Below are 495,729 nucleotides of genomic sequence, written 5' to 3'. Positions count from 1 at the left end.
ATAAAGAATAGTGACCACAGTATTGAACTGCAGAGCCTCCAGTACAGATGTAAAGTATCCAGTAGGTACAGTTATTTTGTACTGAGCAGTGTGAGCAAATAAATGTAATTTCTAAAAAGATAACGTGATCACTGTGCATTAACATCTTTTGTAGTATTTATAAATACTTTCCCAAACATGGTTACAGATTTTTTTCATCTCTGCTTTTATCCTGTCATGTTTTTTATTGGTTTTACACTTCCAGTAAGCTGCTCCACCAGTTGTTTTGGCAACTGCTGTAATCTCTCAACTGAGTCATGTTGGAATCCAAATTAATAAGTATTTCCTGTTGGCTCAGAAGAGATGCAAGGAATTTTGTTTCCTTTTTAAAAGTATTTGAGAAGCAGTTAGCTACAGTAGCAGTATAAATATCTGTATTTGAAAAACCTGAAACACCCAGACATTAAACCTGCCATTGGTTAAATATCTTTTTTCCCTTGAGCACATTTACCTGCCCCTATTCTAATTAGAGCAAAACTGCACAACAGAGATTCTAGTCATGAAAAACCTGTTAAACCCAGATAAAGTCCAAACTTCATGCCCAGAGGGATGCAGTGAATTTATTCACGTACAGCTTTACAGTGTGCTACTGCTGCCAATCTGAATTGCTGCCTGTTTGAAATGAGTAGTTGGATGCCTACCACACCGAGCCTGATCAAAACCAACACGTGTGTGTGCACAGCTTTGCTATTCAGAGCCAAGGTGCAAGGACCCTCAGAAAAACTGGTTACAAAAATAAAAAAAGCTAGTGAAAAGCAGTGCTCAAAGAAATCACAAACAATATTACAGTAAAGACCATCTGATTCCAAGCTGACCCCACGCTGCTGCCTGTATTACTGGGGCATTTTGCCTATTGTCTGTTTTTTTCTCGACTCGTAAGCGTTTTGAGCACATTTGTTAAGAATCTCACATACCTTCTTCAAGGCCTTGAAACGTGTTTGGCTTCTGGGTGTTTTGCTGCAGGAGCTTTTCAACCTGACACAATTTGCTCCTCATACAGTGGCAGGTGTGGGGGTGATGTTTTCAATAACTGTTTCCCGAGTTCAATGCCGTTCGTTTGTTCAACAAGGCAACTGTTGATAGAGCTAATAAACATGCTCTTCTTCCAGAGACAGGCTTGCTGCTGCTGCCTTTACGATATTCTGGACAAGTGTCTCAGCTTTAAGACTTGGAACTCGGGCATGGCAGAGGGTTTGCAGCTGTTTCACACTGGACAGAATCTCTGCTCTCATGACAAAGGAATAAAGACAGACACGATGCTGTGCTGTGGTGAGTGACATTAAGAAAGAAAGGATTAACGATCTGTAAGCGCTCACTGCAGTTACTGTTAATATATGAAAGGTTAAAGAGCTCATACTTTAAGAACAGTGAAAACCCAGGGAAAAAAAAGTCTTACGGTAGTGGAATCCCAAAGTAACAGCAGCTGTTACCACCCTACTCATCTACTAGTTCATCATTCTCCTTTTTACTTCACAACTGGACTGAGTTCCCCACCTCTTGTACCACAGATGGTGGCACGAGGCTGTCAGCTGGCACGGCAGCTCCCGTTTGTTACGCTTAAGCCTCTCCCAGACAGTGAAATTGGCCGTGAACCTCCTAACTCCCCAGGAAAAACTCTTCATCTGGAACTCGCACCCTGCTGCTCTGCTGCCATAGGGTATGTCAGGAGACACATCACCACCACCGCAACGGGTGAGACCTGTTAGGGGTAAACGAAGCCTCTGAGATAGTTGAGGACATTGCAGCAGCCTTCCCTCCTCTGCCAGCGTGGTCTCAAGGAGCTTTGGCAGTGCCACCTCGCAGGACACACACAAAGGGGCTGATGCAGCCAGCTGCTGGTGTCAAGACAGACCTTGTGGGAGAGCCTTCCTGCCATGGGGGTGGGAGCCAACCTGGGAAGAAGCAGCAAAGGACGTGATCTGAACAGTGTCCTCTTCCTGTCAGGAAAATTGTTTGGAAACCCTTAGGAACTGGTATTTGCAGCCTTTGCTACCAAAACTGGAAACAGCAGCAACAGCTTCTGCCCTCTCGTGGCAGTTTCCAGCCCTTAGGAGGGTGTTGGTGACTGCTAATAACAATTAGCTAACAGGATTGTGTGAAGGACACCCAAATCCCTCCTGTTCCTCCATGGAGAATTGCTCAGCACAACGGTGCCAGCTGTCCTGCTGCTGCTCCTCACCCCGGGGCAAACACCTGCCAGTGCGAGGAACCACCTGAGCTGCCTTGCAGGGAGCGGGACTGAGCCAGAAATCTGGGCATCTGCGAGCATTCAAGAAGCTGCCTTTGTCCTCAGGCTGCTGAGGTTACTTTGCAACGGGAGTATTGCAGCAGCTAGAAATTATCTCCATCTGAGAATTAGAGTCTTTGCAGACAAATTCAAGCTGACAACTGCTCCCCGGCAGTTAAGGAGCAGGAGTCTCCTGTGAACCGCTCCAAAAAGGGAAGGAAAAAGAATGAAGAAAACCACAGAGGCACAAACCAGCCAGATCTGAAGAAAGTCAGAGCTTCAGCTCCGACTCTACTTGGTCTCATCACCAGCAGCTTCTCTGCCCATCACAAAGGATCCCAGCCCCTGTGGGAGCACCGTGAAGCCCTCCTGAGCACCCCCCAAGTCCAGACCCCACTGCAGCCCCTGCCACAGGCTCCCACCACTGGGCTGAGCGTGTCCTGGGAGCACAAATCCTGTTAGGAAGCATCCTTTGGCCACTGAAACCAGGCCTGAGACCCCAGGATGGGGGCTGTGGTGCAAGGGTACGGTGAGAGCAGGCGGCTTTCCTGGCTGGGTGCAAACAATTCGGTCTCCTGTCCTTCAGCAGGAAGATTAGCAGAAGCATCTAACTGTTCTAGGCTTCTATTTTTATACCTTTATTCAGGCCAAGATATTTAAGTACCCAAACTCACCTCCGAGAATATCACTACGGTTAGTGCCAGGCTTGCTGAACACATTTAAAAAAAAAAAAAAAGGTAAGAAAATCTACCTCCACCACCGCCCAGCACAACACCAACCTGACCAGACCGAGGGCTCCCAGGTCGAATGCTGTTACACCAACAAGAGCCCCCCTTGGTCTGATTTTCCCAGGTTCCAGGTTCCCACCCCGCTGTGACCCAAGGAACGTGTTGGATGATTACCTGCGGAGGAAAACACTTCAGGTGGTCAAGGCACAGCACGAGGGAATCCCCAGGTGTCTTGCTGGTACCATGGCTGGGGAACAATCCTGCACCAAGCCAGCATCCTGCGATCAACCCCCAGCTCCGTGCTGCTCCGGGGCACAAAGCCCTGCCTGATCCAGCCCTGGAGCACGCTGTGGTTTCCAACGGGTCACGAAGCTGCATCAGTGACTGTTAAATGCAACAGCCCAAGGAAACCTCTGCTGGGCTGGATGGAGCTCCGATGGCACCTGCAGTAGTTCCAGTGCTGCAGCATGCTGTGTCCTAACAGGGCTCCCCCAGCCACCCGAGCTATTGCTGCGCTCCCAACATTTACAATTTCCTATTTCAGCCCTTGCGAACCCCTCGGTTGCGTTACGCTGGGAGGCTGCCAATCCCCTATCGATCGCCACGCTGCTACCAATTAACCACCCTAATGGGGAATTGGCAGGGATGTTTAAGGCACCGAAGGGAACGGGGAGGGGGCATTTCCAATCATTGAAACCCAAAGTCTTCAACAATTAGAGGGTATAATCGATTGACAGCAAGACACTGAGAGGCAGGATCGCTACCGCACTGTACAACGCTGGCTCTTAGCTATTTATAATCCTGAGCTCCCAAACAAACTGCCGTCTTTCCAAAATCAATGTTCATTTTGTGTCCACTTCACAGTACGGAGGGGAGCTGATTACCTGCAAGGCAGATGACAGCTTTAAAAAAGAAAAAAAGAGGAAGTTTTTAGTATGGGGGTCTGTGTAAATCCAACTTGCTTCTCCGGAAAGCGGGCTGCAGGCAGTTGCAGAAATCTTGCCAAAGCCAGAGCACAAACTGGCTCAAAGCATTTCCCCCCAGCTCGATGAAAACGAGCGGAAGACCACAGCTTGCACCGCTCACAACCCAGGACAAACAAGAGGTAGCAGCAATGTTCGTACTCAGCAAAAATACTTGGCAACACTGGATGAGGGCAAGCCTCTAGATAATACTTTATCCAGATAGCTCTCTTCCTCCCCCAAAGCAGGCAAATACCATCTCGCTTCGCAGAAAGGAAGAGGAAACCCGGGGCAGGGAGAAAGGCGCTTGCCCAAGGTCAGAGGAAGGCGCAGGCACAGCAAGAATCTCTCCCAACAGCTTCAGGAGCCCCTCTGGCTTGCAATATTAAGTTCCTTTTTAAGGGTATTATACACTCATCACAAAAATTTCCACTTCAAGCTTTTCCTAAACCTTTCCTGTAACGAGCACCTTTATTCCAAAAAACCATGCAATTTCGAGAGGCCAGAGGAAAACAGAGTACAAGAGCAAAGCAGCACTGACCACGAGAAGAGAGAAGGGCCACAGGAGCAATAAAAACCACACCGGCAGAGAAGAGCCGTCCTGCAGAGGAGCAGAACGTGAGTCACAGAACATCCTTCTGTAAAAAGGAGAGGTACAAAAAACAAAAAGGTGTCAGGGCAGTCATGGGTGGCAACAGAGGTTTTTCTTTTTTCCTTTCATGCCCCGACACAGAAGCAAAATGAATTAAAGACCTGACCGGAGGCAAACTTGCTCCCCAGGGAACCTGGAGCGTTGCTGAAGCGGTGGGTTTGTGGAACGCCCACAGCAAGCTCTGTGCCACAAATCTGAAATCAAACCATTAAAGACAGAACTGATGCTTTTTTTTTTCCATGCCCGCCTTTCTGATCATCAGGTCTCTAACCCCACTGCAGTCGCAGCACTAGAAATGAAGTGTTTGATTACTGATCGGTCTGATTGGCAGCAAACCGCAGCTCCAGGAAACCTGGAGGGGCTCTGGAGAGGCAGCTCTTGACATAGCCTGATAATGAAGTACCTTCCATTTAAACCAGCCTGAATGAGAAGCCGAAATCACCTCCCAGCTGGAGGCAGGCTCGCTGCTACCCAACCTGCAGGGCCACTCGAGGGATGGGGCAGAGCCAAGGCTGCAGGAGCGGTACGGCAACGACTGCAACAACAGGAAGCACGGAGTCCAAAAGTCAGTTTTGTCAGTTCCCCCAACCTTTATTCCACGACTGCCTGGCTTTAAAAGTCAAATGCTCCCCAGATTCCGTCTTGACAGAGATACTGAAGCCTCTGCAGAGAAAGGTAGTTGATCATCCCTCCAAAAACGCTGTTTGAACGATAACGTGGTTTAAAGAAGCAATTCAGCCACCTGCAACACAAGTCTTCATTTTTATTGAGTTAGTAAGGTCTCAACTGATTCTGATTTAAGTGATCTATAAGAAACCCTTCTTTCTCATAGTAAGAGCAGGCCTGCCCCAGGAAAGTGATGAATTCATCGTAGAAATCACATTGACAACGTACAAGAAGCATTACTCTCAATAACCGTTAGATTTCTCCTAGAGCCTAGGACTTTTAGCACACACCTTAATAATCTCAACCAATCCATCAGCTTTCTTGAGAACTAAATCAAGCATGAGAGCAACAGTTTTGAACAGGATATAAACACTACGCAGAGTCTCGAAAAAGCAACACGTCTGGAATATAAGCAATACAATTTTAATTCTGACCAGTCACCTACAAACCCCTTGTCTTTCCACTGTTCTGATGGCATTATTAAATATCACATTTGTGACATCGCTCGGGAAAAATGACACAAAGATACAGACATTATGATACAATAGTACAAATGATAAATTATTTATACAGTAAATAATGTCAATAGTCAGCACAAATTCATAAAAAGCAGCCGGCTCCCAGTATTATGAAAACAGTTTGGTAAATATTTAAATTGTAACACTTGTAAAGGAAGCGAGTCTTGTGAGATTCTGCTGTGAAAAATAAACCATATATTTCTCCACAATTTGTGCAATATTAATACATACAGTACACATTAGAAACTGTAACAGCAAAAGGGAAGATGGATAACAATAGTTGTCTTAGCTACGGGACTTCAAAAAGACTGTAAACACCACAACCCACCACGGTTTTCCTTCCCTGTCCCCTCAATGTAGTTTAGTTTCTATATAGTATAAAACTGAATAAATAACTGAGCTTATTTTGGGTTTAAAATTATGCCAAGATATTTTTGTTTATTTTTATTTTTTACAAAATAATTAACACTTTCTCTTTGGTCAATTTGACCAGTAAGGCTATTTTGGGATACTAACATTTTTAAAAATCAAAAGCACTTTTTTAATATCCGCAAGTGAGAAAAAGAAGGGGAAGAGGGAAATGCATTTGGAGAGAGAGAGACGCCAGAGCAGACGCGATCGGATACGCGTACGTCCCCCATGCAAGAAGAGGTGGGAGGGCGGGGAGGGGGGGAGAATTATTCCGGATAGCAGTTAAATCGCCGTGAAATAGAGTTACCATTCTGGGCACAGCTGAAGCTTCACCTGGCTAGGGCAGAAGCCGCCTTGCAGCATCCCCGGCGGCGCACCCCGCGCCTGCCCGGCACCCGCGCGGTCCGGGCACGGCTCCAGCCCAGCGGATTTAGCACCGCAGCCGCTCATCCCCCTGCCCTATAACGCCCGGGTCGGGCTGGGAAGGTGGGCACAGCTGGAGTCCTCAGCCTAAGGCTTCGCAGCGCTGATGGCCGTTCAGTGTCCTGCCATGGTTTATTGCGCGATACGCACCTGTCTACGTAACGTAGATGGCTCCTACAGAAGTGGCTTGGTAAAAGCACCAATTTGCCAGTCAGCAGTTTCATGAAGCCAGGGCTCCCTACCAGACCATCACATTTTTCCCAATTCACGGTGACAGATCGTTACTCTGAGCTCGAGATGACTTGATAATTTTAAATGCTTACTATCAACCCCGTCGTGCCTTGGAAAACAGCAAGCGAGTGTTTGACGAGAGGATGTGATTAGAACTGCTTGGCTGAATAGATAATGCCCCATCTAACTGTTGCAAATGCATTCAAGTGACTAAGGGAAAAAACATTGAGTGACCTCAATTCCACCGTTGATAAAATTAAATTGGAAAAATAATACAGGATAAATCTTGCCACAGATCAATTGGAAAGCACTTTCCCCCCCCCATCTGCAAGAATCACACCCTTCCTGGTCTACACTTTTCAATAACTTCAACAACAACAAAAAAGTAAAGTATTTTTTCCTTATTCTGAAAGGCAACATGAATGGTTTTTTGTTTTCTTTTCTTTTTTTAAAAGACATACTGGGTGTGGACAGTAATTCTTTTTTCCTCCTATATAAAAACAAAAGCAGATGAATATTCTGAATCCTACTTGCAATTCAATAGTATCAAGAGGATAGAACAATCTGCATAGAAACATCCACACATTTAGCATTCCATATACTAATAGAGCTACACTGACCTACACAGCTAAAATCTGTGATTGTACCCTAGATTTGATAGTCGTTCAGCCTCCCCTACCCACCAGAAGATACAACCCAGTCCCTTTCGTGTTAGCCAGCCCTTCCCTCCTGCGGCACGCGGCCCTAGACTGGCACGGTCCCACACAGCATCATTACACCAAGACACAGAACTCTGGCAATTTCTTTCAGCTTTTTTTTTTTTTTTTTTTTTTCTTTTTTCTTTTTTTTTCTCCTTCGTATTAGGGAAAGGCCACCAAGATGCATCAGTTCATTCAGAGATGCCCTCGAGGCAGTAGCAAGCGCTGGGACATCCCTTTCCACGTACTCCGCGCACATTTGTGAAAGCAGAGCTCAGAAACGCTGCCGGCTCTGAGAAGGCCAGGTTTGCAGCAGTAGCACTGGCTGAAACCTGAGCGTGGTTTAGTGCCGATGAGTCCAGACATGCAAGTTAAAAACGGATAGTTCAGCTTACAATTAATAACTGCAAATGGAACCGGTTATTAAGATGGAGTGCACCTTTCATTAAGAAATATTAGTCGATAAAATTAATGAGTCACGTTTGTACGTTAGGATTTTTAACATCTCAAGAAGTATTACAAGAAAAAAATAGCCTCTCTTCCGATCTTCAAAAAGGCTAAACGTCTGTCCGTTCTGGTAATCGGAAAACGGGAACAAATCAAGGGAAAGGCGACTTTAGTGTTTTTTCTTTTTAATGTAGTCTTAAATCACGTTATGTTCAAATTCAATTCATCTAAAAATAATTAGTCACGAGAATTTGTTTTGATTCGCATTATGAATACTTCATTTAAAAGTAAAATATTTTAGTGTTAATCTTCCCTTTTAAACTCTCTTTACAGAAACAAAGAGCTAAAACCATAAATAAGAGGGCATTAAAACCATAAAAATGACATTTGCCAATATCTTAATTTTTCAGCCAGACTTGATAAATCTATCAAAACCAGACAGTTAAATAAGAACCACATTATAAAAATTAGCAAAAAAAGGACTATCAGGTAACTCTGCAAACTCAAATATGAAACTGTACTAAACAAAATATGTGCAAAAGTATACAAGAGTAACTGCATATAGCAAGGTTAAGCCTGAATTAGTTTTAAAGCTTGCCCCGGTGAAATTGAATTCAAAGTTGTCCCACTGTATTTCTTTTTTTTTTCTTTCAACTCACATTGTAAGTCAAATAAAAACAAAATACACATGATAACTTCCAAACGAAGCTGGTACTGGACAAGCACAGAGCAGGACACTCACTCAGCACGAGTGCAGCATGCCACTCACAGAGAGTTCCTCAGGAGTCCTTAGAGTAGTGTACAAATTCAACACTGCATACAACAGCACACGTTATACTTGACAACTTGAGAATGTTCTTGGGTGTTTTTTTTTTGTCTGCTTTTTCCTTTCGAGACAAGCTTGCTTTCTCGGTCAAACCTCTGATACGAAAGCAGTGCGATTTTGCGTTGCAATGTTTAATGCATAAAAACCAGCCACCTGGGCCCTCCGAATCGTTCTCCTCTAAGAGTAAGGACTATGGGTGAACCAACAGTCTAGAACTGTGTATAGTTATGTGCAAAACATTCACTAGCACTCTGAATTTCAGGTCTATCGTATGGGCATAGGAAGTGACAGATGCAGGTAAATAGTAATTTCAGGATCCAGCACATCATCTGACATCTACAAAATAGCCAACGGAGTTTAAAATGGCAGGTTCTCCCTAGAAAGTGTATTGAAATGATTAACAAAGTAACAAAATGGGCAGAATCTAACTTTGGTGAAAAGTCTGAACATTTCACATAATGCTCAACAAGCCAAAGTAAGGTACCATCTGTAGCAAAGACTAGATTTAGATTAACTGGTAAGTAGAGACAACTCTTCAAAGATCATAACTGTAAACTGCAAATCTACTTCCAAGTCTCTTACACACCGTTCAGTCCACACAGGCCACGTTCATTTCGCTGTAAAGACTTCAGCCTGGAAACACTATGAAAAGAAAGTTCCTTTAATTGGGTCTTTATAGGAGAAAAGGGTTAGTTGTATTTGTAGACTGGGACGCTGACGGCGGGATTCCTGTACTGTGAAGAGGTTGGGTCATTGATCCTGCAATGCTCACGTTCAGCCCCTGGCCCATCCTTGTTAGAGAAGCCACAGTGCCCATAGCTGGTATCGGTGCCATTCCCACAGGCACTGGGGCCATGGAAGACAGAGGTATTGGCTCCATGCTTATTGGTGGCACAGCACTGAAAGAAGGGCTGGTTCCCATCACAGGACTCGCTCTCATCTGATTTAGAGTGAGTGGCTGAGGCTGATTCACTTGGAAGGGGTTGATTGGAGTTGGTGCTGTAGCTGCGCCTAGTTTTGAGAGAAGGGGGAAGAGGGAAGGAGATCGCACCTCTATAAACGTTGAGGTTTTGGAAATCATCCTTTCCAGCAAAGAAAGCACCATCTGTACACCCCTGCATGCTCCCAACCCCAAATCACCCTGTGGGGAAACCAGTGTGGGTGCCATTCAGCAGACTGGGGCTGCACTGGTGCACAACTACACTCCTTTTTTTTTTTTGGAAGTATCCATTCACTGACCAACATCTTCCACTTTTGTTGACAGCTTTGGGAATAACGACTTCTAAATTTGATAACCTGGAACATGCCTACCTACAACATCTGATTTTTATTTTTATTCAACACTACTAAGAACTTCCCGTAAAAAGGCTATTCGTACTCCCTTACTGCAATCTAGCTACTGCAGATGCGTGCATTTTCTTCAGGATCTCTTCCAGTCAACTCCATTTAGAAGCTGTACATGTTTCTGGCACCGAGTTTTGACAAGAATTCATAAAGTAAACAAGTTGTTTCCGAATTACAGCGGTGCTAGAAAAAGCAGAGAATAACTTTCCCAGCGTTTGAGGTTTTTTGGGCTGCTGCCAACACTACAAATTCCTTTTGCCGTATATGCATAGTGCTATTTGGATGGCCCAGTGACCCCTTATAAACTTTTTGTAGTAACCGGTAATGGCAGATACACAGATTTCCTCTGGTTAAGCACTGCCAAGGCTCTTCACAATCACTGCTTTTTTCCTACCCAAGGAGTTTAAACTCTTTTTCTTTTTTCCTCATTGGAAAAGCGAAGAAAATAAATACTGAAATATCACTGAAGTATTTCACTGGACTGGTGTCACGCAGTAATTTCAGTGCATATGAATAGCTTTTCAAGATGCATACATCTTCCAAGTGTTTACCGCCACCTCCTAAGTCTGCTCTAAGTACAGGCTCATTTATAACAAGAGCCAATTTACAGGAGATCTGCGACAGTCTATTTTTTCCCCAAATACACTGAGAGTGTGTGTTTCAATCAAAACTGGGTTATCATGCTAGCCTAAAGATAGCCTGACCAGCAAGCCATTAAAATATACTGCAGAGTTTGCTACTTGGAACCTCAGGTTGGAGCCAGAGATGCTAATTTGCCTGCAGTAGCACAAGGGAAAGGGCTATTCCCTACATGCTTGCCACAAGAACCTATTACACCCTCCCAAGGGATTCTCTGGTGGCACATGTTCACCCCTTACCTGTTCTGACAATAAATCAGTTTTAGTTCAATCATCCTTAATAACCAAAAGCCGCCTTCTAACCCAGATCCTTCTGAGCGAGCAAGTGCAAAAGTGGAAGGAAAACTGCTTGACCAAAGCTAACCCAGCTGCAGACACCAGAGTAGAAACTCCAGGCTTTCAAGGTCCGGCAGCATGCCTAGAAACCATGCTGTCTCACCCTCCTGCTCTCAGTCATGATCTGCTGGCTGAAGTAATCCAGAAAAAAAAGCCAAAACCGGCTAATGTTAAATCAAATGGGATTGAGTTAATGCAGAGTTTTCCTATAGGAAGGGAAAGGTAAAATAAAAAAAATGAAGGAATGTGAAAGAACAGACCTGGTGCTAAGAATGGATTCAGTGAAGTTACGGGTTGCGGTGGCTTAGACACCAGTGAATCCAGGTTCACCAGAGCAGCATTGGGGCCCAGAAAAGACTCGGGAGTTTTCCGAGCTGCACTTTGTTTGCCTGATGTCATGCTCGAGTGCTGGGAATCAAAGAGATCAGGGCTTGTGGTACCGCTATGCTGGGATGGCAAAGTGGAACCTGATTCAGCTGTAACAACACAAAGAGAAAAACAAAACTTAACTCATTGGTCTATACAATCAAACAATGAAAGTCCCTCCATCTCTGGCAAAGGAAATATTTTAAAATCTGATGTTTGTATAAGTCACATTCCAATGTCCCAGTACACATGACACCCTCCACATGCAAGCGTACACCTCGAATATTGCTTAGAAGAGAGTATCAAGAAGCTACAGCAAGAGTTGCAGAGCTCTTCAGAAGGCACCACCTGATTTGCGTTGGTTAATATTCTTGCAACTGACTAAAAGTTTCCAAGAGAAAGAAATTCAAAAGCCTTGGCTTCTGCCCTTGCACTGCACCATTGTTGTGCCCTTCCTAACTAGATTCCACCCAGATTTTCTATTTTGTATTCAAGAAGCCTTGAATTAGTCACCAACCTTCCGGGCAGAATTGTCCTGAAAGTAGATGGTACCAAAGCACTCCTACGTTATGGTCTGTCAGTTTTTGTTTTGTGAGTAATGACCACATAAAAAATAAGTTAAAGCATTCACAGGGGCCTATTTTCACATTTTCCTACTATTGTTACCCACTAAAACTGACATACCTGAGAAATTCAGCCAACATCTTTCGGTTTGACTCTCCAAGCATGAGCTATACTTCAAACACATGCTGGATGTCATGAACAGAGGTCAAATAAATTTCTGGGTCAACAAAGCAAAAGGTTGCAGAGTAACATTCTGTGGCTCACAACGCCAGAAGCCAGTTCCCCATGAGTTCATGCACAGGCCAAAATGTTAACAAATTTTTATTGCTGCATTATCATCATCTTTAACTTTTTCCTTTGTGAAGGCGTTTGGTGGTGGTGGTTTTGATTTCTTTTTAAAGAAACGTGCTAAAAATTGGATTCATACCTGGCTTTTTGGAAGTTCGAAGTGTGTCAAATTCAGAAAAATCATCTTTAACTGTACCATTCAAATTACTGAAGAGGTCAAAAGATGTACTTCCTGTTCAAAACAACAAGAGAGCCCTGTCATTAGCAGATCTTTGGTTGCATCACACACCTGATCCTACTGAAAGCAATTTCTAACCCCTGCATGTTACCAGGAAGCCACTGTCAGGTCCCAGGAGGGCAGTGCGGATCAGCTTGAGAGCTCCTACTCCTGCACAGGAGCGAGAAGGATAATGCCACAGAACTGTCCTTACAGCATTAGCTGAGTGATTCAGAGCGACGTGCTTGTAAATCACAATGTAAGGTACACCTCAGCATGCTGGGATTTTATTGAGTGCCTGCACTAGAGAGGCCCAGGCAGGCATACATTGCCACGGAAAAAGAGAGCAGCAACAATTTTACAGCCTTAACCATGGACTTCTCCATATTCTTCTGAATATGCTCTTAAAGTAGCACCACTGTAACTTAACTAAAGATTTGACTTATGCTTCCTAAGTTAAAAGGCATAGGAATGCAGTAGAAAATGTTATCTACCCCATGTAGAGATGGGAAGGCTCTGCTGGCTGAAAACCCAAAACTTGGCCATAGCTTGCAACGAATGAAAACAAAACATTTTGAAAACGTGGACACACCCTTGCCTCAAAATGGAGGAAGAAAAACCACACCTACATGAACAGCAATTACAATATTGAAAAGCTTTGAAGGTTTTTTTGTATGCACAGAAATGCTTTTTTTTTTCTAATTTAGTTTTAGCCTTCAACACATTCCAAGCAAGCAAAGGTACAGACATAGCTCCACAAAAGGCAGAGAATGAGTGAAGATTCTGTATAATAATAATACGTATCAAGAACAAAGACCACCATAGCTTAACAACCATTCTCAGAACAATCCAGTTATTGCCTTTTGCTCGGAGAAAAGTAGATTAGACCACAGCTTGCAGTACCCACTTTGTGACTCCTTTGTTTATTACACGCTGTGATGAATGACCAGCAGAAAATGCATTTAGGATGCATTTAGCCGTGGTGCCAGTATGAAAATGCCAGGTACTAAGGCTGCATTAGTTACAGAGGATGAATAGACAATCACATCAGCATCTTCTGCATCTTGCTACAACTAAGTTTAGGGATAGATTCGGCACCCTCAATTTCAAATAACAAACCTTTATTTCTTCAGAATGTGAAGCTGCATAACCTATCAATCTATGTCTGCAGAGGCATCCGTCTGCACAGCTATTTATCATGATGAAAGGTAAAATTATAGCAACATTCATTTCCAGAAATTAAGTCCTCATCTAATTAAAAATAAAACTCAGTTAAAAATGCAAGAGCAGCAGCAGCCATAAGAGCTCGGCATGCATCCACACATACTAATAGAAGAATGCAGAAGAAAGAGCACAAAGAAAGGAGCAGCACAAATTCAGAACTCTGAGTAATCACATATTAAGTTCTTCTTGCTGCTAGCTATTGCATCTCCCATTTATCTTAACTGACCAATTCTGTTAATTGTCCAGCACGTTTCTTTTAACCAAGCAATGAAAAAAAAATAATCAAATTTCACCTTAAATTACTCAAATAAAATGGATATGGAATGAGATGATTTCTCACCAGATGTAGAGAGAGGTTTGTTTGCAGGTGCTGGTCCCCAAGGATCCACAGAAGACTTCGCTGCAGTAGAAGATGGCTGAGCAGGAGCCCAAGGGTCAACATTTTTGGACAGAGACTGAGTTGCAGATCCTGCTGGTGCTGCCCAAGGGTCAACGGAAGCAGCTGGTTTGGCACCTGCAAGAAGAGCCAGCAGGAACACAAGTCAGTACAGTTTCACTTTGGAAAGCTCTCACAGGAGGTGAAGCTCTGTTAATAGGCAGTAATGGCTCATAACACTAAACATAAAAAGGTGAAGAAGTTCAGTATTAGGAACGCTGATTTACGTTATACATGCAGAAAAACAAGAACAACTAAATTCTGTGGAAGATGGATGAATAATACTAAGTTCCCATTTGAAACTGAATTTAAAAAAATCAGCAGTTCTAACATGAAAATAAATATGGTTTCACTACAGACCCTGCCAATGACTTCATGGTATCTGACTCAAGGTGATCTAAAACACAGGGTATGGTATACTTCTGAATGCACAGAAGGGAGTGGAAAAAAAACTTGCCTCACTACATGTAATTTCCTGCCTATTTCCTTTTATTCTTCCTTTTAAGCCTAATAATTTATTGCTCCTCAGTTTAGGTGACCTCATCTTTCACTACATGACACTATTTGGGCTTATCAAACCCCAAAACCACCAAAGCAAATCACATTTCATATCTGTAGCAGGCCAGGAAGCGGCTGGAAGGCATCACTGGGGCTTTGTTCCCAATGTTGTCCATCCCCATTGCCCCTCCCCAGCCACTGAAACATGGGAAGGCAAAGCTAGTACTTCAGAGGCACTTCTTGTGCCACTCTCAGGTGATCAAATCAGACAGTGTAAGTGATGGTAGAACAGAATTACCTAGGCAGTGCACAGCTAAAACCTTTAACCACTTTGTGGGCTTCAAATTACAACTGAACAGTGTTCTATTTTTTAAAGGTACACACAAAACCTCTTGGCAGCCCGATACTCTTGAAAAACAATTCAGCACCACACACCCTGGCACTGATTCCCATTTGCAGTGTTGGCCTTTGTTTCATCAACAGGTGGCACGGTCTTGCAGCAGCTTCAGACCAGGAAATGCTGAAATGGTCCAAATAAATCCAACCGTTCCCACTCCAGCACTTAGATTCCCTTTATCTGTCCTTAGTGCTGAGTTACAAGCAACGCTACACAAGAAATGCTAATGACAGAGCTTCCCAGAAACGGAAGCTTTCAAAAAAAGTCTTTTCTTTCATAAAGAGAGCTCACAAAATTAGAGCACTCAGGAAGATACCTTCCCTTAGCTTCCATTATCTCTCCTGAAATGCCAAAGCACGAGCAGGATTTGAGAATTACAGTTTAATGAGTCACTCTTTTAGCAGCAGTCAAATTCATAAATCTCACATCTTCGAGCCTACCCTTGGGAGCCAAGTAACCAGCAAGCTGGAACAAGGGGTTGTTATATGGCATTAATAAAGTTTGGAGCCACTGGGAGGAAACGCTACAGCTGCAGCTGATGCATGGAAAAGGTTGTCAGTGGATGATATATCAAGCAGGAGATTTGAAGGAGGTGGGTTTTGTTTGTTTTTTAACCAGGGAAAAAAGTACATCGAATCTCCACTGCATTGGGGCCTAAAACTTTGAATTGTTCTAATTTTGTGCTTGAAGTTTACCACTCAAAAAAGCCACAGGTTACAGTTAAACAATGAACTGCAGCTGTCCCAGCAGCTAAGTGGGTGCTTTTAATGCCACCACAAGGAAAAAATAAATAAAAATAATAATGCACTTTAGTATTAAACTTCGAAATTGTCATCAGGTTTCCAGAGGGTAGCACGCTGACTCCTAATGAGACAACTCCGCAGCACATTACAGCAGAGGTCAGCCTCGAAACACCAGCCGGCAGCAAAACTGACAGAGCTAAGCTGCTGGTCTTCAGGAAGAAAGGGCCCCCTGCACAGAACATGCTGAATCCTCAAAAATAAAACAAACAAACCAAATGTAAAGCCAACAAAAAATAGATCTAATGCTGATTCCACAGGCACAGAGAGTTTAACATCTACTGTGAGGAGCTATCAGCTTTCTGAAGGAAAGGAGTAAAGCCTTGGGCAGATTTTGGCTAGCCTACAAAACAGCACGCTGCACGGGTGGTAAAATGAGCACATATAAAAATAATCATGCAAAAAATTTCAACTATTACCCCTGAACATGTGAAGCACCAGATCTTTGACTTCAGAAAGAAATTCCATGAATTTAGCACCAAAAGCTTATGAAATGCTGAGACTATTTAAAATAGTAACTTCAATTTTTGTTTAGTATTAAAAAAATCTCCATCGAAGCAATTTCATCCTTCTCATTCTGATGGCATACACAGCCCATCTCGCTAGGAGCGAGACAGCAATTCAGAGCTACAGCCTTCCTACCCACAGCATCCTGCTCGAGTACTACATTAATTAAATATTGGCAAGAGTCTAAGCCCATGCCACTGGACACAGCTAGCAGTCAAAGCAGGAGCATCCCCCCAGGATGAGACAAGTTGTTTTTGCTGCCTAAGGAGAAGACAGAAGCTTCACTCTACTCCTCTTTTTTAAGATTCAAAACGCACACACAAAAATCTCAGCTGCTTAAAAAGCAGGAAAGGATCACAACTTCCATTTGTTTCTGCTTGAAAATGTTAAGGGAATGTTAATTCTGGAGCACAGGAAACAACCAAAAGGGACTAATACGCTGTTGTTATCAAGCGTGACATTGTGCACTGCTATTGAGAAACCTGGAAAAGCTCAACGTTAAAAAGCGAGTCCTTTTAAGATAAGCATTCCCTTCTGGCAGAGTTTAATCTTACCAAATGATTGCCATGGGTCAGAGGCAGTAGCTGCAGCTGTGGATCCTCCCCAGGGATCTGTTTGGTTTGCAACAGCAGGAGGTCCCCAAGGCTCTGTTTTCTGTGGGGCCGGTGCCGATGAGGGCAGGGCATCCATTAGGTCCAAGAGAGTTGTATGCTGAGGGCAGGAACAATCTGAGCTTTAATCAAGAGCATTACCAGTCTGAAGTACAAACCCATGAGAGTGAAGAAGCATTTTTTTTTTTCCTTTTACACACCTGCATCGACTAGTACTTTGAAATTTAACCCACATGGAAGAAGCTTTAAGCTATACAACAAAGCAATCCCAAAAGCATAAAAGAGCTCAGAATTAAGCTATTTCGTGTTACTGTATTTCAGCTTTTGGCAGCGTAACCGGGAATTTCTTAGTTGAAGGCACTACCTCCTTCTTTTTGGGAATTTTAATTGTGTCTCTGCGACTCTCCTCCAGAGCCATCTGTAATCTCAGATCATCTCCGCGTCTGAGGCGCTCCTCCTGCAAAGGAAATCAACACTGTTGATATAGACCACGAGCCTAGACTGTGCTGCCTGCTCCCTCGGGTGTCCAGCCCCGCAGGACGCTGCCAGGGGAAGCCCAAGCAGCACCGAGCAGCACCGCCAGCCCCCCAGGAGCGGTGTGCGCCGCAGGCAGGCGCGGTGGGATGGCCGGGATTATTTGCTGTGACTTGTACTTAACGCACCAGGGAGAACAAATTCCTCCTGGGATTCTCACCTCGCTCAGGCAGAGGTCAGGAACAAGCCGACCCCGTAACACCAGCCAACAGAGCAAGCCTTACAACATCCATTTTGCCGACTGAAATTTCCCCTCCTGTTGTTTTACTCCTGATGGGAAAGCTACACACGAAACTTCATTTCCAACAATTCACTTACATTGCTAGAAACCCCGCTGAATTTAAAGACAAAGTAAATATTCCATCTTTAAATTATCGTGGGTTTTGGTTAGTCAAATCAGCACTGAAGGACTTAGTGATTTCAACTCTACTTTTCCTGGCTTTTGTCAGCTTCCTTCCACATCTGGGGCAACTGTTGCATCTATGAAGAAATCTAAATGAATTAACCTAGCCAACTCCATGAGTATTTTGTAGGTTTTAGCATCTGTCAACTACCATGTTTGTGGCAGATTTGACTATTGAAAATATTTTGCTTGCACCAGGTCTTTCAGAAGTTGACTGATTCCCCAACTGGCATCTCCCTTGCAATTTTCAAGCTATTTCAACTGATATATTCTGATACTTATTTTCTTTAACTTGATTGCTTAATAACGACAGGGTTTACTGGGTGACAGTTGCCCTTTCAAAGCACAGAGATTCTAATGCGTAACATACGGCAGGATGCTACACTTGTCCCAGGAAGCCTTTAAAAATATTATGGACACTCTGCATGGCTGACTTGAGTTTTCACTCCTAGCTGAGATTCAACACCTTTGTTACATATTATGTTGACATGCAGCAGGCTTTATCCACAATTACAGCATTTACTCCCAAATCAGAATGAACCTCTTAAGAATTAACATAGTAACATACCCAAAGTGGTGGTTTAAGAGCTATGTTATTTCAAAAAAGGTTACTTAGCTATTGAAGCACTTTGTGTTACATCGCCCTTGTGTTCCAGACAAGCTCGCCAAATGGGCCAATCACTCAAAATTTCATTATAACCGGAATTCAGTGACATTTCATATGCTGGCCCCATTAATGAAAGCTTTCAGGACTAGTCATGTTTCCAGTTCTTCCTTACAGAAAGCACCTTCAGCAGTGCGATGATTAACATCCTCCCACACAACCAAGTCTTCTCGCAAAGCGACTGTCATCTCCCACTAGTCTCAACAGCACGAAGCCCATAGCTACTTTAAAAAGAGATTAAAAAAAAAAAAGAAAGAGCAACATCTCCCAGAATGGCCTCTCCCCCCCATCTCCACCTGGAGCAAAGCCAAGCTAACATCACAGAGAGCAGACAGAGCCCCGGCTAGGAAATTGGACAGGTTGGAAAACCTACACGGGCACTGACCTGCTCCGCCACCTCCCTGCTCATCGCCAGCGCCAGCTGCAGCTGGAGCTCTTCTTCTCCGCTCGTCTGAGGCCGGGCCTGCTCCAGCTCAGAGGAAACTCGAGGGGATGTAGCTGTTGGAAACAAAGCAGCAGATTATAAATGATATATACCAAAAAGGCAGAAGAGGTCTGATGCCTTCCCGTGCCAGGCCTGAGGTCCTGAAGGCAGCATTGGGTGCCTCGAGGGGCGCAGGGCCGGTGGCCATGCCCTGACCGTCGGGGTAAAGCTCCTTCTGAGAGCTGAACCTCCAGCTCTCGGCCCAGGGCAGTGAGCCAGAGAAATTTAGAAGGGAGAAATTTGCAAGGCTCTCTGCTTGCTTTAAAGGAGAAATGTTTCCGGGGAACAAAGGCTTTTTGTAGTATCACGACATGTCAACAAGCCGGCCCCGACAAAGGCTGCAGACCCTGCTCAGCAGAGCTTCGGGGAGACAGGTCGCTGCCTTGAAGCTCGGAATTAATCACTTAAACGTTTGTCAATATTTCTTACATCTAACGTCAGTAAGAATTTGCTGGGAGCTGGCCAATGCCAGGGTAAAACTGGACACCACCCACTTTTCTGTAAAATAATACAGTCTTAAACGGGACAGATAAAGAACTATTCTTAACTGCTAAGCAGGCTCAGAGGCAAACAAACCAGCTATTCAGAATGAAAATTCACAAAAATACTTTATCATTCTCTGCTAAAAAAAAAAGGTTCGGTATATATGTTGGGGGCATTGTTTATTTTTTGTTGCTGGCTGCTCTTTCTTCGGATGAGGTCTCTGTTAGCTAATAACTGCTGGCAACGTCCCCCCGCCCCTCAGAAAAACAATCAAGCTGGGCAGCTAAAATATACAATTTCTCAAAGCATAAATCATCTGTTAGTGATGTTTTCTCTGCAGTAGCATACAGAAACTCCCATCCCAATGGGACAACTCTAGTTATCGCTACAGAGTCATAAAGCAACTTTTGGGGTAATTCTCTAGCACCCAGATTATTTAAACTGAAATTTTATCTTGGTGGACGAGGAAGTTTGGATGCAATGGCTGGAATGGTAATTCCAGTTGTGCAAAATACGTGTTAATATTTAACAAACAGGAACCACGTTTCTGAACTAGAATGTCAAGCTCAAGAAATCAGTCCTTTACGAGGTTGGGTAGGTAGAAATTTGATTGCTGAACGGTAATTTTAGAAGCACTTTTTCAGTTCCTGCTTTAATACTCCAAACATTTCCCAGTCTTGTCTCCCCTTACCTTTTAGGCCAAAATGGCACTATGAAATAAAAACTGCCCGTTCCTCTTTCATCCAGAAAGCTGGCTCCAGCCGATGGGGCATGCCTGCGCCTTCCCACCCTACACTCGCTGTGCCACCCCATCCTGTTCTGTTCCTACAGGGACAACTTTATCACCCAAAACCATCCACGTTGTGCTGGTCCCAAAGCTTTCAGGCCAAGCAGACTCGCTCCTTGCTGCACGTTTAGGAAGGTGTTACTCATCCATCAATCCGATCACTTTTCCAAACTCTCTCTCACATGAAGTATCTATATTTAGCCTGCTTCACGAGTACTTCTTGCTCCAGCAGTCACAGACAGGCTCTCCAATCCATTATTTGGATGATTACAGGAATAAAAAGGACATCAGAGAACAGGATGTCTGGCAGTAGGGCATAGCACGACCTTAAAGTGTTTGTAAAAAGCTTGGATGTTCTTCAATACAAAAATAAACCAAATTCAAGAGGGAAGAGGATAGAACTCAACAGGAGGTTACCAACAGTAGCACACGACAGAAAAAACAAGATCTTTTTCTAACTTTTTCTACCAAAAGGAAAAGCAGAGCTTTTTGTGATGCTCAATGGGATGGTGCTGTGAAACAGAGTTCAGTGTGAGAACCAAAACAGGCGAAGAAGCCCATCGCCAAGGAAGCTTACCAGTAGCTTCTCAACAATTAGCCTGAAGACCAACCTTAAGAACCTTTTGTTTGTTAACAAACAAAATGCAGCTTACAGGAAAATGCCAAGACAATGCTATGAAACACTGTCACACTAGAAGGAGGAGCCAGAACATATAAAGCTGCTGGCTGAGAAGGGAACAAGAGAAATGGGAAGACATGGGGAAAGAAAAAGGATTTGATGACAACCTTCTGCAAACTGGGGGCATCGACTGGAAGCGACAGAGGTTTAAAGAACTTTGTTTGGTACCGACCCAGGCAGGATCTGCCAGCCACTAGCTTCCTACAGCTGTCACTGACAGCAGCCCCGTGCATCAAAGCAGTACTCAGAATTAATCTGACACACCAAATGCAGTTCCAGTCATACAAACCCTCAACAAATGATTTCGAGAACAGAGTGGATGTGAAGACGCTTCCCTTCTGAGCACAGGGAATATACGTTTATCTTCATAAAAAGAAGATCGAGCAGATTACAGATGCTAAATACATCAGGTTTGCAAATACTATGGAACGAAAAAAGCTATTTAAGGTAGAGGGACAAAAACTAACGATAAAAAATAACTGAATAAAACTGAGAGACAATTACAAACGGATCACCTCCAAGCAGCAGCTTTCCAGCAGGAATTACAGAAGGCCAGATTCATAATGGTTTCAAAACAAGGCTGGACACACTGAAGGGACACCACCAGGGTCACCTGAGAGCAGACGGCATCTGGAGCATGATGAGGAAGGTGCCTCCTGCTTCTTGAACCGCAGCTGGGGGCGAGATGGTGATTTCCTGGACCTTCTGCACAGGGGTTTTTCATCTCTGTTGACACTAATTAAACTCCATAACAACTAAGCAGCTGATGGTAGGATGACTTTAAAAGCATGCGAGATGGATTCCTTCACTTCAGCCCTTTGTTTTCCCACCCAAGCCCACATGAAGGGCTGTAAGCACTCAGCAGCTCCAGCCTGCAGCAGCACACACCATTTCGTGCCAGGTAGCTGCAAGAACGGGTGGCTGCAGCCCACTGGAAGCACTGCACTCGTCCTCCCTGGTGTGTCCTCAGCTGCCTGGCCTGGCAGGGCACTGTGCGACCTCTGGGCTCCCAGCAGAGACCAGCATCCAGGGGCTGAACACAGGTAATAAGGGGGCTCACAGGCATCGCTTGTTTCTTTTCACTTTCAGGCTTTTCAGCAATTCTGCTTGGTTTTATTGACTCTACTGTGGCACTCTGGAGTTCTTCGTGCAAAAAAAAAAACGAGGGCAAAAATTGTTGGTTGAAATTCATCCTTGGGCCTTACATTAATAAAAAGAACATCGATAAAAGCGTTGCCATTTTACACTAAAACTTCCACAGAGGTTGTAAAGCCGTCTGCATTAGCTAGCAGACAGCATGTTTTTTTTGAAAATAGGATTAAAGGACATTCAGCGTGCTGTTCTTGGCAGCGATCTGGCACGTTTTATCCAGCAAGGCCACCTCTCGAGTCCCTCGGTGCTGTCACTGCCCCTCCGTAGTGGCCACGTCCCAGCCTTACCGTTTCGGGGGGGGGCGAGGATCTGGCATAAAGGTTATTGCCGTAGTAACAGCATCGCTGCCACACAAAGAACCCCTTATCCCCCAGCACATGACAGTTAACTCAGATGTTTATGTAAGATGGGACTCAATAGATCAATTCTGACCTGCTAAGCCCCGCTTTGTTGCTGCTTGGGGATTTTGGAGGTCCAGGCTCCCCCCAAGGCTGCCCAGAGGCGTCTGCTTCTGCCGGGGGCTGCCACCGGGCTGCTTCCCTGCCTGGATTGAGCGGCAGCACAGGGAAGTCATTTCCAACCCCAGATAATCACCGAGGCAGGATTCTGCTCCACCATCTGTCTCCAGCATGGGCTATGACGTCTTTCGTACGTATTTATTGGTAATTTGCTGTATTTTGGCTTTATTAAAAGCCCTCTGGAGACGCCCGAAGGTTCGGTTAATTAAAGGATGTATACAGTATGCAGCTAAAAAGCAGAGTCATTGTCTGTATTAGCGATAAAGTCAGTCCCAGCATGAAGATGAGAGCAGGTATTTCTGTTCAGAAGCCTGTGCTTGTTGGTTGTGGGTTTTTTGTTGCCACTCCACACCAAGTGATGCCACAGAAAGCAAGCCCTGGCTTCACCACCTGCAGGAGGTGTTCTTAGTCACATTTATTCGGCTTCATCACACCACTGGTCCTTCTAAAAAGGTAGAAAAAAACAAAGTGTGACTTAAAAAATGAGAAAATACCAAGGTAAGCTCTTAGAAACCAAGAGGAACCCACTCTGGATCCAAACGGAGATCCCACGTGTTGGTCTTCAAATGAAAGCCTGTTCAAATACTGATGGGCTGTTTTCCAAAAGGCAGTCTTAGCTCGCAAATTATGAACTGGCACCTGCAAACTGCCTGATCTAGAAGGAGTTGTGCGATCCAGGTTCCCACTGGAAATTAAAGAGATCTTTCCAATACAGGCTGGGAATTAACAGCACCCATCAACGTGTCACGGTGGAGCTGACCAGCCTTGCTGCACCATTTCCAGTTGCACTGAGGCAGGCGGAGCACTTTCACGTTTCATTTAATACTGAACAGATCCTTGAGGCTTCTTTTAGTCGAGGACTATTTCTTCTCTCATATGATCGCTACACTTATCTTAATAGACTCATCTAAATAAATCCAGGTAATTTATTCCAACTACCGGAGCCTGGTTACGCCAAGGCCACCTCCCACCTTTATTCAGAGCACCAAGAAAAGTGCAGTACGAGAGGATTAAATCAAGTTGTCAGGTGACACCTGGCAGCAAACACAGGAGTGTTGCAGCCTCCTGCAACACCTCAAACTGCAGGAATCAGCCAAGCAGCTCACCCAGGTTGGTTGCTCCATGTTATGCCAGATGTTGCCCGACTCGGATGGAAGGCCAGAGGCAGATCCCAACCTGCAGAGCTGCAGAACAGACTGCAAGGGAATGAAGAGCCCAGCGCTCTGAGCTTTCTGTAATGTCACACCTGAATTACCAACTCCTCTCAATTATTTTCTACTCTGAACAAAAAGGGAGACAAAGCTGAAATAGTTGAGTGAACAGGAACTCGCTGATGCTTCACAGAGCTGCTTTTAAATAACGAGTCAACTTCATGCGAGCCATCACTGGAAATATTAAAACTCATCATTTCAGTTAAAAGACTGCTCCCAAAATCTTTACACGCAAGGTTAACAGACTTGGCACTTCACAAGGTCTGTAAAAGCCCCTTTCAGTGCGTCTTTAAGCAACCTTTTATCAAATCAGCTGTCTGTACAATGAACCCGATTTCTCGGGCAAGCAGCCTACCTCCGGGCAAAGTGCTCCCATAAAATTGGGTCACACCGAGCTGTGCCTGGCTCCGGCTGCCACGTCTGTGTGCAGGAGACCAGGACAGGAGAACGCATACACGTCTTGCCCTGATACCCATTTCTAGATGCAGCCCAAACCCAGAGCAGCAGATGGCCTTGAGGAAAGGATGTGCACAGCCTGAAGTAACACAGCTGGGCCTGGAGGGACAGAACCTCTTGAAAGAGCAGCAGGGCTTTTAAAACGTGGTTTTAAAGCACAAAAAACGGTGTAAGGAGAGGACCAGCGGTTTCCAGGGATCCTTCGAAGTTTAAACACATCCACACAAACTCATTCTGGGGGTAGGGGTGCTGAGGAACTGGCTGTGTCAGGCTCTTCCCCCCTGGTAGAGGACTTTGCTGACATTTTGCTGCCTCCCCTAAGCAGCCCCCAGCCACGAGGAGCTGCTGCAGCCTCCTACAGGCAGCTCAACCCAACTGCTCCAAGGATGCTTGAAAAAGACGGGGTGATCCACGTCCAGGTGCTCTTATCTAGGGGCTTCTGCAGGTGTTGAAGCTCAGTACCCAAACCAATCCCCCTCAGATGTGACTGCAGGCGATGCTCCTGCCACGCTGCTGACTCCAGCGCTTTGGCAGTGAGCTTCTGCTGAAAGAGCACCAAAAAGCAGGAGTTACTGCCTGGAGGACTGGATCACGAGCAGCAGATCTCACAGAGGTGCTCCCAGGTCTGCCACAGCCTCATGGCGCAGACGTAGAGCTCTATATTAAGAAGCTGAATCCTATTTAAGTGATCTCAGCAGCCACGGGTGGAAGAGGGCTGGAAGCAAGAGGCTGCAGATTTCCAACCTGAGTGACTAACGCTGAGCATAAAGACAATATTTAGACACAAAGCCAGATCAGAGGTGGGGCACTACTGCTCCCAAACATTTCAAATATTGACCTTCTGTTCCTTCCCCTCCCCAGTGAAGTTAGTTTCAGCACCACGCAAATGTATTCCTTTCACCTGAAAGGAAACTCCATACAGTTTGCACTTTTTCCAAAATAATATACATGAGTTTAACAAATTGTGTCATGGGGTATTTAATAAATCTTAACCCGAGCATTAATTGCCCCTAGCTATGGACCAGAAAACAGCCAACAGTCTCCAGCACGTCACAAAGTGCTGCCAAGATGAGGTTGGGAGGAGGAAGCTTTTTGCTTTTAGCTGTACAGTATCTCTCTTGGCTTCCATTTACAGATCGTAAAGCTACAGATTGTAGCTAAAACATACCAATATTTTTACAAATGACAACATCAATAGTCAGTAATGATCACATGCCATGATGTATTCCCAGAATCTCACAAGCTTTACAGCGCAGAGATCTGCAGGTCCAACAGAATCATTAAGATGAAGCTTTGGGGGGAAGGATTTTATTAAAAACTCCCGTGCTTCACCATTTCACTTTCCACAGGACTGTTAGAGGTGAGATGAAATTATTTGCAAGGAAAACATCCCTATTTGTCAGTGCAGTACAGGCTGATGGGAAATCACTCGAGACCTTTTTCCACCTTGAATTCTCTCACGCTGTTCAGGCTATCAGTGCTGCTTTTATTTTTCCAGAAAGGATCGTTTGGAATACAAAGACAAGCAACCCCACCAAGACAAAACCCTCTAGCTCAACATCAAATACAAAACCAATCATATACACACTGTAGATACAAGCCTACACGTATGCTGGGAGAAGCTGGAGAAGAAGAGCTGCTACAGCACTGCAATATTTACAGCCAATGCTGTATGCTGCAGCTATCTCAGTATTTTTGAAGAAAGCAAACAAAAAGTGGCCCATGGACTTATCTGACACTGCTCATTTAGTAACTGATGGGGGGAAGATGTCCCTTGCTCAAATCTGACACCTTATCCAGTAGAAGTTACTTGTTCCCCTCACGATCTGTCCTGGAGAAGCTATTAAGCACATTCAGACAGCTCAGATTTTTTTTTCCTTCTTCTGCAAGACAGTACTAAAAATTAGGAGGTTTTAGTAGCCACAAACAATCTCTTCAAACAAGGAGAATGCAATCAGCTACGAATCCTCAAAATCTGCACTCCCCATCCACTGTGCCCAACAAGAAACAAACGTAAAGTCTGCTCATACCAAAGCACAGAGATGAAACATTTCCTCTAGCTTTGTTGGTGGGAAGGTTGTTACGCTCGCCCCAACTTCATTTATGTTCAAATGCCAACAAAACACACTAAATACTTTTAGCAGGAGACTGGGTGTACATTTTCTTAGAGGCAAATCTCCTCCTATAGATTGCAAAAGACATAATTAAGTCTAGATGCCTCTGATCTCTTCTCCTACAGCACAATTCTACCAGAACACGCAGTACAGCGACTGCATCTGAAATTGCAATAAGGAGAGGACTTCCCAGGAACCAACCATAATGTAATTCCTTCTATACAGCCTGCTGAGTCCCTGTCTTCAGAACAAAACAAGGATATCATTGGAGAATAAAAGAAATCACGATGGATACAATCTCTAACTTCTGAAAAGCGACTTTTCCATTAAAAGGTGTAAGGAACCCCTGCATTTATGTAACAGTTTAAATGTCTGGTTTAGATGAAACTCCTCGTCCTACAACAAAGGACAAAGCTCTGCACACCTTTTGCAAGGTGCTGGTTTGCTTTGCTACACTCAAATAAACCATCTGTACTAGAAATGCATTCAAATTTCAGCAGATACAGGTCTGAACAATTAACAGCCATCTGTGTTTTCGCTAACAGATAATTAAACACTGGCGAGTCTGCAACAGAAGAACCACCTACAGGAAGAAAAGCCTGAGATTTCTAAAGCTTCTTAGGCACATGCTTAAGGGGGGAGAGGAAAAAAAGGTTAAGAAACCATTACCTCAGAGACAATCCTACAGAGATAGGCAGCAAAGCAGGACACAAGTGTGAATTCCGAGTAACCTAACCCTCCGCACTGACAGGATGACCAAACTCGCTTCTTGACATCTAGTCCCCCATCAAAATTCCTAAAATGTCCAAGGAATAACGACTCAGAAACACGCCCTGCATTGCTCAATCCTGGCTGTGAGAAAGAGTTGGAGGCCTCTGGCAGCGTTTAACCCGGCAAACAGCAGTTACACGCACCAAGTCAGGCAAGAGCTGGTGAAGAAATCGCGGTGCAACAAACCAAAGGTGTGCTCGGCATGCTTCGGTGGCTATTACTGCAGTCCATCGGCTGATGACAAAACAATATTTCAAGCTATCTCCTTAATTAGGGGATTTTTAAGATAAACAAATGAGCCCTACAGACCTCAGAAGAAAAATAATGTTATTGCAGTGATAAAAATCTACTTATCAATTAAAAATTCATATTGAATCAATCTAAATATGGTTATTAAACAACTAAAATGTTTGTTAATCCACTGTTAAAATAACAGACAAATTCTCATACCTGGAAACCTTCATGCACTTTTTTTTTTTTTAATTCCTGCATCCTAAAAGCATTTCATTTGGGGGAAAAAAAATCCTGCTTTTCTCTCTAGCTTTTATTTTCACCGAGATTTTCTTCATGCTAGCTTGATTCAGCCTGCTGGCTTCCTACTGCCTTCCACAAAAAACATCGGCGTATGACAGGGGTACTGACACCACTCACATATTTATAATCTGAGAGGCGCTTTGGGATACAGGACATGACAAACTTGAGATTCTTAAAACTGGTGCTCAATCAATTCACCACACTGGCTCTGTTACAGTCCTCCACACACTATAAGCATTCAGTTAAAGAAAAGATTTTCCTTCAGAATTAGACCACAACCACTGACATTTCAGCCAAAGCAGCTTTCATCAGATCATTACTTATATTAAGAAGGATTTAGTGCCAGCTCAGGCCTCCTCCTAACATGACAGGGAGTTCCCCCAAGCACTGCTATAAAGAATCCATTCTTCCCACACATTGTACTTTTTTTTTCTTAGAATGAAATGCAGGATTTGGTACTGATATTTGCACACCAAACGCTGATTGTGTAAATATTTAATCACTGACATAATCCAAGTGTTACTCGTCTAAGAACTGCTGAGTAAGCAATAAAGGAAGTTAATTACCGATACTCTTCCTAAAACACGAGAGCAACAACATAAAGTATCTAGCAAAATGATCCAGGAATTACTCTTTATTCCTAGTTTCTGCTTCAATTATATTTTAAGAAAAAAAAAAAAAATCTCAACACAAAGAAAATTTCAAGCAATCCTTTTAAAACTAGAAATAAAAAAGAAATTATTAACTGTCTCCCTCCTAGACCGAGGACGTATCACATCAAACGTTGGAACATGTTCACAAAAGCAGCTCCACAATGCTACCTCTGGGAGCTGACAGTAAACAAGTGCTTTTTAAATTGATTTACGTCACCGCTCACATCCTCTCCAAAGCAAACATGCAGCCAGTCATTTCAAGAGAGCAGACCTGCACAGATGCAGCCACTGCAAAAAGCCCCTTCTGGTCCTGGAGGGCACCATTTCCTCTCACTTCTAATGGCAAATCAGAACGTGAAATATCTCAGAAGAGTGGGAAAGAAAGACAAAAGGGCGGGGAAAAAAAATCTCGTGTGTGTTTTCTTGTACTTACAGCCATGGTAGGATGCCGGGGAGCCTCCAGACTTTCCGTATTCTTGCTCCGAGTAGCTGGTGGAGAGGTTTGGCTGACTGGAACCTCGACCGAAGGTGATCTGGTTGCTGCCCACCCCGGTGGCCACCTGAGCCATGCGTTCTTTGGTCTTCAGGGCCTGGGCCCTCTCTGTCTTAAGTCGCTCGTCGTCCTTCAGCAGAGACACCAGCTGCTTGGATTTCTCCCTGACGTTGATGCCCTGGTCTTTCCCATCGCGATCGATATACTGAAAATCTTTCAACGTCTGGATAGCAAAAATATTCTCTTTACACTGCTGCGCCACTCTCTCCGAGCCAGTTTTGATCAGGTAATCTAAGAGCGTAAGGGCCTTGTACACGTGTCGCCAGTTCTTGCCGTGGTCGTTGAGTCGCTTCCAGATCATGCTCATGATTTCAGAGAAGGCCACAACGTTGTAAGTCAGATCTGCTATCTCAGTCATCAGCGAGCTGGAGGGGCCCCACGGGTCGTTAGAGGTCGCTTCCCGAACTTTTATTTCGGCCTCTGAGTAATTGTTCACAATGTTCTTCATCTGCCGTCTAATAGACGAAGTCGTCATTTTTATTTCCCTTTTTAATCAGCGCGGTGCTAGGACACAAACAAAAAAAGGGCTATATCTGCTCTTCTATGAACGTTTCTGAGCTACGAAGACTCCGTATCTGTGGCTTACTTGCAAGAAGTTCCACTACAATCATTTCCTCTCTTCAAGAAAATGACACGAGAAAATGAAAATCATGACCTAAGTAAGAAAAAAAAAACAAACAAAACAAAGCACGTTAGTGGCGTCTTTCATTATCCCTACACGGAAAGCAATTACGTGTGCTTTTGAGAAATTCTGGTAGTGATGCGTTTGCTCTCTAGATTTCTTCAGAAGATTCGAGTTTGAAAAAAAAGACAAAAAAACCCTTACTCTTCTAACATCAAGAAGAATGGATAGACCAACTGCTGGGAAGTGCCAGCTGTAAACAGGTAACGTCAAATGTCAAAGCTTAGAAACACCTGAGCTGCCAAAAAAGACAGAAAGCAAGAAATTATCTGTGCTGATGCCAATGGAAAACCTGAAAAGCAAACCAGAAATGAAGTCCGAGAAACAAATTACGGATTTAATTTCCGACAAGGTAAAACCCATCTAGAAGTTTTAATTACAGAAAGCTCGGCGCTAGCTTGCAGAGTTTATAGGAAGCTGCATTAGAGCTGACAGCTGCAGTCTGCTACCGTTGCTGCAGGAGGCTGCGTACCGACACCAAGTGGATTTCCTCCACGTTGACCAAGGCGTTTCCGAGGCCCCAGATAAAGACAACGAGCACTCAGTTTCAGGGCAGAGATCTTGAACCCTGCTCTGCCTTAACCCAAGGCCCAGGGAGGAGAAAGGAGCACCAGAACGATGCACTCCAGCTCAAGGTGACCTTTAATGCTAAGCAGATTAGAGGGGAATTTTTTTTTTTTTTCCAAATGCATTTCCTTTGTGCATTTGACAGCGCTCACCAGATCCCCAATTTCTGCGCTGTATGTCTTTCAGGCAGCACGGAAGAATTTTTAATTATATGAAAATGGAATTGTAAAATTGAAATGACTGGCAAGAAAACCCAAGGACAAGCTCTGGAGCTGGAAACTTGCTTCGGTTATTTATGTAAGGTCACTGTTTTGAGTAAACAGAGGCCTATTAAGCTTTAGAATACATTACTCGAGCAAACCGGCAGATTTTGGTATTGCATTAACATCGTCAGACGTCTTTGACATTCACCACTTGTTTGAACTCTAACAGTGTTTGCCCCATTACTAGATGGCATGCGTAACGTGTCCTCTAACAACTTCCCCCAACGCCCCAAAGACACAACCCGATCACTGACAACAGACACGGGGAGAATTAAAGCACGGATTTCATTCCACCACTGTTATCATTCCTCAGATTATTAACATGCCATTTAAAATGAAAGCAGAAGTGTTGGACAACACGCAGCTCTACAAAGGCTCCTTCGGTCCAAAGGCACACATGCATCTTTCCTGGAAAGCGACCGAGTGAGCTGAGCTACGGGAGTTCATTCTTCTACTGAAGTTAGGGTACCTCCTGAACCAGGCAAATAAATAAAATAAAAGTCTTATCAGGCCCTCAGACACAAATCCTCATGTAAAGAGTATGAGAAAAAGAATATCAACGTTGCCTGGACTTGTAACTAACCTACAAGGCCCTGCCAACCCCTCTTGGAGTTGCTTTAAATCCCCCAGCACACTCAGCCAGCCCAAACCAGAGCTCCCATCACGTTGCTGTGAACCTGGATATTTGTTCCCCGTGTTGTAGGCAGGGGGCACGCTTTTTAAGAACAAGTCACCTTCCGTTTCTTTATGCCACTCGTGGTTTTATGGAAACTGGACATCTCCTGAGCTCTAAGTTTAATTTCTGGAAGCTGTTGCAGGTCTCCAACCAACCCTGCCACCTTCCCATGTCTCCCTTACACTTCCATTCGTGTATTTTATCACTCAAACAGATCTCAGTCTTTCTTCCTTCTTTTCAATGATTCAGGATTCTTCTGAAATTTAGCTGCTTGGCTTTGACTTGGTCACATCAGTATTTAGAAATTAACTGGAAAAGGGAGCACTTGCAAGGGCACTGAGCTCCGGCAGGACACGTCAGTGGAAATAGCCCTTTGCTGGGAGAACTGAGTGTTCATCTCTCCCCCTGCTTCCTGTCTTTTAACCAACTGTGAATTTATGAAAAACGCTCTTATCTTACAAGAATTATTTTTCTTTAAAGGCCAGGGATGAGAGGCCTCACAAAATACCTTTAAAAGTGTACTATGCTCTCAAGTGCCTCAGCTACGTGTGCACCCGTGACCAGAGAAAAAGCAAAGTGTGCTTCATTACTTGCTGTAACTTCATAAGCTTTTGAAAATATCACTTTAATACCAGAAACCATATAGGAAAGGTGAATTTTATAGTACATGGAAACACGTGCCAGTCCTAAACGACACCAACTTCAGCCAGCAGAATAAATATAACCAAAGAACCATCAGAATCACAACACAAACCCTCACACCATCAGGGTGCAGGTCCGCCAGCCCATATTATGGTTGAAGAGATCAAAAAGCCAACTACCCTCACTACATAAAAGCGAGAAACCATTCCGAATGCACGATCAAAACCATCCACAGAAAGTTGGGGCTTTTTCAGAGACCTCGGTGCATTACCATCTCACAACAAACCACAAGGAAGTACAATGCTCCTGCAGCTTCAGCAGAAAGCTGGGTTTGCAGTTTTAACGCTGGAGTTGCAAAGACAGCAGAAAGCAAGAGCCGCTGATTGTCACCACCATCCCCGGCCGACGGCAGGAAAAGCCCCATCAGCTCGGGGAGGTTTCTTTGAAAGATGAAGCAGAGAGGGGAAGGTGGAGATCTCTTGTGCTCAGCTTTGGCAAGCCTTCCAAGCCGTATCTTCCCGGTCCCTGGTCAGATGTTTTCTCTGTTTTATAACTTGTCATCTTTAAATGGATAGAAAAGGAAATGCACAACACTCTAGACCACACAGCGAAGCTTCCCCATGCTATCAAGGGTTATCTGGAAGGGAATACCTAATTTCCCTTTCCCTCCACGAATAATCCCGGTGAATTCTCGCGGTGCTCTTTTAGATTCGGTGCGCAGACAGGAGGAATTCTTGACTGAACTTCTTCTCAACAGCTCTCTCACAAGAGATTAAATTCACTGAACGCAATCTACATGAGGAAACCATATTTAATTTGCTGAGACTAACTCAGAAATGAGGCCAAGCCACAAAGTCCTTAATAAACTTAGTTCAAAGCTGCAGCCGTACAAATCCACCTATATACAGACTTCCAGCAGAACCCATTCTGATCTCAGGAATGCAAAACTCAACCCAGGGTTTGTCTGCACTGATAAAATGCCCTTCACTTCAAGCCTGAAGGTAAATATGCACACAGGCCAGCTAGGTATGGACCAGAAACACATGAAAAGCCTTTCACATCAAGTGGGGAAGAGACAGGGTGAAAATTGACACTAGATGTAAGAAGTTTGCCAGAAATTTGTTGAAATTTTTAATTATCTCAAGCCACCCATGCCAATGGGTCTGCAGGAGGCAAGCACCGCATGGGATATCCACATCCACCTACAATTTCAAGGGACTGCACGTGAAACAGGAATCCCACAAAGCCACCAAGAGCCTCTGCTGCCCAAGATGTGCTGAAACAGCTAAGGGAAGCTCCAACATATTTTGAAGCTCCAACGTATTTTGAAGCTTTACCTCTACGCTTTGTGCTCTTGATGCTTTATCTCCAAGATCCAGCACGCACCTGTGGTCTCAGGTTAGTCGGAGAAGCCAGGGTCTGGAGAGTGCTTCTTGCCAGCCTGCAAGGAACCAGGCTAAAGGAAAGTGCTGACTCAGGGAGAAGTTCCCCCAGACAGACAGAAACTCACACCACACCTGCAAAGAGCAAACAGCACGCACGCAAACACATCCCCAACCGTCACACTAAGTCAACTTCTACTTCTGGCAAGGAGAAAGGATTTGCACTGCCTGGCGCTCTGAATTCCTACCCTAGGTTTCTTACGGGAGCTCGTTATGCGTACAGATCCCAAATGCTTTTACAAAGCCATATTTTCCACAAAGAGGAACCAGGAAAATTGACAAACGAAGCGTAAGGCTTAATTTAAAATTCAGGAATACAACAACAGGAAAAATGTCTTCGCTGGCACTTTTTCTATGCCGGATCCTGCAGCGCTCGAGAAATTTTCAAATTCAGTTAATTCTTTCACACGCTTTTTTTTTTCCTTAGTCATAAATAATTCTTACAGAAGAACTGCAGACCACAGGGCTATCGTTACACTGCCTGCGGTATAATATCCTACTGTAGTGCAAACATTGTTCCCCGCACCAGACAGGAAGAGAGGCGACTGTACTTTGTGATGCCTTGGAGAAGAGCGCGAGGAGAAGCAAAGGAGCTTGGCACTACGCAGAAAAGCCAACAAGCAGCACACTTATTAGCTCCCTCTTGCTATTGTGCAGCAGAGAAAACAGCAATTCATGTGAATAAGACAGTAAAATGAAGACGCTGGAATTACCATCAATGCCCTTCCTTAACCTTCAAAATTATTTAGGAAATGAATTGCAAACACAGATTGGCAAAGGGTTTGGAGAACGGGGTTAACTCCAGAAGAAAGGTTTAATTTCCATTTTACACAGTTTAATGGTTTGTCCTCCTCGGTTAATTTCTGAGAAGAGGAAATGGCTCAAAATTAAAAGTTTTGGAAGCTTTCCACCCTCTTTTACAAATGAGAGAACAAGGTCAGCTTTCACAGACAGCAGGTGGCCCAATGATTCCTTTAGATGAAGAGTTAATGCTGAGAGATGCCCTCCTTCAAATCTGGGCACAGCCACGAACGCCAAGGTTCGATTCTGCGCTGGTTTTACAGCCGTGCCTCAATCCCATGGAGAAACTCAGTCCTGCCTGCACGGCCATACAGCAGATTTACAGACACAAATTTGCCTTTTCTCCCTAACACCTTTCTATTTAAACCAGGAGGGCAGTATTAGAGCTCGGCGGGGAGCTCAGCTCCTTACCCAGCCTACAGAAAGGGGGCACGGGGCAGAAATCCAGCGACTCACCGCCTAGCTGAGCACAGCAGCACCACCAGAAGCAGGATCTGCCCAGGTGGCTGCCAGTGCTGTGACTTTGGCAGCTCCAGGTGCCCTGGCAGCCCGTGGCACAGCTGGAACTACCACAGCTGGAATTGCTGGCAGTGTGGGAGATGCTCCAAAGTGCTGCGAGCAGGGAGAGCCTCGGCAAGAGTCGTGCAGATCCGGGCAAACGATCCAAATCCGACCTGCGCTGGAGGTCTAATTTTAGGATTACAAGCTTCGACAACAGCTCTTTAAAAATAACACATTCCTCCTTCTCCGGCTAGGTCAAGTGTCACCGACAGTGCTAGCTGCATTTTATGCAGCACATCGCAGTTTATTTTTCGGTAGTGATACAGCAAGCGCCGGGTGTGTAATCAGTACGAGAATATTGCGGAATTACAGAACAGCACAAGGTCAAGCCACTGCGCGCTGAACCAGAAATTCTAAATGCAAATTAATCCAACACAGCAGCGAAAATACCTCCCCGAACTCTCCAAAGGAATTTGTTCTCTGGGGATTACCTACTTGAATGAAAGCACTTCATCTTTTATTCTCGCTAATAGAGGAGGAAAAAAAAATCACCCAACGCCTGCCTTAAAATAAAAAGTAACGATTTGAAATAAATTCAGTGTACCACCAGGTACGTTGAGTCGTGTTTTCAACTGGATTAAAGACAGTGGGAGACGTTTCTCTCTTTTCACATTTTCCTTTTGGAACAGAGGAGCAAGAAATCTGATATTCTTGCCAGAGGCTGTGCCGTAGCCTATTACTGATTAGAGAAGTCCAGCCTCGACTCAGGCTGCTTAGTGGGTAACAGGGGACTATCAAAGGGAAGCCATCCTACCTTCTCCTCCAGCAGCTCAGGGCCCTGACAGATCAGCTCCAATCTGAACGCTCGCAGGTGTGTGAGAACTGAGCACGTAGCCAACATTTTGTAGCCGTGCAATTTTAGGATTCAGCTGACAAGAACAACTACAATCCTACGTATCCGTGCTCATCCATCAGCCCTGGTATTTTCAGAAGGTACTTGCAGCTTACAATTACACCAAGATTTCATTAACTCAATTCAGCTTGCACTTTATTACTACGAAGCAGACGTCACCATGAGCAGTTTCTCCTATCCACCCACACACCACAGCCATGCAACCACATTAATAAATTCAATAGGCCAAAGGCAAATGCTCATCATGACACAGAGCAGGGAAAAACATCGGTTTAACTCCCCATCTTACCACTGCTCGAAGCCGAGAGACTAATTAGTACTTTTACCTTGCAACATGAATTTCTAATGGAAAAAACTGTTCAAAGAAGAGCGAGAGATGGAAAGCCCTAACTGTTTGTATGGCCAAGACACTCTTATTCTTTTTCAGTTCAGATTGTTAAGTGCACGGGCTGCTAACACAAACTACAAGCCTGTAAAGAAACAGGTGGTGGATTTAATTTCTTAAATATCTTTCATATCTTAATGCAGGTGTATGCTCACCACTAACCAAGCTGGTAGAAAATTCAGAAGTGGGAAACTTGAATCCTAAAATCCTCCGTGCGTGCTGCTGTAGGACCTTCCTGGTCAAAACTGGAGGTTTGGGTTGGGCTCTGCTGTCAGCAGCCGTGCTCACGGAGAACTGAGGACGTGGTGCAGGCTGAGCACAGCTCCTGGAAGCTGCTGTCCTGCCCCAAGCCACCTCTGCCCCTCGCAGCACTTCTGGGGACGGTGTGAATGGGCTCAGGGAGCGCATCGGCCCAGCTGGGCTTTCTGGAAGATCAGGTCACCCAACCGATTAATGCCAAGGTCACTCTAATGCCTCTGAAGTACAAATAAGGGAAGTAACATTCATTTCGACAGTAATCTATGGTCACATTTCACGAGGCAAAATGTAAAGCTGCACCTTGAAGCCCAAATTGCTGGCAGCAGTGAGTTTAATCCTGGGACTTGCCTTCAACAGGTAACAACAGTAAGAACTGCAAGCAGTGGGTTTTCTGGGAAATCTCCTTTACCACCCAGCTGCTCCTAACAGCAAGATTCATTTTGTTTAGCACTGAAGACAGCCACAGAAAATTGTCCTCTAGTTTTTCAAAACTGGTTAAGATCTTAAAATATGGGTCCTACCCTTCTTACAGACTGATTTCAGCCATCTGTCCCATAACACTAGTCCATCTTTCCCTCTTATTCCCCTTATATTTTCATACTGTACTCACCACTCAAGTTGCCAAAATACGTTTCAAATAACCCTGCCTCCTCCCTGTCTTCCTCCCAGAGCTGACTAACGTTCCTAGCATCACCACCAGAGCAGGAAAAGCAATCCCACCCCAAGGAGCCCTGCCTGGCAGAGAGCACGTGCAGCCCGAGAGCGGCACAGCAAGCCCAGCAGCAGCAGCCTGGGTTTAGCTGGGCTGGGCTTTCCAGGAAACAGCACTCACAAGCACTGCTGGTCACTCTGCTCTACTTTTGTGCTACCTTGGTTTCTGACTTTGAGCTCTAAGTGCATCTTTGATGGAAGTGAATCACTTAAAGGCAAAAAATAAAATCAACTCACTTGAATTTTCCTTGGTATGCTACTTCCTACTTGCTTCGTTCATACATTATTAAGGATCATCCTATTCCCAAATGCAAATATTATCTTTATTATTATTTTTATATTATTACTGTGGAATTAGGAAAAAATAATCTGGCTTGAAGATGTGAATCCCACATTCTCCCATGCAGACATGTCCCAATTTCCAGCTGTTGTTGTAACGACTGCTCTAGGTTTCTGAATCCATCCTTCAGCATCAATATTCTACCTACTCTCCTCTCTGCTCTGGACATTTAGATGGAAAATTATTTGAGTGGGAATTAGCTTGCTCTTCTCAAAGAGGATGACAAAGACTTGTAACTGAAAAGCATCTGCACCTGTTTCATTATTAAAGGTCACTTTCTTGCCGTTAGCTCTTGCAGAGAACATGTTAAAGGCTCTTAGCTTTGATAGTCCGCATCCAGCAATTCTGTACGTGTCAGCAGGACTCCGCAGACCCTGCAAGGAGTCCAAAAGGCAGAGGACAACACCTATAGCGTGTAATCCAAAAGTCAAGCCTCTGATACTTCTGACACAGCTGATTATAGCCTGAGACTTTTTTTGTAAAGCAAATCTTCTGTGTAATACTACTGTCTGTATAGCCCACAGTGCCTGCATCACCCTGTGGATTATGCTTTTACCCACTGTTTTAATGCAAATTATTAAAAGCATTCTCTCCCTTTAGATTTATAAACAGAACAAGAAAGCGACTTAAAAACTCACCCACTCCATTTTCTCTTTTTTTTTTTTTTTCCAAGCGCATTCCATCTAGTCCAAATGCACAGAAATTCTAGCCCATTAACATCCATCAGCTAACAGAAGGGTAATGAATTCATCAATACTGCTAAAAGGCGTGGGTACAGCATCATGCTGAATCATTTAGCAACTACATCTGCAGCAAGAAGAGCTCAAACAACCCGCCTTACGCTGTCAGCAACCATCTTCCTGAAGGAGGCAAAATGAATGTATTAAGATCACCCTCGATTTCGTTACCCCTCTTGACGAGGTTGGTAGTGTCTCTGCACACCGGTATTTGCGTGCCAATCAAATCCTGTCTGCTGCTGCTGCTGGTGTTCCCCTCCAGACATCAGCTTCCTCGGCCAGGCCACCTGTACTCTTGGGAGAAGCTTTCAGTGCTCATTTTTCTGCAAACAACACGCGGACCTGGCTTTCCCCTGCTCGTTAACACTGAAGTCAGAAGTCTGAAACTGAGTTTTCAGTTTGTAAAGAAAAAAAATAATAATTAAAACCAAAACACGTATTGTTCCCTCGACACCAGGCTACTGCAATTGTTAGAGTGCCAGACTTGACTCAGGTTTTTTCTTTGTTATCTGTTTACAAAGCCATGGAGGGACCACCTTCTCCCTGCAGCAAGAACTCTTCCCAACAGTGGTAAGTTCTGAACATCAGACAGGTAACAGCTCCCAGGATCAGTTGATCTTTGGAGAAAATGCGTTACTGACAGACATGAAAGTACAACTACCACCAACAAAAAGCCCATTCCTGTGGCTGGGATTACAGGTAGGGTATCATGGGGGTAAGAGGAACCCTATTATTATTACTGAGCACAAGAGTATTATGTTATCATTCTCATTGAAAATAAAAGATATTTATTCTTTTTTTAAAAAGGAGAAAAAAAGAAAAAACAGGCTTAATAATATAAAGGAACAAAATGACATTCAAGCTGTGGATTAGAAACTACCTTGCTTGTTTTGCCTTGTTCAGGTATGCCAAGTCTGGTCGCCTCTGCCTCACAGCAGGTTTTAAAATGATAGTGAGTACATTGCACTGTTGTTTACACTTTCAGTTATAATGGTATCTACTCTAATTAAGCCCAAGAATAAGAAGTGTTTTGTTAAGGTAGCCTTTATAAACCAAGTACAGTTAATTCAACACTCAGTAACTCAGCTTCCTTAACATAGATACTGTCTTCGAATACATACACTCACACATGTGTCTACATATCCTTAACTCCCACGGCTTAATTCAATTAATACTATTAAATCTTTAATGCTTAGCTTCAAAGGCTTTTTTTTTTTTTTTTTTTAATTTTTAATAGCTCTCATAGGTTAGCATGAATGCTCTAAGTCTTTCTACTATATTTTAAATAAACTCTCTTCTTTCCACTTTGATGTTTGCCTTTCTGACAACCCTCTGCTCTCTGAAGCTCCTGGAACCTTGTTTTCTGCAAAATGATGACATTACAAACTCCAAAAGATATGTTAATCACGGCGCTGTAATCAGGGATTTTTTCCTCTCACCTGCCCTCTGGGCTGGGAGTTGGCAATGGGACTGCTTTCATCAAAACAATGTGGCAACCCGTAAGGAGGGAGGGCATAATGGCGAGGGAGGGGACTCTCGTTTGCATCTGTTTAGCATGCAAGCAGCAGGCGGTGCTTAATTCTCTTTTACTCTGGTTTCCCATGAAAGGGGAAAACGGGGAAAGTCACCGGATTTTATTAAAACAGCTAAAACAGCAGTTGTGACAAAACACAAGCCGGGTTTCAGGGAGCACGAGGCTCCAGGCATTTAAAGACAGGTCCATATAGCACATCTGATGGGCACTGGAGGTGTTCTTAATTGTAAGGCTTTGCTTGTGCAGCAGCATCACCATTACAAATTTGACCAGCGAGAGGTCTGGTCTATACATATGTCTGCAGACGCACGCATATATAGAAATAGATGGAATTTACCAGTTTGCTACATGGTGAAAGCTCCCCGTGAGCTAACCCAGAGGCAGGTGACAGCAGCGTGCTTCCCTCCTGCCCTTACCCGGAGCACAGCATCCCCAGGGTCACAGCTCCTGGTCCCACCTGCCTGCCACCAAAGGGACAACAAAGTCAGTCCTGGTGGTGGATTTAAGCCTCTCTATAAAGCACAAGCTAAGGGAAAGGACAATCAAGCACCGACCCTCCTCCGTTACAGTTAATTTTTCTTCTGAATTAGAAAAAAAAAGAAAACCCTTTGTAAAATAAAGCTAAAAATCAGCATTCCCAGAGACAGGAAAGGCACTGTATGATATACGCTATCTAAGCTGACCAAAAAAAAACAACAACAACCCAAGCCATGAAAAATCTGGCTCTGTCCCAAGGCACCCAGACACAATTTCATGCTGGCACGTACGTAGCAAAGAAACTTCTGAATTCAGGATGTGCAAGCCTGCTTCTTTCATTTACACCTGGAAAGCTCACCCTCTGAAAAACCAACGGGCCACAGTCAGCAAGTAGGCGACCAGCCCCACATCAAGAGCCCCCTCGTATGTTCCAAGCAAAGCACACGCTTACATCCTCTGCTTGCTCTGAGACATAAACTGCAGAACAGAAACCCCCTCGGGAAGCGTGCTAAAACCAGGCTGCTGAGGACAGCCCACAGAACTGTCCTGCCTTTCCTCACATCTTCAGCAGCTCAGCAGCCTGCAACGTAAGAGCAGAATTACCACCACGAGCACCTCTCAGCCTTACGCAGCTGCAGGCAGACATGGGCCACGTTGTGCCTCTTAAAGCACACGTACGTACCCTCTCGGAGGCATCACATATTCGTGTTATTGTGAAATTAAAAATAAGCAGACCTTATTAGTTGGAAGATAGACACAGAAATGTCAATTATACTATGCAGGGTGCTCAAACTAGCAGGCCAGGCAAAAGGAGATTACTCACTAGGTAGTCAAACGTACCAAAGCCAGACTGTTTCAGACTGTCTCCGTGTTTCACAAAGGGGTCAGCGATTTGTAAATCTTAAATGCAACACTCAAGCAGTTTTGCAGACTGAAAAAAAAATCCTCACATCCTTTGAGGATACACCTCAGCGCTTCTCTGCAAGAAAAGTTTGAAGTGATTTTGCTGTCACAAAAGCATCCATTCTTTGGTTTCCCTGAAATGTAAGGATTTTGAAAACAACAACAAAAAAAACTTTTATAAACATTTCTGTACTTTACTTCCTTATTAAATCTTCCCCAGAGAGCCAGTAAACATACAAACACAAATATTTTTTAGACAGGTCACCCAGGTAACAATCTTTAAAAAAAAATAAATCTCCAGAAAGCAGTCGTCTTGCTGAAAATGTACTAAAAAATGGGCTGCATCATTATAATCCAAGGCAATAACAATCTTCCTGTTCTTCTGAGTAGCACATAAAAATTTCAGCTTTAGGAATATACAGGGGAATATGGTAGAGATTCTCAAAAACGACAACTGCAATATTAAATATTGATTTCTGAACTCTATTTGCATATTTCTAACAAGAAAAGTACTTGGTGTTACCTACGCTGTTTATCTAAAAGCATTCCAGCCGAGGCATTATCTTTACTTTCTGAGAAACGCTCTCCCAAATCAGTAGACAAAGTTTAACTTGCACGAAGTCTGCTCAGCAACAGCAGCAACAGAATAGTAACACTGCTCATTGCTAACAATCATTTCAAGCCCTTTAAAATTAAAAATAAAAACACTGCAAGAAACAATCATTACAATAAAACCATGCAATATGCCAGCATTTGCTTTGAAAGCAAATATTTCATGAGATAACAGATGCAAGTCTTATGCTTTCAAATGGTTATTATACAAAGAGGTTTTTATCAAATGATAAAATAAATAATTGGGTACGAGCGTTTTAAAGATTGACCACATCTTCCCTGGATCTGCACGCTGCTGGAAATGCACAATTCAGGATTTCTCTCTAAACTGACATTACTGGTCACTCTCCAGCAATGTCCCAAAATGGCAAAGTGTTTCGCTGATTAACTAACTGAATAATTAAAAACATTGAAGTTCTGTTTTTCAAATAATAATTTGAGTGCCTTCCTTTGCATATAGCACATGACAGAGTACGTTCTGCGTGGCCATCAATCAGAGGATGGGCAGGCACGTTAGAACAGTTCTGCTTAGAAGTGAAGGATGAGGATTCATTAAAGATTTTAATTTTTTGCTGATTTTATAGGGTTAGGGATTAGGCTTGATCGAAAATCTATGTCTAAAAGCTATTGTCACAAGCCTTCTCCCTTGTCCAGAGCTGAATCTTAGCAGAAAGGCGGCAGCACCAGCAACTGGGTCAACAGAATTGGCTGAGAAAATCCTCACTGCTCAAAAAAAAAAAAAAAAAAAGGTAACAATCATCAGGAGAATGGCCAAACCATGGCTTGGGTCAGTTCTCCCAGTTAGCAGCACACAACCAGCCACTCGAGTACAGATTTCCCATCTGCAAGCAGGGACGTTTAAGGAATCTTTCGTACCTCTGTCTCAGGGGAGGAAGTTGCTTTTAAAAATACTTTGTTTTGCCTTTTCCTAAGGAATATCAGAACCATATACCAATTATTTTAGTGTTTTTGTTGTCCATGAGGTCCAACAAACAAAGGTCTTATTTGTGAACTGCACAACCCTTACACCAGTGAGCAATTACTCATGCGATTAGTCCCAATGAAGTCAGAAGAACTGTTTGAGAAAGAAATTGCTTGCCAACCTAAGGGTTGCACAATCAGAAAAAAAAAAAATAACAAAAACACAGAGGGGGATAAATTGCATCTGACAAAAAATACAATCAAGAAATAGCTGGTGACAGATTGTTATTTAAGTACAAGGAAGTGATTTAAACAGTCAGGAGCAGTTGTAATAAGCTTATATGATTCTCTATTAAGATTCTTAAAATGTCTTTGTTCTAGCAAAGCTATGAAAAGACGGTTGCCCTTGTAAAGGTTCAGAAACTACCAAATTGATGTTAAAGCTAGAAATGAATGTGATTTCAAAGCAAGTAAAGGAAAAAAAGAGCATCTCTAGCATCATTAGCACCTCTGTCGCCCATGCTCGTAGTTTTAACTAGCATGGGCACAACGTACGTTGGGGGATTTCACTGTGGCAGAACTCAACCAGACCAAAGAGACCAACACGCAGAGCACAGAGCTCGCTCTACTCGTGTCTCTGCTTCTTAAATAATGGAAGCCACCGGCCTGATTTTACGAGGTGTTACGTTACAGAAGTGACATCTTCAAAACCACAGGAACGTCTCCACAAGCGAGGTGAACTCAAAGTTTGTCTGTTGAATTTCTCCAAGGAAGCAGATGTGGCATTTTGTGCACGACCCTCAGCCTGCACTGCTTGTCCTTAAGTAGTCACTTCGGGAAAAAACAGGCCAAGAAAGCGGCCGTGAGTTTAGCTATAGCTACACAGAACAACCACCAAGCTGGTCTTCTGAGTTGTCTTGTGGAACAGACATGAAACATCTCCAGGTAAGGTTCCAGCACATTTTTAAGCAGCTTGAAGATTCAAAAAAAGGATTGGTATTGCTGAATTTAAAAAAAAATGTTAAATGATGCATTGTAAAACTAAAAAAAGCAAGTGATTCACAGATTAATGTTTTACCGTAAGGAATAAGAACAGAAATTTCCATTGGAAAAGAAACACACACGAAATCGCTGGGTCTAAAGGTGATCAATCTGAGCCATGGGAAATGTGTATATGACCCTACTGGAGACAGGAACTGGGACTGCTATTTAAACAGGCACTAAAATAGATGCATATGTGTGCAAAGTGCAAGGTAATTATGGTGGCAAGGAAGCATGTGGAGATAGAGAGGGGTCTGGAAGACAAAAGACAGGTTTGTACCATTCCTAGAGAAGCAGATTGCATTCAAGCATTCTCCTGTCTAGGCCACCCTCCGAAACCATTCTGCTTTTCATGCCTTGTAAATTTGGTATTTATTACCCAGTTACATGACTGAAGATTCAGCAACTGTAGACTACATTAATAAAACAGCACTTGGAGGAACGACAGGAGCAGCCAATGCCGTGGAAGAGAAGCGCATATATCAGAAGAGGGCTCAGGCAAGAATTTCCACTAATTACTTGAGGCAGTTCAGGGAGCTCTGTTCCTGGCCGTGGAAGGAAAATTATGAAATAAAATGAAAACAAACCGCACGCATCAGGACAACAAAACTCCTGAGTCTGAGGTTTTTGAGAACTTTACCCAGCCACCTCCACCATAAAGCCAAGATAAGGAGAGCCTGCGAGGCCGAGATGCCGCCAGCCCTGGGCTGGGACTGGTCTCCCCCTGGCAGGAGCCAGCTGTGCTCACGCTGCCAGCGGGGACCTGCTGGTGCTGGGCTCTGCTCCGTGCCCTGCTCATGTTTCCCCACCTGGACAGAGCCGGCTTTTTCAAGTCGCTGTGCAGCCAAAGCATAAGCAGCATGAACGGACCACGTCTGACCTTGAATGTGAGCTAGGCGAGGACTGAGATAGAGGCATTTATGTTAACAGCCCTGGGTGACACGAGAACAGATAGACACACTATTAACAATTAACACCGAGCAAGGCATTGGGCCTGAGATCCATTTTTAAGTTCGGTTTTAGCAGCTACACCAAAATATTTGGGCTCATAATTACCTGTGCTGAAGAAAAGCATTGCACTAAATATAGTCTTACCAAAATGAAAAGTTTTGAACATTTCTGTATAAAAATGCAATGGTATTGGGGTTGGAAAACACAAAAATACTTTAATATTAATTTTCTGATTAGTATAATCATTCACACAAACTCCAATTTGAGATATTTGCAGGCATTTAACTTCACGTGCTAACTCTGAACCTGTGCAGTGCAGTTTGAGGGAACTCAGCCTCAGTAATTTCATTTTCCCTCTCCTTAACAACTACCTACAACTTCCAAGCACTTGCAAACTATTTTCCCTCATCAACAGGGAATGTTTATGACCACCTTCATAAAATTAAACCCCACATTTGAAAACCCAAGACAAAATGTTCTTTGCAAGATGTCAAATAAGCCAGTACCAACTTTCTACAACTTTCTGCCTCCTGCACCACTCCCCAAGAGGCTGAACTGCTACAGCCATGTAGTTCTAGATTCATCCTGAAGCCTGCAGCCTCAGAGTTCACTTATTCTGTTATACAAGCATTCTAAATTTATTTTTCACCCCATAGAATAGGAAAGCAATCCTATCCCAGCCATCAAGAGTGATTAATGCTGTGATTTTCTGTAAGGTCTGCTATTCAGCACGTAGCAGTATGCAACCGAATTGGTGTATGGCAATGCTAGCGGACCTACAATTAGAACTAGGAGGTTTTATTCTAAAGGACAGCTCACATGTTGTTCTCCTCCACGGTGTCTCATGCTTGCTTAATGAGCAGCTAGGCTACTGAAATACACAGAAAACCGCCGCTCTTTGAAGCACTTAAGACAGCAGGATACTAGTACGTTTCGATACTTTCCCTGCGCAGATCAGAGCAAGGCAGAGGGGGAAAAGCACATTACAGGCATTCATACAAACCAGACACCTTTCATTTTCTATTAGCAAGAATCCCAAGAGACAATTTAGCACTCTGCAAATATGGCACTGGAAGACTAGGAAGTTGTTTCCTGAGCACCAGTCATTACACAAAGATTTCAGAGGAACTCACAGTCTTCAGGGCCAGGCAAAACCAACAGCCACTTCCCCCCTCCTACACATGAGACCCATGAAGAGCAACATCACGAATATCATAGCTATTCAGTAATAGATTTCTCCTAAGACAGATTAAAATTTAATGGTTCCTTAAAAAAAAGAAGCACCAATTTCTCTACCCAGCAAGACTATCAGCATTTTTATGAAGTAACAAATTAGGCCTTTGGCGTTTTGCAGCAGCGATCCAAGATTTGAGGTTTCTCAAAAGCTCCAAGTTTTAAAGCAATCAAATGTCTGACAGCTGGAATGAAATTAGCATGATTAACCAGTTATGTAAATAATGATGCGGTTGGTACAAGCACAATTCATTTATGCTCATTGCATTATACAGCTTGCACTGGACATCAGATGTTTGTCAACTATTCATTAAAAGTGACTGTAAGACTAATGGACGTGAAAAACACCACGAGCACTACCAGCCACGGCACCTGACAGCCAGGGCTCAGATCAGGGCTCTCCTACTAGCACGGAACAAGACAACTTCTAAATAACCCTTTTCTTCCCCAATCATCACCCAAATCTATCTACCTCCTACCTAAGGAACAGGTCTTTTTTTTTTTTTCTCTTTATTTTCTTCTTCTTCCTAAACAGAGAGGTCCAACCTGCAAGACTCTTCATTTCTTAACGGCGGGCGTTATTTTTCAGCTGTCAGCACAGGGAGAAGTCTGCTACCCTAGGCTGCCGCGTAGGAGAACCATCGTCACGGCAGGATGATGCCGCATAGTTGTTTTATGACATCAAGGAAGTTGCAATCAGCAGCAGCAAGTCAAACTTCCTGAAGTATAACTCGCCGTCAGCTCAGCCTTATCAGAATCCGTCTTCAGGAATGCATACTCATGGTTAATTTGTACTCGGTAATTTTCGATAACGCGGTTAAATATTTAATATACGGCAGATTATCTTTAAAACTCTGTCTAGCTGGTTTACCGTGACCCTGAGTTTGCAAGAGAAAATTTATCAGAAGTTTTGATTCTTCACAATGAAACACTATACGTGAGCCTGTTTGGAAATAATGTATCTGGGAATCTGCCAAGACAAACAGATTTAGAAGCACTTCCTAAACAGGCCCTATTTTGCTGAAGATATTGTCAAGATATATTTGTATTTTAATTAAAAATCATTCTAACATCTTATATTTCAAACCTCAGCAATCCAGTTTTCTCTGACCTTGTCTTGCATAAAACACAGCAATACCGAATTATGCAAGAGTTCCATATTACCATAAAATATGTATTACAGTGGAGAGAATAATAAAACTGAACCTTGTGGCCTGATTTGCATTTTGAACTCCCAAAGTCAGTCTCCACAGTCTGCAACACCCGCAACATGGCTTAGCAATCAGAACCAGTCTGTACCTCCTGGTGAAAACGCAGGATTCGGGGAATTTGCTTAGAAAAATTACCAAAAAGCAGCATGTCCAATTTGTGGGGATTTAAAACACAACTCAGCTTTCCAGATCGGCGATAAGGAAGGGGAAGGGGGGAAGGAAGCGTTACACGCCCCTTAGCCAAATAAAATCGAGACCAAATATCTGCTATCGATACGCCCCGCAGCTTGAAAATCGGCAAGGCTCATTGTTGGCAGCCCGTAATAATCCCCGTGCAAACACAATTCACAGCTGCGATACCGATTAATACGGCAACGCTAACTGCTCGAGACCGATCCGTAGCATCAGATCTAGCGCGGGCAGGGCGTTAAGAAGGGAAAAAAAAAAAATAAAAAATGAAGATTTCACATGGATTTAAAGAATAAATAGATGAGAGCAGCATTCCGCATGCGTTGGGGAACCCGGGCTCCGCGCCCCTCAGAGGGATGCGGGGCCGACGGTTGGGTCTGAAGGGTCTTGGGGTCGAAGGTTTTGGGGTCTGGGTGTTTTAGGGTCTGAGGGTTTTGGGGTGTGAGGATTTTAGGGCCGGTTTCCCCCCACCGTTCCCACAGCCCGGGGGCGGCCCCGGGGCGCAGTCACCTTTCCCGGCAGCTCCTGGCAGTGCCTCCTGCTCGCAGCCGGGGCTGCCATGATGGCCAGGAACTGTTGCTAGCGACCTAATGGAGACAACAAAAGGCCGCCCAGACCCCGCTGGGGGCTTCCACCGTCGCCACCACCCCCTCACAGGGGACCCCAGGACGGACAGACGGACGGACAGACAGACGGGCCCCTCCCCAAGCCGCCCACCCCCCTCCAGGGCCCGGCCCGGCCCTAACCCCACCACCGGGCCCCGCTCCCAGTCGCGGGGAGGCCTCGCAGCCCCTCACGGAGGGGCCCTGCCCGTACCCCGACCCCCTCAAGGGGGGGAGCAGGCCCCGGGGAAGGGGGGTGGGCACCGGAGAGGTTGGGGGGGAGGGGGGGAGAAAGGGAAGGAAAATAAAGCGGCTTCCTTCACCACCACCCCCCCGAGAACAACCCGCTCTTCCCGCACTCACCTGGCGCTGCGTGCTGAGGGGGGAGCGGGGAAGGGGCTGCGGGGGGGGGTGTCGCGATGTGGCGGTGTCGCGATGTCCCGGTGCCCAGCCGCCGCCGCCGCCTCTGGCTGGGTTTGACACCCACACGCACCATCCAACATGGCGGCGGCCGGGAGGGAGGGAGGGAAAGGGTTGGGGGGGGGGGGGGGAGGAGGAGGCGGAACCGGCGGCCGAGCGCGGCCCCGAGGCGCGGCCCCGGGTCGTCGGGCGCGGCGGGGAGAAGAGCTGAGGAAAGAGAAAAGGAGGAAAAATAAAAATAAAAAATGAAATAAAAATAAAAAAGGCGCTCTCCTTCCTCACGCCGCTCTCTTTCCTCGCCCTCCTCTTCCTCCTCGCCCCCTCAGCCGGCCATGGCGGGCTCGCCTCACGGCCCGGCCCGCCCTCAGGCCACGACCCCCCCTGCCCCGAGGGCGGACATTTCCTTCTCCTCAGGAGGTGGCCGAGACCCCAAAGGATCGTCCCTGCTGCCCACAAGCAGCCCCCGGGGCACCCCCTTCCCCTCGTCCCCCCTCAGGATGGGGTGCAATGTGATGGCATTTGGGCGTTTAGGGATGGTTCAGGGTCGTCCCCCCCTCACGATGAGGTGCAAAAGGATGGAGTTTTGGCATTTAGGGGCACTCCTGGGTCATCCCCACTCACAATGGGATGCAAAATGATGGCATTACGGCATTTAAGGGCACTTCTGTGTCGACCCCCCTCATGGGATGCAAAAGGATGGCACTTCAGCATTTAGGGACACTTTTGGGCTGTCCCCCCTCACGATGAGATGCAAAAAAAAATGGAATTTTGACATTTAGGGACACTTCTGGGCCATCCCCCCTCAGGTTGGGATGCAAAAGGATGGCAATTTAGCATTTAGGGACACTTCTAGGTCATCCCCCCCTCATGGGATGCAAAAGGATGACACTTTGGCATTTAGGGACACTTCTGGGTTGTCCTCCTCGCATGCAAAAAAAAAAATTGCAAAATAAAATTTGAATTTTGGCATTTAGGGATGATTCTGGGTGGCGGTGGGGAGGGTGTGTTAAGGGAGCTGCAGGCAGACCTCGGTGGTCACACCAAGGGGAGCTGCGCTGTGGCAGTAGGAGTGTAGCAGGAGGAGCTGGGCAGTCTGAAGCTCGCGTTCTTCCCCTTTCGGAGCAATGACCAAAGCAGTGCCCCAGATCATAGGTTGGGAGAGGTCTCCTCGCGGTTCTCTGAGTGTTTGTTCCCATCATAAAACCGTGAGACAATTCGAGGAAACGGGACGTGGCTGTTCTGGAGACAGCGAGGGTCGATGCGGGTCAGGAGGAAAGCTGGCTAGCAGGACTCAGCTCATATTAGCACGGCTGGCTCCAGGTAGCACTACTGGTCATTTAAAACCCAAATTTCTGAGGAATCTTGCCTTATTAAAACACAATAAAACAAAGGGAAACAGAGCAAAATCCAGCGTGTAAGGCTGTGCTTTTCAAATCAAAAAAGGCCAGGCCGCACACTCCAAACTTAGAGCCCAGCCCTTCTGTCCTCAGAGCTGGTAGCAAAATTCCCCCTGACCTCAATCTGAGAAGGATCGAGGTTTAAATACTGAAGAACATGGACTGCAGCAAAGCAGAGTAAGCTGCGTTAAAAAGAACTTGTTTTAGAAATGCTGCGAGTCCAAGTGCTTTGAATACCATCTGGTAGCTGGGAAGCCAAGTCTTCTGCAGCTAGCTGCAATAGTGGCTTAGCTGTTAACCTTGAGCTAGGAGAGCTAAGCAGAATGAGATTCTGGGTGAAAAAATAAAGCATCCTGCAAGCATCTGACACTATCAGCAGGAGCTGAAAGAATACTTCCCTCTTTTTGTCTTCAGAAGAAACGGCAATGGTGGAAAACTAGCGTTTCAGTGCATGTTCATTAATCCTAATGATTAGGTGCTGACAGCTCTAAAGAACAAGAAAAAAGCTCTTGTTTAAAATAACATGTGCAGAATAAAAGTATTCCTGCTGCCTTCTCTCCTGCCTACCTGCTCTCCTCTGGACAGACAACTCTCAAAAACAGGTGGGAGCTTCTTCCCCGCTTCCAGCTCCATCCCAGGCATGTCTTGTGTTCTGTCCACAGAGCAAGTGTACAAATAAACGAACCCAGCAAAGAACTCCTACAGCTGGCACACCTGTATCAACAAAACTATTTTCTATCAACCAGATCAAGTCACTCAGCATGGGCAAAACAAGCCACCCAAGTAAAACTAAGCTCTTTTTTATTACGCTTGTGTTAACACCTTAAATCGCGGTGTTTGTGCTAGGCTGGCCGTGTTGCCCAAATCAATACAGCTGCACCAGGAGAGATTTGCCCAGGCTGCAATGGGACCATCCCTTCTGGCGGTCTCCTGAGGACACCCACAGCGGGCACAGACTTGCTGCAGTGGATATGGGGCCCTTCTTGCATATCAGCCACAGCAGGTCACTGCCACTTGTCCTGTGAGTTTAAACCCAGGTGCTAGCGTAGCAAGCTTTCCTCCCCAGTTCTGTCCTCTGAACAGGCTGTACCACGCCTTGGATGTTGACCCATGACACTCTATCAGGTTGTTCACAGCACGTTTCAGTTGTGTTGGCAGAGCCAGAGTTCAAGGCCATTATTGCAACATGACTTCAGCATCAGAAGCCGATAACCATGGCTTCTCCCCAGGAACTGCTTCGGCAGCAGAGCAGCCCACGTGGAGAAGGCAGATGGAGGCAGCGAACCCAACAAGTGGGAGGAAAGGGGCCTCCACGCCACAAGGAGCACAAGGATAACGTGAGGGGCTGCAGCGTGATGCCCGGTATGCAGGAGACTCTTCCAGCAGAGACGAGGCAGGCACAGCCTCTCCCAGCTCTGCCCGGCCACAGCTGCCCTCCTAGCTAACCTAGCAAAGAGCGGCTGCCAGGAAGCCCCAGGAGGGCCTGTTCCACAGCCATAATGTGAATATCGCCCACACAGCAACTGCCGCCACGTGGGGCTGAGCACACTACTAATTAGCTAATGAGTTTGTTCCAAATGTCTGGCCACAGTGTGACTGACAACAGGAACAGCACTTGAGAAGCACTGAACAATGACAAGTACATTCGTCTCTTCTCGGTGACCCCAGCCCCGCATTAACAAATAGGTCACAAACAACAGTGCTTTACAGTGATCTAATCCTCCAGCCATATGTCGGCTGACCGAAAAAAAAATACAGAAAAAAAAGCTGCACGGAGAATGCCAAAAAGCTCTGCAAAAAAATTCTAAGGAAAACTCGATAAATATATCCCTGCAGTTTGAAATTTGATTTCCTCACTCTATTGTTTCTCATTTCCTGAGAGCTGGCTTGGAGGATCACATTTTCTGCTTCTGTCTCCAGTGCTTGTAACCAAACAAGACTGAATCTCATTATCCTGATGCATGGCTCTAGCTGCATGCAATTCAATCTCTAAATCACAGTCATTTTTGCTCCATTACCAATTTCCCTTCCCACTCCTAACCTATAGGTCTTCAAAGGAATCAATTCAAAAATAGACTAGCATCATCTAATGAAGGTGTTTAATGCTCAGCATTTAACTCGTTATTAAGCAGCCAAGCAAGATCCTGCTTGATGTATCAGGAGGTTGGGCACCCTCTGCTCACACTGATTCCAGTGGGAGCCTGCATTTCACAGCATCCACAGGAAGTCAAAGGCTCCTGCATGGGGTAAAATAAGGACTCGAATCCTTGAGGACCCAATTTTGGAAATCTAACTAAATGAGAATATGGGCAAATGCAGTCATTATTGGCCTCAGAGCCAAAGAAGCAAGACATTTCTCAGCAAGCACAGTCTCTCTTCTAAATTTTCTGAGCCATCTGCATATTGCTGACAGTGATATGGAATATATTCAGATTTATACGAAGTGATGTTCACCTCAGATTATTCCCTCCTGGAGTCATGAATCTTTAGCTGAAATATGCAAACTCTGAGTGATAGGGGTGTCTGCTTTAAATGGATGCAGTGATCCACAGGGTTGGCAGCCAGACCACATCTATAGGGTTTGTCTGAAGCTGAGGAGGACCAAAATAAGTTTATTTCATATCAGGTATAGTCTGGATTAGATTATTTTCTTTAAACATCATCTACATTTTAAAAATGTATAGTTACAAACAGCAAAATCAGGAAGATGAATAGGGAAGAGTGTGCCCCAATAAACCCATGCCTGAGTTCAGCTGGAAACAACCCAAGTTTAATCAAAATAGAGCACATTTACGGCCAGCATGATGGTTTTAGTTTCATTTGTGACGCAGACAAACTTGTAGAACTGTTTCCACTACTAAGCATTCATTCTGACGAGTTCAAAATTAATACACCTCTAATATGGGCTTTCAAAACAGATCTTTTCTGAATACGTTAGCAGATTCATGAAAAGAGGGGAGAGAATGCAAGCCCAGCACATTGTTTTTTCTCAAAATGAATACACAGTGACAGTGCAAGAGGCAGTGACATTTGAAATGTGCTTAGTTCTAGTAATTACCAAGTGGTGTGTTTCTTTAGAAGTTTAGGCCCTTCTCATCTGCGGGCACCTTCCCTCATTCCTTTCCCCTTACTGCTCCGTAGGTGCAATTTCTCCCCGTGCCACATCGAGAAGCCGAGGCCACTGCACTGCTTACACTAAAACCCACTGGAGCCTTAGGGTGAAATTCCACAAGTTTTAATTGACCCAAGTCAGGCTGCTGTGGTTTCTGCCCTTCCTCCACCACCCCCAGCACCCAGTCCATTCCCTCCCTACCACCAGGGCTGGTTAACACCAGCTGTGGTCAGAACTAATCACTTTTTTGGGGGGGAGGGTCACATTTCAGCCAGTTTAGCTCCCTGAACCAGCTCAGCAGAAGGTCAGATGAGTGCTCATGTCAGCAGAAAGCCAGGGCCAGGACCCTGTCCATAGAGGACGTGTTTTTCTTCAGTCGGATACAGCCAGCGTGGCTTTGCTGCCTGTTCCCAGACTGGGAGCACTGGTACATCTGGGGCTGCCTGCACAATTCTACATTTTTCCAGAGCATTTTTCCATGAAGACGGCCTCATTTTGCTACCGCCCGCTTCCACAGAGCGGGTCACCACGAGCCTTTAGCCCCGTGCTGGAGGACAAGGATTTGCTTGCGGTCAGTACAGCCCGTGCTGTCCCTCTTTTGGCTTCCTCCTCGCTGTGACGAGAGGACTTCCTGCCAGGAAGGGCCTGATCGGCAACGTCACCCGCCAGAGTTCCTCTTTATCATCGCAGCAGCCACCCAAAGAATGTCACCCGAAGAGTCGGGCCCTCCCTTTCGCTCCAGGCCCACCCTCAGACCCATCTGGGCCTCGTAATAGCAGGCCGACTGCAGGATGAGTGGTGCTGTTGTGCAAGGGCCTCACGTGGCGAGAGATTACCCTCCCTCCTCCCAGATCTTCCTCACCTTGAGGGAAAACACCCTGCCAGGAGCCGTGCTGCTGGCTCCCAGCGCTTCCCTGGCAGTGGTCTCTTCTCCTGGTGGGCTGGGACAGCGAGCTAGGCTGCTCCTACCTCGATGGATAGGAAAAAAGACTTTGTATGCTACAAGGGAAGTGGGGAGGAGAGCATTTTTTTGGACAAATAAAACACACAACCAAGCAGGCAGCCCGTAAGAGCGGTGTAAGCTCTCAGCAGCGGCCATAGCCATGGCAGAAAGACTGGAGTCCAAAAGTTTCATATTCAAGCACAAAAATTCAGGGCCTGTGAGCAAAGCACGGTCCTGCCCACCAGAGGACAAGCACAGTGATTCAGCTACCACTTACCTGGGGTGAATCAGGGGGAAAAAAGATTGAAATCGGTGTTATCACACCAAGGGGGTGCTCAGACATGGACCTGAGGCATCGGCTGGTCCAGGGAGCTTCCTGCATCTGTGCTCATTTGTAGTGCAGAAATTTCATGCCATTGCTCTCAGTAGCAAAGACAGGACCCCTGGAGCAGGCTGAATACTGGAAGCCACAGGCATTTTGAGCTCCCTCTTTTAAACCAGGAGATTGGTAATGCAGAGCTACTCAGCCCCTGGATTACAGCTGGATGCCCATCACCCATCATCACAGCTGAAAAGCTGGTGGCTTTTCCCTTGACAGATGAAACCTGAGGGCTGTCTATTGCATTTGTGTTTGCCCAGCACCCCGGCAGTTGCTTAATTACTTGGCCCCATTTCGAGGTTTCTGATTCCCACTTCTGCAACTGAACTTCCTCAGTTCCCATGCTCACAAATCCAGTTGCCACTTTCACATCTGCATTCACGGTCACAACTCCTGGCTTGTCACTGCCGGCCAGTCGCAGAGCTTCTCATCCCCAGCAGGTCTTCCCAGGTGATTTCCTAATGCAAAAACTAAACACCAGCGCAGAGCTGTAAATACATGGTCCCCGTGTAATCAACAAGCAGATTAAAAATCCACCAGCTGGGCTGGGAGAGATTCGTGACAAGCCATCAGGGCTTCATAGCACAAACACTGCAGGCAAGAAATGCTCCGAGCACACTCACTCCTAACACTATTTGGCTGAGCTGCTCCATGGATCAGTCATGCTGGACAACTGCTCTGCCAGCCCCTGAACCAGAAGGCTCCTTTGGTTGAGACGAGCCTGTAAGGACAACCTGCATCTTCTACGATAGTTTCAGTAGCCATTTGAGCATGACAGCTGGCCAAGCAGGTTATAATTGTCTGTAATTAACACTCCTACGAGCTTCCACATTCTTAAGGCCTGAGTGAGGTGGAGAAAATACAAGAGTGCTCCTTGACTTTGTGAACAGTAGGGGAAGTCAAAGGAACCCCGCTCCCTTCTGAAGTCAAACATTTCTGATCAGAGAAGGGATGAAGCAAGTACCAGCGCTGCTGGGAACTGGCTGTGCACGGCCCCGTTTCTTCTGGGGCACAAACCACAAGCTCAACCTCAAGCAAAAATAACTGCACAGCAAGCTGCTACAGACCATAGGCTTCCTCTGTCCTTCAAGAAGCCTCTTTCAGCGCTTGCATGTCACTTCATGAGCCTGGAGGGGGGTGCAAGCTGTTACAACCACAGCAGATTTTAGCAATACTGAAAATGGCCTTCGTAGAGATGCGTAAACTGAATAACCTGCTCGGTAAGAGTGAAAGCCAAATCAGCCTGAACTGCCTCACTACTGAAAATCCCCCGTGGGTCACCAGTGGGCTGGAAGAACAGCTCTGACACCTGCACAGCAAGACCTAAAAGCGACTTATACTTGGAAGGGTCTTAACCACTTGGAAAGGAAGGGCTGTGTTTTACAAATGATTTCCTCCACTGAAGCCACCAGTCCGGCTCCCAAGAGAAAAATGGGCAGATGCTTCCCTGTGAGCACTGCGTGTGCATTGCTCTCTATTGTTCCACTTGCAATTTTTCATTACAGACATTTGCAAGGAGTGGGTCTGCATCAGCTTTTCCTGCTTGCACTCCGTTATCACGAGACAGAAATATGAGACTCGCATCTTCCCTCTGGGCAGGGCACCACATCCCATTTTGCACCACAATCAGAGCCTGGGGGAGGTGAAAGACTGAGAGGCTGCCATTCTCGGGTGCCTCTTTCAAGATTCATCTTATACACAAAGTCACAGCTGGTTTAGACACATCCAAGCTCCACACCACTGGGTCTTAGGAGAACAGAAGGAAATATTTGTTCACCCATTTCCAATATTTTTCCTCCGTCATTCAACTATTGATCACTACCAGCGCTGGACATCATTAATTGTGAGCAGGAGAGATGTTCCTACCATCCCATATGTCCTGCTGGAAAGCAGGGATAAAGCACGGCTTTCACATGCTGTCTCTCAGCTCTCCTGAGCAGGGCTGTCCTGGGCTGCTCCCAAAAGCTCCGTCTCCATCTGCCTTTCCCCAGACTCTCCATTAACTGGCATGTTTTACATCCTCGAGGCCATCTAAGCCTTGTAGGCAGGTGGCATGCTTTTTCAGCCTTCAGCACCCGGGGTGTTCAGAGCCTGTCCTACACGGTAGATTTAAACACATGCTAAAATGATTTAGTGAAGCAGTAAATGTCACTGCCCTGGGGAGCCGGGAATAGTGCAGCTGCAAGCCACTGGAGGCTGCATTGCTGAGCCCGGCTGAGGGAGCAGCAAACAAACACCAGCTTGAGCTGCAGACCTTGGGTTAATCCCCAGAGGGGAAAAAAAAAAAAGCAGGCACCGGGGCTGGAGTCCTTGCCTGGGCTGGTTTTGAGGGTCTCCCAGGAGAGACACCAGCTCTGTGCCTGGTGCGCTTGGTCCTGACCTTCCCCAGTTCCTCCAAGGAAGTCTGGAGCAGCTGAAATCCCAGTCCTGCAGCTGGTGGGACCAACAGGGCTGCCTGGTGTGATGCACTCACCAGAAACCTCCCAAACCTTCCTCCAGCACAGCAGGAGAGTGGCCTGCAACACTAATGCACCGAGATAACGTGCAGACACGATGCCCCGCCACATCCCCTGCTGCCTCATGGCAAACTCCGAGCCAACAGGACACACAAAGCCCACGAGGACCAGGACTGTCAACGAGCCAGGGCTCCCCAGCAAAACCCCAAACCAGCAAAAAAGCAAAACCAGTTCCTCTTTCAGACCGAGAGGGGGAAAAGAAAGGAAGGAAGATAGCAAAGCTGCGTTTCAGAAGCTTGCTGCCTGGTGAGCTGGAAGGAACACCCAGCTGGAGGGAATGCTTTATATAAACACAGACTCAGATTATTTTGCATATACTTTGCTGGGTATTGCATGCGCATCTCAATGTATGCACATGCTGTACGTACACCTACATGGGAAAGGTTTTTACAGCTGTGCTGATGCTCGTGCCTTACAGCACTCGAGCTGAAGCCCTGGAGCTGCACCGCTCCTGGGCCATCACCTTCACTGCATCCTGGCTATCCCACCAACTCTTCCTTTGGAGCAAACGCTGTCATTTGCAGCACTGCAGGAGCATTTTTAGGGAGAGCAGTGCCCCAACTTCCCATTAAAAGTGAGGCATTGCCCTGTGTGAGCGCTGCACATGGCATTTGCTAAGCAGACAGCAAAAACATGCATCCGAGGGCTAACCACTGGGCAGTGTTCCTTTAAAACAGGCCAGATCCTGCCTCATTTACACAGGCAGCTATCTGGCGAGGCTTCAGTGAAATTACCCTGGATTTCCACAGCCGATGTGTCAGAAATCACCATCTGACACAGCCCCAGGGAAGGATCCATCAGTTTTATTGTGGCCTCCTCCAGTCTTTGCTCACTCTTTCCTCCCGCCTTGTACAGGCGAAAACACCGCTTGGGAAAACGGCACGAGGCAGCGATGGTGTCCTTATTTAGCTGGATTTTCTACAAAAATGAAGGTGGTTATGTGGCCCGGTGTGGCTGGGGACTGACGCTGCCATGTGCGTGGACTCCTCCTCACAGCCTCCAATGCTGTTGGCTCATCTCAGAGCAAGCTGCTGATGGGCTGGGCAGAGATTTCAGAACTCCTTCATCTCTCAACATTTCCTGAAGAGAGGCAGCTGGGGAGGGGGGGAGAGAGGTCACAAACCCTCCTGAGACAGCTCACCCCTTCATCAGACCTCAGAGAGCCCCCACAAACCTGCCACCTCGAGGCCCAGACTAGAGGAGGAGCTGCCCCAGACGCTGCAGCAGCAAAAATAAATCAGAGGAAAATGCGAGCCAGAGGGGGGGGGGATGACAACTCCTGCCTGCATCTCCTCTGTCCCCGCAGGAAAGGGCGGCGCGGAGCAGCCGGAGCATCCGGGGAATCCGCAGCTGCACCTGCATCCGCCCCGGCCAGACAGAAGGCCTCAGTGCTGCATCTCCCCTCCGCTTCCTCCCTCTTGTCTTCCTCATCCCTCTCCTGAATAGCCGGTTTCAGGAGGAGCACAGAGCCTGGATTCTCCGGTTTTTACAGCGCATCCGGCACCCGGTGAATTATCCCGGTGGGCACCCCTCCAGCAGCCTCCCCGCTGCCCAGGGACACGGCCACACACACATCCTCCTCCCTCCGGGCACCCCAAATGGCCCCAGCACCCCCATTTTCGCCCCTGGGGCTGGCCAAACCCCTCTCCAAGCAGCACTACCCTCTGCAGGATGTCCTCAGAAGGCACCCACCCAAAATAAGCCCCGAGCCACCCCAGCAGCAGAGGTCACCCCCACCCCTGTCTCCTGCACCCAGAGGACACCCCCTGAACGTGTTCCCCCTGCACAGCCCCACGGGAACCCCCCAAATCCAGCCCCCACACATGCAGTGGGTACGGTGCCGAAGGAGGAACCGCAGAGGCTCTTGCCGCGCTTCCAGAGGAAGGCGTGACGTGAGCTCGGGCTTAATTGGTTATTAATAACTTCTTTGTTAACAAGCCAGCCCTAAGGAGGAACCGAAATTGGGCTGCTTCTCCCAGCGAGGGCGCAGCCACCCCTCTGCCAGCCATCATTCACAAGAGCTGCCCAGACGTCCCCACTGAGTCACCGCAGCAGCAGCATCCCCTCACCTACGCACAAGGCTTCTCATTTTTTTATGCTTTTTTTTAAATCCTTTTAAATCCCAGAAAAATAACAGATGTCACCGTTGAGGGGGAGCTTCTCAGAAGCTGTTCCTGCAGCGGGTTGTGTCAGGATGCGAGCACGCACACGGCTTCCCTGGCACGAGCCCTTCACGTGCTGTGGAGCCCTCCTGCCCCCTCCAGGAGCCTTCCAAACACCCCCTACACCCAGCCCCACCCTAAAGGGATCCTTCTGATTTCTCTCCCATGGAATTGAGCAGCAGGAGCCCTCCATCATCGTGCTGGCCCAGTGAGCAGCATCCTGGGCTCTCAACCCCAAAAACCCAGGGGTGCTCCCAAGGAGAGCCACAAAAACACAGCAGAGAGACTCCAGCCCCTGCACACGCCATGGCACCAGTCTACCCAGTAAGCATGGTTATGTGAAGCTCACCTTCCCAGCACCAAGCAGGAGGGCTGGGTGCCGCGGTGGTTTCTCACCTCAGAAGCCACCATCAGATATTTGCAGAGCAGCACCCAGCAGGTTCAGCAGAAAGCTTTTTTTAAGCTTTTGGAGCTGGCACGACAAGACCCTGCTCAGGCAGCCAAAAGCAGAGCGGGGTTGATTGGGAGGAGAAAGAAGAAAGCAGCAGGTCCCAGAGTCACCCCCATGGTGCAGAGCATCCCCCATTGATGAGCCCAAACCCAGCTGGGGGGTCTCCACCTCCTTTTGTAGGGCCCAGGGGGTGCCCGGCCCCCAGCTGCTGCTGGTTAACTCATTAACATCTACCCTATCCACAAGTGATCATCACCGAGTGTCCATCACAGCCACGTTCCTAAAACAAAATGAGGCAGTGCCTGTCCCCAGAGCCAGGCACGGGTACTGCTTGCACCCATCAGCCCAAAACCAGTCCCAAAAATGAGACCCCACACCCAGGCGCCCACCCGTGGGGTTCCCATTTCCCATCCCACTTACACCGGGGGCGAAAGGGACGCGCTTTGTGGGAAAAGCCAACTCCCAAACCTCACTAGAGGGAGGGAAAAAAAATACAAAAAAAAAAACCTTGGTTTGAGGTTTTTTGGATGGCTCAGGCCCGTGGTAAGTCAGCTGCTGGCTCCAGGAGCTGAGTGCTGCAGGGTTCAGGGTGCTGTGGGGTCCAGGATCCCTCCAGGGGGGCTCTGGGATGGGGCAGGAGTGGGGTCGGAGAGGTTTGGGGGTGCCCACGGCAAGGCAGAAGGGTTTCCCCAGGGAAGAAGGCAGCTGGAGGCCAGGAGGCAGCAGGCACCTCCAATTCTGCTGTACCGGGATGCTCATGGCCCATGGGGTGACACCCCCAATGTGCCCACAGCCCCAGACCCACAAATGGGAAGGAAACAGAGGAATCGCACCCCCTGCACGGGGATTTGGGGGCTGGGAGGGCCCAGGGTCCCTGCTGGGCAGCAACAAGGAGGGATGGGGAGGGGGACGCGGTGCGGACGGTGGCAGGGCAGAGATGCCCAAGGGGCTGCCGACTTCCAGCAGGAGCAGGGTGGCGTGTGGCACTGTCCCCATTGTCCCCAGTGTCCCCAGTGTCCCCAGTGTCACCCTGGATATTGCTGCCATCTGCTGGCAGGACCCAATCCTGCTCCGGTCCTGAGCGCAGCTGCTGCGCCGAGGCCGTGGGTGCCCTCTGTCACCCCGCAGGGTGGCGCAGCCCCGTGCCCAACACCCCAAGCCACCCCAAGCCATGACCCCAAGGAAGCCGGGCCCCAAAATGTCCCCATCGGGGCCATCATCCTGCTCCGCTCTGCCCCCAAAGCTGCTGAGAACCCACCCAGCTCTCCAACACCTCCGCGCCCACCTCTCCCCGACCCCTCCACCCCGTGCCCTTTGCGAGCAGAGGCAGAAGGGGCAAGGTCCAAATCCTCCTGCACGTGGGCTCATCGCCCCTCTGGCTGGCTCTGTGGGGTGGTTTCTCCAGACACCACCCAGCCCTGAGGGCTGTAGGGACGGGACTCTCACCCCACAGCTGAGCCCCAGCCCCGTCCCCTGGGTCCGGCTGGGCTGCGGTGACCGCGGGGCCTCGCCACATCCCGTCCTCCTCGTGACAGCGAGCACACACACCCAGTTCCCACGGCCCCCCCGGCCTTCCCAGCCTCTCCTCTTCCCCTGGGACCATGCTGGGGATAATGGCCAAGGACCGGGGCACCACCAGCTGCGGGGACACCCAGGGCCACCCCGCTCATCCCTGTCCCCTTCCCATGGACACCGAGCACTGCGGCGCGTCCCTCCCCGTGCAGATGGCAGCAGCTTCCTGCTGGAAAATGCCCAAAACCGTCAGGAGGGACCGAGCCACATCTGTCCCCGGGTTAATTCCTCCCTGCACAGCAAAGCCAGAGCCCGGCGGATTTTCTGTGCGCTTCGTGCCACGGCCCACGCATGCGCCGGGAAGGTTTTGTGGTGGCGGCGACCTCGCCGGTGGTGCCCTGAGTGTGAGCCCTGCACACACAGTGCCTGCAGCCCACGAGAGCAGCAGGAAGTCATTTTGGTCTAAAAGGGATAGATTTTTTTTTTTTTTTTCCTGCAAAAGGGAAGCTGGAAAAAAACAGCCCCCAAAACAGCCCCAAAAAAACAGGAACAGCCACGCGGAAACCTCGCCGCTTGGAGGCTGGCACCTGGCACGTTGTTTTCGGTCTGATTTCCAGAGAAACCAGGTGTGTGCATCCACCCCCTTTGTCTCCTCCTCTGCCCATCCCTCTGCGATTGCATCCCCACGTCTGCTCAGAACCGTTCCCACCGAGCCACCTTCCTCAGGCTGCCCCGGGGTGCTCATCCCCTACGAGACATCAAAGCCTCCCCCAGCCGCTCTCACACGCTTCACCCACATCCTTGACCCACGCGCCCGGCCCGTCGCCATCCGATTTCCTTCCAAAATCCCGCAGGTGCCAATAAACAGCCCGAGCAGGACCCTCCACATCTGGGCAGCACCTCTGGGTGGCACATCTGGGCAGCCGTGCCCGCGGGCAGGCAGCATCCCTCGTGGTGCTCGCCGTTTCGCCCCGGTGGGGCGCTGACATCAGCGCGGTTTCCTGCCCGCCGGCAGCGCCGTGCGCCTGCCCCGTGCCCCACAGCCCCGTGCCGTGGGGCAGCGAGCCCCACGCAGCCCCGGGGGGGCCCCGTTTGCACCCCACGGCAGCCAGCGGGATGGAGTCGGTGGCCCTGTACAACTTCCAGGCGACGGAGAAGGATGAGCTGCCCTTCCGGAAAGGGGACACGCTGAAGGTACCGGGGGTTTGGTGGTTGGGGGGGGATGGAGAGGGTACGTAGGGTAACGCCGGTGCTTTGTCGCCTCTTTGGGGCTTTACATGGGGAGATGGAGCTGTTCTTTGGGGTTTTGGGGTGCAGAGCAGCATCCCCAGCAGCGGAGGGTACTGCTCGTCCGTGCCACCGGGGACATCTCCAGAGAGATCCTGGCTGGGACGCGGCACGCAGCCTCCCCGGCCATTGGGGCATCGGTGGCACACCATCCGAGCTCTGTTTTGGGGCTGAAACACATTTTTCCCCTTCTCCACAACAACATCAAGAGCCCCAAACACCCGGGTGCTTGTCTTTGGGGTGGGCTCAGCTGCCAAAAAACCTTCGGGGAGCCTCAAAACACCCCCAGACACCGCAGCCCCACTTATGGGAACAAGGATTCCTGCACCACACCACCGACCCCTCTCCATGGGGCTGCTCCTGGCCCCCAGCACCCTGCAGCACCCCCGGCCATGCAGCAGCACCAGCCCCCGGGGACAGCGAGGGCACAGCCATCACCCGGGGCCCCGAAGCTGCCGCACGCATCCCCCGGCCCTGCCTCCCCGGCGTGTTTTCCCCGCAGCCCTGTAGGGTTTCGGATCCTGTTTGCACAGCTGTGCAGCCGCCCCGGGCCCCTGCGTGGGAGGCTGGAAAATGGTGTCGCGCTCAAACGGGTGTCACAGCCCTCCTCCTCGCACCGGGACGCATCCTTCCACGCTGCCATCGCCCCCAGGGGACACGGGGCTGGCTGCTCTGGGGGTGGGTTTTACCCCTTTTCCCTGGCTGGGGGTTTGGGGTGATGCCAGGCAGCCCAGTGATGAGCCAAACCCCAAACCCCACACCGTGTCTTGGGCAAAATATCTGAGCCTTGGTCAGAGCCCCGGATTTTGGGGGTGTCACGGGACAGCTGACCCATGGTGGGGCCAGGATCCGCATCGGGGATTTTGGCCAGGCTGATGCCTCTCCGCTCCTCTCCCTCCCCAGATCCTCAACATGGAAGATGACCAGAACTGGTACAAGGCCGAGCTGTACGGCTGCGAGGGCTTCGTCCCCAAAAACTACATCAAGATCAAGCCCCACCCGTAAGTACCACCCCAGCACCGATCCCAGCCGTGGGTCCCGGTGCCCAAATTTTGGCCACAAGCCGGGGTAGCCCCGCACATGGGGAAACTGAGCCACGGAGTGATGGGTGGCAACGCTGGGCGATCCTTTTGCCCTCGCCACCAAAGGTGGTGGCACACCCACGTACCCCAGACACACAGAAATTCGTCCTCGCGCCGGGCTGCCCGCTAAATAAATGATAATCGGGGAACAACAAAGTATTATGGGATTACAACTGCATTAGACACAATCCTATTACCGTCTTATTAAAGCCCGGCATAATTTATCCCTGTTTTAACCTGTGTTTTATGTATCATTATCCCCTGGTAAATCACATTTAAATGCCGGAGCGAAATCTGCTCGGGGCTGCGGCTGGGGAGCAGGAGCGTGGGCTGGGGGCAGCCCGGGGCGGGCGCTGGGTGCTCGGGGAACGAGCCGGGCTGGGTGGGACCTGGCCTCCTGCAGGCTGGGGCTGGGTGATGCTCGGTGCTAAACCCCAAAGGCTGTCAGCTCCCCGGTGGTTTTAACACACAGCAGAGGCTCTGCTGCCCCCGAATATTCGGGGGCAGCCTCGGCGGTGATGGAGCCGGGGGACTCTCCCATCTCCCCTGCTCCTCCGGCTCGTTTTGGTGGCTTCACCCCGCAGCACGTAGGGGTTTCTGCTCTGCAGATCCCCCCTGAACACCCCGCAGGGCTGTTCCTACCTCGGGCTGTGAGTTGTGGAGAGGGAAAGGGGGGCCCCTTGGCACGGCGGGGGACGAGGCAGGGACAGGATGTGGTGGCTGCAGCGGTGTCCTTGCAGGGCCGATGCAGGACACGAGGGCACTCTGGTGCTTGCAGAACCCTGGGGTCTTCCCTGCCAAAGCAGCGTGGTCCCCGATCACGTCAGGGTGGTGAAAGGGAAGGGGAAAACCTCAGCGGGTGGGTGCAGCCCCGCGGGGAGCCCAGGAACGGGATGGGGAGCTCCCACTTGGGCTCCCCCGGGCACAAAGCTCTCGGTGCCCCCATCCTGCGGGGTGGGGATTTGGCCTTGGGGCATTTATGGGGTCGGTGGTGCTGAGCCGGGTGCTTTTTACAGGTGGTACGCGGGCAGGATCTCCCGGCACCTGGCGGAGGAGCTGCTCCTCAAGCGCAAATACCTGGGCGCCTTCCTCATCCGCGAGAGCGAGAGCGCCCCGGGGGAGTTCTCCGTCTCCGTCAAGTGAGTGCCCGTGGGGTGCAGGGGGGTGGGTGGGGAGCCCCCAGCCCCATTTTGGGGACCAGGAGCTGAAGGTGGGAGGCTGCCCTGGTGCAGAAGGGGATGCGTTAGGCAGCAGGGTGCTGAGCACAGGCCTTCCTCCCCTTCCTCCCCTTCCTCCCCTTCCTCCCACCCGCAGCGCCGCCGCTCCGCCTCCGTCCCCTGCGGTTTCCTGCGATGGGCCACGGAGCTGCTTCACCCCCGTCTGCAGGTTGGGGTGCCCCCAAAACAGCCAGGCAGGTAGCTACGGGGCTGGGTCCAAGCTGCGAGCACACAGCCTGCAGGAACAACTCGCCCAGAGCATCACCCAGGGGACACATCCAGTGCCCCAGCATCCCGGTGCCGCGGGGCCGAGGATTTTTGGCATCGGCAACCAGGGCTGCAAGGAGGTGTGCCAACAGGCAGAGCCTGCCCCGGGGGCTCTCGCCCTATTGCTGCCCCTTCCCTGCCCAGGGCCAGGGTGCAGGAGCCGGCCCCAGGCCAGCCAGGCACTTTCTCACGCTGCTAATCTCTAATTAAGCATTTAAGGAGGTTCTTGCCCGTAATGAAAGGGAGCCGCGCTCTGCCCTGCGTCACCAGCGTGGCCCAGTCCCTGCCCCTGCCCGGGGCGCTGGCAGCAGTGGGGACATGCAGCAGCCCCGTGCCAGCCCCACAGCACAGGGACCCCAAGCTGCCAACCCCGGGGACACCCCGAGGAGGTGCCAGCACATGGGGACAACGGGGGAAAACCCAGCCTGCTCCATCCTCTGGGGATTTGGGGTCTCTCGAGGCTCACCAGCACCCAAACCTATGGCCACCCCACTATCCTACCTGTCCCCTGTGGGTGTTCAGGCCCCAAATACCACCGCCACCCCCAGCCAGGACAGGATGGGGGTAGCAGACCCCCCCAAGCAGCTCCTGGGCTCTGCAGGCGATGCTGGAAGGGGTTTGGGTGCCTGGGGTCACATCCGTGCTCCATCTGCAGCTACGGGCAGCACGTCCAGCATTTCAAGGTGCTCCGGGAGCGCAACGGCAAGTATTTCCTCTGGGAGGAGAAGTTCAACTCCCTCAACGAGCTGGTGGACTTCTACAGGACCACCACCATCGCCAAGAAGCAGCAGATCTTCCTGCGGGACGACGACCAGAGCCCAGAGGTGCCACTGGGGGGGCTGTGGGGCCAAGAGGTGGCGTGGAGCAGGGCAGGGGCAGCGGACAGGGGGCTCAGGATGGAGGTGACACCCAGGAGAGCCCGGTACCCGCAAAGCTGTGCCCTGGGGTAGTGATTGTGGAGGTGAAACGGGGTGCTGGGAGCTGGGTTAGGGGGGAGATGGGTGCCTCCGAGGGGCAGGGTGCCCAGGGGGCTCTGCTGGCAGCGGGAACAGGGGCACTGCACCCCGGGGTCCTCTCCTGCACCCTGGGGTCCTCCTCTGCACCCCGGGTCTCCCTGCCTCTCCCCATGGCAGGATTTGCTCCATTCCCAGCCCTAATCTTCAAAGCAGGTGCCCAAGCCCCCTTGTAATCCAGTCCTCACTGCACGGTGCCACGGTGTCCCCCCCACTTTGGGGCCAGGGGAGCTGCCGGCAGCCAGGGGCCTCCCGTCCCCACCACTCACCTGCCTTGGACTTCCTTCCCTCCAGGTGAGGAGACCCAAATTCGTGCAAGCCCAGTTCGACTTCTCGGCCCACGACAGCTCCCAGCTGCCCTTCTACCGCGGGGACATCATCGAGGTGCTGGACTGCCCCGACCCCAACTGGTGGCAGGGGAAGATTTACGGGCGCGTCGGCCTCTTCCCCCGCAACTACGTCCACCCCCTGCGCAAGTGAGCTGCCCAAAAGCCCCGCTCTGCACCGTGCACGTGGCCCCCACGTCCCCACGTTGTCCCCACACTGTCCCCGTGCTGCGTGGACTGCAGATCCCGGCGAGGGTCCTCCCACGGAGGCCGTGCCAGGGTGGAGGCCAGGCTGGCCAAGCTTCCACCCCGAGGCTGCCCAGCTCCCGGTGCCGAAAAATAACCCGGCGGGAGGAAGCGTAGGGCCAAAAAAAATCATTTTGAAATGAAAAAGGCGTAAAAACTTCTCCGGAGCTGCCGAGGGGAGCAGCAGGAGCCCAGCTCGCAGCCTCCACCACCGCAGTCCCGTGCCTAGTAAATGGGAAACACCACGGCAGGCCCAGCCCGGGCTGGTTTCTTGCTGGGGCCGTGGTGTTTGGCAGCTCCTCGCCAGGACCTTTCGAAGCCCCTGCTCCCCGGAGAGCTGCAGGCAGCTGGAAAATGCCCGGGATGTAGCCAGGCTGGGTAACGCTGTGCAGGGTGCCAGGACTGGCTGCCCCGGAGGAATTCAGTCCTGCTGGTGCCGTTTGTAGCTGCAAAGTGTGGCTTTTTAATATTTTATTTAGAGCTAGTAAAGTGTGTTTGGATGAAACCCTCCTGTGCGACCTCCTTCTCGCAGCTGCTGCTTCGTGGATTTTGCGCTTCGCCTGCTCTTTTTTTCTTTTTTTCTGCCCATTTGCCCACCCCAAAGCCTCACCCCGGGGGCTCTCTGCCCCCGTGCATGGCAGCCCCCCACTCTCCTGCCCCCAAACCTCACACTCCCCTGGGACACACGGTGCTGAGAACACCCAGCTCGTTGCACCAGTGGATTTAAGCTTCCCACATCCCACGCCTGACAAAAAACATCACCCAAATCCCCTTTTCTCCCCCCATTCCCCTCCCTCCTGGGGGGCTGCTAGGCGAAATAGGCGTAGCAGAAAATATTGATGCACATCAGGACGACGGCGTTGACGTTGCAGACCCGGGCCCAGACGGGGGGCTCCGTGGTGTCCCTCAGGGCCGGGGTGGCTGAGCAGGGGCCTGGCACGGAGAGACGGGGAGCGTGGGGACAGGGGACCACGGGGAAACTGAGGCACGGTGCCGTGGGGGCACCGGGGATGCCACCCGTGTGGGATACCCCCGAGGGCACACTCACCATCCCGGCGTCCCTGGGGTGTGCCACCCACAGAGGGCTGGGGGGGCTTCCACGGCAGGCTCCACCAGGTGAGATCCCGCAGCTGGAACCGGGTGAAATTTGGTGAGAAAAACCCCCAGGACCCCCCCCAACCGAGCTCAGGGCACAGCCCCAGGTGCCGCCAGTGTCTCCAGCCAAAGGGGGTTTGGGGTGAAGGGTCCTGGGTGCCCGCGTGCGCTGCTCACCCTGTTTGGGGGCGGCGGGGGGGTCAGCAGGCTGCCCCCCACCACGACGGCTCCCGTGGCAGCACACAGCAGCACGGCGAAGTGCAGGTAGTGCAGGTCGGCCAGCAGCCAGGGCCGGGGGTCGGGGACCCCGCAGCGGGGTGTGGGGTACGCCAGCTCCAGCCCCATCCTGGCCAGCCCCAGCGCCAGCCCCGCCATCAAGCCCCAGAAAGCTCCCTGCAAAGCGAAGGTCACAGGGGGACAGCAGGAGGGGGACAATCACCCCAGCAGGGGACAAAAACCCTGGTGGGGATGACCCCATGGGACAGACGTTGAAAAGGGCGACCCCAAGCACACCAGCCAGCTGAACCCTGACCCAAAGCTGCGCCCACTCTGTAGGGGATGTCCCCTGCCATGGGTGGCCATGCATGGCAGCACCTTCCTCCTCCTCCTCCTCTTCTTCCTCCTCACCACAGCCCCCAGAAACGCCACTTCGGGGCTTTTGCATGTTCCTCTCCCCCCCCTCCAGCACCACCTCCCCAGTTCCCGGGCAGGGAGGCGTTTCCCCATGTCACCCCCCCCTGTCCCCGGGCTGTCCCCAACCTGCTCGTTAGCGCGGGGCCAGAAGACGGCCAGGACGAACACGGCGGTGACAGGAGGAGCCAGGGAGCTGGTGACAGCCTGGATGTAGACGTAGAGCTGGCCACCGCTGGAGCTCTGCAGGATGGGGAGCCAGACCACGCTGAGGACCACCAGCACCACCGTCACCACCCTGCGAGGGACAAGCGGTGACACCCGTGCCACCACCGGACACCCCAATGGGATATCTCCCCCGGGGTGCCCCGCAGCAGAGGGTGGTGCAGAAGAGCTGGCTGGGGGATGCAGGCAGGTTTTACCCCCCCGAGGGCAGCGGGAGGATGCGATGCCCAGGATGCTCCTGCCCCGTGTGGTTTCTCACCCGTCGCGGTGAGAACGCGGCTGCCAGACGCTGCGAGGCTTTGTCTGCGCTCAGGTCAGACGTGCCCGGGGCTGAGGCTGTTTCATGTCACTGCCGTGCTCCTGGAGCCCTCCCCAAATCCTTCCCTCCCTGCCCACCGGCTGCAGGAGGAGCTGGGTGCCGCAGCCTTCCCCGGAGGGGGGAGGACGAGGGCAGGGTGCCACCATTTGGGCACGGTCCCGCTGGGGACGACCCCAGCCACGGGGTCAGCTCGCCCCTTGGGGCTCCGGATGGAGCCTTGCACATCCCGCAGGCACTTCTGGAAATGTCACCTGGGACGCAAAGCCTTAATCCTGCAGTCCCCAAGCTCATGAAAGTTGCACGAGGCGCCGCAGTAATTGCCCCAGTGCCGGCTCCATCCCGCAGCACCGGGCAGGTGACTGGTCCCAACACCCCTCGCCCCAAGCCCGGGGGGTTGATAATTTGCACCCCCCGTGGGGAAACACCAAGCAAAGGGCATTTTTGCTCTGAAAAGCCCCCAGCCGTGGGTGCTTTGGCCAGATTTGGGCTCTGCAGGTGATGCTCTCATCACCTCCACACCCAGGCAAAGCTGAGGTGTCCCCAAGCGTCCCCATCCTCGCCCCGGTCCCAGCTGCACCCCGCTGCCTTGCTTTAATCAGAAACACGGAGGCATTGGCCAAACCCCAGATTTTTGGGCCCGGTCTGAGCAGGAAAAAGCCCCAAAACCAACCATGCACGGCTCAGGCAGCTCAGCAAAGGGCAGGGGGAGCCAGGAGCTGCGCCGAGCGCTCGGTACCCGGAGCAGGCTGGAGAGCAGCTCCGTGGCACAGCTCGGTGCCGCTGTATTTATAGCTCAGCCCCGCTTGTTTACGGTGCACAGCTTCACAGCATTACCTAAAGCTCCATCTGCTCGGCTCAAAAAGCAGAAGTATTCAAAAATAAAAATACAAAGAAAGAAAAAGAAAGCAACGAATGCATCTCTCTAGACACAGCCGCTCTCTGCTACCGCCCATCTGCCTCTCCGGAAAGAGGAAGCAACCTGAGTACAAAACACTCTCCCTGACCCACGGGGTGGAAGAAAAAACCCCATGTTTGGGGTTTCTCTAACCCACAGATGATGCTGGGAGGTCATGGGAAAGATGCAGGTGTGGGAGCTCGGGGGCTGGCTCACAGCAGGGTGCCCTTGCTGCAGGGAGGGTTTCTCCATCCCACCTCCCCCTGCCTCATCTCCATCCTCGCCACCGTGCCATCTCCCAGCCACAGAGCGAGCAGAAAACGTGAGTGGGGATTTCCAGCTGGGTGACACTGCTGTGTGTGAGCAAAAATCCCCAGATCCAGGGAGCAGGGAGCCCTCCCAGCCCCTCAGGCCACACCGCAGGGGAGGGATGGCTCAGTGCTCCCTGCCCCGCTGGGAACACCACGGGCACCCTGCTCCCAGCCATCGCTCCTGCACCAGAGCCTTCCCCAGCTGAAAAAAGCCCCTTCGAGCTCAAGATCAGCCCTGAACAGGGGCAGCTCTTCCCCGGGGAGGCGACAGGGCACCCATGGGTGCCGTGATTACGGCAAACCCGTTGTGAAAGAGCCGAACGCCCGCGATGAATCACGGCGCAGGCAGCGGCCCCGGCGTGGTGCTGGGCGGCCGCCCCTCGGCTCGCAGGACGCGGGGCATTGTTTCCCCGGCCTCGCCTCGCTGCTGAGCAAGCAGAGGATGAGCAAATCCCTTTTTCTTCTGCGTGGAGCTGGACAGGACATGCCCGGCATGAGGATGCTGAGGGGTTGGACCGGGGCTGCTCGGGAACCACCCCAAGCCTTGTGTCCCCGCGCTGGCCCTTGGAGCTCAAGCAGCATTTTTTCCTCCCCGGAAGATTTCTCGTTTGCTGTATCCACAGCCAGTGCTCAGCTGTTTCTTGAGCACCTGTGAAATTATTTCCGGGCTCCTGTGGAAGTACGGGCACTGTTTATAGACGTGCCTGTCCCGGTGCTGTTCCGAACTGCAGGGAAAAACTGGGAAAATGGCTGGAGAAATTTGGAGTAATCCTGGGAGAACCCTTGGCTCCTGTGAAGCCCATTGCAGACATCCATCAGCCACCCTCCCCAAAGCCCCCACCTTTATGGTTATTTTACCCACCTTTATGGGCACAACCACCAGTTCCTGCGCCCACCCGGGCAGCCGTGCCGCTGCAGGCGGCTTGACACCTCCCCACCCCCGGAGATGTTGGGGTGGGGGGGTGCCAAAAATCACCCTCCCACAGCCTCCTGTCTCACATCACCACACAATCAGGGCCGGCAAACCCTCCCGAAAGCCCCAGCCCAGCCGAAGCCCTGACCCAGATTTCCTCCTTGTCATTGCCTCCTGCTCAGCAAGCCCCGTGCTGGGCATGCCCCGGCGCTGAGTGTGCTGCCCCGAGCACGGCACCGCGGGCGGCTGCACGGCCCCGGGCACCCCCCGGCACCGGGCTGGGGGCCAGGACCCGACACCCCCCAGGGGCACCCCAGGCTTGTGCCACCCAGGGCCACCCGGTGACGTGGGGCAGTGGCTGAGCCTGGCCCCTCCGAGCTCGTTTTGAGGGCACAACTCAGCCCTTCCAAACGCTCCGTGAGCCCCATCTGCGTCTCCAGCGCTTCCATCCATAAAATAATGCGAGGGTTTTGTTTTCCTTCCGCCACCACAGGGTCTCGCAGCCGGGCTGAGCGCAGCCTCCCAGACACAAAGGCAGATCACAGAGGGCTGGACTGGCCCTGCCGGTCTCCCCGAAACGCTGGGTGTCCCCAAAACCCTTGGTGTCCCCGAAACCCTGGGTCCCTACCTGCCCACCAAGAGCAGCTCCTTCTCGCCGGCCCCCGGCCTCAGCCTCCTCCAGATGTCCATGGTGAAGAGGGTGCTGCTGCTGTTGAATATGGAGGTGAGGGAGGACATGAGCGCAGCCATCATCACCGCGATCATCAGACCCCGCAGCCCTGTGGAAGGAGGGAACATCAGCCTGTGTCTGGGGACAGCAGGATGGACGGCCCCAACCATCCCCTCTGCGCATCCACAGATGGGGTTTGGGGACGCCCAGCTCCACCCTGTGGCACTGGGACCACCCCCATCCCCTGGCTTTGCTGTTGGGGTCACTGGGGAAGGGGCTGCGTGGGCAAAAACCCTTGGGAACGAGGTCACGACCTACCGCTGGGCATCAGCTCCACCACCAGCTTGGGGTAGGCGATGTTGGAGCAGCCCACGGCGGCCCCGCACACACGGGTGCATTCCTCGGGGTCCACGCAGGCCACGGCATCTGGGGGACAGAAAAAGGTGAGGATGGAGGCGGGTGAAGCTCCCAGAGCAAGCCAGCCCCTCCAGCATCCCCCAACCTCCCTCTCCTCCTGCGCCCATCCCAGCCCCGAGCACAGTGCCCAGGCTGGATCTCACCACGCAGAGCTCTGCCCGCATCGAATCCCACAACAGGCACGCCAGGGTGGCCCCAAAACCCTGCCGGGATCCTCGGCCGTGCTGGAGGAGCACAGGGCAGGCGGGTTTGTGCACCGTTGGGGCAATTACCTCCGCCTGGGCAGCACCCACAGCTCCCCGCAACGCTCTCGGCAGCGCGCCAGGGCCGTCAACGCCCAATTACTTTATGTGCCTCAGTGGGTGTTGAGGCCTTTTTTTTATTGTTAGGCTCATAAAATATTGAAATGGATGGAAATGAACGTCGGGCATAAATATTAATGTCCCGGCTGGCTCTCGGGTCAGCCTCCTCTCCCCGAGGAGCACGGGGACGTGCATGAGCAACCCCTGCACGAGCCTGGCTGCGGGGTTCATAGGAAGGAGAGGATGTGTAGGAAGGATGTGATAGGAAGGAGAAGGGGATATGTGCACCCCGTTTCTCCCCACTCTTTTCCTTTGGGTGCCCCCTTCCTGCACTCACACCCTTGGAGACCCCATGGGCACCACACAGCGGTGCGTGCGCTGCAAACCTTACAAAGGGAGCAGGACCTGGGCTTTCCCCCCAAACTCTGCAACGCTGAGCAGGGCACGGACTCACCCCGGCACAGCAGGAGCAGGCTGCGAGCTGGTTTTCCACCTTTCCCGGGGCTTAGATCAGCGCCGGGCCCCTGTCATCCAGCAGCTGTGAGTAAAGCTGCCGTCACCGCTCCGTGCCTCGGTTTCCCCCCTCGCCAAAACACCACCTTTGCGCCCGGCTGCATGCAAATCCCGCCAGAGCTGCGGGTGGAAGCTGCTCCCGAAGGCAAAGCAGCGTCTGGGTGCTGCAGCCCCGAGCAGACACCCGTTGGGGTTGGGTGCTGCTGCCAAAACCCCTCGGTGAGCCCCGACAGCGCGGGCAGCGGAGCCCAGCCTGGCAGAGCCCAGCGTCGCACCCTGCTGCATCATGAGGCCCTCTGCTAGAGATGGGAAATTAATTAGGAGCTTGTAATTAATGCTTCCCTACAGCTGGGAGGAGCACGGTGCCAGCTGTGGGGCAGAGCCAGGCTGGGGGAGCTGGGGCACGGGGAAGGCTCTGCCTGGCCGGGGGAGCAGGGACACGGTGACGGTGGGGACCGACCTGTTCGGCCGCAGCGCCCTGTCCCTGCAGGGGGTTCCAAAGGAGCTGAGGGCTCCTTACCCACACCAGGGTAAATCAGGATCTGCAGGAAAACACCCAAATAACGAGCCCGGCTAGCGCTGAGCTCAGCGCGACGCAGTCATTAAGGGTGGCCTGCAGGGGATTTGAAGGGAAAGGGGAGGAAAAGCGCAGCCACGGCGTCACACCGCGGTGCCAGCCCCTTGGCCCTGCAGCTCAGCCAGGCCATGTGCTGTGGGATGCCCACCCATAAGAAGCTCTGCCACCAGCTCAGGCTGTGACCCACCCCCCTGTGAGCTCCCACTGTCCCCCTACATCGTGTCCCCAAGCAGGAGCTGGATCAGGTGAAGCTCCAGGCCGTGGGGCTCCGCGGTCCCAAACCCGTGGCCAGCACCGTATGAGCCATCACGGCGCGGCACCGATGCGACGCCGTTCCCCTTGTGCATTAATTCAGCCGTGCAATAAATCATAATCGCGCACACACCCCGCTAAAGAGACCACAAATCTCCTTGCACAATGGCTGCCATACAATGAGGCACGGGGCAGACGGGGTGGAGGAGCTGGGTCCGTCCCCAAAACGCTCCCAGCCCCGGTCTGAGCATCTCCAGCGCATGGCTCCGCCCGGGCACCCCAGCAACGAGCAGGGCCAGGGGTGAAAGTGCCCTCCCAGGACAGCAGGAGAGGAAACAAGAAATGGGCAGAATGGGAAGAAAGGCTCGGGTTTGTCCCCAGCACCCTGCATGCCTCGTTCCCCAGCCCACATCCCGCCACAGGGAATTCCCCGCGGCATCCAGAGGCTCTCCATAAACCCCCAGCTCCCTCTGAAACACCTCCTGAGCCAGAATTCAGAGGGACCCACATTTCCCTTCTCCCCGTGTCCTGTCCTGACACAGGGCCGTGGTGTCACCCCGGATCAATGCCCTGTGCCACCACTCCCCCTTCCCAAACAAGCCACAAGCCCAGCACGTGGCTTCTTACCACGGGCCCAGGGCTGATTTTGCCCAATTCCCACGTAAGGGGACAAAATTCCCCATTCCCCCCAGGTCCATTATTACAGCCTGAAGACGAACAGCTTGCCACGATCTATCTCTGAGGAAGCCACGCTGGAATTTCCCCCTTTTCTGTGTGTTTCCCTTTCACCTTTCCAGGCCCTCCCCGGGCTCCGTGCCAGGCACAGCGTCGGGGCAGCGGTGCCGTGGGGTCGGGGCAGCCGGGGTGACGTTGGGCTCCAGAGGGGAGCCCTGTGATGGGCGAGCAGGAGGCTTTGCCTTAGGATGCTGACTCAAGCGGGGCTCTCATTTACACGGCTGCGAATCCAGATCAACTGCACCGCAGCAGCGGAGCGAGACGCAGCCCGTGGCGTTTTCCTTTCTCGCATCGGCGCGAGGCTCTGACCCCGATTCCTGAAATTCATCTTTGCCCGGGTTTCCGAGTCAGAAGCTCCACGTTCCTGGTTTGTGCTCACCGGCTGACGAATGCAGGGTGTCTCATGGCTCTTATCGCTGGCGGCCGCAGCAAGGTCTGGTTTGTGACCGTGTCCCTGCTGCGCACCCTGCCCCAAACCGAGGAGGTTTCCCCACGGCTCCGAGCTGCTCCCTGCTCTGGGGGCTGCCGTGCCTGGGGCAGGAGGGGTTAAACACAGGGCAGGGACACTTTGCTGGAAAGCGGCACCTTGCCAACACACACACGGGGTTATCACAGGGCAGAGCTGCTGATTTTTGGGGACACCCCCCAGCAGACCCCCCACGAGCACTGGGGGACCCCAGCACGCGGCGGAGAGGCGCGCACGGCGCCGTCCGAAAGAGTTAATGCCCGAACAAGGCTGGGAATGTGTGAAGCAGCATGTGACTGCAGGTGGGGCAGGGCGGAGCGATGAATCACTCCTCTGCTTTTCCTCTTTTCACTTCTTGCTCTTACCTGTCCCGCCGTCCACCCGGCACCGCGCGCGCGGGCAGGAGCCGGAACAGCCCCGCTGCCGCCCGGGGAGATGCACGGGAGGCTGGCGGAGACGCCGGCTGCCACCAAGCCCACCACCGACCCACTTCTCCAGCACCGATAGCCAAAGAGAGCGGCCAGGCCAAGAAGCCCAGCCTTCTGGTGCCCCCCACGAGGCCGTTTTGTTTGTTTTTTCATTTTCCTTTTTTTTTTTTTTCTGGCTCTCTCGGAGGATGAGAGGCGCGCGGAGCCGGAGGTAGACGAGGCTGCGGAGCCGCGTGTGCGCAGGGCACAGATCCACCCAGGTGGGGACCGCGGTGCCCCCCGGCTTCACCCCACTCCCCCCAGACCCAGCAGCAAACCAGAACCCAAATCCCTGAGAAAGCAGAGCCTCAGCGGGGCAGGAGCCGGCCGAGAAGGGAGCAGCGTCCCCAGGGCTGCGAGCTGAAGCGGGGGGGTGCAAGTCGCTTATGCAAAGACTGGGGAGTGATTAATTCCTTATTTATTGCCGACACCCGGCACTCGCCCAACGGACCGAGCTCCCTCCGGAGAAGGAAGCGGCGTGTCGGGGCACCATGGCTTTCTCCCAGGTGCAGTGCCTGGACGACAGCCACGTCAACTGGAGGTCCAGCGAGTCCAAGCCTGAGTTTTTCTACAGCGAGGAGCAGCGCCTGGCCCTGGAGGCGCTGGCCTCCCGTGGCCCCGACGCTTTCTACGAGGTCCTGAAGAAGGAGAACATCAGGGACTTCCTCTCCGAGCTGGAGCTCAAGAAGATCCTGGACACCCTCGAGACCTACGACCCCGGCTCCGAGTACATCCCGCGCCACGGCAGCAGCACCGGGGAGAGCGAGGGCGATGGGGACAGCCAAGGGGACGAGCAGGGGGTGGCCCCGTCCCTGGAGTACTGGCCGCAGAGGTCCGACCGCTCCATCCCCCAGCTGGACCTCGGCTGGCCCGAGACCATCGCCTACCGCGGGGTGACCCGCGCCACCGTCTACATGCAGCCACCCATCGAGGGGCAGGCGCACATCAAGGAGGTGGTGCGCAAGATGATCTGCCAGGCTCAGAAGGTGAGGTGCGCCCCGGGGACTGGGTTGGGATCTGCCCCGGGCTGTCCTGCTCGAGCCCGGATCCCCAGGGTCCTGCTCAGCCAGGCGGTCCCATCCTATGCCCAAAGCCGAGGCATCGGGGTCAGTCGTTTGTTGTTTTTTTTTCCACGTTTGGTCAGAATAACTGATATTTAGGGATCAGGTTCCGCTGAAGACGATGCTGTTGGTCCAATCTGATGCACCCCAGGAGCAAAATAATTCTTTCCATAGCCACTGCGGCAGCTTTGCTCGTCCCAGGGTCCCCATGGGGAGAACCGCAGGGTGGTAAAAAGGGTCGAGGTGGTTCCCAGCTCCGAGCCCACGGTCCTGGCCACCCCACGATCCTTGTTCCCAGAGCACGGTGCCAACGCACGCAGGATCTGGAGGAGCTGAGCTCAGCCCCGGGGCAAAGCAGCGACAGGCAGCGGTCTCACAGCAGCACGTATGCGAGGGTTGAGGCGGGCTGACGAGTGCCACGTGGCTCCATGGTGGCCTCATCCTGGCTTTAGGAGAAAATGTGATGTGCAGGACAAGCCCCAGGAGATGCCGAAGGGAAGCAAAGCCCCTTTTTGGGGTGGGCTTTCGGTTGAGACCTGTCCTGCCCGTGGCAGCAAACCAAGGAGCAGAGATTTGGGGTGGATGAGCAATGGGGTCAGGCTGGTGGCACGGGCAGGAGGACAAGAGAAGAAGGTGGTGGCGTGCCTTGAAGGCCAGCAGTGCTGGGCAGAGGACCCTGGTGCCCCCCAATGACCCGGTCCCAGCTGGGTGACATTTTCCCCACTGGAGGGACTTTGCAGCGAGCTGCATCCCTTCTGTAGGGGAGGGCAGGGCTGAAGCCTCGTCAAGCTTCGTGCGTGTAGGATGGAGGAGGAAGAGACCTCCCCCATCACAAACAATGTCTCATCTCCGGGTCTTTCCAGCTGCCTCTGCCCCAGCTTTGCCAGCTCCTGCCCGGTTTTGCTTGCTCACTGCTTCCCCCACGCCAGCAGCACCTCCTGAGTCACGCCTGCCTCCCTCCTCCTGCACGGCTGAGTCAGGCTCTGCCCCCGGCACCGTCCCCACCTCCCCTGGGAGCATCTCCAGGCTGCAGGGACGTGGCCCTGGCTGCTCTTGGCACCGTCCCCGCGGCGCCAGGCTCTGTCTCCCGGTGGGATGGGAGCTGGGGACACCGGCGGTGGCACACAGGAGTTGGTGGCTGCTCCCTCAGCAGTGCTGGCTGCCCGGGTGTGCAGGGGGGAGATGTGGGATCACAGACGGGGGAGGAATCCTCCAGGATAGAAAATGTGGTATGGCAGATAAAAAGGAGCCTGGACAGCCAAGAAACACAAGTGATAGCCCTGCCACAAATAGGTTGAGCTTCAGAGGCTTTGGCAAGTCCTCACCTTGCCTACAGCCCCCAGGAGATGCAGAGATGAGCACAAGCTTCAAGCCTGCTGTCTGCAGGGTCCGAGCAGAGCAGGAGCTCTGGGGTTTGGCAGATGGGGCTCCTCTGAGCCTCCTAGCCATGGATGGGGTGGCTGAACCTGGGGGCTTGGTGCTGAGCCCAGGTGACCGCTGTCGTAGGCGCTCGTGGGCACCCCAAAACTTCAGCTGAGGCTGGCAGTCCGTGGAGGTGAGAGGGTTCGGCTGAGGAAGCCAGGAGCAGGCATGGAGAGGGTCCAGCTGCCACCCTGGCAGCTGGCACAGAGGTTGGCCACGCACCTCTTGGGTCGGGTATCACCTCCCTGAGAAGGTCCCTTGGTACCAGTCACCGGTGGAGACGTTTGGCCACCACGCAGGCTGCGCTCACACAGCAGAGAGGCAGAAGGTGCCAGGAGAGCCAAGGAAAGTCCAGAGCCCACGCAAGCATCGCTGGCACCGGGCAGCCTCCTGGCAGCTCAGAGCCCAGCTGAGGGAGCCGGGATGCGAGGCCGCTTTGATGGGGAGGACGAGCCCATTTGTGTGCAGGAACAAAGCCAAGCGCCGCCGAGTTCAGAGCCTTGGCTTTATTCTGCAAAGAGGCAAATCCAGGCGAGCTGGAGCAGGGGATGCAAATGATCTCCTCCTCGCTGTGGGAAGAAAAGGGTGAGCAGAGAGGCAGGATCCTGCTGCCACGGCCGCGCTCTCACAGCAAATCCCTGGGTCTGTGGCCAGGTACCCCGACGGAGAGCTCCCCTGGGTCTGCCCTGGCACGGCCAGCACCCTCAACGCAGGGCTCCAGTGGCTGCACAGCTCACGGGACTGCTGGGGAGGAAGGTCTGCCTCCTCTCCTCTTCTTCGCTAGATTTTGGCTCGCTCTGACCAGAAACCAGACCAGGCTGAAAACACCATCCTCGGCTAAACACCGCCAGAGACACCGGCGAGCCTGACCTCTCCGCTCCGGAGGTTCCCGGTTGGGATTGTGGTGATTTAATTACCCTCAGCAACTTCCAGTGAAGGTTGGGAGGCCCTATTAATTACTGTTTACAAAACCTTCTGCCATTCCTGGATGAAAGGGTCGACAGGGGAGAGCAATTATTAATGTTACTTGTCCCATCTCTCCCTCTTCCCAACGCGCTTCCTCTAATTGTGCGTTGGTGCCTGCCTAATTTATTAAATACCCACGTGGGGCACCCCAAAAGTTATTATCTGATGATTCAGAGTGACTTAATAAAGAGCTGCAATTTCCTCTATAAAACATGATCCTGCAGTTTGCGCGCTCATCAAAGCAGCTCAGAAGGACCCAGCATCACCTTCCTGCGTCCCAGGCGATGCGGTGCTCGGGGTACCGGCAGCAGATCTTGGCGGCTTTGGGAGCCCAGAGAGGAGAGCATCCAACGATGGATTCGAGGCCCGTCTCCTCTTCTTCATCTGGATGAATGGCAAAGAGATGGGAAATCTTCCTGGGATGATGCAGTAAGGGCTTTGGGAAGAGGTGCTGCTGTCCCGCTGCTGGGGCTTCCCGCAGCCGCCTTCCCCTGGTACCCAGCATTGGTTCCAGGCTCTGCACCAGGAGAGGGCACAGGATGAGGGCTGGCAGGCTGCGAGCACAGGAGGGCAGCTGGATGCAGGGATCGAAGGGAATGGCACGGGATGGTGCTGCTCCGGAGCACGCAGACCTCTGTTCCCTACAGGTTACATCCTGCGCCTGGGCTTGGCCCCAAACCAGCCGATTCCAAGCAAGGAACAAGCACGGGCAGCCCAGGAGCAGATTTCACCCTTGGGGTCCCTGGATGGTCACAGCATGGGGAGCGTGGCCAGGGCTGGCCATGTCCTGCTGGCCCATTTTGCGCCCGGGCAGTGCCTTGGCACGCTGGCCTGGCATCCCGGTGACAAAGCCAGGCCAAGCCTGTCCTGCAGGCAAGACACAGCTGAGGGCAGCAGAGGCACCGAGCGGTGATGGGAGGCACCAGCCCAGCAGGAGGAATTGTGCTGAACATGTGGGCACACACCAAGAGCCTGCCCAGGGCAGGTGTCCCTGCTCGCCGTCCCCAGCAGGAGCAGCGATGGGACGTGGGGACATCACCGCACCCTGCACGGCACCGTCCTGCCTGCAGGGCATCAACCACAGGAGGAAGACGGCACTTTCCTCCAAAATGAGGGCCAGACCCAAGTTCTCCTGGAGAAAACACCTGAGCACAGCAGAAGGAGCCGAGGTGGCCGGGGTGGCACCGCTGGTGGCCCAGACTGGGGAGGGGGCGCACGGCCTCGCTGCTCACCCCGCCGCAGAGGAAGGGAAGAGCCAGCAGTGTCACAACGCACAATTCTCCTCCTAATTAGAGCTCTCCGCCTCCTGTGGCACACAACTAATTAAAAGGCAGCTCGGCGCTTTGAGAAGCCCAGACTGGACGTGCCTGAGTGCGCAAGCACCCGCTCCCTTCCCTCCTGAGCAAGCAGCGTCTCGGGGTCCCCTCGTGTCACCCCACGGGGTGCCTGTTCCTGTGCCACCAGAACCCTCCAGGAGCAAACCCCGGCTGCCCCGATGCAGGGCACCTCCAGGGGGGCCCCATATGGTCACAGCCACCCCGGGCAGGAGGAGGCACACGCGGCTGCAGGGCCATCACCACCCTGTCCTGCACCACCCCGCATTGTCACAGCCGATGCCATCGTCAAGAAGAAAGGACCCGTGGGCGTGGAGCGGACTTTGGTGCCCGCAGAGGCATTCCCAGAAGAAGCGCAGCGCGTCCCACTGATGCATCTCCACATCACGTGTGGGACTCGCCCTGGCCACGGCAGCAGACGCCCAGGGTACAAAGGCAGCTCCGGCTTTCAGGGGACGGTGACAAACCAAGCTGCTGGCTTGGTCCGGGTGCTGTCATCCCAGCTCTGCTTTTGCACAGCCCAGGAGGCTTGGGGGGGCTGGTATGGCCGGAGCACCCCGGCACCCGATGGGCTCCTGACCACAGGAGCACCAGAGCTAGGAGTTATGGACAAGCAGCACCTGATCCCAAAGCCCTGCCCAGCATCACACCCAACCTCAAACCACAGCACGCTCCCAAAAATCAACAGCAAGGATCTGAAACAGCAGCTGGGAGCTGCGCACAGCCAGCAACTTTTGAGCAACCTCATCAGCGCACAAACAGGCCAGTCCTAAGGGTACCACGAGTCACTTCGGCTCCTGAACACACCTCAGGGGTGTCTGGATACTTCCTACCGGTCTCAGAGCCACTTTCAGCTATTTTTGAACCATTTCTCTCCATACAAGCACACATCAGATCCCCAGAGACAGCAGGCACCCTGGAGCGCACAGGACCTTGCCCCACGTACCATGCCCTCGGACAGACAGACAGACAGACAGACAGGCTCGCTGCATCAGGGGTTTCACCTCTGGGAACCTTCTCTATCAGAAAATAGGGCTGAAGCCTCTGGTACTTGTTAAAGCCTTGCCAATAGGAACGTTACCTTCACCCCTTACCCCTGATCAGCTTCCTACAAACACTTCACACTGCGTGCCGTTACCAGAGGGGTTTGGTGCCAGCAGAGGGATGGGATTTGGGACTTTTGCTCTTCAATCCTGGGCTGGCCGCTGCTCAGCTCCTTACAGCCCGTGGGGAAAACCCCACTGCCGTGGGAGCAGCTTTGGGGCAGAAACAGCTCCGGCTGCATGGGGATGTAGCACCTCCTGGCTTCGGTGCCAAAGACATTAGGACTTAATCCCAGCCTCCAGGGAGCGAGGGAGGTGCTTTGGCTCTCACGGAGGGGTTGGATGTGCAGCCCGGACTCATTTCTCTTCTCTCCTCTGCAGGTCATCGCAGTGGTCATGGACATGTTCACCGACGTAGACATCTTCAAGGACCTCCTGGACGCGGGTTTCAAGAGGAAGGTCGGCGTCTACATCATTTTGGATGAGACCAACGTCAAGCACTTCCTGCAGATGTGCGAGCGAGCGCAGATGCACGCGGGACACTTGAAGGTAAGGGGGGCCTTGGTCTCAGGAGCCTCTCTGCTTCTGGGCTCCGGGGTGATGTGCAGGGGACTGGGACAAACCCGCCTCCAGCTGCAGCTTGTGGGGCTGAAAACCAAGGGGTGAATTTGTGCGATTCCTGCTGAAAGCCTGGCAAGAGCTCCCAAAGAGCTCTTCTTGACCCGTGCTGCAGCCCCGAGGTAGTGCCAGACGAGCTAAGTCCATTTATCCCATAGCCAATGCCCAAATCCAACAGCAACAGCATGGGGGGGAATGGTGGAGAGGTGGGTACGTGGATTTCCATCCATGTCCCACCACCACGTCCCCAGGGTGCCCATGGTGCCCTGTGCACGCAGGGTAGGCACAGGGTGTTGTAAAGCACAGGGACGAGCCCGCGAGCTCAGCTCCTGCTGCCAAATCAGCCAGGAAGAGGCAAGATGCCGCGCCAGGGCTGGATCCGTGCCGTCGCCAGCCCCATCCTGCTCCTGCCCTGGGGACAGGACCAGCAGGAGCAACCACCAGCTGGTTCTCTCGCTTTCGGGCCTTCCCGCAAGTCGGAGGCTGGAATTAAAAAACGAGACTTTCCCCTTTCCCGGGGCCTCCGCCCCAGCGCGGGGCCGGGAGCTGAGCAGGGAGGCGCCCACGCCACCCGCGCCCCGGCGCCTGCCCGGGATGCTCTCAGCGGGCGGCACGACGCCGGCCCCAGCTGGCAGCGGCACCGCGCATGCCGCGGTCGCCCAGCCCCAGAGGCACCAGCGCCTGACTTTGCTCCTGTGCATGAGTCCTGTTGGGAAATTTGGAAGATGGAGCAGCACGGGGAACGTCTGGAAGCGCAGGGCTCAGTCCCCTGGCCCCAAGTGCCACAAATCCCTGCGCCAGCAGCAGGATGGGGCCACAACATGAAGCACAGCTGAGCCGATTGCTCAGGGACGAGGTTTAGCTTTGCACAGACCCCCCCCTGTACGCACCGTGCTGGGGCTCAATGAGCAGAGCAAGAAGACAGTGATGCTGTGCACAAGATGCGACAAGATGGGGATTATGTTTTAACCCCGATCACGGGTAGCACCCTGCAAGAGCTTGCAGGGAAACTCGCGGCATGGCACGCATGCTCTGTGCTGTAAAGAAAACAACCCAGCACCGTGCTCTGCCAAGGCAGAGGCAGAGGAAGGGGCAGAGAAGTGGTTCCTTCAGTGCTGAGGGGACGCCTGCCCCAGCTGTCCCCATCCCCGGGTGCCCAGGCACCGCAGCACCCCGCAGTTTCACTTTGGGGCTGGCAAACACCCGCGGGCACCGGGCGCCGTGCCCGCAGCTGGGCACAGAGGTTGTGCTTCCTCGCCTGACGTCAGCCGACCGCACGGTGCAGGGTGCCAAATGGCTCGCGGGGAGGCCCCTGCCCGGGCAAGCTCTCTCCAAATTTTCCCCACGGTGAAGGCAAACAGCGGGCTGAGCAGGAACATGCAGGAGCCACGTAATGCCAGCGTGAGCTAGGCTGGAGCGGGGCCGTGATGCTGCGTGAGCTTGGGGACCCGTGCCCAAGGGAGGGGACACGGCGGTGGCACTCACAGGCTGGCCCAGCCTCGCACCGTCCCCATCCAACAAGCCTGGTGGCTCCACTTAATTGCTGCTCGGGACAATTAACGCAGCCACAGCTGAGCTTCCCTGGGCTTTTACCCGCGTCCAGGCTCCCCGGAGAGGCCGGTCTCCTCCAGCCTGCCTCCGCTCCCAGACCAGAAAAGCCAGCGCTGACGCACGCCGGGCTGTTCATGCATTCGCAGCCTGCTGGCAGGACTGGAAAAGCAGGAGAACATCTGCAGAGCTCGGCAAATGTCTCGAAGTTGTGACTCGCCACACACCGCTCGTTGCAGCCAGCTTGCTGGAACGGCGCTCGGCAGGGCAAGGAGGCTGTGAGGAAACTAGGGCAGTGGCTGGGAGCTGCTGCGTAAGCCAGGAGATGCTAACGAGATGAACGTCGTTATCTCGGTGCCTTCTGCGCTTTGCAATTAGCGAGCCAGCTTGGGCAAGGCAACCGCTTCGTTGAGCAAGGGCAGGTGGTTGGGGCGTGATTCAGCCCCGCCGCGCAGCACCTCTCCGGCTCGGCAGCCGGGCGCACGCTTGTTCCCCCCCCTTTTTTGGGGGAAGAGATTAAATAAACAGATCTTACCCAACTGCGGCGAGGGGGAGGCAAAGGCAGCCGGCACCCTGCTGCCGGGGAGCTTTGTTCCCCTGGGTGTTACCCAAGAAAAACCCAGGCTGCTTCATGCCTTGGTGCGCAGATTTGGCGGAGAGCGAGAGAGGGAGAGGGAGAGGTCGGCGCCGTGGGGATGCTGGCGGTGGGCAGAGGTCCCAGCGAGCACTTGTTTGGGTGCTGCATCACTGCTGCAGTGCTATCAGCAGCCCCACGAGCAGGAATGGGCATTGCCCCGGCGTGTTCCCCCCATCCCCATCCCCACAAAAGCCACGGGAATCCCCTGGGCACAGCGATGCGAAGGGCACCAGCTGCCAGCCACCAGGTAAAAATGCCAAAGCTCAGCAACAACAACAAAAATAAAAATCAAATCACCAAAAATACCCAAACTTTGCCACTCAGCATGCACAATTTCCCCGAAACCTGGTCAGGAACTCCTTAGCTTTTGTACCACGCTGCAAACAGCTTCTAATCACTGTCCCTCCTGCTGGGAGGCAGGAGAGAGGAGAGCCCGGGGAAGCAGCTGAGGAAGGCTCCAGGTGGGGAGGAATTTTTTTTGGGGGGGAGGGAATATTTTCATTGCTTTTTTTTGTTTTTAGTCTTTAAAAAAAAAACAAAAACAGAAGATCTAAGGGCATGACCTAATGCTGACACAGTGCCTTTAGCAACAGCCTTAGCAACATCCCAGCAGAACGGGAGGAATGAGGGCGCTTTCCTTAAAAAATGTTCTCTCCACACCCAAGGGAGCCCCCTCTGCTGTTTGCTGTGAATGACGCTGTCTGCTCAGCTGCAAAAATGTTTCGTGTCCCTCGGTGTTGAAGGAAAATCACTGAGGCAGCAGAGGGATGGGAGAGCAGCACGGTGCTGGCAGAGCTGGGGACACCCAGCTCCCAGCTGCCTGCGTGGGGTCCCTGTGCGTGCACATCCCTACATTTCCTTTCCCAATGGCATAAAGATGCTGCCCCACTGTTTTTCCCCACTCACCCCTAAAAACCAGGGCGAGACGCTTGGATTTAGGCACGGAGCAGACCCAAGGGGAATCCCCAGGCAGAGGACAGCGATCCCACTGCCATCGGGTCCACGCGCGCCGTGCCAGGGCCGGCACCATCCCCTACAAACACCTGCAAGCCCCGGGGGGGGTAGGAGGGCAAGAATCACCTCTTCCACGGTGGCATTTGCATAGATGGCAGGGGATGGAAAGAGCTCGGCAGCATTATCACACGCTGCTCACCTGCAGTCGTGGGCAGAGCTGGGTTCAAGAGGTAGAAAACACGGTCGGGCGCACGGGGAAAGCAGGAAATTCTTGACGCCGGGTCTCTGGTTCAGCGCGTGGCCCTGGGCGAGTTATTTTATCTCTCCATCGCTGAGGTCTGCGAGCAGACCGTGAAGAGCCTTTCCCACTGCTCGGCGGGGTTGTGAAATGGAAGCGGGGGCCGAATGCTGCTCTGAAAGTCGGGTGGCTCGGTGTGGGGCCGGAGCGAGCATGGGGACACCCCTCCTGGTCTCACCCCACCAGCTCCCGGCCCCGCTCACGGCCCTGCCTTTTGCTTTGCAGAACCTCCGGGTCCGCAGCACGGGGGGCACGGAGTTCTTCACGCGCTCGGCCACCAAGTTCAAGGGGGCTCTGGCCCAGAAGTTCATGTTCGTGGATGGAGACCGGGCCATGTGCGGATCCTACAGGTAACCGGCGGCGTCTCCTCCTGCCCACCCTGCAGAGGCTTTGCCAAAGCACCAAGAGGGACCTGCGTGGTCCAAGCCCCAGTCCCTGTCCCAGGCTTGTTCCCCCCACCTAAACAAGGGCATTCAGTGCTGGAGCAGGACCTGAGGGTCCCCACCAGCCCGTGGCCAGGACTTGGGCACCCCGTGGGGTCGGTGGGTGCACCGGGTGCTGCTGCCAGCAGACACAGTGATGAGAACACGTGGCACCGAGCGTGGGGAGGGACAAATTCCAAGCCACGGCCAGCACCAGCACTCACACTGACCCCAGATTTTCCTGTTAAACATTTACAACCTGAAGCGTTTTACGGTTTGTACGAACAAAATCTTGTTTTGGTAGAAATAGGTCGGTTTTCAGCTCTATGGGACAAGTTTCATAAACGTGAAAATGAGGCATTTGCTGCTTTCTGGCCAGAACAAAACACAAACCTGTTCACAAATCCCTTTCCTTGACTAACCTAATTTGAAAAAGAAAAAGTGGCCAACCCTAAAGCAAGAAGGCAACTGACCCACACCAAATACCTTTAATTTTCATTTCAAGTCCCAGTGAGCTCAAGACTCCAGGCTTTCATTCCCATCTGGGATGGGAGCTTCTTTTCAACCTCATCAATATTATTTTTTATAGCAAGACCATGTCCTTCCTCACCCTGTTAAATCCCCCAGGGAAGAGCCGTGTTATTTACGCTCAGAGTTTCCAACACTTTTCCTTTCCAGCTTCACCTGGTCGGCAGCGCGGACGGACCGAAATGTCATCACGGTGCTGTCGGGCCAAGTGGTGGAGGCGTTCGACAAGCAGTTCCAGGAGCTGTACCTCATGTCCAAGGGCGTGAGCCTCAAATCCATCTCCATGGGCCAGGAGCCCGAACCCGAGCCCGTAACGCTGCCCTCCGTCGTGCCGGTGACCCCGGCCAATGCCGTGGTGAAGAAGCTGATAAACCCCAAATACGCCTTGGTGAAGGCCAAGAGCGCGGACCAGATCAGCAAGACTTCCTCCGAGAACCAGGACAAAAACCAGAAGACGGACAACAAGGGCAAAGCCCTACCCGAGGGCCAGCCAGGAGACCGGCACGGCGAGGCGGCTGACCTCTCCCTGCTCATCCACCCCGGCCTCCTCAACCTGGAGAAAGCCAACATGTTCGACTACCTGCCCACCTGGGTGGAGCCCGACCCCGAGCCCGGGAGCGAGGTCTTGGGTTACATCAACATCATCGACCCCAAGATAAAGAACGTGAAGCTCTCGCAGATGAACCGCATCAAAGTCTGCGACGTCTCCCAGGCCAGCGCGCAGCACCGGCAGATGCTGAAGCTCAGGGAGCTGGAGGCCAAGAAGAACTCAGACCAAGAGCCACCCCCGGTGTCCCCCTGTCCCAGACAGACCCCGCAGGTCCCCGCAGAAGCTCCTGTGGTGCCCAGCCCCATTGAAGGCAGCAGCTGGGTGATGAATCAAGGGGGGATGTCGGCCGCTCCGCCGCTCAGCCACCGCTTGAAGCCACCCGAGGAGACACCCGAAGAAGCCAAGCCCCCGGTTCCGAAGCCGAGGACCATCCCTGCTGGAAACCTGGTGACCAAAACCATCGTGCCCTGTGACAGCAGTGCTGTCCCCGATGGGGACACGCAGCCACCACCAGCCGACCCCGCGGCTGCAAGGCAGGAACCGAAGGAGAACCCCAACGGGGCCTCACCGGAGAGCTGCCGTCCCCCTCCGGCAGCGGGGCCCCAGGAGGACAGAGGGCCACCCTGCGCCCACAACGGGCTGGGGGAAGAGGAAGAGGAGGAGGAGGAGGAGTACATAACCCTGAGCGACCAGGAGAGCTACTCCAGCAGCTCCGCCGACCACAGCTACCGCCGCTCCAACGCCTCCTCCATCTCCGACGAGTACTTCGAGGTGAGGGACCGCTACGGGCCCCTCCGGCGAACCAACTCGGACGTCACCCACAACGGGGAGTTCCTGCCCGTGCAGAGGAAGCTCAGCGACCCCCACATCAGCCGGGGCACCTTCCTCAGCCCGCTGGGGAGCCTCCCGTCCCTGAAGCACGTGCGTGCGGAGGACGCGGCCAAGCGGAGGAGCAACGCGGTGGAGATCAGGTGTGTGCTGCCCCGCGCCATCCTGGACGGCAACAGCTCCTATCCGACCAGTGCTGCACAGGTAGGATGCTCGGCCGTGACCTTCTCGCTGCGTGTCCCCATCCCAGAGGCTGTTCGCCCCGGGGGAGGCTGGTTTTGGTGCCAGATCCCGCGTGTGGAGGTCACACTCCCCGTGCAGGGGAGCATCGTCCCCTTTTACCACCACCCAAAAGGTGCTGGTGGCTGGGGAGATGGTGGCCACACCACAGCCCCCCGGGTATCCAGGAGTGCAGAGGGGAGGATTTGGGGGATTAAAAAGAAATCCCGTGGCACAGGCTGTGCCCTGAGCCACACGGCCCCATCCTATCACCCACTAGCGGCGGCACCGTGCCCAGCCAGGGACGGGCTGTGCGTGCAGGCGTGTCCCTCTCCGGCTTGTTTTCTGGCTCCGCGCACAGTGATTAGCATCAAAGCACGGCGCTCGGACACGTAATTAGGCGGAGCAGTGCAGCAGGGGCCACCTGAGTGATCAGAGCACGGAGCGATGCCACCAGCTGCTCCCCGAGCTGCCGGGCACGCGGTGTCCGCTGGGCAGGCACGGGGAGCGCGGGGACAGCCCCCCCAGCACTTGTCACCCAAGGCACTGATGCCACCCGTGTGGCCCCAGCTGAGCCACCAGGTCCCAGCTAATCTGTGTTTATGGGGAATTAACCGAATTAGTCCAGAGTCCGCCCGCCACTCCCTGCCCCAGCCTGGGCTCAGAGCAGGGCTTTGCTTCAGCGCTTGACCTCCCCATGGAGCTGAGCCCTCGCTCCACGGCTCCTGCAGGAATTTGTCCTGGGCTCCTCATGGAAGGTAATTGAGGTCTTGTAATGGCTGGGAGAGCGAGTGCTCAGCTAATGGAAGCATGCAGAGGGTAGTTTATCCCGTGTGTAATGACAAAAACCCAAACAGTCCTGGGTTAACGCTGGAGAAACCTCTAATCTGAGGTGAGGTCAGAGCAGCACCAGCACAAGAAGGCGCACAGATGGGTCCCAGCAAGAGCTTTCCTAGGAAATTCTGCAGCTCTCCACCTGAAATCATCCTTCTCCAAATACACACCTGGATGCTGAGGAGGGTGGCGCAGGCTGGTGCACGGTGACCCCAAGCACAGCACCGGGCACACTCACATCCCCCCATGCCCCCCTCTCCAACCCCTGGGTCCGGCACACCAGAAAGCCCCAAAAAATCCCCAGCACCCCGCTCCCATCCCTCACGCACCCGTTTGCTCAGCTCCTGCAGCTCCGGGCCCTTACCTGGGTACAGGACCCTGCTGATCATCCCCGGCATGATGATGATGAACAGGGGCAGCATCTTCAGGTAGCTGGCCAGGATGGAGCCGGCCTTGGCGTGGCTCAGGCTCTTGGCAGAGAGCGACCGCTGGACGATGACCTGCGGGGAGGCAGGGGCACGGCTGAGCCCCCACCAAGCATCCCCCTCCCCGCCAAACCCCTCAAATGCCTCCCCAAAAAAGTGCCCGTCTGCTCTCCTCCCAGCTCAGCTCCATAGAAATGCTGATAATAAGAGGGCTCGGGCTCTCCCCAGGGATGAACTCAGCACCCAGCAGGATTTGGATGCTCCTGTGAGGTCAGGAGGGACCAGCACCAGGTTGGGGAGCTGGGGAAGGCATCATTTAATGCCTCCAAGAGCCAGAGCATGCCAGGAGCTGCAGGAGACACCTGCACCACGTTGGGAACATGGTGCTCGAGAAGGGAGAGGAGCTGGATCCCCCGTAACCTACCCACCCGAGAACATCTCAGCCCACATGAGGACCCCACTTTGTTCTAAGCACTGATTTTAACCAGTCTAACGTAACAAACCCCTTCCAACCCGGCACTAACTGCTTCACTGCAACCCTCCTGGCCAAAATGACCACAGCGCGGGTGCAGAGGTCGCTGGGGTGCCCACCCCAACCACCAGGGTGATGCCAGCAGCACCACGGGGGCACGAGGCATCCTGCACGGCCGGCTCTGCGGCTCCAGCCTGGCCATCGGCTCCTGCTGGATGGGATTTTGCCCTGGTACATCTGCACAGGGCGCTGATTCCACCCCCGGACTGCAGCACCAACATGCCCAGAGACAAGGATCTGGTGGCCACAGCCGTGTGCTGAGACCTTGCCCTGGCCAGCGTTGGGATGAACGGTGCTCGGAGCCCTTCTGAGCTTCTCTCCCAGCCCAGAGCCACCCAACACAATGCACCCTCACCTCCTCGCCCACCTCCCTCTCTCCCAGCCCCCCCAAACTCCCCTCTCACCTCGGTCTGGGTTTTGGGGGCTGCTGGGCACAAAGGCAGCACTTTGGTGATGAACATGGGTTCTGCTGGGAATGGAGACCCAGGTCTCGGGGGCATTGCTGTGGTTGGGGACAGCCCCAGGGTGTCCTTAAAATGCTGCCTCGCCACCAGGGCGCAGGAACCTCCTAGCCCTACCAAGTACTGGGCACTCAAAACCTTAAATCATGGGGGGAGACCTTCCCCAGGCAGTGAGACACCACGGGAGTAACGAGCTGTCACCAGCCTCAGGAGGGTTTGGGCATGGGTCTTGGGCACCCAGCAGCCCAGGGACTCATCCATGAGGACCAATTTCATGGCACCCAAGCATAAAGGGGTGTCCATCCAGGGGACCTGTGTCCTTACAGCAACCACAGGTCATTTTTTTTCTCTTTTTTCTGCCCTTTAACACACAGGGGACGCACATCTACCGCTACCTCCCCAGGAACCCTGCGGGCAGAGAGCAAGGCAAGGAGGTCTCCTGCTCCCCACCGTGCGAGAAACCCCTGGGGGCCGGCAAGTACAGAGGGGACGGAGCCGAGCCCAAAAAGACCATTGCGGGCAGCCAGCCCTACTGGCAGAGCAAAGCCTTCAGCCCCAGCAAGCCGGCACGGCCCAGCCACCTCTCGCCCAGCAAGCCCAGGGTGGCTGGCAAACCCCTGACCTCCTTGCCAGAAATCCAGAAGGCAGCCGAGGAGCTGAGGACGCCCCTCGGCATCCCGCTCTCCAAGCTCTCCCAGTCCAAGCACCTCAAGAACAAGGTGGTGGCAGCGCCGGGTGCTCCCAGTGACTCCAAAAAGAAGCCCCCCGAGCCCACCAGCCAGAAGGAGCAGTAGGGGAAGCCACGGGTGGACGCGCTGCGACTCGGGGCAGGGGAATAACGTTTCCATTTACCTGGTCGGTGCACCAGTACCACGCGGCCATGATAGACAGCCCGAACGTCATCCCAGTCCACGGCAGATCTCCAGAGACTGGGTCTCGGAAGAGGTGCATGGCATCTGCTCGGGGCAGGTGGCAGGTCGTGTTGGGCACAATTTTGGACGGCACGGCTCTTAAGTAAGCCTCCTCCAGGTTGGGGTAGCCTCCGATCTCATTAAAAGCTGGAAGGCATCATTGGGGGGAGGCTGGTTAGAGCCCGTCAAAACCCGCTCGCCTCCGAGCTGAGCTGACAAAACCCGCTCGAGGACTCGTTATTGAGAACTGCTGCCCCTCCTGGCCCCCTTCCCACCGAGGGAAGGCTCGCAATCGTATTTTATTCTAGTTATTTAAGAGACTCTTCTACCGTTTTGCACAGCAGGTCCCGCGGCGGGCTGCCCTCCCTCGCGAGGGTGGGTGACCCACATCCCGGGACAAAGGCTCCTCAAGGGACCCACCTCTTTTGACTTCGTACTGTAAAAGCAACCTGTTATTAAAGCACCCCGGTCCCGAAGCACAGGAAACTCACCTAGGACTATTAAAATTGAAAATTAGCCAGCCTTTGCTTTGACTCGCTGCGGCTCAAGGTGCCTTGGCACAAGCGTCTGGCCAAGCACTTTCTTCCCCTCCGAGCACTCCCCAGCTCCCCCCTCCACCCTTAAGCCTTCAAGCTTGAAGTCCAACAGAACAGAAAAGTCCCTTTTCACTGCGTTCTTCCTAGGAAACAGGATCTTTAGCCTGAGCACTGCTCAGGATTACGTGCCAGGAGCAAGCCCCAGCAAGCTCACCCCCGAGCCCTGCGCAGCTGCCTTGGCGCTCCTCCTGCCCTGGGCTCTCCGTGCTCCCCCCCACCACCATCTCCCCGCTCTGGGGGGCACAGGATGAGCCCTGCTTGCCCCCCCCTCTGCCAGCAGCAGGGTTTGGGAGCCAGCAGCATGGCTTTTTGGAGGAGGGAGGGTTGGGAGGCACCCACCTTCCTCCCCCTGCCACCCATGCAGCACCCTGGAGGGGGTGAGCGGGTGGGTGGGCGTGCTGGCACCCTGCACCCACGGTGGCTGCTCATGCTTGGGAGAGGAGGGGGGACCCCAGAACCACATGGGGATCATGGAGGGGGCATTGTACAGCTCCCTCTGGTGAGGAGCCAGGCTGGGGGGCAAGGAAGGGGCTTCACTAAGGGCTGGAGAAGGTCCCAGCACCAACTGGGGGCTGCTTGTGGAGAGCAAGGCTCTGCGCTCAGACTTGGTTTGGGTGCTGGGAGGAGGAATCCCTTTGCTTTACCACTCGGAGACACAGCTCAGGCTCCAAGCAAGATCCAGAGCATCCCTGGGTGGTTCCCCCCAGGTCCAGCATCCCCACACCCCTCCCAGCCACAGGCAGTGCCCAGCAATTCCCCATTTCCAATATTCCCTCCCCGCTCCCCTATCCAAGGGCAGCACCCCCTGCAGAACTCTTGCTTCCAGCACCGACCCGCAGCCCTGACCCCTTCCCCATGACCCAAGACTTTTGGGGTGCTTGGAAAGGGGCACCACACCCCCCAGCCCCCTTTGCAAGCCACCCCTCCCGGTATCTCACAAGGAGGGAGCATTTGCAAACCGCTTCTGCTCTTGTGCAAGCAGAGCTGGCGCCTCTCCAGCGCGTGGTTTATCCAGGCACCGGCTACTCCCAAGCTTTGCATGGGCGTTGGGCACCAACAAAGGGCCTCTCCAGAGGCAGAGGCTGAGTGCTGAAAGCAGAGATTCGCGCCCGGGGGTGCGGACCTGCTCCCTTTCCAAAAGGTGTCAGGAGGCAAGTTGCAACACCTACGCCTGCTCACACGGAAGGAGCAGGGCGAGGAAGCCGGGGCAGCGAGAAGGCAGCCTGCAGACGCAGGGATCCTGCCCGTGTGCCCCGCCAGGAGCAGGGGCCCTGTGGTCAGCGCCAAGTGGACACGGTGAGGGCTGTGGGACAGTGCTGGAGCTGAGCAGAGCCACCACCAGGACAGCCACATCTGTCCCCAGGCCCCCAGTGGTCGGTGACCCCCTGTGTCCGTGCCCACACATGAAAGCACACCCAGGAGCATCCACACACCCCGTGCTGTCCCCCCTGGGGAAATGTGAGCCCGGGCAGCAGCAACCCAGAGCCATCACAGGCTAAGAGGCGAGCAGCAGCAGCTCTGGCACCGTTGTCACGACCTAAAGATTCAAACAGGGCAAAATCACGGAGAGCATCCTTTATTGGCATCCCTGATGGACCGACCACCTTCGAGGCCCTGGGCTCTCCCACCACCAGGGAAGGAGCTGCGTGGCCAGCAGCCCGTCTGTTTGATCCCCCGGATCAGTGACTCTCCCAAACACCACCCCCCCTGCGCACACACCTCGCCGTGCCGAGCAGGTTGGCGCATCTCGAAACAGCTCAGCCGTGCGGTGGCCGCGGGGCATTTTCCAGGCCATGCCTGCCTGCCTGCCTGCCCTCCTCCTCCCGCTCTGCCGCCTCGCAGCCAGCCAAGAGCACAAGACAAAAGCCTCGGAGAAGCTCCCGGGCAATTAGAGAGCTTCAGACAACCATCAGCAACATCCAAGCACCTCATCTGACGCGGGCTGCGGCCGCGGTGCCGAGCTGTTTGGGCAGCTCCCCTGCCTGGCACGGGTCCCCGCTCCTGCTGGGGTGGTTGTTGTTATCGGTGCTTCTCTGGGAAGGAGAGAACCGTCCTCTTCAAACCCCGAGCTGGGACCTAACCCAGCCAGCTCTTACCTCTCACGGCCAGCACGATGGCTCCGAGGACCATGATGAGGGTCTGCAGCGTGTCGGTGTAGATGACGGCCGCCAGCCCCCCTGCAAGGAGCAAGGCACAGCTCTGTCAGCACCCCTCGGGCTCGGCTCAGCCGTGCAGCCCCAATAAAGCCACCCACACACGCCTGGATCCGCCTTGGCCCCTCCAGCACCGCAGCGATGGGGCTGTGGCCCCTGGGGAGCAGGGGAGGGCGGCCAGGGGACACGGCTCCACGTCCCCACACAGCTGGGAGGACGCAGGACAGCCCCAGCCCCCCTCAGCTCCTTCCCCCAATCCTTTAATTGAATTTTTCCAGCACGTGATGTTTTTGGGGGTCCTCTTCTCCACCCAGCCCATGGTATTTCTCCCTTCCCATCCCAAGCTCCCCACCAGTTCCCACTGCAAACCCGGGGCTCATTCACCCAGCCAGAAAGCAATGATCACGAGCCAAAAAAAAACGCACCAAGAAGTAGCGGGCCCGCGGAAAATGGGTCAGAATCTGAACCCGTTTCAACCCAAATCCCTGATTCATTCACATCCAGGCAGCTCCGGGCTCTGCCCTGCCCCAGCCGTGCCTGGGATCCTCGGGGATGTGCTCGGGATCGGGGTGAGGCGGGGAGCACACCCTCTGCCTGGGCGCACACCGGGGCGCCGTGCTGCACAACGAGCCTCGTGGGCAGGAAAAAGGCAACGTGGGATTTGCTTCAAACTGAGGTCTTGCAAAATGCAGCGTGTTTCGGATCTAATTATTCTGCCGTTTCCCATTCTGATGGCTGGGACGAGATAGCGAGGGAGAATTTATCGCCAGGCGTCTCCTCGGGAGCTCCCAGGGAAGGGAACGTCCCGGCTGCAATAAAGGATGAAATAATCTCCTGGCGAGGATAAACGGTCCCGCAGCCCAGGAGTGGGACTGCAAGCCAGGAAAATTCACGGTATCCTTCTCCATCTCCAAGCTGTCATCGCCCTAGATCACAGAGGAGAGGTACCAAATGATCCTGATCCCCACGGGGAGGCAGGAATTTCGGGCAGCAAGTTGCACTGCAGGCAGGGCGGGTGGGAAGGAAGTGAGTTAGGCAAAGGGCTCGCAGATCTGAGGTGCTGCAGGAATGGCCCTGTAATAGGAGAGGCCCTGATTACAAATCGGTGCACACACAAGAAAGCACTTAGCCATGAGACGGAGGAGGAGCGAGTTATTGCAAAAGAAAAGCTGTAATGACAAAGGAGAGCTCCCGCCTTGAGTCACTGCCCGCGCTGACGCTCAGGAGGGATGCACAAACACCAGCTGGGGAGGACTGGGGACGGGAACCCCATGGCCTGAGCTTAAAACCCTATAAATCCCAAAGAACTATGGAAAAAATAAAACCAAAGATGATGGACTGAGGGCAGCGGAGGCCGAGCAGCCTACCTGCGATGGTGTAGAGCCCCGTGACCAGCAGCATCAGGACGGTGCAGAGGTAGAGGTTCCAGCCCAGGCAGACGTGCACGAACAGGGCCCCCGAGTACAGGTCGGTCTGTGCGGGGACAGAGGCGGTAACAGGCAGCATCCTCACGGCCACGCATGGCCAGTTCCATCCTGGGGGCACCAGGAGGCAGCCCAGTCCGCAACTGGGCCCAGCTGGGTGAGGGCAGAGGGACACGAGGAGCAGCAACGTCTCCGGTGCTGTTGCATCCCTTGGGAGCGCACGTGGGCAGCTCCCGAATGGAGAGCAGGAACCCCAAAACTGAGAGCAGGAAGCCCAGCACTGCCTGAGCCTTGCCTCCTGGTTTTTCATCTCGGGAAACTGAGGCACAGGCAATGGCAGAAGCTGATTTTGGTCCCAAGTGACCAGGACCTGAGCCCAGGGGTCCTGCACCCCAGTATGGACCAGTGCCAAAGGATCCTCCAACACGTCAACGGGTGCTGCCATGACGGACGTGCTCCTGTGCTTGCCCTCCCCTTTGCAGCTCCCCTTGCAAAGCCCCCAGAAAAGGCTCTGGGTTTCTGCTTGGCCAAAAAGGACAAACTGTAGTGCCCAAAAAACCACCACAGCAGCTCCTGCGCCCACATCACGTCCCCCATCCCTGCTGTGGGACAGGAGGACCCCAAGCCACCACCACGCCTCAACCCATGGCCAAGACCCCAGCACTGGGCTGGGAAATTGTCAGAAAAACCTCGTTCGGAGGAGGAAATGGGGCAGGAAGAGGCAGGATGAGCTAAGTGCACACTGCAGCAGCTCCACGCCCTCGCCCGGAGCTGTGCCTGCTCCCCGCAGCCAACACACCAGCCCTGATCTGACATCTGTCTTCACGTTCGTCCCAAAAACCACCCCGAGCAGCGAGGCTTTCCTGCCCCATCACGCGGGATGAGTGCTGTGCAGGCCTGGTGCTGCATCCCGCACGGCAGCTCCTGCCCCAGCTCTGCCCTCTCCCAAACGCTCCCAAATCAGGGCACGGGGACACAAAGGTCAGTGGGTAGCACACGTCCAGCTTCAGCATGATACGAGAGCCTTTTCCCTGTCAGGCAAGCCCACATGGGCAGGATTAATGTTGAATAAATCCCAAATTGAGCCAGCCAGAAAAGCACTTGAGCCTGAGGATCCCAGTTCAGGGACTGGTCCTGACACCAGCACAGACATCCCAACAGAGATGCTATGTGCTCCAGCTGCCCTCGAGCTTGGCCACGTCTTCGGGGGAGCCCTCAGCAGTCCCAAAAGGCGATTCACCCCATAAAGGTCCTGCTGGAGAGGAACCAGCTCAGCAGCAACCACAGAGCAGCTCCCCGTCGATATCTGCCTTGCCACCACAACCACCCCCCAAGCAGCCCTACAAGGCAACAACCAAGCCAAGTCAGCACCACGCTGAAGCTACGAGGCCCAAAAACCCCAGGAGAATGCCCTCAGCCATCCCTCAAGAAGAGAGAATCCCCAAATTTTGGAGCCTCCCCAGCACCGTGCTAGGCCAGCACCCTCGGTGCCCCGTGGAGCTCGCCATCCCCTGCCTGCCCGCTCCTTCCCCAAAGCCTCAGCCCGGGAGAAGGCATTTCATAACCCCTTCTCCGGGCTTTCTCAACGCTTAAGCATTTTTGCAGTCGTCTGCAAATGAGTCTAATCCTTCGCTATGAGGAAGCAGGAGGTGTCTCCACCTCCCTTCCTCCTAATTCTGCTACGGTGGGAGAAAAATAAAAGCGCATGTGACCGAGCTGTTAATAAGACACCCCGAATACAAAAACAAGCTAATTAAATCCAGGCATGACCTATTCATAAAACAAGTCCTTTCAACTGTAAAAAGGGGAGCAGAAGCCTTTGAAGTCAGGCCTCGTAATCCAGCGAGATCCCTGCCTCCACCGCTGACCTCACTTGGGAACCCGTTCTTACCCAACGCCATCGGTGCCTTCCCAAGGAGCTTGGCTTTAACAGCTGGCAAAGCCAGAACCCGGGCAGAACGAGTTGCCCAGGCTCCAGAAAAGTCTCCAGGGGCTTTCTGCCAAATCCAGGACATTTGTGCAAATCTTCACGTGTTCCTAGCTAGGGGGGACGCGATCTCTCAGCAGGGTTTTGGGCTGCCCGGCCAAATCCTTGCATATTCCTAGCCATGGGGGATGTGATCTTTCAGCAAGGTTTTGGGCTGCCCTGCCACGAAACGTTGAGGGTTGGGGACCAAAACGTTGAGGGTTGGGGACCAGCAAATGTAAAATGCCCTCAGAGGAGAGATGGACGCGTCCCCTGCCCATGGAAGGGCCACCAGAGCAGCGGTGATGCCCAGAAGAAAGGGGAGAGGAGATCCATGAGTAAACCCAGCACCCGCAGGGAAAGGTGGCCCCAGAGGGGACCAGAGGAAGCCCAAGCCAGGTGGCCACGCTGACACATTGCCCTGAGCCTCGCACCTTCCTCCCAGGCTCCCTGGGGAGAGGATTCGGGGCTGGTTTGGCCACGCACGGTGCCAACGCCCCGCGCACTGCTGGAAGCGCCCCGTGTTTGGGCAGATTCACCCTGAGCCGAGCTGGAAGCCACGATAATCCCCGTGCAAGGCCGAATCCTCTTCTGTTGGATCCTGCGTGACTCAGAGGTGACAGAAAACCCAACAGCCCAAAGAAGGCGCAGAAAAGGCTGAGAAAGGGCATGGGCAGAGCCGCTCGGCAGCGGCTGTGGTCACCTGGAGAGACTCGAAGATGAGCAGCCCTCAAATTAGATTTCCTTCTTTAAATTCAGAGCAGCAAGAGCAAAAAAAAACCACCAGAAATCCCACCCCAGCCTCCAACCTCTCCCTGTAGGCACCAGCAGGGATTTGCTTGGCTCCCAGTGCCCGGCAAGCCTCACACAGCATCTCCCTCGAGCTCCTCCCTGTGCCCACAGGAGCAGGGACCGGACCTCTCCCGGGCAGCACAGGGGATGAATAAGTGACAGCATGTTCCTGGGCATCAGGACGACCAGGGAATAATCAATGTGCCATTGCCAAACCCGGCTGATGCTCCGGGAGCTGCCACCCATCACATGTGGGGAGCAGCAGCCAAACCTGGGCAGCTCCAGCTCCAGATTTTTTTTATTTTTTTTTTTTGGGAGGGGGAAATCCAGGTGGCAGCTGCACCGACAGAGTCACCAGCACCGCTTCTGCAGGCTGCGGCCACGCTCAAAGCCCTGCAGCAGCAGGAACAGAGCAGGCGAGGAGCACGCAAGTTGCAATAAATGAAGGGAAATGGCAGCACGGCGGGGCGCAGCCGCGGGCAGGGAGCGCCGCTGCGTGGGGAGCCCCGCTCCCTCCCGGCCCTCCTTCCCGCAGCCAGCCCCATGCAAAAGCAGCGCTGGTTTATTTTTCCTTTGCAACCACGCCTATGCAAAAAGCACATTTTTTTCTGCGACCCATGCAAAAAAGCGTTTTTTTTTCCTGCAACCATCCCCATGCAAAAATAACCTTTTTTTTTTCGACCATCCCCATGCAAAAAGCACGGTGACTTGGCGACTTTTTTTTTATTATTATTATTATTTGTTTTTGCAGCCACCCCATGCAAAAAGCACTTTTTACAGCTGCCCCCCTGCGGACACCCCAGGGTTGGATTCACCCACTCAGGGCGGTGCAGGGTTGCTCCCTCCAGGAGTTTTCTCCTCGGGATCGGGATCATTTCGGAGCTGTTTGCTCTCAGAGCACCTCCAGCCCCAGGGCTCTGTGCCCTGCTCTGTCCCGGTGCCACCAGCGCTTTGCCCTTTCCTTGGGAAAACTTCCCCTGCTTCCCAAGGGGATAGCAGAGGGAGGAGAGGAGCTGGGGCTGCACACCATGAATGAGGCCAAAATGGGGTGAAAATACTCCTGGGAGTATTTTCCTGAACATGCCATGTGAGTCAGGCACTTTCCACGCATGCTTGGGCCATCCAATAGGTGCACAACGGCTCCTTGCTGCCTGAAATCCCGCATTTTGGGGATCCTGAGAGCCAGCCACAGATCCTTCAGGGTCCCCCCTCCTGCAGCAGCTCCAAAACCCCAAACTTTTTGCTGGGTGGAAATTCATCGCGGGGGCGACTTACGGAGATTTTGGTGAAGATGGAGAGCAGGAGCGACAGGCCCGAGAGGTACACGCGGATCCTCTCGCCTCCAAACCTCCGCTGGAGGTACTCGGGCATCGTGACAATCTGCGGAGGGGAGGGAGCGCTGGGTGCCCTGTCCTGATGGGCGCAGGGCAGCGTCACCAGGGCGGATTTTGGGGAGGATGGCGGTGGCACCGCAGCCCCACGTACCCCAGCTGAGATGTAGATGGGAACGAAGACCCAGGCCAGCGCCAGCAGGGCGTACGTCGCCTGTCGGGAAGGAAGCAGCGGCACAGGCAGGAGGCACACACCTGAAACAGCCTCAGTGCCCCTCTGAGGCACCTTTCTGTCTCCAAATGGCCTCAAACAGCGGGTATATAAGGCCACAGCAGAGCCTGCAGCATCCCAAAAATGAGCACCCTGCTAGCTCCCCGAGCACTGGGCAACCCAAATGCCACGCTTTCGCTGCGGGACCCAAGGGCTTTGGAAGTGGCACATGGGACAGCAGGGAATTGGTGACCCATTTGGCCATTCCCCTCATCGGGGGGCAGGCAGGGGCAGGAGGGGGAGGCTCTGCCCTGAAACAGCCTTCCCCCTGTGCGCAAAAACTTGAGTTGACCCCAAATTCACTGTGCACGCACTGGGCATGATGTGGAGAAGCCAAATTAGCAGCGTTGTGCTCGTAGCCCCTGCGTGACTCCTTCCAGGCCACCAGTCTTGGCACGAAGCTGCTGTGACATCGGCCGTGCTGCTTTGTGGCTCGAGAAACTCACGTTTTTGGGTACCACAATGCGTTTCTTACGTTCCACTCGAAGCCGGTGACAGCGATCCCCCCGGCAGCACCGGTCCCGGCCAGCCCGATGAAGAGCCCCGAGCCCTCGCTGCTGGCGAACAGAGAGGCTCCGATCTGTGGGCGAGAGCAGGATTCCCCTGCAGCCACGGGGGACACGGGCACAGCAGGCAGGAAAATCCCTCAGCACGCCCACAAGGAGGTCCCCGCCACCAGCACTCCCTTGCGCCCAGCTCCCCTCGGCAGCCCCGGTTGGGTTTGGGGTGGAATCGCTGGGTTTTGGGAGGACGAGGAGCAGCCACGTGCACGGCGGTGGCACCGCGCCCTGCCCGGAGGTGGCCCTGTGCAAGCTGCCAGCCGGCGATGCAGGAAGACCTACAACCAGTTTGTCAAGGAGATGCTGAAATAAGGGCAGGAAACAAAGAAATGGGGGAGTTGAGGCAGCCACGGCTCCCTTGGAGCACGGAGCCCCGCAGGAGGAGGTGCACGGGCTGGGAACGTGGGGGCAGGCAGCGGAGCACAGGGTGGTGAAGGGGGAATTTGGTGGGAAGGGGAACGGTGCCGGACATCCCCGGTGCCCAGGACAAGACTCGGGGGGGGCTCTACTTACTGGCCACCACGCCATGTCCTGGCCAGCAAGGAAATAGCCACTGACGGTGTTCCTGTTCACCCTGCACGAAGACTGCGAGGAGAAGAGATGAGCACAGCCCTTCCCCTGCGCGCCCAGACACCGAGAACCCAAGAACCAAGTCTGCCAGACGAGAAGCCGAGAGACGGGAGACTGGATAATTAATGGGAGCTCGGCAGCTCAAGGCTAATTACAGCGAGTGGCAGCTGCACCCCAAACACCTGGAGCCACGAAGAGCAAAGGAGGCACCCCCCGAGAGGATGCGCCCGTCCTGCCTCCATCCCCAGACGGGGAGGTTTTGTGGGGCCAAGCCTTGGCCACGAGCAAACGCAGCACAATAGGGCAAAAGACACAACAAATGCAAACGACAACTGGAAAGTAACAAGAGGCTTGCAAAAAGATGCCAGGAAGAAAAGCCAGCCCTCAAAAATGGTTTGAAAAAGAACATTGGTGCTTCTAAACGGTTACAGGAGAAAGCGGAAAGCGAAGAATGCTCTTACCCATATCCCCACCGCGATGTTTAAGGAAAAATAAAGCACTACGACGACAAGGTCAGCAACGCTGAACTGCTGCGAGGGGGCGAAGGAGCCGGCGGTGGAATTGCCCTCCATCCCTCCTCTGCTGCCTCCCTCATCCCGGGCAAAGCCTCCCCCAGGGGATCACTGAATCAGTAACTCGTTAGCCGCTTGGGGGAATTTATCATTAATCCAGGCAGCACCGGGAGCTTCGCTTCCAACACTTCCAAAGATGTTTGAGGGCCATCGCTCGGTGTGGGAGCCTCAATTCTTTCCCTTTTTTTCCCCGTTTTTGCATAGATTTTAAGGAAACCGCAGGCTGCTCCTACAGTGGGCATTTATTGCACTTCTCTGGTGCGGTTTCTGAGGGCTTTCAGCAGCCCTTTTGCAGCAGTGCTTGGTGTCGAGACATTGCTGGACAAGAAATTATCACAGCTTCTTTCCCCTCTAGCCAATTATTGTCATGAAACCTGTAGGAATTTCAAGTCTTTGCAGCTGTTCCTCTTCTCATAGTTTAAGACTTGATCAAAAGTTCCAGCAGGCACACGGGGACTGCACAACCTGTGCCTCGTTAGTAAAGGAAGCTTTAGGATCAATTTTAGGACAAGTGTTATACATTTTAGATTATTTTTTTTTTGAGTTTAATAGAAATTGTTTGCAGCTTTACAAATTACCTTAGCGTAAACGTTTGTTAACATTGCCCTTTATAAGCTGTAAACCAAACCCCAATATTTTTCTTGCAGATGCTACCGATCTGGAAAGAATTTGCATTATCTCCCGACTAGTCAATTACTGTACAAAAAGCAGGTTTTTTTCACGTTCTCTTGAAGGATCCCAGTGAAACACCTCTAAGAATAGCTCACATTTCTGGTGATCCGGCATTTTTGCCTCTGAGAAAAGCACACAGAGATTGGGTAACCCTGCAGGACCACGCTGTACTGCAGGAGTCCATAAAAACACGAGTGAAGTCACACGTGCTTTGCTCCCTTCCAGCCACCCCGCTAGGAAAGCCAAAGGTCCAGCGATCCTGTCTTATGACCACGATAGTTTCAAAGTCTTTAATCCTAATCAATACAATTTTACTGCGCTGAATTAACCCAAGGTGGGGGGTTTATGTGCTAAATCGGTGATCGAGCACAGAGTTGTGGAGCCTCAGCAAGCCAGCCAAGGCTGACCAGCAGAAATGCTCGTGGGGATGAAGCCAGTCTCCAAAATTCAGCTTGAAACAATGAAATAATACTTTAAAGTTTCCCTGGGTTCAGTAATCGGACTGTTTTCTGCACTGGATGCTTGGCTCACTCGCCAACTCCCCAACTACATGTCACAAGGATTCATTCAGAAAGCACACACCAGGTAACATGCACGCCACTGAGATGGATCGAGGGATTTCTCCTCTCTGAAACCATCTCCAACGGCCCCACCTGTGGGTTTGCACCTTTGTGGGAAGGATTAAAGTCCTCCCTCACTGCTCTGCTGGAATTCAGCCTGCATTAACACTTTCAAAGTACATACAAGTGTTAATGTGTCAGCCTGGTGCATCTACTAACACCACGGAACTGTTCAGTAACCTACCGTAAGTAAAGTGTAACCAGGCACAGCCTTGCGTTTTGACATTTTGGAGAGATAGATCGTAAAAAATTAAACAATGCTGTGAGGAAAAATAACCTCACAGAATAAAGAATGAAAATAACGTTATCTGGACAGAGGCGAGCAGTTGCTTGAATAAAATTTTCATCTCACTTGCTGAATGTACCAAGAAAAGTCCATAGATCTTTGATTAACACACAGAGGATTTTCAGTCACAGCCCAGGTGCTGTGCCAGCAGACACCCACCCCCAAAAAACGCTCACTAACCCACCACAAGCCAGGATGTTCAGCCTCTGAGAAGCTCAGAGTAGGCCATTAAAACCAGCCTTCACATACCCCCTGCATGATACCCTCCCAATTCCATAATTGTCCCCCTCCAAAAAAAAAAAAACAACTCCCAAATTCTCCCAAGTCCCTGCTGTCCCCTGCCACCCAGCCACAGGTTTAGTTTCCTTGCACATAGCCTGAAGCGAAGCAGCACGCTGCAGGTGCACTGAACCTGACAAATTACAACAAATCTTATCGACACCTTCATGACAGTCCCCAGAAACCGGGTGGCTGCTGAAAGGTTGCGTGTATTTTGCATTTTACAAGAGTGCTCGGCAGAAAGACAGGTTGAAGTGCGATGATGAGCATTAGGGTATTAAGGAAAAGCAGCCTCTCCTTGTCTGCAGGTGTTACAGCACAGCAACAAGCAAAACAGATGTTATCTTCCTCGCTGCCGAGAAGCTCGAATCCTGTTTACACTCCTAAGTAGCACATTAGCATAAAAGAATCAATTCACCTCCTGATTTCTTTCAATACCACAGGATCTGCAAATCATTTGTAAGGGGGGACACTTTAGAAGACAAGTGACTACTGTATAAACATTTTTAGAAAGCTCACACAAAACAAATCTTTATTCTTTGTCGCAGAAAATAAATACAGGTGCATATTTCATATGCTTTTCTATAAAAGCACTCCTACAAAATCACTTAACTGCATACAACAGTACAACCTTTTTGGCTTTTAAAATGCAAATATTATACAGTCACTTCATTTTATTATCTTTTAAAGCACTTGTAAGCAAGCAGCTTTGGAAAAGGAATGCTTAATTTAGAAGCCAAATTCTTGCCTCAAGTGTTTTGTGTTTGTTGTTTTTTTTTTCTTCCCCCCACTATGTATATAGTGCAACTAACCTAAAAGCAACTAGAACAGTTTTTTGTAAAATGTTATCCCTTCCCTCCCCGTCCCTCCCCCAAAAAAAACTGCAAAGAAAAAATTGCTCTGAAAAACTGTTCTACCTTGATACTTAAACTGAGAGGAAACAAAAAAGTGGCTCAATAGAAATATTAAGATAAGCATGATGCTTCACAGCTCTTTATCTGTTCGCTTCCAGTTTGGCCCGGGTGTTTCTTTAGACTAAAAAGCATTAATCATCCAGTCCTATATTTCTGAAAAGGTACGACATGGACTCCCCGTTATGGATCCTGCGAATGGCTTCTGAGAGGATCATGCTGATATCCACAGTCTTGATTTTAGGGCACTGGAGTTTCTGTATTTCGTGGGGAATCGTGTTTGTAACAACCACCTACAGAAAGAAAAAAATTTAGAAAGTCTTAACAGCTTCACGCTTTCCACCTCCCATATCAGAACTGCGAAAGGGAATGTCTGTCCTCCAGACCCCAGGAAGCCACCCTTGCTGATAACAGAACAAGATTTTACATTACTGTCAGGATCCAAATCTTCAGAAGAGCTATGCATTGCTGTACTGCGTATGCATGGATACTAATGGCAATATCCTTCCCTCCTTTCATTCTGACACCTAAGGTCAGAGGAAGGTACAAAAATATCCCCCACACTGAAGGGAAAAGTCTGCTTATACCAGCAGTCTGTCATCTCTCTGCTCTCCCTGGTTTTCCACTGCTGTAGTTTAGGGATATTCTAGTGTACAATTCAACGCTAAGAAAGCCAAAACCCAGCAACATCCCACCTAAGTTCTTAATGCCAGTATATTTTAAGAATTATCAGGATAAAATTGCTCTTAAAAAAATAAACCAACCAACTAGACCATCTGATTAGCCACTCAGAATTCATGCTTACTTCATCGATTGCAGATTCCTCTATCAGCCTGGGAGCATCTGACGAGAGCAGGCCATGCGTGGCCATTACAAAGATCTTGTAAGCCCCCCTCTCCTTGAGGGTCTCTGCTGCAGCAAGAAAGCTGTCGACGTCATCTATAATGTCATCCTGTCAGAACAAGACACTCTTGAGTCAGTGAAGATTCAACACGCTCTCAGACCAAGGTGTAGTCTTAAGCTACCTACTGATAATGAATGCAGTGCACCCAGAATGACATTTAATCTTTTTCAAATGTTAACAGTTTACATCTAGTGCAAAATGGGCATTTTCGCTCATGTTGTTCTTCAGACACCTTAGCTCGATGGCAAGCATTAGCGTGGAAAAACAGTGTCCAAACCCACTATAACATCACTCCGCATTTCACACAATCAGCTTCAGTAAATGTGCAGGCTACTGCCTCATGGGATAAAAAGTGCAGTATCAAAAGCCCACCATCAAAATTCATTTGCTGATAAAGCAAAAATATACTTGATTTCTGTAACTTCAGCATATTCAGTATCATTTATCAGAAGCTATGGAATCTTACTTACCACGATGATAGCTATTCTTCCTCCTACATCTCCAACAACTGTGATGGGTGGTTTTTCCTTGGGAATCAGCACTGATCAATGGCAATTTTATTTTATTTATTTTTTTTTTTTACAGAGGCAGAAAAAAAAAGAAAAAAGAAGGTTTATACAATTTACTTCAAGCGTGGAAATGTCAACTTTGCATGGGTCACCACTGTTTTAGCAAGAAGTGAGGTGACAACTGCTCCAACTATTACAGTGTTGCTGGGAAAAGCACCAAGATTTTAATACTTTTTTTTTTTTTTAAGCTTAGCGAAGAAGTATTAACTACATGCAGAGAGCGGCATGCAGGCACAACCAGTTCAATCAGCCTACTGAAACCCAAGCTAGGTTTTCATGCGATGAAGTTTTGCTGGCACAGTTACAGGTCACACCCACGTTCAGCAAGGATTCCTTGTCAAGGCTTATGACATTGATCCGGCTCCACACAAAGCCAGCTCAGCTCAGCTTATTAGCTCTGCGTCCCAGAACAAAACTCAAACATTAAAGCCAACTGGCAAAAGTGTGGCCTCTCTGCCACAGGCTCTTCTGACTGACTGTGGTGGCACAGCTCCTCCCACGCAGGGCACAGATCTCACAATCATCCCAGCACTAAAACTACAGACAAAAAGTATCAAATAGTAACCTTTTCCATTCCTCATGTTTTTATAAAGAATTGCTCCTCTTTGATGGTGCCATCACTGTCCCCCTCTCCCAAAATAGTAGGTAAATACTCTCACACACAAACTTACTTACTGGGTATCTCTAAACTGGGATGAATAGCAGCTACGTTTTTGGCTGTAGGTGGTGAGTGTCGGCCGTCCACCATGTCAGACTCAGCATCTTGAGCTTCCCCGTGAATGACAGCAATTCCCAACCGTAAGCGCTCAGCAAATGACTGTGCCCTGTAGAGAAAGGGTTAAAAAAAAGATCCTAAAATCGTAAGAAAATACCTAGAAGAAGTCACCTATCCCACAGAATCTTGTTTTCACCAGCCCTGTGAGAGTTGAAATAACCTTGAAAGCATCCACACTGGCCTTGCAAGCATCAGGGCAAATGCCGCAAAGTCACACAAATCTGATTATTCCCTTTTGTTTTGCCCAGCAGTCAAAAAACACTTCCTGGCTTTCAGCATTCTTGAGATCCCATGCTTTAGCTGGTCTCACCTAACAGTCACCAAGAATAGCCTAGATGTCTGAGTTGCCTATATTTAATTAAATAGGAAAAAATATTCAAATGAAAACAGAAAACAAATATTCATCTATTTATTTTTAGCAAGACGTGGACTAAGTAAGACAATATCCCAGACCTTCTCACACGTAACCTTGGATATCCTACAGAAAAGGAAGTCAAAATCATTTTGCCTGACAAGCTACTCTTGAAATTTAAACAGCTCAGATTTCTATAAACTTACAAAAAGTTCCTTCGCCATGCAGCATTTATTTGACTGAAGTTAGGAATTTAGGTAATGAAGTTTAAGGTTAGCTGGATGAGTGTGGAAAGCAGAGTCAGGAAAATGGGAAATTCAGACAGAACTCGTAACCCGGACATGGCAAGCAGCAAGTAAAATGCAGCAGTGACATTCGTCCTACCTTGCCTTGCACACCCCGGAGCTCAGTATCTAGCCTGCACCAGCGACCTGCTCTCTTCGTGGTCAAAGTGAGACCAGCACGTCACTTTGTTCTAACCTTAGTATCTAGGACCTGTGGCCTGAATCACTTCCTTTAACCTTAAGCCTGGCTTCACTATCCAAACAACTCCACCGAGTTATTTGCTCATTGTGATGCTCAGTTAATTAAAATTGGAGAATCTTTTGCCCTGTGGTTGTCATACAGTTATTTTTTTCAAGAGGTTAAATACAGATAAATTATGATTCCATGCATATTTAAGAGTTATGACTTCGAAGGCGTAATCGTATCAGTGAAACTACAATAACGATTTAAATATGCAATATTACATTGAATAAAGTTCAAAACAACAGTAAAATGATTTATTCATTTTCCAATAAGCTCACAAGCTCCTTCAGGAGTAAGTTCTCCTTCACAAGCAGACATTCGTCTGTGAAGCTTGTCCTTAATTAGGCCGAAATGTTCCGCCACCCTTGTCCAAACACAATGCACCTCCCTCAGACTACTCTGAAATGCTCACATGCACACGTGAAGAAGCTGTACAAACACAGCTCTGGGATGCTCTCCTGCAAAAGTCTCCTTTCCTATACATGTGCAACTCAAGTGAGGTCATTTGCTGGCATTCACAGTTACTTGACAAGCATGAAAATGCTTCAGCAAATGCCTGCCTACACCCAAGAGACAATACCGACACCAAATAAAGGAAACAAAGACAAGCAAATGTAAAGTAATTGGCCAAAAGAGAAAAAAATCACTTAAGTACCACCATTGCGAAACAAAGATGGCAATTTGTTCCCCTCACTGTACTTCTACAAAGTAAAGCATTTTGGATTTACTATATAAAACAATGGTTGTTTGCTTTTACAAAGAATATCATGATTCCTTGGCATCAAAGACTAGGTAATGTCTCAGCAATTTATTAGTTTGTCACCACAGCAAATGAATTATCTCTTAAATCATCATCCAACTCTTTACCACCTTCTCAGAGCGGTATAATTCTAGAGATTAGGTATAGCAAACCAAAAAGCTACAGGAATTAAGAACAATTGTTCAGCCAACAAGAACTTCACAAGGAAAGCAGTCTCAACCATCAAATCCTGTTCCACCACGCTAGGCTGTAAGTCAGCCACACTTAGGATCTGATCAACCACATTCTGAGCTGTTTGCTAAGCAATTACTTTGGATTAGTGGTGTACCACTTCTAGTGATTTTTCTTCATTCACAGTAGGAAATTCATAACGTAAATGTAATACTCGTGTACATCATGTAATTAAATAGCTTCTTTATCAGAAGCACTGCACTGATTTACTACATCAGCTTGTTTTTTTTTAACCTCCGTTTAGATTTATTACGATTTCGTGACGATGTAAAAACTGCACATCTGAAAGTGTAGGTGGCAGGGGGTTGCAGGCTGCATCTTTTAACTGTTAAATATCTGTCCTTTACTCGACCCTAAGAACAAAATGAGGATAGAGATTTCCTGCTCTAACACAAGAGAGCAGATCGTACCCACCTCTTTGCAGACGCAGGTGATTTGGCCACAATTACAGCATTCCTGTAGTCTGGTATCTGTAGTAAATAACAGATAGCAATGTCTACTTCGTATCTTCAGACAGATTTCAACTCAGTAAGAATCAGAACTTCATTTTGCCAAAAGAATTTTAAGCATTTAATGTTTTACCTAACGTAAGACAGCAATCTCAAGAATCCATGGTACATATTGAGAGTTCACATCTCAGGAAATTCAGATATTAAGCAAATTCAGATTTTAGCTGAAAGTTGTACCTCTCCCAAACACCACGTTATATACAGATCACACAAAAGTAACCACCTTAGAAGAACGTATGGACTACGCAGGCAAATGTTAAAAAACAGGAAACCATCAAAACTAAAGCTTCCTGTTCGACTTAAGTTGTCTTGTGCATGCACACAACAGTCTTGAATCACTTGAAAACACAGCATTTAATCCATTTCCTCATTTCAGGGTTGTTTTTCAAAGTAAACCAAAAAAAAAGACTGGCCTCTCCACATCATATGACTCCTTACAGGGACCACTAAAAGGAATAAAAATTCTACATTCACTGCACCCATACAGGAACCACAGGCTGTCACTCCACTGCTGGTGCTTCCAGACCTTCCACCAGCAGCCTGGGCTCACTTTGGTATCTCACTGCAGCCCCTTCCTTGCGAACTCAGCACTTTCCCTCACTGTACTGCCCTGGGACAAGCTGTGCCAGAGCGCAGCACACACAGAACCTGTCTGGTCTTGCAGCAGTTGTCATAACAATAACGCACAGCCACTCGCAAGTCCTGCAGAGCACATCCAGTCCCAGGGAACCCCACTATTGCAGGCCTGAAGCCTCCTGGCTGTTAGATCTGTTAAAGCTGTCACCTGATAAATTTGGAGGGACAGGACCCTAACACAGAACTCACAATCTTACTGCCAGACATTAAATAGGAGCTCCAAAACACAGAAATACTCATTTTTAAAACTACAAGCAAGGTAAGTTATTCCACAGCCTCATCCTCAAACGCACACCACACTTGCTGAGTGTTTCCAAAAGCATTCTATCTGAAAGAATTTTTTCCCATGCTGATTTAACTTCTGAATTTTGGCAGGGGCCTAACCAATTGAAAATGAGAGCTTTTCAGAGGACGAGTCAGGCAGCATTAATAATCCGCAGTGCTACCAACTCCACCTACAATACTGGGAATTCAGCATGTTCTGTCCTTTACAAATGCTTAGTTAAACAACAGGCTATGAAGATTAGCATGATGGAAGGTATGGACAAGGCAGGGCCTGTCATTTGACATAATAAAGGCTTTGATCTTGTTCAGACATCATTGCCTCATTTTTCCCCTGCCAAATTATCAAATTTGTTCGAAATGAAGTCAGAAAGCCAGAAATGTCATCCGAGAGACAGCAAGACATCAACAGCTCCTAGTAACAAAGAGCTATGTCACTCCGAGATTAACGAGTCACTCTGAGCTTAACATGTACACATAAGGAAGATAGAAGACACTAATTATAAATATTTGCTAGGCATACAAAGGAAAACCACCAAATTATCCGTATACAAATGAGTTTCACTGATTGGACTGACTTCATCCCAGAACACCAAATAAGTCCCTTCACACCTACACATAATTTTCTGACAGGGAACAACTGTACGGCCTCATCCTCTCAACTTTCAGCTAAGTGCTTTGTAAGTGACCTCCGTTCTTATCAAGCTGGACTCTATTTCATGCTATTCAACATATCCCATCACAACTCCCCCTTGAAACATTTCTCATCCTTTGGTATTGACAGTGCAAGATTTGCAGCAAGCTGCTGTCACCGGGAGCTTGAGATGAATACTAAATTCTTCCGGAGCAGCACGGGAAGTATCCCAAGTGATGTGTAGTATCCCTTTCTTTCACAAAAGGGATACTACACATCACTTGGCTAGTGAAGTACTTGCCAGCACAGATCCTGTGTGATCAGGTAGGTTCGGTCAACTTCTGTTTTAGCAAGTCATCTCACAAACAAGCAGAGGAATCAAGAAATTAAAAGCTGGAAGGATCTTTTAAGTCCTCTCTCTACACATACTTCAGCAGAGCTCTGTGAACGTTCATTTCTTAGAAAGCACCAGGAGAGCCAGACTCAAAGCTGCAGCAAATCTTCCTAAAACGTTAAGACTTTGGGTATCAAGATATGCTTAAAGACTAAACTGGGAACGTGGCCTTGTTACCTACCATAGTCCACAGATTCAAGTAACAAACAAAGGCACAACATGTCTTCAGTCTACGTATCTGGCTTTCCACTTTTTTTTTTTTTTTAAAAAAAACTTATATATTGATTACAACATGCAATGCTTCTGTCTTGATGCACAAGATGAATGACTGTGGCAAAGCCAGAGCCAGGAATTTTGTTCTATCATCTTCCCTCTTTCTCAGACAGACAAATTACCAAACAAATTGTAACGACACATTCAAATGGTAACTGATTCCCCAACAAACTTTTAGAAGTATCATAATAAGGCCTTTTTTTTTTCCTTCTTTTTTCAAACTAAGGCACTTATCTCTCTTTACAACAAAAATGCTTGAGTTCAAAAAGTAAGAGCAAACTATACGTTTTCTTCTCACCAGGAGGAAAAGATTTGCTTTCTTCCAAATGATGATTAGGCAGACATAGTCCACGTCTTACACCTACAATTACCAACTGCACAATTTGTCCACATGAATCTGTCCGTAGCACTTCTCAAAGCGCTTTATAAAAGTAATATCCATTTCAAAGATGGAGAAATGGCTGCAGAGAACATCAGAAGTTAAGCTCCCTCAAGTCAAGACATGCTGAACAAACAGCAGGTGGAGATTTCCCCACAACAGAAGTCATCTGTTCTTATTTTCAGATTAGGATGGTTAGGCTCTCATCGTTTACAAGTTAGCCTGCAAAATATTTTCATAATGCTATATAAATTACACCTACACCAGCATTCCATCCTGTAAATAGCAAGGAAATTGGAAACAGAAAAGGAAGAGGATACTCAGAATAGAAAAATGCTCTTTTATATACATGTATTACTTAGCAGGATATGTATAAGATGACAGAACAGCATCCTTACATGGAAAATAAAATGCCATTTCTTCATGAAAAGGAAAATCAGGCCTCTCTGGGAAGGAAAAGAACCAACACACCACTTCCTGCCCCAACATGACCCTCCCCCCTTTAAAATTCTGTTTGAATTGTTAATCTTCTCACAGGAATTTCACAAGCCTTGAGACACTGCAAAAAATAATTAAAAAACAGTGTAAAGTAGGCCTTCCTCACCTCTTCCTGGATGTACTGTAGTAAAAATGGAGATGCTCTCAAGTTATCAACTGGAATATTGAAGAAGCCCTGTATCTCCTTCTGATGTAAATCCATGGTAATGAGATGAGTTAGTCCTTAAAAAAAGACGCATGAAGAAGCAGGTCAGGAAAACTGAGCAATAACAGATACACTTTATTTCTCTAGTAAGTTTAACAAGTTTGTTCAGAACAAACTCTCTAAGCTACATTAAAACAAGAACATTATGCTACATGCTTTCAGTAAGCCTAGGAACTATGTCCCTTTTAAATACACAAGGGTTATCCCTGCTTCCCAATTGCTACTGTGTCTTCAACAAGCACCTGAGAACAATCCACATAACTGAAGCAGTAGTGCCACACTGAGGCAGGTATGCTCCTTCTCCGTTTACACCTGACAACGTGGAACCATGAACAAGATAAATGGTCCTCTACCACATAGTGGGACACAGTAAACACTGGAGTTCTGAACTCCTCAGAAAGAGGCCCAAATTCTAATCACTGCCACATTTCTTCTCTCACAATAAGAACCCGATTGCAGTGTCCATTTTAACTGCCAATTCTTCCCAGGGAAAGAAAGCAAAAGGAAAGAAGCAGGAAATAAAGTGTCTTAATGGCTGAAAATGCGCAAACTCATTCTCCCACCTCAACTCAAATGTAAAGGACAAACAAAATATTCAACAGCTACGACAGACAGACTAGAAATGACAAAGTACAACTGCTCAAAAATGTAAGAAAGGCCAAGAACAGCATTATGAGGGAGGGATAGCACAGCCCAAAGCAGCAGACTCATCTTGCCAGTACAGTAGGATGCGATGTAAAATGGATGTTGCAAGATGTATTTATTTTTAAATGAACTCACCATCTTGAAATATCTCTAGTTATATTCTATGTGTACTTCAAACTTATTAAAAATAACTGCAAAGTCTTTCAACAAAGTCCCACCTTGTGCACAGACCTCTTTGGATCTGAGCGCTGCCCGTGGGACCCCCCATTTCCTTGATTATTTCACAACAACCTGCATTCTTACCAGCTTTGCACATCATTGAAGCCAGTAATTTAGAGACAATGGAGCCCCTTTTTCTCATCTTGCACTGCTTGCTGTATGGGAAGTAAGGAATCACTCCAATAATGCTTTTGGCACAGGATGTTTTACAAGCGTACACCATGATCAGGAGTTCCATGATCGTAGTATTCACATCCCTGGAATGAGAAGCGTCTAGTTCTGTATTCATGCATAAAAATCCTGCAGCTGAATTCAACACAACATCTACATCCATTACTTCACTGTATTAGAGTGTGAGAGATCTTCATTGCAAATCCAGCTGCACACCTAAGGATGTAAGCGTCCTGTACCCAGCATTTTAATTCTTTACTAGAATTACATTTCATTATTTTCACTTTTTTTTTTTGGTCAATTCAGCACTTTTCAGCATACTCCATTTTCAGGCTTTTGGTAATACAGCATGTTGCTGTGACAAACTACACCATACTTTTATCTCCAACATCTATTTCTATTGCTCAGAAAGCAAAATAGATGTATTTTTCAGTATCGATAACCTTTAAAAAAAAATCAGATTTCCAACATACTTTTCTTTTGTTCAAGCCAACAGCAGGCTAAACATTTACTAACTGTCATCTATTTTCTGATCTAAACAAGAAGACTGAGAGGGTATCTGTAGATGAGAACCAGTCATCAACTACAAGACCCACTATTTCTGGTGCCATTAGAAATCAAAAAAAAGTCTCTGTATTTTTAAAGTTCTTTTCACAAAACCAACAAAACTGTTTTCTGAGTCACACGACACATTGCCTAGGAAATGCTCCTCCTACATTTAGAGCTTTGTGATGGTGCTGGAACCATGGTAGCTGAAAAGGGAGGAATTTAAAGAGAATGTCATGAGCAAAAGAATGCACTTAGCGAAAGAACACAGAAACCATGGGGAAAGTTTCGTTGACATTTTCATTGAAAATGAAAATAGAAGTTGGCTTACACTGAAGTCTTCTTTGTGCATGTATCAAAACAAAAAAAAGCACACAAAGAGAAGCCTCTATAATTAATCTAAGCTTATTATACTGTGTCACATACATAATATGCAAAGAAAAGTTAGAACAGAAGCATTCCTATGGATGGTCCACATCAAAACGCTTGTACAGTGTCTCTCAACAACTACTCACTTTGAAACTGTCTGGATGATGAATACATCCTTCCCTCTCACAGACTCCTGGATCTGCACTCGTGTTTCTGTTAAGAGAAATATGTAAGATGTGAGGAGCAAGATGCAATGGAATCAAGAAATGGGCAGTGATAAAGGCAGATTGTAGGTAGGTAAGTTTCCAGTTCTGCCTGTGAAATGCTCACCTCTGTTTGGCTCTTGATAAACCTGAACCTTCCCCATCTCAACCCCTAATCGCCTGCAGAAGAAAAATTAAAACCAGAAGTCAGTAAGTGAAATTGAAGGGCTAAAAGAATGAAAAGCCCATTAAAGCGCAAAACCATTAAAGAAGTTGTGATAGTTACTGAAAATGCCATATTTGAGGAGAAAAACAGGAAAAAAAAAACCAAACACTAAAACCAGTTGCACTCTCTCTGTATCTATATAGACAGATGACAACGGACATTCAAAATGCTTAAGAGTTCACTTTTAAAGCATCCTTTTCCATAGACAAATGTCAGTCTGGAGTGAATAGGAAATCTGAGTGTCTGCTGTGTTTATTCCATTTCAATATTAGCACAGCCCATCACCACTAAAAAAAAAATAATAGAAAGGAATACAATAGGTACATATGCCCAAGTTCTTCAGAGGCATGACACCTTTCTATATCCAACTTTGGGTGCATAAGCCTCAGGAAGAGCCCCACAGCACCCAATACTTCTGCACTGTGCATCCTAATACTGTTACAAGAGCAAGGTAAAAAAAATCACTGAAGTCATACATGCTCTTCTGAAGCTATTCATGTATTTAAAGCTAATAAATGTCCCCATCTAAAATGTAGAGTATTTAACACTACCCAAACATTCATTTTCCTGCATTCACAACAACATACTACAGACAACCACAACCTGTCACTGAACAACTTAATCACAAGTTACTTTCTTCGTTATCGACCTGTTGAAATAGGCTGTGCAATACCGTACACCAGATGTTCATCCCAGCTGTGATAGCTTTCCCATGTAACTACCACAAAACAGAGAAATCAGTCTTCTCTAAAAGAAGTCCCCTTACAATGGCAGTAAGATCCCAAGCTGCCCTGCAGGCAGGTTTTACTTACTCCGCAATCCTCTTCGATAGTTCCATGCATGATGAATTGGAATTAGCTGAAAACAGCACCAGTCCTCCCTTCGTTATATTCATGTTGGCCCCAATTTCAGTTGATGGCACACAAAACATCAAACCTAAGTTGTCTTCCCACTCCTAGAAGACTGGAAGAGAGCAAAGGCCTGGTAAAGTCACAGCTTTAAAAATCAAAAACGGACAAATTTTCTCTGTTTAGACAGTGAAGGGTTTCTCATAATCCTGTATTCTCCATCATTCTTACTATTTACCAACATTTTAATAGCACCACACAGATATCCTTATAGAGGTTTGTGGCCCAGAAGCTACACTGTTTACAACCTAGCTCAGCACACCCAGCAGTGGGGCACAACGAACAGACTTGTGCCTCTCTTTCCTTCCTTCTCCTGTCCCCAGGCTTCACACACCCACCAGCAAAACGCTTCAGTAGAGGTCTCCAAAGGATCTCTCCTTGACAATATCTTAGCGGTTATTTATTTGTTTGCTTATTAAATGCTTTCCTCAGGCTATCATCTAGCAGCATAGATTCTCTTTTCCAGTACCCTTTCTAGAACTGAGCAATGCTAACTTTCAAAATCACAAAGCCAGTCAGAGGCAGAACTGAGCCAAGAGAGCCTTTAAGTCCTAGCTCTCTGCTAAACTGACTAGAGGCGTCCATTTCCATAGCTGTGCATCTTTCCACCTCTTTTCAACAAATTATAAACTTACAAATAAGGATGAAATGTAAGGAAGAGCTCAGTAAAGCTGGTAGCTGTAAATAATGCCCTCTTGCACAAGGCATCCACTTGATGAAGCAGCTGTTGTCATTCTTTGATACTAATATTTCTCCTGTGAAAACAGGAGAAAAACATCAAGAGGAAATCTATACATTTTCCCCCAAAATAAAAGCAAACACCACTACTTGATGGGATTCCATCTTCACACTTGTTACTCTTTTTTGAAACATCATATTTTCATGCCCTATTCTCACATAACGTTTTGTTCAAATAAAAGAAACAATCATGCTTACCAGCAGCCAAAAAAGTCCTAGACTGCAGCACCTCACTTATGCATAAATAGCTCATTTGTGTAGCATTTTAGCATTTAAGTAGGGGGCTGAAAATATCAAATAGGAGCTGTGTAATTCAAAATAAAGTGAATGGGAGCTCAGATAAATCAATAACTTCCCTGGCAAACATCTCCCTATGGAGAAACCTAAATTCTTCAAGTCACCTGTAGCTGTTCTAAAAAACTGAAGGCTTATTGACTACCAAGTGCTCCCAAACAGCATTTAATTTTCATGCTTAGGGGAACAGCTGGCTAGCTCTGTTATAAAACTACCCCAGCCCACCTTTGCAACCTGCCACACACTTGCTTGGCTTGGCCTAGTCCCAGCAGTGTACCCAATTCATCCTCTGTCGGGATCCAGGGTCAAGTCAGGAACTTCCTAACGCCAACCCCTTCACAAAGAGGCCGTGCTATGCTCAGCTGCTGTGAATGAAAACCTGCCCTTTGCCAAAACTTCCCAAACATGCAGAAAGAGCACGAACAGGGACAACCTCAGCAATGGAACTTGAATGCTCGGTCATTGACTCCATTAAACCCAGTGGGATCCCTATACCTGGCTTCCTGGTACACCCTTACCTTGTGTATGTATATATATATATATATACACACACACACACACCCCTTACCCTGGAATACCACAATCCCATATCCTATACCATTAAAAAAAATAAAATCCTTTCTGCTTGTACTTTCAGACATTTGGGAAAAGAAAAATAAATAAACCAACACCCAACTCCTAAAAGGCAGTGGTTACAGACATCCAACCTAAAGCTTACCTACATCCCTCCCGAACCAAGCTCCCCACAATTTAAGGGAAAATAAAAATCAAATTCCATTTCCTAGCTCATGTTTCTTCCTTCGTTCCGCTACATGCTTAACCTCCACAGCTCCCAGGTGGCCTGCCAAACATCCCTAATGGTGTTAAAGACATCTTAAATCCAATAAAGTGGGCACGTACTAGAAATGCTTTTAGGTTTTGGAACATCACCTGAAGTACCCTTCTTGTATGATCAGATGGGAGCAACGTAAAGACGGCTTTCAGAGAGTACTGGAAATATTTACATGGTGGTTTTTAATGACGATTTCTTTCCAGTTGTTACCTCTTTTCTGCATGGATTAAGAAAATGAGGGGAATTAAGAAATGTGCTGAAAGACAAGTTTTTCCCTGTTCACCACTCAGGATGTATTTTACTCCACAATACGATGCTGACGTTCACAAGCAACACCAAAGATGTTTTTTCTTATAACCACAGGCCAAGGACTTCACTTGCGGATGTACTTCAGCAGCAACAAGTGGGCTACACTGTGTGTGAGGCAGGGAGAAGTCCTGCTTGCAGAGTAATGCTGATGTATCAAACTTTAGAAGGGTACTGGGATGACAGCACGCTCACAAAAACTTTATTAGGGGTGTAAAGACATGAATCCACAAACAGACGTGGGACCACAAACCTCTCTAGCTTGAGGTGGGCAGGTCTTCCAAACCAACATGGACTGGAAGAGAATGCACGCATCCAATGCAGGCACTGCCCACGAACTCCTACCTTTTCTTTCGGGCTGCACACAGCTACACAAACACGTGAGGATGAGCACAGTTACAGGACTGGATGTCCACGAGCTTTATTCCCACCTGCTTCACCTCCACAGGCTTTTACACCTCCACAGCATGAGCACACCAACAGCCACTGAGGCAAAGATAAACTGCCTGGGACCACCACAGCACCGCTCCTGGGATCCCCAAGGGCTGGGGGGGGGGGGGAGACCAGACCCCCCCACACACCACTCCCCACATCCCAAAACCAGGGATGTGTCCCCCGGGACTACATGGCAAGAGGGTCGCCCCTTCAGCCCCACACCTCCCTGTGTCCCCCAGCTGCTCCTGGTGGGGGGCTGCACACCCCCAACCCCCCTGCACCTCAGGATCCCCTCCCCTCCTCCCTCAGGGGGCCTGGGGGTTGCTCCCCCTTTCACCTGTGGGAGCGAGGAGCCCCCGGCTGCCCTGGGGAGGAGAGAAGAGAGGAAAAAAGGGGGAAAAAAGGGTAAAAAAAGAGGCTCGCTCCCTCAGAGCCCCCTGAGGCGAGGCCCTCGCAGCCCCTTCCTCAGGCGGCGGACCCTGTGTGAGGAAAGAGAGGGGGGGGGGGGCGCTGTGAAAGGGGGCCTCACGCAGCCGCTTGAAGCGAGGCTGATGGAGCTCCAGAAGCCCCTTCGGTTAATGCCTTACCTGCCGGCTCCGGCCCCCCGGCCCCGGGTGAAGCGGCCCCGGCCGGAGGGGTCGGGGAGAGGCGGAGGCAGCGGCAGAGTTCGGCCCCTCCGGTTGCGCCGCTCGCAAGATGGCGGCGGCGCCTCACGGAGCGGGGGGGGGGGAGCGCGAGGGGCGGGCGCGAGGCGACGCCCTCACCCCCCCCCATCGCCTTTCCCGCCTAAGGCTGAGGGGAGCTCCCCGCCGCCGCCATCTTGGCCCCGCGATGGTGATGGGGGTGTGTGGGGGTTCCCGTTAATAAAGCTGCTTTTTTATCGTTTTTGCTCCTTTTAAATACCACCCGAGGTGGGCGGCGGCCCCCTCTGGGTTGTGAGAGTCCCCTTGGAAAGGTATAAGCAGGCAGATGTCTGTGGTTTTGCTCCCATGGGGTGGCTGGATGCGCTGCTGTGGGCTCCGCCAGCGCAACGGAGGGGCTTCGCCATCCCCTATCTTATCCAACAGTGCTTGTGGAGAATAAAGATGTTCTGTAAAGTCAAAAACAATAGCAAAAAGTGGTCCCTTAATTCCTTTATAAATGCTGTCCAAAGCACACACAATTTGTACCGAGTCCATGCCCCCCCCCCAATAACACTTGGGTTAAATTGGATGAACGTGCATTTTACCTCATTTGCAGCAAGAGGATGGGTTTAGTCACTCTTTAAAAGCTCAGGTTTATCACAGGACAGCATCCATGACAAAAGCTATGTGTGCTTTCACTCCTTGGACAAACTTTAGAGTCATCCTGCATAAATTCAGGATAAGGCTCTTGCCAGGGTTATCCATCTGTCCCTTCTTCCTCCCTCCCCTCCAAGTAAATACTCAAGCACCAAGCCTTTTTCCTTTTCTGACCCTTTTTCCCCTAGCTCCGTGGCTAGAAGCTGTTTTAAGTTGTGCTTTTCAGTGTGCCCAAGATCAACAGCACTTTATTACATAGGGATCAGAATTTTAGCATTTAGAGTAAAGGTACAGATCAGGTATTTCTCATCACAGCTTCTCTCATAACTGAATTATATTTATTTATTCCTGGACTGCAACATACAGGGTGCATTTGAGCAAGGCCTGGAACACCTGGACAGATACTTACATACCATGAAAGAGGAAGGAGAGGCACAGCTGCCAGGACTTCTCACCAGATGCACCTGAAAAACCAACAACTTTTGGTTTAATACTTCAAAACAGTTTCTGCCATTATGAGCTGTATTTTCCACATTAAGTATTCACACACCAGTGCTTCCCCATTGCTCACAGTATTTGCTTCTTGCATTCTAACACTTCATCAGTTGTCTCTTTTTCCACTTCCAGCAGTCAAAGCCGGGCAGGAGAGCAATTTAACCTGGAGCAGCTGCCAGGTGCAGAGCTCTCCGCTTGTAGCACTCTCAAAAAGCAAAGACATCTGTCTGAAATATGTGAGCAGGGAGACCGTAAGCTTGTTTGTGCCCTCGGAGACACAATGCTGCAGTCATTCTGTGTTTCTAGAGCATCTCTTTGACTCACACTGCTAAGCATAGGAAAATGGGCCTCACCATCCCCACCATTTCCAGTCTGCATTTTTCTGATTACATGCTGGTGTTCCCACTGTCAGTTTAGGTTCACCGATCTTTGTATTTCAAAGATCTTTGCTTTGTTTTATTTTGTTTGGGGGAAAAGGAGTGTTTGAGCTTTTTGTTAGCCTCTTCACAGCAGCAGAGATTTCTCTTAACATCAGTCTTCATTGCAGGATTTCACTACAGGCTGGCATGGCAGAGCAGTTTAAGGCAGAACAGCTAGAAACAACACATATTGAAGCAATGACCCATGATGCAATTAACAGCCTTCCCCAGAAGCATTTTTCAATACCCTGGGGACACCCAGAATTTGCTGACTACTTGATTCATGCTGCCCCAAATTCCTGGCATTGCCTAAGCAAACCACAGAACCAGGAACTGAAAAGATTGTCTTCTGATGCCTTTGTTTTCTTTGAGCAAATCAATTTTTTTCCTGTTTCTGTTTTTTTTTTTTTTTCCCCCCCTGATCAGAGGAATGTAAATTTAAATCTCAAGTCCCAACAGAGAGGGATTTGTTAATTTTACAATATGCTATCCAAGAGTTTACAAATAGTTCCTCCAAAATGAGCACCTGGATTTTATTTCGTTTACAATGATCCAATTAGCAATCATCTAAGGAATTCTGAAAAATTGCAGGGTGTGAATATAGTGGCTCAGAGAGATTTGCTGTTCTAAATCCAGATGCAACTCTGGCAGGAAGAAATGTTCAAAAATAAATAAATAAAAAATCCACGCCTAGTCCAGCCAAGGTGAAGGGCGCTGCTCATCCCGTGCTTGGCTGGGTGACAGCCTGCATGCATCACCCGAGAAAAGACAAATGCTACTATCATCCAGTCTCCTAAGCTCCATCCATCACTGCTCTGCCAGGTTGTGGTGGTGTTTTTTGTTTGTGTGAGTGGTGTTTGTTGGTTTTAAATAAAATTGGATATTATACTCCTCTGCCAATCTATGTGATGGTAAGAATTATTAAGCTTGGCACACTGGAAAAACATTTTGATTTGATCCTAACACGGCCCTGTGAACATGTTTTGTCTCTCCCAACAGTCCTACAAAGCATCCTGAAGACGTCCTCAGCCCTACACACCCGTTGTGAGCCTGCTGGGATGTTCTGCAGCGCATGGGCACCGAGCATAGCCTGGAGGCCACCACCTCCCATCCCTGCCTCGGGAATGACCGTGTCTGGTTTCCAGAAGATGCCAGCTTGGATATTGCCCAGCTAGTGAGGCAGAACTCTGAGCAACTATAAACACATTTCTGAATCAAGGGAAGGAAGAGTAATTTTATGATTTTTTTCCCACACTTGATAGTGATCTGGAAAATAGTATTCCCCGCTTCTGGGAACCGAAGTGCCTTAAAAAAAGGCCCCAGAGCAGAGTACACATCTTATCTATGTGAAGGGCTGTGTAGGTAGACAGCATTATTTTTGTTTTATCAAGCATTACTGCCTAACTGTGGCTTGTCTGTCTGCAGGAAATAGGCACCAGCTCTTTCTGTTACAGTCACATTCCTCCTGAGTCATGAAGCTTTGTCTGAAAAAAAGCCACTGAGTTTAGTTTGTTTTCCTGTTTCTAGCAGTGCTCTGAGTTCCGGGTCAGTCTGAAATGATTAACAGAGATCTGCTGCATCAGCCTTCGGCATGGGCACGGGGTTATCTCCTATCAGCCTTCAAACAAAGGAGCGAGAGGCTTGTTGGAATAGCCAGTGTTTAACAGGTCACTGCACAGCAAAACATCTCAGGCTGGATGAAAAGGCAAGAATTTGAGCAAACGCTGCCCTGAAACAGAACAGCAGCAGCATCCTTCGCTTCATTCTCATTTTCTCTTTGCTGTGCCTGTCCTGCAAAGCCCGCGTAACACCCTATCACCTCCTGCTTACAGATGTGGTTTGCCCTTCGATTCTCCATTAGACAAAAGCCGTTGAACTGAACAATGAAGCAATGTCATTTTAGGAAAATTGACTGGCTACACAGTGCCAAACATCCCATTGCTCTCTGTCCTGCTCACTGGGTCCTGGTGTGACTTGCCATTCACTGTATCACTGCGCTACGCTACAGCTCCTCTACAGGGAGGGAGCGAGCATGCATCATGTTAGTGAAGATAAAGGAAGGGTTCAAATTAGTCATGGGTCAGTGTATGGCAGGCTTGCTCATTAAAGCACAATTCGGAACAGAAGAAGAGATCCTGTGCCTCACATACACAGATGTAGAGTGAAGAAAGGTTTGGTGTCCAACTCTGCCCCGTGCAGCTAAGCAGAAACCAGGAGATGTGCAGGGAAGGACCAAAGTGCAACCAGCAGAGACACCCTGTTCCCTCCCCAGCTTGGTGCTGACCCTGGGCCAGCAATAACAGGTTAACTCCTGCACAGGGTGGGATCCTCACCCAGCTGCTACGCCAAGAAAAGATTGAGAGACCCTGCAAAGGCTCAGCTTGTGTGATTTACTAACGCTATTACCAACGCCTCTCCTTCACAGAAAAGCTTTTTAACAATATTGATCCTCTAACTTGTCGTATTGTTTCCTGCCTAACTTCAACAAGCTCTGGAAGAGGTTCTGCTCTCAGACCTCCCAGCACTGTCTTTTGCTTAGCCTTATCTAACAAGTCCATTCCCCAAACTCAACAATGGGACACTTAAAATTTTTACTCACCAGGAAGGGTTCACCAGAGGAAATGCAAGGGAACTAGCAGCTTTCACACAGGCTTTTACCATCTCATTAAGTCCTCCTTAATCTCATTAAGTCCTCCTTAATGAGACCTTCCTCACCTACTGCAATCACCCTCCCATTCGTTACACCCACCATCATGCTGCTGGTATTTTTGAGGCTGTCTCAGCTCCTACTCTTCCTTCCCTATTTCCATTTAGTTATTCTTCCATCTGCACTGGGTAGTGAGCTATCACCTTCCCCTGCTCCCTTCCTTGGAGGATAGCTCTGGGCCACAGCTCTGTCCAGAGCATCTTTTGCACTCAGAAGGCACGGGCTTTGTTTTTCTGCCCGTGGGCTCACCATGACAAAGCCTCTAGCCAAAAATCACCCGCCAAGCCCTTCCCAGCTCTTCACCAAGATGTTTTGGCTGTACCGGATCCACCACACTCAACTCCAAAGCATTAAAGACCTCACCAAACTGCTCACCCTGCTCTGCTAATTCACCCCAAACACCCTGACTGCCAAAACTTGCTTATTTTCTGCTCTCCCTGTGCACAGCCCCAGGTGGCTCTGTGCATCCCAACCCTTTTTATACACGCAGGGCTGTCTGCTCACCCACGGATCGGCCCCTCCGCAGGGCCAATCAGCCCCGTGCCAGCAGGGCAGCCAATTTGCACCTTTCCCAATAACTGCAAACACCACGGGGTTCAGGCTGTTCCCAGAGCCCAGCGCCACCCATCCCATCGCATCTGAAAGAGCCTTGAGAGCAAAGCTGCGTCAGAGGGCGGCACAGCTGCCCAAATATTCAACCTCTTGGGATTTTTTATACGCCTTTGGAAATTTTTCTTTCCCTCTTTTTTTTTTTTAAATTTCTTTTTTATTTAAGCTTTTCTAGATACACACAAGACAAACACGAATAGCAGAGAGAATGAGCAGCCTGCCTTCTAGTTAGGAATGAGGGACTACCATGATTATCAATGTGATAATGAGACTGAACACGGGGGAATTTGATACGGGGCAGATTTATCTTGGAGCCAGTCCTGAGCATCCTAACCCCGTGCTTGGCTTCTCACTGCACAGAGCCTCAGGATCAGACCCTGGGTGACAGAACCGTTCCTATCTCGAGTGCATCCTGCGACACAGCTGTGAGCTGAGGGTTACCACCAAGAAAACATTCCCTTCCCTATTTTTTTCCCAACAGTATTTTGACAGCGTGCTCAGGAACGGTGGTCTGAAAGCTCTGCATGTCCTTCCCCATCCTGCAGGGAGCTGTTCAGCTTTGTAAAGTCACACTGTTCTGCTTAGCCGTGATAACATGCCTCTTAGGGTGGAGGCAACGTCTGGGAGTTGTGGCTCTGAAGTTTGCTGACGAAACAGGGCTGGGATGCCCTGGAGAAGGTGGTGCTCTGTAGGGCAGTTACCTCCTGCCATTGCAGTGGCAATTCCACCCTGACACTGCCTCATTTCAATCATGTCCCATGGGAAGCCCGTACCCGCCTCGCATGCCCAAACGACCCAGAAAATTGCTTCTCTGCTCTCACAAACTGGGCCAGTGCTTCAAGCCCTGGCCTTTGGGGGTGCTGGGGTGCTGGGAGACACGGCAGGAGGCCAAGGTCTTTGTCACAGCCTCGGAGCCGTTTGCCACCAGGAATTACGTGGGCTCTGCCAACAGATGAAGAAAAGCCAAAAGAGCAAACTTCGAGCTGCGCAACCTTGACGCTGCAATCAATGCTGGAGTTCACCACCAGGAGCAAGCAAACAGCCCCGGCGTTGCACAGCGCCGAGCAAACATTGCGCTTTTATCTGCCTGACAGGCAGCAATTTGTGGCAAAGGGCAAAGCTCGCTGCTCGCTCAGGCTTGACATACGGATGGTCCCGTCACATTCCCCCGATCTCCGCGGGATGATGCATGAATTTCAGGTTAAGCACACGCCTGCCGGTGGGATCACGACCTTCATTTAATATTGCACGGCCCAGCAGACCCGTAATTAATCCCCAGCGTGTTCCAGTGACAGCTCTCGCTCAGCACAGCCATCCACGCCGAAGAGAGAAGTGCCTGGGAATTCACACGCCCAGGCTGGGAGCGTTTCATCATTTCATCTGGCTGCTCAGCTCAGCCAGATTACTGAGTTTTATCACACGGGCAACACAGCAGGCCGGGAAGGTTTTAAATTAGTTTAATGAGGTTTAATACTCGTTCACCAACGGTACAAAAAGTCAGATTTCTGCTACGTAAGGACCAGAAGAATGTCAAACACAAACACAGCCAAGTACTCAGAAAGAGGCTGCTCATCAAACCCAAGTAACTGGAGCGCAATCTCATGATTCATCCTGCCACACATCTGGAGAGAGAAAAGATGAATATTTTACTAGCTGGGCCAGATCCTACAAAAATACACGTTGCTATTTCATTTAACCCCGTTTCTTTAAAAGATGCATCTGTGAGAGTGCTTCTGGATGGATCCCACTGCCTGTCCAAGCGGCTTTTTTTTTTAATTTAATCATTTTTTACTTAAGCTTTAGCAGCCCGTGTGCCAGACTGGTATGATAAATGGGAAAGGATGCTTGTTTTCTTTACAGATTTGATTATAAGGGATTTATGGAATAGCTCTTCCCCCTTTCCATCCTCTTCTCTGGACAGCCTCAACGCCGACACAGCTGCACCCGATTTTGCCCCCTGGTGGAACCCCAGAATTTTTGCATCTTGGCAAAGAGCTGCCAGGAGAGAGGAACATAAAGGGAGCCCCGTCAGCAGTCACCACCCCAGTGAGCTTTGTAAAGGGTCGCCTGCAAAAATCCAGAAGCTGAGACAGATCGGCAGCACCACCCACCCAGTGGTCGCCCCCCCCAGCACAGCCCCCAGGGACACCGGGCACCACAGCAAGGCACAGCCCGAGGGGCTTTGGGCACAGCCAAAAAATGGGTACACGGAAACAGGCAGCCAAGGAAAGGGCACGGGGAGGAAAATGCTGTGACTCCAACTTTTCAGGAGCCCTGCTGCAGCTCCAGAGAGTTTTCTGGTTAAGTCGTGGTAGGACCCAAAAAAATTAGATCAGTTTGTGAGTGTGCACGGCCCTTCGCAGCCCTCAGTCCTGCAATTACAGCTCTGAAAGGAGGGGAAACTGCAGAGCAGGGAAGGGAACTGCCCCTCCGGCCATGGTAGTGATGCAGAGCACGCTCAGACCCTCGGGACCTCCGCTTCTGAAGCAGATCTGGACTTCCTCCTGCTGGTCAGGCTGGCCAGGACCGAGTCCTCGCTGAAAGCCCCTTCGAAGGTGGACAGGATGGACTGGCGAAACTTCTCCTTGAAATCCGGCCCCACGAACACGTAGAGGATGGGGTTGATGCAGCTGTTGAAGAAGGCAAGGCTGGAAACCAAGGGGATCCCTATGTAAAGGGCCATTTTCATCTCGTGGCTGGAAGAGTTTTGGGATATCTCTAGCAAGGAGAAGACGTGATAGGGGAAGTAACAGAGGAAAAACGAGGCCGTGACAGCAATGATGATTCTGTAGGGCTTGGCGGAGCTGGCTAACTGCCTGCTCTTCAGCTTGACGGCCACGATGCTGTAGCAGAGGAGGATCACCGTGAAGGGGACGAGGAAGCCGCAGAGGAAGCGGGTTATGATCATGGCTTTATGCCGCATCCTCCACAGCCTCCGCGTTGCCTCGGACGTGTAGTCATCGGACAGGGCGAAATTATTGTAGCAGCTGGTGACGTTCCTGGAGCTGACCACGGTGTCACGGAAGACGAGGTACGGGGAGCTGAGGAGCAGGGCCAGGACCCACGTCCCCAGAGCAATCCTGGCCGCCAGCTCCGGGCTCCTGCGGTTGTGGGACCAGACGGGAAAAGCCACCGACACGCAGCGGTCCATGCTGATGACCGTCAGGAGGAAGACGCTGGCAAACATGTTGAGGAAGGCGATGGTGCTGTTGAGCTTGCACAGGAGCTTCCCAAAGGGCCAGTGGAAGCCCAGCGCCGTGTAGGCGATGCTGAGGGGCAGGAAGAAGGTGAAGATGAAGTCGGCGATGGCCAGGTTGAGGAACCACACCGAGTTCACCGTCTTCTTCATCTTGAAGCCCGCAATCCAGATGACGAGGCCGTTGCCCGTCACCCCCAGCAGACAGGCGACGCTGTACACCACCATGGAGAGCACATGCATGCTCTTCTGGAGGCCGGAGTAGTGATCGTGGGCAGTGGCGTTCGCAGGAGGCACGGTGGGAGAAGTGCCCGGGAAGGGAGATGGGGAAGAAGAGACGCTCTCCATCGCCGCAGGCCAGTCCTGAAATCACAGCAGCACACACTGCTGTTAGCTGCAGCTCCCACAGCTCAGCAGAGCAAATCTTTGCTAGCAACTGTACCCAAAACGTATATAGAAAGCTGGAATATCTATTGAATACAACTTCATAACAACCGTCCCTCTCTGTAGCATCTGCAAAGCTTCAGAATGGCAGAAAAACTCTTGTGAGGCACAAGGAATTCAAGCAGGATTGAGCAGGATTCCAGTGAACCGAAACAGAGGGAGGAGGGTACTCTGCATGCCTTGGGTTGCTCTGACATGTCCCAGAAGGGACGGTACCGACAGGAAGGGGAGAGCAGGAACTCAGCCACCACGGGGACAACTCCCACTGCTGCAAGTAAAAACCCAGGGATCCATGAAGACAAAACCAATTACACATCCCCTGGGAAGCCCCTGCATCCCTGCAGAGCTTGTCACCCGCACTGACCGCCTGCCCACCAACACTGCGACACGTTTTAAGCCAGAAAATAAATAATAAAAAAGATTTTTGTTTTGCTTGCAGCTCCTTCCATGCCAGAAGGCCCACTGCAGCCTGGGCGCTGAGGGGCAGGGGGCTGGCATTGCCAATAGAGACACTAAAAAGCTTCTAGAGTGATGAAGCTAAAATCCTGCTCCTTCAACAAATACCTTCTGAGGCTGTGTCCTCTCCTAGGCAGAGCGATACCCGAGGTGTGTCCTGGTGCAACGGGCAGTCCTTTACCCACAAACCTGCCTCCACGAGCCTGCGCTTCCCCTTAACCAGCACCTTCCTCGCCAGGTCCCCAGGAGGACCCACCACAGCTCCGTGCTCCTCGCCGCTCTCCCTCTGGCTCTGCTCTCCCCCTGCCTGACTCCCCTTTGAGCCACCGCTCGTCTCCACCGTGACTCAGGGTGCCTCGCTCCATTTTTCCACGTCTCGTGCCCACGAGGCGTTTAGTAGGATCTCTCCCTCCCTACCCTCGTTCCCCATTTTACACTGCTTCGGTTTAACCCCTGAAGCTCTGCCCGGGGCACAGCCTCTCAGGCAAGGTTGGCCAACCCAACTTGGACCCGAAGCACGAAGACACCACCCCATGCCCACCATGTGCCCCCCCTGGGGGCCCCCCTTACCCCACAGAGCCCCACGGAGGGGTCAGGGTGTGCTGTGCTCCCCACACCTGTTAGGATCAGGTAACCCTAACCCTAATGACCCTACCCCATGCCCAGCGGGACCCCCTGGGCTCATGACCCCGCTCTGGCCATTGCCCCATTCCTGGGGGGGGTGGGCAGGGGGGCTGGGAGCACTGCAGCCGGTGTGGACAGGGGCTGCCGGGGGGCTCAGGGTGCCCTGGGGGGAGCTCTGGGTGCCTGGGGGGGGTTGGGTGCCCGGGGGGTGCCCCGGGGGTACCGGGGCCGTGCCCCCATGTGGCCGCCCAAGGTGACCCGTGCCCAGCGCGCCACGTGCTGCCAGCGCCTCCCGCCACGCCTCGGCGCCGACCAATAGGAAGAGGCGGGGGGAGCGGGGCTCGCCGCTGATTGGCGGAGAAGCTTCCGGAGCCGTGGGTCCGCTCCATTGAGAAAAAGGCGGAGCGAGGCGCTGATTGGTGGAGGCGCCGAGGGGGGCGTGGCCGAGCTGCCTAGGGTAGGCGCGCGGCTTCCCGCGCGGAACCAGGAGCACGATCGCGATCGGGAGCAGGATCCGGAGCAGGGACCGGGAGCAGGAGCGGGCCGGTAGGGGCCGTGTGGGACCGGCACCGGGATCAAACCCGGGGGTACCGCGATGGGAAGGGGCGGCTGCCGCCCCCCCGGAGCCTTGCGCAGCCCCGGAGGCCTGCCCGAAGCCAGCCCCTGCCCGTTCCTCGCTGCCACCCGGCTGCTCCGGCAGCGGCTTGGCACGGGTTGGGCACAGGCGAGCCAAGTGGGGAGCTTAATAACCAGCTCACGGCTCCATCCAACCGGCCGGGGGCACGGGCAAGGCGATCTGTGTGCAGCCCGGGGGGGAGCAGGGCTGTCACGGCTGCTCCAGGGCTCTTTGGCTCCGTTAAAACCCTGGGTAGGACGGGGGAAGCCCCATAAAGCTGGGGGGGCAGTGCCCAGGGGGACAGTGGTGGGTGGGTGTGCAGAATGGCCAAATCCCCAGCCAACAAACCCATCTGAAACCAGCAGGGAAACACCAGGAGCTGCCAGTGCCTTCCTCCCCCAGCAGGTCCTCGCTGCGGTTGCTCCCTCTGCATTTCTGGGGAAGATGCAGGGCAGGAGCAGCCCCCACGGGCACGGTGCAGAAGCCACCCGCTCCCCTCTCCGCTTGCAGGTGACGTTGGACGCAGCAGGAGATGGAGAAGTCAGCAGCCAACTCGAGCCTCCCTAGCACAGAGCTCTGGGCCTCCCACAACAAGATGGTGATGGAGCCGCTCGACACCAACGACCCCGAGGTGAGAGCCCCTGCCTGGCACAGCAGCTGCTGGGGACAGCGAGCGCCTCGGGATGGGGACAGGGTCCAAGGCTGAGCTGCTGGGACTCGTCCATGCTCTGTGCGAGAGGAGAGAGGGCGTCCTGCAGCCACGGGGCTGGAACTCCTCATCTGCTGCTCACAGCCCCCTGCCTGAGGCTCAGACGTCTCTGCCAGGCTCAGCTCTTGCTGTAGCCACCCAGCAGTTACCCTTGACACTAACCCAAGTGCCAGCTGAATGATCTGATGGCTGTGTGGCAGCTAGAAGCCCCAAAATGTACATGGCAGGACATGGGAACTGCTGGGATCGGCTGCACCAAGAAGGGATCTCCTCTCCCTCCTCCAGTCCCTTTCCAGGCTGCTCTCCGTTGCCCTGTCCCTTCTGAGGGCACGTCCCAAGCTGCTTCTCTCCCCTCCCCAAGGTGCACAGCATCATCAAGAAGGAGAAGCAGCGGCAGAGGCTGGGGCTGGAGTTGATCGCCTCGGAGAACTTTGCAAGCCGAGCGGTCCTGGAGGCGCTGGGGTCCTGCCTGAACAACAAATACTCCGAGGGCTACCCAGGACAGAGGTACGGGGCTGGGGAGAGCCTGACCCCCTCCAAACCCCGCAGGGAAGGGAGAGGAACCACCCACACCGCCACGGCCCCCTCGAGACCTTATCTTTGGGAAGGAAGCCACAGCCAAGCTTCCCCAGGGCAGGATTTGACCCTCTCAGCTCCTGGCCTCGGCCACATACTGGAGGATCTCAGCGGGGTCACAGCTGCGTGAACACAGCACCATCCTGTTGGGTTTGAATCCCCCGAGGTTGAATCCCCCGAGGTTTGAATCCTGCCCTATTTTCCGGCAGGTACTACGGCGGGACCGAGTTTGTGGACGAGCTGGAAAGGCTGTGCCAGAAGCGAGCCCTGCAGGCCTACCGCCTCGACCCCCAAAAGTGGGGCGTCAACGTCCAGCCCTACTCAGGTAACGGCACCCCCCGGGATCAACCGGGCTGGGCTCTGCCATCCCCACACCCCCCTCACCACCCCGCTGTGCTCCCCCCCGCAGGCTCCCCCGCCAACTTCGCCGTCTACACGGCCTTGGTGGAGCCTCACGGCAGGATCATGGGGCTGGACCTGCCCGATGGGGGGCACCTGACGCACGGCTTCATGACGGACAAAAAGAAGATCTCGGCCACCTCTGTCTTCTTCGAGTCCATGCCCTACAAGGTGGGGACGGAGAGCTGCTCCCGCTGGAATCAGGGCACAGCCGTCGGGATTTCAAGATTTTTTTGTTGCTTCAGGGCAACGGCAGCTGGTCTCCGGCCACGGCGAGGTGGCTGAATCCTCCTCCTCCTCTTCCCCCAGGTCAACCCCAAGACGGGTTACATCGATTACGACCGCCTGGAGGAGAACGCCCGCCTCTTCCACCCCAAGCTGATCATAGCAGGTAAGGGATCAGCCCTAAAAACAAACCGGGGTCGCTCCCTGATGCCCGCAGCACCAAGAGACCTCCGACACCCATTCTGCTGGGACCTCGTGTCCTCACCTGGGTTGTCCCAACCCCGGGTGCCCCCCCAGCACCCTCTCGTGTCCCCGCAATGTGCCCTTCTCCCCGCAGGTGTCAGCTGCTACTCGCGCAACCTGGACTATGCCCGCATGCGGAAGATCGCCGACGCCAACGGCGCCTACCTGATGGCCGACATGGCCCACATCAGCGGGCTGGTGGCCGCCGGCGTCGTGCCCTCACCCTTCGAGCACTGCGACGTCGTCTCCACCACCACGCACAAAACCCTGCGGGGCTGCAGGGCCGGAATGATCTTCTACCGCAAAGGTGCCCGAGCTGCGCACTGGGGGGAGCTACAAATCCAAGCTCCTGCCCGCTGCAGTGGGAAAGGAGGAAAGGCAGAGAGGGTTGGGGTCTCCTGCGAGCAGCTGGGGGAGTTTCAGAGGTCTGGAGCTGAAGAGGAACAACCTCAGCTCCTTCTCCGAGTGGCCAGGGGGTGGATGAAGGGGGCTGAGCAGCCTGCTGAGCCCCGCCGCCCTCCCCTCCCGCAGGCACCCGCAGCGTGGACCCCAAAACGGGCAAGGAAACGCTCTACAACCTGGAGAGCCTCATCAACCAGGCGGTCTTCCCCGGGCTGCAGGGGGGGCCGCACAACCACGCCATCGCAGGTACCCACCGCGGGGCCAGCCGCCTCGTCTCGTGTTGGCGGCACCGCGCGTCCCCACCAGCTCTCCCAAAAACCCTCCGAAAACTTTTGGGAGCCCCCCCCCGAGCTCCCCCCGCTGTTTTCTGTCCCCGCAGGGATCGCCGTGGCGCTGCGGCAGGCCATGACGCCCGAGTTCAAGGCGTACCAGCAGCAGGTGGTGGCCAACTGCAGGGCGCTGGCGGCAGCGCTGATGGAGCTGGGCTACGACATCGTCACGGGTAAGGGGCGCTCGGGGTCACCAGCACGGGGCTGGCTCCTCTGCACAGTCCCAGGCCAGCAGGGTCCCCATATGCGTGGAGGTGATGGGCCAGGCACTGCTGTAGCCATTCCTCAGGACCCTATAAAACCATTCCTAAACACTTCTGCTAAGCAGCCCCTTCCCCAGCGAGGCACCCCGCCGCCCTCCAGCTCGGGGGCAGGCCCCGGTGAATTTCCCACACCTTTTCTTGCTTTAATTTTGATCAGGAGCAAAATTCACCCCAACCCCAACCCAATTCACTCCAACCCCAACCTCTTTTCTTTGCAGGGGGCTCCGACAACCACCTCATCCTCCTGGATCTGCGCAGCAGAGGCACGGACGGTGGCCGGGCCGAGCGGGTGCTGGAGCTCTGCTCCATCGCCTGCAACAAGAACACGTGCCCCGGTAGGTGCCCTACAAACTCCACCAAATCCCATCCCTCGTGCTGGGCTTCCCCCGTGTCTCCTGCTCCCAGCTGGCCCCCGGGGCTCTCAGAGCTCCCCGCGAGGCTCCCGGTGCCCGTGGTGACTCCCTTGTTCTGCTGCAGGCGATGTCAGCGCCCTGCGCCCCAGCGGGCTGCGTTTTGGGACCCCAGCTCTCACCTCCCGCGGCTTCCAGCAGGATGATTTCCGCATGGTGGCTCAGTACATCCACAGAGGTGAGGCCGGGGACACCGGGGACACCAGGGACCGGGCTGGTGGGTGTGTGGGGCTGAGCACAGCTCCTCCGGGAGAGCCACCACGTTGACAAAGGGCAAGACGTGGGCTAAGCCGGGCAGCTTCTCCCTCTCCAGTTGCTGGGGGGAGCACACAAGCGAGAAATCCTTGTCCCAGCTACACATCTGGATGTGGGAGAGGGCATCTGGCCACAGCTGGGGCCAGCCAAACCTGCAGCCACTGAAGGTTTGGAGAGCCGCTGGATGCAGCGGGTGCTGCGGCCGGGAGGGCTGAGCCTGGCGTCCCTCACCCCGCAGGGATCGAGCTGACGCTGCGGGTGCAGAACGAGATGAGCCCCAAGGCCACGCTGAAGGAGTTCAAGGAGAAACTGGAGGAGGAGAAATACCAGAAGGAGCTCAAGGCACTGAAGATGGAGGTGGAAGCCTTCGCAGCGACCTTCCCGCTCCCAGGGCTGCCCGTCCTGTAAGGGGAAGCGCCCCGAGCCAAAAACCCAGGACCACAGCACCCACACAGACCCCCAGCCCCCGAGCCCAGCACCCCAAAACCTCCTCCCTGCTGCTGGCAGTGGCTCCGTGCAGCAGCAGATCCTCGTTTGCCTCTTCCTCACCCCGTTTCGGAGGCAGGAACCCCTCTGAGCACAGCCCCGCGCTACCGCTGGGTCCGAGCAGAAGGAAACCCCCAGCTTCAGGATTTGGGTTTCAGCCAGCTCTGCCCCGCTGTGGGAGCAGCAGAGGAGGTCACAGCCCTGCCTGGCGTGGTTATCTTCGCCAAAACCCCCTGCCCAGCGTGGCTGGGGGGGAAAAAAATGTGAATCTACCCCCAGGAGCCAGCACCTTAAAAAAAAAAAAAGCCGTCCTGGCTTCAGCATCCCAGACTTGCCTTTGGAGGTGCCAGCTCTGCCTTCGTCCTTGCCAGCCTCCACGTGCCTTGATGGGGCCAAAAAATCCCCCAGGACCAGCCCTCCTGGGGCTGCTCGGCCGCCTCCACTGCTAGCACCAGCCCTGGGCTCCAGGGGTTTCCCAGAGCTCCGCGCACAAACCTTCGCTGGACCCATTTTTTAATAAGCACAGGAAAATTTAGGGATTTAACCACCACGTACGCCAAGAATTAGAAGCTTTAAAAAAAAAAATAAAACCGATTTTTTGGTTCGTTTTTTTTTTGTATTTCAAAAATATCTGAACCCAAATAAATAATTTTTTTTTTTTTTTTAAAAGTACATTTCTCAGACTGGTCGTTTGGTGTTAACATCTGTTAAAGTCTTGTGCAGGAACACTTGACAGCACGACACCGAGACATGCTTCTGGGACTGCTCCCGGTCACACTCGCTCTAACTACTGACGCAAGCATTCGGCACACACAGGCACGCACACGGACCTCAACATGCAGGAATAGGATACAGTGCTTTAAAAGAAGAGGAGAAATTCATCCCAGCCTCCTGGCAGCCCTCGGAGGCAGCTCTGAGCCCAGCCCCATCCCCATCCAGGCTCGCCCCGCGTTGGGGCGAGCAGCGGGGCTGGGTACCCTGTTTCTGCCTTCCAGTTAAACATCTCGGGGAGCAGCAGGCGGGTTTGTGAGCCCTGCAGCTCCAGCAGCAAGTGCAAAGCTCCCTCAGGTAGCAGGGCAGGGGCTGTCCCTCGATCTGACGTTGTGCTTTCGGGGCACAGCGCGGAGCAGGCGCCCTCCTTCAGCCCGTGCAGCCCTGCCCGATCGCTGATCACGTTTTGAGGTCGCCTCTCCAAAAGGCTGCTGCGAGCCCCGTGTCCCGCAGTGGGGTCCTGCCCGGCTCCCCAAACCAGCAGCGGGGCCTCCAGTGCTGAACGAAACCCAAAAAAAATGTGCCTAGGGGTGGGGAGGAGGGGGGAGGGAGGGAGCCAGCAGCTCTGCCTCCTCCGGCGCCTCTCCCACCCCTTCCGAAATGGGGAATATTGCTCGAGTGTAGGCAGTGCTTCCCTAGCCAAGGCAAGGCAGCTCAGGAGCTGCTCGGAAGTGATTGCCAGCGGCCCAAGGTGAATCCGAGCGCTGTTCTCTGAGAAAAGAAACCTGCAGAGGGTTTGGCAGCGCCGGCTCCTATGGCTCACCATCCTGGCGGCGAGGCTGAAAGCGGCTCAGGGCATGAGCAAGCAGGGGGCTGCGGAGGCAGGGAAGGAGAGGAGCACAAAAGCAGCCCCGCAGCCAGCCCCGGGAGGCCTCGGTGGTGATGAATTCTCCGCTCAGGCTTGGAAATCCGTCCCGCTGGCAGCGAGGAGGGGCCACGGGCAGCATGCAGGAGGCTCGGGGCAGGCAGAGGATGGTGGCCATGCACAGCACCGCCGGGGCTGGAAGAAGGGGGGCTGCGAGGAGCCAGCCCTGCTCGTGCTGGGAGGACGGAGGTGTGAGCACACCGGGGTGCTCTGCGGGGGCTGTGAGCACCGAGAGCCTCACCTGCGGGAAGCCTGCGGAGGGTGGAAGCGAGGGAGATAACGGGGAAGGTGAGGAAAGCGTCTTAAAGTGCTGACGGAGGGATCTTCACCGCGCAGGCAGATCGGAGAGGTGGAAAAATGGGTGAGAAGACAGGAATCGGGCTCCAGAACCACCAGCACAACTCCCTGCCACGGGGCGGTGAGCTCAGGGGTTCCTGATCCACGTCCCAAGCCAGGTTTGGAAGGGCTCCCGGGCTCCTCACGGCTGCAGGTAACACAGCTCCCGTTCCACAACAGGTCCCCGTGAAGCCCCTGAGGTGTCCTCCCGAATTCAGAGCTGCTTTGGGGCAGGGAGATGAGCAGCCGCCAGTTTGGAAGTTGTTCAGATGGACACAGACGGACATGAGGACGCCTCCAGTCACTGCAGGACGTGTTCTCTGTGGACGTGGGAGTTTTTCCACCAGCACACCCAGCTCACAGGGGACAGGAGGGCACAGGATCGTGAAGGGGAAGGTTCTGAGCACGCTGTGAGGGTTCACAGCCCGCACACACAGCAGCTGACATCCCGGCACACTGCTCACCTTTGGCAAAGGCAAAGCCACGCCGCTTCCAAACCACGCACCAGAAATTCCCCAACAAACCCCTCCTGACCTCAGAAATCCCCCAGAGAGCACCACGAGCTCAAGAGTCCCGACTGCCTCACTGTAAATCCCCACAAATAATGCTAGGATTTAAACTAAACCCTCTGCCCCGTTAGTTTGTGCCTCCCTCAGCTCCTCGAGAGCCCTTTCCAGGTAGGGATGAGGCAGCCACGGGACTGAAGCGTGGATGCTGGCAGCAGGGCAGCACACCCCGGGCAACTCCCTGCCTTCGGGGCACGGCTTTCAGAGCAGTTATCAAAGCAATTTCCAGCGGGATCAAGCTCGTGCTGACAAACCCCAGACCACACAAACCTCCCCAGGCGCAGAAGGACGGCGTTCTGCAGCAGCACCGCCTCGCGTCATCATGATGGTGGTAAACAGAGGTTTTAAAAACAGGCAAATCAAAAAAAAAAAAACAAAAAACAATCCTCGGCTCATCTCGCAAGATCACAGCTGTTCTCAACGCATGATCAGAGTGCTAAAAAGAAATAAAAGCGAGGCTGCTTTTTGCATCCAGCACTCCCCAGGAACGAGAGGTAGGTGAGCCACGGCGAAGGCTTGGAGATAAAATCAATTGGCACAGCCAGAAGCAGCATGCTGCGACGCTGACCCTGCTTTACCACCAAGGGCAACTGCCCAACAGAAAGGGGAAAAAAAAAAACAAAAAACACGTACAGGTACAGCGTGGAGCCCAGCCCCTTCCTCCCAGACCTCTCAGCAGCCAGGCAGCCTGCTCCCCACACTCGCCATCACACAGCACAGCTTCAGCTGAACTGTGCCGCTCGTTTCCCCCTCCCAAAAAGCACCTAAAAATAAGCCTCCCACCTCCCTTCAGCTCCCACCTCTCCTTACGAGGACGCCCTCGGCCTGAAAAGCTGGGAGGATTCCTGGTTTCCCCCCCCAGAGCTCTCAGCAGCCGCCCAGCACGCAGGAGGTGACACACGAACAAGGCACGGTGCTACATTCACGGCGGCGGCGCTAGCGCCAGCCTGCTCCAGGAGCCCCTTTCCCTTTCCAGGTTTTTACAAAGCTGAGAGGCTGGCAAAAATGCAGAGGAGCAGCCCTGCCTTCACTGCTGCCCCTCAGGCCCAGGGCTGAGAGATTTTGGGAAGCGCCAGGGAGCTCAGGAGATGCAGAGGGACACCACCCGCTGCTGCTGCGGGCACAACGGTGCCACCCCACGCTCACGTCAGGCTCTGCGGGGTGAAAACCTTCCCTGCTGGGTTAAAACCTTCCCTGTTGGGTTAAAACCTTCCCTCTGTGCCACAATCCCCCCAGGAAGCCACCCCAACACCCCTCAGGAGTTACCAGCGTCCCTTCTAACCCTTCGAAACGGAGTGCCCAGCGTCCTACGTGATGGAACCCCTACATTTTCGGCAACAGGGAACTGGATTCAGTCCCCCAGATGCTGATTTTTGGGGAGCTGAGGTGCTGGCAGACCCGCTGGCTCCTTCACCCCTTCCTGATGGATGACAGCGACTGCAGACGGCATCGACGGCAAGCACGCGGGGTCGGGGCCAGGACCCGAGTGTGGCAGGCAGAGCGTGGCCCATGAGCCGCTAGATTTTGTACAAAAAGCTGGGGACGTAGTCAAATCTGAGCAGGGGATTCCCCCCCCGGCCGGGTTCCTGAATGTACTGCAGCTTCAGCAGCTCGGCTAAATACTGCACGATTTTGAGATCTTCGTTGGCGAGGCCCAGGTGGTGCTTGAGGAAATTGAGCCGGCGGCTCGCCACGGCTTCCTCCGGCTCCCTCTCGGCGATGGGGAGGTGCAAGTGGTGGCAGAAGGTGAAGAGGAAGGCTTTGGAGCAGAGCTGGGTGAGGACGCTTTGGACGTGCATGTAGTAGGTGCTGCCTCGCTTGATTTGGGTGCGGTGGTCCGCCAGCCGGGCCACCAGGGCGCCCTTGTAGAGGGGGCAGCGCAGGGTCTTGCTGTCGGCGTCCAGGATGCTCACGTAGCGGCTGTAGCGGCTGAGGGCGTGCAGCACGTTCACCCCCGCAGGGGACGCCGTCCTGAAACAGCAAGAGAGAGGTTACAGCTGGAGGAAAGCTGTGGGACACGCAGCAGGCTGTCTGTGCCCGCACCACGCGTGTTTTCCCTCTGTCTGAATCACCCCCGAGGTGTCCTGCGAGCTCACAAAGCCTGGCGTGGGTGAGGATGGCCAAACGGCCTCCCCAATCAGCCAAACCCCGAGGAAATCTCATCCTCCTGGCCCCCCCCACGCGCTGCTCCAGGCACGTGTTGCCCTTTGGGACAGTTCCTCCCTGGCAGACACAGAAACGAGGCCGGGGAGGAAGCGAAGAGACATCTCCGGCGACCAGAAGCGGATCTGGCAGCTCCTGGAGGAGGCAACGAGAAGCAGGAACCTCCCTGCCACCACTTCTGCTTTCCACCCGCGTGGCTGCGTGGGCAGGGAGCTGCCCCGGGGTGGGGCACAACCCCCCTGCCCTCCCTTTGCACGGGGAGCCCTCCATTCCCTGGGCATTTCTCACCCAGGTGCAACACCCCCTGGCACCCTCACCGTGTGTGCAATTACTCACCAAGCCTCAATTATTGTGATTTAAATGCAAACTGGGAGCCCACGCAACCTCTTCTGCTCCTCTGGCTCGGATCTCTCCAGGAGAAGCAGCCCAGGAGCACCCCGAGCTGGTGGGAGAGGTGCCCGGGCAGCTGCAGCACCCCTACAATCATTGATTTGCCCCCCAAATTCCTTCCCAAGCCCCCCCCCACGAAGGGTTTGCTGCCAGCACCTGCCTTAAACCCCACACTTGCCCTCCTCCCCGTGGAATGTTAATTAAATGCCTGACACAGGTTGCAGGCAGCTCCTCGAAATGCTTTTGTTCATAAAAATAGCATCTAACCGCAAGCCTTCGTCAGCCACCAAACACTCGGGGCTCTGGAAGACCTCGCCAGCAGAGCTGGGAAGCAGCTGCTGGCCGAGCTGTCAGCCTCCCCAGCACAGAAATCAGGGCAGGATCCCAGCTCGGGGCGGTTCAGGCAGCCACAACCACCAGGCTACGCAGCCCAGGACGCAAATTTCTGTGTTTTGACTCAGAAACGCTCCGTCGGGAGCTGTTCCAGCCGGTCCTCAGGTGTTTTTTCCGAGGAAACAGAAATACAGGTGCCACAGGCTCTGGCACAAGCTATTCCTCCGGTTTCTAACCAATTTCGAACCTACCGACCTCGTGGCTGTGTTACCACCTCCTGAGGAAAACAGCTGGAAAGGTTTTCTCTAGCCAGAAACGTTAAAAGAGTTTTGGAAGGGGAGGGAGCAGCACACACCGGCCCTCCAGGAGCGCTTCATTTTCAGACCAGCCCCAAAACCAAACCCCAAATCCTCCCTGAAACCCTTCGGGGACCAAAATTTTACCCCGCACAACCCCCTGGCTTTACCTCTGGAGCCCGATCAGCTTCCACTTCTGGAAATCCACCACGTGCAGCGGGGCCGTGCCCCAGTGCTTCACGGGCTTGGCGTGAGCCCCGCAGCTGGGCACGAAGATGGAGAGGGCGGTCACCAGCTTCCTCACCATCGCCTCGTCCTCCCCCAGCACCACCAGGGTCCTGCCGCTCAGCAGGGAGTAGATGGCGGGGTGGGCGAAGGGGTACTGCCGGATGAACCTCAGGGCGTTCTGCCCGGCTTTTTTTTTGTGCCTCTCGCTGGCCGGGCACGGGGGGCGAGCGGGAGAGGGCGTGCGGTCGGAGCAAGTGGAGGCGGCGCTGCTGATGTAGCTCGTGGAGTCCGAGCACTCGTCCAGGCTGCTCCTGCTCGGCTCCCCGCCGCCCAGCGGGGAGCGAGGGGCGAGCTCGTGGGGTAAAAGCCCTCCCGGGATGCCCTCGGGGCCCTGCTCGGCTTGCCGGGAGGGCTGCGGGGGGATCCTCACCACCCCGTCCTCGTCGCACAGCTTGTGGGCCAGGCCGGGCAGGGGCTCGAGGAAACCAGGGCTCTCCTTGCCGATGCAGCAGGCGGAATCGACCCCCGTGGGATTTGCGGGGTCGGGGTCGTCCTCCCGCTCCTCGGCTGGGCTGAACCTGGGGGCGAAGCGGAGGCCTCCCCCCTCCTCGTCGGCGTAAGGTTCCTCGTTAATGGCACTTGGGTAGCTCGCTTTGAAGTCCTCCGGGATGAGCGCCTCGGAAGGGCAGGTGCTGAGCACCTCGATGCTGTCCTCGCTGACGGTCCTCCTGCTGCCCACCTTGCTCCTGCCCACCTGGGGACTGGGGCTGATGGGCAAACTGGCCTGGCTCTCCGATTTGGGCAGCCCCGAGGCGGATTTCTCCGTGCCGAGAACCTCGATGCTCTCACCGCTGCTGATGCTGCCTTTAAGGTCGGCATCGAGATAGTCCAGGTTCTCCTGGGGCTCAAAAGTTACAGATTCGGTCATCGTGGATTCCGGGGGGTCATCGATGTCCTGCTCCATCTTGATGGGCACGCACTCCACGCTGGATTTGTAGGACCCCAGGCTGATGACCACTTTCGGGGCTGGGGACTCCTCCGGGCACTTTCCGTCGACGGCATCTTGCCCGAGCTCCTGGCAGCCTCGGTGCTGCTTTTCGGGGGCTTTTTCGTCCAGAAAAGACGCGTCCTCGAAGAGGAAGTTGGTGATGCTTTGCTGCTTCAAAAGCGCCCGGCTGATCTGGTTGGTCAGGAGGTAGCACACGTCGCCCCTGAATGTCCTCTCGATCTGCTGCAGCTGGTCCAGGGTCTGGGTGAAGAAATAAATATCGCAGAGCTCCTCCAGTGTCTTCAGCTTCTTGTCGAAGCACTTGGCCGACTTGGCTTTGATGAGCTTGGGGGTGTAGGAGGGCAGGTGGGAGCAGGGGATCTCCTCGCCCGCCTCAGCCAGGTCGGGGGCGGCCAATTCCTGATCGCTGCCCACGCTGCCGGCCTGCTCCGGGGCGCACTCGGGCTCGTAGGGGTGGAATTCGGAATCCTTCAGCTTCCTGTAGGGGTAGGAGCGGATCTGCTTCAGCAGGTCCTGGTGCTCGATGATGGATTTCTCCACGCTGGCCAGCTCGTTGGCTTTCTCGATGGCTTGTGTGGTGTAGTACCCCTTGTCGTTGGCTTTCTTCTGTATCTCGGTCTCGTTGTGCAGCACGCTGCGGGTGTACTCCAGGTCCCTCAGCTTCTTCTCCAGCTCGCCGGCGAACGCTTTCCTGTTGCCCGTCTTCAGGCACTCGGAGGCTTTGGAAAACTCGGCCGAGAGCTCCTGGAACTGCTGCATGATCTTGTGCTCGTCGGCCGAGATGTAGGCCATGCAGAAGGGCCGCACGAAGCCGCGGGCCTCCAGGTCGTAGAGCGTCAGGTGGTGCACGTAGGCGAAGGCGCCTTCCTTCGAGTCCCCCAGCACCACCTTGGAATCCTCGACGAAATTCAGCTTGGGGTAAGCGCAGCCAGGCGGGTGGCCCACGAAGGAGGCCTGGTAATCCACCGACATGATGCGAAGCGAGAAATAATTCAGGTCGAAGCTGCCCGGCACCTTGGCGTCGTCGGGGACGGTGAGCAGCGGCTGCGGCCCCACCTGCTCCGAGAACTCGGCCACCAGGATGAAATCCCGCAGGAATTTGCGGCCTCCAGCCCGGGCCCAGGGGTTGGCCCCGTGCCCGCCCAAAGGCGCCAGAGGCACCGAGTACTCCTCAGGCAGCGGCGGCTCCCTCCACGCCCCGTCCCCGCCATCCGCCGCCTCCTCCTCCTGCCTGGCCAACGCCACCACGTCGGGGGCTCCGATCATAGCGACCGGGCCTCGGCAGCCGCCTGCAGCCGCCGCCGCCGCCGCCGAGGCCGCCCGGGCAGCCCCGGCCCCGCTCCCCTCACGGCCGCCGCCTCGGCGCCGCCGCCATCTTGGGCTCACCTGACGGCCGGGCCGCCGCCGGTAGGCCTCGCCGGGGCTCCGCGGCGGGCCGGGGCGCGCGGGGCGACATGGGAGTTGTAGTTCTGACCACACGGCGCCATTATAATTGTAGTCCTTCTTGCCGCGAGGCATCATGGGAGGTGTAGTTCTGACCACACGGCGCCATTATAGTTGTAGTTCTATTGTAATCCTCCCCGCCGCGCAGCATCATGGGAATCGTAGTTCCGCACCATGGCGCCATTATAGTTGTAGTCCTCCCCGCCGCGCGGCATCACGGGAGTTGTAGTTCTGACCCCACGACGCCATTATAGTTGTAGTCCCCCCCCGCCTCGCAGTGCAATCGGAGGGGTAGTTCCCCCCCCCACCCCGCCGCGGTGCTTTGCGGCAGGTCGTAACGCTGAGGGGAATCGCGCCGCTTTTTGCGACAGGAGCTGAGCGGGAGCGCGGGCTGAGCTGAGGGGGCCCGGCCGGCGGTGAGGCCCTGAGGGGGCCCTGAGGGGGTCCAGGGCCCTCCCCCGGCACCGGGAGCGGCCGTGAGGGGGCTGAGGGCCGGGGAGGCGCTGGGGGAGCCCCCAGTGGGCTGTAGGGGGGCTGGGGAGGGGCTCGGTGTCAGGGGCAGGGGGCCAGGAGGGGGGCGATGGGTTTAAACCACAGCAAGGGAGACCCAGGGCAAGCACTGGGAAGAAATCCTGAGCTCTGAGGGCGGTGGGGCCCTGCCACAGGAGCTGTGGGATTCCCGTCCCTAGAGGTGCCCAAGGCCGGGCTGGATGGGGCTGGGGGCAGCCTGGAGGGGCCCAGCCCACAGCAGGGGCTTGGGACTGCGAGATCTGCCAGCTCCCTTCCAGCCTGAGCCCCTCTGTGCTATCCACGCAATGCTCCTGATCCTAAAGCTTTCTGTCTTCTTGCAGGGAGCAGTCCCCGAGCCAGGACGCTGCCGTGGTGCCATGGGACCCGTCCCCGCTGCCCGTGATGAGCCTCCCTGCATGGCTGGCTGCTAGCCGTGGGGTCAGGATGCTGCCCCAGCCCTGGCGCCTCTTCTCGCGGGCGGCAGACGATGCGGCGCTGCGGAGGATCCGCAAGGTGCTGTGCGTGGCCGAGAAGAACGATGCCGCCCGGGGAATCGCGGATCTGCTCTCCAACAGCAGGATGCGGCGGGTAGGAACACGCTGCATCTCCCTGCCTCTCGTTCACATGCCCATGGGTCTGGCAGAGCTGGCTAAGTCAGTATGTATCTTATGCAGAGCTTGGAAAGGGTCTCTGTCCCTTTCTGTCCACGTGAGGGTACAAAACCTCTTTATTTTGTGGATAACCACTGCTTGCCCAAATGGATCCGAAAGTCTTGGACCCATTTTCCTTCAGATCCTGAAGCCCTGCTGGGATTCAGCTCCCCAGCTGTGCTCTCCCTGCAGACAGCTTTCTCCAGGCATTGAGCTCAGCAGTGGGGGTTCCCGGTGTCGTTCCCAGCTTTGCAGCGTACGTAAAAGCCTTCAGGAGCTGAAACCATCTGTTCCCAGTCAGAAGGCACCGCTTCCGCAGCATCAGCAAGTATCAGGGGTGCAGTGAAGTTCAGAGAACGAAGCAAAGATGGTCTGTGGTTTGGAGAAGGGGAGTTCAAAGATCTCTTCTCTCAGCTGCTGCTTTGTTTTGTGACCTTTAACAGTTTGCATAATTACTTGGTATTTCCAAGCCAAGGGACTGGAAGCCGCTTCTAGACCAAACCCATGTCTGACTGCAAGATGTTCTTGAGAACCTGAGCACAGACAGCATCAGTCAAAGGAAGGCATTGTCATGATTCAAGATCAAAATACCCCATCTAGAAACTTCCACAAACATCGGTTAGATGGAAGGGACCCAGAGCTGGCACTGATTATCTTGTGGAGCAGGACAGTTGTTTGGCAGGAGTGGGGACAATAACTGGTCAACCCAAGTCTGCTCCATACCAGTGATAACCCTGGCACCACCCTGGGTGTGTTTTAAGATACTGGTACACTGGGAATGCCATTCTCACGGCTTTGTAAATGATGCAGGCAACTTCTATCCGACCTCCCTTGCCTTGGTGTTTTAGCTACAGTACCTGATTTTCACCTGCCCTGTATTTCTGTGCCCTGCCATAACATAAAGCGAGCTGGAATGGGTTTGTTTGGCTTCTGTTGGCAGCCAGAAACTTAGCGACTCTCCTTTTCCTTCCAGAGAGAGGGGTTTTCCAAGTTCAACAAGATCTACGAATACGACTACCAGATGTTTGGCCAGGTAGGGCTCTCTTTCATTCCACTGCTGGATTAGAGAAGTGCAAAATGCTAATTATTTGAAATGCTCATCCGGTTTTGGCAAAAACAAGAAGTCAGGATTTCTTTTCTTGGCTTTTTTCCAACTTTCCATCCTTCTGTTTTACCACCTGTCAAAAAATGTTATTTAGAACTGGGAGCTTCCTACTAAAAAAGACGACAAGGTGATAGCTTTAGATGCCTGTAGGGAAAGGAGCCTGTTAGAAAAAGCAGGAGGTGGGCATTGGGTTGTGAGAACTCTGTCAGATTGTAGGGCTCTGGGGAGCTTGCAGCCAACGATGGGCACTGATTACCTTGCCCCATCTCTTGCAGAACGTTACCGTGGTGATGACATCCGTCTCGGGACACTTGCTGGCTCATGATTTCAAGCTGCCCTTTCGCAAATGGTTTGTACTTATCCAGGGAAGTGAGTTGTTTTATCCAACTTCCCCCCCTTTTGTTCTCTGCACGTGAAATAGGAGAAGCTGCACGTTGAGGGCTGCCTTCCAGATTTCCTCTCTTCTCTGACTGCGTTTTGGTTCTGCTGCTTTTGAGTCAACGTAGCTTGGCATTTCACACAGATTCCTAAGTTAAGGCTCATAGTATTATACATTGATATCAGTACCTGAGCAGCATTTCCTCGAGTGACAGCACCAGTTAACGTCTCACAATATGCTTTAGTTTCTTACTCACTGTTTATCCTCTGTTTACCAGGCATAGCTGCAACCCTCTGGCTCTTTTTGAAGCTGAAATCGAGAAATATTGTCCTGAAAACTACGTGGATATTAAGGTATGTTGTTGGTAGCAGTTTCCTTGGAACTCAAAGTTCAGAGGTTGATTCTGCAAATATTGTCTCAGACAGAGGGAGGATTGTACCTTTGTCCTTAACTGCAGAGTTTCTAGAGTTTGGCAAATTCCTCCTGGATTTTCTAGGACTATTGTGTTGTTCTTCCATATCATGGCAATCTCCTGCTAGTGTAAAATTAGAGCAGAAAATGAACAGCTACTTTGTTAAGAGCAGAAATCTGTTCCCAACAAGGTGGAATTGGTAATTGCAACTCAATTTTACAAAAGATGTCATTTTTGGAAAACAGACGGTGGTACAATCCAATCCAAGCCAAGCCGTGTTTTTAACAAACAATTAGATATAAATAAATGAATCATTACTTTTGAAAGCTGCCTAATCTCATGAGAGAGACAATTACAAAATGTTATTGCAACAATCCATCTCTATGGATACACGTTGCATTTCGTGTTCACTTTGTGAGTCATTCTGAAATGAAATGACAAAGCCAGTGGCCTGGCGTGTCTCATTCTGTGTTGTTTTCTGGTCTCAGAGAACCCTTGAACGAGAAGTCCAGCAGTGCCAAGCTCTGGTGATCTGGACTGACTGTGACCGAGAAGGAGAGAACATCGGCTTTGAGATCATTCATGTTTGCAAAGCTGGTGTGTAGAGCATCTGTTGCACCAATCTGCTTTCCATTAAAATGCTGATTTAACAGGTATCACTGCTCAGATTTAGTACCAGAGATGTCATTCTTACTCACTTATCAGTCTTGCTGTGTGCAGGTCAAATCCACTGGCTGTAATTTTGATAAATATCTGGCTTTGATACACAAGAAATGCGCTCCTGCAGTGGAAAGACATAGAATAGGTTGAGAGCATGCTCTTTTTAAGCCAGCTGTTTATTAGTTTATCCTTTCCATTGGTGTTTGTATCACTTAAGTTGTTTTTTTTTTCCCCTCTTACAGTAAAGCCAAACCTCCAGGTTTTCCGAGCCCGTTTTTCAGAGATCACCCTTCATGCTGTCAGAACAGCCTGCGAGAACCTCACCCAACCGGATCAAAAAACCAGTGATGCTGTTGATGTCAGGCAGGAGCTGGATCTCAGGATAGGTACGTAACCATGCTTTGGGGATGAGAGCTGACTGCTAGCCCTGAGCTGTTGTGCAAAAGCAAGAGAGCAAAGCTCATGCAGCACTGAAAGCCTTCTGCAACTGTTAATATTTAAATTGGAGTAAAATTAATACTCAATTGACTATTAAAGAGAGCCCTCTGCAGTATCGCAATTATCCTCCGATGTTATATTCAATTCTAGTGCCCATTTTGTTTTCCCAGGTGCTGCTTTCACCAGATTCCAGACGCTGAGGCTCCGGAAGATCTTCCCTGATATTTTAGCAGATCAGCTGATCAGCTATGGTAGTTGCCAGTTCCCAACCCTGGGGTTTGTAGTGGAACGCTTTAAAGCCATCCAGGCCTTCGTTCCTGAAGCCTTCTATAAAATCAAAGGTATGCTGGAGGAAAATGAGCACAGAACTCTATCTTAAAGGGTTTAATGGCTTTGAGAAGGAAAAAAGTGTCAGGCAACCAACAAACGATTGCTGCAGAGGTGATTTCCTCTTCCTTTGCCACAATCATTATGCAGAACTATAAAGGTTTACCAGTAGCGTTGCCCTATTGCCTCTGTCTTTCACCTACATTCCTACCATATCACTCTGATCTGGTTTTCAAAACAGTGACACACGAACACGAAGATGGCAATGTGGTCTTCAACTGGAAGAGGAACCGGCTCTTTAATCACACAGCGTGCCTGGTCCTTTACCACATGTGCATGGAGGTAGGAAAGCTTGTAAACAGTCGTGTGATTTAGGACCAGCTAAACGTTTCCCACATCCTTCTTGCTCAAGATGTTTAAAGAGCAGCCTGTGTGAACTCTTCAAGGAGATTTTTTGCTTATTCTGCATTTAGGATCCTGTAGCAACTGTTGTTGAAGTTGGGAGCAAGCCAAAGAGCAAATGGAGGCCCCTGCCCCTGGACACCGTGGTATGTTTGAACTGTGCTGAAAAGACTGATGTGAAAGAAACTTTGAGCAGATGTTTTACTCACCACTCAGAGTTATGCACAAATACGTGTTGTGTTTTTTTTCTGGCTCCTCCCAACACAGGAACTTGAGAAACTGGCTTCCCGCAAACTGAAAATAAATGCAAAGGAAACCATGAAAATAGCAGAAAAACTTTATACTCAAGGGTAAGAAAGCAAAATTTGTCATGGTAAACTTAGTTATTTAAAAAAAAAAATGAAAAAAATAAAATGGGAAGCATCCTGGAGCACCTCTTCAGTGTTCTTCTGTCTTTCTTAAGGTTCATTAGCTATCCCCGAACAGAGACCAACATTTTCCCCAAGGAGCTGAACCTCTCCACCTTAGTGCAACAGCAAACGCAGGACCCGAACTGGGGGGCGTTTGCGCAGAGGATTTTGGATCAGGGTGGGCCAACTCCTCGGAGTGGAACCAAATCAGATCAGGCTCACCCGCCCATTCACCCCACCAAATACACTGCTAACCTGCAGGTGAGTCTGATAAAGGTGGATGTAACTGGCTGGTTGGTACTGCTTGGAGAAGAAAGCTAGAGCTCTTTATAGCATGGTCATTAGCACAATATCCTCACCTATTTCTTGACACCTTGCTACCACTGGAGGAGAGCCTGACCCTCTTTTTTTGTTTGACACTAGGGCAATGAGCAGAGACTGTATGAATTCATCGTGCGCCATTTCTTGGCTTGCTGCTCTCAAGACGCCAAGGGACAGGAAACAACCGTGGAGATCGACATTGCTAACGAGCGATTCATTGCTCAAGGACTAATGATCCTGGCCCGAAATTATCTGGAAGTCTATCCTTATGAGAAGTGGAGCGACAAGGTAACACCCTTGAAAATCATAGATGGGAGAGGCTAGAGCACCTGCGGTTTAAAACTGCACGTGGGCTGTACTGATGGGAAAACTTCCCAGCTGCTTTCAGGCCCCCCTACAAAACATTCTGGGACAATCCCTACCCCAGTGGCTGTTTCACTTGGAGCCATCTCTGCTGAAGAGCTGTGCCACGTTATTGTGCCAGCTTTGGCTAGATTCTCCCCCTTCTGACACAGCAGAGACCTTACAGGGCTGCTTCCACGTTGGGAAGATTACTCACCCAGAGGAGCTGCAGTTGCCATTCCGTGGTCTCTCTGGCAGCTCACTACTGGCAAATCCTGAGCACCCCAAGCCTTGATCTCCTCCAGAGCAGGGTGCTGTTGTGTTGCTGCACTGGCCTGCAGTTAGCACGACTTTTTGTCTTCAGTGAGTGGTCCAGCGAGGCAGTTTCAAAGAGATTCTCCTTCCCTTCAGGTTATCCCAGTGTATCAGAAAGGGTCCCGCTTCCAGCCCACTACAGTGGAGATGGTGGATGGGGAAACCAGCCCTCCATTGCTGCTCTCAGAAGCGGATCTCATTGCGCTCATGGAGAAACATGGCATTGGTCAGTATGGGCAGCGTGGCCTTTCCCTCTTGGGAGAGCTTTGTTCACAGCTTCTCAGCTTACCTGGTACCAGTTCTGTCCCACCCTCAGAGCAGGGAGTTCTCTACGAGTCACTTCAGATAAGAATTTACTTAAATATACAAAACAGGGGAATAGTTGAGACCTGTGGGCAAATTCCAGGGGTCCTAAGGGGACTGCAGAGTGTCTCCAGTACTGAGGGGATGTGCAGTTTAGGGTCAGGGGCATGTTTGCACCTTATTGGCCTCAGTGCCAACAGAACGTGAGGCCAGTGCTGCTTCTGGCTATAAGTTCTGCCCCCCTCTCCCTTTAGTAGGCACAGGGGAAGTCTTCTTGGCACCCAATTTCAACTAACAACCTGTCTGCTTTCAGGGACTGACGCCACTCACGCAGAGCACATTGAGACAATCAAGACCCGGATGTACGTGGGCCTCACAGCAGATCAGAGGTTCCTCCCGGGCCACCTGGGCATGGGGCTGGTTGAAGGTAGGGGCAGCGCTTGTCAGGAGGAGGGCAGGTTCCTTCCTTGTTTGTTCCTTTCACTTACCCTGCAATACGCTCCTCAGGCTATGATTCCATGGGCTACGAGATGTCCAAGCCTGACCTTCGAGCCGAGCTGGAGGCTGATCTGAAGCTGATCTGCGAGGGGAAGAAAGACAAATCTGTAGTGTTGCAGCAGCAGGTCCAGAAGTACAAACAAGTCTTCATTGAGGCTGTGGCCAGAGCCAACAAGTGAGTTCTATCTTTACCCTCTTCCGCTCGCTTTGCTAGTCTGAGAGGTGCTGGCCTGTCATCTGAGGCTCAGCCTGGAGTGGGATCCTGTCACATTGTCTTCTTGGAGCTCTGCCCAGTGCATGCAGGCATCTGCATGGGATGGGGCAACTCAGCGTGGCACGCTGTCACGGGCTGCTAGCTGCTCATCGTGGTTTCAGCTGCTTGCATTAAATTCTGAGCTGGCTGGAGGAGATGTCAGAGTGCACTGACCTCTTCCATGGCACACCCACATCTCGAGGCACAGTGCTGAGTCATCATGCTCACAGAGAAGCTCAGAGGGGCTGTGCAGAGGGCAGCAGGCAGTAATTCACTGCCTGATGGCATTTTGCAGAGGAGACAGGATGCTCTGCTTATTTCCTTACAGGCTGGACCAGGCCCTGGCTCAGTATTTTGGAGAAGCCACAGAAATTGCTGAGCAAGAGGAAGTCTACCCAGCAATGCCTGATCCCATTCGGAAATGCCCACAGTGCAACAACGACATGGTCCTGAAGACCAAGAGGAACGGCGGGTCAGTGACCTTTTTTATCATTTCAGACACAGGAGGCTGCTTTCTAAGTGTTCATTCACCTTTTCTCTGCAGCATGCTTGAAAACTTGGGCTTCAGCTGATGAACTCCACCAGCCACACAAGCTGTGTGGACTCAGCTGAACCTCCCTCTCGAGTTAAAAACAAATGTTGTTTGGACAGCTTCTGACAGCTGAGAAGAGAGGAGAAATATCACTGCCTGTCTCGATATTACCTCTTCTTCATGTGGTGCCTTTGTCCCACGGCAGGTTCTATCTCAGCTGCATGGGCTATCCGGCTTGTAAAACTGCAGTCTGGTTTCCTGATTTTGTGCTGGACGTGGCCAAGGACGAGAGCATCTGTGCCGAGTGTGGACCCCATCCTGTTCACAGGTAGGTCACACCAGCTATCCCTGAGGGAAATGTAACCCCTCAGATGTTGTGTTAGTCACCAGGGCCAGAGATTTCTGTGGGCTAGGCTGGGCAATCATTTTCTGTCCCAGTCTTGGACAGCTGGAGCAGCACTCCTGTGGGTTAGGGACGGAAAGAAGGTGGAGGGAAAGAGGTGAACAGCGTCAGTACAGCAGAATTAAAAAAAAATCAAGTCCATATCGAGGTCTTTGATGAGAAGCTGTACAAACTGGTAGGTTTGTGTTCTCCCTTTCCTTTTAGGCTGAAGTTTAAGTTCAAGAGAGGCAGCGTTCCACCCGTGATGCCCCTGGAGTTTGTTGGCTGCATCGGCGGCTGCGATGAGATGCTGAGAGAGCTCCTGGACCTGAAGTACTTAAACAGGTCGACGCAGCCTGCGCCGCCAGCCAGCCAGCAAGCCAACCACTCGCAGGCCAACAACTCCTTCAGCAGAGCAAGCAGCGACAGCAGGCAGGCGAGGGGGGCCACGAACCCAGCAGCAGGACATCTCCTCTCCTTGAGTACCCCGAGAGCACACAGGCCTGCTCCTGCAGCTGCTCCAGACAACGGGAACAACGCAGTGGTGTGCAACTGTGGGAACGAAGCCACGCTGTTAACGGTGCGCAAAGAGGGACCCAATCAAGGCAGGCAGTTTTATAAATGTAACACCAATGCCTGCAATTTTTTCCTCTGGGCTAACGAGCAGTCAGAGGACAGAAGCAACGCGGCTCCGCGGGGCTCTGCACCGCCCCAGCCCTTTGGGGGAAGGGGCCAAGCAGGCTTTCAGAGACCAGGAGGAGGAGGGAGAGGCCCAGAGCTCTTTGGAAACAGCAACTCCGGCTCAGGAGGTGGCACAGTCTGCAATTGTGAGCAGCCAGCTGTCACACGCACTGTCCAAAAAGACGGTCCTAACAAGGGGCGGCAGTTCCACACCTGCTCAAAACCCAGAGAGCAGCAGTGCGGCTTCTTCCAGTGGGCTGACGAAAATGCAGCACCAGGTAAGGCTGGGCTCGGGGTGAGAGGCAAGGCTTGGAGGCTGGTCTTAAAGCTAAGCCCAGCAGACATTGCTCATATGTCCATAATGCTGTCACTGCACAGCTTTTGTAGGAACTCTGACATTTGGCAGACTTCACATTTGTCTTAGGATGTCTGTCAGCAGCATTACAGCACTTCAAAAGTTGTGCTTCAACCGAGTCAGGCTTACCTTTCTGTGAATGCCAGCAGGATGCGTCCTCCTATCACAGATCCAAGCTCTAAGCAGCAGCAGGATGCTTTGCTTTGCCATGCAGTAAGCTTGCCCGTCTGTCTGTCCATGTGGCCCTGGATGAAGCCCAGCAGGCTTCCCAACTGTCTGTCTGGGACAGAATTTGTCTGTCCCACATCTTAGTGTTTGGTTTTGGGAGAGCTGTTCCTGACTTGATACAGAGTTGAAGCGGTGACACCACGTTTGGCAGTCTTAAACCCTCTTGTGTCACATCAGGGAAGCTGTGGTGCTCCCTCTGCCCCAGTTTGGGAACTCAGTGAAAGGCCAAGCCTGCCCGAAGCTTTGACACTGAGCGTGGCTGCAGTGGAAAGGTGCTGAAAGCAAAAAAAATCCACTAAAAAAATCACAAAGAAAAGAAAAAGACAGAAAAAGCATTGACACAGAAGCACTGTAAGCAAAGTACAGAGGTGGAGACGTGGTCTGAGAGAGTTCCTCAACACCAGCCTCCTCCTTCTTAGACATTTGGCCCTAAAGGGGTAGAATGAAAATTTTCAGAGCTCCTTTAAAACCAAGTCTTATTCTGGCATGACAGCACGCAACCAGAAAGATCGGTTTTCCCTGTTCTGCTCACACATTTCTCTGATGCTGCAGGACAAATGGATAACATGCAAATGCTCAGACAAATCTGAACCAAGCGTGGTTTCAGGACTAATTTGAGTGGCTGGGGTGGTGAAATCCTTGATCTCCTGCCACTGTGAACCTGTCTTCTCTTTTTCACCTGTATGTTTTCAAAGGTATTTAAATCCAAGTCGTTCCTTTGTAGGGGCTTCTGGAGACGCCTCGTGGAACCACTTTGGGAGCAGCGGGTACTCAAGGGAGATGGGGAGTAAGATGAAGAGACCAAGCAACCTCTCCTCAGGAGGCACTGCCAAGAAACCACGGACCTGTAGCGTTTGCCACCAGCCTGGCCACACGAAGAAAACCTGTCCTCACAACCACTGAGCCTGGGTGGCTTCTCCTGAGAGTCTGGGAGCTGCCACAGAACCGAGCCTGAGGGCTTTCTGGAGGGGCTGGGTGCAGCCTGCTCCTGCCGGGGCTACCTCCATCGCTCAGCAGGGCTGGGCAGCAAGGGTTCAAGCAGCTCTGAGAAGTGGCTCCACTGCTTGTGTTATCCTTCGGATTTCAGCTGCTCTTCTGCTGAGCTGATTGGAGTAATTGGAAGCATTTGGAAACTGTGAGTCTGCAGAGAAAACCGCAGTGGGTCTCGTCCGCTTGCAGCTCCCACTGTGGTCACATCCACACAGCATTTCTGCGTGGGGAGCTGGGTCGTAGCCACTGGGACAAGCCCCAGGGCTGCTTAACTCTCCTCACTTCCTGGCTTTCCACAGTGTGGAAATTTATTTTAAGCTCCCTGAGCACCATTCCCCGTGTTTTGTCACAGCCCCATGCCCCTCTTACCTTGGTTGTCCATCCGTGAAGGAGAGCCAGGTGCAGAGAGGATGGAGCTGGTCCTGCCCTGCAGGGGAAGCTCAGCTGCAGTGCCCAGGGAGAGCCTTTGTTTGAGGCTGCTCCTAAATTTGAAGCTGCATTCTTCCTCAAACCTCGAGGCGTGCCAGCGTGACGCTGCTAGCTAATGGAAGTTATTTTTGTTAGAGTAATAACTTTGTATTAAAAGATTATTTAATTTTTAAATTGGATACGGTGGCAACTTGCTGTTTCTTCCAGCTCACAATAGTTACACGATTCCTGTGAGAGCATCCACCCAAGTCTTGTTCTTTCCATTCACTCATCGGAACAATACAGCAGCTTTCTTGGCACAAACTCCCTGCAGCTTTTATTATTATTTTTTTTAGCAGGGAGCTGCAGGGGTGAAGGGAAAGCACTTTTATCTCCCTAGCTGCATTTGTTGTCGTGCTGCTGTCCAGGAAAAGAGAGATACTGAGCTGAACCTGGAGGGAGTGCCTTTTTTCCTGCACTTCGTTTAGTCTGAGCTCCCTGAGAAAGCCAGCCTGCCTCCTCCCTCTGTTTGGGCTTTCTTTACTTCAAAGCAAGGAGTTCCACACCCCTGCCTTGTTCTCTTCTGCCAGGGGGCAGCGCTCAGCTGTTCCCCCAGGGCCTCTGGGGCTGCTCCTGAGCACAGGGCAGCTCCCCTGGGTCAGTGCTAAGGGGACACAGCACAATTTTAGAGGGTAGCTCGAAGCAGGGGTGGTCACAGCAGCACAGGATTGCTTGGAGAAAAAAAAAAGAGCTTCTAACCCTGCCACAGCTCGTTGCTGTCAGCCTAGAGCTACAGAGGAAGGTCAGGAGAATTCACGTTGCGTTTCCCTGCACCCCTCGCTCCCCCTCTTAACAGCTGTAGCCTAAAAATACAGACCCGGTGGCGAAAATAACAGGATTACGAGGCTCTGTGATGCAGTCACTGAGCTGGCAGCAGCCTCCGAACAGCACCGGCAGCAGGAAACGTCTGCAGAGCACACAGGCAGCAGGTTCAGCGTTGCTGATGGCGCTGGCTGCTACCAGCTTTACTGGTTTAGCCCCAGTTGGTGCTCAGGGAGCGGAGCGGTGAGAGCCAGCAGGGAAACGGCACGAGCTGAGCACCACCAGGCAGCTCGCACCACAGCCCGGCACTCCAGGACAGCTTCAGCCCTTATCAGGGGAGAGGAGACAAAACAGAGCTGAGACGAGGACCAGGGTACACAGTGTAGGTTTATTCTCACGGCTAACACTTGGGAAATGGTTTGGAGGAACAGATTAATCTTCAGGCCGGGAGGAAACACAGCTGTTGTTTTCTTTCCCTCCCATAAACAAGATAACTCAAGGAAACCTAACCACAACAGGTGCTCACGTTGAAGTCCATAGGATTTTTCCATCCCCACCGGTGTGCAAAACCAGCATCGCTCTCCCCGTTAAACGAGGAGTGCATTCCTTCACACCTGGGCTGCGGCCAGAGCCAAAGCAGCCCCTCCGAGGAGAAAAAGAACAAAACACTCAAACAAAACATCATTATAAAAAGCAGCAGGAGCCACTGCAGTTCTTGCAAGCACTCCGCTCCAAGCATCGTTCCCGTCCCCTCCTGCCCCACACCACGAGGCTTCAGGAGAACAGGACACCAAGACAGCAGCAAAACATGCACGGAAAGGTCACTTGACAGGCTGGAGGGGACTTCTTAGAGCAGCCAGCACCTGCCCAGATGCTGGCAGTGCCACCCAGGAGCCCACAGCTCCTCTGCCACCACCCTTCCAACCCCACAGAGCTGGCGAGGGACGAGGCTCCCAGCCCAGCCCAGCAGCATGGCACTGTAAGAACACGTTGGGTGCTGGCAGAAGGACCCACACAGCACCCAGGACGCCCCAAACCGTGAGGTTTGCAGCAGCAGCACGGGACCAAACCTCTCCAGCTCCCTCGCAAGGGAAGGGGCTGCCCCAGGAGGCAGGGGAAGCTCGGCCCCGCTCAGGTCTGTTTCAGAGCATGAGGGGAGCCTCACAGCTGGGAACAGACAGCAGTTTTCTGGAAACCAGAGGCCAAACTTGCCCCGTGGTGGCTCCCAGCAGAGGGGACTGGCCTTTAGGTACTCCAGGCGCAGGTTGGGTTCCCCCTGGGTAAGGCAGAGCCTCGCAGCAAGAGGTTCCTTACGCCGCCGCCCACCCCCTTCTTCTCAGGCACGTTTTATTCAGAAAAAAAGAAACAGTTTGGTTCATAAAGTGCAAGAACTTGGCCTCTTACCGACTAGGCAACTAGAAGCATCACAACCCACGGCAGGGAGCAGCAGGCAGAGGGGGCACACCCGATGCCGGGGTGGGGGGCTCCCCACACAGCGCTCATTTCTCCCCCAGCAGCAATTCTGGCTCAGCCACCGCCCTGTAGAGCAGGAAGCCCATCTCCTCCACCTCCTCCTCCAGCAGCTCGCCGAAAAGGTTGACCTTGTGGTTGAAGTAGGAGGGCAGGACGCCCCGCTCCAGGTAGCCCACCAGCTCCTCCAGCACCTGCTGGAACCGGGCGGCGAGGCTGCCCTCTGCCCAGTCCCCCCCCGCGGCGCTGAGATGCAGCACGACGTGCACCAAGGGGCTGCCGCTCAGTCTGTGCAGGGCAGGGTGGCTCCTGCAGACGTTGTTCAAGACACGGAGGCAGCTCTGCCGGGCTCCAGCATCACCAGCATCCAGCTCCCTCACCTTCGAAGCCTCCGCCCTGCCGAAGCTCTCCAGCCAGAGGTTTTCCACCAAGCCCTGGGGAGGAGCGGCCAGCAGAACCCTGCCGTCCATCTCCACCACGGGGAAAAGGGCGATGCTCAGCTCCAGCTCCTCGTGTTTCACCTCCAGCCTCAGCTCCCTGGAGGCCACCACCGGGCGGATGAGGCTGCCCAGGAGGCTGCCGATGGCCGGCCAGTTGATGGAAGCCACCAGCAGCTTGTGCAGGGTCTCGTTGAGCGCGTTGGAGGAGAGGTAGCGACCCACCAGGAACTTATCCCAGGGGCTGCACCCCCGAGGGAAATACTCCAGGGCCCTCCTCTTGATCAGCCAGTACCGGGGGTTTCTCACCACCGTGTCCTCCCCCGGGATGAGGCTCCAGAGCGCGGCGTCGAGGACCACGGGCAGCATGAAGTGGACGTGGTCAGCGGCCAGAGCCCCGAGGCCGTCGAGCAGGGGACCGCTGAGGAAGAGGCTGCCAAAAGGCAGCTCCGGGCACTTGTTCCTCAAGAAGTTTTGCAGCTCGGTGCAGATGCTGCGGGCCAGCTGCCGGCCGAACGCTGCTTGTGCCTCGTGCACGGCCAGGAGGCTGCTGTGGTGCAAGAGGAGCTTCTCCTGCAGCGTGAGGCAGTGCTGGGGGATGGATTCTGCTTGAGGAGGCTCTGGAGGTGCCGGGCAAGCCCTGGGCTCTGCAAGAAGGGGATGGGGCTAAGGAAAAAGTCATGGCTCTGGGCAGATCAGCTGCACCAGCGACTGGTGAAAGTGTGAGCTCAAAGTGCAGCCCTGAGCCTTTAGAGGTGAGGCTGAGCTCGCCGAGAGGGGCACCAAGCAAAACTCTGACCTTAACAGCGCCTTACAGCCAACACGGGGCTCAAACCCCAAAACCCAGCAGCACCCAGGGGTGCTAGAGGAGGGCAGCCCAGGCTAAGCAGCAGCAGCCAGGCCAGGATGAAGTGTCAGGGCCCTCTGCAAGCCTCAGCCCCATCGCTTGCCCCTTCCACCCTTCGGCAGCCCCAGCCCTGCCCCAGTGTCTGCCAAATTGCTTCGGTGCTGCCAACGATCCTGATCGGGGCACAGCACCTCAGGACCTTCCCCCACACCAAGCCAGGCAAATCAGCCTTTGTCCACGAGCACACCTTGCTCCCTGCACAGAGCTGACCCCCCCAAAAAAACAGGCATTGTTCAACGGGAAACAAAAAAAGCCCAGGCAGAGCCTGCACCGCGCCGGGCTGGCTGAGCCACCCGGGCTGCAAACAGCGCAGGCACTGCCAAAAAAGGGGCCGCGGCTCGGGAGCCTCCCACAGAGGAAGGCACAATCGGGTCAGCTTTCCGACCACAGAGCTAAAAATAACGTGGTGCTCCCAGGCAGCCGGGAGCACAGACACAGCCGGCCCCAGAGCATCAAGGTGATCTTCATCCACCCGTGGAGCCCGGCGCCCCGACCGCGAGCATCACCTGGTGCTGGTGGTGGAGCCGGAGGGAGCAGGGGCTCGCTGAGGTCTTCCCTTCGCTGCCTCTTGGGAGGTTTTTGCGTGGCTTTGATCAAGGCCAAGTCCTGCCAGCTCTCCTCTAGGGTCTTCTGCTCGGCTTTGGGATCGCCGTCATCGCGAGGGCTCGTGGCTCGGTCTATCAGCTGGAGGGAGAGACAGGAGGAGGGGATGTGTGTGAGGTCCCAAAAAAATCCCACACCTCACCCAGAGGGAACGCAGTGGGGGCTCTCCCATCCCTGCTGCAGGAGCTGCAGGCCCCAGAGGCTCCTCGTTCTGGCCGTGGCACCCACACAAACCCAGGGAGGGAAAGCCCCCCGAGCAGCAGCCCCCTCTGCAGAAGGCTGGGTGAGCAAGGGGCCGTTCCGCAAGGAAAACCAGCGTGCCAAGCTGTCCTCTCACCATTTTTTGGCAGTTGCATCCCAAACTAGAGGGCAACTGCCCCTCTGATACATGTGGGTAAGTGTGCAGGGCTACTACTGGCCCAAAAAATTAAATTTATGAAGCCAGAAAGACGCACATTAGCCTCCTACAGATTTTTAAAGGGAAAACATTGAGGTATCCAAATAGGAATAAGACCTGAGACACCTTCCTGGAAGGGACACAACACCCCAGACCCCATAAATGAAGCAGCAAAGAGGGCAAAGTGTTTGAGGGCGCAGCCCCACAGCCTGTCTCCGGGTGATATAGCCGGGGAGTCCCGGTAGCCCCATCCCGAAGCCCCCCACCATCCTCACCCGTTTGACGGCCAGCGTGGCGATGGCGAGCACGGCGGCCCCGCTGACCCCCAGCACCAGCCTGGCGTTGGCCAGCAGCACGTCGAGGACGCTGCCCAGCCCGCTGTCATCCTGCCGCTTGCCCCGCTTGTGCGTGAACTCCATGGCCAACCTGCGGAGGGGACGAAGGACAACGGAGCACCGGCAACCGGCACCGGGGGGGGGGGCAACCACCGGGGGGCTAGCGGGGAGACCGAGCGGGCTACCGAAACGCTGGGCCCGACCAAGGGTCACCCCGGGTGCGGCTCCCGGGCCGTTGCGCAAGCAGGGGAGGGGACAGCGGGGCTGGGACCGGGACGGGGATTTCGGGGGGGAGGGGGGGGGGGGGCTACACCGGGACCCCCGGGAACCCCCGGGAAGGGCTGAGCCTTGGGGACCCCCACTCCGAGGGGGGGCTACCGGGGGGAGGGCAGCCGGGTGGGGGGCTCCCCGTGGGCACCGCACCCCAACCGAGCCGTGCCGGTGCCCTGTATGTCCCCCACCCCAGCTCCGCACTCACCGCGTAGCCCCCCCGGTACCCCCCGGTAGCCCCCCGGTAGCCCCGCAGAGCGGCGCGTGGCGGCGCGCCGGCGCGCCCGCAGCACCCCGGCGCGCCTCGGCGCAGCCAATCACAGCGAGGCTCCCGCGTTGACGTCACCGCCTGGGGGCGGGAAACCGAGGGCGAGCGCGGCCGCTTCCTCCCCCGGGTCCTAGCGCCCGCCCGCTCCGCCCCAAAGCCGCCATGGCGGCCACCGGGGTCCTGCCCTTCGTGCGCGGCGTCGACCTCAGCGGCAACGACTTCAAGGTGAGGGGGGCACCGGGGGGAGCACGGCCCCGGCCCCGTTCCCTGCCCCCGGGGCCGGCCCGCAGGGCACAGCCACGCCCCGGGGTGCTCGGCCCCCGGTACCGGGAGGGGTCCCCCCGGTGGTGGTGGTGGTGGGGTGGGGGGGGGGGTGATGGGGTCGGGGGGGGGGTGATGGGGGTTTGGGGAACGGAGGGGGGCGGTGGGGGTGGGATGCACCGGGTGGGGCCTGGAGGGGTGGAGGGTGGAGGGCCTGGAGGGCTGGGGGGGAGCGGGGATGGTGCCGACCCCATAAGGCTGGGTGACCCCATAGGGGTGGGACCGATCCTATAGGGATGGGTGACCCCATAGGGATGGGAGATCCCAGTCCCGGGGAACGATCCCATAGGGCTGGGTGACCCCATAGGGGTGGGACCGATCCTATAGGGATGGGTGACCCCATAGGGATGGGACCGATCCCAGTCCCGGGGAACGATCCCATAGGGCTGGGTGACCCCATAGGGGTGGGACCGATCCCAGTCCCGGGGAACGATCCCATAGGGCTGGGTGACCCCATAGGGATGGGAGATCCCAGGTTCCGGGTCCCGATCCTATAGGGCTGGGTGACCCCATAGGGGTGGGACCAATTCCATAGGGCTGGGTGACCCCATAGGCCTGGGAGATCCCAGTCCCGGGTCCTGATCCCATAGGGCTGGGTGACCCCATAGGGGTGGGACCAATCCCATCGGGCTGAGTGACCCCATAGGGGTGGGAGATCCCAGGTTCCGGGTCCCGATCCTATAGGGCTGGGTGACCCCATAGGGGTGGGACCAATTCCATAGGGCTGGGTGACCCCATAGGCCTGGGAGATCCCAGTCCCGGGTCCTGATCCCATAGGGCTGGGTGACCCCATAGGGGTGGGACCAATCCCATCGGGCTTAGTGACCCCATAGGGGTGGGAGATCCCAGGTCCCAGGGACCGATCCCATAGAGCTGGGAGATCCCAGTCCTGGGTCCTGATCCTATAGGGCTGGGAGATCCCAGTCCTGGGGACCGATCCCATAGGGCTGGGAGATCCTGGCCCCCAGGTCCCAATCCCATAGGGCTGGGTGATCCCATAGGGCTGGGTGATGCCTGCCCCTGGGTCCCGTAGGGCTGGGCGATCACAGTCCCTACGTCCCCATCCCATAGGGCTGGGTGATCCCAGACTGCAGATCCTGATCCCATTGAGCTGGGCAATCACATCCCCTGGGTCCCAATACCATAGGGCTGGGTGACCATAGCCCCTGGATCCTGATCCCAAAGGGCTGGGTGATCTCATCCCCCCGGGTCCTGATCCCAAAGGGCTGGGTGATCTCAGACCCCTGGGTCCTGATCCCATAGGGTTGGATGATCTCAGACACCCAGGTCCTAATCCCATAGGGCTGGACGATCGCAGCTCCCAGATCTCAGTCCCATAGGGCTGGGTGATCACAGCCCCCAGGTCCCAACGCCATATAGCTGGTCGATCGTGGTCCCTGGGTCCAGATCCCATAAGGATGATCCTACCCCCCGGTTCCCAATCCCGTAGGGCTGGACAATCACAGCCCCCAGATCCCAATCCCATAGGACTGGGCAATCACAGCCCCCAGATCCCCATCCCATAGGACTGGGTAATCCCATAGGGCTGGGTGATCCTGGCTCCCAAATCCCACAGGACTGGGCGATCCCAGCCTCCCCCCACCACCCTAGGGCCAAAGCGGGGTGTCCCCATAAACCCCATGGGGCAGGCAGCTCTCACCATCCCATTCCCTATAGGGTGGCTACTTCCCGGAGCACGTGAAGGCGATGAGCAGCCTGCGCTGGCTGAAGCTGAACCGCACGGGGCTCTGCTACCTGCCCGAGGAGCTCGCCGCCCTCCAGAAGCTGGTGAGAGCCCGGGGGGCCGGGGCTCATCGCCCCCATGGCACCTCTAATAATAGGGCTGAGCTGCGGTGCGTGGCTGAAATGGGATGCGGGAGATGTTGGGAGCGGGGCCGAGGCTGATCCGTGCGGGGTTGCGCCTTGGTTTCGTAGCAAACCAGAGCAGAAACCCCACTCAGCTCCTCTGCCCTTTAATAAAAGGGAAGGGGGGAGCCTTATGGGGTTTTTTGGCCCTTTTATCTTCTAGAAAAAAAAAAAAAAAAAAAAAAAAAAAAAAAAAAAAGGCAGCAGCTGCCGGGCTTTGTTTTTTGGGGGTGCCTGGGGCTCTGAGCGGTGTTTGTGATGCTCAGGGGGGAGCAAAACTTCCCCGGGGTCCTCCTCCTGCCTCGCTGCCACCCCTTTGTCTGCCCCTTTCTGCATCACCCCGTGCAAAGCGCGTCCAGGAATCAGGGTCTGGGTTTGGGGGGCTGCAGGTGAGCACCCCAAACCCCAGAGGGCTCAGCCCCTGCTCCCCCTCTCCCCGCAGGAGCATCTCTCCGTGAGCCACAACAACCTCACCACGCTCCACGGCGAGCTCTCCGGCCTGCCCTGCCTGCGGGTGAGTGTCCCCGGTGCCCCCCAGGCACCTCTCAGCCACCCCCCGGTGCTTTGGGGGCGCACAAAAACCCCATCCCCAGCCCTGCTGGAGGCTGCAGCAACCCCTCTCTCCCCTTTCCAAGGCCATCGTGGCTCGTGCCAACAGCCTGAAAAACTCGGGAGTCCCCGATGACATCTTCCAGCTGGATGACCTCTCGGTGCTGGTAGGCGCAGAGCCCCCCCACGCCGCCCTTCCCCAGCTCCTGGTCCTGTTCCCAACCCCTCAGCAGCCCCTCGTGCCCTTTTGGGGAGCGCAATGGGGCTGAGGAGCATCCTCAGGTCCCCGGGATGCTCCCTGTCCTCGGGGTTGGGTGGTGGTGGTGGTGGTGGGACGGGGGGCACCCACCCCACCCCACCCCGCTGCCTTTGCTCCCCCAGGACCTGAGCTACAACCAGCTGACGGAGTGCCCCCGGGAGCTGGAGAACGCCAAGAACATGCTGGTCCTAAACCTCGGCCACAACAGGTGGGGCTGCACCGGGCTCCCCAAAAAACCACCTTCCCCGCAGCCCCCTCCATCCCTCACCCTGCTCGCTCCGGGTCTCCCTCCTCGGGTTGGATCCGGGGCTGGTTCCAGGTCCTGGAGCCACCCCGAATGTCCCCGTGTCCCCGCAGCATCGAGGCCATCCCCAACCAGCTCTTCATCAACCTAACGGACCTGCTGTACCTCGACCTGAGCAACAACAAGCTGGAGAGCCTCCCCCCGCAGATGCGGCGCCTGGTGCACCTCCAGACCCTCATCCTCAACGACAACCCCCTGCTGCACGCGCAGCTCCGGTACGGCCCCGTATTTTTTTTTTTTTGGGGATGGATCCCACAATTTCGGGGCTGTGCTGAGCCCTGCCTTGGTGCCATCCCTGCCCCATGTCCCCTCTGTGTCCTTGCAGGCAGCTCCCGGCGCTGACGGCCCTACAGACCCTGCACCTGAGGAACACGCAGCGCACGCAGAGCAACCTGCCCACCAGCCTCGAGGGCCTGGCCAACCTGGCAGGTGGGGCTGCTTGCCCTCCTCGGGGCTCTGTTCCCACCCCCCAGGGGTCTCCATCCCTTTTTTATCCCCCCCTAGACGTGGATCTGTCCTGCAACGACCTGAGCCGCGTCCCCGAGTGCCTCTACACCCTGGGCAGCCTGCGGCGCCTCAACCTGAGCAGCAACCAGATCACGGAGCTGTCCCTCTGCATCGACCAGTGGGCCCAGCTGGAGACCCTCAACCTGTCCCGAAACCAGCTCACCTCCCTGCCCGTGCGTGCCCCTAAACCCTTTCTTCGTGCCCCTGCCCCTTTTTTTCGTGTCCCCGTCCCTCACCCCGCCGCCTCCTCCATCCCCAGTCTGCCATCTGCAAGCTGACCAAGCTGAAGAAGCTCTACCTGAATTCCAACAAGCTGGACTTCGACGGGATCCCCTCAGGCATCGGCAAGCTCGCCAGCCTGGAGGAATTCATGGCAGCCAACAACAACCTGGAGCTCATCCCCGAGAGCCTCTGCAGGTGGGGGCAGCCCCCGGGAGGGGGCACAGAGGGTCCCCGGGGGACTTGCGCCCTGGGCTCAGCGTCTCCGCGTCCCGCAGGTGCACGAAGCTGAGGAAGCTGGTGCTGAACAAGAACCGCCTGGTGACGCTGCCGGAGGCCATCCACTTCTTGACGGAGGTGGAGGTGAGACCCCAAGACCCACCGCAGCCCCGTGGGGGGACCTGGGTTATGGGGTGGGATGGGGTGACAACAGGGCACGGCGTTTTGGGGCCAACGGCGCAAAGCGGCTCAACCCGGGCACCTGGTGGATTTGGGACTCCTTTTACCCACCCCTGTGCTTCAGAGCACTGAACTCTGCCCCCCCATGTCCTCGGCAGGTCCTGGACGTGCGCGAGAACCCCAACCTGGTGATGCCCCCCAAACCAGCAGACCGGGCAGCGGAGTGGTACAACATCGACTTCTCCCTGCAGAACCAGCTCCGCCTGGCCGGGGCTTCCCCAGCCACCGTGGCGGCTGCTGCAGCAGGCAAGTGGGGTAGAGAAGGTGGCAACCCCTCGGGAAGCAGCCTCACCCCATAACCTGCCCCGTGCTGGGATTTTTGGGGGGGTCCCGGCTGCCTCTCACCCCATCCCCTGCCCCCAGGGAGCGGCACCAAGGACCCCCTGGCCCGCAAGATGCGGCTGCGGCGGCGCAAGGACTCTGCCCAGGACGACCAAGCCAAGCAGGTGCTGAAGGGGATGTCGGACGTGGCGCAGGAAAAAAACAAGAAGATAGAGGTAAGGGGGGGGAGGAGAAGGGTCCCAGCTCCTCACGGGGTGCCCGGCAGCGTGGTGACCCCCTCCCTGTCCCCGCAGGAGAGCGGGGAGGCGAAGGCGCCGGACCTGAAGGCTCGCCGCTGGGACCAGGGCTTGGAGAAGCCCCAGCTGGACTACTCCGAGTTCTTCAGCGAGGACGTGGGGCAGCTCCCCGGCCTCTGCGTCTGGCAGATCGAGAATTTCGTGCCCACGCTGGTGGACGAGGCTTTCCACGGCAAGTTCTACGAGGCCGACTGCTACATCGTGCTCAAGGTACCCGGGGAGGACCCAAGGGGGCTCCCCTCCCGCGTCCCCAAATGGGAACCGTGGCCGACCCGTCTCACCCCCCTCTCCGTCCCTCCGCAGACCTTCCTGGATGAGAACGGCTCCCTCAACTGGGAGATCTACTACTGGATCGGGCAGGAGGCCACGCTGGACAAGAAAGCCTGCTCCGCCATCCACGCCGTCAACCTGCGCAATTACCTGGGCGCCGAGTGCCGCAGCGTGCGGGAGGAGATGGGCGACGAGAGCGACGAATTCCTCCAGGTGGGGCCAACCCCAGGCTCGGAGCCCCCCCACCCCCAGCCTTTCACCCCCTTCCCACCCTCACCGCCTCCTTTCTTTTAGGTTTTTGACAACGACATCTCCTACATCGAGGGTGGCACGGCCAGCGGCTTCTTCACGGTGGAGGACACGCAGTACGTCACCAGGTAGCGCCGGGGACGGGCGGTTTTGGGGGGCTTGGGGGGGGCTGGCACGGCCCCGTCTCACCGCAGCCCCCTCTCCTCGAGGCTGTACCGTGTCTACGGGAAGAAGAACGTCAAGCTGGAGCCCGTGGCGCTGAAAGGGACGTCGCTGGACCCCCGGTGAGCAGGGAAAGGGCGAGGGGGCGCGGGGTCCCCATAGCGGGGGGGCGTTGGGAAGGCGGCAGGGTCCGGCTGAGACCTCGTGGCTGCAGCTTTGGGGTGGGAATTGGCTGTGCCAGCGCCTTTTTTGCAAGGATGTGGGTTCAAATCCCGCTTGGCAGCCCTGCCAGCCACAGACCCCAGCCCCACAAGGGTGGGGAGGGCGTTGGGACACCCCCCACTGCCTCCTCCTGACCTGGTTTCGTGCGCCCTCCAGCTTCGTGTTCCTCCTGGACCACGGCCTCGACCTCTTTGTGTGGCGGGGGAGCCGGGCCACGCTCAGCAGCACCACCAAGGCCAGGTAGGGCTGCTTTTTTTGGGGTCCCGGGGGTGTAGTGGGGGGGGGGTGAGCCCACCACCTCACCCGGTCCCTGCCGCAGGCTCTTCGCCGAGAAGATCAACAAGAACGAGCGCAAGGGCAAGGCGGAGATCACGCTGCTCAGCCAGGGCCAGGAGACCCCCGAATTTTGGGAGGTGCTGGGGGGGCAGCCCGAGGAGATCCAGCCCTGTGTCCCCGATGATTTCCAGCCCCACAAACCCAAGCTGTACAAGGTGAGGTGCCACCAACCCCGGGGTCTGTGGTGGTGCCACGGCCGCCCTCACCCCTGCCCCTTCCCCTGCGCAGGTGGGGCTGGGGCTGGGCTACCTGGAGCTGCCCCAAATCAACTACAAGCTGTCGGTGGAGCACAAGAAGAGGCTGAAGGCCGACCTGATGCCGGAGATGCGCCTGGTAGGAGCGGGACGGGGCGGGGAGGCTCTCCCAGTCTGACCAGTGAGACTGGTTTCACGCCCCTATTACGGCACAGAGGCAGATTGGGGCAGCGGGGACCCCGGTGCGAAATATGCGGGGTGCTGACCCCGTTTCCCCGTGCGTCCCCCAGCTGCAGAGCCTGCTGGACACCAAGAACGTCTACATCCTGGACTGCTGGTCCGACGTCTTCATCTGGATCGGGAGGAAATCCTCGAGGCTGGTGCGGGCGGCGGCGCTGAAGCTGAGCCAGGAGCTGTGCGGGATGCTGCACCGGCCCCGCCACGCCATGGTCACCCGCAACCTGGAGGGCACCGAGTGCCAGGTGAGAGGGACACGGAGCCTTTTTTTTGGGGGGGCAGGGAGGCACGGAGCCCTGCTCCCCTTTTCCTCATCCTCCACCCCCCGGTGAAGGTGTTCAAGTCCAAATTCAAGAACTGGGACGACGTCCTGCGCGTGGACTACACCCGCAACGCCGAGACGGTGCTGCAGGACGGGGGGCTCGCCGGCAAGGTCCGCAAGGACGCCGAGAAGAAGGACCAGATGAAGGCCGACCTCACCGCCCTCTTCCTGCCCCGCCAGCCCCCCATGCCCCTGAGCGAGGTAGGACCGAGGGGGCTGCCCCCCTGTGTCCGTCCTCGCCCCCAAAAAAACATCCTCCAGGAATAGGGTTGGGGGCTGAGCGAGTTTTTTGGGGCCGCAGGCGGAGCAGCTGATGGAGGAGTGGAACGAGGACCTGGATGGCATGGAGGGCTTCGTGCTGGAGGGCAAGAAATTCGCCCGGCTGCCCGAGGAGGAGTTCGGCCACTTCCACACCCACGACTGCTACGTCTTCCTCTGCAGGTGACGCCCGGCTTGGCCCCTCCGTGAAGCCCCCAAATCCTCCCCAAATCACCCCAAATCCTTCCCAAATCCCCTCTGCAACCCCCTGCCCTCAGGTACTGGGTGCCGGTGGAGTACGAGGAGGAGGAGGAGAAGAAGAAGAAGGGCGACGGCAAAGGGGAGGAGGAGGGCGAGGAGGAGGAGGAGGAGAAGCAGCCCGAGGAAGACTTCCAGTGCATCGTCTACTTCTGGCAGGGCCGCGAGGCCTCCAACATGGGCTGGCTCACCTTCACCTTCAGCCTGCAGAAAAAATTCGAGAGCCTCTTCCCCGGCAAGCTGGAGGTGAGCCCCGTGCCAAGGGGGGGACACACACCCACAGGGGGGGCCCGGCACCCCACGGCCGGGTCTTGGGGCTGTTTTTTGGGGTCACCCCACGCCCCTCGTGTCCCCCCCTCCCCGTGCAGGTGGTGCGCATGACGCAGCAGCAGGAGAACCCCAAGTTCCTCTCGCACTTCAAGCGGCGCTTCGTCATCCACCGGGGCAAGAGGAAGGAGAAGCAGAGCCCGCCGCAGCCCAGCCTCTACCACATCCGCACCAACGGCGGGGCCCTCTGCACCAGGTCAGCCTCCTGGTGCCATGGGGGGGCCGGGTGGCACCCATGGGTGCTGCCTGGGGACGTACGGGCAGGCTGAGCCCCCCCTGAGCCCCCTTTTGCGCTCCTCACCCAGGTGCATCCAAATCAACACCGACGCCGGGCTGCTCAACTCCGAGTTCTGCTTCATCCTCAAGGTACCTCCTGGTGGCATCGGGGGGGGTTCTGGGGGTCTCTTGCTGTCGTCCCCCCCCCGTGAGCAGCCCTGAGCCTGCCCCGCTGCCCCCAGGTCCCCTTTGAGAGCACGGACAACCAGGGCATCGTCTACACCTGGGTGGGCCGTGCAGCCGACCCCGATGAGGCCAAGCTGGCCGAGGACATCATGAACCAAATGTTTGACGATTCCTACAGCAAGCAGGTGAGGAGGGGATTTTGGGGGGCTCGGGGGGGGGCTCAGCACCAACCTACCGAGGGCTGGAGGGGCTCAGCCCTGCCCCTGCCCTCCCGCAGGTGATCAACGAGGGAGAGGAGCCCGAAAACTTCTTCTGGGTGGGCATCGGGAGCCAGAAGCCCTATGATGAGGATGCCGAGTACATGAAGCACTCCCGGCTCTTCAGGTGGGTCCTGGGGGGGGGGGGGGTTTGGGGCGAGCCCCTTCCCCAGCTGTGCCCATTTTGGGGCATCCCCTGGCCAAAATTGGGTCTCCAGGGGTGCCAACGGGCTCTCCGCAGGTGCTCCAACGAGAAGGGTTATTTCTCCGTGTCCGAGAAGTGCTCCGATTTCTGCCAGGACGACCTGGCCGACGACGACATCATGCTGCTGGACAACGGGCAGGAGGTGAGGGGGGGGTCCTGGGGACCCCCCCACAGCCGGGGGGACACCCTGGGGGGGCTGGATCCTGACCCGTGCGCCCCTCCTGCAGGTCTACATGTGGGTGGGCACCCAGACCAGCCAGGTGGAGATCAAGCTGAGCCTCAAAGCCTGCCAGGTAGGGCGCAGCGAGCTGCTCGGGGGCAAGATTTGGCACCCTAAAAGGGGGGGGCAGGGACCCCCAAATCCCCCCCCCGGACCCCAGGGACAGCCGTGCCGTGCTCTGCCCTAGGTCTACATCCAGCACATGCGCTCCAAGGACCCCGCGCGGCCCCGCAAGCTGCGGCTGGTGCGGAAAGGCAACGAGCCCTGGCCCTTCACCCGCTGCTTCCACGCCTGGAGCGCCTTCCGCAAGCCGCCTGCCTAAAGGCTGGGGACCCCCCCGGCCCCCCCCAAGCCTGCTTCAGCCGGGGGGGGGAGCACGGGGCTGTCCCCGTCCCCCTCCATCCCGCTACGGGGGCGCACGGAGGGTCCCCGAGCTCCCCGCGCGTGGGGGACCCCCTTTTAGCTTTGCTGAAGAGCACCGGGGGGGGGCAGCGAGGGGCTCCCCCCCCCCTTTTTGTTGTGCTGAGGAGATGGGGGGCCACCCCCCCGGCCTGGAGGGGGGGGCAGCCCCTTGGTGTGGTATCAATAAAGGCTGCACTTGGTCACCGCCCGCTGTGCCAGGCTCTCACTGCGTCCCCCTAAACCCCCCCAAACCCCCCCAAGACACCCACAGCCTGGCAGTTGATATTAAATGCTTTTATTTTCAATATTAAAAACCAGTATTTTTAATAACTAAACAATGCTAAATTCATCTTACCAAAAAAAAGGAGGAGGTGGGGGGGGGGTTGGGGTGAGGGCTATTGGGGGGGGGGGTTCTACCAGGGACACTACAGCCCCGACCCCCCGACAGGGCCCAGGGCATGGCTGCCTCCCCTGGCCCCCCCCCCGCCGAGGCCAGACACGTACCGTAAGAGAGAATTTGGGGAGGGGGGTGCACAGGAGACGGGGGGGGGGGCAAACCCCACGGATCCCCAAAATCAGGGCTGAGCCCCGGAGCCACCGCAGCCCCTGCGAGGAGGGGGCCGAGGAGCCCGGCAGGGATTTGGCACAGTGACACCCCCGGGGAGAGGGCGGGGGGGCTGACCTCACCCCCCCCAACCCCCCCAAAATGTGATCCCATCCCAAACCCCCCCCGTGGCAGGAATTAGTGTCAGGAAGGGGGGGCCCAGCCTGGAGAATAGCCCTTGGAGACGCCACCAAGAGAAAAAGGCCACCTGTGACCCCCCCCCATCTCCATCCCACCCCCCCCAGGCCACTCGGGGAGAGGCAGGGGAATAAATGGGGGGGTCCCCAGGGCCCCCCCCCTTCCCCCAGCACACAGAGGAGGGGGCTGTAAACTGCAGGGAGCCGGGCATGTAAACAGAGACGAGGGGTCCGGGGGGGCCTCCCCAAGGGACCAAACCCGGGAGGAGGTGGCTGTGGGTTGGGGGGGGTGGCAAAAAGCCACCAGGGGCCCCCCCACACACACACACCGTGAGGCAGCAGCATCCCCCCCCCAAAGGAAGAAGGGGCTCTGGAGCAGGGGCCAGCTCCAACCCGACCGTGTAGGAAAAAAAAAATAATTCATAAATCTTCCCCGGGAAGAGTTTGTGCAACGTGGGCCCCCCCCTGCTGCCCCCCCCCCAGCCAGAGGGGGGGCTCCAGGGCCAGCAGCCGGGCAGGGGGGCGCAGGGGGAGCGCCGGCGTGGATGTTAGAGAGGAGACGAGTCTACGTTACGCTGGGGGGGGCCGGGGGGGGTCCAGTCGAGCCGTGCGTCCCGGGAAGCCGAGCGCTGAGAGGGGCCGGGGAGGCCGCGGGCACCGGTGATGCCTGGGGGGGGAAGAGACAGGTTAAAAGACTGGGGGAGTCCCTGGGTGATGTGGGGGGGGATGGAGTAGGTGTGGGGGGGGCAAAATGGGGTGGTGGGGGGGCCAGAATGGGATGTGGGGGGGCTGGAGCTGCTGCTCCCCACCCATTTTGGGCAGGGAAAGCACCTTGGGCACGCATCGCCCCCGTGGCCACGTGCTCCCTGCTGTGGATGGGGGCACGGGGGGCCCAGCCCTAAATGCTGCACGGGGGGGGGCAGCCAGAGCTGCATTTCCTTCCCCCCCCTCCCTCCCTCTCAAAGGCACGGCCCCACCACCCACCTCATTTGATGAGGATGCCGGGGGGCCGCGCCTCGTCCTCGCTGGCGTTCCTCATGTTCCTCTCCGCCTCCTCCGAGGACCTGGGGGCAGAGCGGGGTGAGATGTGCCTCGTGCCCCCCCCCCAGCTGCCAGCAGCACCCACACGCTCCTCCCGTTCTCCCCCCCCCAGCTCTGAACTCACGCCAGGAAATCCTTCACTTCTTCCACCGTGATGTCCCCGGTGGTGTCCAGCGGGTTCTCCATGCTGCTGTTGGGCGAGTCGACGGGGCCGGGCGAGAAGGAGGCCTGGTGCTCCTCGGGGGACCCTGGGGAGCCACGGGGAGGGGATGGAGATGCCCAGCCCCAAAATATTAACCCCCCCACCCACCCACAAACACCCCCCCCCATCCCCTCGTCACTCACTGTCACTGTCGGAAGGGGAATGGTTGGCCTCGGGGCTGTGCGGGACGTGGGTGCCGTTGGCTTGCGGCAGCTTCGGCGTCGCCGTCGAGTTGCTGGAAGGAAACACGGGGAGAGGTTGGTGCTGGTGGCACCGGGGGGGGGACACAAAAAGCCCCCGGGGTCGCGGTGAGCCCCCGGCACAGCCCACCTGAGGCAGGAGGTGTCCTGCAGCCGGGAGACCTCCAGGCAGCACAGCGGCTCCGTCACGTTCCTGGCACTCAGCGAGAAGCGCTCGAACTCGGAGGGCGAGATCAAGTAGAAACCTGCAGGGTGTTTGGGGAAGGGAACCATCAGGGACCCCCCCCAGGAGGAAAAAAAAAGAGGTGGGGCGATAGGGGGCTGGCCCCTCACCTTGGCCGTGCTTGGTGAAGACGCAGGAGGCGATGCCGCTGATGTCCTCCTTGCGGATGCAGCCGTAGTGCACCTGGGGCCGCAGGCTGGGCACGGTGAAGATGTGGATGTCGCCCAGGTTGGTGAGGCAGGCCAGGCAGTTCTCCACCCGTTCCTCGGGGCCGGCGCTCGCCAGGCTCACCAGAGCCACCTTCCGAACCCGGCAGCCCTCGTGGGCCGTCAGCTTGAACTTGGTCTTCGCGCTCACTTTGGGCAGCGTGAAGACCTGGGGAGGGCGAGAGGAGGCGGGTGCCGCAGGGACGGGAACCCCCCGGGGGTGCAGGAGGTGGTGGAACGCCCCCCCGCTGCCCCAAAGCCTTCATCAAAGGGCAGTGAGACCCCAAAAAACACCCCAGCCCTTCGGTCACCCCCACCCTGGTTGCTTTTCCAAGCTCCAGCCTGGATGGGAACGCCCAGAGGGGACATGGGCCGTGGCGGGGTGGGCGCACAGCCCCAGGCTCACCTTGAACTGCTCCTCCGAGGAGATGAGCATGGAGTGGCTGCCCTGCATGTCGGGGGCCTTGGCCAGGTCCCGTGACACCTCGTAGGGCTCGGGCAGGGGGTTCCCCCGGCCGTCCAGCACGGCGATGGCCACCACGGGTGCCCGGTGCATCAGCTGAATCTCCTTGCCCAGCACCGCCTCCACCGCCCGCTCCGAAAACTTCTCCTGCGACGGCACCTCCAGGGCGTAGGCGAACACCGAGCCCGAGTTGGTCCCTGCCCACATCGTGGGGCCGTGGTGGGCGGCTGCGGGACGGGAGGAGAAGCAGCAGCAGCGTGAGGATCCCCCCCTCTCTCTCTCTCTCCCCACGCCGTGGCTGCAGGAGGGGACGTGCAGGGGGCTCTCACCATCCCGCAGGAAGGTGTCGGCGAAGTAGAGGCAGCGCACCACGCCGGAGAGCGAGTCGTCGGCCGAGCGGGGCTCGATCCGCCGCTGCACCGGGGTCATCTCCACCTCGGGGGGGCCCGCCTGCTCCGCCAGCTGCGCGTTGGCCTCCTGCACCTTGCGAGGTGGGGAGGGGGTGCAGGGGAACGGGGGTCAGGAGTCCCCCACCCCACACACACACACACACACACACACGGGGAGGTGTGGAGAGGGGGGGAAACGGGGAGGCGAGGAGCCGGCCCCGCTCTGCGCCCACCTTGCTGGAGGGGCTGCCGGGGTTGAGCCTCTTCTTGCCCGACACCCTGCTCTTGCGGATGCGGCGGAAGGACTGCCGCAGGGACTTCTTCAGGGACTTGACGCGGGACAGGGGCCCCTCCATGGCCAGCGAGTCGTTGGGGTGCAGCGTACACCTGCGGCACCGCTGCTCAGCGCCCGGACCCCTCTGTAGGGTCCCCAGCCCCGAGCATCCCCCCCCCATAACACCCCATATGGCTACCTGGCCAGCACCGGGTTGCGCCGGTAGTAATCGAAGAGCCCGAAGCCGTGGCTGGTGCCGAAAGCCACCAGGTTCCACTCGGAGTGCAGGGTGACGGCGGTGACGGCGGCGGGGGGCACGCACTGCACCAGGACGCTGGGCTGGAAGCCGGGGGCGAAGGCGAGGGGGCCGTTGCGGGGCGCCAGGCGGTCGTGGCCCTTCCAGGTGAAGCCCTCGCGGTCCTGCAGCAGGTCCACCGTGGCCACGCTGACGGCGTGCTCTGACTTCTCGTCGCTCAGCTCCATCACCAGCACCTGCGGGGAGGGGACAAGAAGCCGGTGGGGGACACGGAGGGCTGCCACGGGTAAGATCCTCGATCCTGCCCACGAGGATGGGTGTAGGGGGGGATGTGGGGCACCCCATGCTTGGATGCTTTGTCCCCTAATCCCTACCTGGCCGGCCGTGCCTGCCACCACCATCTTGGCCGTGTATTTGCACAGAGCGATCTTCTGGATGCCCAGGCGGGGGTCGTCGCTGTAGGGATCAAAGCAGCCCACCTGCGGGGAGGGGAGAGGGGCCGGGGGTGGCACGCAGCACCGGGCACCGTGCCCGGGGTCAGCTCTGTCCCCACGTGTCCCCGGTGCCCTGGTATCCCCCCCCCACAACGCCCCATGGGATGGGGAGTGCAGAACAAGCGTCCCTTGTGTCCCCGAGGCAGCAGCTGTGCCCCGAGCGAGGGGACACGTCCCCACGGCGCAGCTGGGATGGATCCTACGAGGGCAACTCCCCCTGAAGCAGGGGGGAGCCGGGGACCACAGCATCTCCCCCCCACGGTGTCCCCCCGAGACGTCACCTTGCGGAACGGCGGCCACTCCTCCTCGCCCGCCTGGTTGAGGCTGTCGTTGTGCTCGCAGTCGGTCTGGAAGATGCCGGCGGTGCCCAGCTTGTAGAGAGGCTTCAGAGACACCCCCGAGGCGTCCCAGAACCGCACCGTGCCGTCCTCGTGCCTGCCGGGGCCACCATGGGGGTGAAGGAGGAGGGGGGGGGGGGGGGTTAACAAGAGCCGCCTGTGCGCTGGTGGCCGCCGTGCCAGGAGGGGTGAGGGGACAACGCAGCGGGTGACGTGCTGCTGCCCGGCCACCGAGCTACACAGCGGGGATTGTCAGCACAGCCAGCACCAGCAGCTGCCCCCCCCCAGCTCCCCTGCACCCCCGTGGGCTTCAGCTCCTGGTGGATTTCCCCCCAGAATCACCCAGCCCCACTCCCACCATGGGAAGGGGCTGGGGACGTCCCCTCCTCCCTCCTGGCAATTTAGGAACCCCCCCCCGTGCCCCCTCCTCGTCATGCGTGGGGCTCCACAGCTGAGCCATGGCAGGCGCTCACCCGGTGAGGAGCAGACCTCGCTGCGTGGGCTCCTGGGCCAGGTTCTTCCCCCCGTTGATGGGCCAAGCCTGGGAGGGGGGGTGACAGCGAGCGTCACAGCTCCGTGCGCCCACCCGATGGCACTCGGGGTGGGTGTGTGGGGGGTGTGTGCGCATCCCCTCCGTCCCCAGCACTCACCGCGGAGGAGAGGCGGGGGCTCTGCTGCTCCCCGACGCTGACGATCCTCTCCCAGAGCTTGAGGGGCACGTTGGAGATGTGGTAGGAGCAGGTGATGGCGGAGGAGTGGAGCGGGGCCAGGTACGGGGCGGGGATGGTGGGCCAGCCGGGGGTCTGCAGGTCGATCACCACCAGCTCCTCCTCCACCAGCACCACCAGGGCGCGGGGGTTCTCAAAGCCTAAGAAAGGAAAAAAAAGAATAAAAAATAAAGAGGGGTGCTGCTAGGGGAGCCCCCACCCCCCCAGCCTTGGGGACACGGTGCCGGCGGGACCCACCTCCCTCGGGCACCTCGGGGTTCTGCACGGTGAAGAAATCGATGACTCGGGAGGTGAAGTCCAGCGTGGCCAGGGTCTGGCCCTGCAGCACGCTGACGCAGTGCCGGTCGCCGTAGCTAGCCCGGGGCATGCCGCCGTTGAAGATGATGAAGGGGTTGCTGCAGGGTGGGGGGGCGAGCAGAGGGGTCAGATCCTACACACCCTAAAGGACCACTAGCACCCACCCCGCGTCCTCGGCACCTACCCCGACTCGCAGGTCCGCCACAGGATCTTGTTGATGGCTTTGCAGGGGAAGGGACCTGCAAAAGGGAGATGGCACCGCTGTCACGACGCCAACCCGAGCCCCCCGGGTCCCCCCCCAAAGAGCCCACGCACCGTAGGGGATGGTGGAGAGGACGGGCTGCTGCGTCCTCTGCCCGCTGCCGCCGGCCGCCCACACCATGTAGCCGCCGTCGCTGTGCGAGCTGACGATGCTCTTCCCGCTGTGCTCCCAGGCCAGGCTCTCCAGCTGCTGCAGGGGGGGCACAACAAGGGGCTCAAAATGTAGGGGACAGTCCGCAGGACCCCCCCTCCCCAGGGCTGTCCCGGCTCAGGTACCTGGTTCCCCAGGAAGAGGTGCTGGACGGCGCGCGTGCTCTGGTCCCACAGAGCCACCAGCCCGCGGCTGTACCCGATGAGGAGCCTGCCAGCATCACGGGGGTGCTCCTGGATGGACTCCACCGGCCCCAAAGCCTTCCCGCAGCGATATTCATCGGGCACACTGCACCACGGGGGGAAAAAAAGGGAGAAAACGGGGTCAGGAAGGGCCGGGGTTGGGCAAATTATTCGGGGAGCGGAACCGGCGCTCACCTTTGTAGGATCTCGTCCTGGAAGAGGGTTTTGTCCTCCAGCAGCACGAGGCCGGGCAGGGTGAGGAAGTAAACGGCGCCGCCCTCGGTGCCCAGGCAGGCCACGGCGCCCAGGGCCATGGGCAGGATCACCGTCACCCTCGTGATGCTGGGGGAGCAGCTGCGGGGACACCAGGGGCTGCGTCAGCAGCGGGCACAGACCCTAAAATCTCTCCGTCCCGCTCTGGCATCACCCCAGCATCCCCAAACCCTGCCAGCCCACGAGGATGGGGATGATTCTTGGGGCCAGCAGCCGGGCTGTTTGGCCACCAGGTGACTTCTGAGCCAATTCTTTACTCCCCGTGCCCAGGGCTGCATTTCCCAGCACGGAGCCCGAGCTGGGACGCCCGCTCCCCCGCGCCGCTCCCAGCCCGGTGCCCTTCTCGCTCCCCTTATCACTCCCCAGGTGTCTGGAGGCCGGGAGCTGCTCCCACGCCGTGCTCCGTCCCCACCGAGCTGTGTTTTTTTTTTGTTGTTTTGGGTTTTTTTTCGTTGTTTTGGGGTTTTTTTCCTCCCTCCCCAGGCCAAACAAACAGCACAAAGCCTCGCAGCTGGCAGCGCCGCGGCCAAACCCCACCCCGGCACCACGCCGGAGCCGGGTGTAAACTCTGGCAGACCTCGCCTGCCGCCGCCCCAACGCAAAAAGCATCAACACCCACAGTGACAGCGGGGTCACCACCCCCTGGGGGGGTGAAAAAACGAGGCTGGGAGCCCCCCCATGACCCCAGCCAAGTGTGGAGGAGGAGAACTTAGCGGTGCCGAACCCGGGGCGCGCCGGGAGGCCGAAGCTGCGGGTCTCCTCCAGGTGGGAGCAGCCCTCCTTCTGGTAGATCTCCCAGAGGTGCAGCGTGTTGTCATCCAGCAGGGACAGCAGCCAGCCCTGCAGGGGGACAGCGGGGTGGGCGGGGGGGGCCACGGATCGGTGAGACCCCCCCCAGAACCCCCCAGGTGTCCCCCACCTACCTGCCCGGCCAAGAAGTGCAGCTGGGTGACGGTGGCCGTCTCCTTGTGCAAGCCCGTCAGCTCCACCCCGGGTGCACCGTATCTGGGGGGGGCGTTAAGGAAGCAAAAAGAGCGAAGCCCACCCCAAAAAATCCCCCAAAATCCCCCCCACCCAATTCCCAAATCCCACAGGGTGCGATTCAACCCGCAACCCCCCATCTAAGCCTGATTTAACCCTCCTCATCCCACCCAGACCCCCACAGACCCCCACCCCATAGCCCTGGCCGCCCCCCAGCCCGCTCCCCGCGTCCCCCCCCGCGTCCCCCAGTCCCTCTCTGAGGGTCACCAAGCAACGGCCCCGCGGCTCGCGTGTTGCTGGGAGCAACCCTGCTCCTGCGCCAGCCGCCGCGCGGTGCTTATTCAGCAGCTCCCCCCCGCGCCCCCCCCCTCCGCCTGCTTCCTGCCCCAAACCCACCCCAGCTCCACAAAAAAAATTCAAAAAAAAGGACCCGGAGCAGCCCCGGATGGCGGCGAGCCGGGGGATTTGCTGCTCGGCCGAGGGAAATGAGTTTGGAGGATGCTGCAGGGAAACCCCTGCGGCCCCACCGCTCGGATTTGGGGTCGGACGTGCCCTGCGCACCCCAATCCAAGGTTTGGGACCCTCCTGGCAGCGTGGGACCCCAGCGGGACAGCTCCGAGCCCCCTTCCAGCTCTCATTTTGCTGCCCAATTACGCTCCAAATGGCCGGCAGCGGGGCCGGGGCCGTTGCCAATTAGCCACGCTCGCTCGGGCGCGGACAATGTCCCCAAAGCCCTCGGCGGCCTCGTGCCCTCAACTTTCCCAGGGGCTCCCCTCAGCCCGGCTGCTCCACTTGGATCCGGCCCCGCGGGGACACCGGGGACGCCGCCAGCCCCGGCACGGCCACGGGCACCGAGCTCTTGCCGTGCCCCCCACCCGTACCCGGTGCTTCCGAGGTTTGGGGTGGGCGCACGAGGGCCGGGCGGGCTCCTGGCCTCCGCCACCCCCTTCTTTCTCACCCCGGGGCCGCCCGGCACACAGGGTGGGGTTTGGTATGTGCCGGCATGGCCGCACTCACCCAACTGGTCCCGGCTCCTCCGTCGGCGACGCCGCTCAGCAGGAACCGGGGTAGGACCGGCACCGATGCTCCAGCGCCTTGTGGCACCCCAACGGGGTCATGTAGCACCCTAACGGGGCCATACAGCACCCTAACGGGGCCATACAGCTGCGAGGAGCCCCCCGATCCCTGCTTCGCCCACCCACGAGCAGCCAACCTCCAAGCTGCTCCCCCCCAGGATGCCCGGCGCGTGGCCCCGTGCGCACCCCGCACCCCAAAACCGGGATGGCTGAGACCCCACAGCACAGTTCCCATATATCCCTGCCCTTTTTCTCCCCCCAAACAGCCACACCGCTGCCTCCCCATGCCCCGCACGGTGTCCTGGGCACGGGGAACAGGCGCAGCAGCTCTGCCCGGGCAGACAGGCAGGAGCTGTCTGGCAGCACCGGCGTGGCCGGGCTGGAGGCGCCGCGGCGCTGGGGACATCCCGGAGGAGCCAGACAGCCGGGCTGGGGACGCGGGGAACAAGGAAAAAGGGGAAAAACTGCAGCCCCGGGGCAGCATCCACCACGGCTTGGGGGGGTTGGGGGATGTCGCCCCGTCCCTGCTCACCCCGGGGGGCTCCAAACCGGAGCCGGCACCGCGCCGAACGCCGCATCCCCAAAATGTGATGCTGGCAGCTCCGGGGACAAGCAGGCAGCGAGAGCAGCTCGGGACGGGCAGGCGATTTGGGGAGCAAGTGATGGGATCCCCGTTTTCCCCTCTAGCTGTGGGGGGGGGACACGGGTCCCCAGAGGGTGACAGCCCCCGGTGCCGCGCTGCCTGCGCCCCGCTGCCCCCAGCCCAGCCAGGGAGCGCCCAGCGGTGCCCCCGCCGACCAGTAACACCAGTTTGGCCAGCTCCCGGCCGTGCAGCCGGTACTGGGGCCTCCTCCTCACCCGCTTCCCTGCGCCGCCCGGTCCCAAACCCCGCTCCAAGCATCCCCCCCCTTGGGACCAGCCCCCGACCCAGCACCGAGCCGAGCGGCGACGTCGCGGCCCCAGGCAGAAAAAAAAAAATAAAAAATCTTTATGCAGGGGGGAGGCAGGACAGCCAGGACCCCTTCCCGCCCCTAAAACAAACCCAAACCAACACAACCACCCCCAAAACGTCAGGCTCGGCCGCCCCCCACCCCCCCCAGAGCCCACCCCGCATTCCTGCGGCGCGGGGGCCCCCCGAGCGCGGGCCGCATCCAGCCCTGGCTGCCCGCCAGCGGCCCCGCTGGAGCCTCCCCAGCAGCAACAAAGCGCGGCCGGACCCCTGCAAAACACCCGGGACTTCCCCCCCCCCACCCCACACCTCCCTTTTTTCCCATTTTTTTCCCCTATTTCCTTCCCAAACAACTGCAGGGAGCACGGGGAGGAGCCCCCCAGGGCGAGGAAAACAGGGGGGGGGCGTTTTGGACAACGCAGCCGCTTTTCCTCCCCCCCCCTTTCCCCGGCGCAGCTGCAGCCCAGCTGGACGGACGGACGGACGGACGGACAGACCCCATTGGGACGTGGCTGGGGATGGGGAGGGGGGGGCAACGTGCGTGTTTGTGCCCCCCCCCCATGTCCCCCCCCCTCGGTGCTGAAGGATACAGCTTCACCGCTCCCGCCTTGGTGCCGATGGCCATCACGCGCAGCCGGGGGTCGTAGGCCAGGGCGCTGGGCTGGCTGGGGAAGCCGTGCTCCACGGTCTGCGGGGACAAACGGGTCAAAACGGAGCCCCCCCAGCTCACCCCAAAACCCCCCCAGGTTGCCCCAAACCCCCCCCAGCTCGCCCTGAGCCCCCCCGGTGCAAACAGCATCACCCCAACACCCACCGGTGCCCGAAGCGCCCCGGGCGACGTTTTAGCAGGGCGCACGCCCACCCCATTGAACCTCTCCAAAAATCTCCCCCAAATTTCCCCCCTCCCCGCCACGCCGAGGCACTCGGGGAGCCCAAATCCTACAAAACGCCCCCCCCCCACATCCCCACGGTGCCCCCCCACCAGTGGAACCAGGCGAGCGGGACCTGCGAGCGCCTGGGAGCGGAGCCGTCCCCGGCTGAGCCGCCCGCGGGCACCTTCCCAAGGAAGTCCGGGGACGGCGGCGTGCCCGGGCTCGCCGTTTCGGGAGGGGTTCCCGGGGATTTGGGGCAGCCCCCCCCCCACCCTACACACCCCACACACCCCTCCATCCCCATCAAACGAAGAGCTCCCGGAGCCAGCCCGGCCGGATCCCCGGACCCCGTTGCCTTTGTCTGGGGCCGCCGGCGGGTGACTTTGCGCACCCATCGCCGGGGGTCCCAATGAGGGATGGGGTCCACGGGATGGGATCACGGGGGTCCGGGCACCCCGCTGCCTTCTGGCACCCCCAAAAAATTTGGGTTTGGGTTCCGCTCCCCATCCCCGTGCACCATAAAGTGTGTAGGGTGAGCGCTGTGCGCCCTGCAGCCACCCCAAAGCCACCGCTGGGCACGGGGCTGCAGCGCCCCGGTGCCGAGCTGGGAACACCCAAAAAAACCCTACCAGGAATCCCAAAAATTAAAAAACCCTAAAAAAAAAAAACCCTCCGACCCCCTTCGCATCCCTTCCTCCCGCCAGGCAGCGGGGTTGCATCCGGCAGGAGGCTGCTCCGGCCGGCCCAGGGGCGCTCTGGGCCAAATTACTGCAAAATCCGAGGCAGATTGGGAGCACGGGGAAAGGGGGGAAAAAATAAAAATTATAAAAAATAAAAAAAAAAGGCAAAAATGACAAAAAATAAATAAATAAGGAGAGCTTAATGCGAGGCAGGTGGGCACGCAGCGGCCCCCCGGGGATGGATGGGGCCGGGGGGGGGGGGGAATGGGGCTGCTCCTGGCAGCGTTTCCGATGGGGAGACCCCCCCCCAAAAAAAAAAAAAAAATAAAAATTTGGGGGGATTTGGGGAAAGCAAAGGGGGGGACCCCAAAAATGGGGCTGCATCCCGGGGGGGGTCAGGGGTGATCCCGGGGGTGTCCCCGGCACCACGGGGCTGGGGTTTGAAGGATGGGGGTGTCCCCAAAATGCGCCCCCCCCCCCCCCTCCAGCATCAACGGGGACACCCCGGGGGGCTCCGTCCCCACCGGGTTTGGGGTCACAAAGCGCCCCCTCCCCCAAACCGGGGGCATTTTTGGGGTGCCCCCCCCCCGGTGAGCATCCCCAGCCCCCCCGCAGCCTCCTTGGGACCCCCACCGGGGATATGGGGGGGGGCAGCACCGGGGATGCTCCGGGGGCTGCACGGTGCTGGGGGGGGTCCCCAAAACCAGGGGGGTCCCCAAAACCAGGGGGCACCCCAAAAACCGGGGGGGACCCCAAAATCCAAGGGGGGACCCCAAAAAAAAACGGGGGGGGGAGGAGGGGGAGGAGGGACCCCGGTAACACCGGGGGATGGGTGGGGGGGGGGGTCCCGGTACCGGCACCCAGCACCCAGGGGGGACCCTGGGGGGGGCTCCGCGCTCCCGGTGCTGGATGGGGGGGCCCGGGGGGGTCCCGGGGGTTACGGGGGGGGGGTCCCGGGGGTTATGGGGGGGGTCCCGGTGGTCCCGGGGGTTATGGGGGGGGTCCCGGGGGTTACGGGGGGGGTCCCGGTTCCCGGTTCCCGCCCCCCCAGTGCCCCCCTCACCTTGCTGAAGGCGAACAGGTCGTGGCGGAGCCGTTCCCGGTGCGGGTCCGCTCCCTGCCGCCGGAACCGAAACTTCATCATGGTGCTGCCGGTACCGGGAGGGGCTCCCCGGTAACACCGGGACCGAATACGGGGCACTACCGAGCCCCCAATACCCCCGAGCCCGGACCCCCCCCGGACCCCAAATCCCGGCCCCCGAGCTCCCGGTGCCCCCTCCCCCGCCCCTCCCCCCCCCTCCCGGTCCCGAGCGCCTCGCGCCGAGCCCGGGCAGGCACCGCCGGGGCGGGGCGGGACGCGGGCCTTGACTGACAGCTGCCTCCGCCAATCAGCGGCCGCTCTGCACGCCAAGAGCCTCTTCGCCCCGCCCCGCCGCGCTGCGCGTGCGCTCCTCGCCTCCCTCCCCTCTCGCCGCGCGGGGGATGCTGGGGGTTGTAGTTTTTTGCCTCAGGGACTTTTATGTGTGGGGTTTTTTTTAACTCTTTTTTCGTTTTTTTTTTGGTCGTAGAGCTCCAGGGTTGGGGGGGGGGAGAGGGGATACCCTGAGGCTGCACATATTGCTCATGGGGTGTTGTGGGTACAGGGCTCCATCACATATAGGGTGATGGAGCTGTGAGGCAGCTGTGGGGTGACCCCATAACATGGGGATCCCCAAAACTTGGGGTCCCATATCGCAGGGATCCTCATAATGTGGGGTCCCATAATGTGGATATCCCCATAACTTTGGTTCCCTAATGCAGGGATCCTCATAACTTGGGGTCCCATGATTCAGGGATCCCCATAAAGTGGGGTCCCATAATGAGGGGATCCCCAAAACTTGGGGTCCCATAACATGGAGATCCCCAAAACTTGGGGTCCCATAATGCGGGGATCCCCATAATGTGGGGTCCCATATTGCAGGGATCCCTCCTCATAATGTGGGGTCCCATAACACAGGGATCCCCAAAACCTGGGGTCCCATAACGTGGGGATCCTCATAACTTGGGCTCCCATATTGTGGGGATCCCCGTAACCTGGGGTCCCATATTGCGGGGATCCCATTAACCTGGGGTCCCATAATTCAGGGATCCCCATAACGTGGGATCCCATATCACAGGGATCCTCATAATGTGGGGCCCCATAATGAAGGAATCCCCAAAACTTGGGGTCCCATATTGCGGGGATCCCATTAACCTGGGATCCCATAATGTGGGGATCCCATTAACCTGGGGTCCCAAAACACGTGGATCCCCATAACTTGTGGCAGCCTCATAATTTGGGGTCCCGTACCAGTTTCACACCCACATCCCATCTTCGTGGCCCCACAGCCCGGCTGTATCAACCGGGGGCCGCACCACACGCCTCCAGCAATGGGGTGGGGACTCACGGGGAGCACCCCACAGAGAAACCGGGGCCCCAGCACCCTGCCCCAAACGCCGCGGGTGACTCAGGCGAGCGCCCGTCCCCACGCAGGGCAGGGCGTCCCCTCCCTGCTGACTAACGCCGGGTGCACCACAGACACCGCCAGGCCCTCCTCCGGGGCATCCCGCCTCCATTTCCTTCCTCATCCCTTTCTTTGGGGTCACCCCTCACGGGGGGTTTGAAGATGAGGAGGAGGAGGAAGGCCGCCATGGCAGGCCCCACGCAGCCATCCCCGCACGCCCATCTCCCTCTTGCGGGAGGAAGGCGCAGGGCAGGGCGGGCGAGGCCGAAGCACAGGGGTGCAGCACCCCGGGGTGATAAAACACCAAACCACGGCCACCGAGGTGGCAACCCCAACCCTAAAACAGGGCCAGGAGGATGGGGACATCTTCACTGAGCCACAGCCACCAAGGCGGCAACCCCGACCCTAAAACAGGGCCAGGAGGACGGGGACACGGGGACATCTTCACCGCTTGCTCCGCAGCAAACCAGATTTTTTTGGGGATGCGAGCTCGTGCTGCAGCCCCGTGCTGGTTTCTAGGGCAGCACACAAATCCCCCCGGAGCCCGAATTTCCCTTTTTTTAGAATTTCTAAGCTTTTTCCCTCACCCCACAGCCAGGCAGCGAGCCCGGCTGGGCCCCCCTCCAGCCCCCCCAGCACACAGGCAGGCCGAGCGATGCTTTCTGCTTTTATTCAATTAATGCAGCAATCTATACAAGAAAAATAATAATAATAATAATAATAATAATGAAACCATGAAATTCCAAACCCTGACAGTGAAGAACCAAATTCTTCCGAAGAATCGACCGGAATTAAAAGTTTTTTCCCCCCCCGCGCCGGACTGTACATAAAATAATCTCTGCTCCATTTACAGCGTTTCACACAGTTACTTCTCGTCTCTCAAACTTCAGAACTGTACAACTTTGTTTACAAACCACGCTTTTTCCTAGGAAAAGCTGACGGAAAAAAATATTGCCACTTTGTTTTTTATTTTTTTTTATTTTATTTGTAACAAAAAAAAAAATTAGAATATTAAAAAAAAATAATAAAAGAAATTAAAGTCAGCCAGAACTTGAATTGTGGGCAGGGGTGTGGGAAGGAGCAGAGATGCGCTCCTCAGCTCGAGGTTTCTCCTCCCCAGGAAAGGGAAGGTGTTGGGAACACCAAAGAGGGGGTCTGGACATTGGGGCCGTGCTCAGAGCCCCCCTCCAGGACGTTCCCAGCTTTGGGTTGGGGCTCGGACACCCCCAAGGATGAAGGAGGGAGCTGGCAGCCCCGCACCCCAAAATCTCTCCTGGGATGATGGTGTCGGGGTTGGGCCAGCGTGGGGCTGGAGGTGGCAACCTGGGGCTTCCCTGATGGAGGCTGGTTGTGGGGTTTGTGGGGACCTGCTCCCCGATCCGCCACCCCGTCCCCAGGCCAGCTCCCCTCTCCCTGCCCCCAAATCTCTCCTTTTCTTCCAGGGGACAGGCTGAGCCCACGCAACCAACTCAAGAAGTCTTCTCCGAATGCAGGCAAGAGCAGCGAACCCAAATTCCTCCCTTGGCAGAAGGGACAGCGCCCACCTCCCTCTCCTCCGTTCTCGGGGTCTGGGCTGTGGGTTTGGGGTGTGTGGGGCCGTCGGGGCGCACGCAGCCGTACTGAGCAGGATACACAAGGACACGCTGCGGGTGATGGAGAGGAGCACGGAGCCAAACAAGGGGAATAAAGCCAAAGGGGGTCAGGCCAGGGAACGAGCCCATCCCACAGAAAGGATGGGGAGAAATTTCGCCTTTTTTTTTCGCCTGACCCGAAGCCCGCACGCAGCCACGACAAAGAGGAGTTGGGCACAGCAGCATTTTGGAGCCACAGTTTTACCAAACGGGGCACAGTAAAGGATTTGGACAGCTGGATCCGTGCGGAAAAAAAAACAAACGCATCTTCTGGTTTCAGATCAAGGTTTTACCCCGACGTTGTTCAGTGCAAAAAAAAGAGTTAAAAACCCACATTATCTACACATGTACAACCGCGTGTATAGAAAATGTCTGTACGAGGGGGAGAGACGGGCTGCCTGCGCGCTGGGAACTCCTCGCCCACGAGATGCTCGGGGTCAGACGGGGGTGGTGGTGGAGCCCCAAGCAGGCAGCTCGGAGACTCGAAGCGAAACGGAGCAGGGGAGGGACCCCGGGGAGGGATTGCAGCGCCGGCTCGGACCCACGGCACAGAAATGGGGTGGGGGGAACGGGAGGGCAGAGCTCCCGGAGATGGCATGCGGGAACACCAGAACCCGAGGGGGCAGGAGGGCTGCCCGTGCCCCTACAGACTGCATGGGGATGAGGTGATGAAGTGAGACCTCGGGATGCCTCGTTTGGGTTTCTGAGGACGTATACCTCATCCCACAGGAATCACGGAGCTCCCACAGCTTGGGGAAGGAGCCCCGGGGAGGGAAGTTGCCTTCATTGGGAGCTGAGACAGCGCAGAAAGGAATGGGTGATGCAGAGGTAGGCGTAAAATGGGGAGGGGGGGCAGCAGGCTGCACAGAACGGGGACCTTGGGCGATGCCAGCAACATGAGCAGCACAGCCGAACACCACAGAGGGCAGGGGGCACGTCCAGGGTGAGTTCAGGAAGAATTGGGAGCAGCCGTGCCCAGGCATCCCGCGGGCAGGTCTCTGGCTTGCTGAAGATGCCAGCCACCAAGAGGAGAAGAGATCGCTGCTCCCTGCAGGGAATGCCAAGCTCTCCAGAACGGGGTTTCGCAGCAAGCTAAGAAGGCAAGGAACGCTTTCAAATGCTCAAAACGTGAAATTTCAGCGGGTCAGAGTGATGCTGAAGGTGACAGCGACCTCCTGGGCACTGCCGTGGCTGCCGGACCCAGCAGTGTCCCCAAGGACAGGCAGGGAAGGGAACGGACACCGAGACCCCGATGGCAGCAAGCGTGCTGGATTGTTAAGGAACAGCGCCCGTTTTTTTGTGTTTTTTTGTTTGTTTTTTTTTGACTGGGAGCTCCGCAAGACAGCAGCAAACGGGTTTCAAAATATATTACATCTTTTTATTGCCAAGCGTGCGGACCATGAAGTGTGGGGGGAACGCGGCGCTCCGGAAAAACTACAGCTTGAGGGGCGGGCAAAGCGGTAAAAATTTTAAAAAGAAGACTGCTCCTTACGATCTGCCAACACTGGGGTTCGAAAGAATCAACCGGAGGAAGTTCCTTAAAAGCAGGGCTCTAAATACGGCGTTGGGCCCCAGATTTGGAAGGCGCCCAGGCTGGGAGAAGACGAGGAAGGAGGCAGAGCTCCTAGCGTTACCTCCCCAGGGCCACGCGCCTGCTGCTGCTCAGCATTTCCCCTGGCAGCCCCAAACCCCCCAGCCCCAGGACAGGCAGAGGGAGGAGCAGGGTGTGGGTGGGTTATTTCTGATGAGTTATTTCTGACGAGTTATTTCTGATGAGTTATTTCTGATGAACGCACTGCCCCAGAGCCAGCCTCGGAGGGCGGATGGAGCGCAGCCGAGGTGCCCGGCTCCCCGGCAGCCCCCTGCCAGCTCCTCTCCCCGCACCCAGCAGGGGCAGGGTGTTATAAAGCAGCTCGCCACGCTGCCAGGAGGCAGAGGAGAGCTTTTATTAGGGTGCCCCAAGCCCAGCATCCTCGCAAGCACACCCCTCGCCCGCTCCTCTTTGCTGTCCCCAGGACGCAGCGCGCACTCGGTGCCGATGCTGCAGCCCCCGGGCTCCACCACGGACCTCAGGGCGATGCTGGCCTGGCCTCAGTGAAATCAGCCAAATTTTCTCCCTCCTCAACCAAAAAACCTGGCGGGGAGAAGCCAGGGGTAAGCACATTCTTCTCGGAGAGGGCAGCCCCGGGGACACGAGGCCGTGAGCCCAAGCTGGCTCGGGAAGAGGGACCGGAAAGAAAAAACCTACGGCATTTAAAACTGGTACTAAAGTGCAACACAAATGTCCTAAACCCTTTGTAATCAACGCAGTAAGAGGGGTCTGCAAAGCTCCAAACTTCCAGTTACTGCAGGGCACACTCTTAAAACACAACCCAACGACAACTAGGTAACAGCAGACCGAGGAGCCCCTTTGGTGAAGCAAGGAATACGAGGCCACCACAGAGAAATTTCAGCTCCTGGGGTCTAACATCATATTTAGAACATTTGGAAAGGAAGTTAAAGCGAAAAAAAACAAAAAAATAAAACAAAAAAATAAAACAAAAATACAATTCTTGAATCTCGCGCAACGAAACAGTTAAACTTTTTTGGTGTTTTCAACAGAAATCCCAACAGACAGCCTGGCATCACTTTATCTGCTTCCTAAGGGAGAGATGCCCGTCTGACCCATGACTCAGGCCACCGCGTGCACTGGACACGTTCCATCCTCACATATGTCTCAGCATTCCTCCATTCATAAAAACAAATCGCTAGATCCTTCCTGTTTACTCTTCAGCCTGAAAGGAAAAACCAAAACTGAAGCTAGATGGAAGATAGCCAGAGGGAGGAGAAAGTTTTCACAGACTGGAGGCCAATCTCAGCAGCTCCGCGAGCCCGGAAAGTGCATTCCTCAGTGTCGCCTCATTTTAACTTTCCTGGCCGGGCTGCCGTCCTCCTCCTCCTCATCACAGTCCTCCGTGTACTCGTAAGACCTTCGCCAATAGTTCTCGGAGCTGAAGTTGCTCCGTCTCCTATGTTTTGGTAAGAGGACCGAGCGCCTGTTCTCCTCTTTATCCATTTCTAGAATCCGTGGCCTATGGAAAGAGAGAGGGAGGGAGGGAGAGAGGGAGTGAGAACACGTCCAGAACGGGATCGAAGCGCTCCTGGGGTGGACACCATCTGGATTTCTGCATGCTTTGAGCACCGTGAGTGATTTTTTCCACCCTGCTCTCCCGGTGCTCCGTTCCGGGCTCTCGGCAGAGCAGGAGCAGCTCGCCAAGCTGCACGTCCCACGGAAAGGCTGAGAATTTGGCTCTGAGTGGTGCGAGCCCTTCGCCTCCAAACAGCCTGGCTGCCCCTCTTTAGGTGCAGCCCCTAACCCCGTGGGGTCTGGGCCCTACAGAGGGGTCTCTCTTCCCTCCAGAGGGGCTGTGAGGATTAAACCACAGCTCCGAGCTCCCGTGTCCTCCTGCTGTGCTCTCCAGCATCAGCACAACGCAGTCAGTACTTGGAGGAAGCTGCCCCTGCGCTCAGCTCACAGCAGGGCCGTGCTGGCAGGATTTTATCCCAGTTTATTTTATCCTAGGTGGCAAATGAGTTCCGCTCTGACAGATGCTGCTGCCTGTGCTATTCACCTACATTATGCTGGAGTCTTTTAGGTTAAAAGGAGAGAAAAACACGTTTTTGGTACCCGTCTGCTGCAGGGGTCTGTGCTGAGCCTGCTCTCCAGTGAGGTGTCTTCTCCTTCAATCAGCCTTTCGCCTTTTTTTTAACCAGAGAAGGGATTGTGCAGGACAAATCTGATCACACACAGCCCGCTGCAGGCTCGTTTCGCTCGGTGATCAATGTGCCCAGTCATCCTGAGCCCTGCTGAATGAACGCTGCTCATAAACACGCCGTCCCCACCCTCCTCCTTCAGCAGGACAGGTTGAAACACGGGCTGGGACCGCACAGCAGCCGAGCCCCACCACTTTTGGGATCTGCACGAGGTGCAGAGAATGCCCTATCAATTCCTGGGAGGCTCGGGAGGCAGATAAGAGCAGGAAGGACAGCTGGCAGGGTGGCTATCACTCCTGGCTATCAGCACAGACGCGTGAGCAAGGTGGTGTTTGAGAGGAGCCTCGCTGCAGAGCTCGAGCTGTCTGCAGCCTCAGCAAGGAGCTCTTGTAGGTCAGGCTGAGGCACCCACGCAGTCTGGTTGCACGCACAAATACACACAGCTCCGGAACCAAAAGAGATCCAAGAAGCTTCCCAAAGAGTCCTTTCCCCTGCCCAGTTCTCTCCGACTGCTCTCGTGATGCACTTTAACACGGCTGCGCGCAGGTTGCTCGGCAATGGAGGTCAAAAATAATTAGCTGCAGGGAAACTATTGTTCTGAATGACTGCGTTATCAAGAGGCAGGCAAATCTATTGCTTCTTCATTATGCCACTCACCGGATAAACAATGTAAGCTGCTTACAGCCGGGGCTTAGCCTCTGCAAGCCTCGGAGGAACGAATAAAGCAACGAATAGAGCAGATCTGCGTGCCACGGGAAGCACCTGGCAAAGAGGTGCGAGCCAGGATGCTCTAAGTGTGCCTACAACCTTTCATCAGAGGCCAGGAGCCTCGGAGGTTCACTGGCCAGCTCCTTGCTCCCGGGAGAGCCCAACCTACCTGTGAGCAGCGTCGGGGTCTGCTTTGCGATGGGACCGCTTGGGTTTCAGGATCTGGTCCCTGTTGTTTCCCGACAGGCGGTCGGAGGCGTAACCTGGCGGCAACACAGAGCTACCCAGCGATTTTGTTTCCAATCGAGGGGCATCTAGCCTCGTTCTGAAAATTAAAAAAGAAAAAAAAAACGTAGTATTTGCAAGGAGTTTCTACAGAATTGGTACAGGAGACGTTTGTCCTAGATGCACTGCAGCAGAACCCTCAATCCCTGCCACACAGCTCCAGAAAAGAATCAGGATGGTTACGCTCAAAGGCTCAAGCTGCAGTTCTCTTGCACTTGATGCTTTAATTTTTAACCTTTACTACATTGGTCAGAAGACAGAGAAAGGTTTAGGGGTCAGCGAAGCCACGAGGTGAGGCTGGGAGGACAGGAGGGGCGCTGAGCTCCCTGCAATCCCAGTGACAGGGCATTGAGAGGAGGTGCTGGGATCACGGTGACTCCTCCACAACTCGCAGCTCCAGTTCAGCCACCTGGGAGATGCACGGAAAGATCCATCACCACCTCCACCAGTAACAACCCAGTAACAACCCAGTAACAGCCGCTGCTCTCTGGAAACTCCCTCCTCTCTCTGAGCTCTCGTGTGCCGGTGCTGTCACCACCTCCCGGTGCTGTGCAGTTACTGGCAGCCACTTAAAAGCGCTCCAGAAATCAATTTCAAAACAGAACGAAGCCTAGGAATTGGGAAAGAGTGCTAAAAGGTGGTGCCAGGGCTCCAGGGTGCCGATTTCGGGAGGATCCGTGCGTGTTTCTGGACAGAAAGGCACCCTGGCGCTGCTCCTGCAGCCTCCCTCCACAGGATTAGGGGTGAACACCAAAATTGGGCTTTGGGAAAGGAAGGGGAGCAGCACTGCGTGTCCCCTGCTGTGCAGCCTCAGCTTTTCAGGCAGGTTTTTGAGGCAGCTGCTGCCAGGCTGGAGCCTGCACTCATCTGCAAAGCCATCCTGAGCTGTTCGCAGCTCCGGGACTGGAGCCAGGCCAGCCAGAGCTCCAAAAGCATTGCGGATCCTGCCCCGGACACCTTGGGAGGTTTATTTCAAATTAAATATATTTCAGATATAACAACTGCAGGCCTTGCAATTCAAAACCCACCAAATGCACTGCGAGGGTCGGAGAGCACCAGCCACGCTGCGTCACCACAGAGGCGAGCTGCAGGAGCAGGCACCAAGAGGTAAAACCACCACAGCTGCACCAAAACGGGCAGCAAATTACCCAGCAAAGCTCCAGCTAAATAAAATAACTCCCAGCTCTCTACAAACGCCTGCAGGAGCCCTGTAAAAGGATTTCCAAGCCCTGCTCGAGGAGGTCTCGCTTCTCCCCCTACCTCCCAGCTGCCCTCTGGCAGCAGCTCAGGAAATCCAGAGCATGGCTCCACTCCTTCCTCTGCTCAGAGTGCTCCCAAAACTCGCCAGCCCCGCGCTCGGAGGTGCAGGAAACACCGTAAATACCATCCCCCTGCAGCTCTCCAGGGCTCCTGACCTACTTGGGAACCGCGCCGCTCTCAGGCGTGCCGAAAAAGCCGGCCACTTCCCCGGCACGCACGGCTTTGTCCTACCACTGCCAGCAAAAAACACTCCCGGAACCACGTGCCCAGAGCGAAGGCAAGAAGGGATCCAGATTCTGGAGCCCAGCACGCTCTGGCAGCCAAATATCCCAAAATTTCCCAGCTCCTGGATGCAGTTTTTACGCTGCGGTGCGCCCACAGGGTACGCGAGCCCTCTGGCAAGCTGCGGGCTGCTGCCTCTCCCCAGGAAGGAGGCAAAGATGAGTTGTACGAGGTCAGGGGCTGCTCCCAAACCTCGCGTGCCAGCAGCAGAGGCGGTTTTCCTGCTTGCATAACTCCCTGGTGCAGCCTGCACCCGCTGCAGCTCGGGGCGCAGCCTTTGGTGGATGCACCCCGCGTATCCACCGGGGCTGCTCAGCCCCACGGAGATCACCCAAAAATAATCACCGAGGGGTTTTATCTGGATGAACAGCACCCAAGCCACGAGCATTTCCACTTACAAACACTTCTTGACAGAGGAATTGCTGTTAATAACTTCTAAGGCAGGGTAAACGTGGCTCCACGTGGTGCACACACGTTTTTTAGCCCTCTAGTAAAAGGAACCGACACAAAAAAGTCATTTCTGGGTAGAGGAGAAGATGACACTGGGGGTTTTGGGGAGGTTCCCCCTCAATTATCTCCTGAAACAGCAGCGCCTGGCCTCCCAGCTCCCAGAACCGGTCACTAAATTCAACACCAGCGCCTCCACTCCCTCATCCCCAGGAGCTGAAAGCCCTGCTACCAAGAAATCCCTCTGCTTTACGGATGATTCTTCAGCATCAGCTTCAAAGCACTGCCCAGGGAACTTCTGCACATGGCTATGGGATGCTCAGACACCTGCACACGCAGCCCGGAGCACGGGAATTTGAGATCCCAGCTGCTTGGAGCTGGGCACCCAACAAAATCCAGCCAGGAACAGCGCCTGCAAACGGGCAGCGAGACCTACAAGATTTAAGATCGACCCAGCGCATCACCGAGCAGGGCTTTTTTTTTGTTAAAGTGTTGCTTTAAAAAAAAAAATCACAGCATTTTAAATCACCATTTGTGATTTAAAAAAATCACAGCAGCAGCCCGGGGCTCCAACACTTACTTGCGAAGGATGATGACAGCTCTCCTCTCCTTGATGTCCTGCGGTCGGATGCAGTGCGTGATTTCGTCGGCTGCGTATCCACTGACAACAGAAAGAAAAAGACACTGTGAGAAAGGCAGAGGGCAGGGGCAAAAAGTGGCTGCAACAACAAATTTTGGCCACTTGGTTCCCAAATTCCACCACGAATTCCTCCCCCAAACACACCGTTCCCCAGCAAACTGCCAGAAAGGAAGAAACTTCAAGGAAATTGCACCATTCAGGCCTTTTTTTTTTTTTTTTAAATTTAGACTCAATTTTTTTTAGCACGCACCAGAGAAAATGCCACCTGCCAGCACATCACGAAGTGAGTCGCGTTGAAAAGGAGTTTCCGGAGCGTAAATTCAGCTTGTTTGTTTACGGGAGCTTTACCAAGAGAGCAGATCACAGCAGAAGGCAAATCACAAAATCACCAAATCACCGCGTGGCTTTCTCATGCGCCCGGGCACCTCCATCCCCGGGGATGGTCATATCCTGCTCCTGGAGCCTCCCCAGGGCTCGCAGGTGGGTTCCAGCCCCGATTAATGTGTTAGGGGAGGAGGGGGGCACACTGAGAGCCAGGTGCCCCAGGAGCTGTGTGCTTCATCCCCACCTCATGGGCACGGGACTTGCAAGAGACCGGTGTTTTTTTTTTCCTCGTGGCTGTTTCTGTTGCTCGGCACCATGCCTGGAGCCCAGCGCAGCGTGCAAGATCGCAGCCTCGGGGTGGAGGTGAGGTGATGGCGAGCAGCCAGCACACCTGCGGGTGAGCACCCACCCTGCTGGGAGCACCACGAGCTCATTGCACCCCTCGCATGGGTGCTAACGAGCTGGGCTGGGCGCTGGGCATGCCCCCTACCTGCTGCTGCCACAGAATCTGTTCCCAAGAGCCTTCCAGAGTCCAGCACGGGGAAGGAGAAGCCAAACGCCTCCCAAAATAGCTGAGAAAGGCAGGGAGGTGTTGGGGTGAAGGCGTTGGGATCTGAGGGAGCCAGCACGCCCCTGCTCTAGGTTAATAACCCCGCAGAGAGCTCACGGAGCCTCCCCGGGAGCGGATCCACGCGGCTGTGGATCCGCAAAGCGGTGCCGGAGGCCACCACGGCGCTTCCCAGGGGCAGGGGTTTGGCTTCCAAGGCAGCCACAGCACGCCCTGCCTCGCACCATGGCTACAGAGTGTTTCATGTGGGATGCCAGAGCCCGAGCTCAGCATTTCCTCCAGCAGCTCCTTCCCTCGGAGGAGCCTCAGCTCCCCCTGCTCGCCCTCGGCACGGCCGGGGAGCCGCTGTGCGCACCCCCCTGCCACGAGGCTGCAGCAGCCGGTGAATTTGGGATGCTCGGGGGACAACCCAGAGAATCTGGTCTCCTCCATGGCCACGATAGGATCTCCTTTCTCTGGTTACTCACCCAGCCACTCGCCTGGAAACGCACACCTCTCGCCTGGAGACTGCTCGGAGGAGGGAGCTGGGGGGCTGAGACCTGAGCGGTGGGAGAGGGGCTGCTGGGGGGCCCCCCCTGCCCTTTAGGGTGCCGCAGAATCGTGCAGCATCATGCAAAGGGGCTTTAATAATGCTCCGTTACATCCCAAGGATCTCATTAATATCCCCCTCGTTAACATTTGGCTCAGCACATCCTCACCGGGCAACCCTGCTGCCCTGCTGGGGAGGGACAGCTCAGCCTGCACCTCGCCACGTCCCGAGATGCGCCCTGCACACCCCTCCAGCACGGGATGTGCACGGGAACTGCTCATAAACAGAACAAGAATATTTTTTAGTGGTTCTGCTTGGTGCCAGCATGAATTTCTCACCCATTCCCTGCCCCTATCACGTCCCGGTGATGGCCAAGGGACAGACACTGGAACAAGACACTCTGAAGAACATCCCTGGTGCACCCGCAGGTGGTTTTTATTTTCCCCCCTAACCGTTTGTCCAAACCCCACTCCTGGGCGGACAGGCCAATCCCCCATCTCCTCTGCAGCAATGACTGATGCTTATAAATTATCAAATTCCCTTCTTTTTTTAAAAAAACAGGGGGGAAAAAAATAAATCAGGGGGCTGGGCCTGGGTCCTCCAAGGGCAAATCAGCACCGGGGAGGCAACTGGAGAGAAAATCCCTTGCTGGAGGAGCGCAGGGCCCTGCGGACGGCCTCCAGGTGGCTCAGCTTTCGTCCTGCTGGCGAGGTGAGCCCCTGTTCCACCCCAAAAACTCTTTGCGAGGACATTTTTCCAACCCTAACCTCTCATTTGGGGTGTGAAGGTTTTACAGCTCGAGTTTGAGGCTGGTGCAGGATTTGCAAAGAGCCCGGCCTGCCTCGCACCGAACACCTGAGCCTGGCGCCGAGTTTAACTGGGAGCGTCCCCGGATCCCAAAAAAACCCGAGCGAAGCAGAACATCGAGGGCAGGACGTGGGGAAAACCCCTCTGGAGGGCACGGGGTGGCTGCAAGGCCGGGAAAGGGATGAGCAGAGCTGGGATGGGGAGCAGGACATGCAGGGCTTGGGGAGAGATGGAGAAAGAGGGGGGAAGGAGGAACCCGGGGGCTTCCCCGTGAGCCTCGCGGTTTCCACAGGGTACCCACGGCTTCCCCGGGAAGGAGGCCCCTGACCCGGCAGGGTTTGAATCCCAAATATCACAGGCACGCTGCTTCTGTCTCCGCCGTTTCCCTATCTCCAGGGCAACTGCTTGCTGCGAGGAGAGAGAGGAGCTGGCTCCACCAGGAACTGCACCCCGAGACCCTCCCCGAGACCCCCACGTCCTCCTTCTCCTGTACTGGATCCCATCACCCCGCATCCCTTGGCAGAATCTCCCTCCGGTGAGTGCCATCTGCCCAAATTTTGCCTAAATTGCAAAAATCCCGATTTTAGAGGCTGTTATTTGGTGGAAAGCAGAACAGCCCAGCACCTAACCCAGCACCCAACGCCATCCTGGGGTCAGGAGGAACCCAACCTTCCCCTGCAGGCACCAAAACCTCTTCGTTCGCTTTGTAGGATCGCTCCAGGGAACCCCACATGGCAGGGAACGGCTCTGGGAGCCCCGAGCCAGCTCCTTCCCGGCGGATTTTAGGGACAAAAACCCACGATTGGGTTGTGGGGGAGCAGAGCAAACCCCTCTCCCTCGACCCTCCTCTGCTTGAGCCCCGACCCTGCTCCGGATGGGAATTGGGGAATTTTCCTGCGGGTTTTGGCTACCCAGGCAGGGAAATTCAAGCAGAAAGTTCTGCCGCCCGCAGTAAGCGGACACGCCGCTCCGGGATCAAATCCCTCTGACCTCTGCCCTTCTCCTGCCCCGGCCACGCTCCCCGGGGGAACAAGAAAATGTTTTCTTAGCCTCGGGGGAGCCTTTCCTGCTGGCGCGGATCCTCCCGCAGCCTGGCTCCAAAGCTGCTGAGCTACAGGAGTTACCTGGGCTGGGGGGGACCTGTTAATGTTTGTGCAGTTTTCCCCCGATAAATGCTCTGAGAAATCCCGGTCATAATTACCAGGATGCCCCCAGACACCATGGGGAGGGGGAAAATTCCTCAATTCCTCCCCGTGCCCCACGGCGATCGCTTCCCGAGCGGAGACACGGGGTTGTGTTACGGGCAGGGAGCCCTAAAACCCACCCAGGACGTTCACCAGTCCCCCCAAAAAAAACAAAAAACACCAAAAACCACCCCGAGTTGGTAGCTCCGAGTGCTGCTGGCACAGCCCAAGCTGTCCCCGCTCCTGGCAGCGAGCACTCTGACCTTCAGGACGCGGCGACGAGGCTGGGGATATGGCCACGAGGGGCCGGCGGCACCGGCAACCCCGGCACCGACCCTTTAAGCACGGGAACGAGGAGCACGAGGGCTCCACGTGCCCACCGGGAGGTGATGGGGGGTGAAGGAGGAGACGTTTGGCAGCCCCAAAACGGCGCCCGGCTGCGTGACCTTGGGCAGGGTCATTTCACCTCCCCGGGGACAGCCCCAAATTGGGGGCTGCGCCGCATCCCCACCGTCCCCATCCCGCAGGAGCTCCCCGTTGGCAGCATGGGGAGCAAATAACTCCAGATCCCATCTCCTCCCCGATAGGATCACCCCAAAATATCATCCCACCCGCAGCACCGGGCACCCCCAGCCCCATCATCCCATTGCCCGGGGACCCCGCGTGCAAGCAGGGTGCCAAAAAAAAAGCTCGGCCACCAGCGGGGCGCACGTCCCCGTGGTTTTTGGGGTCGGCGAGGCGTTACCTGAGCACCGTGACGCTGCCCCTCTTGACGGGCAGGAAGAGGACGGGCTCCGACACCCTGATGGGTTTGAACTGGAACTTGCAGCCGAAGCAGAGCGCCGAGTCGCTGAAAAAGGAGACGGAGACGATGGGCCTCTCGAAAATATGGATGGGGTCGACGTGGGAGACGATGCAGCCCCCCGGCTGGTAATCGTTGATCACGGCGCTGTTGACGAAACCCTCGGGGATCACCCGGTGCTCCACCAGCTTCCTGATCACCAGGTCGTGCACCCACTCGGGGATGGCATCCACCTCTCCCCGCGGGTACAACCTCTCCTGCCCGGGCCCCCTCCTTTGCAGCTGCGAGCCGTAGGTGTAACCCTCCCCGAAAAAATATTTATTACGTAGAGGCGCCCGGTCCACCGTGTGCTCCTTGTAGAGCCCTTTCTCCGCCCGGGACACCACGTCCTCGATTCGTGCCTCGATTTTGGCGCATTCCTCGGCGCTGAAGAGGCGAAGCTGCCGGATGCCGCTCTTCACCTTGCGGGCTTCCTCCTCTTCCTCCTTCTGCTGCTGCTGCTGCTGCTCCTCGTAGTCGCTGGGCTCCGAGGCCGAGTCCTCGTGGTAGCGCCGCTTACGTTCGTAGGGTGGGGGCTCCGCGGGGGGGTCCCGTGGCCCTTTAGGGTTGTCCCGGTAAGGCAGCATGGACTTGAGCTTCTCCCGCAGGTCGGTGTAGCCGCTGCCGGCCATGGCCGTGGCCCCCCCGTCACCGCCCCGCTGCCGCCGGGGACGCGCAGCCGCTGCTCATGGCACCCGCCGGCCTGCAGGGAGGGAGGCAAAAAACAAAATGGGGGGGTTAAAAGGGGGAACCGGGAGGTTTTGGGACCCCCCCTGGTGTGCGTTGCGTGGAGGAGGGTTATAGGGGTTTGTGCTGGAGGGGTTGGGGGGGGTACTGGGGTTGGGATTTGGGGGTTTGGGGTGAGGGCACTGGGAGGGTAGTGGGGGTATGGGGGGGGTACTGGGGGGTTACTGGGGGGTACTGGGAGGGGTACTGGGGGTATGGGGGGGGGGACTGGGGGGAAAACCAGGGGTATGGGGGGGTACCAGGAGGGGTACCGGGGGTATGGAGGGTAACGGGGGGGGGTATTGGAGGCTATTGGGGGGGTTACTGGGGTCTATGGGGGGCTTATTGGGGGTTATAGGGGGTAGGGGGGTATTACTGGGAGTATGGGGAGTGTACTGGGGCACATGGGGGGGGGGTTACCGGGGGTATGGGGAGGTGTGGGGGGGTACCGGGAGGTATGGAGGGGGTGGGACCGGGGGTAGAGGGGGGGGATTAGAGGGTCTGGGGGTGGTACTGGGGGTCTAGGGGGGGGTTACCGGGGTGGGTATAGGGGGTCTGGGGGTTACCGGGGGGGGTATAAGGGGTCTAGGGGGGTTACCGGAGGGGTTATAGAGGATCTAAGGGAGTTACCGGGGGGGGCTATAGGGGGTCTGGGGGCTACCGGGGGTGCTACCGGGGGTCTAGGGGGTTACCGGGGGGGTATAGGGGGGTCTAAGGGAGTTACCGGGGGGGTATTAGGGGTTACCGGGAGGGATATAGGGGCTACCGGGGGGGATACAGGGGGTCTGGGGGGGTTACCGGGGGATATTGGGGGGTCTGGGGGTTCCCGGGGAGTTACCGGGGGGTTCCCGGGGGTCCCAGCCGCCCCCTCCCTCCCCCTCAACTCACGGCCGAGCCCGGCAGCGACGGTAACGGGCGGCGGTAACGGCGGCTCCGCGACGAAACGACGCCAACGACGAGAAACCGGTAACGGGCGGAGCGTTAACGGCGAGGCCCGAAGCTCCCCCGGGCCACAGCTCAAGCGGCGGCGGCGGCGGCGGCCCCGGTTCGGTGCCGTGCCCGGCCCGCTCCCATGGCGGAGGGGCCCGGGGGGGGGGCACCGGGACCGGGACCGTGAGGGGAGGGGAAGGGGGGGGGGGGCCCGGGGGTCGCGCGCAGCCGTTCCCGCGGCGCGAGCGGCGCCTACGTCACCAGCCCGACATCCCCGGGCCGCCGCGGGGCCCCGCCCCCTCGCTCTTTCCGGTCCCGCGCATGCGCGCGCGAGGCGGGTGAAGCCGCCGCCCTTCTCTCTCTCGCCCTTTTCGCTGCCCTTACCCGGCACGCCCTTCTTCCGCCCTCACGCCGAAAAGGGGAGGAGGGGATTGGTCGAGAGGGGGAAAGGGGAGGGATGGGGAAGGGGGAGGAGGGAGGTGATTGGGTGGTGAGCGCGGGGGCCTCGCGGGCGCTGAGGGTGGGAGGGGAGTGGGGGTGGGGGTGGCCGTGGAGGTGCCTGAAGGGAGAGCCCGCCCCCCTCCTCAAGGGGGGAGGGGAAATTGAGGGAGGGGTGGGGGGTTAGGGGGGGAAAGGGGAATTAGGGGGGTTGGGGGATAAAGGGGGGATCTGGGGGGTTGGGGGGGGAATGGGGGGCTGAGGAGGGGTGGGGGGATGGGAGGGATTAGGGGGGATTGGGGGGGATTTGGGGGGATTAGGGGGAATTGGGGAGGGGGGTGGGGAGGATCTGGGGGTGGTCGGGGGGGATAAAGGGGGGATCAGGGGGTCTGGGGGGGATTGGGGGGCTGAGGAGGGTTGGGGGGATTGAGGGGATTAGGGGGAAACTGGGGGGATTGGGGGGATTAGGGGGAATTGGGGGGGCTAAGAGGAGCTGGGGGGGGATCAGGGGGGCTGGTAAGGGCCGGGGGGCTGGGGGAAGGGGGGTCAGGAGGGGCTGAGAGGGGCTGAGGGGACTAGGGAGGGATTTGGGGGGGCTGGAGAGGGATTAGGGGGTCTTGGGGGGGGGCTGGGAGGGATTAGGGGGGTTTGGGGGGGCTGGGAGGGATTAGGGGGGCCGAGGGGTCCCCATTCGGCACCCCCACTGTCAGCGAGCGCAGCACAGACACAGACACAGGCCCAGGGGGGCAGCCTTGTATCAAATCCTCGGGGGCACAGCCCACGGAGGGGCACAAGGGGGGGATACAGCAGCCTGGGGGACCCCATTCCCAAACCCCAAAACCCTCCCAAAACCCCCCAAAATCCCCCCTCCAGGTCCATCCAGCGCTGGGGGGGTCTCAGAGCAGGGTGATCTCGCTGGGCGGCAGCGTCAGCCTCTTCTCCCGCGCGCCCAGCAGCCTCTCCACGTGCGCGGCCACCACGCGGCACAGCTCCAAGCCCTGCGGGACACCCCAAAATGTGTCCCGTCCCCCCCAAAAAATACACCCTGGGGTGTCCCTGGGGTGCCCCTACCTGCTCCAGCTGCAGCTGGGTGATGCCCTGCGCCAGCAGCTCCCCCAATGTGATCTCCACGTAGGGGGAGCTGGAGCCGGGGCTCGGCCGCCGCGTCCGCGTGGCCTGGATCTCCTTCAGCGAGAATTTGGCCACCGGCTCCTAATGGAAAGGATTTATTTTTATTTGGGGTGGGGACAACAAGTCCTGAGGTCCCCCACTGGCTCCCCAAGGAGTGGGTGCCCCAGCAAAGCGGGTGCAGGAGGAGCTAGGTGCCAAATTTTTAGGGGTCCCCATGGTGCCAAATTTTTAGGGGTCCCCACGGTGCTGGGAGAGGGACACCAGCCCGTTTTAGGGCCGCAGGGGATGGGACCGCGGGGATCCCCCCGTCTGCAGCCCCCCTCCACCTACGTGGGTGTCCTTGCTGAGGAAGTTGAGGCCGTTCTGGTTGACGGCCAGGATGCAGGGCGAGGCGATGGCGTTGTTGCTGCAGCTCTGGACGTAGAAGAAGGACGAGCCGAACAGGGGGTAGGCGCTCAGCAGCCCTGTGGGGCGGACAACGGGGGCTCAAGCCCCAAAATACCCACGGAGGAGCCTCGGGGTGGCAACATGTCCCTGTCCTGATCTTTATCCCCATCCCTGTCCCCATCCTGCTCACCCAGGAACTGCGCCCTGGCTTGGTGTGCGCTGAGCGCCTGGGCTTGCTGCGCGTGCTGGGTCACCGCGTGGAGCCAGGACTGCGCCGTCAGCAGCTGGAAGAGCTGCGGGGGGACGTAATCCTGCACCTCCCTCCTGCGGGGACACCGAGGATGAGGCCAGCTCTGGTTCGGGGGGCTCCCAGTCCCCACGGGATGGGGGCTCCCGGCCGTGTCCGTACGCGGTGGGGAGCCGGTGGGCGTCCTTGGCGCGGTGCTGCAGGGCGGCCAGCTTGGCCAGCTGCTGGAAATGCTGCTCGCCCAGCCTGGAGGGCGGCAGGACGGTGAACAGCCCCTTCAGGTAGTCAGGGAGCACCTGAAAAAGGTGGGGAGGGGGATACAAGACACAGCGTGACCCCCTTGGGGATGGGGGGACAGCCAGGGGAGCCCCGCGGTGCGGCCAGACCTGGTTGTAGTGCACGGTGACGTAGAGCTCGTTGTCGAATTTGAGGGGCTGGCCCCAAACCACGCGGCGGCACCAGAAGGTGTAGCTGGTGGCCATGCGCTCCGTCTCGGTGGCCACGTCCAGGATGTATTCCCGGCGGCTCAGCGGCCGCACGGTTTGCCCTGCACGGCCCCGGCAGCCTCAGCGTGCTGCCGAGCCCCCCTCCGGCACCCATTTGGGGTCGGGGGGGCACGTCCAGCAGCCCCTCACCTCTGTCGGTGACCACGAAGAGGATGTACTCCTCGAAAGCCTCCGGGCGCTGCAGCCCCATCTCGCAGCACAGCTCCTCGATCACGTCCTGAGCCACCTGGGGCAGGGAGAACCGACCTCCAGGGATCCTTTTTTTTTATTTTTTTCCCCCAAGCGGCAAGTCCCCCAGCCTGTTGCAACCTCAGGGTGCCCTCACCGAGCCCCTCGTGCCCCCCACCTCACCGAGCACGTCTTGATCTTGAGGTGCCGCTCGATGCCGCCGGGCAGGAGGAAGAGCTGGCGCTTGGCGCTGCGCCCGGCCTGTAGGGGGGCAGGGGGTGCTTTTATCACAGCGAGACCCCAAAAAGCACCCCAAAACACCAGGACATCCCATCCTGTGCCGGCTGCAGCAAGCCATGCTGCCCCCATAAAACTTGGGGCACCCTCAAAGTGCTCCCCCCCAAGGAACGTCCCCACGGTGCCATCAGCTCAGCCCCATGGGGGGCTCCTGAACCCATCAAGGTCATCCCAAATCTTGGTTGGGGGGGGGGATCTGAAGCCCTGCCCGTGGGCACCCGGCCTCACCACCATGGCTTTGAGCTCCATGCTGCTGGGGAACAGGCTGCGGCCGCCGAACTGCAGGGTTTTCCTGAAGTTTTGCTCGCAGGCTTTGGAGATCCCTGGGGGAGACGGGGACGGGCATGGAGGCAGCAGACCCAGGCGCACGGGGTCTGTGGCACCCCGCAGGCACCAGGACAAAGCTCAGCAGGATGGGGCCCCTCCTGGCTCCCCTAAAGGTTCCCGGGGTGGGCACAGCCCCTACCATGGAAAGGGAGCTCCGGGCGCCCGCTGGCACCCTGCAGGAAAGCCAGGAGGAAGGGCCTGAGCACCTCGGAGCACCTGTAGTAGGCGGTGAGGATGTAGAGCAGCCTCCAGCCCTTCTGGCAGCTGTCCCTGCAGGGAAAATTTGGAGCTGAGCCCCCGGGGGCAGAGCGAGGGGGCAGCTGAAACAGCACCCACAGCCCCGGGGACCGGCACGGCACGGCTGGGTGCGGGCGACCCCAAATCCCTGGGTGTCCCCGCAGTGTCAGGGTGGAGAACTGTCCCCAAAACCAGCCTGGCTGTGCTGTCCCAGCCCAGCAGGACTTACGGCTTGGAGCTGGTGTTGTCGGTGAGCTGCTTGACGATCTGGCAGTACACCTCATCCCGCAGCGCCTCGTGCTCCGCGCACAGCTAGGGGACAGGCACGGCTCACTCCACGGCCGGGGACGTCCCCGCTGCCACCATCCCCGTGGCACGGGGTTTACCTTGAGGAGGGTGCAGACGATGTCCAGCTCCGTTTGCCCCCTCGGAGGGTGGTCGCCCATGAACTTCATCACGGCTGGGGGGGAAAAAAGGCACACGGTGACACAGCTCGCCCTGTCCCCACCCTGGGGATGTGTGACACACACCCCAGCCTCCCAAATTGCTGCAGGGGGGGCGATGAGGCTGGAGGAGCCACCCTATTTGTTTGTCCAGACCCTTCTCCAAGGATGGGGGTCCCACGGGGCAGGGGGTTTGGGGTTTCCTACCTTGGAAAGCCTCGGTGGCCAGCTTGCTGATGCTGCCGTCCGGGAACTCGATGAGCGATTCCTGGATGGGGACCTGGCGGGGAGAGGAGCAGCTGGAGGGGTTGGGATGGGTTTTGGGGTGGCACTCGGGGAGCTTCTGAGCACGTCAGGACCTCGGGAGGACCCGCGGGTGATGGTGTGACACCCTGGGCACAGGGTGGCACCCTGCGCCCTGCCACCACCCCGCACCTTGGTGAACCTCAGCATCTCCATCCCGTCGGGTCCTTCCTTTTTCCCCTTCATCCCACAGGAATCCCTAGGAGAAAGAGGGGCGAGGGGAGCGTCTGGGCACAGGTGTCCCCCCCTGACAGGGTGTTACGGGGTGTCCCCATCCCTGCACTCACGTGGTCCCACACCGTGCCGCACGGAAATACCGCCTGGCAAAAGCCAGCATGGGGCAGGTCCCCACCACGTCCCCAAGCTCGTCACCTCCAGCACCCTCCGGACCCCCGGGGAAGGCAGGAGCCACCTGCAGAGAGGGGCTGTGGGCACGGGGCACGGCCCCACCGTACGAGGTGACCCCAAACCCAGGGCAGCACCCACCTCGCTTCTGCGGTCCAGCTCCCGAGCCACGGCGGTGGAAGCCACGGCCACGGCCACGGCCCCCGAGGCTGCCACCCTGCCCTGCTTGTCCCGGGGCTCCTCTTTCCTCTCCACCGGCAAGTGGACAAAATCGGGGGCGGCGACGGGCTGGACGTACTCGGCCGGGAACAGCCCCGACCTGCCGTGGATGGCCCCGAACTTCCACCCTGTGCCAGGGGCAGAGGGGTGGGGATGGCCCCGGGGGTCACCCCTGCGCAGCCCCTTCCCCATATGGCACCCGGGAGCCCTCCCCAAGGGGGGGCTGGAGGTGGATTTTGGCTGGAAACGGTCACGGGTTGGTGGTGATGGAGGGAAAGGGGGCAGGAGAGGGGACGCAGACCCCAGTGGGTGCAGGGATGTGGTTGGTGCCAAAATTATCCCAAATCAGCCAGATGAGGGGCAGCGGAAAGGGGATTTGGCTCCAGGAGGGGGCACAGCCCAGGGCAGCAGCGCACACGCTGGGGACACGCGTGGGGACACCCCGGCACCCCAAAGCCACCCACCAAAATCCTGGGTGCCCGTCTTCAGCTCCTCCAGGTACATCACCTTCTTGCGGACCACGCAGCCGTAGTAGTGGTCTGGGGGGGGGACAGGGACAAGGACAGGGGCGTTTGGGGACCTGGCACCCTCCTGTCCCCAAATGAGGCCGTTTTTGGCACCGGGGGTGACCTTGGGGACATCAAGAGGGGGTGGCTCTCCAAGGGACCCCCACAGCAGGGCACAGGGCTGCGGGTGCGGGGATTTGGGGTCTGCCCACCTGGCTCGGGGCGCTCCAGGGGCTGCAGGTGGATGATGTCCCCTTTGTGGAAGCCGAGCTGGGCGCCGTCCTCGGGGCTGTAGTTCCTGACGGCCACCACGTACTGGGAGTCCTGGGGGGGCAGGGGGGGGGCTGGCACAGCCCTGGGGTGCGTGCGCACCCGGAGAAACCCGTGCGCACCCGGGGAAATCCGTGCGCACCCATGGAAATCTGTGCGCAACCACGGAGATGCACGAGGACTTCAAGCACCCCCAGCCCCAGAGCCACCCTAGGGTGCCCCCCGTTGCCCCCCCCCACACCTTCCTGAGCTCCGTGATGAACTGATCCACCATGGCCTTGACCTGGGGGGCTTTTGGGGAGAAGAGGATGAGCTTCTCGCTGCTCAGGTTGAACTCCAGCATGTTCCTGGACGGGGTGGTCACGAAGAGCACGTCGGCGTAGCTGGGGCAGGGCGAGGGGAGGGTGAAGCACCCGCGGCCCCCACCCCACGCCGGGTGGAGGAGCCCTGGGGGGGGGCTGCACTGCCCGCTCTCCCCCTACCTGTACGCCCGCAGCACCCGCAGCTGCTCCCCGGGCATGTTGGTGCCCTTCACCAGCCGCAGCAGCTTGATGCCAGCGTGGGACACGGCCAGGATCTGCACCCCGGTGCCCACGCTGCCCTGTGGGGTGGGATGGGGTGGGATGGGGTTTGGCCATGTCAGATAGGGCACGGGGATGTCCCCCCCCCCCGTCCCCTGGCTGCGTCCTCACCGTGGCGGGGAAGAGGCGTGAGAAATACACCTCGCAGCCGTCCCGTGCCGCAGCCATGATCTCCTTCTTGACGCTCTCGGTGGCCACGGGGCTGAAGGAGTCCAGCTTGTTTTCCGCTGCGGGGGGGAAATACGGCACACGGTGAGCCCCCGGGGGGGTCTGGATGTGGGGTTTGTGGTGGGATCAGGGATGCTCGACCCCTTTCCCAGCCCAGCAGGATGGCGATGGGGAGCCGAGCATCATCAGGAGATGGGGACGGGCACCGGAGGGGCCGGGTGGGGTGGGAGCCCCCCTGTTATGACCCCCCTTGGGGGGCAGCAGGCTCGGGGGGGCGGCGTTACCAAAAAGGGCCTTCATGCGGAGCCGCTCCTCGGGGCTGATGCGGATGCAGGTGTCGGAGAGCGTGTCGGTGAAGATCTGGGCAAGGGGCGAGGAGCACAGGGAGCAAGGTGACCCCCCCAGACCCCCCCCCAGACCCTCCCCTGCCCTCGGACGGGGCACAGGAGGCTCGGTGGGGCTGGAGCTCAGCTCCTCACCTGCCGGAAGATGAGGTCGAGCAGCAGCGGGTTGTTGCAGCTGTCCTTGGGGTAGAAAACCTGCCAGGAGGGAACAGCAGCACAGAAACCCCCTCTATCCACGCGCCCACCCCACACCAGCCCTGTCCCGGCACGGAGGGGACACGGAGCCGGGACACGGATGCTGCTGTCCTCTCCACGTCCCCCCTGCCCCCCCCGGAGCAGGCTGTGCCCCCCCCCAAACCCCGCACCTCCTTGCGGATGTACATTTTCCACGGCACGTTGTGGTAGGTGTAGAAATCCTGGCTGAAGCAGCGGTGGAGCTGGGTCTGGACCTGCTGCGCCTCGGAGGGGAGCTCCCGGGACACGGAGACTGCAAAGGGGTGGGAAAAGCCCCCCCGTGTCCCCGGCAGCCCCCCTCCACCCGGGGAAACTGAGGCACGGGGGGGGCGCACAGAGGGTTTAGCCGGGCACAGCAGCTCTCCGGTGAGGATGCTGCAGAGCTGGCCCCATTCCCAGCTCCCCAGTGCTATGGGGGGGGACAAGATGCCCCCCTCTGCCCCGCTCTGCCCCGACCCCCCCCCCAGTGATACCTGGGGGCCGGGTGGCCGCGGGTCTCCCCGTCGGTGCTCGTGGCTGGTACCCGCCACCCGTGACGGGTTTCACCGTGGCCACCGCCTCCGAGGGTCCCTGTGGGGTGGCGAGGGGGCTGTGGTCAGGGTTGGGGGCAACCCCACAGCACGGGGGGGCCCGGGGGTGGTCCCGTCCCTACCACGGCTGTGGGTACCTGGGCTGCTGAGAGCTGCTCCTTCAGGATCTGCATGGCTTCCTCGTGGGGGTCCAGCTTCTTCCCGAAGAGCTTGCTGCGGAGACAACACCGCAGGGTGACCCGGACCCCAGAATCGCCCAAATCCCAATGTCACCCAAATCCCAGCATCACCCAAACCCCATTGTCACCCAGATCCCAGCATCACCCAAATCCCAAGATCACCCACACCCCATCATCACCCAGATCCCAAAGTCACTCAAATCCCAATGTCACCCAAATCTCAGCATCACCCAAACCCCAAGATCACCTACACCCCAACGTCACCCAAACTCCAGTGTCACCCAAATCTCAATGTCACCCAAACCCCAGAATCACCCAGATCCCAAAGTCACCCAGATTCCAGCATCACCCAAATCCCAGCGTCACCCACACCCCATCATCACCCAAACCCCAACGTTACCCAGACCCCCATCGTCACCCAAATCTCAAAGTCACCTGAATCCCAGCATCACCCAAACCCCAGAATCACCTAGATCCCAGCATCACCCAGATCTCAACGTCACCCAGATCCCAAAGTCACCCAGATTCCAGCATCACCCAAATCCCAACATCACCTAGATCCCAGGATCACCCAAACCCCAAGATCACCCACACCCCAGCGTCACCCAAACCACCCCGGAATCACCCAGATCCCAAAGTCACCCAGATCCCAGCATCACCCAAACCCCAACATCACCCACACCCCAACCTCAGGGCAATAGGACCAGGGGCCGTGTCTGGCAGCCCCGCTGCGGGGCCGGGGGGTACCTGGGGGGCTGCGCGCCCCGCGGGGCGGGCTGGCACTGCCGGATGATGTTGCGGATGTTGTGCGTGGGCCGTGGGAAGTGCTCCGAGTTGAGCCGGGAGTGCCGCACGGGCTCGCCGTCCCACTGCCGGCCTGTGGGTGCTGTGGGGACGAGCTGTGGCTCGGCCACCCCGTCCCCTCGGTGCCACGAGCCGAGGACCCCATCCCGCGCACCCCTTACCGGCTTTCTGCGGGTACGGCCGGGGTTGGGGGACGCGGGGGGGTGACCCCTCTGCTGCTCTGCCCTGCGGGGACAATCACGCCGTGAGGACCTGGCTCCTGTCCCCGTTGTCCCCCAGTGTCCCCAGTACTGGGGAGCAGCCTGGGCAGGACCCAGCCCCAGCCCCTCCTGACCCTGCCCCACTGACCGGGGGTCCCGGTGGGTTGGGGTCCGCCCTGCGCTGCGGGGTCGGGGCTGGCTCCGCAGCTGTGGAGGTAAAAGGGGGAGCTGGGCCAGGCTGGCTCTGAGGGCTGCAGGTCCCCAGGGTGTCCCCAAGCCACGGGGCTGGGGATCAGGTGGGGAAACTGAGGCACGGAGCCAGGGATGGACCCCAGAGCTCACCCCTCGTCTGCCGCGGCTCTGCGGGCGCAGCGGGTCGGCTCTGCTTGGCATCACCCCCGCCGTCCCCTCCTCCTGTGCCACCTCCTCCCTTCATCCTCTGCACGAGGGCAGCCGGCTTCTCCAGCTCCTGGGAATGGGGGAAATTGAGGCAGAGCCCCCCGGCAGAGGCTGCTCCATGCCCCACGCCCCCAACCCCGCTGCGCCTCGGGCAGGGGGACGCCGCGCTCACCCCGTTGCCGTAGGACAGCACGGGGTCGAAGAGGCTGTCCAGGTACCGGTCCAAACCCTTCTGGGTGCGCGGCTCCCCGAAATCAGAGTCTGGCAGGGCAGGGTGAGGGGTGAGGGGTGAGACCCCGACCCCACAGCTCGGGGCTGGGGGAGCAGCACGGTGCCGGGGGTGCCGTACCGTGGGGCGGGTACCCCTCAGCCTCCGCCAGCGAGGGCAGCGTGGGCGCTCTGACGGCTGGAGGAGGAGGCACTTCATCCAAATCCACATCACCATGCCCCTGCGCCCTGCGGGGAGGGGGTGTTTGATTACCCCAAAACCCCCAAGTCCCAACCCACGACCCTGTGGCACCAATCCAGCCCTGGATCAGGTGCCCCGTGCCGGGTACCTACGCCGGGCTGGCACGGCCGCGGCTCCCCGCGCCCTCCCAGGCGATGAGGAAGCAGGACTTCTGCTTGGGGAAACCGTGCAGCAGCTCCAGGTCGGAGATGAGGTCCAGGACGTAGTCGTGGCCGGCCAGCTCGGCCCACTGGGTGCCTGCCTTCATAGCCACGGACCAGCCCCTCCAGCCCTCCGCCAGCCCCCTGCCGACAGCAGGCTGCTGGTGGTGCCGCCCCGGCTCCGCGGGGACACCGTGCCCACACCCTACAGCTTGGGGTCGCCCAAAATGGCTCGGGGTCACCCAAAATAACTCGGGGTGATGCTGGGTGCTGAGCCAGCGGGTACCTGTGCTTCAGGACATCCCCGGCCAGGTCCTCGCCGGTGCTCCAGGAGTGCACGGGGCAGGAGAAGGTGTCACCTGGAGAGGGGACAGGCGGTGAGCGCGTCCCTCCCTGCCTGCTAGCGGAGACCCCGGTGGGCTTGGCCACGCCGGGACCCCTCTCCGAGCCCCGTCCCCGTACCGTTGAAGCAGAAGAGCTGCAGAGCCATGCTGGCCTGCCGCCGGTTCGCCGTCCACTCCAGCAGCGAGGGCGGGTAGGCGCGGGCGGCCGCGGCGCCCAGCTGGGACCGTGCCATGGCGTGCATCAGCTTGCGCTGGCACACCGGCTTGTAGCCGGCGAAGGCGTAGTCGGAGACAAACCTACAGGGAAGGGGGGACGCTGAGGGGCTGCCCGGGGGTGGCCACAGGCAGCTGGGACAGTTTGGCCCCCCAAGGGACCTTGGGGGAGCTCAGGGCATCCCCAGATGTGAGCAGCATCCTTGGGTGCACGCACCAGGAAGGTCCTGGGGGCACCGGTGGGATGTTGGAGGGACACCGCAGTGCCACCGGGCACACGTGGCAGGCTGTCCAAACGAAATCCTATGGATTTAGGGGCTGCCCCCTCCTGGTGATCCCCCAGCAAGGCTCAGACCCCCTCCCACCCCACCCCCGGGGTCCCAGCGTGCCCCCGTCCCCGGCTCACTTGAGCAGGTACTTGTCGAAGGCGGCCGAGGGGGGGAAGGCGCTGAGGCAGGCGGCCAGCAGCAGCCAGCCCCGCTCCTCGTTGTTGACGTTGGTGTTGCGCCAGACCTGGTTGGCGGCTTGTGCCAGCAGCTCGTCCCGCAGCCCCGGCGCCGCCAGCCCCTTCTGCACGATGTAGTTGCCAAAAAGGGTCTCCTGCGAGCCGCCCAGCCCCGGGTCGCCCATGAAGCGCAGGATCTGCGGCGGGGACGGCGAGGGTAGGTTGGGGTGGCCAACATCCAGCTCCTTTCTCCCATCCCATCCCATTTACCAGCTTGAAGAGGCCGAGGGCCTCGTGGCACAGCTCCTCGTCCAGCCGGGTGAGCGGAGCTGCCAGCGGGGCCGTCAGCATCCCGAAAGCCGGCTCCTGCAGCGACACCCGCACCCGTGGCTACCTGGTCCCCGGGGACCCCGTGCCACTGCCACCCGGGAACGCAGCGGGGGGGTGCTGAGCATTGTGGATGGAGGCAATGGGGCTGGGGGGCAGGAGGGGGCCGGCACCGCCGTGGGGCTGGGAGCAGGATCCGGCCCCGGCGCTGCTGTTGGGGATCCAGGGGACTTGGAAACACACAAGGGGGAGAGGAGGAAGAGGAGGAGGAGGAAGGAAGGGCGCAAAGCAGCCGGGGCCAGGGATGGGGGCCCGGGAGCGAAGCGACCTGATCTCCCGGCCCCACGGATTCCGGATCTGCCCCACGTCGGGCGTCCAGCAGGGCTCGGCGGGTCTCTCTGCGATAACCTCAGCGGGGTCCCCCCGGCCCCTGGAGACGACAGGAACCCACAGGGAGGGCGGGCGGGCAGGAGGCTGCCTCCAGCCCCACGCAGCACCGCAGCCACCCCACAGCCGGCCCCTCTCACACCCCGTGGCATCGCTCAACCTCATGCAGGGACCCCAAAAACCAAACTGCTCCACCGCGTCCAGGGCGCCGAGGAACCCCGCGAGCCCCGAGCGCACCGGGGTGGGCACCCACCGGTGGCTGCCGGTGCCACCCTTACCTGGAAGTGGCCCCGCACGTACTTGGCCATGGGGTAGTCGTTGATGTCGAGCGGGAGGGTGAGCTGGGAGTCAGGCTGCAGCGCCGGGGGCGGCACCAGGACCACGCAGCCGGCGTTCACCTCCCGGGCGGCTACGGCACAGCCGGCAGCTCCGGCACCCTGCACCCCACGGATGGGGACAGGGGTGGTTCAGAGGGGAGCCCTGCTGGCCCCACTCACCCGCCGCAGCCTCCAGCAGCCCCATCAGCTCTGCGGGGATCTCCAGGTGCGTCACATCCACCACCTCCCTCCTCGTCAGCTCCTGCCAGGGGCACAGGGATGGCACCCGCTCGCCGCGCCGCTCCTCGCCCCGGTGCCACGGCAATGGGAAAACTCGTGGCATGGATGAGGGCACGACAGCATTGCACACGCACTGCACACACACTCACACTCCTGGCAGCACTGCGCACACCCTCGCCCCGTTACCTGCTTCATCCTCTCCTTCTCCTCCTCCGCCCGCTGGCGGGCGTCCTCCTTCCTCTGCAAGCAAGGATACGGCGCTGAGCGGGACACCCAGCGGCACGGGACCCCCTGGGGTGCCATCACGCACCAGGATGAAGATCTGGGAGGGCTCAGGATGGGGTGGTGACCCCCCCGTGCCATGCCACCGCCCCTCTCACCTTGAGGTACCGCCGGCGGTTCACGTAGATGTGCACCAACGACCTGAACTTGATGAGCGTGTGCCTCATGCGCCGGTACCGCTGCCTGCAAGAGGGCACCGCCGTCACCCCGTGCCACCACCAGCTGGGACCACCCCCCCCCCAGGATGTCCCCCAGGTCCCCACCTGGCCAGGTAGCCTCGCGCCCGGCTCTGCAGCAGGACGATCTTGCGGCGCAGCGAGCGGAATCGCCGCTTGATGAAGAAGGTGCGGGCGTAGCGCTGCAGCGTGAGCGCGGCCAGGTGGTGCGCGCGGGCACGTTTGCTCTCCAGAGCCTGGTACAGCTGCTCCTTCAGGAAGAGCTTGGGGGGGGGGGCACGCTTTGAGACCCCCCAATTTGGCTGCTTTCCCGCAAGGCACCACTGGGACCTGTGTGCCCACCCTGGAGGCATTTTGGGGGTCAGTACCTTGGTGACGCCGACGTAGTACATGCTGGGGCTGACGGGGCAGAGGTTCCTCAGCATCTCCACGCAGTTGGCCCCGTTGGGAACCACGTTGGACCACATGTCCACCAGGCAGCGGTACCTGGGCGAGCCCAAAAAACTGTCACCACAAGGGACACCTCCCCGTGCCACAGCCCGGCTGGGGACACTGCCACAGACCCTTCCCATGGTGACAAGCTCTGAGCCACCACCCCGAGCACCCCCAGCACCTGTCGATGAAGACAAGGAAGGGGATGCGGATGGGGAAGCCCTCCTTGCGGATGCGGATGGTCTCCAGGATGCCTGAGTAGCGCAGCTGGCTGCTGACCACGTCGGCCTCAAACAGCCCCGGCTCCTGGGGACGAGGGGGTGAAACCACACGAGGAAACCCAAACCGGCGAGGGGAAGGGGGACGCGGGGACCTGTGTGCCACCAGGCGCCCTCCACGCTGCTCTCACCTTCTTGTTGTTGGGTTTGAGGCAGCGCACGAAGAAAGGGTTGCACCTGCGTTGGAGAGACACCATCAGCCTCGGGGGACGGGGGACAACTCCAGCCCTGCCACCAGGGCTCGTTCTGCCCTCCCCGACCTCTCCATCTTCTCCACCAGGTCCAGGAGCGACTGCTGGAAGCGGGCGGCCACGGTGGGAGCCTTGTAGCGCCGCGTCCTGGTGCTGCTCCTCCTCACCAGGCTCCTCTGCCGGGCCAGCACCTGGGCATGGCCGAAGAAGAGGTTGGCCACCACCTGGGAGGGACAGGAAGGGTTACGGGGGGGAGGAAGGTGGCCGTGGTGGCACGGCACCCTCCCAGGGTCCCCTTCTTGGGTTTTTGAGATGGGAATCCCAAGAGGGGAGTGCGTTGATGGAGGGGGCAAAGCCTGGGGAGCCCCATGGGAAAAGGGCACGGGGCTGAGCCAGTGCCACGGGTCCCCTGTTTTCCAGAGCCATGGGGACAAATATTTGGGGACATAAAAGCTGCATGGATTGATGTCCCCCTGTCCTGCACCTGGGCAGGGCCCTACCTTGGTCCTGCTGCTGAGGAACAGATCCAGCACGTCCTGGCGGACCTGGTCGTAGTTCTTATCCAAAAACTTGTGCACCTGGCACGGAGCAAAACCTCCCGGTGAGGAGCACGGCAGGGGGACGAGGAGCCCCAGGCCAAAACCCTGAAGGTGTGGGGCTGCTGCTGGCCCCCCAGGGCTGCCCCTCGCCCCCCCGTTGTAGGATCAGAGGCCCCGCACCTGGTAGGTCACCTTCCCCGCGTAGTGCTTGATGGTGAACTCGGGCAGCGGCATCTTCGGCTTGGTGTAGAGCGGGTTGGTGCCGTGGTGGTAGTGGCACTTCTGCAGGAACGTGTGGTCCGTGGCCTGCCGACGGCACGGGGTGAGGCTCCGCAGCACCCCTGGGAGGCACCCCCACCCAAAAAGGGGAGAAATCCCACCCCAATTGGGCTGTGAGCTGGGAGGAGCGCTTCCAGAGGGATTTAGGAACAGCCCCAGCTCTGCCACTGAAGTCCATGGGCACCTCCTGCTCCGTGCCTCAGTTTCCCCAGTGGCAGAGAGGGGTGCACTCACCTGGGGGAAGCAGCTCTGGTCGTCCAGGATGCGGAGGATGCCGTAGGGTTTTTGGGAGATGAGGTCGATGCAGGGCTGGTTGTCGCTGAAGGGGATTTCCTTCCACTCGATCTGCTCCCGCAGGTACTCCTCCTGCAATGCCGGCCGCCCCCTGAGCCCCGTGCCATGGGGTGGGTGCTCGGACACCCCAAAATCCCCAGCTCTGGGGTGACCGGGGATGGGCAGACCCCAAATCCTCTCCCCTGCCCACCTGCTCCTCCTGGAAGACGATCTTGTTGAAGAAGAACTGCAGGTACTCATTGGCGTAATTGATGCACAGCTGCTCGAAGCTGTTGAAGTTGAGATCCTACAAAAAAAAATAAAGGGTCGTGGCTCACGGGACCACGCAGAAACCGTGGTGAATTGGGGGAAAAGGAGGACACAGCGGGGCTGGCCCCCACCTCGAAGCCGTAGATGTCCAGGATGGCGATGGAGAGGGCGTCCTGCCGCGGGTACACCAGCTTGTTGATGCGGTCGGTGAGCCAGCCGAAGAGCAGCGCGTACAGGGTCTTGGCGATGGCATCCCTGCCAGGGTGGGCGAGCAGAGAGCTGCCACGGGGCACCCCGGCCACCCACTGCCCCCTTGCAGCACCCTGCCCAGCCCCAGCTGGGGCCACAGGTTGGGTGCCCAGCACCCAACCCTACACCAGGGATGCGATCGGACGCTTTTCCATCCCTGCGCCATCTCCATCCCCTTGCAGCCCAGACCCCTTCCCCTCACCTGGCATCCACGGCACTTTCCACAGTCAGCGGGGTGAAAATCTTCTCCCGCAGCGTTTCCTGGTCGGGGACACACGAACCCATCAGCGGGGCAGAGCTTTCAGCCCCCAGGGCTGTGGTTTTGAACCCCCGGGCTCCGGCACCACTCGGAGAGATTGGGGACCCACCCCTGCCCGCCGTGCACCCACCCCTGCTCCTCGTGCACTCACCGTCACCTTGAAGGTGATGGCTTTCTGCAGCCCCTCGGGGGACACCTGCAGCAGCTCCGCCACCGTCCGGATCTCCGTGGCGCTCACCACCGTGGCGATCTCCTGGCAGTCCGTCTGCGGGACGCGGGGGGGTGACGCCGAGGTCCCCTCCTCCGCGCCCCCAAATCGGGCCGAAGGAGGGCAGCTGGGGGCTGGCGGGGGTACCTCGTATTTCTCGAAGTAGACGTTGCCCAGGTGGAGGACGGAGGAGAGGATGCGGAAGATGCTGTTCTGCTCGTCCACGCTGAAGCCCAGCGCCTCCATGGTGCTGAGCAGCCGGCGGAAATCCTCCGCGTCCTCCTTGCCGGGGATCTCGCAGTTCCCACCCTGCCATGGCCCCCACGAGGCCATCAGCATCCCGACCCCAAACCTGGGGGGGCCGGGATGTAGAGGGACACCCCAAAACCCTCCAAAAAGGGCACACGACCTGGTTCAGGTAATAGTAGGTCTCTGCGCCCTGCAGGCAGTAGCGTTGCCGCTGCTGGGCGGGCAGCCCCGCCAGCATCTCGTAGAAGATGTGGTAGTTGCGCTCGCTTTTGGCCTGGGGGGGTAGAGAGCCGAGCTGTGGTGGGGGTGACACGGAGGGGGGGGGAAGAGGCAGAGCCCCCCCTGCCACCCACCTGGAAGACCACGCGGGATTTCTCCAGCAGGTACTGCGAGGTGATGGCACCGCAGATCAAACCGCTGCAGGGGCGAGAGCGGGCGCCCGGCTGGCAAACTGGGGGGCTATGGGGTGGCTCCGTGCCCCACCCTGCTCCCCAGGTGCCCCCCCAGGAGGGATGGGTGGGATCTGAGCCGGGATCCCAAGGGATGGAGCTGCTGCACCCCCAGGGGACACCGGGCACCCACCCCGAGGGGCTGTGGGGACCCACAAGCCATTAGGGTGCCCACCCTGGGCATGGCACCCCTCTACCCCCCCCCCAGTGCTGTGGGCAGGGGGCAGCAAATGCTGCGTGACTTCAGGCAGCACCTCCTGTCCCCCTGCCACCCTTCAGCCCCAAAAACACCCCCACCACGTGCGTCCCACCCCGCCGTGATGGGGAGCGGGCAGGGGCACCCCCGGAGCGGGGCTGGGATGGGGCCCCCCAGGAGAGGAGGACGCGGGGGGGGGGGGCTCGGCGTTACTTACTCCTCCAGAAAGATTTCCACAAATTTCCCAAACCTGCTGGAATTGTCGTTCCTCACGGTTTTGGCGTTGCCGAAGGATTCCAGCAAGGGGGTCGCCTCCAGGATCTGCCCGCGGCCAACGGGGAGAGTCCGGGGTGAGCCCACAGCCAGGACACCCCAAAGCACCACGGCCACGGGCTGTCCCCACAGCAGGGACCCCCCCTGTGCCGAGCCCTCCGGGGGTGCCACCGCGATGCTCAGCCCACGTCCCCCCGGTACCTCTATCTGCCGTGGTCCGGGTGGCAGCGTGGGGACAAGGAGAGAGCGGTGGAGATGGTGGAAGGGAGAGCAGAAAGGGGTCAGGGGACAGGGAAGGGGACAGGGGGACGGGGACAAGGGGACGGGGGCAGCACCCACCTGCTGAGCAGCGCTGCGCTTCTGGCTGACGGCTGCCAGGTAGCGCAGGATCAGCTTGGTGGCCTCGGTCTTCCCCGAGCCGCTCTCCCCGCTGAAACGCAGAGGGGAGGCACCCCCTGAGACCCCTTAAACCCCCACCCCGCGCACCGGGCTGGTGCCAGCACCCCAGGACACAATCAGCGATCACGGTGGTGCTAATTAGGGGCTGCGTGGGGCCGGCCCCTCTCACCTGATGACGATGCACTGGTTGTGTTTGGCATCCAGCACTTTGGAGTAGGCGACGTTCGCGATGGCAAAGAGGTGCCTGGAGAGGTGAGGATGGGGGAGCACATTTGGGGCACGTGGCACCGCATCATGGGGACCTCCAGCAGCCCCTGGGCTCTTGTAGGACCAGGTGCCCCATCTCCACAGCAGCACCCCGATACTCACGGGGGGTTCTCGCCCAGCGCCCTGCCCTCGTACTGCAGCACCTGCTCCGTCCCGTAGATGTTGTAGAGCCGGTAGGGGTTCACCGACACCAGGATGCTGCCGATGTACGTCTGCGGGACAACGAGGCGTGGGGCTGTGCCACCGGGAGGACAAAGACCCCTCGGAAACCCTAAAGCATCAGGGGGTGCTCTGCGCCCCTGCCCTTACGTAGATGAGCTGGCGCTCGAAGCGTGTCCGGATGTTGCTCAGCACCGCGGCCTCCTGCAGGTCCCTGGTGCAGGGAGAGGCTGCATTACGGGGTGCAGGGGGGGCACAGGACATGCCACCCGTCCCCAAAAATGTCCCCGTCACCCTGTGGGGGTGCTGGGGCACTCACTCGAGCTGGGTCAGGTCCTCCAGCCCGTCCTCCTCCCGCGGCTCCTGGTAGCGCACGATGGGCAGGCTGCACAGCGACTGCATCTGCACGGAGCAACCGTGTGGGGCCATCAGGGCACTGCTGCCCCCTCTGCCACCTCCCACCCGGGGGGTTTTGACCACCCCAAAACCCCCAGCTGCGATCTGAAATTGGGGAGCCCAACGGCAGTGAGCGCAGGGACCCCGTGATGCCAAATTGGGTCCCCGTGGCGAGAGCGTCACAGATCGATGGAGAAGGGGGCTGGGAATTGGGGACTGCCCCAGGAACTGTCCCCTGTGAGCAGCTGGGGACAGGAGGTGGCTGCGCTGCCCTCCCCGCAGCACCCACACCTCGCACCCAAAGCCCCCACGGGGGCTGCAGGGCGGCAGCAGAGGCGATGGAAACCCCGAGCAGGTCGGCACCTCCGGGGGGAACGATGGAGGGAGGTGGCTGAGCCATGGGGGCTGCTCCCCGTGGCCGTGCCCGGTGCCGTGGCCGTGCCGCAGGGAATCGGCAGAGCTGGTGGCGTGGAGGCAGCACGGCCCACCCCAAAGCTTGGCTGTCAGGAAAGCAGACACCCTCCGGGGTCACCTACTAACGAAACCTCTCCCTCCCCAGCCCGCGGATCGGGTCTCAGCATTTCCATACGAGGGCTGCAGCCAGCGGGAATCAAGTGTCCCCTGCGCAGGGGGGGCTGTGCAGCCACCGTCCCCCATCCAGCAGCACCCCCAACACCCTCACCAGCTCCCCCCAAAGCCCTGACGGCTCCGTGCTCCCCAAAACCCTCGCACCTCGCTTTCCCTTCCCGGCAGGCGAGCAGGTGGCTGGTGGCTGGGGTTGGACACGATGCCCATGTGCCCACCAGCTCCATCCCATGGGCATCTCCACTCCAGACCACCCCGTTCTCGCCCTGGCACCCCGCCGCCGGCGTTACCTTGGTGCGCCAGGGCTGCTTGGTGCCCAGGTACCCGTCTGCCCAGGGGTTCCTGTCCCTCCAGCCGCCCGCCGCCGAGCGCTGGCTCAGGTACCGGGCGATGTCGGCTCCCCGCTGGCTCCCCCGTTGCCGGCCACGCTCGGCGGGGTGCCGGGGGTAGCCCTGCTCGGCCGTCCAGGCGTCGGGCATCTCCCGCACCCTCACGACGTGCTGCTTGGACCAGTGCTGCTTGTACATGCGGGACGCCCTCCGGAAGGAGCCCAGCCTCTGGATCTGCGGCGTCACCACGGCGTAGCGCCCCGCGCCGTCCTCCCCGGCCACGGCCTCGCTCTCCGGAGCTCTCTCGGGGGCACGGGTGCTGCGGCGGAGGCTGGACGGAGAGCCCGGGGCACAGCCGCGGGGAGAGGGGCTGCGGCGGGTGCTGGGGGTGGAAGCGGGGAGCGGGCACCGTGCGGTGGGGCTCGGAGATCTGGGGGTGCCCCCGTCCCGCCGGGATGCACGCCTCGGTGGGGAGGGCGAGCGGGACAGGGGACGGCGAGGAGGAGGTGGGGATGAGGGGGCTGGGGTGGGGGCCATGCTCCCCACCAGCAGCGACGCCAGGGATTGCCCCATGTGCCGGATCCGTCCCGGGGACAGGCTGCGGCCCCCGGTTTGGGTAGGAGATGGTCTTGCTGGTGGTGACTGCGGGGCCATGCCGGCCAGGGGCTGCCCGATGCGCTGGAGGAAAGATTTGGGGGGCCCAGGAGCAGGGCTGGGCGGCGGGGGGGTGCCCTGCCAGGGGGGCAGCTCCATGCTGGGTCCCTCATCCCAGGAGGGGTTTGTGGGGCCGAGCCGGCGGCTGCCAGGGCGCGAGGATGGGGGGAGGAAGGGGGTCCTCATCAGCGGCTTCACGGCCTTGGTGGGGGGCTCAGGCTGCCGGGGCCAGGCTTGGGGGAGCCGCCCGGGGGCTGTCACCCCGGGGGGGCTGCTCCGCCGTGAGGGCCGCGGGGTCAGGGGCCTCCCCGACCCCACCACGGGCACCCCCAAACGCTGGGACCCCGGCATCGCGGTGTTTGGGGGTGCCCGTGGTGGGGTGGGGGGCTCGGGGCTGAGGCGTCGGAGGCTGGAGCCAAGCCCTGGGGAGCGCCGCGCGCCCTCGCCCCGCACGCTGCCGGGGGGCTGCCGGGCTGCTGGGGGGGAGCCCCCGGGGTTTGCAAAGGGGTTACGGAGCGAGGGCGGCCTCAAACCCCCCGGCTCCCGGGGAGGGGACTGTCCCCACGGCCCCCCTGGTGGGGAGGGGTCCCTGGAGGGGGCATCTCGTGGCGGGGGGTCCCGGCCGCCCCCTGCCCGCAGCGACCCCGCGCTCTCCATCCCCGCCAGCCTGCGGGTAAAGCACCTGTAGGCAGGTGGGGGGGCCCCACAGTGGTCTCGGGGGGGTCCCGCACCCCTCGGTGCACGGCCGGGGGGCTGCAGCAGGGGCTGGGGCTGCGAGAGGGAGCGCTGCAGGAATTGCCCCAGGGGGCTCCCGCACGCCCGTGCCGCCGAGACGCGGCCCCCCCGGCGTCCTGGGGGGCTAACGGGAGCCGGTGGCGGCTCGTACTCATCGTAGTCATCCTCGTCACGGTGCGGGGACGGCGGGAGGGAGATATCCAAGCGGTCCCTGCCGAAAATCTTCACCTGGGGCCGGGGGAAGAGCCTGAACTTCCTATTGAGGGAGAGCTTGGAGGACAGCGTGTCCCGCATGCCCTTGATGGAGGAGGTGCTGAGGATGGAGAACGGATAATCCCTCTCCTCCTCCTCCTCCTCATCCCACTCCTCCGGCTCCTCGGCCTCGGCGATCTCGTCCAGGGGCAGTGCGTAGGGGTTGCAGGAGGATTGGGCGTGCGGCGCCCACCCGCCCTCGCTGTACTGGATGCGGTGCTCGGGGTACTCAGCCCCCGGGTACCCCCCGCCGCCCGCCACGGGGCCGAGGGGGTCCCCAAAGTCCTCGTAGGGGTCCCCCCCGTAGCCGAACGGCCCCGTTGCCTCCTCGCCGTACTCCAGGTCGCTGCCATAAGGGTCGTGGAGGCGCAGCGGGGTCCTGTCCCCGTAGGGCTCGTAGTCCTCGTCCTCTGCGTAGCCGTAGGGGTGCTCCAATGGCTCGTCCTCCTCCCAGCCCCCCCCGTAGAAACCGTACTCCTCCTCCGCCTCGTAGCCAGGGTACTCAGCATAAGGGCTGGGCGCCACGTCCTCAAAGCCGTACCCTGCCGGGTAGCCTTCCTCCTCCTCCTCTTCCTCCTCATAACCGTGCTGGAGGCCGTAGGGCCCATCTTCATCCTCAGCATACCCACGCCGGCGCCCGTAGGCCCCATCCTCCTCCTCCTTGCCGTAGCTCAGCCGGCGCCCGTAGGCCGCATCCTGCACCCCCTTGGCGTACCCACGCCGGTGCCCGTAGACCCCCTCGTGCTCCTCCCGTGCCCACCCGTAGCGTGGCCCCGGCGTCTCCACGGGGGCACGCAGCGATGGGGGCCGCGCCGGGCGCCGCGCCATGCTGCCCGGCCTCTCCTGGCCGTGCCGGGAGGTACCGGAGGCCGCCGGGCCGCTGCCGGCCGGGAGCCGCCTCATGTTGGCTCGGTGCCTGAGGATCTCGTCTTCCGCGGGGAACGGCAGCTTCTTGGCACCGATGCGGGACAGCCAGGCCGTGTCGGCCGCCCGGCCGCCCCCCGCCAGCCGCCCGCGCCGGGAGAGGAGTTTCCTGGCCAGCCAGCCCGTGGCGGCGGCCGCCTTGCTCAGCACCTGCGCCCGGGGCTTGAATTTCCTTTCCGGCTGCCGGCGGAAGAGGGATGCGCCGTCCTCGGCCGCCTGCCCGGCCCGGCGAAGCAGGAGGAAGGATGGTTTGGCCGGTGGGGAGGTGCTGGTGGTGGTGGTGGTGGTGGCGGCAGCGGCGGCGGCATCGGCCTCCTTCCTCTTCTTGCCCACGTGCTTGAAGCGCACCATGAGGTTGGAGGTGGACTTGAGCACGGCCTTGTTCTTCTTCTTCTTCTTCCTCTTGGTGCTGTGCTTCTGCAGCCCCCAGAAGAAGCGGGAGGTGTTCTTGAACTGCCCCTTCTTGGGGCGACGCAGCCCCAGCTTCTTGAAGCCCAGGAAGAGCTTGGAGGTGCTGCGGAGGCTCCGCTTCGCCCGGGCCTTGGGTGCCGCCGCCACCGCCACCTCCTCCTCCTCTCCTGGGCCAGACGCTGCGGTGGATGCCTTCGTCTGGCCCTTGGCCTCCGCGCCCTTGGCCCCTTTCTTCTTCTTGGCGTTGTCGGCTGCAAGACCCAGCGCCAGCTTGGAGGCGCCCTTGACGTTCTTGGCCGGGGCGGCATCGCTCTCGCCTTCCTCCTCCTCCGCCTCCAGCTGCACCTTCTTCCCCCGTCCCGGCTTCTTGGCCACCACCGCCTTGAGCACCCCCTTCTTCTCCTTCCCTTTCGCCTTCTTGGGCTCCTCCGCGGCAGCCTCTTCCTCTTCCTTCTCCTCCTCCTCCTCCACCACCACCACCTCGGGCTCCTCGCTCTCCTCCGCCTTCAGCAGCTCCGCATCCGACGCCTCCTCCGCCTCCTCCGGCGCCTCCTTCTTGCCCTTCTTGCCATCCTTCCCTTTCCCTTTGCCCCCCTTGCCCTTGCCATCCGCCTCCTTTTTGGGCTCCCCCTTCTTGCCGACCATCCCGGCGGTGGCGCCCGCTCATGCTCCGGCTCTCGCGCCCACACCGGCCCCGGCGATGCCCCACGCCGCCGGCACGAGGTGGCCCCCGCCCCGGGGAGGGGAATTTACCTGCGCCCGGTCTCGGCAGGGCACGTGCCCGTGCGTGGCTCCCGTGGCCGCCCGGGGGGGCTCCCGGCTGGGCATGGCGCGGGGACGGGGGGCGCGGGGACGGCGGGAGCTGCCGCCTGCCTCCCTCTCGGCACCCCGCGAGTCCGGCTGCGAGGTGCTCGCCGCGGGGCCGCCGGCTGTAACCCAAGCTCCAGGGCTCGTGGCGCCATGAATAATGCAAGGGAGGCGCTGCTCCTGCCCCGAGACTTTTCCGAAGAAGCCAGAGGGAAGGTGAGAAATGCCCCCACGGGGAGAGCTGGGTCCCGTGTGCGGAGCATCCCCTCGGGACCCCCCAGACCATCCCCACAGCCCCCACAGCTCACAGTGGGGTGCTGCGGGGTCTGAGCTCCCCGCACAGCCAGCTCCGTGCCCTGGGAAGGATGCCCTAAAAGACCCCGCTGCTGACCCCAGCCCAGAGCCCCTCATCCTTCCCTGAGCCCCTGGGGCAGCACAAACACCCCCATCCATATCCCCATATCCACATCAGCACAAAGCAGCGTCGCCACCCCAAAACCAGACCCTGCCACCTCCCCGTGGGCCAACGGGGAGCCACGGGGCAGGACCCCAGCCCCAAAATGAGCCCTGGGAAGCAGGGGGTGGAAGGAGCCCACAGGGACACCCCACACACATGTGCCTGCACCCGCACGTGCCCGGCCGCGGGGTGCCCGCATCAAATGTTAATGCCAGCCCTGGATTCCTGCGGATTCATCAAAGTTTAAGCAGCAGCGGTGTGAATTTGATGGCTGGGGCCGTGCAGGAAGGGGTGGCACCGCTCCAGCCCCTCGCACGGGACGTTTGGGGACACCCAGGGGACGAGCACAGCACCCTCTGGTTTCGCCCTGCCCTGCCACGTTGCTCCTCTTGGCACAGAACAAAGCCTGAGGGGGCACAGCTAGAACCAGCCCCCCCGTGCCACCACCACAGCCCTCGCTCCATCCCTCTGAGCTCCTGGATTCACCCAGGGAGCTGCAAGCAAGGGGCACCGGGACTGCAGGGGGGTGGCTGCAGGTCCTGACTCCATCCTACAGCCCTCTGTGGTGCCCAGCACCCCGTGCAGCCCCAGCGCCCTGCATCGTCCCTAATTCCATCCCTGCCACCCTCCAGGAGCTGGGGTGCAGGCAGGGCAGGGCGGCGAGAGGCTGGTGGCGTTCCCCAGGCTAAATTTGCTGCTGCGTGCCCAAATCCAGCAGCTCACGGCCCCACGGCGTCACCTGGAGCACGGCCCCGAGCCCAGGGTGGCAGAACTCAGCAGGGACAACCAGAGGCGAGCTGGAGGAGCTGCAGCCAACATCACAGCACCAAAATCCCTCCCCAGCGCCTCGGCCAAGCCACGGCAACCTCTGGGGCACCCGTGGCCACTCACCTGGCTAGCCTAGCTGGCCCGCATGCTGCCAAGGCCGGCAGGGTGCTGTTGGTGTCACGCTCTTGGCCTCTCTCTCTCCCCTCCGGGAACCGTCACCCCGCCGGCACCCGCAGGACCATATTTGCTGCACGGCAGCTGCGGCTGCTGCCACCCCATGCATATTTGATGAGCGCTATTATTCTCCTCTCCGCTCACGGAGGGGAGCTGACCTTCCTCGTGCGGGGCTGGGGAGGAGCGGGGATGAGGGGGGGGCAGCCGGCTGCGGTCCCTGTCCCTGCGCCCGGTGGCTTGGGGCACCTGTGAAGGAGCCTGAGCTCAGCAGGCCAAAAAAAAAACTTGGAAAAGCTTCATTTTCCCCCTCCAGCACTGGATTCCTGCACCATATAAAATCGGGGACCACTTTGAGCACTGCTGCAGTCGAGCCCGAGGTTCTTCCAAACCCAGGGGCACCAAAAGCACCCCGAGCTGGGAACCCCTCTGCTCCCTTCTCCTCCAGCTCTCAGGTCTCCTCCCCGCCCTAATGCGGTGGGCATTTATTATGCCGATTCCTCAGCGAGCCAGGGCTTAACTGCAAATTACAATCAATAGCCCCAATCCCCGCGGGGCGGGTTCATCATTTAGCAGGCGCAAGCGGAGGAATTCCAAACTCTCTGCCCGCCGTAAATCCTCCTCTCCGCAGCCTCCCCAGCCGGCCCTGCACAATGCGCCGTGTCTGGCTGGGGGTGACCCCTGTCAGCGCGAGGAACAATTAAGCTGTCACCGCGGATCGTGGCTCGTACAGAGGGCCCCGAGCAGTGCTGCGAGGTGTCGGCGTGGCGGGGGGCGAGGGGAGGTTGGCGGAGGCAGGCCCGCCGCAGTAACTGTCCCTCATTGAATTAAATGAATGGATTTGGAGCCAGTCTCTTTTTATTACCTCGCAAACGATTCCCGACTAAATTAAATTATCAGAGGAGCGTTGAGCCAATCAAACCTGCTTGATTGCCTGGAACAGGCAGCTTGAACGGAGCACGCCTCGGGCCCTTGCCGCTTCCAGGAGTAGGTGGAGGGCGGCTGAGGGGCTGGGGCAGAGCTGGGGGGCTTCTGGCAGCCCCCCAGAGACGGGGCAGGAGGGGTGCAGCCCCCTGGGAGCAGGGCACGGTGCTGATGGCAGCAGGGCTGGCTGAAAGGGCAGAGAAAGGGCAGGGGCTGCACGGCAGAAGGGCAATCACCCTCCAGCCAGGCTCTGCTTCTTGCTGCCATCCAGCCGATGCTCTCGTGCTGCTCTTTTGGGCACTGCTGGACAGAAAAACAGAAAAGAGCACTTGCCTTTCTCCAAAAACACTCAGCCTGAGCCGCATTTCCCTTTGCTAGCTCTCTCGCCGAGCTACGGAGAGCTCTGAGCAATCCCCTAAGCCTCAGGAGGCTCGGGCACAACAGGAACGCTGCAGTAATTTCCCACCTGCCCCCAGTACCTTTGCTTTCTCAGGATTCAGAGGCATCTCCAGGCAAAACCTGCCGCCGCACCGAACTGCAATGCTTGCAGCTTTTAACGTTAGTGCAGAACAATTAGGGAAGCTGTCTGGAAGAATGAACGCTGCAATTAACCGCCTGTATTTTCAAATACAGCTATAAACCCGCCCGCAGAAAAGCTACCCTTACTTAAAAAAAAAAAAAAAAGGAGTTAGCTTCTTCTGACTTAACTATTTTTACTGCATCCGCATTCCAAATTCAGTCACCCGTCAGTTCATTTTGAGCAGGATAAAATGCCCAATTTCCTAAATAGGCATTTTAGCCTGGTAAGGCTAATTAGAGAGAGGTTTTAACGATGGCGTGCTGGACTAGACAATTTGAAACCTGAACACACCGAGAGGCAGGCACCGGCTAACCAAGGACGTGCTTTTGAGGATAACAGCGTGCATTTCAGATGGACAGGAGCATTAGCCATCTCCCCTTTCCACAGGCTACCTGGCCTCGGGACGAGGCACAGCCAGCAATTCCGGCCACCCACTCGTGTGCTGGGGCTCGGCAGGATCCCCGGTTTGGAGTTAAAAAGTCAGAAACTCGGGGACAAAATGAAACCAAAAGAACTGTGTTCGGGAACGGCTCTGCCTGTGCAACCTTCACAGGAAATGTAAAGGGCGAGTTAATGTGCTGGAACGGCATCCCACCCACCTCACACAGAGCACTGCCTGCTTTCTGCAGCCAGCTCAGGCATAATGCGGCTAATTTGGAGCTCATTCTCCGCTAGCTGCCACCGCGGTCGGGATTTGCTCTGCACTCCAGCTGTGAACAAAGCCAGAAACAGGGAAGGGAACTTACGGAGTTCAAAGTCACCTTCTTAGCTTGGGTATTGTGAATAATATTCTGTTCAGTTCCCATGGCACCTCACAGAGGTCCTCCCCAACCTCAGAGCCCTCTCACAGCTGCCTCGCAATCTATTCCACCTCACCACCTCCTGCAACGGCATCCGCGATTCTTCAGGTGGCCAAAGATAGAAAAAAGAGAATTAGAAAACACCCCGAGCTGTCTAAACACTGCAGGCAGACACCTACGGTTCACATGAAATAGCAATTTTTATTTTCTCAAATAAAATATTCCTTCCATTTCTGCTCGATCAGTTTGTGAGGGGTGGGGAGGAGCACAGAAGGGAGGGAAGGAGCCCTGCTCAGACAAGTTTTCTGTCAGACCTGTCCTCACAGTTCACAATCCACATCAGACCGAACCCTTTTTTTCCATGAAAGAAAATAAAAGCTATCGGCAACTCTTGATCCCAGAAGGAAAGAGCTGTTCTCTGTCAGGCACTCTGAATTATTTAGCATCAATATTTAATGGAAAAGCATGATTAGAAAAATCCCAGGTTTCTGATGAAAAATATCCAAAGAAGCAATGCTGTTTAACAGGGCTGGGGTAAAACCCACGGCAGGGGATGGTACTGAGCTCAACGAGCTGTTACTGGAATTTAGGGGCCCCAAAAAGAAGCAGACCCCCAGCAACACTCAGGGACTGATGGGCAGGATGAGAGAGAAGGAGGGAACTCCCGAGACAACTCCTTGCACCAGCGCTATGCCAGAAGTGAACCCTCACTGCAGCCGATGGCTCTTTGATCGTACCCTGCTGCAGTTCGGCTCACCTTTCATTAACAAGGTTTCATTTTTTCCTCATCTCAGTACCAGCTGGACCAGGGCGTCCTACAAACCCCACCGCAGGGCTAACGGGAGGCACGGAGTGCCACGTCTTAATGTGACTGAGGAGGGACCATCCAAAATTCACCAGGGCTTGTCTCAGACACAGAGACTGAAGTCTCCGACCATGAAAGCTGTAGAGACGTGTCCGGTGAGCAGGAGAGGCAGAACTCCATTTTCTGTTTGAGATCAATGCTTAAATTAAGTGAACGGGTAAGCAGCAAAGCATCAGCGATGTTCTCCCAGCTCTGGCTTCCTCGTCCCAAAGCACAGGGCCAGACTTGGGCACACAAATCCAGAAGCTCCCCACTGGTGGAGCGAGCCACTGGTAGGTTGACAGAGACTTGTGCAAACCCGACTAGGGGCAGGACATTGCCAGCTCCAGGAACTGCATCCTAGAAGACTTGGATCCTTTTGTTATTATTTTTCAGAAAATTTACTTCGCCTGAAACTCTGCAAGATGGAAACCCATCTTCCCCATCCCCACCTGCAAGTAGTAACCTCATTTTATGCCTTTCTCCAAGGGCAGGAGCTTCACGGAAGCTTTCTTGCCTTCTCAGCTGTGGAACGCATCAACCTTTCTCTTTTTTTTTTTCTTTTTATGTTTTGTTTTGCTTTGCTTTTATGTGGTCAGTTCCGATTCTAGTGATTAAAGACAAGGCCAGGCACCAGCACAAAGAGAGCTACTTCTTTACGATCTGAATGACATCTTCGTGTTCCATCATATGGGTTAAGCCCACTCTTTGAGGGCTGTATTTTGTGCTTGTCCCCTTTAAAGAAAAAGGGGGAGAAGGGTTAGGAGAAGACCAGAGACACACGAGGAGAAGGATTTTGTCTGCTGTTAAACACTTACCCACACCAAGGCGTATTTGAACTGGCTGGCTAATGATCTGTGAATTCGATGGCACTGCAAGACAGACAGACAGCACGCGAGGCAGTTCAGTGACACTCCTTGGAAAACAACTTGCTCAATATCCAGGAATCAAAAACAACTCGGGTCTATGTCCGAAATTGTAACAGGGGCTTTAGAAGCCAGTTAACAGCACTTGAACGAATACAGAACAAACACACGGGAATCAGCAGTCCACATAATGCCCCATTTCACTGCTCCCATGTGCTTTCCACCACCCTTCAGTGTCTTTTTCAACCTTTTATAGCATTGAGGAAAGCAACCCGAGGCAGATGGAATCCAAATCCGTGAAGGTAACAAAAGGAGAAGCCCAAGTAAACATTGACAAATTCCAATCCTTACAAAGCACAAGAAAATCACAGCAGGTTCTGAGATGAACCTGCCTTCTACAGACAAACAACTGAAAAAGATGCAGAGAAATTACCACGTGCTCCACAGAAGCCCCTTTCCGTAGAATAATGGCATCTGTGAAGTCTGGTCTCTCTGTGGAAAAACAAAAGAAAGGGGGGAAGAATAGTTAATTTTCTGACAAATGTGTTCTGACACGCTGATGCCATCTCACATGGCTTTGTGCTCACTACTCCCAAATTCCTTGCCTCGTTCCACTTGGCAACAGCCTCCCAAATAGGTATTTAGGCAGCTGGAAGCATCGAATCGCTTCTGCAGACACTCCAGCACCCAGATGTGTGGGTACCCATGTCACAGATCAGCCACTTCCTCTCAGTTCACCTACTCCAACCCCATTCCAAACATTTGGCTTTCAGCAAATAAAAGTTTTCCAAGTCAAAAAAAAACTGCCTAAGAAAAGATGAACCACTCTGCAGTTTTCTGTGAAATCCCCCAGGTTTCACAGCTCAACAAACTCAAAAAAATCCTTAATCCCCTCACATCCACCCAGTTCAGAGCTGCTCTCAGCTGAAGATAAAGGTCTTGGAAAAGGAACAAGTTACAGACATGCCTTCACTGCTGGGAAAAACTGAAAATGAGCTGTAAAGCAAAAGGAGGATCAAAGGCACACCTGAGCTTCAGGAGCCCAGCATGGGAATCACCAAGCCCCTCGCAGCAGGTACAGGAGACCTCTTTGGGGCAGTAATTGGGTCAGCGGTTCATCACAGAGCACAGGCAGTAACTTTCAAAGGAAGGAAGCAATGAATTTCAAACTTTATCTCCTTATGACATCACCACGCAAAGCCTTATGAAAATTCAGCTCTTCTAGTGCAGAAAGAGCAGGAGGGATGCACGCGAGGAAGGAATAGAAAACATTTCCCAAGGCCTGATGCTGAAAATTGGTTAGGAAGGGTGTAAGCGTGGCATTTCCAGGACACAAGAGATTGCTCAGAGCCCTGCTGGCAGCCTGTGTTTGTGCCTTTCCCACCTTCAGCTCAGCTAAGGGTCACTTACGTCCTCGTTTCTTGGTGTAGATGCAGGTAAGTGCCAGGTATTCCCAGAGCTTCTCCAGCAAGTAGTCCAGGTTCAATTTCATGCCACAGCTGCAACACAGCACAAAAGGTCTCAGTGATTACTGCTGTTGTGATTTAGGGATCCAGAAGAGCGAGGTGAAACATCCTATTAAAGTGTTAGGAAACGAGGGAAAAAGTCCATAACGAGGTCAGCAAAGGAGAAACAGGAGATTAAACAAACAGGGCTTTCAGAAAGGAAAGGAGCTTTGAAGCAGCAAAGCCCCAGCTGGATATATCAGCACTTCCGAGGGAATGAGCTCGAGTGACTTATTCTGCCCTGCAGGTCGTGTGGAGAAAGCAAGCAGCCTGCCTCTCCAGGGGATGGAAGCCTGCAAAAAGCCACGTGGTGGCTCTCCACTTCTGCCCCCAGCAGCTGCAGGCAGCCCTGGGAGAAGCTGGAGGAGGAGGTATGAAATAAACGACCAACCTGTTCAGAGCAACAAGCAGCGTGTGGGCTCCTACCTGATCACGACGCTGTGGGGTCTCCGAGCAAGACGATCCACTTCCTCCATGGATATCTGGTCAATCTTGTTATAAACCTAAGTCAAAGGAAAAACAAGATGTTCTTCAGTAAGGCAATTCAGCAACACTGCCAACCTTTAATAAAATAAACTGCTGAAATTCAGGGGCCTAAATGTAAGTTTGGACCTTCTACAGCTCTCAATTTGGGATGACTTGCAACTACCAGTGAATTTCACAGCCCCAGTCGCTATCAGAGCTGTTAAGTGACCCCTGGCATTACTGAAAACTCAAACGCAGAGCAGCAGAGGAGCAGAAGTCTCCTCATCCTGCAGCCTCGGTGCTCCCAGGGCGCGCAGCTCGTGCTGCTCCACGGCATGCAGCCACCAGAGGGCACAGGGAGCGAGCACACAGGACGGTCACACACATACAGCCAGGAAAAAGCTCTCTGCTGGGCTCTGCTCCCACCTCTGCCATTAACATCAGACTGTGAGGGCCCAGAGTTTCCTTCAGCAGAGAAGGGAGATGCTCAGTGCTGCAGGAGGCAGGCTGTGTCTGAGATACTCACGTAGAGGCACGGCATGTAGACCCTGTTGCCTACAATCACGTCAATGAACTCATCAGGGGAACAATCCTCTCTGAAAAGGACCTCAGCGTTGAAGATTTCTGAGGTGAACGTTGTCAAGGCCCAAATCTTAACATGCCAACGGGCTGAGCTTGCTCAGTGCAGCTTGGAGAAATGGAACCGAGACGGGAAAAATCAACCCAAGCCCGTCCTTAATCCAGAGAGCACCGAGGAGACAGCCTCAACTCACGGGCTGCTGACTCGAGGCTCAAGGGTCTCTGTTTTAGGAAAAGGATACTGTATTCGTGGAGGATGAGCTGCACCAGTTTCTCGGAGCACTGAGTTAACGTGACAGTGGAGTTGAAGGAGATGCCTCCACCCTTCTTCGGCTGCAAGGAGGCAACAAAACGACTTAAGAACAGTGCAAAATCCCCACACACCCCCTTCGGTCCGTCCAACACGAGGGGCAGCACGCAGCAACCTTGATTGTGACAGACACAAGCTGTGCCAGTGGCAGCCCACCAGGCCTCACCTTGAAGTAGATATTTGGTTTGCTTTTGTTCAGCCGGATTCCGACAGATTCCAGTTCCTTCTCCAGCAGGGCCCTGCGGGGACAAGGCACGTTAGGACCTGTGAGAGTGAGCCCGGCCAGGTGGCAGCCACCCCTTTCCTTTCTGTCACCTTGTCACAAGCTTTCACTGCAACCTAACACCCACAGCCAATGCAGGACAGAGTCGGGGGTGGAAATCCAGCTCAACGTCCCCATCTGATCAGTCATCCTGAAGGAAGAATCCTTCAGATGAGAAGCCCAAGCTGCAAAGTTCTGAAAATGCTGCTCCCACTTAGCCAGCACGCTTCTAGCAGAGCAGAACCTCTACCTTGCACTCAAGAGCTTAAACACTGGTTCCCCAACACACGCAGGATGCAGCATTTCGGGGAGCTGGCACGTTTTCTGGGCATGGATGTGGGAACCACAGAAGCTGGCTGATCATCCCAGTCCCACGTGCCCAGAAGCACGCACTCACCGCTGTACTTCACCCTTCGTGGCATCCAGCATCATAATAACCACGTCTGCTGTCCGGGCCACAGCTATCACCTGCCGGCCTCTGCCCTTCCCTGAGAAGAGAGGAGATTGCTGTGTATCAGGGAGAAAAAACAGCTGAGTTCTGTGACAGGTGGGGACTCCTGCTTGAAAGCAAGAAAAAAAAGATCCTACAACCCTGTGGGGGCTGCAGTCAGCCGTGGGGGGCGCCTGAGGGAGCCTGAAGCTGCCTCATGCCCAGAACAAGCCAGAAAAAATACTTTGTGCTGCTTCCCATCATGGGTTACACAGCTAGAAGATGTAAAGCTGTCTGCACGCAGCTGCAGGAGGTGAAACGACACTGCTGCCTGCAGGACAGCCCCAGCCTCGTGCCACGGCAGCAGCAGTGAGGGCAGAGGGGTTACACACACCTTCAGGTCAGGAGGGACCTCATTAACCAGGCCACGCTCCTCCAAGCGACCACCAGGAGGTTTTCCTAAGTTTCACAAGGCTTCTGCTGGCATGAGCAACCAGTAAGGAGGAGGATGAAGCAAGGGAGAAAGGCAACGCCTCTCCCCAGCATCAGGAGTCCTGGGAGGACTCGCAGCACGCAGGCAATCAGCCAAAACAAGGCCCTGCTCAGCTGTAACCTCCCCCTCCGCCTCTCTAAAGTCTTTCTTTAGATCTCCCCTGAACCAGAAGGCAGCTGAGCAAGACACCGCTCACGCAGGAAGGTGAGAAGTGACTGACTTGCTCTGGCTCCCACCTCCAGAAAAGCATCTCTCTGCTACATATAGAGCCTTCCGTGGGCCCGGGGATAGGAATCGTGCCTCACATAAGATCCAGAACGTTCGTTTGGAAAGCCAGTGCAGGAACTACCAGCCCAGGAACCCTGCTAATGTTTGAGCTGCCCGGGGATGACGTTAGGGTGTTGAGGGCAGACCCCTACAGTGCACGAACACAGAGATCAGCCAACCTTGTGCTGCTCCCTCGATGATCCCAGGCAGATCCAACAGCTGGATGTTGGCTCCTTTGTACTGAAAAGGAAACAGAGAGGGGAAGCTGAGCCTTGTGCAGGGCACCTGAGCTGCCTTCAAAGCCTGCAGACAGCGGAGCTGAAGGAATCCAGCAGTGGGACAACCCTGCACAAAGCTGAGGGCTCTGCTGAGGCCACCCCCGGAGTGTTTCCTACTGAGCTGCCTTCAGCAAACGCTGAACTTTGTGTCCTGGCCCCCTGAAGGGTCACAGGATTGCAGTTTGACAAAGCACCAAAAAACAGCACAGCACGACAGCAACGTCATCCCGTGTCAGTGAAATGGAAAATAAAGGAAAAAAAATGCTTTTTTGGTCTAACAAGTGAAGCACTGCAAGAAGCAAATCCACTGCCTCTTCCTGGAATGGATCAGAGGTATCGAGATGCACTGCAGGTCTTAAAATAACATGAAAAAACAGGAGACTGGTTCCCTGGGGCTGCAGGGCCGTTGGCTTTCAGGCTGTTGCTGCGGTGAAGTCCCCAGGAATGGTTTCAGCCATGGCAGGAGCTGCAGGTTGCGCTTGGATGCGTTACAAGATTTGTGCTCGTTTTAAATAATGAAAGCAAACGTATTGGAGTTAGCTCTGCTTCCCATTTGACCCACATTCCCTCCCTACTCTTGGATACTTTTCAGTTTGATGCCCTTTATCGTTTACTTTCCTGACGGATGCTTAGACCACCACTAGCAGAACTCCTCTCGAGGACAGCAGTAGCTGGATTTTCCCTCCAAACCGATCGCAGTACAGATTGCCTCTTTTAAAGCTTCATTAAAAACAAATCTGTCAAGGTTTCCAGCCATCTGGTCAATGGCACCGACAGCAGTTATAAAAAATTCAGCTGAGAACTCTCACGTTGCTCTGGTCAGCCCAAACACAGCACGTGAAACCCCCTCAGGCAGCCTGAGGAGTCACATAGCCCGGGGAAGTGCTCTGCCAGCACTGCAGGGTGCAGAAAACCTAGAAAACCTGGCAGCACGAGCACTCGAGGCCTCCTAAAGCTTGAAGCAGAGGCCAGCAGAGAGCTTTGGATGCTGCTGCTGCTCGGAGGTAGCACAAGTGCACACAGACACGGCCACACGAGCAGGTTTCTTACCGCCAGCTTCTGTCAGGGAGGAGAGCCCCACTTACTTCTATGACTCCCGGGATGCAGGTCAGGGTTGTGAACTCGTAGGACGCAGCTTCGCTGGCGGTTGAGGTCATTAAACTCAGGAAGGTGGACTGGAACACAAGGGGTCACCATCACAAAAGGTATTCCAAGGAAAGCACTGGCAAATGTTCAGCAAAACGCCCAACCCCAAAGCGTTTAAAAGCTTTTCAAAGCTGTGCTGTGGCTCTCCAGGGACTGAGGCAGCAGGGGACAGCTGGCACTTCTGAGTGAAGGCAAATCCCCTCCTTCTCCCCTATTTTCTCAGCACCCCAACTTTTGGGCACACCACACGAGGTGAAGGAGCAACTCCCCAGCCCTAACTCCCAGCTCCCAGCCTACAGCGACCTCCTGCCAACCGATGGCAAAAGGTGAGACACAAAGGGACGGCGCTGAGCCCCCCCCAACACACACGGAGTTACCTCGGGTACTCACTGACCTTACCCACGGAAGGAAACCCGATCAGCGCCACGCGGGCATCTCCAGATTTCATCACATCGAAGCCTTCTCCTTTAGCAGCAGAGGATTTGGAAGGTTCCAGTAACTGGGCTCTGTACTTCGCGAGCTTTGCCTTCAGGAGGCCCAGGTGGTACTCGGTAGCTGTGTGACAGGGACACAACGAGGGGTTAACAGGCAGCGGGTGGTGATTTGCTTCTGTAAGTGAGAACTTTCCCAAAAAAGAAAGGCTCAGATCTCAGTCAGGGGCCTGAAGAAGCGCTGCCACGTGTGCTGGCTGCTCTACACACGTCCTGCAAGTGGAACATCGGCTGCTGGAGGCAAACCTTTGAGGAACTGCACACCAAGTCGGGCAGGAGGGGAAGAAGTGAGAATTGCTGGGTAAAAGCAGCAACGCAGGGGAAGAGCAGGCGGAGGATAAATGGCACGAAGGGAGCCCAGGGGAGCCGGCACCCCTGGAGCCCCACCAGCCCTGGTGCCAGCAGCTTGCCCCTGTGCCACTGGGCTGGGGTGAATCTTCTCCAGCTCTCACCAATTTCTAAAAACACGCTTAACCTAGCGCTCACACAGGTGAACGTTCCTTATCGACTCATCCCTACCAAGACACTTAAATTTACACCTGACAGAGCGAAAAAACACCCCGAGAGGCAATCCCCGCAGCGGGAACTCGCTTCACACCACGGGGAGGGCACAAAACGGGAGGAAACAACGCAGGGAGAACCCCAGCAGCTCGGATATTCGCTGCTCCCCCCCCCCCACCCCCCCCCCAGCAGCCCCCGGCCTCCCCTCACCAAGGCGCCTCCAGGCCCGGCCCCCCCCCCCACCCCCCCTCAGCTCCCCCTACCCCGGGGCCGCCCCTCACGCCCCAGCCCCTCACCCCCCGGGTTCCCCCCGGCCCCCCACCCTTGTTTTTCTGGGTGCGGGCGATCTCCTTCTCGATCTCCGAGATCTTCTCCAGGATCCCCATGGCGCCGCCCTCCCGCCCGCCGCCGCCGCCGCCGCCGCCCCCCTCACGCCGCCCGCCGGAAGTGCCGCGGGCCCGGCCGTCCGCCCGCCTCAGCCGTCCGGGCTGAGCCGCGGTGCAGCCGCCGCAAAGGTTCCGGCCGCGCCCCTGCCCCCGCGCTTTGCGTTCCGCTCGCCTTATTAAAATCCAATAATTTTTCTAATAATTGTTAAAGAAAAGAGCTTCGGAGTCAGCTGGTCTCACCAATGTCACCCACCAAACCATGTCCCCAAGCACCACGTCCAACCGTTCCTTGAACACCCCCAGGGATGGTGACCCCACCACCCCCCTGGGCAACCCATCCCAACGCCTGGCTGCTCTTTCTGAGGAGAAATTTCTCTAATTTCCAACCAAAACTTCCCCCGGTGCAACTTGAGGACATTCCCTCTGGTCCTGTCACTAGTTACAGTGAGAAGAGGTTCCCTCAGCTGCTCCTCACAGCACTTGTGTCCCAGACCCTTCACAGGCCTCATAGCCCTTCTATGGCCTCGCCCCAGCACCTCGATGTCCTTTTTGTAGTGAGGGGCCCAAAAATGAACAGTGCTCGAGGTGCAGCCTCACCAGAGCACAGTACAGGGCTCCCCGTCCCCTCTCCTCACACCCCCCGGTCAGCACTGAGCCCCCTTATCCCTCCCCTAAAAGAGGTGCATGGGGACGCAGCCCTCCGGCCTCCCTGGGGACAGGCACCCAGGTGTCCCCCAGCACCGCTGTGAGCCCCCTGCTCAGCCCCAATTAATCCCACATCACCCACTTTAGGCAATCAGTAGGTTTTTGGATTCTCGGACATGTCATTAAGCAATTTGACAAAGCACCCTTGTCCCCGTTACCCAAGAATTGACAAACACACACAGACACAGGCCTCTTAAATACATTTCATTTTTAATTTGGACGTTGATAGCTCTGCAAAATACTTCTTCCAGTCCCTTTTCCATATTCCATCCATAAATATACTAATTCTTCAGCCAACATAGTTAAAAAGAAGAAATCGCAACCTTTTCAGAAGACTCAAATACCCCATTTCTTACTTCCTCTCCCAGAACCTCACCTGGTTAGTTGTCTTTCACCACAACGTGACATACTTAACACCTTTTTAGCTTATCAAACGATTCAAAGAAAAAAGAAAATCAAAATCAAGGCTTTAGAGAAGTTCTGAACACAGGCTGCCCCTTCAAACCTCCCCGCTGCCACCACCGGTAGCTTGGCTTCACAACCTGCTCCAAATCCACGACACGTCCTACAGAGGCATCGATCTGGCAATTTTGGATTTCAGCTGAAACGTGCTTTGAGACGGCTGGGATGAGACAGGCAGAGGGATGGAGAACAGACGCTCCTCCCTCCTCACCCTTCTTTCCACATACCAAGTCTCAGCGGCTCAGAGGAAAACTTCAGGGGAAATTCTGGGGTGGTTACACCCTCAACAACCCCAGGACCCTTCCTAACCCAACTTCTGGAACAGCCACGGAATCATTCCAATTAAACAGCGTTAGAAACCCGAGTGTAACACTGGCACGGACAGCACAGGGCAGCTGGCATCACCCTCGACACCACATGCAGCTCCGGAGACCCGTGAACAACCCGTGGGGAAGGGTCTCTGCACCCATGCAGCCACGTTCCCAAAGACTCTCCCTTCCACTTCTCTACAACCAAGCAGCACCATTGGTTTTAGTCTCCAAAACTATGAAATCTCCCTGTCCCATGCATTAAACCCCTCACCTCTGCAGGGGAGGAGTTTCTCCCAGAGGAGCACAATAAATTGGGAATTATTTAAGCTGCACTACTCGCATCAGCTCAGAAGGTTTCCCCTTCCCTCCAGCTCCTCCACAGCCACCCTGCTCGTGCCACCCTACAAATCTACCCGCAGTGACCGAGACAATGCCATGCGCTTCCCTCATCACCAGCATGGCGGGACGGCTCTCCTGCCTCCAGCTGCAAGCAGGGCAGCTTGCTCCGGGGGCAAGGATTCATCCGCAGCCAGCAGCCCGCAGAAGGGCGCCTCTGGGGCTGCGTCATCCCCCGAGACCAGCCCCGCCACCTCTCCAACGCGCGCGGTCCCAGCTTGGCGCACACCAAACGGGCTCGCTGAGACCCCAACGCGGCCCTGTTAAGGCTTAGGCCAGCAACTCGGCTGCTGTCAAACACCAGACGTGCTGCCAAAAGGAAGCTTAAAAAAAATAATAATAATAAGGAAAGGAAAAGTGAACGAGCAGCACTAGGTGTGCAGGGGGGTTTTGCTTTCCTCTCCCAGGCAGCAAACCCGCTCTCAACGCCTGCCCGCTCAGTGCACGACACAAGCCTGCTGCAGGGGGGTGGGTTTGAAACAGCCAGAAAAACGCAACCTAAATTCGCACAAAAGCCCTGCAGGTGTGACCGTCACATTAAATACACCACTGAGGCCAACTTTCAAAATGTCTTTAAAAAAAACAAAACCACACACGCATACACACACACACACACTTTGGCACACAAGCCTTAAGTTATATCACTTGAAACATTTCAAAGTCAGGAGAGCTACTGAGTTTTTTTTGTTGTTTTTGTCTTTTTTTTTTTTCTTTTGCCTCGCAAAAAGGTATCAAGCAGTGGTGTTGGTGTAGCAATGGAGGTCGAGTACAACTGCTGAACAGGTCGAGGCGTCCCTGCGACGCTGCTCAACACTTGCACTCCGGTTACTGTCCCAAAGCAGCTAGCTGATTACATACACGGATATAAAAACTGACAGAGACATTCCCAGTTTTCAATGTGAAAACAGTAAAATGTAATCGAGTAATTGTGCATTTGCCATAGGGTCCTTGGGAAAAGGAACCATAAAAATATTTTTTTTTTAATAAAAGTCTTTTTTTTTTATATATAACCCTTAACTTAAGTAAAGAGCAAATATACACCTATAAGCAGAGTTCAGATCCACTTTACTGAGAGCCTGGAAGTCCGTACAAATTAATTCCCAGTGGCGTATCCAGACACTGGGAGAGCTCCCAGCTCCAAAGGGCCAGCGTTCCTGAAAGATCTGCAGCTCCAGCTAGCCTTGGTAGCCAGCGCCAAGCGAGCACTCGTTCAAGCCTCATCCGTCTCAGCCAGCTCTCCCCCGACAGCCTGCGCAGCCGCCCGCCAAGCAGAGCCTCACGCCCGCGACTGCGTCTGGCTCTGGGAGCATCAGAGCTGGCAATCCGGGCAACAAACCTGAGTCCTGGCGATTTCAACCCATATCAGGCCGTAACAAGGAAAATAAAAGCACCGTGCTTGTATTTTCTTATTACTCAGAGGACAGACCACTGATTCCAGCTACTGAGAAAACAGCTTCCAGAGGAGAGCTGGGAGGAATTTCAGTGAGAGAGAAACTAGCTGTGCAATAAGAAAAGTGCATCAAAGGTATCTTAAAACCAGATTAAAGATCAAATCGCCACTCGACAGGAGGGAGAATCAAGCTCCAGCAGCCACGCTCCTTGGGCTGGGTGGGTTAACATTCAGGCTCTCTCTCACGAGTCCGAGGGGCAGGAGAGAAGCGTGCATTCCCGTGCTCCGACAGGGACACAGTTCTCCTGGCAGGCCATGCTCTCCTGCCCGCTTTGCTTCTGTGCGGTACCAGTTCTGGACAGTTGTCATCGGAATTCGTAGATAGGAGCACTGTGCTCAGGAACGTGAGTTAAATTCAATGACTGATACCTGGGGGAGAGGAAAAAGACAGAGAGGATTACACAGAGCAACAGAATCCTCCTAGAACCAACAGCTCCTGCTTGGCAGGCCGCAGGCAGGCATCCCGGTGGCTTTTCCCTTCCCTTTTGGGACGCTCTCAGAGGTGTTCAGGCCCCCACCTACCAGCGGTGCCAAAACCCTGGGAGGATCCAGCCCCGTTCCTCATTTCCATTCCCGTGCCTTTGAGCTAGCTGCAGCCAGACTGTTGGAGGTGGGCTGGCTGTGGGTTTTGGATGCCTTTTGAAGTTGGCCAACTTTCATGTTCAAACAGCGTTTGCTACAGCTGAAAATTACACCCGGGTCTTTCAAAGCTTAGCTCGAGGGGATTTGTCTGAAAGCCTCCCAGGTACCTTCCCTCCCTGTGAGGCTGATTCACCTGCTGCATGTGACAAATGCCATCGCTATTTATCCAAAGCTACCACAGGGAAAAGAGCTCTCCACAGCCACTTGTCAGATGGCTCTAGCAAGAAAACAACCGATTCACTTTGGCTGTTCCCCGTGTCTTGCAGCAACACCGCGAGGACCGTGGGCTACCAAGCGCTGGCCCAACAAGACTCCTGCCTGAAGGGAGCAGCAGCAGAGCTGTGACACGCCAGGAAGCACCAGGCTCCCTCTCCCAGCCCCCTCTGACACCCTCTGGAGGGCCGAGGCACGGAGAAGAGGCAGCATTTCAGTGCGCAGAGGGAAGGAAACCTCCTTACCATTCTGAACTCCTATGGTAGTAATAGCCCTCTATAGACGCTGCTGGCTTCTGGAAGCAGATGTAATAGAAACCAGCAAAGGAAGCACCGCTGATGTCTTTGATGGTGTGATCTGGGACTAGGAACTGCTCCTGCACGCAAAACACAGGCTGGGTTTAGAGATGCTGGTCAAACACCCCCCCCACACCCCAAACCTGCCCTCCCAGACCGAGCACTGGCACCGCTGACACAAAGGCATTCCTGGCTGAGCATTCCCCGTGCTGGTGGCAGCCCGGAGCAGAGCCCAGCGTGTTCTTTCCCCACCTGGCACTGCTTGAATTTACAGGGAAGCAGCGACCAAGAAGAGAAGCAGCTTTAAAGAGCACACGAGATCAGTTTCAGCCCGACACCTGCCCTCTCCCAAGCAGAGCCCAATCACAGAAGCAGGAACCAGAGCTGCCTGCTGCTTTCCTCCCCTCGCAGCTGCACAAGGCTCCTGTCAAGAGGGAGGAATCGATCCAGCTGAAGAGCCGGGAGGGGCAGAGCACACAGGCCCAGCACAGGGGCTGGAGACACTGATTCTTCCACCCTCTCCGTGGCACCACCAAGCAAGATTTTCCTGTTGTGATTTTAGGCATGACTGCAGCCCTGAAGGACGCAATTAGCTGACTAGACGGGAGTCACGCTGGAATTTGTAAGCATGGCAGGTTACGAGGTTGGTTGGTAGGCCCAGATCTTTAATTTGGCCAGCAGCAGAGGTTGAAAAAGCTTCCGGGCACCACCGGCCTCTGCCAGCCAGCTGGGAGCAGCTCAGCAGGAGGAGACGCGGGGGGTTTACCTTCCATCGCATGAAGACGTAGTCCCCGTTTTTCAGATCCTCATAATCAAAGTCATCAGAGTTAAATGTTTTTGCATACTGGTAGAAAGCCTGGAACTTCCCCTGGAACAAAAGGAAAAACAGTAAAGGCAAGAACCAGGATGCTTATTCCAGGAAAAGCGCCCCGTAGTGCCGGTTTCTGTTTCAGGGGGAAGAGCAGGATCCCCTCGAGGGGTCCACTTCTCCCTCAGAGCAGTGCTGGGCACACCCCTGGAGTAGCCCAGGGGAACGAGGAGGACAGCCAGCCACCCCCAGCCACCCCCAGCCCGTGGTGGAAGCTCCCGAGCTTCCAGAGGGGTGCACGTGGACAGAACCATCCTAAACATCAGCCTGGCAAAGAGCAGGTCAAGGGGGCTGAGGCCAGCAACAGCCGTGCCCTGCCCTGGGGAGAGGCTGAGGGTGCTGGTGGCCTGACCAAGACACCGTGTGTGTGCCACAGGGACACCTCTCCCCTTCCCCGCTCCGTTTGTGACAAGCTCTCAAGACAAGGAGTGCGTTCTGAGGGGGGAGCACGAGATGGGAATTGCTGCTGCTTCCAACCCTGGAAGGCAAAAACATCCCCTCCCTCCTGAGAGCAGCCAGCAGCCTGCTGAAGGGACCTCCAAAAACCTCGAGGGGGAAGCATGGGCACCCTCCAGGAGAGCTTTCCAGGCCCTCCTGACAGCCCCTGCATGCGCACCCCCTGCGCCTCACCTCTACACCAGCTGCTCAGCCGGGACTGCATCAGACCTACATCAGGGCCCCGAGTTATTTACCCAGTGTTTACGATCCACATCTTCGTCAGCATCCCACTTGCGTGTTAAGAAAGGGTGCTTTTTACTGATTATTTCCCCTTCAAAGAAAGTGGTGAGGGTTGGGTACTCCTAGGAGAGAAGAGAGGCGAGAGGATTTCGTCACCTGCTGACGGGGAAAAGCAGCGGCTCGCAGCAGGGGCTCCGGGCTGCCTGAGGCTGCTCCCATCTCTCCAGGCAGCACGCTGGTGCTAAAAATCCAACTTGTACACAACCACAGCCTCCCCCCTCTCATTCCAGCTTTCTTTTGCCACTCTGTCAACTTCACAAAACCCAGAGGAGCCCCGGTGGAGCCGGGCAATCACAAGGGACCGTGTACAGATGGCACAGCTCCTCCTGAGCTCTGCATCTGAGGGTTAGGGGACGCCAGACTGAGCTGGGGGCAGTGAACCTCTCCTGCACTCGCCTGTCCTTACAGACACACCGTGCTGCAGCCAGAAGGGCCCTGCCCTGGGGAAGCACAGTAAGAAATGTCCCTGTGAGACAGCTCACTGCACACGGGTATGGAAGGAAGCGTGGAAAGACCCCACTGGTTTGGGTCCTGTTTTATTTTCCACTGGAGGAGTGCCCAAAGCTGACTGTGGGGCCAGGTTCGGTTCTGCTCGGAGCCTGCGGGGTGCCAGACAAGCCTCCTTCCTTCAGGACTCCCCCACCAGGGCCCATCACGACAAGCTGAGCCATTAAACTACCAAGTGGTCACTTTTACTGCATGCCCCATCCCTCCACTGCCCGTTTTTGGTGGCAGCTTCTCCCAGCCCACCAGGAAAAAGCAAAGCCTTTACGCAGCACCTCCCCTTGCTGCTTGGCCCTCGGCACTCACCTCCGTAAGGCCTTTAATCTTCAAGTATCCACAGAGATAGGAGTTTTCCATATCCACGTGCTAGAAAAGAGCACAAAGCCCTGCCATCAGCACGGCGGGAGGGCACCCGGGTGACCCACGGCCGCTTCCAACCCCCTGATGCTCCAGGGCTCAGTTCTGCTGCAGCTGGTACTGATTGTCCAGCTTACAGCCCAGCATCCCTTCTGGAATCCCTTCCCCAGGGCTGGAGACACCTCGGGAAGCTCAGGAAAACCACCTGAAGGTGCCCAGAGCTCCTCTGACAGCCTCCAGCCCTGAAGGCTCTGTGGAGGGAAGCAGATCCAAAGCGAGAGCACCACCAGGGGAACCTCTCCCACCCCCTGCTCCACTTTTCCCCGTCAAACCCCAGCAGCAAATGGTGCTTGAGAGGAAAAAGCCAAGAGCACGCGTTCACTGGGGGTAATTTGGGCTGGAAAGCATCGCCCTGAGCCTTGACACCCGCTCATTTAGCAGGATCTGCCCGCTGATCTCTCACACGCTGCCTGTGCTCTGCCTTGTACCAGGCCTGAGCACGAAGCCTGCTCAGGAGGCTGGTGACACCTCGTTTTGGAAATGAGCCTTCTGCCCCGCTCTGAAGCTCTGTGTCACCCTTCCTCTGAGCTCCCAGGCTGGATCATGCCCCTCCTGCTGTGCAGAACCAAGGCAGGGGCTGCTCCTGCGCCGGGTGCCTTTAAACGAGGGGGTTTCCCAAGCTTTTTCCTGACATCTCCGGATCATTTTTCAAAGCAAGAAGTGAGTTATTCAGGGAAGCACAAACACAACTGCGAGGAGATGGCTCTCCCCCACCTGGGATGAAAGCAGAGCCACGTTTCCCTGCGCTCAGCACACGGAGGGCAGGCAGGTGCCTCTTCCCTGCCGACAGGCACGGAACAGCGGCGCTTTGGGCACCGAGCTCTGCGAGAGGGCAGCGTGCAGTGGAGCTGCTCGGCCATGGGATGTCTCCACCAGGGCCAGGTACACTCGTGCAGGGCTGCACGTGAAACCAGAGGGGTTCAAACGCTGCTGACACCGTGGGGCATCACCCCACGATGCTGGGCTGTGCCCCAGGCAGTGTCACGGCGCTTGTTGCCCCCCCCCAGCCCCTGTCTGTGCCCCCAAAGCAGGGGCAGAGCTGGGACTTGCTGCGAGAGGGCACACACCAGGCACCACTGTCCCAGTGCTGACTCCACACCCTGGCAGCTCTGCCCGAAGCGAGCGTGCCAACGCTCCCAACTAAAAATAAAATAAAAAGCGTGCTGGGTGACAACGGGTGCAGGGAGGGCTGGTACAGCCACACGAGGCTGTTCCCCAGCATGGCTTGGGATCCTCGGCTGCCTGGCTGCGTGCTGGTGGTGGGCAAAGCCCCAGCTCCCCGTGCAGCACAAGGGGATGGGGAATGCGGGGAGCCCAGCTCCAGGCAGGCAGAGCTCCCTGATGGTTTTGAGGCTGGCCTGAACGCCAGGCTGCTGGGGGGCTCCGTGACACCCCCCTCAGGCGAGGCAAACACTCACCCTGATGGGACACAGACAGAATAGGGAGGTGAGGGGGGAGACCCCAAGCTGCGAGCCCAAATTATGAGGGAGGGGAGCAGGGATAGGGGCAGGGAGAGGGCACAGAACCTCCCCCAACCATTGGGGGTGCAAGAAGAGAAAAAAATAGGGAAAAGGAGAGGGAGCAGGGGGAAAACGGGGGGAAAAGGAGGGAATAAGGGGGAAATGGGGGGAAGGGGAGGGAGCAGGGGGGAAACCGAGGGAAGGGGAAGGAGCAGGGGCACGGAGCGGGCCCTGGGGGGTTGCTGGGTGTGTGTGCGAGCCCCGGGCCCCCCCTCACCTGCATGACGACCTCCACCTCGTAGGCGTTGCCCTTGCTGCGCTGCTGCCCGCGGAACTTGGCGCCGCTGTAGAGCAGCGAGGTGGCCACGCCGGGCTGCGCCGTGTTGATGGGGGGCGGCGGCACCAGGCTGCTGGCGGCCGGCACGGCTGAGGCGGAGGAGGCCGAAGATGAAGATGAGGATGAGGAGGAGGAGGAGGAGGATGAGGAAGGCGCCGCCGCTGAGGAGAACGAGGAGGAGGAAGAGGAGGTGGACGAAGGCGCCGCGGCCCCACCCGCGCGGCCCCGCTCGCTGCGCACCGGCATCTCGGGGGGGTCCCCGGGCGCCAGCGTGGCCGGGGGGTGCCGGGGGTGCCGCGGCCCGGGGCCGCTCCCCGCTCCCCGCCGCCCGCTCCCCACCGAGGCCCGAGGCCGCCGCCGCCTCCTCCTCCTCCTCCTCCTCCCTGAGGCAGCCTCCCGGCAGCGCCTCCGCGCGCTCTCATTGGCTGAGCCCACCGCGGAGGGCGGGACTGCGGGGAGATGCGGAGCGCTGATTGGTTGTTTCGCGGTTTCTCCCGGCTCGCCGCGCCGCGGGGGGTGCTGGGAGATGTAGTTTCGCACCCCCCCCACCTCCCCGCATCCGGGGAACGGGGAGGCCGAGGGGCCAAACCGCGCGCGAGGCGGGGATTGGTCGAGGCCGCGGGCAAGATGGCGGCGCCCACGGGGCTGTGCTGAGGGGGGAGGGGGCGGCTCCCGGTGTCCCCTCAGGGTCCCCTCGGTGTCCCCACCGCCATGTGGAGGGGTCGCTGCTGTCGCTTGCTGCTGGGCTGCGCCCCCCGGCCGGGCCCCGGTGTCCTCAAGGGGACGGGGAGGGGGCGCGGGTACGCCCCGCCGGCAGGTGAGGGGGGATTGGGGGGGTTTGGGGGGTTTTTGGGGGGTTTAAGGGGGTTTTGGGGGGGTGTGGGGATGGGGAGGGTCCGACAGGGTTGGTCTTGAGGGGGTTTCCTGGTGGGATGCCCCTCGAGGTTGTACTGGGGGGGATGGGGGTAGGGTTTGGGTGCTTGGGGAGGGGGGAAAATGGGGGAAGGGGGGAAATGCGCCCCCAAAAAGGGTGAAATCCCCCCAAAAAAGGGTAAAATCCCCCTCAAAAAGGGTAAAGTCCTCCTTTAAAAAGGGTAAAATCCCCCCCCCCCCGAAGGCGAAATGGCCCTTAAAAAGTGGAAAATCGCCCTTAAAAAGGGTAAAATCCATCCCAAAAGGTAAAATCCTCTCCCCTCAAAAAAGGTAAAATGCCCCCCCCCCTCCAAAAAAAAAAAAAAGATAAAATTCCCCTCCTAAAAGGGTAAAATCCACCCCAAAGAAAGTAAACCCTCCCTTAAAAGGGGTAAAATCCCCCCCCCAAAAAAAAAGTAAAATCTCCCCTAAAAAGGGTAAAATCTACCCCCAAAGAAGGTAAAATCCCCCTTTAAAAAGTAAAATCCACCCCCAAAAAAGGTAAAAATCCCCCTAGAAAGATAATGGGTGCTCATTTTGGGCTCGGAGTCAGCCTTCCCTTGACACCCAGGCCCAGCCGCGTGGCCTCACTGTGCTTCTTCTCTAATATTTTTGTTTGTTTTTTTGTTTTTTTTTGGGGGGTGGGGGGTGACGGAGACCCCCCAGGGGTGACTCTGGCCTACAGGGGGCTGCCTGTCCCCTTGGCGGATCTCACTGGGAAGGGGTGGACATGGGGACAGCCACTTTGAGGGTGTCGGGGGCTCGTTGTGGGGCTGCCAGACCCCACAGGTGACCCGTGGGCGATCCTGGCAGCAGCCTCGGGGGCGTCCACCACTTTCAGGGCGCTTCCCCGGTTGAGCGGAGCTCCCTGAAGCAGAACGGGCCTGGATGTGGCTGAAGGAGCAGGATTTTGTGACGAGGCCAACCCCGGAACACCAGGGGTTTCCTCTGTTCTGATCCGCTTTCAACACCTGTTTTCCCCCCCCAGAGAGGAAGAGGTTTTACCAGAACGTGAGCATCTCACAAGGAGAAGGTGAGCTCGGCTTCTGGGGCACGCAGGGGCCTGGTTCCTCGGCCAGGGGTCATCACCATGAGGCAGCAGCACGCCTGCAACCCTGGTTTATGCAGAGCGGGGCGTTTGTCACCAGCCTGCTTCGTCCTTTCCTCGTCTCAAGCAAAACCACACGGAGGGAAAGTCTCCAAGGTCGTTAGGGGGAAAGCAGTGTCAGCACGCTGCTGGTGGGAAGCTGCTGATTCCTCGTTCCCCTCCGCGGGGTTGTCTGTTGTTCCCCAGTGCCTGCTCCTCTTTAATTCCCCAGGATTTCTGCTTTGATCCCCAGGAGGCTTTGAAATAAACCTGGACCACCGCAAGCTGAAAACGCCGCAGGCCAAGCTCTTCACCGTCCCCAGTGAGGCTTTGGCCATCGCAGTGGCGACGGAATGGGACTCCCAGAAAGACACCATCAAGTTCTACACTATGCACCTGGTGAGCACAAAATCACTGGGGCTTAAAAATGGTGTCCAGACACAGAACACGGAGAGAGCAGCTTGTCCTGATGCCAGTGGAAATGGGGATGAGAGAGCTGGGCACTAGGAGGGCCCCGCAGCTGTAAGAGCAGTTAGGTGCTGGCTGTGTCACTGGGGGAGGGTTTGAGGAGGGGCTGCAGGGTGTTATTGGGGACAGCAGGGGGAAGCAGGAAGGAGGATGAGCTCTGGGGAAATCCCTGAGCTCTGCCCTGTGGTGTTTGATGGGCTGGCTCCAAAGGCAGAACCTCCAAAGGAGATTCCTGTTGTGTGAGCCATGTTTGCTTCTACAATTCCATTTTAGCTGAGCTCCTCAGCTCTTTCTCTGCCCCAAATTCCTCTGCTTCTGCTCAGCCTTGTACAACGGCAGCTGCTGCTTCCCCAAGCCTTGAGTAACAGTGCCCTAAACTGCCTTTGTCCCGCAGACCACGCTGTGCAACACTGCCCTGGACAATCCCACGCAGCGAAGCAAAGCGCAGCTGATCCGTGCAGCCGTGAAGTTCCTGGAGACCGACACGGTCTGGTATGGGAGCAGGGCACCCTGTGCAGCAGGGGCGAGGTGTTTGGAAAGGTGGTTGGGGGAATTGAGGGGAAACGTCTGCCGTAAGCAAGTCACTGCAGGGTTCTGGTTTGGCCCCAGGGGTTTGGATTAGGTAGGGCAGTCCCGTGTTTGCCACCTCGAGCAACTCCACGCACTTACAGGGCAGAGGCATGAGGGAGGGCAGGGATCTGCTCCCCTGTTGAAGTGTTTTGGAGGTGTCCTCGCTGGGCAGGAGCAGCAAGAAATGAATGTTTCCTTGGGGAAAAGCTAACAGCAGAAAGGCTTGGGAGAATCTGTCAGCCTGATCCCCTGGCACTCCAGTTCTGGAAAGGTGCAGGAAGGTGCAGTGGGGCACGTCCCCTGCTCACTAAACCTTCCTGTGGCTGGCTTCGGGCTGCCTGCTGCACTTTTCTGTTGGATGTTTTGCTGTGCTACATAGCAAGGTAGAATCATCCTTAGGAGAACAAGGAAAAGCTCTGAACTCAGGGAAGGGTGAGGGGATCGTTCCTGCTCGCTGCAGCTGCTACCATGGGGTGGGCAAAAGGCCCCGGGGTCTGCGGAGGGCTCGGTTTCCTTCCTGATACCCAGCGGGGTTTTGCTGTGCCGTGTCCCAGCTATCGCGTGGAGGAGCCGTCTGCCTTGGCAGAGCTGCAGAAAAACGAGTGGGATCCCATCATCGCCTGGGCTGAGAAAAGGTAAGAGGTCGAAGATCTTTCTCTTGACTCGTGCCCTGCCCTCCTGAGGCCAGCAGCTTTAGCACTCGTGCCTCAAAACCCCCAGATCCACAATCCCAGTGCTTTCCTAAGGGGCTGTGCGTGATGGTTGCAGGTACAACGTGGCAATCGGTTCCTCCACCAGCATCATGGGGCCAAACATCCCAGCCAGCACCAGGGACACCTTCAGCAGCCACCTGGCCTCCTACAACATGTGGGCTCTGCAAGGTGAGAGGGGCTGGGCTGGGGGAGCGCTGCACGAGGGCAGGAGAGGCTGCTCCCCGTGGGAGAGAAGAGCTGCAATGCTTTTTTCCCCTCCTGCTGCTGTGCTGAGATGATCGTGGCCTCAAGGTCACTGGGGCTTTGTGCCTGCTGTTAAAAGCACGTTTGGCTCTTAGGAGTCCAAATGTGAGCAGGAGCTGTCGCTGGCCTGGTGACCTCCCTGAGGAGATACCACGTCTCAACTGCCCCTTCAGAGCCTGCGAAGATGCTGCTGTAATGCTGCAGAAAACAGCCCTGAATTTTGTTTGTTTTGGGTTTATTCCCTTCCAGGTATAGAATACGTAATCACCCAGCTGAAATCTCTCATTCTGTCCATGGGCCTGATTGACAGGCACATTACCGTGGAGAAAGCCGTGCTTCTGTCTCGGCTGGAGGAAGAATATCAGGTAAATTGGTGCAGAACAACCCTATAATTCACAGAGCAATCATCTCAGCAGGACAAACGCACCCCCCACCACAAATAACTGGCAAGGGAAGGGCCTGCTATTACGGGAGAGGTTCCACTCCGCCAGCCTCCCCCTCTGAGAGGGTTTGGAGCACGCTGCTGCAGAGCAGTGTGACGGGCACAGCCGCCCGGAGTGCTCCTGGGGCTGCCAGTTTCCTTGTGCAGAACGCAGATGGCTGATTTTCTCCCTGAAATCTGGAGTGCAAAGTCGTGGATGGCTTCTCTTGCTGTGGGTTTTCCAGCCTGGAGGCCTTGCTAGACACCAAACTAATAGCTCGCTTGCTGTGAGAGCACGGGCTGGAAACTGGCCTGGCGTGAAGCTCTCCCTGACCCCAAAGCGGCTGAAATTGATGGGAATCTTTTCATCTTCCCCTAAGGGGTTTTGCCTCAGAGCCCAGTAGAGATGAAGCATGTCCTTCCACCTTACTCCTCTGGAGTTCTCCCTACCCCAGCGGTCAGCAATCGGCACACCTCCTGGGCAGCTTGCCATGTTTCACAAACACGAAAGGGGAGGCTGAGCAGCTGGGTGCATAATCCCCTTCTGAACTGACTCCCGTTCCTCCTCTCCTTCAGATTCAGCGGTGGGGCAAGGTGGAGTGGGCCCACGACTACGATCTGTGCGAGCTGCGTGCTCGTGCGGCCGCTGGGACTCTCTTTGTTCACCTCTGCTCAGAGAGCTCCACCGTAAAACACAAGCTGTTGCAGGACTAAGGCTGCCGGGCCGGGCGGATGAGGAGAACCCACAGCTGTGAGTCGCTGCTGTGACCCAGGGACGGTCACCACCACGCTGCCACCACACCTCTGGGATCAGCCTGGAGCTGAGGAGCTCTGGGAGCAGCTCCCTGCTCAGACTGCCTGCTGCGGTGCAGCGCCAGCAGTTTTGAGCCCACGAGGAGGAAAGGTCAAGGTGAGCTCCCTCTGCGTGTTGGAGCCAGCAGCCCTGTCCGTTACCGCTGTCTGGAATTCATCTGATGAGCTCCCAGGGAAGAAGCAGCTTCCTGGGCAGGGCACGGCACAGACACACCCAGCATATGCCACATGTCTTCAGAGCTGCCAGCTCCTGACACGCACTTGTTATGGAAATCTGAAAACAGACTCGGCTGCATCTGTTCTTCATCCCTCAGTGTGCCTGCGTGTAACACCAGGGTCTCTCTGTTTGATTAAAGGCACGCCCCTGCTAGATACAGAAAGCCAATGCTGCCGAGTGTTTCTTTGTTTTAATCGCCAAACTGCGGTGTGGCTTCCGAGGTGCCAGGCTCTAGGCAGGTGCAGGAATGGCTGCAGGCAGACAAAAACAGGAGCAGAACCGAACAGGCAGTAGCTACCGAACAGATCTGCTCCCTCTGCGTCTCTCTGTGAGCCTCTCTGTGCTAGGTGCCCTGTCCTTGCAGCCAAGGAGTAGCAGGGAGCTGATTTATGCAGCCCTGGAATGAGACCGGGGGAAAAGCTGGGCTCCAGCCATCTTCAGAAGCGCAGGGCACTCGGAGCTAAATCTGTACATCAGGCAGCGCCAGCTACAGGGCTTTCGGGAGACCTGGCCTCTCCCCAGAGCTCGTGTGCAGCCACCCTTTCATTTAACCTTCCCACCTCTTTCCTTGCTGCTTGCCTCGAGCAGTACCGCCCTGGCCAGCATCATTTCTCAGAAGCTGCCCACATGTGAGCGGAGCAGCTGCTGTCACCGAGCAAGGAGGGGAATTAATGACTCCTCGCTTGGCTGTTGCGAGCAGCAGCGTGTGAGCTCCTGTGGAACCATTGATTTCCCTCCCTGCTAGCTGGGGGCTGCTCTGTTCACGCTGCAGAAAGCCGCTTTTGCAAGAGGTGGCGAGAAGACAAGGCTCCTAGGCACGCAGAGCCCCAGCCAGCCTTGTGCTTGCTGAGCTGGAAACCTGCTGTTATTCTGGGGGTGGGTTGATGGAGAGCGCTCCTCTCCCCGGCTGCCTGTGGCTCACAGGTTCCTGTCACTGCTCGCAGGTACTAAAGCTTTCAGGCGTGATGTGCTGCGCTGATTTGGTTCAATCGGCTCACAGCTGAGCCATAACCCCTTGCGACCAGGTCTGAGCACCGAATGGGCTCCGTGCCAGTGGGATGGAAGAGACAAAGCTTCATCTGCTTTTCTAGAGGCAATGAGTATCTTTTATTTGCAGCTTATGGTGGGAGGGAAGGAGCACGCCTTCAGCCTGAAATGTCCTAGACAGCTCAGGCACAGAGGGGCAGCCGTCCCTGCTGGGTGCTGTGCTGCGGGGGCTGCCCTGTGCGCACCCAGAGGCAGCTGTCCAGCCCCTGGCACACCTACTCTGGCGGCTCCACGAGCACTATGCTATCCAGCTGCTCCTGGAGACTGTTATCCAGCTGCTCCTGGAGATTGTCGATGTATTGGAAAATCTCTTTGACACGGTTGCGGTTCCTGTCGATCTCATCTTGGAAAGCCTGAAGAGATGGAAGCCAAAGCAGTGCACCCACAGGCTGCCCAGCGCCCCTGGCTGCAGCACCGAGGGCTCCGGCAGAGCTTAGGGAGCGTCTCCTGCAGCAGCATCCCCACCAGCAGCCATGCCCCAGCCCCACGTGAGCACGGAGGCCCCTTACCTTCCCCGTCACAGAAGCCTGCCAGCGATAGGCGTTGGTGAGGATGTCACACTCCCGCATATCGATCTTCAGCAGGTGGACGCTGTGGGATGCGTTGACCATGTTGACGAGGGTGGTTTTGTCCACCAGAAGCTAGGAGGCAACGTGAGCGGATCAGGGGGAGGGGGGTGGGCGCACAGCGAAAGCATCAGAGCTCAGAACGAGCAGCACAACTGCAGCGCTTGGGGGGAAGAAAACAGGACCCGTGTTTCAGAGCGACAAAGCTCCAAAATTCTGAAAAATTCATCAGGATAATGAATTTATTTTTTTTCTGAAAAATTCATCGGGATGAATTCAGTGCTTTACCCTCTGCAGGGACACGGAGCCTCGCTGTGCTGGGGCATTCTCCCTACTGCAGATGGGGAAACTGAGGCAGCACCTTTGGCCCTACCTGCTAGAGCAGGGAGCAGATGCCTGCTGTGGGCTCACTGCCTCGCGGCACACGGCTGCCCCTGCGGGCAGCTGCTGTCAGAGCAGGGCTGCGTGAGTTCCAGCTCGCCCACCCCAGCAGCTGGGGGAAGTGGAAAATCGCACTTGGAAGGGTCTCTTGCGCTGCTGCCGCCGGCTGTAAATCTTCATTTTGGAGAGTCCCAGCTTCTAATCAAAGCAGTGACTTCTCCCGTGGCTCTAAATAGAGGGTGGCTTTGCTAAAGCGTAATGGCTCTCCTCCTGCAGCCAAGTGCAGCTGTTGAACAAATGAAGATTGCTTCTCTGTGGAAATGGATGGCAGCGAGGCAAAATGGGTGCACAGCAACGGTGCGTAACTGCAGCCATCTGCACAGCCCATAAAGCAGGGAGCTCCCCCGGGGGACTGAGGGGTCTGTTTTGTGTCTGTCAGCTCTTGATTACCCAGAGTAATAGGGGGGCTGGGATAATCCGGACCCAGCGAAAACACAGTGAATGCAAAACTCAAGTCAATTAGCCACTAAGCGAAGGAATAACAGAGGCAAAAAGGTCAGCAGCATTGCTGACTGGAGCACTGCAACAATCTTTGTGCTTTCTGAAAAGCTCCTGGGACCCCTGAGATCAGAGCAAGACTGGGGCTGCGGTGGGAGGCTGCATTTGAAATGTCGTGTCCTGCCTCCAGAAGAGCTAAGGGGTGGGAGACCTCCGGGTGGGGGCTGCTCCTGAAATCACCGAGGCAAACAGAGCCCCCCTGCAATAAAGTGGCGTTTGGGGTCTCGTGGGAGAAGCAGGAAGAATCTGAACAAAACCAGCTTCAAGTGCAGCAGGGAAGCTGCCTAAGTGCCTGCTGGGTTGGGGCTGTCTGGAAATCAGCCAGAGAAAAGAGCTGTGCTGGAGGCAAGAGAGATTTGCTCAGCACCTCTCCTGGGCTGCTGCCACCAGCTCTTGCAGAGCCCAGGGAAACCTGCAGTGCAGTCATCCTCTGTCCTAGTCAGCAGAGATGCCCAGCAGCACTGCGGTTCAGCCAGGCAGCTGGGACTTCCTCTAAGGAAGCTACGTTCTGGTTTAGACCTAGCTCTAGCTGTATTGAGCCTCCTGGAAATCCCTCCCTGTCTGAGAAAAGGCTGTGGCCTTCTCTTCCTGCTGACTCCTTAGTGGAGGTGAATTATTTGGTGCCCTCACCTCACGAACATCATCTGGAAGATCCTCATCAAGCTCATTCTTGACTGATTTCTCCAGGGTGTTGATGGAGATCTCTAGCAGCTTTTCATGGTGACGGTTTTCCAGGTCCCGGCACTGGGCCATCGTATAGAAGACGGTTAAGGAAAAAGCTGAGCACACCATTCACTTTGAGAGATGAAACTGGACCTCCTGTAACGAGAAGCTGAGGCTTGGAAAAAGCAACGATGTGAAAGAGAGCTGCCAGGCCTAATGCAGGCATGCAGAAAAGCACTCTGGTGTCCTCTGTCCTCACAGCAGGCTTCCAAGGGAAACAGCCGAGCTGCTGCCAGAAGCTGCTGTGATGTCAGGATTTGCACTTTCTGCTCTTAATCACAGCTCACATCAGGTCTCATCCTCACTGCTGTATATTACACTGAGACTGTGCCTGGGTTTGCGGAGGAAACTGAGGGAGGCCTCTCAGGATAAAAGCCAAGCTCTGAATATGCCAATTATTTGCACCACGCCAACAGATTTATTTATATAGGGTAAACTGTCACTGAAGTACTTCGCTGTTCTTATCTCACCTTGTTCCAGAAGACATCCGTAACACAAAAATGATGGCCATTTAAAGAAGCTTCAGGAAGAACCGCAGGTACTTCTGTGGCAAGAAAGCACATAGACAGCCTAGCCAGGTCTTCTAGGAGTTGTGTCATGCATGGTTGAAGAAAAAAAAAAAGCAAGATTCTTACAGGGGAGAAAGCTGTGTAAGTCCTACAGAATTTCAGTACAGGAGAACTTAGCCAGAGCCCTTTGTGCTTTCCAAGTCTCCAAGACAGACTTTGGGCACTTTAAATGGCCATTCCTGCAAAGCTGGGAAAACGGCTTTTCTGTTGACTAAAAATAATCCGGTTCTATTCCAAGGGCTCAGTTCTGGATTTAGGAGTGAGGCATACGTACCTCCCTCAGACGTCCACACCAACACGCTGTCAAAAGGATATATCCCTTTAACGTTTTCAATGAATGTTGATGCTATGACAGCAATGTTTTTTTCAAAATCCTTTATTAGTTCCTTAGCAGAAGGAAAAAAGAGGAAACGTTACAATGAACACTTTCCTGAACACAAAAAGGAATCTAGGAAGCACCTAAAATTGATTATAAATTGGACTCACTGCTGTTATTAGCACAGTCAGAAAATGAACTGCCTGAAGCATGTAAATTGTTTGAAAGTTGCAAGAGTTTCTTTTCTCATTCAGGGACAGAAAATCAGAATCAGCTCGCTAGAGAGAAGTTGACTGAATGATACTTACCTGGTCTCTGGAGCGAGTCAGCCGATCACTTTGAACCCTCACGTAACGCACAGAGCGTGCTGTATTCCTGCACGCTGCCATGCTGCAGTCTCCTTGTATATCTGAAAAGCCTCTTGTCAGAGGCAATAAGCAGTGCCTAGGCTTACTGCAGCTTTTGTTTTAGTCCTCAGAAACTAAAATTGCTGCTGCCTAGTGCCTCTCTCAAAAATGGCTGCCGGAGAATCTGTTAAGTGTTGCACTTACTGTCTTGATAAAACAGTTACAGCCACCCAAATCCTGTAAATCCAGAAGGGCATGCACACAGGAATGCTTCTGATCTTTCCACCAGTGATTGCAGATATATTAGGAGCAATTCAGAAAGCATTAAAAGGCGCAATCCTGATGCAGTAAGGAATCCATTTTGAGCTCCTGCTTTCTGTCACGCACATTCACAGAAGTAAACTGCTGCATCTGCTTGCATAAAGGCTGCAGATCCTGCCTGTTAGCTTATAATAGATTAGGGCTTTTTGTTTGTTGTTGTTTTTAAATGAAGATGCACATTAGGAGCCCTGCCCTAGTTTTTGAGGAGAAGTCTGGGGAGAAAAAAGGCAGCTATTATGCAAGCAAATGCGGTAAGCTGAGCAGGAACGTGTGTAATCTTATTCATAGCGAGGATCAGCTTCAAAGAATTACACTTCTAGAATCCCAAATGCATATCCCATACCATGCAGAGACTTCTGTATTCAGTCCTATGAAATGACTGAACAACTTCAACTCCCTTTCTCTAAAGCTTTGGGAATCAGCTTGGATAGATGTGAGGGAAATACCGCGCTCTGCTCTGAGAAACAGAAACTTGTTGCAAGGTATCAATGTCCAGGGCCTGACACCACCCAGATCAATCCTGAGCAAAGAAAGCCCGACATTTAGACAGAACATCAGGCTGACTGGAAGAACTGTACGTCCCTATTCGTGCAACGGGCTACTATGCAGAGGGGTGCAGCAACAGAAAAACGACCCCCTTGCATCCTGGATGGGAGGCTTAACAGGTATGTGCTTGAACCTTACCTCCAGCTGGTCAGCTGTTTGTATTTCCAAGGTCATGAGCGTCTCTGACAGCTGAAGTATGTCCTCGTTGTACTCCGCTCGTTTCGACTCAGCAATATTGTAAGTAGTGGCATGATGAATCTCATCCAGCCTCTAAACACAGAGATACATAAATTACTTATAGTTTGTGTTCAGCACTCCATTGCAATTTAATTAACTTGTTACATATGTGAGAAAAGTTCCTGCTGCTGATTAGCTGAAATGAAATGTGATGATTCAGTAAGTCTCCGGATTTACATACTGGGAAGGCAACAGTGCTGAGGTATGCTCCTGGGTAAACGATCCCGTGCAAGGCAGTGACACTGGTGAAAACACTTCTTCATCCTCCAGTCACCAGATGACTTTGCCCTTTCTGTGCTTCCAACTTTGGCTCCCTTCCGACACATTTCAGGTAAAATATATATTATATATTACATTCTTGACATTGCTGGCCATGAAGAAGAGATTAACAATTACTCTGAAAAAGAAATGCAGGCCTAAATCCTGATCCCCTTCCTGTCAAGGAGAATCTTGATTGACTTCCACGGGGTCAGGATTTAGTATTCTGAGTATGGAATACCTATCATTGCCTGACTTCCTCTTACAGCATGGATTTATTGCCCCTTCAGAATTAAATATTGACGTCAGTTTTGTATCAGGCAAGATTTATTATTTCTTGGATCAAAAAAAAAAAATCCTCTTGTGCTGAGCAACATATTATTTTCAAATCTATTTTCAAATCAAATAGGAGGATTTTCCTCCAATAGGAGGAAAAAATAAACATCTCGGGATGTCTAATACAATCCTCCTGAGAGGAAACAGAATAGGCTAAAAGAGTGAATTCTTACCAAAAGCATTGCCAAGACTTGTTTCTGAAAACTGATTACCCAAATTTTGCAGCATTAAAAGTGGGGAAGAGCAAGATATTTTCTTTCCCAACATAAGGAAGATGGGAGGTCCCCAAAAGCTCCCAAGCCACCCAAATCACACTTCTAGAAGCAGGAACTTTAAAGGTCAAGGCCTTTAATGCTTCTTTGCTCCCTCACCAGCTTCAGAGAGCAGTGTTATTTTACAGGTTGTCCAAGCTCGCGTGAAAGGATTACAGCCAGCCAAACAGCCCCTAAGAACGGTTGACAAATTCCAGTCTGCTGGGACCTTTGCACTTTTTAAACTTCTCCATCAGCTTTAAATGACTGTTAAAAGACAGTGCTCAGCTTGGGTGCTGACTCTTCCAGTATTTATGTGAAAACTGTCACCCTGACCACCGTGTCCTGCCATGGCTGAGTCTGTTGGTTACCAAACAAAGATGAACTGTCAAAATCTGTCCTTAGCCACATATCTATATTATTTAGATATATTTATTACAGAGGATCTGTTGGGAATCAAGTGCTAGTTAACCGAGCCTGCATATCAATCTCCATCAGTTGCCTTCTGGCAAATCTGCCAGCTAACATCCCGACTGGAGTTGCCAGAGCCCGTTTGCCAGCATGAGTCAGCAGGGTTCAAGGACCTGGGGACGGTGACTCAGCAGGCTGCCAGCTCGTGACAAGGCACCTAAATAAACGTGACCCGGTTTTCAAAGAGCGAGCGCTCGTGACTCTGCCTGGTGTCAGTTGTCAGGGACTCGTTCTGCTCAGCTGACAGTTTTACCAGGCTTTAGCCCCCTTGATTTTTTATTTTTTTTTTCCCTGTGGAAACAAAGTAATGATCCATCTATTATACCTGGTTACATGGGGATCCAGCTAGAAGCTACGCCCTGAGCAGTCACAATGGATGGCTGCAGTTGAGCAGAATGAAAAAAGATTTTTCTGCTTTAAAACAGGACTAGAAATGCATTACAACAATTTACCTGATTTTTCTCAAAGTTCTTTGAACTGTTGTTGGCAAAATGAACTGAATGAGAAAATGACTTGAAAACAAGCTGAATAACCTGCAATTTCCTTTTCTTCCCTATTTTTCAATGAAGGAGGAGCAGCTGGAGGCCTCAGAGAGAAGACAAGTGCCATTAACACTGATAACCCTTTTTTTTTTAAATCAGTACAATCAAAAACATTGAATGGACAGGGTCAGCATTTTCATTTTCATAAAGACCAGCAATTCCTGTGTGGCAATGAGATGTTTAACCATCTTTTTTTTTCCCCAGTAAAGCCTTGATGAACATTTACCTGGACAACAGACAGGTATCTCATGGACAAGATAACACTATGGCATATTAACTTTGTCCTACACTAAATTTCCATTTCCAGCATAGATAAAAGCTGTCCGTGTTGGCTGTGGTTTGATGAAGGGGCTGAAACTTCAAACCCCAAATCCTTTTCCTTTATAGAGCCCTAAAACCTCATGTTAATGACATTATATTAGAATCATAGAATATCCCAAGTTGGACAGGACCCACAAGGATCATCGAGTCCAACTCCTGGGTCCCCAAAGGACCACCCAAAAAATCAGAACATGTGTCTGAGAGTATTAGCTAATATAACTTCTTGGTACAGATTGATACTTTTAATACACATGCTATATATATTTTTATCAGACCAGATGTCCTGCAGAGTTCCCTTCCAACCCCAGCCATTCTGTGACTCGGCAATTAGGGACCAGGCACTGACTCCTGGTCCTGCACTATAAATCCAGGTTCATAATCCTAATTTAATGGAGTTACCCTAGTTCTCGGTAAAGTTGAAAGCTAGTACATGATGTAACAAACTAATAAAAGTATAAAGAAAATTACCTCTTTGTTTTGATTTTCAAAATCTAGGATTATTTTACTCCCTTCTTGTTGGTTGGCTGTTAACACTTCATGAAGGCCTTCGTAGAACTCGGAGACTTCAGCTTCTCGTTTTTCATACTCTTTCAAACCATAGTTAAATAGGTTCTCACACACTGAAACAAAATCTTTCCTGTATGTGACACCAGAGTCAAGGTATTTTGTTTGTTCAGTGGAGCAACAAGCATTTCTAGCTCTGTAAATTTGGGCAACGACTTACAAGCTACTGTTATGTAAACCCTGTGGTTCTTGCTGGCACCAGACTTCCTCCTATTCTGTCTGTGGCAGGACTGGATCACATTCTCTGCATAGGATTTTGCTGCCTTAGGGGTATGGAGAAAGCTGTAGCAGCTTGAGGGGAAAAAGGCCTTGAGGACAAAAAGGAAATGCATACACATCTCTGACTCTTTTGTGACACAGCAGCAGAATGAAGCGTACAACCCTATCCGTCTTCACAAGTGTGAATACAGTGTCTGTGGAGTTAATAAATACAGCTTTGGAGCCTACAGCCAGAGCACGGAATAAACTACTGACTTGGTAGCATCACAAAAATAACGTCAATTTTTCTTCCGCTATTATCTTGGCAATGGAATTGTTTCTGGAGTATATTGTAGTTAAGCCATGATGCATTTTTCCCCAACAGTGTAATGCAATTTTAAGGAAGGTCAAGTTACTGGCCTTGACAATGCTCTATTAATCTGAATGAGAAATAAAAAAAAATAAAAGTGTCTGCTTTCTGATCCCCCGTGTAGGAGCAATGATCAGAAAAATGTGCTGGCCTGAAAACTTCATGTAGCCAGCTCTGGCAGGTCATGAGATATGCAACTCATATAATTCTGATTAGTCTGTTCCCATCTCCTACCACTTCAATTTCAACATGATTTTAGCAACTGTGCTCTTACAATCTAACTGACAGAGATTTATCTTACAGCTCATTTTAAACTTTAAGTGGATTCCAGACTTAGAGACAGCACAAAGCCTTGATTCTTGAAGGGTCAGAAAAGAAGACTACTGAAATTATGTTTGATTCAAGTGAAGGGAAAGGAATATGGTAATTACAATGGGGAGAGCTTGAAACGCTGGAATCTCATGACCTGTCGCTGACAGAAGCGAGCAGTTATACAAATAGCTTGTTTCAAGCTGGGCTGGCCAGCTTGCCAGTAATACAAACCATTTGTTTGTAGCCCTCATATTTCATGAGATATCAAGCCTTAAAGCTGTCAGTGGTCTCATGGTCTCGCAGTGTTTTTCTGGCACCGTTCCAAAATTGAGCACAGAAAGTCTCAGATCTTAGATCAATGTAGCTTTCAGTCCTGGACAAAAGCAACGGATGAAGAGTCCCTGCGGATGCACCTCCTTCTTAACTCAAGTCATTAGGTTTTAGCTCTAGGTTTTTTAAACCCAGGAAGGATATGCCTGCAGCAGGTCATCCACTCCAGGGAGGTAAGCCAGTTTGGCAGCTTCTGTATCCTCTGCATACAAACTGTCAAACAGGAATGATCCATTCAGGTACTCAACAAAGGCTCTCTTTGAAAAGAATCAGAGCAATGTAAGTAAAATAAAGAGTGCTAACCTTCTGCCACTCCTTAGGATGTGTCTCTCCTAGAAGCTCTTTACCAGCAGAGGAACACCGGTGGGCTGTGCGAGTAACGATCTATGCAGACACAGTCACACCACAACAACCGATTTACCACCAGGTCATGAAAGCACCCTGCCACTGGCCTGAGAGCCATCCTGGTTCACATGTGGCTTTACTGCTAGAACTCTAGCCTAAGGACAGAAAACACTATTTAATCTTACATAAAGCACCATGACACACTTCCATGTATTGCAAGACCGTTGAGCCTTGCAGGTAAGGAGTGGGCTTCGGGGAGGCTAGGAGGAAAGAGCTGCTAGTGTCCCTCTTGTCACTTAACCTCCTCCTGCTCTTCAGCCAGTCTGGTCTTCCAGCAGTCTGGAACACACAGCCAGACTGTAACTGAAAGTACCCCTCCTCCTGGCCTTATTTTCAGTCTGTTCATAGCATTATAACAATCTCAAAGCCCTGGAGACTTAAACCATAAAACAAAACTAAACAAAACCAACATTAACTTAGGAGCAAACTTGCTGCACCATGAGAACACTAACAGTTCCCTCAGATGTGTAATTTTCTTAATCTCCCATCAGGCTGATAAGATCCCGGGGTATGATTTACTATAGAGCTTCTCAGGGTCTATATCTGCAGTTTCATTGTTCAGCCAAAAGAATTATGCTCCCCCGCATCATATGTACTCACGGCAGTTTCTGTTTTCATTCAAAAGAGATTCGGAGATCAGAAATTAATCCTAGCCTTAGTTTTAGCACAGTTGGTGTTAACCTCTCATTAAAACTTAAAGCAGGTACAGGAGAAGTCAACATCTGTTGCACATCTTTCTCCTGAGACAATACACAACCAGCTGAAGAACACGCACCTTGTGGTACTCCAGCTCCTTCTGCTTTGCCAGCTTCTCCTCCAGCTGAGCCAGGGCCTGAGCCTCCTCGTGTTCCAGAGGGTCAATGAGATAGTGATACTTTGAAACAGCAAGTTCTCGCTGAGAAACACAAAGAAATAGGGTATTTGATCAGATTACCCAGCTTTGCCCAACAAATCTAAGCGTAAGCTTTACATCTTTCTATAAAGGGCATCTAAATTACATCTGCACCTCCGTTTCTTTGTGGTCTTTTTATTAAACTACTTACGAAGTTTCTAATCCATTCCTCACCCGTTTTGTTGACGTATTATTCTGCCTCTGCATTCAATGCATCTGAACTGATTCAGTCCTAAGCAATTTTGAATCTACCAGTTTCCTCATCTTTAGGGTTTTTGTTTGTTTTTTCCTTTGTTTGTTTTTAGCAGGATTCCCTGTTTTGACTTTGAATTTGAGATCTGACTGGATTTACTACTGAGTTTAATACATCTACCGGGGAGGAGATGGCTCATCCGAGGAGTGGATGGCAAGGTAGTAGCAGGGGCAAGAACCTAATTAGCTTGCCACTGAAGCTTGACAAACTTAACTGTGCAATTCTAGGGCATACAGGCTGTACAAGCAGGGACTAGACTCAGTGACCTGGAAAGCCCTTCCAGTCCTATGGTAAGAGTAGTGCATGTTCCAAGTACAGCTCCTGCTCTGTACCAAGCAAATTTAGAATTAATCACATTCTTCGGTTATTACAAATAACAACAACAACAAACTTCTGTGTTCCCTTCAGTCCTGGGATCAAAAAGCAGTCCCATGGGCTACCAGTGCTGGTGTATGGTCCTGTTTTCAGAAATCAGGAATGGGAAATGCATTCGGATGGCACTTCCTTGCCTGGATAATCTGTCAGTCCAATACTGAAACAAATTGCTCCGTGAGCAGCAGGACCACCAAGCCTGCTTTCCTCAGGACTTTTGTCTCAAGACTGCTCTCTGAGAAGTCTTGCACTCACACTGCAGCATCTCTGCGGCAATATTAACCAGGCCCCTCTCCCACAGACAGCTGCTGATTTTCACAAAACCTGTGAAGACACAATACCTTTGACACCTCTACCTCTCTGCCAGGTTTGATAGAATCTGGCCTGCAGGTTCACAGCTGTTAGGTGAAGAGGGAATAAACACTGCATGTTTCCGTAGGTCTAATTTCTGCGAGGAAGCTTCCCCACATGCTAGAATATTGCAGGCATACCAACAAAGCAAATGCTCTGCAATTTGGTGCCCAATTTCACGAGAGGGAGATGCAGACATACTTACTGTGGTGTCGCTCACGCGTTTGAAGTCCAAGTATACCAGATCTGGAATGTGAGCAACAACAAACAGCACATACTGCTCCTCTTCACAGAAAGGGTTCCCTGTGAGATTCAGTGTGCGCAACTTCTTAAACCTCCTGAGATAAACCACCTGTGCCGACGGGAAAGAGATGCCGTGCTTCCCAGCGCCATGGAAACACACGGTTCTGAAATTCATTGCTCTTATCACAGTTCTGTTGCAGTACGTATCCCGCTCAGCTGCCAAACACAGGCGAGATTAAATTACAAGTTTCTAATGCTCTGGGGAAAAGGAAAAACTTAAAAGAGGCATCGTGAATGTGTAAATGATGGGTGTATGAAGGAGGCCTTTAGTCTTAGGGTGGGGGACAAATCACAGATCTCATATTGGTAAACTGCCCTCAAAAAGAGCCCTTAACAAATCCTAGCCTTCGCTCCCTCCTTTCTTCAAATGTTGCTGCTTATTCCTATTCCAGCTCTCGTGGGAACCAATAGGACTTTCCCCACAGATGACAGCAGTAGCAAAGCCAGGCCCCCATGAGTGAATAATCTACATGAGAAAAAGCTGAAATAAGCACTTTAAACCTGGATGGTTTACCAAAACTGTAACTTAGACTCTAGAGAAAGTGAAATCCTAAGGAGAATTTTCCCTTGCTCAGATGGCAACCACCAGTTTTAGAATATTTGATCCTTTGGTAAGGAACAATTGCAAAGACAGGGAGCACTCACATCTTCCAGAGCAGTCAGGTTATTCTTTCCTATGGAGAAAATCTGTAGCTCTTGTAACGTGTCCATATGCTCGATTTTAGATATTCTGTTATTGTAGAGGCTTAGGTCCTGCAGTTTGACAAGGGTATCCAGGCCCTCAATTACTTCAATATTGTTGAAGGACAAGTCTGGGGAAGAGTATAGAAATCAAAAGTTTTACAAGCAAAAGTTAAATCATTTCTAACAGAATACCCTGATCCAATTCTTGCATTTAGCCTGGGTCATGATTTAGGAGTCTACACACAATGTTTTCCTCAGGGGTGTTCAGTGTCCCACAGGAAAGGGTGAGCATAAATTCGTCATTCTTTGAGTTAGGAAGCACCAGACACTTCTCCTTACAACTGCCCACACAACTCTTATATAAGAATGAAGACATTCCACACAGAGTCCACATAAACAACCTCATAGTGATTTCTACCTTATGGGGAAAACCAAAATACAAGAAAAGAGGCAGGGAAAGGCCCTTACAAGGGTGGTATTTCTGTGACAAGTTTGACATTCCCTGCCTTGTCTTTCAGACTCTTGCCTGCCATGCCAATTCCCCCAGACCAAGATATGTCAGCTCCACGCTCACAACCACCCTGCTGTCAATGGAGACATGCTCACTGCACCTATTTCACTCATTAATATTTCCTCATCTCATCCTGCCAGAACTTCCATCCTAACGCCTACACTCACCACAGATAAGGGCAGCCTTTGCTTTCGGGCCAGTCAGTACTGAGTGTTTCAGGAGTCCAAAGGCAGTGACGAGGTCTGCATCACCCTAGTCCCTGGATGGCTAAGGCATTCACACAGCAGCTGCTGAACCACCGCAACCTTTGGGCGAGCTGAAACCCATGAGAGTGCTTCAAAACACTCTGCTTACGCTGTGCTGATCAGCTGTTGATTCACAAGTGCATTAGTCATCTGCCCAGTAGAACGGTGCAGACAACAGGGCGGAAGAACTCATTAGACATTTCAAGATGTTCTTATGAGCCAAAGCCCCCATGCTATTTTCAGTGGCAAGTGAGGATATATTTACACTGCCACCCAATAACAAAGCTGCAGCTCCCAGCGAGTGCTGTTAGCTAGGAATCTGTAGCAGCAAGGTCACTGATCCGCCCAGCATCAGAGCCCGCATCGCTGAGTGATGCTGCTGTCCATATCCTGAGTTTTTAGTTGAAAGTAGTCAGGTAAGACTACAAGGACAGGTGCTTTTGGGGACAACAAAGGCAACAAGCCCTTAAGCTCGTAGGGATGAAGACAGCACCGTGTTTCAGGGGGTTCCAGGCTCCAAAATGCTTGCATTACCTTTGAAAACAGCATACAGATTTCTAAGTCACAGGGGAGTTTCCATAAATATTTACGAAAGTCACCTCGAAATATGAGTACAAAACCTGGAAACAGCCTTGAAATCGCAGCTTCCTGTTCCTGCCACACCAAATGTATTAAAACCAGGCTGTTAAACATTTGAAGGATTTTTGTGCAGTACTGATATTCATGCCTTTTGACATTTGACAGTCAAATGAGGAAACACACCGACAGCTAACAGCCTTCCCTGGGAAAGCTCATATCAGTTGTGTTTGAGGAGGAATGTGACGTCCTGGCTTTATCACAGATTGCTTTGCACCTGAGAAGGCATCCAGCCCCATACGCCTGCATCTTACCGAGCCAGACAAGGTGAACCAGACTCTCCAGAGCTTCTATCTTCTCAATGATGTTGTTGTCCAGCTGCAGTTTAGTCAGATTCTCAAACTGCCACAGATTATCAATCTGCAGGATATCTAAAGGCACAGGAAAAAAATAAAACTGCTTTTTAGGTGAGGCAGCTTTCAGTTTAACAGACGTACTACCTTTCCTAAGGAAAAACACCCAGTCTTACTTCAAAAATGATTTTCAGCAGCTTACAACAGTGTGATTACTGCCCTAGAGAGCTGAGAGGTCCACTGGCTGGATGTGATTTCAGTGAAGCAGCCCAGTTAACCTCAGTGTCCTGCACCAGCACACACTGCTCATCAGCGATGCCAATGAGCCACTGAGGGGATGCTGACTGCACTCTACAGTGGCTTTATGAATCCTCTACTAGGAGGCCTTGACCTTCATTTTCCTTTCCAGCTCTGAAAGCAAGGTTTGGGATGAAACTCTGCTTTTTTTGCTGTATTTTCAGGCTACTGCTGGCCAGCTACTGCTTTTGTAATTCACGCTCCTGCTCCTGGGATTTTCTTCACAGGAGAACAAGTTGGGATCTAATGTTTCTGTGAGGGTGGCAGTTTAGAACTGATCAATATCACCGCATTTAGCTTCCTCCAAAAACAGAACCACAAGGGCAGGCTGGTAGGCATTACAGCAAAACGTTAGGACCAAGGTGACAGAAAATACAGAAAACTCTTGCTCCCAATTCTTTTCCCCGCGATGGCTTCCCAGCAGGTTTCACTAGGTGCTGTTGTTTATTGAGCACTCAATTGCACATACAAAATGGTCACACAGTTCTCTCTTGTATTTGTAAAGAAATACATGCAGGATCAGGTAATTGAGAGCACGTCCTAAGGAATTCATCCAATATGTGCATTATTTTACTGGAGCATGCAATGAATAACCAACAATTTTGTCCATGAAATTATATATCCCCCAAACGCTCAAATATCGAACCAAATGTTCTTTCTTTTCATTTTCTGAATGCAAGTTTACGACTAGTTTGACAGTAAGAGATGAGTTTTGATAACATTACGGATGGCCAGAGGAAGCTACCAAATTGGAGTGTAATCACCACAATCTGCCACGTAGCTCTCACATAGCCACCAGAGCTGGCAGAGCCTGCCCAAAATTTCATTTGGCCACGTACAGAAGGGCCCAATAGGCCTGTGGCCTGTAGGTGTCACCACAATATAGATGTTAAATAAGAATAGCACTGACAAGAGCAGCATAAAGCCAAGCAGCTTCAAAGCTGCCCACAAGCAAAGCCACCCAGTCCTCTCAACTGAAACTACTTCATACACGCGTGACTAAAAATCTAAGTCCTGACATTATTTTTCACATAACAAACCCAAGCTGATCATTATTGTTTAATTGCTGGGTAGCCACCTAATATTATTGGAGGGTAAGTGAATTAAAAAACATATACATGTTCTGATACTCACTTCTAAAACTGAGCTGTAGTTCCGTCACATTTTTGAGGTCAACACCTTCACTTTTGGCGAGTCTCCCTATGTCCTCTGGCCATTGCTCTTCAACTGCTTTCTGAAGCATTTCATCGTCGATAACATTTGGCTTGATGCTGTTGTACGACTGACTCATTTTTAGAGGATATCAGCCTTAATGGACAGAAAAGAAAGAAAAATTAAATCCAGTGCCTGGCTGCTATTTCTAATGCTCATTGAGCTGGCACGATAACACCAAGGAATTAAGAGCACAGTCGAGTATTAAGACCTAACGCCTCATAGCTGATGTCAAAGATGCACTTGACTTTTATCACAAGGTCACCGGTGTGACTTTATGATAAATGGCACAGCCTTCTCACCACATTTGAGGGTTTTTTTGTGGAGAATGTTAGATTCTGGCCAGATAAATGGAGCAGGGGAGAAGCTCTGGGCACAGCCTGTGACAGCCACGGCCCAGCACCTGCTGCTGAAATCCCTCTTTGTGAAGAGGGCATATTTAAGGCCTTGGGCACCATTTACACTTAGCCTTAAAAGGTACGTTGAAACTTATAGGAAAGTTTGATTTACAGAGCAACTACACAGTATTTATAGCAGATAATTAACAGCAGCGATTCGCTGGGTTTTAAACACCAATTTCATAATAAAAGTCAAAAAAAAGTTGCCGAAAAAGGAGAATTATAAAGAGCACAGCAGTTTTGTGAAGACATTTAATGCAGATCCCCAGAAAAGGCTGTCAGATGGAGCCCATACACACACAGACTCCTTCCCTGCGGGACCAGGCACAGTTTATTCCCTGCCTCTGCCGTTCCCAGACCCCTCACGGAGCCCAGGCCCAGGCCCAAAACCAGGCCCCGCCACCCCCTGCCCTGGTTGCTAAGGAAGCCCGGGAAGCGGTTGCTAGGGGAAGTCACGTGACCACCCGGGAGAGGGGTGGGAAGGGCGAGCCGCTAATCAGTGCGCGAGAAAACCGTGTCAGCCAATCAGCGCCCCCCAGCGTGCCCCGGGGGCGGGAGGAGGAGCGTACGATTGACGTCGCGCTTGGCCAATGGTCTTGCAGAACGCCGTGCGCGTCGCCCAATGAGGAGTGCCGCTAGCGGCGCCCCTGCTGTCCATCAAGCAGAGGGCGTGGGAAGGGCGGGGACCACCGCGGGGGCGGGGCGTTCTCTTGACAGTGACGGGCGCGCGCCTCGACCTATAGGAACACGGGGCGTGCGGGAGAGGACCAATGGAATGCGAGGAGGCGGGACGTGCTCGGCAAAACGAGCGGGGGTTGGTGCGGGCGGCTGTCAGTCAGGGCGGCGGAGGGGGCAGGGAGGAGGGCGGGCCGCCGGGCCGCTGTTTGTTGTCATCCCAAGATGGAGTTCCTGCTGGGGAACCCCTTCAGCACCCCGGTGGGGCAGAGCCTGGGTAGGGCGGCCGGTGGAGGAAATGGGGGGAAAAGGGGGCGAAAATGGGGTGTAATGGTGGAAAATGGGGGGTCTTGGGGGGTAATGGGGGGCTTTAAGGGGATAATGGGGGACGCTAGGGGGGTAATGGGGGGTAATGGGGGGAAAATGGGGGGCTCTGGGGGAAAATGGGGGGTCTTAGGGGTGTAATGGGGGACATTAAGGGGGAAATGGGGGGCAGTAGGGGGCTCTGGGGGGCAATGAGGGGAAAATGGGGGGCTCTGGGGGGGCTCTGAGGGGAAATAGAGGGCTCCAGGGGGAAATAGGGGGGAAATTGGGGTGCCTAGGAGGGGTAGTGGGGGGTAATAGGGGGTTCTGAGGAGCAGTGAGGGGCTTTGAGGGGACAATATGGGGGAAATGGGGGACTGTGGGGGGCGTTAGGGGTCCCTGGGTGAAAATAGGGGGCTGTGGGGGAAATTAGGGGTCCCTGGAGGAAGATGGGGGTCTGTGGAGGGTGTCAGGGCACTTTGAGGGGGAAATAGGGGGCTGTGGGGAGCAGTAAGGGGCTTTGAGGGGGAAATGGGGGGCTATAGGGGGCTCTGGGGGTGGTGAGGCACCACGAATTGGGGAGCCTGGGGGGGTCAAGGGGGTGCCAGGGGTGCTCTGGGGGTGTTGGGGAGGTCTGAGAAGGGCCTGGAGGTGGGGAACTGGGGGTTCTGGAGGGCTCTGTGGGGGTCCTGGGGGGTTCAGGGGTCACTGGGGGGAGGCAGAGGGCTGTGGGGCTGCTCGGGGGGGTTGGTGGAGGGGGGAGCTGCGCCCATGTTTGCCCCGTCCTGGCCGTCTCCTTCCTCTTTGTCCCCAAGCGTTGAAACCTCCCGGGGACGTGTGGAGGTGCAGGGAGGGTGTTGGGGTGCGCTCGGTTTTCATCCCAATGCTCGAAACGTGGTGGTGGTGACAACGCTTTGGTGGCGTCGGGGGGCTTCGTGTCAGCGTGGTGTCCCTGTGTGGCTGGGGCAAGGCTGGTTTCGGGTGAGCAGGGCCACGGGAGGAAGCCCAGGCCCTGCCCCTGCAGGGCTCCACACCTCACCCGTGGTTGCCATCCCCTCCTGCGTGGAGGTGCTGAAGAAACACGGGGTGGTGGGGATGGACACGCTGCCCCCGCTTCCCGCAGCACGGGGACTGTCGAACGCGCTTCAAATTCACTTGCCCTCTTCAGCAAAGCCGTCCTCTTAATTTTCTTTCTTTATTTCATAAACAGCAATAATCCTATTGCCTCGCTCAGGGCGTTATGTGCAATATAATATACGGCCACGTGTAGCCCAGCCTCCAGCTATGCTCCATTATGAAGTGACAGGGGACTGGTTCCTCTGGGAATCGAAGCAGAAACGTTTTGCAGAGGGCCGTGGCCTCAAAACCCAGAAGTTCTGGTCCAAACACGGAGAGTTGGAGGCCGAGGAGGTGAAGGGTGGAAGTTTGATGTGATTTGGGTGGCATCTGCCAGGCCGCCTGGACGGGAGCTCTTTGAGGAGCATCGTCCAGCAAGGGCAGGGATTTCTGATCCGTTTCTTTAGGTTTTGGCAGATTTTTTAGCACCAGTAAGTGGTTTAAAGGAGTTCCCTTCATTCTCAGTTATCGTGGAGGGGTTTTGATGCTGCGATGTGCTTTGCTAGCCTTCTGCTTTCCTGCCTGCGTCCCCCTGCTCTTCCATAAGCTTAGGGCCGCCTGCGGAGCTCGTAGCACAAAATCCAGTTGCACTTTACGTTTTAGCATCCCTCGGGGTGGGAAGCGATTCCCTCCAGGTTTCATTTTGGAAGCTTTGTGCTTCTGGTGGCGCTGCCAGCGATGCCTCCCCGAGACAGCAGCAAAACAAAAGCACGCCTTGTTCCCAGCCGCCGCCGCTCACCCCGCGCTCCCCCGGTTTGTTGTGCTTGGTTTTTTCTTTCAATGAGCTCGCAGATTACAATTCTCACTCCTCTTCCTTCTGTAAAAGAAGCCGAGAGCTGTCGGATTGCTGTCCAAACACGCTGTGCTGGGTGCAGTTGTGTTTTCGAGCGAGGCCTCAGAAGCTCAGGAAATTTTGCAGGGCCCTCAGCGCGCCACGAGCCCGCACGTAGCGGGGCTTGGCGTGAAGATTTAATTAGGGTGAGACGACGTCGTCAGATAAACGCCAGGCCTGAAAGAATGGAGGTGTCAGAGAAGGCCTGGGGAGAGCCGAGCGAGGTAAAGCGAGGGGTTTTCTCTTTTCCTCCTCCTCTTTATCTGGATCGTGGCTGCAGCCAGGCGGGCTTTTTCTGCGAACTCTTTTTGCTTAATGTGGGAAAGCGACGCTGGGATGAGCTCAGAGGGTTTGTAATGGAGATGGATCGAGGCTCCTGCATCTCCAGTGCCAGCGCAGACGTGCGCCAGGCTCCTCTTCTCCCAAAGCTCCCCGATTTTTGCACTGCCTTTGCTGGCCTCAGCCCGCTTTCCAGCAGCCGCGTAACGGAGGCCGTACAAAACGCCGCCGTGGCTGCTAATTACAAACCTCCCTGCCTTTTTCTCTAATATCCTGATTGTCCTTTCGTCTCTGACAAGGCCTCTGCAGAGCCGAGGGCTGGTTTTAGGAGGGCTGGGGGCTGCTGGCAGTCACCTGAACCCGGGAGGTTCCTGGGCTTCTGCTTCGGAGCCGTTTTGCAATTTCCTTGTTGCCTCTCGCCAGCTGGTTGCAGGAAGGGGAGGCAATAGCGAGATTTTTACACAGGATTTAAGTCTCGCCCAGGGTTGTGCAGCAGGATCTGTTACTTCTCCAGGGCTCTGGGAGGCAGTGAAACTTTTTCACGTCCATCCAGACCTGGGAGAAGCGTCCTCAGCATCGCTTCTGTCAGCGCTTTCTGATGGTCCTCGGGAAGATCCCTGCTCAGCGAGGAGGAAGGATAGGAAAAGATGGGTTGTAAAATATGAAGATGCGATGCTTGGTACCTGGAGAGAGGCTGCCCTGTGGAAAAAGCGATTTGCAGTCGTGGGAATTTGCCTTGAGAGCCCACATCCCACCACAAAGTGCGTTTTGGCCTTTTTTTTTTTTTCAAGGCGCTCACGTATAAAGTGTCACCGCTCCATTCAAGGTGACCAGAGGGAATGTCCTCACTGGAGGTTAGCAAAAACATCCCGGGTGATTAAAACTGATTGAATTACGAGATCAGGGAGTGCTGGCAACTTTTTCTTTTTTTTTTTTTTTTTTTCTTTCTGCTTATTCGACACGGGCCATATGGCTCACACACGAGGAGAGCGCAAAACCGGCTCCCTTCGTAGGATTTTTTTTTGGCACCGGGGAACTTTGTGAACACTTCAGGGGGGTGTTCATGTGCTTGAAGCCAAGCTGAACCTCGCTCCTTTCCCCCCAGCACCCTCGTGGGTGTGGGGCTGAGCTCAGGCAGTGCTGCTCGTGGAAGGATGGATGGATGGATGGACGGGGACACCGTGCTCTGCTCTGGGGCAGTGGCACGTGGAGTCCGTCTGACTCCCAGCCAAAAGCCTCCCAGCAGGGCTCCAGACCCAGCTTACACAGGCACCTAGAAGTTAATTTTTAACAAAATAGGAGAAATTAGCATGTCATGGGTAATTGGGGTGAGGGCGTTGGTCGGGAGGTGCTGGTTTGCAGCCCCGGTTCCTCTTGGGGCTCAGGTTGGGGTGCTCGCCTTGGAGGCTGTTTTCGGAGGGTCCCGGTGCCACGATTTAATGAGCAGTATTGTTTAAGGAGGCCACAAAACCGAGGTTTCAGCGAGGGATGCAGAGTCACTTTATTGAGGCAGCAGCGAGGCAGACAGCTTTCCAATTGATTTTTATCAAAGCGTTTGCAGTTTCCATTCAGGGCTGTTAAATTGGTAATAAATGTGGAGCAGAGCTGCTGGTTTGTTTCCCCCTCTTTTTTTTATTTTTTTATTTTTTTTCTTTTTTAATGAGACAAGATGTATAGGCACCTTTTTATTCTCCTTTCTTCTCAGGAAACACTTAAGAAACCCGGCAAAAGGTCTGATGTCTCCAGGTTTTTATGGGTCTTGGAATAAAAGTGGCTCCTAAATGAAGGAGTTCACAACGCTGTGCAGGAGTCGAGAGATGTGTTACAGGGAGCAGCCCGCCGTAATCCTGTAGGAAGATTTAGCCCACGCTTTCTTGTCCCCATAAACAAATTACCTAAGTTACATTCAGAATAAACTTTCTGTTGTGTTTGAGGGATGCTGCCGGGCTCCAAATCATCTCCCTTTTCACTGCAATGAAGCAAAAAGCCCCAAGATTTTGACTTTTCCTCGTACCCACTGCAGTTCTGTGCCCTGTTCAGCGTGCAGGTTTGTCTCAGTGCCAGCCAGCAGTAACTTTCTTTGCTCTCAGGTGCCTGCAGCTTTTGCTGTGTCAGGTAGGTGAGCATCATCCTCACCCCCAGGGCACAGATCATGCTCTATTTTTACTCCTCCTGAGTGTTTTTGGGTGTGCTGCTGCAGCTGGCCAGCTGTTAGCATCCCAGCCCACGCTGAGGGTCCAGAATCATGCCCATCATGCAGGAGGCTGATAAAATTTTTTTTAGGTTTATAATGCTATTTGGATCTGCTTTTGCTTTGTGGGAGTGGATTATGTTGTAAGGAAAATCTCCATGAAATGCGAAAATGGATATCTCTGCTCTTAAAGGAGCGAAGAAGAACTGAGTCAGGAATCTGGGAACTTGGAGAAACTACAGGGATGTGCGAAGCGGGGTAATTAGTATAATGCCATTTAATACCGGGTTCCTAAGACTGGATTTATTTTACAGGCACAAAAGGAGATTGTAGTTGGTGGAGGTATTACAGCGTGTATTTTTGAGTAATGCAGTTTTATCTCCTGCAGCGCGGGGTGCTTCGATGTGCGTTCCATATGCTTCTAATACAAAGCTCTACGTGAGAGGTCGCAGCGTGAGGACAGCTCGTTCCCACTTCGATCCTGCTCCGCTCGTGTACGCGGCGGATTTTTAAACTGCACGTTGAGAGCAGGCTTAGTGAAAGAGGCAGAGTTAGAACAGCCCCACAGACCCTTCCAGCTGCTGGCGAATTGCATCCAAAACTATTTTCACCAAAAAAAAAAAAGACAAGTGTTACATGTTTCCCTTAGCTGAACTAAGAGCACTTTTAAATTATTAATTTAAATTCTAAATTATCCTGCTTTTCCTTTGATTTTGCAGCCTGCACTGGGTTTTTATTCAAGGCCAATTCCAGGAAGAGAAGCTTTTGCAGAAATTTCTCAGGTGACATTTGGTGGGGGAGAGCCCAGCCCGGTACCTGCAGACCTGGCGCTCTGTGGACTTGGCCTGGTGATCCCTGTGTTAGGAAATCACCTGGAAAAGAGGTGATAAAAAGCCTACACGCTTGGAGAGGAGCATTGTAAGAGCCCTGAAGGGTTATGGGGTGAACCCAGGGGCCAGCCTGAGTGGGTTTTTTCCCCCATATCGGTGTGATGGGACTGCACAGGTCAGCCACACCGGGGCTGGATTTTCTCATCTGCAGCCCCCTGGGGAAACACCACTGTGCTACACGGAGCAGACTTGTTGCTGGGCGTAAAAATCCTATCTCGAGGGCCTTGTCTTCTGTGTCTGCTTAGTCATCCTGCGGGCAGTTCTCCCTGCTTGTTTTGCTCGTGTGTTTCACTTACTGTCAGTTGGAAAGGGCTCTCCTGAAGCCGATGGCTCTTGAGGGCAAAAGCCTCTGCTCTAAAGGCTTTGCTCCACAGGGAAGAGACCAGGACAGAGCAGGAACCTCGCTGCAGGTGAGCGTGCCTTCATGTGGCTCAAGGAACCACATCTTGCAGTTTATGAGCACTCTTTCCTTTGCTCAGGACAGGGATGAGCAAATAAGTTCAGTCTGTTGGTGTCTTTAAATGTAAATATTCCCTCTGCGATTGCCCTGCACCTGCCAGCTTAATCCAGTGGGCCCCATAACCTAGTAACTCCTTTCAGAATCAAGGATCAGGCAAGAAAACAAAAATACATCGGCGTGTCCTCCCTGCCTGTGCTCGGGTAGCTCCTGGCATGGTTCATGTGGGCTATTTACCGGCGTGTCTGCGTCTCTCAGCTCAGGGGAACCCTCTGGCAGCCCGGCGTTTGCGGCACCGTCTCCGGGAGCATCAGGAGGCACGAGATGATGAGCCACGAGCAGCTACTCCGGGGATTCCTGCTGAGTCCTCGGGTTGGTTCGTAAGCCTGCGTGCTCTTTGAGCAGCAGCCAGCCTGCTCCCAGCTGGTCCTCGGCAGCATTCTGGGTTACAGCGCTTCGGGAAGAAATTCTTTGTTCAGGTTCAGATCAAGAAGCCGCGTGTTGGGGCTAGAAACTGTGCTGGAACCCCAAGAGCTGTGCCGAGCACTGGTGTCTTTTTGTAGGGCTGGAAGGACTTCATCACCTCCGGGGTGTGATCAGGAATATCGAGGATTTTGTTAACGCTGCATCTTCTGTGTTTTCGTAGTCCACCGCAAGAAGTGTGACAAGCTTTGTGTTTGACCCAAATAACAAAGAATTCATGCCTCTTGCACAGCTGAGGAAATGCAGAAAAAGTCTTTTTTTTTATCTTCTATTTCCTGACTGTTTTTTTTTTTTTTCCCCTGACTTTAGTTATATCTTAATTATAGCTTTCTGTGCTTGTTTCCCATTTGGAAGGAAAAGGACGCCCCTCCTTGCGTGCACACACACAGAGCTACCTTGAGCAGATGAAATGAATTGCAAGCTTCAGCAGCTTTGCCAGCAGATTTGGAAGGTCTTTATTCCGTGCTAGCCCTACCAGCCAGCAGCAGTTCGTGGCTCCCCGTCACTTCACCTTCTCAGACAGACAACTTCGTGTTTTCCCAGGCAGTTTGCCGAAGCTGTGTTGATCAAAAACTTACTGAGAGGGAGAGAATTATTTTTTTAAGATATCTGTAAGGCTCTTATTAGTGATGCTGTCTGAAAAGGCAAGCCTGGAGGAAGTTTTAGAGTGAGGAGAGACAAGATGCATGTTGTACCCCTTCCAAAAGGGGTTTCTTTTGTGAACTCCCAAGTTCCTGTTGAGCTGAAGTCAAGCAGGGAACATCTTAGACTGAGTATTTCTGTTTGGAAATACTTTGGAAACATCTAATGCTTACACAGCGCAGCAGAGCTGATTGGGGTTGGTACAGGGGCCATCTGCTGGGCCCAATCCAAGCGTTTTTCTCCCTTTTTTCATGAATCTGGCCAGAATCGTAACTCTTCAGTGCTCACCCTGAACTGTTCCTGTGAGTTACCGGAGTGATCAGGAACAAAACCAGTTAATGGGTCCGAGATTTAGGAACAGGAGAGGAAATCAATGTGCAAACCGTACTGGAGTATTTCATTCACAGCCACTCCTGAAATTGGTCTCTGCATCGTGGCTAATTACCGCCCGGATGCTGTCTGGGATTGTCCTGGTTGCTACGGGGTACAGGTAGGAATGATAATAAGAGGATTGGCACTGAAAGGTAGGGGTTAAGCAAGATCCAGCACATATTTGGGTTTGGGGCACCCTTATCTCATGTTCGAGCTGTTGTAATAAACAGCTTGCTGGTTTTTTTATCATCTCCGAGCTGCCCTTTCTTGACTGATTTTCGGTTCTTCTAATTAGAAGGGTATTTTTGTGAAAAGAGCGATCTCACACCTTTGTGAAATTTTCCGCCGAGTACAAATAATGGTAAAAAATCTGAAATCACTTATTAGGCAAGGAGTTGTTATGGCAACTGGGAGATGTTGGCTAAGCAGCGAGTGAGATCAGTTTTTATTTACAAGCGTAATGAGCAATTAAGTTTGAGCAGCTGTCAGGCTTGGAAAGTGATTAAAGTTCAGCAAACAACCCAGAGGGGTCAGCCTTCGGGTCTGGGGGGGGTTCAGTCCCAAGCAGAAGCGGTGACACTCGCGTGGTTCCCTGACCCTGGGGCCTTGCAGGAAGGCTGTGGGAGGTTTTGGATGTTTTATTCCATATCATGTGGCTTCCTCCAGTGCTGCTGAGGAGCAAGCTGCAAGCAGGGGATGCTCCCTGGCAGGGTCCTGCTGATCAGGGATGCTCACACGATAAATAAGCCGTGCTCAAAACCCGTGTTCTTGATCAAATTTTACCTGCCCAAGGACCAATGTGGTGATTTTCCCAAACTCTGCTGTAGTTCTCTGATACATTTATGTTGTTTTTATCTCACAGCACCGCACTGTCACGTCCTAGAGGTGATTACAATGCGACGTGGAAGGGATTGGGACGGTTTCTGACCTAAGGGATTTACAGGTGTGGGGCTAGGTCACAGAGGTGGGTGAAGGGGGGCTGATGGGGAAGTAAAAAGGCCACTTTTAGAAACGGGCACACTTAATGTAAGCTCCTGGTGTTTACATCCTCCGTTATCAGTCTTTTTCAGGCTTATCTGCAGCGGTGACACCGAAGTAATGGGGCTGTAGGAGCGGAGCAGAATTTTTATGGGGTTATTAGACACCGAGAAACCCACATTTCTCAGCCCATACAAGACAGGACGGGACACATGTATCTCGTTAGTGTCTGTCGTTGCCTGATTTGCACTCGGGTTTCCTGAGCAGGCCGCCTGGAAGCGTTTTCCCTCCGAGCTCATGCAGGAATACGGAGCTTGGCTCGTCGGAGGGGGCAGCTGGCAAGGGACGGCGGCGCTGGCAGCAGCTACCCCTGCTACCCCCTTTCTACCTAGCAGAAAGCAAGCCAGCTCTCCTCGCTTCCCGCAGAGGAAATGCTGAGTTTATTCCAGGCACCACTCTTCAAACCCCGGAGGTTCGGGAGGATTTGAATGGGGCAGGAGCTGGTGGAGCAGCGGGAAGGCAGGCAGGCTGCGAAATGGAAAAGCAAGCTGAAACGTTTCACACCAGCAAACGTGAGCTGTCAGCCCCCAAAAACTGGTGCCCCTCCACTCGGGGGGATCACCGGGGGCTTGCAGTGGATGCAGCTCTCACCTCCGGAGCTGTGGGTAGAGGGGCGCCGGGGGTGGAGGCGCGCACACGGAGCCGTCCCGCTGCGAGGTTTGTTTAGCTCCATTCGTAACACATTTTAATTATCTCCTCTGAATATTTACTTTAAAAAAGAAAAAAACCTGCCGTAGCGTGCCGCCGTTAAGGAGTAAAGTTGTTCCTGCTGTTGTTGTAGGATTGGAAGATTTCGCCTTTTTTTCCCCCCTCGCTAAATGTAATTAGCGTCTTCGGTTTATTTTAAGCACGTGTGAGAACGCAGGCGATTGACTTCAGGAGGAACCTGTAAAAAGAGAAGAAGAATGGTAACGTGGGCGCCTGACGGATTGGCTTTGCCTTGTAGTTTGTTTGCAGCAAACAACGTGTTACAAGTGAGTGGGTGGGAGGGGGAGTCTTAAATATATGGGGATGGATTTTTTAGAGTTTGCAGCTGACGTGGATTAAAAATTCTTGGAACATTTCATCCATGAAAGGCAATTAGTTTTGTTTTATGAATATGAAAAGCACGTAGCTTGTAAGTACTGTAGTGAAGTCCCAAGTGAGTTATTAGGACTTGCTTTACTCATGTAGTACAAAATTAGCCATCAAGAGCTGATAGATTTCAAATATAGCTCACTGACACGCTGATCATCCATAACTTGCCACAGACTTTATTTTCAGTCTCACCTGTAATTGCTGGGTGCTGCTGAAGTCCCGAATGGGGCAGCTGGTCACAGGTCGGGGCATCTCCTCGCTCCTACATCCCGCTGGGATATCCACCTGTAACAGGGCACTGCCTGCAGTAAAACTGTCCTGGCGTGTAGGATATCCCTCGTCCTCTCTTTTTCCTCCTGGAATTGTCTTGCTGTCACCAACCTTCATCTGCTTTGCATGCACGGTATCGCTTTTCTGCTTTTTTTTTTTTGTTTTTTTTCCCAGTAATGTTTTAAAAAGCAATTGGCAAACTTTGGGTAAGAAATCGTCGTAGCGGTGTTCGGTGTGATTGTTACAAACAGCACAGCCACGGCAATGCAGCCCTGAGGCATCCTTGCTAACAACAAGGCTGAGAAATAAACCCCCACTTCCAGCTGCCCCTTCTCCTGGAGCTGTGAGTTAAGGCTGATAAAATAGAGGTTTTTCCAGCAGTTATTGTTTGGCGTTAGGACACATCAAGGTATACGAATTAGGTGTGTGTTTAACAGCTTTTGTGGAATATTTGTCTTGTCTTTCTGTATTTTTTTTGGTGTGGGAGAGCCAAAGGCTCAGCAATCTACTGATTTTGTATTTCTGGTGTTGGTAAACGTGCATTACTCATTCAGCGTGGCGCAATTAAGGAACCATCAAAGTAGCTGCCCGCAATCATCCCAAATCCTTGGATAAATGAAACAATGGAAAAATCCTTTGGCAAATGGCAAGCTAAACTCCAAGTTCAGCCTATGGCAATGACCAGATGCCGGTGTGTTTTGGTGCACAGCACTGTCTGCCTGTCCCTGGCCAGAGGAGGAGGCAGATAAGCACCAAATTGTTCCGACAGCGGCGTGCTGGTGAGTTCCCCCACATGGAGCCACGTGGGTGAGTTCAGCCGTCCCAGCCTCATTCAGAAAAAGGCAAATCCGAGGGAGAACATTTTATCTTCCGCAGGCTTTTAAATTCAGCTCTTGTGCCTCTCGTCCAGAGAAGAAAGATGGGCACTGGGCACGATAATGCCAGAGGAGTGGAAGCGCAGCCAAAGCCGTCACCGCGCCGCTGCAGGGGGGACACGAGGAAGGACCATGGGTTTGTTGCTCCCCTGCAGTACATCACCCAGTGAGCATCTCCATTCAAATCCACTAAAGCCATTAGTACAGAACCCGCTTTGTAAGGCTGCTTTGCCATTTCTCCTTGAAGGCTTCAGCACATCGATTTCTGCCGGGAGCAGGTGCCCGTTTGTCAGCCGCCAAGAAGCACCGCGCTTTGCATCCCGTGCCTGTGCACTGAGATGGGGATCTGGCCAAGGTCACTGCTGGAAGAGGTGTTGTATTGCACGGTACAGGCTGAATTTTAGGGAGAAATGTCTGTGAATCGTGGAAATAGGTTGTTGAGCTGCTGCTGTGTGCCCTAGCTCTGCAGGACAGCTATTCACAGCGTGTGGGCTTTCAGGAGTGCACGGTGCACAGGAGGAAGTTTCTGTTGTTCTTCTCAAGCTGGGAATGAGGAAGTCCGAGGGATTTCGCTTTGTTTTAAGGAAGCTGTAGTCTCTTTTCCGCCATCTGTTTGGAAAGGGAGTGACTTCATGCACATGTCATTCAGCGAAGCGTGCTGTCAGCGGCGACAATTTCTGCTAATGGGGGAGCTTCACCAAGAGGGTTCGGGATAAAAGTCTTCATTGCATAGAAACACCGAGCTTCTTGGGATCCAGGCTCCAAATGCCTTTTGGGACTGTGACTAAACCCTCATTTGTGCCCGAGATGGGCACAAATCTGAGTACAGGAACTGCCTGGAGTAGGTTGCCCTGCGGGGCTGTTTCTGTCCGATATGATGGTTGTAGGGCCATAAGGTCACTCCGGTCTTACAGCCTGCAGAGGCATCAGGACCTATGAGATGGGATAAACTCAGCTGGTGAAGCTGAAATGCCCTCCTGCCTACTCTGGTAAAATCACAAGGTTTTCTGTTTTGGTTTTCTTCTTGTTCAGGTGAGGCTAAGACACGAGAACAAAGGAAAAATCTCTTTTGTTATACAGCACTTAATATTTCTTTAATATGTGTTGCTCCATTCACCTTGCTTTGCTTCTGAAACTGCTGCGCAGCTACGCTCAGTTAATCAGCTGCAGATTCCTGTTCCTAAGAGGCTGAATTTCTGGGGGATGTTGAGCGATGGCTTTTCTGTAGCATACCTAAAGCACAGGAATGTTGGAACAAAACTGACAATTCCACGTGCTCTTGAAAAGTCACAATAATTGCGTATTACATATTCATATTCGCAGGTAAGTGTGAGCTGGGTTGGAAAAGCTTGGCGTTCGGGCGGCAGCTTCAAAAAGAAGCAAATCTGGAAGTTAATTGGAGAAAATGACAGTTCCCAGTCTATCACCCTGCCTTCAAACGGCGTTTGAGCTAAATGCTCCTTATGGTTGTACATATCCGCGTCCGCAGATTCTCATTATTTTCTTTTATTGTAGAGTCTGCAGTCATTACAGGCTATGATTATTCATTTATTCAGCCCCAGAAACTTTGGCAAAGGAACGAGTGGAGGATAGATGACTTCATCCAGAAGAGTTTCGATGTAAGCATCGCTGAAATCAATTGAAAAATCACAGCGGTCAAAGTGGGTGACCAGTGCTGCAGCACTACAACCCAAATCACGTTTTTCTGTAATGCCTTGCAGTTCAGATTGAGCCCGTTTGTTCTAGCTGACTGGCTTTTTCTTTGGAAGTGTGAAGCTCAGCATTTTCAGAGCAGTGTGAAATAAGGAATGGAAAAAAAGGGCTTGGAGCAGTGAGGTGGCTAATTGAAAAATGCTATTGGAGCCGTGCTTCCGCACAAAGAAACTGGCAGGTTTTTATGAGCAAGTCGCTTCAGAGGCGAGTTTTGATCTAGAATTTTCAATGATTCACATTTAGGTTTTCATAGCAGCTTTTTAATAAAAGCGAAAAAAAAAAACAACACACCACCTCCTGTTGATTGCTATAATGCCTAAGTGTCTGTGACTGTCATCTTAAAAGCAAAGGTAGAGAAAGGAAGGGGCTGCGAGGCCCGGGAGTACCCAAGTGTGTTATCCTGGTGTATTGCTCTCTTCCAAGTGAGATGTCCTGAACTCAGAGCCACCTGAATGCCGAGGATCTTTGTTCTTCTCTTCATTTTGCTTGGACAGCTGAAATATGTCTCTGTGGTCTCTGTAAGCAGTCCTCCCCCAGGTTTTATTGCCGGTGCCGTGCGGGTCGTTGGTGAGTTGTTGAATCCGAGAGGCAAAAGCAGCCACAAAACCTCGTGATGCTTACAGCAGAACAGCTCGCTAAGCTGCAGCTGGGAGCAGAGATGTGATCAGCTCATTCAAGAGCTTCTCCTCCCTTGTTGAGCCAGCGTGTGTGTTTTGCATGGCTCTGCAAAACTTTTTTTTGTCTCAAAAGACCTTCGCACGTTCTCTGACAGCGTTTTGGTTTGACCTCAGCTGGTGGGAGAGAGCTCTGCTGAGCTAAAGGGAGGGCAGCCAGCAGGATGGGAGTAAGAGCTGCGAATACTGTGCCTTGTCCTGTTCCCTGTCACATATTATGCAGTGAAACGTAACACATCTGACCCTTTGATTTGCTAATTTCAGTCTTGAAGCACCCCTGGTAAGCAGCTGGGCTGTTAACAGACAAGGCAAAGATTTCAGATCCGCAATCTTCTGAAATTCCAAGAGCAAAGGAAAAGGAGGTTTTGTGCCACTTGAACACCAGAAGTCAGATCCTAGCTGTCGGAGGGGAGGGGAATAATTGGAAATCAGAACTTGAGTGCTTTTGGATCTCTGTAACAGCATGCATCGCTGTGCGTGTTTCTTGCATAAACAGGAGGTGTTATTTTTTTTTTGTGAGTAATTCTTTCCCAAGCGTATAAATCAAGAGTCTCTGAAGCAACATCTGGAAAAGTCTCAGGAGAGAAAGCTGTGATTTCTCCGAGCACAGAGCTCTGCTCATCGAGGAGGTTCCGATACGCAGACAGCAAACACAGCTCCCATGTTTTCGTTTGATGCAATCTGTAGCTCGCGCAACGTTTGAGTTTTGCCTTTTCCTTCAGGACCATTATGCAGCACCACTTCCTGATGCTTCCAGATAGACCTTTCGGAGAGATTTTCACCCCAGCCATGCCCGCTGTCATCATTCAGCGCCGAGTAGCTGCTCCCAGGGCTTCCAGCAGGGCTTTACAGCCGTGCGTGCTAACGCATGTGCACACGCGGTGTCCAAGGTCTGCAGCACGCTGGGCGTGGAGTGCCAGGTTGTCTTTCTCTCTACCACAACACTTGGGCTTTAATTTGGGGGAATGTGCTGGGAACTGAGAGCGTCCCGTTTCGGAGAGCATCCCCAGCTGTGGTGCTGGGGGCTCTGCACTGTGAGATGCCACCTCCAGCCCTGCAGCAGCGACAGCCCTGGCATGGGAGCCGTGCTCCCTTGGGAAGCCACACAGGGCACCCCCAGCAGCCAGGCTGGGAGCTGCCAGCCCTTGTCTTCTGCAATTAAACCACGCCAGAAACCCTTCGGTTGTGTTCGGGGAGCAGCAGGGAGGGCTCCCGCTGGGATTTTTCTTCCCTTGTCTGATTTGACATTTCGTGCACCACCCTGGGATTCCTTTGGTCGTATCTCAGAGCCCTGGTGGGAACAAGTGTCATTGAGATGCCTTTTAATGAGGCTGAACTGGTGAGGAACTGGTGATTGTGCACAATCACTATTTGCATGCCACTCCTTCGCAGTTCTGCGCTGGTACCCGAAATGTGATTAATTTTGTCAGTCGTATCTATTTGCTGGCTGAGGAAAAGCCTCAGAGGGATGCACGGCTTCTAAAATGTCCGATAGATCCTGGACAGGTTATTGAGTATTTTTAATTTACTGCGTTTTAGATCTGCTGGGAGGGTTTCTCTTAAGGAAGAGTGCAGGCGGAGCCGTTCAGTGTTTTCTGGGCTGCAGGAATTCATCTCCGCGCGACGCTGCGCGTATCAATCACTTTCATTAGCTGCGTTTTGTTCTGGTAATGTACATAAAGCTTTATTGCTGGAGAACGTGATCTGCCTTCACCTCCCTGCAGTCCTTGCTGCTTAGCAAAACATTGTAGTTAACATTAAAACCCCCTTAATATTCAGAGATAAAAAAAAAAGTTGCTGCATCTGCTCCGCTGGGGAAGGTGGTCACCAACGCCACGAAGGATTTATGGGCACAGGGTTGCAGAATGAGAGCTTACGCCTTAAACAGAGGGTATTCCTTAAGCTGGGCATTTGATTTATTTCCTTAATCTAAAACTATATTAACGAATTTGTGTGTTCTTGACAGCGTTTGACATCAGGCAGCGACTTAGCAATATTCATCGTCTCTGCTTCTGCTATAATCGCTTCTTAAAAACGAGCGTGGAAAACGCTGATCCTGCACAAAGTTGCGCTAGCAGCCAATTCATTCATTGCTCTTGTAAAGCCCATTTAGTTAAGGTTTATTTTGACAAAATGTGTCCGTGGCGCTGCTCCATGGCTAAAAATCGGGCTGTGATGGAGACAGCAAGGTGCCGAGATGCTGCTGCGGGTAGGACGGGACCTGTGGTCCCCAATGACCTCGATTCGCATTTCCCATCAGAGATCTGGGAGGGACAGCGAAATCCTCTGTTCCCAGAAAGTTTGCTTACCTTTTAATTCTTTTTTTTTTTTCTTTTCTTTGCATTTCTGTTCTTTAGTTAGCGTAACGTGTGGGGGAGACCGCGTGGGCTCAGGACGCACAGTTGTCTTTTTGGAAATCAGCTTTTTTCCCCGCGGGTGCTTTGTAATTCGGAACAAGAGTCGGGAGCTAATTTTAGTCTCTTCTCTGCCGACGGAGCCCACGAGCACTTGTCATGTGTAGCAGCTCGTCCTTTGCAGCGTGCCTGACCCAGATTTGCCGCTGCGCTGCTCTCAGCTGTCACAAAGGAGTTAACCGACGGCGGGGAGGGTTCGTGTGCCGTCTGCCCGAGCAGCTTTACGTAGCCAGGAAGAGCTCCTCCAGACCCAAAGCAGAGCAGGCTGTCAGCTCTGCTTTCGTGAAGAAAGGCAGTGTGCTGCACCGAGGGAGTTTCTCTTGCCCGAGTGAACCCTGCTGGGATGTGCTGGAGGAGCCAGGGAGCTTTGCAGCCTCCCTGCGGGGTGAGCCGCGTGCCGTGCGAGTGGTGAACCCGGAGAACATCCCTCGGAGGCCTTTCCTGTGGCCTCTCCTCCAATTTTGGGGATGAACGGCTTCTTTTCGGCACCCTCCGCTTGGATTTTGCGTGTGCTGTCACCGCTGTCCTCGGTGGAGCTGGGTGTGCTGGGGACAAGCCACCCAAACCCGAGTTACCCGGAGACGTTGTCTTCTTTGCAGATAACATCCCATAATTAGGGCCTGCGGGCGTCGATGTCCTCAGCCGCAGCGATAAAAATGTTAATGGAAAAAAGCATTGTTGGTAAACAGAAAAAGGGATGTGTGAAGTGCTCGGAGCCTGGCGCTCTGAAACAAAATCTGCCTGGTGCTGGGGACAGATTGGGATGGGATGGGAAGACAGAAGGGCGGTTGGAGAAGGTGGTACCTGGGGCTTTGTTTCTGACTTGAAGCATTTAGAAATCTTTTCTCGGTTTATTTTACATTAGAGAGGGGAAAAAAGCCAAAAAGCCTTTGTTTGCCTTAATTGGATGCCAGGCATCTGCAGAAAACCCAGACTAATTAGGAAGAGAAGGTCCTTTTCAGGTTAAAGCTCCCCTTTTGAGGTCTCCTGGGCCACAGGCTTCACACTGAACTCCGCAGCCTTTCTATTTGCAGGTTGGGTTTGAATGCTGCCAGCGAGAAGCACGAGGAATTCAGGGGATGTTCTGGGCACCGCTCGACAGAAACCTATTGATTTAGAAGGAAATCCCAAGGAGGAAATAGTTCTTGTCAACTGCCTGCTTGAAGTTACGGTTGCGCTGCTCTTGCAGTCGCCTATAAATTAAACTCCCAGCAGTTGGCATCTGCCACTGTCACAGTGCCACGGGTCAGCCTTCCCCCAGAATTAAATGTGATGCCCGAGCGAGTTACCTGCCGTGCGAGCAGGGAGGATGCAGCTGGGAGCAGTGCACGGCCCCGTTGTGGTTAGGGGATTGGGGGCACGGAGTGAGACAGAGGGATTCAGTGCTCAGCCCCCTGGCGAGCTGATATCGAGGGGCTGTGGCACAGGGGTGAAGGGTCCTGGGCAAAAAGGGGGTGCCCAGGGTTGGTATTGAGACCCAAACTGTCGTGTGCTGAATGTTCTCACGTGCTGGTGGGTCTTTCCTACTGAAATTCTGGGTTTTGCAGTCCTGTTTCCACGTTGCTCTCTCTTTCCCATTGATCCATGTGAAATATATATATATATATTTTTTTTTTTCTTTACAGAAAAGGCCACAGATGGCTCTCTGCAGAGTGAAGACTGGACACTTAACATGGAGATCTGTGACATTATCAACGAGACAGAAGAAGGGTATGCTCTGTTTCAGCCTGCTTTGAAAGGTTCATGGGCAGTCACCTCCCGTGTTGTTTTCAGCACGTGAGGAGGTGCAGTGAGTCTGGGGCAGGTGCTCATGGTTTGCATACAAGTTGTTTGATTCTCCTTTTCCTTACACATTTCAGAGAAGTGCTGTGAGCTAGGTCTCTGCTTGGGAGGGCTGGCATGAAAAACATTTTGTTGGACCGGGTACCAAGTTTGTGCTTCTGGGGTTCTTGTTTTCGGCAGGTGCATCTCTTCCCGGTGTGGCAGTGTTATTAATTTGAGCCACTTGAATAGAAAGCTTCTCTGATACATCTTCAGCATCAGAAAAGCTGTGCTTCTTGCAGTTTGCCAGAGAACTGGTGGCTGTGAAAAGTGTGTGAGAGCTTTCTAACAAGACGTGTTTCTCCTTCAGCCCTAAGGATGCCATTCGAGCACTGAAGAAGAGGCTGAACGGAAACAAAAATTACAGAGAGGTCATGCTGGCTCTGACGGTGAGTGGAGGCAGGCTGGAATGCCTCTGAAGAGCAGATCCCTTTTCTTTGGTCACTTTGTTTTTTTTCCTGGGACTCTCCTGAATGTGCCCACTCTTTGCTTTAACAGTCACTGCTCTGCCCTTTTCCCTCCAACTGCCTCCTTGCTCCCTTGACAGGAGTTACTGGAAGCTTCGCATAGCATTTTCCTGACTCAATTGATTTCTGCTTTTGTCTGGGCTCTTACCCACCCCAAGTACTGACTGAGGAAAGTTGAGCAGCCCAAATGGGTCCGTACCCTTTGGGGCTTTCTCTTCTGCTTCCATCCCCGTACGTCCAACTGTTTCTCCACCCCAAGACAACATCTGTGGGCATATCTCCAAGTGATGATGATGAACTCGCCGTATTTTCAGCCTCCTAAGTAGCTGACGCGCAGTTTCCCTTGTGAGCGGATCTCTGTAGGAGACTTATTAATTTATGCTGATCTAATTTCCCTCAATAAAGTGTAAATCATATTCTGTGCACTTGCACGGCACCGCTAAGGTGTGAGATAATTTGCCAGTGACCTTTCCTCCTGATGGCTGGAGCTGGGCTTTCCTGGGTAGTGCAGCTCTCCAGAAATCATGGTGTTGGGCAGGCTCTGCACCGCAGCGGGCTGAGGAATGAGCAGCAGGAACTAGATGGAGTTATGCTGCTGCGGGCAGGTGATCTGTATGGTTCTTTCACACAGCTCTTGTTGCATCTCCCTGATGAAGCGTGACTGTACTTTCTGTCTTCTTGCTATTTCCTATCCTGGATTGTCATTTTGACAGATTACCGAGGACCAAGCCATGAGATTAGCCATTGCACAGGAAAGAGCAAAATTCATCAGGAATGAGTCCGTGTCATCAGGGCTGATGAAAGTAGCTGAAGGAGCAGAGTAATTACAGACTCCTCAGATAGAGAGTTGCAGCGGTTATTAGGCATGGCTGTGAGGAGAAGTGACGCAGTGGATTTATCTCCATGCTAATCATGTTCTTCAGAGAAAAATCAACAGCTGTTCCTCCATGGCAGTTGAATGGCAAGTGGAACGTGCCTCCAGCTAGGTTGCAGGGGGAAAATGTGTCAAAGTATAACCTGCCAGAGCATTCGCAAGGGAGTGTTTTGAATGAGTGGAGATCATTCACCTGAATTCCCAGCCCGAAAACATGACTTGTAGCTCAGAGCAACTGGATCCAGCTGTGTCCCAGGTACATAGACAATGGTGGAGTGTCACAGCACGGTAATATCTCACGGTGACAGGATGTCCTCTGTCTTACCCGCTCTTGATGTGATGTGCTGTATTTAGCTGCTGAGCTGTGCAAGTTGGAAAGTTTTGCTTTGAAGAGGAAAAAACTTTATATTTCTTTACCTTGAAAACAAGCAAAAATGGATCACAAAAGTGCCTAATGTATTAACGATAGGTGAGCTATGTAAAAATGTGTGAGAAGGAAGCTTTTTGGCAATATTAGGGAAGAAAAGATGAAGAACTGAGAATATAAGACTAAATTTTCCTCCACCTTTTTCTCTCTCCCATCAAAAGATATAAAACAAAAACAAAATCAGAAGCCAACCACATAGCTGCTGTGTGCGTGATCAAGCTTTGCTCCAACAATAAATGTTTTTTTTTGTGTGTGTGTAGGTGTTGGAGACCTGTGTGAAGAACTGTGGCCATCGCTTTCATGTCTTAGTGGCAAACCGTGACTTCATAGATGGCGTTCTGGTGAAAATCATCTCGCCCAAGAATAATCCCCCCACTATTGTGCAGGATAAAGTACTAGCGCTGATTCAGGTACGCAGCTTGTCTCTGCTTCCATATGTCGCTGCCTGGAATAAGGACTGTCTGCTTCGGTGCTACGCATCGCTAAACATGCTGTCATCATTAAAACATGTAGCAAGATTTTTACATGTAAAAACAAACAATATCTCCAGATTGGCAGGGAAGAGCAGACAGGCACATGCACAGAAATTGTAGCCAGGGAGAAATGTCTGGATTCTAGTTAGAGCACTCTGCTTGAAAACAAGAGGACTTAATAAAAGATAAGTGGATGGCTTTGCAATTTAACAGGCAAATCTAGGAGCTGGAGACCTGCTCCTGTGATGGGCTTGTCATCTGAGGCCAGGAAATTTTAGAAGACAATTGTGCTCTTGCTGTTAGTTGAAAAACACTTGCCTTTCTGTGTCTGTTCCCCTGAATATAAAACAGAGCCATTCCTCTTTTTCACAAAATATTCTGAATTCCTTTTAAAGATGGCTACAGGAAAGTAAATGATCATATTGCAGATAAAATGTTTTTTTTGTGTCCGTTCTCTGGTTATCTTGCAGTGAAAGTGTGCTGTCAGATCATTGTCTGCAGCAGGGCCGTTCAGGCATAGGCCTGCCTACCACTTTTCCTTCTGTGCAGCATAACAATAAACAGCCATGTTAATTCCACAAGCCATTAGCAACACATGAGGAAACATTGGTGCCTGCCTGGAGGAAATTTCACAATTATAGGAAGCTTTATCACTAAGCTCCTACAGGCTATTGCATACAGCAGAGATTAAAAGACACTGCATATTTAAAATTATGTAAACCTGCTGCAATGTTTCTTGTGGGATGGTATTTACAAACACATAGCATAGTTTCCTAAATATATTTCAGATTTTTGTGGCAAAGCATGCAGTTGCATTTCTGCTGGTTTATTTGTTGTTTGGGTACACAGGCAGGACATTGTTGGAGCATGACAATGTAAATAAGTGATTTCCAAAGAGGAAACAGGCTGGGTGGGGACACAAGGTGTGCATTTCACTGGGGCACGTGGGGTCCCTCTATTTCTGGCCTCTGATCTCAATGTTGCACTATTATAAAGAAAGAAAAAACAAAAGCCTTAATGAAATCATTAAAAATAATTCTTGTGGATGTGACTGAGCCCTCAGGCTCCTGCCTGCTCGGGTGTGAGAGCTGATGCATGGGGTGATTGTCAATGCTGTCCCATAAGGAGAAATTTTGTTCATGTTTCCATGCTCGTTGCTCTTCTACACTGATTTAGAGGATATTGGTTACTCTGAGTCCTGGTATTAATGGAACTAAGATGGAGGTGTTTGTAGCATAACCAAAAAGCCCCAGTCCTTCCCTCAGTGTTTAAGATTAAGCAGAGCTTTATCTGAGCAGACGTAGTGCAGCACAGCTAAAAGCCTCGCTGCGTCCGGGTACTAAATGCCTTTTGGTACAAAAAGCCTGGGAATTAGGAAAGTTGCCTGTGGATGGGTCTCATCTGCCCTATGGACATGTGCACCCGGAGTGTCCAATATGTCATAACCACTTTGCTCAGCTCAGGCTTTGCTCGTTAGAGCTCCCTGCAGTTGGAGGTACTTCTGTTCCAGGGGGGCTGAGCTCTTCTCAGCTCTGCTCCTCTAACATTACATTTATCCCCTTCTGGAGGCTTTTTACAATTTGATATCAGGGAATTAATACGAAGAGAAAGGAGGGGATTAATAACACAGACTTGGAAGCACGGAAAAAGGCTGTACAACCAGCACAAGTCTTCAGCCATATAGCTCTTGTACTCCCGGGCCTTTCCCTAGCAGGAGGAGATAAAGCTCCATGCAATTTCTTATCTAGAGACTTGCCTGTTTTGAGACATTGGGCATCTTGTGTCTCACTTTCCCACCCCATTTCCCAGTGTACGTGAATTAGCATGTATTAGTGTTTATCCTTCCTCCTTCACCTTGATAAAAGGCCTCTGTTCCTTACTGCTGTGTCCCTGCTGAGAGCTGCCATATCACCTCAGAGTTCGCACCACCTTGGTGCCACCTTGCTGGGCATCAAAGATGAAGCTTGGGGAGATTTTTTAGTGGCATGGCATTCTTTTGAGTGTCTGGGAATTGAAAAAATGTCTCTCGATGGCACTGATTCGGAGGCTGGGTTTGCAATGTATTTAATTAACCTTTTTGGGCACACAGTGCCAAGTGAGGCCTAGACAGCAGCGTCCTGAAGCGCCTGTCTTCGATCGTCTGGCCCAAAGCCTCCGAAGGTCTCAGATCTCAGTTTCAATCTCACCTCTGTCATACGCTGCTTCGGACAATGGCAAGCCTAAGCTCTCCGTGTAGCTCCTTATCTGTAAAGCAGAGCTAATATTACCTCTGCCTCGTTGAATTGTAAGCTGTCTGGGACAGGGATTGTCGAACAACGCGTGTGGCAGCGCTTAGGACAACGGTGCCCAGTCCTGGACGTGACCTCCACGAGACGTGTAGGTACAGATAACCTCCCCAGCTCAGGCAAGTGAGAAGTACAAATTCAAGTGTCTCCTTTCTCCAGCAGAGTTGTAGGAGAGGGAATATGTTAGAAAGGTAGAGTGCAGATGAAGTTCTGTCCTTAATGCCCAGGGAAGCAGGGGATGCATTAGTACATCCTCCTGGGCCAGCAAGCCTCGTGAAAGGAAGGAGCAGGCTTTTGCCTCTACGTTTCTTCTGAGTGACGATTAAATAAAACATCCCTTGCTGAACATTTTTCACTCTTACTTGCAAATAGAGTTGAAGTGGGGAGCACCATTATGGAGAAGCAACGTTCAGATGACTCCTGACATAAATTGATAATGCAGAGTCGGTGCGAGAGCAGAGAGGTACCTGCGCAGTGAATGTCTCCGTGATAATTAGGGACGGTTTTGAAGGTCACTTCCAAGAAAACTGAATGGCTCATTGCAGTCCGAGCTGGTTTCCATGGCTCACATGGGGCTGTTTGGACTTGCGCTGCATCAGAACGTTAATTTACTCGAGCAAAGCTAAGAAGCAAACCCAGAATTGTTAGCTCGCAGGCGATAATAGGTTGTCTCCTGAGCACACAGGGTAGGAAATGCTCTTAGAATAGAATAAATTACAATGCACATTAAAAGTTAATATTATTTCTTATCTTGTTTTGCTACCTTTGATTTCTCTCCTCTTCAATACGAAGCAGGGTTTAAAAACAGCTTTTAAAATAAAAATAGTCAAAGAACTGGTGTAAAAGGGATGACTAAATGAATTAAGTTCGGAGCCCACACACATCTCTCAGTAGTTCTGGAGCCAGCCCACTTCTACTCTACCTCACAAACGGGGGAACGCTTCATTTTTAATTGAGTTAAAAATAATTGAGTTAATATTGCAGTTTTTCCTTCCCCTAAATTGTTAATACCTGGCAAATTTCCAGGAAAAAAAAAAAAAAAGGGGGTAGACTCTTTCAGGATGTTACGTTGTGAACAGCTTCATGAGTACGGGAGGCTGGCTGGCGAAGAGAAGCACTTAGTGCTCCTGGTGAAGGAAAAGCTCAAATATGAGTTGAAGTCTTTTTAGACACGAGAGGGCTCAAGCAGGAGAGATACTACGAGTGTTCTGGTTGTGGGAAATTCTCCCTTTAAGCTTGCTCTTTCTGACACTGCGGGGTGTCTTAGTGTTGGATATGCTCCATAAGAATAGGGGCTTCATTAGTTCTGCTGCTCGTGGCACTGCATGTTTTGCGATATAAGAACCTCAGAAACAGCCCTTTTTATTTAAGTTTGGTCCAAATAAAATACTGACAAAAACTTGACAGCTGTGTTTTTTTCTTCCTCGATAGATGAGGATGTTTCACAGAATAAATTAAGGTTATGTAGGATTGCTGTGTGACTTCATAAATTTTGCCTAGATCGATTTAATCTTTCATGCAGGCTTTTTTTTGGTGGGTCATTGGCCACAGGATATGAAGAAAAGATCAGCATGCAATCAGTGCTACGGAGAGGAGCTTGGAAGAGGCTTTCACATGCATTTATAGATCCTGATGAAGCGGGGCTGTACGAAGCTAATGTGCACTGGGTTGCTGTCTGTGTTACAGCCATATAAAGTGCCTACGTGACTGTCTTGATAACATTTTTAGGATCTTTCAGATCAGGTTTAATGATTACAGCTTCCCTTTGAGGCTGAAATATGCGAAAGCTTTTGTAGTTAGTACCCAAGGTCAGGATGTATCAGGAACTTCACTGGGAAGGTTTGTGGATAATCCCTCGTGTTTTCCAGGCTTGGGCTGATGCCTTTCGAAGTAGCCCTGATTTAACTGGAGTAGTGCATATTTATGAAGAACTCAAGAGGAAAGGCATAGAGTTTCCCATGGCAGATCTCGATGCTTTATCTCCAATCCACACACCACAGAGGGTAAGTTGCAGCATTGCAATGCCACGGGCATTTTCCAGAGACGTGGAGATAGTTGGGTAACTGTTCTTTTTTCTCCTCCTGTTTTTCTGAATTGGGCTTATTTTCTCACTTCTGAAAAGACCTTTTTATAGTGAAGGGGCATGTAATAGAAGCATAATACAGCTGCATTTTGACTGGTTGATAAAGTAATGGTTTCTTCTCCCTGGAGTCAAGCATCAATCTGAAAAGAGCTTTGAGGTTTGTACACTTGTCTCGTACCACAAACCCACCAGATAAATGCAGCTAATTTGCTCAAATAGAGAGCAGAAGGATATGTGATTCAGATTTGCTTCCTTTTCTCAGTGCTCTACTTGTTTTTGTTAGTGATAAGCCTGAACCAAAGCCTGTCTTTTAAAGGTGTACAGAGTCTGAATCTCCCACTGATCTCATGGTAACATGAGGTCTTTATACCTTTGAACAGTTAGGCCTGTAAAGTTGACAAAACTGCTGCTAGTGAGTAACTTTATGATCACAGGTGTGCTGATTATTCACCCTGAGAAGTTAATGAGTCTTTGAAGTGGTAAATGCAGATGATCAGGGCTGAAAGATTGCAATCCTTGTGTCAAGATCAATTAAATCCGGTATCTATTTATCACATCATCTTTTGTAAGCCTGCAGTTTAATTCCCAGTTTTTAAATTATTTACAATTATTTATCTTTAGCTCCTGTTTTTATGTTTCTTCTCACTTTTCTTGTAAAGATAAATCAACTTAAATGCACGTGGGTTGGGTCAAAACATACGGGCATGCATTTTTGTTGCAGCTGGCTGTTGATGGGCTGGCCTGCTAGTCTGTTTTCATGACTACACTGACCTTTTCCACAAGGTACAATTATGTTCTATATTTGAGCATATCTGGCCTGAGGTTGCTGACAAAGCAAGTGCCGTCACCATTCAGCTTTTGAACTCTTGTCTTTCTGATGTGGCAGAGTGTTCCCGAAGTTGATCCTGCAGCAAATATGCACAATTCACAGTCTCAGCAAAGGATGAGCACCAGTTCTTACTCTTCAACTTCTCCAACGGCGTATTCTGCTCCTCAGGCTCCAGCTCTGAACGTGACTGGTCCCATCACTGCTAACTCTGAACAGGTATTGGGATGATTATTCTTCTGAGTGCGACTAAGCAGATCAAATTAAAAGCTAGTTTGCAGAGGAACTCTGGTTTTAACTCTTCTGACTTTAATTGCCTAGGAAAGTCTGGTTCTACTTAGTAATCTTTCCTCCTATTGTGCTGTAAAATCTAGGGTTATTTGTACATGTGGCCTCCTAATGGCAGCAGTTATGAAACCTCAGTCTGATACACCAATCGACACAGCAGTTGTGCTGTAGGTAAACAGTTACTCCCACGAGCCCCACGCCTTCAGAGGCACAGAATGTCTTGCAGATGCACAAAGTCTTTCTGACAAGGACTTAAGCCTGCATGCCTAAGACCCTAGCAAATGCCCTAATATAAGCTCAGCTTTTCTCTGTGCAAAAATAGTAACTTCAGAGCCAAAGATCATGCTCAAAAGTTGTATAACTTTCCCCATATTTGAGTGAGACACACAAGGTATACTGCAACCAAAATCTGTTTTTAGCTGCTGTTTCCAATTACTTCCCTTCCATACGAGCGTAGCACATCTGGCTTTGTGATAGTGACCAGTCCTGCAAAGTTCTTTTCTTTTTCTGTTGCTTTTTCTAAAACTGTCTCCTGGGTAAAAGGTTTTTTGCCTTTAACTTTTTTTTCCCCTCCAGTAGAATACCCAGAGCTTCCGATATTAAGTCAGACAGAACCAGATGTATCACAAAGTCAGTTCTGGAAAATCATCTGCTTAAAGCCACAAGACTGTGTAGCATCTTGCTGTCTTTTTACCCCAAAATAGATTGCCCGGCTGCGCAGTGAACTGGATATTGTTCGTGGGAATACAAAAGTGATGTCTGAAATGCTGACAGAAATGGTACCTGGACAAGAGGATTCCTCAGACCTTGAGTTACTCCAGGTAATGCTTCCCTAGCAGATACGATTCTGATCCTTTCCGTGCTTGAGTGTTTTTTGAGGGGGTGGCTTTTGTTGTAGTTCACTTCAGTGCCTTGGCTTGCTTGGTTTACATAACGAATTTGGGCTGTGCTTGACCCCAGTTAGTCTCATCGCTTAATGTTCTTCATTTATTAAAGCTTCTAATGACAAGGATTTCCTAACTTCCCTTGAAACCTGCTCCAGTGCCTTCTTGCCCATGTAGCTCTTTTTTTCCTAATGTTGAACATAAAGTCATCTTTACCACAACACAGCCTAAAATTGCCATAGGCTCAGTAAGCACCGAGCGTTTCTGCTGCTTTCAAGTCCTCTGTCATCACTCATGCGATGGTAAAGCATTTCCAGTCACTGCAGGAAAGCACACTCCGTATTTCCAGCTGGACTAAATATTGCCAAGGGTCTGTGGATTCTCTGCATCTCGAAATATATGAACTCTCCCTCCAGATGTGCTGTAGCTTCTCCTGAAGCCAGTGGCTTAAGGCAGGAGCTCAGCTGAAGTTTCCTGCTGTCCAGAGGGTTTGATGGAGTACCCAGAAGAGTTTTATTTCCTGGAAAGTCTCAATCCAGAGCTGTATTTATTATCTCAGAAAACTGTATTAGTTGAGCTCTTGGGTCAAGCTTCATATCTGCTTCCCCAGGCTGGTGGTAGCGGGGTGCCCTTGGCTGAGGAACAAATGCAGCACAGATGAGGAATACTGTGATCTGGCATTCCAGCTGCTGCTCTTAACGTGGTATTTGCCTTTCCATAGCTTCAGAAATAGGCTGCTGTTTTGATCCTCCAGCAGGGAGGATGGGCTCCCACAATAGTACATTTGGAGGGAGGCAGGGAATTGCTCTCTGTGATACATCAGAGCTTGAAATCCATCCAAAAGCTGGTCTCTCCCATGCAGCGGTATTGTGTGTTTGTCTCAGAGCCACGATGGCATCTGATGAGAGGCTTTGCAATAAAGAGCCTTTCAGTTCCTGCCCATTTGGGTTGGACTGCTCAAAGCAAAAGAAGCTTCCAGGAAACCATGACAGACCAAAACCGTGTAGAACGGTTTGCTTACATTCAGAAATAACTGCTAACATCTTGACAGCGTAAGCTCACGGCACAGCTCTAAGGTTAAAGAACTTGATCGTAAAATGGAGCGACAGCAGCGATTCTTCCTTCCAACTGGTTCCCTTCGACTGATGCGTCCTAAATCTGAATCACAGAGCTGGTGAGAACCCGTTTTTTGATGACAAAGGGTGGTTAGTCTTTTGAAAGCTGTGAGCCGGGTGCCGTCTGCAAGGACTCCTTGCTTTGAGGTTTATATAGCCATCCGCCTTAAATAATTCCTGACATTTTCTCCAACAATCAAATGTAAACAGCTTGCTAGAGAGCCAGCTCTGAGCAGAATAGATAGGTACTGTCAGCCCTCTCGGAAAGGCAGCAAACAAACCTCTGAAATGTCACAATCTGCTTCTAAAGTGATGGGATCAAAACTGACATTGGAGAACACATTCTTCAAGCTGTTAAGGCAGCTGGATTGCACTAGGTGAAATTTATCCAGAGCTTAGGATGTCAGACCAAGCAAGGAAAACAAACACATTTTTGCTTTCATCCCGAAGGTTGTGTACCAACAAGTCATCCTTGTTTAGTGCTGAATTTTTGCTCTGAAGTGGAGCTGGGGGGGGCGGGAGATGACGAAGGGACATGCTTTAGTTGAAATGTCAGTGCTTATTGAAGTAAAACCGTGGGTCTAGTCGGTGGCGCCGTGCCATATGTCACGTTTCTTCTTGTAGTTCCTCCTCGACATACCAGTCAGCTCTGACCTTTGGTCTCGAGGCCTTTCAGACCAACGGTGGTAAAAAAAAAATCTGCTAAGTAATTGGTGATCAAAGAGATGTCCTGGAAGCAGGAGAACCCCTTCAGGCAAACTCACACCCAGGTTTCTTGGAATGAGAGACTTCTAAAATAAATCCCCTTACTCTATATTCTTTTAAAACGTTCTTCTGAAACTTCCCACTGCCTTTTTGCCGTCCGTGCCTGTGGGCTCACTCAGGTGATGGGAGTGTTTCTGTGTGCAGTGCAGTTCTGAGCGAGGTGCTCATCTTTTCATGCTCCTGCTCCTTGTAGTGTGTTCACCCTCATCTTCTCTGGCAAGTTCTGCGTCCCCAGCCCTTCTCTTCCAGCTGTGTAGCACACATTTAGCTACCTGTGGTAGCCCTGATGAACTTTTTTCCCCACTTGCTCCACCGCCTGCATCTTTTAGTTTTTGAGGGTGATGCCATCAAGAAGAGCAGATGGAGTTTTCGTTGGAAACTCTCTTCTGGAAAGCTGTTGTATTACCATGTTTTATTCTTAAAACAGATCACTAAAGTACAGTTATTTATTTTCTGAAGAGCTCAGAGTTAAAGAAGAATCAGGATGTTGAATTGTAAATAGGCTCTCAAGGTTTTATGCCATCGTCTCTTGAAGGGCATGTTTGATTAGATGTGCTTTTGGGTGACATTTAATCATGCAAAGATAGACTTGTCTTAGTGTTTCTCAGCTGGGGGATATGTTTGGCTGTGAACAGAGCTCAACTAAATCTACTTATTGCTAGCTGCTTATCAGAATGTGTGTGCACAATGCATTCCTTGTAGGAACTGAACCGAACCTGTAGAGCTATGCAGCAGAGAATTGTGGAGCTGATCTCACGAGTGTCCAATGAAGAAGTCACAGAGGAGCTGCTGCACGTGAATGATGATTTAAATAACGTCTTCCTCAGATACGAAAGGTGAGGCACCTTTTCTGTCAACTGTTTACATTTGTTCCGGGATTTCATTCAGCTGTTAAAGAGGTCAGTTGATGGAGATGGCCAACTGGGCCAATGGTCCAGCGTAACAAAAAAACACAGAAAGCATTCACAAAATCCTTCTGTTGTCTTTTATGGTAACATTGCTATTCCAGTTGTTGCTTTAAATCCTAAGATTTTATTTTTTTTTGTCCTCGCAGTTGAATTTTTGCAGGGAACGTCTGTAAAACGCAGGGCAACTTGGTGCAAAACTCTTTGAACTGGCGGAGACGTGAGCCCGTCCGTCCCTGCTGGGTGGTGCTGCACGAATGTAGGAGCTTGGGGCTGAAAATAGCACAACCCCGGCTGCTGGTTCCACTTTGCTAGCTTAGGCTCTGCACAAATGCTTGTGCTGCTTCCTGGCTCAGGGAGGCTCCTGTGAGCTCTCTCTCTGCCTTCTGATCTCTGAGCTTTCTCCTTTCAGCCCCGGTGCAGGGGGAGCTGCCTGATGCGGGCACGGCCTCCGTGCGTGTAAGGCTTTTGTTTTTAAAGAACGCTGAAAATCTTGAAAAAGCCCGGCTTGTGCAGAGCTGGGCTTTTTTGAAGAGCTGATCTGCAGGCATCATCCCCAGGGGCGGGACTTGGGTCAGAGGACTTTCAGCATGTCAGACAAAGGCGCTGTCAGCCACATCTGCTGCAGGAGGTGGCACGTGATGCGGCAGTCTTGGGAAAGTTTAATCTTCCCCGTAATGACAGGCCTGGGGAGTGAGGCACTAAAGAGTACCCTTTGTTCCTTGTTCTTAGCACAGGGCTTTGTTTCTCAAGCCTTTAAAAATAAATTAGACTCCAGATCTGTGAATCTGTGCTGTCACGGCAGAGGCTGGAAAGAAGGCTCTGTGGCCTCGATTCTGTCTTTGATTTAGCCCTTCAGAGGAGATCGGGGCAAACTTTGAAACAAATGCTGGCTTTTTGTGGGAGATGGCGTGCGTTTCATGCACGAGCGTAATTCTACAAGGGGCAGAGTGTAACTGTCACTGAGGCTTAGTTTGGTCACCCTTCATATTTTTTCCACCTCCCTCCATCTGCAGCTTTGCAGCCCGTAGCCGAAGTGTTTGTAATCGTTGCAGGCTGAGAGGTGAGCAGTGTTAGCAAGCTCTTCGTGGCACAGCAGCTGCACTGGTCTGAGCCTTTCAATAAATCCCAGCTCCTCCTCTGTTGTTCCAAAAGCTCCGCATCCATCACACTGATTTCTGGTGTGGGTACCAAGCTCTGGCAGTGACTGAGGCAGGAGCTCTGGCCATCGCTCTGGAGCTCTGGATGTAAAGGAACGTGTGCTTCATAAGCCTTCTGGTGAGAAATAGGAGGTGGGAGGTGTCGTAGGTTTCCAGTTCAGGGAGCTGGATTTCCAGTAAAGCTAGACACCCACGGTTTCCTAAAATTGAAATTTGGGCCTGGATTTGTTTTTGCTGCCTTTTAAGTCTGCATTTTCCTGTTACTTTAAAAAAAAAATATTTCAGTTTGCTTGAGATTCTCCACTGCATTTTGTTCATCTGGGAGAAAACCCAAAGGATTCAATGATTTTTTATTATTATTATTTTTTTACTAAATAGAGAGGTAATGTGTGAAATTACTTTTGAATGAGGGGAGAAAAAAAATCTAGCTTCAGAAAAATCATGATGCTTCTCCTGGTAAGGAAGGACAGAGTGGGCTCAGATGAGCCTTAGGAGGAGGTAGTTCCCTCTGCTTTTTTGAGCTCTTGAAGGCTGGGTTTATGTTTGGGGTCCCAGCTGTACGGCTGGAGGGGGAAGGAGCAGAGAAGAGACCAGATCTTGACTGGGCAGACTTCTTCCCCTAACAAGCGTGAGGTTTTTTATCCATCATCATTACTTCCTGGGAAGCACCAGCCCATTTGAACATAGACTCTGACGATCTTTGCGCTGACCCAGAATGGTTTAAGAAATTATTTACTAAGTACTGCTGCTCTTGACACGAGCTGCCTGGATAGGGCCGTGCTGGCATGCGTATGGCTTCTAATTTACATGTATTGCAGCAAGAGGGAGCTGTTAAGTGGGAGTAAGACTCACTGCGGTGCTCAACTTGTTTAGCTGGGAGCATCAATCTTACTGCAGTTGCTCCTGTCCCTTGGCTAACAGGATAGTCTATCAAGAAGCACTTAATGAAAAAAGAAAAAAACAAAGACAAATCCTACAGTGTTTTTCAGGCATGCGTGTGCTGCAAGGTCAGATTAGTCAACTTAATATCCTCACTAGCAAGGATGCAACTCCTGTAGCTGTCCTCTCTTTGTCCTAGCTTGGAGTTAAAGCTTTTAAAGTTCTCTTTTGAAGCAATGAAGGCTAAGTTCAGTCACAAGCATTTCACGACTTCGTTATAAACTTGCATTTTTCATTGTTTGTTGGTGACTTTAACAGTCCATGTTGATTTTCATTTATTTTTTTTAACAGATTTGAACGTTACCGATCAGGGCGTTCGACGCAAAATGCCAGCAATGGGGTAAGTACCTAGCTCCATTTATTGCAGCAGTGGTTACACCATACTAGCCATGCCAGATCAAAGTCCATCCAGCCCTGGGTCCTGCCTGTGGTGGTGGTTAATAGTGGGAACAAAGAGAAGAGCATAAGAATGTGGCAAACTTCAGGTGACACTTGTAGCTCAGGAAGACGCTGCTCTAAAACATCTCTGTGTTTACAATCCTTGATGGATTTTCTTTCATCTGTTGACTTTTTTGATTGCTTCTGAGTCTGGGCAGACTTCTGACATTCACAGTGGTCTGGTGCTAAAAGAGGTGGAGAACACAGACACATTAGATAAATCTGGAGAGATGTAGATTCCCTGCTGTCCTGAGCAGTCAAACAGTTCTTTACTGTCTGACCCTTTCTCTTCTGCACTCATCACCCTAGTACCCAAGAGAGGACTCCATTTGGAAGTACACAAGAAAGGTCTTTTTAGGAAGCAACCATTATTTTTGGGGGGTTAAATGTTGTACTGCAGGAATAAATCTCTGGCATGTGTAACTTACTGTGCTTTTGTGTCCCAACAGGTGCTGAACGAGGTGACAGAAGATAATTTAATAGATTTGGGGCCTGGCTCTCCAGCTGTAGTAAGCCCAATGGTCGGAAACTCAACACCCCAGTCTTCACTTTCTTCACAGCTTGCAGGGCTTGGTGAGTACCTGATCTAAGCAGTGTCTATGAACACGAGGCTGCAATGCATGGATCTTTTCAAGCCTGAGCAGTCTGTGGGTCTTGAACAGCATGCTTGGGGCTGCTAGCAAATCCAGGTGTGTGAGTGTGGGAGCAGGTCTGAGCCATTGCTGAGATCCCTAATGTGAACTCTTCTCACAGTGGGATTTACAAGGAGCCATTTTCCTCTTTTAGCTGTGGATCAGGCAGCCTCCAGCCTCTTCTGGACAGTTGTGCTCAGCGCTACAACTGTTAACCAGATGACGTTTGTAGCTGCATTGTTAGTAACTTCCTCTCACAGTCACGGCAGCGGTGCTTGCCCGTGGTTTGCTGCTTCATTGGTTCGTTTCTTTTGCAGACTTGGGTACAAACAGCGTCAGTGGCACGCTCGGCTCCCTACAACACAGTAACCCTCGTGATGACTTCGACATGTTTGCACAGACGAGAGGCAGTTCCTTGGCTGAGCAGCGAAAGAAGTATGTTGGAGTTTGTCTTTACTGTTTGAGTCATGGCCCTGCTGTTTTCTAAGGTCATAAATCTGAAACTTCTTTGCTTTGCTCCAGACTGCAAAAGTAGTTTTGATGTATGTTTTTGTGCTTTTAATCCAGGCCTTATCCTGCTGGTCTTTATGAGTACTAGAAAATGGGAAAGTTCTTGCTTCTGGGCAGAGCAGACCGGCTGAGTAATGTTACTTGACCATCTTAGTGAGCTCACTGGAAACTTGGAAATGAGCTTGCTTTTACTTCTGCAGATGCTTCCTCTCACAAAAGCTTGTCACCCCGTCCACCCAGCCAGTGCTTGAGGTAGAGGAGCTTAAGGGTCCTTCGCTGAAGGTCATGGTGACTGAATTGCAGTCATCAGGGGCAGAGTTAATATCCAGTTAAACTCTCCCTTTGGCCCAGCAGCGAGACTCTCTCAGGATGTCAAGGCAGCGTAGCTTGCCCGGCTGCTGTACTATCTTTAATTTGTTTATATGTGAAGGGCTTGCATCTGCAGAGCTGCAAATCTGGCAATTTCATGGGTATTTAACAGGTCCAATTATTTTAATGTAAAACAAATCTGTGCACCTATTAAGAAATCCTTTGATCCTTGTCAAGTGAGATTCATTAAAAGACACTCAGGTATTTTTCTTTCATATGTTATTTCTTGCCTCCTCCTGGTTTCAAATTCGTGAGGACGTAGTGGCTACCAGCAGTCAGAACATCATTAATGTCTTGTCTCGAACCACGAAATGTTGTTAAATAGTTTAGCTCAGACCTTAACAGCTCTGGAAAACTTCAGCTGGCAAGCTTACTGCGATCTCTCATTTGCAGTCATGAGTAGAGCTGTTTGTAGTGCCTCAGCTGCAGTGTCAGTGTTGAGGAGATGTGCTCTGCTGTAGAGACACGCGTTACCACTGGAGATTTCAGGCTGAGAGCCCTAATGTGTAGTCAGAAAGGAGATGCATTGCAGAGAGATTTAATGGAGTTCCCTCTGTCTCTTGCGCTAAATGAAGCGCGAAACTAGCCTTCCCACACTGCACCTCTATCTACTTCTCGGAGCTAATAGAACAAGGAGCACGCGATTTCACAGGGGAGGATTGCTGTATCTTCCTTGGACTGTGCTCCGTGAGCAACAGCGAGGCAGTAAAGATGCGAGTGTGACATGCCACGATGCGTAGGTGAGAGCCTCTGGGTGCTGTGCTCAGAGCCTGGGAGAAGCCAGCACGCTGCAGGGGAAAGTGCTCGTCCTGCTCAGACCCACGGCTCCTCCTGGGGCAGATTTACGGGCAGGTGCTGGGCTTCAACTCCTGGTTCACCCCCTGCGCTCAGAGAAACGATATGGTTGCCTCTGTTGGCTGGCTGGTGCGTTTCCTTTTGAGGCAGCAACTTAAGGAGCTTTTTAAAAATCCAACCTCTGCAAACAGACGATGATTACCCAGCTCAGTGCACTTCTTTGTGCGCTTTGCTTTAGTTCTTGTTAGGTTTCACCTGTCTTCGAGTTTCTCTCTGCCTCCTCCCCTCCATGCGTCAAGGTCAGGCTTCCAAATGGCATCCTGAAAGCTCTGCAAAACACAGTCTGTAATCAGGCCTCCTTTCAGAGTCCCCTGCTAGCTGTTGGATGTGCTTATGGTGCCTCATAACCTATTTGCCTACCTTTCATGATGCCAATCTTGCTCTTTTTAATTCAACGAGCTCGCTGGAACTGATAGCCACTCTTTATACAGAGCACATTCCTCTTTTGGAATGCACTTAGCACACTTCAGGTCCTGTTAAGAAAAAGAACACGCTCTCTGATTGCAGGGGAAGTAAATCAGAGCAGCGTGTACGTTCTGCACGGGTGACTGCTGGACTTCCTTCTAGTTCTGGGGTTTGTTCCTTTCTTGCAGCGTGACATACGAGGATCCACAGGCTGTCAAAGGACTGGCGTCCGCCCTGGATGTTCGGAAACAGAACACAGGAGTGGTAGGTGGCTGCTCTGCGGTTCGTTTTCGGAGGCTGTGTGTGGAATCCAGGCTGGAGACAGCTGCTTTGACTGAGACTTCTCATTCTGTATTCCGGTGACGTGCTGGTACCGGCTATTTTGAAATTGATATCTATGAGCAAGCACTTGCTCAGTAATGATTTCTAAAGAGCTGCTACTTAGTACGCCAGCCTAAAAGACTTCAAAATGAGAGCGGGTAAATTGTCCTGCGTTCATGCAGCTTGCCTGGGGGGTCCATTTCTTTAACCGGAGTTGTTGCTGAAAAGAATAAGTAGGGAACATCGTGTCAACACTGGCGTGCATCTGTTTGCTTTGCTTTTTCTGATGAAAGTTGGTGCAGTCTTAATCTCTAGCCTTTGCTTGAAGTGCTTGGATACAAAAGCAAGTTACAGGAGGAGAAATCGTGTAGACTTAATGCTTCACATGCTGTGCCAAAGCTGTCCTTGCATGCAGGCTGTTCTGTCCCAGGGCAGGCTCCCACTGCCTCGTGTGGGCAAAAGAGCCCCCCAGGCTGCCTCATCACGCTGGATGATACCAGAAACGTGTCCTGGAGAGTGAGCTTGGCCCCTGTGTGCATGCCCCTATGAAGGCAGACGTGAAAAGAGCTTTTGGATCATCCCTCAACCCCTTTCTACCACCCTGCTTTTTTTTAGAACAGTTCCACTCTTTCATACCCAGCTGTGTGCAAGTTTTTAGATGGCAGAGCAAGTGCAGAGCCTTTCCCTAGGACCATCCTGGTGTGTGCTGACCACTAGGGAGCACGGGAGAGCCAGCGTAGCAGGGGAGAGGCAGCCTGCACACGCACCCTCCGAGGAGAATTGCCTCCCCATGCCTTGGCCGATCCCACCCTGGTTCTTTCATAAGTTGAAATGGGAGTGCTCTGGGCAGCTGGCACGCCTGGCAGCTTGTGCTGTGAGCCAGGGAGAGTTTTGTGCTTGGAGCCAGCTGGGGTCAGATCACAGCTGCCTGCCTGCCTTGGCCATCGCTCAGAGGCAGCAGGGCTTCAGCAGTGATTTCTTACGGAGCGCCCCCACCCAACAAACCTGCCTGCTTCTTGCAAAAAGGGTAATTTAGAGCCCAGGTCAGCCCTGCGGCCAGTTTCAAGCATGGTCCTGCAAAAATTCATGCCAAAAATTCATTCCTGAAGGAAAAGGGGGAAGCAAGCCTCCAGAGTCACTGAGCTGTGCTGCTGGGAGGGCATGGGGAAGGATCTGAGACTCTGCTCCTTGTTCCCAGCTAGCCAAAAGCAAGGGGCCTGCACTTAGCTACTGGGGCTTGGGGTCACCCCCGTGTTTATTAACACCCAGCTCAGCTGGAGGCACCGCTGTGACGTGTCCTCTGCACCAGCACAGCTGCTCTGCCCCGAGTGCTGTCAGTTCAAAGGGCTGAATCGAAGCTAATCTGATGGGTCAAAGTTTTTTGGGGACAAGCACTTCGTGGGTTAGGGAACTTTGGGCTCTGAGATGTCGTAGGGACTTTCAGCCTCTTTTCAAAGGTCCTGATGACTGGATCAGGTAATCGGAATGGCTTGTTTTGAAACGCAATCCTTGGGTAGTTGGTAAACAAGACTAGCGTTGTGAGGCTTGTGGGTGGCTCTTCTGAAAGGAAATAAAAAAACTAAACTTCCCTAAAGTTACCAGCCCTGGCATGTGTAGGAAAAAACTGGCAGCGCTCCCTAAATGAAAGACACGCGTTAATTTGGGCAGAGAGCTAATTTAAGAACAGCTCCAGGGAGGAGCCAAAAGCTTTGCAACGCATTCTTCGCACACGTCTTCTTCCAGCACAGTTGTCCAGTGCTAAATTTCAGCACATCCGACATTTCTAATGTAGTCATTCTCAGAAAGGTCTGTGGAGAGACGGCTGGTCACGTGGCATTAGCTGTCTTTTAATATGATTTAGCAGCTGGAAACGAGACGAGCTAAAAATATGCTGTTTTCTTAATATTGCTTTTCCATGTTGGGAATTGCTTTTGTTGCCACAGAGTTGTTGCGCGATCGCAACTGGGAGGAGAGGTGTCCAAGAAACAATTCTCCAGTGTTACGCAGAGAGTGGATAAAGTTGGAGTGATTTTCCCCCCCCCTTTTTTTTTCTTCTCCTAGCACAAGTACTGAAATGAGAGATACGAAATCACAGCTGCTTATCTGTTGTAATGGGGACAGGAGAGGCATCCCACGCAGGACAGGTAGCTGGGTGCAGGGACACAAACTCACACGTGGCTCTGCTCAGCCAGCCCCGTTTGGGCAGGACCAGAAAGCTGGAACTGCCACACGGTGCTGGTCCCGAGCAAGCCCCTCCGGAGCATCAGAGGTGGCTCTGTGCCCGCACCCCAGCTCGGGGACAAAGTGCTGGAGGACAAGAAGCCACCCTGAGAGCCCCTGCAGCGCTGTGCCACGCAGCCTGCAGCCTGCACAGAGGGGCCAGGAGGCATCAGCAGTCCTTTAACCTCGGCTGCTCTTAGAGGTGGGCAGTCTGAACGACTGCCAGGATGCTTCTGCGGGCTGCAGAGGGGGATGCAGCTGCTGCCAGAAGCTACCACGGGGTGTATGTGTGTGTGGGGGTGTGTGCACGAAGCTTTCGACTTGCTGTTATGTTACTTTATCACGGGTGTTGCTGTGGTTTCTCTCTTTATGGACCTTTCTGTTCTCAACACAGAGGAGAGGTAAAGGTGGGAACTCAGACATGGAGCCCATAGACAAGTGGCTAATTACACAAGGAATGGTGAGGACTTCACCACGGAAGCGATTCCTCCTGCCCACCCCGCTCCCTTGACCTAGAATAACCACCCTTCATTCACCTCTCACCCTGCCCTACTCAACCACTTGAAATCAGACAGCACAAGGAGTTTGTTTCCCACCTACATCCTTACCTGGGGCAAAGGGAAAATTTGCACCGATTTCTGGTTTGTACAGGACAAAGGCCTGTGAGCAGCCTGATCATTTGTAGCATCACACACCACCTTCGGAAGAGGCCTGGGGACCAAATCGCTTCCTTGTACTGTCTTGATTTATTTATGCAGTATCCACTTTTCGAGGGATAAACACAAGTCTCGTGCAGCTTGTTCATAAAGGGGACACTTTGTAGGTGCCTTTAAAGCAGCCTCTTCTGGTAGTGCCTAACTTTGTGGTCTGGAAAAAACAGCTATAGGTTGTAGGATCGTGTTTAATTGAACTAAATAACGCAGGGGTACTTCTGTATGAAAAGAAGAGAATGGGAGAACTACGACCCAAATTGACATCTTCCACCCCAGGCAGGGAATTAAGGCATTAGGATTCAGACTCCAAAAGGTACAGCAGAGTTTCTGGCTTCAAGGGTTTAATTCCCGTGCCTGACGATGCCAGCGTTCTGATAAAATCACGCTTCTGGAGATCTGTCTCCAAATCTGTGCACATCTGACCTTGTTTGAAGTCGTCCTTTTTCAACATGCTTGGAGAGAGAAGTTGGGAAGCGTGCTTTAAGTGCAGAAATCAGAGAGGTAGGTTAAAAAATAGCCTCTGCCCTGCCTTAAAGCCAAGTTCCAAGACCAATTTTGTATTTTTGGACTACATAATCCATCATTTCAAGTGTTTGAGAACAGTACCAGTAATGTGACCGAGCTGAACAAAGTCCAGGAAGTCCTATTGAGACCGTCAGAAACGTGCGGTGCAGAAATCCCTGGGGGCTGGGACGTGCTTGCAGCCCAGTGCGTGGGGCCGGGTGTCCGGATGCCTCTGGAACAGGAGGGCCACGAATGCCCCAGACAAAGCCAGCGATGCTTGACAAGAGAAAAATCCCGGAGAATTTCAGGCTGGGAAAATTCAGAGCGCGTGGTGTCGGAGCGCACCGGCTCTGCGAAACACTTGGCGTTTTTCCTGCTAGATTTAGGGCGATTCCAGGTTATTTCCGAGGGTCATTTTGGGCATTTGGGAGCAGTCTGCATGCCTGGAGCATGCACAGTGCCTTGGCACACGTATATATTTTTTACAGCCCTATCTCCTGGCCTGTGCAAGCAGCCTGCTCCCACCTGTAGGTACACCCAGATGCAGGTACCCATCCTTGCAAGGCAGAATTTATTTCTGTGCCTTTCAGAGACCCACAGCTTGTAACAAGAGCATAGAAGAGCTGTGCAGTGAGCAGCTCGCCCTGCCCCGATGCTCTTGGCTGCCTCCCCCAGGCTCGTGCTGCTCAGAGGCTCCGTTGCAGCCGGCGATGCGCGGTGCCAGCGTTAGGTGTTCATCCATAATGAGCAATCTGCTGATTGAGTGAGTTCCTCCTCTTTGCCTTTCCACTGTTTACAAGAGCAGGGAAGCATGAAATCGGCACCCCTGCTGCTCACACCGCTCACGCCACGGCGTTATTAAAAAAAAAAAAACAACAAAAAACACAAAACAAACACAATATTCCTTCGTTGGCTTGTGGTTATTCAGCCTGGAAAAAGGATACTGCACCACTCACAGAGGCAGAGGGATTTGGGGAGGGGAGGGGGCCCGGCTGTCCAGCCAGACGCTGCTCTTACAAGCTTCTCGCCTCGTTTGTACGCTCCATGTGAGAGAGAAGCGCCTAAAATAAAACCCAACTAATAATTAACCCCGTTTCTCTCCTAACTGGCTGTAGCTCTTACCTAGATGTGTTAATACGACTGGAGCATTTGCAAAGCAGGTGGAGTAACCAGCGCCCCGGGTACAAACCTGGTGTGCAGACTTTTTGGTAACTTTTTGTGCTTTTGAGATGAGGGGGAAAGAGGGGTGAGCTGACGTTGCCCTAAACTGTGCCTATACAACATGGAGACCACAAAAAGGGTTTTCTCCCCTGTTCTCCTCTCAGAAGAAACCTACCAGAGCTGTTGTCACATCCCTCTGACATAACCTGATGTTTACAGACCCATTTAAGCTTAGGGTGGAGCTCTTCGCACTCCACCTCTGTGCGTCCCAGTTCACCTTCATGGGGCAGGCTCCTTCAGGGCTCCCCGGGCACCCTCCTGGGGAATTTGGCAGCGTTGGTTCTCTTTCAGCTTAACCTGCAGTCCAGTTCTGCTGGCAAGGTGATGGCAGGACCATGGAGACACAAACCCCTTTTATCCGTTAAAAGTTTTATCCTCAGAAAATGTTCCTTTTTTGAGCACATCTCTGGGATTTTAGCCAAGCTGCCCAGCCCAGCAGTGCTTTTGCAGGGCAGCCCGTGCTGGTGGTGTGCAGGGGGCTGCAGCAGCACCTCTTGGGCTCAGACTTCACCACGAGGCCACCACCACTTCTCAGTGCAGGTAATTCCCGTTCCCCTTCCCATTAACTCGGGCTGCTCTTGAGATTTGCATGAACAGATCCATTTGGTAGAATAACCCGCCACCCCACTCACCTGCCAGTGGGGTACCTGTTGCAAAAGCAAGGAGCAGGGATTAAACGAAATCTTTGCTGAGTTGATGTTAATTAGCAGCAAAGTAGGATGCTGCTAAATCTATTTTCAGTAGAAAGATAGGATTTGGGATATGGGACCCCTCTCCTTTCTGAAAGCAAGCAGGCAACGTTCCCTCATCCTGACGAGGACACGGGCATCCCTGCCTGCCAAGCTGTTGGATTTTAGGGCTCGCTGCAAGAAGTGTGATCCCCCCCACGTGGATGGGGGCATGCCTGTGGGATCCAGCTCTGCAGGTCGGGGTGCAGGCACAACAGGCTGCGCTGGGAACACCCGAGCCCTTGCCTTCCCCATCCACGGGGCGTAAACAGGTAATCAAGTGGCTAATTGCAGCCCTTACACGTAAAGCCGAGCGCCTTCTGCTCCCGAGGCCGGGCAGCTATTTCAAGATCACGGCAGCTCGAAATAGATCACGAGGCTGTGGTTTGGGGGGGAGCTGGAGGAGGTTGCTCCAGTTCTGTAGGATTAACAACCCTTTTCTTCCCTACTGCTCACCTAGGGGGGGGGAGCAGCCTCCAGCCCCGTACCGGTGTCAGCTTTGTTAAACATCTGGAAAGGAGTGGAATTAACGAAGCTCCTACAAGACAGTAGTCTAGCAACAATTAGCATGAGCCTTGTTAAACACTTTAAGAACATTAATGAGCTCACCTAGAGACCTGGATTGTCATTTCATACCTGCTGCTTTTTTTTTCTTTCTTTTTTTTTTTTCCGGTGGGATCATTTTTAATAGAAATAAAATGTGATAATAATAACCTTCAACTGTCTTTTTAAGGGTAGAATATTGGATTTTATGACTTCTGAGGAAATATATTGGCAATGCTTTGGCTTTTGGCTCCGGGTGAGAACACCAACACAACCTAACTTACGTGAGTGTGAGCCCAAAACCCAGGTTCCTGTGGGCTTTGGGGCGTTGATAGCTCCCTTTTGTTCTGCTGGCCCTCCTCTTCCATTTCCCTTTCAGTCCTCTTGAAACCATCCCATTTGTAGGATTTTCCAAAGACTAAACAAAAAAAAGGAATTTGAACAACGAGCCCATCATTTATTTAAATCTCGTTAAAGCACCCCAAAATATTTTGTGACTTAATTTCCATTTACAGTGAGCGTAGACTTTAAAAAAAAAAGAAGGAATCCTGATATTCTTATAAAAACAGCTCTTTTAGCCAGCACTGACTATCTTGGGAGCTGTCTTGCCAAGACTGGGAGCTCCACTGGACCCTGGATGTTTGCATAATCAAAGTATTACCAGGACACTGTCCCATGGCCATGTAGTCTGCGGCCGCCACCGCTGTTTGTTCCCCTAAATTGTTGTCTTTGGAATGTGTAAACCAGCTAATTTATTTTCACTTTGCTTCTGTCGTGTTTTCGGGGATTAGCTTGAACAAAAGTCCCCTCCGCATTCTTCCATTTAGGGCTTCTGGAAAGGGGAGGCCTGCCAAACGCACAACAGGCTGGCAAAAAAGTGAAGTTCTGTGTGTGGTCGGTGCCGTAAATGGCACAAGGTTTTGTAGTTAAAACCTTTTACAACTTTCGGTTGTTCTCGAGAGCCACCCCCCCTCCGGCCCCGTTTCATTCTCGAACAAATTAAACCCGATATATTCAACCCGTGATTTATGGGGAAAACGGGGCTCGGAGTCTGAGGAAAGGAAATTGGGAGTTTGAGCATGGAAGGTACCGATTTTTTTCCTTTTTTAAAAAAAAATCTTGCAAAACACAACAGCATAACCGCCTAAACTGCTGAGCTGTTCTGGGAGGATTCCTGCAGCCCCGAGCCCCCTGTGATTTTTGGGAACCCATTACTTGCTCGCTCACCTGGCGTGTTTTCAGGACAGCCGAGATCTGAATCCCTCTTCCTCCTGATACAGCGCCCACCGGGCTTTTTAGAGCAGCTGCACTGACTTTATTCAAGGAGAAGAAATTAAAATCCACACCTTTTTTAATATCCTTAAAGAAATCGAGGTGTCTTTCGGAGCTGCGAACCAGCCGGCAGCTCGGCAGGCTGCACCTCCCAAAGCACCGCTTTCGGGTTGCTGGAGGCTGAATAAATTCATTGCTCCATATCTCTGAAGCCAGGTTCCCAAAAGCTGTTAACCTAACGAGTCGGTTCGACAAGATGTGACTTGTCCTTGGGAAGGAACACGTTGGGAGATGTCTGGGGAGCTCTCCTCTCGTTGCTCGCCGTCCGCGCCAGCTCGCGGCGGCTTCAGCACGCGGTGCTAGCATCGGACGTGCCTGGCTCAGCTCCCCATTCCAAACTTTAGTTATCCTAAATCCACCCTGTCCCAAACCCAACTGCAGGAGCGGATTTTCTGCTTTGGATCTTCACGTGGTAGCCGAAAGCAAGGCAAAATGTCAAATCGCTGCCTGTAAGTCAGTGTCTCTCTGTCTGCCTCCCCTACAAGTCCCTGGGAAAGCTGCAGCTCCCTCTGGATCCACCTGCAAACCCTCTGCCAGCTCTTCTTTCCCCAAAAAGCCTCCAGGGAAAGCTGTGCCCAGCCCCTGCCCCCTTTTCATCCTGGGGAAGCCTCCCCAGCCCTGCCAGGCTCTCTCTCCTGCCAGCCCTACTGCTCGCCGGCCATGCCCTGCCCTGCAACCTGCACCCCTGCCTCTGCTTCTCGAGTGTTCCTCGGGTTGTCCTCACTATCCCGTCGTGGTGCTTTCCTGTTTACTCCTTCCACAGCCCTCTTTTGTCTTTCAGCAGTGTAATTCACCAGGGAACCCTCCGGCTAGCTTCAGTCATTTCCCCCCTGCGCTCCGTGCCCCGGCTGCGCCGCAGCGCCCAGCGCACCGTGCCCGGTCCCCTGGCGCACAGCACGTGGTGAGCGGTGTTAGCACAGCAGGACAAGCCACCTTCACACCTTTTTGTTGAGTTATTCGTGGTGGGAGCCTGGTGGCCGTGCTCCAGCCAGCACCGCACGGTGCCAAGGGACAGGAGCCGGGAGCAGCAGGAGCCGCAGCCCCGTCCTCCTCCTCCTCGCTGCGCCCTGGGGACTCCAGGCTGTGCTGGCACAGGCTGGGACCCGCTGCCTCCCCCAGGGCTGCGTTTGGAGAGGAGCAGGGCTGGGACAGGTTTCCAAAAGCTGCTGTGTTGGGGCTCGCCGAGCCCTGCGTGCTGCGGTGGGAGGAGGATCCGGAGGGAAACATCGCTGTTTGTCTGAGGCTTGGGCCGCCTCCACCTGCAGAAAAAAGTGGAATTTCTTTCCTCCGAGTGGTGCCAGAAGGCTTTGAGCCCCTCTTCCTGCTAACCCCTCATCGTGCCCGATACCCGTTTAAAAAAAGAATTAAAAAAAAGTGTAAATTGAACATTTAAAAACTTAACCGATATCCAGTATTCTACCCTGAAAAGCTTTTCACGATCAAGATTAGAATCATCAGTCCGTCCTGATGGTTTTAATATGTGGTCGAGAAGTTTACCCATCTTGCTGGCATCCAGTCACGTCACTCCTCATAATCTCTCTCTCGTTTTTTTTTAGCCTTGTTGTTCATAAGTTCCTTCCCGAGTGTTTCTTTATTTGAAATGCCATTTATATTTTGTTGCCTTTTTTTTTTTCCAGCACATGTTACATCTCTGTTTTTGTTTTGTTTTTTGTTTTTGTTTTTAATCTCCTTTCTGGCATTTTCCATCGCTCTGTGGCCGTGGTTGTGGATGTGTTTGGGGTTTTGCCTGCCTTGCTGTTCTCTCGCTGCACTCCCTAGATCCCTGTTGCACAGTCCTCTGTCATGGATGACATTGAGGAGTGGCTCAGTACCGACTTGGTGAGACGCTTTATTTTTTCATTTTTCACACGATAATTAGATGATTTCCCATGCAGTGCAGTTCCTGGTGTTTCTCGTAACAGGGAGCAGAGAAAATACAAATCTCATAGCTTAGCTCCTTTTGGGGGGTGTATGTAAGCAGGGGGCGATGGGGCTGTGCTCAGCAATCCAACACGTTTTTTTCTGCCCTGTTTTGTTCTCCCTTCTCCATGCTCCTTCTCCAGACATTGTGTGTTTGCTCCCTGCAGAGGGAAGCATTTAAACACGTCTTAGGGTTACCTGAGTCCCCCACCAAACTTCAGCCACGTGCTTAAAGCTACCCAAGGACGGGTTTGCTTCCAGGCAAGCTCTTGGAGATATTGCATCAGGGCCTAGGTGCCTTCCAAATCAAGATGCTTTTGTTAAATACGTGAGCAGGAAATCTTGATACGTTTCATCATCACAACACCAATAATAGTAATAATAATAATAATAATTTATAACAACGTCTCTCCAGTGTTTACAGCTTTCAGTTTCTCCCAAAAGATTAGCGTCTGGTAATTATCGAACAAACAAACCGAAGACATAAGGAGCTTTTCTTTCTGTCTGGGGTTTGTTTTGCTGTGCCAGGACACCCGTGGGTTAGGCGGTGGCACAGCCAGTACGCATTTATCCAGGGTTTGTTGGTTTATTTTTTTTTTTTGATGCAAGCACCTGACTCAAATTAACCGAGAGCACTTTGGGGCCGGGCGGTGGGTTGCAGTTCAGGCTGTTCTTTCAGACGTGCTGTAAGCGAACCAAAATGTTCCTTTGTGTGGTCACCGTGCCCATCAGGAACACCTCCTCCCGGTGCTCCTCGCTCTCCCTGCTCCCGCAGCTCTCCTCCAGCCAGAGCTGGGGGCTCTGAGCCAGGTAAATTAATTTAGCAGAAGTTATAAAGCTCTGGAGAGGTACCGAGGGAGCTCTGTGCATCTGTTCTGCCCTAAAAAGAGCAAACCAGAGGTTAGGTGATCTGTAGGTGTCCCCTCACCCCTTTTGGGGTACGCTGGGGAAAATTACACGTGCATGTGGCTGCTGCAGGTACCCTGGGGAACCTCAGGACCATGGAAAGCTTTCAGATGCTGGGTGACATTTTGGTGCTCACACTCTCCTGGTGGGAAAGCTCGTGCTTTTTTTAGTGTCCTAACAGACTGACAAGGATGCCACCTGCTTGGACTTAATTTCCTCCTTAAGGAACTGTTGGGAATTCCCACCTTGAAGTGCACACAGCTGCTAGAAACGTCCTGGCCCCACGGCATCCCGGCCTTTGTACCTCACAGCCTGGGCACCAGGAACCTCTGTTTTTTTGTAGGGCATCTAAAATGAACCCCCACGGAAAGAACACTGTCCCTAAACTATTTCGTGGCACGTGTCCTTTGCCAGTTAAAGCACATTTTATTTGAAAGCACCCCACATCCACAGACCTTTTTAAGGGGCGTGTGGGGGTGCTTTCTGCCTCGTGCAGCCCAGGTTTGGAGCAGGCTTTCAGTCTGAGGCAGAGCTGGGCTGCCTCTCAGCTCCAGCAGGGAACAATTTTGCAGCCAGCTGCCACCAGCAACCTTCAGAGGCATCTCTGGTGCTGCTCCTTCAGCTCTCAGCTCGGTGACGTGTCGCTCACCACCGGCCTGGTGCGGGGGCCCTGCCATTTCCCCGATTTCCCCCTATTTGCTCAGCAGTTAGCGTCTGGAAGTGAGTGGTGGGAGCCATCCCGTTGCATTTAATGGGGACGAGGGGTGACAGCGGGGGCGAGGCTCTGCCTGTGTACTCACACTCCTTTTTGTTCCGATTGCAGAAGGGAGATGAGCTGGAAGAAGGAGTGACCAGCGAAGGTAAGCGGAGATGCCGTGAGCCGTGCCCTGTTAGTGTCCAGACTGAACGATCTCTGATCCCTGCTGAGATGCCAGCTTCTCCCAGCCTGCTGTTCCCCAATAAATGCTTCTGTGTGCTTGGAAGAGAGCGTTTCATTGCAAAAAGTTGGTGTTTATTGAGGAGCCCTCCCCGCTGTAAGCGCTTTCCTGCCATCTCCCTTGGATGCGCACTGTGTTGGTGCCCGGAGGGTGCACGTCCGAGCTGCTCAGCCCTCTGGAAGGAGGTTTCCCCTCTCCTGCCGTGCTGATCGTGTAGGGTGGGCTTTGATCCCCCCTGCTGCCTGAGCTGGGGTGGCTCAGAGGACATCTGTGCCCTTTCCTGCAATCCCAGCCTTGTGGGACACCAGGGATTTCGGACCCCACCAACCTCTGGCTAAAGGCACAGCCCCACTTCTTACCCGCCTTCCTTTTTTTTTTTTTGCATTGCAGAATTTGACAAATTTTTAGAAGAGCGAGCCAAAGCGGCCGAGATGGTTCCCAACCTGCCGTCCCCTCCCCTGGAAGCCCCCACCCCGCCGACAAACCCTTCGAGCAGGAAAAAGCAGGAGCGCTCGGAGGACGCCCTCTTCGCACTCTGAGGATTTGCTCGGCCACCCCCTGGGCTCTGCAGGAGAAAAATCGCCGTCCGGCCACCTCGTCCTCTCTCAGCACTCGGCTAACAACGCCCCCCTCGCCCCCCCCGGCTCCACTGATCGCTTCTCCTCCTTCTCCTCCCTCCCTGTCTCCAGCAACCCCTCCCCACAAAGCCGACTTCTTTCTATTTCAGTCCGACGCTCTTCCTGCCAGACCACGATTTTCCAGCACTTGCTTAATCCCCTCCTTCCTATCCCGGCTGCACAAAACCAGCTCTTGATGCTGAAAACCTCTTTCGAATGCATGAGTACGTCACACTGTGTTGAAACAAAAGCCCAGAGGGGAGAGAGCAGCCTTGCCCTTCAATTTATGTCGGGATCATCCTCTTCTGGAGGCAGGTCCTGCCAAGTAGACTGCTCTGTCGATCAGCATGGAATTGACTGAGCTGGAATGTTCAGAGGGAGCGGGGCTTTATTTTTAGATAAAATGTTAATGTATTGGCTTTCGTGTCGGATTCGACAGCAAGGAGCAACTGTTCCCCTTTCAACATGTGCTTCACAAGTTAAAATCCTTTTACTCTCCCACTCACACATCTCCTGCTACCATATGGTGGCCGCTTCTCCCCGCGCGGCGCGGCGCTCCGGATTCCTAATCTCACGGGGTATTTTCTTCCTTGTGTTTTATCTGGGCTTGCTCTAATTTGAAAGCAGTCTGTTGGCTCTGTCCGGTCGCTCTGGCAGTTGACGAGAATGAAAAGCGCCGAGCTGAATGGATGCTGGAACGTTAGCACACCGAGCAGTTTGCTCTTTGGGAGAGCATTTCGCGCAGGAGGATTTTTTTTATTTTATTTTTTTTCTAGCATGTTTGCCTTTTTTAAAATAGCTGGGTTATTTTTTTCCTTACCTTAGATCCCCTCCTCAGTGGCTGCAGAGCCCTGCGTTTGTCTGGGCTGGCGTAAATAGCATCTGTGAGGAGAGGAGAACCCTACAGAGGCTCGTGAGGGAATGCTGATGGAGATGGTTATCCGTAGCCGTGCTGGAGGAGGAACAACTCCTTTCCTTTAGGGCCTGAGAGAGTCTTGGATGATTGTGGCCATGCTAGATGGAACCCTAAATGTTTTTGGAGCATCCTTTGCAGCCCCTGCCCCTTTATCACTCCCAGCTCCTGGGGGGCTGCTCTTCCTGGGGGGATTCCTCCCCGTGCGCCCACCTCGCCTTGGCACAGCCGGGCTGCCCGGGCTGCTGCTGCGTGCCGAGCTGGCTCCGGTGCTGCTTCTAGCGCACGAAGCCGTGCTGCAGACAGCTGATGTGAGAGAGAGAGGCTTTATCCGGGCACGGTTGGTTCAGCTCCTAACAAACTCTGAGGCACGCCGCGCTCGGTGGCTCGCGACGCAGAAAAACCTTGTCCCTGGTGGGCTGAGGGCTGTCAGCTCCAGCTCTGCAGGGAAGAATTGTTTGGTGCAGGTTTTCCAGGCCACCCCAGGTCAGCTGGCCCTTTCTGCTGTCCCTGCCATCCTCCCTTCTGTCCTGCCCTGCCTGCCTTGGCCACCCCCAGCTCTGCTTTGCCCCCCCTGCTGCCCCGTAGCCCCCTGTACGGCTTGCAAGAGGCCAAGAAAAATCAGTATAAGGATGGAGATGGCTTGGGGACCACGCTGCCTCTTCTCCCTGCTTGCTGGCTCACCCTCTGCGTCCCCGAAGCCTCGCTGTGTGAGTCTGCAGAGGGTTTCCCTCAATTTTTCTCCTCTCTGTGGCTGAAGGAAAGCGCCCTGCTGCTCTCCCGCGCCGCCCTCGCTCTTTGGCACAAGGTGAGCCCGACACTCAGGTGCTGGGGTGCCAGACACCCCGCAGCCAGCTCCTGCCAGGCTCTGCCTTCCTGCAGCTGTGGCCCCAAGCTCCAGAAACCCGAGGAAATTTCTGCTGCGGCGCTGATTTGGTTCCAGACAGCGTCTGGTGATCGCCCGAGCAGCCTCGCCGGCGCAGAAGGAGCTGTGGGTATTCCCGTCGGTGCAGAAAAAAGCTCCGTGGGTGTTTTTAGGAGTGTGCTTCTGCTTCTAAATCCTTGAAACACGTCGACCCCGTAAATGGCCGCATCAGGTGATTCTGAGCGTGTTAATCCAGCTTCCCTGCCAAGCCCAGGGCGATAATCGCATGGCTCAAGCGCGGAGCGATGCCGAATGATGCTGAGTGGCAAGAACAGCACCAGGGCTGTCACCAGAGCCCCTGGAGTCCCCCACTGCTATGGATTTGCTGCCCCTCCTTCCCCCAGCCCTACACAAAGACAGGGAGCTGGGAACCCCGCTTCTTCCTCCTAAGCCTGGGGGGGCTCTCGGTGGAGGTGCAGCCCCCCGGGGCTGGCCAGGCTGGCTCCCACAGCACCCAGCACGCAGGGGAGGGAAATGATGGCAGGGAAAGAGCGTGTGGAGGAGCCAAGGTTTGTCCTGAGCCTCCTTTAACAGACGGAGAGCTGCGCTGGAGCTCCCTAATGTCCTGTATCAGGATCCCCCACCTTCCCCGTCCTCGTGCGCCCTGCGGATAACCTGCAAGCTGGAAACAGCCTGGGAGGAAAGGGAAGGGGATTTTCGCTTTGGAAGACTGACCCGTGATTAATTTTTCCTTCGCTTTCACCCTAAATTCCTCCGTGCAAGTGGCCGTGGTGTGAGCGAGAAGGGGGATGGAGCTTTGCGCCTGGGGAACCATCCTGAGGCTCCCCGGGCAGGCCGGGGGGCACGGCTTGCTAACGACACTAAATTATTCCCGGGGTCCTTCGTCAGTTCTAATCCTACCCTGTCCTAGGTTGAGATATTTATTTTGTCAGTGTATTCCCTTTCCGGTGTGTTTTTAACCCCTTCTGTTAACCCCGAGGTGTAAGAAATGAATGCTTTCTATTTAAATGCCTCCTTCGGGTTTTTTTTTGTTGTTTTTTTTTTAATTGTTGCGTGTAGCTTTCAGCTGCTCCTTGGGCAGGTGTGGTAGCTCACAACGCGCCGTGCGGACATCCAGGGTGCTTCGGCGAGGCTCACAGAACTGCTCCTAAAAACGTGCCCCGGTGGTTTTGAAAGGGAACAGCCTCAGTGGGGAGACTGGTGCGTACTGGGGTGCTGAGGTCTCCTTTTGGCTGCTGGGATCCTGCGGGGCTCTGCCTGTGCTATCTCCATCCCTGCTGGGCCAGGCTCATCCAGCCCAGTCATTGTTTACCTCCTCCGTGCTGACCACAAGGCTCGCCGAGCCTACCCTGGAAAAAAAAAAAAACAACAAAACAGCTCAGGACGGATATTTTTATGGAAATACTGAAGCAGGCAATCGGCGAGTGGATTTGTAGGCGTCCTGGAGGTCACCCTTCAGCTGCTGGGGCACCCACGGCTCCTGCTGAGGAGGCAGGGATCCCCAGCCGTGCCCTCGGAGGCGATGCTGGTGTCCGCCAGCACAATTCACCCCAAAATGCAGCCTCTGGAGCAGGCTCCCAGCCCCGGCGTCCCCGCTGCTCCGTCCAGGAGAGAGGTGAGGATGCGTTTTGCTGAGGGCCAGCTGGATTTGGAGCCTCACCAAGCTCCGGTCCTGCTGAGCCCGCGGCAAACAGGCGCCCACCTCCCAGCTCTGGGTTTTTATGAGCTCCTCGTTCTGTACCCGGCATTACGAGCTGTCGTTAGCCCTACAAATGTAACCTGTGTAATAGCTTCTCTGTATATTACAGCTGTAGGCTTTCCAGATGAAAGTGGATAATATTTATTTACTGAAGATACTGGGTATTTTTTTTTGTTTGTTTGGGAACGGGGTAGGGAGAGGAGGGGGACGTAACTACTTACAGAGATCGACTGCGTAAAGAGGAACAAAACGCAAAAAAAAGAAAAAAAAAAAAAGTGAAGAAACCCAACACTAAAACGTTGCTGTATTCACCTAGCAAGTGTTCACTCACGGGAGATTCACCTGTATTAATCCGCCGTCGTTTAACTTGTTCCAGAAATCATCTCTACTTTGGTTCCTGCATGTGAGATTCTCCAATAAACGCACTACTCGTGTCACCGGGCCCTGCGCTCTCTGTCCCTCGGGTGTCTTGGCTGGGGACGGGCACGGGGGTGCTTGGGGGGATGGCTCTTGTGCCCGGGGTGCCCCGGTGGCCCTCGGGGGGTGGCTTGGGATCAGCTTTTGGTGAGCTAGAAAGCGGCTGGGGACGAGCTGCTGGGCGCTGCGGTGCCCCCAGGTTCCCAGCCCAAGCTTCTCCTGGCTCACGGGCCAGGAATTTGCTCCCCACATCCTCGTTTGTGAGGGGGGGGGGTGCTGAGCTCGTGCCTGTGTCGGAAGCATCCTGGTGGGCGCACAGCTCGGGGAGGTGCTCAGCTGCTGAGCAGGAATCCCCAGAAAAAGCTCCGGGTGCAAACCTGCAGCGCCGTGCCCTGCGGTGGGCACCAGACGTGTGCGCTGCCCCCCCTGTGCGTGGGGCAGAGATCCCCAGATCCCAAAATCTTCCTCTACCTCCAGCAGGGACCCAGGTGGCTCCGGAGGGGACGGCTGCCACCGCAGCCTCGGGTAACGAGGGAGAGGCTTTAAATCTGCTGGCAGCACGCGCTGGGGCACAACAACCCCGGGCACAGGGGGCACGGAGGGACAGCGGTGGCTGGGGGCAGCGGGTGCCAGCTGCACGAGGGGTGCTGGGGTTGGGGTGCTGGGGTCGGGGTGCTGGGGGCAGCCCCGGTGCTGCGAGCCCGAGGTGGCCACGGGCGCAAAGTGGCCCCAAGAGTCCAAAACGGCCACAGGAGCCTAAAGTGGCCACAGGAGCCTAAAGTAGCCACATGAGCCCGGTGTGGCCACAGGAGCCCGATGTGGCCACGTGCCCAAAGTGGCCACATGAGCCCAAAGTGGCCATACAAGCCCAATGCAGCCACACGAACCCGAAGTGGCCACACGAGCCCGAAGTGGCCACATGAGCCCAAAGTGGCCACTCAAGCCCAAGGTGGCCACTCGAGCCCATCCATCCGTGCGCCCAGCTCTCGCCGTGGCGGCTGCGGTTCGTTTCCCATCTCCTGCTCGCCCCGTGCCGGGGAAGTTGAGCGTCCCGGCAGCTTGGGCAGCACCACGTGTCCCCGGCGGCGGATCCCGGCGGCCCCGACATGATGTAATCGCGGGCCCCGCGCCGTGATGCAGGATCACTCCACTCCGGCCGCCGCGCTTATTGGCTGCGTGGCGCTGGTTCTACGGGCGGGGTTTTTTTTTCCTTACCCACCGCGCAACCCAACCGAGCTTACCCTCGGGGAGCCCCACCCCGCGTGGCAGCCCCTCCGCCACCACCCAACCCAACCCGGCCGGCCTGGGACCCCCAGACCCTCGCCCACCGCCCCGCGGGTGCCGTTTGGTGGCCCCATGGTGTGGGGGGGCCCTGGGGAGCGTGGCCTTTCTGTTTTTTTTGGGGGGTGTGGGACGGGAAGGGGCCCTGCGGAATCTAGGTTGGAGTGGGAATAAAGCTGTTTGGGTGGTTTTGGGTTTTTTTTTGGTTCCCTGCCCCCCTCGCGGTGGGTTATTAAAGGGGTGCGACCCTTGCGTTTGCGCTCGGCTGCTTTGTGGGACACGGCACGCTCGCCCCCACAGTGACCCTAATAAAATGGAAGGGGGGGGAGAGATAGCGTGCAGCCCCCCTGAGGCACCCCATGGCAAGTTAGGGGGGGCTTCTGGGGGGGGTTTCAACAGCCTCTGAAAACACCCAAGCAGCTCCAGCCGGAGCGGGGCTGGGCTGAGCCCCCCAGCTCTGCCACCACCATGGGGTGCCCCACGCAGGATTTTGCACAGGGGTGCACCGGGGGGGCGGGGGGGGGAGGATTTTAGGGTTCAGCCAGCTTTAATTAATTATTGGGCAGCCTCTGTCCTGCTTGGCAGAGCAGGCAAACTTCAGAGGGGCTGCTGGCGCAGTTGGTTTCATTTTCCCAAGTTATTCCCGGAGCTGAGACAAAACAAAAGGGGCTCCCCCAAAATCCCAGCACCCCCCCTCTGTGAGCACCCTCTGGCTGCGCTGGGCCCCTCTGAGCTCCCCTGGGTGCACGATGCTGGGGCAGCCCAGGTATTTGGAGCCCAGATAATTATTTGGTGCACAGTAATTTATTTGGTGCCCTGGTATTTGGTGCCCACGCATTTATTTGGTGCCCAGGTGTTGATTTGGTGCCTGGGTAGTTATTTGGCACCCAGGTACTTGGTGCCCAGGGATTTAACTTGGTGCCCAGGGATTTATTTTTTTGGCACCTGGATGTCTGGTGCCCAGGTATTGATTCAGTGCCCAGGTATTGATTTATTTGGAGCCCAGATATTTATTTGATTCCCAAGTACTGGGTGCCCAGGTACTTGGTGCCCAGGTATTCATTAATTTGGTGCCCAGGTATTGATTTGGTACACAAATATTGGGTGCACAGGAACTTTTTGCCTGGGTCTTGATTTATTTGGTGCCCATGTATTGATTTATTTAATGCCCAGATATTGATTTATTTAATGCCCAGGTATTGATTTGGTTCCCAGGTACTGGGTGCCCAGGTACTGGCTGCCCAGGGCTTTAATTTGGCTCCCAGGGATTTATTCGGTGCCTGGCTGTCTGGTGCCCAGGAACTGATTTATTTGAAGCCCAGATATTTATTTGGTACCCAAGTATTGTGTGCCCAGGAACTTGGTGCCCGGGTATTGATTAATTCGGTGCCCAGCTATCGATTAATTTGGTGCCCAGCTATTGATCCACTTGGTTCCCAGGTGCCCAATAACTCTCTACCCAGGACCCTGCTGCAGAGACGGACACCCCACAAGGGGGGGAGCAGCACCCCGAGGAGGGGGTGCCTTTGCCGGAGCCGTTCTCGGGGCCGTTCCCGGGGCCGCCCCTCGTCCCGCCCTCCCCCCCCCCCCCCCCGGTGGCTCCCGCCCCTCCCGGCCGCAGGTCCCCGGCGCTCATGGTGCGAGCGGCCGCGGCCGGGCGGCGCCGCCGGTGCTGAGCTGCGGGGATGAGCGCCCTCGCCTTCGACGACGGGAGCCTGGACGGGCTGGCCCCGGCCCTGGGGCTGCCCGGGGGCAGCGACATCGACACGGCGCTGCTCAGCGACATCGACGGTGCGGGGGACCCCGGGGAGCCCCGGGTTTTGGAGAGGGAGGAGAGGGGGGGGGGTACCGGGTTATGGTGGCGCTGGGATTAGGGGAGGTGGGAGAACAGGGATTGGGGGGGGTTACAGGGATTGAGGGGGGGTGGGGGAAGCGGGATGGGGGATATGGGGGCACCGGGATGGGGGATATGGGGTACCGGGATGGGGACGGCTGGGAGCGGCGCTGCGCGCTCGGTGCGCACCCGGGGCTCGGTGCGCGCCCAGGGCTCGGTGCGCACCCGGGGTTCGGTGCAAAAGGGGGGGCTCGGTGCAAAACCGGGGTTCGGGGCAATTACCGGGGGTCGGTGCAATAGGGGGGGGCTCGCTGCGATACCGGGAAGCCACGCGTGGCCGTGGGGGGTGCAGTGCCCGGTGCCCGGTGCCCGGTGCCCAGCCGGGAAGCCACGCGTGGCCGCGGGGGGTGCAACGCCCGGTGCAATACTGGAGAAGAGGGGGGGGGGCAGCGGGCTCGGTGCAACACCGGGGGCTCGGTGCAATACCGGAGAGCCGTAGCACAGCCCGGGGGGGCCGCTCCCGGTGCCGGGGGGGGGAAGGATTTGGGGTTTTTGGGGGCGCGGAGTCGCTGCTGGGTTGCGTCGTGCTCGATCCGGGGGGTTCGGGTACCGGGTGTCCCCCCCCCTCCCCAGTCCCGGGGGGCTCGGTGCCGGTGTCGGGACCCCCCCCGCACCCCCCCCAGCCTTGTGTCGCCGCCAGCCCCGCCCCGCGGTAGCGTCACCGCCGGGGTTACTCCCGGTCATTCCTCCTGGCTTCCCGGGGCGGGGGGGGGAAGGGAAGGGAAGGAAGGGGAGGGGGAGAAGCGGCCCCGGGGCTCTGCGGAGCATCCCCGGGCCCGGAGCCCTTGGTACCGGGTCTTTTAGGGAGGGGGGCTGCACGGTGGGGATGGGGCCAGTGGGATCCACTCCCCAGCACCGAGCTGTACCCGATCCCATAAGGGTTCCCATAACCGTACCTGTTCCCATAACAGTTCCCATACCCATACACGTTCCTATTCCCATTCCCATAACCGTTCCCATTCCCATAACCGTTCCCATTCCCATAACCGTTCCCATTCCCATAACCATTCCCATACCCATATATGTTCCCATTCCTATTCCCATAACCGTACCCATAACCGTTCCTGTTCCCATAACCATTCCCATACCCATAAAAGTCCCATTCCCGTTCCCATAACCGTACCCACAACCGTACCTATTCCCATAACCATTCCCATACCCATACCCATTTCTTTCCCATTCCTATAACCATTCCCATACCCATACCCGTTCCCATACCCATACAGGTTCCCATTCCCGTTCCCATAACCATTCCCATACCCATACACGTTCCCGTACCCTTACCCAACCCCTACCCATACCTGTCCACATCCCTGCACCCATTCCCATACCCCTACCCCTACCCGTTCCCATTCCCACCCCCGTCCCCATAGCCAGCCCTCCCCCAGCACCGAACAGGTTCCCCGGCTGGCAGCACGTGGCGCCCGTCCCGGCTGAGCTCGCCGAGCGTCGGGGCCCCGAGGCATCCCCGGCACAGACCGGCCCAGCCGGTGGAGCACGCGGCGGGGTGGGGAGAGGGTGTGGGGCCGCCCGAGCCCCCCGGCACCCTGCAGCACCCACGGGACGCTCGGGGAGGTCGGTGCCGGGAGCCCCCTCTCCGGGGCCGTTGCGGTGTCCCCGTGCTGGCACTGAACCCAAACCCAAAGCCAAGGGGGTGACCTTTAACCAGATGGCAGCAGCGGGGGAAGCGATGCATCCTGCCGCCCGGCTCCCCGCGAGGACTTTGGCTGCGGGGTGTCGTGCCCCACAGCCGCGCTGGTGTCCCCTCTGCCCTCCTTGGCCCCGAACCAGGGCTGAGACGGTGCGCCGGGTCACCAGCGGGCAGCCACCGCCGGGACACCCCGCTTTGTTTGGCCGTGAGCCCCAGGAAGCCGTGGGGTGCAGAGGGATGGGGGTGTGGGGTGAGGGTGTCCCTCTGGGGGTGTTTCTCTGGCCCCGTGGAGAGGGTCTGGGTGTGTCGGTGGTATTTATGGGAAGGGTTTTCTAGAGATTTTTGGTAAAGGGCTGTTAGAAATATATATGGTCCTGGGGGCTCTGCATGGCCCCATTGCCCTGCCCTTACACCCCACGTGGGGGGCTGTCCCCCTGCTGAGGGGCTCTGGGGGCCCTGTGGGGCTGCCCCCAGCTGCTTGTAGGGTGGGGAGGTGAGAAACCAAAGGGGTTTTGCAGTGCTCCCCTGCAGCGTGGCCATCTGCCCCACCTCCTGACCCCCCCCCCCGGGGGTTTGTTGTGGTCCCCACGTGGCCATGGGTCCCTGCACCCACCTTGGGGGTCCTCCGGTGGTCAGGGACCTGGGTGCTCTGCGTCCACTGGGACCCACGGGTGCGCAGCCCTGCCCCATGTGCTCCCCCAAAACAATGGGGTGGGGGCAGCCCTGGCACCTCCAGGTGGGGGCAGAGCCCCAGGGCTGGGGCAGCTGCTTGTAGGGTGCCACGGGACGCAAATCCCTGGTGGGTATTGGGGTGGGAGGGGAGAGCCCCCGTCTGCGCCATGGGGGAGCCTTGGGGGTCTCGTGAGCTTTGGGGTCTGAGGCTTAGAGCCCCCTGGAAAGCCCCCCGGTGCAAATAGGGGTGCTGACCCCTTATAGGGGGGGGCTGGAGCTGTGCAAAGCAGCCCCCTCTCCATGCGGGGCATCTCCTCCAGCACCCGCAGCACGCACAGGGGGCTGCTGGGGCGCAAAGGGGTGGTGAGGGGCACCCCGGCGTGCCCGGGATGGATTCGGGGGGCTCGTGGCGAAGGTGTTGGGGGCGGCTGACCCCGAGTAACCGCGGTGGGTGCCGTTGGGGTGCCCGCGAGTTACCCGGCCTGGCTCACCTTGGCGCGGCCGCGGGGCTGTCTGGGGGCGGCCGGCGGGCGCGCGGGCGGCGATTGGCGGAGTCGGCATCACCCCATCGCCGGCCCCGCTCCAGGCTTGGCGCGGGTGGCGAGCAGGGAGGGCCTCGCGGGGAGAGGAGGCGAGAAAAAAAGGGTTCCAAAATATCCCAGTGCCTCCTCGGCACGAGGCTGAGAGGAGGCCTCGGTCTCCGCTCGGAGACCCCCCCCCGGTTGCGCCCACCCCGCCGGCCGCGCGGGAAGGTACCCCCGGCCTCATCCTCCCCGCGTCTCAGGGGGGCTTCGCCGCGGTCCCTTCCCGCTGCATGGGGTGCCCCGGGGTGTGGGGCACCTCGCTGGGGGTGTCCCGGGGGCTGGGGGGCTGGGGGTGCCTCGGTGGGACCCCCCCTCCCCGTGGGTCATCGCGGTGGTGGCACTTTTGGGGTGTCTCCGTGCTGGGGGTGCACAAGTGGGGGCACCCCACTGCGGGCATCCCCTGGGGGAACGGAGGGGGGTGGTGATGGGGGGGGGCTGGGGCACGGCTGTGGGGGTGTCCCCGGGTCTGTGCCCCCCCCCCGTGAGGGGGGCAGACCCCCGAGATCCGTGCTGTTTAACCCTGCGCTTGCCATGGTGCTGGGGGGAGAGCGGGGCGCACGCGCTTGGCACTGGGGTGGGGGGGTCCGGGATGTGGCACCTCCCTGTCCCCACCCGAACCTGCTCCCTCCCCCCGATATGGGGGCTGCTTTGGGGGCTGTCGGGGTTCCTGGTGGATGGGAAATGAGTGAGGGGGTGTGTGCCCCCCCGGGCTGAATGCAGCCCCGCTGCCCCCAGGCTGGGCTGGAAACCTCTGAGCCAGGGGGGAGCGCCGTGGGGCTGGGGACCCCCAAGGGTTTTGGGGACCCCTTGGAAAGGTCCGGGACCACCGCTGACGGGCCGGGGGGGGGCTGTTTTGCAGACATGCTCCAGCTGATCAACACCTCGGACAATGACTTCTCGGGGCTCTTCGACTCTCCTCCCTTCGGTGCCCCCGACAGCACCGTGCCCCCGGGGCTCCCCCCGGCCCCGAGCACCCTCGGCACCTACCTGGGGCCCAGCAATCCGCCCCCCGCCGCCCCCCAGGGCAACGTGTACCCGGGACCCCCGGGGCTGGCACCCTTCACCCCACAGCCCCCTGCCCCTCTCCTGCCAGCCCCCGGCCCCCCGACAGCCCCGGGGGTGAAGGAGGAGCCGTCGGCCGTGCCCAGCAGCCAGCCCCAGCCCGGCGTGATGCTGCCCCCCCCCAGCTTCGTCCCCGCGTCCCCCGGCCAGTTTAGCCCCCAGCCCTTGGTGGGCTTCCAGAACCAGCACGGCTTCCCCGGTGAGGATTTTGGGGTGCACAGGGAGGGTGGTAGAGGGAGGAGGGGGGGGGGTCAGGGCTGCCTGATTTTGGGCAGGGGGCTCGGTGCGGGGGTCCCCTAACGCCGCCCTCTGCTCCGTGCCCAGCCGTGCAGCCCGGGGGGGCCGGGCAGAGCCCCCTGCCCACCCCACAGCCGGTCCAACCCGTGGCGACGCTGCCCGGCCCCGTGCAGAGCGTGGCACCCCAGCAGCTCCTGGCCCCCGGACCCCCCCCTGCCACCACCACCGCCACCCCCCAGCCCGTCTCGCCCCAGATCCAGCCGGTGCCGGTAAGCCCAAAACCGAGGATTACGCACATCAAAGGGGGGGGGGTCTGGTGGCACCCCAGCCCCTCTGACCCCCCCCTCCCACCCCCTCCCCGACCCCCCCAGGTGCTGCTGCAGCCCCATTTCATCAAGGCTGACTCCCTGCTGCTCACGGCCGTCAAGACGGACGCCGGCAGCGCCAAGACCTCTGGCATCGCCTCCTTGGCCACCAGCGCCGGCGGCACCGCGGCCCCGCTGCAGGTGCCGGTAGGTGCCCCCATGGAGGGGCTGCGGGGTGGGCTGGGGATGCTCGGGGACCCCCCCAAGGTGATGCCTCCCTGCGTCCCTCCAGGCGTTGGTGAGCGGGGGGACCATCCTGGCCACCGTGCCGCTGGTGGTGGACGCGGAGAAGCTGCCCATCAACCGGCTGGCGCCCAGCGGGAAACCGGCGCTGGTGCAGGGCAAGGGGGAGAAGCGGACGGCGCACAACGCCATCGAGAAGCGCTACCGCTCCTCCATCAACGACAAGATCGTGGAGCTCAAGGACCTGGTGGTGGGCACCGAGGCCAAGGTGGGTGCGCCGTGACGGGGCTTGGGGGAGCAAAGGGCGCAGGGGCTGGGGGTGAGGAGGGGGCTGCTGGCAGAGGGGCTGAGCCCCCTCCCATGGTCTCTGGCAGCTCAACAAGTCGGCGATCCTGCGGAAAGCCATCGAGTACATCCGCTACCTGCAGCAGAGCAACCAGAAGCTGAAGCAGGAGAACCTCAGCCTGAGGATGGCCGTGCAGAAGAGCAGTGAGTGCCATGGGGCGGGCAGGTGCTGTCCAGGATCCTTCTGTGTCCCCCCCCCCAGCCCGTCTCAGCCCTGCCTCGCTCCCCGCAGAGTCCCTCAAGGACCTGGTGGCCTCCTGCAGCAGCGGGGGGGCCAAGGCGGAGGCCCCCATGGAGGTGGTGAAGGCGGAGGTGATGGAGATGCTGACGCCGCCGCCCTCCGATGTGGGGTCCCCCTCCCGCGGCAGCCCCCTCTCGCTCAGCGGGGGCAGCAGCACCAGCAGCAGCGACTCGGAGCCCGACAGCCCCCTTTGCGACCATGGCAAGGTGCAGGGGGGTGCACGGTGATGGGGGGTCCCCAGGGGGCCAGGAGCCAAGCTGGGAGGGGGGATGCTGGAGTGGGAACCCGGCCTTTTGTCCCTTAGGGTGCTCCTCGCCCCGTGTGGGGCTGGAGGGAGGGGTGTGGGGGATGCAACACCCTTGCTAAGGACCTCGTGCACGTATCCTGCACCCCGTACCCCATATCCGTGCCCTGTGCCCTACACATGTGCCTCAACACCATGCTGCACGCCCATGCCCCCTATAATCCATGCCATACCCATGGCCATACCCATACCCCAAACCCTCTTCTCCATGCCCCATGCTCCATGCCCACTCTTCTGCCCCATGGCCGTGCCCCACGTCCATATATCTGTGCCCGTGTCCCTGTGCCCCATGCTCTGCCCCATGTGCCCCGTTCCTGAGGCTCACAGAGGGTCTACCCACGCAGGTGAAGCAGGAGCGCCCGCTGCCCTCTCCCGGCAGCCAGGGCATGTTGGATCGCTCCCGCATGGCCCTCTGCGCCTTCGTCTTCCTCTGCCTCTCCTTCAACCCCCTGGCCTCCCTCCTGCGAGGCTCCAGCGCCCCGACCCCCGTGGGGAGCCCGGGCACTGCGGGGCCTGGCAGGAGCATCATGGCCGAGCCCGGCACCGTGGGTAAGCGCTGGCACGGGGTGGAGGCTGTTGGGGTAGGGGTGGGTTGGAGGCTGAGTGGTGGAAAACGTTGGGATTGGGGTGGGTGGGAGGCTGTGGGTGGGGTAAAGGCTTTGGGTGGAGGATGTTTGGGGTGGGCTGGAGGCTGGTGGGGTGCAGGGTGTTGGGGTGCAGGGTGTTGGGGTGGGGGTGAAGGCCATGGGGATGGAGGCTGCTGGGTGGGCACCATTGGGATGGAGGTCACTGGGGTGGGCATCATTGGGGTGGAGGTCACTGGGTGGGCATCATTGGGATGGAGGCCACTGGGGTGGGCACTATTAGGATGGAGGTCACTGGGGTGGGTACCATTAGGATGGAGGTCACTGGGGTGGGCATATTGGGATGGAGGCCACTGGGGTGGGCATATTGGGATGGAGGTCACTGGGGTGGGTACCATTAGGATGGAGGTCACTGGTGTGGGCACCATTGGGGTGGAGGCCACTGGGGTGGGCACTATGGGAGTAGAGGTCACTGGGGTGGGCACCAGTGGGATGGGGGTCACTGGGATGGAGGCCACTGGGGTGGGCACATTGGGGTGGAGGTCACCAGGGTGGGCTCCACGGGGCCAGATGCCGCTGACCGCCCGCCGTCCCCACGCAGAGGAGCCGTGGGGGTGGTCGCAGTGGCTGTGGCCCACGCTGGTGTTCTGGGGGCTGAACGCGGCGCTGGTGCTGGGGGCAGTGGTGCGGCTCTTCGTCTGCGGGGAGCCCGTCACCCCCCCGCACTCCGAGCCCTCTGTCCTCTTCTGGCGCCACCGCCGCCAGGCTGACCTCGACCTCGAGCGGGTAAGCCCTGCCCACTTTCCCCAAGCCCCGCCCACTTTCCCCAAGCCCCGCCCACTTCCCCCAAGCCCCGCCCACTTTCCACAAGCCACGCCCACTTCCCAAAGCCACGCCCACCGTGGCCCCGCCCCCCGATGCCCCCCACCCCTCTCCCCTGGCCCTGTCCCCACCCCCTCCCCGTGATTGCCCCGCCCACTTTCCCCATGCCCCACCCACCTCATTTGCACTAACCCCGCCCACCCACCCTGACCACGCCCCCTCCACGTGGCTTAGCCCCGCCCACCCACCGTGGTCCCATTCACACCCCTTGGGATGGGGCCACGCCCCCACCTCCTGACCACACCCACACGTTCTCATTGGCCACGCCCCTCATTGGCCACGCCCCCACCTCATTGACCACGCCCCCCATTCATTGACCACGCCCCCCATTCATTTCCCACGCCCCCTTTGGCTCCCCCAACCCCCTCTCCTTGACCCTCCCCTCCCCACGCCCCCCCAAAAACTTGACCACGCCCCCAAACCTTAACCACGCCCCCAACCCTGACCACGCCCCCAACCCCTAGCCCCGCCCACCTCCTTGGCCCCGCCCCCCCCATGCCAATACCCCATTTGGGGGGGGGGGTCTCCGCAGGGCGACTTCGCGCAGGGGGCTCAGCACCTGCGCACGGCGCTGGGGGCCCTGGGCCGCCCCCTGCCCGCCTCCCACGGGGACCTGGCCTGCAGCCTGCTCTGGACCCTGCTGCGCCACCTCCTGCAGCGCCTTTGGGTGGGCCGCTGGCTGGCCGCCCGCGCCGGGGGGCTGCGCCCGGACCCCCCACCCCGCGCCCACGTCCGTCAGAGCGCACGCGACGCCGCCATGGCGTATCACCGCCTGCACCAGCTGCACCTCGCGGGTAGGTGCCGTGCCACCGGGATGGGGATTGGGGCACGGAGGGGTTATTTTGGGGAGGGGGTGTCGCTATGCTGTCTGCTGACGCCCCCCTGCCCGGTGGGGGTCCCCGCAGGGAAGCAAGCCGGGGGGCACCTGCTGGCCATCAACCTGGCGCTCAGCGCCGTCAACCTGGCCGAGTGCGCCGGCGACGCCGTGTCCGTGGCTGCCCTGGCTGAGATCTACGTGGCAGCCGCCCTGCGCGTCAAGGCCAGCCTGCACCGCTGCTTCCACTTCTTGGCCGTGAGTTTTGGGGGGTTCAAGGGGTGGGGAGCGGCCCCATTTGTCTGTGGGGGGCTTGGTGGGGTGCCCAACGGCGTGTCCGTCCCCAGCTGTGCCGTGGGACCTGGTTGCTCCATGTGGCCGCCTGTCCCCAAACTGCAGGGTTTGGTGTCGTGTCCCCCTCCATCGATGGGACCTGGGGACCCCCTCCGCCCCCCCACCAACCCCAATGTTGTGCTGTCCCCGCAGCGCCCCTTCCTGTGCAGTGCCCGGCGCGTGGCCCTGTCCCACGGCGGGGCCGTGCCCCCCGCCATGCAGTGGCTCTGCCACCCCTTGGGCCACCGCTTCTTCGTGGATGGCGACTGGGCCGTCAAGGGCGCACCGAGGGAGACCATCTACAGCTCCGCCGGCAACCCAGGTACCCCCTCAACCCCCCAGCACCCCCCCCTATCCATTTTGGGGCTGGGGGCTGACCCCTTTTGCCCCACAGTGGACCCGCTGGCGCAGGTGACCCAGCTCTTCCGCGAGCACCTCCTGGAGAAGGCGCTGTGCTGCGTGGCCATGCCCGAGCCCGGCCGCCCCGCGGCGCAGGGAGAGGGGTGAGTGTCGGGGTGGGCACCCCTTCCCTTTGCTCACCGGGGGTTCCAGCCCCGCTCACGTCCCCTCTGCTGCCCCACCAGGCGTTTTTCGGATGCCCTGGAGTACCTCCAGCTGCTCAACGGCTGCTCCGACGCCAGCGGTGCGCCCGGCCCCGCGCCCTCCATCAGCTGCGGCTTGGCGGCGGTGACCGGTGAGGCCGGCGTCCCCCGGGCGCTGCGTGGGGGCAGCGGGCTGGCCGTGGACACCCCATTTCCATGCCCATTTCTACCCCGCAGGCACCGACCCCGTGTCCAAGTGGTGGGCGTCCGTCATCGGCGCCGTTATCCACTGGCTGCAGGGAGACGAGGAGGGGGCCGAGCGCCTCTACCCGCTGGTGGAGACCATGCCCCGGGTGCTGCAGGGCTCTGAGTGAGTGCTGGGGGTGGCAGGGTGCAGGGTGCCAGCTCTTCCTCTGCACCCCCTTTTATTTGGGGTCAGCGCAGCCCCTGCGCCTGCTGGAGGGGGCTTCACCGTGCCCAGCGAGGGGTCTGTGGTCACCGTGCTCCCCGTCCCCGTGCAGGAAGCCCCTTCCCCGCGCCGCGCTGCACTCCTTCAAGGCTGTCCGGGCCATGCTGAGCAAGCAGGACGGGAGCCAGGCCAGCCTGAACCACTGCGAGAAAGCCAGCAGCTGCCTGCGGGAGAGCCTGGAGCTCAGCAGCCCCCCCAAGTGCACCATCGACAAGGTGAGGCTGGGGGAGCCGGAGGGGCCGGGAGCGGGTTTTTTTGTTCTTTTTTTGGGGGGGGGATTGCCAAAATGCAGGAGGCGTCCCCGGCCCTCGCGGGGGTGCATTGTAGTTGCATTGCATGTGTCAGACTGGGAGTGCAATGCCCCTGCCATGCAGCCCGGCGGGGGTCCCGCGCAGCGCCGCCCGCCCACGGGGAGAGGGTAGCGGGGTGCGCCCCGTCCGTCTGTCCCGCTCACTGCCCCCCCCCTCTCCCCTTTTTGTCTGTCCTCCCCAAATCCTTGCAGGCGGTGCAGCTCCTGCTGTGCGACCTGCTCCTGGTCACCCGCACCAACCTGTGGCAGCAGCAGATGAGCGCCAGCCAGCAGCTCCGCGGCGCCTACCAAGCGTCCGCCCTGGAGCTCCGCGGCTTCCAGCAGGACCTCAGCACCCTGCGGCGCCTGGCGCAGACCCTCCGGCCCGCCATGCGCAGGGTGAGCCCCCCTTCCAGCCTCCGAGAGCCCCGTGGGGACGCGTACTGTGCCCCCCAACCCTCCTCTTCTTCCTCCTCCTCATCCTCCTCCTCCTAGGTGTTCCTGCACGAAGCCACCGCCAGGCTGATGGCTCGCGCCAGCCCCACGCGCACCCACCAGCTGCTGGACCGCAGCCTGCGGAGGAGAGGGGTGCAGGGCAGCAAAACAGGTGGGTGAAGGGCTCGGGGAACCCCCCCCTGCACCGGGTACCCCATGGGGACACCCCGCTGCTTGCCACCACCATATTTAGGGGGTACGGCATGGACAGGGAGAGCTTCTCCCCCAATATTTTGGGGTGCCCAAATAGCCTCGCAGCACACCCGGAGAACCCAAAGGGCTGGTGAGGGACTGACGCCCGCTCTGTCCCCGCAGCTGGTGAACCCGAGAGCCACCCCACGCCGCGGGAGCACGCCGAGGCCCTGCTGCTCGCCTCCTGCTACCTGCCCCCCAGCTTCCTCTCGGCCCCCGGGCAGCGCGTGGGGATGCTGGCGGAGGCGGCGCGCACGCTGGAGAAGTTGGGCGACCGCCGCACGCTGCACGACTGCCAGCAGATGATCATCAAGCTGGGCAGCGGCACCACGGTCACCTCGGGGTAGCCGGGGTGGGGGGGGGACAACAGGGGATGGGGTCACCCCAAAGCCCTCTCGCCCTCGCTGCAGGACGGGTTCAAGGTTTTTGGAGGCGCCGGGCAGGAGGAGCGCCAGGGTGCCGCGTCCACCTTCGTCACCGTCCCCAGTGGGTGCTCCCCGCGTGTCCCCAGGACGTGGGGACATCTAGTGACACTGTCACAGTATTGCATGGCACTGGGGTGCTCGGCCACCCTCCTCCCCGCTGCCCGACACCCCCTTGCAGCACCCCAGCACAGGGCTGGGGCCCGTCCTCGCCCCCCTTTGCGCGCCCCTGCCCGTCCCCCTCTCCGCGGTCCCCAAGCCCCAGGGGGGGACACCCCAGCGTTGGGGAGGGCAGGAGGTTTTGCCCCGTGGTGGCAGCTATGGTGGCACCGTCTTGTCTCCCAGGTGGTGCCCGTGGTAGGAAAGAGGGGCCCCCCCCGTCCCTCCCCAGCACTGACCAGTCCCCCCCCAGTTTGGAGCTGCTGCAGCCGGTGCCGAGCGCCAGCTCCGAGCGCTTTTGGAGAAGGGGAGGCCCCCCCCTTGGGGGTGTGTGGGGGGGCTGGTGGGTGCCCCCATCCCCTCCCCTCGCTGCTCACACCTTGTACATAGCCCCCCCTCCCCGCCACGCCCCAGCATCCCCCCCCCATCCCTTTGCCTTGCCTTTTTAAACGGTATTTTCATAGTTGGAGAGTTTTGTACAGACAATTAAAGCTGATTATTTATACCGCTGCGTGCTGGACTGGGCTCTGACACTGGAGGGGGGGGGGCAAACCGAGATGGGTTGGGGCAAAAAGCCCCCCCCCAGGCGGGTGGGCAGCCTGTGGGGTCCCCCTTTCCTTGCACAAAATGGGGTTGGGGGGGGACAAAGGGGACAGGGATGGGGCCACCCCAAACCCACCTACCCCAACGCGCGTGGGGAGCACCGGAGCTGCCGCCCCCATACCCAAGCTTCCCCCCCAAAAAACCCCAACCCCACAGCGAGCCTTTTTGGGGCGGGGGGGCCACGTGGGGACAAAGGGACAGAGAGGAACACAGGCCACGAGCAGGGCGCCACGTACTTCCAAAACAATCGTTGTATCTTTATTGACGCTCTGAATGCAATGACCTGTTTTTTTTTAACTCTTAAGGAAAATAAACATCTTTTAGAAACAGCTTGTTACACACAATCTTCAGTGTGAAGCAATATACTAATAAGAACACTAGTCTTAACATTTACAGTCTTCATATATATTATATATATGTATATGTATACATATATATACACTATATAATGAGGCAATATATAATACACACGGTTTACCATTTTACAGTCATATGTACAAGATGTCACTAAAAATAGCCAGATTTCGGGCAGCGCTGCCAGGGACACGGACGATTTTTCTTATATTTTTTTGTAATTATTTTTATTAGTCTCTTTTCTCCCTTTTTTTTTTAATTTTTCGTGTGTTTTTCGCCCCCGTGTCCGAGGCAGGCTGCTGAAACGACAATTTCTTGGCCAGCAAACCTTGAGGGTGAGGGCTGGGTGTGGGATGGAGGGGGCACCACGGGGCTGCCCCCTTCCCGTGGGATGCTCGGCGCTGCTGGGGGGGGGCAGCTCACGGCTTTTTAGGATGGGGATTTGGGGTTAAATCGCCCTGGGCAGCCCTGCTGAAGCAGCCCGGAGAGGAGGAAGCCAAAGGAAGCTGGTGGCGAGGGGCAAGCCAGCGCCACACCAGGGTCTCCTCCGTCCCTCCCCGTGGTGTCCCACGTCCCTATGGGGTGGGCTGGGGCAGCCCAAATGCTGCCCACCCCAATGGGGACCGGTGCTGCCGAGTGGGAGCTGCTGCTGGGCTGTTTGTGCCCATCTGCACCAGGCTGGAAAGCTGGGTTTGCACCCGGAGCCTTGGGGTTTGCACCCAGAGCCATGGGGTGTGCACCCAGAGCTATGGGATTTACACCCAGAGCCATGGGGCATGCACCCAGAGCCTTGGGTTTGCACCCAGAGCTATGGGATTTTTACCAGGGCCATGGGGTTTGCACCAGGGCCATGGGGTTTGCACCCAGAGCTATGGGATTTGCACCCAGGGCCTTGGGGTGTGCACCCAGAGCTATGGGATTTACACCCAGAGCCTTGGGGTTTGCTCCCAGGACTATGGGATTTGCACCCAGAGCCATGGGGTTTGCACCCAAAGCCTTGGGGTGTGCACCCAGAGCAATGGGGCTTGCACCAGGGCCATGGGGTTTGCACCCAGGACTATGGGATTTCCACCCAGAGCCATGGGGCTTGCACCCAGAGCTTTGGGGTTTAAGCCCAAGCGCAGGGAGCAAAACCCATCCCCATCGAGCCAAGGTCTCGGCGAGGCAGAGCAGAAGGGGGGTGGCCTTTTGGGGACCCCAGCCCAGCAGCGCCAGCCCCCCAAAGGGCAGGAGGAAGGCGGGTGCAAGCGGAGGGAGGAATCGGGGCTTTGGGGCAGCCCCGGTGGGGACACGGCCGCTGGTGTCCCAGCGCTGTCCCCGTGCCCGGCAGGGTGGGGAGAGGGCAGGCAGGAGATGGAAGAACGAAACGGAAAAAGCCAAGTGGTGTTTCAGACAGCAGGCCGTTGTTGTTTTCTTTCTTTTTTTTTTTTTTTTGTCTTTTTTTGTCTTTTTTTCCTTTTTTTTTTCTCTTTTTTTTTTTTCTTTTTTTTTCCTTTTCTCCGTCGCGCACATATATACAGACAGACACCATGAGGTTTGCTGAAGGCAACATCTCAGATCAGATCAGTGTGAGATACGGAGACCCCGGGAACCCACGCAAGGGTCCGGCGGCCCCAAAGTAAGACAACAGCGCCGGGACCCCTTGGTACACGGCCCCCCCCCGCCCCCTCCCCACCCCCCCACCCCCCCACCCCACCCCATCCCACCACCCCTGTGCAGCTCACGTAGTCCTGGAGCAGTCTCTGTGTTCTCCATACGGATGTCACCGGGGCTGGTGACCCCGCCAACACCACCCTGGGGGGGCTCCGTGCCCCCCCGGCCCCGTTCTTCCACCCCGGGGGGCTCTCCCCACCGAAGGGGGGGCCCCGAGGAGAGACGTTGGGGGGCTGCCGGCAGCGCTGCGCCCACCTCGGGGGCCACGCTCCTCCGGTGGCCCCCGACGGCTCCGTGCTGGGGACGGTGGCGCTGCCACCCCCGCGGGTCCCTCGCTGGTGGGGGGGGGTCCTCGCGCCTCCCGCGCCGCTACACGGGCTGCCTCTGCGGGGACAAGGGGACAGGGGGTTAATGGGGTGGGGGGGGGGACACACGGCACATTGTCCCCAAGCTGGTGGGGGTGTCCCCATCGGGATGCAGCCCTGCGAAAAGCGCCGAGCCCGGAGGATGGGGTTTTAGACAATTTTTTAAATTGTCTAAATTTTGTAAATTGTCCCCCCCCCCCCAGGTCAGTGGACAAAATCCCATAAAAAAAACCCAAAGACTGTTTGTGGGGGCACAGCCCCTGTACTGGGGGTCTCATGGGGGGCCCCAGGGAAGCGATTGCCCTGTGCCAAGGAGGGGGACGTCCCCGAGGATTGGGGGGGGGGACACGGCGTGAAAGCAGCTCTGCCTTCCCCTGGGGGGGCACCGGGGGTCTCTGGGCTCACCTTATGTTTGGGACATCGCAGAGAGAAGCTCTCTTCGGTTAGTAAGCAACCTGCCAGGAGAAAAGGCCGTGTCAGGGGGGGTCCCCGAGCAGCAGCAGGGACGCAGCCCCCTCCTCGCCACCATTTCCACGAAGATTTGGGCTGAGAGCAGCCAAATTCGGGACACAAACCACAAATTGGGGACACCAAGCACCTCGCCATCCGCCACGGGGAGCCCCCAGCCCACCCCGTCCCCAATTTCAGCCGGCTCAGAGGGTGCTGGGGGGGGGTCCCCACGTGTCCCCCCCCCGTCCCCGCTGCTGGGGGCTCACCTGTGTCGATGGCACACGCGTAGTGGTAGGTGTGGGGACACCCCTTCTGGCAGCAGCCCACCGTGGCCCCCGCTTGCTGGCAGCTCGAGCACTTCTGAACACGCAGCGGGGAGGGAGAGAGAGACAGAGAGACCTCGTCAGAGCCCCAAATGGCCCCCGCTGTCCCCGAGTTGCCCCCCCCGGTAGCGCCCTCCCTCCAGCGCCCGTGCACCGCGCCACCGGCTGCAGCCACCCTTTTTTGGGTGGAAAATGCTGAAAGCAGAGAGTGGGCAGGAGGGGAAGGGACGTGGCCGTGCCATGGCTCGGGGGCAGACCCCATGTCCCCATGGCAGTGTCCCAGCAGTGTCCTCCCTAATTTGCCCCCCCCAGTGTCCCCATGCTCCTGGCGGACTGTGTCCGACCCTCCCTGAGCCACCGCATGGCGTGACAGCACAAAAACATTTTTAAGGCTAAAAAGGAGGATTTTAGGCCTTATCAGGGAGGCAGCAGCACGAATCTCCCGGGAAGCCAGCCGGGTTCATCGCATCCCAACACCAGCCCCGGTCTCCCAGGACAATTTGTAATGCCCGGCAGCTTGCTGACCAGCCCTATTAATTTCGCCCCCGCTGCAGCCGGGTGTCCTGGGGGATTCCCCTGCTCCCGGGCAGTAACACGCCGTTAGCCCTCGGTTTGCCCCGAAAACCCTACAAAATCCCGGCATATGGGCAGTGCCCAGCTCCGGGACCAACTTCTCTCTGCCACACGGGGCTGGGGTGGGCCAAAAATGGGGTCGGTGACTCCGTGCGCTCCGGCCGTGCCATAAATGCCACCCGTTTGGAGGAGCTGCCGCCTTCCATCCCCTCCGTCCCCCCCACGGCCTCTCCGCTCCGGGTGGGGTGGCCGAGCTCTTACCACGTCGGCAGCCGCCTTGACGGCCTCCTGCAGCCCGTAGAGCTTCCCCGCCACCAGGAAAACCCCAGCGGTCCATATGGCACAGGCCTCGTGCAGCCAGTGCTCCTGCGTGTCGCCCGCCCCCGGCTCCTGCGCCGCCGCCACCGCCGCCGGGGACTCGGCTTTGTTACATTCGTGCCTCCGGGGCTTTTCGGCCGCCTCCTCGCCCTCTGTCCTCTCGTCACAGCAGTAGCAGCTCTGCAGCCTGCGAAACATGCCCCGGGGGCTGGAGCGGAGCGAGCTCTGCTTGGCAGCCTCGGCGGCACCCTCCGGCCTCGGCGGCTTGCCACCGGCCGCCCAGCTGCTGCTCTCCGTCCCTTTCGGCCCCCTCTCCACCACGCCGGCCTCCTCGCCCTCCGCCCTCGCCTTCTCCTTCAGCCGCGCCTTCTTCTTGGGCAGGCAGTCCTCGGGGTAGTAGGGCCCGCACAGGTCCCCCAGGTCCTTGTAGTTGGCGGGGTTGCGGCACAGGCAGCACACCAGGCAGGCGGCGCTCAGCGCCTTCGACACCACGGGCCCCATGTGCATGGTGGACGAGGCCGGCAGAGCCGCCCGCGGCCTCGGCGCCGTGCCGGGGGGTCCCCGCTGCAGCCGGGCCTCGTCGCCGGGCGAGTTGACCACGGTGCAGGCGGTGGTGAAGTCTCCGCGCCGCTCCACGCGGACGTAGGGCGCGAAGGGGGGAGCCCGGCTGTCGGCCCGCAGCCGCTTGCAGGAGATGTACTTGAGGCGGATTTCGGGCTCGGCGGGGTGCAGCAGAGGCGCTTGCTGGGCTTGCCGCCGCCGCTTGCCCCGGCTCTTGCACCGCGACGGCACCGCCTTGGCCTTGCCGTGGGCCAAACGTTTCCTCTGCCGCTTGGAGTAGCCGTTGTAGTTGGCGTGGTTGGCCCGCGCCTTCGGCCCGCGCGCCGGCCCGCCCGCCGAACGCCCCTCGGGGCCCTCTCCGCCCCCCGCCTCCTTCTCCTCGCTCTTTGGTTTCTTGCCCTCCCGCGGCGCCTCGTCCCCGCCGCCCGGCCCGGCCGCCCGCTCACGGGGCGGTGGCAGCGGCAACGCGGGGCCCAAGGGCGCCTTGGCCATGCCCAACGCCGCCGCTTTGCCCTTGCGGTTCCTCTTCTTGGGCAGCAGCGCCGCGTTCTTGGCCACCACCGCCGAGCCGGGCTGCGCCGCCACCACGGCCGGCACCAACGTCTCGCCCTGGAAGCCGTCGGCGGAGAGTTTCTTCCCGCTGCCCGGCTTCCCCTTCAGCGCTCTGCCATGGGCGTTTCGGCAGAACTGCTCGGCCGAGGGCGCCGCGGGTGCTTTCTGCGCCGCCGCCGGTTTGGGCAGCCGCGCGTCGCCCACCGCCGGGGCCACGCCGCCGTGCTTCACCGCCCGCTCCCGTTCCGCCCCCGCCGGGCTCAGGGAGGTGCCGTAGGTGGCCGCCGCCGTCGCCGCCGCCGCCGCCGCCGCTGCCGTGGCTGCCGGCTTGCAGGCGAACTTCTTCAGGTTGGGCGAGGTGATTTTCTGCACGATGGCCTCCAGCTTGAGGCCGCGGCCCTTGCGGGGAGGCAGCACTTTGGTCTTGGTGGCCTCCTGGAAGGCCGCCCGGGAGGTGATCTTGATGCAGACGTCGGGGGCCTCCTTTGGCGGTGGGGGTTTCGGGACGGCTTCCCCGGGGCTCTTGGGGGGCAGCTTTGCTTTCACCTTCTTGGCCACGGGCATCTTCTTGAAGAGGCTGGGGGGACCCTCGGGCTTCTCCTCCTTCATGCCGCTGCTGTTGCTCCGCAGAACCAGGTTCCTCTTCTTGGCAGGGATAGGGGAGATGAAGGTGGATTTCCTCTTCAGCGAGTGCAGGGGCCGCTCGGACATCTTGCCGCCCACTCCCGGCCCCGTTTTGGGCAGCTTCATCCTGGCTCCCACCTTGCCCTCCTTGTGGGGGCTGCCCGGGGGGGCCAGCTTGAAGGCGGGCGGGAGGTGGTTGTTGGAGATGAGTTTTTTGGGTGCCTTGCAGTTCTTCAGCCGCACCTCTGCCGCCCGCTTGCCCCGCCGCCTCTTGGTGTAGAAAACCTCCTGCGTCTTCGTCCGGGAGCGCAGGATCATCGACCGCTGGTCCCTCTCCCCCGTGTCCGCCGCGTCCCCCTCCGGCGGCGTCGGCCCCGCTGCCTCCTCGGCGGGCACCAAGCTGGGCACCAGGAGGGTGGCATCGCCGCCGGCGTTTTGGACCACTTTAGGAGCCGGCCGGCCGCTGCGCTTCCTGGCCTTGAAAGCCACCCGCTGCTTCACCCCACAGGCCGGCTTCTTCCCCAGCTTCTCCTGGTGCACCGGCACTTTCAGCCCCTCCAGCGGGGCCGGGGTGCGGGGCTCGGCGAGGGCGGTGAAGGAGCGGGTGCACATGCGCGCCGGCAAGCCCTCCGCCGCAAACCTGGGCGTCTGGCTGTGGGCGTTCTTGCTCGGCATCTCCACCTGCCCGTCCGGCCTGACGCACGCCACCGGCAGCTCATCGAAGGGGCTCGGCACCGCGCCGCCGGCACCGTCCCCCTCCGGCAGCCGGCAGTGCACCCTCTTGTTGCGGAGGCTCTTGCCCCGCGAGACAGGCTCCGTCTTCCCCAGCACAGTTTCGGGCACCAGCTGCTTCTTCAAAGGTTCGGAATCCGCCCCCTCCGGGTGAGGTTTCTCCCCTCCGCCGCCCTCCTCGGGCTGGATGTGGGGCAGGGAGGACTTGAACCAGCTCTTCACCTTGGTCTCCGTGCCCACCGCGGGGCCCAGCAGGATGACGGACTGGCCGGAGAGGCGCGCTGAGGGCGCCGAGCCCTCCTTCTCCACCGTGCTGACGGTCTCCTCGGCGGACACGGGCACCTCGCTGGCAGACAGCACGGCGGGCATCTCCGGGGGCTTGGGCGGCGAGGCGTCGTAGGGCACCGGCTTCTGCTCCGCGCCCGCCAGCTCGCAGAGCGAGGAGTACTCCTCCGCCTCCAGGTCCGACTCCTTCAGCTCCGGCGACGAGATCATGGGGATCTCGCCAAAGTCCCCGGCCGAGCAGCAGTGCCGGGTGTCCTGCAGCCACCTCTCGCTGTCTGCCTTCGTGGCCTCGTCGTAGGTCAGCGTCTCCTCCTCTTCCTCCTCCATCGCCTGCTGGGCAAAGTCCCGGGCCGGCTCGCTCTTGGCCGGCTGCTCGCCGTCGCACAGATCCAAGCTGCAGGCATTTTTTTTCTCCTTGCAGGACCCCACCATTTTGCTGGGGAACAAGCCCTTGGGGAGGTCGGAGGCTTGCAGACCCGAGCCCAGCTCCTTCCACCTGAGGCACGCCTCGCCCAGGCTCTCCTCCGGCCACTCAAAGTGCTCCATGGCGTTTTCGGAGTCCACCGAGTTGGCCGTGGTGTTCGAGTAGCAGCTGAAGCTGGAGGCCCCCGCGCTGGAAGTGGCGGCTGGGATGCTGGGCTTGGAATTGAACGCCAGCGGGGCCGCATCCTTGAGCGAGTCCTTGGTCTCGGTGGCTGCGAACTCCACCTGGGGACCCTCATACACCTCCTCCCCAAAGTCCTTCCCCGTGCTGCCCCCCGAAGCCTTGTCCAGCTTGAGGGGCTCGGTGAGGGTGCTGGAGTCGCCCTGGCTGGGCCACGCGCCCTTCACCATGGAGTCCAGGCACGGCCGGTGGTTCTCCAGCTGGAAGGGGGACTTGGTGGCCTCCTTGCTCAACATGGGCGAGTTGGCCCAGGCTTTGTCCCCCTTCTCGCTGATGGCGTCCTGCAGGACGATGATCTCGGAGGCCAGCTCCTCCTGGGACAGCGCGCTGAGGAGCAGCCGGGGACAGTCCCGCTCGTTGGTCACGTACTTGGTGAAGGTCTCCAGGGGCAGGCTGGCGTGGATGCTCTGGAAGGAATCGTCCGATTTGGTGGACATATCATCCGGGGAGGTCACGGAGCAGGTGGAAACGGACTCGGGCTTCGCCTTGGAGTTGCTGTTGACGCGGGCAGGGCTGCGGTTCTGGTTGCAGTAGAGGAAGCTCCTCTCCAGCTGGTCCTCCGAGCCGCTGAGATAGTCGGCGTCCTGCGTCTCGGCGTGGACGGACTGCGGGGTGCTGAGCGGGTCGGACAGCGGCGTCCCCACCTGCTCCGCCGAGTACGTGCTGCTCTCGGGGCTGCAGTGCTGCCCCTTGAGCTGCTCGGGGGTCCTCGCCGGGGTCTTGATGCCTTTTTTCTGCGGCACGGCCGATTTGGAGAGCAGCAGCTGCTGGACGGTGTTGGAGATGTTCTCCACCTGGGAGGTGAGCGCCGTCAGGCTCTGCAGGCTCAGGTCCGACAGCAGGTTTTCGGGCAGCTTCTCCTTCGGCAGGTTCTTGCAGTTCCCGGATTGAGCATCCGGGCTGGTCCCGTCGGTGGGAGAAGGGTTCAGCAGCGGCATGAAATGGCTGTGGTCGGCGATGCCGGCCGGGAAGGCGCCGGCGTTCAGCGGCTGCTGGCTGTACTGGAAATTCTCCAGGTTGGGCATCAGCGGGGATGGCGTGGAGCTGTAGGACGGCGACCGGCCGACGGAGCGTGCCGGCGAGTGGCTGGCGCTGGGGCTGAAGGTTTGGTAATACTGCTCCGGCGTCCGGACGGGGGGCGCGTCCCCCTGGCAGTAGGTCTGCCCCGGCTGGTTGTAATGCTGGTACTTGGCCAGGTTTTGGTAGTGGAGGGTCTCCGGGGCGTGATGCCTCCCCTGCAAGGGCTGAGGTTGGGGTTGGGGAGGCTGCGGGGGCTGCGGCGGCGGCGGGGGCTGCGGGGGCTGCGGCGGGGGCTGCGGGGGCTGCTCGTAGCCGATGCGGTTGGGCTGGTAGCCGTGCAGGTTGGGCACGCGGGGGCCGGGGGCCAGGCTGGCGGCGCTGCCCAGGGGTCTCTCCAACGGCGGCTGCCCCGAAGGGGCCGTGCAGCTCTTGTAGGAGTGCGCCGGCTGGCTGCCCCCCGGCACCGAGGAGTAGGTGGAGGAGGCGGGGAAGGACTGCGAGTGCTGCCCAAAATGGGGGCTCTGCGGGAAGGGCATGGGCGAGGAGACGTCGTTGGGCAGCTTCTGCCGCTGCAGCTTGGGGTAGGGGAGCGCGGGCGGCTGCTGCTGCTGCTGCTGCTGGAAATGAGTCCGGAAGGGCAGCGGGGTGGCCGCCGCCGGCTCGTGGTAGGGTCGCCCGCCCGCCGGCGCCGCCGTTTTCTTCATCAGGCTGTCCTCATACTTGGCCACCCCGCCGGGCAGCGCCTGCGCCTGGCTGCCCCACGCCTGCAGGCCCTCGTCCCCCGAATAGCGGGCCGGGTAGGGGCTGTTCTCCTGCACGGCGTAATTGGAAAAGGCCGGCCTGCCTTGCAGCTGCTGCCCCGCTAATTGCTTGTTTCCCCGGTGGTATTTCTCCACGGCGCTGTTCTCGTAGCCCGCGTACGGCAGTTGCTGCTGACTGTAGTACTCCTTCGCCACCAGCCTCTGCCGCTCGCAGTTCGGCCCTGCCTGACTTTGATGCCTGTAATTCTCCAGGCGTGATGTATCTTGTGAAGTCGGCTGGTAGCTCTGCTGGTTGCCATGGAAACCACACCTTTCTCGAAAGGACTGCATGGCGCGGGCTTGTTATCTGCGAAGAGAGAGAGGCGAGAATTCAAATGAAGCATCGCCACCGCCGCCGCCGCCACCGCCGCGGGCCGGGGAGCACGGCCGTGCGCACAGGGGGCACCGCGGGCATCGCCGCGCCTGCCGGGGTGGCACCTCGCTGGCACTGCGTCACCTCGAGTGGCCCTGGATCGTGGCACCTGGCTCTGCATCGCCCTGCCTTGCCTTGCAGCCTTCTGCATCGCCCTGCATCGCCTCGCCTTGCACCGCTTTGCAGCACCGTGCGCCTCCTCGCCTCGCCTTGCGCCTCTTTGCATCGCGCCTCGTCCCCTCGCCTTGCATCACCCTGCATCGCCTCGCCCTGCCTTGCATTGTTGTGCATCGCCCTGCGTCACGTTGCATTGCCTTGCACCAATTTGCATCGCCCTGCATTGCCCTGCATCGCCCTGCATCACCTCGCCTCGCCCTGCATCGCCCTGCTCCGCATCTCCTCGCCCTGCATCGCCCTGCTCCGCAGCACCATGCCTGCAACCTGGGGGATGTCTGGGGCCCCGCTGCCTCCTCTTGCCCTGCTGATGCTGGTGGCACCTTCTCCCATCCCTGCCACCTGCCCCAGCATTGCAGGGTGATTCCTCCACTGCTCTGCCTACCCCACAGCATGCCATGCCCCCACCACGCTGTGCTGGGGTCCCCCCGTGCTCCATTTCATGCTCCTCACTCTGGAAATCACTTAACCAGTAACCCCTCCTTGCGTGCCCTCCCCGGGGACACCAGGATCCTGCGAGCCCCTCCAAACACCCCGCTTCTTGCCACTATTTTTAATTATCGCCATAATTACTGGAGGCAGCAGCGCGGAGGGACAGAAGCGCGGGTTCTGCTGCACAAAAAAAAAAAAAAGTCATTTCAACTTCCTGGGTCTGCCCGTCTGTGCCTGCTGCCTCCTCCCGCAGCCCCCCCCTCCCCGTCCCCAGCCAATAACCCCTGCATCGGTGCGATACCATCTGGAAGCTGTCTGCTCCCGCCAGCAGACGTCTATTAGCCGAGCGCCTCGGCGCAGTCGTCATTAAATGTCCCCATTTCCTCTCCCTGCTCGCGCTCGGTGCGGGGAAGCACCTGGGTCACCGGTTTGATCTCGGAGGCAGCTCGCGGGGAGGGACCCCGCGCGCTACCGAAGGGCTGGGTGGCGCTGGGGACGCATCCTGCCCGTCCACAGTGGGTTGGAGACATGGGGTCCCCCCCCTTCTGCACCCCCTGGGGACTTCCCTGATGCCTCTCCCTCGGCCGTGCCGCAGCGGTGACCCCCATGCAACCCACACCGTCCCCTCCAGCTTCATTAGGGTGATGAGTTTAATGAGGGGAGGCCGCCAGCTCCTTGGGGCCACCCTCTCAAGGATGCCCTGGCTCTCACCCCACTGACACTACAGCACCCCTGGAGCACGGCTCAGTGCTGCCTGCACCAGCCCAGCACCCCAAAACCACGGTCCTGTGCCCACGTTCCCCCCCCACAGCCCCTTTTTGGTCTTTTTCTGCGTTTCCCCTCCATCCTGCAGCTCCATCTCGCCGGCCACACGGGCAGCTGGATGCGGTTAAGGCGTATATCTCAGGGAAAAAGACAGGTCAATTAAAATCCGGCCAGCCCGCTGCTAACGCCCCTCGTGCCAAAGTGGTGTGGGGGCTGCCCCGTCCTGCTCGGGAGGCTGGGGGGAGGCGGGGGGGCGCGGGGGCTGCGAGAACAAAGGGAGCAAAATCAAAGCCAGGCCTCTGGGGCAGCCCGGAGCGGCGGCGAGAAAATTAAAGGGAGAAAAGGGCCCCTACAGCTCCACGTGGAAGCAGGTTTGAAAAATGGGATCGGCTCGAGAAAAATCCCCGGTCTGTTGCTTTAAGGGGTGCTTTCTCCCTCCTTGCTTTCTCTTTTATTATTAATTATTATTACTTTCCCACAAAACAGCTGGGGCAATGCCAAGCTGAGCAAAAAGCACCCGGCGCGAGGGGACGTGCCGCGCACCGGCGCGCACGGGGGGGGGACGCACGCAGGGGGCACGGTGGGCGTGCAAGGGCTGGAGGCGTGGGGAGATCCTACACGTGTGTGGGGTGTGCACACGTGCAGGGCGTGCGAATTGCAGGGTGTGCACGCGTGGAAGCCCCCAGGGCAGGATTGGGCCACGGCCGTGCCCGCACACCAACACCCAGCTGGGCACCACCAGCCTCAGCCACGTCCCAGCGCGCGGCACGGGCTGGGCTCCCCCTGCGCCCTCAGGGAGCTCCTTTTGGGGACCGAAATATCAGGGCAGCGAGGCAGGAGGTGCGGATGGGGGCTGCCAGTGGATTCTCCACCCGAAATGAGCTGAAAACCTGCTCCGAGCAAGGTGCTGAGCCCTAGGGGGGGGGTAAAACCCTCCCTGGCAGCAGCACCCAGCCCTGCCCGAGGAGCAGCTCTGCCCTGGGCTGTGCCGCAGCTCTGCTGGCGGAGGGACCTAACAGATGTTGCCTCCTGATGGAGGCTGTTTCCGAGCAAACGCTTTAATGGCATCAAATCAAGCTGTCGACAGCAGCAAGGTTAAGTCCCTTTCCAGGAGGGGGAGGAGGAAGCGGCCGCGGCCCTGGGGCTGCGTGCACGCGCCCCCCCCGCCACAGCCCTGGGATGGGAATCGACACGGGGGGCTCCGGGGGTGACCCCAAAAGGGGCTCCGTCTGTCGGACACGGTGACATGGGGACACCACGGTGCCCAGAGCCAGCACGACCCTGTCCTGCCACGCAAGGAGCCACGCTCGCATCATGCTACGGCCACCCTCAGCATCCCATCCCTCGGTCCCCTTGGAGAGGTGGCCCCCGTGGACACCCCGCACGGCCCCACAGCCCCCAGCACAGCCCTGCTGTCACCCTCTGGGGACACGCAGGACCCGGGGGACCTCCCGGGGCTGGTGCATGACCTGGGGCCACGCACTGGTGCCCGGGGCTGTCCCGGTGCCAGCAGCAGGGCACAGCGCCGTGCCCCCCCGGGGGCTGCAGGTGCCCACCCGCTTGGCTTTGCGATGCGTTGCCTGGGCTTGGCTGGATTTTCCTCCCCCTTCCCTCCTTCCTTCTCCTTCCTTCTCCTTTCCTCCCCGATGGCTGGCAGGGACGAGGCAGCGCTGCAGCACCGAGGGCCGGATCCGGAGCTCTCCAAACGCGTAAGCGCCCAGACCCCCGGCGCATCGCCCTGGGGACCCCCTCCCTTAACCCCCAGCCCCGTTTCCCAGCTGCTGCTCTCCCCGCGGGGCCTCATCCATGCGGGGCTGTGGCCGTGCTCCCGGGCAGGCCGTTTCTCAGGCTTTTCCTGATGCGCCACCGCCAAGGACTCGCCGCCTAAAAATAGCGGCGCGCTCTGCACCAGCGGCAGCACCGTCACCACGGACCCCCCCTGCTCCGTGTCCCTCCCCGCTCCCTCCTCCCAAATCCCTGCCACGAAACCCCCTTGCCATGCACCAGACCCCCCCTTCCCCCAAACCCTGGATTATTTTTTTTGGGGGGGGACTCAGCCCTGCTGGGGAGGGGGCAGCAGTCGCTGGTCCCAACCCTGGTCCCCCCCCCACCCGCCTCCGTAGCTCTCAGGGGGGAGCAAAGCGCCTATCGAGGAGTGTCAGCCCCGGATTTGCTTAATTGTGAGCTGGTGGAGTTTAAAGAAACACTTCCTGGCAGGCTGCCACACCGCAAACTGCTTCGTATAATTTTATTATTAAGGGAGGAGAGAAAAAGGGGAGAGAGGGAAAGGAAGGGGATGGGGAGGGGGGGGCAGTGGGATCGGGGACGTGTGCGGGTAGCAACCCTGAGAAACGGCCCCGAGGAGCCGGGGGGACAGACGGACACCCCCGGGAACACAACGCCCAGAGGGACCCGAGGGATCCCTGGGGCTTCCCCGGGGCCAGGATCAAAGCGTCCAGGCCTTTTGGGGGCTGCCCCCGTGCTTCATCCCCCTTTTGCCCCAAATGGTGCCCCCACAGCACAAGGGGACGTTGCCCATCTCACCGGGGGTCAGGCACCCCTTTTGGGTGCCCCCTCTCCAGGGCACCCCGTTAATTCTCTGCCCAATGCACCCCTTAACGCACCCTCACTCCCACGCACCCCATTAACTCTGCAACGCCCCCCATTAAGGCCCCCTCCCCACCGCACCCCTCCACGCACCCTTTTTGCACTGCACCCCTTTAGGCCCCCTCCCAAACGCAACCCTTCAACACACCTTGTGCCCAGCGCACCCCAATAACACCCCCTCTCTCTGATGCCCCCCATTAATGCCCCCCATTTCCAGTGCCCCCCATTAATGCACCTCCTCAGTGCCCCCCTTCCATGTATCCCATTTCCAGCACACCCCATTAATGCACCCCCTCTCAGTGCCCCCTTTCAATGCACCCCATTTCCAGTGTCCCCCATTAATGCCCCCCTCTCCAGTGCCCCCCTTCAATGCACCCCATTTCCAGCACACCCCATTAATGCACCCCCTCTCCACCCCCCCCCTTTTTAACCCTTCCCAACACCCCCTCTCCATCACACCCCTTCCCCAACACCCCTCTCCAAAGTGCCCCACAAACCGGGGTACCCGTGTTGGGGAGGATGCAGAGGGCAGACCCCAGCCCCTGGCTCTTTCCTCCCCCCATCCCCAAACAGCGCGGCCCCCCCGTTGCGCAGCCGAGCGGAGCAGCTGCTCCCTGCACACTCCACTTGCCCGCAGATGATGATAAATGGAGCTGGGGCTGCGCCGCCCCGTGCGCGGGGGTGGGCGGATGCGGGCAGCCAGGAGGAGGGATGGGGTGCGCAGCCCCCCCATACACACACACCCCGGACCAGCTGCTCCTCCCATCCGGCTGCTGGGGAATTCCCTGGGCAGGTCCCCCCCCCCCCCTCTTCCAACTCCTCCCTTTTTTTATTTTGATTTTTTGGAGGGGTCGGTTTGGAGAGCTGGGGGCCACCCAGGGGATTCCCAGCGCGCTGGGGCACAGCCTTCGCCACCGCGCGGTGCCCCGTTTTGGAGCACGAAGCCCTTGATCCTTTCCATTCCCCCCAGCCCCCCCTCCTGCCTTGCTCTGCTCCTCCCCAGCGAGGAATTTTGCTCGGGAAAACATCGCCTGCGCTCATGACTCAACGTTTCTGCTGGCCTCCGCTCCAACGCCGCCTGCCAGGGGAAGCCCGCGGCCTCCCCAGCCTCAGCCCCTCGCCTGGAAATCCGGCTCGGCCCCTGCCCCCAGCTTCCTCCATCTCCTCTTCCTGTCCCTTTTCCTTTATTTTTATTTATTTTATTTATTTTTTTAATTTTTTTTTTCTACGGGTTTATCCATGCAGCCGGAGGGAGGCTCGGCAACCCGGAGCGAGCCGCCGTCGCCTCTCCTTGCCTCTGCAAAACGCCAGCTGGCAAGGAAGGGTTTTTGGGGAAAAGAAGGGGATTAAAAAAAATAAATAAAAATAAATAAATAAAAATAAAAATACAAGCAGCCAGGAGCCGCGCTGCAAAGCAGATGCTCAACCTGAGCTTCCCTGGGCAAAGCCTCCCTCCTGCAGGCGAGCGCGCTCCGGAGCAGGAATCAGAGCCGCGCGTTCCTCGCTTCCCCCAACAACTGGATTGACATCAACCTTGAGGCGCTCACGGGAGAGAGGCAAAGCAGGCGATCAGCGCGCAGGAAATATGACCGAGGTTAAAGAGGGACTCGGCTCGCCCAGCCTCCCCACCTAAATCTCGCTGCAGACCTGCCCCGAGCTCCCGCTGCGGGCAGACAAAAGCAAGGACACGGCCAAAAGGAGCCGTGCCGGGGGCTGCACGCCCAGCGTGGCCCCCACAGCACAGCCCACGGGGGGGGATACACGGCAGGGGAGGTCGCCCACCGCCGCAGTGCCCTTCTGCAACCCTCCAGCCCCCAAATAAATGACCCGTGTGGGCTGGCGGCGGCGCGTCCCAGCATCCGGCACGCTTCTGCTTTTCCTCTTCACTCATTGGGATCTTCCTGCCTTTTTTCCTTCCTTTTTTCCTTCCTTTTTTCCTTCCTTTCTTCCTTCCTCCCTCCCTCCCTTCCTTCCTTCCAGCCCGCTATTGGGCTGTCTCACTATTAACCCCACTAATAATTAACCGGTCTCATAATTTATAGGGCCACCAGCACCAAAACGCGCGGCACATCCTTGCCCCCCAGGCTCAGCTTCTGCCTGGTCTCCCCTCTTTCACAGATGCTGTCCCCCTCCCGCCCCATTTATTTTGGTGACCCTATTAACTGGTGACCCTTTACCTGACCCTACTGCCCAGATTTTTGGGGGTAACCACAACCACATTCACCCCTGGAGCACCCTCCGGCCGTCAGTAGCCACAAGACCCCAAAACCCACCTGGAAGGTGCAACCTCGCCCCTCCTGGGGGACAGACCCCCCTGGGCGAGTCCCCTCCCTGCCCCGTGCCTCATTTTCCCTAGAAGACAGGAGCAAAACCAGCTCCGTGCCAGGGCAAAACCTTCTGCAGGAAAACCCTTCAGGAAAAAACCCTCTGCAAAGCCAGAAGGTGCTGGGCTGCAGCACGGTGCGCAAAGACCTGCCCCCAGCACCCACCCCCTTGCACCAGACGCGCACCCACGGGTGCCACCACCCCCCGGTGCCATCAGGGCTCACGTCCACCCTTCAAAAACGCGCTCTTAAATCTTCCCCACCCGGCTGCAGCAGGCGAGCAGGCCACCCCCGAGCGTATTTATTGCTCGCTGTTACACCATCGCCCTTTGGGCATAAATGGATTTACCTCTGAACGCTCTCCATTTCCCCTCTGTGTCCTTTCCGCCTTATTTCAATCAATTTTAGCCGCCGCCTGGCCCCGCTCAAACCCCCTTCCCTATTATTATCGCAAGGCCACGGGTTGAAATTCCCCGCTCCTGCTCGCTGCGTGCAGGATCTGGCCACCTCCTGCTGCAGCCCGGCCACGGTGGCTCTTGGTGGCCCCGTTCCCAGGTGATGGGGACCAGTGCTGGTTGTGTCCCCCCGTGCCCAGCCCCGCCACCTTTTGCCTTGTCCTGGAGGGGGGAGAAGGGGCTGAAGGAGCTGGAGACCCCATGGTCCTGCGCAGGGTCCCCCCAGGGTGCCAGGAGGGTGGCCCCGCTGGCTTCACCCCTTCTACAGGGTGCTGAGCAGGGAGCCAGGGGACAAAAAAAAAAAAGACGAAAAAAGGGAGAAAAAAAAAGAATAAATCGACGTTTGATGTCGCGTGATAAATTATTTCGGTATTACACATTCCCCGTCTCCAAATCCCGAAGACAAATACGCGGGCAGGTTAACCAGGAAAGCAGATTTCAAAGGGCCTTCTTCTATTTCCCTATTATTGACTCTGTCAATCATCTCGGGCGAGACCCTAACCTTTAGCACCCTGCAAAATCTGCCTGCTCCTTTTGTTCCTGCTGGAAAAAAAAAAAAAAAAAAAAAAAAGAGGGGGGGCGGGAGGGGGAGGGGAGAGGAATTTGGGGCAGGGAACTTCCAAAAGGGATGATTAAGGAGTTAATCTGCCTGAAATAGATAAGGAGCTTAGAGCTGCTGGTATTTTACTGTCCAAGTTTGGATTCAGTGTGTCTTAAACACTGGCTGGAATGTACTTAGATATGACCAAAGTACATGTCCCCCCGAGGAATTACTAGGTTGCCAATTAGATTTGCTTCCCAGATTCACTCAAACCTTCACAAGCTTCTTCAGAGCAGGAAAATTGCTGCCTGTCCCCGGGGAGGCAGGGGGGGGGAGGCGGCGGAGCCGCGCGCACCGCCAGCGCTGCCCTCCTTATGAATGAATAAATCACGGCGGCGCGGAGGCAGCCGGGGGGATTCGTGGCAACGCGGCGCAGCCGAGGAGGAGGAGGAGGAGGAGGAGGAGGCGAGCCGGGGAAACCCGCACCCGGGCACGGGGCATGGCCTCGCCGGGGCTTTCCCCGGGGGTGCCGGGGGGCTGAGACCCTCCCCGTGGCGATGCCGGCGAGGGGACCGAGGCGGAACAAAGAGCTGGGCGATGGGGCATGGGAAGGGGAAGGGTTGTGGTTCTCCCCTGGTCCTGGTGGGGTGGTGGGGTGGGGTGGCGTGCCGCGGTGTGCCGTGGTGTGCCGTGGCGTGCCGTGGTGCGCCGTGGTGTGCCGTGCCACCCTGTGCCACCCTGTGCCACCCTGTGCCACCCCGTGCCATGCTGTGCTGTTCCGTGCCGTGCCGTGCCATGTGGTGCTACACCACGTTGTGCCATGCCATGTCATGCCGTGCCATGCCATGTTGTGCCATGCCAAGCCATGCCATGCCGTGCCGTGCCGTGCCATAGCCACACGCCCCAGGAAAGCCCCGGGGATGGCCGCAGGGAGCCCCACGGCACAGCCTGGGCAGGGGAAGCGCCACCCAAAGGCGCAAAGCCACCGGCGGCAGCGGCGCGGCGATAAGAAGCAAAGGGCCTCCGGCACAAAACCAGCCCTTTGTCCACACGTTTGAACTCCTCCACTCCATCCCTCATTATTTACAGCCCTCTGCAGCGTGCTGGCGTGGAGCTGGTGAAAACAAGGCACTTTGGGGATTTCTGTGCCCATCACGGAGCGGGGACCCACCAAGGGACCCACCAAGGTCCCGTTCCCACCCCGTGCCGTGCCCAAATCCCCTCCAACAGCTCCCACACCCCGACACACACACACCAAGCTCCTCCACGAGTCTGCCAGACCCAGGATGAGTTTTTCCATGGGTTTCCCACCCCGGGGCCTGGCTGGCCCTGCCCTGGTGTCCCCCCCGTGCCACTGGAGCAGGCGGCGCGGTGGAAAGTTGCTGGAACATCAGCTCGGGCTGCAGAGTCCTGGTAACAGTTGCTATGCGAAACATTCAGAGGTGGAATTTACTGTCACAGTTAATAATAGATGAAGGTTTTAGAATTTTTGATGCTTTACATTTTAAGCCGTTTGATTTATAATGTTTCAGAAAAGGAGGGGAAAGAGCAGCAGGGGGGGAGGGTGGGGGGGGAAAAAAGGCAGGAGGCGAACGGCGCGTGGTAAACACGGCGAGATGGCTGGGGCTGCCTCCTCTGCCCACACGGGGCCATGGGCGAGACCCCAGCACGGCTTTCCATGGGGTCCCCCCCAAAATCACAGGCAGCATCCCCACGGGAAAGCAGGGCACAACTGGGACCGCCCCCCCTCAGCCTCTGGATTGCATTTCTTATCCTCTTTTTTCTTTTTTTTTTTTTTCCCTTTCCCTCAAAGCTCCGCATCTCTCCTCATTCCGCAGGCGCGCCCCCGCGGGTGTTTTCGTGCTGGAGGGCTGCTGGGTTATTGACTTGCTGGCGCTGCTCTTCCCTCTCGCAGGTGTATCTCAAGTGGGCGCCGTAAATAGCAGCGAGCCGCGCGCCCGCGGCGCCGTGCCGGTGGGTCGTGCTGATTAGGAACACGGTGCCAAAAAAAAAATAAAAACAACACCCAAGGGGCTGGTTTCCCCTCTCCATGCGCCGATGCCCCGGACCCCGCTAAGGTCCTGGGGTTTGGGAATGCTGGAGGGGCTCTGCTGGAGAAAAAGAGGCTGAAAGGTCCAAAGGGGGGTGTGCGGAGCTCTCCTTGCTGGAAAGGAGAGAAGGCACAGGTGCCAGCACTGCGCGTGGGAACGCCGTGTCCCTTGGTGTCCCTTGGTGTCCCTCCGTGTCCTTTGGTGACCTTCAGTGTCCCTTGGTGTCCCTCAGTGTCCCTTGGTGTCCCTCAGTGTCCCTTGGTGGTCCCTCGGTGTCCTGCGATGATCTCCAAGGCCACCCAGTGCTGAGATGCTGAGGCTCGCAGCTTTCCAGCCCCTTGCTCCAGCTTCTCCCAAATCCCGGAGCGTCCCAACCCAGGCTTGCAAAAAATGAGCGTGTCACCTGGCAGATTCAACCCCAGGGGCACAGCTTTGGGTAAAAGAGAACGAGCAGGAGCAGCTGAACACCCGGGACCTCCACCGGGCAGAGAAGGTGGCAAAGTCCCGATGAAATCAGGGAGGACAAGCGGGGTTTTCCCTTGGGCGAGACACGGAGCGGTGTGGAGGACTTGGAGGATCCAGAGGCGCCGTGATGGGGCTCCAGGTGGCCGAGTGTGTCGGTGGCACCGCTGCCATCCCCAAGCCGTGGCCCCATCCTGGCTCAACCACGGCCACGGGGAGCAGGAGGTGAGCTGGGGCCCCACAGCCAGCCCCGATCCGTCCCATTGCTGCTGGGCTGAAGCAGGATGAAAACCGCCTGGCCGCCGGGAGCCACGCTTGGGGACGCTGCCATGAGCGAGACAGCCAATTGTGCAGCTGTCTGGCGTGAGCTGGCGTTGATTGAAAGCTCGGGGACTCGCCGGCGCTCCCCGCACCCCATCCCTCCAGCCGGCACAGCGGGCAGAACCCCCGTCCCCTCACCCCGATGCCCTGGGCATTTCCCATGCCCTAAAAATCTCCGTGGCTCCCTCCCGCTCCCCGCACGGACACGGGGCTGCAGGACACGGGGGGTGGCAGGGACGCGTCCCCGGGTGCCCCCCAGGGCTCCCCGCTGCCCCCGCCGCGGCTTCCCCGCAAGGTTTGGGATTCCCACGGGTCCCGGGCTGAGCGGCCCCATGATGTCTCAATTAGGGATTGTGTATGGCGCCCCATTTACATATGCACAGCCTGCAAGGAGCGGAGGATAATTTCTTTATAAAGCGTCTTTGACACGTAGGGTAGCTCGCCTTAATGAGGGGGATATTCCACAAAGATCCGTTACTAATGGGCTCGAGCCGCCAGCAGACGCCTGCCACCACCACGGCCAGAACCCAGACGGGGTCCCGGTGACCCCCTGGTTGGGTTGGGAGGGCTCAGCCTGCCCCGTTGCCCCCGTCAAGGGTGGGTTTTGGGGGGTCCCGATGGTTTCTTGGCATCCTGCCTGCCCCTGCTTTGCCAGGGAAAAACCCTCACGGGTCCCAACGGGAGTGGGATCCCAAAAGCCAGCACACGGGAACTGCCCGACCCGTCCCAAAAGGCAGCGCCGCCAGCTCCAGGAGGGGAATTTCAGGCCGGTGCAGCTCCGGCATCCCCTGGTGCACCGAAAATCCCAACGCCCCCAGCCCTGCTTGGCAACCAGCCCCCGGGGAGCAGCCGGGGCCACTCACTGCCACGGCGATATTTTAAAAAAGCAGAAAAGGCCTTAAAAAAAAAAACCAAACTCCTGCCAGGGAGCTTCACAGGGCCGCTGTGAATCCCTCCCTGACAAATTTGGTGCACGGATCCAGCCCTGCAGCCCCCCCAAGCCCCCGGGACCCCCGTTAGGGGCCGGTGCCTCGTTAGCCCCCCGCGTGGCCGCGATTCGTTTGCGGCTGTGCCCCGGCCACCTCCTGGCTCGAGGGGAGGCGCGGGGCGTCCCAGGGCACTGTCACAAGGTATTAAGCCGCGGCGCTAAAAATAAGCACCGGCAAAAATAACCGAGGAAATCGCAGTCCCTGCCTACCCCCGGCGGCACAGCCCCCGCCGCCGCCGCCGCCGCTGCGCAGCTTCGGCTGGGTGGGATGGATGCAACGCGTTTTCCCCTCCCTCCGCCCCCATCTCGAGGAGTAAAACCCGCAGCCACAGCAGGGGAACGGCGACGAATCCTCCCAGGAGGTGTTTTTCTCCTCGAGGTGGTACCAGGGGATGAGGCCGCGGGGATGGAGGTGAAGAGACCCTTGGTCACCATGTGCCCGAGCACCGAAGGATGGATGGATTTGGGTGCTGGGCGGTGAGGTGTGCTGGGCAGCACGGGGCTGAGCCATGTCCCGCAGCCGTCCCCGTTCCCACAGCTCCCCAAAACCCATCGGGTTCCCCTCGCTCAGCCCCCTGCTTGCTGCTCAGCACCGGGGAGCAGCAGCCCCTCCTGGAGATGTCTCGGGCACTGCGGCCACCCTGGTGCCCATCCGACCCTCAGCGCGCCCCAATCGGGTCCCACGTGGAGATTGGGGATGGGGACACGGCCCTGGTGGCCCTGGGGGAGCGGGGGGCAGCTCCTCGAGTGGGATCAGCCCCGTGTCCGCAGCCAAACGCGTGCGTCCGCCCTGGTGCCTGGGCTCTGGCTGGAATGAATGCATGCACATACCTCTGCCTCAGCATGTGTGTTTGCTCTTCTCTTCCGCGGCTGTGATTGATTAAAGGATCAGGGACATCTGAGAATGGAGGCAGCAGCGGCAGCAGCAGAAGCAGCTCCCTTTGGACTTGGAGAGCTTCCTTGCCTGCTGCTTGCTGCTGCCGTTGCCTGTCAGGCAGCTTTTAATCAAGGTTTGCTTATATCTGCAAAGGCCTTTCCCAGAGGGATGAAGGGAGGAAAAGAGGGGGGGAGAGTATATTAACATGCCAGCCACCCTCCCTCTCCCTCTCCTTTGTTTATGGAGAGGGTCAGCGCTTGGAAACGTCTGATGGGGACAGGGGAAGGCGCTCTGGGGGTGCTGGGGGGGCTGGCGGCGTGTGGCAGCTCTCCAGGTGCCGTGCTGGGGCTGTGGGTAGGACGGGCACTGAACCCGGCCAGGATGTGCTCGGTGACAGCTCCGGCACGTGGAGGGAGCAGGAGCTGGTGGCCTGGGCTCGGTGGCTGTCTCCTGGTGGCCCTGGGCACGTGGCGTGGCTCCAGCAGGCGCTGCAGCGGCACGGCGGGGACACAGGGCCCACGCTGGGCATCCCCAAATTGGGGGGGTCTCAGCGCAGTGAGAGCAGCACCATTCGTTGGGTAAGATCAGGGGAACGCAGGCTCCACCACCCACCCTAACCCCACACAGGGACAGGGTCTCTCAGCACCCAGCAGCCACAGCCAGGAGCTCTGGGGTGGCCACATCGTGACACCCCGCGTCCCTTTGACTTCGGCGGCAATATCGGGGCTCCAAAAGGGCCAACACCACCCCGTAGCTGCCCCAAAGCATCCCCAGGGATGGTTTTGGCCACGATGCCGGGATTTTGGCACTGCACAGCCCTGGCAGCAGCCGTGGGTCACCCTCCCCAAGCAGCCTCCGAGCGCATCAGCACCGGTCACGCCTGGCAAGCGGCACGGGAGGACGGGTGACCCCAGCCCCTGTTCCCCCCCCCATCGAGAGCGTGTCCATCTCTGCCGCTGCTCAAGCGCATCACTTAGGGCTCTCCATGTTATCTTATTGCTCAGCTAATGACCTGCTAAAAGTATTATGTGAAAAACCGCACTCTTAGCCAGCCATTAAACTGGTTAGGACCAGCGGGTCATGCTTTATTGCTTTAATAACTGAGTTTATGAAAGGTCGTCTCATAACTGATAACATGCATAATTTTTGTAACTTAATTAATGCTGCTAATATACTGGAGTCTCCATCAGCTGCTGGTGCAACTGATGTGCAGTTTGCATCCCGAGTGGGGCCGGTGAGCGCAGCCTGGGCACGGTTCTGCCCGGCTTTGCCCCGCGTGAAGGCGCCGGGGATGCTCCAGACGTGGGTCCACACGGAGCAGGGTGCGAATCCTCGCCCAAACCCTGCCACTTCTCCACCTCGGAGAAATGCTCCGGATGGGAAGGGGATCGTTGCGAGCACGCAGAAGCAGGGAATGCGAGCAGAACCTGGCCAAAATCTGCGGTGAGGATACGGAGAAGTGACTTCTCCACCTCCCCTGCGCTCAGGAGCCACGGGTGCGTGCACGACTTGCAGCTGGGGAGAGGTTTCCCCAGGAAGGATCAAAGCCTCTGCACGATGGGAGTCGCTCCAGCAACCCCCCCACGTGCCCACCTGAGAGGGGAATTGGGCAGGAGTCAAAGCCAGCAAGTGAGCTTTGCCCTGAGGAGGAATTTGGGGCTGTGCCCACGGTGGTTTCTGTGCCGGGAGCAGCGGCACTCATCCTGCTGCTCCCCGCGCTGGCACTGGGCAGGCTCCTGGGCACTGCACATCCAACACAGCCCCACAGAGGTAAATGTCACGGAGCCGGCCGCCTTTCTTCCCAGCCCTGTATTTTTTAAGGACAACCTCTTCGACAAGAACACATTTTTCTCATTAGGAAAAAAAAAAAAAACACACAAAAAAACAACACAAGAAGGCAAACAGCTTCTCCCCACCGGCCGTGCGCGCGCGCGCACACCTGGAGGGCTGCGTGCGTGCGAGGGGAGCGGGGAAGCTGCCAAGCGGAGGCATTTTCCAGGGAGCAGAGCTGGGCCCTTCCCCTGCAAAAAATGTAAATAGGAGCCCAGGTGCATGCGGCGTGCGAGTCACTGATATGCTGCCACCAGCAAATATGGTGAGCTGCGAATCCCCGGCACCGCGCACCCGGAGCTGCGAGCGCGAGCTGCTCCAGCCGCCTGCTTAGTTTTGCAAATTCTTTCCTGCTGGCTGAGAAAAGCCAATATGTCTGCTGCTACCGTTACATCGCAGTAATTGTTCAGCACTGGTTATCATCCTGCCAGAAAGGCACGAGCTACCGCTGGGGCACTCTGCTTGCTGTAAATGCAGCGAGATGATTTCCTAGCAAATGCAAGTTTTCCAAGGAAGTGGGTGGAATCTGCTTGTCTCTGATTAGACAGCTCGGGTGTTGTGTTGTTTTTTTTTTTTTGTTTTGTTTTCCTGGTGCTTTGGAGAGAAAGGGAGAGAGAAAAAAAAAAAAGAGGCATGAAATATGTGGCTTTCCATCCCCTCTGCCCTGAAACACAGGCTCGCACGCATCCCGGCGATGGTCCCCCTGGGACGCGCAGCTTTGCCCACACTCTGAGCAATGATCCTGTGGAATGAGGCTATGATCTTTCATCAATCACCGCCGAGCGCTTCTCCCTCCCTCGCACACGCGCCGTGCCCGCTGCTGGAGCACGCTCCCGCAGCTCCGCGTTCCCTCCTGCCACCCCAAAATTAAAAGGGTGGGACAGGGGGGACGGAGCCCCTTGGCACGGGCAGGACCCCCGCAGCCTCATGGATGGGGATGGGAGGAACCCAACGGTGGATAACGCGAGGGAGGGGGGATCAGGATGAGGCCTGGGGCTGCAGGCAGGTAGGTCTGCCCCCCCTGCCCTTCCCGGGGAGGAAAAAGGAGGGGAAATGAAGATTTCCTGGTGTCTGGGGGCTCGGAGACCTTGACGCCCGTGTCCATCTGGCTCGTCCCCTCTGCCGGTGGCGTGCTCCCGCGGCCCCGTCTATCCGTGAATACCAATTATGGTTTGGGAGAATGTATATCTGAGATGTGCAAATACAAAAGGCAGGAAATAAAAGTCATCTCTTACTGAAGAGGAGAGGTAACCATGACTACCTGGGACCTCATTTAAAACTGTGCCGGCCGCAGGCTAAAAGGCAACGCTTCCTATTGTTACACACGTTTACGGAAAGCTTTGAAAACCCGAACCCCCCTCAAAACCAGCTGGGAAGTAAGAATGGAAATGAGAAACGGATGGAGTGGGGTGGGGGGGGGGGAGAGAGCGAAAGATATTTATTTCTGTTTGCGGGCTGCTTCTGCATCCCCCCCTGCGCGAGCCCAGCCTGCGAGCTGGAACTTCAAATGAGCATCGCGGAGGGAGCAGCAGCGCCGGCGGCAGCGCCATCGCGGCTCCAGCGCCACGTGGCAGCGCGCCGGGGGCTCGCACGGCACCGGCACGGCCACGGTCAGAGCACCGGGAGGGCATCGAGCAGCAACAGAGCCCGTGGAGAGCTCCCACTGCCACCAGCATGGCCGGGATGCGCCATGGGGTCGGGGTCCCTCGGTGCCGTCCCCGGCCCCGCTGCGGCGCGTCTGCTTCCCAACAGGGCCAGCTCGAGCGTTTTCTTCTTTTCCTTTCCGAGCAGGAGCTGAACAAATGGTGAGGAGTGAGTAATGAATCCCCCGGCTCGCCGCACAAACGCCCTTTGATGGTGGCTGTGAATGGGGCATTGATGGCGCGGGGCCGCCCCGGCGCAGCACGCTGCCCGCCGCCTCCTCCCCACCTGGGCATGCCGGGTCCTGCACCCTACAAGGGGGATAAAAGGAGGTGCAGGGCTGGTGCCCAGCCTGGGAAGGATGGGAACCACCAGGATCACCGAGCTGAGCCTCTGTGCAAGCTCGTTTGCTGGCCACGGAGCCATCTGCTTGCTCTGACTTCTGTGTAAGCGCGACCTGGGCCATCCATCCCAACGACCTTAAAAAGTCTCCTTCAGAAACCAGCAGTTTTCCCAGCCTGGGCATTGCGCCGCTCTCAAGCACTATTTTAGCACCAAATTCCCCATTTTGCTGCTCGGTTCAAGGCTGCAGCCTCCAAAAGAGGAGCTGGAGGAAGCAAGGCCACGCCGTGGAGCTCCTAGGCTGCCGCCGGATCTTCTGAGGTTTTGGGGACCTGTGGGGGGACGGGATGGGGACAGCCCCCCTGCATCATACAGTACCAGGGAGGGACATCCCCGCAGGACCAGGGCACAGGAGCTGGCAGCTCCTGCACACCTGGGCTGTGCCGGAGGCACCCTGGAGATCCCACTGGGTGCTGCTCCAGTGCCAGGGTGGGGAATGGTGCTGTAGGTTGGGGTGCCGGAGGGTTTGGGGCAGGGGGGTGATGTCCAGTGGTGCTGAGCACCCAATTCTGCTCCCGTCCAGCCGGCGTGAAGCCTGGCACGTGTACGAGCTCGGAGCACGCTGGGCACGTGGATGTGCCCCTCTGCCCCCAGCACCCCGGGGAGCTCACGCGGGGCCCACACCTCGGGCCACACACCCAGGCTGCAGGCAGGCACCCAAGACAGGAATTATGGTCTGTACAAAAGACAATGACAGTGAATCTTGTTACTGGCTTTTCAGCAAACGTAATTCCTTTTTATTAGAAAATTAAAGGGTATGAAAAGCTTTCCAAGGCTGAAGAGCTGAAATGTGCTTTCATAAAATATGCGGCGTCTGATAAAACGGATTTCCTTGTCTGCCTGCCCCTGCTCCCCGCTGTTATTCTGCCCGGAGAGGTGATGCCTTTTGCCAAAAAATTGACCCTGCCCTGGCTGCCTGCCCCCTGCTGCTGCAGGAGCACCCTGAGGACCAACGCTGCCCCCCGGCACCCCGGCTGTGAGACACTCACCTAGCTTGTGCCTGCTTGAGGGTCAGTTTTTAATTTTTCAAGCCAAATAAAACTCTGAAGGGCAATTTATCCCCTCCGGGGCTGCAGGTAAAGGCTGGTGAAGGCTCCCCCAAACCATCACCCCGAGCCCAGCCACGGCGATGCAGTAATTACGGGCAGGAGGGCAGGTAATGAGAGGCAATGTCGGACAGCGAGACACAGAAGCTGGGTCACTAAGGTAACCCGAGGAATCTCATTTTCTTCCCTTTCATGTTTCTCCCTCCTGGTCTTTCATCGTTCCCAGGGTCCAGGCCAACCTCGGAGGTTCCCAAGCACGGCGGTGCCCAGGGTGCGCCCGCGAGCGCGGCAGTGCCAGGGCGGTGGCACAGCTCCAGCCTCCATCTCACCAGGGCAAAGCGCGCCTTGACAGCCCGCTGCGGGCACGGCTGGCAGTGCCAGAGCCTGGCTCGATGCTCGGGCTTTGCGTCTCCACCCAGGGCTTTTCCCTGCGCAAGTCCCCAGGGATGAACACGAGGAGATGGCCACGGCCCTGGGATGGCGCACGGGGACCTCACTGACACCACCGTGCCGGCGGGGTGGGCGCAGGTTGGCACCCCCCTGACATTCACCACTTTGTCCTGGTGGAGACGTGGGGAAGTGAAACATCAGCTGGGAGCAGAGCTGGCAGTCCTGGCCGCTGTCCCCAAATGACTCTGCAGGGACACTGGGGTGACACAGGGATGGGGACAGGCGCTGGGTGGCCGAGCGGCACCGCTGCCCATGATGCTTGCGCCACGGCAGCGCGCGCGTCCCGGCGTGCCCCCTCCAAGTGGCACCCGTGCCCCTCGCGCCGCAGCCACTTCTCCTTTGCTCCCCCGTCCCCTCCCCGCGCCGCCGGCAGCGCCGTGCGTGTGACCGCGTGCCGGCGATTACCACAGGAAGAGCTGTAACGCTACAGCGAGCCTCCGCGCTCAGCCCTGCTACAAATCAGGGTCAGCCGGCAGCGCTGTTAGACAGAGCCTGCCTCTACGTGCTCCTGCTCCTAATGCCTTCCCCAGCGCGCCTAACGGGGACGCAGAGCAGAGCGGGGAGGCCAGACGGTGGCTCAGCCCCTCTGTCCCCCCCCCTTGGGGGTGGCTGCTTCCCACCCCGGATGGCCCTGGGTGAACGCCGCCAAGGCACGGCCAGGGCGTGTTTTCTCCCCGGCTCGCTCCGGTTTTACCTTTAACATCTGCAAATGCGGTTAAAAGTTTGCCGAGCCTATTTTTAGAGCCTCTCACCACATGCCATTTCTCCATCGTGAGACAGGAAATGCTGATGAGGTTGATCGCCACGGAGCTGCTTTCTCCTCCCCGGACGGCCCCCGAGCGCCTTCGATCCGCTCGGTGCGGCGGCACCGGCACCGGGTTCAACGCACTACGGGGCCACATCCTGCACCAGCAGCCCCCAAAACCCTCCTATTGTCCTCCAACCTCATCAACCCCGCAAAATCCCCTAACCTTTGGCTCTCCCCATAAAGCCAGGCCGACCTCAGAGCTCCCACACCTTGCTCCGTGCCTCGGTTTCCCCAAAGCGACCCCGGGAGCGGTGCCAACGATCCGGTGGGACGCGGAGACGTGGCGGCACCGGGCAGCGGATCTGTGGGCACCCAGCCCCTTTCTCCCACTGCCCTGCTTCGTAAAAAAAAAAGGATCCAGGACCGGGAAGGAGCCCGGGTGTCCTTCCAGGTTGCAGCCCTCGTGCTGCGTGCCGCAGCCCCGCGCCTGGCTCCGTCGCGCGGTCCCGACAGCCAGCGAGCGCGGCTGGCGCTCGGCGGCGCGGGTACCTGCTGTTTGAATGTCAACACCTCATTTATACATCTTGATTGGCTCTCATCAGCCATGCTGCGTTACACCTGATTGCTCCGAGCCGGCGCGGGGTGCCAGACTGCAGCGCGTAATTTCATTTAATTGGCCCTCCATCCCAAGCAAAATAGAGGAATAAAGAAACAATAAAGCAAACACACCCCCCCCCCCTTCCTCCCCCTCTGTAAAACATTAAAACCGCTGCATTTTTAGGGTTGTTTTCCTGTTGCAAAACGAGGGGCAGGAGGGGAATGTGGGGGGCTGTGGAAATCCCCTCCCCGTGGTGCTGGTCCCCAGGTGATGCTTTGCCAGCTTGGGGGCTCCCTGCGCCCGCTCTCCCCCTCGGCCCGTGGCGAGCCCGCCGCGTGTGTCACGCTCGCCTGTGCTCCTTCTCCCGCACGTTCTCGCAAACCACTGAGGCTGAAATTTCAATTAAGAAGGAGAAATAATTACCCGCCGCTCCACATTTCCTCTAAAATGGTAGCCAATGCCAGCAAGCCGAGTCATCGCCTCCCACCGCGTCCTGGCGCGGAGCGGCGGGCTGGCATCCCGGTGACATTTTCAGGATAATGCCGGCCCAGCGGCCGCTTGCCGGTGGCCACTGCCACAGGGTCCGAGCCCACGGGCCCGTGGGGGGCAGCTCAGGCTCCCCCCGGCCCCAGCTCTGCTTTGATTCACCCCGGTTATGGCCCAGCCACCCCGTTTCTTGCGTCGTTTTATTGTAGCGCAGACGGAAATAAAGGGAGTGAGGCTCAGTGGGATCAGACCCTAGTAGGGTTGCAAGGGGCATGAACCCCATTCGGAGGAGGCTGCAGCATCCCACAAGTGTTCCCCTCCATCAGCCAGCCCGTAACAGCTGGGGGAGCCCCAGATTTGAGGCACAACCCCACTGCACGTCCCCCTGGTCCAACCCCAAGCCAGCACAGCTCGAGATGCAAACGCAAACCCCAAACAGCTGCCAAACGATGCACAGAGGCTCCACCATCACCGATGATGATAGCAGGGACCTGAGGCTGTGTGCACCTCGAAGGGCAGCAGTTCCCATCCCACCTGCAGCACCCCTGGCCTCGAGCCCCCCCCTGCTCCAGCCCAAATGCCCCCCCCGGGCACAGAGCAGCAGGAATCACGGGCTGCCGGGTGCTGAGCCCAGCGCAGGGGGTGCTCAGCGGGCAGAGGTGCTGGGGAAACGGGTGCTCCCCGCACCCAGACAGATAAAAACGCCACTGCCCAGCAGCTCGGAGGTAATCTGCTTGTGCTATCATGTGCTCGGGGAGCCCTACCTTGAGTGAATAATAATTACGCTCCGGCAGCCCCGGCTGAGTGTGTGCTGCACGGATTAACTGCACAACGAGCTGGGGTGCTGGGCTCGGTGCCCCCCAAATGGGACCCATCCTTCGTGGATAAACCCCGTGGTTTATCCTCCGTGACCAACGGGGACGGGGGCACGGCCTCCGCGGGTCCCCACGCGCCTCTGAGCTCCCTGAGGCTGGAGGGGGGGACGAAGGAGAGGGCTGGGAGCCCCGTGACCCCCCAAGGCAGCGATCACAAGAGAGGAAAGCAGCAACCTCAGGCTGCAGATTAGCCTCGTGCTGCGGAGGCAGGAACCTCCCGGGGCTCAGCATCTCGCCGGAGACCACACAGGGAGCCCGTCACCACCACCACCACCACCACGTGGGGACAGCTCTGCGGTGCCCGGAGCCCCCCGGGGACATGGGGCACAACCTGGATAGAAAAGAGGGGACACGTTTTTCAGCCCCTTCACCCCACGTCCCCACGAGCTGAGGGGCTGCCACGCTGCGGGAAGCGGCGGCGAGGCTCCGAGCGAGTTTTCGGTGCGCTTCCCTTGACTCGATTCCCAGCTCGGCGTGGAGGAGACCCGAATTGGCCGGCAGCCACGGCGCTCAGCTCTTCGTGTCCCTCCAGCTAGACACATTCCTCAGCACTGCAGCTAAGTGCAGCGCCGCCTCCCAGGCCTTCACCCCTCCTTCAAGGATAATTTATGCCCCCCCGACCCAGCTCCCCCTTTTAAATCAGGCTGATCAATAGAGGAATCAGACAATCCTTTTAAGAAACTATCTCATCTGATCCTTCCAGCTAATGATCCCTGCTCTCCTCAGGGCTGCTTGCGGAGACGTAGCAGGCGCTGCTGCTGGGGGGAAGCAGCGGGGAGAGGGAGGGAGGAAAGCCACGGAGCCAAATTCGGTTTTTACCCAGCACTCCTGGTCTGCGGGGGTGTCGAAGCAGAAACGCCACCCCCTGGCTTTCCAAACAATGTCACGCCTTCAGCCCTTGTCCCTCGTGGGACTCCCAGTTCATCCCATTATAAAAGCTGCGGGGACTGGGACCTGCTGTGGCGGAGAGGCTGAGCAGGCTGGGGGGAAGCGGGAGCGATGCCCGGCACGGCACCTCTGCCTGGAAGTGCTTGGGTAGAGAAAGGCTCGGCGAATTTATCCAGCCGAGCCTCCAGAAGGGCTTTATTGACGACGGCTGCATTTCTATTTAACTGGCAAAGTAACAGGGTTAACCAGCGGAGAGGGAAGCATCAGAGAACACTTTAAGTCTTCAAAGTAAATCAGCTCCTGGAACAAACACTCTCGGTAGCCAAATGTCCCCTTCTCCTTTGTGTGCGCAGGGCTTTTGACATTTATTACGCCGCCGGAGAGCCACCCGCAGGAACCATGCCTTTTTCTCATCTCAGGGCCATTTCTCACCCCGGTGCGCTCCTACCGGGCTGCACCCCGTGCCACCCACCTGTGCCCCCGTCCCCTTTGGGACCTCACCCCGGAGGTGCAACCAGGACGGCACCGGGGGCTCAGCACCCTTGGAGCATCTCCGGCGTCCCCGTCACCGCTGCTGCCACCCGTGCCCTGCGTCCCTGCCCCGTTTTTGGGGCCAGGCAGGCAGCAGGCGAGGCAGGAGGCGAAGGCAGCGGGGCCGTGCCGCAGCGCAGCGCGGCGCAGGTCCTGCCACAGCAGTCACAGTGAATTACAGGGTATTAGAGCCCCGCGCCGCGCCGCTCGTGCAGCAGCAGTCACGGTGAAGGACATGCTATGATAGGACTACGCTCTCCTCCGGAGAATACAGGCGCCGGGGCTGCTGAAAGGCAGCGGGGTTAGCAGGAGCTGGAGATCCTATAGTCATGGTGAAGGACACGCTGGGACAGGACTAGGTGGTGACGGGGTTTAGGCACAAAGGATGCCGTGAATGGGGGCGGCCGTGCCCCGCAGCGAGCCGGGGGATGGACCACGGGGTGTCCGTGCGCTCACCAGCCATGAACATTTTTTATTATTCCTTCCTCCTGTCTGTAGCACCTTATTTTCGTTCACCCTCTCCACCTGGGAGCCTGGGTGCTGGGAGCTGAGGTGGCCCAGCTTGGATGGGACCTGCAGGTGCCACGGAGCATCCCCAGCACGTGGGATGCGTGCGGTGCCCAACCTGCCCTCCGCAAAACCCACATGTCAACGAAGAATGGGAACGGGAAAAGCCTCCCTGACACCAAACGTCCCTCCCCACCGCAGCACGAGCCCCAAGCACAGATTTTTGTCGCTGCCATAAATGCGGCAGGAGCGGTGTCCCCTGGTGAGGCATCGAGCGGTGACTAAGAGGAGATGACAATGAAGCGGAGGAAGCGAGGTCTGGCTGCAAGGCAACAAACCCAACCCCGGATCGGGCTCGAAGGGATTTATTGAGGATGTTTCCCCCCAAAAAAACAAGCTGGAGCTCAAGCCTCTTTGGCAAAGCACACACGGAGCCTTCTGCACGGCCCCTGCAGATAAATCTACCCCGCTGAAATGTGCTCAGTGGTAAATGTGGTAGAAGTCATGAACGACTTGACAGATCTACGCGTATTTATGGTGCTTTGGCACCAGGGATACAACCAGTGGTGATTTTTTTAACCCTGCTCCACCTCCGGGGCGTAATGCAGCCGCAACGAACCCATCCGAACGCCTCTTGGCTCAACCGAGGCGGGGAGCCAGCGAATTCCCCACAGAGCCAGGGCGAGACTTTGGGCCAAATTCATCTCCGATGGATCTCCATCAGCTTCACGGAGCTACGACCACAATTTGGCCCATTCCTGCGATGTAAATCTGATCATTCTGCTCCCAAACAGTCCAACGATGGCCACGTTTTTGGAGGGCTCTCTGTGGGTACCGTGCCAGCCGTTCCCGTTTTTATCTCCTCTGCTGCCCGGGATAAAACACGAACAAGGGGGGTGTCTGGTGGCTCTGGAAGGAAGCAGGAATTTCCTTCTGCCCTTCCCAGCCTTTTGATAGGCAGGTGGGGATGCGAGCAGGAATAACTCAATCAAGACAGCACAATTTTTAATTAATTGGTGGATCCCTTCACCGGCTGATCGCCTTGGAGACAAAAGGGAAGACTCCTTTCAGACTTGTGTGTGCCTGGTACTCTGAGCCTCCCCTTTTCACCAGCGGATCTTTGGTCTTGAGAGCTGCACAAAAGGAAGAATTCCTTGATCTTTTGCCTTGCCTTTTGCTCAGGCACATGAGGGGGAGCTGTCTTGGTGGTGGTGGTTTTTTTGTTGTTGTTGTTTTGGTTTTGTTTTTTAAGGATTTCTTTCTGATTTTTTGTGGAGGACACTAGACCTCCTCCCCCAAAACGCACACGGAGAGGGGTGGGAAAGGGGGAAAAAAAAAAAGGAAAAAAAAAATAAAAAAATAAAAAAAATCCCTCAAACCAAAGCCCGCAGAGCATTTCTCCCTGCTCTGTCGACACCTCCTGCCCAGCCCGCTCCATCCCCAAGGGGAGGGAGTTGAAAGGTTCAAGCTACATCAAGCGGTGAGTAATGCAGCGGGAGGCTCCCGCGCGCTGCTCGGGGCCAGGCTCTCGCCCCCTGCAATTGCTCCCCAGCCCGCGGCGGCTGCGTGGGGGCCGGGGCAGAGCCCCCCCCCCCATCCCCTCCCCTCCCTTCCCTTGCTCCCCCCTCCAAGTGCAAGTGCGATGCAGGAACTTCACAGGCGGTGACTGACACTACAATTATCGATTGTCGGCTGCGAAGGCTTGCTCTCGCCTCCCCCCTCTTCTCACTTGTTTTCTTGTGTGCAGCAGAGTGCCAGCCTTCAGAGACTGCTGCTGGAAAAGGCTCGGATTGACGGGGTGTCAAGATATCCACTGCCCGTGGCTGCTCACGCTGCCTTGCAGGGGGGAGCGGGTGCGCGCTGCTCCAAGCCGCCGGAGCTCGGCGATCTCCCAAATCCAAAAAGGAGCCCTCGAAATGAGCCCCCACCGGCAGCTTTTCCAGCCTCAGCCTGGGGCTGGGATGCTGGGCTGGAGGAGAAGCTCTGTGCCATGACAGCGGGGTCCTGCCTGCCCAAAAATGAAGGTGCCCGGGAGGGTGAGAGGTGTCTGGGCCAGGCGAGGTCACTCGGCGAGGCAAGGACGGGGACGGCAGCCACGGGCACCGAGCTCCCTGCCCGCACACGCTGGTAAACCTCCAAAATCATCACAAGCAATAGGAGCTCTGGCACCGGAGCAGGTTTTGGCCCTGGCACCGTGCGGGCTCGGAATTAATGGATGGGCAAAAGCTGCAGAAAGACCGGGCGCATCCGCGGCTCTTGGCACCGAGGGCACGGAGGGAGCAGAGCGGGGGCTTTCCTGGCAAAGCAGCAGCTCCAGCTGCCCTCCCGGCTCCTCCACTGAAGGCTGGATGACACCTCAGGACCCCCCATCCCCTTGTCCCTTGCTTGGCCAGCCACCCCATTACAAAACGGGGCCGGTGACCTGCCCACGGAGCGGGTTGCAAAGCCTGGTGGCATCTGGGGCTCACCACTAAGCGCGACGCAACGGAACCGGAGGCCTGAAATTAAAGCTGTCGGTGTCGACACCTGGCGATGGGAGGACTGGGAGTGACGATGGAGACCCCGCAGCTCCTGGTGCGTCGCTGCCGTGGGCAGCGCACGGCTCCTGGGGACATCAGCTGCCCAGGGGAACCGCTTGGCCTCTCCGCGTGTCCCCCCACCAGGGAGCATCCTCAGGGCTCGCTGCTCTCCTTTTCCTCCGTGGAAATCTCAACACAGCTGCTAAAGGTTTCCAGGCCTGGAGGGGGGGGGCATGGGGGCAGTAGGGACCTGTCCCCAGCAGCTTTCTGCTTGGGGACACCCCTCACCGCCCCACGGTCACAAAGATGCCATCACCCAACGGGACCCAGCACAGGGACTGAGGGGTGAAGAGACCCCGCTGTGGGGCAGCCCCATCTGCAGGACCCCCTGCCCGTCCCCATCCCAAATTTGCTGGGCAATGGAAAGGGCAGGAGGAGGGGGAACTCTCCCCTCTCCCACCTGGCACCCCGGGCGTGCAGAGGGGCTGCGTGGCTTTGGCACGACGCCTGTCCCCTCCGGGTGACACTGGGGCTGCAGACAGCACCCTTGGGTCCCCACGAGCCACCCCCCTGAGCCCTGACCCCCCCAGGGCTCCCCGTTATTGCCTGGAGCCCCAGCAGGATCCATCCCACAGCCCGGGGGTCCTGCACAGATGACAGCCACCCGCAGCCAGGCTGCACACCCTGGGGGGGTCTCACCGCTTCCTTGGGCACTGCGCATCCATCAGCAGCCCCCGAGCCCACCCTGGGGCACCCAGCATGGGGGGGCCGGGGGTCCTTACCCACCTGGACCCATGGGGGGGTGACAGGGGGACAGCATCGCACCCAACCCCGGTGCAGCCAGCCACACTATGCCCCCCCCAAAGCAAGAAAACAGCGCGCGGCATGAATAACAAAAGCAGCGATCAGGAAAGGCTCTCCCAAGGGGCCGTAAGTTCTTCAATTAGAGCTCTCATTATAGGAACGAGAAACTCCACTCTGTCTTCTGTGCGGCTAACACTTTTTTTTTCTTTTTTTTTTTTTTTTTTCTCCCCCTCTCTTTTAAAGAAAAAAGGGAGGGAGGGAGGGAGGGAGAGGAAGGCTGCATCTCTAATGCAACAGACAGGTCTGCCGAGATTCACTTTGGCTCTTATTTTGACTTTCATCTCAAAGAGCTGCCCTGGGAATCCATTAAGTCCAATTTAAATCGGCTCTCCGCCCTCACGGCTTCTCCCCGCCTTCGCCACCCCCCTCCCCAACCCCAGGCTCCCTTCTCCCCCCCTCGGATGCAAACAAACACAAAAGCCAGGCCACGCAGGGCGAGCGGCGAAGGGCAGGAAGGGCAGCCACCGAAGGGCACCCCCGGCACGGCTCCGGAGCCTCTCCCCGGGGACCGCAGCGCTCCCCGGGAGGTCGCTTCCATCTCCAGCTCCAGCTCCGTTTCCGAAGACATCAAAACCCTCCTGGAGAACCCCCGGCCACGCTCCGCTACCTCCCCGACCCCACCAGCACCGCTGACACCTTCGGGTGGCCGGGAGGTGCCACCGTCCCCATGCGCCCCTCTCCCCCTTCCCTCCCCAGGGGCGCATTTCCATCTCCTTTTATTCTTTCCCCATACAGCCAGCTGGCTCCATTAAACCAAACTTCCCCTGGCCATAACCACGCACTTCTCTCCGGGTTTTTCCCCCCCTTTCTGTGGGTTTCATGCTCGTGGGATCATTTCTTCGCCTCCTCAACACCCCCCCCCTCACCCCCCCAGCCCGCAGACGCGCGCACACACGCAGCCGGCGAGCGGGCGAGGGACAGACCCCTCGGCTTTCATCTACGACACAGTCATTCAAGCTCCGCTTCTGTCGGATAAGCAGTTTTCCAGCTTCCCCCCGCCCCCTGCAACGCACACGCTCTGCATTGCATCCTATTCATATGTTTTCAATCATTGCCATTTCGGTATTTAAAACAAAAGCGCACATGCCCCCCCCCCCCACCCTCCCCAAATTCCCCTCCTCACACCCCCTTTCCCCAACCCGCCGGTTGGGAGAAGCGAGCCCCCCTCTCTCTCCCCGGGCTCATCAGTCCTCGGCTGGTTTGTTTGTTTATTAATGTCAGCGGATGAATTTTGGGGGGGGGGGGATCAATTTTGCCGTGGGAGAAAAGGGAGCGGGGAGGGGGGAAGGTGGAAGTCCCGCTGCGGGGCTATCCAAAAACGCACGGCCAGATGTGCGAGCCCCGGGATCCAGCAGCCTCGCCGCTAAAATCCCATTTTTCTCCTGCCCCTCCAGCCCCGCTTTGCCCACCCGAGGAAAAGAAAGAAAATAGATCAAGTTCTCACGTGCAGACAACGGCGGGGGCAGCCAGGCGCCTGGCCGCGGTGGCACCGCAACTTTTGCAAGTCGAGCGGCGTGCACGCCGCCGGCTCCCGCAGGAGAAGCAGCCCTCCCTCCCCTCCAAGCCTCCCCCTGCCCCATTTTTTTAATTTTTTTTTTATTTTATTTTTTTTTAATTTGAACTTTAGGAAAAGTCGCAGGCAGGACGAGCAAAACGCATCCGTCTCCTCCCCACGCCGCTGAGGCACAAAACATCCCGAGCTTTCAGCCCCCCCTCCCCGAGCTTTGTTCCGACACCCATCCGTCGGCAAGTCCGTGGGGTTTCTGGACCGGTTGCAAATTTCTTTATGACTTCCAGCAAAGCCAAGCAGCCCCCTCCCCTGCGGGCAGGACACACACACACACACACACGCACACACACGGACCAGCACCGTGCATCCATTCGGTCGCCGCGGCACACGAGTTGCACAAGGGAAAAATAAAACCCCGGAGAAAGCCCCGGCCGCACAACCCCCCCCTTCGCCCCCTCCCGCCTCCAATCCTGCTGCAGCCTCGATAAAAAGACAGAAAAAGGCAAAAAGCACAAAGATGTAGCTTGCAACAATACCTGCGATGTTCCTTGCTCTCTCCTCTCTCTCCTGCTGTCTCTCTCTCCTCCTCTTCCAGAGCACAGTAGCCAGATTAGATCCTTAGAAAAAAAAATGTGAGAAATAGCACAATTCTCCTTTTTTTTTTTTTTCCTTTTTTTTTTTTTTTTTTTTTTTTTTCGCTTCCCTTCTCAGCAGCCCTTCCGAGCTCCTTCACTAACCATTATTCATAGACCACTAGGGGATATAAGGTAATTAGAAACGGCCCTATAGCATCCAGCCTGAAAATGTAATGCCAGCGGTAGGAGTGGTGGAGGGCTCTGGCTGCGGGCGGCTCCAGCAGACAGGAGAAAGTGCTCGGTGGAGCTAGGGACGAGGTGAGAAGTGGGGCGGAGGAGAGGGCGAGCGGCCACCGTGCCGCTGCCTCCTGGCCCCGCAGAGACGCGGCCGGCGGCGGGCAGGGAGAGGCCGAGGGGTTTGTTTGGGTTCGGGGGGGGGGGGATTTTGATTTTTTGATTTTTTTATTTTTTTAATTTTTTTATTATTTTTTTTTTTGGAGCGGGTCGCCGGCTCGCCGTGCCCGCGCGAGCTGCGCTGTGTGCGTGTGTGTGTGTGCGTGTGTGTGTGTTTGTGCCAGGAATAGCAATCAGCAGAGGCAGCACACAGAGCGCAAAAATGCCATCATGCAGGGTCAACAGAAAGCTGCAGACATTTTTTTTTTTCCCCTCTCTCTCTCTTTTTTTTTTTTTTTGTAGGCTTAATCCTCTGGAGCGGGGGAGAGCGCAAAGGAGGAGGCTGCTGCCTCCTTTATACTTTTGATTTTTTTCCCTCTCCCAGCCTCCCAGCCCCATTCCCCTACGTGTGTCCCCCCCCCACCAACACCTCCCCAACCCCGCAGCGGGGCGATGCTGGGCTAGGTGGGCTCGCACGGGAGAAAAAAGGGGGGAGGCAGCGCGGGGGGGGGTGGAGGCAAATGAACAAATCACACCTGCAGCTCTCGGCGCGGCACAGCCAGCTGCAGCCGACCGCCAGGAAAAATACAGGCTGCCGGCGCCGCGCATCTGCGGGGATTTAGGTGCCCGCTGCCCGGCTGATTTGGGGTCGGTGGCAGCTCGTCGTTGGGCACCATGGCTTTTTTTTGGGGTGCTTTGAGGATGGGGAGGAAAGGGAGAGCGTAACAAAGAGCCCTCCTTCCCCGCACGCCGCTTTGATTTATTTCCCCAGGGGAAATCAAACCCGGAGCAGAGGCGAGGAAAAGGGGGGACGGACCCCGGGTGCGGGGGAAGGACGGCGTGGGTGGCCCCCAGCACCCCGGGGTGCAGCCCCGCGTGCGCTCGCTCCGGCTGGAAGGGTGAAAAGGCTCAGCCCTGCTCTGGGCTGCGCTGCTCTAATTGAGGCACAGCCGTTCACCTTGATAGCGCAGCGCGGCACGCGGGGGGCTGGAGAGCTATTTGATCCGCTTCCAAGGTGCTGCCTTTCCGTTCAACCCCTTGCTCTTGAAGGATGGATAACCAGGCCCTCTCTTTTCCCTGTTAATTACTCGAGATACCGCGGATCAAGCTGCGAAATAGACCGAAAGCCTCCTAAGGGGACCCAGTGGCTGACAAAGCAGACCGCTCGCTCTCGTCTCCCCAGCCCCAGCCCCACAGCTCCAACCCCACAGCGCGCTCGAGGCCACCCCGGCCAGCCCACGTGTGCCTCTGTGGGATGGGAACACGAGCTGGGACCTCGTGGCTCTCCGGGGACTGGGTGCTTATCCCCCAAACCACCAGCCCCAAACCCATCACGGGGAATTGCGCCTCCACCATTCAGCGCTGTGGGCTGCAACCGCAACCCTGCCAGCCCAGTACAACCCAGTACAACCCAGTAAAACCCTGTAAAGCTGGGGTGGGATGTACCCAACAGGCAGCAGCCCCAGCTGCTCCTGTGGGATGGGGAGAAGACTGAAGGATTTGGAAGTTGTACACCACAGTCCCACCAATTCATGATCCGGTGCAGCCGGGTCACGTTTGAAATCCCCAGCTCCTGGGATCCCGCGGTTTTGGGGGAATCTCAGCCTCACGTTTCTGAGACCCTGGCTTGTGTCAAGGAGTGAGGTGGAAACCGTAAGCCCCCCACGAGCCCCCTGTGCAAATGAAATCGCCACCGAACGCTTTGCGCGTTACACGCTGGGATTTTTCCGGCAGCTCTGGAGCTCCGCGGCTGCGACGGATGGGTTCAGAAAGGCTGATTTGGGGATTTTTCAGCACTTCTGAGGTGACGGTGCCAACGTCATCCCCGTTCATGTGTGTGACGTGCTGCATCTCCCTCAGCCTGACCCCACCGTGCCCAACCATCGCCTAGCAGAGCAATTAACACCGCTCGTTAAACCCTCCGAGCTCTTGGAGGATGCCGCTGCGCGGTTATGCCAAAGGGAAAGTTTCTTTTTGACAAAACCCAGCCTAAATCCCGTTCCGTGAGTGTTGGCTACGGCCCTCGTGCCCCTCGCATCTGGCACCTGCCTCCGAGGAGCAAATCTCACCCCTGAGCTGCCGTGGAGCCGGCACGAGCGGCACGGAAAAGCCTCTCCCCTGCGCCCGCCCGCGCGCACGGAGGGCAGGGCTCACCTTGCCAAGAAAAGTCAGAGGCTTCCCTGGAAGCAACCCCCCCGCCGGGGGCTAAAAAAATAATGACTCATTGCCATGTCATTTCTGGAGCTGCTAAAACAAAGGCGCTCCGGCTCCGGAGGTGTCTCGCCACGGCGACCTACAAAGATAAAGCTTCCTCCCTGCTCCTCCTCCTCCTCCTGGTGGGAAAAATGAGTCCCAGCCCTGGTCCTGCCGGGCTCCGCTGGCCCCACAGCTCTGTGGGTCCCATGTGGGATGCGTTTGGTTGCTCTCCATCAGCTGAGCCCCTGCAGCCAGCTCTTGGTTGCCAGCACCCGGTGCTGGGGCTGCGCCCTGCGCCCCCTGCTCTTGGCTCCTGGTGCGCGGGGACCCCGCGTCCCCTCCTCCAGCTCCCATCCAGCGCCACACACCAGCTCCGAGCGGATCTGATGGATTTCCATCTCCTAACTTCGCCCTTCGGGCTATTTCTAATGAGCTTCCTGGTGTTTTAAAAAAAAAAAACCTTCATCTCGCAGCGCAGCAGCTCTCGGGACGGTTGTGCCTACAAGGATGCTCCGGCTCCATCGTATCATGGTCACCCAGGGGTGCAACGGCACCCTGCTCCTCACCAGCTCTGCCTGGTGCTTGGGACGAAGCCATGAGACCCTTTTCCCTCCCTCCCGAGCTGCAATCAGTTTTTTTGGGGCCTCAAAAAACACGTTATCCTGGTGCCTGCACTGTCACAACATTCACCAGTGTGCAGCAGCATCGCCCTAGGCGAGGAGCCACCAAATTCGCCAGTGTCCCCCCAGCCCCACCATCCCCTTGTCCCCATCCCAAACCTCCCAGCAGCTCCATTTGCCCCTCACGCTTGTCCCTGCTGTTGGGAGAGGAATCGGGAGCTTGGCTTTCTGCTCCTCTGGTGCTTTAATGAGTTTCTGGGTGCCCAGCACGTCGCTGCTGCACGCCACGACCCCTCCAGCACCGTTGTGCTCCCTCGGCGTGCCGAAACCCCTCATCTCGAAGGCTTTCCGTGGTGGGAGAGCGGCGATTATTTCCCTCAAAAGGTCTCTTATAATGGAAACCATCTCTCCATCCCTCCTCGGCCTCCTCCCGCCGTGACCCAGGCTCCGTGGAGAGGAGCTCTGCTCCGAGGCAGCGCCGTGTTTCCATGGAAAGAGTGAATAGCCGAGTCTTCCCAGCAGTTTATTAGAATTCCTTTTACTTCGATGGAGAGTTTTAGAGCAAAGTAAAAAGGCTTTAATGTGGGGCTAATGGAGCCCCTGGGAAGTGCAGGAAGGAAATCTCCCCTGGAGAAGAGGAGGCGTGAGGAGAGGGAGGGCAACATTCAAGACAAATTCCTGGACAGGTTGAAATTTTTTTGCAGAAGCCATCTCAGGCAGCGAGAAATGGAAATGAATGTTTGTTTTATTTTTAACAGATGTTACAAAAGACCTGCCAGTAATTCAGCGAACGATGCAAAACCTAGATCCCACTCACTTTTCCCGGCATGTCTTCCATTCCCTCCCTCTCCTGCTCTGTAAGAATGCTTATTTGCATTTCACATATCATATTTAAAAAAATATATTAAGCAATAAAATAACAATCTTAAGCCACTTCATTTCCTCTTTCCCTAAGGCTTTGGTTTCAGTTTAAATCCTTGGTTGTAGCAGCTATTAATTGTTTTTAATAAATTTCCCTGTCTCCTCCCGTTTCCCAAGCCCGTAGCCTCGCCACCGTGGCGGTTGCCCTCTTTGCCTTTCCCCTGGCCCGTTTTCTCCTTGCCCTTGCCCTGCTCCGAGGGACTCGAAGGCTTTTGACTCTGCAAAGTGTCGGGAGCACAACCACCACCGCTCCCTGCCCGCAGAGACCCAGCGGAAAATCCAGGTCTTGGCGGCTGCGGGGAGGAGCTGGGGAGGTGGCGAGGGGAGGAGGAGCCCCTGGCTGAGACAGGAGCCACGCTCTGCCCTGCTCTGACCACTTTCCGTGTCCTAAAAACCAGGGGCAGACTTCAGCTGCTGTGTGAGTTGACATGGACGTGCCACACGCCAGGGGGAGAGGCAGCGCTGAGCCCCCCAGCATCGCCCAGAGGCTGAGCCCAACCCTGCGGCACCCACCCACGCGTGCAGGTTCCCTGGGAGAAACAGGGCAGGATTTGGGTAGCCAGCAGCCAGCTTTGAAGGGGAGCTAAACCCAAATGTGATGCCAGGGTGGTATTTTGGAGGAAAGGGTGAAATACGGCACACAGAAATGGAGCTGGGAAGATGGCACCAGGGCGGAGGAGCTGAAAGCAGAGCGCGCAACGCCGTGCCCTGAACGTGTGCCCTGAATGTCTCAGTGTGCCAGGCCTCCTAAAAATTAGCCACTTTGCCAGCTCCGGGTTTAACCTTTGAGGACGGTTTGACCTTTGGCGATGAAACACAAGCCGCAACGTGCCCGCTTTTAATGCCTAACCACAGGAAACTGCTCCTCTCCTCCCCGTACGCCTGAAAGAGCAAGGTCCTGCAGAAAGCTGCGGGCAGGAGCCCTGGGCACCCTGCCTGCCCGGCGGATATTGCCCAAGCGAGGGGGAATCAGGCTGATTTTCTGTCCCATTTCCCTTTGGCTCCCCTGCACGCACAGCCCAAGCCACATTTGAGCCACGGCGATGCCTCGTCTGTAGGATCCCGAGCCAGGAAGGAGGAGAGGGGCTCTGGAAAGCATCTACAGGGCAGCACGGATACACAGGGGGTGCCTTTGCGCCCTTCACAAATCCTCAACTCCAATTTCCAGGCAGAAAATGGCATCCATGTGCAGCTCCAGGTGACGGGGGGAAAGCTGGCTGCTTTCGCCGAGCTTCCTCCTCTCCCCGTTACGATCCTGCACCTGGTTAGCAACCGTCGGAAAGAGGTTAATCACAGCCCTTAAATCAGGAACCTTGTTGCGGTATGCTTGGGATGCACATCTGTGCTCTCCACGTCTCCTCCCCGCCGGCATTTGGGAGAAGGCGCCATGCCAAAAAAAAAAAACAAAAACCCGCAAACGAGCCCAGTTCCCCCCTAAAGGAGCACCGAGCATCCCAGTGCGTGGCACCCCGCTAATCCCCGGCCCCACGGCTGCGGGTTGGAGGGGTCCTGGCTCCTGCGACGTTGGCAGAAAATGTTTTTTGAGGGTTGGGCTTTTTCTGGCCGTGATGGAGGGGCGGAGGTGTCAGCACCCGTGGGGAACGATCCGGACTCGGCGCTCTCAGCAGGGGAAGGGCTGCAGCTCCTGCAACCGGCAGCCACCTGGCTCTGCCGCTGGCATTCAAGCGTTGCAAAGCCCGGCCTGGCCTCGCTATTTCTAGATTCGTCCCAGGGGATCACCCTGCTCTCCCCGTTTTGGGAAAAACAAGCGTTTCTGAGCACCGCAGCTCTTCCGAGGAGAGCCCAGCTGGTGCTCGGCAGCGCTCACCGGCGGGGACGGAGGCTTTTGCGCGCGTGCACGCACACACACGCACGTGCACAGCCGGGAAAATGGAGAGGAATTGATCCTGGAGGCTAAATCTCTTTTGTTCTAGCCCCGTTCCTGTAACTGGATCTCCCCGGGTCTCAGTGCAGCGGATCGCATCGCTTTGCATGCCTTCTCCCGGTGCCAGCTTGTCACATTCCCCCGCCGGCGGCGACGGGGAGGGGACGCGCGAGGGGCAGCGCTGCTCACGGCGCTTGTTTACCTCGCAGCCGCGCACGAGGGGCGCACGGCGGTAATGAGCAGAAGCCAAGAGGGAGCAGATTGCAAATCCACGGCACGAGACCACCCCCGGCTCACGGGCTGCCCCCTTTTTAACGAGGTGCCCCCGTTCTCCTCCCCGCAGGGCCACCCCGTGCCCCGACAGGCTCCTCTCCTGCCTTTCCTCCCCGGTGCCTCATCTGGGCTGCAGAAATGCTGATTCACGGAGCCCAGCACGGGCAGCAACGGGGAGGCAGGCGAGGAGCCCCGGCTGAGGCTGCTGCCTCTGCACCGTGCCGCCCGTGTGCCACCCCGGGCGCTTTCACACCAGTGATTAGCGCCAACGCCACGACGCAAAGACGCTGCAGATTAATCTGCTCTGCGCTTTTTTCCTAGCACCTCTTACCCTGCGGCTCTCAGAAACGGTAATTCATGCCCCCGGAGAGCGAGCTCGCTGGTTTTATCCCCATTCTGCAGGGGGAAAGCCAGGTTAAAGGATCTTTGTGACATGCCAGGGACATGCAGCGAGCGGCTGGGACACCACGGTGGGGACGGGGACGTCTTGGGCTCGGTGGCCACGGGGAGGGAGCACGGGGAGGGAGGTGAGGTGGGTGGCTGTGCCCTGGGGGTTTCTTGGCTTTCCAAGAGGAGCCGGCCTCGTGCCAGAGCAATGGGGTGTGCACCCCGGTGGCATCCTGGTCCCCAAAGCCACGCCAGGGCACTGCAATGTGGTGGCCCTGGGCACAGCGCAAAGCCACCTGCTGCGCCTCACCTCCGCTCTCCTGCCAGCGCCGTGCATCTGGTGCTGTGCCTCTGCCTGATCACACAAGTCCAGCGGCCCCTGCCCGAAATTGGAGACAGCAAAATGATGCTTTTTTGGGGGCAGGCTGTGGCGATGGGGTTCCCAATAGCCCGGGGCAGGCAAAAGTCCTGCAAAAGGAGGAATCGGATGCCCGAGCCTCCTGCTTGGCACAAATCCGGCTCCCTTCTCTTTAGGGCAACCGTGACACCCTGCAGAAGAGCTCAGGTGAACACATCCAACCTATTTTAACCCATCCTGCCCCTTCAGCTGAATTCAGCATCCTTCCTCCTCCCTGGGGCCGCGTTTCACCCCAGAGCCACCCGCATCTCTGCGATGGATGCGGTGATGGGAACGCTTTGGGACATCACGGGCTGAGCAGCACAACATGACGCGGATTCTCCTCGCACTCCTCCCCATGCTGTGGCCATCGGGGCTGGATCAGCACCGCTCAGCCCAAGCAGGACCCAGAGGCAAGAGCTGGTGAGCCAGGCAGCGAGGCCAATGCCTCCCTGCACCCTCTCCGTGCCTCTGCGAGCTGCAGTGGCCAGGGGACAACAGGGCATGGGGAGAACAGCCCTCGCCACTGGTGCCTGCAGCACCGAGGCTCAGCCCTAAAACCACCTTTCCCTTTCTCACCCTCGTGCCCTGCAGGGCCGTGTTTAAGCCGTGCCGCTCCCCTGCTCCCCCGTGCACGGGTGACCGCCTGCCCGCAGCTGGCGCGGGTTCCTCTCGGCTCACGGGGGCTTCTGAATAGATTTCCACCATGCAAATGGAAAGGCCCCAGTGGGTTTGAATAGGAGCCCTTGAGGTATTATCTCAGCAGTGCCTCGAGGCAACCACCTGAATCCTTCCATGACTCGCCGGCCTGCTGCAAAAACCCGAAATGTCTCCAGCGGCGGGGGATTAAGGGCAGGAGAGGCTCCCGGGGACCCCACAGATGGGGGAGTTGCTGCCGGCCGTGCACACCCAGCCCTTGGAAAAGCAGGCATGGTAACGCCAAGACACCCAGGCAGGAAACCGAGCTGAAGTTTTCACATTAATCATATCAAGCTCTATTCTTTTTCATCTATTTCAAGGCGAGTCAAAAAGAGGTTCACACTCTCCCCTGGCAAACCACAGAGGATGACGTGAGCCTGTCTCTTGCATTGCAAGTAGAGTGTGTCAAGCAATTAGCAAGTAATCAGGAATTCAGATGTGGTGGGCAGGATACGATCCCTCAAAGAGCTGGCAGGAGCAGAACCCAGCCCGGAGATCCCCATCAGGCGGGGAAGGCAGCAGAGGGAGCAGGGGCTGTTGGTGAGCTGTCCTCGCGCAGACACCGTGCCAGCAGAGCCTGCTGCCACAAACCACCTCGCTTTTGGGGCTGAGAGCCCCCAGAGATTTCCCCTCACTCATTTCCACCCTCAGCAAGGCAGCCAGGCCGACACAAGGTGCTGCTCCCCCGGCATCCCACAGCCCTGCCTCCAGCGCCCCTTCCCGATGCGCTTCGAGGTTGCGTCAATTCTTTTTGCCATCCCCAACCCTGGCCGTGCTCAGCACCCTCCCGACACCTCGGAGGCGCCCTGCTGACGCCAGAATCCCACAAATTGTGCTGGGGTGAGAGCCGGAGCGAGCCCAGCCCAGCACCCACACCCCACGGCGCTGGGCACCGCGGGCACGGCACCCACCGTGCGCACCGGGGCGGCGCAGCACGGGGCCGGTGGCGAGGATCCAGAAGGAGCAGGCGGGTGGCAAGGGGGACGCCTCATCTGCCAGCCGCCCCTCTCCTGCCATTGCCAAGGTAGCACAGACAATGCTATCTGCCGGGGCCGTCAGCCGGCCCTCCTCCCGCCGCCCCTTCAGCCAGCAACCTCTCCATCTGTCTCCAGATGGGGTGTTTCTACCACTCCAGTCAAACCAATTCAGAGTGGAACAATGATGCTTTGTTAACAAAACAATTTTTGTGTGTCGAGCCCTCCTTCTTGCGGTTTTTCTCCCCCCCCCCCCCCCCCCTCCCCGAGTCCCCAGTGGGTCAGCTTTGTGTGGCGTCCTACATTTTGTTGTTTCTTTCACATTTTTAAAGGCTCCATATTTTCGTACAAAAGGTGCCTGCGGAGCAGCTTTTATCTGCGAGGCAAGATTTGACACATACGCAGATCACAATTGCGACAGGAGGTTCGTGATGTGGTGGTTAAGGGTGGTGTCAGGACCTTCAGAGTGATGAAGCATTATTTCCAGTGATTTTTGCCTCCGGGATAAAAATTAGAGCTGGTCCTACGGCTGCGTCTGAGGCTTCTGCGAGCTGCAATCACCCAGGGGCTGACGGAGGGGAAGTTGGAGGGAAGATGCACTCGTAAACCTCATCCAGCATCCCCTGGCGTGGCTGTGTGAGTACAGCCCATTTTCTCCCTTTTCTCCCCATTAAAACCTCCCCACGGGGAGGTCCCGGGCTGTGCTTGACTTCTCCCCAGCTGCACGGGTTGGGATTTGCCCCTTTGGCCAGCAGCAGGGAGGAAATTTCCCTTTTTTCTTCTAAAGACGTCTCCGCAGCGCAGGCCTCCACGAAAAGCAGCTTTCCTCTTCCTTTCCTTTCCTTTTTTTTTTTTTTTCCCATTTTTTTTTTTGTGCCCTGAAGCAACAAGCACACAAACCACCTCCTGCTCTCTGCACACAGCCAGCAGCTCACAGCAAACACCCGACCCACCGGCTCCAAAGCAAACAGCCCTGTGCTCCTGAGCGGGCTGGCAATTCCTACACAAGTGGGACTTTTTCTTCCAGCTCTCCCCCCGCCGCCGCAGTCCCCTCCTCCTTCCTGTCCTCAGGTAACTGCATCTTCATGGAAACACCACCGCTTCTCTGAGCCACCCCCTCCTGCTCCGTGCCAACGCCTCGCTGCTTTCGAGACCAGAGCTGCGGGGACCTCCTGTGCCGTGTCCTCTCCTCCAGCCCTTCCCAGCTCCGTTTGCAGCCGCTGTCTCCCCGCGCTGTGCCACCGCTCCCTGCCCACTGCCCTGCGCCCTGAGCCCACCAGGAATGAGGGATCCCTCCCAAAATGTGCTCTGAAGGAGCCTCCTCGGCCACCTCGGCCCTCTGGGCTCGGTCAGAGCTTGTGCTGTGCGTCTCCAAAGGAAGGAATGTGCTCGGAGAAGGGAGAACTGGGATAATCCCAATCCCCATCCCAATTCCCCGTTTGGAAACTCCTCCGCAGACCGGCGCACCAGACAGCATCTCTTTTCCAAGCCAGCAGCTCCGCGTGGACAAACCCTCGCTGCAAGCTCGCTTCTGCACGGCTACGAGCTGGGGAAGTCCGGGCACTTCAGAGAAAGATCTGAAGCATGTTGGGGGGCGATTAGCCTCAGGGATGCCAAAACCTGGCCGTTTGGGGGCTCGGATGGAGCATCTCTGGCCTGTGCTCGATGGAGATGACTTCGGTTTGCAGCAGGGCTGATGGGGCTGGCTTTGGGGAGCGTGCTCCCACTGCCGCAGCTCATTTTGGGCACGTCGCACGCACCCACCAGGGTGCTGAGGGCCGGTGCTGAGCAGCGGCACCGTGTCCCCTTCCCCACACCTCCTGCTGGAATCCAGCCCGGAGCCGTCTCTTCGCGAGGACTTTGAAGGAAGCGCAGAATTAAGCCTCCTCGGCGCTTTTTTTATATGTAAAATGCCGAATTTAGCTGCTAATGGCAATTCCCAGCAGAAAAGGATGGTTAGCAGTGGCTGGGATATTTATGAACACTTTCTAAGCAAGCGCTGTGAGGCAGGAAATCTATCGGTCCTCCCGGAAAGCTCCCCGGCTGCTGTTAGGCAGCTGAACGCCAAGTTTCAGCTCGGCTTTTGCCCGTGGCGCTCTGTCATGAAGACACCCTCCCCGTGTCTTCGTCAGCCCCTTTTTGGTGGCCATACACGGGTGTCACCAGCCCCTGCCTGGGACAAGGGTACAGCCAGGTCTCCATCCTTCCCCAGACGTTCAGGGGGGTCCCATCGATGGCAAACAGCTTGCGGGGTACCCCAGGGGTCTCCTCAGCTGCGGTGTGGGGCTGACACGTGCCGTGCCCGTGCCCTGCGTTTTTGGGAAGTTCTCACTGAGAACCCGTTGGGTTTCCCCAGCAAAGCCAGCAAAGAATTTACCCAGGGAATTTCTCTTTCCCGGGACAGAAAACCAGCTTGGAGCGGGCTGCTAGCAGCTAACCGCAAGCTCCTCAGCAGCAGCCGGGGTGAAAGAATTCCCACTCCAGATCTCCTTTTATGTCCACGGCACGGTACTCCGGTGGAGGGCTCTCTTGCTAAGAAAAGCCGTGCTAACTCCCAGCAAGGCAGTCCAGGTACGGGAGCCAGCTCCCCTGCGCGCCTCCCTCGGTCCCCCTGAGCAGCTGAGGTGTCCTTAATTCCTCCAGCCGTCCCCTCCAAGCCCTGGCTGGCTCAGCTCTCAGGCTGCAAGGCTGCTTCTCCTCCCCGAACGCTTCTCACGGGGTTTCGGGAGGAAGGCAGCCTGCTCGAGTCCCCCAGCCCGCTGCTGGGTGCTTCTGGGGCTTTCCGCACCGTGCCTCCTTTGTCCCGCACGCTGCAGGCAGACAGACAGAAGGTTCCCACCGAAACCCACCTCTCCCCTCTGCCTTCAGCTGAGCCCAAACAAAAAACAGATGGAGAACGAAACGCTGGCAGGGGGAAGCATATGGGTTGCACTTGCGGCAGCCCTCCTGGAGCTGCGGTGTAGCCCTCCTGCTGCGGGGTCCCAGAGGGTCCCGCTACCCCCTTGCCCTGCCAAGCAGCCTGGAGGTGGAAGGGACACAGGGAGGGAAGGGAAACCAAGAGGTTGGCACCTGAGGATGGCCCAGGAGGAACGATTTCATCCTTTAAGCAGGATCTGCGCGATGCACAGCACACAGGGTCGGGCACAGGACAGTGGGGGACAGCCAGCAGGGGACACTGAGCTGTGTTTAACTGAGCCCCATCCATCCCATGCGCTCCCTGGGGAAAGTGGCCACAAAATTAAGTCGGTGCCCTAACGAATGCACCCTGCTTCGCCCGCTGTAAGCCGCTCAGATGTCTTTAATACTGGGATTTTGCTCAGCGCCTGACTTTGTGACCCTAACCATGTATTTTTTAGTGTTCTCGTGCACGCGTGAGCGTATCTTCTTCCACCTCAGCCTCATCCTTTCACCGTATTTCTGGAGTAAACAACTCCCAGACTTTTCAGTGTCTGTCCTCAGGGCTGCATCTGTCCCTGAACGCTCCTCAGCTTTGAAACTGAGCCCCTGGAGCCGTGGCAAGCCATGAAGCATGGCAATGGGGTGGCCGCAGACCCAAGTGTGGCTCCTGGGCGAGGTTTCCTGCTGAGCACCACGCTACTGGTGCCTCAGTGGTGGGCACCCAATAACCCCACACGCTGCCGATGCTCTCCATGCAGTCCCGTGGCAGGAGGAGAGGGAGAGTGGAGAGCCCACGGTGGGCTTGTGGAGCACACTCAAAATGCCCTGATGGATCGCCCTGCTCACGCTGCATCCACGGAGAACCACGCCGGGGACGGGGATGGAGAAGCACCCAGAAGCTGCTGGGAGCAATCAAAGCGCAGCGTCCTCCTTCCCCTTGCTTTTGCTTTCAAACCCAGCCGCCCCCAACATCACTGTCACTGAGAGCAAAGGCAAGGAAGCTTTTGAATCACTGTAGTAAGCAGAGAGGGATGAGGAAAGGAAAGGAAGAGCCCTCTGATGGGAATGGGGCTCCTCCGTGGGAGGCTGGGCTCCCCCTCGCCCTTGGTACCCAAAGATGCTGGGCCGGTGGCTGCTGCGGCACAACGCGCTGCGAGAGGGAGAAGAAGAAACAGGAACCACCTTAAGGGAGGGGAGCCACCAGCAGAACAGTTTAAAATGACTAAATACTTTCCCAATATCACGGCTCCACGTAAGCACTGCTGTAATTGCCCTTGGGATGTTGCACAACCGGAGGGAGGGAGGGAGGGGCAGGTGCTGGAGGGGCAGGCAGGGAGGGAACCGGCCCCAGCCTGCAGCACCCAAAGGGCAGGGGAGCCCCCCTGCTGCCCCCCAGGAGAGCAGCTCCACACAGCACAGGGACGTCTCCAGCACCTGGATTTAGCCCTGGAGGGGCTGTTCCTCGTTCCTAGGAGCCAGAGCGCTCCCGGGGGGCTCCCTCCTGGCTGCCCCAGGGAGCAAGAGCAAAAGGCGAGGAACAGAGGAGGAGAGCGCACGGTGCGCCGCGCGGCACAGACAGCGAGAGGCAGAGATAAGGGCTTCATTCAAGCGCTCTCGCTCTCTGGAAGTCTCACGCAGAGCAGCTGGTCTTTAAGACAGTCGCACGCACGACATGCGAGCGCAGAGCGGTTCCATTTCTGGGTGCTTTTATTAGTGGCACTCAGGCAGGGGCATCCACTCGACCCCCCGCACAAAGGAAAACGGCTGACTCATTCTTCCAGCGATGCTCGAGAGCAGGACACGGCGCTCTGGAGCAGCAGCACGGGTCCTCCCCGCGCTTCGCAAGCCAGATCCCCGGATCCGGGCTCAGACACCGCGCGCGTACGCACGCAGCAGCTAAACCGCGGGATGCGCCGGCTCCCTGGATAGAGCACCCGCAGCTTTCGCTTCCAAAAGCAGCCCGCTGATGCTAGAGGCGGGAGGGAAACCTCTGAGAGCTGCAGTCCCGGGGTTTAAAACATCCGTGGGCCACCAGCCATTAAAAGAGGATGCTGGGCTGGTTGGCTGCTCTCGGGTCTTTACGCCAGGTTCATCGCTGTGCCGGCTGGGCAGCGTCCAGCAATGCATTAAGTGATGTGACTATTTCTGTTCTCATCACATGTTTGCTCTCATCCTCTCCAGGGTGTGTGTGTGGGGGGGGGGGGGAAAAACACATTCATTATGGAGCGTCTTATTTTGGTGAGGCTTTTCCTCTCCCTGCGTACGCGTGCCGTTGGGCTGGCGGAGGAGAAGGGGGGGGTTTGTTTTCCCAATATCCAGCATACCCAGGTATTTCTCTTCGAGGAGGCAAAGTCAAAGAAATGCTAATCAAATATCCAGGAGTGCACAGTGCTGACATCTGCACCTCGCTACTATATGGCCTTTCATTAGCATTACCTAAATGTACGACCGTACAAAGAGCAAGATTTCCTTAGCAACAGGGCTGCCTTCATATTTCCTCCCCACTACCCCCTGCCCTTAGAAGAAAAATGACTTCAGCTCTTTTGCAGAGCGGCGCTCGCAGCCGCTCGGCGCTGCAGCAGTGCTGCGCGGCGCTGCCAGCCTTGCTATATGCTGCATCTGGGACGCCTTCCTCTCCACGCCGGGACCCGCCAGCCATAAAGCAACCTCTTGACTTAGCTCTTCTGCACAGCCACCATAAAACTCCTCTCCTTTCCTAACCGAGTATATGCAAAAGAGCGCTGTAAAGGGAGAGCGGGGAGAGCCTCTCCTCCGGATGACTTACAGCTCCCCTTGCGCAGGGGGGGGATGTCCAGCACGCACGGTGATGCCGGCACCGGCAGCTGCCCCAAATTTGCTCCGTGTCGCCCGGTGCTGGCTGCCCTCCTGCCCAGACCACGCTTGCAGCCATCTCCTCCTCGGGCAGGGAGCTGCCAACCCCCTCCTGCCCGGATCTGGGCCAGGAAGACTGAACACTTCATCCTCCGCGCTCTCCCCCGGTGCCACCGCCTGGTGCGCTGGGCTATTTTAGGAGATCGTCTGGGAGCCTGGCACACGCACCGCGCTGCCGGGAACTCCCTGCTTCTGTTTCTGAAAGCTGGAGGCTGGGATCCTGCTGGGGCTCACCCCTGTGATTCCCGAGGTCTGACCCTCCTCTTGCTGGGACTGGCGCGAGGCTGCCGAGTCAAATGGCACGAGTCCCGGTTAGCAGGGTGAAAGGGGAGGAGGACCATGCCCTCCCCGGCATCTCAACCCCTCCAACTGGGGCTGTGACCACGAAACCTCCCCCCCCCGAGCCCCACCGGCACTTCTCAGCGTCCTGCCACCATTCCCCGCCTCTCCCACATGGATACTCTCTCCCTTTTCCATTACGACGGGGTCTTTGATTGCGCGATCGCATAACTATAATGAGACAAATATTTATTTTGCAGATATGGGTTAATCAGACCGAAGGTATAGAAATATTTCATGCGCTAATCAGAGTACCTTCAGCAATCAGTATAGTAAATAACTCAGGTAAATTAACATAGGAGAGTTCCCTTATCAGGTTTTAGCCTGAGATATATGTGCATTAAGGACTAATTTGCCCTCCCCCCTCAGATTTGGGCTGGAGCCCAAGACGGGGTTCAGACCCAGGGCCCTCCCACCCGCTTCCACGGGCGCTGGGGGGGCTTTTGCTCCTGGCGGGATCAGGCGCCGGGATGAATATTCAGCAGCGCAATCGCCGCGCCTTTGTTTTCCGAGCCCTGCACCTTTAAAATTCCAAGAGCTCTGCTGTTTGCAGCTCAGACAGCCTTTTTGCATTCAGTTCGTCACAGGCTGACACAGAAGACACGATGGAGCAGGTTGTGTCTCCTGCTCTGAGCCCTTCACGCCGCTCTGGCAGCGTGCAGGGGCCATATTAAGAGCCGCCAGTAATTAGCGGATCCTCCCGCCCCAGCGCGGCGCAGAGCAGCCGCAGGCTGCCGGGGCCACCGGCCACAACGGGGCCAAAACGGTGAGATCTTGGGGCTCCAGTGCAGAGGGGCTGAGGGCAGGATGAGCCAAGTGACAGCAGGCCTGCAACCGGGGCGATCTTCAGTGCCACCGCAAATTAGCAGTCCCTGGAGAGACCTTACGTGTAAGGGCAAGAGCTGCGCAGACCCTCCAGCCTCTACATCCCCTGCTCAGAAACCTGTGTCCCCAAACCACGCTGATGCTTTTCTGTCTCAGAGCGGCTCCTGCACCAGCTTTTTCCTGGGTTTCCTCCGAAAATGCTCCCGCAGAGGAAGCACGGAGGACCTGGCGATTCTGCCCTCGCCTCCGCCGTGTTTTGGGATCCCTGCGAACAAAAAAGCACTGGAGGAATGGCAGGCATTATAGTAACGATGGTGACAAATTTAATTAGAGCAGGAAGCTCTGGAGCGGATTTCAAATGGCAACACGGCATTTTGTGTGAAAGCATTGCACGGCTCCCCCCACCCCCCCATCCTTTCAGCCTCCCCGCCGCCGCCACCGGGCTCCTTCCAAAACCACCCCACCCCGCAGGATGCGTCCCTCTCTCCTTTTCCCACATGTCGTCCCCTGCGCCCCCCAAGGACTGACACATTCCCGCGGTCTGGAAAATGCAACTGTAGAGCAATTCAATAATACAGGGGCCAGATGTGCAACAGTATATCCAACGTGTCATTCAAAGGAGCCCTTCAGCAGAGCCGAGACATGCTATCCCGCAATCTTAACTAATACATCCTGGGGCCCTGGAGGAGTTGATGGATATATACAATTCCCTTTCCTACAGCTGTGGTCCCTTTTAGAGGGGGCATCCAGACTCAACAATAGCCCCGCTGTTGCTTTCAAGACAGAACCTCTTCAGACAGACCGGGCTCGATCCCGACCCCGCGGCCGCCCGCGCCGCTCCGTTGGGGTCGGCGGGGTTTCGGCACGAAGGGCTGGAGGCAGGATCCAGCCTCGTGCAGCCAGCATCTGCAGCTTCACCTTGTGCTACAGCCTCTGAGAAACCTTGGTAACTGGTTGGAATAGAACCACCTTGGGGAAAAGGCAAGCGGAGAGGAGCAGGTAATAAGATTTCTAACTGGTGCTGGTAGAAAGAAGGAAGTAATATAACAGTTTAATTAATCTATGCCTATTAGCGTTATTAAAGAAAACAGGGAGCTATTGGAGATTTACCTCGGAGAATATCATCAAACGGGGACCTTCTGCAGGGAATTTTATGTCTCTGTGCCCAATTTATAACCAGCACGGAGGTGTGGTGTTAGTGACAGCCAGCGCTGAAATGTCACAGTGCTTAGAAGTCATTAGCTGGGGACACAGGGAGAGAGAAAGAGAGGATGGAGGAGGGGACAAGGGAGAAATGGGGAAGGAAGGAAAAGGAATTAATTTAATTAAAAATATCTTTAGAGCCTGTCTCTTGATTTGTGTGGTTTTGGGGCTTGGCAGAGCTGCTGAGAACGGTGTGGAAGGAAAATCAAGGTTGCTGGGGCTTTTTGAAGCTGATAAAAAAAAATAAGCACACTTTTCATGTTCAGGAAGATAAATCCCCATTTTCTCAGTCTCAAGACAATCCAGTTATTTACTGACAGTTTTACTGTGAAATAAAAAGGGCTTTAAGCTTCTTTCTACTTGATGTCTCCATAGCCTGAATATTATTAGATCCCAGCCTGGTGCAGCTGGAGTTTTGGTTAATAAATTTAACGTCATTAGACAGAAAAGCCTTCTACTGAATGTTGCAATTCTCTTTTTTTTTTTTTTTTTTTTTTTTTGCCGTTGCAGTCAGACTGTATGTAGGTGGTAAGAATCAAAAGAAAGGAAGTGCGCCTGGCAAACAGGGGAGCGCTAAAAAAAGGTTTCGCTTGGGCTGGGGCTGGGCGCGAGGGTGTTTCACCCCCAGACGATGCTGGGCTGAGCCCCCCTGGCCCCGATGCTGTGGCAGCAGCGCTGTTTTTGTGGCATCTTGCTGCAAAACACCACGGTGCCTCGCCGGGCGCTCAGCCCAGGTGAGGGGATGGCACCGCAGCAGCCATGTCCGCCGCAGCTGCAAGGCTTCTCGGGCTGGTGTTAGGCTGGGGCAGAGAGCTTGTGAGAGGCGATGCCACAATGCTCGGGGCCACCTCGATGAGGCCACCACAGGGCTGTGCGTAGGGTGGCTTTTTGGAGAGGAAAAGTCTCGCTTTCTACCTGAAGTCTGCCATCAGCAAGCCCAAAGGTGATATAAAATGTGACTCAGTGGGACAAGCTGGGGACCAGAGCTGAGGGATGGGCGAGGAGAAGGCATGCAGCAGGGCCTCCATCTTCTCCTGTGGAGAGCCAGGTTGCTGCAGCCCTTCAGAGCAGGGCTCACCCCTCTGGAAGGAGAGCTCCCATCCCAAACCCAACATGGCCCCCTTCTCCCCTCAGGGCGGCCGCCATCTTGTGCCTCCCCCTGCCTGCCCCTCTCCTCAGCTGTGGTCCTCCCGCTGCTTCTCCTGTCATGGTGTCTTCTCCCGTCATGAAATGCACAGGCTGGGAGGAATACACTGAGGAAGACACCGATGAGGATGCTGAGGAAGATGTCACGCCACTCTCGTTCCCCCATCACATGCCTGACCCACTTCTTCCCCAGCTCCCACCTCACCATCCCACCACAAGCAGGCAGACGCCATCCCTGCCAGCAAGCCTGAAGAGTGGTGGCGTTAAGGGGATGCTTCATTTTGGGGAGAAACCAACACGGTTTGGGAAGACCGGGTTTGAGAGAGGCTACATTTGGGGAGAAATGCACCCAACATGGTGGGCTGGTTCTCTAACCCCTAAACCCTGCAGGCGTTGGGGACATCAGGATAGGGCTGCGGGAGCGGGGACGGGAAGGACCAGGATTCGCCTCCCACCCGGTGGCCCTGCAGCCACGGGTTCACCCTGTGCGGAAAAAGCCTCTGCATCTGAGATAAGCCCTTTGACAAAATAAACAGCGTCGGCTGGAAGGAGAGAAGCGGGAGAGGGGTCTGGGGGAGATAGCGAGGGGCCGGGCGAGCCGGGGCCGGCAGGGACGGTTGCGGAGCCAGGGGCTGCCGGGAGGGGAAGGAAGTGGTTGTTGTGGGAGTAACGTCAGGAAGAGCCTCCTGAGGGGCCCCGGCGGGCAGGGAGAGGGAGAGATCAGAGAGTTCACGGGACGGGGACGGGGACGGGAGGAAGCGATGGGGCAGAGGAGGCCAAGAGGAAGAGTCCTGCATGGGGACATTGAGGGGGACATGCCCCAGGGCCACGGTGGGCCAGGAGAGCCCGACCACCCCAAAGCACTACTGCCCTCGGTTTATTCCTCCACCCAAACCGATCCCTTAAAAAAAAAAAGGTGTTTATTTTTTATCTTTTTTTTTTTTAATATTCTTAAATCCTCCTCCGGTGAATAAAAGCAAAACAAATAATCGCAAGAAGCGAGGATGGGTAATTAGCAGCAGATGGCTGGCGATGACAGGTATCTCGGTACCTGTGCACCCCTACTTAACAGCCTTCGTGCTTGGAGGTGCTCCCAGACCCGCCGCCTGCGCCAGCCCAACAATCGCAGCCCGGCGAGAGGCATGGCTACGGGCGTGCAGACAGCAGCGCCCGTGAGCTGCTTTAGGGAAATCCAGTTCCGAGCCAAGGCAATGCATGCAGAGTCATTAATCTAGGTCTAGTGCCAATAGGGATGGCTTTGCATTAGCGCCGGGCCCCTTTGTAGTTCAGACAATCGGGCGTATTCAAACAGCGCGAGATAACGCTGCAGAAAGCTGAGACCATCGCAGCTCATTCCTCCTGTTAGGAGTGGGGGGAGAGGATTTCCAGGCAAAATAGCATTGCATTAATGGGACTGCTCAGTATTCTGCACAGACGCTGGCGGATAATGTCTTTGCAAACTAACTGCAATAAATTAATTAAATTAATCTACTATGCCGTGCTTGTCCCCACCCAACATCAAATTCAAGGATGATCAGGGCTTGCCTTATCCTCCATAGCCTACGAAAGAATCTGATCTCACTTGCTCTAGAGTTTCTGAGGCACTGAATTGCAAAGTACCACCTGCCTCACTAAACTAATCACCAGCCTGGTGGTTTAGATCACATCAGTTTTACATGTAATTAAGACTGTCCAGGAGGGCATGCAGCTGCTTACATGGTCGTTCCCTCTTATACAGCAACGTGCCTCCTGCTCAGATAGGTGCAATTAAACAAGCCTGTTCACAGTCATTAAGCATTAATGCACCTCATTAGCATAAGAACTGGAAGAAGCTTTGATGCAGGGAACCCCGCAGGAGAAGGAGATAGAGAGAGATGTACATCCAGACAGGAAGGCGAAGGGCTGGGCCACCACCTCCTCGTGGCCCCGACCATCCATTCCAGCTCCATTTCTCCAAAGCAATGAGCCATGCCGTGCCCTCCTCCCCAGAAATGGGGACTGGGTTATCTTTCTCTCCCCCTCCCCCCTTTCTAAATTATGCCGGTAGAAAAAAAAAAAAAAAAAAAGAGGAAAAAAAAAAACACACCACAAAACTGTTGGGATATTAACCTAGCGAATCCATTAATAAGCTGAACTCTCTGTTGGCTTTGACACAGCACACTAAAGCTTTAAAGAGACAGGGCCCCAGACGCTGGAGATAGGGGCAGAGACAACAGCGCTAACAAAGAGCCACTGTTGCCACGGCCGTGGCCATCTCGGGTAGGTCCAGCTGTCTTTGGTGTTCTGTTTTCCAGACACAAAGAGCAGACTGAACCGTTTTGGTCTGAATGGCTTTCATTTGATGGTAGAGAAAATGAGAGGGAAGAAAGAACCTAAGTAAAGTGTCCAGGAGAGAAAAAAAAAAAAAAAAAAAAAAGGAAAAAAAAAAAAAAAGAGCATGGTGCGCTGCAGGTCTTCGGTGAGAAAGGCTGCAGCTCCCTGGAGCACAAAATGGGGCTGTCTCAGCCAACGGGCACGGTGCAAGGGGAAGGCGACGTCGCGGTTTCGGAGCCGTGCGTGCCACCGTCAGCAAGGCTGCGTGGGGAAGCAGGGATGCACGCTCCCGGGAGCCAGGCTGCCCGTCTCCTCCACGCTTCCCCGGCGCTTTGCACAGCACCGCGCAGGTCTCCAGGCGCTATCAGACCTCGGATAATAAACAGCTTGTCTGACTTGGTTTTAATCTCCAAGGGAAAAACGTGTGTTTGTACAGCACCTGGCACCACCAGGCTCAGAGCCTGTTGGGAGACTCCAGGCTGGACCACGGCGCGTTGGTATGCGCAGCCTCGGCAGGCTTTGCTGCTGCCACGACAAGAAACGGGCTTGCACCGGGAGCATGAATCAGCTGGAAAAAGCGCATCTCCCAGTGAAATGGCTTCGGGGAACCGCCACGCTCACACGCTGCCGTGGGGCTGTTCCGCAATCCACACCCCAACCCAAACCGGACCCTCAGCGCCTTGCCTCCATCCCGAGCCGGGACGAGGATGTGCACGCTCCGAAAAACCTCCCTGCTGCAGCTGCAGAGTCAAGATGCCAAAGTCGTGCCCTTGTGCCTCTGCCAGAGGCCAAATCTGCATCCCGGGCTTGAAAAACAGGTCTACAATTTCCAGTCCAGATCCCTCTGTTATAAAGCACGGCTCTGAATGATGGAAACGGGAGCTGAGACCAGTTGGATGCGTAAGCCCACCCACCGGAGAGCCCCGCAGGCTCGTCCCTACAGCACGCGCCCTGTCTCCCTGTCTAGTCCAGTCCGTAAGTGATAAAAGCGTCCACGACTGCAGCTCTCAGCTGGGAAGAAGAACAAACAACCCAAGCAGATCTCACCACTGGGAAATGGTTTCTAAGGGTCTCCAGAGAGATCCTCTTTCCTACGCTCATTCCATTAGTGCTGTGCATGCTCCATTGTCCCAGTCTCTCCCTCCTTAGTGGTTACATCCTACAAATACAAACAGATTTCGAATCCCCTGTAGCCATTTGGCCCATGTTGATAATAATTTTCCCTCCTTGAGCACCTTTTATCTAGAGATCTGAAAGCATCTCCCTGGCATTAATAGTCATTAGCTCCTCCACCACCACGCAACGCAGGGTTAGAGCCGTCACGTTTTACAGCTGGGGGGAACTCGGGCATGGTGCAACGAGCAGCACATCTCATGCCCTGTTAAATGGCACACGGCCGGGGGCACTCGTCCCCTGGCTGAATCTGCGCTGAATTGGGCCCTAAACAATTTGCCAGCAGCGTCAGAGAGAGGAAGAGATCCCAGGTTTGCATCTGAGTCACCCAACCCTCTGTTTTCCCGTCTGTGCGCAGAGAAGTCAACGGAAAGTCTCCCGTGGACTGCAGTGGGAAGTTCACGCTTTTTGAGTCAGTTAAAACAGCTTTTTTTTTTTTTTTCTTTTTTTTTTTTTGGAGGTTGTGGGGTGGGGAGTAGCGGTTAAGAGGCTTTTACTGTGCAGTCGTTTTGATAAACTGAGGGAGCCAGGCTTTTACCCAGCAACAGGCTGGGAGAATGACTGATGGAGACCATGACCCCAGTGAACCACAGCCCTGCTCCCCTGGTCCCTTCCCATTTGCCTTTTGTGATTACAATTAGCCGTGGGGGCCGGCAGGTGGAAAAAAAACATCACGAAAAGGGCCCCCCCCACCCCCCCGCCCCGCTCCCACCCCCTCATTGTCTGCATGAGGCTGGCTGAGCGTCTGCACACTGCAGTCCTCTGCCCATTGTGCTGCTGAGAACATGCGAACAGACGCTCTCAGGCGATGGGTTTTATTGAACGCAACTTCAATGGCAAATGGAGAAAGGAGGAGGGAGGGGGGGGGAAAAGGAAAAAAAAAAAAAAAAAGAAGAAAAAAAAAAAAAGCCTTGAAAATCCATGCCAAAAAAAAGAGGTGGGGAGGGTGTTTTTTTAATGCAATCAATGGCTCCTTCCTATAACTCTGCCTGTTGTGAGGAAATTTCTTTCCAGTAGCAGCCAGCAGCAGTCCCAAGGCTGTGACATTGCTGTAACGCTTGGAGCTCAGCTCTCTATCTCTGGCAGCAGCCCCGTCTTTTTGTCATTATTGGCTGTGATTGCAGGGGGTGCACGCCAGCTCGCCGAGTGCTGAGATATTGCTGTCTTCCCCTCCCTCTGGACAACCTGCCCTCGGAGAGAGGAGCCGGGGAGGGCGGCGGGGAGGAGGAGACGGGGGTGAACCCGGGAGCTGAATTCTCCCTGCCTCCCCTGTGTAAGCTCCTATCCAAACCCACACGGATAGGTAGAGGTCCCCAAGGCCCTTTCGGAAAGCTCATTAGGAAAGTAGTGACAGATGCATTAGCTATTAAAAAAAAAAAGAGGGGGGAGAAGCTATCACAGAACTTTAAAAAAAACGCAGCAGCAGCCGCCCGACAGTTTTACTGCTGTCAGATCCTTTTCTTTTTTTTTTTGGTGGGCACGACGCGAAGCAGGAGAGGTTTGGGGAAATATCTGACGCCTCAACCCTTTCCCCAGGCTCTGGACTGTCAATAACCCAACCAGGATTATTTCTCAGACCCCCAGGGGGGAAAATACCAGCTCTGGGCTTTCGCCTGCCCATTGCCCTGCACCTGCTTGCCCTCCCTGTCCTCCTGGAGAGGGGTTTGGGAAAGGGCTGGAGGAACCTGCTGGGATGCTACGGGTGGCCAAAAAAAAATGCGTGTCAGCTGCTGCCATCACCGACTGCAAGCTGCAGCCCAGGGAGGACAGGTCTTGGCATGAGATGCTCCCTCCCCGGCTAAGCAGGGGCTGCTGAGCTGGTGACAGAGCCCTGCGTGCTGGGACCTGCTGTCCCTGCAAGCTCTGTCCCGGTGTAAGGACGGGTACAGGTGACACCGAGCAGCTGCACGGGGCTGTGAAACCCAGGAGAGTGGCAGCACCAGGTTGCAACTCCAACCCATCAGAGACCGGGGAACGGGCGTGCTAGTGGGATGCAGCAGCGGGAGCACAAAAAATTGCCTCCCTGCATTGGGACCAACACCTCTGGAAGATGTGGAGCCCTGCACAGGGGCAGGTAAAGGACAGGGAAATAGGGGGACTGGCTCAAAATTGGGTGTCCAGGGTGGGGGGCCGGGCTGGTGAGCTGGGAAGGGCAGGGTATGGATGGGGAGGCAGGAGAGGGATGATGGCACGGCCTGGATACCCCCATCCTACAAACCTAAAAGGTTTTCCTACACCTGCGTGGAGAGCAGAGCCCAGCTACAAGCAGCCCAGCAGATGTGGCACCTGCGTGACAGCTCCTGAGCAGCACGAGACGAGCTGGAATCGGCGTCTGAGCCTCTACGACAACGCAGACAGCAGCGGGGAGCAGGGCTGAAAGCACCTCTTGCACCAACCCGCTCCCAGCACCAGCTCCTGCCCCCGTTTGTGGCATTTCCCACCCACCATCCTCGCCCACGGGGTGCTCACCCTAAGGGCACGGCTATCTCCAAAGCACCAAGAGGGGCACCGGGGGTGGTCGTGAGCCCGTGCCACCCGACCTCCCCTCCTGCCACCTTCAATCTGCGGTCAGGACGCAGAAAGCTCGCCGGAGGAACACGGCACCAAGCAGCCACCGTCCCCCTCGGTTGAGTTTTAAATGGCTCTCGGATCCCTTCAGACAAATCTAAATGCACCGATCCTATTGTGTGCATAAATCTTTGCACCGGGCCTGCACGCCTCCACACTATTGATAAAGAGAAACGAGTCTTAAATATTTAATGAGCGAATAAACCCGTTAAGAGGATATGATTAACTGCACGCCACAGCTCTGCATTTAAGGTGTCCCTGCTGTACCTTTAGAGGGGTTTTATTTTTAAGGGAAATCGGCAGCAGCAGCTGGTGGAAGCGAGCAGCCGGGGCCGCCCGGGTGCTGCACCACCGGCAGCGCCAGCCCAGGCGTAAATACACTGCGGGGGCCCCCGCTGCCAAGGGGGGGATCGGTGGGGCTAATTTGGTGGATGGGGGGCAGAAAATAGAGCCCGGGAGGGTCTATGAGGGGTAGCAGGAGCCAGTTTGGGGGTTAGGGTAAATGCCCGGATCCCAAACCTTCCTGGACTGGTCTCCCAGCGGGACGGGGCTGCTCTCGGGGCAGCGGGAGTCCTTGGAGCTATTTCCAGCCGAAGCACGGAGCTGGAGGGTGACCTTGGGCAGGCCACTTACGGTCACTCTGCCTCGAGCCGAGCTCAGCGCGACGCTGCCGGAGACTCGTCCGCTGCGGGTGCGGAGCAAGGAAATATTGGGAGCCAGGAGCTCTGCGCTCTCCTCCCCTCGGGACCAGGAGAGAGCAGCCTCGGGTACCCAGCAGGGCACGGGTACCAAATCCCTTCCACGCCTGGGCCAGCCCACGGGATGCTTTCGGGCACACCGAGAGCCGTAGACGGGAGATTTTTATAAACGGAGCGCTATAAAAGTCCCCCAGCAATGTGACTTTTTACGATTCAAAATTATTTTGATCGTTATTTTTACCCGAGCTAGGAGGATAATACAAACGAAATCACCATGAATCATCACTCAACTTCTTAAGAACGTTAAATTTAGCTGTTTTTGTGCCACCTTTTTGTTTATGTTCTCCAAGCGTTTCTTGCCAACGAGTTACCGGCAAGGATTTTTGGCCAGAAAGAGCAAAAAAAAAAAAGGAAAAGACAGACTGTTAATTTTAAGCAGCGACGGAAGATATCGGAAGAAAGTGAATTTAAAATTCTTAATCGCAACAGTTCCCTCCCCAAAACCTCGAGTCGAAAAATTTCGCCCGCCCAATCAGGAAGCCAAAACCCACCATGTGATGCGAGATCCCAATTAAAACCGCTCCAGTTCTCGAGACCGAGTACTCACAAAAGAGCAAAGACCGCGAATTATTTGCGGAAATTATCCGGAGGACAATTTTGAATAATGAATACGACGGGGGGAAAATCGCAGTCACTTGGAATGCTTAATGCAACTACAAAAAAAAAAAAAAAAAAGAAAAAGAAAGAATCACGAACAATTTGCGAGCAGAAAAGAGGTGAAAAGCGCGGAATAAATCATTTCTCAGAGTCCTTCCCCCCACCAGCGATTATGACATACGAGCGGTGCCCCGGCACGGCTGTAAATGCTGCAGAAACCCGCTCTGCGCTGACAGATAGATGGAAGTCACGCCTGGAAATGCACCTAATGGGAGAGGCTGTGCTACCGCAGGCAGGTGAGGGACCCTGTGCCCAGCTCCGGCTGTAAATCGGGGTTGAGACAACCCGGGACGTGCCAAGCAGGAGGGAAAGATGCTCAGGGTGATGGAGCCGAGCAGGGAGCAGCCACCGGGTGCGTGACCCCGACGGGCCAGACCCCGAGAGACACTGCTAAGGGTGAGTTTCTGGACTTGTGGCTGTGTCTGGCACGAGGGGTGGGAGATGCTGGCTCCTCCTGGCTCTCCGGGTCCTGGCTCTGTGCTGGGAAACGTCGTCCTGCAGCACAGGGACCTCGAGCACCCAGGTACGTGCAGGGTCTGGATTTTGGCAGCTCCCACCCTGCCTCGGCCATCCCTTCTCGTACCAGGGCTGAGCCAACTGAGAGCAGCTCCCACGGCCACCTCGGGCACCTGGAGAGTGGAGAAGTGACGGCTGCTTAAACCTGAAAGCTCCCCATGCCCAGGCACCAAACTTCACATCTTTCTTAGATTGACAACAGGCAGCTTTGCAAAGCATTTCCACCACTGAGCCTGGAGACCAAAGCTGCACCAGGCTCACTTTTCAGCCGTGGAGAGAGCTGCTGATGGGAGAAATCACGCGGAGCTTGGAGAGGTGCTGGAGGACCCCGGGGACCACAGCAGGGCACGGCGGAGCTGGCACCGTGCTGGGACCGGCGGGTGCAAACCCCAGGGGATTGCTGCGAGGGGTGAGACCTCGCAGTCGCTGCCTGCAGAGCCTGCAGCTGCCCCCCTGAGCCGGGCAAAGTCTGCAAACACCGCTCACGTGGGAGGCACTGGGGCCTCTTCCTGCCCGAAAATCGTGCGCGGCACAGCGCAGCAACGGTCTGCTGGAGATGGAGCCGCGCACATCCCAGCCCGCTCAGCTGACGTCGGGCAGGGTAACAAGAGGTTACAGCCTGATCACAAGACACGCTGACGAGGCATCTTCCCCTTCTGGGGAGGAAAGTCAAGTGCAAAAGTTGTAGCAGGAGCCCGGCTGCCTCCTGTGCCGCCGCCTTCTCGCAGCTCGGCTGGCGGGGAGAGACGGTTCCTCTTGTTTCCCTTTGAAATGGAAGGGAAATGCAAAAAAAAAAAACAAAACCTCTGCGTTTTGGGGGCGAGAATTAGGAAAAAAAGTGAAGTTCTTGAATGCTTTGGGCCAAATATCCCCCAAAGGCTCTGCAAGCGGAGGCTGGATCTCTCGGATTCGCTCGGGTTCAGGATGTTTGTACCAACTCACACCAACTTTGCGCAGGGAAGCCTTGCTGCTCGCCGCCCGGACTGAGGCATCAGGAGATCTGCCCATAAACCGAGTCATTATCTGCTGTTAGCTCACCTGGAATCCCTGCTTCCTCACGTTATTGTCCTGCAGAGGGAAACAGCTCCTTAAAAATAAAAACGGGAAGGAGCGAGCTGTCCCCCAGCGCAGGGCCAGCTTTCCAGAGCGCTCCGATGGGTCCCCAGCATCCTGCACCACTGGCAATTAAGAGGTCGTGGGGGCTTCGGGGTTTTCATCTTGTGCCCCTTGATTTATCACGGATTCCCTGTTGAGCAACCAAACCATCCTGCTCCGCTCCTGCTTTTCCAAGCCCTGGTGCTGGATGTTGTGGGGCAATTTGCAGAGCGTGGGCGTTTGCTTCGTGTGGCCAGGGAGAGCAGAGTCCCCCTGGAAAGCCGTGCCAGCAGGACGGTGCTGCTGGGCAGGGAACCAGGCAGGGCCAACCAGCCTCTCCTAAAAAAGCCTCAGAGCGAGGCGTTTGGAGGATGGAGGAGTTTGAGGAGGATGGGGAACATCCGAGATCCCCCAGGCTCTGCTCCTGCTTGTCCGATGGTTCCCCCTCAGCACCGATTTGGGTGGTACGAAGGTTGCTTTAATTCCTTTTGGGATGATGACTGATGATGCCCAGGGCATTTTTGTGCCCCAATCTCTTGCAGCACCTGCCTGCTATCGTGGTGACTTCGCAGACGGGGAAACCGAGGCACAGAGCTGGCTCTGCAGATCCCCGAGGCTCCATGCTCCAAGACCACCCCAGCACATCGCCCACAACCCACTGAACGCCCCCAAATCCCCCCCGAGACACCTTTTGCACCCTCTCCATCCCCAGCTCGGCCTCCCCGAGCCCCCATCCTTCGGCCCTCCTCTCGAGCACCAGTTTCTGTCTCCATCCCCGCCGAGGCTGGGGGGAAGCAGCATCCCCCCCGCAGCCCCCAGGATCGCTCAGCCCCGCCGCGGTGGTGGCAGCGGGGCAGACAATGACATTTGCTGCGGGAGCCTGACATTGAACCCAGGCAGTCAGCACGGCGGGCATTTTTGCTGGCAAGGGGAGCAGCAGCTCCGCGCCGACACCGTCAGCGAGAGGGGACAGGAGAGGGAGGGGAAAGGAAAAAAAAAAAAAAAAGCAAAAAAAAAAAGCCGAAGCAGCAGCCAGACAGCTGCCTCTTCCTCCTCCTCCTTTTGTGCAGAAATGTGTTTTTGTTTGTCAGTCAAACAGATTGTTTTCTCCTTCTTTGCAGGCCAATTGTTTCTGCTCCTGCAAGATAAGGGATTGAAAAGGGCTATATTTTTATGGCACTGAATCCAGGCCCTCCGAATTGGAGGGGAGACATCAAGTGGGAGGAGATTCCTGTTCAAACCAGCACTCCTCTCCCCCTTTCCACTCTCCAATCCTATTTCCACCCCCATTTTCCTTTTTTTTTTTTTTTTTTCTCCTTCCTCCTCCCGCCTGGAGCTGCCTCTCGGCCCTCTCGCTATTTAATCTCCGTGTCTCTGGTGGACTCGGGAGGTTTGCACAGCTTCGTCCTCTTTGCACCATCTGCTGAAAAGAATCCGTCTGTCCTTCTGCCGCTCTGTCCGGCGGCTCCTCCTGCCATCCTCCCCCCAGAAAAAAGGGGAAAACGGGGCTGCTGCTGCTGCTTGTGAGCGTCCAGAGGAACAAAACCCAGGAGGGGGCTTCCTTTTTCTATGGCAGGCTTGAAAGAGCAGCCCCCTGTGTGGGGCAGGAGCGGGATGCAGAGACGAGGGAGGAACGTGGTTAACAAAAGCAAGCCCAGGCCAAGGGGAAGATTCCTCTCCTGACTCCAAAGCTGGCCGCAAGGAGCCCGCTGCCATCCTTCATCCCATCCCTTGCTGGACTCCCCAAAATCTGCGATCCAGGCGGGATGGCGTTGACTCACGGTGACCACGGAGAGCAGAAACGCCGGAGCAGCGACCCCAAAACGATCGCCAGCATCGGAGCCACGTCTTCAGAGCAGGTCCCCAAGCCAAGAGACCCGGGGAAACCCTTGGTCCATCCGGGCTGGAGGCGACCCCAGCCTTGCCAGCCGCGGTGACGGGGTGGGGATGCTCTGTCCCAAAGCACAAATCCCTTGCAGCCACGTGGCTGTTTGGTGCCGAGGACCGGAGGGGAGGTTTTGCCTCCCTTCCTCGCAGGAGGAGAGCCTCGAAGGGGGCAGCGTGGTTCATATCCAGCTCATAAGCCTCTCAGAGCTCAGGCTCGAGGACTGAGATTCACTCAATTAATTTTGCTTTGGCAAAAAGTCCATTTTTATTGCTATTTCATGCCTTCAGTATAGATTTTCCCTGCTCGTCTCAAAGGGATAATAAAACCCGACTCGTTCTTTTTATAAAAGTCTCACACTCCCTCTCTCACCAGGCTCTGTGTTCCCCAGCTAGAGATGTAAATTTAAAGGGGAAATGCTGTCACTTAAAACAAAACAAACCCAAAAAAAGCAACTCAGAAAGCCGGGCTTTGAGCATATTCCAGCTCTCAAAAACTAGGCCGTGCAACCGAAGCAAAACCCAGCAGCAGAGCGGGCTCCGGATGCGATCCCGGACCCCCAGCGCCTGCACCTGCCTCCCCCCCCTCTGCCCTGTTGGTGCCCAGGGAAAATCCCAAACCTGTGCGGTGCTGAGCAGGGAAAACGTGGGTTCTGAGCGTGTTTCCAGGTGTGCAAAAAGCCCTGACACCCGCCCCAGCTTGGGCGCATCCTGCCCGGTCTCCAGAAGGGTTTATCCACGGAGCATCCCCGTGTGAATAAGGGAAACCCTAATTCCTCTGCCCCGTGGGGACAGGACATGAGTGGAAACCAGGCAGTGTCGCTGCAATCGGTCACCAGTGAGTGGCAGCCACCCCTTGGGGACAGGGCAGCGTCCCCAGCACCGCTCTGTGGGAGCAGCTCAGACCCACATATCCACCAGGACGGGCTCAGGCTGTTCCCTCCTGCTCCGGCCGCGCGTCTGAGCCGGTGACGTGCACAAATCCGCCGTCTCCGGGACTTTCCTTGCCTGGCTGGAAACCAGGAGCGCATCCAAAACGGAGCAAGAGGAGATGTGCACGTGCCTGCGCGCTGCCAGCCGCCGTGCCACCGCCGCAGCAGCCGAGCCCTCGGCCGCACGTGCAAATGTTTCTTCTTCTCCCCTTCCTCCTCCCTGCACCCGCGCCCTCGGCACGCCCCGGCCGCGGTGAGCTCAGCGCCCTGCCTGCGTCTGCAGCGCCCACGGCGAGAGGAAACCCGCAGCTCGCCCTGTTCCTGCAGGTGTGCCTCCAACCGCCGAGGGGCTCGGGGCAACTCGTGCAAGGGACGGGGAGGAGAGGAAAAGAAGAGGGTGAGGAAACCCCCGGCGATGCCGCGCTCGCCGGCTAACCGATGGCCCCGTCGCCTCCGGGCGCAGCGCGCCGTGCCCCCGGCTCCATCGGTTAAACCGAAGCCGTGCCGCGCTTCCTCTGATGGCAGCACCAACCGTCCTTCCCCGCCGCAAGCTGCCGAGCCCCAAAATAATTCTGCAGCCCTGCCAGGGCCGCGCTCCGACAGCTCCCGTGTCGCAGGAGCAGGCAGCCGGAGGGGGCCTTACGCTCTCCTGCAGAGCCCTCGCCAGAGCTGGCCCTCCAGGCTGGAAAATCCTTCGCGAGCTGTGACAACCTCCGCAGCTCAGGAAGAGGCGAGAGATGATTAAGGCTGGCTGAAATCTCGCAGGACCCTGCCGGCTGAGAGGCCCCCCCTGTGCACGAGAGAGAAACACCCCGGGGCTGCTCCTCGCAACCTGCGCCTCCCCCTCACCTTCGCACGGGGCCGGGCACGGAGCAAGGCCAGGAACCAGGTCACCGCCGCCCGTTTCCAGGCAGCAAAGGTTTGGAAGAGCAGAGGATCATTTAGCAGAGCGCCAGCGAAGGTTCAGAGCAGAGCCTTCAAATTACACGCTACAGAGCACTTTCCCTGCCTAAAAGGTCTCTGAAATGACTGTGGCGGCTCGGAAACGCAGCGCTCTGCGTGCAATCGTTCCCTGGGGCTTGCAGAGGAGACGGAGCTGGGAAAGGGGAGAGGTGGGACCGCGGTGCCCGGCACGGGCAGCCCCTCCAGCAGCCGAGGACACGCTGCTGCTCCTGGGCACCCAGCACGGCCCCGCGCCGCTTCCCTAAAGCTCCCCGGCAGTTTCTACTGGTCGTGCTATTTTTTGTTATTGTTGTGCTTTTTTTTTTTTTTTTTTTTCCCTTTCTCATTTCTCACTTCCTGCCTTGAACTTCACACAGCTCCCCGGCCCCGGAGCTGCTGTTCAGGGCTTTTGGTGACCCCCAGCACCACGCACAGCCCCCCACGGAGCCCCCCCAGCACCACCAGTGCGCTCACCAGGCCTCCAGGTGATGCCACGGGGCTCAGACCTGATGTATGCCGGGGGGAGAGCAGGGAGCAGAGAGCGCTCAGGGGGAACCTGTCCTCTCCATTTCCCTTCCCATCCTTCTCCAGCCCGTCCCCCAGCAGCTCGAGCTCCATTTTCACCAGGCGGTGACAGCCACCAGCAGACCCGCTCTGAGCGCGCAGCCCCGGGGCACCACACGCAGCCAGCCCCCGCCTCGCCACCCGCGTGTCCCCTCATCCTCTCTCACGGGTGACAGCTCCCACATCCGCAGAGCCACCAGCACGGTGCTGCTCAGCCACCCGGGGTGAGCTGCCACCCCAGGAAAGGCGGCTGCAGCGTCCCACAGCCCTTTGGGATGCCCTGCAAAGTCCCAGCACCCGGTGAGGAAACTCCTGGAGCCTCCAGCAGGCTCCGGTGATGCCCAGAAGCTGGAGGCGAGCTGGGAGAGCCCTCCAAAGGTGCTGGCACCACCAGAGCCGCCCTCCCTTCGCCTCGCACATGCAAAACCCTCACTGTTGTTTTGGGGAGGGCAAAAAACCACCGCTTGGGGAGGTCACCAGAGGACAGGCAGCCTGGGGACCGCTCGCCGCCAAGGGGAGCGCAGGCAGGAACCGGTGGCCACAAGAAGCCTTCGCCAAGCCAAATCTGCTCACATCTAAGGGCCGGCACCATGCTCGGTGAAAGGCGGCGGGGAGCGAGCGCGCACCCCAGCAGCTCCCCGCTCTGACGTCAATGAAAACCTCCGGCAGGTCCGCGACGTCAGCCGCGACGCATCGCGACCGGCCCCAGAGCCCTCGAGGTGCCAACCCCCTAGAACTGGGGGGTCCACGGCTCCCTCTGGACCCCCAGCTGGGAGAGCACCCAGGGGGGTGAATGCTTGCAGGGGGTGGTGGCAAAAGGGTGGGCACGGGGGCAATTGCAGCTGAAAGGCAGCTCCAGCAGAAAGATCTCCGGGGGGGCGCAGGGGTCTCAGCCCACCTTGATGCAGGGGGGCTTCAAATGCACAAAGTTGCATCCTCCTGAGCTGGAGGATGCTGCTGGGGGGGGGGCACGGGGAGCCTAATTGCTCCTCCACAGCCTGGGGGGAGGCAGTGAGAGGTTCCCTGGCCCCTGTGCCATCACCGAGCTCCAGCCAAGCTTGTGCCTGGGGAGAGGGGGGGTCCAGAACGGGAGGCGGTTGCAAATGCAAAGCACGGCACGCGCAGCGCAATGGGAGCACAGCCTGAATGCAGCGCAGGGGCCGCGGGGATGGAAAGGGAAAGAGGAAGGGGAAAGGGAAAGAGAAAGGGAAGAGAAAGGAGAGGGAAGGGAAGGGAAGGGAAGGGAAGGGAAGGGAAGGGAAGGGAAGGGAAGGGAAGGGAAGGGAAGGGAAGGGAAGGGAAGGGAAGGGAAGGGAAGGGAAGGGAAGGGAAGGGAAGGGAAGGGAAGGGAAGGGAAGGGAAGGGAAGGGAAGGGAGGGGAAGGGAAGGGAGGGGAAGGGAAGGGAAGGGAAGGGAAGGGAAGGGAAGGGAAGGGAAGGGAAGGGAAGGGAAGGGAAGGGAAGGGAAGGGAAGGGAAGGGAAGGGAAGGGAAGGGAAGGGAAGGGAAGGGGCTGCAGCACACACCACCGGTGCCACCGCGGCTCCAGCAGCAGCAGCACGGCCGCAGCCGCCAGCGCGGTGCAATCGCAACGCGACGCCCCCCGGCTCGCCGCCCCGCGCCTGTCACCCCCCCTTCCCCTTCCTTCCCTTTTCCCTTCCCCTTCCCTTTTTCCCCTTCCCCTCCCCAAACCTCCCTCTCTATCCCGGGCCCTCCCCGGGCGGCGCTCCCGGTGCGCAACGGCCCTGCCGGCGGAGCGCATTAAAAAAAAAAACCCTTTTCCTCCCCGGTGACCCCCCCACGGTTCCTCCCCGGTCCCCCCCCCGGCTGCAGCAGCCTCTTACCGGGCGGGCCGTGCCCCGCTGCGTCTCAGCGGCGGCGCTGGGCGGGGGTGGCCCCGGCGGCCATCCCCGGGCGGCCGCGCCGCTGTCCGCCGCCGTGCGAGCCGCCTCGGCGGTGTCAGCGGGCGGGAGCCCCGCGCGGCGCCGGGAGGGAGGGGAGGAAAGTCGGGGGCATGACCGAGCGCCGTCGGAAGTGCATTCGTTGCCCGTCGCCCTCCCCGCGACGGCGGCGACATCTGCCGGCGGGGAGCGCGCACCGCGAGGCGCGCACCGGGCTGCGCGCAAAAAAAAAAAAAGGGGGTGAGGGGGGCGCGGCGCAGGGAATCGCGGGGTAGAAAGGGGGGAGGGAGGGGTGCTGGGCATCGTGGGGTGGGTGTGGGGTGATGGGGGGGTGGGGGGTGAGGGGGATCGGGAATCGCGGGGGGGGTGTGGGGTGATGGGGGTGAGGGGTACTGGGTATCACCAAGTGCGCGCGGTGCACGGGGGGTGATGGGCAGCGGGTACCGGGCATTGTCGGCTGGATATGATGTGGTGGGGGTGATGGGGACTGGGTACTGGGCATCGCCGGCTGGATATGGTGTGCTGGGGGTGATGGGCACTGGGTACTGGGCATTGCTGGGTGCCCTCGGGGTGCTGGGGGTGATGGGCACCATGTACCAGGCATCGCCGGCTGGATACGGTGTGCTGGGGGTGAGGGGTACCGGGTACCGGGCATCACCAGCTGCACCTGGAGCACTGGGGGTGATGGGCACGAGGTACTGGGCATCACCAGCCATGCACCACGCTCGGGGTACCCCCGGCCACACGTTGGGTGTGATGGGCACTGGGTATTGCCAAACACACACCGGGTATCGTACGCCAGGCACGCAGCACTGGCTGCCATGCACTGGGTACCCACAGCATGGTGGGTATGGGTACTGGGTGGCACTTACTGGGCTGCATGCAGCAGGAACTGGTGCCAGGCACAGCAGGGGGGAGCGCACTGAGCACCGGGGACCAAGCACCAGATCCTGCAGCAAGGTTTAGGTCTGGATTTGGAGCTGGGTCTGTGCCTGGGTTTGGATTCACGTTTGGTTGAGGGTTGGGCAACGCGTGGATCTGCACTTGGATCAGGGTCTGGGTTTGGATTGGGATTTTGGATCCATGTCTGGATCTGCACTCAGAGTGGGATTCAGCTCCTCATCCAGATCTGCTTCTGCATCTGAATCTGGAACATGCATCCTTCACAAAAACACAGAGGTGGCACTTCTGACACCCCCCCAAGCACCCTGCAGCAGCCCCACAGGTGCACTGAGCACCACCACGCCACGGGGCGCTCACCTGCTTCCTGGTGAGGGTTTGTGCACCGTGTCCCGAGCACCACGGGGACCTCCATGGAGGATCTGGGGGCTGCAGCAGCCATGGCAGGAGCCTTGGGGAGGGACAAGATGGCACCGGTCCCACTCGCCTTGGACGGTCACCAGCCATGCGTCTGGGGCTGAACGTGCTCCAAGGAGGGGCCGGGGTCAGGGAGGGGGATGAGTGCAGGAAACATATTAAGTGAGGAAAATTGGCTGCAGGCAGCACTGCTGCCTAGTGCTTACTTGGTATTTTCCTCTCCGTCAGGTGTCTGCTATAAGCCCTTTCTGGGTAGCGCTTGCAGCTGGTTAACTGTTTGTGCTGCAGAGGGGCCGCCAGCCTCCAGCACCCGCTCTGCACCAAGCAGGGGGGCACCCAGCACCCCCCCACCGTGCTTGTGGCCCCTGGAGCTCACGCCCGGGTTCGGCCCCAGCAGCTCGTGCAGGTATTTTAACAGGGAGCTCCTGGGCTCTTTCAGCCCAGCTGCTAATTTGTAATCCCGTTCTCCTGGTAAAATAAAAGCCTCTCTTATTCCTGCGCGCGAGAGCCAAAGCAAAACTATGAGGAAGTGCCCTGTTTGCAGAACATGCTGTGAAACGCACAAAGGAAACGAAGAGAAAACAGCGTTTTGCACGTTTTTTAGCCTCATTTCAGCTGGGACTTGGAACCGCAGAAGGGAAATCTTTTCCAGCAGGATGTGCATAGCAAGGGGGGGGGGAGGTGGTGCTGAGCTGCTTGGCTGCTGGCGTCCCTCTGGAGCAGGGCCACCTGCCTGCCGGGGCACGGCAACCTCTGCGATGTCCCCAGGGGGTGCCAGGTCCCTGGGGGTCCCGGGTTGCTGCGGGGGCTGGAGCCGTGTGTCCCCAAGGGGCCGGCGGGGCACGGATGGAGGCGGATGGCAGGAAATACCTGCAGCTCCACCGCGGCCCCGCCAAGCCCAACAACGGGGCGCGTGTTCGCAGGGCGGCCACGGCGGGAGGAGCCTCCGAGGGACACACGGGCCATTGTTCCTCGGGCACGGGGCGGAAATTCAGCTGGGCCCGTGGTGTGACGCTGCCGGGCTCTGGGCTCGGGCTGCGAGTGGGACCGAGGAGCTGCCAGCGTGGGTCAGGATGGGAATGGGTCAAACGCAGCGCCCGGTGGCTGAGCTGCATGTGCCGGCGGTGGGGCAGGCACCAAGGGGGCTCGCTCGCTCCTTGGCACGTGCCTGCAGCTTTTTGCCTCACCAAAGCTCTTGCAGATACTCATCTTGTCCCCTCTCAGAGCTCTGCTGTCTGTCTGTCTGTCTGTCTGCGCTCTTGCCGTAACCTGGAAGGACATCTCTCATGTGGTCTGGTGCTTGGCAGTTCCAACAAGCACTCCCTGGTGTTTTCCTTTCGCTTGCACAGCGCCTTTTACCACTAACTCCCCCCCAATTTCTTAGTAAAAAGCAAGAAAAAGCCTTGCAGAAAGCGCCCAGTGCTGCAAATCCCTAATTACCCTCAGCTCCTCCTAAAAAAAAAAAGGGATTCCCATCGAGGAGCACCGCTGCCAGGGGCAAAGGGCTGCAGGCACTGCAGGGCAGCCAAAAATGCTGCTGCTCCCTGCCACCACTGTGAGGATACTGAGAGGGTTTCATCCCGTTGCAGCTCTCCCAACCAAATCCCAAAACATCAGCACTCGCCTTCCCCCGGCTTCCAGAAACGAGGGCGTTTCTCGGAGGCAGGCTGCGAGCCGGGGGCGAGGAGAGGACGTGCAGCTCTCCTCTGCGGCCCCCGCGCTTTGCCCTTTCTCAGGAACTGGCCAGCTTGTTCCCATTAGGAGGAGCCGAGGATCCAAGCAGTCCTCAATGGCCAGGAGAGGATTTGCTGATCGTTCCCTGGGATGATGGCGAGCGAGGTGCCTGGCACGGAACGATCCTTTTATGGTAAAATTAAGGACGAGTGCTTGTGCCGATTTGCATCTGAAGTTGATTGATACGTGGCATTAATGCACACGCAGATAATTTTGTGTTTGGAGATCGCTGAGCAAGGAGGAATTTTTATTTGGGGTCAAAGATAAGGGCATGGTGCGGAGATGAAATATGCAGGTTTTTTGATCAGTGTCACAGGCGGCGCGCTCCTCGTTGCTGGGCAAGGTGGTGGCAGGCCCCCATCACCCACTCCTGTCCTCGCTTTTAAGTGCTTTGGGTCCGTGCCCGAGGCGAGGAGCAATCCCCTTGCTGTCAGTTCCAACTTCCTGAGCGCTGGAGTTCCCCATCACGAAAAAAAAATATATAGAAACCTCGCTTTTATTTCATGTATTTATTTTTTGGGGCAGGCAGGAGGATGCGCCATGGAGAAGCATTATCCGAACAGCGCGGTGCAGCTCGCTCGTTCCGGGAAAGGTGCGGGCAGAGCGCTGCCAAGCGAACAATGCCTTTCAAACCCACCTCTGGCAGCCTGCACCGAAGCCGTCAGCAAAACCCCGGCCCTCCCAGCTGCTCAGCGCCGCTGCCTGCCCTTGTGCCAGCCCTCGTGACACGTCCCCGGGTGCTGCGAGGTGGCCGCTGTCAGGCAGGGAGGTGCACGGGGTCCCCTCGCAGTGCTCGACCTCTCCGTTTTGCTGCGTGCCAAATGCAACCGGGATTTTTGGGGAGCCTGGGGGGGGTCCACCCTGGATATCTGGTCCCTTGGCAGCGAGGACACGGGCTCAGCAGGGGCTCGGCGGTGCTGGTTTGGTGCTTCCCAGGCTGTGAGGGATGAGGAGCTGGGGGCAAATTTCCTAAAAACATCCCCGTGCCGGGACTCGGAGCAGCCGGTGCCCGTCCATCTTCCAGCCGGAGCTCCCGGGGCTGCTGTGGCAGGGGCAGGAAGCAAGAGGCAGCTCCATCCGTGGGGCAAAGTCAGCCCTAACGGAGGGAACGGGGCAGGAATTAATTAGGCAGATCCTCAACGGCTGGGAACTCGGCACAAACACCAGAAGCCTGGGGTCCCCTTCACCTCTTGGATCGTGTCCCAGCACCACCGCATCCCCTCCGACGGCAGGGCAGGGTGGCAAACACCCTCTTCATCCTCCTCCACCCTCCTCCTCCTCCATCCAGGCGATGGGAGGAAGAAAGGGATGGGAAAGAGGAGGGAGCAGCGCTGAGGAGCAAAATAGGCAGTGCTACAAAGAGCCCCGAGAAACCACTGGTGCTCGAGGCCATCCCCGCTGCGAGGCCAAGCGGCTTTTTCCAGGCCAGGCAGGGGAAGCCCGGAGGAAAAGGGACAGGGGCGAGGGGAAGAGGGGGCAGCCCCAGGACGTGTGCCCGAGCCCCAGGAGGTTTGTGAGGCTGCCGAGCGTTTCGGGGATGAAAGCTGCCCCGGGGCCCCTCCCAGCGAGCAGCAGCGCTGCGGGCATCGCGTTTGTCTGGCTCGTGGCTTCCTCATTACGCCGAGAAGGAGGTATATATATTAAAAAAAAAAGGCATTGCAAAAACAAAACGAAAAAAAAAGGGAAAACCTACAACAACACAAAACGCAGCGCCGGCTCCAACCCCCCCTCCCCACACCATCTCCACCACCCAACAACAACCAAGAAAGGCAAGATCTTTCCTAAGCCCGGAAGATGTCACCATAGAAACAGAAATCAGAGCCACTCCAAGGATCCTGCCGCCTGGGAAGGCGATAAAATGTTTTCTATCGATTGCTGTCGGGAAAGTCACTGCTGATAAGCCATCCGAGGAGAAATGGAGCAGGGACGCGGGGATGGGGGGGAGCTCTTCAAAGGAGCCTCTTGACGGGCTCTTGGCTCGCCCCGTGGGGAGCTTGGGGTCTGAGAGGTGCCGGGGGTGGGTGCAGTGCCCCGGGCTGTGTGCGTGCAGATGGAGAGGTGTGAGCCCTCCGTGCCTTTGGTGTGCCCTGGGTGTGCTCTGGCAGCTCTTCATGGCACAAAAGCACCGCATCGGGGTGGTTGGTGGAGGTGGGGGCGCTTTGTTTTGCTCCTGGTGTGGCATGGCCAGCCTTTCACATCCCCCTTTTGCTCCGAAATGTCAGGGGAAAACCCCGTGGCGCTGCTTTGGCTGGGCAGCACCGTGCCCACCAGCCCCGTGCCCTTGCAGGACTCGGTCCCAGGTTTACCCCCACGCAGGGGGACCCCACGCAAACACCCCGGGGCCCTCGGCACACCCGGCATCACCTCTGCAGCTCGGAGCATCCCCAGCGTGGCAGCGGGATCTGCCCCGCAGCTCTTCCCGGGGCGCTGCTCAGCGCGGGGGCCGGCTCGCGCGCCCTTTGAAGAGACAGCAAATCCTATTATCTGCTCATTCCTCTCGCAGCGTGAAATCTCAGAGCATTCACCAGCAGCTGAGTGTGGTCTGCCGCCTGCAAGCCCCGCGTTGCCTCCGCTCCCGTGCGCACAGGGTAGGGGTGGGGGGGTCTCCAGGTCTCCACGGATGCGCCCCGAGATCCGGAGATCTGGGACCCTACAAAACGGGGACCCTACAAAACGGGGACCCTACAAGCCTCCAGCAGCAAGGTGTGAAGGATTTGGGGTTCAGGAAAGCAGGGTTTGGGGCTGATTTCCCCTCTTCTCACCCGCGGGGAGCCGAGCTGTGGCTGCAGCCTGCGCAGCCCCACGTCATTAGGGCCGGGAAGGTGGCAACCCGGCGCGCACTCCCCATCCCCGCGGCAGCTCTGCTGCCAGTAATTGGCAGCAAGAACAGAGGCAGCTAATCCCGGCCAGCGGGGGATGCAGGCACGCTGATGTCTGCCGTGAAAAGCACCCTGGCAATAGGAGGAGCTGGGGGAAGAATACACTCCTGGGCACAATCTGCGGCCCCGGAGAGCTGGTTGGGTGCCACCGGGAGCATTTGCCGGGGATTTTGTTAATGATGCAGGCGCAGCCTTCCCAGCTTGGCCCGTGTTAAAGCCCTGGCTCGCACGAGCTGAGGCTGTTTGGCTTGAACTTCGACCAGCTGCTTTCCACTGCCTGGTGGATTTTTTGCCTCCTGACTGGGTGGCTCCGCGCGATAGGGGAACAAAGGAGCGGCTGGGGGGGGAGATTTCACCCCCAGGGTGGATTTTTGGAGAGGGAAGGAAGGGTTAAGCAAGGTCTTGTTACTGGGTTATTTTAGGATGGCAGCGCTGAAGGGAGCGCAGGAGGGTTTCTGCGCACAGGGGAAGATGGAGTTTAATCAATATTGACAAGAGCCGTTCACCAAAACGCGCTCTGTCGCTAATGAAAGCCAGACCTGGTGACTCCCCGGGGAAGGACGGCTTTGGGAAAAAGGAGAAGGAGGCACTGGGAAAGTCACGGCTCCCTCTCATGCTGCTTTTATAAAACCAGGCTGCATTTGGGGTTGATTTTCCCAGCCTGCAAAGATTTGGCTCATAGGTGCGGGATACCCATGGCATGAAGCGAGGGCCCCGTCCCCACAAGGACCTGTCCCTCTGATGGCACAGCACATGGAGAAGAAGCCAGCTGGGGGCTGCAGCCACTGCAGCTGCCTCCTGGCATTTCCCCACTGCTGCCAGCTCCGTGCCGGGGCTGGGGCATCACCCGGGGCCACCACCACCAGCCCAGGCCGTTCCCAACCACTCGTGCCCTATTTCTTTCTGCTCTGCTTTTTCTTTTCTTCCACCCAGCCATTTATCTCTGCGTTTCCCCAGCCTCAAACTGAAGATCCAGGCATTTTCCTGCTCCGGCACAGCGTGGGTGCAGCCCAGAGACCCGACCCCAGCACGGGCAGGGGGCAGTGGGCTGAGGTGGGATCCTTCTCCTTCTGTAGGGCATCCCCCAGGCTCCTGGCACGGCCACGGGGCTGCTCCCGGAGCAGGGGGAGGTGAGCGAGACGCAGTTGGAAAGGAGGAAGGTTTTGATCCCCCGCCAAGCCCTCACAACCCTGTCCAAGTTCACACTGGCAGATAATGAGCTTTAATGAGCAGGTCACACTAATTGGTAAGTGATCCCAGACCCATCTGTGGCAGAGGCGGAGGAAGAGCAGAGGCAGCACCGGGCGAGGAGAAGGGATGGGGCTGCCTGGGCTGGTTTGGGAGCAGGGGCTCTGCGGGTGTGGGGACAACCCTGGGCAGGGTTTGCAATCAAAACCCCGAGCAGGGTTTGCAGGCACGACCCCAAACAGCACTTCCAAGCAGGACAAGCGGGGTTTGCCAGCAGAACCACGAGCAAAGGTTGCAGGAGTCCTTGGCCAGCTTTGCGAGCATCCCCAGTACAAGGTGGGTAGCCAAAAAAGAGGCAGGGGCGCAGCTTGCCTCCCAATCCCAATTTCTTTAGCAAGCACAAAGGGGGCACGGGGAGCTGGAGGTTTTCACACAGCAGCAGGCAGGAGGAGGCCAGCTTGCCCCCGCAGCCCCGAGCCGAACAGGGCAGAGTGGCAGACGTATGGCGCTGACAAGGCAATCCTAATCGGAGATCATTGTAAATTCCCCTCTCAAATGGAGTGGAAAAATGCTATTAAGCTAATATAGCATCGCGGGGGAAGGACGCCCCGCCACCGCGGTCTCCAGGGAATCGAGGCCGTAAGGAGGGGAAGGAGCAGGAATATTTGGGGCAGGGGGAGCTGCCCGGCCCTGCCCTGCTGCTCCCTGCCTCAGTTTCCCCAAGAGGCTGAGGGATGGGGAGCTCTGCCGCAACCCCAGCCTGCTGCTCGCTCTCTCTGACCCATCCTGCATCACCTGTGCTCCTTGCCAGCAATTTTTCCCCCTTTCTGGTGCCACAGCCCAGTGCATCCCAGTATAGCCCAGCACCGCGCTGTGCAGCCGGGGCAGGTACGGCTGGAGCCGGGGCCACCTAAATTGCATTTTTGGGGTGCTGGGACCCCCCCAGGTGAGGCCGGTCCCCAAACCACAGGCTCCTCGCCTGCAGCACAGGGTGCAGCAGCAGCCGTGCTCCCTTCCCGACACTAAGTGGCAGCCTCTGCCCGGCTTTGGGGCAGCACCCGGGCAGCAGAGCCTGGGGGCTGCAGGCAGGGGCAGGGAGATGCAGCCTGCTGTGGGGCTGCAGCATGGCCAGGGGGTTCAGGAAAACCCATAAATGTCAGGCTGCAGGCAGCGTGCTGGGTGTTATCCCCTCCGGCACGGCCACGGTGCCAAGCTGAGCCCTGCCCGGGTGCCACCAGGAGCACAGCGAGCGGCTGGCAGCTCTTGGCACCAGCTGCTGAGCTCCACTCCCCACGTCTGGGGATGAAAACACGCGGCTTATACCTGCCTGCCGCAGGTATTTCCAGGGGCTGGCATCCCGCCGTGGTGATTTGTGGTGCTGTAAAGCAGCACAGGGACAGAAACGAGCCCTGGGAGCCGCGTCCTGACCGTGCCCGCGAGCGCGCAGCGTGCCCACGCTGTGCAGGGTGCTGGGGGCAACACGGCTGTTCCTGCTGCAAAAGGGGGGGAAAGAAATTCAGCAGCCAGCCCGGGGGTTGTGGTGGAAGCCCAAGCTTCTCCACAGGTTGGGGCCAGCATCACCCGAGGACGTGGTGGCTCTGGCCCTGCTGCCCCTGGATTGCAGCTGCGAGCACCGAAAACGCTCCAAAAGCGCAGCCCCAGCTCGTGGCTAATTCCCCTATCCAAAAAATAAACACATCCTGGAGAAACCCAGCCTCCAGCCGAGCTGGGGAGGACCAGTGAGCTCTAAAACCCAGTCCTCCGCCACCCCTAACCCCACTGGCTTCCCACTTTTCCCTCATCTCCCAGCTGCCGTGCCCCAGCCGGGGCTGCTGAGTTATTTCCCTCTCTGTCGGACGATTTGTGGCCACCTGCCTCGGCTCGGGGGGATCAGGGCTGCTCGCAGGAACCATCCAGCATCTCCCCCCCTTCCCCCGGCATAAATCAGCGGGGCGGGCAGCTGATTTCAGCGGGGCTGATTTACGCCTCGGGAGGACGCTCCCAAGTACCTCCGTGATTTAGCAACCCCATTAGGGCCCTGCCACTTCTGCGGGATGGACGCAGCGGGTCGCTTTGTCTTCTCCTGGCGGCTGCAGCCCCCCGGCCCCGCTCCCCGAGCAGGGGAACCTGAAAAGCTCCTCGCTGATTTACAGCAGGCAGGAGAAGCCGGTCCCATCTGCTTCCCCAGGCACCTACTCGATTTTTTTTTTATATTTTTTATTTCAATAAAAGCCACCCATGAGAGCTAGCTGCAAGAGGCGACGGGGCTGCTGTGGAAGCGCCTTTCATGGAGACGCTTCTCGGGGAGGCAGAAGCTGCGAGGCAGCAGGAGCTGAATTTGCCTCCGCAGGAACCCTGGAGAAGCAGAGGAGCCGAGCATCACGCCGCAGATGGGAGGATGAGGCAGACAAGCCAAAAAAGTCACCCAAAAAAAAAAAAAAAAGGAAAAACTCCTGGCGGGGCTCTCTCAGCCTCCTTTCCCCAGCCCTGTGCGCACCGGGGGCACGGTGCTGCTCACGGCGCTCTGCGGCCCCTTCTCCAGGCACACAAATGGAGAAAACCACACAGGCAGCACCGCTCACCCCTCAGCCAGGCTGACAAATGACTAAACGACCACAGCAGCACTTTGCAGCATCATTTTTTTTTTTTTTCCTCTTTTTTTTTTTCCAGCAGATTTAGCAGCAGACCGGCTTTTACGGCGCGGCTCTCCTTGCCGTCGCCTTATCCATCCCCCGTAATGCACCCCCCCCTACGAGAAACGAGGGAAGCAGTTAAAAACGGGCCATTTCAGGGAAACGGCACTTCGTGGAGGCACCCCCCTTACAAAATGGCTCCTGGAGGAGCTGCTGCAGCCCTCCGTGCTCTGATTGCGAGGCCAGGCAATTAGCAGAGCAAGCTGGGCTCGCAGGTGGGGGCTGGCTGCTGTGGCAGGGTGCTGAGCCCGGCAGCAGGGGCTGAACAAGCAGGGCTGAGCTCGCCCAGGGTCAGGGGGAAGATTTGCAGGTCCTGAGGGTGGGAAGAGGGCTGAATCCATCCCTGGGTTGGAGGCTGGATGGTTGGAGGAGCACCTGGGGGGCGGCTGTGCGCAGGAGGCTTTGCCTGCCGCAGATAACGCCAGCCCAGCGAGCAGGATGGAATTAAAACTCCCCGTGGGGAAAACCTGTCTCGCGGCTGGCTTGGCAGCCTTTCCGCCTGTGCCTCGCTCGTCTCGGTGGCAGTCTCAACACCGTGGGCTGCTCCACGGCTTTTTTTTTTGGGGGGGAAGGTTGCTGCTGCATCGCCCCGGCACCCAGCTGGGGCCCCCGGGGCGCAGCTTCTCCCACTGCACCTGGGTACAACCAAAAGCCAGGGCTGCTTTGTTCCCTTGTGGCACTGTTGCCACCAGGAGCATTGTGTCCTGAGCATCTTCCCTTGTTCCCTGCCGGGGACATCGCCAGGATTTGCCACCCTCATCCCCAGAGGTGAGGCTGGCCCCATGGGGCTGGCCCTTCCCTGCAGCCGCTCCCCTCGCAGCCGAACAGGAGCAGCTTTCTGGTGGGGAAAAGGAGGCTTCAACCTAAGATTGACCACAGGGAAAAAGGTTTTCCTGCCTAAGTATTAATTGAGATTAATTACAGCCACGGGGAAATGATTTGCATTCACTAAATCAATCACCTAGTGCTCAGCACCCCGGGTGCATTTTGCTTGCAGCTCGCCGCTTGGCTTGGGCACGTGTCCAGCGTTGACTTTTCCTGGTGTTGCACCCCCAGCGCACGCTCCCACTTCCCTCCCCAAGGCCTTTCACGCATTTCCCCCACCCCAAAGACCCTCGAGACCTCCCCTGGGCAGCTGCCTCTGCCCCAGGAGGCGAGGAGCACCTGACAGGACCGCAAAGAGCATCTCTGCTAATGCACAGGGGGGCTCTGTTCCCCTCGCCTTCTGCCCCCTGCGTCTTGCAGCAGATGTCCTCAGGTTGTTGGTGGGTTTATTTTTGTTTTTATTTTTTAATCAGTGCTTAAACACGCTGCATCATGTGCTGGCATGCCTGAGCAGCAGCCCATGGTGGGGTTTCATGGCTCCATCCTCCCTTTCCCCTCGCCTCTGCGGTGCAGCCCCATGCTGAAGGCACGATCGGTGCTGCCATCAGCTTTGTTGTACAAGAAGGGCGCTGGGGGACCCATCCCATAACCTCCCCTGGCCGAATTTCCCCCATTCCTCACCTCTCCCTTCCTTCCCTTCCTCCTCCAGGAAAACCAAGCTGCCGGCAGCTCGGTGCAGTGCTGGGCTGCGACGCTGCAGCCTTGGAGAGCCGGGGACACACCGCGTCCTGTGTGCTTGGATAGGGCTGGATTTACTTCTGGCCATAATAACCACGCAGTGCCACAGCCCTGCTGTGCCACACTACTTGGCCAAAGCATTCGTGCTGTTGGAAATCCTGGTGAAAACCAAATCGTGCTGGCCAGGCGAGGATTGGGGCTGCACGCTTTGCCCGGCACGGCTGAGGGCGGCGAGCGCGTGATGTTGTTTCTCCCTCACGGTCTCTAGGATTAGCTTAATAGCACAGGGAAATAACAGGATGAAAAATTTGCTCCCCTCCAAGCACTAAAAGCCAAGTTTCAAGGTTAATTGTCTGCCCTGTAGGAATAGCTTTTGCACGCTGCAAGGGGCTTAATTAGTGTCATTTTAGCCAAGCAGGGAGAGCGCGCCCTAAACCCGTCCTGCGTGCCCCCGAGCCCATTTTCCTCTCAACGCGGCGGTCAGAGAGGTGATGGATTGCAGGCAGCCTCCCTGCACCAGCACCCTGCCGGGCTGGATTTAGGACCGATAAGGAAACCCCAAGATCTTCTTCTCCAGCTGCGCAGCTGCAGCCTCGTGCCCCATCCCTGCGCCTTCTGCACCCACGGATGCTGCGCCCACGGGGTCTGTGCCTGGCACTTTGTGAGCTCCTTGGGTTACCCCATCATGCTGCAGTGTTATGGAGAGGGGGAAAACAAACTGTTTGCAGCCCAGCACGACATGGTTGGGCACCAGCGAGGAGCCAAGGCGAGCCATTTCCCAGCGCCCAGCATCATTCCTCGCCGGCTCCGGCTTGCGGAGCCCGCAGGGACGGCCGTGACCTCCTGCGCAATCCCGGCCAGGAGGCTTCCCTGGCCGCCTGCCCGTCTGGGCTGGAGCAGACCTTGGAGAAGAGCAGCTCATCAGGACTCCAAACTTTCCCCACGCTGAAGAATTCGCTGCAGCCCCCGCTAAACCCATCCGCTGGAGAAGCCTCCTCGTCCCCGGCCCCCACCGGGGCTGGGTGAGGGATCCGTCACCTTTTCCAGGAGGGCTCCAGCCTCTCCTCCTCCCCCCCCTGCCCTTTGGACTCCAATTTCTCCCCCAGCTGCCGATGTCCAAACGGGGCCCCAAGGGTGAGCGTGGCTCCCCAGCAGCAGCAACAAACACAAAACATCCGCCCCGACAGACGGCACCGCTGCGCGTCAAGCCCTTCCAGCCAAGGCTGTTCTCCCCTTTACAGGGATCTGGGGGATAAAAAAATAATAAAATTTAAAAAAAAGGCAAATTATTGGTGCTGCAGCCCCACATCCTGGCAAAGGGGACTTTGGGGTTTTGGTGCTTCCAGGCAGTTTCTGGCTTCCGCGGGTGTGTGAAAAAAGGAGAGACGCAGCAGAGGGAACAGGGACAGCCTGAGGGGCCTCTTGTCTGTAGAGACAAGGGGATTAAACGCCTTAAACCTTAAACAAGGTGGTTAAATACCTCCCGGCCTGCTGCAGGGGCTTTGGTTCAGAGGGAAGGAAAAACCCAGACCTCTTTTTTCAGGCCCTGTTTTCGACCACACAGACCTTTTTGTGTTCATTTATCCTTCGCCTTGCCAAAAAGGTTATGGAACAGAACCAAAATGTCAGCTCCAGCAGCTTCTTCTCCCTGAAAGCTCCTGAGCTGGCACCCAGCAGTGTCCCCCCCTCCCGGGGTGCCCACGCAGGGGGTGGCAGGGCTCCCTGGGGACAGGATTTTGGCAGGGTGAGGAGGGGGTGACAGGGTGCTGGTGCTCGCAGCTCTCCCTGCCTCCGCTGCCGGGACTGCCAGCAGCGAGGGGCAATGCATTTTTAATTCATTTAAGGGAATTAAGCTCGTCTGGGCCTGTCTGCTCACGGTTTTTCCACTTCCATTAATTTCTGAACCGCTTGCCTGGTTTTCTCAGGGTCTGGCAGGGGGGTTGGCAGCGCAGAGCTGCCCGATTTCTTGCAAAGGCAATAAACGCAGGTGGCTGAAGAGCAGCAGGACACCCTATTAGCCCTGTCCCCTGTGGGTGAAGGATGCTTCTGGTCGCCTGCCACACGGATCCTCCAGGGACCGGCTGTCTGGTGACCAGGCACCAGTTTGGGGATGTCTGGGGGAGCTGGCACGGTTGCAGCGCTCCGTGCCGGTCCGTGGCCAAGCAGGACTGGTTTCTCCCGGCTGAGAACAGTTTCTGGCTGAAGGTTAGGGGAAAGTGGAGTAAAAAGCCCTTGGGATACACCAGGGAGAAGGTTTTAAGGGCTCTGCTGGGCTCCTTCACCTGCTGCTGCTGGCAGCAGAGCCCAGCCGGGGCCGGGCTGCAAAAACAGTGCGAAATTGCTGGGGATGGGACTCAAAACCACGCAGACCCCTGCAGGATGAGCCCCTGGGGAATTTACAATCCCTCTGGATCCCAACCAGCCGTGGGTGCATTGTGAGCATGGTTTCAGCTCTGAGTTTCTCAGCTCACCCCCATCCATCAGCCCCTGGCCCCAGGGGCCGCGGGGACCCCCACGGGGCAGAGATTTTGTCCTTCTCCTGCTGCTGGATGGAGCCACAAAAGGGCAGGGGAGGCGGCTGGCTATGGGGTTTCTGCTGTCCCGGGGTTCCCAAGCTTCTCCCCACTTCCCTTCTGAGACATTTTGGCTCGTAAACAGCTGTGAATCAGAGGGGAGAGGAGAGAAGATAAAAATAACAGCAGCGGGAGCGGGTTTGAAGTAAATAGCAGCACAACATCAAAGAGGAGGGGGAGCGATGCTCCGAGGAGGTATTTATAGCCAACTCTGTGCTTCCTGGGGATAAACCTGCCTGCCCCAGTGGGAGCCCTCATCCCTCGCCCCCACGAGCACATTTCTGTCCCAGATCTGCACGTCGCCCTTCCCGGGGGGCCTGGGGTGCTTTAAGCCCCAGGTGGCACAGCACCCACGCAGCTTTTAGGGACTATTTGGGGAAGGGCTGCTGGCCCCGACAGGCTCTGAGCCTGGCTCTCCGTGGCGCTGGGTGCTTGCTGTGGGGGCTGTAAGACACAGCATGAAGCATCCCCCCCCCCACTGGCTTTGTCCCCCTGCCGGGTCCTGGATGAGGGTTTTTGATCTCCGTGGCACTCCTGGGTGCCAGGTCTGAGAGCAGGGCTGCTTGGGGTCCCCCTGCTGCGGGGACCATTAGGTGGCTTGGCTGCTCTGCTCATGGGGTCCCCCTAATAACACGCTGTGTGCCTGGAGCAGCGCAGCACCCCCGGGATGAAGATGCCTGGAGGAGTTTTTCAGAGCCTGGTTCAGCTTCGGATTCATGCACCATATGGGAAAAGGTGCTGGGGGCGCACGGAGTCACTTGGAGGCACGGGGAAAGCTGTCCTGTGCCCACCAAGCAGCTGCATGGGGATGGACCCACAGGGAAATGGGATGCCTGGGGTGTGGGACGTGTTTGTGGCCAGGTGACGGGGTGGCAGTGACCTTTGCAGCTGCCTCCTGCTTCGGGAAGCCAGCTCGCCTTAAAGCATTAGTCCCCGCGGAAGGGGCTTTGGAGGGATTTAAACGGTTTGGGGGATTTAGGGCTTAGGGGGAGAGCAGAGTGGCAATAAACCCTGCAGCCGGCTGTGCAGGATCAGGGCATTTAGGAGAAGGGAAAGCTTGGGGAGGATTTCTGCCCCCAAAGCCCCGAAATCTCCTCGCTGCGGCGGCGCGGGGGCTGCTGCTCCCTCATCAGAGCCAGAGGTTTGCAATTAAGCGCCACGGAGCGCCTCGGGGACACAGCCTGCTCTGGGAGCTGAGCTCAGACGGGTTCGGGGAGGGAAGGGAGCTGATTTCCCACTTAGCAGACAGGTCACGAGCGGCGGATTCATTGATCCCAGAAAGCAAAGCCTCTGCTTCGTTAGAGGCACGCCGGTGATGAAGGCGGCCTCGGGGAGCGGGGGAGCTGCAGTGAAACCTTCCCCAAATGTTGGCTCTGCCCCTCTGACTGTCATTCGGAGGGCTCCATCCCATGTTGCTTGGCTCTGAGGGGCAGGGAACCCCTGGAAATAGGGTGTGCTTTGCGTGCCAGCTCTTCCCAGCTCCCTCATAAGGCTTAGTTGGGCTGGGCTGGGGGTCCCCATCACCTGGGGGGCTCTTTGCCCAGAAGCAAGGACATCGTGGCACACTGAAGCTTGACAAGACCCTTGTACAGGTCTCGCTTGCTGTGCTCCCGTGCCAGGACCTTGAGGGTGCAAAATATTTTCACGGTGAAGGCAAGGAAGCCGTCGCTGTTCCCCTTTGCCTGCAGGAAGGACAGCTCCTGCTCTGTCCTCCGCTGCCTCTCCGATTCGCCCTGCCCGGCTCAGCTCTCCCCGCGGGGCGGTTTCCTCGCTGGCTCCTGCCAAGAGCTGCTGGCAGGAACGTCCCGGTGCCCTTCAGCACAGCTGCTCCAGGCAGCAGATGGGGACGCGGGCTGTCGCTGTGCCAGGCCCCTCGCTCTGCAAACCTGGCTCGGGAGAAGCCGTGCTTCAGGCGAGCTGCTCCATTTACCCCCAAAGTTCCCAATTTCCCACGTAAATACCCACTGAGTACTCGGGTAGTGATCAGGAGCCCGGTGGGAATTGCTTCACCAGGAGGTGAGCGCTGCCCACCCCGCGCCGTCCCCTCCCCTGCATCACGACTCGCGCCCACCGGGCATCACAAGTGGCAGCACGACAAAAAAACACCCACGGGCGAAAAAGCAGGGGAAGGACTCGGAGGCCCGCGAGCCTTCGACGTGAAGATTTTTGGAGGTTTTCCCCGGTTCTCCGCGGCTTTTCAGATTTTTCTTCGCCGGGGAATTAATTGTGTTACGCTGCCAGCTCGGGGCAGGGATGCGTCACGCTGCTCCCGCGGGTGTCAGGACTTCTTGCTGGTGATTTTTTTTTTTTATAAACCTCCCCCGTGGGCAACCAGCACCGCGTGCCATTGCTGCGCCCCCTCCCCAGCACGACCGCCCGGCAGTGGCTCTGTGCCGGCTCCTGCCAGGCAGGAGGAGATGCCTGGCAACGTGCCCCGCTGCCAGCACGGGCATCTTCAAGCCTGCGGTGGCAACAAGCCCCCTGCCCCGCCATGCATCCCCTTTGCAGGAGCTCTCCACCCAGGGCCGATGTTCAACAACTGCTCCAGGGGCAGATTTTGAGCTCCCGAGCGCTTGGCTCTGGTTTCTGGCTCGCGCCGACGCACGGAGCTGGAAGTGCAGCGTGCCCACCCCCAGCCCAGCTTTCGGGGAGGATTTGGGTATGTGGAGCTGATCAGGGCCCCTCTGCATCCCTCAGCTTTCACATGGAGGCGAGGAGCAGTCAGAGCAGGCAGAGGCAAAGCAGCTGATGCTCCAGATTTACGGGGCTCAGGATCCGTGCGAGTCCCCAGCACTAACTGGGGTGTAACTGGGAGCAGCGCCTGACCCGCACGCCGTCTGTTCCCAGTCCGCCGCATTCAATCAAGCCTAATAAAATTAATAGGGGAGTATTGAAAAATCTTGTGATTAATTCTTTATGATCTGTAATAGGGGAGCTGTGTGCCAATTACTCGAGTAAATCATTCATCAGAATATAAATAGAGCTAACCTCCAGCACAAACACTAGAGGATTTCCACCAGGATTGCAGGTCTGGATTGCAGCATTGCACTGCCGGTGACAACACGTTATCTGATGGAGGACAGGAGCAGCTGCAGTCCCGGGGCTGCCTGGCCTGCCCAAGGTTTCAGCTCTGTGTTCCAGCACTATTTGTCTCTGCAGTGCAGCCCTGTTTGTTTACGGCGTGTTTTGATGCTCCGGCTTTGATCTGCATGACCTGCCGGTCCCAAACCCGCGCAGATTTTTGAGGGTTAAGCCCGCAGGGGTCAGCTTCACTTCGTGGAAGGTTTGAACCTGTGGGCTGTGACACAGCCACCGGGGAAGGGACAGAAAGAATTGGGGAAAGAGCTGCTCCCATGGGACCTCTGTCAACGAGGGACACGGCTGGGGTGGCACCAGGCGGGTGGTGGGATCGGGTAGGAAAAAAAACAGTTGCCAGCAGAAGCAGCCCTTCCCGGTGACCACACTAGTGGCCAAAGCATGCTAGGGATGAACATCAATTCTGGTTCAATTGGCTGGAGAGATGAAAAAAAAGGGGATTGTAAGAGGTTCAAGGCAAGCAGAGGAGCTCATGGGCTTGTCCTGCTTCTCAAGGGGTGGCAGCAAGTCAGCTGGGAGTGTTAAAGCTGTGGGTGCCTTTTTTTTCCTTTTTCTCAGCATGGAAGTCAATCGTTTGGCCTGGAAACTTTCCCTTGGGCTTCTAAGGAGTCAAAAATAACCCGTGCTCTTGGCTGGTGTTTTCCAGTGCCCCGTTTCCAAAGGAAACCCACCTGAAGGCACTCCCTGCGCTGGGAGTCCTGCCATCTCCTTGCGCTCAGGGACTTGGAAATGCTCCCGAGCCAAACCACAGCTTGCTGAGCCATAGCATCCCATTAAACCTGACATCAAGCATCCTTCACCAGCCCGCTGCATGCATGCACTGCTGACCTGTGGACAATCAGCAAGGAAAAGGCACAAAACCCCTCGGTGCAGCTGCAGCAGATGCCTGCAGAAGCCACGGCGGCTGCACAAACCCCACGCACCATCGATCCTCCCTCCGGCAGGGCAGCTCCTCGCCCCTCTCCCTGATGACTTTAAGTGCTCTCTACCCACTGCAGGCACTCTGCAAGTCCACATTCATCGAGGCTGACCCCTCGGGGCTGTGATGGGATTTAAAAGGCCGCTGGGAGGCTTCCAGCTGAGAAGGGACTCGGGAACGGGGAGGGCAGTGCCCTCTTCCTTAGCTCAGCGCTCGGAAACAGAGCTCTGGATAAAAGGCACGCCACAGGGAGAAGGGGAGGGATGGGGACACAAAGGGAGATGCAGCCCTGCAGAAAGCCCTCTTTGTCTCCTGCACAGCTGCCAGGATATTTCCAAGGCCGGTGCGTGGCGGGGCCCTGCTGTTGCAAACACCCCCGGCCCTATAACGGGGGAAAACATCCCCTCAACAGGGGATTTGGAAGTGGGAGCAGCATGGGGGTCCTGTACCCCTGCCCCAAATGCAGCCCCCCTCTCCTGAAGTGCAGGGTGCCCCCCAGCGTGGGGTGACAGGATGGGTACGGTTGTGACAACCCCGCTCTCCCCCATGAATGCTGACTTTTAGCTCTTACCCAGTGATTTCAGTTCCTGCCCCATATTTTTCTCCTAACAATTTTAAAAGAAACTCAGAGTCAGTGATTTCAGCTCCTGCCCCCTGTTTCCCTCCAAAAGCTTTATTATTCAGCTCCTCTTCGTTTCAGGTCTCAGCTCCTTTCCCACAATTTTACCTTTTCCTCCCCCATTTTCTCTCCTGAATGTGGAGTCTCAGCTCCTTCCCAGGGATTTCAGCTCCTGCCCCGTGTTTCCCCCCAGAAGCTTTATCATCCTCCCAGCCCGCCGTGGTGTCCTTGTCCTCTCCCAGCCAGCCAGGGACAAGTTCTCCCATTTGGAGAGCTTTCCTCCCTGCTAGCTCTCTCCCTGGGGAGACATTTCCCCCTTTTCTGAGCACTGCCGTCACTGCTCTCCCCACCGCGTCCCCTTCGCCCTCCCCTCTGCCCCAAGGACCCAGCTGGTGGGACTTGCAAAATAAACATCCTCCTGCGCTGGGAGATGGCAGAGGCGATAATTACACACTCAACGCAGCAAAATTATCCAGCGCCAGGGAGAAGAGGCCGGAAGCAGCTGGAGATAATCCGTTTCGGGGAACGCTGCTCCCACCCACAGCGCTTTCGTCTGCATCCCACCCCAAACCAGCCAGCGCTGCAATTTCTGCTGTGATCGCGTTCGTAGGGCCCGGCCGGGATGGGATCCAGCCTCGTGCAAGAGTCCAAAGTGCAGGAGCTGGTCCTGCGGGCAGGGAAATGGGGATGCAGAGAGGGATTTGGATGAGTGGAGATAAAGAAACCTGGTTTCCCACTGAGCTGGGTCGTCACTGGGCGTCCCAGCATCTTTCAAGCACGATCTCAGAGGATGGTGTTTTGCCAGCGAGGGCTGTACGTGAACCATCCCTCGTGCATGTTTTTGGTGCCTGTCCAGGCAAATGTGCACGAATATCCCATCCCCTTCCCCACCACCGCTTCTGAAAGATCTCTGGAGGGGATGCTTGCAGCTCACTCACAACACTCCCTTCCTATCAAACTCCTTTTTGAAAAAAAAAATTATTTCTTCTCAAATTAAGGTCTATCAAACTGGAAGGCCCACGCAGAGATCCTCTGGGGTCCGCAGGGCTGATCCTACCTGAATTCCTACACACAGGACCGATCCCCACCAGCTGCACCAACCCGAAACGTCTCGGAGGGGAGAGCAGAAACGAAATAACGCCAGGAATCATCATCGCAGTCATTACAAACAGTACCACCTGCTGAAGGGCGCGGGGCACGGTGAATCAGCCCTAAAACACATCCAGAGCTGCCGGGCTGAAATTTTGCCCTGGGATGAGCAAGCAGCGACGCCAGCAGCAATTTCTGTACCAAAAACCCCGCTTTTGGCCCCAAACACTGACCTGCTGCGGGACACGGCACAAACCCCATGCCCTTTGCCAAGCCCCACACTTCCCCCATCTATTTGACCCCAAAGGGCTGTGAGGCTCCCCCTGCCCCCCACTGCCCCCCCCACTTCTCCAGGACATCCCGGGGGTCTCAGAGCCCCCTGTCCCCCTCCCCAACCCCATTGTCCCCCCCACACGACCCTAGGGGACCCAACCCCACCTCCCCCCCACCCCGGGGGGCTGCAGGCGGTGCCGTTCTCCTCCATCCCCCTCCTATCTCCATTCTCCCCCCCCCCCCTTTTATTTTTTTCCTTCTTGCTTCACCGGGGCGAAGTCCAGCGAGCGTCCAGCTCCGGCCACCCCCCCTCGGCAACCGGACACAAGCCGGGAACCCCCCGAGACGAAGGCACCGAGCTCGGTGGGTGCTCCCCCAAGGCTTTTTTTGGGGGGGAATGGCCCCGCTCCCTCCTTGCCTTTCCCCCCCCCATCTCCGCGGCGTCCTCTGGGCCCTGTAGTCCTCTTGGTGGCGGACTACACTTCCCAGCACCGCCACCGTGTGCTGGTGGTGCTGGTGGGGAAGGAAAAAAAGGGGAAAAAAAACGAGCCCCGTCCGCCCCCCCCCCCCCCCCCCGTCCAGCCCCGGTCATGGCCCTGCGGGACGGCCCCGGGGGCGAGCGGGGCCCCGCGGGTGGGCGGCGGGGAACGGGGTCGCGGTGGTGGCCGAGGGATTGCTGCAGAGGGCTGGAAGGCCTGGACTACGGGCAGGTACCGGGATAAAAGCCATAGGGGGGGGGTTATGGGGGTGCCCCCAAGCCATCCCGGCTCGCTTCGCCGTGCTGCACCCACTGTGGGGGCCGGGGGGACCATGGCAAGGGGGGTGGGATGGTGCCGTGTGAGGTTTGGGTGTCGTGGGGGTTGTGGGGCAGGGGGGTGGAGGGTTTGGGGTCGTTCTGGGATCTGTGGGGTTGGGAAGGTGGCTGCTGGTGGCTGCCACGCTGCCCCATGCGAGGAAGGTGATGGTGAAGGTTTGGGGGCTGCTGGAGGTCACATCCCTGCCCTGTGTCCCCCCCCTGAGCAGGGGTGTGGGTGATAAACCCTCAGGGTTGGGGCAGATTCCTGGAAACCTGCAGGGATGCTCAGCACCACGCGTGGACGGGCCTTGAGGTGCTTCCCGTGGCCCTGCCCGGCCCTAATTGCTGCTGGAGGCACCATTTCGTGCCACATCCTCACAGCACCTAGCGGGGCGAACCCCTCCTGCTGCCACCACCAGCCCTGTGTGGCCATACAGCTCCCATCCACCCTGATTTTGGGGCCTTGCCGAGATGCAGTTATTTATGGCCTGTCAGGGAGGATGGGGGCAAAGTCGGATGTTCTGTGCTCGTTACCTGCTTGTCGAGACAGCTCATCCTAATGGGCTCCCCTTTCATCCCGAAAAGCACACGCCAGGCACAGGCCAGTCTGCTTCCCGCTGCCAGCAGCGAGTTTGGTCGCTGAGGAGGAGGAGAAAAAGGAGGTTGAGCCGCGATGTTAACGATGTTGGCAGCCGGGAGTTTGTAGGTCAAGAAGCTTTTGTTCAGGCCGTGCTGGCGCTGTGTGAAACAAGAGGAAAGAAGGAAAGAAGCTGTCCTGGTCCTGGGCTTTGCCATTGAAGCAGGGCCGGACAGTTCGGCCCCGGAGGGCTCTCACGGTGCCCAGGTTACCTCCTGATCTGAAAGGACGAGGTCTGATGGGGAAGGAGGGTGAGGAGTGAGGAGAGGCCTTCGGGGCTCTCCCCTTCGCTCAGGGCTCTCCCCGGGGGGCACTCGGTGGTGGTCGAGGTTCTGGGGGCGAACCCATGCGAGGATCCCCGTGCCTGCCCGTAAAATTCAACCTTTGCTCTCGCCCTTCGTCCTCTGGGCGGTCGTCGTTTGGCCGTGAGGGGACAGCAGGCCGAGCAGCCCCTCTCCGTGACTGCTGTCACCGCTCCGATTCCTTGGAAGGAGCCCGCGGGAGCTTCTCCCCTGGACAGGAGGGGTCAGGCCGCTTTTTCCAGCCCTTCCCATCCCCTGGCATCGCAGGACTCGCAAACACAGCTGTGTTTGGGAAGCAGAATCCTTCCACGTCTCAATGTTGTCTTGGTGTTGATTCAAGTGAGGGAAAGGCTCGGGCTGGGCTGCTATTTTGTCTTTTGTTTTCAAAGTTTTTGGAGGAAAAAAAAAAAAAAAAGGCGCTGGCTGTTTTTCATCCACATACCACTGCAAGGAGAGGGGGAGGGATGGGGAAGCAGCATGGCTTGCTGCACATAAAAACACCAACAGGGAGCTGTCCTGGGAAAAAAAAATGAGTGGAGATAAAAGGAAATAGGGAGAAAAACAGAAAGGAGAAAAGGAGGAAAACCAGGAAGGTTTAAGGGTTTTCTTTTGTTGTTGTTACATAAGACAGGAAAGTTTTTTTGCAGCTAATGATGCAAGTGCATCTGTGCACACTGTGCCACGGGTTGGCATCGGTCTTGTGTAATGGAAAACAAGTTGGAGGCTGCACGGTGCGGGGCTCGGGGTGTCCGTCCTCTCTCCCGAGGAGCAAGGAGGCCGTGAAGCAGTGCCCCCTTCCCTGTGGCTCAGACACATGTAGGGTTTCCCTGTAGTGCTGGTGCCCATCTCACAGCAGCAGGTCCTCACAGCACCCGGGTCCTTTTGGGCACCGCTGCAGACACGGCGCTCCCTGAGGCATGGGGGGAGCTGGTTTTGGGGGAGCCCCCACCCCTCTTTTTGGCCTTGCACCCTGAGCTTTGCAAGATTTAACGATGGGGACATTGAAAGATTGATCCTTTCCTGCAGGGTGTTTGGTTTGGGACGAAGACACCCACTTTGGGTATGAGGCTCGGTGCCCCCACAGGCACCCCCTGACCCCAATAACTGCCTCTCTCCCCCCAGGTGGATGTTACAGCCATGGCGCAGCTCTTTGGCTACGTGGACATGACCGACTCCGGCTTCATTGCAGCCATCCTCTCCATCGCCTTCAACCCCTTCTTCTGGAACGTGGTAAGAGCCGCTTGCACACCAGCCACACCAGGGGATGGAACCCCTTTGGGCTGCATTGAGCAGCCCCCTACCTCTTCCAAACACCCCTAAATCATCTCTCCTGCAGGAACCCTGTCATTCTCCCCACTGGTGGTGGTGTTTATTGCTCTGGGAACACGAGGGCAGAGGAGAAACCACCTCTGGGGAAGTCTGCTGGGCTGGGTGGGGAGAGCTGTGCCCAGGTTGCGGGCACTCAAAGTGGGTGAGCAGGGAGCTGTGCTGTCTCCTGGGGACAGCGGTGGCTGTGACCGATGTGGCAGAGGACAGAAAGGTAGGAGCCAGTGCAGGATGCAGAAGGGATTATGAAACGAGCTCAGGAGAGGGGAAAGAGCAGGCAAACCCATCCTTCAGCCACCTCCTGCTGCACCTCCTGCCCCAGCAGCCGGGCACTGGTCACCCGCCACACTGGGGATGCGCTGGGCGCGTCTCCTGCTGCTTCTCCTCAAAGTTTGTTGGCAGGCGGTTGTGTGGATGCAGGAAACAAAACCAGCCAAAAAAGTTAACCTGAAGAAATCCCTCCTCCATCACGCTGCAAACTCTGGCGAAGAGCTGCAGAGGTGGCAGCGAGCCAGCCCAAAGCGTGGGTAGGGTACCTGGGCACAGGTGATGCTCGCTGCCTCTGTGGGTTGCAGCTGGGCACCATAAAGCTTCAGGAGCTGATGCTGGAAGAGCTTTCTGTGCCCTTTATCACTGCGGTTTGCCACCCTCCTGCAAGAGCAGTGTGCACTGCAGAGCCAAGGCGCCAGCTGGGGAGCCCAGGACGGGGATCACGAGTTCCCACAGCATCCTCTGCAGCGCAGCTGAGGGCTGGGGACGAAGCCTTCTCCCCGCAAGCACTCATGGAAACGGGATGGCAGCACAGCCAAGATTCCAGAAGCCGCCTGCCAAAGCTCCCCGCAGCGCTTCTCACCCCGGGGAAGTCTCCTTAAAAAGGCCTTGTTTTTTTCCAGAGGGGGAGGATTCGGCTCTCTCCGAGCGCGGGGGCTCTTGAGATCGTCTCACGCTGGGCTTTGGAAAAGCGAGGCTCTCCGAGCCGTGAGTCACTGTGGAAACCTCTGTCGGAGTTCTTTGTTGCAGCCTCCCTAATTTTTCATGCAACTCGTTATTAAAAAGTCTCACGGTGTCTGAAATGCGAGCTAGAATATGCCACGTTATTTCAGCTGCGGAGTCATCGCTCAGCATAAAGCAGCAATGAACAAGAAGATTCGGGATGTGGTCTCCGGGGGAAGAGACGGGCTCCAGCGAGAAGCTGCATAAAAGGGAAAGAAAAAAAAAGTCCTTTATTGGCGTCTGCTGCTCTGCCTGTGAGTCGCGGGATGCCTGCAGCTTGGGAAATAGCGCTGCTTTTTGGATCAAGAGTTTGGCTGCTGTTAAAGGCCGGGGAAGGCTGATGTAACAGCAGGAAGTTCATTGCTGTGGCTTGCTGCCGTCCCCTCCGAGCATCTGAAGAGCATTGCCGTTGGCGGCAGGTGGCACTGCAAGCAAGTCGTGCGGGGAGCAGAAGGCATCTCTGCATGGGTTTGCAGCCATCTCTGCATGGGTTTGCAGCCAGCAACCTGAGCGGGCGTGCTGGTGGGGAGCTCTGGGGAGGCGAGCGTGGCACTGGACATTTCTCAGCTGCAGAGGGCTGGGTGCCTCGCACAGTCCATGTGCCTCCATCCACACGCTTGTGCTCCCGGCATCTCTCTGATGTTTTCAGGCCCTTCCAGGCTCTGGCTCGCACCAGGCACTGCTCGGAGGCTCTTGCAGGCGTGCTGGGGGACCTGCAGCCCTGTGCAAGCCCCTGCTGTCGGGTGCAACTTAGCAGGAGTGGCTCCAGCCATCCCTGAATTTTCCCTAGCCTGCCTGTCTGGTTACTGTCCCCTGCCTGCACGGAGCCAGCAGCTCTTCTTTCTTTCTTTCTCTGCATCCCTGCACAGGCTCCCTTTGTCTTTTTTTCTTTGAGTTCCTTCCCAGCAGCTGAGCTCGTCTCTGCATCTGAATTACTTCGTCTGGGCTTGCAAGAGCCTCAGTGCAAAGAAGGGTTTCTGGGCAGTGCCAGGCACCCTCTGCTCTCAGTGCTTACTAAGCAACGTGGGGCCCTGGTCAAAACACCTCCTGTGCGTGAAATTCCCGATTTGGGTAGAAATCGGGTGGGGACGCACTGATTTAGTTCAGCGTCTTCATTCCCTCTTTCTCCTGAACTCCGGCCAGGTCTGCCTCTTGCAAAGCTTGGCGCCGGGTTGTCCTTGCTGCGCAGAGCCTCTGAATAAATATGTGGTGGGGAAACCCTGCCTCGGCGGGGGCTCGGGCACTGCACAGGCACCTCAGGGCCTCGGGGCAGCGAGCTCTGGCTGCCCTGCTCTCAGCAGTCACGGGGAGTTTGCCCTGCTAAGCAGCCGGCGTGTTTCTTTTGGACAAAACCGCAGTGTTTGGAGATGAAGCAAGAGCTACGGAGGCTGTGGAGCAGCGTGGCTTCAGAGAAAACCTGAGTGCTCGTTGAGTCGAGTGCTGTACTTCGCTTAAGAGAAGCAGTTTAGAGGAGCAGAGCTGAAGAGGAGCAGCCTGCAGGACTCGAGCTGGGCTGGGCTGATGCTCCTTCATTCCACAAGGGGGAAAAGTCCCCCCCCCAAAAGACCACAGGTCTCCCAGTTCCTACCCTCTTCCCTGCATGCACGTGCTGGGGGTACCATGAATGTCCCCCTGGGGTCTCCTGCTGCACCTCCCCACCAAAACCCAGCTCTCACACCCCCTCTTCTCCTTCCCGAAATCAGTGCCAAATAAAACCCAGCTCATCCCTGGGTGGCCCCCAGTTTATGTTATCCACAGCACAGCTCGGACACGTTCCTGCACTATTCACCTCTTTTTTTTTCCTCTCCTTCTCGTGCTGCCTCTTGCTTTCCCACCCGCTGGGGCTGTTACAAAAGGAGCTGCTGGGTGCCACGCTCCCACGTGAGCCAGGGTGCCCGTGAGGCCCCGAAAAGCAGCAGCGGAGCCGTTCCAGGAGGAAAGTTGCTCGAGCTGCCCGAGGATGTTGAGAGCAGCCGGGAGACCTGAGCCCCGGTGGGGCTGTTGAGGGGCACCTGGCGAGGAGGAGGCGTGTGGCTGGAGCCGTGCCATAAAACTTTAATGAGGTCGGGGAGGCAGAAACTTCAATAAATCCCATCTGTGTTTGGAAAGCCGCGGGACGATGGGCAAAATTTCCCTTCCGTTGGTAACTAAGGAAGATATTAAATAACAGCTCCTCGGGGACAAACATTTCCAAGCCAGGAGAGGCAGATAACCTGCGTGCTGGAGGCTTGAAAGAGCTCTCCGAGCCTTGGCATATGGGGAGTTTCTAGAAAGCTGGGTGGTTTCTGTCTCAACAGCAAGCAGGCAAGTGGCAGAGCTGGGAGCCAAGGTGGCTGACGTCCACCTCCACGCAAACAGGTCGAAGCAGGGAGCACATCCATCAGCGATCCTTCTCCGGATTTGAGCCTCTTAAAAGTTTTTTTGGCTGGCGTCACAGCCTGATTTAGACACGGCACATCTTCAGCTGCTGCGCGAGAGCGTGCTCGTCTCCTCACCTCTGGTGACCCCCTCGAAATACCCGTGCATGGCGCAGGAATCCGCGGGGCGAAACCTCAGGTGTCAAGGCTAGGAATGGGATTAGCATAATTTAGCATGATTTATAAAGAAAATAGAGCCCATCAGGCAAATGTGATTTTATTCTTCAAGGTTGCAGGTTTTCCTGTTCAGGGTAACAAGATCTCTGTTCTAGAATTTCTGTCAAGTGCTTAAACTGCATGAGGTTTTGATTAAAGAAGCAGTTGCACAGGGACCTGAGCTGACAACGCCTGGCTCCTGATGGATGTGTATCTCTTGGTTCGTTTATTTTTAATTTCCCTTCCTTTTCTCCTTCTTTGGAGACTAGAGAGAGCTGCCAAGTGGATAAGAAGCGCTTGAGTGGGGCGGAGGGGGGAGTTTGCAGACGCCGGCAGCCCAATCTCACCGCCCTCTGACCGCTTCTCGCTAAATTCGGAGGAAGGTGCCTGCCTAAAAACCTCCCCCCGCTGCCGGGAGCTGTCAGGATTGAGACCTCCGGGTGCAGACCTGGCAAACCTTCCGGGGGCAGGAGAAAAACGCCTTCTGCTGAGGGATTTCGGCAGCTCTCGCTGCTTGTCTTGCAGAAGGGGGGGGACTGAGAGGTGGCTTGATTGCGGTGCGTTTAGTACCTGGCTGGGGGAAGGAAAACGCAGCATAAGAAATGGCTGGAAGCCAGCATCTGGGTGAGGGTTGGGGGGGCTGCTGGTGGAGGGGGGCCCTGCACGCAGCTCGAGCATTCGGTGCAGGGCGGGTGGCTGGGGTTTGAAGGATTGGGTCGATGAGCAAGCTGGAGCGGGTGATTTAATGCTCTCTTTGGGCCCACAAATTCCGCAAATCTGCAAGAGTTTCGTGATCTCCCTGAAAAAAAACCCTCTGCCTGCGTGCAGCTGTGGGTAAGAGCAGGAAAACAGCCCTCAGACGTCTTCTGGAAAGCGCTTTCAGATCCCATCGTTGCAGCCGTGGCACGGTGACAATGGTTATCTGCGCAGAGCAGATGCCAGATCAATAGCAGGGCTTCGAGCCACGCTGCAAGGCAATTGACTGCAGCAAGCGGCTCTTTGCTGGGGTAGAGCTGGGCTCACGACGAGGCTCAGCTTCATTCTTACATCTCCGGTCTTAAAATGTCACCACCAGCCCTGTTCCCTTTCATCCTTTGTGCGGGGAGAGAATCCACATTATTCATAATTGGGCTCTCTACCAGGCGGCAATAGCCGTTTTCATTGCCTACAATGCCTGAGAAACAGCGAGGATTTGCTTTTTTTCTTTTTTTTTTTCCCCCTCAAACAGCATTTAGTGGCAATTTTGTTCCGAGTGACTTGGTAACGCTGCCCACTCGGGTGGTGATGGCTTTGGAGCGATGCTGTAATCGCGTTGGGATCGATTCCCCCGGCCGTTCTCGTAACAAACGCCCCGGGACTCGTCCTGTTGTGAGTCCCCTGTCCTCTGCCCCGTAACTCAGCACCTGCCTGGCTGATAAATTTAGCCTTTGCAGTGTGTCAGCACCGCTGTGAGCCACATAACAGGCGCCCAAACTGGGTCACATCCTCCAGCCTGCCGGCTGGAGTGCCACAATTAGGAGCTGTGTTACCTGGCGGGGGAGCTGCATCCTGCATCCCAGCACCGCTTCCCTCTCCCCTTCAGCCTCCCAGCCAGGTTTTTTAACCTCATTCCTCCTCAAAAAGCCGTGCAGTGTCTTTATTATATCCTCGCAGGCTGAGCTGCCTGCTGCAGAAGGGGATCGTGGAGCCCAGCCCACTCGAGCAGCCACCGTGCACCGGTCCCAGCCCATGCTTGGGCACCTGAACCATTTCCACGCAGGAATTTAGGATTCTCCTTGGGTACACGATGCCCGCTCAGCATTGCTCTGAACTGACGTCAGGATCTTGCCTCTCACCTCATAGTTCCCCGTGAATCGTGGCCAAAATGGCCCGAAAAGCAACCTCCTTTTTTTAGCTTTTGCCACATGCTTCTCTAGGAACCCAGGGGTTGTTGCGCATTCCGGACTTTTCTTGTTTAGCATTTTAAAAATAAACTGCGGGATGCTGGCAGCCCTGCTGGAGTAAGTCAGCACACGCACAAAAGATGAAAAAATACATTGAAGCTGAGATTCCCAAGTCATTGTGCGGCAGAGGATTATTTATAGACCCTTGGAGCTGGGAGAGGCCTTTCCTCTCTGCCCCTCCATCCCTATCCTGCATACTGCAGCAAGACACGCTCTCCCATCACCACCTACATCCCACGGGACAAAGGAAAAAAGAAAGTGGTGGTGGTTTTATCTACCCAGCCCAGAAGGCAGCAAGGCCTCCAGGGCAGCTCGGGGCTTTGCAGTTTTCGTGCCCAGTTTTGGGGCTGGGGGCTACGGAGCCCTGAGTCTGCATCAGGACATTTTCTGTCCTTGGAAACGTGCACGGGCTTCTTTCCAGATGTGTTTCTGCCACGGTTGTAGATCGAGCTTGGTGTTTTCCGGTTATGCCTCGGGGCTGCCTGTTTAGCAGAAGCCTGTCCAATTCCCAGAAAGACAGCATCTCCCAAAATAGGCTGCTTTGATGAGGAAAGGCAGACACACTCGGTTTGCTGGGGCACAGGGGTCAGCTGGGCCTTACGCTTAGGGTCAGCACCCCCACGAAAATGCATCCTTGTTACGTCTGGTTTTCCCCCACCCTTGCCGAACTCATGAAGTAAAGCCCTCGTTTTCCTTTCGAACCATATTTTATCCCCCGTGGCATAAGGAGCTGGAAGTGACACTTGGCAGAGGACTCCGACATCCCTCGTGGGTGAAACTGGGCAGCTCAGCCACAGCATCAGCTGGGCACCGGTTCCTGGTAAATATTGGGAGCCTCGTCTCAGCTCAACAAATATCTGCACTCCCCCCAGTGCTGCCTGACTTGAAAATTAAGAATTTCCTTGCCAGAAAAGCTGGCTGCCCCAGGCTTACACAGCTGCATGTGGCTTCGTTAAACTTCCCCCATCTCCCAGCGAATTTTGGGGTGAGGCAGGGGAAGGCTGTGGGGAGCTCTCCATTTTCCCATGTACCACCGCAATCACGAACCTCCTCGGTGCATGACCCAGTTGTCCAGATTTAACTATATCTTGTTGTGTTGTTTTTTTATTTTTCTCCCTGAAAACCCTTTTTTGTTCCCCATTTTACTCCTCCAGAGCAGATGATTCAGTGCCGGGCTCGTTCTGCAGGTCGGGGCGTGCGAGCGGCGTCTGGCTGGCTGAAGGGCTTTCACTCGCAGTCTGCGTGGGCACATTCACTTCGGTGTGATCCTTTTTTTTGCACTTTTGGGAAGAAAAAGCAGGCTGTGAGCCTCAAGTGGGTGAAATAGAGATGGGCTTTAGCAATTTTCTCTGCATTCAGCCATTGCGGGAAAGCCTGACCATCAGGGCTTGGAGAACACCTTCGCCGCCGCCTTTGTGCGGTGGGAGGTTTGCTCATTATCTGCCTCGTGCCTTGCTTATAAAAAGGAGCTGTAATTGTGGCAGCTCCTCGCCAGAAAAGCACAAAGACGTTTTCAGGGAAGGAAAAAGTCCACGCAGCTTTTATGATCCTGCATGGTACTCTGCCTGCTTTTCTCACCTCCTGCCCTTCATCCAGCATCAGCTCCGCCTGGTGCTATCCGTGACCACCTCCGGATGGAGCCTCCCCCTTGCTATAGAAATACCCCTTTCAGAAGGACCAAATTTAGCTTCCTCCTCCCCACGAGTGAAGAGACAAGGGACCCAAAATCGCCCCACATGGCCCTGATGTTTCTGTTCCTGCCTCATCCCCCAGAGCTGTGTTTTCGGTGGTGAGTCCACCACTAGGTGCTCAATCCGTAAAGTCCCACGGGGGATTTTGAAGTGGGAAAAAACCCTTCCATCTGTGCCTGGATTGCACTGGGAGGTTGGTTTCTTTCCAGCTCTCTGGTATCCCAGACTGGTCTTGGATTTCAGATGGTGCTGAGGTGGGAGAGCCAAAGTTTTCTACAAGGGTCCATGTGAAATAATAAAACCCTATATGCTCACGGTGGTGAGAGGGAAGCTGCGAGGTGTGCCAAGCAATGGAAATGGCAATGGAAACATCTCCTGCACCCCCCATTGCCATGGGGAGCACGGCTACGTGTGTGTGTGTAACAGGCCTGGAGTAATCCCAGATCACAGCACCTTGGGGCACGCGTGGCTCCTCGTACTAAAAACCGAATGAGCTCAGCTGAGATACAGCATTTTTAACTGCGAAGCATTCCTACTAAGTGCCCTTTCCTGTTTATTTTTACCAGGACGTTGTTTTAATGACTGCAGAGTTACTCATTTGATTCCCAAGGCTGGAGAGCAGAAATGAATTAGTTTCATTTCAAGACCGTGGCGTGCAATCATTTTTCCAGAGATGGATGTACTCGGAAGCCAAAATAAATGCATTGCCCAATTGAGGAACATTATTTTCCTGCCTGTAGCCGTCAGCAGAGACCAGCAGGAGCTGCAGCCGTGTTGCAAGGGCACGCTGTGCGGGTGCGCGGGGGTCTTGGGTCCTTTTTGGGACCTGTGCTCCAGTACAGATGTGTGGTAAAACCACCACAGCGACTCCAACCAGGTTGGGCATGATATGTAGGGCTTAAATGTGTTGTAGCACTGGGCTTTGAGGCTTCAAAACAGAGGAGCTCCCCTGTAGTGCACATCGCTGGGCTGGGGGACACTGATGGTTCCCTTGGCTTTTGGGTTATATTTACCTAGGGACATGTGGGGGCAGCTGGGGCCTTCTGTAAGCACCCACAGGAGCCCCAGGTATAACAGCAGCAATCCTGAGGGGTTGGTTATTGTGTTTAATCCTTTAGCTGGTTATTACGAGCTTTATTTCACTTTATTTCACTTGATTTCACTTGATTTCACTCACACATTGGCCTAATGAGCAGCTCCACATGCCTGGTAAGACCTGCACTGTTCCATCTCCTTTGGAGCCTGGACAAAGTGAAAGCACTGAATTAAAAAAAAAAAAAGGAAATTCCATTGGGAAGAGGCTACATCCTCTTCCCAAAACATCAAAAATAAATAAAAAAAAGGCTTTCCTGGGCCGGGGCCCTGTGTGTTGTGCCAGGCGGTGCGAACGTCCCCTCCCCGAGGACATGGGGAAGGGAGCGCGCGGCCGCCTGCGTTACATAAAGATCGAAGTGTCCCTCGCTATTGTTGGCCACGGGGACGCCAGCAGCATCACAAACATGCGTGTCCTCGGCGCTGTGGGAGATGTTCCCAGGGGAGGCTTAGCACGGAGCAGGGAACGTGAGACGCTAGGCCCCGGGAGGCCCGGAGGCCCTCGGCCTTCGGCTGCGCTCCACAGAGCTCCGTACCCGGAGCACCGAGTACCTCTCTTCCAGCGAAGTCTCACTCCTCTGTGAAGGGGTGTAGGGTTTCTGTGGCATTTTGTGCTCTGCCAGGCATATTTATTCTTCCCCCCCCCTCCCCTCCTCCTCCTCCCTCCCGTCAGAGCCTCTGGGAGAGCGCCGAGCGGGTACACGCTGTCCAGAAGGATGGGTGTGTTGGGAGGCCTTATTAGCAGGCTTATTCCAGGGAATTAAGCCCTAATTTCACAAAAGGGCAGCAGGAGAGCGGCTACGGCTGAGGGAGAAGCAGACCAGCTTTGTGTGCTGTGTGTAAATGGGACAAGAAGTCCTGGTCCCAGACTGCAGGTCCTGGCCGTTATGGCATCACAACCAAAAAAATAATAATCATTATGTTTCTTTACTATTTAAAACAAAAATTACAAAGTGGTTCACGAGGAAGCCAGTCACGTCTCCTCTACCGTGGCCCCCGCTCGGATTGGTTTGGGGGCTTTAAAATGTTCCCGACCCTCTCCCGTGTCACCTTTTGGCCACCCTGCTGCAAAACGTGCCTGGGCGATGCCCGTCATTGTTTCTCCCTGAATTAATTGTTGCGGGTAATTGCGACCTGCCGCAGGACGCTGCCTTGCTCCATTAAAAAGAGCGGTGCTAATGAAGAACATTGGGTACCGTGTGCCGGGAGAGCAAGGCTCGACTCGCTGGGACGCGTACTCGGCGTACTGCTGTTGCCAGCCTGGGCAGAAATGGTGTTGCTGTTTCTCGTCAGTCACTGGCTAATGATTGTAATTTTTACTTGCTGAGAAACTCCGGCTCTAATGGACTTCATTAACAGATACACGAGATGCTACCAGACCTGCATTAGGGGGAGAGAGGAAGAAAACAACCCCTGCGTGGAGGCAATTTTATTATTTATTTGGAGCGATGGGAGTGATCCTGAATTAGTGTCGGGTTCGACGGGGTGGGTAATGAGCTGGGCTGAGCTGGAATCCAAGCAAGCCTATTAACGAGAGCAAACTGCAAAGACGATGCTTGGGCCTGAAAACAGCAAACAGAAGAGCCCAGGCAGCACGTGGGGCTGTGTTTGTGCTGTGTTTGCATCCTGAGATGCTTCTGCTTGCAGTGGGTCACAGGGGAGAGCAAAGAGCCACATGCAGTAGCTGACACCTCCGGGGTAGCTTTATGGCAGCGTCTTTGTAATTAATCAGGAGCTGCAAGAAATGTCGGAGTCGTTGGGTGACCTCAATCTCCTTTTAGCTGGAACCGGGAAAGGCTTGTCTTGGTTCGGTAAAGGATATTTCTGGATGCGTTTGCTGAAGTCTGTCCGTTTTTATTCCGGCTAGGATAGCAGTTTTTTGATCAGGCTGGCCTTATTTACAACTGCGATCGTGCTTGAAGCTGCAGGTTTGCAGCAGTAATTGGGAGGCTTTGGAAAGCAGAGGGGAAGCTTTGTGACAAAGACAGAAGGCTTTATGCCCACATCTCAAACCAAACCCAAGGTATTGAAGTCTGCAGCGCCTTCAGAGGGACTCGCCCTGTGGATCAGCTGGGACCCAGGGCCTGATTTGGAAATCAGCAGAGTGGAGGTGCAAAAATAGAAGGGAAGTCTTAAAAAAGAGAGACGTTTGCTGTCTTCTAACGTGGCATTTGTACCGAGCGCTCGCTGACTGTGCTGCAGCACAGAGCCTGTCTTTATGTGCTGGTGCCAGTTCAAACACCGTCAGTGCTATTGTTGGATCGCTTTGTTTGGAAATGGGTCTTCTGGGGGGACGGCCGGGTTCAGGGCAGCGGCTGCGTGCACAGCACTTCAGGCACTTCCCCCAGCTTTGCTTATTTAGTGCTGCGTGAGCATGAGCAACGGGAAAAAAAAATAAAAAACAAGCGAGTACAGGACGTGAGATGGGCAGAACAGTTAAACCAGCGAGGGACCGACACGCACCTTCACTTCCAGGTGGATTGGGAAGCCAATTTTTTGCTCTGCAGACTGCTCCGAGCTTCAAAAATGTATGAAAGCAAGAGACGTGCGGCTCTCTGGCTTGGTTTGGTTGGAGCTGAGTGCGATGGGAAGCAGGGTGGGGGCCAAGTCATCTGAGCACGGAAGATGACAAAAATAAAACGTGCAGAATCCCCCCTGGGGAAAATGCTTCACCATCCTGCACATGAGCCGCTCACCCAGCAGCACTCGGCATCCTTGTGGGCTCTGGCACAGCCCCAGCTCCTCGTGTAGGTGCAGCCTCTGCCTTTCCCTGCTCTCAGGAGGCTCTTTTATTAGGATGCATTACTGCATCAGGGCACGCATCCCCCTGCACCCCTCCCAAAGCTGGGCCATCCACACCCCATCCCAGACGGGCTGGAAGGGGCCTCCCACAACCCATGCTGCGCTCTGGAGAAGTCATTATTTCTTAAGACTTTTTCCACGGGGTTTTGTTGGCCGGGAGAGCCTGTTAGGGCCGTGCGATCCCTGCGGCTGCAGAGCATCATCCTTCCCAGATCTGTCCTGGGGAGCTGCTCGCGAGGGTTCCTGCTGCCAGGACGAATTCCCGCAGCGCGGCCTCGGTTACGCGAAATCACCTGCCGCCGGCTTCCAGCCCTTCGGCCATAAATCATGAGCTCCTTGCCTCGAGGAGAAGCCGTTCAGATCTTGTGTTGGAAATTGCTAGCGAATGCGGCCCGTATTCCATGTCGGTTTTGTTTTTATTGAAGAGGAAAGGATGTTGCTCATGGAACATTTGCGGGCCCGGGCTGCCGCGGCGCACGCTAAGCAGGGCACTTGTTTTTATTGCAGGCGGCTAATGAGATGGTCCTCTGACAAATCCCATAAACACTATTAGAGAAATGAAATTTATTATCTAGCTGTTTATCATGAGTGGATTCAAGGTAAAGACTCGTGTGGAGGTAATCTCAAGGGATGGCTTTGAGGTAAAGCGTACCCAGTCCTTACGAAACCCTTATCTGTTTACCTGCCGGCTTGTTTTGTTTCCCCACCTCAAGGCCGTTCGCTGAGGTGACCTGTGCCATTTCAGTCCAGTTACTTTCCCTGGGGAAGGATGTGGGTTTATTTTTTTTAGGCGAAACCCTTCCGTGGTTTAGGCAGGCTGGGTTTCTTCTGCGCTCATCTTTCTACTTCTCCATAAGCGTAGGCACTTTGCTCTTCTCCCCGTGTCGGAGTCCTCAACCTGGGTCCCGTTGACCCCTTGCCTGCGGCGCAGCGGCTTCTTCAGGCAGGAATCACCAGAAGGAGCACTTCAGCTCTAATTTTCTCTTCTTGACTCCCCCGTTTTGGCGATGGGTTTATCATGCTGGCACAGCTGAGTGCTGCAGCTCTGCCGTGCCCTGTGCTGCCGGAGAGGAGCCGTCCCCAGCCCCACCGACCACCCCACAGCAGATGCCTTACAGACAGCACAAAACCCGCCCCTGGGCTTTGGGGAGAAGCTCGACCTCCTTTTCCCTTGTAGATATTTCTCGTCTTTAGCCCCTGGATGCTCTCACTTTCCACAGCCAGAGCCTGCAAACGTGTGGCTGTGTCCTCGCGGAGCTCTCCGTCACCTGTGCGTGCGGCCGTGCTGCTCCAGCTGGCTGTTCCCACACCGCCTGCATACCGCAGGCTTTTTTCCTAAGCCCCGCTGTTGTTTCTTTTGGCTGGAACAAACATCAAAACCCCACACCCAGGGCTCGTGGAAGGCAATGGAAAAGTCTTCTTGAGTCGAACCGACGTCTTCCTTTCGGAGCTCTGGCAGACGCGGACCCGCTAAGCCTTTCCACTGGGCTGCGCCTCCCCGACAGCTGTTATTGCCATCGTACAGATGGGGAAAGTGAGAAAACTGATGGGTGTAGCCTCCCAGGGCGGCCCCCTGTCCTCCTCTTCCAGGACACGTGTCAGGGCTTGGGGTGCCCAAAACCCCCAGGGTGTGACCTGAGCCCTGAGATGGATGCGCTTTGGGAACGGGGTGGTAGGAAACCCTCTGTGCCCCCACTGCGGGTCTTCTCTGATCCCTGGTGGTCCCAGGGCTGCGGAGCCCTTGCTATTGAAAGCACCTACATCTCATCTCGGTGTGTTACAAAAAAAAAAAAAAAGCATTTACAAGCCAAGTCTCTGGCTTATGTTGCCTTACAGCTTACACGAAACTCTTAATATGGTGCCTGTCTCTTCTAATATCACTGCAGCGTTTTAATTGCATGAACTGGAAGCTGCTGCTCCAGTACTTAGTGGGGGAACTTTGCAGGGCTTTAATCATTTGCTAAAAAGCTTTCGGGCTCCATTACCATCTCATGGCTTTCCGTAATTGAGTGCCTGCGAGTTGAGAAGCCTTCAGAGCAATAACTCGCTCTCCGGATCAGACGGTCCAGAGCCACAGCTGCAGGAGGAAGCAATTAAACAAAGCTGAGCCCTCTGGGGCGCTGCCAGGAGCTGGCAGCCTGGGACCGTGGGGCAGAAAGGGCTCTCGTGGCTGAGCACCAGCTTCTCCTCCTGCCTCTGGAAAAGGTTGGGCAGGGGACAGCCCAGCAGAGGGAGGCAGGCAGCGCTGCGGCAGCACGGGGCGCTGAGGCTGCTGAGCGATGCCGGTGGCGGAGCCCAGCTGAGAACTGGTGGCTCGTAGCAGGTGAGAGGTGGTGGATGGAGGATGATGAAGGACCAGCCTGATAAAATCCGGGAGATGAAAAACATCCTTGGCTCACCGGTGCTGTAGGGCTGGCGGTTCTGCTGGCGGGCGCTTCGTGTCGCCGCCGCGGCTGCACGAGGAACGTGACTGAGGGGAGGGGACGGCTAATTGCTGCAGCGAGTCAAGGGCTGTTTAAGCAGCTAATTAATTCCTCCTAATCAGCCCTTGATCTGTTGAAAACTGCATGGCATTATCTCCTCTGCTGCAACACCTTGATAATTCCTGTCTGAATGGCCTTCATGGAGAACATATTTAAATAAACTCAATAGAGATTTCAGACAGATAGCAACTATAATTACCAGCTTGTACAAATTAAAACGTGGTTTGTTCTGTTCTTTTTCTCCTGCCTTCGCTGCCCAGAGCTCCCGCTAATCATGTTCTTGCTGCTGGTGGCACGCTGGTCCCCGGGGCGTTGCAGCACATGCCTTCGGAAAGCCTCTGCCGTGCCTGGTGCCGGGGCGGGCATTTCGGATGGGGCTGCGCATGGGCACACAGCATCCTCACCATGTTTTGGAAGGGGAACAGCAGCTCCATGGCTGAAATACCACCTGTGGAAGATGGCACGATGCTCCCCAGGATCAGCCCTGCAGCTTCCCTCCTCCTGTCTCTGCCGAGGTTTGCAGTCTGCTGGAAAAGCAGAGGTTTTCTCCCCGAGGAGCTGCAGGACACGTGCCTCGAGCAGCCGCAGGAGCCCACGTTGGAGCTCTCAGCCTGGCCCCGGTGCTCAACCAGCGCTGCCCAATAAACCCACCCCAAGCACTGCTGGCTGCAGAGGGCTCACACACGGTTTGTTAGGAGGGATGAGATCAGGCAGGCCACCCTCATTTCCTCAGCAGATACTTGGAACAGCCAGAATCGCTGGCTGCTCGGCGTTTGCCAAAGGTCAGCCAGCCCCAGGGCTCCCAGCCCCGCGGTGTCCGTGTGCTTTCAGCCCGCTCGGTTATTTCTGCCCCGCATCGTGGTGTCCTCCCCGCTCTCACGTAACTCCTGTGAGTGCCTGAGTCAGAGTTTGGGTGCTCGGGCGTCTCTCTTTTCTCCCTGTCTGTTAGATAAATGCAATAGCTGCAAGCAAGGTCATTTTCTGGCACCCAAGTGCTGGCAGAGAGCAGGGAATGTCATGCTGCTTTAATGAAGGATTTCAGGGATTCGGAATGAGAAAATTGATTTTTCATAGCAGGGGAACGATTTGGTGCCCCTGGTCTCTGGAGGAGCATTAAGGGGACTGTCAGATTTCCTACACTCTCGTGGCATTACGAGCTGGCAGGGGCATGCCTCCCGCTGCAGGAGGTGTTCGCACGGAGCCATCGGAGCTCACGTCGGGGTCTTTCCAAACCCAGCAGCAGCGTGGAGCCCAGCATCCGTGGGAAGCTGGCCCAGGAGAGATCAGGCTGAAGGGGAAAGCTACAAAAATTGCTTAGGTCTTTCTTGTCTTAAGGTTTTTGAGTTTGAGCTGAATTGTCGACACATCCAGGGCTCACTCTGTGCACACACATTGTCTTGGTACTGGGGTGCACAGATGCTCCGGGGAACTGATTATTCTTCCTCTAGGTTTTTCATGAAATGGTTAAGTTTTGTGTCCTTCAGTGGGCTGTTTCCTTGCCCCTACATGGTGGGGTGAAACCCTTAATACTGTGAGACAGGTACAAGAGGGACAACATATCCTATTCACTGTCATCTTACGTCCAGCTCAGACATGTGCATTCACCAGGGCAGGAGCATCCCCAGAAGCAGGCAGAGCATCTCCCCGAGTGGGCAGCAGCTCTGAGATTTCCCAGGATATGGGCACAGCCTCACCACCCTGATCCCAGAGAGCTGGGAAGCAGCTGCACACCTCGGCCCTCCAGTGCCTCAGTTTCCCTTTGTGAAAGAGAGCTTCTGATCCATCCCAGCCCACCAGGCACGCCGCCTGCCTAAATTCAGTAGAGCCCACCCAGTGTTGTGGTGCTGTGGGGCAGCGTGAGGACATCGGCCAGCTGATTAGCAGCCTTTGGGGTGTCTGGTTTCGTTCCCTACCTCTGGGGCCAGCCAGATATAGAAGGGGAGTCATGCGAAACAGAACAAAGTCTCCGTTTCAAAGCTGGGGTTGAGCAAATTAAAATGTAGCACGTTCAAAAGCCAGCTTCCTTGGATGGCAGACAGAAAAAAAAATAAATCAATTTCCTTGAAACAAATACTAAATATTAATGAGAGGATATGGTCTGCCATGCACACAAAGCTGTAAAGAGCATTTCCCGTGGATCAGCGGCGGAGGCAAGCTCGTGAGATGAAATTGCTTTTCCAATGGCTATTTGTGGCGCGTCTCGAGGTGGCTCGGGAAGGTTTACCCACCCCAAAAAAAGGAACAGAGAGCTCCGAACGTTTCCTTCTTCCTAGCAGGGCGGCCACGGGGGATGCGTGCCGGTGCTTTCAGTTCTGTTTACGCACTTGCCCAGGCGGTTGGGGAGATGGCTGGGTTCGTGTTCGGAGGAGGCAGCCCCGCGTTACGCACGGGGGGAGCGATGCCCTGGGAGCAGCAGCCTGCCAAAATGCAGAACGCGGGGCTCAGGAGCCCACCCGGCTTTGCAGCCACATCCACACGCTGATTTATTCCGATAACGAGCTTTGGGGGAAACATTCACAACCTGCTTACAGCCATCAGCGAGTTTTCCTAAAGTGAAAGCGCAGGGCTTTGGAGAAAGAGCCTTATTTTTAGTTTCTATTGCTTTGACCCCCGGGTAAAGTCAGGAAACTTTGTGTTGCTCCATTTCCCCGTCCCGATGCCGTGCACGGCGGTGGGAGCAGGGGCTGCCAGCCTTGGCCGGGGTGCAAGCACCGTGCCAGGAATAGCTGCAGCCACGGAGGGTGCCAAAACCATCTTGCGTCCACGGCGCAGTAAATAAAAACACATCGGCTGATGGTTTCATAAAACCATGAAGCCAGCTGCGTAGCCATAGGTCGGAGGAGAGCTAATATTAGTGAGCAGATGACTAAAATTAGAAAAGCAGAACCGAGCCAGAACTAATTAGCTGCTTGAGGAATAGAACCAGAACCGGAACAAATTAATTGTTCGGAAGCCGAAATACCAGCGCGGGGCCTGGCAGGAGCCCCCCGGGAAGGCTCCACGCAGGCTCTCGCTCAGCGTTGCTGCTGGTGACTCATGCGTGGGCTCGTGGCGTGCTTGGAAAAAGAGTCCTGGGTCCTATCTGGAGGCTGCAACAGCCAAATACAGGTTGATGTTTCGCTCCTAGCCGGGAGTTTGCACGATGCAGCACGAGCTCGGCTGCACCGGGAGCGGCACGGAGCCAGCTGGTGCCCCGAAGGGCTCCAAAACAGGCTCCTTCCTTCTGCCCTGTCTTGCTCTCTCGCTGCCCAGACGAGCGTTTGTAGCAGCGAGGGTAATTACGAGGCCACCTGGATGGCTCCTGGAGGCCTCCAGCCTCAGCTCTGCCACCGGCTGAGATGCTTTGCCGAGCTCTCGGAGCGAGCCCGGAGCTGCCACCCGTGCAAACGCCGCCAGAATAATTTCCAGGAGGAAATTAGGAGGCTCGCAGAGATAGCCGGCACGCGGCCGTGGTTTTCGGCTGTGACTCAGTCACCTGTGTGGTCACTTCTTTTCCTTTCCAAAGGTGGTAACTCACCCTCTATTTCTTCTTTCCCCTCTCGCAGCGCTCAAACAGCAGCTCCCGTTTTAGCAGCAGCATGACGCACGGTGTTTTAAATTCAATTTAGAATACAAACTATTTATACCAGCCAGGAAAAGGCAGTGAAGCAGCTCTCTCTGTCATGAGTGGATTTGTAATTTCGGAGCAATCATTGCATAACTAATTGAATCAGCTCTCAGCATGTGAAATCGGCGCCCTGCTTATCGGAGGTTTTCATCTCGCTCCCCTCCCGAAGGCGGCTGTCCCCCCTCCGCCACCGACACTTTGTGTGTCTGCAGCAGCCTGGGAAGAAAGCGGTGCCTGCAAAGCCGCCCTTCCCTGCTCGCTGCTTCAACAGAGCCACTAAATTACCAAATTCACTCGGAACGGGTGAATAACCGGGTTGTGGGTGCCCCCCAAAGCTGCCCAGGCTCCGTGCGAGGGAGCGGAGAGTGTTTGAAGCTAACGAAGAGCCGGCCGTGTCGGAGGAGTAAATTGATGTTGAAACGCTCCCCTGGCTTCCACCAGGGTGTGGAAAGGTAGAAAACATTCCAGCTGTAGGGATTCTGATCGGGTTGGGAGCGAGGTTTGGGGATGTGATGACTCGGGTGGGTCCAGAGCTGCGGATTTGGGGAGCGGCTCCAGCCACCCGCATGCAGCAGCCTCGCAGGGCGAGGGGGCACCTTTTCAGCTGCATTTTGGGGCAGGGGGCTGTCAGCTCCTGCTGCTGGGAGCTGGGGAGAGCGCTGCAGATTTTTCTGGAAGAGGGCTGGGAGGGGTTGCCCCTGCCTGGTAGGGTCTGCGTGGCTGGGGGCAGGTCCCAGCCTGGGAAATCAGAGCTGGGGGGCCCTGCGGTCCGTCCCCTGCTCTGGGATCTGTTTTCCTTCCTTGCAGGAGAGCAGTGCCAGGCTCCATCACACGAGCCCGTTGGCTTCGATGGCCCTGGAGCAGCCTCAGCCTTGCTGAGCGCCCCCAACCACCCCTTTCTTTCCTTTTGTCTCTTCAGGTGGCGAGATGGGAGCACAAAACGCGAGCGCTCAGCCGGGTCTGCGGCTCTCCACACACCGCCTGTTACTGCCTGGGCACTGTGATCCTGATGCTCAACTGCGTGCGGAGCCACTGGTAAGGATCCAACTCTTTGTATGGAAACCCAAAGAGGTGTCCCCACAGGGCATGGGGACTGAATCCAGCCCCAGCGTGTTGGTTTTACCCGGATCCCTTCAGCCAGCAGATTTATTCCAGGGTTTGGAACACCCCAGTCAGGCAGAGGGATGCAACGAGGTGGCTGTGGGCAGGAGAGCAAACCATCAGCACCCATCGGGTGTCATGGATTTTCTTGCCCCACTCTTTTGGGGCAGTTTCCCCTGCCCTGCGTGCAGCCGGGTGGCAGGAAGGTTGCGGGCACGTACCCAAGAGCAGAATCCTTTAATTTTCTCGTGAAAACAATGACCAAAATGAAGCCTGTTTTTAAGAAACCCCCATTTCCTGTGCAGGAGAGTGGGATTATCTGTGCACTTAGCGAGCAGCCTCTTCAAACTCTTATCTGCGATCTGTTTAAACACTCCCTGTGCTAATAGTGCTGTGTGACTGATGCGCCCTCCACCACGGGAATACGTCCGCTGACGTTCTGAGTGCAGCACAGAGGTTTGCTGCAGACGATTTCCCCGATGCCAGCAATTTATCTGCGATCTGATAGGCTTTATCTTCAACGCTGTGAGGAGAGGCAGGCTCTCTACTAAATTTCCAGATTCAATTATGCCAGGGTCAGAGCTAATGGGTTGTTTAGTACTCCGGGTAATTTCCCAGGCACGGAGATCTCAGGTTGGAATTTGCACATGTATTTAAGAGCTCTGCCTTCCTGGAAACGACACCGAGACCTGCCCTTGCCCTTCTGCCTTTGTCACCGCTGTTTCTTGTTTCAGAAAGCCCAAGAAAGCTCGCAGTGAATGTGGCCATCGCTGAGTGCAGGCGGTGTGGGGCTCAGTGCCCGTAGCTCGGTGACACGGCACGCTTGGATTTCGCTGGGGAATGCCTCGGCAGTCTCAGGCACTGATGACACAGCTGCTTGTTGTTTGGGAAGCAGTGCAAAGCCTTGAACCCGGCCTTTAATTAAAAACACAGCTGATGGGGGGGACGATCCCAGCTCCTGGGGGCTGAGCGCCGATGGGGAGGGTCAAGGAGTCCTGAGCTGTCCCAGCACTGCACCCCAAGCTCTCCAAGTCTTTCCCCTGGGAGCCACGGGATGCTTTCAGGCTCCATCCCCAGCTCTGTGAGCCCTCCACAGCCCCAGCCAGGAGAGGCTGTGCTGTTTGGGAAGGCGTGATCCTGCCCCCTGCTCACACATGAAGGCAGCAGCCAGCCCCAAACTGGGCTCCAGCTGCCCAGAGGAGGACTCGTGGATGCGGGCACTGCCATCTCAGGGCTGCTTCCACCAGGAGGGGCACAGTTCTCTTCCTTTCACTTTCCCCTTTAATCATTTTTTTTTTCTCCAAGTCACTTCTGCTCGGCTGCACTGATGTTTTTGTGGGCAGGGGCTGCTGGGGAGCGCTTGGGGAGCCCACAGGCGGTCTCCTTTGTTTTTAAAGACCTGCTTCCTCTTCACAGCTGTATTTTTGACAGGCTCCCAGCCAGAGGTGGAGGCAGGGGAGGGAAGAGCAGACAAATTCTGCAGGTTGGCATCTGGGCTGCAAGCTCCGACGCCTCCCCTTCCTCGATCTTGTCCCCAGGTCGGTGCCGTGATGTTCTCATGCATTTTTCCATCCAAAGGGGTACCTTGGTGGTAAGAAAAGAAATATTCCATGCTTATTAAGCAATTAGGTGCTTCCCAGCCCTGAGCTTCGTTATCAGCCCCGGCGTGTTTCTGAGAAGCAATGCAGAGTGACCTGTGACCGGAGGGGACCTGCTTAGTCAACCGCACGAGGCAGGCACCCTTAATTGCTCCGGAGCAGCGATGATTTTCATGATGTTCGTTTGGCAAGAAGCAGGAGCTTCTTACTGGAGCTCTTATCAGGGAAAACAACTCCTGAACTTCTGCACTGCCTGCCCGCACTGTGTTCATGGCTGTTACCCTGTGACACGGGACATGCCCCTCTGTATCCTCCTGCACATTTCCATCCCGTGTCTCTCTCTGGGTTTAGCCACCTTGTTGGCATCCCTTCCTGCTCTGACTGTACAATAAGCCAGGGGTGCTGCCTTTGGAGCTGTCCCCTGCTCCCCTTTGTATGCTTTTTCAAACTACTCATCCCACAGCAGGCGTGTGCAGGTGGTTCTGTACCTGGGGAGCTTCCCACCTTTGGGGCCTTGGGGTGTTTTTCCAAGCTGTAACAGCACCACCCGCACAGTGTGCCAAAAGGGGGATTTGGCAGATGCAGAGCGAGGCCCCTGGGGTGTCTGGGTTGTGGTGCCTTTGCTCCAAGCACGCCCTGCAGAGGCTGAGCAAGGACAACACCTTTTCAACAGAAAGAACCCACCCTGGGACCCGATTCAGCCCTGGGAGGGGCCGGGTGTCATTCAGTAGTGCGCTTCTTTTACGCTCAGCTTGTTTACTTCCTGGATTTGATATCAAGAACAAGCGTGTTGTAAACGGCATCGATCTCCATATCGCAGCGTTTTGTCACCACGCTCATGATGGGAACTGAGCGTGACCCACAGCAGCCCACGTCCCCTCCGACCCACGCTGCCAGCAGCAGGCTGAGCGTGGCTGGGAAAAGCTCCGGGTGGACCAAAACACCTCGTGCCCCCCACGGACCCGCTGCCGGGCAGGGAGAGAAGCTGCTCCAGCCCCCAGCTGACCTAAATAACACCCACCCCAGTGCTGGCAGAAAGGCAAAGTCATTATTGGCAAAAGAAGCTGTGAAGATGATGACCGGGCTCACAGTTGCTGGTGGTATCGGCGGGATGGTTTTAGGCTTTATTTCCTTTTTTTTTTTCTTTTTTTTAACGAGCGAGGTCTTTTGTTGCGGCGTGCAGGCAGCGGTGCTTGCTGCTGGCCACCGCTGGACCATTTTCCCCCTGCTGCCTGCTTTTGCCAGGGGGAACAAAGCCTCCAGCACGGGGACGGGGACATGCCGCGCAGCCGCCTGCGCCCCCGACGCTTCCCGCTGCCTGCCAGCCCCCGTCCCACTTCTGCCCCAGTTGCACTTGCCCAGTTTCCAGGCTGATTTGGGGGATCGGCCGAAGGGAGCGCTGCGGCAGCGACCCAGTTTGCTCGACGAGGTCTTTGCTCTGCTTTGTGGGGAAGGGGTTACAAAACGTGGTCGCTGTGTGCCACCGAGAGAGGCCCAGAGAGCTGAAAAGCTCAGCTCTTCTCTCACCACATCTCCAGGCTTGCTTCGTGCTCTGTGTGGCTTTTGGGGATGCGTTGGGGCTGCAGGTTTGGTTAACTTTCTGTTTTTGCAATATAAGCTCCTGTTTGTGCAAACCTGGCCACGGGTCCCCTCCACATCCCCACGGGAGGAGCGGTGCCCCCAGGATTCCCCTTGCCCTCGAGGCTGAGCACACTGCGGGTTAAAAACCACTTCCAGCTGTGTGACACCTCCGTCCCCGCGCTGCGGGGCCATTTCCAGAGTGCTTTTCCAGTTCATGTGCTTTATTCCCACCACGCAGCACCGTCTGCACGGCAACAGCCGAGTGCCTGAGCAAACGCCCTTTGTTTTGGGAAAGCAGCGCCGGTTGCCTTGGCATCCTGGGGCAAACCCCACTGACGGGGAGGTTGTGCAGGTGGCCACGGGGCTGCTTGCACCCCTCGGGGAATCAGCCAAATCTGCCAGTTGGGCCAAAGCTGCTGGATTTGGGCTTTTTGGATGGAACAGGGAGCGGGTGCCTCTGGTGTTTGTGCTGGCAAACCCGCAGGTACGCATGGGGAGATGCTGGGGGAAGCCCCATTTCCCCCATTTCCATTCCCCAAAGCTGGGGGGCACCCCGCAGGCCCCCTCTACCCCACAGTCACTGGCGTCCTCGTGACAGCAGCCGGGGATGTGATTAAAGTAGGTCACAGCCCATCCATCCCTGCCCTGGGAGGAGGGCAGCTCCTCCCCACGACACTCGCTCCGCTCGGCGCACAAAAGCGTTTCCAGGTACCAGGACAAAGCCCGGCTGCAAGCAGCATCCTCTCGGGTGCCGAGCCGGGACGCTGCCTTGCAGCACAGCCAGAAATAAACGCTGGGATGAACGTGACTCAGAGGCACATGGAGAAAGGGACCGGAGATGGGTGGCCGCGGGACTCGTGCCACACGACGACGGGGACGGCGCCCGCCTCGTCCTCCCCCTGCCAGGAGGGTGAGCCGTGGCCCCTGGGGGGCTCCCCCGCACGGATGCCACAATCACTGCATTTGCTGACGGCTCCGTGCTGCTCGTTGTGGCCTGGCATCATAAATTGCTTGAAAGGTTTATTTACCAGTGCTGAAAACTCCGGCGCGCATCATGTTTAATGCAAATAATGTGTGTCTAGGAAGGTGGAAAGCAGCACTGCAGGGCAAGGCAGCCCGTTAGCTCTGCGCAAACGCCTCCCTGCCTAGCTGCAAGCCAAAAAACAGGGCATGAAGCAGGGCACGAAGCAGGGCGTGCTGCTGAGGGTAGCTCCTGCCACCCGTGAGAAGGGAGGATGGCATCAGCTGGAGCAGGGGACGCGGCTTTGCCAAAGCAAACAGCCTCACGTGCTGGTTGCAAAACCTCCAGTTCGTGCTCTCGAAGCCACCTTTGTGCTTCTCATGCTCCGAGGCCGAGGCAGGTCACGAGCACAGGATAGGGGAGCTCCAAGGATGCAAGATAGCGTTAATCCTGCTAATCCCGAGCAAAAAAGCAGCCTCTGAGTACCACGCCATACCTGCACCTCCCTGCTCACACCTTTTTGCATCCCCTCAGGGCGATGGTTTTCCATCCAAACCCCGGCAGTGCTGGTAGCAGGGACGCAGGTTTGGGCTTCCTCAGAGGGGACGCTTTTATTATTGAAAAACAAACATCAGGGATGCGATGGGAAGGGCTGTGAGGCTGCTGAGTTGTGCCTTCCCGTCAGCACTGATTTTAAACAAAACCAGGATGAACCTGGAGAGCAGAGGGCAGCGTGCTGGGTCACGGAGGAGCTCTCCAAGGCTCCTTCCAGCTCCCTGCCCAGCAGAGTACATTTATTCTGTGTTTTGCTTCTTTGCTCTAGTCCGTGCTGAAGGATGAAACGGCTTGCTGTGGGGGCCTAAAAGCTCCCAGAGAGTAGGAAACCTGGTAGGAACGAGCTCCAAGGAAAACAAGAGGTATCAGCCGGGTCTGTGCACCGTAAGGTTTAAATATCATCCTGGGCTTTGCTTGGCGAGTGCCTCGCCAGCCGGCCTCGAGCCTTTGCAAGGTGCATCCCCAGCTCTGTCAGCTTCCCTGGCAGGACTCTCAGCTCCAATTTGGGCAGCAAAGAAAACCAAGGGATTTGCAAGGCTCGCAGAGCTGGACGTTAGGAAAAAAAACCCTCCCAAGCAGCGCAGATAACATCACACGAGCTGGCAGCCCTGAAACCACCGGGTCTGTTCCACGCGCAGAGCGGGGAGCACGAGGAGCAAGAGGCAGGCAGCGATGGCCAGGGGCGCAGGAGTGCTGTTATTCCGCTTGAATTTCAGCCTCCAGGGTGCTCATTAAAACAAAACAAAACAAAACAAAAAACGCTCCGAGTTTCCTACCTCGTGTGTCAGCAGCATGTGGAGAGGCGCTGCACGCAGCTCCGTGGGGCTCTTATCTCATCTGCCTGTTATTAACGGGCATTTCTGAATCACAGCCTTATCTTGTTTGGAGCCCTCCGCTCGCACCGGAGCTATGCGAGGCGCCAGGGCTGCCAAGCCCTGCTCCTGGGCAAAGTTCGGGTGGCCCAGGACAGGGGGGTCACGGATTTTACGCTCGCAAACAAGCGTTTGGGAGGTCAGACCCGAAATGCCTGCCTAAGCCTGGAGCCGAGAAGCGCAGCTCCAGCATTTTCCTTTCGCTGCTCCCGTCCTCCCCCTGACTGTCAGGCCTCAGCCGTGAATCACTCCTGGGCACGTGGCGAGCCCACGAAAGCTGCAAAATGTTTTGGTGGAGAGGAACGGGGGTGGGAGCACGAGATAACCCCGGGGGATTGTTCCCCAGTCCTCCAGGTCCCATGCTGAGGCATCGCAGCCTCCAGCGTTTGCCAGGGCGTTTTTGTGCATTTTATATTTATTTTTTTTTTGCATCATATTGTGCCTCGGTGGGGTTGACATTTCCAGGACATTTCCAAGACATTTCCACCAAGGGTTGCGAGTTAAAATAAGTGCCCCAGGTCAAGCCCTGGCTGCTCACCATTGCTTCTCCCACTGGAAAAGGGGATCCTGAGAAATGTCAAAGGGCCCTGAGAAGTGTCTCCCCCAGCAGCATCCTCTCCCAAAAGCTCTGCCTCTCCCGGAGGGGGGTGATGTTATTAACAGCCCTTGTTGTCTCTCTGACAGCTTCACAGAAGCCATGAAGAGCCAGCCGAAGCTGGAGGGCTTGGACAGCCCCTGGGCTTATTGCTCAGGCTTGGTCATCTTGGCTGTAGGGACCTTGTTTGTCATCTCCAGCTTCTTAGCACTGGGATTCACCGGGACTTTCCTAGGTAAGCACGAAAAAATTCGGCAGCCGAACCTGAAAGTTCATTGAACCCTCAACAGGGGTCTCTTGGCCGGGCAGAGCCCTGTAGGAATTTCATCCTCCTTGTCTCGGGGGAGCTGTTAGGTTTGTTCTGGCTGTGTGATACCGCAGCGTGATCCAGCCACGCCGTCACCTTGCACGGAGCTGCTCGTTGCACAGCCGGCCTGATCGCCTCCGGTGTCGAGCCTGAAATCGTAGAAATATGGCTAATTATCTCGGAGATCAAATGTCCTGCAGAAAGAGCAGCCCAAGGGCAGAGCTCCTGAGCAGGTCAGCACCTGCATGGCAGGGAGAAGGAGGAGGAGGAGGAGGAAGGGGAGGAAGAAGGAGAGGTAGGAGCCATCCAGGCGCCCTGCGCTGAGCCCCCAGCTGCCTGATACGCGCTCGGGCAGGATCTCATTTGCTCTTCCCCTCTGCAATAAACCTGACATCCGCTGACAGATCCTTTTATCTGCCGCTTTCTGGCAAAAGGCAGTTTCCACTGTGCCTGCTTTCCCATTTAGAGAGTAATTCTATTAGCATTGTTGACTTTAGAAACACGCCAGTATGTGTGGAATTCATAAAAATAAAATCGAGACGGGAACAATAAATATCGAAGGAGAGGGGCAGCTCCCGCTGGCTGCAATAATCACAGCCCCGGCTTCCACCCCGCATTTAGGCTGTGCTTTTGCAAGTGCTTTACAAACCAGATTCAATTAGCTCCTGCAGCGTCTCCAGGAAGAGGAGAGGGAGGTAACAAGCCTTCCTGGTTTCAAGTGGAGGCGCGAAGAGACGCCTTGGGTTGGCCAAGATCCTGCCGCCAGAAATAGAGCCCAGCACTCCTCAATGTGGGCTCCTGGCTCCGTGTGGCACCCCTGGACCCCAACCACCGGGCTGTGGCTCCCTCCCAGCTCGCCCGCAGCCCCCCGGAGCGATGCTGTGCATGGAGATGTGTCCGGGGAGGCCGAGCACAGGAGCACCCAGTGGCCGGAGCTGCTTGAGCGCTCCTGAAGCCCGGCCAGCTCCGGGGCTGTTTACGTAAAGCCTGATTCAGCCGACCAGGAGGAGACCCACTGGGCTTGAACCACCAGGGAAAAAAAAAAACAAACGAATGAGTCAGGCTCGGCGTAAGCAGGGAGCGTGGCCCCGGCCCCCTCGGTTTTGGCACGGCCGGCGGTGCCCCCCGGGGAAGGGAGGAGGCAGGTGGTGGTGGCCCACATCGGGCACTGCTGCTCCGTCCTGCACAATGGCTCGTGCCGAGCCTTGGCGTGACGCAGCAGGGAGCAGGGCCAGCGCTGCCAGCTGGAACGTGACGGGGACGGCAGGGCAGAGCCGAGCCACCGCAGTGCTTGTAGGGCGGGAGGCGCCGGGAGCATCCATCCTGGGGACAGAAGCTAGTGGTCAGCTCCAGCGAGCCCCCAAACTCAGCTGAGTATGATATTCAGTGTGGTTTCTACTGACACACATGGTCTGCAGGGCTCAGGGGTCTCACCTGGGTTGAGCACTGTCCCCTTGCACGCCCAGCTGGTGTCCTGGGGCTGCGGTGGGAGCGGGGTCCCCGGGCGGTGTGGGCGCTTCTGGCTGTGGGTAGCAGGGAGCTGTGCTTCTTTGGCACCGGGTGTCATTGCATCATCCAGCTGCTTCTCACAGCCGGCTGAGCTCAAGAGGAGTTTAGAGAGCCTGAGATGCCTGAGCACTTAGCGAATTTGCTGGGACAGCTTTTGACCCTTCCCTCTCCGGTTTTCCTAAAGCAATGAGGGCTGAGCCATGCGGGACATGGAGACTGCATCGGGGCTGCCCAGGAGGACCCCTCTTTAGCAACTTTAAGCTCCAGAGCACAGCACTTTGTCTCTTAAATGCAGGCTAAATGGTTCACAGGAGCCACCCTTCTGCCACAAGCCTTTCTGTGCCACCCCATTGCCCCCAGGACCAGTCCCAGCCTCCGTTTGCATGCGGCCCCTTGCCACGACAGCCCCGACCTCCTTCTCCCCTGCAGGACCCCGCTCCCACCCTGCCGGCGCCAGCGTGCCGATTCGGAAAGCGCCGTGTGCTTGCTGGAATTCAGTTCAGGGCCGTTTGCCCGATTTTCTGACAAAGGCAAGAACAAGTGCTTGGCTTCCCGGAGGCTGGGGGCACCCAAGAGGCAGCTCTGCCTGTCTGAGCCCATCTCTCCGCACCCACACGAGGTTCCTTGCGGTTTTGACCAACATTTCAAGTGAACCAAACTCAACCAAGCTCTGTTAGTGGGTTACGGTGGATCTGGTGGCTCTGAAAAGGGGCAGTGGAGGCACTTCGGGCTGCATTGTGCTGAGGAGGCCATGGGAAGCTTAATGGGGTGCATCGCAGGGCTTTCTGCTGCCAGGATGCAAAGCAACCCCCAGAGCAGCATCTCCCCTTGGGGGCAAGGTGATAACACCGACCTCCAGCCAAAAAAATGCACCCAAATAGATCCCAAAGTGCCTTGCCCTGACAGGGGGCAGATTCCTGTTTCGAGGGCTTGATGGAGACGCAGGAGATGCCCAGGCTGAGGCTGATGCCCAGTCCCTTCCCTCAGCACCTGCCTGGCTGTGAGAGCCTTGCAGATCCTCTCCGCCGGTTGCGTTCCCTTTGTGCAAACCTCCCCGGTGCCAGCGTCATTTGGGGCGCGAGGTGTTCAGCCCCGAGGCGAGGGCGGGCAGGGATAATGAAGCATTTTGACACAGAAGAAAGCGCAGCAACGGCAGCGCTTGGGGGGTGCTTTCTACCCGAACAATCTCCGAGATGCATTGCCAAGTAACTGTGAGAACATATAGTATAAATACCAGGCAATTATCTCACTTAGTGGCCTGTAGTTAAAGCCCAAAAGCGTTGTATAATTGGGCAGGCGCTGTTTATCCTTGGAAAGAAATGTCTTAGCACCACGTGAGGTCAAAGAAATTACCCGGCGATCCAGGTAATAATAATAACCTTGAATACTTTGCACTCCCATAATGTGCTTTATCTGGATTTCCAAGCGCTTTCTCACCATACATTAATCCTCGCCCCCACTGCGCTATGAGAAATACCGATATTATGGTCGGCACACAATGGGGCTGGGAGGAGACGTGCCCAAGGTCAGGGAACGGGCTGGTGGCAGCGCTGGGGACAAAACTCCGGGTCCTGAGCTGGTGGACTGCTGGCTTGTGCCGTGCCTTGTGCTGCGGACACGGAGCAAAACCCTTGCTGGGCTTTGTGGTCTTATTGTAAGAGCAACGGGAGGCAGGGCTCTGCATCCCAGCTCCTTTGCCCCCCCCCGAAATGCCGTTCACGAGCTGCACATCTCCTCACCTGTCATTTTATCCAGGCACCCTTCAGCAGCACCGAAAAGATGACTCCGCGCTGGATGGGAAGGTTGAATGCTGACAGCTCTGAGAGCTGTCCTCATTACGGATGACAATCACCTCCTATCATCATCATCATCATGCCGATAATTGAGTGTTTTGTAGGCAGAGGTGCTATTTTCTGAAATTCTGAGAACTTCTCTGAGCCACGAGATAAGGGTGGCACTGAGAGAGGGTGGCAGCAGTCTTGATTGTAGCATCTCAAAACACCATTACAGTGCTCCGGGCTTATTTCCCCATTAAATGGCTTCGAACCTATGCGCTCGCTTCCTTGTCGAGTGACTTTAGAGGGGCAATTTTCAAAGGGGAAAGCAAAATCAGGCAGGTGGGACCTGGAGAGCTGTGTCCTGGGGAGGAATGTAGCTGCCGCAGCCTCGCTGCACTGCACAAACCTTCCTCGTGGGCAAAGAGCCATTCCCGGAAAAGCTGATAGACACGGAGTAAACAGTCAGCCTATTTACTGCAGCTTTCTGAGCCTGCAAGCCAGCAGTAAAACCCTTCATTCACCTTCATTTTCCTTTGCTCTGCCTCCCCAGCAGGGATACCCCAAGGAGGGCACCGCGTGCCAAGCCCCCCGAGTCCCCAAAATTCTTGCCTTAGTGGATCCTAACGAGAAACCCTCTGCTCGCCCTGCAGGTGATTACTTTGGCATCCTGATGGAGGCAAAAGTCACCAGCTTCCCCTTCAGCGTCCTGGACAATCCCATGTACTGGGGCAGCACGGCCGTCTACCTGGGCTGGTCCCTCATGTGAGTATGTGCCCCCACCGGCAGCGCTATGGGGTAAATGTGGGGTCTGTGCGCTATGGGGCAGGCACAGGGAAGGTGTAAGGTGCTGGCTTGGACCAGGGGCCAAGGAAATTGTTGGCGATGGGAAATCAGCAATGAAATGGCCGGGGAGTAAAATGGCAGGGCAAGCACAACGTGCCCTGGCTTCTCATTTCCTGGCTATTTTTGTGCCTCTGAGATCTTCTGCTGTCATGAAAGACTTGCGGCATTAGTGGTAGAAAAATAAATAACGGCCAAGCGCCGGGGAGAGGAAACATCAGCAAATGCTCTGCCGCCGAGCGGGGTCCTTGGCAGGCTCTGCACATGGAAAAATCAACAGTCAGGGCCGAATTCATGCCGGGAGTCACTCAGCAGGGGCAGGGCGCTGATACCAGGGATCAGTGTGACCCTGTAATTACCTCCGAAAAAAACAAAACAAGCCAACACACCCTTTCCCCCACTGCATGGCGATAACACTTCCGAAACACTCCTCATGTGATACAACACGGCTTAATAGCCTGCTTAGGAGGAAATGAATAGGCTGCAATTTAGCAGTAAATGAGCAATATACTCTATTCTGTGTATGAAGTTTTATGTGTCTTTCATTTAATATCACATCTTATTTATTTGCCCAGGAGAAAAAAAAAAAAAACAAAACACTGGCTGCCTTGCCTTGGGAGCCCGTAGAGCATTACAAGTCTTTATCTCTACATATTTTGCATGGGCACTCCTGAACGGACCCACCTTTCTCTTTCTGTGGAAAAATAAAACCTTTTACCACTTTATGGTCCCCTTTTCAGCCACGTCTGCGGCAGCAGACCAGTCTGGCCCCTGGTAATAAGCCAAGCTGATGGCTCCCTTTGCACTTTGAGATCCCCCCCCCTGCAGCCGTCAGGCATCGCTGCACAAGGCCATTTGCCTTCCTTGCAGCCCCACGGCAGCTGGATTGGGTCCAAACCCTGGGAAATGGAGCCTGAGAGCCAGCCTCACGTCCTCACTGCCCGTGGCCACCGCAGGGGGGGACAGCGTGGGGACAGCAGGGCAGGAGGAGCCCCCCCACACCACGCCGCAGCCACCCAGTGTGACATACCCGAAGGAGGAATTTGACCAGAAGGAGTTCATAAGATTTTTATTATTTTTTTTCTCAACCAGCATCAAACAATTTCCTGGAAGCTCTGCCGAGCCCCCTCGAGGTGTTTGTGCCGCAGAAATCCCCCCTTCGCCCCCGCGACACAGCAGCCTCGCCCCGGGTGCGCTTTGCTTGGCCTTCCAACACACAGTCCCGGGGAAAAGCAGCTTGAAGCATCTCAGGACAACAGTGCGATTGCCTCTTTTTCTTGTTAAAAGGCTGCTCCCATAAAGGGCAGCAAGGCGTGACAAATAATTGCTGTTGACAAATTGCTGGAGCAGTGCAAAGTGGCACCAGGACACCACCCGCCTGGCCCTGGGGAAGCTCGGCACAACCCTCCCCGCTGTGTTGGTGGCCGTTTGCCTTCCCCCTGGTCTCGGCTTGGGCTTCTCAGTTTTTTTGGGGGTTCCTAGGGCTCTCCTGAGGCCTCGCTGGAGTCACAGGGCTTTAAGATGTTGGGTGGCTGCCCGCGGAGGGGCCAGATTTAACATCCCGGGGGCGGGAGGGATGCTGCAGCTGAGCTGTTGGTACAGGAGAAATGCATCTGCTGACGGGTTTTGGACGTGGCCTGAAATGTAGAACGTATTTCTTCCCCCTCGGTGATGTATCATGCTCCATATCGTGGCACTGGAGCCCGGAGGGTTGATTCATTCCCAGCTGTAAGGGCACATACCGCGTAATGTCAGCGAGCTTGGCAGCGCCCCAGACAGCCCGCGATTAGGACTCCGACGTTAGGAACATGCTTTGGGGCCAGAGCTGTTGTTTTCTCCCTTCTAGGATATTGCAAATATCCCGGGCTTGACTAATGGCAGCTCCACAGTCAAAATAAACACGTCTGCCAAATGTGTTGTGGGCAGAGCTTCGACCCCTCGGTGCATGCAGCGAGTGGAGGGGCTCGGGGCTGTCGGGGGATGCCCAATGGGGATGCACGGGGACAAAGCTCACCACAAAAAGGGGAGTTTGGGGAGGAAAGGGCTGCGAGCAGCAAAGTGAGGCAGGAGCAAAGCAGCACATCCAGGATCAGTGGTGCTGGTGGGGAGAGACACGAGCCCACGCGCATCGCTCTTGCAAAAAAAAAAACCCACGGCAATGGGGAGCTGCAGCAAGGGGTGGGGGCAGATGGATTTCCTATCAAAATAAGTCCTCAACTGCTACCAGGACCACAAAAAAAAATAAATAAATCACAAACCCTACCTGGCTGACTCATCAGCAACCCTGCTACAAAACGAGCCGTGGCTCAATAAGTAGGTCGGGCTCGTAAGAGAGCAGAACCACACAAATGCTCCTCGTTTCCCAAGCCGAGCGGCCTCATTTCTCCCCCCAAGATAAATGGAGCGTTGGCTGTTTCGAGACGGCTCCGTGTATCGGTGGTAGGGGAAGTGTTTTAACTCATGGCAACAGGCTGTGTAAATCAGAGCTGGCACCGCAGCCAAATGATGCAATTAGAGGTCTTGCTGTCAACAAACAATCATGCAAATTTGTTCCCTCTGATACAAATCAAGGAGGAGACATGACTAAGCATGTAATAGCAGGGGGTGGGGAGACGACCAAGTTGCCCCGTGTATCCTAATGAGGAAAAAACTTACAGCAACGTGGAAACGGTGAAAAAAAAGCAGTGGAAAGGGTGAAAAGTGTGTGCACCTCTCCAAAAGCTGCAGGGTTCAAGTGCTTCGAGCTCTGCTCTGAAGGCATTTTTCCCAACAGGGCTGGCCCCCTCGCACGAGGCTAGCAAGATGTTTATCCCCACCAGAGACCAGCTAAGTACGTTTTATTGCTGACAGCCAGCTCTTGTCCCCTTCACAGAGCTGTAACCAGCAATTAAAGGCAATCAGCAGCGGCCTAATTAATGGCAACGCTTGCAGACGGTGGCTGGAAGCATGGGATGCAGACAGGACGCTTTGGGGGGGCTGATGCTAAGCGATGGGCTGGCCACAGCCACGTTTCTCGCTGCAGAGATGAGGCTGGGACCTGGTGGGGAATTTGTGGTTTTGGCGGCTGGTTTGGAGACTGCCAAAATCCCGGTGCCATAGCAAAAACCTGGCTGCTTTCGCTGCCTTCTGCCCCTCGCCCCCTGATGCTTTCAGGCCAAGCATCGAAGAATTGACCCCAACACGGGCAGTGCAGCATGGCGATGGGGTTAATTCTGATTTTTTGGATTTTTTGGCCCCCTTGCTAAAAGAAAAAGCCCCCATTGCACCTGCAGTCCTCGAGCACCGCTGCAGCGCAGTGTGGTGCTGGCATCGGCTCCCGTGCTGCGCCCGGGGACCCTCTCGGTGAGGATCATTCAGCCAGGCCCTGGGGACCAGCCAGGACCCTCCCAGGGCCACCATCTCGCTGTGTTTGGTGCCATGCACTGCCAGGTGCCTCCTGCAGCCCGGGTGGCCCGTATTTCTGGGCACACCAGGCGTCTCCCTTGCAGCAGGCTGGCTCGGCGCCACGGCCGCCCGTAAGCAGCTGCTCAGCTATTAAACAGCCTCCTAATCTCCGGACTTAGCATCAAAGCAGCAGCTCTCTTCACGGAGCCGTGCGGGGATCAGACTTAAAAGAAGTCGCCGAAGTCGGCTGGGGAAGAGGCTTTGCCAAGGAACATCTGTCTAAGACAGTTAACATTAAGTACAAAAAAAAAAACAACACCAAAAACACACCGCCTTTTGTTCACTTCTGTTTAATGAGCCAGCGAGAGAGCTCTCATGGAGCCTGATGTCTCATTCCACTTTCTGAAGCAGGTCTTGCATAAGCCCATGTACTCACCTGATCTTCTCCTTCCCTTTCAAAACAGGCACGCAAGCCCAGCTGGCCTTCTGCTGACAGCTGTAGTGGCAATTTCCTACACAATTGCGGTGCTCTACGAGGGGTGAGTAGCTCTGCAAAAGTGGAGGGCTTCTAATTATTCCGACCAGCTTTAGCTCCCAAGGTTTCGGGGAACTGCAGAAGCAGAGAGGGTTTTGTTTTTTGTTTTTTTTTGTTTTTTCCAATTGATGCAGCGGGGAAGAAGGAAAACAGAGGATTGTTTTCCAGTTGTTTTGATAATGGGCAGATTCCTTTCCGAAACTATGTGCTGAGTTCTAGGAACATTTGCGCGTTTTGTTTATTTTTATCAAAGCGAGGTTTTTCTCCTTCGGCTGCCCGACTCCGTCCGCACAAAAGCACTGAGGAAGGCAGGACGAGGACTCATTGTGGCAGCTGAAGAGGCCCTACAGGAAGGACTCGCATTTTGTGGTTCCTCGCATGGGCTCCTCTGATGTTTTACGCCACGGTAGCCAGGCAGCCCTGGCTGAAGCAGCCCAGAACCATTCCCAGAAGTACTGCTTAGACTTCAGCAGTACAAGGGCTTCTGTCTTTTCGGGGAAGAAGGAGGGTTTTGGGGCACAGCTTCTGTGCCCCGAGGCGAGGCAGGAGCAGAGGTCACCCCAGAGCTCCCAGCACTCTTCATTTCACCTTCTCCCCCTTCTCCTGCCCCTCTCTCGTGTCTCTGCCCCCTCTCTCCCCACGTTCCTGTCCCCCAACCACAGGCCTTTCACAGAAGAAATCTACCGGAGGAAACAGAAGGGAGCAAAGAACAAGTAACGACGGGTACGTTTCCTGATTAAAACATGTTCTGTTCAGCAAGGGGGGCTCCGGAGGGGCTGCTCTGCTGGGTGCCCCCACCTCCGGGCGCACTGGATGGGGACAGGAGCGCTGCCCACCTTCCCAGCCCTGCCTTACCCTCTCCCCAGAGCCCTTCCTGCACTTTTCGGGAGCGTTGAGCCTCAAACCTCTGCACAAACCTGTGTGGGAAGGCTTCACACACAGCAGCCTTTGTGTCTGCCTCCTGGCAGCCGACCAGCAGCCCCCAAACTGTTTTGATCTCATACTTGAGAGTCAGCGCGAGGGAACGCTGCTGGAGAGTTTTGAGGCTCCAGGTTTGATCTAAACCAGGCAGAAAAAAAGCAGATATTGGCCAAAAAGCAGATATTGGTGCTCCAGCGAGTGCCAAGGGTGTTGTACGAGGATGTGTGTGTCCTACAGCACTGCAAGGAAATTGGGCATCCCTGCTCTGTGCCGGGGCTGGGGGCATTTCTGTGCATGTGCTCACACCAGCTCACTGCAGAAACTCAGCCCTGGCTCGTTTGTTGGGCCAAAGGCTTCTGCAAAATCCTGGCCCTGCTGCATGCACACGTCACTGCCCAGGCTCCTTTCCCTGGGGTTAAATACCACCCTGGAAACCTCCCTTTCCTCTGCCTGCTGGTGGTTGGAGAGCTTAGCCCCTTAGCCTCTGCCCCAGCACTGTCCTTAACAGCCTCTTCTTGTCTCTTTGCCTTTTTTTAAAGCAGCGTCTTGGATACTTCGGCGCAGCGTGCCTTTGCGCTCCCCACGCTGTCCGATTTGCCCACTTTTCCCACCGAGATGTATCCTACTAATTAGCCCAGCAACCCCTAATGAGCCAACTGAGCACCCTGCAGTATTGGAAGCAATCAGAGGAACAGTACCAGCACCTCCTTGCTCAGCCCGTGGGAGCTGGAGGGTCCTGATCCAAGGTCCCCAGGGCCTCCCGACCTCTCCTCCTGCACCGATTATTGAAGATCTGCAGGGTACAGAGCTACCCAGCTCCAGCTCCGGACCGGGGGGCACTGGGGGTCTTTCACGAGCAAGCTCTGAGCACGCAGGAGCACCGGCTGCAGCTGATGCTCTGTGCAGAAGGCACTGGAAGCAGGCTGCTCGGGACGGCGACGCCACTCGGTGCTTTTCGGGGCAGCTCACTTCATCTCGTCGCTCGCTCCGCAGGCTGACACCTCGGAGGGGCCGATCCCCCGTAGCCCCGCAGCACCTTTGCAAGCAGACGCTGCCAAAGAGGCACAGCCTGGTGCCCCCGGGGGCTCTCAAACGCTGCCAGGTGAGGAAGAGGGGCAACTGCTGCAAAGCCAACACCAAACCCTTCTTATCCGGAGCAGTGAAACCTCCCCGACCACGACGGCGGTTTTCCAGCGGTGCAGAGCCCTGTAGCATCCCTGTGCTGCTTGCAAAGGGGACTGCAGAGCACGGAGATGCGAACGCACTACCTAAACCACTGCCTGGGGACAGCAGAGGGATGGCAGCTGTCCCGTGGGGAAGTCCCAGCAAGGAGAAACCACGCTGGGAGCAGAGAAGACCAAGGGGAAGAGCCAGTTCCCATCGGGTACCCGCAGAAGGACTGGACCTGGCCCTGGCCGTGCCGGTGCCCCTTCCCTCTCTGCACCCCAGGGATAAACCCCATCCATCCCCTGCTTTGCCCCAGGGTCCTGCCCCCACTTCCCCACCACCCAGTGCCTTCCAGCTGTTCTTCACTGCCTTGCAGGGGCGGGAGGGAGGGTTGGGAAGGGGTTCTTCCCCTCCGCCCCCGCGAGATGGGACCAAATACAGCCTGGGCTCATCCCGAGCCCTGCTGCTGGATCCAGCCCTGAACGGGACGGTCCCAGGGCTGAGGCTCCAGCCCCACACTCAGTGTTTACAGATTCCCAGAACAGTACGAGAAATAAGCTGTAAATGACCAAAAAAGAAGCAAAAAAGCAGCGTAAAGCTCCCGGCAGAGGACGGTGGCGCGGGGAAGGGGGCTGTGGGATCAGTCCTGGTCCCATCCTGGCACAGCGCCTCATCCCCACGTCGTGCCGTCCCCTCTGGAGAGGGTCCTCGCTTCTCAGAACAGCCCAATTCCCTCTTGCTTGTGCATGGTTGTAATTCACCCTCCTGGCATCGCTCAACGGGAATTAAAAGTGTCAGTTTCTTTTCAGCCTGGCCCCGGTTTCTTTTTCCTGCGCTCACGGACACCGTGTCTGTGCCTCGCCGCTTCTGAGCCATCTCACAAGGATTATTTTCTTGTATTTCTGTCTCGGCGACCTTCCCCTTGAAGACTGGGGTATAGTATTTTATTTTTAGCCAAGTTTCCACATCCCCTCCGTGGTTAATGTTTATAGACAGAGGCTCAAACAGCCCAGTGCCCATAGCAACCAGCGCGGAGAGGATGCGTTGCATTATGCGGACAGTTTATGTCAGAGCTGCCAGTCCCGGCTCAAAGTCACTGATGTAAATAAATTCAGATTCGGTGATAGGTGCAATCAGTATTTACCAAAGGGGCATGTGCTCGTTAGGGGAGGATTACTCTAACGAGGGCTGTGTTTGTGCTGTCTTGCTCCCGGGCTGGGGAGCGCGTACGCCTGTCCCTGTCCTGCCACGAGGCTGCAGGGCCCCCCCTGCAGCCCAAAACAGGACCCCCCTGGTCCCCAAAACAGGATCGGGCCCCCCAGGTGGGTGCCTGTCACCACATACCCCGCTAATGCCGCCGCTCTCCTCGCAGGCTGGTGGCATCCCAAAAGCACAGGGGCTTGGTGCTGTGCCGGGAGCATGTCGCAGACCCCTTCCCCGAATCTGCCACTTCACACCCAACCCTCCCCACTCTCATCTCACAAAGCTTTTTGGGGCTGTGCTGGCTCTGTCACCCTTTTTAGGGTCTTTCCCCACAGCAGCCGGTGGGGGTGAGCGCGTCCCGTGCCTGCAGACGTGGCTCTGCCTGCTGGGAAGCTGGGATTTGGCGTTTCGGAGACGTCTGCTCCATTCCCTAAAGCAAAACCAAGGAGCTTAACGGGGATGTTCAGACCCACCTACACACCCCAAGCCTCCCTCTCTGCTGTTTTGGGGGGAATTCGTTCTGTTTGGGACCCGTTCTCAGCAGTGAGCACCGTGTGCCGTGCTGTGCCACGGGGAGGAGAGCCCCGAGGACCCATTATTTATTCATGTGTGCTATTTGGCCTCCAAGCCAGGCTGTGGGACTCCTGCTGCTTCCAAAGCTGAGGCCTCAAAGCACCAAAAAAAATCCCTCCTGGGTTATTTCTGTGCCACGATAGCAGCTGGCCCTTCATGAGCAGCATAGGGCTGAAGCGTTGAGAGCGGGTCTTGTGCATGGCAGGGACAGATCCAGGGCAGCCTGGCCGTTCACCCCAGCACCTGGGGACTGCAGGCATCCTCCTGGCATCCTCCTGGCTCCCCAGGGCACGACCCCGCTGGCCAGGGCTCCCTGACCCTAAGGACAAGCTGGTCCCAGTGCCAGCAGGGGCAGGACGTCCCCCCGGCTCCGCAGGAGCACCCTAACACCACGCAGGGTCCCTGGGATCCCTGGAAAAGGTGGGCCTGGGATCGTTCCCAAATCCTCGTGTCTTGGGAACGCGGCGCGGGGCTTGCTGGGTTGTTTGAGCTTGGCAGCGGGGTTTGTTTGTAGCCTTGGGCAGAGCCGCAGCGAGGCGGCAGATAACGCATCCCTCTGTGCGCCGCACGTTTCCCCAGCGCAAACACCGGGAAAAAAAAGGAGAAATTGGTTAAATGACAACTGCTGCCTGGCAGGGACAGCCAGGTCACCGCGTCCAGCACATCACCGGGGTTTTTCCCCTGTGTGCCTCCCTCTCATGTGCTTCACACGCATGTGAGCATTTGCTCGTGCTCTTGAGGGCGTAAAACCACCTGTGATATTTTGGGGGGATCAGGGCCAGCTCCACGCTGGGGGATGACAGGCTGACGGGCTGAACGTGGGGGGCTGCATCCTGCCGCCCTCTCCTTGAAGGCAGCCATGGCACAGAGCTGGGTCCGTGGCCCCAAAAGCCCCTCGCTCTGCATCCCCCACCCTTACCTCGTGTTTGCTTTCGTCCAGCGAAGCTGCACTTCCTTCACCTGGGGGAGGAAAGGCCATCGGCCCGGACACGAAGAGCAAACAGCGTCAGCCAGTAACAGAGAACAAACACACGGCGCAACCCGGGCAGCGCTTCGCGCATCAGCGGAGCTGGCAGGAGGTTTGGGGCCGCAGGACAAGTCACGATCCCTGTGGGGTCCTGCCAGACCCGGCCCCGTGGGGCTTGCTGAGCCTGCAAGCCATGGTGTTTGGGTGGAGAGGGGGGGGACGGGGGTCTGGGGGCTTCTGGAGGTGCTGCTGCATTGATTCCTGATGCAGAGGCTGAGCCGTGCAGCGGGAGGGGGCTGTGGGTTTGTCTGGCACCAGCAAATGGGTTGGGATTTGGTGCTGAAGCAAAGCTGAGGTTTGGGCACAGGAATGCGCGTGGGTGTGGGGTCTTACAGGGGCTGTTTGGGCACTGAGTGCCCCCCCAGGGCTCTCCTGGTGCAGAGAACTGGGCACGATGGGCCCTGTCCTTACAGGGGAAGGAATAAACGGGGCTCCCCATCGCTGCTGCATGGGGAAAACAGCCCTGGGCTTTAAACTGGTCCCAAAGTAGAAATTCAATGGGTAAAGCACCCTCAGGGAAGCTCACTCCAGGTGTGAAACCACCGGTGCTGGCGGTGAACAAAACCCTGGTGGCAGCAGGAGCCATGTGGGGAGCTCTCGGAAGCCCCTTGGGTCCCTCCGATCCCAGGGCTTGTTTCAAGGCTTCAGGACAACCCCGCAGCGTGGAGCATCCATCATCACCCTGCCCCTCGCATCGCCCTTCCCAGGCCACTAACAGCATCCAAATTTCCCCGACCCCATCCCACCTCCACCAGGAGGGGTCTTTACGCACGTAGCTCGCTCCCTGTGCCAGAGGACAAGTCGTGAGGCTGTTTTCTTTAATTAGCACACTGAAAAGCAGCCCCGGGACAGCCTGCGGAGCTGCCCAGGCTGCGAGCATCATCCCCGGCTCTTATTTCCAAAATCACACAAGGAAGCAGAGGAATGTGCTGCTTTTTCCATGCTGCTTTTTTGTTCGCGGGACAATTGTTTACCCAGGGTGGCTCCTTGGGGCTCAGCTGCTCGCCTGCCCCGGGCTGAACCCTGCCTGCAGCAGGGACAGAGGTGACCCCCGGTGGGTTTTGGGGGCAGCGGGGGCAGGTGTAGGACCAGGACACCAAACACCTGCGGGCTCCGTGCCCACCGCACCGACTGCACATCCCTCCACCAGCTCAAGCCCATCTCCAATCGCTGCCACCTCTCGGGCTCTGCTCTCTCCCAAAAGCCTTTTATTTTTGCCCCAGTGCCCTGGCAGCTGCTGCAATTCCCATGGGACCCCCTGAAATCGGTAGAGATGCATCCACTGGGGTCATCGAGCCCCCCTGTCCCCTACACCCTATATTCCAGGCCTGTATCTGCCCGGGTCTGGTCACCGGTGACATTTCTCTCTAAGCCCCAGCATCCTCAGATCCGTGCCGAGATCTGGGCATCGAGCTGCTGCCATGGGTTTGGGTGAGTTTGTCGCACAAAATCCCTCCGGGGTGGCTTTCCATCAACATCAGGAAGCGGGGCTGATAACCGTAACCAGACACGAGTCCCAGGGGCAAAAATTAAAGGATGGCAGAAGGGATGCAGACGGTCAGGAGAACACGGCATGGCCAAAGCTGCCCCATGCCTCCCACGGAGCTCTCCCCCGGGTGACTGAAGGAACTGGGGATTTGGGGACGTGCCGCCAGCTTTCACTTTCTCTGTTAATCATATTCCCAAAAAGAAAGGAACCGAGAGCCACGAAAGCCATGGCGAAAGAAGCAGGGGGTGGGTGGGGGGAAGGAGACAAACGAGCGGCCCACCTCTGCTCCACGCCTCGTCGGGGGAAAATCACACATTGTGAATTAGGGGCTGCTTTTGGGAAGCCTTAAAGGAGGTTTAATAAAACGAGACAAGCTAATGATATAGGGAATTAATAGCAACCCTGGATGCTGCGCCTTGATTTAATCAGATGCTTTTCCCTGGGGGGGGGACAAGGAAAAGCGAGAGCCAAGCCCTCCCCTCCTCAGCTGCTCCCCTCGCCTCCTCGCTCCGTCCCAGGGGAGCAGCAGGGCAGGAGCTGGAGCCCTCGCGGCCCCGTTGGCCTCCAGCAGCTGCTGGGAAGTGCTCAGCCCACGGTGATCATTTCTGAGCGAGCTGCAGGCTGTGAGGCTGAGAAAACGGGGAGATGGGCACGTTCTGAGGAACACGTCCCAGTCCTGGGAGGGGAAAGCAGGAATTTGGGAGCTGGGAGCGCTGGGAGCCGGGGCGCAAAGCCCCGGTGAGGATGTCAGGAGATAAGGAGCTCGTGTCGGATCTGCTGTGCAACCCAGGAGGGGTTTGGGGTGCTGGATGTGCCGGGGGAAGGCACAAACAGGCTGTCCTGTTCTGGGTTCCTTCCTCCTCCCTTGCACCCTGAGGATCCAGCTGCGATCTGAGGCCAGCACAGCCTCAGCCACCCCAGCTCCAGGTGCTGATGCAATCGTTCCTTCCCTCAGCATCCCTCCAGGACGCCTCTCCCCGGGCTTGGCTGTGCGATGCGTGCTCAGGCTTTCGGGTACATTTTGCTTCCTCCATGCCTGCAGAGGCCGGTGCTGCCCTGAGCTCTCTTTGCCTGCTCGCACAGTCTGTCCGAGAGGGGCCCTGGGGAGCTGCGTGTTCTGTCTCCGGGATGTTCGTGCAGCTTTCGGGGAATTTCCTCTCCTCGGTGACTTTGCTGGTTGTTTTGGGCAGGTTTCGTTCATCAGCAGGCGGCTGGAGAGCACGGGTGGGCGCAAAAAAAAATAAACAGAAATAGCAAGAAGCTAGGGATTGATCGGTGCTGAACACGTTTAGTTCCAGAAAAAGGTGCCTGTGATCACCGGGTTTCGTGCTCAGCAGCCTGCCCCGGGCTCTGGCTGTACCCAGCAGCTGCGTGAGCCAGCGGAGAGCCTCCTGCGTCCTGCAGGAGAGGAGCAGGCACCCCACAAGCGGCGGGGTCAAACCGTGTGGGTTGTACAGCAGCTGTTTTCCCTGCCCCTGCGCAGGGCTCGGGCTGTTTGCAGGCAGGTCAGAACTAGGTGGTGATTTTTCACAGGCAGAGCCGTGGGAAGGCTGTGCCTCGCGGCGAGCTGGCTCCGTTAGCATCCATCAGAGGCAGCTGGCTCCTGGCAAACGCGCTCCGCTTCCAGCAGCAGACAAATTTCCAGATGATCCTGGGGGACGGAGACTAATGCCTCGTAACGCTCCTCTCCTCGGGCTCTGCGTGACTCTGCAGGAGCCTCCGGTGCTGCGGCCGGTGCCCACGTCCTCTGCTGATGGATGAAGCCCTGCGGGGTCCCTCCAGCCCCGGGGTCCCGTTCCTTGCACCCTGGGGTCCCTCCCTGAGCAGCCCCCCGCGTGCCCCCTGCCCCAGCCTGTGCAGCCGCCCCTCTGCTGTCTCCAAAGAGCCTTTTGGAGCAAGCAAATGGATTTTCCATTTGCTGAAGCCTGCTAACCTAAGAGGAGGCTTGGAGCAGGCTATTTTTACCGACTCCCAGCACTATTAATAGCTGTACGGTTAACAATAAACCCTAATCAAGGTATTTGATTTGTCTGTCCCCCAGAGGTCCGCACTTCCTATTCCTCCTCTTGTTTTCCTTCAACTGCTTCAATTAAATGATCTTTTTTTGTTATTTGGGGCTGATGCATCTGTGCTTCAGAAGCGGCTGTGAAGCCTCCTTGCTGTCTCAGCCCCGGATCAATAAGCTCTCCCTCCCCAATCTCCTTGCAGCTTCGCTGTGGGGCTGCCAGGGGCTGGACCTGCTCCTTGCTCCCACCCCACGGGCACCCGCAGCTCCCCTGCATCGCTTCCAGGTGCTCAAATCAACCTCCAGGGGTGAGAACACCCTCGGAGGAGCCGGCAAACTCAGCAGCATCCATTTCCAAAGCAGGGCTGGTGAAACGCCCCGTGCCCCATAAATCCCCATCCTCCACCCCGAGCTCCCTCGCAGTGCTGTAGCTCAGGGCTCTGCCCTTCCGAGCCATGCTCAAGCACCAACTTTTGCAATTTTTTTTTTCACTCCTGGCTCCTCAGAGGTGCTTTGATTCCAAGTTTCTCAGCAGCTCGCTGCCAGCTCGCCTCTCCCTGCGTCCCATCTCCCGTTCATCCATCGCGCTGAGCTCTCCGCGCAGTATAGGGGCTCCAGCGAGCCCCGACCGCCCCAAACCCACCCTGGCCCCCCTGCCAGCATCTTTTTCTCCCCTCTCCGGCTGTGTCCCGGGCCCAGCAGCCCCCGACCCTGCCCGGCTGCTGCCGCTGCGCTGCCCGGCGGGGCCCTCGGCCGCGCTCTAGTGGGGGCAGCCGGGGCTGCAGGCGGCTGGGGCTGGGGTCGGGGTGGGGATGGGATGGGGTGGGCATGGGGATGGGGTCGGGATGGGGTAAGGATGGGGATGGGGTAGGGATGGAGAAGGGAATGGGATAGGGATTGGGATGGGGATGGGGTAGGGATGGAGAAGGGAATGGGGTAGGGATGGGGATTGGGGCAGGTTGGGGATGGGGTCTTCTTGGGGTTGGGGATGGTTATGGGGTAGAAATGGGGCTGTGTTAGGGCTGAGGCTGGGGTCGTCTTGGAGATGGGGATGGGGTCGTGTTGGGGTTGGGGATGGGGTAGGGCTGGGGATGGGGATGGGGCTGGGGGCAGGCTGGGGCTGGGGGCGTCTTGGGGTTGGAGATGGGGCTGGGGAAGGGCTGGGGTCGTGCTGGGGCTGGAGGTGGGGTAGGGATGGGGCTGGAGATGGGGTTCTGCTATAGGGCTGGTGATGGGGCTGGGGTCAGGATGGGGCTGGGGTCAGGATGGGGCTGAGACTGGGGTCGTTTTGGGAATGGGGCTGGAGCTGGGGTAGGGCTGGGGATGAGGATGGGGTCCTGTTGGGGCTGGGGTCGGGCTGGGGCTGGGGTCGGATTGGGGTTTCCCCACAAAGCCCGACCCAAACCCCTCCTTCTCGGGGCTGCATCCCCGAGCTGGCCACCACCTCCCCTCTCCCCCCGGCACCCCAAAAGCGCCCCAATCCCTGCAGGACTTTGCCATCCGTGCGGGACTCGCCCGGGGCGCACGGAGAGGGGGGGGGGGGGGGCTCCGTCTGCTGCCCAGGACCCGGAGAAGGGGAAGGGGGGGTCGGGACGCGGCTCCCCGGCTCCTGCAGCATCCGGAGCCGGGGCAGGACCGGGAACGGGAATGGGAACGGGGAGGGGGGGACGGGGAAAAGGGGGGGGGCCGGGGCCGGCACTGACTCAGCCGCCGCCGCCCCGGGCCGTGACGCGCCGAGGGGCGGTCGCTGCCACCTCCATATAACGCGGCTGCGGAGCCCGTGCAGAGCTCACAGCGGCCCTTTCCTAGCGGGGGGAGAGGTGCTGAGCAGCCGGGGCACCCTTCGCTTTGCTTTCCTCTTCTTCCTCCTCTTCCTCCTCTTCCTCGTCCTCTCGGCGCCAGCCGCGCCTTCGCCGGCTTCAATGAAACTGGCAGCGATGATCAAGAAGATGTGTCCCAGCGAGGCCGAGCTGAGCATCCCCGCCAAAAACTGCTACCGCATGGTCATCCTGGGCTCCTCCAAGGTGGGCAAGACGGCCATCGTCTCGCGCTTCCTCACCGGCCGCTTCGAGGAGCAGTACACCCCCACCATCGAGGATTTCCACCGCAAGTTCTACAGCATCCGCGGCGAGGTCTACCAGCTCGACATCCTGGACACGTCGGGCAACCACCCCTTCCCAGCCATGCGCCGCCTCTCCATCCTCACAGGTACTTGGCCGGGGAGGAAATTGGGTGGGTTTGGGGGGTTATTGTTCATTTTGGAGATGGGTTTTCCAGCCCCGGGAGGAGGGAGGTGGGATTTTGTGTGCGCACGGTGTGGGTGACTTGGTTTGGTGCTGCCTGGTCCATCTCTCCCCGGTCTCTTTGTGGTTTTCCCGGGGGGTCTCGGTGTGTGTCCCTGTCCCCGCAGCCGTCTCACTTCCCCGCTTTGTCCCCAGGCGATGTGTTCATCCTGGTGTTCAGCCTGGACAACCGGGACTCCTTCGAGGAGGTGCAGCGCCTGAAGCAGCAGATCCTGGAGACCAAGTCGTGCCTGAAGAACAAAACCAAGGAGAACATAGAGGTGCCCCTGGTCATCTGCGGCAACAAGGGCGACCGGGACTTTTACCGGGAGGTGCAGCCCCGGGAGATCGAGCAGCTGGTGGGGGGAGACCCCAAGAAATGCGCCTACTTCGAGATCTCGGCCAAAAAGAACAGCAGCCTGGACCAGATGTTCCAGGCTCTCTTCGCCATGGCCAAGCTGCCCAGCGAGATGAGCCCCGACCTGCACCGCAAGGTCTCGGTCCAGTACTGCGACATCCTGCACAAGAAGGCTCTGAAAGGCAAAAAGCTGCTGAAAGAGGGCGGCCGGGGAGGCACGGAGGAGGCGTACGGCATCGTGGCTCCCTTCGCCCGCCGGCCAAGCATCCACAGCGACCTCATGTACATCCGGGAGAAAGCCATCGGCGGCGGGCACGGCAAGGAGAAGGATCGCTGCGTGATCAGCTAGGAGCCCCCCGAAGAGCTGAAGGAAGGAAGGAAAGAAGGAAGGAAGGCAGGGAGGGGGAAAGAGGCTCGGTGCCGGAGTGACTTTGGGCAGGCAGGAGGGTGGGCAGGTGCCTACCCGGGCAGAGGGACTTGCTTCTTCCCCAGCCTCCCTCCTCCCGTGGGTCGGTTTTTCCTCGGCTCCCACCCCCGGGGCACATTTTGGGAGAGGGGGATGCGGTGGGGGAGAATTTGGAGGGCAGGGGGGGGGTGCCAGGAGCAGCCTCCTCCGGGGAGAGAGACGGAGAGAAAGGGCGGATGGGTGGCGAGGGAGGATGAGCCCGGAGGGCGCAGACCTCGTGTTTCTTTCCCTCCCAAAACGCCCAGCCTGGGGCCAGGGCATCGCTCTCAGGAGGGAGGGCAGAGACCTGTGAGAATCCACTTGGGGCTTGGGGTTTGTTTTTTGTTTCGTTTCGTTTTGTTTTTACTTGAGAAGCTGTGCACGGACTCTGGCTCTGTGTCGTGTGTTTGTCTGTGTTTGCAAAACACGTGCAGAAGACACTCCTAAGCTGTTGCAAAGGCGTTGCAGAGTTACAGCCCCAATGGACCAAAAACTGACTCTTGTTTACATTTGTCTTGTCTGATTTGCAAGATTTGGGGGGCGGGGGGGGAGTGGGAAGGGTTTTTTTAAATGAGAACATAATAGGCACTTTATGTAGGTATTGCTTGTCACTGACATGAACAAAAAAATCTTCAAGTGTTTCTACCGTGGGTGAAACTTGATGTTTTATTTTTTCTACAAAATAATAAAAAAAAAAACTCTTTTTCAAATGACACTTGTGGGTCTGCTTTTTTCTCTTTGCCAGTCCCCAAAGCAAAACCAAATCCTGTCAAACCGAGACCCGAGCCCAACTCCGAGGGGCTCAAAGTCGCCTCTCAGCTCAATCCCTTTATTACACCATTTTCCCCGACTCCCAGTGCAAAGGTTTCTGTCTCTGAAAGCAGCCGGTTTCTTGCCACACGGGGTAACGAGGGGCCACGCACGCTGTTACTCAAGCAGGTCACGGAGCCAGAACTCTTTCCTCACTTCACTGGGCAACGCTGATTTGCGATCCTGTCAACTCCATGACACGCCGGGCATTGGCATGTCATTCACTGCAGAAACCGAGGCAAATGACATCATTTAATTATAAAGAGCTTATTGTGTTTCATGCCTTTTCCCGGTTAAATAAACACACTTTAATGATGTCAACAGAGACTGATTCATTTGCGCCCCGTCCAGGATATTGTTTTTATTTTGCAACATGAGTAAAGGAAGTACTTTGCTTGAAAGGTCACCTCTGCATCTGATGGTTTTTAATCTCTTGGTAATAATAAGTCACAGCAAGCATTGCTGGAAGTGAAAGGATAAGGTGAAAGCTCTTCAAAGAGGAGCTCTCGCTGGCTTTGGGTTCTCAGAAGCAGACTGTTTCTGTTCCAGATCATTTTCAGCCACCCCATTCCGCCCTCAAGTTGCAGAACAGACTTACATTTAGTACATATTAATGAGGAAAAATTCTATTGAAGCCATAAAAGTAAGGTGGGTGAGTGAGATTGCAAACAAAACCTCTTCAGTTTTAGTCTCAAACTTGGATTCAAGTTAACAGTTAACTTGTTCCTGTATTAAGTGCCAGACATTTCTTTGGAAAACACTGTTTCTTCCAGCTCTTCATACGCCCTGCTTTCTCAGGAACAGCAACTGGCAAAAAAAGGGAAACCTCCATCCAGGCATGAGACAGAAGAATTTATTGAACTGGGACAGGCAACGGCTGGCAGAAAGGTAATTTCGGTAATAAAAAGCGTGTACATTGTGCTTTGTTTATCTTGCTGTTCTGCTTTGCTCAGAGTTTACACGCTGGCACCGTCCCAAAGAAATTACGAGTAAAGCAACTCCGGTGGGGACAGAGCAATCTCTAGGCTACAGGTGAGTTGCAACCATCCCAGCTCCCAGCGAGCATAATTACCTGCCTCTTGGCTTAGGGAAGCAAAACCTTACCCAAACAGATCTTGCTTCTCTTCTTTTGAGGGCACGAATGCTACCGGCCCTCCGATGCTGGTTCTCAACAGATACTGTGCTTCCCTGCGTGGTTTTCCACTCCTCCACTGCTGACGTGTGCCTTCTTGCAGCGTAGCTCAGAGAGCCGTGAGATTAAAGGTTCCCTCACGGATTTGTTAGTGGGTTGAGATGCCGTGCTGCTTACCAGGTTGTCACCCGACACCGTAACCGCCAGCAGCGGGAGGACAGAGGACAGGGAGTTCTGGGATCCATCCGAACACAATACCGCGTTCGAGAGCTTTCCACCAGCCACTGGCAAATGTTCAAGCCACTCCAATATTTGCACTTGTGGGAAGCCCCTGGAGCACTGAAGATACGGAACTGCCCCATCCTGTTGGGCCTGACTTCTGTCACTTACAGAACAACCGAAAGCTGTTGTGTTACACCTGCTGGTTCGATTCTGCTTTCCCTTCTTCTGTTCAAGGAGCAGGATGCCCAGGCAGATGTGGGGGATCAACGCACCCACAGCCCGCTGAAATTCACGCCCCTAGCAGCCTGTTTTGCTTCCCCAGGTCATCCCCCTTCCAAAAAAAAAGGGATGTTAAGAGAGAGGAGCTGGGCCCAGGCACTTCTCCTCTGTACTGCCAAAGTCCTGCCCCTGCTGAGCCCACCAGCACTCAGTGAACACACAGCGGGGGCAGTTTGGAGTTTCTAAATCTTTACTTGACTCATCTCAGACACAACCACCACTTGTTTAAAAACAGAGAAAGAGAGAGACATACAAAACTGAGAGCAATCATTCCCCTTTTATACATACATACTGCCAAGTGTCCCAGAGACCCTTTCCAGCAGCAGGGCCAAACAGCTTGTGCTTCCCTCTTCTGTTCCCTTTTGATGTTTGGCCGCTTTTGTCCATTCAAAAGTGAAAAAAAAAAATACAAAAAATGCCCCCTTTTTCCTTTTGAACTTAACCAGCAGGTATTCTGACCTTTAGTGAGGAGAAAACACAATGCCCCCTGCTTGCTTGAATAAAAAAAAAAGAAAACAAACACACACAGAGAGAAAAACCAGAGATGCATATATAAATACACACAGTCCTACAGCAGATCAACGTGACGACACCGCTGTAATCACCGTATGTGAGGCACACAAGAACTGTTCTGGTTCGCTGTCACATGCCCATGGTCCACAAACACGACTGCAGAGCAATGTGACAAAAAAAAAGCATGTAAGAACGAAAAGTAAACTTCTGACACCTTTTTCTCTCTGTTCGGCCAGGAGAGGTTTCCCTGACCCCGCGAGCAGAGCTGCTCCCCTCCTACTCCTTGGGGATTTCAAACATGCAAAGGCTCTTGTACTTCTGCAGCAGTTCGTTTTTGGTCCGGACCTGCTCCCGCAGGCTCTGCAGCTGCTGCTGCTGCTGCTCCGGGCTGACGCTGATGCCGGGCATGGAGCTGATCAGCTTCCTCATCTCCTGGAACTTGTTTTTGAGTTCATTCAGCACCTGGTGAACATCCTGGCTGTCCTTGTCCATGCTGCAGAGGAGAGAAAACAGAGACACTATTCACACCTGCTATTGGAAAGGTGCCTTCAGCCTGATGGGGGAACTGCCATTTCCAGTGTAATCACAGCTTAAACTGGAATCCACGGGGAAACCTTTGTTCCTGGTATTTAGCTACACACACCTCAGTCACCTCTGACAATAAAATAACCACAGATAAATAAACGGACTGGGTAGCCTCTGAGACAAACTGCTTTCCTAGTAATTTCCAGCACACAATCCAGTTACCTTAGGTCCCATTCCACCATTCAGGAGTTGGTTTAGAGCTTTAAAACATTACCACAAAATAGGCTAAATCTTTTCTTTTCGGTCTCTCTCTTTGGGGCCAGTAAGATTATGCATGCGTGTTGTGTGTAGGCACCTGTGAAAAAAAGATCTCAGGCTCGCCTGTGACCTGTTGCCGAAGTAATCCAAAAAATCAATGCAGTCAAACAGCTTGACAGCAGAAAATGGAAATTGTTCCCCAAAGTATCAGAGAGTGTCCAATGGCAGAGAGAATGGCACTTTGGAGCTTTAAAACGACTCTCTGGGGATGTATACCTAATAAAAGAGAAGCGACAGCTTATTTTTTAAGAGCAGCACAATTGCTTCTGCAGCCAGCTCTGTGCTTTTCAGGGATCAGTGCTGTCTGAAGCAGTGTCTGCCCTCAAACCCTCATTAGTATCTGCCTCAGCTTCGTTAGCAGCAGCGAGGAGTTTTACGATTCCAGGCGAAAGCAAATCTCAGCTTCCAGGGCGCCTGCTAATAGTGAAAGCGGGATTCTAACGGCCTTTGAAATCTGGGAGCCCGTTCAATAGCCAGCCCTAAAAATAAACCTCCTTGGCATGACCAGGGCTGAGAGGTGCTTGATTATAACTTTGGGGAATCGTGACATGGCTGAGAGCAAAACTTTTAACCAGATGGTCCTGTTCGTTTCAAAAGGCTGTCGGAACAAAATATTCATTACTCTCTTCTAAATAAAACTGCAGCTGGTCCGATAATGTATCCCCATTATGCAGGCATCTACGGTCAGGTCAGCAGTGGAAAAATACAGGCGCACACACACGTTGCACGTCTGGGGAAGGATGGGCTGACACTGCCTTTAATCCACGAGAGCTGCAGGGTGGCTTTAAAAGGGCCCTCCGGGTCTCTCCGAGGCTTATTCCCTTACCTGCACCTAGAGAACGGCTGGTTGCCTGTCCAGGTGGTTGATCCAAATGAATAATTCTTTTTTTTATATTATTTTTTTTTTTCTGATGGGTGATTTCCCTGCTGGATCAAGACATTGAAGTGACTCCCTCTTTGAGGGCAGGGGCAGAGGTGAGAGGAAGAGCGGAAAGAGATTCAACCACCTGCAATAACCTAGGATTAAATGCGATGTCCAGCCACAGCCTGTGCTGAAGGAGCACATTTAGGACCTCCCTTAAAGGACAGAGCTCTTTAAACCCCTCGCAGGATTCCCCAGTTGTCCTTCACTGGTGTCACTCCATCACGTCCCACCGGGGCTCCTGGTTACACCAGCACAACCAATTAGTGGTAGAGCCACGTGCTGGGACCTCCCAGGCAATGCCATTTGTTTGCACAAGGGTGAAAACAACAGCAAGCCCTGCCTGGGAAAACTTTCTCGGGACCCAAACGACAGGAAAGAGCACGTGGCCTTGAGTGTAAGCAAATTTACGCGATATATCATCGCTCCTGAACACCGAGTCACCTTGGAGGTGAGGTGTCTTCAGGGCTGAGTCAGTGTCAAAACAGCAGGGCTGGGCTCCGTGTCTAGTGGCAGTGTTAAAGGATAATACGTTTGCCATCTGTCAGGGCCATGATGTGGCACATCCCACACCGCCTGGCTCTGCAGTCCTGTGTGCCCGCAGCACCGCTCGGCACAGCTGCATCGGCTCATGGAGAAGCCAGGTGCCAGCCCCACGGAGGGAGCAGGGTGGTGGGAGTGGGCGGCTCGGCAGGACAGGGCACAGGATATCCTGGGAGCTGTCATCTGTGGGTCGTCACGACCTGCTCGGTGACAAATCGCAGGCTGGGAGGTCTCGGCACGGGGCTCCTGCCCGCTTTGCTTATGCACAGGATTGCAGCTGGCAACGGGCTCAAGCTCCCCGCTGTGGTCTGGGCAGCTCAGGCAGGGTCAGCCTCAGGGGGGAAACTGAGGCTGGGGTTTGTGTTCTCATGTCTGCCCTGCATCTGGTGTGGCAGGGGGGTGTCTTTCCTTACCATGGCTCTCACGGTGCAGTTGTTAAGGGCGAACCTCTCTCAGCACTCAGGTTTGGTACAAGTGAAGCACTACCAGGACACAAAGCAGCTTCAGCTCTCATATAAGCATGCAGGGAAAGCACAGTTGGTCCCGTAACTGGTAACAGGGGAACTTGTGCTTTCCATGCCCAAGTGAGAGCACAGCGATGGCCCTGGATGGATGTTCAGTGTCATGCTCCTGCTGGGAACTCATCTCCGATGGGGCCACCCTAGCCCCAAAACACCCCAGTTTTCAGGATCCTTTGCCCATAAATCACCGATCTTGAACCAGGAAGCGATCCATTCAGCCTGTAAGGCTGCAGGAGCCATCCCATTTTTTACAACACCCCAGAAACACCCTGTGCTGCTGCTGCTGCTCCAGGACTGCCTGTACCTTCTGGGGCCATTATCAGCAGGGTTACACAGAGCAATGACCCAGCACAAGTGGATGTCAGCACCCGGGCACCACCTCGGTGACCCAAACAGCGCCCGGTACGGGTGTGCCACCCTTCCCACAACCCCAACCAGGAGGCAAAGAGCAGGGGAGACACTGAGGGGACCGAGAAGGATCCTTAAAAAGTGGGCACCCCACTGCCCCGCTCCCCACCCGGGGCTCTCCATCCCCGGCTCCCCGCAGCCCGTTACCATTTGATGATGTCGTGGACGAGCGGCAGGAAGGAAAATTCCTCCTGAACCGGCGGAGGGGGAGGCGGTGGCGGCTTCTGCTCGGCGGGGGGCTCGGCCGATGGCGGCTCCTCGGCGGGGGCCCGGGTGGCGGTGGCGGAGGCGGCGGCGCCCCCCGAGGCCATGGCGGCCCCCAGCCCGCGGCCGCGGCGCTGCTCAGTGACGGCACGGGGCGGAGCTCGGCCTGGGGATGGGCCGGGGAGCGGGCCTGCGCCGGGTCCTGGGCTCGGTTGGGGCCTGGAAACGGGGCTGGAGCCTGGGGCTGGAGTTGGGAGGGGAGCCGGGGGCACGGGGGTGAAGCCTGGGGGCCGGGCTGGAGGTTGGGGCCTTGCGCTGAGGCCTGCGGTAAGGCCCCGTGGGTGAGGCTGGAGCTGGGCCTGGCGCAGTCGTCTGGGTTGGAAGAGAGCTCCAAAATCATCCAGCCACAGAATTAAAGCAGTTTACATAGTCCAGCCTCTGACCCAACGCTAACAAGCCCTCCACTAAACCGTATCACCAAGCACTACATCTAAACATCACTCAAAGACCCCCAGGGATGGTGACTCCACTGCTTCCCTGGGCAGCCCCTTCCAGCGCCTCACAACCCTTTAAATAAAGAAGTTTTTCCTAATATCCAACCCATGCCAGGCTCTGGATCTGTTCTCCCAGCTCTACACCTCACAATTTGCACTGATCATCAGCAGATCGGGGGTGTCCCCAGCCTGTCTGCGTCCCTGCCTTTCCCGCTGAGCCTTGCAGGAGGAATTGTGTTATTCTGTGTTAAATCAGTAACCACTGCACCCTTCTACCCCAGCAGGGTTTGGTTGTGTCCATAAGATCTCAGCTTTCTGCCGTGTTTTTTCATTAACCGCTGTCCTTAGTTTAACTTTAACCTAACTGAGGACAATGCATCGAGGTGGCTGCCGTGCTGTTTTGTAACACCTTACCCAGAGATGCCTCCACAGGAGCTGGCTTTCTATGTGAGGGAAGAAGCACTGGGTGTATCTGTCAGAGGGATGGAAAATTTAAATGTTGGCAGAGAGCTGGGGCTTGAAAATGGGGGAATCTGGAGGGACAGAGACAGAAATCTGGTGCCAGGGCTGGGACCTGAGTGAATCTGGGAAAGGGGAAAGAAATGAAGCTGGGAGAGGGGAAAGAAATGGGGTTTTCGCATGCCTGACCTGCAGGTGAAGGAGGTGGCTGCTGAGGGTGCCCTGCCTGGAAGCCAGGAGATCAGGGATGGTGCCCCTCAGCACCACGGTCCTCCGAGTTTGCTTCAGCAAACTGCTGCTGCTACGTTTAAATCGCTCTATCAATACACAGGATTGCAGCCATAATAATGCTAGACATAATCACGAGTTTTGCTTCCTGGATTGGCTTTGAGAAAATACATAATATTTCATTTGCAATAAGCCTCCGTGCTCATCAGTTAGTTATAGGCTGAGGATGACTGGGAAGGCAATTTTCTATTTTTTTAAAGCAATTTATTTCGAAAAGCAAACAGGGGCTATTTATATATCAAATGAGAATGCTGGTAACCATTTGTACACGTGGAGTATTGACTGCTTGCTCTAAATATAGCAGATGCAATTGTTCACTTTGTTCCTACTGTCAGGAATAGATCCCAGCTTGGGCACTGGTGCTGGAATGCGCGAGGAGCCCCATGGAGCCCAGGACCTGCTGAGCAGATCCCTGTGGGAAGGCTGGTGGGATTTATGGTCCTTGGCTGAGCCAAGCAGGAGGTACAGGATGCTGCGTCCTTTGCATGGGGCTGAGCAGAGAGGTTTGTTCCTGCACGTTGTTTTATGGGCTTTTCTAAAGCGAGATTCAATTCGGCCTCACGGGGGTCATTTTCTTCTGTACCGTGCTGGGTTTAACTCTCCCCTTGACTTCATTGAGGAGGGTGGTTAATTGCTAGGCTGCTGGGTGCCTGCCTCTGATGGGTGAGTCAGGCAGTCATTAGGGTAGGTGACAACATGCAGATACCATTCAAACACAACTACAGCGCTGTCAATCAGCATTTCTTTGTGCCGTTCAGTTCCCGTTTTGGTTCACGTGTTCCCACAGCAGCTGGAACAGGCAGCTTTATCTCGGTGGCGTTCAGCCCTGTCCCTGCCTCGCACCTTCCCTTTCTCATGGGAACAGCTCCTTCAGGTGGCCCACTCCCATCCTTTGGGGCTTGTCACGTTTCCTGGCAAGTTCAGGAGAGAAATAAGATGTTTTGCAGTGAGGAAGTGGTGCCAATGGCTCCTCCATCACCAAAGATGCTGGTGAATTGATCAGATGAGACTGCATGGTCACAATTTGAGTGTCAACCTCTTGCCTATACCATGACTGGTGTGTCCATATTCCTGGGGAAGACTGCAGGGACCTCAGTCCTAATCCTCACCTGCCCTTGCAGAGCTCCAGGCTGTGAGACCCTTATCCCCACAGGGTGACTCTTTGATGGCCTGGGTTACGTCCTTGTAATGCAGTTCCTAATAGGTAGCCATCACCCTCAACACGATCTCCAGCCTCCACATCACTTTAAAATCCCGCCAGGGTCTCCATCTCAGCTGGAAGGGCTGTGTCTGGCTGTTCTCTCACCGAGCTGTCATTGCTCTGCAGATCTTCCTAATTTTCAGTCTGGTTTTCACCCACTTTCAGACCCTCAGCTGAAAGGTTTGAGTGAGCAACCTCTGAAAATTCCTAGTGAGGCAGCTAAAGCATGAACAGAGATGCTTAGCGTTGAATGAAAAGAATAACTTCCCCCCTAGATTCGGTGATAAAGCCAGAGTGCAAATGATTGTCCTGTTTTTTTATCGGTATGTAGATTGTGCTCTTTGTATAATTCACTTGCTGGACATCCAGTTTCTGAAATGTGCAGATGTCTCCAGACCATCTGATATCCCACATCTTGAAGCTATCGCATAAGCTCGTTGCTTGCCCAAACATTTGGTTAACCTGTTATCCTAAAAAAACAGCTGATCAAATAAAGCGTGTCTGGAGCCTCTTATTGCCTGTTTCTTTGCAATGCTAATATTATTCTTTTTTTCCTGTCATTTCTATACAAATCATATCTCATGCCTGCTTCCAAAGGTAATTTGGGGGAGTTTTACCACCAGTTATTTAACAGAGCGCCGTGCAGCTCCGTGCCTCTCACCGATGTCTCCTTACAATGACCTGACATTTTTATGAGGATGATCTGGCATTTCACCAGGCCCCTTTCTCTCTGCTGTCCATCTGGAGCTTGCCGTGCGATTGCCACCAGCTCTGTTATCATTTTTTAATGCCCGGCTATCATTGTGTCGAACTTTATCTCTCCATCCTGCCCCGGTACCACATTGTCAACCCAAATTTTCTGTTTAAAGGCCTGCCAAGCTGCTGCAATGGGATAAGTCTGTGACACAATGTCAGGGAGGTGCTGTCAGGGTTGTGGCCACCTGGCATGGGGCGATAGGGATAAAAAGTTGTAGCTCCTGCCGGCCTCTGGGCAAGCAGCCTGTGGCTGTGGTCAGCAGCATGAAAACATCAGTGCTTTTTGCTGTTGTGGCTGCAAGCCTGCTGAGATTGCTGCCCAGCATCCCCCTAATTTTGATCAGGTGGAAATTTGGGCCCATTTCAGGCCCTGGTGTCCCTGGTTCTTTGAGGGATGCTGCCAGGAATGAGGGGGCCATAAGCTGAGCATCATCCAAGCACATCTGAAGCAGCAGAGCCACCTACTGCCAGGGGAACTCGGTGATGTCCCATCCTGGGGCTGCCCTGGGGAGAAGTCCATCGCCCCATGGCCCAGGAGGTGCCACCATGAAGGAGAGAGGCCTCCTCATCCAACGAAGCCCAGCATGTGGGGAAAATTTGAGGCACAGGAGGCTTCGTCCAGGTTGTTCTGGCTCCAGGCTGGATGTCAGAGCCACAGGGCATCGACCCAGCCCTGAAGGCCAGATCTTGAGCGTGCCAAAATTTGGGGGGGAGAAGGGGGACAAGCCAAGGGCGCAGGGAGTGTCCAGCAATCTCATGATGTTTGCTGATGCCACACCACCACTGAGCAAACGTGGGGGGCTGCAGCACCCCCCCATGGGGGAGGTATCCAAGCCAGCGCGTGGGCAAGGAGAGCGCGGAGAGCTTCTTGCACAAGGTCAGCTACGCAGAAACGTGGATCCAGGAAAACACACGGCAGGACTGGCTGCAGCCCCCAGCCTGGCCCATCTCCTGGTGCAGGCAGCTCTGAGCTTTGCTGCCTCCCAGCCTCAATTTTGACACAGTGCAAAGGGGCAAAACTCACCCCGCAGAGCCTGGAGTGTGAGTTAGGGGTGTCAAAAGAGGAAAGTGCCCATTACCACTGGGGAAAATCAGCTCTGGGCCCCTGCTGGTATCGCCCGCAGTGTGCTTGACTCAGCAGTGTCCTTGCTATTATTTGCAAACAATGAGTTAGTCACAAAACACGTGCCGCCAAACACGTGAGGCGGCGGCATTTGGAGATCTCGACATGAAAGCAGAGCCTCGAAGAAATGCTGTAAGAGCCTCTGGCAGTGCCCAGCACCCAGCCTGGGCTAGGAGTGCTTCCTGACACCCCAACTGCACACACCGCGCTTTGGAAAGGTGCTGGAGAGGGACAATATAAAAGTTTGAGTCCCTATGAATGTGGATCTGTGGGTCCCAGAGCAACACTGCCCTGCACGGCCATGGTGCAGGTTTTAATTCTTGCCCTGTTCAGAGAACAGACTTGTCAGGATTGATTTATCCAGATCCATTTATCAGGATCAATTTATCCGGATCCACCTAGCAGGGATGTGTTAATAGGACAGCATTAAGGACGTGATTGAAATCCCCGCTCCCTCTCTTGGTGTCGTTCTTGTTCTGCTAAAGTGGGTCAGGCTTTGTTGATGTGTTTGTCAGGTTCCCTTCAAGCACGGCAGGAAAAACTGTTCTATGAAGAGCCTGAGCAGATCAAAATGCTGCCCTTTGGTTACCTGAGGCATGGGGAGAGGAAATGGGCTTTGCGTGCGCTTTGTTTTGGCACCGCTGCAGAGACACCACGCAAGATTTAAGCCCGTCCTTTGCTTCAGTTGCAAATGCCGTTCTGGTATCACTGGCCTGATTACTGAAGGCAAATTTTACAGGGGCCCTGCGAGATGAATCAGGCAGCCTTGAAGGACACAGTTTGATGTGCCAGAGCAGTGGGTTTCTGGGGCAGCACTGGCGTGGCTGGAGACACGCTGCCTGTGCAAATCAAGGCACCGCGAGGTTCAGTGGTGGAGAAATCCCAATCTGTAGCGAGAAACCTTTTAATCCTTTTTCAGCCTCACTAGCTCCTTTCCTCACCTGGAGGAAGGTGCATTTCTGAGGCCGTGCTGAGAGCAGCGTTTTGGGGAGGCTTCCTCCTGCTGCTGCCTGGGGCCGGCAGCCTGTGGGGCACCGCGTTGTGGCCCCACAGCCCCAGCCCCGCTCCCGGCCCCGAAGGTATCTCCCAGCCCTGTTTGCCGAGGGTTTAATATTTAGCCGCTAATAAACAAAGCCTATCAGGCTTTTCTGACCAGGTAGCTATATTTTCCTGGGAAGTTCGCTGCTCTTGCAGGACAAACAAGCCCAGGATGTGGTGGCACGCTTGCCAGAGATAAAGTTTTCTATGGAAAATGCCCTGCATTCCCCCAGAGAGTGCACCCCACATTCCTCCAGCTCCCACCCCCTCTCCCCAGCCACTCCTTGGGCATCAGGTGGTGATCGGGTACCCAGCCACATCCGAACCTGCCCTAAAGCTCTCCCTGCAGCCTGGCTGCACTCTGATTTATTCAGGGAGTGGTTGTTTATCTGCCTGGGATTGGTTTGGGATTTTGGCTCCAAGCAGCCGTCGGGGAGCAGGGATTACTTCTAGCAGCACTGAAACGAGATGTTTAAACAATGTCAAGGGGAAAAACAAAGAGCCTTCCTTGTTCTGAATTGAGAAATTTGAGAAATTGCCCTTTATGCTTTTTCCCAACAGGAATTTCTCAGCCAGAAGTCTGATTTCTGCCCCCAGGGGAACGTGCCCTGCAGCTCTGCTTGGCAGCTGCCACCGGGTTTGGTGCCCACCAGGTACCCAGGGCTCGATCCGGCCCCGGTGCTGCCCATTTCTAAATAGATAAATGGAAAAAGCTGAGCCCAGCCCCACTTCTCCCATGATGGAGCCTGGCAAGGAGGGAGGCAGGAGCACCGCATGAGGCAGCTCGGTCCCTAGCACCATCCTCTGCTCCGTCCTTAATCTGAATGCAAACAAATATCAACAGGGAGTGACATTCGGCTTCCAGACAACCCCTTCCCTTGTCCTGGCTGTCCTTCCTGCATGGAACAGCCCCTCCTGGCACTGCAGGAGGCTCTCGTGGTGCTCCTGCTTGGTTTGCTCTTCCTCCTGCCACCCCTGCCCCATGGGGATTGCGCCCGGGAGCTGGCCACCGGCCGGCCCATTCCGGCATCGCGCAGCGCCTGCATGGATAATTGCTCTAATTGTTCCTGCTGGATAACGAGCGTTTTTGCATCGTCATCCCCAGCTGCAGAGAGCATCATCCGAGCTGCTATTTCTGGGGCGGAAAGCAGCTCCTCTGGGCCAGCAGAGGCTGAATCAGGCTGGCTCTGGCCGCCTGAAACCAAGCTGCCGCACCAAGCAGCCCCCGCGGAGCGCTGCGTTGCTGGCGTGGTTCGGAGCAAGGCACGGGCCAGGGATGGTTTCCAAAGGGCAGGCTGGACACGAGGGCATGCGACTGTGGGATTTCCAGCGTTTTCATGAAACACAGCCAAAACCCTGTGGATTTGTGTCTCCAAAGTGCGCTTCTCTCACCCAACCTTCTCTCTGCGACCCTGCGGGATGCAGAGGGCTGGAGACACGTGCACACGCATGGATGTGCACACACCTGGGATGGGACAAGCAGCCCCCTTCCCCCTGGGCAGTAGATGGACCTGCTGCAGGGCAGAAACCCCAACTGGACATTGGTTTCTCCACCACAAAGCGCTCTACAGGACCTGGGCACCCATCACCTCCCAGGCAGGGCCAGCTGCAGGAAGCCCGAAAGCCTGAGAAGCATTTGCCAGGAGAAGGGGGTTGTTTTACACCCTGCCTTGGCTTCAAGAAGGGGTTTGGGGACATCAGCGTGGCATAAAAGCAAAAGGGCTTTCCTGCCAGTTGTCACTTGAGCCCCTAATGCTGTCCACAGCCCCTTGGAAATGGGTTTGCAAAGGATGCTGCTGAAAATGCCTTGGGAAAGGGTGGTTCAGGGCTTGAGATAAGAGTCCTATGGACTGGTTAGGCAAGGAGAGGGAGGAAAAAATGTGTCAGGCCAAGAGAAGGGAGAGATAAGCAGGGCATCCGGGCTGGGAGCACAAAGCCGCCAGCCTTCCCGGCGCCATGGGGCTGCAAGGTGGCCGGATCCGGGCTGGGAGAGCCTGGGCTGGTGCCAGCCACGTGGCAGAGCCTGGCCTCCAGCAGGACTTGGGGTGAGGGGACGGGTTTTATAGGGACAGGGTGATGGGGATGGCTCCCCCAGCCCCATATGAGCCATACAACCTGCATTCTGCTCTCAGCCCCGCTCATGGCCTGGCTGCTGTCCTACATAATAGGATTTTGTGTGTGCTGGGGCCATGCTTGAGAGAGGAAGATGCTCATTTAGCCCTATCGATCTGTTCTGTCGGTGACCATATTTAACACCTCTGGGAGCTGCAGTGTGCTGCCTTCCCTTCAGCTCGCTCCTGCTCCCAGCTTTTGGGGCCGGGGTGTACCTCGTGCTGAAGCAGCCTCCTGCCCGGAGCTGGATTTTGGGGAGCCCGGGAGGGAGGGCACTGCCTTCGGTAGCCACCAGGCTAATTGCACATTGCCTCCTAATTGCGGTTCTTGACATTCTCTCAAAACAAAAGGAATAATTTAGCTGGAAGACGGGAAATTCAGGGAGCTGGGAGCATCCTGTGGAGCTGGCAGCAAGGGGGTGGCTGCTGGAGGGCTCATCGCTGGCTCCTGGTTTTGCAGGAGCCCTTCTCCCCTGCCAAATAAGCCACTTGGCATCTTTTCTACCACCGTCCCCTCCTTCCCATCCTGTGCCACATCCACCCTGGCACCCCAGGAGAGAAGCAGGGCACTGAGGATGCTCCCCATGCACACGAAGGCAGCCGAGCCCACGCGCGCGCTTCCCCGGTGCCAGATCCGTACTTGCAGCCGCTGTATATCCACTATAATCCACCCACGGGGTGGCCAGGCTGTACTTGGCTGGGAAGGACAGAACATCCTTGTGATTCGAAAGGTCAAAACGAATGTCAGCGCGCTGTCAGCTTGACTCAGCAGGAATGCAAAGCTGCCTCGGGGACGCGGGGAGCTCGCAGGGACGGTTTGGGGCCGTTGGGTAGGGTGGTCCCAGGCAGGGAGAGGCACAGGGTCCACGGCACAACCGTCCCTGATGATATCGGGATGTGTGAACAGCTTTGCACGCTCAACTTCTGGCTGTTTCAGGTAAATCCAGCAGAGAGGACAGAGGGCACGGGCACATCGAGCGGCACTCGAGGAGGCTGAGCCAGGGCGGATGTCTGGGATTGATTTCCAGGTGCCTTGTCCCTCGAGCTCCTGTCTCCGTGCCCAACGATTTTCTCTGCTAATAATCTCCGCTGAGCAGGTGAAAACACACGCAGGCACCCAGCACAGGGCCGAGGGGATGTTTCGGAGCCCAATGTGCTGACGGCAGGGTCATGCAGTGTTCCTGCCCTATGGATCTCAAACATTTGTCCCCTTGCCCACCCCAGCAGAAAGCCCTGGATGTCAGCAGGACTGGCCCCTCTAGGTATCGGTACCTCACTGCCACGTGCCACCCCGAGCTGGCTGCATTTTGGGGCAGGTGAAATGTTCCCACGTGTGTCCCCAGCACACCTGGGCAGTGGCACGTGCCGCTCCCTGCGCTGCTCCCCGTGCGTGCCAAGCAGCGTTGGAGCCAACACCACCACCACGCCGGGCAGGGCTCTGGTGGCCCCGACCTTTCTGGCTTTGAAAACAGGCCGGGAACAAGCCGCACTTTTGTTTTCAGTTGATGGAGCAGGAACGGGACCTTCGGGCTGTTCCCGGGACACTGCAGCAGCCCAGGGGGGGGCTGTGATGCCGCACCCCGTGCGCAGCGGGCGGCCTCGCTGCACCCTCGTCCCGGCCCCATTTTGTCCTTCGGCGGCAGAGCTCCGGCTCAGGGCTGCAGACAAACTCTCCCCTATCTCACCCGGCAGCAGGGCCGAGTGGATCCCAGCATGGGACAGCCTTCAGGGGAAGCACCAGCAGCTCCAGGCATGGCTCACGTGCCTGGGGAGTTCAGCGAGTTCGGCTGTGCCGCTGGCTGGTGGGACACGTGCCCGCTGCCCCCGGCATCAGGGGGCACTCAGCTGAAACACCAGCGTGCGAGGAATGCGGTCCCTGCCTGGTCTCACCCCTCAAACCTCGCTCGTGGCCCTCCCCGGGCAGCCCCTGAACCTTGGGGATGCAGCCAGGGAGAGGAGGGCGGTGGGTTGGCAGCTTATGCTTGTCACACGGGGAAAAATAGGGCTGGAAAATGGGGTTACCCAGGGACCTGAGGTGCTTCGAGTCAGAGGAATTAGGGACAGTGCAGCCCTGAAGCACCAAAATTTGGATGATGAGCGTTGGGAGCACAGGGCTGGCACCAGTTTGCTGCTGGGTACCGTGGCCACAAGGCGGGCAGCAGGCAGATGACAAGAGTATTTTTATCTCTGATATGGAAAGGGGTATTTCCAAGAAGAAAAGGCAAATCCCTTCATGTCCCCATAGCCAGTGGTTACCTGACCGTCACCCACCGCCTGTCCCCGAGGAGCCCCAGGCAGCTCTCTGCTTCCCGGCCAGCTCCTTATCAACCTCCCACACCCACAGGTAGAAAAACAACCCGCTGCCTTCCCGGAGGAGGCTGTGGAGCTGACCACTGCTGAGAAATCACCTGAACCCTGCCACGTCCCCGTGCCTGGGAGCCACCGTCTGCGCCGAGGGCTGTCCGGCACTTCCCACTGATAGCGCCCGGAGCTACTCGAGTTGCCCTGATTAATTTTGGTGAACAACCAATTCCTAGCAGCCAGCACAGGCTCAGGGCTTTCTTCAGCTGTCTCGCTAGGGAAACACGGGGTTTAAAAGGAAAGCAAGGCTCCCAGGTAACCTCAGCACCAGGGACTTCAGGAGCTCGCTCGGAAAATCAGGTGCATTTTCTGTGCCACGGCACTGAGGCCGATGTAAGGCCGTTCGTGTGTCCCGTGGTGTTTGGCTAGCCTTGTGCTGAGCCCCTCGTCCCTCACGCCTTGTCCCATGTCCCCCGTGCCTTGTGCCAAGGCAGGTCAGGGACCTGATCCATCTGAAAGCCGAGCCTGGCCCGGTGGGCTCGGTGCCGCAGGGCCAGCTCTTGTTTGTGTCTCCGGATCACAGCCCCCGCCAGCCAAAAAACAAGGTCTTTGTTTTCGCTGCCTGACGGCTGACCCCTGGCCCTCCTCGGGGACGGGTCCCTGAAGGCTGGCGGGGATTTACGGCCAGATGTGATTTATGCTGGAGGTGGAGCGGGACGGAGCCGTCGTGGCCAGCAGGGACCCAACAGCACGGCTGTCCCGGCCTGACCCTACCCGGCACGGGGAGAAAACCCTGGGGGCAGACAGATGTCCCCAAAAATGCCTGGAAGCTGCATGGGAGGGAAATGTGTGGGTGCAGGCAATGGGAGAAACCCATCAGAGTAGAGCCAGTTGGGACACGGGCTCATACCCCATAAGAGGCAGCTCTGTGGGGGCGATGGGGCTGTGGGGCCATCACCCCTCCTGGCACCCCCTGCCCTGTTTCCAGCCACATGGCACAGCCCTGGGTGTCTTATAAACCCCAAAATTGATTCTGTACATCCCCAGGCACCTCTCCTCCCTGCACCATCACCCTATCACCCTCCCCTGCCTGGGGGGACAGGGAAGCATCCCCAGATGCCCCCCACACCCCAACATTTTCCCCCCAGCACTCGGCCACCTCTCGCTTCCTCCTCGGCTCCTGCTTATCAGCGTGGGGCTCCAGGGCCAGACCAAACAGCCGCCCCCACAAAGGGAACAGTGGGGAGGTTGGGGACCCAGACAACCCAACAGAAGCTCCTTGTCTTCTGCCGGGTGTTGAAATCCAGCCCCGGGTGCCCCCGGGCGGCTCCAGGCTCCCTTCCCTCCTCCCTGCCCTCCTGGGTGAGAGGTCTGCCTTGCTCAGCTCTGTTTACTAAGCCGTGGATTTTCCCCTCCAGCCGTTTCTGTATTCTCGCAGAACCACCTTGGCCGAGCAAGTGAAAGCTCAGCACCAGTACCCACACCAGTTCCAACCAGCAAGGAGCTGGGGACAGCTAGGGTGCTGGGACACCAGGATCACCCCAAACCTGGCTCTGGCTGGGGGACCCCTGGGGACCACCATCCCCCGGGCATCTGGGACAGGGCTGTCCCCTCCCAAACCTGGGGCAGAGGCGTCCCCTGCCTCCCACGTCACCAGCATCCCTCCTGGGACAGTTGGGGACAGGGGCTGGCCCCCGATACAAAGAGCTTTTGGTGCTCAAATGCCTCTGGGGCAGCTCTGCGTGAGCGCGTTGGGGCGCACGGCCAGCCTGCACCAGGGTCACGCTCTTCCCACTGGGCTTTTACTGCCCGGTGAGCTGCTGCAGGAGGAAAGAGGTTGGTTTATTTATGATTTATTCCTGATGAAATCAGCCGGCACCAGTCCCCAGAGCCCAAGGTTTCGGTGGTGCCAGGTCGCACTCAGTCGTGTGGTCTGAATTTTTGGGTAGACCTGTGGGTCATCGAGTCCAACTCGATGTCCAACTTGAGTCCAACTCCAGCCCTTCCAACCCAGGATATTCTGTGATTCTGTGATTCTCTGATTCTATAATTCTCTGCCCCTCGCCCTGCTCTGCCCCATTTTTGGGGACGCTGTGCCGGGCCCTTCTGCGTGGCCAGGGGGTATCAGGATTGTGCAGCACCCCCACGGTGAGCCCGTCTCCCTGCCCACCACCTCCCACCAACATTTTCTGAGCCCAATGCTCACGTTCACCCAAATTACACACAGAGCTAGCAGTCACAAGGCTATTTCTTTGCCTTTTTTTTTTCATTTTTTTCATTTTTTTTTCTCATGAAATTTTCATTTCATGAGAACTGCTGATGGAGAGGAGAGACCTTTCCTGCTGAGCGTGAGCCCAGCCCTTTACGAGACACCGGAGCAGTCACGGAGCCTTGGGCTGCCTGCTTACGGCGCTGCTGGGTTTGTTTTGTTCCGGGCTCGAGATACCGGCCGGAGGAAAAAAAAAACCACTTGCTAAGTGCTGAATTAAAAGGATGATGCAAAACCCGCGGGGTGCCTCGGGTGGGAAACGTGAGCGGCTGGCAGTCGGCAGCCGCGGGGTGCAGGCTGTTTGGAGAACAGGGGGTTCCTGCGATTAGCCCGCTCGCATGACTCAATGCATAACCACCAGTTACACACTACATTTAATCTGGGGTCAAAAGTCACGGATAATTCCAACCACGCAGAAAAAAATGTTTATCGCCCGCTCGCTGGAGCTGTTTGTTTCTGCTGCTCGTTGTTTGGCCCAAACAACCTCAGCAAAACAAATGCGCTCTGGTCCGGGGTCGGGGCTACCTGCGGCAGCTCAGCCTCTGCCTGCATCCCCCAAAAAAGTTTCTCAGTCTCATTTCATCTTGAATATTTGCTGTGAGGGACAAAAAGGATGGTGCAAGGCAAAACCGCCCCTCTGAGGCCCAGTTATTCTGCTGTTTGTGCAGGTGACTGCAGCAGAAGTGCCCTCGGTGCCCCATTGTAGCATGGCTCAGACGCTGCCTCCCTTCAACATGTTTGCTCAGCACCTTCCCCAATTTGGTTTCTGCCCTTTTTTTCCTCCTGGTCCACTTCTTTCCAGCCTGAGCCACGAGCTGCCACTTCAAACCAACCTGGTATCAACAAGGTGTTGGAGGGGACGTTCGGAAAGGCCCTGCCTGGTGAGGTTGATGGAGCAAAGGATCTCAGATCGCTGAAAACACCGAGCAGGGCAAAGGCTTCTGGAGCTCGGAGGCATCACAGACACAAGGACCAGCTCACCCTTGGCTGGGTGTGATGATGCCAGTGGACAACGCGGTGCGATGGTTCCCATTTTCCCAACTAAGAAGAGCAGAGAAGTGATCATCTGCTTAAATCCTCTTTAATTTAATCCTGGGTTGCGTTCAGCACTCCCAGGGCTCTGCTGTTTTCCTAGCTGGTGTGGTGGAGCTCACAGGGAAGCCAGTGGCAGCCAGGGTGCCTGGCCCTGGGAAAAGCTAAAATTGATTAATTTAGGGTGTCCAATGCCTTTTTCTTTAAATATGCCTGCTTTGTGTTATGCACAAAGTACCCCTGCCACGCACGCTGCAAGGTGCTTTTGTCCAAGAATGGATGCTAGGTTTGGGGTTGAGCCGAGGGGCTGGAAATGAGGGAGTTTAAAGCTAGCAAGAGCAGAAGAAAACCACATTTATCTACTCTCGAGCTAATATTGAAGCCTGCAGGCTTCTCACACATGGTGCATTTAAGTTTCCCCCTGCATACAAACTCACCAGCCCTGCAGATGGAAAAGCCTGCTCTGCTATGGCACCGGCAGGTTTTCTCAGTGACTTTTTGGGGTTTGTGGCTTTTTTAATAGCTCTAGGTTTGAAAGCCACTAATGGGGGAATTTTTCCTCCTCTCTAAGCAGAACAGTCCTAGCAGGGCAAGGAGGAAAGGGTCAGATAAGGCTCACAATGATTTTTTTTTTTCCCCTTCTTCAGACAAAAGAGCTCCCAAAGCACCTTGTCCCTGACCCAGCACACCAATTATCTTGCCGAAACCCCTTGCTGAGCTGAGCAGGGCTGGTGCAATTACGTGGATGCTGGAGTGCTTGGCTAAACCACGGCCTCCTGCCTGCTCCCCACAATCTATCCTGGCCCAAAATTAAAAAATAATAATAATAATTCAAAAACTCAGGGCCATTCATGGGGGTCACTGGGCTCCTGGGCCATGTAGGCACCCAGATGGGGGCACTGCAAACACCCACAGCAACGGTGCACAAATGTCCTCCGTGCTTGTGCTGGTGCCTGCAGGAGCCTCCTGCTTGTTTCTCCTCCTCCTCCTGCTCTCTTCCATCACCAAAAAGCCCACAAAGAATTATCCTTCGGCACCATCACCAGGCCTTTCCAAATCAGCCCCAGCCCAGCCACATTTTGGACCCACAACGGCGCGAATGCTCCGGATACCATGGACTTCTACAGTCCCAGATCACCCTTTCTTCACTTTTTTTTTGGGCAGCCCCCGCGTCCCGTCTCCACACCGGCTTGCCTCGTTACGTGCCTGAATTTAATTCCCCTCCATCAGGAGCTGGGCCCAAGCAATTCCATAATAATGAGCTATTCATCCAGAGGGAGGGCACGGATCTAGGTTAATTGGGCTGACAATTGAACCCGAGCCATTCTGGTTTTGCCCAGTTTTCCCCCTTTTTCCCCTCTTCGGCGCAATATCTGCAAAGCTCTCAGCCTCGTTAATTAATAAGGTAACTTCACCCCCAGGGCTGTTTTGTTCTCCCCTCCCTCCTGCAAAGGGCTGGGATAGAAGAAGGAGCAAGAATTAGCTAGCTGGTAACGAAGCAGCCGCTGCCGAGCAGGACAGATCCGGCTCGGTCTGCCGGGGGAGGCAGGCTGTGGTGAGCTGCTGCTGCTGCTCTCCTGGGTTTTGGGGAAACAATGCTGCATGTCGAGGGCAGGTGTTGTATGGGGAACGCTCTGCCTGGCACGTGCAGGAGGTTCGAGGGAGGTGCTGCAAAGCTGGGAGGTGCAGAAAGCAGCTGAGCACACGGGGCTTGCCGGGTGTGGGGTCACCAAAGCTGGGGGGAGATGCAGAAGTGCTCGTGGCTCCTTGGGAATGCGCAACCCTAAATGATCAGGCACTTTTGAAGGTCTTTAAGCCACCAGGAGCATGGGTGGGGTGAGTCTGGGGTGCTGGAGCCCTGCTCCATGCCTCATGTCTTGGTGAGGAAAGCGGGATGCTGCCGGTAGCGCTGCGGGCTCCCGTCTGCCCTCCTGCACTGGGGAACTTTATTCCTCTCCAGAATATGCATCACTCGAGTCTTTATTTACAAATAGAGAGGCAAAACCCATAAATCCTGCCAGGAGGGAAACCGCATCCCGGTGCTGAGGGGCGAGAGGAATCCGTCAGAAAGCTCCCTGCTTCCCCCAGCCCTCACCACCCACAGCTCTGCTCCCAAAACAGGCTCTGGTTTTGGGTTGAGTGGGAGGAAAAGCAAAGTAATGGCCCTTTGTGGGATTTCGGATGAAATCTCAGCCCTGGGAGATCCAGGGGCCTGCAGGGAAGTAGGGTAGAGCTGAGCAGGGAGGCACAGAGCAGGAGGAGAATGGCAACGACGAGGGATGCCGGGGGCTGCATTTTTCCCAGGGATATTTTCCATAGAGACCCTATAGATCCCCAATTCTTCTGACCAACCATTTTTTTAAGCTTTTACCCTTCCGATCTCTCCCCCATCCTCACAGGGAGCGAGCAAGTGGCCGTGGGGAGCCTTGGCTGCCCGTTGGGGTCGGCACATTTCCCCCACACCTCCAGCTGCAGACACATTTCTGGGCACCCCGTGCGCCCCCGGATGAGCTGCCAAAAGGGCACAAAAAGGGCTGCTGAGGTCCTTCCCCACAGCTGGGGGGCCGCAGGGCTGGGCTGCAGGGTTGGGATGAGCAGGGGGCCGCAGGGTTTGGTTGCAGGGGTGGCACAAGCAGGAGGCTGCATGGAGGAGCCCGATCCTGCTCCGAGGCAGCCTGGCAGCTGCGCGCTCCCACACGCGATCGCACAGTCCCCTCTAGTGGATATTCCTCCTGCATCCCGTGGATCTCTCCTGCACGCCCGCTGCTGCTTTGCCCACGATGTGCCTCCAGGCCCTGGCTTCGAGCAGAGAGGCCGGGCACCGTCCTGCTCCCAAATGCAGCGTGGCAGCCCCGCAGGTGTCAAACCCCGTCTGGCTGCCTCCAGGGGCTGAGCCATCGCTGGCTCTGCTCGCTCCCAGCCTGTTTTTTGGGTGACTCAGCCTCCCTCTGTCCCCTGCCCTGGCTTTGTCCCACACCACCCGCAGCCCTTGCGTCAGGGCTGGCCCCTGTGCGACACGGCTGGGCTGACCCCAGCCCCGCAGCCCCCTCTTGGAGTTCTTTGGGCATCGGCCAACAAAGAGTTTAGGAATAATGCAGGCGAGAGCATCGCCTGCTCTGCCCCAGACAGGTCCTACAAGCAGGACCAGAGTGTGCCAAAATGGGCTGGAATGGGGGTGATGTCCTTACAGAGGGGGGCCTGCACCCACACCCTGCACCCAGGCTTCGGGACTATCCGAAATCCCCATAGATTTTGGGTGATGACCCAATTCAGCCCCCATTATGTTCGGGGTGCTGTCATTGCTCTTGACATCCTTTCCTCTCTGTGCTGCTCTGCCCCACGGCCACATTCACCTCCTGGGGGTGTTTGGGGGTCTCTGATGCAGCCCCTGCCTGTGGAGAGGACACCAAAGCTCCTTGGCAGGGGGCTGCAGCTCCCCCCTGCTCTGGGGAGGTGCCACTTGCAGGTCCCCGCACCTCGCTCCATCCCTTGCTGGGGAACTCGTCCCCAGTGCCACCACCACAAGGGCAGCCCCAAAACGTAGCCACAAGGGCAGAGAGGTGCTTGTTCCCCTAACCACCCCCCTGGGCACATTTTTGGGACCGTGGTGGCATTTGGAGGGTGCATACCCAAAGGCAGCTGTGCCCCCAGAGCCCACCGCCCCGCAGAGAAAGGCTGAGCCAGTGGCACAGAAAAATTTATTGTGCGTCTCCTTTGCAGCGTGGCAATGGGAACATGCATCTTTTTGTAGCCTGAACAGAGGAAAAGCCCCAAATCTCCGCTTTTTGGTTAACCCTGAGAGTGCCAGGGGCATGCACTGTGCCTGAGCTCCAGCAGGATTTCCTCTCCAGCTCACGGGTGTCACAGCAGAGCACAGAAAGACACAGCCCAGCCCTGATGTGAATGCCCCATCCTCCCTGCAGGCCCCCAGCATCGGGGTTTGGGCTCAGAAATGCACATTTCGGGCACGAGCCGTACCACGATTGTCCTTGCCGTGGCTTCTCAGCGGGGTCCGAGCTGTGGCAGGATTGGGCTCGCCGGTGAAGGGGCGAAATTAAGGAGTTCTTGCAGCCGTCGAACGCAGGGGTCCGAGCTGGAGGAGGAAATTCAAACTGTCCTTAAAGCTGGACGTGGCAGTGAGCTACTGCCAGGAGAAAACAAACAAACAAACGAGAACAACAAGAACAACAACAAGAGGGGAAAAAACAACTCCCATGCTTCGTCCCAGCGTCAGTGCTCGTTTCCTCTGTGCCACGCTGATCCCGGAGGAGGGCACAGGAGGCCGTTCCCTGCCTGCAGCATCCCCCCCAGCACTAAAATTGCCCCTGGGCTCTCGTTCTGCCCACGGGGACTCTGTAATGGCATTATTATTGTGCTGGGAGGGCTGCTTTCAGGCTTTCTGGCCCCGAGGATTCCCCAGCCCCAGGTGCAGCCCTCCCCAGCTCCCCCACGCAGAAGGCAGAGCCTCGGGTGGGGAAACTGCAAAACCCAAACTGCGTTTCTGGGAAGCCAGATGCCAATAAACCCCGGTGTTTATTGCAGTGCTCCTCGGCAGCCTCTGTTTTATGGATGTGCGTTTAAAAATAAAAGCTCTGTGCGTCCCAACTGGCTGCAGAACGGCTCAAGCACTAAAAGGACCACGCGGCTGGGGGATGGAAAGTCATGTTGTGGCCCCAACAGGACGGCGACCAAGTGGGATTTCTGTGAGCCTCATACAGGGAGAAATTCCTGCCCTGCTTTCAAGTATATTTGGTGTGATTCCATGTGGTCTCTCTGGCATCACACGTCCCACCAAAGGGGAAAGATCTGGACCTGGAAAGCTGCATACCTTGGGTCCACCACAGCTCTGGGGAGAGATGTGGGGTTTGGGGCAGCCGTAGCAACGTGGCAGCTCCATTTCAGCTCGAGGACGGGTTGGGAAATGGCTCTGGAGAGCTTGGGGAGCTCTTATTTAAATGGTGCCACGAGGGACAAGCTGAACTCGGAGCCCATGCAATGCCACGTGTGATGCTTGGCAGCCGCAGCAGCTCCTCAGGAGCAGCCCAAAGTGGTTTAAACAGGATTAAAAAAAAGTTAAATCCTTGCAGTTCGTCACTCCTAGACCACAGGATCTTTACACAACCTCCCCATCCCAGGAGACGGGGCAGCTTTCAGAGAGAGCTGAGGCAATTCGGGCTTCACCCCTGGCCCGCAGCAGCTGGGGAAGGCACGGATTTGGAAGCACCGACTTCGAGAGCCCCTCTGAGTCCCAGGCGTGGTGGGGCAACTGCTGCTGCTGAAATGTGCTGTTTGTTGGCTGCGTGGCTTTCAGCTCACATTGGTTTTTTTGCTGACGGGGCCAAAAGGAGAGAGGAGAGGGAAGCCAAAGGCTTGGTGAGCAGCACACGGGGTGGCTGACCCATGCCACATATCCCAGAGGGGAGTTTTATCCCCATGGTCAGCAAGTCCTTGGTCCGGGTCAGCAGGGGATAGTGGTGGGATCCCAAACAGGGTGGGGAGTGCTGCTGGATACCCCAAATGACCCCTGTGAGAGCTGCAGCGTCCCTGCATGTCCCCAGGGCTCTGCCTGGGGACACTCAGTGCGGTGCCCCCCCAGGACAGGGACATCCCCTCTCCGGGGCTGGCAAGAGAAGCAGCAGTGGCCGCTTTGTGGTGCAGTTCAGAGGCTGGTGCAGGCTCAGGGAGGTGGGAACCAGCCAGGCAGGGAAAAAAGAGGCACAGCTACATGAAACGTGTCCCTCTGGGAGCTGCCGCTTGCTCCAAGTCCTCCCTTTTCAGTGCCCGTTGTTCCAGCTGGCCACTCGCAGCCCCAGCCAGCTTCCCCGAGGTGAAACCAGACAATTTGGCAATCAGCTCGGCAGTATTGACGGTCCCACTGCCTCAGCCTGGTGATCTGCATCACCCAGGGCTTTCTGCGTGGAAGGATCCACCCCCAGAAGGATCCACCTCTGGGTGGACACACACCCAGAGCTCTCCTGGCGGGCTGATTTTGGGCAGGATGAGGAGAGAGATGGGGCACGGACCACGCAGCCAGCACCATGCCGACCTCCCTGGCTTTGAAATCCATCAGATCCCCGGTTTGTGAGGTGAGATGTGAGCTGCAGAAGCTGCTGGGCTTCCAAAAAGGGCTTCTGCCAGCACTGCTTGGGCTGCTTGCTGCATCAGCAATGCCCAGGGTGAGCGGCCCGAGTGGAGAGCAGTGGGAGAAGAGCCCCAGAAGCTCGTGAGGTGAGTGCCAAGAGCTGGGGAAGGAGGAAGAGCCTTCAGGCAGGGTAAAGAACCCCCCTCACCTCTGCCAGCCCGTCAGCAAGTGCCTGCATGGTTTTTTGCAGCTCTTGTGTAAAGAAACATCTGCTCCCTTCTTCCCAAAGCAGCCCTAAAGCCTCTCTGTGCGTAGCTGCAGCAGCTCCTCAGGGATGAGGGTGGATGGGGATCCTTCAAGCCAGCCAGAGGACAACTCCATCACGGGTGTGACCGTGCCCCAGCAGGACAGAGAACCACTCCGTGCCATGCTGAAGGAGGACGGTGATGCTGGGGGTGCAGACGTGGCAGTAAATGCCCCTGGCTGGGCTGAGATCCGCTCCTGGGGTCCTTGCTGCTTCACCTCCCCTTCCTCTCCACCCTAGGGACGGCATCTGTCTGTCTGTCCATGGTGTCAGCCTCAAGAAGGACTCTGCGGGGCACCGAGCGGGTGGCCACAGCCCCAGGTGGCCACGGGAGGCTGGTTTTTAGGTGGCCCGGCCGGGCGGCAGCCGTTTGCTGTCCAGAATGGCCCTCCAGTCATCAGTCCAGGACTGCAGGCGGCGGCTGGGGGGCTTCAGCTGCAGGTGCCTGTTGTGGCAGGCTGTGAAGAGCACGTGCTCCCAGCTGGGGTTCAACTCGGCCCCTGTGAAACAAGGAGAGAGGTCAGCTCACCCAAATCCTCCCCTGCAAGGTGCAGAGCTTGATCTTGCTCACAAATGTGGACACAACCCCCCGATAAGAGCTTCATCAGCCAGGCAGGGACCAGCACCCATCACCCCCGATGCCACCTGCCCCTTGGGGCCGTAGACTGTCACTTCTGCCACCCCACAGCGCCCTTACCCGTGATGTCAGGCCGGTCGTCGATAAGCAGGTCAGCAGAAACCACCGTCTTATCTCGCGTCAGAACGATCTGCTCGAGGAACTCGGGGCCAAAGTGCTTCTCCACCCAGGCGTACTGCAAGGCGAGGGGGAGCAGTGAGAGGAGGCAGGCTGACACGAGCTCTGACACCCTGCCGAATTGGTTTGTTAGCGGGAAGGGTTCAGATGCTGCTGGAGAGCAAGCAGCAGCTTTAAAAAACCCAGGCATCAGGATGAAACATTAAGACCACGTGCATGCAAGTGGCAGAGCTCAGCTGAGGGCAGAGAGGCCACACGGAGAAGATGCCTGGGATCAACGCTGCTGGTGGGGCAGGGAAATGTTGCTGCTGGCTTACGGCTGGGCAGAGCGAGGCACGTGGGGGCTCACTGGAGGGGGTTTCGGACCCACTCACCTTCTCGTAAGGGCAGTAGCGGTACTTCTTGATAGGGCTTGTGCAGATGAACACGTCGGTGCTGCCACGAGAGAAAAGATAACAAGCTGTTAGCCCCCCCTTGCACAGCATCCCACCCACAGCCACATTCTCCTTTTTACTGGGAGCAGAGAGCTGAAGGGAAGGGGATGCACGGGGCTGATTTTCTTGGTGAGCACCCTGTGGGTCAAAACCCCCTCTTTCCTCCCGTGCACGGGTGTCTGGTTGGCATTTTCAGTGCTGATGCTGTGCTGAGTACCTCTGCCAGGAGGCAAATCAGCCTGCACACCACTGCTGCTCCCCCCGTCCATCCCCAAATACCACAGGAAGGTTTCTACTCACTCTGCCAAATTTGCCATTTGCTTCACAGCTTCCACAGCACCGGGGAGCGGGTCCAGCTCCATGAAGAAGTTCTTCGATTCCCAGATGCTGATGGCTTTCTCCTACAAGGGGAAAGAGAGCGGTTACTGCACAGGGCTTTCTTCTAGAGGCTGTCCAGAACCCAACGAAACCTCGGGTCCGTGTCCAGAGGGGAACTTCTATGTGGATCCCCGCTGCAATGTGATGTAGTTCAGCTCACGACGCTCTCTGCCCTATTTATCTCCATCAGATCACTTAAAATAGCAGCCGGGCTGCTCTCGTAGGAGACGATGTAATATAGGATGAAATATATGTCAGGATGAACGCCGACAACCTTCCTCGGGGATGCCCAGGCGAATGGAGCAAGAAACTCCAGGCAAGGGTTGGAAACACATAATATCCAGGTCTGCAGCCTCAGCGCACTGCTCTGGTGCTAAGGGAGAGCTGAGCAAAGAGAAACCACAGGGGGCAAAGCCTTGGGATGAGGACAGGGTCCAGGGGCTGCCAGCACAGCTCTAAGGAACAGCATCCAGAGCTCCTGTGCTCCCTCAGACAGGTAACGGCTTCTCAGTCGCCAAGAAAAGCAATTATTTCACACAGACACGGCGTCCTTGGGGAGGAGAGCTTGGGAGTGTTGCCACATGGATGTGGGCAGAGGAAGCAGCCGTGGCCCGGTGTTGCAACGCAGCCGAGCAGCTGCAGCCACAGCTGGGAGGTTTTGGTGGGAGCCCTGCCCTGAAGGGTTGATTTGGAGCATCTCTGCTGCTTTATTTGGGGTGGAGGGATAGGGATGAAGGAAATTCCAATCCCTCCTGGCCTCCTTGCATTGCAGAGTTAAGGAGGAGCCAGCAGAGCACCAGGGTAGGAGAGAGCAGCCTCAGCAGCATGTATATGGTGCTTAAATAAGCTCATAGCCAAAAACAGACTGGTTGGACAGGCCAGCTGGACTCATCCTGCCTGATGAGTGGGAATCCACTCTGCCCCACCATCTTTTGCCCTTACTACACCTGCAATGGGGGAAGAGAGCAGGCAACCCACTACATATTTGTGCACAGAGCATTAAACACGACATGCTGGCATCAAACCCATGCACTTCTCCAAAAAATCCCAGGTAATATGAAAAGATCAGGCACACCTAATTAAAAGGTTGTCCCAATCAGACCAACTATTGCACTCCTTTGCCTGAGGAGCAGAAAATATCAGTGGCTCAAAGGAAAAAAAAAAAAAAGACATATATTAGTACCTGCTCAAAAAGAAACGCACCGATTCAGTGCAAGAAAACCAGCAGAAATGCCTCCTGGTAGCATGAAAAGAGCAGCCACCCTGCTAGTTTGCCAAAGGGCCAGGCAGACTCCAGTTGCTCTGCGTTAGATGGGCGGGCAAAGATGTTTTATTTCTAAGGTACTGAATGTTGCTCAAGAGACAGCTAAGAAAGGTGGCCTGATGCAGCAAAGCACTTCAAACTGTGCTCAAGTGTTTTCTTACAGCAATGACTTCCGTAGCTATTCTGCTTCCACTTATGTCAAAAAGCGTTTTGCAATCAAGCTCGATGGGGGAAGAACTAAGCTCATCTTGAGGAAAAGACCCACTCGGTTCCGAGAGCCAGAATAACTCCCTGTGGCAGAAAAAAATCCCCCGGGCTGGAAATCCCGCCCTGTGCCAAACAGGATGGACCCCGCGTGTGAACCTCAATGTTCTTCTCAGCCACCGAGCAGCTTCTATGCGCCTTGGTCTGAAAGCAGGGTTGCCCTGAAGCTGGTCTGTAGAAGTTTTGTTACTTGTTCAGCCCAAGGTTTGGGGTTTTTTACCATGGCAGACGCAAGATGAGCTCACATGCAAAGTAGTTAACATCCAGGAGAAAGAAAAAAAAAAAAGAAAAAAAAAAGTTATCATGCATTACCTCACCAAACTTTTAGCATCTGCCTTATTGCATGGAGGATGTTCTCCATTCCCCATTTCATCAATCTCCATTCCCCTTCCATCAATCCCAGCTAGAGGGGACACGTCATTCTTTCAGCTCTTTGAGCCACCGAGGACTTTGCCAGTGGGAAGCCCTGGCCGTTACGCATGCTCCCCTCCTTATAGCCTCTGTACTGTTAAAGAGGAGTATTTTATCTGCTGCAACTCCTTTCAACTGGTGCAATTACAAGCCTGAGATAAGACCACAGCCCTCCAAGTGAGCTGGTAAACGCACAGAAGCAGAAACCGACTTTCTGCAGCACTGAGCCCTTGGTTGAAAGATAAAGTACAACATAAAGAGAGCTCCTGCTTCTAGGCTTTAATTACTAAAACGGATCACAACATTTTTCAGACATGGGAGGTCTTAGGGTCTTTTTAATTTCCAGTAAGCCCTCACATGAAGCATCACTTGCATGGTTAGCACTCAACTCCTCTGCCGCGTCCCACTGCGTACATTGCTGTTGAGGAACTCCATAAATCCATCTAGGGATAGTACCAACCCATGAAGCATGGCCAAATCGGAGCTAGAACAATCCAGCGAAGCGACTTTGCCTCTTTTTTAAGTAAACAGATGTTCTGAAAGATCTCCTTTCCTTGCATCTCCATCCGTGCATGCAGGGAAAGGAGACGGACGCATTACAAATGCTGGATTTTGGGGACAAGAGGCACCGCTGGAAGCCCTGCTGCGTGCAGACCTGTGCCTGTATTGGGGTGGGAGCTCCGGCCAGCACCCACCACCCTCCCCAGGGGCCTGTGTGTGCCTCTGGAGGCAAAAGCAGGGCGCAGAGCAAACAGGAGCCACGCGAGGAGTGGGGGGATGCAGAGACTCACGCTCAGCTCAGGTCCCAGGCGCCCGTATTGCTCCGACACCCAAAAGCCCCTCCGGTCCTCCAGGGCAATGTAGGGCTTGTCGGGGTACCTGGCCCTGAATTTCTTGAGGAAGCCTCCCTCGAAGTCGGCCAGCACCCCGTCCATGTCCACCAGCACCCGCAGAGCCCTGCGGGACCCCGCTATGGGGCCGGGCCCCCTGCCCAGCCCTGCCAAGGAGCCGCAGCGCCGGGGGGGGCGGAGGTGCAAGATGCTGCTCAGCAAAATCATGGTGGGAAGAGGGGGGGGCTCAGGGCAGCTGGGGAGGGTCTTTGGAGGGGGGGGGGGGGAAGGGGAGACTTTTATTTCAAGCACGCAACCTGCAAGCAAGCGGCTCCCCTGGGAGATGCAATAGGGGAGAGCAGGGGGGATGCGAGAGGGAGCAAAAGGGGTGCGAGGGGGAGCAAAGGGGGTGCGAGGGGGTGCAAGGGGGATGCGAGGGGGTGCAGGGGGGTGCGGAGGGGGTGCAGGGGCTCGTCCTCGCCCCGGGACCTCCCCGCCCCATCCCCTCCCTTGCAGCGAGCAGCGAGCAGGCGGCTGCGGGGCTGGGGAGGGGGGTGATGGTGGTGGCGGTGGTCCCAGGAGCCGGGGGTCGGGGCCCGGAGCTGGGACGTCCCCGACCCGGCAGTGCAAAAGCCCAGTTCCTCTTCCCGGTGCCTGGCCGAGCCCGGAGAGCGACGGCACCGCCTTCAAGCTGCACAAGCGCCCTGCGGAGCTGGGGCTCGGCAGCGCCTCCGAGCCTCTTGAAGCCTCCCCCCGGCTTCTCCCTCCCCTCTCCCCGTAGCCCCCGGTAGAGCCCCGGGGCTTGCACCCGATGCCGGGGTGCTGGGGTCTCCCTTGGGACCCATTGCCCCGGCTTGGGACCCCGGGGGTGAGGGCAGGGCTGGCATTTTTTATGAGCCCCCCGCTGCCTCCCCTATGTCCCTGGGTCTGTTCGTAGCTGCAGGGGGTGCGGTGGGTGTATTGGGGTGCGTGGAGGTGCTAGGGGTGCAGGTGGAAGCCACAGGGGGATTTTTGCTGCGGAGATGCGGTGTGAAATATAGCAGCACCCTCACAGCAAGTCGTGGGGAGAAGCGAGAGTTTGCCCAGAAACCTCACAGGATCTGACGGCTCCGTCCACACAAGCGGTGTGGAGGTTTGCAACATGGACCCAGAGCTCTTCAGCGCACCCAGAACTCATCAGCGATGGGAAACATTTGCAAAAGTGGCCATGGAGACGGGGACTCAAAGTGACACAAACAAGTGCTGACACAAAAACAGCATGCGTAAAGGGCTGAATGTTCTGACACAGGACCAAACATCACCATGGCCCAAAAACCACTTTGGGGATTTAAGCTGGTAAAGAGCCGGGAGGCATCGAGAGTGTGACTAACAGCATTAGGCAACCGCTGGGCTGGGGAGGAAGAGATTTTGGCTGACAGCAATGACACGACTTAGCGGATCCAGAATATTTAATCTTTCGGTTCCAG

General features: G+C 55.9%; 25 protein-coding genes and 4 long non-coding RNA genes across 57 annotated transcripts; 10 read left to right on the top strand and 19 right to left on the bottom strand.

Moving 5' to 3' along the window:
- Positions 1–5,351: 5,351 nt before the first annotated feature.
- Positions 5,352–48,179, bottom strand: EPN2 (epsin 2). Of its 7 annotated transcripts, none has more exons than XM_027469256.3 (9): positions 48,006–48,178; positions 28,931–29,705; positions 19,029–19,153; positions 17,419–17,511; positions 16,998–17,154; positions 14,146–14,319; positions 12,504–12,596; positions 11,407–11,622; positions 5,352–9,839 (listed from the first exon to the last, which is right to left on the bottom strand). In XM_027469256.3, exons 2-9 carry the CDS (start codon positions 29,523–29,525, stop codon positions 9,502–9,504), a joined length of 1,791 nt encoding a protein of 596 aa, XP_027325057.1. In that variant the 5' UTR covers positions 29,526–29,705; positions 48,006–48,178; the 3' UTR covers positions 5,352–9,501. The 7 variants fall into 7 exon arrangements, with proteins under 7 accessions (XP_027325057.1, XP_027325058.1, XP_071880206.1 ...); XM_027469257.3 differs by having other exon boundaries at positions 19,041–19,153; positions 48,006–48,177; XM_072024105.1 differs by lacking the exon at positions 48,006–48,178 and adding an exon at positions 47,551–47,738 and having other exon boundaries at positions 19,041–19,153.
- Positions 48,180–61,024: 12,845 nt separating this feature from the next.
- Positions 61,025–66,477, top strand: GRAP (GRB2 related adaptor protein). Of its 3 annotated transcripts, none has more exons than XM_027469271.3 (5): positions 61,025–61,728; positions 62,725–62,822; positions 63,920–64,042; positions 65,043–65,211; positions 65,695–66,477. In XM_027469271.3, exons 1-5 carry the CDS (start codon positions 61,651–61,653, stop codon positions 65,878–65,880), a joined length of 654 nt encoding a protein of 217 aa, XP_027325072.1. In that variant the 5' UTR covers positions 61,025–61,650; the 3' UTR covers positions 65,881–66,477. The 3 variants fall into 3 exon arrangements, with proteins under 3 accessions (XP_027325072.1, XP_038042884.1, XP_038042885.1); XM_038186956.2 differs by lacking the exon at positions 61,025–61,728 and adding an exon at positions 62,357–62,499; XM_038186957.2 differs by lacking the exon at positions 61,025–61,728 and adding an exon at positions 62,542–62,611.
- SLC5A10 (solute carrier family 5 member 10) lies at positions 66,427–100,633 on the bottom strand. The gene is made up of 15 exons (XM_027469272.3): positions 100,475–100,633; positions 99,957–100,028; positions 99,359–99,463; positions 98,767–98,826; positions 98,557–98,661; positions 94,467–94,572; positions 93,043–93,123; positions 90,292–90,497; positions 88,386–88,521; positions 71,349–71,456; positions 70,989–71,139; positions 67,827–67,995; positions 67,245–67,460; positions 67,021–67,102; positions 66,427–66,905 (listed from the first exon to the last, which is right to left on the bottom strand). Exons 1-15 carry the CDS (start codon positions 100,583–100,585, stop codon positions 66,781–66,783), a joined length of 1,833 nt encoding a protein of 610 aa, XP_027325073.3. The 5' UTR covers positions 100,586–100,633; the 3' UTR covers positions 66,427–66,780.
- On the top strand, positions 74,607–90,870 carry FAM83G (family with sequence similarity 83 member G). Of its 2 annotated transcripts, none has more exons than XM_005011587.6 (5): positions 74,607–75,745; positions 80,967–81,134; positions 84,866–84,990; positions 85,741–87,172; positions 89,814–90,870. In XM_005011587.6, the coding sequence occupies exons 1-5, from the start codon at positions 75,251–75,253 to the stop codon at positions 90,231–90,233; spliced, it is 2,640 nt and encodes an 879-aa protein (XP_005011644.5). In that variant the 5' UTR covers positions 74,607–75,250; the 3' UTR covers positions 90,234–90,870. The 2 variants fall into 2 exon arrangements, with proteins under 2 accessions (XP_005011644.5, XP_071880204.1); XM_072024103.1 differs by lacking the exon at positions 74,607–75,745 and adding an exon at positions 80,457–80,589.
- Positions 100,634–102,941: 2,308 nt separating the features above from the next.
- On the bottom strand, positions 102,942–117,918 carry PRPSAP2 (phosphoribosyl pyrophosphate synthetase associated protein 2). 4 transcript variants are annotated; one of them, XM_027469263.3, is made up of 13 exons: positions 117,762–117,916; positions 116,502–116,650; positions 115,205–115,324; positions 114,474–114,624; positions 113,563–113,615; positions 113,379–113,445; positions 112,231–112,403; positions 111,184–111,299; positions 107,887–107,942; positions 105,502–105,650; positions 104,728–104,798; positions 104,159–104,305; positions 102,942–103,646 (listed from the first exon to the last, which is right to left on the bottom strand). In XM_027469263.3, exons 4-13 carry the CDS (start codon positions 114,590–114,592, stop codon positions 103,488–103,490), a joined length of 1,110 nt encoding a protein of 369 aa, XP_027325064.1. In that variant the 5' UTR covers positions 114,593–114,624; positions 115,205–115,324; positions 116,502–116,650; positions 117,762–117,916; the 3' UTR covers positions 102,942–103,487. The 4 variants fall into 4 exon arrangements, with proteins under 4 accessions (XP_027325064.1, XP_027325063.1, XP_027325062.1 ...); XM_027469262.3 differs by having other exon boundaries at positions 116,532–116,650; XM_027469261.3 differs by lacking the exon at positions 116,502–116,650 and having other exon boundaries at positions 117,762–117,918.
- A 5,634-nt stretch (positions 117,919–123,552) lies between these two features.
- On the bottom strand, positions 123,553–127,648 carry LOC101802461 (chemerin-like receptor 1). The gene is made up of 2 exons (XM_038187106.2): positions 126,889–127,648; positions 123,553–126,243 (listed from the first exon to the last, which is right to left on the bottom strand). The coding sequence occupies exon 2, from the start codon at positions 126,226–126,228 to the stop codon at positions 125,143–125,145; it is 1,086 nt and encodes a 361-aa protein (XP_038043034.1). The 5' UTR covers positions 126,229–126,243; positions 126,889–127,648; the 3' UTR covers positions 123,553–125,142.
- Positions 127,649–127,804: 156 nt separating this feature from the next.
- SHMT1 (serine hydroxymethyltransferase 1) lies at positions 127,805–132,925 on the top strand. The gene is made up of 12 exons (XM_027469420.3): positions 127,805–127,950; positions 128,531–128,651; positions 129,091–129,236; positions 129,515–129,630; positions 129,715–129,875; positions 130,014–130,095; positions 130,267–130,479; positions 130,704–130,820; positions 130,954–131,076; positions 131,385–131,501; positions 131,644–131,754; positions 132,070–132,925. The coding sequence occupies exons 2-12, from the start codon at positions 128,553–128,555 to the stop codon at positions 132,237–132,239; spliced, it is 1,455 nt and encodes a 484-aa protein (XP_027325221.1). The 5' UTR covers positions 127,805–127,950; positions 128,531–128,552; the 3' UTR covers positions 132,240–132,925.
- Positions 132,926–133,665: 740 nt separating this feature from the next.
- Positions 133,666–140,688, bottom strand: SMCR8 (SMCR8-C9orf72 complex subunit). 2 transcript variants are annotated; one of them, XR_005269588.2, is made up of 3 exons: positions 138,208–140,688; positions 136,065–136,826; positions 133,666–136,024 (listed from the first exon to the last, which is right to left on the bottom strand). XR_005269588.2 is itself a non-coding variant. In XM_027469425.3 (2 exons), exons 1-2 carry the CDS (start codon positions 140,538–140,540, stop codon positions 136,373–136,375), a joined length of 2,787 nt encoding a protein of 928 aa, XP_027325226.3. In that variant the 5' UTR covers positions 140,541–140,688; the 3' UTR covers positions 133,666–136,372. The 2 variants fall into 2 exon arrangements, 1 of the variants encoding a protein (XP_027325226.3); XM_027469425.3 differs by having other exon boundaries at positions 133,666–136,826.
- A 941-nt stretch (positions 140,689–141,629) lies between these two features.
- Positions 141,630–151,818, top strand: TOP3A (DNA topoisomerase III alpha). The gene is made up of 19 exons (XM_072024102.1): positions 141,630–141,815; positions 142,851–142,910; positions 143,258–143,331; positions 143,639–143,714; positions 144,262–144,370; positions 144,676–144,819; positions 145,042–145,212; positions 145,440–145,540; positions 145,672–145,746; positions 145,868–145,950; positions 146,064–146,271; positions 146,434–146,619; positions 147,085–147,214; positions 147,605–147,718; positions 147,799–147,964; positions 148,371–148,514; positions 148,780–148,902; positions 149,182–149,915; positions 150,945–151,818. Exons 1-19 carry the CDS (start codon positions 141,630–141,632, stop codon positions 151,121–151,123), a joined length of 3,063 nt encoding a protein of 1,020 aa, XP_071880203.1. The 3' UTR covers positions 151,124–151,818.
- LOC139998773 (uncharacterized) lies at positions 144,364–147,093 on the bottom strand. Its single transcript, XR_011803678.1, has 3 exons — positions 146,891–147,093; positions 145,810–145,894; positions 144,364–144,554 (listed from the first exon to the last, which is right to left on the bottom strand). It is a non-coding gene; the product is annotated as an uncharacterized lncRNA (long non-coding RNA).
- A 991-nt stretch (positions 151,819–152,809) lies between the features above and the next one.
- Positions 152,810–157,191, bottom strand: MIEF2 (mitochondrial elongation factor 2). The gene is made up of 4 exons (XM_027469426.3): positions 157,068–157,191; positions 156,530–156,680; positions 155,761–155,938; positions 152,810–154,994 (listed from the first exon to the last, which is right to left on the bottom strand). Exons 2-4 carry the CDS (start codon positions 156,671–156,673, stop codon positions 153,940–153,942), a joined length of 1,377 nt encoding a protein of 458 aa, XP_027325227.2. The 5' UTR covers positions 156,674–156,680; positions 157,068–157,191; the 3' UTR covers positions 152,810–153,939.
- A 5-nt stretch (positions 157,192–157,196) lies between these two features.
- Positions 157,197–166,713, top strand: FLII (FLII actin remodeling protein). Of its 2 annotated transcripts, none has more exons than XM_038187105.2 (30): positions 157,197–157,352; positions 159,126–159,236; positions 159,757–159,828; positions 159,950–160,030; positions 160,245–160,330; positions 160,480–160,641; positions 160,752–160,855; positions 160,931–161,106; positions 161,193–161,350; positions 161,431–161,515; positions 161,710–161,857; positions 161,975–162,108; positions 162,187–162,399; positions 162,493–162,672; positions 162,754–162,836; positions 162,918–162,992; positions 163,249–163,332; positions 163,412–163,583; positions 163,657–163,761; positions 163,913–164,104; positions 164,194–164,382; positions 164,483–164,622; positions 164,718–164,943; positions 165,066–165,220; positions 165,330–165,390; positions 165,483–165,611; positions 165,704–165,810; positions 165,925–166,030; positions 166,116–166,181; positions 166,296–166,713. In XM_038187105.2, exons 1-30 carry the CDS (start codon positions 157,290–157,292, stop codon positions 166,428–166,430), a joined length of 3,798 nt encoding a protein of 1,265 aa, XP_038043033.2. In that variant the 5' UTR covers positions 157,197–157,289; the 3' UTR covers positions 166,431–166,713. The 2 variants fall into 2 exon arrangements, with proteins under 2 accessions (XP_038043033.2, XP_071880202.1); XM_072024101.1 differs by having other exon boundaries at positions 161,710–161,861; positions 161,979–162,108.
- A 76-nt stretch (positions 166,714–166,789) lies between these two features.
- Positions 166,790–179,151, bottom strand: LLGL1 (LLGL scribble cell polarity complex component 1). 2 transcript variants are annotated; one of them, XM_027469423.3, is made up of 23 exons: positions 178,851–179,151; positions 176,826–176,923; positions 174,153–174,234; positions 173,954–174,069; positions 173,152–173,310; positions 172,900–173,062; positions 172,678–172,813; positions 172,547–172,601; positions 172,303–172,460; positions 171,988–172,205; positions 171,811–171,878; positions 171,281–171,434; positions 170,880–170,984; positions 170,449–170,741; positions 170,209–170,362; positions 169,916–170,069; positions 169,530–169,813; positions 169,028–169,292; positions 168,825–168,939; positions 168,638–168,729; positions 168,417–168,540; positions 168,236–168,315; positions 166,790–167,918 (listed from the first exon to the last, which is right to left on the bottom strand). In XM_027469423.3, exons 1-22 carry the CDS (start codon positions 178,929–178,931, stop codon positions 168,237–168,239), a joined length of 3,153 nt encoding a protein of 1,050 aa, XP_027325224.2. In that variant the 5' UTR covers positions 178,932–179,151; the 3' UTR covers positions 166,790–167,918; position 168,236. The 2 variants fall into 2 exon arrangements, with proteins under 2 accessions (XP_027325224.2, XP_027325223.2); XM_027469422.3 differs by having other exon boundaries at positions 169,916–170,063.
- A 1,773-nt stretch (positions 179,152–180,924) lies between these two features.
- Positions 180,925–195,455, bottom strand: ALKBH5 (alkB homolog 5, RNA demethylase). Its single transcript, XM_038186941.2, has 5 exons — positions 195,144–195,455; positions 193,434–194,232; positions 189,217–189,297; positions 186,532–186,687; positions 180,925–184,972 (listed from the first exon to the last, which is right to left on the bottom strand). Exons 2-5 carry the CDS (start codon positions 194,159–194,161, stop codon positions 184,789–184,791), a joined length of 1,149 nt encoding a protein of 382 aa, XP_038042869.1. The 5' UTR covers positions 194,162–194,232; positions 195,144–195,455; the 3' UTR covers positions 180,925–184,788.
- A 1,031-nt stretch (positions 195,456–196,486) lies between these two features.
- MYO15A (myosin XVA) lies at positions 196,487–218,126 on the bottom strand. The gene is made up of 63 exons (XM_072023630.1): positions 214,030–218,126; positions 213,078–213,160; positions 212,909–212,972; positions 212,702–212,811; positions 212,502–212,576; positions 212,273–212,363; positions 211,878–211,981; positions 211,369–211,432; positions 211,176–211,289; positions 210,914–211,075; positions 210,710–210,823; positions 210,502–210,560; positions 210,182–210,305; positions 209,992–210,087; positions 209,742–209,873; positions 209,409–209,534; positions 209,190–209,267; positions 208,759–208,913; positions 208,630–208,675; positions 208,402–208,526; positions 208,157–208,274; positions 207,876–208,051; positions 207,711–207,795; positions 207,517–207,570; positions 207,271–207,352; positions 207,052–207,182; positions 206,330–206,425; positions 206,021–206,256; positions 205,520–205,698; positions 205,344–205,416; positions 205,010–205,201; positions 204,798–204,904; positions 204,621–204,709; positions 204,392–204,518; positions 204,198–204,256; positions 204,011–204,074; positions 203,793–203,931; positions 203,004–203,079; positions 202,810–202,906; positions 202,468–202,589; positions 202,238–202,297; positions 202,043–202,118; positions 201,702–201,817; positions 201,492–201,610; positions 201,251–201,392; positions 200,952–201,063; positions 200,698–200,772; positions 200,156–200,361; positions 199,957–200,081; positions 199,802–199,868; positions 199,574–199,646; positions 199,310–199,383; positions 199,153–199,235; positions 198,826–198,956; positions 198,588–198,682; positions 198,246–198,323; positions 198,024–198,120; positions 197,775–197,935; positions 197,551–197,684; positions 197,332–197,465; positions 197,085–197,218; positions 196,695–196,835; positions 196,487–196,621 (listed from the first exon to the last, which is right to left on the bottom strand). Exons 1-63 carry the CDS (start codon positions 217,687–217,689, stop codon positions 196,520–196,522), a joined length of 10,419 nt encoding a protein of 3,472 aa, XP_071879731.1. The 5' UTR covers positions 217,690–218,126; the 3' UTR covers positions 196,487–196,519.
- A 2,217-nt stretch (positions 218,127–220,343) lies between these two features.
- LOC139998713 (uncharacterized) lies at positions 220,344–221,597 on the bottom strand. 2 transcript variants are annotated; one of them, XR_011803466.1, is made up of 3 exons: positions 221,498–221,597; positions 220,651–220,757; positions 220,344–220,474 (listed from the first exon to the last, which is right to left on the bottom strand). It is a non-coding gene; the product is annotated as an uncharacterized lncRNA (long non-coding RNA). The 2 variants fall into 2 exon arrangements; XR_011803467.1 differs by lacking the exon at positions 221,498–221,597 and adding an exon at positions 221,351–221,466.
- Positions 221,598–221,732: 135 nt separating this feature from the next.
- On the bottom strand, positions 221,733–230,449 carry DRG2 (developmentally regulated GTP binding protein 2). The gene is made up of 13 exons (XM_027469095.3): positions 230,311–230,449; positions 229,391–229,551; positions 228,936–229,025; positions 227,752–227,812; positions 226,780–226,870; positions 226,287–226,359; positions 226,053–226,143; positions 225,758–225,855; positions 225,193–225,269; positions 224,672–224,760; positions 223,695–223,753; positions 223,214–223,267; positions 221,733–223,130 (listed from the first exon to the last, which is right to left on the bottom strand). The coding sequence occupies exons 1-13, from the start codon at positions 230,372–230,374 to the stop codon at positions 223,044–223,046; spliced, it is 1,095 nt and encodes a 364-aa protein (XP_027324896.1). The 5' UTR covers positions 230,375–230,449; the 3' UTR covers positions 221,733–223,043.
- Positions 230,450–231,270: 821 nt separating this feature from the next.
- On the bottom strand, positions 231,271–239,573 carry GID4 (GID complex subunit 4 homolog). Its single transcript, XM_027469031.3, has 6 exons — positions 239,114–239,573; positions 237,266–237,325; positions 236,410–236,517; positions 235,616–235,717; positions 234,799–234,929; positions 231,271–234,067 (listed from the first exon to the last, which is right to left on the bottom strand). Exons 1-6 carry the CDS (start codon positions 239,417–239,419, stop codon positions 234,004–234,006), a joined length of 771 nt encoding a protein of 256 aa, XP_027324832.2. The 5' UTR covers positions 239,420–239,573; the 3' UTR covers positions 231,271–234,003.
- Positions 239,574–239,730: 157 nt separating this feature from the next.
- On the top strand, positions 239,731–244,780 carry ATPAF2 (ATP synthase mitochondrial F1 complex assembly factor 2). The gene is made up of 8 exons (XM_038186962.2): positions 239,731–239,990; positions 241,074–241,118; positions 241,426–241,571; positions 242,035–242,132; positions 242,765–242,845; positions 242,979–243,091; positions 243,416–243,531; positions 244,164–244,780. Exons 1-8 carry the CDS (start codon positions 239,885–239,887, stop codon positions 244,299–244,301), a joined length of 843 nt encoding a protein of 280 aa, XP_038042890.2. The 5' UTR covers positions 239,731–239,884; the 3' UTR covers positions 244,302–244,780.
- A 915-nt stretch (positions 244,781–245,695) lies between these two features.
- DRC3 (dynein regulatory complex subunit 3) lies at positions 245,696–261,499 on the bottom strand. 4 transcript variants are annotated; one of them, XM_072023652.1, is made up of 13 exons: positions 261,393–261,499; positions 260,558–260,731; positions 259,088–259,204; positions 257,403–257,569; positions 256,660–256,806; positions 255,362–255,481; positions 254,327–254,438; positions 252,876–253,051; positions 250,130–250,261; positions 248,777–248,847; positions 247,800–247,923; positions 246,174–246,305; positions 245,696–246,017 (listed from the first exon to the last, which is right to left on the bottom strand). In XM_072023652.1, exons 2-13 carry the CDS (start codon positions 260,712–260,714, stop codon positions 245,880–245,882), a joined length of 1,593 nt encoding a protein of 530 aa, XP_071879753.1. In that variant the 5' UTR covers positions 260,715–260,731; positions 261,393–261,499; the 3' UTR covers positions 245,696–245,879. The 4 variants fall into 4 exon arrangements, with proteins under 4 accessions (XP_071879753.1, XP_071879752.1, XP_071879754.1 ...); XM_072023651.1 differs by having other exon boundaries at positions 261,333–261,490; XM_072023653.1 differs by having other exon boundaries at positions 261,329–261,481.
- Positions 261,500–261,872: 373 nt separating this feature from the next.
- On the top strand, positions 261,873–311,753 carry TOM1L2 (target of myb1 like 2 membrane trafficking protein). 4 transcript variants are annotated; one of them, XM_038187025.2, is made up of 16 exons: positions 261,873–261,985; positions 278,960–279,044; positions 279,466–279,544; positions 281,184–281,333; positions 285,550–285,684; positions 286,651–286,809; positions 287,583–287,699; positions 290,345–290,478; positions 292,938–292,986; positions 293,534–293,657; positions 294,034–294,151; positions 296,044–296,119; positions 298,791–298,856; positions 305,217–305,276; positions 307,087–307,123; positions 307,592–311,753. In XM_038187025.2, the coding sequence occupies exons 1-16, from the start codon at positions 261,934–261,936 to the stop codon at positions 307,738–307,740; spliced, it is 1,590 nt and encodes a 529-aa protein (XP_038042953.1). In that variant the 5' UTR covers positions 261,873–261,933; the 3' UTR covers positions 307,741–311,753. The 4 variants fall into 4 exon arrangements, with proteins under 4 accessions (XP_038042953.1, XP_038042954.1, XP_038042955.1 ...); XM_038187026.2 differs by lacking the exon at positions 298,791–298,856; XM_038187027.2 differs by lacking the exons at positions 298,791–298,856; positions 305,217–305,276.
- A 2,851-nt stretch (positions 311,754–314,604) lies between these two features.
- Positions 314,605–326,238, top strand: SREBF1 (sterol regulatory element binding transcription factor 1). 2 transcript variants are annotated; one of them, XM_038187022.2, is made up of 19 exons: positions 314,605–314,805; positions 318,675–319,076; positions 319,202–319,383; positions 319,486–319,626; positions 319,712–319,930; positions 320,037–320,151; positions 320,240–320,454; positions 320,897–321,101; positions 321,738–321,922; positions 322,551–322,812; positions 322,924–323,090; positions 323,319–323,487; positions 323,560–323,668; positions 323,750–323,859; positions 323,945–324,077; positions 324,229–324,391; positions 324,679–324,864; positions 324,961–325,072; positions 325,276–326,238. In XM_038187022.2, the coding sequence occupies exons 1-19, from the start codon at positions 314,700–314,702 to the stop codon at positions 325,497–325,499; spliced, it is 3,405 nt and encodes a 1,134-aa protein (XP_038042950.2). In that variant the 5' UTR covers positions 314,605–314,699; the 3' UTR covers positions 325,500–326,238. The 2 variants fall into 2 exon arrangements, with proteins under 2 accessions (XP_038042950.2, XP_038042951.2); XM_038187023.2 differs by having other exon boundaries at positions 314,608–314,805; positions 319,486–319,620.
- A 331-nt stretch (positions 326,239–326,569) lies between these two features.
- On the bottom strand, positions 326,570–396,900 carry RAI1 (retinoic acid induced 1). 2 transcript variants are annotated; one of them, XM_072023880.1, is made up of 6 exons: positions 396,743–396,900; positions 363,412–363,492; positions 330,316–335,917; positions 329,425–329,518; positions 329,114–329,163; positions 326,570–328,727 (listed from the first exon to the last, which is right to left on the bottom strand). In XM_072023880.1, exons 3-6 carry the CDS (start codon positions 335,899–335,901, stop codon positions 328,713–328,715), a joined length of 5,745 nt encoding a protein of 1,914 aa, XP_071879981.1. In that variant the 5' UTR covers positions 335,902–335,917; positions 363,412–363,492; positions 396,743–396,900; the 3' UTR covers positions 326,570–328,712. The 2 variants fall into 2 exon arrangements, with proteins under 2 accessions (XP_071879981.1, XP_038042949.2); XM_038187021.2 differs by lacking the exon at positions 363,412–363,492 and having other exon boundaries at positions 396,743–396,898.
- Positions 396,901–415,399: 18,499 nt separating this feature from the next.
- LOC113845230 (uncharacterized) lies at positions 415,400–419,621 on the bottom strand. The gene is made up of 2 exons (XR_011803677.1): positions 418,388–419,621; positions 415,400–418,276 (listed from the first exon to the last, which is right to left on the bottom strand). It is a non-coding gene; the product is annotated as an uncharacterized lncRNA (long non-coding RNA).
- Positions 417,054–455,499, top strand: PEMT (phosphatidylethanolamine N-methyltransferase). 4 transcript variants are annotated; one of them, XM_038186755.2, is made up of 8 exons: positions 417,054–417,105; positions 419,600–419,707; positions 437,907–438,022; positions 444,340–444,485; positions 448,495–448,606; positions 452,533–452,607; positions 453,266–453,326; positions 454,067–455,499. In XM_038186755.2, exons 2-7 carry the CDS (start codon positions 419,615–419,617, stop codon positions 453,318–453,320), a joined length of 597 nt encoding a protein of 198 aa, XP_038042683.1. In that variant the 5' UTR covers positions 417,054–417,105; positions 419,600–419,614; the 3' UTR covers positions 453,321–453,326; positions 454,067–455,499. The 4 variants fall into 4 exon arrangements, with proteins under 4 accessions (XP_038042683.1, XP_027324713.2, XP_027324714.2 ...); XM_027468912.3 differs by lacking the exon at positions 417,054–417,105 and adding an exon at positions 417,295–417,452; XM_027468913.3 differs by lacking the exon at positions 417,054–417,105 and adding an exon at positions 417,295–417,452 and having other exon boundaries at positions 454,064–455,499.
- On the bottom strand, positions 438,307–444,054 carry LOC119718417 (uncharacterized). The gene is made up of 2 exons (XR_005269468.2): positions 443,560–444,054; positions 438,307–439,672 (listed from the first exon to the last, which is right to left on the bottom strand). It is a non-coding gene; the product is annotated as an uncharacterized lncRNA (long non-coding RNA).
- Positions 455,500–462,759: 7,260 nt separating the features above from the next.
- RASD1 (ras related dexamethasone induced 1) lies at positions 462,760–464,788 on the top strand. 2 transcript variants are annotated; one of them, XM_072024092.1, is made up of 2 exons: positions 462,760–463,196; positions 463,501–464,788. In XM_072024092.1, exons 1-2 carry the CDS (start codon positions 462,911–462,913, stop codon positions 464,055–464,057), a joined length of 843 nt encoding a protein of 280 aa, XP_071880193.1. In that variant the 5' UTR covers positions 462,760–462,910; the 3' UTR covers positions 464,058–464,788. The 2 variants fall into 2 exon arrangements, with proteins under 2 accessions (XP_071880193.1, XP_005011282.5); XM_005011225.6 differs by having other exon boundaries at positions 462,763–463,196; positions 463,427–464,788.
- A 1,900-nt stretch (positions 464,789–466,688) lies between these two features.
- On the bottom strand, positions 466,689–470,925 carry MED9 (mediator complex subunit 9). Its single transcript, XM_005011224.6, has 2 exons — positions 470,414–470,925; positions 466,689–467,522 (listed from the first exon to the last, which is right to left on the bottom strand). Exons 1-2 carry the CDS (start codon positions 470,575–470,577, stop codon positions 467,306–467,308), a joined length of 381 nt encoding a protein of 126 aa, XP_005011281.4. The 5' UTR covers positions 470,578–470,925; the 3' UTR covers positions 466,689–467,305.
- Positions 470,926–487,223: 16,298 nt separating this feature from the next.
- NT5M (5',3'-nucleotidase, mitochondrial) lies at positions 487,224–494,978 on the bottom strand. Its single transcript, XM_005011227.6, has 5 exons — positions 494,225–494,978; positions 491,417–491,517; positions 491,057–491,117; positions 490,626–490,740; positions 487,224–490,428 (listed from the first exon to the last, which is right to left on the bottom strand). The coding sequence occupies exons 1-5, from the start codon at positions 494,489–494,491 to the stop codon at positions 490,271–490,273; spliced, it is 702 nt and encodes a 233-aa protein (XP_005011284.6). The 5' UTR covers positions 494,492–494,978; the 3' UTR covers positions 487,224–490,270.
- Between the last annotated feature and the right edge of the window lie 751 nt (positions 494,979–495,729).

The sequence above is a fragment of the Anas platyrhynchos genome, chromosome 15 (assembly GCF_047663525.1).
Source record: "Anas platyrhynchos isolate ZD024472 breed Pekin duck chromosome 15, IASCAAS_PekinDuck_T2T, whole genome shotgun sequence".
NCBI lineage: Eukaryota > Metazoa > Chordata > Aves > Anseriformes > Anatidae > Anas > Anas platyrhynchos.
Note: the sequence above shows the minus strand (reverse complement) of the source record. Positions and strands in the feature narration are given on the sequence as shown.

What these genes read in the sequence shown, in the direction of transcription:
- LLGL1 (XM_027469423.3), bottom strand. Translation starts at nt 178,931, where the DNA reads ATGATGAAGTTTCGGTTCCGGCGGCAGGGAGCGGACCCGCACCGGGAA. An exon ending in ACCTGTTCGCCTTCAGCAAG is followed by an intron (nt 176,924 to 178,850) that starts GTGAGGGGGGCA and finishes TTGTCCCCGCAG; the next exon opens with ACCGTGGAGCACGGCTTCCC. An exon ending in CTTCACCAAGCACGGCCAAG is followed by an intron (nt 168,940 to 169,027) that starts GTGAGGGGCCAG and finishes AACACCCTGCAG; the next exon opens with GTTTCTACTTGATCTCGCCC.
- ALKBH5 (XM_038186941.2), bottom strand. Translation starts at nt 194,161, where the DNA reads ATGGCCGGCAGCGGCTACACCGACCTGCGGGAGAAGCTCAAGTCCATG. An exon ending in GGCAGCGTCACGGTGCTCAG is followed by an intron (nt 189,298 to 193,433) that starts GTAACGCCTCGC and finishes TTCTGTTGTCAG; the next exon opens with TGGATACGCAGCCGACGAAA. An exon ending in GCTGTCATCATCCTTCGCAA is followed by an intron (nt 186,688 to 189,216) that starts GTAAGTGTTGGA and finishes TTTAATTTTCAG; the next exon opens with AACGAGGCTAGATGCCCCTC.
- TOP3A (XM_072024102.1), top strand. Translation starts at nt 141,630, where the DNA reads ATGAGCCTCCCTGCATGGCTGGCTGCTAGCCGTGGGGTCAGGATGCTG. An exon ending in GAAAAACTTTATACTCAAGG is followed by an intron (nt 145,951 to 146,063) that starts GTAAGAAAGCAA and finishes GTCTTTCTTAAG; the next exon opens with GTTCATTAGCTATCCCCGAA. An exon ending in AATACACTGCTAACCTGCAG is followed by an intron (nt 146,272 to 146,433) that starts GTGAGTCTGATA and finishes GTTTGACACTAG; the next exon opens with GGCAATGAGCAGAGACTGTA.
- MYO15A (XM_072023630.1), bottom strand. Translation starts at nt 217,689, where the DNA reads ATGGTCGGCAAGAAGGGGGAGCCCAAAAAGGAGGCGGATGGCAAGGGC. An exon ending in TGAGGGGTACCCGCCCCACG is followed by an intron (nt 204,710 to 204,797) that starts GTACGGCACCCC and finishes CTGCCCTGCCAG; the next exon opens with ACTCTGATTTCGGGGAGCCG. An exon ending in AGAGCCGCGGCAGACGAGGG is followed by an intron (nt 204,257 to 204,391) that starts GTGAGCTCTGGG and finishes TTACCTCCACAG; the next exon opens with CTGCGGAGCCAGCCCCGACC.
- ATPAF2 (XM_038186962.2), top strand. Translation starts at nt 239,885, where the DNA reads ATGTGGAGGGGTCGCTGCTGTCGCTTGCTGCTGGGCTGCGCCCCCCGG. An exon ending in CGGGTACGCCCCGCCGGCAG is followed by an intron (nt 239,991 to 241,073) that starts GTGAGGGGGGAT and finishes TTCCCCCCCCAG; the next exon opens with AGAGGAAGAGGTTTTACCAG. An exon ending in AGTTCTACACTATGCACCTG is followed by an intron (nt 241,572 to 242,034) that starts GTGAGCACAAAA and finishes TTTGTCCCGCAG; the next exon opens with ACCACGCTGTGCAACACTGC.
- SLC5A10 (XM_027469272.3), bottom strand. Translation starts at nt 100,585, where the DNA reads ATGGAGGGCAATTCCACCGCCGGCTCCTTCGCCCCCTCGCAGCAGTTC. An exon ending in ACATCGCGGTGGGGATATGG is followed by an intron (nt 100,029 to 100,474) that starts GTAAGAGCATTC and finishes TTCTCCTCGCAG; the next exon opens with TCTTCGTGCAGGGTGAACAG. An exon ending in GGGGCTCTACACCATCGCAG is followed by an intron (nt 93,124 to 94,466) that starts GTAGGCTGCTCG and finishes TGCTCCTTGCAG; the next exon opens with GGGGGCTGGCGGCCGTCATC.
- LOC101802461 (XM_038187106.2), bottom strand. Translation starts at nt 126,228, where the DNA reads ATGGAGAGCGTCTCTTCTTCCCCATCTCCCTTCCCGGGCACTTCTCCC.
- RASD1 (XM_072024092.1), top strand. Translation starts at nt 462,911, where the DNA reads ATGAAACTGGCAGCGATGATCAAGAAGATGTGTCCCAGCGAGGCCGAG. An exon ending in CCGCCTCTCCATCCTCACAG is followed by an intron (nt 463,197 to 463,500) that starts GTACTTGGCCGG and finishes CTGAAGCAGCAG; the next exon opens with ATCCTGGAGACCAAGTCGTG.
- EPN2 (XM_027469256.3), bottom strand. Translation starts at nt 29,525, where the DNA reads ATGACGACTTCGTCTATTAGACGGCAGATGAAGAACATTGTGAACAAT. An exon ending in CAAACCTCTCTCTACATCTG is followed by an intron (nt 12,597 to 14,145) that starts GTGAGAAATCAT and finishes TGTTTTGAACAG; the next exon opens with GAAGTACATCTTTTGACCTC. An exon ending in GAATCCATTCTTAGCACCAG is followed by an intron (nt 9,840 to 11,406) that starts GTCTGTTCTTTC and finishes TCTCAAAACTAG; the next exon opens with GCGCAGCTACAGCACCAACT.
- GRAP (XM_038186956.2), top strand. Translation starts at nt 62,395, where the DNA reads ATGGTGTCGCGCTCAAACGGGTGTCACAGCCCTCCTCCTCGCACCGGG. An exon ending in GAGTTCTCCGTCTCCGTCAA is followed by an intron (nt 64,043 to 65,042) that starts GTGAGTGCCCGT and finishes CTCCATCTGCAG; the next exon opens with CTACGGGCAGCACGTCCAGC. An exon ending in ACGACGACCAGAGCCCAGAG is followed by an intron (nt 65,212 to 65,694) that starts GTGCCACTGGGG and finishes CCTTCCCTCCAG; the next exon opens with GTGAGGAGACCCAAATTCGT.
- SREBF1 (XM_038187022.2), top strand. Translation starts at nt 314,700, where the DNA reads ATGAGCGCCCTCGCCTTCGACGACGGGAGCCTGGACGGGCTGGCCCCG. An exon ending in GCTGCTCAGCGACATCGACG is followed by an intron (nt 314,806 to 318,674) that starts GTGCGGGGGACC and finishes GCTGTTTTGCAG; the next exon opens with ACATGCTCCAGCTGATCAAC. An exon ending in CCCTTTGCGACCATGGCAAG is followed by an intron (nt 320,455 to 320,896) that starts GTGCAGGGGGGT and finishes CTACCCACGCAG; the next exon opens with GTGAAGCAGGAGCGCCCGCT.
- MED9 (XM_005011224.6), bottom strand. Translation starts at nt 470,577, where the DNA reads ATGGCCTCGGGGGGCGCCGCCGCCTCCGCCACCGCCACCCGGGCCCCC. An exon ending in GTCCACGACATCATCAAATG is followed by an intron (nt 467,523 to 470,413) that starts GTAACGGGCTGC and finishes TCTCCTCTGCAG; the next exon opens with CATGGACAAGGACAGCCAGG.
- RAI1 (XM_072023880.1), bottom strand. Translation starts at nt 335,901, where the DNA reads ATGCAGTCCTTTCGAGAAAGGTGTGGTTTCCATGGCAACCAGCAGAGC. An exon ending in TCAAGGCGGCTGCCGACGTG is followed by an intron (nt 329,519 to 330,315) that starts GTAAGAGCTCGG and finishes CTGCGTGTTCAG; the next exon opens with AAGTGCTCGAGCTGCCAGCA. An exon ending in CGCGTGTGCCATCGACACAG is followed by an intron (nt 329,164 to 329,424) that starts GTGAGCCCCCAG and finishes TTCTCCTGGCAG; the next exon opens with GTTGCTTACTAACCGAAGAG.
- FAM83G (XM_005011587.6), top strand. Translation starts at nt 75,251, where the DNA reads ATGGCTTTCTCCCAGGTGCAGTGCCTGGACGACAGCCACGTCAACTGG. An exon ending in TGATCTGCCAGGCTCAGAAG is followed by an intron (nt 75,746 to 80,966) that starts GTGAGGTGCGCC and finishes TCTCCTCTGCAG; the next exon opens with GTCATCGCAGTGGTCATGGA. An exon ending in TGCACGCGGGACACTTGAAG is followed by an intron (nt 81,135 to 84,865) that starts GTAAGGGGGGCC and finishes TTTGCTTTGCAG; the next exon opens with AACCTCCGGGTCCGCAGCAC.
- SHMT1 (XM_027469420.3), top strand. Translation starts at nt 128,553, where the DNA reads ATGGAGAAGTCAGCAGCCAACTCGAGCCTCCCTAGCACAGAGCTCTGG. An exon ending in GGGCTACGACATCGTCACGG is followed by an intron (nt 131,077 to 131,384) that starts GTAAGGGGCGCT and finishes TTTTCTTTGCAG; the next exon opens with GGGGCTCCGACAACCACCTC. An exon ending in CAACAAGAACACGTGCCCCG is followed by an intron (nt 131,502 to 131,643) that starts GTAGGTGCCCTA and finishes GTTCTGCTGCAG; the next exon opens with GCGATGTCAGCGCCCTGCGC.
- NT5M (XM_005011227.6), bottom strand. Translation starts at nt 494,491, where the DNA reads ATGATTTTGCTGAGCAGCATCTTGCACCTCCGCCCCCCCCGGCGCTGC. An exon ending in GCCTGGGACCTGAGCTGAGC is followed by an intron (nt 491,518 to 494,224) that starts GTGAGTCTCTGC and finishes TTCCCCTTGTAG; the next exon opens with GAGAAAGCCATCAGCATCTG. An exon ending in GCTACTGCCCTTACGAGAAG is followed by an intron (nt 490,741 to 491,056) that starts GTGAGTGGGTCC and finishes CTCGCCTTGCAG; the next exon opens with TACGCCTGGGTGGAGAAGCA.
- MIEF2 (XM_027469426.3), bottom strand. Translation starts at nt 156,673, where the DNA reads ATGGAGTTCACGCACAAGCGGGGCAAGCGGCAGGATGACAGCGGGCTG. An exon ending in CCACGCTGGCCGTCAAACGG is followed by an intron (nt 155,939 to 156,529) that starts GTGAGGATGGTG and finishes CTCTCCCTCCAG; the next exon opens with CTGATAGACCGAGCCACGAG. An exon ending in GGCTCCACCACCAGCACCAG is followed by an intron (nt 154,995 to 155,760) that starts GTGATGCTCGCG and finishes CCCTTCTTGCAG; the next exon opens with AGCCCAGGGCTTGCCCGGCA.
- GID4 (XM_027469031.3), bottom strand. Translation starts at nt 239,419, where the DNA reads ATGCCGGTGCGCAGCGAGCGGGGCCGCGCGGGTGGGGCCGCGGCGCCT. An exon ending in ATGTGGATCGTAAACACTGG is followed by an intron (nt 235,718 to 236,409) that starts GTAAATAACTCG and finishes CTTTTGTTCCAG; the next exon opens with GGGAAGTTCCAGGCTTTCTA. An exon ending in TACCATAGGAGTTCAGAATG is followed by an intron (nt 234,068 to 234,798) that starts GTAAGGAGGTTT and finishes CCTCTCCCCCAG; the next exon opens with GTATCAGTCATTGAATTTAA.
- DRG2 (XM_027469095.3), bottom strand. Translation starts at nt 230,374, where the DNA reads ATGGGGATCCTGGAGAAGATCTCGGAGATCGAGAAGGAGATCGCCCGC. An exon ending in CATCGAGGGAGCAGCACAAG is followed by an intron (nt 226,871 to 227,751) that starts GTTGGCTGATCT and finishes CTCTCTTCTCAG; the next exon opens with GGAAGGGCAGAGGCCGGCAG. An exon ending in CTACACCAAGAAACGAGGAC is followed by an intron (nt 223,754 to 224,671) that starts GTAAGTGACCCT and finishes GTTTTTCCACAG; the next exon opens with AGAGACCAGACTTCACAGAT.
- DRC3 (XM_072023652.1), bottom strand. Translation starts at nt 260,714, where the DNA reads ATGAGTCAGTCGTACAACAGCATCAAGCCAAATGTTATCGACGATGAA. An exon ending in GGTTCACCTTGTCTGGCTCG is followed by an intron (nt 257,570 to 259,087) that starts GTAAGATGCAGG and finishes ACTCTTCCCCAG; the next exon opens with ACTTGTCCTTCAACAATATT. An exon ending in AGTGGATGACCTGCTGCAGG is followed by an intron (nt 253,052 to 254,326) that starts CATATCCTTCCT and finishes ACTCTGGTGTCA; the next exon opens with CATACAGGAAAGATTTTGTT.
- TOM1L2 (XM_038187025.2), top strand. Translation starts at nt 261,934, where the DNA reads ATGGAGTTCCTGCTGGGGAACCCCTTCAGCACCCCGGTGGGGCAGAGC. An exon ending in TCACTGCTAACTCTGAACAG is followed by an intron (nt 286,810 to 287,582) that starts GTATTGGGATGA and finishes ACCCCAAAATAG; the next exon opens with ATTGCCCGGCTGCGCAGTGA. An exon ending in CGCAAAATGCCAGCAATGGG is followed by an intron (nt 292,987 to 293,533) that starts GTAAGTACCTAG and finishes GTGTCCCAACAG; the next exon opens with GTGCTGAACGAGGTGACAGA.
- FLII (XM_038187105.2), top strand. Translation starts at nt 157,290, where the DNA reads ATGGCGGCCACCGGGGTCCTGCCCTTCGTGCGCGGCGTCGACCTCAGC. An exon ending in TCGCCGCCCTCCAGAAGCTG is followed by an intron (nt 159,237 to 159,756) that starts GTGAGAGCCCGG and finishes CTCTCCCCGCAG; the next exon opens with GAGCATCTCTCCGTGAGCCA. An exon ending in CCCCCATGCCCCTGAGCGAG is followed by an intron (nt 164,383 to 164,482) that starts GTAGGACCGAGG and finishes TTGGGGCCGCAG; the next exon opens with GCGGAGCAGCTGATGGAGGA.
- PEMT (XM_027468912.3), top strand. Translation starts at nt 417,333, where the DNA reads ATGGCCCTGCGGGACGGCCCCGGGGGCGAGCGGGGCCCCGCGGGTGGG. An exon ending in ACCCCTTCTTCTGGAACGTG is followed by an intron (nt 419,708 to 437,906) that starts GTAAGAGCCGCT and finishes TTGTCTCTTCAG; the next exon opens with GTGGCGAGATGGGAGCACAA. An exon ending in ATTGCGGTGCTCTACGAGGG is followed by an intron (nt 452,608 to 453,265) that starts GTGAGTAGCTCT and finishes CCCCAACCACAG; the next exon opens with GCCTTTCACAGAAGAAATCT.
- SMCR8 (XM_027469425.3), bottom strand. Translation starts at nt 140,540, where the DNA reads ATGATCGGAGCCCCCGACGTGGTGGCGTTGGCCAGGCAGGAGGAGGAG. An exon ending in AAGCTGATCGGGCTCCAGAG is followed by an intron (nt 136,827 to 138,207) that starts GTAAAGCCAGGG and finishes TTGCTGTTTCAG; the next exon opens with GACGGCGTCCCCTGCGGGGG.
- PRPSAP2 (XM_027469261.3), bottom strand. Translation starts at nt 114,592, where the DNA reads ATGTTTTGTGTGCCATCAACTGAAATTGGGGCCAACATGAATATAACG. An exon ending in TTATCAAGAGCCAAACAGAG is followed by an intron (nt 113,446 to 113,562) that starts GTGAGCATTTCA and finishes TTCTCTTAACAG; the next exon opens with AAACACGAGTGCAGATCCAG. An exon ending in ATCATCCAGACAGTTTCAAA is followed by an intron (nt 112,404 to 113,378) that starts GTGAGTAGTTGT and finishes TTCTCATTCCAG; the next exon opens with GGATGTGAATACTACGATCA.